General features: G+C 48.6%; 217 protein-coding genes and 6 non-coding genes across 223 annotated transcripts in view; 108 read left to right on the top strand and 115 right to left on the bottom strand.

The window, feature by feature from the left end:
- The window catches only part of AKAW2_61069S (putative polyketide synthase), a gene marked incomplete at both ends in the record, with an annotated part of 6,816 nt that extends 6,031 nt beyond the window's left edge, over positions 1–785 (bottom strand). The window contains one exon of the mRNA XM_041693264.1: positions 73–785. Within this exon, the coding sequence (XP_041546567.1) occupies positions 73–785 (713 nt within the window). The remainder of the gene's footprint in view (positions 1–72) is intronic.
- Positions 786–1,480: 695 nt separating this feature from the next.
- AKAW2_61068A (uncharacterized protein) lies at positions 1,481–2,428 on the top strand (the record flags this gene model as incomplete). Its single annotated transcript, XM_041693263.1, has 4 exons — positions 1,481–1,522; positions 1,586–1,604; positions 1,675–2,196; positions 2,271–2,428. 4 exons carry the CDS (start codon positions 1,481–1,483, stop codon positions 2,426–2,428), a joined length of 741 nt encoding a protein of 246 aa, XP_041546566.1.
- A 260-nt stretch (positions 2,429–2,688) lies between these two features.
- Positions 2,689–3,684, top strand: AKAW2_61067A (uncharacterized protein; the record flags this gene model as incomplete). Its single annotated transcript, XM_041693262.1, has 5 exons — positions 2,689–2,730; positions 2,792–2,810; positions 2,867–2,950; positions 3,013–3,450; positions 3,518–3,684. 5 exons carry the CDS (start codon positions 2,689–2,691, stop codon positions 3,682–3,684), a joined length of 750 nt encoding a protein of 249 aa, XP_041546565.1.
- Positions 3,685–5,424: 1,740 nt separating this feature from the next.
- AKAW2_61066S (uncharacterized protein) lies at positions 5,425–6,460 on the bottom strand (the record flags this gene model as incomplete). Its single annotated transcript, XM_041693261.1, has 4 exons — positions 5,425–5,780; positions 5,846–6,006; positions 6,083–6,224; positions 6,301–6,460. 4 exons carry the CDS (start codon positions 6,458–6,460, stop codon positions 5,425–5,427), a joined length of 819 nt encoding a protein of 272 aa, XP_041546564.1.
- Positions 6,461–7,012: 552 nt separating this feature from the next.
- On the top strand, positions 7,013–8,236 carry AKAW2_61065A (glycosyltransferase family 32 protein; the record flags this gene model as incomplete). The annotated part of the gene is made up of 1 exon (XM_041693260.1): positions 7,013–8,236. The coding sequence occupies one exon, from the start codon at positions 7,013–7,015 to the stop codon at positions 8,234–8,236; it is 1,224 nt and encodes a 407-aa protein (XP_041546563.1).
- Positions 8,237–10,299: 2,063 nt separating this feature from the next.
- On the top strand, positions 10,300–12,429 carry AKAW2_61064A (uncharacterized protein; the record flags this gene model as incomplete). The annotated part of the gene is made up of 1 exon (XM_041693259.1): positions 10,300–12,429. The coding sequence occupies one exon, from the start codon at positions 10,300–10,302 to the stop codon at positions 12,427–12,429; it is 2,130 nt and encodes a 709-aa protein (XP_041546562.1).
- Positions 12,430–13,023: 594 nt separating this feature from the next.
- AKAW2_61063A (uncharacterized protein) lies at positions 13,024–14,513 on the top strand (the record flags this gene model as incomplete). Its single annotated transcript, XM_041693258.1, has 3 exons — positions 13,024–13,456; positions 13,514–14,261; positions 14,327–14,513. 3 exons carry the CDS (start codon positions 13,024–13,026, stop codon positions 14,511–14,513), a joined length of 1,368 nt encoding a protein of 455 aa, XP_041546561.1.
- A 1,516-nt stretch (positions 14,514–16,029) lies between these two features.
- Positions 16,030–17,278, bottom strand: AKAW2_61062S (NAD(P)-dependent alcohol dehydrogenase; the record flags this gene model as incomplete). Its single annotated transcript, XM_041693257.1, has 2 exons — positions 16,030–16,988; positions 17,062–17,278. The coding sequence occupies 2 exons, from the start codon at positions 17,276–17,278 to the stop codon at positions 16,030–16,032; spliced, it is 1,176 nt and encodes a 391-aa protein (XP_041546560.1).
- Positions 17,279–26,274: 8,996 nt separating this feature from the next.
- Positions 26,275–27,690, top strand: AKAW2_61061A (uncharacterized protein; the record flags this gene model as incomplete). Its single annotated transcript, XM_041693255.1, has 1 exon — positions 26,275–27,690. The coding sequence occupies one exon, from the start codon at positions 26,275–26,277 to the stop codon at positions 27,688–27,690; it is 1,416 nt and encodes a 471-aa protein (XP_041546559.1).
- Positions 27,691–27,906: 216 nt separating this feature from the next.
- Positions 27,907–29,640, bottom strand: AKAW2_61060S (uncharacterized protein; the record flags this gene model as incomplete). Its single annotated transcript, XM_041693254.1, has 3 exons — positions 27,907–28,702; positions 28,770–29,297; positions 29,366–29,640. 3 exons carry the CDS (start codon positions 29,638–29,640, stop codon positions 27,907–27,909), a joined length of 1,599 nt encoding a protein of 532 aa, XP_041546558.1.
- A 1,958-nt stretch (positions 29,641–31,598) lies between these two features.
- On the top strand, positions 31,599–32,285 carry AKAW2_61059A (uncharacterized protein; the record flags this gene model as incomplete). The annotated part of the gene is made up of 2 exons (XM_041693253.1): positions 31,599–32,077; positions 32,270–32,285. 2 exons carry the CDS (start codon positions 31,599–31,601, stop codon positions 32,283–32,285), a joined length of 495 nt encoding a protein of 164 aa, XP_041546557.1.
- A 146-nt stretch (positions 32,286–32,431) lies between these two features.
- On the top strand, positions 32,432–32,629 carry AKAW2_61058A (uncharacterized protein; the record flags this gene model as incomplete). Its single annotated transcript, XM_041693252.1, has 1 exon — positions 32,432–32,629. One exon carries the CDS (start codon positions 32,432–32,434, stop codon positions 32,627–32,629), a length of 198 nt encoding a protein of 65 aa, XP_041546556.1.
- A 299-nt stretch (positions 32,630–32,928) lies between these two features.
- AKAW2_61057S (bZIP transcription factor) lies at positions 32,929–34,308 on the bottom strand (the record flags this gene model as incomplete). The annotated part of the gene is made up of 3 exons (XM_041693251.1): positions 32,929–33,056; positions 33,124–34,126; positions 34,183–34,308. 3 exons carry the CDS (start codon positions 34,306–34,308, stop codon positions 32,929–32,931), a joined length of 1,257 nt encoding a protein of 418 aa, XP_041546555.1.
- Positions 34,309–34,587: 279 nt separating this feature from the next.
- AKAW2_61056A (uncharacterized protein) lies at positions 34,588–35,147 on the top strand (the record flags this gene model as incomplete). Its single annotated transcript, XM_041693250.1, has 2 exons — positions 34,588–34,741; positions 34,795–35,147. 2 exons carry the CDS (start codon positions 34,588–34,590, stop codon positions 35,145–35,147), a joined length of 507 nt encoding a protein of 168 aa, XP_041546554.1.
- A 2,797-nt stretch (positions 35,148–37,944) lies between these two features.
- Positions 37,945–39,002, top strand: AKAW2_61055A (NAD(P)/FAD-dependent oxidoreductase; the record flags this gene model as incomplete). Its single annotated transcript, XM_041693249.1, has 2 exons — positions 37,945–38,342; positions 38,408–39,002. The coding sequence occupies 2 exons, from the start codon at positions 37,945–37,947 to the stop codon at positions 39,000–39,002; spliced, it is 993 nt and encodes a 330-aa protein (XP_041546553.1).
- Positions 39,003–39,761: 759 nt separating this feature from the next.
- Positions 39,762–40,163, bottom strand: AKAW2_61054S (uncharacterized protein; the record flags this gene model as incomplete). The annotated part of the gene is made up of 2 exons (XM_041693248.1): positions 39,762–39,898; positions 39,953–40,163. The coding sequence occupies 2 exons, from the start codon at positions 40,161–40,163 to the stop codon at positions 39,762–39,764; spliced, it is 348 nt and encodes a 115-aa protein (XP_041546552.1).
- Positions 40,164–41,993: 1,830 nt separating this feature from the next.
- On the top strand, positions 41,994–43,541 carry AKAW2_61053A (uncharacterized protein; the record flags this gene model as incomplete). The annotated part of the gene is made up of 1 exon (XM_041693247.1): positions 41,994–43,541. One exon carries the CDS (start codon positions 41,994–41,996, stop codon positions 43,539–43,541), a length of 1,548 nt encoding a protein of 515 aa, XP_041546551.1.
- Positions 43,542–43,859: 318 nt separating this feature from the next.
- On the bottom strand, positions 43,860–44,441 carry AKAW2_61052S (uncharacterized protein; the record flags this gene model as incomplete). The annotated part of the gene is made up of 1 exon (XM_041693246.1): positions 43,860–44,441. One exon carries the CDS (start codon positions 44,439–44,441, stop codon positions 43,860–43,862), a length of 582 nt encoding a protein of 193 aa, XP_041546550.1.
- A 1,255-nt stretch (positions 44,442–45,696) lies between these two features.
- On the bottom strand, positions 45,697–47,517 carry AKAW2_61051S (MDR family MFS transporter; the record flags this gene model as incomplete). Its single annotated transcript, XM_041693244.1, has 2 exons — positions 45,697–47,113; positions 47,168–47,517. 2 exons carry the CDS (start codon positions 47,515–47,517, stop codon positions 45,697–45,699), a joined length of 1,767 nt encoding a protein of 588 aa, XP_041546549.1.
- Positions 47,518–48,947: 1,430 nt separating this feature from the next.
- Positions 48,948–50,924, top strand: AKAW2_61050A (uncharacterized protein; the record flags this gene model as incomplete). The annotated part of the gene is made up of 1 exon (XM_041693243.1): positions 48,948–50,924. One exon carries the CDS (start codon positions 48,948–48,950, stop codon positions 50,922–50,924), a length of 1,977 nt encoding a protein of 658 aa, XP_041546548.1.
- An 898-nt stretch (positions 50,925–51,822) lies between these two features.
- AKAW2_61049A (uncharacterized protein) lies at positions 51,823–52,291 on the top strand (the record flags this gene model as incomplete). Its single annotated transcript, XM_041693242.1, has 2 exons — positions 51,823–51,837; positions 51,899–52,291. 2 exons carry the CDS (start codon positions 51,823–51,825, stop codon positions 52,289–52,291), a joined length of 408 nt encoding a protein of 135 aa, XP_041546547.1.
- A 264-nt stretch (positions 52,292–52,555) lies between these two features.
- AKAW2_61048S (uncharacterized protein) lies at positions 52,556–53,890 on the bottom strand (the record flags this gene model as incomplete). Its single annotated transcript, XM_041693241.1, has 1 exon — positions 52,556–53,890. The coding sequence occupies one exon, from the start codon at positions 53,888–53,890 to the stop codon at positions 52,556–52,558; it is 1,335 nt and encodes a 444-aa protein (XP_041546546.1).
- Positions 53,891–54,317: 427 nt separating this feature from the next.
- Positions 54,318–57,734, bottom strand: AKAW2_61047S (putative NRPS-like protein biosynthetic cluster; the record flags this gene model as incomplete). Its single annotated transcript, XM_041693240.1, has 3 exons — positions 54,318–56,894; positions 56,966–57,367; positions 57,429–57,734. 3 exons carry the CDS (start codon positions 57,732–57,734, stop codon positions 54,318–54,320), a joined length of 3,285 nt encoding a protein of 1,094 aa, XP_041546545.1.
- A 1,073-nt stretch (positions 57,735–58,807) lies between these two features.
- AKAW2_61046A (phytoene desaturase family protein) lies at positions 58,808–60,296 on the top strand (the record flags this gene model as incomplete). Its single annotated transcript, XM_041693239.1, has 2 exons — positions 58,808–59,240; positions 59,434–60,296. The coding sequence occupies 2 exons, from the start codon at positions 58,808–58,810 to the stop codon at positions 60,294–60,296; spliced, it is 1,296 nt and encodes a 431-aa protein (XP_041546544.1).
- Positions 60,297–62,301: 2,005 nt separating this feature from the next.
- On the bottom strand, positions 62,302–63,851 carry AKAW2_61045S (phytoene desaturase family protein; the record flags this gene model as incomplete). The annotated part of the gene is made up of 2 exons (XM_041693238.1): positions 62,302–63,252; positions 63,348–63,851. 2 exons carry the CDS (start codon positions 63,849–63,851, stop codon positions 62,302–62,304), a joined length of 1,455 nt encoding a protein of 484 aa, XP_041546543.1.
- Positions 63,852–65,170: 1,319 nt separating this feature from the next.
- On the bottom strand, positions 65,171–66,030 carry AKAW2_61044S (phytoene/squalene synthase family protein; the record flags this gene model as incomplete). The annotated part of the gene is made up of 2 exons (XM_041693237.1): positions 65,171–65,972; positions 66,026–66,030. The coding sequence occupies 2 exons, from the start codon at positions 66,028–66,030 to the stop codon at positions 65,171–65,173; spliced, it is 807 nt and encodes a 268-aa protein (XP_041546542.1).
- Positions 66,031–67,768: 1,738 nt separating this feature from the next.
- On the top strand, positions 67,769–68,461 carry AKAW2_61043A (uncharacterized protein; the record flags this gene model as incomplete). Its single annotated transcript, XM_041693236.1, has 1 exon — positions 67,769–68,461. The coding sequence occupies one exon, from the start codon at positions 67,769–67,771 to the stop codon at positions 68,459–68,461; it is 693 nt and encodes a 230-aa protein (XP_041546541.1).
- A 612-nt stretch (positions 68,462–69,073) lies between these two features.
- Positions 69,074–69,595, top strand: AKAW2_61042A (uncharacterized protein; the record flags this gene model as incomplete). The annotated part of the gene is made up of 1 exon (XM_041693235.1): positions 69,074–69,595. One exon carries the CDS (start codon positions 69,074–69,076, stop codon positions 69,593–69,595), a length of 522 nt encoding a protein of 173 aa, XP_041546540.1.
- A 1,545-nt stretch (positions 69,596–71,140) lies between these two features.
- AKAW2_61041A (putative NRPS-like protein biosynthetic cluster) lies at positions 71,141–72,088 on the top strand (the record flags this gene model as incomplete). Its single annotated transcript, XM_041693233.1, has 1 exon — positions 71,141–72,088. One exon carries the CDS (start codon positions 71,141–71,143, stop codon positions 72,086–72,088), a length of 948 nt encoding a protein of 315 aa, XP_041546539.1.
- Positions 72,089–72,947: 859 nt separating this feature from the next.
- Positions 72,948–73,753, top strand: AKAW2_61040A (uncharacterized protein; the record flags this gene model as incomplete). Its single annotated transcript, XM_041693232.1, has 3 exons — positions 72,948–73,278; positions 73,330–73,387; positions 73,450–73,753. The coding sequence occupies 3 exons, from the start codon at positions 72,948–72,950 to the stop codon at positions 73,751–73,753; spliced, it is 693 nt and encodes a 230-aa protein (XP_041546538.1).
- Positions 73,754–73,934: 181 nt separating this feature from the next.
- AKAW2_61039S (SDR family oxidoreductase) lies at positions 73,935–74,856 on the bottom strand (the record flags this gene model as incomplete). The annotated part of the gene is made up of 4 exons (XM_041693231.1): positions 73,935–74,120; positions 74,176–74,332; positions 74,389–74,496; positions 74,549–74,856. 4 exons carry the CDS (start codon positions 74,854–74,856, stop codon positions 73,935–73,937), a joined length of 759 nt encoding a protein of 252 aa, XP_041546537.1.
- An 824-nt stretch (positions 74,857–75,680) lies between these two features.
- On the top strand, positions 75,681–76,046 carry AKAW2_61038A (uncharacterized protein; the record flags this gene model as incomplete). The annotated part of the gene is made up of 2 exons (XM_041693230.1): positions 75,681–75,735; positions 75,787–76,046. The coding sequence occupies 2 exons, from the start codon at positions 75,681–75,683 to the stop codon at positions 76,044–76,046; spliced, it is 315 nt and encodes a 104-aa protein (XP_041546536.1).
- Positions 76,047–76,459: 413 nt separating this feature from the next.
- AKAW2_61037S (uncharacterized protein) lies at positions 76,460–78,355 on the bottom strand (the record flags this gene model as incomplete). The annotated part of the gene is made up of 1 exon (XM_041693229.1): positions 76,460–78,355. One exon carries the CDS (start codon positions 78,353–78,355, stop codon positions 76,460–76,462), a length of 1,896 nt encoding a protein of 631 aa, XP_041546535.1.
- A 697-nt stretch (positions 78,356–79,052) lies between these two features.
- AKAW2_61036A (uncharacterized protein) lies at positions 79,053–79,283 on the top strand (the record flags this gene model as incomplete). The annotated part of the gene is made up of 1 exon (XM_041693228.1): positions 79,053–79,283. One exon carries the CDS (start codon positions 79,053–79,055, stop codon positions 79,281–79,283), a length of 231 nt encoding a protein of 76 aa, XP_041546534.1.
- Positions 79,284–80,147: 864 nt separating this feature from the next.
- On the bottom strand, positions 80,148–80,519 carry AKAW2_61035S (uncharacterized protein; the record flags this gene model as incomplete). Its single annotated transcript, XM_041693227.1, has 1 exon — positions 80,148–80,519. One exon carries the CDS (start codon positions 80,517–80,519, stop codon positions 80,148–80,150), a length of 372 nt encoding a protein of 123 aa, XP_041546533.1.
- Positions 80,520–80,594: 75 nt separating this feature from the next.
- Positions 80,595–81,606, bottom strand: AKAW2_61034S (phosphotransferase family protein; the record flags this gene model as incomplete). The annotated part of the gene is made up of 3 exons (XM_041693226.1): positions 80,595–81,025; positions 81,081–81,459; positions 81,511–81,606. The coding sequence occupies 3 exons, from the start codon at positions 81,604–81,606 to the stop codon at positions 80,595–80,597; spliced, it is 906 nt and encodes a 301-aa protein (XP_041546532.1).
- Positions 81,607–82,058: 452 nt separating this feature from the next.
- On the bottom strand, positions 82,059–83,735 carry AKAW2_61033S (uncharacterized protein; the record flags this gene model as incomplete). The annotated part of the gene is made up of 6 exons (XM_041693225.1): positions 82,059–82,450; positions 82,507–82,790; positions 82,859–82,980; positions 83,035–83,372; positions 83,431–83,613; positions 83,675–83,735. The coding sequence occupies 6 exons, from the start codon at positions 83,733–83,735 to the stop codon at positions 82,059–82,061; spliced, it is 1,380 nt and encodes a 459-aa protein (XP_041546531.1).
- A 1,664-nt stretch (positions 83,736–85,399) lies between these two features.
- AKAW2_61032A (uncharacterized protein) lies at positions 85,400–85,852 on the top strand (the record flags this gene model as incomplete). Its single annotated transcript, XM_041693224.1, has 1 exon — positions 85,400–85,852. One exon carries the CDS (start codon positions 85,400–85,402, stop codon positions 85,850–85,852), a length of 453 nt encoding a protein of 150 aa, XP_041546530.1.
- A 1,749-nt stretch (positions 85,853–87,601) lies between these two features.
- AKAW2_61031A (uncharacterized protein) lies at positions 87,602–88,531 on the top strand (the record flags this gene model as incomplete). Its single annotated transcript, XM_041693222.1, has 1 exon — positions 87,602–88,531. One exon carries the CDS (start codon positions 87,602–87,604, stop codon positions 88,529–88,531), a length of 930 nt encoding a protein of 309 aa, XP_041546529.1.
- A 47-nt stretch (positions 88,532–88,578) lies between these two features.
- On the bottom strand, positions 88,579–90,708 carry AKAW2_61030S (CeGAL family transcription factor; the record flags this gene model as incomplete). Its single annotated transcript, XM_041693221.1, has 1 exon — positions 88,579–90,708. The coding sequence occupies one exon, from the start codon at positions 90,706–90,708 to the stop codon at positions 88,579–88,581; it is 2,130 nt and encodes a 709-aa protein (XP_041546528.1).
- A 686-nt stretch (positions 90,709–91,394) lies between these two features.
- AKAW2_61029A (Zn(II)2Cys6 transcription factor domain-containing protein) lies at positions 91,395–92,428 on the top strand (the record flags this gene model as incomplete). The annotated part of the gene is made up of 4 exons (XM_041693220.1): positions 91,395–91,440; positions 91,491–91,549; positions 91,602–91,750; positions 91,810–92,428. 4 exons carry the CDS (start codon positions 91,395–91,397, stop codon positions 92,426–92,428), a joined length of 873 nt encoding a protein of 290 aa, XP_041546527.1.
- A 378-nt stretch (positions 92,429–92,806) lies between these two features.
- On the bottom strand, positions 92,807–93,994 carry AKAW2_61028S (tellurite-resistance/dicarboxylate transporter family protein; the record flags this gene model as incomplete). The annotated part of the gene is made up of 1 exon (XM_041693219.1): positions 92,807–93,994. One exon carries the CDS (start codon positions 93,992–93,994, stop codon positions 92,807–92,809), a length of 1,188 nt encoding a protein of 395 aa, XP_041546526.1.
- A 1,481-nt stretch (positions 93,995–95,475) lies between these two features.
- On the top strand, positions 95,476–96,678 carry AKAW2_61027A (putative tartrate dehydrogenase; the record flags this gene model as incomplete). The annotated part of the gene is made up of 3 exons (XM_041693218.1): positions 95,476–95,731; positions 95,779–96,167; positions 96,229–96,678. The coding sequence occupies 3 exons, from the start codon at positions 95,476–95,478 to the stop codon at positions 96,676–96,678; spliced, it is 1,095 nt and encodes a 364-aa protein (XP_041546525.1).
- Positions 96,679–97,517: 839 nt separating this feature from the next.
- AKAW2_61026A (sugar porter family MFS transporter) lies at positions 97,518–99,089 on the top strand (the record flags this gene model as incomplete). Its single annotated transcript, XM_041693217.1, has 1 exon — positions 97,518–99,089. The coding sequence occupies one exon, from the start codon at positions 97,518–97,520 to the stop codon at positions 99,087–99,089; it is 1,572 nt and encodes a 523-aa protein (XP_041546524.1).
- Positions 99,090–99,868: 779 nt separating this feature from the next.
- AKAW2_61025A (type I glyceraldehyde-3-phosphate dehydrogenase) lies at positions 99,869–101,269 on the top strand (the record flags this gene model as incomplete). The annotated part of the gene is made up of 4 exons (XM_041693216.1): positions 99,869–100,061; positions 100,117–100,855; positions 100,910–101,117; positions 101,171–101,269. 4 exons carry the CDS (start codon positions 99,869–99,871, stop codon positions 101,267–101,269), a joined length of 1,239 nt encoding a protein of 412 aa, XP_041546523.1.
- Positions 101,270–102,475: 1,206 nt separating this feature from the next.
- tpcM (methyltransferase tpcM) lies at positions 102,476–103,561 on the bottom strand (the record flags this gene model as incomplete). The annotated part of the gene is made up of 1 exon (XM_041693215.1): positions 102,476–103,561. One exon carries the CDS (start codon positions 103,559–103,561, stop codon positions 102,476–102,478), a length of 1,086 nt encoding a protein of 361 aa, XP_041546522.1.
- A 237-nt stretch (positions 103,562–103,798) lies between these two features.
- On the top strand, positions 103,799–104,765 carry AKAW2_61023A (oxidase ustYa family protein; the record flags this gene model as incomplete). The annotated part of the gene is made up of 4 exons (XM_041693214.1): positions 103,799–103,991; positions 104,071–104,190; positions 104,297–104,415; positions 104,484–104,765. 4 exons carry the CDS (start codon positions 103,799–103,801, stop codon positions 104,763–104,765), a joined length of 714 nt encoding a protein of 237 aa, XP_041546521.1.
- A 217-nt stretch (positions 104,766–104,982) lies between these two features.
- Positions 104,983–105,530, bottom strand: AKAW2_61022S (uncharacterized protein; the record flags this gene model as incomplete). Its single annotated transcript, XM_041693213.1, has 2 exons — positions 104,983–105,318; positions 105,420–105,530. The coding sequence occupies 2 exons, from the start codon at positions 105,528–105,530 to the stop codon at positions 104,983–104,985; spliced, it is 447 nt and encodes a 148-aa protein (XP_041546520.1).
- A 1,029-nt stretch (positions 105,531–106,559) lies between these two features.
- On the top strand, positions 106,560–106,777 carry AKAW2_61021A (uncharacterized protein; the record flags this gene model as incomplete). The annotated part of the gene is made up of 2 exons (XM_041693210.1): positions 106,560–106,626; positions 106,686–106,777. The coding sequence occupies 2 exons, from the start codon at positions 106,560–106,562 to the stop codon at positions 106,775–106,777; spliced, it is 159 nt and encodes a 52-aa protein (XP_041546519.1).
- Positions 106,778–107,093: 316 nt separating this feature from the next.
- AKAW2_61020A (uncharacterized protein) lies at positions 107,094–107,930 on the top strand (the record flags this gene model as incomplete). The annotated part of the gene is made up of 3 exons (XM_041693209.1): positions 107,094–107,124; positions 107,183–107,580; positions 107,649–107,930. The coding sequence occupies 3 exons, from the start codon at positions 107,094–107,096 to the stop codon at positions 107,928–107,930; spliced, it is 711 nt and encodes a 236-aa protein (XP_041546518.1).
- A 555-nt stretch (positions 107,931–108,485) lies between these two features.
- Positions 108,486–109,759, top strand: AKAW2_61019A (uncharacterized protein; the record flags this gene model as incomplete). Its single annotated transcript, XM_041693208.1, has 6 exons — positions 108,486–108,638; positions 108,695–108,731; positions 108,787–108,878; positions 108,958–109,334; positions 109,403–109,485; positions 109,563–109,759. The coding sequence occupies 6 exons, from the start codon at positions 108,486–108,488 to the stop codon at positions 109,757–109,759; spliced, it is 939 nt and encodes a 312-aa protein (XP_041546517.1).
- A 956-nt stretch (positions 109,760–110,715) lies between these two features.
- On the bottom strand, positions 110,716–111,323 carry AKAW2_61018S (MARVEL domain-containing protein; the record flags this gene model as incomplete). Its single annotated transcript, XM_041693207.1, has 2 exons — positions 110,716–111,149; positions 111,215–111,323. 2 exons carry the CDS (start codon positions 111,321–111,323, stop codon positions 110,716–110,718), a joined length of 543 nt encoding a protein of 180 aa, XP_041546516.1.
- A 794-nt stretch (positions 111,324–112,117) lies between these two features.
- On the bottom strand, positions 112,118–113,809 carry AKAW2_61017S (Zn(II)2Cys6 transcription factor domain-containing protein; the record flags this gene model as incomplete). Its single annotated transcript, XM_041693206.1, has 2 exons — positions 112,118–113,633; positions 113,691–113,809. 2 exons carry the CDS (start codon positions 113,807–113,809, stop codon positions 112,118–112,120), a joined length of 1,635 nt encoding a protein of 544 aa, XP_041546515.1.
- Positions 113,810–114,421: 612 nt separating this feature from the next.
- On the bottom strand, positions 114,422–114,955 carry AKAW2_61016S (uncharacterized protein; the record flags this gene model as incomplete). The annotated part of the gene is made up of 1 exon (XM_041693205.1): positions 114,422–114,955. The coding sequence occupies one exon, from the start codon at positions 114,953–114,955 to the stop codon at positions 114,422–114,424; it is 534 nt and encodes a 177-aa protein (XP_041546514.1).
- A 380-nt stretch (positions 114,956–115,335) lies between these two features.
- Positions 115,336–116,805, bottom strand: AKAW2_61015S (uncharacterized protein; the record flags this gene model as incomplete). Its single annotated transcript, XM_041693204.1, has 1 exon — positions 115,336–116,805. The coding sequence occupies one exon, from the start codon at positions 116,803–116,805 to the stop codon at positions 115,336–115,338; it is 1,470 nt and encodes a 489-aa protein (XP_041546513.1).
- Positions 116,806–117,955: 1,150 nt separating this feature from the next.
- Positions 117,956–119,179, top strand: AKAW2_61014A (uncharacterized protein; the record flags this gene model as incomplete). Its single annotated transcript, XM_041693203.1, has 1 exon — positions 117,956–119,179. One exon carries the CDS (start codon positions 117,956–117,958, stop codon positions 119,177–119,179), a length of 1,224 nt encoding a protein of 407 aa, XP_041546512.1.
- A 2,593-nt stretch (positions 119,180–121,772) lies between these two features.
- On the top strand, positions 121,773–122,706 carry AKAW2_61013A (intradiol ring-cleavage dioxygenase; the record flags this gene model as incomplete). The annotated part of the gene is made up of 2 exons (XM_041693202.1): positions 121,773–122,289; positions 122,348–122,706. The coding sequence occupies 2 exons, from the start codon at positions 121,773–121,775 to the stop codon at positions 122,704–122,706; spliced, it is 876 nt and encodes a 291-aa protein (XP_041546511.1).
- Positions 122,707–124,232: 1,526 nt separating this feature from the next.
- Positions 124,233–124,891, top strand: AKAW2_61012A (uncharacterized protein; the record flags this gene model as incomplete). The annotated part of the gene is made up of 2 exons (XM_041693201.1): positions 124,233–124,520; positions 124,619–124,891. The coding sequence occupies 2 exons, from the start codon at positions 124,233–124,235 to the stop codon at positions 124,889–124,891; spliced, it is 561 nt and encodes a 186-aa protein (XP_041546510.1).
- Positions 124,892–130,756: 5,865 nt separating this feature from the next.
- Positions 130,757–131,614, bottom strand: AKAW2_61011S (uncharacterized protein; the record flags this gene model as incomplete). Its single annotated transcript, XM_041693199.1, has 1 exon — positions 130,757–131,614. The coding sequence occupies one exon, from the start codon at positions 131,612–131,614 to the stop codon at positions 130,757–130,759; it is 858 nt and encodes a 285-aa protein (XP_041546509.1).
- A 694-nt stretch (positions 131,615–132,308) lies between these two features.
- On the top strand, positions 132,309–134,550 carry AKAW2_61010A (uncharacterized protein; the record flags this gene model as incomplete). Its single annotated transcript, XM_041693198.1, has 5 exons — positions 132,309–132,466; positions 132,527–132,929; positions 132,993–133,176; positions 133,238–133,364; positions 133,419–134,550. 5 exons carry the CDS (start codon positions 132,309–132,311, stop codon positions 134,548–134,550), a joined length of 2,004 nt encoding a protein of 667 aa, XP_041546508.1.
- A 302-nt stretch (positions 134,551–134,852) lies between these two features.
- AKAW2_61009S (EthD domain-containing protein) lies at positions 134,853–135,281 on the bottom strand (the record flags this gene model as incomplete). Its single annotated transcript, XM_041693197.1, has 1 exon — positions 134,853–135,281. The coding sequence occupies one exon, from the start codon at positions 135,279–135,281 to the stop codon at positions 134,853–134,855; it is 429 nt and encodes a 142-aa protein (XP_041546507.1).
- A 1,828-nt stretch (positions 135,282–137,109) lies between these two features.
- AKAW2_61008S (uncharacterized protein) lies at positions 137,110–138,402 on the bottom strand (the record flags this gene model as incomplete). The annotated part of the gene is made up of 1 exon (XM_041693196.1): positions 137,110–138,402. The coding sequence occupies one exon, from the start codon at positions 138,400–138,402 to the stop codon at positions 137,110–137,112; it is 1,293 nt and encodes a 430-aa protein (XP_041546506.1).
- A 2,167-nt stretch (positions 138,403–140,569) lies between these two features.
- Positions 140,570–141,340, bottom strand: AKAW2_61007S (uncharacterized protein; the record flags this gene model as incomplete). Its single annotated transcript, XM_041693195.1, has 1 exon — positions 140,570–141,340. One exon carries the CDS (start codon positions 141,338–141,340, stop codon positions 140,570–140,572), a length of 771 nt encoding a protein of 256 aa, XP_041546505.1.
- A 1,597-nt stretch (positions 141,341–142,937) lies between these two features.
- AKAW2_61006A (uncharacterized protein) lies at positions 142,938–146,394 on the top strand (the record flags this gene model as incomplete). Its single annotated transcript, XM_041693194.1, has 4 exons — positions 142,938–143,047; positions 143,098–143,394; positions 143,491–144,312; positions 144,360–146,394. 4 exons carry the CDS (start codon positions 142,938–142,940, stop codon positions 146,392–146,394), a joined length of 3,264 nt encoding a protein of 1,087 aa, XP_041546504.1.
- Positions 146,395–146,638: 244 nt separating this feature from the next.
- Positions 146,639–146,710, bottom strand: AKAW2_t60028S. Its single transcript has one exon. It is a non-coding gene; the product is annotated as a tRNA-Thr (tRNA).
- Positions 146,711–146,842: 132 nt separating this feature from the next.
- Positions 146,843–146,921, bottom strand: AKAW2_t60027S. The gene has a single exon. It is a non-coding gene; the product is annotated as a tRNA-Thr (tRNA).
- Positions 146,922–147,300: 379 nt separating this feature from the next.
- Positions 147,301–147,762, bottom strand: AKAW2_61005S (Dabb family protein; the record flags this gene model as incomplete). Its single annotated transcript, XM_041693193.1, has 3 exons — positions 147,301–147,459; positions 147,526–147,636; positions 147,697–147,762. 3 exons carry the CDS (start codon positions 147,760–147,762, stop codon positions 147,301–147,303), a joined length of 336 nt encoding a protein of 111 aa, XP_041546503.1.
- A 913-nt stretch (positions 147,763–148,675) lies between these two features.
- Positions 148,676–149,725, top strand: AKAW2_61004A (zinc-binding alcohol dehydrogenase family protein; the record flags this gene model as incomplete). Its single annotated transcript, XM_041693192.1, has 1 exon — positions 148,676–149,725. One exon carries the CDS (start codon positions 148,676–148,678, stop codon positions 149,723–149,725), a length of 1,050 nt encoding a protein of 349 aa, XP_041546502.1.
- Positions 149,726–150,220: 495 nt separating this feature from the next.
- Positions 150,221–152,259, bottom strand: AKAW2_61003S (FAD-binding oxidoreductase; the record flags this gene model as incomplete). Its single annotated transcript, XM_041693191.1, has 6 exons — positions 150,221–150,391; positions 150,445–150,474; positions 150,527–150,708; positions 150,764–150,993; positions 151,041–151,867; positions 151,921–152,259. 6 exons carry the CDS (start codon positions 152,257–152,259, stop codon positions 150,221–150,223), a joined length of 1,779 nt encoding a protein of 592 aa, XP_041546501.1.
- A 3,730-nt stretch (positions 152,260–155,989) lies between these two features.
- AKAW2_61002A (uncharacterized protein) lies at positions 155,990–157,639 on the top strand (the record flags this gene model as incomplete). The annotated part of the gene is made up of 1 exon (XM_041693190.1): positions 155,990–157,639. One exon carries the CDS (start codon positions 155,990–155,992, stop codon positions 157,637–157,639), a length of 1,650 nt encoding a protein of 549 aa, XP_041546500.1.
- A 587-nt stretch (positions 157,640–158,226) lies between these two features.
- Positions 158,227–158,298, bottom strand: AKAW2_t60026S. Its single transcript has one exon. It is a non-coding gene; the product is annotated as a tRNA-Arg (tRNA).
- Positions 158,299–160,770: 2,472 nt separating this feature from the next.
- On the top strand, positions 160,771–162,547 carry AKAW2_61001A (FMN-dependent alpha-hydroxy acid dehydrogenase family protein; the record flags this gene model as incomplete). The annotated part of the gene is made up of 7 exons (XM_041693188.1): positions 160,771–160,781; positions 160,843–161,016; positions 161,078–161,259; positions 161,329–161,765; positions 161,848–161,912; positions 161,969–162,419; positions 162,479–162,547. 7 exons carry the CDS (start codon positions 160,771–160,773, stop codon positions 162,545–162,547), a joined length of 1,389 nt encoding a protein of 462 aa, XP_041546499.1.
- Positions 162,548–163,351: 804 nt separating this feature from the next.
- AKAW2_61000A (uncharacterized protein) lies at positions 163,352–164,816 on the top strand (the record flags this gene model as incomplete). Its single annotated transcript, XM_041693187.1, has 4 exons — positions 163,352–163,676; positions 163,732–164,159; positions 164,217–164,386; positions 164,459–164,816. The coding sequence occupies 4 exons, from the start codon at positions 163,352–163,354 to the stop codon at positions 164,814–164,816; spliced, it is 1,281 nt and encodes a 426-aa protein (XP_041546498.1).
- Positions 164,817–165,374: 558 nt separating this feature from the next.
- On the top strand, positions 165,375–167,750 carry AKAW2_60999A (uncharacterized protein; the record flags this gene model as incomplete). Its single annotated transcript, XM_041693186.1, has 5 exons — positions 165,375–165,768; positions 165,831–166,033; positions 166,085–166,494; positions 166,552–167,148; positions 167,237–167,750. 5 exons carry the CDS (start codon positions 165,375–165,377, stop codon positions 167,748–167,750), a joined length of 2,118 nt encoding a protein of 705 aa, XP_041546497.1.
- Positions 167,751–168,388: 638 nt separating this feature from the next.
- Positions 168,389–170,282, top strand: AKAW2_60998A (uncharacterized protein; the record flags this gene model as incomplete). Its single annotated transcript, XM_041693185.1, has 4 exons — positions 168,389–168,764; positions 168,825–169,052; positions 169,102–170,055; positions 170,128–170,282. 4 exons carry the CDS (start codon positions 168,389–168,391, stop codon positions 170,280–170,282), a joined length of 1,713 nt encoding a protein of 570 aa, XP_041546496.1.
- Positions 170,283–171,035: 753 nt separating this feature from the next.
- Positions 171,036–171,335, bottom strand: AKAW2_60997S (uncharacterized protein; the record flags this gene model as incomplete). Its single annotated transcript, XM_041693184.1, has 1 exon — positions 171,036–171,335. The coding sequence occupies one exon, from the start codon at positions 171,333–171,335 to the stop codon at positions 171,036–171,038; it is 300 nt and encodes a 99-aa protein (XP_041546495.1).
- A 515-nt stretch (positions 171,336–171,850) lies between these two features.
- AKAW2_60996A (uncharacterized protein) lies at positions 171,851–172,399 on the top strand (the record flags this gene model as incomplete). The annotated part of the gene is made up of 1 exon (XM_041693183.1): positions 171,851–172,399. One exon carries the CDS (start codon positions 171,851–171,853, stop codon positions 172,397–172,399), a length of 549 nt encoding a protein of 182 aa, XP_041546494.1.
- Positions 172,400–173,527: 1,128 nt separating this feature from the next.
- On the top strand, positions 173,528–173,947 carry AKAW2_60995A (uncharacterized protein; the record flags this gene model as incomplete). Its single annotated transcript, XM_041693182.1, has 1 exon — positions 173,528–173,947. The coding sequence occupies one exon, from the start codon at positions 173,528–173,530 to the stop codon at positions 173,945–173,947; it is 420 nt and encodes a 139-aa protein (XP_041546493.1).
- A 327-nt stretch (positions 173,948–174,274) lies between these two features.
- AKAW2_60994A (uncharacterized protein) lies at positions 174,275–174,716 on the top strand (the record flags this gene model as incomplete). The annotated part of the gene is made up of 2 exons (XM_041693181.1): positions 174,275–174,435; positions 174,491–174,716. The coding sequence occupies 2 exons, from the start codon at positions 174,275–174,277 to the stop codon at positions 174,714–174,716; spliced, it is 387 nt and encodes a 128-aa protein (XP_041546492.1).
- A 428-nt stretch (positions 174,717–175,144) lies between these two features.
- AKAW2_60993S (arabinan endo-1,5-alpha-L-arabinosidase) lies at positions 175,145–176,242 on the bottom strand (the record flags this gene model as incomplete). Its single annotated transcript, XM_041693180.1, has 3 exons — positions 175,145–175,366; positions 175,429–175,908; positions 175,982–176,242. The coding sequence occupies 3 exons, from the start codon at positions 176,240–176,242 to the stop codon at positions 175,145–175,147; spliced, it is 963 nt and encodes a 320-aa protein (XP_041546491.1).
- A 2,329-nt stretch (positions 176,243–178,571) lies between these two features.
- Positions 178,572–179,599, top strand: AKAW2_60992A (uncharacterized protein; the record flags this gene model as incomplete). Its single annotated transcript, XM_041693179.1, has 3 exons — positions 178,572–179,005; positions 179,062–179,302; positions 179,381–179,599. The coding sequence occupies 3 exons, from the start codon at positions 178,572–178,574 to the stop codon at positions 179,597–179,599; spliced, it is 894 nt and encodes a 297-aa protein (XP_041546490.1).
- A 1,548-nt stretch (positions 179,600–181,147) lies between these two features.
- AKAW2_60991A (Zn(II)2Cys6 transcription factor domain-containing protein) lies at positions 181,148–182,486 on the top strand (the record flags this gene model as incomplete). Its single annotated transcript, XM_041693177.1, has 2 exons — positions 181,148–181,876; positions 181,941–182,486. 2 exons carry the CDS (start codon positions 181,148–181,150, stop codon positions 182,484–182,486), a joined length of 1,275 nt encoding a protein of 424 aa, XP_041546489.1.
- A 205-nt stretch (positions 182,487–182,691) lies between these two features.
- Positions 182,692–183,456, bottom strand: AKAW2_60990S (L-threonylcarbamoyladenylate synthase; the record flags this gene model as incomplete). Its single annotated transcript, XM_041693176.1, has 1 exon — positions 182,692–183,456. The coding sequence occupies one exon, from the start codon at positions 183,454–183,456 to the stop codon at positions 182,692–182,694; it is 765 nt and encodes a 254-aa protein (XP_041546488.1).
- A 471-nt stretch (positions 183,457–183,927) lies between these two features.
- On the top strand, positions 183,928–185,872 carry MDR1_4 (MFS transporter; the record flags this gene model as incomplete). The annotated part of the gene is made up of 8 exons (XM_041693175.1): positions 183,928–184,314; positions 184,381–184,647; positions 184,704–184,723; positions 184,776–185,107; positions 185,163–185,204; positions 185,255–185,450; positions 185,505–185,775; positions 185,831–185,872. 8 exons carry the CDS (start codon positions 183,928–183,930, stop codon positions 185,870–185,872), a joined length of 1,557 nt encoding a protein of 518 aa, XP_041546487.1.
- A 547-nt stretch (positions 185,873–186,419) lies between these two features.
- Positions 186,420–188,005, bottom strand: AKAW2_60988S (uncharacterized protein; the record flags this gene model as incomplete). The annotated part of the gene is made up of 7 exons (XM_041693174.1): positions 186,420–186,810; positions 186,870–186,952; positions 187,006–187,214; positions 187,274–187,419; positions 187,471–187,727; positions 187,782–187,823; positions 187,877–188,005. 7 exons carry the CDS (start codon positions 188,003–188,005, stop codon positions 186,420–186,422), a joined length of 1,257 nt encoding a protein of 418 aa, XP_041546486.1.
- Positions 188,006–188,265: 260 nt separating this feature from the next.
- Positions 188,266–189,345, top strand: AKAW2_60987A (uncharacterized protein; the record flags this gene model as incomplete). Its single annotated transcript, XM_041693173.1, has 1 exon — positions 188,266–189,345. One exon carries the CDS (start codon positions 188,266–188,268, stop codon positions 189,343–189,345), a length of 1,080 nt encoding a protein of 359 aa, XP_041546485.1.
- Positions 189,346–190,740: 1,395 nt separating this feature from the next.
- AKAW2_60986A (DUF2985 domain-containing protein) lies at positions 190,741–191,946 on the top strand (the record flags this gene model as incomplete). The annotated part of the gene is made up of 1 exon (XM_041693172.1): positions 190,741–191,946. The coding sequence occupies one exon, from the start codon at positions 190,741–190,743 to the stop codon at positions 191,944–191,946; it is 1,206 nt and encodes a 401-aa protein (XP_041546484.1).
- Positions 191,947–192,342: 396 nt separating this feature from the next.
- AKAW2_t60025A lies at positions 192,343–192,426 on the top strand. Its single transcript has one exon. It is a non-coding gene; the product is annotated as a tRNA-His (tRNA).
- Positions 192,427–193,400: 974 nt separating this feature from the next.
- Positions 193,401–193,853, top strand: AKAW2_60985A (uncharacterized protein; the record flags this gene model as incomplete). The annotated part of the gene is made up of 1 exon (XM_041693171.1): positions 193,401–193,853. The coding sequence occupies one exon, from the start codon at positions 193,401–193,403 to the stop codon at positions 193,851–193,853; it is 453 nt and encodes a 150-aa protein (XP_041546483.1).
- A 175-nt stretch (positions 193,854–194,028) lies between these two features.
- On the bottom strand, positions 194,029–195,750 carry AKAW2_60984S (tetratricopeptide repeat protein; the record flags this gene model as incomplete). The annotated part of the gene is made up of 1 exon (XM_041693170.1): positions 194,029–195,750. The coding sequence occupies one exon, from the start codon at positions 195,748–195,750 to the stop codon at positions 194,029–194,031; it is 1,722 nt and encodes a 573-aa protein (XP_041546482.1).
- A 366-nt stretch (positions 195,751–196,116) lies between these two features.
- Positions 196,117–198,444, top strand: AKAW2_60983A (uncharacterized protein; the record flags this gene model as incomplete). Its single annotated transcript, XM_041693169.1, has 7 exons — positions 196,117–196,160; positions 196,227–196,272; positions 196,325–196,698; positions 196,766–197,306; positions 197,363–197,401; positions 197,458–197,526; positions 197,575–198,444. The coding sequence occupies 7 exons, from the start codon at positions 196,117–196,119 to the stop codon at positions 198,442–198,444; spliced, it is 1,983 nt and encodes a 660-aa protein (XP_041546481.1).
- Positions 198,445–199,194: 750 nt separating this feature from the next.
- On the bottom strand, positions 199,195–200,245 carry AKAW2_60982S (uncharacterized protein; the record flags this gene model as incomplete). Its single annotated transcript, XM_041693168.1, has 4 exons — positions 199,195–199,246; positions 199,308–199,549; positions 199,622–199,878; positions 199,939–200,245. 4 exons carry the CDS (start codon positions 200,243–200,245, stop codon positions 199,195–199,197), a joined length of 858 nt encoding a protein of 285 aa, XP_041546480.1.
- A 599-nt stretch (positions 200,246–200,844) lies between these two features.
- AKAW2_60981S (retropepsin-like aspartic protease) lies at positions 200,845–201,570 on the bottom strand (the record flags this gene model as incomplete). The annotated part of the gene is made up of 1 exon (XM_041693166.1): positions 200,845–201,570. The coding sequence occupies one exon, from the start codon at positions 201,568–201,570 to the stop codon at positions 200,845–200,847; it is 726 nt and encodes a 241-aa protein (XP_041546479.1).
- A 966-nt stretch (positions 201,571–202,536) lies between these two features.
- On the bottom strand, positions 202,537–203,194 carry AKAW2_60980S (uncharacterized protein; the record flags this gene model as incomplete). The annotated part of the gene is made up of 3 exons (XM_041693165.1): positions 202,537–202,664; positions 202,720–203,119; positions 203,192–203,194. 3 exons carry the CDS (start codon positions 203,192–203,194, stop codon positions 202,537–202,539), a joined length of 531 nt encoding a protein of 176 aa, XP_041546478.1.
- A 934-nt stretch (positions 203,195–204,128) lies between these two features.
- On the bottom strand, positions 204,129–205,096 carry AKAW2_60979S (retropepsin-like aspartic protease; the record flags this gene model as incomplete). Its single annotated transcript, XM_041693164.1, has 2 exons — positions 204,129–205,000; positions 205,063–205,096. 2 exons carry the CDS (start codon positions 205,094–205,096, stop codon positions 204,129–204,131), a joined length of 906 nt encoding a protein of 301 aa, XP_041546477.1.
- A 2,209-nt stretch (positions 205,097–207,305) lies between these two features.
- AKAW2_60978S (uncharacterized protein) lies at positions 207,306–207,699 on the bottom strand (the record flags this gene model as incomplete). The annotated part of the gene is made up of 2 exons (XM_041693163.1): positions 207,306–207,561; positions 207,614–207,699. 2 exons carry the CDS (start codon positions 207,697–207,699, stop codon positions 207,306–207,308), a joined length of 342 nt encoding a protein of 113 aa, XP_041546476.1.
- Positions 207,700–208,240: 541 nt separating this feature from the next.
- AKAW2_60977S (uncharacterized protein) lies at positions 208,241–208,831 on the bottom strand (the record flags this gene model as incomplete). The annotated part of the gene is made up of 4 exons (XM_041693162.1): positions 208,241–208,529; positions 208,584–208,609; positions 208,667–208,714; positions 208,772–208,831. 4 exons carry the CDS (start codon positions 208,829–208,831, stop codon positions 208,241–208,243), a joined length of 423 nt encoding a protein of 140 aa, XP_041546475.1.
- A 1,149-nt stretch (positions 208,832–209,980) lies between these two features.
- On the top strand, positions 209,981–210,646 carry AKAW2_60976A (uncharacterized protein; the record flags this gene model as incomplete). Its single annotated transcript, XM_041693161.1, has 4 exons — positions 209,981–210,049; positions 210,212–210,301; positions 210,366–210,390; positions 210,444–210,646. 4 exons carry the CDS (start codon positions 209,981–209,983, stop codon positions 210,644–210,646), a joined length of 387 nt encoding a protein of 128 aa, XP_041546474.1.
- Positions 210,647–210,760: 114 nt separating this feature from the next.
- On the bottom strand, positions 210,761–212,230 carry AKAW2_60975S (CFEM domain-containing protein; the record flags this gene model as incomplete). The annotated part of the gene is made up of 3 exons (XM_041693160.1): positions 210,761–211,857; positions 211,914–212,055; positions 212,108–212,230. The coding sequence occupies 3 exons, from the start codon at positions 212,228–212,230 to the stop codon at positions 210,761–210,763; spliced, it is 1,362 nt and encodes a 453-aa protein (XP_041546473.1).
- A 928-nt stretch (positions 212,231–213,158) lies between these two features.
- AKAW2_60974A (FAD-dependent oxidoreductase) lies at positions 213,159–214,192 on the top strand (the record flags this gene model as incomplete). The annotated part of the gene is made up of 2 exons (XM_041693159.1): positions 213,159–213,310; positions 213,379–214,192. The coding sequence occupies 2 exons, from the start codon at positions 213,159–213,161 to the stop codon at positions 214,190–214,192; spliced, it is 966 nt and encodes a 321-aa protein (XP_041546472.1).
- A 474-nt stretch (positions 214,193–214,666) lies between these two features.
- AKAW2_60973S (putative extracelular serine carboxypeptidase) lies at positions 214,667–216,376 on the bottom strand (the record flags this gene model as incomplete). The annotated part of the gene is made up of 1 exon (XM_041693158.1): positions 214,667–216,376. One exon carries the CDS (start codon positions 216,374–216,376, stop codon positions 214,667–214,669), a length of 1,710 nt encoding a protein of 569 aa, XP_041546471.1.
- A 1,356-nt stretch (positions 216,377–217,732) lies between these two features.
- Positions 217,733–218,980, top strand: AKAW2_60972A (uncharacterized protein; the record flags this gene model as incomplete). Its single annotated transcript, XM_041693157.1, has 1 exon — positions 217,733–218,980. One exon carries the CDS (start codon positions 217,733–217,735, stop codon positions 218,978–218,980), a length of 1,248 nt encoding a protein of 415 aa, XP_041546470.1.
- Positions 218,981–219,974: 994 nt separating this feature from the next.
- On the top strand, positions 219,975–221,673 carry AKAW2_60971A (glycoside hydrolase family 76 protein; the record flags this gene model as incomplete). The annotated part of the gene is made up of 3 exons (XM_041693155.1): positions 219,975–220,065; positions 220,122–220,822; positions 220,894–221,673. 3 exons carry the CDS (start codon positions 219,975–219,977, stop codon positions 221,671–221,673), a joined length of 1,572 nt encoding a protein of 523 aa, XP_041546469.1.
- Positions 221,674–222,097: 424 nt separating this feature from the next.
- Positions 222,098–223,059, bottom strand: AKAW2_60970S (uncharacterized protein; the record flags this gene model as incomplete). The annotated part of the gene is made up of 4 exons (XM_041693154.1): positions 222,098–222,110; positions 222,198–222,484; positions 222,543–222,771; positions 222,827–223,059. The coding sequence occupies 4 exons, from the start codon at positions 223,057–223,059 to the stop codon at positions 222,098–222,100; spliced, it is 762 nt and encodes a 253-aa protein (XP_041546468.1).
- Positions 223,060–224,169: 1,110 nt separating this feature from the next.
- On the top strand, positions 224,170–224,577 carry AKAW2_60969A (uncharacterized protein; the record flags this gene model as incomplete). The annotated part of the gene is made up of 1 exon (XM_041693153.1): positions 224,170–224,577. One exon carries the CDS (start codon positions 224,170–224,172, stop codon positions 224,575–224,577), a length of 408 nt encoding a protein of 135 aa, XP_041546467.1.
- Positions 224,578–227,518: 2,941 nt separating this feature from the next.
- AKAW2_60968A (uncharacterized protein) lies at positions 227,519–228,679 on the top strand (the record flags this gene model as incomplete). The annotated part of the gene is made up of 2 exons (XM_041693152.1): positions 227,519–227,579; positions 227,652–228,679. 2 exons carry the CDS (start codon positions 227,519–227,521, stop codon positions 228,677–228,679), a joined length of 1,089 nt encoding a protein of 362 aa, XP_041546466.1.
- Positions 228,680–229,901: 1,222 nt separating this feature from the next.
- On the top strand, positions 229,902–230,216 carry AKAW2_60967A (uncharacterized protein; the record flags this gene model as incomplete). The annotated part of the gene is made up of 2 exons (XM_041693151.1): positions 229,902–230,027; positions 230,079–230,216. The coding sequence occupies 2 exons, from the start codon at positions 229,902–229,904 to the stop codon at positions 230,214–230,216; spliced, it is 264 nt and encodes an 87-aa protein (XP_041546465.1).
- A 1,105-nt stretch (positions 230,217–231,321) lies between these two features.
- On the top strand, positions 231,322–232,413 carry AKAW2_60966A (NAD(P)-dependent oxidoreductase; the record flags this gene model as incomplete). The annotated part of the gene is made up of 3 exons (XM_041693150.1): positions 231,322–231,364; positions 231,411–231,930; positions 231,990–232,413. 3 exons carry the CDS (start codon positions 231,322–231,324, stop codon positions 232,411–232,413), a joined length of 987 nt encoding a protein of 328 aa, XP_041546464.1.
- A 240-nt stretch (positions 232,414–232,653) lies between these two features.
- AKAW2_t60024S lies at positions 232,654–232,734 on the bottom strand. The gene has a single exon. It is a non-coding gene; the product is annotated as a tRNA-Ser (tRNA).
- A 305-nt stretch (positions 232,735–233,039) lies between these two features.
- Positions 233,040–233,371, bottom strand: AKAW2_60965S (uncharacterized protein; the record flags this gene model as incomplete). Its single annotated transcript, XM_041693149.1, has 2 exons — positions 233,040–233,071; positions 233,149–233,371. 2 exons carry the CDS (start codon positions 233,369–233,371, stop codon positions 233,040–233,042), a joined length of 255 nt encoding a protein of 84 aa, XP_041546463.1.
- Positions 233,372–234,064: 693 nt separating this feature from the next.
- On the bottom strand, positions 234,065–235,030 carry AKAW2_60964S (endonuclease/exonuclease/phosphatase family protein; the record flags this gene model as incomplete). Its single annotated transcript, XM_041693148.1, has 1 exon — positions 234,065–235,030. The coding sequence occupies one exon, from the start codon at positions 235,028–235,030 to the stop codon at positions 234,065–234,067; it is 966 nt and encodes a 321-aa protein (XP_041546462.1).
- Positions 235,031–235,246: 216 nt separating this feature from the next.
- AKAW2_60963S (uncharacterized protein) lies at positions 235,247–237,471 on the bottom strand (the record flags this gene model as incomplete). Its single annotated transcript, XM_041693147.1, has 3 exons — positions 235,247–236,482; positions 236,535–236,740; positions 236,787–237,471. 3 exons carry the CDS (start codon positions 237,469–237,471, stop codon positions 235,247–235,249), a joined length of 2,127 nt encoding a protein of 708 aa, XP_041546461.1.
- A 670-nt stretch (positions 237,472–238,141) lies between these two features.
- Positions 238,142–239,993, bottom strand: AKAW2_60962S (Zn(II)2Cys6 transcription factor domain-containing protein; the record flags this gene model as incomplete). The annotated part of the gene is made up of 2 exons (XM_041693146.1): positions 238,142–239,858; positions 239,914–239,993. 2 exons carry the CDS (start codon positions 239,991–239,993, stop codon positions 238,142–238,144), a joined length of 1,797 nt encoding a protein of 598 aa, XP_041546460.1.
- A 1,352-nt stretch (positions 239,994–241,345) lies between these two features.
- On the top strand, positions 241,346–243,045 carry AKAW2_60961A (sugar porter family MFS transporter; the record flags this gene model as incomplete). Its single annotated transcript, XM_041693144.1, has 2 exons — positions 241,346–241,840; positions 241,915–243,045. The coding sequence occupies 2 exons, from the start codon at positions 241,346–241,348 to the stop codon at positions 243,043–243,045; spliced, it is 1,626 nt and encodes a 541-aa protein (XP_041546459.1).
- A 658-nt stretch (positions 243,046–243,703) lies between these two features.
- AKAW2_60960S (uncharacterized protein) lies at positions 243,704–243,903 on the bottom strand (the record flags this gene model as incomplete). Its single annotated transcript, XM_041693143.1, is given in 2 exon segments — positions 243,704–243,877; positions 243,895–243,903. 2 exon segments carry the CDS (start codon positions 243,901–243,903, stop codon positions 243,704–243,706), a joined length of 183 nt encoding a protein of 60 aa, XP_041546458.1.
- Position 243,904: 1 nt separating this feature from the next.
- AKAW2_60959S (multicopper oxidase) lies at positions 243,905–245,512 on the bottom strand (the record flags this gene model as incomplete). Its single annotated transcript, XM_041693142.1, has 5 exons — positions 243,905–244,138; positions 244,230–244,807; positions 244,861–245,005; positions 245,065–245,120; positions 245,173–245,512. 5 exons carry the CDS (start codon positions 245,510–245,512, stop codon positions 243,905–243,907), a joined length of 1,353 nt encoding a protein of 450 aa, XP_041546457.1.
- A 2,447-nt stretch (positions 245,513–247,959) lies between these two features.
- AKAW2_60958S (uncharacterized protein) lies at positions 247,960–248,273 on the bottom strand (the record flags this gene model as incomplete). Its single annotated transcript, XM_041693141.1, has 2 exons — positions 247,960–247,991; positions 248,048–248,273. 2 exons carry the CDS (start codon positions 248,271–248,273, stop codon positions 247,960–247,962), a joined length of 258 nt encoding a protein of 85 aa, XP_041546456.1.
- Positions 248,274–250,018: 1,745 nt separating this feature from the next.
- Positions 250,019–252,096, top strand: AKAW2_60957A (uncharacterized protein; the record flags this gene model as incomplete). Its single annotated transcript, XM_041693140.1, has 3 exons — positions 250,019–250,332; positions 250,391–250,701; positions 250,778–252,096. 3 exons carry the CDS (start codon positions 250,019–250,021, stop codon positions 252,094–252,096), a joined length of 1,944 nt encoding a protein of 647 aa, XP_041546455.1.
- Positions 252,097–252,641: 545 nt separating this feature from the next.
- Positions 252,642–252,959, bottom strand: AKAW2_60956S (uncharacterized protein; the record flags this gene model as incomplete). The annotated part of the gene is made up of 1 exon (XM_041693139.1): positions 252,642–252,959. The coding sequence occupies one exon, from the start codon at positions 252,957–252,959 to the stop codon at positions 252,642–252,644; it is 318 nt and encodes a 105-aa protein (XP_041546454.1).
- Positions 252,960–253,244: 285 nt separating this feature from the next.
- Positions 253,245–253,703, top strand: AKAW2_60955A (uncharacterized protein; the record flags this gene model as incomplete). Its single annotated transcript, XM_041693138.1, has 1 exon — positions 253,245–253,703. The coding sequence occupies one exon, from the start codon at positions 253,245–253,247 to the stop codon at positions 253,701–253,703; it is 459 nt and encodes a 152-aa protein (XP_041546453.1).
- A 596-nt stretch (positions 253,704–254,299) lies between these two features.
- Positions 254,300–255,258, bottom strand: AKAW2_60954S (uncharacterized protein; the record flags this gene model as incomplete). The annotated part of the gene is made up of 5 exons (XM_041693137.1): positions 254,300–254,435; positions 254,488–254,560; positions 254,621–254,714; positions 254,769–255,016; positions 255,090–255,258. 5 exons carry the CDS (start codon positions 255,256–255,258, stop codon positions 254,300–254,302), a joined length of 720 nt encoding a protein of 239 aa, XP_041546452.1.
- Positions 255,259–256,135: 877 nt separating this feature from the next.
- Positions 256,136–257,468, bottom strand: AKAW2_60953S (uncharacterized protein; the record flags this gene model as incomplete). The annotated part of the gene is made up of 2 exons (XM_041693136.1): positions 256,136–256,939; positions 256,995–257,468. The coding sequence occupies 2 exons, from the start codon at positions 257,466–257,468 to the stop codon at positions 256,136–256,138; spliced, it is 1,278 nt and encodes a 425-aa protein (XP_041546451.1).
- Positions 257,469–259,084: 1,616 nt separating this feature from the next.
- On the bottom strand, positions 259,085–260,479 carry AKAW2_60952S (uncharacterized protein; the record flags this gene model as incomplete). Its single annotated transcript, XM_041693135.1, has 4 exons — positions 259,085–259,456; positions 259,514–259,710; positions 259,773–260,317; positions 260,370–260,479. The coding sequence occupies 4 exons, from the start codon at positions 260,477–260,479 to the stop codon at positions 259,085–259,087; spliced, it is 1,224 nt and encodes a 407-aa protein (XP_041546450.1).
- An 827-nt stretch (positions 260,480–261,306) lies between these two features.
- On the bottom strand, positions 261,307–263,487 carry AKAW2_60951S (uncharacterized protein; the record flags this gene model as incomplete). Its single annotated transcript, XM_041693133.1, has 1 exon — positions 261,307–263,487. One exon carries the CDS (start codon positions 263,485–263,487, stop codon positions 261,307–261,309), a length of 2,181 nt encoding a protein of 726 aa, XP_041546449.1.
- A 2,073-nt stretch (positions 263,488–265,560) lies between these two features.
- Positions 265,561–265,791, top strand: AKAW2_60950A (uncharacterized protein; the record flags this gene model as incomplete). The annotated part of the gene is made up of 1 exon (XM_041693132.1): positions 265,561–265,791. One exon carries the CDS (start codon positions 265,561–265,563, stop codon positions 265,789–265,791), a length of 231 nt encoding a protein of 76 aa, XP_041546448.1.
- Positions 265,792–266,841: 1,050 nt separating this feature from the next.
- On the bottom strand, positions 266,842–268,452 carry AKAW2_60949S (uncharacterized protein; the record flags this gene model as incomplete). The annotated part of the gene is made up of 1 exon (XM_041693131.1): positions 266,842–268,452. One exon carries the CDS (start codon positions 268,450–268,452, stop codon positions 266,842–266,844), a length of 1,611 nt encoding a protein of 536 aa, XP_041546447.1.
- Positions 268,453–268,608: 156 nt separating this feature from the next.
- Positions 268,609–270,715, bottom strand: AKAW2_60948S (uncharacterized protein; the record flags this gene model as incomplete). Its single annotated transcript, XM_041693130.1, has 2 exons — positions 268,609–270,032; positions 270,094–270,715. The coding sequence occupies 2 exons, from the start codon at positions 270,713–270,715 to the stop codon at positions 268,609–268,611; spliced, it is 2,046 nt and encodes a 681-aa protein (XP_041546446.1).
- Positions 270,716–273,645: 2,930 nt separating this feature from the next.
- Positions 273,646–274,411, bottom strand: AKAW2_60947S (uncharacterized protein; the record flags this gene model as incomplete). The annotated part of the gene is made up of 3 exons (XM_041693129.1): positions 273,646–273,761; positions 273,969–274,291; positions 274,350–274,411. The coding sequence occupies 3 exons, from the start codon at positions 274,409–274,411 to the stop codon at positions 273,646–273,648; spliced, it is 501 nt and encodes a 166-aa protein (XP_041546445.1).
- A 2,037-nt stretch (positions 274,412–276,448) lies between these two features.
- On the top strand, positions 276,449–277,553 carry AKAW2_60946A (class I SAM-dependent methyltransferase; the record flags this gene model as incomplete). Its single annotated transcript, XM_041693128.1, has 3 exons — positions 276,449–276,592; positions 276,648–277,377; positions 277,486–277,553. The coding sequence occupies 3 exons, from the start codon at positions 276,449–276,451 to the stop codon at positions 277,551–277,553; spliced, it is 942 nt and encodes a 313-aa protein (XP_041546444.1).
- Positions 277,554–277,621: 68 nt separating this feature from the next.
- On the bottom strand, positions 277,622–277,960 carry AKAW2_60945S (uncharacterized protein; the record flags this gene model as incomplete). Its single annotated transcript, XM_041693127.1, has 2 exons — positions 277,622–277,842; positions 277,912–277,960. 2 exons carry the CDS (start codon positions 277,958–277,960, stop codon positions 277,622–277,624), a joined length of 270 nt encoding a protein of 89 aa, XP_041546443.1.
- A 488-nt stretch (positions 277,961–278,448) lies between these two features.
- AKAW2_60944A (uncharacterized protein) lies at positions 278,449–279,543 on the top strand (the record flags this gene model as incomplete). The annotated part of the gene is made up of 1 exon (XM_041693126.1): positions 278,449–279,543. The coding sequence occupies one exon, from the start codon at positions 278,449–278,451 to the stop codon at positions 279,541–279,543; it is 1,095 nt and encodes a 364-aa protein (XP_041546442.1).
- A 510-nt stretch (positions 279,544–280,053) lies between these two features.
- AKAW2_60943S (uncharacterized protein) lies at positions 280,054–281,251 on the bottom strand (the record flags this gene model as incomplete). Its single annotated transcript, XM_041693125.1, has 2 exons — positions 280,054–280,206; positions 280,814–281,251. The coding sequence occupies 2 exons, from the start codon at positions 281,249–281,251 to the stop codon at positions 280,054–280,056; spliced, it is 591 nt and encodes a 196-aa protein (XP_041546441.1).
- A 266-nt stretch (positions 281,252–281,517) lies between these two features.
- On the bottom strand, positions 281,518–281,952 carry AKAW2_60942S (uncharacterized protein; the record flags this gene model as incomplete). Its single annotated transcript, XM_041693124.1, has 1 exon — positions 281,518–281,952. The coding sequence occupies one exon, from the start codon at positions 281,950–281,952 to the stop codon at positions 281,518–281,520; it is 435 nt and encodes a 144-aa protein (XP_041546440.1).
- Positions 281,953–283,504: 1,552 nt separating this feature from the next.
- Positions 283,505–284,764, top strand: AKAW2_60941A (uncharacterized protein; the record flags this gene model as incomplete). The annotated part of the gene is made up of 1 exon (XM_041693122.1): positions 283,505–284,764. The coding sequence occupies one exon, from the start codon at positions 283,505–283,507 to the stop codon at positions 284,762–284,764; it is 1,260 nt and encodes a 419-aa protein (XP_041546439.1).
- Positions 284,765–284,988: 224 nt separating this feature from the next.
- AKAW2_60940S (uncharacterized protein) lies at positions 284,989–285,455 on the bottom strand (the record flags this gene model as incomplete). Its single annotated transcript, XM_041693121.1, has 2 exons — positions 284,989–285,343; positions 285,448–285,455. The coding sequence occupies 2 exons, from the start codon at positions 285,453–285,455 to the stop codon at positions 284,989–284,991; spliced, it is 363 nt and encodes a 120-aa protein (XP_041546438.1).
- A 535-nt stretch (positions 285,456–285,990) lies between these two features.
- Positions 285,991–286,569, top strand: AKAW2_60939A (uncharacterized protein; the record flags this gene model as incomplete). The annotated part of the gene is made up of 1 exon (XM_041693120.1): positions 285,991–286,569. The coding sequence occupies one exon, from the start codon at positions 285,991–285,993 to the stop codon at positions 286,567–286,569; it is 579 nt and encodes a 192-aa protein (XP_041546437.1).
- Positions 286,570–289,358: 2,789 nt separating this feature from the next.
- AKAW2_60938S (uncharacterized protein) lies at positions 289,359–289,937 on the bottom strand (the record flags this gene model as incomplete). The annotated part of the gene is made up of 1 exon (XM_041693119.1): positions 289,359–289,937. The coding sequence occupies one exon, from the start codon at positions 289,935–289,937 to the stop codon at positions 289,359–289,361; it is 579 nt and encodes a 192-aa protein (XP_041546436.1).
- A 1,119-nt stretch (positions 289,938–291,056) lies between these two features.
- On the top strand, positions 291,057–292,674 carry AKAW2_60937A (Zn(II)2Cys6 transcription factor; the record flags this gene model as incomplete). The annotated part of the gene is made up of 2 exons (XM_041693118.1): positions 291,057–291,128; positions 291,226–292,674. 2 exons carry the CDS (start codon positions 291,057–291,059, stop codon positions 292,672–292,674), a joined length of 1,521 nt encoding a protein of 506 aa, XP_041546435.1.
- A 1,785-nt stretch (positions 292,675–294,459) lies between these two features.
- AKAW2_60936S (uncharacterized protein) lies at positions 294,460–295,208 on the bottom strand (the record flags this gene model as incomplete). Its single annotated transcript, XM_041693117.1, has 3 exons — positions 294,460–294,692; positions 294,750–295,011; positions 295,065–295,208. 3 exons carry the CDS (start codon positions 295,206–295,208, stop codon positions 294,460–294,462), a joined length of 639 nt encoding a protein of 212 aa, XP_041546434.1.
- A 4,004-nt stretch (positions 295,209–299,212) lies between these two features.
- On the bottom strand, positions 299,213–299,449 carry AKAW2_60935S (uncharacterized protein; the record flags this gene model as incomplete). Its single annotated transcript, XM_041693116.1, has 1 exon — positions 299,213–299,449. The coding sequence occupies one exon, from the start codon at positions 299,447–299,449 to the stop codon at positions 299,213–299,215; it is 237 nt and encodes a 78-aa protein (XP_041546433.1).
- A 913-nt stretch (positions 299,450–300,362) lies between these two features.
- AKAW2_60934A (carboxylesterase/lipase family protein) lies at positions 300,363–302,021 on the top strand (the record flags this gene model as incomplete). Its single annotated transcript, XM_041693115.1, has 1 exon — positions 300,363–302,021. One exon carries the CDS (start codon positions 300,363–300,365, stop codon positions 302,019–302,021), a length of 1,659 nt encoding a protein of 552 aa, XP_041546432.1.
- Positions 302,022–302,317: 296 nt separating this feature from the next.
- Positions 302,318–304,622, bottom strand: AKAW2_60933S (Zn(II)2Cys6 transcription factor; the record flags this gene model as incomplete). The annotated part of the gene is made up of 6 exons (XM_041693114.1): positions 302,318–303,633; positions 303,682–303,998; positions 304,049–304,180; positions 304,240–304,305; positions 304,359–304,487; positions 304,540–304,622. The coding sequence occupies 6 exons, from the start codon at positions 304,620–304,622 to the stop codon at positions 302,318–302,320; spliced, it is 2,043 nt and encodes a 680-aa protein (XP_041546431.1).
- A 319-nt stretch (positions 304,623–304,941) lies between these two features.
- AKAW2_60932S (uncharacterized protein) lies at positions 304,942–306,349 on the bottom strand (the record flags this gene model as incomplete). The annotated part of the gene is made up of 3 exons (XM_041693113.1): positions 304,942–305,134; positions 305,196–306,181; positions 306,230–306,349. 3 exons carry the CDS (start codon positions 306,347–306,349, stop codon positions 304,942–304,944), a joined length of 1,299 nt encoding a protein of 432 aa, XP_041546430.1.
- Positions 306,350–307,915: 1,566 nt separating this feature from the next.
- AKAW2_60931S (uncharacterized protein) lies at positions 307,916–308,188 on the bottom strand (the record flags this gene model as incomplete). Its single annotated transcript, XM_041693111.1, has 1 exon — positions 307,916–308,188. The coding sequence occupies one exon, from the start codon at positions 308,186–308,188 to the stop codon at positions 307,916–307,918; it is 273 nt and encodes a 90-aa protein (XP_041546429.1).
- Positions 308,189–310,262: 2,074 nt separating this feature from the next.
- Positions 310,263–312,169, top strand: SIT2_3 (siderochrome iron transporter 2; the record flags this gene model as incomplete). The annotated part of the gene is made up of 3 exons (XM_041693110.1): positions 310,263–310,501; positions 310,553–311,166; positions 311,235–312,169. 3 exons carry the CDS (start codon positions 310,263–310,265, stop codon positions 312,167–312,169), a joined length of 1,788 nt encoding a protein of 595 aa, XP_041546428.1.
- Positions 312,170–313,781: 1,612 nt separating this feature from the next.
- Positions 313,782–314,727, top strand: AKAW2_60929A (uncharacterized protein; the record flags this gene model as incomplete). The annotated part of the gene is made up of 4 exons (XM_041693109.1): positions 313,782–313,908; positions 313,975–314,193; positions 314,257–314,375; positions 314,440–314,727. The coding sequence occupies 4 exons, from the start codon at positions 313,782–313,784 to the stop codon at positions 314,725–314,727; spliced, it is 753 nt and encodes a 250-aa protein (XP_041546427.1).
- Positions 314,728–315,187: 460 nt separating this feature from the next.
- AKAW2_60928S (Zn(II)2Cys6 transcription factor domain-containing protein) lies at positions 315,188–316,806 on the bottom strand (the record flags this gene model as incomplete). The annotated part of the gene is made up of 4 exons (XM_041693108.1): positions 315,188–315,949; positions 315,997–316,137; positions 316,186–316,701; positions 316,747–316,806. 4 exons carry the CDS (start codon positions 316,804–316,806, stop codon positions 315,188–315,190), a joined length of 1,479 nt encoding a protein of 492 aa, XP_041546426.1.
- Positions 316,807–317,973: 1,167 nt separating this feature from the next.
- Positions 317,974–318,342, top strand: AKAW2_60927A (uncharacterized protein; the record flags this gene model as incomplete). The annotated part of the gene is made up of 1 exon (XM_041693107.1): positions 317,974–318,342. The coding sequence occupies one exon, from the start codon at positions 317,974–317,976 to the stop codon at positions 318,340–318,342; it is 369 nt and encodes a 122-aa protein (XP_041546425.1).
- A 291-nt stretch (positions 318,343–318,633) lies between these two features.
- Positions 318,634–322,940, top strand: AKAW2_60926A (uncharacterized protein; the record flags this gene model as incomplete). Its single annotated transcript, XM_041693106.1, has 8 exons — positions 318,634–318,676; positions 318,740–318,925; positions 318,978–320,139; positions 320,193–321,295; positions 321,349–321,455; positions 321,509–321,787; positions 321,855–322,056; positions 322,123–322,940. 8 exons carry the CDS (start codon positions 318,634–318,636, stop codon positions 322,938–322,940), a joined length of 3,900 nt encoding a protein of 1,299 aa, XP_041546424.1.
- A 598-nt stretch (positions 322,941–323,538) lies between these two features.
- On the top strand, positions 323,539–325,729 carry AKAW2_60925A (sodium:solute symporter family protein; the record flags this gene model as incomplete). Its single annotated transcript, XM_041693105.1, has 3 exons — positions 323,539–324,439; positions 324,498–325,552; positions 325,622–325,729. 3 exons carry the CDS (start codon positions 323,539–323,541, stop codon positions 325,727–325,729), a joined length of 2,064 nt encoding a protein of 687 aa, XP_041546423.1.
- Positions 325,730–325,932: 203 nt separating this feature from the next.
- Positions 325,933–326,769, bottom strand: AKAW2_60924S (2EXR domain-containing protein; the record flags this gene model as incomplete). The annotated part of the gene is made up of 1 exon (XM_041693104.1): positions 325,933–326,769. One exon carries the CDS (start codon positions 326,767–326,769, stop codon positions 325,933–325,935), a length of 837 nt encoding a protein of 278 aa, XP_041546422.1.
- Positions 326,770–329,331: 2,562 nt separating this feature from the next.
- Positions 329,332–331,182, top strand: AKAW2_60923A (HET domain-containing protein; the record flags this gene model as incomplete). The annotated part of the gene is made up of 1 exon (XM_041693103.1): positions 329,332–331,182. The coding sequence occupies one exon, from the start codon at positions 329,332–329,334 to the stop codon at positions 331,180–331,182; it is 1,851 nt and encodes a 616-aa protein (XP_041546421.1).
- A 902-nt stretch (positions 331,183–332,084) lies between these two features.
- Positions 332,085–333,978, top strand: AKAW2_60922A (cytochrome P450; the record flags this gene model as incomplete). Its single annotated transcript, XM_041693102.1, has 2 exons — positions 332,085–333,377; positions 333,481–333,978. 2 exons carry the CDS (start codon positions 332,085–332,087, stop codon positions 333,976–333,978), a joined length of 1,791 nt encoding a protein of 596 aa, XP_041546420.1.
- Positions 333,979–336,051: 2,073 nt separating this feature from the next.
- Positions 336,052–336,166, top strand: AKAW2_t60023A. The gene has a single exon. It is a non-coding gene; the product is annotated as a tRNA-Leu (tRNA).
- Positions 336,167–337,439: 1,273 nt separating this feature from the next.
- AKAW2_60921S (Ser/Thr protein phosphatase family protein) lies at positions 337,440–339,490 on the bottom strand (the record flags this gene model as incomplete). The annotated part of the gene is made up of 2 exons (XM_041693099.1): positions 337,440–339,100; positions 339,169–339,490. 2 exons carry the CDS (start codon positions 339,488–339,490, stop codon positions 337,440–337,442), a joined length of 1,983 nt encoding a protein of 660 aa, XP_041546419.1.
- A 1,845-nt stretch (positions 339,491–341,335) lies between these two features.
- Positions 341,336–342,298, bottom strand: AKAW2_60920S (alpha/beta hydrolase; the record flags this gene model as incomplete). Its single annotated transcript, XM_041693098.1, has 1 exon — positions 341,336–342,298. One exon carries the CDS (start codon positions 342,296–342,298, stop codon positions 341,336–341,338), a length of 963 nt encoding a protein of 320 aa, XP_041546418.1.
- Positions 342,299–342,910: 612 nt separating this feature from the next.
- On the top strand, positions 342,911–343,363 carry AKAW2_60919A (uncharacterized protein; the record flags this gene model as incomplete). Its single annotated transcript, XM_041693097.1, has 1 exon — positions 342,911–343,363. The coding sequence occupies one exon, from the start codon at positions 342,911–342,913 to the stop codon at positions 343,361–343,363; it is 453 nt and encodes a 150-aa protein (XP_041546417.1).
- Positions 343,364–344,290: 927 nt separating this feature from the next.
- Positions 344,291–346,333, top strand: AKAW2_60918A (uncharacterized protein; the record flags this gene model as incomplete). The annotated part of the gene is made up of 1 exon (XM_041693096.1): positions 344,291–346,333. One exon carries the CDS (start codon positions 344,291–344,293, stop codon positions 346,331–346,333), a length of 2,043 nt encoding a protein of 680 aa, XP_041546416.1.
- Positions 346,334–346,946: 613 nt separating this feature from the next.
- On the bottom strand, positions 346,947–348,234 carry AKAW2_60917S (Zn(II)2Cys6 transcription factor; the record flags this gene model as incomplete). Its single annotated transcript, XM_041693095.1, has 3 exons — positions 346,947–347,519; positions 347,577–348,030; positions 348,092–348,234. 3 exons carry the CDS (start codon positions 348,232–348,234, stop codon positions 346,947–346,949), a joined length of 1,170 nt encoding a protein of 389 aa, XP_041546415.1.
- Positions 348,235–353,079: 4,845 nt separating this feature from the next.
- Positions 353,080–354,118, bottom strand: AKAW2_60916S (SDR family oxidoreductase; the record flags this gene model as incomplete). The annotated part of the gene is made up of 3 exons (XM_041693094.1): positions 353,080–353,584; positions 353,664–353,758; positions 353,819–354,118. 3 exons carry the CDS (start codon positions 354,116–354,118, stop codon positions 353,080–353,082), a joined length of 900 nt encoding a protein of 299 aa, XP_041546414.1.
- A 727-nt stretch (positions 354,119–354,845) lies between these two features.
- Positions 354,846–355,802, top strand: AKAW2_60915A (NmrA-like family protein; the record flags this gene model as incomplete). The annotated part of the gene is made up of 1 exon (XM_041693093.1): positions 354,846–355,802. One exon carries the CDS (start codon positions 354,846–354,848, stop codon positions 355,800–355,802), a length of 957 nt encoding a protein of 318 aa, XP_041546413.1.
- Positions 355,803–356,016: 214 nt separating this feature from the next.
- AKAW2_60914S (uncharacterized protein) lies at positions 356,017–357,127 on the bottom strand (the record flags this gene model as incomplete). The annotated part of the gene is made up of 2 exons (XM_041693092.1): positions 356,017–356,698; positions 356,760–357,127. 2 exons carry the CDS (start codon positions 357,125–357,127, stop codon positions 356,017–356,019), a joined length of 1,050 nt encoding a protein of 349 aa, XP_041546412.1.
- A 2,558-nt stretch (positions 357,128–359,685) lies between these two features.
- On the bottom strand, positions 359,686–361,632 carry AKAW2_60913S (fungal specific transcription factor domain-containing protein; the record flags this gene model as incomplete). The annotated part of the gene is made up of 5 exons (XM_041693091.1): positions 359,686–360,230; positions 360,302–360,482; positions 360,541–360,716; positions 360,778–361,051; positions 361,123–361,632. 5 exons carry the CDS (start codon positions 361,630–361,632, stop codon positions 359,686–359,688), a joined length of 1,686 nt encoding a protein of 561 aa, XP_041546411.1.
- A 1,564-nt stretch (positions 361,633–363,196) lies between these two features.
- AKAW2_60912A (flavin monoamine oxidase family protein) lies at positions 363,197–364,748 on the top strand (the record flags this gene model as incomplete). The annotated part of the gene is made up of 3 exons (XM_041693090.1): positions 363,197–363,517; positions 363,608–363,908; positions 363,985–364,748. 3 exons carry the CDS (start codon positions 363,197–363,199, stop codon positions 364,746–364,748), a joined length of 1,386 nt encoding a protein of 461 aa, XP_041546410.1.
- Positions 364,749–365,131: 383 nt separating this feature from the next.
- Positions 365,132–367,561, bottom strand: AKAW2_60911S (uncharacterized protein; the record flags this gene model as incomplete). Its single annotated transcript, XM_041693088.1, has 4 exons — positions 365,132–365,859; positions 365,923–366,821; positions 366,879–367,196; positions 367,248–367,561. 4 exons carry the CDS (start codon positions 367,559–367,561, stop codon positions 365,132–365,134), a joined length of 2,259 nt encoding a protein of 752 aa, XP_041546409.1.
- Positions 367,562–367,725: 164 nt separating this feature from the next.
- AKAW2_60910S (uncharacterized protein) lies at positions 367,726–369,432 on the bottom strand (the record flags this gene model as incomplete). Its single annotated transcript, XM_041693087.1, has 5 exons — positions 367,726–368,564; positions 368,629–368,897; positions 368,962–369,133; positions 369,187–369,247; positions 369,301–369,432. 5 exons carry the CDS (start codon positions 369,430–369,432, stop codon positions 367,726–367,728), a joined length of 1,473 nt encoding a protein of 490 aa, XP_041546408.1.
- A 403-nt stretch (positions 369,433–369,835) lies between these two features.
- On the top strand, positions 369,836–370,957 carry AKAW2_60909A (isocitrate lyase/PEP mutase family protein; the record flags this gene model as incomplete). Its single annotated transcript, XM_041693086.1, has 3 exons — positions 369,836–370,331; positions 370,384–370,865; positions 370,928–370,957. 3 exons carry the CDS (start codon positions 369,836–369,838, stop codon positions 370,955–370,957), a joined length of 1,008 nt encoding a protein of 335 aa, XP_041546407.1.
- A 1,064-nt stretch (positions 370,958–372,021) lies between these two features.
- AKAW2_60908A (uncharacterized protein) lies at positions 372,022–372,315 on the top strand (the record flags this gene model as incomplete). Its single annotated transcript, XM_041693085.1, has 1 exon — positions 372,022–372,315. The coding sequence occupies one exon, from the start codon at positions 372,022–372,024 to the stop codon at positions 372,313–372,315; it is 294 nt and encodes a 97-aa protein (XP_041546406.1).
- Positions 372,316–374,883: 2,568 nt separating this feature from the next.
- AKAW2_60907S (uncharacterized protein) lies at positions 374,884–376,155 on the bottom strand (the record flags this gene model as incomplete). The annotated part of the gene is made up of 4 exons (XM_041693084.1): positions 374,884–375,219; positions 375,282–375,391; positions 375,449–375,547; positions 375,612–376,155. 4 exons carry the CDS (start codon positions 376,153–376,155, stop codon positions 374,884–374,886), a joined length of 1,089 nt encoding a protein of 362 aa, XP_041546405.1.
- A 431-nt stretch (positions 376,156–376,586) lies between these two features.
- AKAW2_60906S (uncharacterized protein) lies at positions 376,587–378,474 on the bottom strand (the record flags this gene model as incomplete). Its single annotated transcript, XM_041693083.1, has 3 exons — positions 376,587–378,150; positions 378,323–378,380; positions 378,435–378,474. The coding sequence occupies 3 exons, from the start codon at positions 378,472–378,474 to the stop codon at positions 376,587–376,589; spliced, it is 1,662 nt and encodes a 553-aa protein (XP_041546404.1).
- A 1,056-nt stretch (positions 378,475–379,530) lies between these two features.
- On the top strand, positions 379,531–380,455 carry AKAW2_60905A (SDR family NAD(P)-dependent oxidoreductase; the record flags this gene model as incomplete). Its single annotated transcript, XM_041693082.1, has 3 exons — positions 379,531–379,586; positions 379,676–380,103; positions 380,184–380,455. The coding sequence occupies 3 exons, from the start codon at positions 379,531–379,533 to the stop codon at positions 380,453–380,455; spliced, it is 756 nt and encodes a 251-aa protein (XP_041546403.1).
- Positions 380,456–380,883: 428 nt separating this feature from the next.
- Positions 380,884–382,259, bottom strand: AKAW2_60904S (uncharacterized protein; the record flags this gene model as incomplete). The annotated part of the gene is made up of 4 exons (XM_041693081.1): positions 380,884–381,128; positions 381,186–381,774; positions 381,830–381,955; positions 382,014–382,259. 4 exons carry the CDS (start codon positions 382,257–382,259, stop codon positions 380,884–380,886), a joined length of 1,206 nt encoding a protein of 401 aa, XP_041546402.1.
- Positions 382,260–382,780: 521 nt separating this feature from the next.
- Positions 382,781–383,329, top strand: AKAW2_60903A (RidA family protein; the record flags this gene model as incomplete). The annotated part of the gene is made up of 3 exons (XM_041693080.1): positions 382,781–382,913; positions 382,977–383,050; positions 383,129–383,329. The coding sequence occupies 3 exons, from the start codon at positions 382,781–382,783 to the stop codon at positions 383,327–383,329; spliced, it is 408 nt and encodes a 135-aa protein (XP_041546401.1).
- A 499-nt stretch (positions 383,330–383,828) lies between these two features.
- AKAW2_60902S (HpcH/HpaI aldolase family protein) lies at positions 383,829–384,641 on the bottom strand (the record flags this gene model as incomplete). Its single annotated transcript, XM_041693079.1, has 1 exon — positions 383,829–384,641. The coding sequence occupies one exon, from the start codon at positions 384,639–384,641 to the stop codon at positions 383,829–383,831; it is 813 nt and encodes a 270-aa protein (XP_041546400.1).
- A 514-nt stretch (positions 384,642–385,155) lies between these two features.
- AKAW2_60901A (uncharacterized protein) lies at positions 385,156–386,688 on the top strand (the record flags this gene model as incomplete). Its single annotated transcript, XM_041693077.1, has 1 exon — positions 385,156–386,688. The coding sequence occupies one exon, from the start codon at positions 385,156–385,158 to the stop codon at positions 386,686–386,688; it is 1,533 nt and encodes a 510-aa protein (XP_041546399.1).
- A 99-nt stretch (positions 386,689–386,787) lies between these two features.
- On the bottom strand, positions 386,788–388,893 carry AKAW2_60900S (uncharacterized protein; the record flags this gene model as incomplete). The annotated part of the gene is made up of 1 exon (XM_041693076.1): positions 386,788–388,893. The coding sequence occupies one exon, from the start codon at positions 388,891–388,893 to the stop codon at positions 386,788–386,790; it is 2,106 nt and encodes a 701-aa protein (XP_041546398.1).
- A 2,301-nt stretch (positions 388,894–391,194) lies between these two features.
- chs3 (putative chitin synthase activator (Chs3)) lies at positions 391,195–393,027 on the bottom strand (the record flags this gene model as incomplete). The annotated part of the gene is made up of 1 exon (XM_041693075.1): positions 391,195–393,027. One exon carries the CDS (start codon positions 393,025–393,027, stop codon positions 391,195–391,197), a length of 1,833 nt encoding a protein of 610 aa, XP_041546397.1.
- A 4,523-nt stretch (positions 393,028–397,550) lies between these two features.
- Positions 397,551–397,873, top strand: AKAW2_60898A (uncharacterized protein; the record flags this gene model as incomplete). Its single annotated transcript, XM_041693074.1, has 3 exons — positions 397,551–397,655; positions 397,712–397,795; positions 397,862–397,873. 3 exons carry the CDS (start codon positions 397,551–397,553, stop codon positions 397,871–397,873), a joined length of 201 nt encoding a protein of 66 aa, XP_041546396.1.
- A 1,430-nt stretch (positions 397,874–399,303) lies between these two features.
- Positions 399,304–400,347, bottom strand: AKAW2_60897S (alpha/beta hydrolase family esterase; the record flags this gene model as incomplete). The annotated part of the gene is made up of 3 exons (XM_041693073.1): positions 399,304–399,756; positions 399,834–400,090; positions 400,143–400,347. The coding sequence occupies 3 exons, from the start codon at positions 400,345–400,347 to the stop codon at positions 399,304–399,306; spliced, it is 915 nt and encodes a 304-aa protein (XP_041546395.1).
- A 1,910-nt stretch (positions 400,348–402,257) lies between these two features.
- AKAW2_60896S (flavin-containing monooxygenase) lies at positions 402,258–403,904 on the bottom strand (the record flags this gene model as incomplete). The annotated part of the gene is made up of 1 exon (XM_041693072.1): positions 402,258–403,904. The coding sequence occupies one exon, from the start codon at positions 403,902–403,904 to the stop codon at positions 402,258–402,260; it is 1,647 nt and encodes a 548-aa protein (XP_041546394.1).
- Positions 403,905–405,281: 1,377 nt separating this feature from the next.
- AKAW2_60894A (uncharacterized protein) lies at positions 405,282–407,623 on the top strand (the record flags this gene model as incomplete). The annotated part of the gene is made up of 4 exons (XM_041693071.1): positions 405,282–405,481; positions 405,526–405,900; positions 405,973–406,686; positions 406,747–407,623. The coding sequence occupies 4 exons, from the start codon at positions 405,282–405,284 to the stop codon at positions 407,621–407,623; spliced, it is 2,166 nt and encodes a 721-aa protein (XP_041546393.1).
- Positions 407,624–407,679: 56 nt separating this feature from the next.
- On the bottom strand, positions 407,680–408,483 carry AKAW2_60895S (SDR family NAD(P)-dependent oxidoreductase; the record flags this gene model as incomplete). The annotated part of the gene is made up of 1 exon (XM_041693070.1): positions 407,680–408,483. The coding sequence occupies one exon, from the start codon at positions 408,481–408,483 to the stop codon at positions 407,680–407,682; it is 804 nt and encodes a 267-aa protein (XP_041546392.1).
- A 5,515-nt stretch (positions 408,484–413,998) lies between these two features.
- On the bottom strand, positions 413,999–414,958 carry AKAW2_60893S (transcription factor domain-containing protein; the record flags this gene model as incomplete). Its single annotated transcript, XM_041693069.1, has 1 exon — positions 413,999–414,958. One exon carries the CDS (start codon positions 414,956–414,958, stop codon positions 413,999–414,001), a length of 960 nt encoding a protein of 319 aa, XP_041546391.1.
- Positions 414,959–415,322: 364 nt separating this feature from the next.
- Positions 415,323–416,366, bottom strand: AKAW2_60892S (Zn(II)2Cys6 transcription factor domain-containing protein; the record flags this gene model as incomplete). Its single annotated transcript, XM_041693068.1, has 1 exon — positions 415,323–416,366. One exon carries the CDS (start codon positions 416,364–416,366, stop codon positions 415,323–415,325), a length of 1,044 nt encoding a protein of 347 aa, XP_041546390.1.
- A 2,629-nt stretch (positions 416,367–418,995) lies between these two features.
- On the bottom strand, positions 418,996–421,793 carry AKAW2_60891S (N-alpha-acetyltransferase 35, NatC auxiliary subunit; the record flags this gene model as incomplete). Its single annotated transcript, XM_041693066.1, has 8 exons — positions 418,996–419,952; positions 420,003–420,101; positions 420,173–420,430; positions 420,484–420,942; positions 421,003–421,239; positions 421,310–421,450; positions 421,534–421,601; positions 421,694–421,793. 8 exons carry the CDS (start codon positions 421,791–421,793, stop codon positions 418,996–418,998), a joined length of 2,319 nt encoding a protein of 772 aa, XP_041546389.1.
- A 443-nt stretch (positions 421,794–422,236) lies between these two features.
- Positions 422,237–422,620, bottom strand: AKAW2_60890S (ATP synthase subunit epsilon family protein; the record flags this gene model as incomplete). Its single annotated transcript, XM_041693065.1, has 3 exons — positions 422,237–422,314; positions 422,400–422,514; positions 422,589–422,620. The coding sequence occupies 3 exons, from the start codon at positions 422,618–422,620 to the stop codon at positions 422,237–422,239; spliced, it is 225 nt and encodes a 74-aa protein (XP_041546388.1).
- A 1,294-nt stretch (positions 422,621–423,914) lies between these two features.
- hsp60 (chaperone ATPase HSP60) lies at positions 423,915–425,828 on the top strand (the record flags this gene model as incomplete). Its single annotated transcript, XM_041693064.1, has 3 exons — positions 423,915–424,022; positions 424,105–424,246; positions 424,315–425,828. 3 exons carry the CDS (start codon positions 423,915–423,917, stop codon positions 425,826–425,828), a joined length of 1,764 nt encoding a protein of 587 aa, XP_041546387.1.
- A 582-nt stretch (positions 425,829–426,410) lies between these two features.
- On the bottom strand, positions 426,411–429,207 carry AKAW2_60888S (uncharacterized protein; the record flags this gene model as incomplete). The annotated part of the gene is made up of 9 exons (XM_041693063.1): positions 426,411–426,838; positions 426,914–427,017; positions 427,095–427,222; positions 427,286–427,654; positions 427,706–428,326; positions 428,386–428,394; positions 428,450–428,618; positions 428,664–428,888; positions 428,948–429,207. The coding sequence occupies 9 exons, from the start codon at positions 429,205–429,207 to the stop codon at positions 426,411–426,413; spliced, it is 2,313 nt and encodes a 770-aa protein (XP_041546386.1).
- AKAW2_60887S (uncharacterized protein) lies at positions 429,208–430,434 on the bottom strand (the record flags this gene model as incomplete). The annotated part of the gene is made up of 3 exons (XM_041693062.1): positions 429,208–430,038; positions 430,099–430,309; positions 430,376–430,434. 3 exons carry the CDS (start codon positions 430,432–430,434, stop codon positions 429,208–429,210), a joined length of 1,101 nt encoding a protein of 366 aa, XP_041546385.1.
- Positions 430,435–431,368: 934 nt separating this feature from the next.
- On the bottom strand, positions 431,369–432,788 carry AKAW2_60886S (putative mitochondrial carrier protein; the record flags this gene model as incomplete). The annotated part of the gene is made up of 2 exons (XM_041693061.1): positions 431,369–432,492; positions 432,545–432,788. The coding sequence occupies 2 exons, from the start codon at positions 432,786–432,788 to the stop codon at positions 431,369–431,371; spliced, it is 1,368 nt and encodes a 455-aa protein (XP_041546384.1).
- Positions 432,789–433,278: 490 nt separating this feature from the next.
- Positions 433,279–434,976, top strand: AKAW2_60885A (putative F-box protein (Pof7); the record flags this gene model as incomplete). Its single annotated transcript, XM_041693060.1, has 2 exons — positions 433,279–433,662; positions 433,717–434,976. The coding sequence occupies 2 exons, from the start codon at positions 433,279–433,281 to the stop codon at positions 434,974–434,976; spliced, it is 1,644 nt and encodes a 547-aa protein (XP_041546383.1).
- A 341-nt stretch (positions 434,977–435,317) lies between these two features.
- On the top strand, positions 435,318–437,865 carry DHR2 (putative ATP-dependent RNA helicase (Hrh1); the record flags this gene model as incomplete). Its single annotated transcript, XM_041693059.1, has 2 exons — positions 435,318–437,465; positions 437,524–437,865. The coding sequence occupies 2 exons, from the start codon at positions 435,318–435,320 to the stop codon at positions 437,863–437,865; spliced, it is 2,490 nt and encodes an 829-aa protein (XP_041546382.1).
- A 3,187-nt stretch (positions 437,866–441,052) lies between these two features.
- AKAW2_60883S (alpha/beta fold hydrolase) lies at positions 441,053–441,934 on the bottom strand (the record flags this gene model as incomplete). The annotated part of the gene is made up of 1 exon (XM_041693058.1): positions 441,053–441,934. One exon carries the CDS (start codon positions 441,932–441,934, stop codon positions 441,053–441,055), a length of 882 nt encoding a protein of 293 aa, XP_041546381.1.
- Positions 441,935–442,531: 597 nt separating this feature from the next.
- On the bottom strand, positions 442,532–442,936 carry AKAW2_60882S (uncharacterized protein; the record flags this gene model as incomplete). The annotated part of the gene is made up of 1 exon (XM_041693057.1): positions 442,532–442,936. One exon carries the CDS (start codon positions 442,934–442,936, stop codon positions 442,532–442,534), a length of 405 nt encoding a protein of 134 aa, XP_041546380.1.
- An 85-nt stretch (positions 442,937–443,021) lies between these two features.
- Positions 443,022–444,836, bottom strand: AKAW2_60881S (uncharacterized protein; the record flags this gene model as incomplete). Its single annotated transcript, XM_041693055.1, has 1 exon — positions 443,022–444,836. One exon carries the CDS (start codon positions 444,834–444,836, stop codon positions 443,022–443,024), a length of 1,815 nt encoding a protein of 604 aa, XP_041546379.1.
- A 3,477-nt stretch (positions 444,837–448,313) lies between these two features.
- On the bottom strand, positions 448,314–448,895 carry RPL30 (60S ribosomal protein eL30; the record flags this gene model as incomplete). Its single annotated transcript, XM_041693054.1, has 4 exons — positions 448,314–448,406; positions 448,534–448,650; positions 448,723–448,760; positions 448,823–448,895. The coding sequence occupies 4 exons, from the start codon at positions 448,893–448,895 to the stop codon at positions 448,314–448,316; spliced, it is 321 nt and encodes a 106-aa protein (XP_041546378.1).
- Positions 448,896–452,064: 3,169 nt separating this feature from the next.
- AKAW2_60879A (uncharacterized protein) lies at positions 452,065–454,080 on the top strand (the record flags this gene model as incomplete). Its single annotated transcript, XM_041693053.1, has 2 exons — positions 452,065–452,695; positions 452,780–454,080. The coding sequence occupies 2 exons, from the start codon at positions 452,065–452,067 to the stop codon at positions 454,078–454,080; spliced, it is 1,932 nt and encodes a 643-aa protein (XP_041546377.1).
- A 787-nt stretch (positions 454,081–454,867) lies between these two features.
- On the top strand, positions 454,868–455,543 carry RET3 (coatomer subunit zeta; the record flags this gene model as incomplete). The annotated part of the gene is made up of 2 exons (XM_041693052.1): positions 454,868–455,232; positions 455,303–455,543. The coding sequence occupies 2 exons, from the start codon at positions 454,868–454,870 to the stop codon at positions 455,541–455,543; spliced, it is 606 nt and encodes a 201-aa protein (XP_041546376.1).
- Positions 455,544–456,020: 477 nt separating this feature from the next.
- On the top strand, positions 456,021–459,678 carry AKAW2_60877A (putative DUF814 domain protein; the record flags this gene model as incomplete). The annotated part of the gene is made up of 4 exons (XM_041693051.1): positions 456,021–456,203; positions 456,272–456,340; positions 456,404–457,992; positions 458,046–459,678. The coding sequence occupies 4 exons, from the start codon at positions 456,021–456,023 to the stop codon at positions 459,676–459,678; spliced, it is 3,474 nt and encodes a 1,157-aa protein (XP_041546375.1).
- Positions 459,679–460,363: 685 nt separating this feature from the next.
- AKAW2_60876A (L-threonylcarbamoyladenylate synthase) lies at positions 460,364–461,668 on the top strand (the record flags this gene model as incomplete). The annotated part of the gene is made up of 1 exon (XM_041693050.1): positions 460,364–461,668. The coding sequence occupies one exon, from the start codon at positions 460,364–460,366 to the stop codon at positions 461,666–461,668; it is 1,305 nt and encodes a 434-aa protein (XP_041546374.1).
- Positions 461,669–463,710: 2,042 nt separating this feature from the next.
- On the top strand, positions 463,711–464,982 carry AKAW2_60875A (NAD-dependent epimerase/dehydratase family protein; the record flags this gene model as incomplete). Its single annotated transcript, XM_041693049.1, has 4 exons — positions 463,711–463,754; positions 463,823–464,007; positions 464,065–464,764; positions 464,835–464,982. The coding sequence occupies 4 exons, from the start codon at positions 463,711–463,713 to the stop codon at positions 464,980–464,982; spliced, it is 1,077 nt and encodes a 358-aa protein (XP_041546373.1).
- An 838-nt stretch (positions 464,983–465,820) lies between these two features.
- Positions 465,821–466,894, top strand: aah1 (adenosine deaminase; the record flags this gene model as incomplete). Its single annotated transcript, XM_041693048.1, has 1 exon — positions 465,821–466,894. The coding sequence occupies one exon, from the start codon at positions 465,821–465,823 to the stop codon at positions 466,892–466,894; it is 1,074 nt and encodes a 357-aa protein (XP_041546372.1).
- Positions 466,895–467,166: 272 nt separating this feature from the next.
- AKAW2_60873A (uncharacterized protein) lies at positions 467,167–467,760 on the top strand (the record flags this gene model as incomplete). The annotated part of the gene is made up of 1 exon (XM_041693047.1): positions 467,167–467,760. One exon carries the CDS (start codon positions 467,167–467,169, stop codon positions 467,758–467,760), a length of 594 nt encoding a protein of 197 aa, XP_041546371.1.
- A 372-nt stretch (positions 467,761–468,132) lies between these two features.
- Positions 468,133–469,152, top strand: NUO24 (complex I 24 kDa subunit family protein; the record flags this gene model as incomplete). The annotated part of the gene is made up of 3 exons (XM_041693046.1): positions 468,133–468,255; positions 468,388–468,678; positions 468,757–469,152. The coding sequence occupies 3 exons, from the start codon at positions 468,133–468,135 to the stop codon at positions 469,150–469,152; spliced, it is 810 nt and encodes a 269-aa protein (XP_041546370.1).
- A 671-nt stretch (positions 469,153–469,823) lies between these two features.
- AKAW2_60871S (uncharacterized protein) lies at positions 469,824–474,497 on the bottom strand (the record flags this gene model as incomplete). Its single annotated transcript, XM_041693044.1, has 2 exons — positions 469,824–470,127; positions 470,209–474,497. The coding sequence occupies 2 exons, from the start codon at positions 474,495–474,497 to the stop codon at positions 469,824–469,826; spliced, it is 4,593 nt and encodes a 1,530-aa protein (XP_041546369.1).
- Positions 474,498–474,771: 274 nt separating this feature from the next.
- AKAW2_60869A (uncharacterized protein) lies at positions 474,772–475,146 on the top strand (the record flags this gene model as incomplete). The annotated part of the gene is made up of 2 exons (XM_041693043.1): positions 474,772–475,083; positions 475,135–475,146. 2 exons carry the CDS (start codon positions 474,772–474,774, stop codon positions 475,144–475,146), a joined length of 324 nt encoding a protein of 107 aa, XP_041546368.1.
- A 25-nt stretch (positions 475,147–475,171) lies between these two features.
- Positions 475,172–476,549, bottom strand: AKAW2_60870S (uncharacterized protein; the record flags this gene model as incomplete). Its single annotated transcript, XM_041693042.1, has 4 exons — positions 475,172–475,198; positions 475,275–475,860; positions 475,912–476,056; positions 476,108–476,549. 4 exons carry the CDS (start codon positions 476,547–476,549, stop codon positions 475,172–475,174), a joined length of 1,200 nt encoding a protein of 399 aa, XP_041546367.1.
- A 1,689-nt stretch (positions 476,550–478,238) lies between these two features.
- On the bottom strand, positions 478,239–479,196 carry AKAW2_60868S (putative polyadenylation factor subunit CstF64; the record flags this gene model as incomplete). Its single annotated transcript, XM_041693041.1, has 2 exons — positions 478,239–479,074; positions 479,148–479,196. 2 exons carry the CDS (start codon positions 479,194–479,196, stop codon positions 478,239–478,241), a joined length of 885 nt encoding a protein of 294 aa, XP_041546366.1.
- A 393-nt stretch (positions 479,197–479,589) lies between these two features.
- On the top strand, positions 479,590–480,680 carry PHB2 (prohibitin subunit PHB2; the record flags this gene model as incomplete). The annotated part of the gene is made up of 4 exons (XM_041693040.1): positions 479,590–479,761; positions 479,821–479,889; positions 479,944–480,299; positions 480,357–480,680. 4 exons carry the CDS (start codon positions 479,590–479,592, stop codon positions 480,678–480,680), a joined length of 921 nt encoding a protein of 306 aa, XP_041546365.1.
- Positions 480,681–481,250: 570 nt separating this feature from the next.
- Positions 481,251–482,549, top strand: rmt2 (protein-arginine N5-methyltransferase; the record flags this gene model as incomplete). Its single annotated transcript, XM_041693039.1, has 1 exon — positions 481,251–482,549. One exon carries the CDS (start codon positions 481,251–481,253, stop codon positions 482,547–482,549), a length of 1,299 nt encoding a protein of 432 aa, XP_041546364.1.
- Positions 482,550–482,785: 236 nt separating this feature from the next.
- On the bottom strand, positions 482,786–486,513 carry AKAW2_60865S (putative DUF221 domain protein; the record flags this gene model as incomplete). Its single annotated transcript, XM_041693038.1, has 3 exons — positions 482,786–483,804; positions 483,858–486,286; positions 486,347–486,513. The coding sequence occupies 3 exons, from the start codon at positions 486,511–486,513 to the stop codon at positions 482,786–482,788; spliced, it is 3,615 nt and encodes a 1,204-aa protein (XP_041546363.1).
- Positions 486,514–487,842: 1,329 nt separating this feature from the next.
- Positions 487,843–491,144, top strand: AKAW2_60864A (MCM DNA helicase complex subunit MCM4; the record flags this gene model as incomplete). Its single annotated transcript, XM_041693037.1, has 5 exons — positions 487,843–488,203; positions 488,258–489,127; positions 489,178–489,249; positions 489,301–490,493; positions 490,557–491,144. The coding sequence occupies 5 exons, from the start codon at positions 487,843–487,845 to the stop codon at positions 491,142–491,144; spliced, it is 3,084 nt and encodes a 1,027-aa protein (XP_041546362.1).
- A 2,817-nt stretch (positions 491,145–493,961) lies between these two features.
- vtc4 (putative vacuolar transporter chaperone (Vtc4)) lies at positions 493,962–496,626 on the top strand (the record flags this gene model as incomplete). The annotated part of the gene is made up of 5 exons (XM_041693036.1): positions 493,962–493,966; positions 494,036–494,507; positions 494,571–494,816; positions 494,870–496,178; positions 496,232–496,626. 5 exons carry the CDS (start codon positions 493,962–493,964, stop codon positions 496,624–496,626), a joined length of 2,427 nt encoding a protein of 808 aa, XP_041546361.1.
- Positions 496,627–497,183: 557 nt separating this feature from the next.
- Positions 497,184–499,862, bottom strand: dppV (dipeptidyl peptidase DppV; the record flags this gene model as incomplete). The annotated part of the gene is made up of 8 exons (XM_041693035.1): positions 497,184–497,325; positions 497,430–497,641; positions 497,734–497,966; positions 498,036–498,258; positions 498,312–499,323; positions 499,383–499,621; positions 499,679–499,730; positions 499,795–499,862. The coding sequence occupies 8 exons, from the start codon at positions 499,860–499,862 to the stop codon at positions 497,184–497,186; spliced, it is 2,181 nt and encodes a 726-aa protein (XP_041546360.1).
- A 673-nt stretch (positions 499,863–500,535) lies between these two features.
- On the bottom strand, positions 500,536–503,612 carry AKAW2_60861S (DNA ligase (ATP) CDC9; the record flags this gene model as incomplete). The annotated part of the gene is made up of 4 exons (XM_041693033.1): positions 500,536–501,081; positions 501,132–501,362; positions 501,412–503,236; positions 503,314–503,612. 4 exons carry the CDS (start codon positions 503,610–503,612, stop codon positions 500,536–500,538), a joined length of 2,901 nt encoding a protein of 966 aa, XP_041546359.1.
- A 566-nt stretch (positions 503,613–504,178) lies between these two features.
- Positions 504,179–507,853, top strand: AKAW2_60860A (uncharacterized protein; the record flags this gene model as incomplete). Its single annotated transcript, XM_041693032.1, has 2 exons — positions 504,179–504,211; positions 504,260–507,853. 2 exons carry the CDS (start codon positions 504,179–504,181, stop codon positions 507,851–507,853), a joined length of 3,627 nt encoding a protein of 1,208 aa, XP_041546358.1.
- A 463-nt stretch (positions 507,854–508,316) lies between these two features.
- On the bottom strand, positions 508,317–509,591 carry AKAW2_60859S (translation initiation factor eIF5; the record flags this gene model as incomplete). Its single annotated transcript, XM_041693031.1, has 1 exon — positions 508,317–509,591. The coding sequence occupies one exon, from the start codon at positions 509,589–509,591 to the stop codon at positions 508,317–508,319; it is 1,275 nt and encodes a 424-aa protein (XP_041546357.1).
- Positions 509,592–511,752: 2,161 nt separating this feature from the next.
- On the top strand, positions 511,753–513,620 carry AKAW2_60858A (bifunctional hydroxyethylthiazole kinase/thiamine-phosphate diphosphorylase; the record flags this gene model as incomplete). Its single annotated transcript, XM_041693030.1, has 7 exons — positions 511,753–511,852; positions 511,903–512,079; positions 512,129–512,264; positions 512,314–512,727; positions 512,784–513,160; positions 513,208–513,308; positions 513,366–513,620. The coding sequence occupies 7 exons, from the start codon at positions 511,753–511,755 to the stop codon at positions 513,618–513,620; spliced, it is 1,560 nt and encodes a 519-aa protein (XP_041546356.1).
- Positions 513,621–513,897: 277 nt separating this feature from the next.
- AKAW2_60857A (putative isochorismatase family hydrolase) lies at positions 513,898–514,690 on the top strand (the record flags this gene model as incomplete). The annotated part of the gene is made up of 4 exons (XM_041693029.1): positions 513,898–513,928; positions 513,983–513,998; positions 514,061–514,114; positions 514,165–514,690. The coding sequence occupies 4 exons, from the start codon at positions 513,898–513,900 to the stop codon at positions 514,688–514,690; spliced, it is 627 nt and encodes a 208-aa protein (XP_041546355.1).
- Positions 514,691–514,817: 127 nt separating this feature from the next.
- AKAW2_60856S (uncharacterized protein) lies at positions 514,818–516,559 on the bottom strand (the record flags this gene model as incomplete). Its single annotated transcript, XM_041693028.1, has 2 exons — positions 514,818–516,283; positions 516,358–516,559. The coding sequence occupies 2 exons, from the start codon at positions 516,557–516,559 to the stop codon at positions 514,818–514,820; spliced, it is 1,668 nt and encodes a 555-aa protein (XP_041546354.1).
- Positions 516,560–517,721: 1,162 nt separating this feature from the next.
- On the bottom strand, positions 517,722–518,683 carry AKAW2_60855S (SGNH/GDSL hydrolase family protein; the record flags this gene model as incomplete). Its single annotated transcript, XM_041693027.1, has 4 exons — positions 517,722–518,246; positions 518,306–518,384; positions 518,449–518,488; positions 518,545–518,683. The coding sequence occupies 4 exons, from the start codon at positions 518,681–518,683 to the stop codon at positions 517,722–517,724; spliced, it is 783 nt and encodes a 260-aa protein (XP_041546353.1).
- Positions 518,684–518,975: 292 nt separating this feature from the next.
- On the bottom strand, positions 518,976–520,851 carry AKAW2_60854S (uncharacterized protein; the record flags this gene model as incomplete). Its single annotated transcript, XM_041693026.1, has 4 exons — positions 518,976–519,330; positions 519,383–520,335; positions 520,405–520,453; positions 520,508–520,851. 4 exons carry the CDS (start codon positions 520,849–520,851, stop codon positions 518,976–518,978), a joined length of 1,701 nt encoding a protein of 566 aa, XP_041546352.1.
- A 5,210-nt stretch (positions 520,852–526,061) lies between these two features.
- On the bottom strand, positions 526,062–526,895 carry AKAW2_60853S (putative endo-1,4-beta-glucanase; the record flags this gene model as incomplete). Its single annotated transcript, XM_041693025.1, has 1 exon — positions 526,062–526,895. One exon carries the CDS (start codon positions 526,893–526,895, stop codon positions 526,062–526,064), a length of 834 nt encoding a protein of 277 aa, XP_041546351.1.
- Positions 526,896–532,751: the final 5,856 nt, after the last annotated feature.

Here is a 532,751-nt window from a genome sequence, read left to right as displayed (position 1 = left end):
TCGCAATCCGGAGGTCAAAATCATGCGAACCAGCACTAGAGATCATCGGAATTTGAAAAGATGGTGACTCACTGCTGCATCGACATCGTAATGGAGTTCTCGGGGGTCAAAAGCAGATGGCAACCACCGACAAGCGCCTCGGTGCACTCCCCGCTCCGCAAACTTTGTACAGCGGAGTGCAAGGCCACGAGGGAAGAGGAGCAAGCGGTGTCGACCGTCAAACTAGGACCCTTCAGGTCAAACATGTAGGAGATTCGGTTCGACTGGAGGGCAGGGTATCCTCCAGTGGCCTGAAACATTGGGGTCGTCTCCGTATCGCGGATATTGTTCGTCTCGTAGTCGGGCCAATTTGCTCCAATAAAGACCCCGATACTACGTCCGGCCATGTATTCTCGCGAAATTCCGGCGCTTTCCATGGCTTCGTATGTACATTCTAGCAGGAAGCGCTGCTGTGGGTCCATGGATATAGCCTCCTGGGCACTGACATTGAAGAAAGGTGCGTCGAACCGGGAAATATCACCCAGAAAGTAGCCACCAGCCTGGTTGCTGGTGCCCGGTTTCGAAGCATTCGGGTGGTGAAAGGCCTCGACAGACCAGCGGTCCTTGGGGATGGGCGTCCAGCCGCTGCGCCCTCTTGTGCAAAGCTCCCATAGATCACTAGGTGACGAGACTTGACCGGGAAGTCGGCAGGAATACCCAATGATTGCGATTGGCTCCAACGCCGGCGAATCCGTCGGAGATGGTGACCCATCCATGTCTACTGCCGTGTCACAAGCTGGAGACATGATGTTTGTAACAAGTCAGTTGTGACAGAGAGATTGGGCCGGTAAGAATCTACTAAGGAGGGGGGATGCAAGAGGCAGAGAGGGGGGTGCAAAAACAAGCAAATATGCAAGGGATGTAGTAATAGTGAATAGATGGACGCGGTGCCTGGCTGACGGCAAACACCTGGCGACAGGCTCATTAATCAGAGTAGATCACCCAGCGCACTGCATGGGATGTCTAGGGGCTGAGAGAAATACGTAGGCCCGTAAACCTACTCAAGAGCCATCGACGATGGTGTGGGAGACAGTGGTAGTAGTGTGACGCCACTGAGGCATCGGAACGTGGAAGAAAACCGACGGCATGCAGCGAATGTCTTCTGTGTAGCCTTTCTTTCAGCATTCTTCTTTGTTATTTGGTCAACTAATGAATCCAATTGGCTAGATACCCTGTTTCATGCTTGTGTATGCAATGTATGCTTATTGGGATACATCAACCGACTCTGTCACGATATGATGCATGGGCCTAATGCATCATGTCGAGTAACTCGGAGACACTACCCTAAAGGCTCCCCAGTTTAGGAGTCAGCACACCTTCCCCACATTCTCTGGCGAGCAGATAAGTATGCCAGCTCTCAACAATTGATCCTTTTCTTTTGGCTTGTCTTCTTACATCCCATCTATGAATAGTATAACCAATTATTCCAAGCACTCCTGACATGCATTTCCTCTGCCTTCACGGCGCCATCGGCAACACCGAGGTGAGTGTTCATTATCTGTCAATATCATACTAAGCAAATGGATTATAATGCTAATAGGCACAGACTATCACCATTCAGTTGGGTACTTGCAGTCCTTCATCTACACCTTGTCCTTGCGACTTGTTATGTTATTAACGACAAGCATCTTACAGCACCACTATTGAAGGAGTTAAACACCGACAATTCAACAACAACCTTTCACTATCTCAATGGTCCTCTCCTGGTTTCTCCTCCCCCAGGATTCGAGGCGTATTTCGGTGTGGGACCGCATTACCGGTGGATTGATGACGGCCAAAAGCCCGGAAAGTCCACGATTCGGCGCGTCCGGGACCTTCCAACTAGCGAGAGCAATGATGATGCCATGAGGGAGGTCTTAGGGGATGTACACTGTCGAAACTATACAGATCTCATGGATTACATTGAGGGTGTCTTGGAGAAGAACCCAGAAATCGGCGGGATGATCGCCTACAGCGAAGGAGCTGCGGCAGCTGCGACGTATATTCTCGATGAACAACGTCGACATCGCGAAGACGGCCGCGAGCGCCAAATCAAGTGTGCCATGTTCGTTGGAGGCTGGCCGGCCATGAGGCGAGACACGAAGGGGTTCATCCTTGCAGATGACGGCGGGGATGAAATGATCGACATTCCCACGCTTCATGTCCTAGGGGCGAACGGTAGCGACAATCCTTTCTCTTATTTACTTTGATTTTTCCATTTCAGGATTCAGCTAACTTTATTTATCATTCAGACCCTTACCGATATGGCTCGGAAGCACTCTTTGAAACCTGCGATCCTGATGCAGCTGAGTTCTTTGATATGGGCAAAGGCCATACTCTTCCACGGTCGGGGCTGGTGATCAGTGAATTAGCGCAGTCAGTGCGGGACTTGTTCAGAAGGACGGAGTAGTCGAAGGGATAAGATAAGTAAGGGGTTGGGAATTTGTATTTCTATCTAAGTTTCTACCCCTTGCGTGTATATGACCACTTTGATGGGCCCGATCTGCTGGTGAGAAACGTGATCTAGCTCGTATATAATTGACTTCGAGACGTGCAGCCCGAGGAAGGGGTACACGCGTATGATGAAGGCTGTAGAATCGTATTTGCACCGACTGCGCTTTTAGTGGCAGACACCCTCACCCACGAACTTTCTTCTCCATCTATAGAACAATGCGATTTCTATGCCTCCACGGCTCCATAACCAGTGCTGATGTAAGTCGTAATTTTCTCTGCGAAGAATACTGTACGCCACTGTACTGATATCAAGTCGCAGACACTCAGTGCTCAGTTAGGTATGAGAACGATTGCTACCAGGGAGGCTCTCAGCCGCTAACTCATGTGTGACTAGGGCCTTTGCAGAAAAACCTGGCGGACGATAATACCGCTTCATTTTATTGCGTGAATGCGCCACATGCCACAACTGCCCCTGGAGGTGCGACATGAGTTCGCCACACCAATCTATGAATAAACTGAGGTATGGCTGACAGAGCCCAGGCTACATAGAATATTTTGGTCACCCACCCCACTACCGCTGGCTGAATTACGTTGGCGTTGGTATTGATGCCATCTACGACACTGTCCGCGGGGCGCGAAACAAACAACTTGGTACTCCAGAGGATACCTTTCGATCGCTTATACCTCCTGAGCTTTCCTGGGTCAACTATGAAGATGTTCTGAGTTACATTGAAGAGATACTGGAGAAAAATCCCGATATCGAGGGTCTCCTGGGATACAGTGAAGGGGCGACTGTTGGGGCGGCATATATCTTGCGCGAACAGAGGAGGGAGCGGGAGACCGGCCGCACGCGGCAGATTAAGTGCGCGATCTTTCTCGCCGGGATCCCCCCAGTCAAAGCGGAGAATGGATTTATATTTGCCGATGAACAAGAGGAGATGATCGACCTCCCCACTGTCCATATCGTTGGCGCAAATGGTGTGTTTCCCTTGTGATATATGGGCATGTTTGACCGTTGGCTAATGGCTCGCTTTTACACGAATAGACCCTTTTAGGATAGCCGCGGACTGTCTATACAACATCTGTGATCCTGATAGCGCTTACTTCTTTGATACTGGCAAGGGACATACCATTCCACGTGGAGGGCCAGTGATCGATGAGTTGGGAGACACAATTCGAGAATTGGTTCAGAGGACAAAGGAAGGGTGTTAGGTAGATATACAATTTCTGTTTGGAACATATTCATACGATTGAGGATCTATGACAAATTAAGCGATGATGATCAGTGACGCCAATCACAGGATGTCCTTGAACAGAACTGAAAATATATAAGGCCATTCTACATTAGTCCTAACCCTTTAGTTATGATAGCCAAAGACCCTTAGCAAAACTTGATCTCCTACTCTAGCATAGTAGTATTTGTAGGGTTCTCTCCTAGACTTGTCTATATGGCGCTTCAAATGGAGATAAAAACAACGATTGAGGGGGGGGTGCTTATAACAAGGCAATATATTCAACATCTTTTCCTTTCTGGACGATACGATGTTTCCTAGACATGAGGGGGTTTTTTTAAAATCTCGGAAATTTTTGCACGTTTCAGGGGATATGACCTATCAAAGAGGCGGCTCAAATTTATAGGTGGAGATTGTTGCCATGTGCGAGGAAAACATTGACACTTTGGTCTTTGGAAATTCTATGATCATACGGATAATTCAGAGTGACATGTATATGAGCATGGAAAATTTATTTGGGAGCCGACTGCCATGTTTGAGTGGGGCGAAAATTATAGAGCAAAAATGACTTATCTCCTCTAATCTAGCCAATTGACTTAGCGTACGAATAATGGTTGCTACAATGTCGATCGCTGTTCATTATAAATCTAGCGCAAGCGCCATAATGACCCCCATGAATGAACCATTCCGTTTACAGTACAGCTTGTCAGACAGGGCGTTGATCCCACAACCAATGAGCGACTGATCGAACACTCACGTATAGCCGCCTAAGATTCATATATATAATCTATATTTTGCATGTACAGCTAATAGACGTTAGAGATCATGGCTCAGCCTGCTTAAAACCTAAAATCGGACGTTCCATCGATGTTATCAGCAGCCAGGGCTGATGCTCGGAGGGATTGGAGGCGTAAGCACTAGCGCGAGCAAATCATGACTCGCCCAAAGTTAGGCTTGGGCAACACAACATTTAGCGTGTAACGTGGGCCTCGTGTTAATTTTACGCTCCCTATCGTGACCCCTAAATTATATTGTTAGCCGCTTATTATATTGTCCGTTGTAAGTGTCTAGTGTCTATTGGCTAAAATGAACACCCCCTGGCCAAAACTTGTACCTCCACCCCTGTCTGTTCGGATAGCGATGGTTGTTCGCTCGCCTTTTTGTGCGCGGAAGCAGTTTAACTAATGAATTGCTGGGAATATCTCGTAGCCGTCCAATCACACATGTGACCTAATAATTATCTAGCTTGATTAACCATTCTTATGCGGCCTTCAAGTACCTGCATGACTAAGACGAAATGATCTATCCGAAGTAAATAAAGATCTCAAGAACCTGGGCATACGAGTGCTAAGATTATCATTGAGTTTGATATACGAGCATAGGCATCTTGCTACCTCTCAATATCTTGTACCTGCACCGATAGGGTAGAATTTGGCCAAGTGGCGATCGGACCTCTGTACATGCCAAACCTACAATATGAGAAGCAGCATATCACGGCTAATATACTGCCAGGAATAAAATTGGACATTGTGCAGTTTGGGGCTGAATATTTACTTATCCATGGTAAGGGGGTGTAGCAGGTCTCAGGTTTGTTAGGTGGCGTCGACCAGGATCCGAGAAAAGGATCACACGAAAAAGCCATTGAGGCCATGCACAGAGTCTCATAATTACCACTATAGTGCTTGATACTATTATAATTATCGTTAATATTATTCCGGTTTCAACTCAGCTCGTATGGCCCCACCCGGCTTGTGGAGGTAGAGGGCATTTCGTGCACCATCCCCGTGAGGCTTTCTGTCGGCAGCTCGGAAACCGTCCGCGCTCCCGGAGAGACACTTTGGTACTCCATGGCCTGAGGGCTTCGGGTTATCCGGCGGCGTAGGAAGAAGATCACTGCAGCTGCAATAGCACCAACGCCTACCACAGCGCCGACTACAGGGCCCGCAATCCACGCTTGGCTCTTTCCGGAAGAAGATGTGGATGTTGAAGACGGTGAAGCGGTCGAGGTTTGGGTCGCGGAACTGGTTTGTGTGGCCATGGAGGTGATCGGTGCGGTGGTTGCACTGGCTGTGGATTCTACGTGGCAAAGTTCTGGTGAGTCTCATTGTGTCTAAGAGGCAATGGAATGGGATGGGATATACCTGAGGTAGCTGATGTGGCTGAGGTCGTCGTTGCGGGCAGCTCTCGATAGATTGTGTACGCAGACCAAAAGTCAGCACAGAAGAGGTTGTATGCGGATGGTGTAGCGTAGGGTTCGGATTGATAGATGGTCATGGTTTGGCATGACATGGACTCGGAACCACTAGTCAGACATAAGGTCGAGTTGTGTATTAGCGACAGCGTGTCTCAACGTCTAAATTTGATGATTTCAGACATACCAGTCCAGGGTTTTATTGTCGACATCGTAGTAAAGTATGTTCCCACTACATGCGGTGGCCCAGGAACAGGTGACAGAAGCGGTGCAGCCGGCTGCATATTGTCCGGAGGTCGACCAAGTGCCCGCATCAGTTAGGGCTTGGGCTGCAATTGACGGTCAGGGTAAGCGATGATGTTCAGCTCAAACAGAATAGCACCGAGGTGGTGAACAAGTACTGACTGGTCGTTCCCAGATACCATCCCATAAAATGGGGACTGTCCTGAATAGAAGTATTCAATGTGGTTGTCTGACCAAGGCTTCCCGGGAGGGAGAGCAGCATCACCCAGGAGAGTACCTGCCATGCCGCAGGGACTTCAGGTATCAAAAGCCGCACCATCATTTCACAGACCCGACGATTCAACTGGATCCTTGGATACTCTCACCTCACATATGGAGGATGTGCATGGGCCCAAACAAAGACTACCAGATATAACGGGTTATTCATTTTCCTGTGCGGAGATTGCGCTTATGTATTCGTTCCTTGTCCAACATCACTAAGAGGCACCACTAGTATCTTAATGCCGGCTAACAGAGCCTTGGCGCAGCGAAACCTCGCGTGGCCGTGATACAGCCACACTTTGATGCTCGAGCAACCCAAGGGTATGGCATTATAACTATCTAGCGAGGCCACAGGCCTCCCAGGATTCTGACCAATTCAACTAGCGGTGGGCCGGTGCCTCTCAAGTTAATTAAAAGCCTCGCGACACCTCTCCGGTGACACCCGGCACTAGTAAGACTAAGGATCTTTTTGCCCTCCAATCAAGACAAACCGTTGATGACCCTGGTGGGAGCACAAACTCAATTTCCCTGGCTGTTAGCGCCCGCGCTAAGCCATCATGGAGCGATCCTCGAACCGTGGCAATGGTAGTAATCCCACCTTGTTTTTAAACAGATGGACGGCTCTCCGCTGGGGCCTGGAGCGCCGAGATTATTTCTCATCTCTCCTCACCTAAACACCCATCCCCATGAAAGCACCTCATCTCGCCCAACATCGATGCTCCCTTCCACCCTAAAATCTTCGCGCTATGGGCGCTTTGTTATCTTGACGATCCCGCTGCTCGTGTTCAGCTGCCTGCTCTTTTTGACGTGGGACCCACTGCCGGGCCGACTCCGTCAGCAATCCCAAGCCCCGACAACGTCACAGTCCGATCCGGTATCTCAGGTACCACAACCAGTCGAGCCTCCAAAGGAAGAAGCATCGCGCCCTAAGTCACCAGTATCTACCAGTAATCCATCCACCTCGAACCCGATTGCTGACATTGCTGGTGGTGATGCTATCTTCGGTATAACCGACAAGCTTTGGCAATCCGCCAAGAATCCCCACCTGAGCGACGACCAAGACGAATGGATCAGCAGTTGGCTCGAAAAGAACCCATCCTTCCGATATGAGCTCTTGACTGATGCCTCCGCTGCCACCTTCGTTCGTACTCATTATGCCTCGCGACCAGATATTATCGAGGTCTTCGAGACCCTCCCGATCCCGATCCTGAAAGCGGATCTCCTGCGATACCTGCTCGTGCTCGCGGAGGGAGGTGTCTGGAGTGATCTGGACGTTACCTGCGATAAGCCCGTGGCTGATTGGGTTCCAACTGAATACAAGAATGCAAAGATCGAGATGATCGTGGGCTTGGAGTTCGATTTTGAATGGCGCGGGGAAGGAACGGAAGTCGCATCGCAGTTCTGCAACTGGGTCTTCGCGGCACCCCGCTCATCACGCGTCCTCCAGGTGGTGGTGGACTCTGTTGTAGCCCAGATCAATGAGATCGCTCTAATGAATAAGGTGCAGGTGAAAGACCTGACGTTAGAAATGCTGCCCATCGATGTTGTTAATGTGACGGGGCCCAAGATCATGACAATCGCAATCCTTGACAGTCTGAAGAAGCTGCTGGGTCGGACGGTTGATGATCGCGACTTCCATGGGATCAAGAAACCCAAGCTCATTGGAGATGTCCTAGTCATGCCTGGTGTGTCCTTTGCGGCGTCCCAGAACGGATACCCCCAGGATCAAGGAGATGCGCTGGTTACGCATCACTACGCGGGCTCGTGGAAACAAGCTGATGCTGAGGCTAAGGAGAAGAAGAAGCAGAAACAAAATGGGAGAGATGAAGGCGTATAGAATTTCATGAGCATTGGATTATTAGTAGCTAATTTCCGGGATTGGCGTTGGTTCGCGTTTCAGCTTTTTGTACAGTTGCATACTTCTAACCCATTTTCATCTCTTGACGACTCATTCTGCTCTGTTTGTCTGTTCCTAATCTGACTCGGCAATGAAAACAAATTGCCTGTTCGTTGATGATGGTTTGGTGGCCTCGGGATAGAACTAAATCCAAGATTTACATTCCCGGCCTTGGCCCCGGATGATACTATATATAACTACGAACAGTAGTAGTTTTGCTTTGTTCACCACCACCATTTGTGGAAATACAAAATTTAGATTTCTGTGTCAATGACTAGTAGTACGATGCTCTTGGCCATCATTGGAGAATGCTCGTATAAGCGCTTGGAATTGTTGATATTCAAGGTTTATCAGAGTGACTTAATCTCGGCTTCCCGTACCCACCTACTTACTTCACGGGCTCCGCGATCATTAGCAACGCTTCCAAGCAGTAAACTCTGCAGGACACTATATTACCCGAGCCCGAACAGAAGCAAGTACATACGACCACAGGGTGTGGAAAACAGGGCTTCCCGTCCGCTCAGCCGTACTTAAGCCACACGCCGGGAGGTTAGTAGTTGGGTGGGTGACCACCAGCGAATCCCTTCTGTTGTATGTTTTTATTTTTATATTTTTTGGGGACTCCTCCCTTTATTAGGCAGATCCAACAAGTAAGGTCACCGATATAGCAAGCAATTGAAACGATATGTACTTTTGGTGGAACGTCGCGGTGTAACAACCAGGGCACCACTTAGAGTTGGATTTCACTTCCAGCAAACCGGCCCCAGATATACGCCCCACGTTATGGTCAATGTAGGGAGCGGCTCGCATCCTGGCGCCAAGTTTTTCTTGGTAGTCAATCGGCGTGTCACCGGCATTAAAATGCTACGAAATGTTGTGGTTTGGTTGATGATCAGTTTTCTATGCATATGTCCATTTTGGAGGGTTTATGCATTTTGCTCTCATTGTGTTTTCATGTGAGTACGTGACCCTGAAGTGCATGACCACTAGTAGGATCGTTTCCAGTGTCATCCCAATCATTTACCCGTTGTTTCGAAGAGCCAGATGTGCGTGCATCCCAATCCAACGCCGCCGAAGGTTATGTTGGGCGCCATCCGACAATTTACAAAGTGTTAGATAACTAGTACGGAGTAGACTAGAGGCTAAGGTTAGTGCTCTCGCGTTAGCGCGATCCAGCTGAAACCGGGTGGCGCTTGGACGACTTAGCTGATACATCCTGGCAAAAAGACTGAGCCGAACTGCTGCTCAATCGTTAGTCAACGTCCATATCGACATTGAATAAAGCCTTGGAGAAGTCAAGCTTGCGAAAGTTTGATTCAGGCGCAAGGGATGCCTTGCCATTTTCGCTTAGGCCAGGGATAGCTCCAATCATGTGATCTTTTGGTGGGCCGCAGCAATGACATAAGCAAACAAAGATCCACACAAACTTCCCAATCCAGGGTTCTGAAGCATTCTTCGTCTCCATTCTTTTCTTGTCATTGGGTCTAGAGCTAGACTAGTCTCCTCGACCAGATATCCGCTACTATTCTAGTCTCGGCCCATCAACAATCGCCATTATGCTACCTGGATTCCTGCAGAGTAGCTACGCTCGCTACAAAGCAGATACCAATACCTTCGCAACATGGCTACTAGAGACTGCTAACAAATGTGGCTATCGGCCTACCCTTTCTGCTACCATTCCTACGACGAACAAGAGTAAGCGTGAAGGTAAAACGGATGGCTCAAACGAACATCCAATTTAATACACTGCTACTACGAAAGACCTACAAAAGTTCGCCGAGGTGATTGCCGGTTCCTCTCTGATCGTGCCGAAATCAGTCATCACCATCGCCAAACGCGCCATCAAATTGAGGAAAACGGTCACTTCATGGTTCTTGGGTCGTGGTAACATCGCGAACAATAAGCGCCATGCTCACTTTATCACTGCGCTGGAGCAAATTTGCGACACCCTTGAATGGAAGACCGCCCAACCCTCCAAGACAGATGCTAAGCAGCCACATTCAATGCCTGAGGTCCAAGATGACAACGCCGATGCTGACAAGTTCTTGAACAAGTTTGCTGTTCTCACGGTGGAGGAACCTGAGGATATCCCAGAGACTCAATCGGCGCCCGCAGCATCGAAGAAGGTTGTCAAGGTCACGGTTGTGGAGGAGGAAAATGAGGCAGCCGACTCCTACCTTGGTCACTTGTTCTTCAAGACCTTGTGTCTACTGCAAGACTTGGACAACATACGGAAATTTATTTCCATCACTTGGTTGGAGTACCGGGATAAGAAAATCGACCTTATGAACGCCGCTGTCGTGACGGACAGTGCCTTGCAACTTGCCCGAGATATGGTGAAGGAGGTAGAGGCTGACTGGCTCTCTACTCGCACACCGGCAAGAAATGATGTTCAGACACTTGTTTACAATCTCGCCGTCATGAGCCGGGGCACCTCCGCAGCTCCATCCACGGAGGTTGGCCTGCCATACAACAAGAACATGGCTGATGTAGCCGATTGGTGCTATGTGCCTACCAAGGTTCTGCTTGACGCCTTTGCCAATGTCCTCCACGACAATCATCAACCAGTCTTCAAAAAGGGCTATTTCGGTACCTATAACCCAAAGGCGAACAGGGAGCGCATGTCCGTGGGCCAAAAGTTCAACGAAGATAAGATAATCCTTCTTTCGATTTTGCCCGAGTTCTGCATGTTTGACACTTTCAAATTCAGGACGCCTACCTTGGACGCTATCACGCAAGGTCTTGTTGAATTTTCCAAGAACAGAAAAGTTACTCTATGGCTATGCTTTGCCTCCCAGATTTTCCTCGACATCCATCACATCATGCGACACAGTACCCTGGGTGCATTTGGAGACCTTCGGATGTCGGGACTGCGCATCCAGAAGGTCATTGATGACTACCTGAAGCTGTCCAAAACACACCCCCAGCCCAAGTTTTGGGCAAAGGAGGGCGACGAGGAGATTCAAGGTATTAGTTCTACCGTAGACTCCTGGATTATACAAGACGCGTTCCTCAATCTTCGGGTCCTGTCTGGACTCGACAAAACCGGATCACCGCCTGAGAAGCATGCGCTTTTATCGCAGCACTCTATCCTCTGCGGACTGATATTATTCCACCTCAATATTAGAATGCAGCGTGTGGGCCAGCAGCTTGTCACCCAATGGTATGACGTCCAACAGCTGGCTTTCTTGCACAATCTCGTTATCAATTATGCTACGCACAAGGATGTGAGATGGCCCGATATGGATGCTTTCATCAAGATTCATGGCGAGTCTCATATCTTCATTGGTTCACGGCCCCAGAACGCCGGTGAATCGCTAAACAGGCTTGAACTGGCCACAGGCATCTCATCTGCTGCCAATTTTGCGCGCGATTCCCGGAGTAAACCCTTTCATAAACCGGATGGCAAGAATCCACGCTTGCTCAAGCCTACCACTGCAGTTGCGAACTTGTTCTCCCCAAAGTATGTCGAGGGTCTCGCGGAAGATGCCGGGATCGCCAACATTGACCGGATCCTGGACGAGCTCTCACAAAAATCCAAGCTTGAATCCTCGTCCTGCAAGGAGCCCATCAGAGCTAATGCGGAGCTCTCGATTACCCAAAAGTGGTCGAATAACCGCAACATTGACACACTCCACCTTTTGGCCTTCCTGAAGACCAAGCTTTACGAAGAGGAGCCTGTCATCTTGTACAACTACTTCGGCATGCACAAACGTTCCATCGAGCTACTGCGATTGATCCGAGAGAAAGAGCATCACAAATTTGTTCAATATTTTACAGCTGGGTACATGCCTGATGAGTCCTTCATCTCCAACATTGTCCTTCTCATCCACCATGTCGCGCGAGGCTCGGCACAAAACGCACGTTCAATGGGGCTCGGATCAGGGGACGTGGAGTTAGTGAGTCGTATTGTTATGAGCTCTGGCGACGTCATGCGTGAATACCTGAAGAAAAATGGTGATGTGGCATGCAAAGAGCTGAGGGTATTTTGTAAGAACAAAAAGCCGATTCAAGATGAGGTTGCTGATGATGCGGGCGAATCGGACGGGCTGGTGACGTCTTGGCTGCATCTTGAGGATGTTTTGGGTCCGAAGGGCGTGGCCTCGCTTATGACCGGGATCCCGATGGCCTAGTCTCAGGAACCGTCCAAATGCCGACTACTTGCCAAGAACTTCCGCCCGTCCATTTGAAATCTCTGCCTCATTTGTTACCGCCAATATTTATGACTCAAAACTTTTCTTGCCCAGGCTGAGCAAGTATATGACAATGGGCTCCAACGATAATAATGTCTTAAATCCTTTGGCGTGCGCCAATTTTTTTTTTTTTTAGGTGGTGAAGAGTGGGTGACAGGCCATTGTGGAGCCCCCAAAGCTAGAAATCCTTAGTTAAATCCTGAACATCGCCCCCAAAGGGCACCGATGCGGCGACTGATCCCACGCCGTGTGATATCATGGTGAACAACTACAACGTACAACGTAGACAAGCATGACTTCGACTTCTCGAGCAACAGGTTGACAATCCTGACACGATGTCGCCATATTCCCATTTCCATTTGTCATGACTTGGCATTGACTCCAATCACGCAATATCCACAGCCCCACCCACAATACGAATTCTCCTCGTTCATCCCCAACCCCAAATTTTGCCCAAATATCGAGACTTCCTTCTTCTCAGTTATCAGATCAGATCAACCACGTGGCGAGTGCCCTTCTAAAGGTTCCATCACCATGGCCTCACCCCAGCCGACTAACCGCTTCCTGTCGGTGGTCCGGTCGATCCCCTTCCAGATCGCCATCGCCAGTGGTGTTTCCTTCACTGCTCCGGGCATGTGGGATGCCTTGAACAACCTGGGTGCTGGAGGTGCCGCAGAGCCGTATGCTGTCTCAGCTGCAAATGCCCTGCTGTATGGACTGTTCGCTGTGGTTTGTATCGCTGCCGGCGCCATCAACAACCGTATCGGGCTTCGCTATGGCCTGGCGCTGGGCGCCATCGGTTACCCTATCTACGGTGCCGGTCTGTATACGAACAACTACTCGCCGACGACCTGGTTTCTGCTATTTGGAAGTGCTTTGTGTGGTATTTCGGCTGGTTTCTTCTGGGCTGCTGAAGCGGCCATCATTATCGGGTACCCTAGTCCCAAGGATAGAGCGTTCTACCTAGGTGAGTAACTGGATTATTGGATTGGGTCCTGGTTATGGCATCTAACAGCTTCTCTAGCGATTTGGCAAACCGCCAAAGCTGCAGGCCCTATCGTCGGTGGTGCAATCGAACTAGGCCTCAATGCTCAAAACTCCGGCAAGGGAACCGTCAGTGCAAGCACGTACATCGTCTTCATCGTGCTCATGTGCCTCGGACTTCCTATCGGTCTGTGCCTAAGCCCAGCAGAGAAAGTCCAACGTAAAGACCGGACGCTGGTTGTCGTTCACACGCAAGCCACGTGGATGGCCGAATTCAAAGCCGTCATTTCGCTGCTCTTCACCCGCCGTATTGCCATGCTGATGCCGGCCTTCTTCATCAGCTACTTCTACAACGGCTTCCAGAGCACCTGGCTGACCGACTACTTTACTGTTCGCTCCCGGGCTTTCTCCTCTTTCTTCACCAACTTCGCCGGCATCACGTCTTCCTTCCTGATTGCCACCTTGCTGGATAAGCAGTCTATCCACATCAAGACGCGGGCCCGCATAGCGTTCGCGTCGCTCATTTTCGTGCTCGTAGGCACCTGGATCTGGGCCACCATCCTGCAGTACCAGTTCTACTACGAATACACGAACCCAGTCTTTGACTGGTTCAAGGGCGGGTTCGGCAAGACATACGCTCTTGTTTTCTTCTGGTCCTTCGGTGGACAGGCTTTCCAACAGTTCCTCTACTGGCTTGTCGGGCAGTACACCACCGATCTCTCGTCCCTGTCTCACCACTGCGGTATTCTCCGTGGATTTGAGGCTCTGGGACAGACTGTTGCCTGGGCGTGAGTCCCATACCTTTTTCGTATCTACGAAAAGTATAACCAGCTAGCTAACAAACTTCATCTAGTATGCAATCCGAAGGCAACGCCAACCACTTCGTGAGCATCGGCCTCAACTTCGGCATCACCCTGCTCTGCGTGATCCCCACGTGGATCATCATCTCCGAGCTCGAGCATACCCATGAAGTGGAGGTTCGCGCGGAGGATACCGCCAAGACTGTCGATGATGGCGAGGCCGAGCCGCAGACGGCTTAATTTTACTAACTTGTATAATATCATTTTAGCGTTTTCAACAACTTGTGCTGCCTTTCAGCGAGGCGTTTGGGGGTTTTAGTCGAGCAGGACTGGACTTGATTCAACAGCATGTCGGATTTCTTATGAAATATAGGTGATGGGTATAGTGGTAGAGGGATTAGATGTTAAGGGGGAGAGGGGTGAAGAATAATATAATATACTATAATATCGACTAGAGTAGTGTATGCTACGAGTGGTTTTGTCCACGCATGCTTGAGGTTCTAATAGTAATGAAGGCATAGAAAGAAGAGGGAAAGATATTGTATCATATGCGGATGCCAAAGGACTAGCTCACCCAGTGGTCGAAGGACGGACTGCAGACGCATTCAGAAAGGTGCTCTTGGGGCACGTGGGTGTACTTTGTAAACAAGTCGGAAACCCCCGAAGTATTTGGTTCAACTTCTTCTGTTGAGGACTGAGCTTCCAGTTATATTATAAATAAAGTTGTCACTCCTGGTTCAGGTCCACTCGCCGTTAAGCTTTAGATTCGGCTCGCGAAGGAGTATATGTCACGCAGATAGACTGAGGAGTACGGGGAAGGATCGGCGGCCTGATTACGTATCCAAGCACACTTCCCGCGTGTCATGGGCCCTCACACTGGCTGTACAGCCGTCTAGGAGTGAGTCGAACAGACGAAGTGTTTCAAGGGTCTGAGCGAGTCAATGACCGAGATGTGAACTGATAGATAGGACACGGAAGGATAGGAGACCATTGATCATCGGCCCTTTAGCCCGTATTTAGCCCAGCTACATCAATTATCTGATCCAGGCTCTTGTATCCGTTGACTAGATAAGGAATGGGCTTCTGAATTGACGCCAGTTTCTATGCTTAGATCAATGTTAAACTCGCGGCTTCGTCTCCGCGGTCGGTGGGCCATGTCAGTGGGCTAAACCAAGCCGAAATACCAACACCGTGTACATGTTTGGCGTAACTTTCCGTGGAGAACAAATAGGGGGAAGCCTTTGGTAGCTAAAGCTAGGCTAGCTTGCTACCTGATCATGCCACCGGTTGAATTACGACATAATGACATATAAGAAATGACACCCGCCGAGCTGGGCTGTACCACTACATACTTCTGACCCACTTCTATCTTGCTTTCACGTCACCCTTGCTTAGATTGGCAGTGACCAACATTTCTTTCTTCTCTCTTTATCAAACATATGTCAACCGAACTAATCATGAAAGTGGACAGTCTTCTAAAACAACTGATTGGGATTACCAGGAGGCATTTGAATTTATATCTTCCGTATCAGAGCGAGGAAGAGGACTTATTGAAGTCCAATCGCTATATCTTTTATATTTTACGAAGATGTGGAATCCAGTGCTTCAATAGTGAAGTATATAGTAGTTCGATATTTGGTGGCTGCCGATACTGGAAACGTCTGAAGTATCAGGTGTATATCTCGTCTGTCATGAGCTAGATTAGGATTAAAGAAACCAGTAAGCACACAGTGGACAGAAAGGCCAAACAATATGTTTACCATAAAAGAACCGGTTTGATGGTCTTCCCACTCTTCATGTCGCTTATCGCTGTCCTGTAGTCGTCTGCTTGATAAAAGCCCACGATTTCATGCAAAGGAAGTAGTCCCGTCTTGACCCACTCAATCATCTTAGGCACGAATTCTCTAGGGACAACGTCTCCCTCCACAACCCCCATGTATTGCTTTCCAGCGACCATAAACTCATGAACGGGAATGCTAAGCAGTGCATTTTCCGGTGCTGTTCCAAGCTGAACAATCCTCCCCTTGTTAGCTGTCATGCGAATGCCCTCAGCGATCAAACTCGGCACCCCTGTAGTCTCCAACGTCATGTCTGCGCCTAGACCATCAGTAAGGGCACGAACCGCCTCTGTTACGTGATATTCATCAGAATTTGAATCAATTCGAACAACATGCGTTGCCCCAAGCGCCAGCGCCAACTCAAGACGGGCCGGATTTCGCGCCACACCGATGATTGTCCTGCAACCAGCGATACGCGCTCCCATCACCGCACTCAACCCAACACCTCCCAATCCGAGAACAGCTACAGTATCCCCGGGCTGTGCGTTTGATGCCTTGATAACAGCACCTGCACCTGTCTGGACACCACATCCCAATGGCGCCAGCAGCTGAAGGTCCTCCCTTCCCTCCACCAGCCCGGAGACATTCACCACCGATTCCTCCTGCACTAGTGTCCAGCTAGCAAAGCTCGACTGCCCAAAGAACTGTCCAGAAATGTTCGGCTCCGTAGAGACTGTTGATAAGTCCGCATCAGCGTCCCAGAAGACGCGGTTTGCTTGAGTGGACTCGAAATTAATAGGATCGAAATTGTGACAGTGTGCAGGATGACCTCGACGACAGCATTGGCAGGTCTGGCATGCGGAGAATGATAAGAGCACTGGGTCGCCGACTCGGGCTGCGGTGACGTTGGGCCCGACCTGACGAACATATCCGGCACCTATAGAGGGGTGTTTCATCAGCTCGTCATGTTCTCTTACAAATCTATTAGCGTAAAGGATGTGAGTAATTACCTTCGTGACCCATCACTCGCGGATAATGTACGCCATGGCCACTCTCCAGACCAGCAAAATGCAGATCAGTCTGGCAGACACCTGAGGCAACCACTTCAACAAGCAGTTCGTTCTCTCGCAGGGGTCGCAGGGTGACGTTCTGAAGCTTCCAACCGCCGGCCTGGTAGGGGCCGTGAGAGACTAGGGCGCGTCCGGTGATTTGCTGTGTGTCTGCCATGGTGTTACGAACAATCTTTTGTGATGGGCTACATGTTCGGTATCCGTGGGCTTATGTACAAATGAGCTTCTAGAATCGTTGCTTGCCGATTTCAAGGCCCGGAACGAGTGCATGCTGTGCAAATTCCGGTCGGCATGCCGAGATGGGGTCAGATGTCTTTCGATTGATCCGGATTTCCGTCTTCGAACCCCCGAGTGGGTCCATTTTGTGAGATAAGACTGGTACGGATATAAACTTATTTTAAGCTATGCTTGCAGATGTTTCCAAGGTTTAGAAGTCGCGGTGCTCTGCTAGAGAAGAGGCCAGGAGCAGAGCCCGAACATTCACTTATTTTTGCAACAGCCGACTACCTTTGCCGCACGGAAGTAATAAGACAAGTGTAAAAACCAATGATAGATAGATAGATAGATAGATAGATAGATAGATTAGGTTACCCTAATATAGCACAGCCAGGGCGCTCTTGCAGGGCGCCTGCAGCCTGAGTGAGCCTCTGAGCTGCAAATCTAATGTACAGGATCCTATTCCTAATAATCCTATTTCTTTCCTATATTGAACCCTCGTAATCTTATAATATTACTTAAATACTGTAATTTAAACATGAAACTATCCCCAAGTTTACTCTGACTAATCAGAACGCGCGTAGCTGTTCTCTTGTAGATATTTTATAGATAATTCTATAAGAATATCTTTTTATAAGATTTATTTAATTTTATTTATATATTTCTTTTAATTTTCTTTATATATTTTTTCTAATTTCTTGTATTATATTCTTTATTTTATTCTTATATAAATATTATGATGAGTTTTATTATAGAAAATCTTATTATAAGATCCTGGACCTGCTTACTCCTATTCCCTGTCTAATTAAAGATTCTATAATTATAGAGATCTGTATAAAAATCTTATATAGATTAAAGATTTATAAAACTTTTATATTCTATTATCTTTTATAGTAATTATAGGGATCTGTATAATTTTATATATATTTTTATATCTTTATAATCTTATACTAGGTCCTATACTCTTTTCTCTGTAATCTATTAGTTTAATAAGTTTCTGTATATATATATATATAATCTATAAATAATTTATTTATTATTAAAGTTGGTTATTATTATTAAATATAAGAAACTATAAGAGAGAAGTCAGTGATGTAGATTTATAAATATATCTTTTATTTATTATATATTTCTCTGATTTTTAAAATATATTTATATCTAATTCTCTGTTATCCAGAACTTGTATTTATTATTATTAATAATTATTATTTTTTTTCTATATTATATACCTGAGGTGGCTTTAGTAGCAGTAAGTATTATAAGTATTCTATCTGGAATGTATTAATTAGGTGTTATACTAGATTAAGTATTAGAATTTATTATATAAGTTATATATAAATAAGACATAATATACTATTTCTAGTATTATATAATATTATTTATATTAGATAGAATTAATCTTCTGAGCTATATATAAGAATATATTTAATTTAATTTTTTCTATTTAAATCTGGAAGAGGGTACTCTACTAAATTAAAATTAAATTTATATAAAATTATATTAATTTTATACTGATCTCCAGAATATATTATTAAAAGATCTTATTATAATTTATATATTATTTATATTAATATTATTATTTTTTTATTAATATCTTGATCTAGATATTAATAAATAATTATAAAATTTAGTAATCTAATACCTGCAGTATCTTAGAACTGTTAATTATATTATTTAAAAATTATTTAATAATATATTTAATTATCTTATCTATAAATTTATTATTAAAAATTTTTATATAAATCAGGATCTAGTAGAAGCTGATATTCTATTCTTATTTATAATATTTTTTAATAAGATTGATAATATGTTAGATAAGAAATTATTTTAATTATATATTAAAATTAAGAAGATATTAAAATATATTCTAATTATTTATATATATTTTAATTATTTTTTAAAAGAGAAGATTCTTTTATATTATTTATAGAGCCAGAATAATTCTAACTAGTTTAATATAAAAAATAATATTTTTCTAATCTATTTTCAGGTATACTTGCTGGTTATATTTAATTATATTATTTAAAAAAATAATAATAGCTCTGATTTTTTTATAGTAATTAAATTTATTTATATATAATTTCAGGATACTGCTGTATACAGTCTTTATAATTATATAATTAATTAAAACTTATTTCTTTATAATCTTAATTAATATATAAAAAAAGATTTACCAGGACAGGATTATATAAGATAATTTTAATTTAATTTTCTGAATATTAATTTTTTTTATAAGAATAGCTCTTTTTCTATCTATTTTAAAGAGATTTATAATAAAATCTTATTATTATAAATTCTTTTTTAATAATACCCGCGTATATATTTGATAATATAATTTAAATAACTATTTTTAGTCTAATCTTATAAAGGTATTACTTTATTAATATTATATATAATTTAATATTAAATATATTTCTAGTAATTATTTTAAAGTTTCTAATAATACTGTATTCTGTTTTTTATTAAATAATTATAAATATCTGGATCTGCTAATTATAACAGAATATTTAATTATAAATCTAGAATATATACCAGATTAAAGATATATATAAGATTTATAAAATAATAAAATCTTTATATAAGATTTTTTTTTAATTAATAAAAGATTTTATTTAGATTTTCTTACTGAGTTCAGGGCTTGAATATCTTTAAAATACTTTTTATTAATTACTGTTATATATCTATTAAATTATAAATATTAGTCTAAAATAATCCTGAATAAGTAAACTGATTAATTAGAGATAATAATATAGTTATTTTTAAAATTAAGATTTAATTTTTTATTAATCAGGTCGGGGTGTTTCTGGTCCTGGAAATATAATTAAAAATATATTAAAATAAATTTTTTAAAAGTAAAAATTAATGTATATATAACTAACTATATTTTATAAATTTTATTATATTATAATACTAAATATTAGTAATTTATTTTTTTATCTAGCCCGGCTATAATTATAATTATATTATTAATATATTTAATATTACTTGGTGAGCTGCTTACTATATTTATATTATAAAAAAATATAGAATTAAAAAGAATAGAAATTCTTAAAGAATATTTATATTAATCTTAGCCTGTAGCTGCTGATATTCTAATAATTTTAAAATAATATAATAATCTTTCAGAAAAAATTAGATTTATTTAATTAAGTTATTAGATATTCTGTATTTATAGAGATTATAGATTAATTATATATATAAGATATTATTAAATATTTTAGAAATATTAAAAAATAAAATAATTATAATTTTCTCTTACTTCTAGGCAGATTTTATAGTCTTAATTATAATATATAAAATTAATTTAATATTTTATTTTTTTTATTATTATAGTAGTTATCTGGCAGCAGGTAATATTATTTTATAAAATAATTAAATTAAATAATTATACATACTTTAAAAGCCTTACTAAAAATATTAAATAATATAATTAACTAATATAATTTCAGTTTAAAGTAATTGTTTTTACTGAATTTATAAAAAATAATTATTTTAATTTTTTAGAAGTGGTTCAGGCACTTGTCTATCTTAAAATATATATTAAATAAATATATTAATTAAGAAATAAATATATTTTTAGCTACTTATAGAACCTTGTTTAAAATATTATTTGAACTAGATATTTTATTTATTTTAAATTAATTAATTATAATCTTGATCTTTTACTCTGCTAGTAAAAATATATTAAATAAATTAAAATATTTATAATTTTCTATATCTACCAGATTAGTAATAAAAAAATAATAAAAAGAATAATTTTATTAAGATTCTAGTTTTATTATCTAGTTTAAAATACAGGATACTATCTTTAATAATTAAGAATATAAAAGACTAGTAGAATATATAATTTTTAGTTTATTTACTAAGATTTTATAGCTTGGATGTGTTATCTGATATAATAATTTATTTAATTTATTTTTAAAAGATAAGTATATAATATTTCTTAATATAAGTTTATATATAGCTGTATTAATATTATATTTCTAATATTATTATTTTAAATATTCTTATTTAGTATTTTTATTATTATTAAATAATTTTTCTTTAGATTTATTTAGCAGGTATCTATAATTTTTTATATATAGATATAAATTCTGATTATATATAGAAATTAAACTAGACTAGAAAAATAAAAACTTTAACTATTTTATTTATTATTTTTATAAGATTTATTATATTTTAATTAAAATTAATATCTAAGCTAGAAAGATATTTTTAATTTTATTTAAGAAGAATCTTAGTTAGGATTTACTAAAATTTTATTTTATTTATAATTTTTTAATTATAGCAGGCTGTTGGCTTCTTTAATTATAAAATAATATTAATTTTTATTTTAATAAGATAGTAATCAGATATTCTGCTTAATTATAAAATTAATTAAATATATTTTATTTAATATTATAGATTCTATAAGATTAATATAAAATTTAATATAATATCTAGTTTTTGTGGAATATCCTCTGTTTAATTAATAAGTAAATCTTTCTATTTTAAATTTTAATAATTAATTTTATAATAAAATTTTTTAATATAATAATTATTAATAATTTTTATTTAATAATTATCTGGAGGGCCTTGGTATATTTTTTATTATAAATTTTTAATATATAAATTTATTTATTCTAAATCAGGTCTTAAATATTAAAATTATTAAGTATAATATATTATTTTTTTCTAGATATAATATCTACTTTAAATAAAATTTTTTAAAAATAATAAATTTCTTTATTCATAGCAGTCTATAGAGAGTTATATATATTATATATAAAGATCTTGATATAGTCTTTTATTATAATATATATAAATATAATATATTAATTATAATATACTAGATTCCAGAAGAGGATCTTCCAGATAAATATATATATTTTAAACTTATAAAAATTCTATATATTAATTTAATAAAAATTAAAATATATTTTTATTGCTAGAAAAAAGTATATTATATCTATCTTAAGATTAATTTATAGTTTTTATATAATAATAATATTATAATTAAAAATTCTAAGATCTTGGAGGAAAGAGATCATGATTTTATATAAAAAATATTAAATATTATACTAGAAAATTTATAAGATTAGCTATATAGTCATTATTTTTTTTATTAAAATTAAATTAAATATATCTTTTAAATATACTTATAGTATTTACTATCTTAATATTAGACTTAATAGTTTTATTAATTTTAATATTTTTTTTAATAATTTTTATATTTATATTTATTAGCTAGCAGGCTTGGCTAGCTGTTTCTAATTTATTAAATATTTTTTAATCTATTAGTTTTTATATAATATTTTATAGAAGAATATATATTTTATATTAACTAATCTGCCTGTAATTATTTATCAGGCTTTATTTAAATAAAATTAGTCTGTATATATTCTTTTTTTTAATTTTTTAAGAGACTTTTATTTTAAGTTATTATTCTAGAATAGATTAAAAAATATTATATATATCTCTGGAGTATTTAAATATTATTTTCAGAAATATAAATTTACTAGAGATCTCTGAGTCAGAAGCTGAGAATTATATAATTTATTAATTTAAGATTTTTATATTAACTGTAGCTTTTATTTAATTAGATTTATTATTTTTATTTTAAGAATATTCTAGTCCTGACAGGGTATTACTTTTTAATTAAAATCTTGAGATTACTTTAGATCTTAAGATTATTTTAGATTTTAAGATTATTTTAAATTCTGAAACTGCTTTTAAAAAATATTTATAAAGTTTTATTAAAATTAATTAGTAGTATTTGATAAGACTGCTCTTAATATAAATATATATAAAAATTATTACTAGTATTATTATTATAGAAATATAATTATATTTATTTAAAATAAATTAATATATTTTACAGTATTTAGCAGGTCTTTGCTTATATAATAATTCTAATAATTTTAATAAATTTAATAATTTAAATATTATATATTTATAATTTTTTTTATTAAATAGGAAATTATGTTTCTATTTAGTTCTAATCTCTGAAAATATATTTAAAGTAATTAATATTATAACTGGCTAGGCTATAGCTAGCTAGATTATAGTTAATAATTCTGGATAATATCTAGTTTTATTTCTTTTAAAATATTTAATAATCTTGTTAACTTTTTTCTAGGCTAGATAATTTTTATTATAGATAGTATATAAATCTTTGTAATTAGTATATATAAAATTAATATAATTTAAATATATGTTTTTATTATATAGGCTTAAATAAAAAAATAATAAATAAAATAAATATATTTATAATAAATATATTTAAATATTTAATATTTAATATATTATATTAGACAGGTTTTAGAATTATATAATTCTATATAATATATAAATTTTTTAAAATAGAGCTTATCTGTATATAAGAGTATATTAATATTTTATAATTAATTAAAATTAATAACTAGAAAATTCTTTAATTTTATAATTTTAGAAACCTGGTGGTCACCTGCCTAGTTAATATATAAAATATATATTTCTAGTATTTATATATTAAACTGTTTAATCTATTATCTAATATTATTATTTATTATATTTTTTTTAATAAATAAAGCTCTTGGAACACTGTATATAAGTATTAAATAATAATTATTAATAATATATATAAACTTATTTTATTTAAGATATTAGAGCTATTTATTATTATATTTTATTAAAATTTTTTTATTCTTGCAACTGACTGTATAAATATTAATATTTTTTAATTTATATATTTCTAGTATATAGATATATACTGTCAGTCCTGTTTTCTAAATAATAATTTATATAAAGTTTTTAATAATTATTAAGTATAATGTCTGATAGAATAATTTATTATTATTTTAATAAATTTAGATCTATAATTCTGTCTGCTCTAATATCTTAGAACTACTATTAATATAAAAATTATTAAATAAGATAGAAAATAGATTAGAAAATTTATTTCTAGTTATTTTTATCTTATTATATAAGAATTAAATAAATTAAAATAAATAATTAATAAGATTTTTCTAGCTGAGTAACTAGATATAAATCTTTTTTATTAATTAGATAAAGACTGTGATATCTAATTAGCTGGATTTTTTTTTAGATTTATTTTTAATTAGTATAATTAGAGTATAGCAGTATTTAATAAGAATAATATTTATCTTAACTAGTTCTTAAATATTGATATTTAGTAGCTCTAGTTATTTAAATAAAAATATATTTATTTATTTAACTAGACTAGTCTGTTCTATAAAGAATTATTATTAATATATTTATAAAATAGAAAAGACTGTATAGAAAATAATAAATTATAAAAAAAAATAAAAAAAAATTTAAATAATATTATCTATCTTAGCTATCTGTTTTAAGATTTTTATATATTATACTTACTCTAGAATACTTTAGAAGTATTAAGAAACAGGTTACTTGAGATTATAGTTTATTAGTAAATAGTATTATAATTAAAGAATAATAGATAAGATAATTATAAATTAAAATAATAAGAAAGATAATAGATAGATTTAGATTTAATTAATATTTTATTTATATTAGATTATATATAAGTCTATTATATATATATATCTTGAGATTTGATTTATAATTTAAATTATTTTTTTAATATCTGATCTAGAGTAGTCTAGTAATATTAAAAAAATTTTTTTATAATAAATCTAAATAATATATTACTGATTAATATATTTAATACCTGGCATATTCTAGAATAATATTATTTATTTTTTTCTATTTAAATATAAAATATAATATTTAAATAAGTTATAGAATAGTAGTAGTTATAGTATCTTAATATAATAATATATAATTTTTTATAATAATATTATAAATAATATAGTTAGTTATAATGCTGGCTACTATAATTTAAAATAATTTATTTTTATAAAAATCTATTAGGCCCCTTGAATACAAAAATATATTTTATTAAAAATCAGATTTTTCTATAATATAAATCAGAATTTATAGTTTATTATTTTTCAGAATTAAACAAGATCTCTACTGGTTAAGGGATATGTCTAGACTATTTTTTTATATATTTATAAAAAAATATTTATAGTATATTTATAGCTAGTTATAATATAGCTATTTCTAAATATTATATTTAAATAGATATTAGATCTCTGCTTCAGCGCATCTCTTTAAATAAAAATTGAAATAAAGGAGGAAGAGATATAATAAAATAAATATTTATAAAAAATAGAAGTAAAAATTAAAATAGAGAAAGAAGAAATGTAATAAAGTAAATATTTATAAGAAATAAAAATAAAAATTAAAATAAAGAAAAAAGAGATATAATAAAGTAAGTATTTATAAAAAATAAAAATAAAGATTAAAATAAAGGAGGAAGAGGTGTGATAAAGTAAGTATTTATAAAAAATAAAAGTAAAAATTAAAATAAAAAAGAAAGAGATATAATAAAACAAGTATTTACAAGAAATAAAAGCAAAGGTTGAAATAGAGAAGGAAGAGGTATAATGAAACAAGTATTTGTAAGGAACAGAAACAAAGGTTGAAATAGAGGAGGAAGAGGCTGTAAAAACCAATGATATTTCGGGAAGCATGAGTAATTTCTGCCTAAGGCATCACATGTCTTGTTGAGGCAGCGGATTCAGAGAAGGATATCACGGGGTCACTATAACCCTCATAGAGAAAATGCATAGAGTATTCACTTCTAGACTATCAGTCACAGTCGAGGTATTGCGTAAAAGTAGAGATAGCAATCCCGATGACACCATCTGCCGAAAGATTTGGTATGCCATTGACCACTTATCGTCCCCGAATCTGCCTACGGCCGGCAAACCAACTGCATGGCTCATTCTAGCGTCGATCACGCAACGGCAATAGCACGCAACATGATGTCTCCAAGGGATGATTTCCCCGCACAACTGCCAGTATATATATCGACGTGAGGGCTGTAGGATGTATCTGTATACCACGTCACATCAATCTGCAAATGCAAACATGACACCTAGATATCGTCGAATTGCTGTCATTGGCACAGGCCCTTCAGGCCTCTCCGCCGTCAAGGCTCTCCATGACGAGAATACCTTTGACAAAATTCGGGTCTTCGAGAGGCGCGACCGTGTAGGAGGCATTTGGCACTATGACCCAGCCCCAGACCCGTTTCATGCCCCCGGTAGCCCATCACAGACTCCCAACATCCCCACCAGTCTTCCCCAGTTCACCTCTCCACGCCCGGAAGACACCAGTGCCAGAACAGGGATTTACTCCCACCTCGACAGCAATGTCGGTGCCAAAACAATGGCTTTCACCCACACACCATTTCCCGAAATCAACTCATCAACCTCAATCAAAACCTTCGGCCCATCCAATGCCTCCCGTCCGTTCCGTACCGTGGCCAACTACCTGGAGGACCTCTTCATCCCCTACCTGCACCTAGTCTCGCTAAGCACGACAGTCGAACGGGTCGAGAAAACCGGCCACGAATGGACCCTGACCCTCCGTAAAACCGGCCAGCTCTACCACGGCCTACCCCAAGACTACTGGTGGACCGAGACCTTCGACGCCGTAATTATCGCTTCAGGTCACTACAACGTGCCTTCCATCCCATCTATCCCTGGCCTATCCACCACAGCCTTAACACACCCCCACGCCTTCGAACACGCCAAGGCCTTTCGCCACGCCGACAACTACGTAAACAAGCGCGTCCTCATTATTGGCGGCAACGTTTCCGCCGCTGACCTGGTCACCGAACTCCACGAGATCGTCTCCGGACCCCTCTACATCAGCCAACGCGGAATCAACCCCGCCCTCGAGAATGCCTGGACCCTGCCCAACGTCGAGCGCAAGCCCACTCTATCTCGCCTCGAACCTACCCCGGCATCAGGAAGCACAAACAACACCGTAACAGCCCACTTCACCGACGGCACTAAACTCGAATCACTCGACCGAGTCATCTTCGCCACAGGCTACACCGCATCCTACCCCTTCCTTGTCCCGGACCCCGTCACGGCTAATAACCGCGTCGCGGGCTTTTATCAGCATATATTCCGTATTTCGGATCCATCGCTGGCGCTGGTGGGACAAGTGCGTGCTGCTCTCAGCTTCCGCGTCTACGAGTACCAGGCTGTTGCGGTGGCGAGATATTTCTCTGGTCGGGCGAAGGAGCTGCCGAGTCAGGCGGAGCAGGATCGATGGGAGTTTGAGAGGCTGAAGATCAAAGGGAATGGGGTGGCGTTCCACGAAATCAAGCCGGATTTTAGGGAGTATTTTGAGGCATTGTTGGAGATTGCGGGTGAGGGGGCTGGATTAGCCCCGTTTGAGGATAGGTGGGCCGATGAGGCATTTGAAATCTTGAAGGCCAAGGATGAATATTGGTTGAGATTGAAGAGAGGTCAGAATAGAGCGAAATTGTAGGGAGCTATTACTCTGGGATACTCCTATTGGCTATTGGTTAAATAGGATGTAGTTTGTTCTTAACAGTTTGCGAGTGGCAGGACATCCGTCACAATATATATAGTTTCAGATAATTGTCACCATCAATACCGATTTTGGTTCTCTATTATTATCTGTTTATGTTCTATTCACTGATTGATATCCATGAATCTCACAGACAGTAATACCCGCGAAGACTTAGACCTCTGAAGATCTTTGTCGTCCCACATTCCCGATCTTCCGCAACCCGATTGAACTCACCACCAAACTGGCAATATTCATCGCAAAAAGGAACCAAAACGCCGCCCGATAGCCCACCATCAATGCCCCCGGACTCTCCTTGTTCTCCGATTGAGCGTACTTATCAGTGACACCATTTGCGATCAACGCCACTAATGCCAGCCCAATGCTTCGACCGAACTGCGACACTGTATTGAATACACCGGCAGCCAGTCCCTGTGTTTCCGCAGGAAACATTCCAGCGATAAGAATGGTCGAAACCGTGAATAGAACATCAGCTGCGATGGGGTTGAGGCACATGGCAAAGAATGCACTGCGCCAATATGTCCACGCGGGATTGATAATTGCTATGAGCAGCGGCGAGAGGGATGAGAGAATAGTGGCCCAGTTGATCAGGGAGTCTGCGCGCACTCGATGCAAAATCATGCCAGTGACCAGGCTTGTGAGTACGCCCATGACAGTCACTGGGATGAAGCGTACTGAAGTACTGAATACCGAGAGTTGCTGAACGTCCTGGAAGAAGAAGTTGGCTATTTGCTCAAAGGCGTTGAAGGCACCCCAGATGAGGAACACGTTGGCGCAGATGCAGGTGAAGGCTGAGTTCTTCCACAACGAGTTCTTGATTAAGGTGGGCCGAGAACGATGCTCTTGTTGACCTTGCCAGATAGCGAAGAAGGACATGAGAATGATAGACAGGCAGAAAAGTATAATGGTGCTTGATTCATGGATCTTTGATACATTATCTGTAATGACCCTAATATAGTGAGTAGTCCAAGTTAGTGATATTTTTCCATGTCAATTCGACCTTGGGTTATACGAACGCTAAAGCATATGAGAGTAGAGCCAGCGCAGCACTTGCAGTAAGAGCTCCGATCCAGTCAATCCCAAAGAAGATATTACGCCATGAAACACCCTGTTGCTTAGAGGTTCTGGCGGGCAATTGCCATACCGATAGGAGCAAGACCGGGGTATTGGCAATCGCTGCGCTGTAAAAGCCCCAGCGCCAGCTCACAGTGTCTGCAAAAACACCACCCAGAAGAAGTCCGACACCGAATCCGATGGGTTGACCCGATCCCATCAGAGCAAAGGCAAGATTCCTGAGCTTTCCTGATGGGAACTGCTCAGCAATGATGCTCATGGCAGACGGCATACAGAGTGAAATCGCGACACCAGAAATGATTCTGAAGATGATAAGTTGGGTTCCGCTTTGAGCAAGGCCACAGGCCATCGAGGAAACACTCTGTAGAAAGCATCCCGCGAGCAGAGTTGCTTTACTGTCTACCGCATCGGAGATGGCACCCGAAATGAGGAGTGTGCACCCTGTTCCCAGGGCGAACATTGATACTGGCCTATTTCATCTCTTTGTCAGTCCTGCCTTCTGTTTGATGCGACCACAACGCAAAGATTTGGAACACACCATAACTCCACTCCAGGACTTAGGTGTAGATCCGAGGAGATTTGTGGAACAGACACGGTGACAAGGCCACCTAGATAAGAACCAATAAAAGTGATACAGGAGATACAAAATATGACCACAGGAGCGTTTGGAGGCCCCCGTGGCTCTCTTTCCGGCAGGAGAGCCTCATGCTCAGAATTTGTTTGCTGCAAGTTCGGCTGTTCCTCTTGGTTATTCCCCTGATTAGATGGAGTGGAAGGTTTGTTGAAAGTCGGCGCTTGCGACATGGTATGCATGAATCATATATGTAATATGGATCAATCCAGTCTATCATCAAGGAAGGAGAGAAGAGAGATTATCTATACGCCAGGCAGAGAGGGAAACGTGGACGAAAGTAATAAACTCGGAAGAAGCGGCAATCCTTATTTAAATGGCTACCCCACTAGTCCGTAGGGCCGAGCAAGACCCTGGCCAACTCATGCGCGATTGACTCTTCCCGCTCTAGAACTAAGTAGAACAGGGAAAGGAAGCCCGAGCGGCCTGCAGCTGCTTGCGCGTTTTCGGGACTTGCATGTCCTTATCTCGACTAGTGATACCTACCATCTACTCCGTTGTGAGTAGATACTTATGCGAGTAGTAACTCGCAGTGGCTCTGCTATAGAGTAGATATCTTCTACCATGCACCCAATGAAGGGGGGCGTTACCGCCACACCTACCAGGTTTCTTCCACACAAGAATTCGCTCATGCCACACCCCTGCCTACTTTCTGCTTACTGCAGAGAGTCATGTCGGTCTGGAACAATAGATCGAGACATCTTCCGTTTCTTCCTTGGCATCCGGGGTCTGAAGATTGTCGTCGGCAATTGTGGACTCCGCATCAATACTTGATGCCGCAGGCCATGGTGGAGGTCAGGGCGGACACGGTAAAAGTATGAGCGTAGTAGAACCGTTCAACAAGGCATCCAGTGGCGGTGTATAAGTCAAAGTCCGAATTTCGGTTGTGAAAACGATAATCACGCAGAGTGTATTAATCAGTGGCATCACGCGTATTATAGTGCTTGCTGACCCAATAGTATTCAGACCTTCACTGTAATACAGCAAGGGAATCCTTCGCTGGTCAGATAACCAGAGAGTTATGTCCATTACTCAACATTAAAACACCTCCTTAGGCGTGATGAGTTGACTTAGTTCAACCATCTTTGCTAAATCATCAGACATGTCCGCTCGGAGTGATTATTATACATTCCCAGTTCTAGTTAAGTTAACCAACCCACTAACCCATTACGCAGTAGCTGCAATGACTGGCCAGGCTTAATTGCGGGAGCCCCCTGCCCCATTTGGGCGGGTCTGACCTTATAATCCGTGGATCGACAGTTGGTTTGATCCGACTAATCAATCACATCCATTGCGAGCTACGATGGTCGAATGACAAGAAATTAATTCAGTGCGTTAAATGAAGATCGACTGAACCAACTTATCCTAATGGTTATACCTTTCTTTCTTCAAATGGGAATTCTTTGTCTGATCCCAAGTTAAGTTATTAACCTATCGGCTTGATTATAACTTGCCACCGCCACTAACTACTACTCCCTTCCGGCCAGATATTGGACCTCAGCGTTGAAATGTTTAGATATATTTTCAGGTAGCGGTGCAACATTAAAGTTGATGTCATCAGCCAACACCTTATCTTTTTGGTCCCCGGCTGCGTCTCCACTACTTATAACTTCCTGATTTTGCATGGCAGATTCGAGCGAGTGTGGTTTTCTGTAGTCAGCCCCAATGACAGTTAAGCCTTCAGGAAAAAAATGCCGGAGAGAATGGTGACTGGAACTAGTGGAGAGCAGCGTGATTCTTGGACGACGGTGGGCCCAAGATTTCCGCCTGGGCCAATCCCATGCCACTGTAGTGGAAATCTCCACTTTTCTCAACTGCTCTCTCTCGGAATGATGAATAAACAGATAAAGACTGATAAACTAACCTAACTTTCGACCCAACACCTGACTATTGGTTCGCGGTCAGAGCTTCAGGTTATCCCATCGACAACGATTTCTAATCACAGAGTAAAGGCACTCAATTACGGGTGTAGGGAGCTATAAGTAGAACAGATGCCGTGCACCCGTTATCATTTACTTCCCTGTGCAGGCAATAGTTTCTGATCACTTTGTACTATTCCTATTTTTTTACCCTGTTTATCACAGTCGCGCCAGCGCGAGCATCTCTTAACTTCCCCCGACTCCATCGCCACCCCATTGCCATGACGACTCCTACCAACATTGATCCCAAGGATGCTCAAGCATATTGGGCCAAATATCAAGGGGACAGTTATCTTAAGGGCTGGGCCTCCCTCTGGGACAAAGGTGATAATTTACCCTGGGATCGTGGCTTCCCCAACCCCGCGCTAGAGGACACCCTGGTCCAGCGAGCTGGCACCATTGGCGGGCCCATCGCCCAGGACGGTGAGAGGCGGAAGGCCCTAGTGCCGGGCTGTGGACGTGGAGTCGACGTGCTCTTATTCGCGAGCTTTGGGTATGACGCCTATGGCCTGGAGTGCAGCGCCGCGGCCGTCGAAGCGTGCAAGAAGGAGGAGAAGGTGAACAGTAGCCGGTACCGCGTGCGAGATGAGAAAGCTGGCAAAGGGAAGGTCACTTTCGTCCAGGGGGATTTCTTTGATGACACCTGGTTGAAGGAAATTGGAGTGCCTCGAAATGGATTGATGTCATTTATGATTACACGGTATGTATATCACTCACTGCCGCTGTTGGGCTCCATTCCGTCATTGCTATTGTTTTCTCTCCACTTGTACTCTGCGTCCTACGGACGGCACCGCAAGATGGTTCACTCTGTGTTTAGAATTTTGATGTGCCTTTTCCGACCCACGCTGGATCCTTCTGGTCTTTTTGGACTCACCTTCTGACAACCATCTAGTTTTTCTGTGCTCTGAACCCAGAGCTCCGTCCTAAATGGGCTCTGCGACACACCGAGCTCCTTGCTCCCTTCCCTGCAGGCAATCTGATCTGTCTGGAATCTCCTCGTCATAAGGATCCATTGGCCCCCGGCCCTCCATTTGCCTCTCCTTCCGAGGCCTACATGGAGCATCTGAGCCACCCCGGTGAGAAGATCTCCTACAACGATAAGGGTCTTGTCGACGCGGACCCGTTGCGAGAGCCCAGCAAGGCGGGCCTGGAGAGAGTGGCGTACTGGCAGCCAGAGCGCACACACACTGTGGGCAAGGATAAGAATGGGGTGATCCATGACAGAGTCTCTATTTGGTGTCGACGTGACTAGAAATGTGCCTGCGCATTTGTGTGACCCAAATAGGGACAGAACATTAATGGAAAATATAGGTGATTATGGAGTCCGGCCCTGGATTTCAAAGGCCAGCCCCTAGACGCTAAAGTGAAAGTCGAAATGAATTGTTGGGATGCAAAAGGCACTTTTTTAAAAGAAATTTCGCGGACATAGGGAACATATGCATTGGGAGGATTTCCTCAACTCCATAGTGGGATCCTGGTTCTAATCGTCGCATCATGCAAAGTAAGCGGAGATTATATCTATCGTAGACATATGTTGTTGTTATACATAATTCATGGTATTTCGTACACAGGGTTAAACGCCCAAGGATCTTCAAGAGTGGCAAGGCGAATGGCATTTTCGACATCGCGCTTTCGGAACGCTGGCCCGCGACCGAGACAGATAGTGCGGAGGGAAAGATCTACGACCAGGTCAGTAAATGCACGGACAAGAAGACACAAAGAACCATTGATCGCGGCGTTACTCACATTTAATGAAGCTCACTGCGTTGAGCTGCGGAGCCGAATTGAACGGGGAACGGGAGAGGGGCGAGCCCGGGCCCTGAAGACGAATCCCTCGCTGCTGTAGCAGCCTTTGCACACCACTCGCATCCATCCACTCATCAGGACCCGATTCATTAACAATCTGCCACGTTCGCGAGGAAAGGGCGAGTCGTTCAGGCGAGTAGCTGTTCCTCCTCGAATTAAGGACTCTTGTCCTCAACTCAATCGTGTCTCCTGTGTCGTCGTGCATGACGGCGACAAATCCGGAGATCAAGCAGTTGCGCTCGTTGATGGCCAATTGTTTCCCGAAGATTGCTTTGACCATTGGATCGTCTCCAGACAAGCTTGTTAACAGACAGTATCCAGTCTCGCAGCATTGTCGGACTAGAAGGTGTGAGAGTGTCCAGCGCCCTTGCTTCAATGAATTATCGGGCGATAGTATGGTCGGGAAATTCAAGGCAGGAGCAGGACTAGCGATGGATGAGAAGGAGATATTCGGAGGCGACAAGGCTATTCCGAACGGCAGAATTGCTTGTTCTTGGAAGGGTGGCGTAGGGGGTAGTTGTGATAAGTCAGGCCATTGAGCCGCGAGGTCCGACTCGGGCGGGAAAGTATTACCGATTATGGGCAATGAATCAAGTTGCGTTATGAGCGTATTGTAATTTGATATGATATCTTGTGTATTGCTAAGCGTGGGAGACATTGACGGCGCCACATCCGCCGGGGCTGCAGGTTGTTCGGCCTCGTCGCAGCCCCTTTTGGCAAGCGACACGTATTGCTGTGTAATTTTTTGCAGAGCAGCTGTGATAGAAGGCTGATTTTGAAGAATCCCAGCCTCGAACAGAAGATTACTGAAGGAAAGGAACGACTCGCTGAGCTTCTCGATGCCTGACTCGAGTTCCTGTACGCGAGATTGCAGATTGACGATCGTGGTCTCCTTTCTCCTGCGATATGCTTGCTGCGCGACACGAAGCTGCCTTCTACGTCTCTGGATTCCTTGAGTTAGTTCCAACTTGCTTTCTGTATTTGCTTCGATGTGCCCACCTCGGGAGCTTGTTGATCGTCCGTCGCATTTCGTGGCCGGCCTCTCTTGCGAGGCGCGGGCGCGTCATTCATTGCTTCGACCATGGTGTATTGCTTTTGAGGCCCCTCTTTCAATCTTGAAGACATGCTGTGATGTAATGGATAATCTGAGAACGCGAAAAGGATGTGACGGCGTTGCCAGTTTACTCATCAGGGTCGGGGCGTCGGGACTGTTGAATAATCGAAAAATCGGTGGGCCGCCACGATTGGCCCGAACTGCGCCCAAAGTTTATTTACGGCTTTGAATTCACGGGCTCTCCTGCTCTATCCGAACGTCATCAACTCATCATCAAGACCGAGCGCGCCGCAACGAGGAATATAAATAGAATTATCGCGGTCAGCCTACTCCATGATGCCCCGTCTCCAATGCTCCAAAATACCTTCATGCGCAGCGCACAGCGTACAGCGTACAGCTCTCGCAACATGTCTTCATTCACTCAGCCAGTGCCAGTAGTTGCCTGCGGCAGAATACCCGCGATGGGGAAATCAATCTCCCAGCACCTACTGCCTGAATACGAAGGTTCTTGATATGCAATCCTGAAATAAACTAAGCATGGTCCTAATGCTCCTCAGTCATCCACTTCATCCTGTCATATGAGGCTGCAGAGGCTGAACTCCCGCATCTGCTTGCAGGTCGCGATCCTCAGTCTCGGAGTCCCAATGAAATAGGAACCCACGATTACAGCCGGCCTCCTCGCGCGGTAATATTTGGTCGCGGCTATGAGCCTCAGCAGGTTGAAGAGCTTAAGCAGAAATTCGCGGGTGTTACCAAAGAACCTGTTGCTTGGGTGAGGGGGAACCCAGCGGACTTGCCTGCCGGGGCCGCTGGGCCTGAGTATGCTCAGAATGTCGCGGCGGATATGAAGAAGGTGCTTAAAAAATGGAGGGACGGGGGAGGAAAGGAGGAGGAGATTTTGGTGTACTAGTTGCTTTGTCGGGAGAGATTATCTAATGCCTCACATTTTGCCAGTTCGAATCTCCAAACCCAAATTGATTGAAGGACCGATATCAAGGCTATTTGTCAGTGGTCTCGGACTTCGCTAGTTGGATCCCTGAACTTCGATCTTTGGCGTGTCGATTTACTTCTGTTCACTTCATGTAGGTGCACCTATCAATGTCAAATGCCATGGTACTGCTTGGTCCACACAGGTCTCTGCGCTTTCTTTACGCCGTGTTGGTTTTTTTTGGGAGACCTAGATCCCGTTTCAAGGGACGGAAAATCACCAGTAACAATGGAGATGTACACGAAGGTCCGAAACCTCCTTCCGGCCCGCAGTACGAGCTTATTTAGAGACCCTAACGCCAAGACACCTTAATGTATGCGTGAGTCACTATTTGACAAGGTGGTAAAATTGAATATAATTAGGGGCCGCAAATATACGCTACCCACTGCCCATCATGGGAACCAGACGGGTTGCCCATGAAGTGCCCAAAAATGCAGAATAACCCTTTCAGGCATACGCCTCACGCCTCAGACCCAGTATAGCCTCGTACTATGTCTATTATGTCTAAGCTGGTCCCCTGACGACTATACTGTGTTGAGTGCGACTCAAGAGCATTGTTCCCAAGAATACCTTCTTATCCTGGGCCGAGTATTGATACCATCTATTAGTTAAAAGCTGGAAGGAAGCGCCCGCGTTTCAAGCCTCACATACAGGATACTACGCACATGCCAGTAGTTTTGTAGAAGTAAGCATAGGTGTTCAATGGCACTGGCAAAATTTAAGCCTAGTGACCACCAGTTGCCTGAGAGTAGAATCCGTAGACACGGATCGAGGGGCCAGCCTGATCGGCTTCGACTCCAAGTCTACTCGTCCGATCAAGCCTTCTAGCCACCGACATCGGGTCACCTTGGTCCAGATGCCCTCTGGGCGTACCGAAGCCCTAGAATCGGACCTCTTGCCCCTAGAGCCCCCGGCAACACACAAGCTACAGAAGACCTATAGAATGTTAGTTAACTATAGCATATTACATAATCCAGAACTTTCTCCTCTGAGATTGACCTGTTCCTGCGGCGTCTAATAGTGTGCAGCTAGTTGGTGATCCGCCCTTCGTGTGTTTTGTCTTCCGGCGGTAGAGCAGGCCATCATAGAAGAATACATTAATCGCAGAACTCTCCTGCTGTGAGAGGGGGGCTCTCGCTACACCAGATAGCCAGCTAGCAGCATATACGACTCTCCAAGCTATCTAGCCTCCAGCGTCTACGAAACACAGTTATAGACGGTTGAAAACACTTTAAGTCGACGGAGTATAGACACTTTGTTATAAATTAGGAGAAGATCCAAACAGGAATACTGCTGGATTTGTCAACGCTCTCATACTCCGCTCTTGGACGAAGGGAAGGCTGAGCAGGTATACACTACAATATATATTAACGAAGGCTTGGTAGCGGTAATAAGTCATATGTAGCACCAGAGGACATGATACCTACTTAGACGATCCACAGAAGTATTTTCAGACTATGTTATTTCTTTTATTTTGTCGCTGGGTCGCTGGTCCTGTTGGGAGCAACTTGTGGATAGTACGCGAACGTCTCGAACTGGCTTTCGTTGTTAATTGCTTTCCTGCTTCCCCAGACTATTTATGACTGCGTGAGTGTTCTTCCTTCCATTGTCTACTTGATAGGTCGGACCCGTTTTGTTTCCTTCTGCCTACTTATTATATTCAGATTTCGTTGACGGCTTTGTGAATGTTACGGTGGATCGAACATCCCAGGTGGAGGTATTCCAAGTTTGGAGCAGACGATCTTTCCGTTCACTCTGTAGATCTTGTCCCTCATAACACTGCCTGTGCGAAATGCTGGTAGCAGGTCCGCTCCGTCGAAGACCCATGCGTATTCGTATTCACCGGGAGCGAGTGTTTTGACGGAACCAGTGGACCCCTTTGCACCAAGCCGCGGTACCGATTTTGGAACGGTGTAGGACTATAAATGTTGATTAAGGTACAACTCGGTACTGCCAATCTCAGCTACAACCTGGTCACCATCAACTTCTCATCCTGCTCATTCTTTCAGCGATTGCGATAGAGTCTCCTGTCTTCGCCGCAAATTGCAGAAGCTCGCCTTTCAGGCCCTTTCTGGTCTCCAACTGACCGGTCGGGTTTGTTCGGACTTGGAGGCGCGGACAGACCCCCCTGGTAGTTTAGTGCGAATGCCAGAGGTTCGCCAACAACTCAGGTCGACAGGGATATGTGTCCAGTGGTGCATGGATTCAGAGCTAGCAATACAGCAGGTGCATATAAGTATTGGAAAGCAAACATTGTGATATTCCAAAAAAAAGTTTTATGGTCTGGTAATTGGTAGCTAGGAAAGCATAATGTATCATAATGTGCTGAATACCGATCTCATATAATTAGGTTAGAGTATACCAGGAATGAGCTTGACTTACTGTTTTATTATTTAGTTAATTCATTCCATCACTGCAAAGTTATTGTGACTACTGACAAGGAAGTGTTGCCTTTTCCCCTTCCTTTGTTGATCTCCAATTTACCCCTGTCATAGATGTGGGCCCAGCCTTTGTTCTTTTGACGGGGTAAGATTTTAGACCAGCATTTAGTTTCCCCAACAGCCTTTCTAACACCCCGCCCCCGTTAACCCCACCGACCAACACCTTCTACGCGATCATTTAAGCAATGAGTCGATCCTGGTGAATTCTCTCTTTCTCCCCGTCACATAATTCCCATTCACCACTGACCTCGCAAACAGGAACACCCAACGTGATAACAATGCCTGCCGACCTTGTCGATGTTCTCATCATTGGCGGCGGCCCCGCTGGCCTAACAGCAGCCCTCACTCTTGCACGACAATTACACACAGCGATCCTCTTCGATAATCAGTCCTACCGCAACGGCAATTCCTCCTTTATGCACATGATCCCAACATGGGATCACAAAGATCCTGCTCAATTCCGAGAGAAGGCTCGCCAGGAGATCCTCTCGAACTATTCCACCATTCGCCTGGAGAATGCAACTATCGCAAAGGCGGAGAAGAAAGACGACGGTCTTTTCAAAGTAACAGATGAGAATGGGAGTTCTTGGGAAGGAAGGAAATTGATCCTTGCCACTGGATCCCAGGACATTTTCCCACCCATTCCCGGTTATGCTGATGCCTGGGGAAAGCGCATGTGAGCTCCATATTCCATGACTCTCCACGTGCTATCTTAGATCTGAGCTAATTCTTTGGAAATAGCTTCCACTGTCTCTTCTGCAAAGGATACGAGGACCGCAGTGCAAAGCGAGCAGGCGTTCTAGCCATCCAGTCCGCCGCAAATGTGCCGATGGCGATGCATCAGGCGGAAAATGCTGCCCAGCTGGCCGAGCAGGTTACCATCTATACCAATGGACAAGAGGCCCTTAACTCCCAGTTGGCTGCTACCTTAGCCGATAAGGGCAGCAAAACAGTGTTCAAGGTCGACAATCGTGAAATAACCGGTGTGTCGCTCAATGGGGACGATCTGAGTAATCCAGTCTCTGTTCAGGTCCAGCTTGCCGATGGTAGCCAGGTCGAAGAAGCTTTTCTCGTTCATAACCCTGACACGCAGGTCAAGAGTGCCCTCGCTACTCAGTTGGGTCTGGACCTCGCACCTAGTTTTGTTCCCGGCACGGGCGATATAGCTGCCGCAGCCCCTTTCTATCAGACCAACATCCGGGGCGTGTTTGCTGCGGGCGACTGTATGACTCCGTACAAGGTGGTTGCGGGCGCCATTTCTAGTGGATGCAATGCGGCTGTTGCGGCTTCAGCGCAGCTGCTCGCGGAGAAGCATGGCCACCAGCCGCTTTTCTAATTCTAACATTGGTGACGATTCTAGATGATATGAGGGCTATACTATCCTGGTCAGATGTGACAAGACGAGGAAGGTTATGGGAAGCGGAACAGCTGTAAATTCTATACAAAAATTGCACATAGGTCCAGAACCTGTAGAAAAGGCTAATTGGTTTGAAAGGCATGTAGACAGCTAAACACCGATTGTCCAGGATGGTGGATTACACAGCCTCAGCCTACACAAAATGGCGAGGGAGGCTTTGCAAGGACACTTCCATGAGACATAGCAATGACAAATATGGCAATGATAGGAAGGAAAGCGCTGCAAACAAGCTTGTTTAGGACCCGTGGTTCCATCGCCCCATTGATTCGGCCAAATGCCGAAACGGGGCAAAATTTCGCCGTTTGAGGCAACTGGTTTCCCGTCCCCGCACCTGCTCGGCGACTGTCACCCGATCGCGATTCTAAACAAGAGCTGAACAATCCTGATCTCAAAGACATACCCACCGACCGTTTTAAAACTACATTGATCCAAGGTGTTTTCAGTCGCCCAATTTATTCTACAAGACTATTACGGGCTTTTGTTGATAATGGACCAACCTCAACCCTTACCCAGGAGGTCTCCTACACGGTCGGCTCGAGAGAACATTTTCCAGTTACTCCATAGAATCCGTCATCGAAATGTGTATTGACATTATTAATGCAGTACTATGGTTTGTCATTAGACTATCTATTTACTTAGTCGAGTCATATGCATAATAACGACTTTTGGTATTATGAGTCAATAGCAATCACTGGTGATCATACCAGAAGCGTATCCGCGAGTCCACTTGGCAGCCACAACGTTCGCATCTCTCCATGGAACCCGAGAACTATGCCAATCCAATGTTTTGCCAACTTCAACTTTTCGGAGTGTTTCTGTGGCGGCCGTCAGATCATCCGCAAGGAAGAATAGCCTCGTACTGAGGATACTTTTCTGGCAGGTATTGGTTATAACGTCCGTTATCTGCTCGACACCCATTCCCACGAAAGGCGAGCAGAACATGTGGTCGACTGGGGGAACACTGGCTGACTCGGGAGTCAGGGAATCGAGGGCGTGTATAAAGCTGGTGTCTAAGAGTATCAGACCGGGGGGAAGACTTCGGTCGCTCGCGTATGCTTCGCTAATTATATCAGAGAGCATCTAGGAGAGTAGTGTTAGAACGGATGTGACTGTGTTGGAGACGATTGAGTAAGTCTTACGTGTGGAGGGATGGATTCCTCCATACAAATGATGCACACCAGTTGCTCGAGTGGATCAATCGGAGGTGGGATGATCGACATCCTCCTTTTCGTCTGGATAGTGAGGCTGCGGGTCGGCTCTACAGTGACTGGTGTCACCTGGTCGGAAGTAGAGCCGTTTAGCTTCGTCAGGATTGGCAGATTACTGGTGGACATTTTGTTGTTGTTGTTAGGTTCATAGTGTTGGATGGGGACAAGATGCTGGTCCTTTAAACCTGACCATCTGTAGACTAGCAACAAAGGGGTCGGAGTCTCCCAGTAATTAGTAGTAGCAAATGAGAAAGTCGGATAAAGGAGACTCGATGCCAAACAAGACTAAATATTCTTTCATAGAGGCCTCTACCGTCTTTTATTGGCGACAGGCCTTAGCAACAAGTAGAAAAGAGACGGATATTAACGACATGCTGGACATTCTCGCAAAGTGCCCCGTTAGCTGCGCTGAGTCTCTTGTTTGATTTTCAACATGACCTTAGATCGTATATAATGATGCCAGATACACAAGGAATGACACGGTATTTTGGATCACTATTGGGGAATGAACATAATGAGGACACAGTAAGGTCTGAAGAAGAGACAAATGGACATTTGTATGTTGGGGATTCTCTCCAAGGATTCTCATTATTTGCATGAGATGTGTAGGCCTGGCACATGAAGAGTTCAAAGGATGATCTTGACAAAGTTTCACAGATGAAGTCACACAAACACGCGGGGCAGAGGAGGTACATCGAAATGGGTCTGGTGGCATTGTTATGAATGGTCTAAAATAAGACCTTGAACTATTCATAATGCACAATACTGGGAATTTCCATGACAAGGCAAGGAACATTCCTTCCCCATCCGTGACGCCAGGAAGAGGTTGCAGTAATAGATGCACAGATGATTTATTGGTGTTCTTAAATTCATCCTAACTATTCCTTCAATTCTCATTCGATAATTACATCCAAACTGAGCTGTGGTAGAGTTTAGGTCTAAGTTCACCTCTCTCGTGGATGATAGCGGCCCCCCCCCCCCCCCCTCCCCGGCGAATGTAACAGAATGAAATTACCCAAACATAGGATCGTCTCAGATATTCCCTCCAAACTATCTCATCTACATCAAGCAAGGGATGTGGTAGAAATGATACTTCAGAGAAAATAGTCCCTTCAGTCTGTTTCAGTTTGGCACCTAATTAACCCTTGAGACATCAGTATCACTTTCTCCAGGCAGCATATGAAGGCTTGAAATCAAGGAGTGAAGAATTATTGAAAGTCATTACCTTCCCTTCGGTTTCAGTTAGCAGCCTAGTAACTTCATACTCAGACGTACGTCAACCCCATTAACAAAGGCGTACAATGTCCTACAATTGGCGGAGCGAGAAGATGCATTCTCTAAAAGCATATGAACTGCTTGTTGGATGTGATTAACGTGAGTATTAGTGCGTCTAGGCGAAGGGTATGAATATTATAGTGCCACTACAATGGGATTGCTGCCTTGGGTGCAGCACAACTGGCCCCTAGCTTGTTACTATCCGCACAATATATAAACCGGGCACGGAGCAGGTCCGGACCTACGAAGTCAGAGTAGGACCCACATGCATTAATAACCACAGCATATTGGAATGCTTGATCGTTTGCCTGATATAGTGCTGCTGCAGATTTGGGAATGCCTTGGCCCCGCGGCTCACAGTGTCTTCTCCAACGACCAAGGCTGGTACATCACCCCCCTGCTGCGGGTCTGTTGGCGACTCTACACAATGTTCATGCCCCTTGTGCACCAAGCGTTCCATGTCCACACAGGCTCTTACCCAAGGTTTGAGAACGTCCCATATCTTCCATTCATCGTCTCTGCCACACTGAACACATGTCGGTATATCCACATTGCATCCGCCATTCAAATCCTTAGCGTAGAGGATCTGTTCGTTGGCCGAATTCCCAAGACGCCTCTTCCTCTCGACTCCGTGCTCCTCGAAGCCCTCTTGCAATCTCTCAAGGCACTTCCTGACCAGGTATGCTGGTGGCGCGAAGCACTGGAAGCCGGCCGTGAAGATGCATGGTTCTCCATTCTGCTGCTCCAACTGCCCAATTTGCGCAAGCTGGAGCTCAAATACCTCGACGCAAATTCGCCATACCTGCAGTCCATTCTATCGCGGCTGACTGACCCAAATGACCCTCTCACAGGTCTTACCCAGCTATCAGAGCTGAACTTCAGCCCTCAGATGCCTGTTGACTGCTCATATCTATCTAGCTTCATACCGTTTACCCAGCTCCCTTCAATACGGAAGATTCGCCTCGTTAGAGCCATTGATAACTACCAACCCCCATCATTCACAGAAGAAGGCGATGCAACCGACTTGCTTGACGCATCATCTCTTTTCCCGATCCTTCCGGTGTATCAATCTTATTTCCACTCCGACCTAACGCACCTTACCCTCCACGGCTGCTCCACCATTGCAACACTCCCAAGCCTCCTTACACGCCTCCCCAAGCTCAAGTCCCTCATCTACCGCCATTACGACAGAGGACTCCCACAAGTCAATACGCAAGCAACCACCGACCATACCAACCAGAATGCTGGGATCAGTACCTCAATGCGCCAGGCATCACCCGTTGCTCAAACACAGTATGTCGCTACTTCAACACCGACCAATATCTTGAACCCAGTTGAGCTGTACCAGGGTCTGACTGAAGCGTCGTGCAACTCTCTTCAAGAACTCTGGGTGACTGTCGAGAGATCTCTCCGTATGAAGGAATACGAGAGACGTACGCAGGACCTTCCAGGAATCCCTATCGGGGACCTAAGGGTATTTTACTCGCTACGGCAGGTGCGGATTCGTGTGGATAATCTCCTAACAGTGGTGCGGAATGGTGGCAGTCCCCAAAACGGCCATTTCTCCAATGTCTGGGCGAGTAATAATCTATGGGATGTCTTACCTTTGAGTCTGGAAGGACTGTTTCTGGAGGATTGTGATCGGGGAATATTGCCTGTGCTAGCGAGCCAACTGAGGCAGGTATTGGAGAGTCAGGTAGGAATGAAGGAGTATGTGTTGTTCCCTCTGATGACAACTGTCGTGTTGCAGCAGCCGATCGATGAGGTGGACCGCGTGCCTTTCGTGTGTCCACCGAATATACCCCACTATTCCCTGGAGGCGTTTCAGCTGGAATACAATCATCGGAAGGCCGCGAATGATATTCAGCCGGATATATACGCTCTCTTGATGGCGTTAAAGAAGAGATTTACTATGTTTGATCTGGAACTGAAGGTGCTTGATAAATGGGACAGAGACGAGACTTTCCCTATGTAGTAGGCAGTTTCGACTTTTTGCAACATTATCTTTATTGTCTCAGGACAGCTGAATACGAATAATTGAACATGCAACCCTCACAATTGATCACATGTAATTAGGCACAATGGGGAAATCATAACATGAGGAATAGCTTCGCCCAGTTCTCCCTTACCATCTCCTAGCATAAATAGTTCCGTTCCACATTACTATCCCGAACACGCAGAGTTAATCAATAAACTCGGAAACAAAGTCTGTCAGGAAATAGAGGGCCTTATCGTAGACCGGTCTGGCAAAGAGCACGAAGCATCCACTCAGCAGTATAAACTGCTAGTCAGATCAATCTGAATCCAGCCAAGACATACCCAACAAGTCGATGAAAATGGGATCCCAACCATAGAGTTCCTTAAGGTCAGACTTAAGACGTGTATCCGGCTCAAAGTTGAGAGGGATGGATGACATCCACTGCTTCACGATTTCGATGTCGTTAAAATCGTGAAAAACGTTCTTTTCGTTGAACCAGAACTGCTCCACCGCAAGCTTTCCATTCTCGGCTTCATTCTCTGTGTTCAGCCTCTCCCTGTACAGTCGCAGATCCACCCCAATGGCTATAACACCGTATACCGGTTGGAGAGTCGGGAATTTCGCTCGGATGTTTGTAAAGGCGCGGATCAGCGTCGCAACATGTTTTCTCTCGATAGCCTCCCAGCCCTTGCCGTCCTTGTCGTAGTAAGAATTGTGGGGATGACAGCTGAGCCAAAGAATGGAGGTTGGGGGAGCCGACCAATACTCTTTCGTTCCGGGCACGTCTTGGCTGGCGTGTAGAAACCGTTTGAACTCCGCGCGATTCAGGTCAAGAGTGATAGTAGTGACACTGAAGCCATCGGGTAAGGCGTTATGGGATTGGGTGGGGGCTGCCATCGTGACTGCTTTCCTTTTTCGTGTTGTCACGTGCATTGGAAAGAAGGATGGAGTGACGGCAGTGTGTTTATAAGTAATTACCGAGGTTAAGCTGCTGCACTGATATGCACTGACAGGCAGTGAAATATGAAAGATGAATGGTTGGTCTATTTATAGATGTTCATTGAGATATATGGTTTCCACCCAGTGACTAGCACAAAGCTTTTGTCTTTGTAGTGAAATTTAATTGTTATCCATAGAGTATGTGCCTAGTACTGATAGTTGGAATTTGCCTTGGCCAATATTGGTTTAAGTCACTGCCAACTTTAACCATAACAGTTAGGCCTTTTGTTCTACGGTCACCAGACTTGGTTGCTAGACTCATAGCTACCATTGACCGGGACTTTTCGTCAATTAATAAAGGTTATCACTTGTTCGTATCATAATGCTGAGTTGATCAGACATCTCAAATCACTAGTAGACACACGACCTGAGACAGTATAGCGCCAACTCAAAGCCCACAGGGGGTTCAAATCCCCAGATTTGAGGATACACTCGACTAAACTCTGCGTGTCACTGGGTAATTTCCTATATAGCTATTGAAGTGAATCATAGAGAAGTGCTAGCCACTCCAAGGCATGGATTGTTCACATGTAGGGAATGCTACTGCCTTTCATCTGCTTTGAAAAAAGGCTTTGTCCGCTTTTGTCCACTTTTGTCAAATGCTTTTGTTTGTTTGCCTTTCCGCGTTCCCGGTATTCATACATCCATATATTGACTCTCTCACCTGGAACATCTACAATATGTTGCTGCGAACCAGTGAATAGATCATGCGTGTGGGCTACGTTCGACTCTTTTCCTCTCTCTGAGGCTCACTTGTAGAGCCCATATATAGTAGAATCATAGATGAATACACAAGAACTTAAGTGGAATCTTATTACTCGTACACGGGCCTACCGCCCCAGACAGTCATCTGCGCAGGTCTGTGCACAATCTCATTGAGACTTTGGGTCTCTGCTCCTAGCGCCTCCAATCTCTCTCTACAGGTTGGCTATGTCGCAGTCCCTTGTTTTCTTAAGCACTGAGTCTAAGAGATGGGACGGGGTTAGCGTACTGGTATTGCTTCTCTTACTGGGTGTACCCAAAGAGTCATGGTCAAGAAAGACCCCAGCTAGACTTGCCGCATGGTATCATCAGGTCACATAATCCAAATCATGGTTATACCATGACTTGTTACTCATTATTTTCGAACTATAAGAATTACTAGGCCATTCCCTCACGGAGCAGGTTGATTTGCCTGGGTCCCCTCTTTCTTCTCCTCCATACTGAACTTGGTATCCAACTCCCTCCGCAACGGAATCTCCTTCTCCACAACGACTAGCAAAAACGCCAACCCAGCGAAAGCCATAGAAACATACCACACCGTCTTAATAGCATCAACATAAACACTAACCACCTGCGCCCTTGTCACTTCATCGGTAATTGAATCCATAAACGCCTTCGTAGCCGCCTCATATGCCTTCCCGTCCCTCAACTGCTCCACAACACTGGAGTCCCCAACCCTCCCCAACAACGCATTCACCCGATTATTGAACGCCGCTGTAGGAATAGTCGCACCCCATATAAGCCCGAAACTGCGAATAAACGCCCACGTTGAAGTTGAGAGCGCCGTATCTGCTTCCGTGAGCGACGCCTGCACAGCAGGAAGGAGGACAGGCAGGGCAAGACCTGTCCCCACCGCACTGGGAATCTGATATCCGACCCATTGGCCCGTACTCGCCTGATCCTTTAGCAGAGTCAACAGCCCAAAACCGATGATCATGAACGCGAAGCCAGCATGTTGAATGGGACGGTAGCGGCCTAATTTAGACAGTAAACCGCCAGCGGTTATGGCAGCCGGGATCATGAAAAGGATAGTAGGGAGGAGTTGGACTCCCGAGCGGCTGGGTGAAGCGGCAAGGACAGCCTGGAAATAGACAGGGAGGAAGTACATGACTGCGATGGCGGACAGGCTGTGCAGGAAGGTGAGGCCGAAAGCCATAGCAGACGTGCGGTTAGCAAAAAGGTGCAGCGGCATGGTAGGGTTCGGGCAGTGTTTCGGGAAAGCCTCGTAGAGGAAGAAGACGGCAAAGCCAATGAAGCCAAGGACTAAAGGGACGATGACGCGAAAGGAAGACCAGGGGTACTGGCTACCACCCCAGGATAGGGCGATTAGGACGGATATCATAGAAAGGATGAAGAGAGTGTTTCCCAGCCAGTCGATGCGTTTCAATCTATGCAGGTAATCGGGGGTATGGTCGGATTTCACGCGGAGAAAGAGGAATAATGTTACCATAGCGGCACCGCCGATAGGAACGTTGAGGTAGAATACCCAACGCCAAGTGGTGTATTGGACTATGAGGCCCCCGAACAGAGGGCCCAGCGTGGTTCCGATGGCGATGAGGCCGAACATGAGACCTAAATAGCGGCCTCGTTCGCGAAGGGGTAGCAGATCGCAGACGATGATTTCGATGAGTACGTTGATGCCCCCTGCACCAATACCTTGAATTAGTCGACCGGCGTTTAACATGTCGATGTTACTGGCGCCACCTGATATGCCGCTGCCTAGGGTAAAGGTCGCCGTGCTGATTATCATGGGCCATCTGCGACCGTAGATGTCGGCGATCTGGCCGAATAATGGCTGAAATGCTGTCCTGCGATAAAGTCACGTTAGACGAGACACAGTGTGTATGGTGAGCGGTCCGTACTGAGTAAGGTAGAAGCCATTGACCACCCATACGTAAAGATTGGCACCCCCAAGGTCTGCTGTAATGGTCGGGAGGGCAGTGGAGGTGATGGTCGCCTCCAATGAAGTCAAAAGTCCAGAGAGCGCGAGCGCCGCGATGATCGCAAAGAAGCGAAAGGACTTCTTCTCGGTCGCTAGGTGGGTCGCTTCGTCGCGGTCTCTATGGCTCTGCTTTTCGGCGATTGTTTTCTTGGAGGAAACCTCTCCTGTTACATTGGGTGTGATTCTTTGCTCTGGCTCCGCGGTGGACCTTGTTGTGTCTATCGCATGGGCGCTGTTTGTGGTAACATTCTGCGCCGAGTTGGCAGCCATTGTTCGAGAGAGATAAGCCCTGGCGCTTATTGTGGGAATAGAAAGACATCTTATTCAAGTTGACAGAGATACCTGGAATCTATTTGTATAGGCTCGAAAAAAGACATGACTAAACACATTCTAGGCTTGCGTCCAAAGTAAACTACGTATAACGCTGCAGGAACAGCATCCTGGCCAACTCGATCTGTCCCAAGCCCTCCAATGAAACGCCAAACAGTGTACATACTGGGTGAAGGCAGTGTTCTGCTATGGAATAATAGGAGTGCAGTTAAAACGAAGTGTTGGCAAATCATCCGGATGACAATCAGCGTACAGATCCGGCGAGTTGGGAAAGATTAGGGAACGGATGATGACAGGATCCGGGGAGGAAGGGAAGGAGTGAGGCGGAGTCGCACAGATCCGAGCCGAGCAAGAACGGATGATGGATGATCTGCTGGGTTGAAGTTACGAAGCGTATTCAGATTATGACTGAACGCAAAAACCCCTTGAGTAAAATCCAGTCATGTCGAGCTTCCTTCGGCACCACTGTTTCATACTATGTAGATATATGCTGCAGTTCAAAGCTCCACCGGCGGTCCGTCGCAGACGAGACGAGCTCCAACTATCCAATGTCCCGAGTGCTTAATCTCGGACATGTTCACCCGTGTTCGAAGCAACTATCGACCGATAAGTGATCGTGGTAGAACAAAATTGGCTGAGATCTATTTTCGTCCCTGATTAATTCGAGCCACGAGTTCCCAGTAGAGTAGATGAAGCACTACAGACGTACCCCGGGCGCAAACAACCTTCCGGTTATCACAGAGCTGCAGGCCTCCCAGAGTAGCCTAAAGCTACGTAGAGCCTTCTACCACTAGAGAGTGGCGTCTGTTTCAACTACTGCCCTAACTACTAAGTAGTAGAGGTAGTAATAGCAACAAGCTCAGCGAGGGTGCAGACCTCACCGCCCTATAGGCCGCTCAGAACTGGCAGAAACTAGCGAACCTCGGAGCGAAAACCTCGGATATAAGCGGCTTTAAGCCATTCCAGCCCCAGCAACCACCAGTCGAGAATCTGTTATTTTTTGGGCGGTGAAGGGGGTAGTTCTGTGGAAATGTTGTTGCGGCCTCAGGCCGCCATGAAGGATTTTGCGCCCTTCCACCTTCCGGAAACCCCCCAATCCAAATGCACAGAGCGAGAGTCCGGCTCGTATAAATGCTCCACTAAAGAGCAAGAGTGTTTCGGTATTGCTGCCCCGACTTTGCCCCGAGTTCCCGACCGAGCCCGCCCGCAGATTGCGAGTTGACTCAACCCCGCTGCGGACACCGAGATAACTTGAATCGCCTTTCATGAAGCATCATCACATGTTCCTGTTCCTCTTCCATTACTATTGATTCTTTGGCTTTCATTTACCGCCTGGAGTCGGTTTCACGTCCGGAAACATACCGCAGTTAATGGTCAACTCAGACCTCCACGAGCCACCGTTCAGCTACTGCTCTCACTCCCGTGAGGAAAATGTGGCCCCAACCTACTTGGATTCGGGCGAAGTTAGCCCTATGATGCATGATTCATACCCAGCAGTTCTATCTTTTGACCCTTCAAGTCTCCGGTATCCAGTGGAGGAACGATTCGATGGCAACCAACATATACCTCATTCACACAATGTTACAGAAAACTACGACTTCTTCGGGCAATTAAGTCTAGATTCATCTATAATGGAGAATGATCCTCTACATGATTTTGTCCGTGCGGATTGCATTTCCCATGAGTCCTTATATGAGTCCAGCTGTCCTGAAGCATTGAGCATGGCGTCTCGAGATACAGGAGCTATCATAGGTGAGAGCGCTGTGGATGCTCCTTCGGCGCTTGCATCCGATGCAGAGTACGAACAGGGTGGGCGCAAGCGCATATCTCATTATTTTCCCAGAGAGACAGTTCGCATTCTGAGAGATTGGCTTGACCAACGCCAGAAGCATCCGCTTGCAACTGGAGAAGAGCGCGAAGAGCTCCTGCAGCGCACAGGATTGACGCGGACTCAGTTACGCAACTGGCTTGCAAACTCCAGACGTCGGGGAAAGGCTCGATCATCTACCATGCAACAGAATGAGTCGTTACCATCGGGTGCTGTTGACATCCCGCATCAATCTGTGTCGCAGATGACACCTTTCGAGCGCTGGAGATATTCCCCACCTGAACATGAGCCTGCTGCACCGAGCGACATAGCTCAAGCGCTGTCGAACCTTCCACATGGCTCTCACGCAGAACAAACGACAGGTTCAGTGAATTCTGCAGCACATTCATTAGATTCCCGGACCAGCCAAGATTCCCATCCTGGGAATTGGGATATTTTCCCAACACCATCTGTTGGCAGCCACCAAACCAGTAGATCCTCCAGCTCTAGTATATCGATTGCATCTGCCTTCTCCCAGCGCTCATTACCGCGCTCTAGTTTGCCAGGTCAAAGCAACTACCGCCGTCATCGCCGTCGCCGCCAGCAGCGAAGCAAGGCACCAGCTCTTGCTAACCATCTAGCTCCACCTCACGCTCAAGGCCTTCGTCGCTTTCAGTGTACTTTCTGTACCGATACTTTCAAGACTAAGTATGACTGGCAGCGGCATGAAAAGTCCCTTCATTTATCCCTAGAGGAGTGGACCTGTTCGCCCTTTGGTGTTATTGTCCCTCTAGACGGCCACAACGTGTGCGCTTTGTGTCTGGCCATTAACCCGGACCAGAAGCACCTAGATCTCCATAACTATCATCTATGTCATGAGAAGGGCCGACAGGAGCGAACCTTCTCCCGAAAAGATCATCTCCACCAACACCTACGACTAGTTCACAATGTCAAATTTGGATCATGGATGGAGAGCTGGAAGACTAGCATTAGTGAGATACAATCAAGATGTGGTTTCTGTGACACGAATCTCAACACTTGGACAGAGCGTGTAGAGCACCTTGCGACACATTTCAGGGCTGGAATGGACATGCGCCAGTGGCAAGGAGATTGGGGATTTGAGACGGCCGTGCAAGGCTTGGTGGAAAATGCTATGCCACCATATCTAATCGGTCAGGAACGGTTAACGACAAATCCTTATAGTGCCAAGTCCGCCAAGGCGCTGGAGATAAGCTTTGAGGCCGATAGCCCCGCTGCCACAGGGGAGGATCTTGTCGAGGACGTCAATCACTGGCGTATTCTGGAACGTGAACTTACAGATTATATCAGAAGTCAACTGGAGATTGGTGTTATTCCTCCCGATTCCACGTTACAAGATATGGCTCGCATGATCGTCTATTCCTGTGACGATCCGTGGAACCAAACCTGTGCGGATAATCCTGTATGGCTGGGCAACTTGAAGCGAGAGGCTGGAGTCGAAGATTTTCGGTCACAACAGTCGATTATGAAAACTACTGGCGAAAGTAGCAGTCTCGGCTAACGTCTTCGACGCAATTCTGAGAAGGATATCATTTAAACACAGTCATATTACTGGCTACCCGATCCACTATATTCCTAGAGCATTGAAGCGATCCCTCATTACTCTTAGCGTCTTCGAAAATTAATACTTAACCTTTTCTGGCAACTTGCTCTTTAGTGTTTCCAGTCTAAACCAGTCACCATTATACCCTCCGAAGCATTAGCATGTCCGGAAGAAAAGAAACTGACATGTGATGTGGAATTGTGATTGAGCTAATAAATATAGTGTGTATCGAATTGATCATGCACCAGAATGGCAATCCAGACACCACCTGGGAAGGGTAATATATATATTAATCCCTGAGTCAGGATAAGACTATCCCGCGAGGTCCGCAACCCCTCAAGTAGTCATTTTATTAAACCAACCCCAGCTGATAAGCCAATCCCTAACCTGAAATGCTTTTCTCACCAGCTTTCAGCAACAATTGTTGGTTCGGCCTCCTCCGTGCCAAAGTTATCGGACGCCATTGGGAGATCCGTTGGAGTTCCTGACGAGTGGGGGGCGCTAAGCAATCTAGGGTCTCGGATGGAATGCCCTGATGGGTGAAGATCGACAGACCCTGGATCCTGTGGCTGTCGCGACTGGAAGAACGTGCCAGGAACGATGCTATCTTATCGGCTGCTCCGGATGCAATGTAACCTCGGAGTTGGGAGTCCTTGCCGTGTGCCGTGTTGGCTATCCCGTTTATAGCCTGATTGATAGGAGGCCTCCGACTAGATGGTCCTGCAAGAGGAGGCCTGTAATAGAGGGGATAAATAGGTCGCCTTGTCCGGGGGTGTTGGGGGTTCGAACACATCCTCTCGACATCAGTTTCCTCTGTAAATAGGTTGAGGCGGTAGCCACAGCACCGACAGTCACCATGGTTCAATTCAAGGTACGGACCGAAAGCCCCCGCCATTGTGAGATTATGGAGCTAAACCAGGTATCCGAACTAGAGCATCATCGCCCTTCTTCCCCTCTTCCTCTCCGCCTCTCTCGCCTCTCCCTCCGCCAGAAATAACCTCGAAAGCCGCGAAAGCTGCGAGTACACCTGCGGAAGCACCTGCTACTGGTCTAGCGATGTCAGCGCAGCTAAGGCCAAGGGATACTCTCTTTACGAGTCTGGGGATACTATTGACGACTACCCGCACGAGTACCACGACTATGAGGGGTTCGACTTCCCCGTCAGCGGCACATACTACGAATATCCTATTATGAGCGACTATGATGTTTATACTGGTGGCTCGCCTGGAGCGGATCGCGTGATTTTCAACGGAGACGATGAATTGGCGGGTGTAATTACGCATACGGGTGCTAGTGGTGATGACTTTGTGGCTTGCTCTTCCTAGGAAGGTGTGGTGTAAATAGAGTGGTGTTATGTGGAATGTCATGTTGATGATAGAGACAGAGTTGCATATTGTGTAGGGCACAGACTTGCGATTCTAAAGCGAGAAAGAAAGTAGACTGGTAAGGGTGGGAGTGTTTAGGGAGGGTAAACTGCGATCGCATTACTTTCTTTGCTCTACGTGACTTTCTAGGATCTACTGATGCTCTTGTGCAATAACGCGCCTGTTGATATTTATGTTGAGAGGTAGAGCCCAGAGAAGACAGTACTACTGTCTAGATGGCGTCAGTCTCACCGGGATGTGCGCATCCTCCGTCAGCTGCTCACAACGACTCTTGTACACGCGACCCTCCTTCATCACTCCAAGGACACATTCCTCCGGCCGATCGAAGATAGTGACATCCTCGAGCGGGTTTTTATTGAGGAAAAGTATGTCCGCCAAAAACCCCTCTTCAATCTGTCCGATCCGCGTTTCCTGACCCATCATCTTCGCCGGGTTGATGGTCGCGCTCTGCAGGACAGCCAGTGGGCTGAGAACCTGCGCTCTGAGCGCAAACTCCCCAGTCTGAGCTATACCCAGAGGACCAAGCAGGTCGCTTCCATAGCAGAGAGTGACTCCCGCGTCGGACGCAATCTTCAAGCTTTGCATGCCCGCACTCAAGACCTCGGTGTTCTTAGCCTGCCCATCAGGGGGGAGATATCCCTTCCAACGTTCAGAATCCATCTGCGCGTATGAGATAAGTGTCGGAGTCAAGTAGATACCCCGTTCCGCCATTATCTTAGCGACTTCCTCGGTGATGAAATTGCCATGCTCGATTCCCTTCACACCATTGTCGATACAATGCATAATAGCCTTCGGGGTATAGGCGTGCGCTGTAACATAAGTGCCTGCATTTTCAGCACATTCTACTATAGCCTGGATCTCGGCTTTGGTAAACTGCAATTGGTCCAACCGATCTGTCGGGGTCGACACTCCACCGGAGCCCATAATCTTGATGAAATCAGCGCCCGAGCGGATCTCCTCACGAACCGCTGTCATGCATTCCGGCACTCCATTACATATGCGCCCGAGCCCGTTGGTGTGTCCTCCACAGCATTGCACGTGGTCGTGCGCGGCGCGAATATCCCCGTGGCCTCCTGCCTGCGACAGGGCGTGTCCGGCAATGAATAATCTTGGCCCCGGAAACACGCCGTCCTCAATTGCCTGTTTCAAGGCCAGCTGTGCACCTCCACAGTCTCGTACGCTCGTGAACCCGCGGTAGAGCATTTGCGTCGCGACGTATGGCTGTCGCAAGAGGGATACATCGTTGAAATTCCCAAACGCCATGGATAGATCTTTGAAGCCGGGAACGGCGACGAAGTGCACGTGAGCATCGAATAGCCCCGGGCAAATGTACATGCCATCACAATTGATGATCGTGTATTCTGGGGGCGGCGGACGATGTAAAGACGCTGTGATCGCAGTAATCACTCCCTCACATATCAGCACGTACTGATCTTCCAATATTGTACCGCTGGCGACCTCGACAATATTGGCATGGGCAAGAATGTAGAATCCAGGGTCTGGACGGAGCCAGGGTTTGATATCTGTAGTAGACGCCATGGTGAATGAGGCAGAATGGTGGAATTGAATTGGCAGGAGGGAAGATAAAGGAGGAGGAGAGGCAAAGAGGGGAAGCGCTGGATGATAATGAGGGGTCGGCATTCGCGGCCGACGATCGGCGATCAAAAATCCTGATAAGCAGATAGTCATGGCGTCTTTATGATAAGTTCAAAGAGCCTCGGAGCTGTGCCGATCAGCCTGCTATATTGAACACTACGCAAGGTATCTCTCTAAGGACCTAATTCGCTTCTCTGGAATCCATTTACTCTCCAGATCACTTTATTTACGGCCCCGCTCTGCTTGGAGTGTAAGGAAAAATAGGGTCTCCGACTTTCCGGACAATGTAACAAATTGGTAATATCAGAGCAGACTAGAGCCAGTGATGGCTAATAGATAACAAGGAAACACCGAATGACTCCTCGAGTACCTAGGAAAAAGCTTCCACCCATTCGCGCACCCACTTCCGGATCCATTCATCTTGAACCGCTGGAACGCTCCGGAGTATAGCACTCGATTCGGCAGTCTTTTCAGTCTCCGGTAATGCATGTATCGCATCACTGGCAAATACATCTCGATAGAAGTCCAGCATGCGCATGGCGGAATGTAGACCAGACATTGTTTGCCGGCATGAGGACCGGTTTCCCTCTTCCTCCTGGTTTTGGTTATGGGGTTGATCAGAGCCTGAAACATGTGAACCATGCTCGATTTGGATCTGCTGTATCCATTGATGAAGTGAAATGGGTTTCAAGCGTTGACCAGTGATTTTTTGTGTCTCCTCGATGATGATATTTTGAACGACACGCCAGTCGACGGGGTGAAGATTTACAGGATGAAAGACCTGGAGTCGAGACTCCACTTCATTATCTCTTCTAGCATCGTCAAAACCATGGGATAGCGCAAGATCGACGAGGATGTCAGATAATAGGTCAACAGGAATCCAGTCGACGTGACTCCAACGCTGCCCCAGAGAGTCAGGCAGAGCGCCCATTTGTAGTGATGCGGAGACCAGGCCTGATAACCAGTCGTCAGGGCTCCACACGGATGGATGTTCCATTGTGCCCGGGGTGTATGTTAGACGAGCGATAGATATGGGTATGCTTAGCTGGTCATGGGCGTAGTGAAGAAGCTGCTCTCCGACGTATCTACTTTCGCCGTAGTTGTTAACACTGGGCTGATCCATCTGTATCACTTCCTCAGGCAATGTCCCGGAGTCGCCGTGCAGCTTGAGAGGGGCACCAATGGAAGAGACCCAGAAGAGCTTTGGCCGGGCAAATGCGACCGCACAGAAGTGAAGAAGGTTAACCAGGCCGACAAGATGGGGTTCAAATGAGGAGAATGCCCAATTGAGGTTGATAGGCCATGCGTTATGAAAAATGATCGTGACACTGTGCCGAAGATTGTCAATAATACTAGGTGGGAGGCCAAGTTCCTTCTGCGATATGTCAGCTTCTAAAAAGGTAATATTTAGCGGATCCAGATTGGTTTCAAGTCGTCGGCATTCGTTAGCATCTATTTGGTGCGCAATGCCATTGTGCACATGTGAAAGACAGTAGACATAGGCTACCGAGGGATGTTTGAGAAGCATGTCAAGAATGTATGGTCCTGCCCCATTTATACTGTCGGTGAGAATAACAGAATGTTTCTCTTGCCGGCAATATGAAGCCTCCACCCGAGGGATTTGGTCGATCAAGCCTTGATACATCTGTAGCGCTTTGTATCTCTCAGTTAATCTCTTGTTTATAATACCCTGCTGATGAGCCCTATCATTTTCGCAGCTTTTATCGACCAAGGCCTGTGTCAGAGCTGTCACGGAAGGGTTCGCATACAACATCCCGGGAGAAACGCCCGTGCAAGGCAAGCCTTCTTTAAGGATTCGGACCACGCTTAAAGTTTGTTGGGAGTCCATTCCGTGAACATAGAAATCATCACTCTCATCTAAGCAGTCCCACTCTGTGATTTTTAGAATTGCTTGTTTAATAAATCCAACCACAGAATCGTGGCTGGTCATATGGTCTGAGCTGAGAATGCCTGGTCCCTCTTCAACGGAATGGTCGGATGCAACGGCTGCATGATGTGCCTCAAGCTCCTGCTGGTATAGCTTAATTGTCGCTGCACGCTGAATGGCTCCCTTTGCAGAACGTCTCATTGGCTTTGCAAATTCAGTAAACAGGACATGTGTTTTTCCAATGCGTGCATATGCGGGAACGATTTGATTCGCTTCTTGGATGATGGCCCATATATCTTCCAACAATGCATTACGATCCTTTGATTTTCTTTCCCACACATCATTCTTCATCTCCACCAATAGTATCGGCTGGAAATGCTGTGACCCTGTAACTAGAGCGCCCGTGATTACGCTGCTGCGAGATATAATAAAGTGCTCCATGCCGACCGGGTTGATCTTCTCCCCATTGGTAAGGACGATAATATCATCTCGCCGGCCACGCCAGGTCCACAATCCCGACTTCTCGGGTGATGGATGGCGCTCAAAAAGATCTCCCGTTGCATATTCGTTTGCTTCTGTGAAACCAGGATATGTAAAGACAAGCTGTGTCTCCACGAGTTTCCGACGAACCATGTATAGTTCGTACAGATCATCCATTGCAGGTCGGAACTGTAAGCCCATATCTGGATGGAATTCAAGGTACTTCCAATCCGTTGGTTTGCGATATGAATTGGACAAAATCATGGGTAAAAGCCCTAGTTCTGTAGAACCGTATTGGTTGTACAAGGGAGTCTTGACTGCAACCACGTCCCCTACTTGTTGTGGGAGATCTCCACCGCAGTAGATAATACAATCTAAGCTTAGGGCACAGTATTCTAGTAGATCAGGCTCTTGTACCAGCTCTTCCAGAATAGAGGGAGGAACGATGGCTACCTTAGCCTTGCTTTGCTTTATACCCTCCACCAGTCCCGAGGCTGATGGGATCGCTGCTGAAAGTGGGGCAACCATGACAGTGCTGAACGGTAGGGCATTTAGAAGTAGGCTAGCCAAGCAGGCACCCTGCACTGAGTTAGCTCTATTCTCAAGTCGCACGAGGGGTGGGTTAGTCCTGGGCCCAACGGAGAGCATACATGAAAGGGAGGAAGAACTAGAAACACTCGCTTCCCATAGTAAACCTTATTCAAACATTCGTATTCCTCAGGGGCATCCAAGCAATGCATCTTCATCCCCTTCTTTGCCGTATCATGCGTGAATGTCATAGGTCTGGGTAGTCTTGTTGAGCCGGAAGTATGGATGGTCAACAGGGGTTCGGACAAAACCTCTCCGAGAGACCTCGAGAAAGGAAGTGGTGGATAAGCTGTGTCGAGGAGCTCTTGTGTTGTCGGTACATCCAACACGTGCATTTCGTCTCCCTCTAAAATTCCGACAATATGTGGGGGACGTGGTGTAGGGCAAATGATAACCTTGCACTGCATATGATGAAGTAGTTCGCGTTGCACAGAGGCACTGTTCCTGGGCGAAGGGAAGAACATCTATACTAAACATGAGAAACTGCTTTCACTCAATCTTCAGGGTAATTTGTATTCCACATACCGAATATCCAGCTTTAATGGATGCCAGTGTCAGCACACTATATCGCATATCATTCGGTCCGATGTAAGCAAGTTTCGTCGACCCGTTGCCCATTTCGAGGTTCTGGATCAGCCATCTGGCAACTCCATTGACAGCATTAGCTAGATCATGGTAGGTAATCTTGCGGTATCCCTGGCTATACGTTGATTGGGATAGGGGATACTCTGCGAAGACAGCATCTGGTCGAAGATGAGCATAATGATCCAACATTCCTGGTAATGTGTGCTCAGTCGGATCAAAGTCACTAAGGAGAAGGTGTTCCATCATGGTCGCTGTATCATAACAGTCTGGCGTTGTGTTGTGATTAAGTGCCAAAAGCAGCTGTTGTGGTTACGAGGCATCAGTCTCCAGGCCACCACTACCTCGACATGAGCACTCTCTGCACGCTTTTCTGTCCTCGAACTCTATTCACTGTCATCGAAAGAAAAGATGCCCTGACATCAATATCATGGGTTGTTCTCCTGCTATCATGCGACAATACTGATGTAGTGCGGGGGTGGTATTGCAATTACGGCTAATACACAAGCGTTTGCAAATTCGCTCGTGTGTACTATAATATTACGAACACGTCACCATAACAACTTGATTGCAGAAATGCTGATCTTCTCTGATCTTCTGCACAGATAAAAAGCGGTAAGCCATCTCCTGTGTCACCTGTATTCAAAGTCCTATCGACGACGTAATCCGACGTAATTGCCGTCCGGGCCCCCTTTATACTCATTGCAGGATCTGATTATCCATTGTGATTACTACATGCGGCAAGGGAACGAATGCCATTCTCGGATCAGTGCATACGGTGAACCTTTGATAAAACAGGTCATATGATGGCTTGCTGAATCTTATGCTGGAAGAAAGGGTAGCATGCTTGGCCGCGTCTTCTCTGAAGAACCCGCCACTATGGGGATCATCGTAGTTGCCCTTACTTACAACGTAGACCCTAGCATTAATTAGTTCTATGTAACCTTCATGTATCCCCGCTTCAGCCGAGCTATCCTTCTACAAACTCGGAAGCTTTACATAAACATGGAAACCACAAAATCACCCGCATCCGTCATTGTGATTGGTTAGCAAGCTGAGAACCTGCAAAACCACCGTTACTGACCAAAGCAGGTGCTGGAGCCGGCGGTATAGCTGCGGCGGCTCGGTTGGCCCTTGAAGGCTTCCAGGTGAAAGTGGTCGAGAAAAATAATTTTGTTGGCGGTAGATGCTCACTTCTTCACAAAGATGGATATGTATGTATTTCTGTTGCAGCAAATTTGTTTTTCATTGGTCTCAGCAACACAGAGGAAGATGTTTTAACATGCTGAAAGAGATACGACCAAGGTCCCTCTCTAGTGCTTATGCCGGAGTTCTTCCGCCAGGCATTCCAGGAGCTAGGCACTTCTTTGGAGAATGAAGGTATTCATATGCTTGAGTGTGAGCCCAACTACTGCATCTGGTTTCCAGATCATGATCACATCGAGCTCTCCCGCGACATCCCCCATCTCAAAGCGCAAATGGAGTATCATGAGGGGCCAGGGGGGTTCAACCGTTTCTGTACTTTCCTTGCCGAATCGGGCCTGCAATATGAGCTTTGTAAGGAGAGTGTCTTCAAACAAAGCTTTCCCACCCTAAGAAGCATGTTCCATCCGGCGCTTTTCAAAGGTTTCCTTCATATCCGGCCTTGGACGAGCATGTACAGCCAAGTAGCCAAATATTTTCGATCGGAAAAGATGCGTCGCGTTTGGAGTTTCGAAAGCATGTATCTCGGGATAAGCCCTTATCGCGCCCTAGGTGCCTTCAGTCTCTTGCCTTACATTGAGATGACTGATGGGATCTGGTATCCGAGAGGGGGCTTTCAGCGCGTATGGAACTATTTCCCTCAAAGAAAGGAACAGTTGAGCTGATTTACTACCACAGGTGCTACATGCCCTCAGTGAAGTGGGGCGTCGCCTTGGGGTGGAGTACTTATTGGATAGCCCGGTAGCCAAGATCGAGCTCAGTGATGATAATGCAAAAGCAACAGGTGTACGTTTGGAAACCGGCGAGGTTCTACGAGCTGATATCATTGTGGTGAATGCTGATTTGGTCTATGCTTATAACCATCTTCTGTCTCCCTCCCGCGAAGCTGAACGCCTACGCAAGCGGTCTACCTCTTGCAGTAGCATCTCATTCTACTGGGCCTTCAATGAGCAGATTCCTGAGCTTCGACCTCATAACGTGTTTCTGGCAGGCCGGTTTCGCGAGAGCTTTGATAGGATCTTTGACGATCATGACGTGCCGGAAGACTTCTCCTTCTATGTCAATGTTCCCAGCCGGGTAGATGTGACAGCTGCCCCAGCAGGCAGGGAATCCGTCATGGTTCTCGTCCCGGTTGGTCGATTAGTCGACACCCTGGATCGTGATGAAGAAGAGAAACGGTGGAATATATTAGTAGCTCAAACGCGCGACATTGTCCTTGACACCATCGAAGCACGTACAGGAGCCCGCAATCTGCGTGAAAAGCTTGTCCACGAAATTGTGAACAGTCCTCTTACGTGGCGTGAAAAGTTCAATTTGGATCGCGGAGCCATTCTAGGCTTATCTCATGACTTTGACAATATTCTTTGGTTTCGTCCACAGATGAAACATTTCGCTATTAAAGGTTTGTATTTTACGGGCTCTAGTACACATCCAGGCGCAGGAGTTCCCGCATGTCTGCTCAGTGGCAAGTTCGTGGTCCGAGAGATAATGAAAGACTGGATGGAAGCGAAAACTACCACCAAGGATTATAGACGCTGGGTAATGTTGGCAATGGCGTTTGGGCTTCTGACGGCTCTCTCTATAGCAAGGTCGTCCTACCGGTGGTAGTGGTGCTATCTTGAAACTGAGCGGTGGCTCCATTCCAGACGATACTCAGCTTACAATTAACATGTTGCTTTTTATTTAATTATCCCCCCCCCCTTAACATCCTGGCTACTACATGGCCTGGAAACGTACAAGAAGCGTATCCTCTGTTTTCAGTTATGCGTTCTACCGGCCTTTATGGTCGCTTTGCATGACGGGTGTCAACCAAATTGGCAGTGACTCTCAATCAGAATCTCAATCAGAATCTTTCCAAGTAAATAGCGCTCAGGTTTCCGGATCTCCTTATGATCAGTCCCTGATACCACCCTTGTCGTGAATATACCGGGCCAATCTTCAATGCCTTAACAGTGATACCGCGTCATCTCAGCTGGACACTTTTACGCAATACCAACAAATATCCACTAGTCATAGGCAATCTTTCGCAACCGGGCATCCGGCGCGTATTAAAAATCAGTATTTAGATACATGGACATATAGTCAACCGCCTCCCTGGAGAGACCCACCCAAGGTGGTTATTGAGGACCGCGAGCAGGCGATCGAAACATGTGCACAGATTGAGGCGCGACAGGAGCTTACTCTCTATATAGACGGGAGTAGATACAGAGGCTATATAAGAATAGCAGTTATTATATCTAAAGAGAATAGAACCTGGAAGAAGATCTATTAATATATAAGTCCAGAAATTATCAGTAATATATATATAATGGAACTCCGGGACCTGTAACTGACTACTATATAAATTAAGATTCTAGAAAGAGACAGGGCCAGGCAGAAAAAAAATATATATATATTTAATAATAATTAAGCTATACTGAAGATTATATATATCTTAAAAATATTCTCTAGTTAATATATTCTAATTTTTTTATTTAAAAAGGTCAAGAAATTATATAAGAAAAATATAGAAATCTATTACTATTAGATTTCTAGCTATGAGGGGGTCTATAATAATGAATATATAAATAAAATTACTAAGATAATAGCAGAGAACTAGAAGTAGATAAATAAACTGTTAATCTTAATATCTATAATAAAAAAAAACTATATATTAATTAATAAAAAAATAATAAAGAAAATAATAGAAGCAGTAATTAATTCTTATTAAATTAATTAAATATTTATATTAAAATTAATTAAAATATCTTTTAAGCTCTACAGAAATTTTAATAAACTTTAAAATTTAATACTAATTCAGTTATATACAGACCAGATTATCTTAAATTACTTTTTATATAAAATCAGGATAAGAAATTTAAATAAATATAATTATAATAAAAAATTACAGACTCTTAAATATATTCTATTTAATTATAAGAAACTTTAAAATTCTAGTTTAAGTTTTAGTAAAAATTCAGAAAGCAGAAAATAACAGTTAATTAAAATAATTTTAATATATTAATAAATAAGCCGGCCGCGGCTCGCTATATTACTAATTTTATAATTAAAATAAGTTTCTTGAGCTAATTTAATAAGATTTTACTAATTATTAAGTAAAAAAATATTAAAAAAAAATATTAAATATATAAATTATACAGACTGTATACAGATACTATTCCGTAATATAAGTTATAATAAAGATATAAAACTATAAGAAAGATTTATAATAATTTACTGTAGCCAGGCAAGGCCTGGATAAATATAAATTTATATAAATATTATATAAAAAATATAAAACAGAGCCAGATATAATTTTATAAAAAACTAGAAAACAGGAGAATAGAATAAAATATAATATATTTTTTAATAAACTCTTTAAATATATAATATCTTAGTAATAATATCAGGATCTGAGATAAGTAATACAGGATTAGTAATACTATATTTTGTATTATTTTTGCATTTTATATATATATAAATAGCCTTTCTAGAAGTCTAAGGAATACCTGCACAGCAGGACTACTAGCACAGCCTGCTATATCAGGTTAATAAATTCTATTACTACTACTACTACTACTATGACATATAGTCAACCGACTTTGATAGTAGTGATTCTTCGTAGTACCACGTCTTACTGAACCAGACATAGAAAGCTATCCAAGCAACTCGGGTAAAGCAAAGTTACACACGCCGTGGCCAAAACAACAACCAACGTAAATGTCACCCAAATATAGGCAGTCGCGAACAACATCCGTTGCTCGAGCCTTGTGTCCCGTAAGATCCTCTCGCAGACCAACTTACTTCCTGCTAAACAGACTGGGACCCCTGTGCCGGGGTGGGTGCTAGCTCCTGCAAAGTAGAGTCCATCTATCGTCGGATGTTTGAGACTAGGCCGAAAGCTCAACATATTGAAGAACGAGTGCGAGAGCCCAAGTATAGCGCCACGGTCCAGGTTGAATTTATCCTTCCACGTGTGAGGAGTCTCATACGTCTCGTGTAGCAATTTCGACCTCAGGTTTTGAAGACCAGTCCTTTCTTCGATTGTTTTTATAACTAGATCACGTATGTCTGGGATAATCCTCTCCCAGTGTTTCTTATCATTGGTTCCCGGTTCCCTCAGGCTCCCTACAGGCACTAGCACAACGACGGCGTCTTTGCCAGGTGGGGCTGCTGTTGGGTCAATCCGACTGGGAACATTCAGATAAAACGAGGGTTCATCCGGGATACTGTGGTCAACGAATATGGAGTCAAAGCTCTCACGATATTTCTCCGCAAGAAATATATTGTGGGATTTAAGCTGTGGGAAGGTGGTATCAAATGCCCAAAAGAAAGAGATACTGCTACAGGAGGTATGGCGTTTTTGTAATGACCTGCCGTATCCTGATTCTGGGAGTAGATTATTGTAGGCATACACTAGGTCTGCATTTATGACAACCAGATCAGCGTGTATTTCTTCGCCTGAATTAAGCCGGACACCCTTTGCCGACCGTTGGTCCGGTGCTAGGAGAACAGAGTCTACTGGGGCCCGTAGACGGTAGTCCACGCCGAGTCTACGGCCAACGTCTGCAAGGGCTTGTAGGACCTGGTGGTGGTTATTTGTTAATTTGTATTCCTAATGTGTTATTGCGCGGAATATGGGAGGTGTCTGATCTGGTGTGATTGACAGGTATAACTCACCTTTTGAAACCCACCACGGGGATACCAAATTCCATCGACGGTCTCGGAGTACTGCAACAGGCTATATGTTCCAGGTGCTTGGTATGGGCTCATACCCATGTACATAGAAGCAAATGTCCATGCTTGCTTCATCTTGGTACTAGTAAAGTACTGCTCAACGATACCAGCCATGGTATTCCATGGGCGCATAGCGACGAGCGCCCTCAGGACATTGGGCTGCAGAAGACTGAGGAAGTGTGGGAAATCTCTGTTCATTATATAGTCCAAGGTCAAATTGTAGTATTGACCAGTCTCCTTCAGGAAGTCCAAAAGCTTAGAGAGGCCCGTTATACCCTCGTGTCGGATGACCTCCTCTTTCAACCGTGTTATATCAGAAGATAGCTCCACAATATCATTATCTGGAAACCAAATGCAGTAGTTGGGTTCGCATTTCAGTAGCTCTACACCTTCCGAACTGAGGGATGTTCCAAGATCTTGAAAGGTTCTGCTGAAGATTTCACGCATTAAGAGAAGAGATGGCCCTTGATCGAAGCGCTATATTGCTTTAGTTTAGTGGTAAACTTTTGCAAACCGAGAACTTACGTATCCATCTCGTTCGATAATAGAACATCTCCCTCCAACAAAGGCATGTTTCTCCAGCACAGTCACCTTGAATCCCTCCCGGGCAAGTCGCGCGGCAGTTGAAATTCCTCCCACGCCCGCGCCTGTGATATTTTAATCAGACACTATGGCACCGTCAAAAGCAGGCTGCAGAGGCTTTGTTTAGAATGTACATACCGACTACGATGGCGGACTTTTTGGCCATCGTGTAATTGTACTTGATGTCTCCTCTGGACCAATGTGTCAAGTTTCGGGCAGGATTGAAGTAGTGAAGAGGGTTGGGAGAATACAAAACTACATTGGATGATAGCACAGTGGCGTCGAGTAACGCTGCTGCTCAATCCATCTGACTAAATTATATGTGCTCCTTGCAGACTTCTTCATCTGGAGTGTATCTTTTCATAAAAGTTGCCATTACCGTATCAGCCCGGTATTGTAGATTGCAAAAGTGGGGCATTTACATGGTACTCAGACGGATGGAACGTTCTTTTACTGAACTTTTGCCATCCTTGTTCCAAGTTTTGCGTGACCAAGTAAAGCAGGGAAGAGGGACGATCGGCAATTTACTCACCCGCCGGGATATAGAAGACCTTTTCGCGTGAGACGCTGAATCAAATGTCAAACTTGCAATTGGACTGTCTTCTAAAGCCCGATCCTTGCTGCACCGGTCCAGAATATCCCGCTCTATGCGCTGAGATGGCCGCCTTCATGTCTATGCAATCCTGTTACAAGATAGGTCTGCGGCATACTGTGTCCAGCGTTGTGATACGGTGCCTGAGAGATGAGAATATAATACGCCATGGAGGGGTACTTGCAGCAGAGCCCATGCTTCATCATGCAGACGTAATACATGCAGGGGGTTATGGCCAGACCAAACTACCTGAGGATGAGTTGTTTTCTGTGACACTGCATCATGTATTGTATGGTAGGACAGCATGAATTCTTTCAGGCAGACCTAGATAATTGGTCATGGCTACATATGGACGAATGGATGCATTGTTGTAGTCTCGTAACGGATGTGCTTCATCCTGCGAAGCTAAGAGTCTTCAGTAGCTGTACTATGCCATACGTAGTACTCAAAAAAGCAGCTTGCGGTGGTATAAGCAAATTCTTTATTTCAGGCTGATGAACCACAAACATAGAGGATATACATTCTGGGTTCTACTTGCATCACCGCACACTGTCCCGAGGATCCATGCATTTATCGAAATATAGCTTTGATATCAAGCCATCATGGCACGATAGGTGACCAGTAACCGACGCCACAAAGACAACTTAAGCTTCCTGACAGGCCCGGAGCGATGTCCACGCTTGAGAGCAGCCCCAATCTCCATGTAATTTTCGATTACCGCGCGTAGAGGGCCTTGAAGTTCTACCGGTAGGGAGGCTAGCGCTGGTAATGAACGATCGTGGTAGTCCTGGGCTTTGATAAGGACACGCTCCCTCAAGCGCTCAACAGATTCAGTCTGTTGACCTCTGATTACATCCGCAGGCGTGATACCTTCTTGCTTGAGCCAGGTAGTAGGAATGTAAACTCGACCTATCGCAATATCTCTTTCAATGTCTCGCGCTATATTGACTAACTGTAGCGCTCGACCCATCATTTCTGCTGCTGCCAGGGTCTCATTTTTCACTGTATCGTTCGTAGCATGTGCATAGCAAGGGAAATGGTGTACGAGCAAGTCTATCATGCTTGCAGCCACTGTGCCTGCGACATGATAGGCGTAGTTGTCCAAGTCTTGCTCTGAATGAATGGGGAACGAATTGGACTCGCTATCAAATCTTAGATCCGTGCGGAATCCTTCAAGAAGACTTTGTAATGGCTCAATGCGCAGTCTTGTTGCGGGTAAATTTTTTATCGCTTGGGTGAGCTCCGGGTACTTGGAGTATCCTTGTTCAACGCAGTCCACCTTTGATGTAAAGCGACGTTCCAGCTCCAAAGCGCACTGGTCGAGGACATCTGAGGCATTCTTTCGATCTCCGGCCTCGTCGACCAAGTCATCTGCAATTCGGCAGAAGGAATAACTTCGACGTAAATTAGGTTCACTACTCATTCAAAACAAGATTTGTTGACGTACAGCATGATTAAGTCGATCCGGAGTGGCCCCTGAAACATAGCAGAACCAATATACATACTCTGACTCGAAATAGCCAGGCGGCAAACCGATTTTTCAATGCAAGCCACAAAGTCATCATCTAGGGTATGTGGCAAACGAACAAAATCGTGTCAGATATGATTGTATGAAAGAGGAGTATTGATAGTACCAGGCGAGCTAGCTAGTCGACCGTGTGTCAGAGCTATTGCAAAGTCACTTACTGCAATGCCAAACACAATCATCATATTTGTGAGCAAAAAGAATAATGCTTCTCTGTGATGAAATTTAGCAAAGTCTCTCCTGGCTGCTTCTCGTGACATACTCGATATCGAGCCTGCCCCATATTTGCCAGTCAAGCTTAGTTCCAGCCTGAATAACCCAAGTTCCCTGCTGCAAAGCATATGTGTCAACTGCCCACAAGAATAATGTAGGTAGTATCACAGATATCAGTAGCATCTGTACTGGGAGCTGGACTATGAAGCCGCCTGCGAGTAGCCTGCATACAAATTAAGATTAAAAAGGACTCCTTCATCTCCTGTGGACTTTACCATTGTAATAAGAGAACTGTGCAGGCCCAAGCGAGAATGAACCCGAGGTAGGTGTATCTACCCCCATGCCAGATGCAAATCATACCAGCCACAGTAAATGCAGCAAGAAAAATGATACCTAAAGCTCGATAGATTGTGGAGACCTGTCGCAGAAAAGAAGGGAAAACCAAATGACGTGTTAGCATGACATAAAGCATCCCCGTGTTGTAAGTCTGAAACGCGACGAAAAAAACGTCTTCCACCGGAACGAGCAATATCCTGTAGCCAAACAATGCACTAGGATTGTAGGAGAAAATTTCGTTGTGGATCAAGTACGAATCCCATGGCATAGTCGCTCCGATTGCAACCTATAAATATATTAGAGTAGCCAAAAGGGCTACAGTCAAGGTGAACGTACAGCTATAATAGTGCAAAGCTTTGCCCAGTCCAATCGTGTCATAATGGGCCAAGATAGTGCGGTAACCCCAAGCGCCCACGGGACGTTGGAGAAAAGATGTCTGCTGTACTCAGTGAAAGGTAATTGCTCGCATGGTAGATATTTGCCTACATGATTGCATACTCATATGGCATATTGAGTTGATTGTCTCCGAGCCAAGGGTGCAGTAAGGTACTCGATGATAATAGCAAAGTACCTCTATCTAGTGACGGCGACAAGATAACCCATTGCACACTATATAATATTTGCCAATGCCAAGACAGTAAGATAACGAGGTCAAGGTACACCGAGGGGTGTAACAAATTATCGACATGACGATGGTCGATCATGACGCAGTTATACTTGAGCTAAAGAGGAGTGCAGTGTTTCTCAAGCTGCACTACAAGACGGCAGAGTCACTCTGGGGTTATTTGGCGCTCAATCAAGGATCGACATAGTTGAGCATATATCTACAAATGCCGTGGTACCCTGCCTTGTTGTTGTGCTACCTACAATTGCCGAAGGGTATTAGATGGTCTTATCAACGACCACTGATGACGTATAGCTGGCGTCGAGCCTGATTATATATCTTATTTTTGTCCAGCCGAGCTAGGCTAGATAAATTTGTTCCTTGCACACACCTTTTCAACATTCGGGTTGGTAGTCTTCAAGCTGTGAAGCAGCAGAGCAAAGAAATGGCAGGTCAGCAAAAGAATTTGTATGGTTCCCTTGCTACTGAATAAGCTACTACGCTAAAAGACGATGAATAGGTATCTCCTCGGAAACTTTGCGCCCATCCAGACCACGGTGTCTGACATTACCTGTGTTGTGAAGGGCTCAATACCCGAAGAGTTCCACGGTGGTCAATACGTTCGGAATGGAAGTAACCCGCTTAAAGATGACACAAAGCACGATATCCACTGGTTCGACGGCGATGGCATGCTCACTGGCGTCTTCTTCAAGCGGGATCTAGATACACCAAGAGTCCAGCCGGTTTTCTCTAATCAGTATATCGAGACAGATGTTTACAGTGCCCGTAAAAAGTCCCCATGGATCTACCCCGTCATTCCTGGTATGAACACCATGATTGATCCCAGAACATCATCGATCAAAATAGCAATGAGCCTCGTACGCACAGCAGCGATAGTAACTGCATCGATCTGTGGTTGGATCGCCCGTCCAATTAAAAGAATAGGTACTGCCAATACAAGCCTCTTTCATCACGATGGCCGAGTCCTTGCCACTAATGAAATCGGGCCTCCCATGCGGGTTTTTCTTCCCTCTTTGAAAACCGTTGGCTGGTTTACCGGAAGCCAGGCTGAAGGCGAGTCAGATCAGGAGGATTCATCGAAACCCTATTTCGGTGCTCCTGGTCTTGAAGGGGTGTACAAAGAAATGACTACGGCTCATGTATGGAATCTAGGCCGACCCAGAAGCTTATTTCTTGGAATCTGACATCATCTCAAGCCCCGTGTGGATCGCGAGACAGGAGAACTCATATTGTTCCATTCCACGTTTCTCCCGCCTTATATCACTTACTCAATCGTGCCGCAAGGCGTCCCTACCAGCGCCACCCCGGCTTTGAACCAGGCTGTGCCGGGATTAAAATCAGGGAAGCTAATGCACGATTTTGGAGTGTCTCACAGGCACACCGTACTTATTGATACACCTGTTTCATTAGATCCCTACAGGCTTCGCCATGGTAGACCAGCGGTCGAGTACGATCCCGCAGGCCATACACGCCTTGGGGTCTTTCCACGACACTCACCAGATAGGGTAAAATGGTATACAACCGATGCCTGCATAGTGATGCACACCGTCAATACATGGGACGAGAGGGACGTCAATGGCTACCAAGTTCACACCTTGCTGTGTCGCATCAACAGCCTTTCTCCTCTATACTGAATGGGTGGGCTGGACTGTCCGGAATGGGCCTGTCCATCTGAACCCGAGTGTCGCCTTTACTATTATCAATTTCCCTCCGCCGGTACCTCGGATCATATCATACAGCAATGGGCTCTATCCGCGATCCCGTTTGAGTTTCCTCATGTCCCTGGACACTTGCAAATGAGTGCAACGAAGTATGTCTACGGCTGTTCGATGAGGGAAGGAAATTTTGCGACCACGCATAACAGCTGCTTCAAGATAGATAGCCTGGTTAAGGTCAACGTGGAGTCAATCCTCCGCAAGGGGCTTGACAATCCACCGTCCCAGGTTCATGGATGTGTTGATACTCGTTCTATCCATGAGATCATCAACTCCGAGGATCCTCATGACCCCATCAAAGTTTTTGCTCTGCCTCCGAGGCATTACGCACAGGAATGCTCGTTCGTGCCTCGCAAGGATGGTGTCTCTGAGGATGATGGATGGCTCGTTACGTATGTTTTTGACGAATCTTGGCTGGATGACCGCGGAGATCCTCTGCCGGACGCACATAGTGAGTTATGGATCATTGATGCGGTGAGCATGAAGGAAGTCGTTGGCCGGGTGGTCTTGCCACAACGGGTTCCGTACGGAATGCATGGAAGTTGGTTCTCGGAAGAAGAGATCTTGAACCAAAGAGGGGTACATCATTATCGCAATGAGTAGATACGAGAGCTGCATGCAAATTTCTGGATTTTGGGCATTGCAGATACGAGGTCTGAAGTCGATATCTCGTCCCGAAATGGATCCGTGCATTCTGCCGTATTTTTCAAAACATCATACTGTAACTTACAACAGCCGAAACCGTGGTTTAGCGAAGATGATCGTCGCAAGGGGATTGAATACATGCAGATATCTCCAAGAGGTGTAGCGCCTACAGACGACTAAATAACCTCCCGGAGGATATTCCCACACTAACTCATCTCTTGTGATACGTTTGTGTAACCCTGCATTTTCATCCGGGTGATAATCGGGTCGCAACCAGTGACAATTCGATAATGATTTAACAAGGATGGTCTGCATTGTCAGGAATGGAGAAGAGCATGGGTGGAACAAGGATTGCCTTGTAATTTGAGGGGGACGCCACAGAAAAAATATCTGAATAAAGCCAACAGCTATATATTTGTCGTTGTTAGGATCCTTCAATACAGATAGTACTATAATCATTACAGTGACTTTGCGGAACTAAATCAAGCTTTACCTTCCATTCCACCATGATATTCTCCTCGACAAGGCCCAAGCTAGATGGTGTGACCCAATTGCGATACAATACCCTTTCCTAAACTGACAAAAAAGCAGTCCCTACAGACGTAGCTATTTGGGACTGGCTCTTCGACTTCAAGCATCATACGGCACAACAACCTAAAATAACGGGTGGCTTCAACGATGCTACCACGGGTGTGCGGATAGGCCACCAGGATGTGAAAGCTTGTTCCACTTTCGCGTCAACCGCGTTAGTACAGAAACATGGCCTTAGGCCTGGTGACACCGTCATCATTCTTGGTCCGAACTCAATACAGTATCCAGTAGCAATGATGGCAATTGTTCGAGCTGGTTGTCACCCACCCTTCATTTGTCTCCTTCACCAGGCGTGCAAGGTTTGCTGATTTTCATCAGGTGGCATTGTAGCAGGCGCATCCCCTGCTCATGGTGCAGATGAACTAGCATATCTTCTCCGTTCTTCACGCGCAAAGTTCATTTTCACCATTCCTTCTTGTCTGTCTAAGGTCATGAGATCAGCAAACAGTATAGGAATCCCGCATGCGAGGGTGTTTCTGCTGGAAGGTCGACATGGATCCCATTCAACCCTGCAAGATTGCATTGATATTGGAAGATCTTATGGCCCTGGCGGTCAGGAGGGGTCGTTCAAAATACTGGATGGGAGCAGTAACCGGGATTCGTGTGGATATCTAAACTTCAGTAGTGGAACCACGAGCGGCCAAAAGCTGTAAGTTTCAAACTAATGCATTTGTCTTCATGTGTTTCTATAATACCTGCTAATATAGAATGGCAGGTCATGCTGTCACATCATAATATCATCGCACAGTGCATGCAAGCTAGGCAAACATCTGACATCGAGAACAAGAAGATGCTCGCCGTGCTCCCGCTCTATCATGGTAGGACTGTGTCCCCTCTGGATGTATTATGGATATTGGCTGATAAACTTAACTACAAGTCATCGGATTAATCCATCTGATACACGTGCCCATAATGCGTGATATGGAGGTATTGATGCTGCCGTCATTTACCATGGAATCCATGCTAGACACCATTACGAAGCACCAAATCACGGAAGTGCCAATTGTACCACCCATGATTGTTCGACTTCTTAATGATCCAAAAGTGGCGCAGTATGATCTTTCCCATGTTAAAACATTCTCTTCAGGTGCAGCGCCAATTGCAACAGAGTTACTTCGGCAGCTAGAAAAAGCTTATCCCGGAACTGGCCTGAAACAAAGCTACGGGATGACGGAGACTTGTGGCGCCTTAACAACCCATTCCCTTAATGAAGAGGGATACAAGTATGCGCATACTGTTGGTACCATCATGGCTAATACAGAGCTGCGGATTGTTGATACAATGACATCATTTCCCTTGGGCTATAATGCACAGGGAGAAATCCACGCCAGAGGCCCGCAAATAGCCATGGGATATTTAGGTAACGATGAGGCTACTAACGAGACCTTTCCTCCAGATGGTTGGCTACGCACCGGTGACGTTGGCTTCATTGACAGCGAAGGATTTCTGACCATCACCGATAGGATCAAAAATATGATTAAAGTGAAAGGCATAGGTGTGTCTCCTGTAGAGTTAGAGGATAGCTTGTTGCAGCACCCGGCTGTAGCGGATGCAGCGGTTGTAGGTATTCACGAGGAATACTCGGGACAAAGACCGAAGGCATATGTGGTGATGAAGGGAACATCTGACGATGGAGCAACTGGGGAGATTTCTTGGCGCGTTGTGGGTCAGGAGCTGATGGAGCTGATCCGGTCTCAGAAAGTGCGTCACAAGTGGCTGTCGGAAGTTGAATTCATAGATGCCATTCCAAAAGTGCCCAGTGGTAAAATACTCCGCAGGGAGCTTCTCGAGCGCGCAGAAGCAGGAGGCATGCAGCAGAGAAGGATTGTTCGGGAAATTCAGTCAAGGGGGAAGCTGTAAATTTTCAGGGGCATATGTGCAACTTGTCGCATCCAAAGCAAGCTCATTTTACTATTGCCCTAGAGATTTTTGCTAATTAGCCATACTGGCAACACCCTGATCATATTCTTTGTATGGATTTACTCTTCCGATATCAGCACCATTTACGCCATCCCCACAGTCAACGAAATACTGCTTCCAAGGCAGAGTGAGGAACGCCAAGGGATTGTCCCTGCAAGTGTACCGTTTTGTGCAGCTTCATGAGAACCCTTGCCTCATTAGCTCGCTATAGGCATAGCTTGATGTGAGACTGAACGAGGAATGTTACCCCTCATGAAGAATATCGAAGCAGAGGCCTATACTCTCCCTTGTATATACCCTGGACCAGAAGCCGAACGATGCCTTCTCTTTCAAATCCTTCATTACTGCGAATTTTATCTTTCTGTCACCTTTTATTGACACTCAGCACTGACTTTTACCATGACGACCCACGTACTGAAGGTTTACCGAGCATCTCCCTCCGGTCAGATTCATCTTGACCATATCACCCGTCATCTATCCCCTGACGAGGCACTGGTCGAAGTGACGCATGCCAGTATATGCGGTACAGATAGCATCTACCTACATTCTCAGCAAGTCCTAGGTCATGAGGGAATAGGCATTGTTAGGGCGATCGGGGCTGATGTGCGGAGTGTTCGAATCGGCGACCGTGTGGGAATGGGCTACGTACAGAAGACGTGCGGGGAATGTCAATCTTGCATATCAGATAAATGATTCTGCCTCGTTCGTCATGCAATATTGAGTATTGTCGCTTAGATGATTAATTTCGAAGCACTCTGTAGGCTGGGACCAATATTGCCAAAGAAAAGACCTTTATGGCATGTCTGACCCTGACCGCGGTTGCCTCGGCTTCAAAACTATCTGGAACGCGAACGCCCTTATACCCATTCCAGAGGGGCTACACTCTGGTGATGCTGCGGCACTGATGTGTGGGGGTGCTACTGTCTGGACTGTGCTTAGTCGTTACGGAATGCAGCCTGGGGATCGAGTTGGAGTATTAGGCATCGGCGGCATGGGGCATCTGGCCATCAAAATGGCAGCTGCGATGGGATATCATGTTGTTGCTTTCTCCGGATCGGGGTCCAAGAAGGCGGACTGCTTAGCCTTCGGGGCTAAGGAATACTATCTGACTAACGGCGAATCAATGGAAGGTCTGACTATACTGATTGATGATCAAGTTATCCGCTGACAACTACATTTAGATATGGAGCCACTGAAGCACCTTCTCTTGTGCGGTTCCAGCTCGGAAGATTATACGTTGTAAGCCATTGTTTTATCTTCGTCACTTTGGTCATTCAAACTAAGCATGGGCCCGGTAACAGCATTCTTTCTCTTCTGGCGGTACATGGAACAGTGTATCCATTGACAGTCTCTCTTCAACCGGCTACCATTCGAACGATCATGCTGATCAACAAGGGCCTTCGAATCCAAGGTTCTTTGGTCGCATCCCGTGAGGACCTAGCCAAGATGCTGCAGTTTTGTGCGGACAAGGGAGTGCGACCTGCTACAAGCAATTTTAGCCTTACTTCTACAGAGGAGGTCAACCAGGCCATGGAAAGCCTGCAGCGTAACACGGTTCGCTACAAGGCATTGCTTGTCGCAGATGAAAATCTACTGAAGCTCTGAGGAAATATGACAAATTACAGTGATTTTTGTTCCCTTCAGCATAGGACGGTAGAAGCGTAGTGTAATGCAATGTCATTGGATGATATTATCGTTCCTGCACTTCTGCAGAAGGGTCGACGTCACAAAGTATACATGAGATCGAGAGGATGGATCAAAAGTAGGCAGAAAGCTCCAATGTGGCCTACCACGGCACCACTGCTCCATCATATTGGTTCAATCCCTCTGCCTGCTCCCATCCGGGAACTCGAATATTGAAGAACTTCCCGTTATCTTCTTGGGTTGCAGGCACTATGATATCCAACAGACCTTTTACACTCTGTTCAGCTGTTATATCCGCCCTCTCTCCCCCAAGGTCTGTCTTCACCCACTTTCGAAGAAGTTAGTTCCTTGATTGTTTTAAGACACGGCGATAGGAAACGTACACCCGGCGAGATTGCAAGGAACGTGAATCCTTGATCCGCGAAAGACTGCGCGTATTGCACGGTAAGCATATTCAGCGCTGCTTTACTAACTTTGTAAGCTGGCACCGGAAACAGTGCGAACCTGGGTGCCATTGTGATTGAGCCAAGTGTTGTCGAGCTGGACGCAGTTAGGATCACAGTACCCGATGTCTGGGCGAGGGGCAGAAGACATACATGTTCACCACTTTCTTCTGGTTTCCTTTCTTAAGGAGTGGTAAGAAGGCACTTGTCACCATATGGGCACTGGTGACATTGGTGTGAAAGACGGAGTCCAAATTGTCCCTATTGAACGTCAATAGCGCAATCAATACAAATAGGTAGTATTGCAGCTAACATATTTTCAATGCCGCCCCGGGTTGAGGGCATGATACCGGCATTGTTAATCAGGACATCAAGGCCCTTCCCCAACAGTACACTTTCAACGGTCGCAACCGCGGTTTGTATACTATCCTTGTTTTCGACATCCATGGATACATGATGAACTCGCCCCGGGGACTGCGCCACGAGACGTTTTAGATCATCGGTCTGGGTACGTGCCGCTGCAAAGATGACGGAGACTTCGCTGGCGGGTTTGGAGGCCAGTGTACGGGCTGTGGCAAGGCCAATGCCACGGGAAGCGCCTGTAATCAGGTAGGATGCCATGGTGAGAGAAAGATATGAACAATTAGATAGATTGAACACGAGATTTATCGTCCCTCCCTGAGTGTGTCTAGTATCATGTTCCAGTACGTGAGCTCGACTATATATAACGACGGTGGAGACCCGTATATGCACGTATCCACCCTCTGATGCTTTGAAATCAAAGCCAATTATTAACCAGTGAAGCTATTCGAACGTCTAGTAGTATGGTACGCGAAGGGTAAAGAAGGACATCGTAGAATCCTTCGTCAACGTCATTAGTGGGGGCTGCTGGATTTGTCAGAACGGCTTATTACAAATCATTCACGCAGTTCATCAGACCACATTGGCAGAGGGGAGATCGGGGCTTCATTATATTATGAGGACCAAATTTATTTCTTATATCACTTTTTTCTGCTCATGGAAAAATCCAACATCAGTTGCATGGCGCCGCTCAGGCCGTGATCAGGGCAACTGGCGAATCGGAAGCGGCACAGTATTCGCAAGCTCCGACCGTGGAATGTGCCCGAATGCATGACTTCTCACTCATCTACCGGAACTACTCAGTTCAGTGGAGGTGGAGAGGGATAGAGTTTCCTACACTTTCAATAAATTATCCAAATAGGGTAGGGACTACAACATGTGTGAGCCCTGATCTTGTTGTCGCTCTGGCATAAGCTGTCACTCATCTCTTGAGGCCAACAATATAACACTTCCAATCATAGATAATCATCTTCATCGTCGCCCACTGCTCCTCCCTTCTGCGTCAGTCGATCGAAAAAGTCCAGGACTACCGCATCCTAAATTAGCCGTTCTCTTTCTTGTCGAAGGATGCTCCGACCATCGGCATGCAGAGCGTCAATGACCTGCTTCCGACGCTTATTGCGCAGAGCATGGTGTATAGTCTGTTTCACCCCTTGCCCAGAATATGCAACGAGACCTAAATAACCTAAGTTCGATGTGTTAGCAAACATTGGCACAACTTCCCCGCCCGTGTCTCAATAACAAGGTATGAGAGATCTCACCGTGCACTATCTTCCAACCGCCCCAAAACTGCCCTTCAGAAACATCGTCGCAAACCCCTTCACTCCATTATCTCTCGCCCCCTTATACGGTGGGTAAAAGATATCCGTCATTCCTTCGCCAATCCCAAAAGCAAAGGACTTCAGCTCCAGTCATTGTTCGAAACTTTCCAGTCCTTGTCTTGGCCGTAATCGTGAACCTTTGTTTCCATACAGACCGGGTAGAACGCGAAAGCTCTCTGCTAGTAGGATTTCGACGATAACGCCGGATACGTACGTAATTAGCAACTTGCCACAGGCTTCCACAGAGGCTGACGTCATGGCGGCTGCTTTGTTCAGCTTTTGGATCTCGGTGGCCTCCGTTGTTAGTGCGATGTCGTTCATAGATCGGGACTTATGGATATGCTGACGCGCAGACGGGGACTGGAGGAATTGTGTGTTCTCTATGCTCGTGCTTGAGCGAATGGTGCCGGAAGGTGTTGATGGTCGCGATGTATGGCAGAACTACAAAAAATACATGATATCGAATAGAACAGAAATATGGGATACTAAGATTGGGTTTGATAACCCCAGACGGACACGACGAGGCTTGAATTGTTGGGAATTTACGCCTCATTCAATGGCTGCTTATATACTACCCCATCGACGGTAGTAACCAGGGTCCCATTGGCGTGGAAGATATTAGTCATGGCATCGTCAACCACGTGAAATCCATCAGGGCTGGTTATCTTCGTACTAGACGAAACTCCAGTTCCGGTAAGGTTGGAATACCAGTCGAGGCGGGTAGATGAATAGGACACCATAGTGGCGGCCACCGACTCATATCCATTTATATAATGAAGGCCATCATCAGAGTAGTTATGGTAGGTGGCCGAAATAAAGTTGATAGCGGAAGTGGCCTTGCTCTTTTGGAGGACAACATGGGCCAGTCCCGAATAGAGTCCATGGAGCGTAAAGTTGCCCGGAGGCACATTCAAGACCTCAGGAATGCTGGTGTTGCCTGGGGTATATGGCAGTCCCCATGGTATGGTATCGGAAACAGGATGCACAGGGTCAGTATGGTAAGGCTGCCGACTGGTGAGTCGCGCCATCATCAGACGCGTGGTTCGGCCACCAGGCTCAGTGGATATGGGGCATGGTAGCGGGTTGGTACCGCCACAAGCAGGAGGTATGACCATCTTCTGCCAGTACATGATCCGAGTGCCATCAGGGGACCACCGGGGATCTGCTCCAGCATTCCAGTTGGGGTCATTAACGCTGCCAGGCTGTCCGTTTCCATCGGCATTGACTTGTTGGCCGTAGTAATTGGGATCGTGGTCACCCTGAGCGTCCAGCAGCCAAGGTTGGAAGTAGCGTCGAACCCCATTGTTACGCACCGAAGAAACTGTAGCGATTGTAATCAGGTCCGTCACAGGAGGAATAGCACGCATCCCCGACAAAAATTCCATGCGGTCCGTGCCACGGGTGTCCAAGATGACCTGCCATCGGCCATCTGGGGAATCACCCACAGGGTCAACGTAGCCAGGGTGCGTGGTAACACGGCGGACGCGACCACTAGTCAAGTCAACGGCAAAGAGATCGACATTGCAGGATTCCCAAGGACTACCTATATACAGGACTTCGTTACCGCGGCCTGTGAATCCTCGGAACTCTCCCACGGTTATAGCCTCCCGGTTAATGTAAAGTCGATCGCCTGTGACGCTGTACGGTTGTAGTCCGTTCGGGGAAACGAGAACAGTCACATTCACGACGTCATATCGAGCACTGCGAGGAGACCCTGTAGTAGGGGACTCGTTGAAGTGCAGTCGGCCGAAATATCCATTCTCATTCAGCTGACCAGATGAGGTGGTGCTGTATGAGTTGAAACCAAGGTGAACGTTGTCGGGGTGCAAGCGTAGCTCGCGGATGCTGGCTCCCGACCCGGAATCATCGGCTTTGTTGCTCATTCGAATAGGATAGATGTATATCTGGTCTGGAGTGCACTCATCACTTGCCAATTGTCCCACTCGACATTCGATGATGTTGGTTCCAGCCATTGCGCGTCGACCGTCGGCGAAAGTCTGAGGGTAATCGCTCAAGGATGTACTGCCCACTTTGTTGTTTTCCGGTACACCACAGGTCACACACTTCCATGGGTCGCCAGTGGAGAAGTTGGTCCCATTCGTGCTGACCATGATCAACTGGACTCCCGTGTAGATGCTTGCTGGGTCTGGTGCGGCTGGGGCACCGGTGAAATTAAGGCTGGCCCAGACGTAATTTCCGTCCGGGGAGAAGTTGCCCCCTTGCATGAGAGACGTTTTCCCCATGCATCCAGTGCCATGAGGGTTAACTCGGCGGGTACAGGCACCGACATCGTCTGTGGGCACGACTGGTGGTAGTGGCAGTTGAACGACTTCGATTGGCTCGGGTGACGGAGTTGATTCAGCAGCTGCGGCGGATAGGACTGACGATACGATTCCCAGCGAGAGAGGAAGAAGCCCTCCAAGGATGGGGAACAGCATGGTTTCAGATGATAAAAACCTAGTTGACGACGAAACATGATTTCAGCAGCGTGGATTGAGCATATATTTATAATGCGCAGACGGGGGAAATCCAGAAACGTCAGAAAGTCTGGTGGAATTCGGGAGTATTCCCGGCGAACGGTTGCCAATTTGCCATACGTGTATGCACGGGCCAAGTTGATGTTGATCGTCTGCCTTGTGGGTCGACGGACCACTAGAAAAGGGGACTTATTCCTTGACGCCGACGGTTGATGGGGGATCTTCGGCGGGATACGCGTATGCACGGGCCATATAAGGGGGTGACCCTCTGATTCCACAGTCAAGGTGCCTCGGTGACGACACTAGTACAGGTCAAAGCGGACTGCCTTTCATGTGTGTCTTACAAAAGCGACTAGCTTGAATTAAATAAGAAATCTCGTTTTGGCTGCATTGAGTGCAAGCGCCGTCGTATCAAGGTAATTTTAAACCCTTTGCAGAAACTGAGCGACATTGACGCGTAGAAAAGTGCGATGAACAACGGCCAGTATGTTCGCAACTTACAATAGAAGAGCAGACCTGTGAGTTCGCAGAACTACCAGCCCGTTGCATCAGACCCACCAGGTCTCGAAGACAGACCCCTTCTATGTCAGCATCCTCGACAGGGGAAACGACAGATTCGACTTCAACGGTCACTAATACTGTAGATCCAGCAGCAAACATGCTTCGCACAGAACTCCTGTACCGGTGGTTAACGGAGACCATCGACTTGCTCAATGAACTCAATAACCCGGAGATAGTAAAGCCCCCTGCCGACATTGTCAGCTGCTCAATAAAGGTTCCATATCTTCTAGACGAGCTCTTGGCTCACGCTGCCACGCACCTCAGTGTCATCCGCCCTGAACAGCAGGACTATTACCGTACACACGCGGCCCACTTGCAGAATCATTGAGATTCTTTCCTGCAGCAAATGGTACAGATGATCCTGGAGCTTGAATAACCCAATTCATCTTTCCCTCCATGCTCGGGTTGCACACACTCGGCGAAACTCTCATCTACCACATTAATAACTTTGATGTCTTTCTCAACTCCTTTGTTCCTCAAATTCGCTTACATCAAGACATGCATGCCATTATCGGAGAGAATTGGAGCCCGTTATCACAAACTACTAGTCTCAGGCCAACCTTAGACTGCAGAAAAACAGCTACAGACCGATGGCAGCCTGGGCCCAGGATTTAGCCACCTATTTGCACTCATACAGCAGTCCAACTTCGGTCCCTCCATCACTGAAAGGTATCAATAAACAATCGGAGCATTGCAATCGGCAATACACTCAATATCCCCCAATCACCCCGGAGGCGCTTGCATTACAGGATATTTGCATGGCCCGCCAGTGTACCGTCGGAATACATCGATCTCCTTGCTCTTCGTAGCCTCGACGCTCTTGCTGTGCTGGCACACTACGGAGTAGTTCTGCATGCTTATCGACAATGCTGGTTTTTGGGCGATGGAGGGCGATATCTCATCGAGTCGACTATTGATTATTTGGGGGCCACTTGGTCGGAATGGTTGGAATATCCGAACCAGGTGTTCAGTGCAGGCTCACACCAAAATTGGCTGTTCATGATATGTTTCTGTTGGCATTCCGGAAGCGCATGTGACACGCCCTCGGCATACAAGCGTCATAGAAAAAAATAAAAAAAATAATTCGAACTGTGAAAGTTCCGATATAGCAATATTTCCTTCGGCATCTACTCACAAAGGTGTCTGAGATGATCTACATGAGAGACTGTTCCGTTAGTGAACCTAGTATAGTTTACACCAACGCTTCCAATTGCTTTCGCAAAGCTTGCAATGTTTTCTCGTTCTCCTTCCACCTTTTCGTGGCCTCTTCGTAGTCATCATGTGAGACCCATCCTTCTTCACCACTTATTTGAGCTCTCAAATTATCATATTGACTGAACGCGGCCGCCCATGCCTCTGCCTGCTGCCGGCTTTGCTCAATCTCCTTCCTTGAAAAGTAAATGGGGCATAGGCTTGTTAAACCTCGCTGTGCCATGATTCCGTCCCACTTTTTATATACCTGTATCAACAGCTCTCTTAACGGTATTGGCCCGTCTTTGGAAGTTCGACTGACAATGTGAAATATAAAGCTAGTGGGGTCGTTATCGTCTCTCATTTGGTCCATGGCATGAACAAGCGATGGGTTGAATTTCCGGGAGGCAAGCTCGTAAAACTTCTTCAATCTGAGCCTCTCTAGCTTCTATTCGGCTTCTTTCTTTTCGATGGTCGAGAGCACGTCAAAAGCTGTAGGTAGTTTAGGCTGGAGAGCACCCCATATATAATCGTCATCACAATTGAATATCGAGGGGAATTTCGCCGTGAGGAATAGGGGCGCTATGTGTACTGCTTGCCAATCAATTATGCTTGTGATCTGAGTTGGATCATGTCCGTCGACAAATATGTTATCCACATGAAGGTCATGGTGCAGCAGGACAGGGGAATGGGTGCTATCTGACGGTAGTATGTGAGGGAGCACAGCTAGGAATTTCTCAAGGAGCTGTACATGTTCTTTTCGTCGCTTTGGTGTCATCCCCAAAGGTACAGTGGTATGGTTGCTGTTGCTGTGTCCATGCCGTATACGAACAATCTCACGGTTTGCAACGGCAGAAAGATACCCCATGGCCGATTCCCCTGCGTTGTCAAATTTAGTAGAAGACTTCTAGGAGGTGACTGACACTACACTCACAGGGGCCTCTGTTAATATCTAGATTTTCCACTTCTTCTTCCCAGAAGGACCGATGAGTTGTCGGGCCGATTACATATTTGGATCGGATATCATCATCTAGGCCTGGTAGAGCAGCAATGCTCCTTCCCTGCGGGAATGTTTCCCGATAATACAAGCTGCCATGTAGGGTAAATTTCGCTTTCATCAATCTGCGTTCAATATGCACCAGGTTCCTCACCAGGCGGAAGCGTTGAGCCTCAGACATATTATCCCAGACCTCGCTGAGTTGCTGCCCCTGTGCCTTTTCCATGATGATATATTCCGCAGCAACTGGGTTAGTTTGTGACGAAGAACTCCACGAGAGAACCTGGGGAACAGGTATCTCGAGACTGGCTCGCAACTATGACGGCATTAGGACATTGGCTCGACATCTGGATCCAATCTCACGTACGAAATCAAGAGTTGCTACTTCACTAGCAACAACATAATGAGGATGACCGGCGTTCGGGTTGGGAATTCTGGCCAAGACCTCCTTACCATCCGCCATCTTTAGAGAGAACACCTTGTTGAACATCCCCTCGCTCACTTTGTTCGTTGCGACACATTGGGTTCCAAGTATCTGTCCAGTAATTTGCTGGAGTGCTGATAAATTAAATGTAATATGACGTTTCTCTAACTGAAGTCTTTCATTTTGTAGCCAACGACCGGATGTGTAATTAAAGTAGTGACTGTTTGTGTCAGTTGGCTTAGTACTTGCCGATCGAACAAGGGACCACGGAGAACATCGTGTTCTGCTCCTTATCCGCACAGACAATAGACGCAGCCTGCCAAGACAATCTCTTGTATGAAGCATGACTTGTTTGATGGTCCTGCCATTAAGGCATGAAGGGTGTCGCGTAGCTGAAAACTAAGGTTTGCTCGACAACCAACGCTCTTACAGAATCAGGCTCCATCACATGACGGCCGAAAATGCCACCAGCGCAGGCATTGCGCTTATTACTAAGCTGTGTAACCCTCCACTGGTGAATACCGACCTGCAAAGAAGTACGAGTAAACCCAGTGTGCTGCAGGCTTTAGCAACACTGATGTCCCAAGGATTATGAGAACCTCCCGGGATCCCTTGGGAAACCCCGAAAGCCTTTGCAGGACCTTGCTAGATATTGTGGGGGAAGCAGTTGCAACTCGTGGTAGAGATGACGACGGGAACTTCAGCTCTACCCCCGAAAGCCTTATTAGATGCCACAACGCTGGCTTCTTTATGCGTTGTGGCTTCTTTAAGAGAAGGACCAAGCCCCACCAAGTTTCCAAAACCCGGTTTCCTGCATTTAGCTCAGGTCTTGTAGTCCAACGCTCGGGGAGGAATTCTTCAGGCCGCTCAAATGAGCGTTCATCTAGAATACATTGAGCATTATGCTTACCAAATGTCGCGTTTGTAATAGGGATATACCTCTATGGATGGAGTATATAGGGATTTGGACGAGAACGTTGCCGGGAATATAGTTTTCCCCTATGCGGATGCCTTCCTTGGGGGTAATGCGTTGAACCCCCGCGGCAGCGGGCGGACATAAGCGAAGCGTCTCATAGATTACGGCGTTCAGAAGAACTATTTTCCGCAGGTTATGCTCGCTCATGTCGGGAACATCGTCCAATGCTTGCTGCAAATTGTGTGCAAGTGCGCGATCGCGCGCTAGGTTGAAGAAAACGTTTGTAGCCGCGGAGAATGACGTATCGCTATGATCGAACATGATAGTTAAAAATGGAGCGAACGGCCTCATTCAGTGGCGATAGCAACAGCTTACCTTCCAGCGAGTAGGATAGAGTACCCTAGACCATGTAGCTTGTAGGTATCTAGCCTTGTCTTTGGACTCTTTTCATGTGCACTGAGGAGCCAGGAAAAGATGTCAGGATTCTGTGATCCGTTCTAATACATGGACTCAGTGGTTGGTAAATCATCAGCCGCAGGTAATGTGCATACCTCTGTTCTATGCCTAAAGTTAGTCTCGAGCCATGTCCAGAATCGCGTGTTCGTCTTTCGAAAAAAGGGTGTCTTGATCAGGAGGGCTGGTATCCAGGGCATATGTCTCAAATATCCCATCATAACCGTGTCAGAATGAATAGAATCCAGTAGAAAGGTATCTCCCCCTTCCTCGGAAATTGTATTGAACGGTCTACCGAAGATAAGATGGCCCATGATTTCGAAACTGTACCGCTTTAGCCAGTCAGTTATGTTAAGTGGATTACCCGATCGGCTCTCAATTATCTGCAACAGCTGCTCGGTGCATTTGGCTATCACTGGCTCGTATATCACGAGAGCTGTGATTAGATTAGCGATTCCGTGCTCGATTGTTCCAAATATTGTGATTTCTCTCACCTTTGCTGCTAAGACTTTGATCCACAATCTTCCGGCGAAGGGCATGTTCTTTCTTATCACGAGTAAAGACAAGGCCATCCAGGGGCTCCATCAATATGTAACAAGGTCCTTTAGCTGTCTCTAAAGAATGACCATACAGAGGGTTCAATGCCGCAGGGTCAATGATAGAAACTTCCATGGGACCTGTCTGTTGTCAATAATAATCGGTATACTGTTGATGGAATTTGAATAAGACACAACTCACCGACTCTCACGTAGTCCCCATACTGTTGGTGAATTTGATGGACATCCTGGTGGATTTTCATGCGCTTACATGTTTGGATTGTAAGATACAATGTGGACAAACGTGCACCAAATGGTCCCTGGAATCTAGATAGACGATGAAAAAGACCTCTGTAAACAAGGATACTCCCAAGCATGCCCAGGAAATGGTATGCAATCAATAAGAGAAAGTCGAACGCAGAGATAATTACTAAGCCATTGCGGGTAATCGGTGAGTGAAGTAGATACGCTCCTCCGATGAGCGTGGCGCATAAGTAGCTGAGGACAATATTCGAAGACTTTGTATCCCATTCACCATGTCTGAACAATAAATGATGAAGAGAAACCCCGCTTACTCCGGCGAGAATCCCAGTGTTATTCCAAACGCTCGTGAGGGCCATACTGCAAGAAATGGATAGTCGAGTATATCAACTGTGTTTAACTAGGGCGACGAATACACTCTTATAACATACATGTGACCTTCGCCTTCAGCTCCCTCACCACAGCGGCCGTATGCTGAAATCTCCAACTTGGTTTTTCCGCAAACCTGATGTAACCCCTCCTTCCCTCCCTGCATCCTGTAAGTATGCATGACATCTGAAATGGACATCAATGTTCGACTCTATCAGCATTCCTCTGTGTCAGATCTTTCCTTTAATCTAGCCTTGCTTAGCACAGTGTGAGAGCTTTGTACATGAGAGCTGAGATCAGAATCAACGCCATCATCAGATAAATTGACATTATGGCTTAATTAAACTCAATTCCTACTTATCTACCTCATGTTAGCTATGCAGGTGCTTCGTCATTTGAAACGAATTATATACCCCCAAACCCCTCCATCGCCTCAAATTGCGCAATTTGCACTCTTCATGCATGAAAAGGCGAATGCTGTATCACGAAGTCATGGTCACTTTAAGCTAAGGATTTGCCACTCGACCTAAAGCTAACACAGCCAGCCACAACCTTCATATTTTGATACAATCAATGCGAATGCAACAAGGGATTCAGGCCTTACCAGGTGTGAGATAAAGTAGTTGAGAAAATGGTTCTCGTTGAATGCTATTAAGACATTATCTAGTCTCCTAAGGCTACTAATAACAAGCTACTTCACAGCGTTTGCATGAGATACCTAGGTCCCTTTGTCAATTTCATCGATCATTCAATATACCTGTGTCTATGTCTTCATATCCTTAAACACATCAACCCATCAATTATTGCCCATTATGGATAGGAACGAGTGCAGGGAGGCATACGAGAAAGCCTTTCAAAAACACACGTACCGAGGGCGGCTAGGTTCACTCCTCAGACCGGCTGAATGCTCTTCCCTCCACGACGCCTACTTGGCATCTCTTCCAAGAGACCTATGCAAGAAAGCTCATCACTATCGCAGTGCGGGCACTGGGCTACCAGCATTTGTTGTATGCTCCTGCAGAGGCGAACTCTAGGTCAGAGATAATGGACAGCAGCTCAATTCAGTCACAGTTCTGGGCCATACTCTGCCTCACTATGGAGCAGAGAGCTCCTGTGGCGCATGCATCAAGACGGGTATTGTTGTCATGTTCCGCACATGGTTGTTGAGCACCAGTGCCAACCGGGAATTGATTGCGCTTGCATGCGCTGCAACATGTGAATGTATATCCAGAAAATATTTACTATCAGCCGGTCAGAATAATGTCATCAAGGATATCTCCATTAATTGTCCCGGGCCATGCCGGCAGCGCGCTCTCGCAAGGTGTTAGCGCATGGGGATAAACCTCTTGAGATGCTGGCTGGTGTGACGGGGGACCTGGACAGTTCCTTACGTCAGGACATGACCAATCTCTGCGATTCTCCAGACGTGAATTTGCCACCAGATTATGGACCAGTCGACCCTTATTCTAAAGGATTGACGATGCTCTATTGCTTCAAAGCCGGCGCAGGACCTGGTGAATCTACCGGTTTAGCAGCTCCCATTAATCGCTGGTGCATGATCAATGAACTTCAATCCCAAACTGATCAGAATATGGCTGGTAAAAGATACGAAAGTACCAGGACCGAGTTCGTTTCCTGGGCCGGCCCCGCAGCGTCCTATCGACCAGGGCACGAAAAGACCGGCCCGTCCGACAAACAAAGTTTCCGTCCTGGGAGGCCTATTGCTATGAGAAGTCTCATGGCAGGTTGAGGCCAGGAAGCTTATTAAGCACAAGCAGCACGTCTGTGACATGTGTCCAATTGCCCGCCCCTTGCCTGGGATGCCATGCAGTCAATGCCTGAATAGGTGTCTCTTCTCACCAGTCTGGACCAATTCCGCGGGCCATTGTGCGCCGTAGAATGATTGTCAGCCTGTCAAAATCCTCTTCGTTAAGTCACACAGGATATTGGCCCATGAACAGATTCAAGTGACACAGTCTTTCTCCCAGGCTGTCTGGCAATATGCGACCCTCATCCTCCTTCCTTCCATGTCTCACATTCGGTGTAATCCATGCGTAGCGCGTACAATTAGCACAGTACCACATCCCTTAGGAAAAGTTACCACAATATTGTTTTCAATACTATGACAGGCCGTTGCCGCTACTCTACAACAATACTCTTCCAATTTGTACCACCAGGCACAGTACTACAAGCACCGCTCCAGCATTGACAACAATCTATTTAGGTCAGCCGTGACTTCAGCGTGCAGATGTATCAGACTCCAGCCTGCTTCTAGTCGCCGGCTGATAGCACTGACTATCCGATACTTGGTTATAAAATACATTCAAAGGGATCACTACTATTTGGATTTTGCTTGGTTTGACCGGTACTGGATAGTACATTTATGCAGAGCCTCTTGAAGTAAGGTTCCCAGCGGAAAAACACATGACAAGAAGATTAGTCTACAGCTTCAGTCTCCACTTCGGGTCCTACCATACCCATAGTCAAAGTATCTTTCGTCACCTTCGATTTCCCAACGCAGAGCATTGCCGAAACAAGCTCCGTCCAATTACTATATGGCTGTAGCTGCTTTTAGTAATCAATTCTCATACAGGTCCCACCAGTTGTAATAGACGATTCTAGTTTGCTCCGAGACAGACACCTGCGTAAGTTTCCGGTACCTTCAGAACTCCGCCAACATAAACTGTCCAAAGCGTGGCCTCTACATATAACTATATCTTTGGGATCAGCCTTGTCGATGCTCACTTACTTCTCGTAAGTACAGGGAATAAGATATGTCAAGACTCATGAATGGACAGATGTACCCGATCTACTACGTTTTTAGATCTGGTAGCATATCATACATGAAGAAGCTGAGGACGAAGGCTTGACCACGGTGAATGTTATTGGCAACAAGACAGGATATATTATTTGAATAAACAGCTTATTCCATGTTACTCTATTAAAGCCCGATCACATAGCCATTCCTTTGCCACGGCGAACGTGGGCCAGAAAGTGTAGGCTTCTATCCAGGCACGCTGTACAGGGTGGAGCAAGAGGAAGCAACATAATACAGCGAAAGTGTGTTGTATTACTATTTAGGAACCCGCAGCGGAACAAGCGCGAAGGAGTGTTTGGTGTGGCGGGCGCAAGCACAAACTCCGTGACGAAGCCTACTAGACACTGCCACTCGTGCAATTGCAAGGTCCATTTAGAAATAATAGAACAATCATCTAACAAATAATGATATATGAAACAAAGCTTATCCCAAACAAAGAGTCCTCTGTCCTATGTCTGTGATTTGGTTGAGATAGCGGGCAGGCGGAGATTTCTTTCTCCGATGCTATACTGGAGAAGAACATCTCCGGGCGAAGGACCTCCACTCCTCCGAATACAATGCTTGGCAGCAAACGTGTCTCCAATTTAGACCGAAGTAAAAGCAGTACAGGATGCACCTAAATTTAGCGCAAACAACAGGACACACATTTCCTGTCCCTCGACCTGCAATCTCCGACCCACCATGACCAAACCAACAATCCCCGCTCAGGATATTCACAACGTTCTCAGCAATGTCCTACCCCGAATCAAAAGCCACGTTGAAGCCCAAACATCCACATCCAAAAAGCGCCCATTTCTTCTGGGCCTGACAGGCCTCCAAGGAAGCGGGAAATCCACATGGACCGACGCACTCGTACAAGCCTTGAACGATGAATACAAATACAACACAATCAACATATCCTTAGATGACCTTTATCTCGATCATGACGACCTTATCCAAGTACGAGACAACAACCCCTCCAACAGACTTCTGCGAACGCGAGGACAACCCGGCACTCACGATATTGCACTTGCGGTCGATTTCTTCGACAGTTTAACAAAGTCATCGGAGAAAATCATTCCATCATTCGACAAGAGCCTATTCAATGGAGAGGGTGGCCGAGCACCCCAAGACACGTGGCGTCGCATTCCAGCAGATGTCATCATCGACATTATTATTTTCGAAGGGTGGTGTGTCGGGTTCCAACCATTGCCAGAGGATGAAATTTCGCGTCGCTGGAACCACGCGAAAGAGGTCTCCGCGGGAGGCAGCTTGAAGCAGACGCTGGGTGAGCATGATTTGGAGCATTTGCTACAGGTTAACAAGAATTTGCGTAAGTACTGCGAGTTATTCATGGGGCCGCAGAATTTCGACTTTCTCGTGCATCTTGATACAGATGATTTGATTAATGTCTACGGATGGCGCCTCGAACAAGAACATGCCCTGCGAGATAAGAAGAAGGGCGCCATGTCTGATGAGGAAGTTATCCGGTTTGTGAAGGGGTATATGCCTGCTTACGAGCTTTATCTTGATCAATTACGGAGGGGGTTCTTCTCTGGCCAGGAAGGGAAAGGGCAATTATCTGTCGTTTTAGACGAGCGAAGGAAAGTTATGGAAATTCGTCTTGTTTAACGGTATATGGGTATAGTGTTCGTTGGCTATGTACGGTACAGAAACGTTTACATCATGTTTCCGTGAATTATCCAAGGGCCATCTGCCACGCTCCATAGATCGTTCATGAAAAGGTAAGATGGATCGGAGAAGGAAAGCGGATCCTGTCCAAGTCCCTGGTTAAGTACGGCGTTGCTGTTCGCCATGTTGCCGAATATTAGACCGGCGGATGTTTGTGCGTGGGAAGCGTCGTTCGAGTTTATGTCAATCATATCACTGGCATTCCGAATCAGATTGGGCGAGTCGCAGTGTTCGATTGGGTTAACCCGCTGAGGGGCAGAGTCTGTAGATGGTTCAAATGGTTGTGGACTCATAGAAGGCGACAGACGATGGTACATTGTAGGCCCTGTTCTGCGGGTATTTGAAAAGGCGGAGTTCATGCCCATCGAAGCAGATGGATGACTTCTGTGCTGGGACTCCGGTCTCATTGCCCCTCTGGTATCTGAGGGGCCAAGCTGTGAGGCATTTCCATCAGACAAAATTCCAGCAGCATTTTCATGATCCCGACTGGACAGGTTCATTGACAAGGCAGATACCATGCTCTTAATCCCCTCGATGCATGTTTCAGGCCAGCTGCTCCCACGCAAAGCAAGATTCTGAAGGACAGAAGTCCCCATCCGACCGTATTTTAATGCGGTATCGATCGGGAGCTCGCCCTCCCATGACGCGTACATCAAGATGAGACAAGCCATCCATGTTGTCCAGGTAAAGGAAGGCCAGGTCATTGGTGCTTGAGATGGAGAAGACATGTATTTCTTTAATGCTGCAAGCGCAGATCGCGAAGACTCAATACATGTTTGTAATGCATTTTTGTAATCCTGGTCCTGGTTGGGCTTCTCAGCGGTAAGCAATGGTCGGTTCATGGCAATAACCGCCTCGTGTCGGAAGACAATGAGAAGCAGTCGATGATATGAGGCTAGTGGTGAGCCTTGTCTTGATTCTGTATCTTCATCGTCCTCCGTAGGATAGACATCGTCGTATACTTCATTCCACCATTGTGAAAGCTCGCCGTTAACATATGACGCCTCGACAGGACTGGCATGACTATGCAGGACAGACTTGTTGCGAAGCTCAATTATCAAGCCGCGTACCCGAGCGAATTTAGCAAGGTGGCAAAGTAGTCGCAGTCGACTATCGGTGTGGCCATGTGATGTTAAAAAAGTGGTTGAGTGCCTTTCTTCGCCCGGATAGCAAACATCAATGTCGTCATCTCGGATGCTAAGCGGGATACCGAGAGCTTGTGATAGATATCGTTCCAGGGTGTATATGGACCAGAATAATCGATATCTAATATCTTTCTCATGGCTACCGAAGCATGAGAAGCGAGCCGGACATCGATGCAATCCTAGATGATATGCAGTTCGCGTGATGACACCACCGACTCGAGAAGCAGCGTTGAGACGTAACAGAGATGTGAGGGTAAGCTGGGCACAGAATGTCGCTTGCAGGAGTGGTACCGTTGTGGGCTCCATAAGCAGGCTTTGTATATCTTGTATGATGTGACGTACAGATTGGAATACCAGGGTGGCCGGTACTGGTTCGGTGTTTGCACCCGAGCCATCTGTCTGTCGGTTATCGGCAAGAGATATCGAAACAAGGGAGCGAATGATAATCATGTCTAGCCGGCTGACTGCTGAAACACCCTGGTTCGCGAGAGTTTCCATCGATTTAAGAACAGTCGGTGCATGAAGAAAGGGAAAGATGGGGTGCCAGTCCTCAAAATAGCGGCGAGTCCAACTGGCTAAATCATCGAATGAAAACGAGGAATCTGATTCAAAGTTTAGCTCCTCTCTCGACCACAGCTCATCTGTACTGTGAGAGTTGAAGTCGCCGGAGTTTCGCTGCAATCGATCATCTTCTCCTGGCACCGAGGTTCGATTCCGAGCTCGCTGCAACTCGGCGGATCGACGAGCAAAGGCGTTGTAAACCTGACGAACAAAGTGAATTCCGCTAGAGCTTCCGAGAAAAGTGGCTGGTCCATCGTTTTGAGATTCTCTCATCACCCCGATCTCGCGGGGCGAAGGTCGTGATGCACCTGCGGTGGAGGCTCGCTTGCGTCTTTTGGCAGCACGAGGAGCGGCATGCCAGTCGGTTTCATTCTCCTCCAGGCGGGAGCCAAATGAAGAGGGGGACACCATTTCAGTGGTTGCCTGTCGTCACATTTCCATAAAGCTGGGTGTTATTTGCAGTCTCTGAAGTCGCACGCTACCAATCCGAGGCATGAAGTTATCGAGTTATTGCGGGCAGTGCTCAAAGTTGCTTAGTCATTGCTGGTGCACTTCACCAACACATCATATCTAAATCTTATCATGCACCCCGTACTGCCTTAGGCAGAATACTCTGCTTGAATAAAAGTTCCCCAAAAAATATGAAGTAAGTCATAAGTTTCCTATGCTCCAGAAAAGATGTACCCCATCTTTCTACAGCCCAGTTGACCTGCTGCTTGTCGGCTAATATCACGTGACCCCTAAAGCCGGGCCACCATTACGCGCTGTTGAGCCCTCTCGCACCTCCAAGTCATCATCTAGATAGCATCAGTGGAACCAACACTTTAGCCTCATAAGTTTCCTCACTCGGCAATCCAAGAGTCTTGAAAGTGGCAATTGCAAGTCCAACGCCATACCAACATTCGGCACTCGAACCTTAATTGACCATAGAGAGTACCGTCGGAGGTTTCTTTCTCCGGATGACGCGGTGGCCCGCGCAGACACATCAAACCTGTCCGATCGGCGGCAAAAGACACTTTCCAGGTTGACTGCCCTTGATAGTTCACCGGAGATATTCTATTTTCATATCAAGTTGGTTGGACAACAGGCGGTGAGATATGGGACGGCAACAATCTAAACGGGCATCCAGTGCCGACATGCCAGGTACGTATAGCACCTTCACGTCTACAGACCTGGGATTTGACGACTATTAGAAGATGACGATGTTCTAAGTCCTATCTCCTGTGAGGTATGCAGGCAGCGGAAATGCAAAGTGAGTTAATTTTCGTCGATCTATAGTTCCTGCAGCGCTAATCCCCGCATAGTGCGATCGCAGACTGTATGCAGAAACTCCAACCTTCGTATCCCCCCCCTTCATCGGAGCTTTTTGGTCACTGACATGCCCCTGCAGCCCGTATTGCTCTCAATGCTCCAACGAATCATCAAAATGCAAATATCCTGAAAGCGGCAAGAGGTACGAACATTCCATGCGATCGACCCGCACCCCACAGCTAATGATCTTTCACTTAACAGAGGCTTGCCTCTCGGATATTTAAATCAATTAGAGCAAAGACTTGCAGAGACTGAGTCGGCCCTTTATGGTGCTCTCATGACATTGAGCTCAATGGGTCCAACAACTACTTTGCTCCAAGCCACCACGAAGACGGATTCGCTACAAAAATCGAAAGCTGCACGAATGGATGAATGGTCGCGATTGCCGCTTCGAGGTTGGCCCGACATATACCACTGGAAGGCATCCATGTGCGATCAATTTACCCTCAATCAGTCGCAAGAGGTACCGCTCGTGGATCACTCGACAGCTAGTCATGCCATTTCAGCTTCGCCTGCTGCGACTACCATCCACAGTCACAGCCCTCAAGGTGAATTAGAAACTCCGGGGCCGGCTAGCTTTGCGTGGCACCCAGGCGGAAATGTCAACATGGGCAGTCCCTATAACGCCTATCTTCGACCTCCCGGGATGGTTTCTTCTCCGACATATTTGAGGGACCCAGCTCCGGGTCCAGCAGAGACCATAGTTAATCCATTTCCTGACTTCAGTACCGCCACGGTGACGGGTAATAGTGGGAAAGAAGACGAGCATTCCACGATGGCGGACGAGCTATCTAAAAGCAAGCCTAGCATATACTTCTAATAGCAAATCAAATAAGAATTAAAGCTTTTATCAGAGTTATCCTCCGCTATAAATCGACGTGCAACAGTGCGCTTATGATATTATACGCCCGAAAAGTCGATCACGGGCATTGAACGATAAGGTCCTGGTGTTGAAAGAGTGCAGCCGTATCAGCGGATTCCTTCAACATCTCTCAAAATAAAGACATTGCCAAGGTGGCCAAGCCTCTACTCGGGATGGGTGGAGATCAAACGCACTCTAAAGTTAGGAAGAGCGACGCACAAACCCACAACCCGAGATGATCTCTAGTTCAAAAGTAGAGGCGGTACATTGGGAAAGCTACAGCAATTTTTAGATCGATCTTGAATCTATCAGGAGACTTATATACATGCTAATTATCTATGATGTCACTGAATGTTTAGAAGACACTACCTCTCCTTCCATATCAAGCCTTTCACCAATATGTCCCTCTGCTTCAAATCCCTCATCCATGCCTGGCCACAACGTCCGGCGGGTAAGGTACGCCCATATGTGGAGAAAAAAGCAGCCTAACCATAGAGCGACTTGGATAATGGTAGCTGCACTGCCAACCCACTGGATAGGCTTCGAAGCAACCAAATCTCCGATTTTTATTGTTGCCAAAGCAAACCCAGTATTTGGGAACACAGTTGCCCACCAAGTGATATCAAACTTCCATTCATGGTGAGCAGCTAGGATGCTAAGCCACCCAAGCATCCAGAGAAAGAAAGAGAAGATCCACATGAAAATCGACAAGAATACCGCAAGAATGAGTAGAACTTCTGCGGTGTTGACGTGCGAGGCCAAAGGGATATAATGAGCAGGGAATTTTTCTGTTGCAACCTCGGCCATGCCCATTAGCGCGACTGCAGTAAACGCCGGTGGTCCAATAGCAATGAACATCTGAGGTCTGCGGCGCATGGGCGGTAGGCCATAGTGGTGAAGGCCGTAGAAGTATTCACCTAGTATGAATAGAGAAATCAAGAAGCCAAAACCCTGCAAGCACGTTCCAGCAATAAGAATAGGGATGGCAAAGTGATTAGGCTGGGCACCGGCGAGTAGTGAGGCAGTGGTACCGCCGAGCATAGCCGGAAAGGACGGAAGGAGGCGCACAAGCCAGAAAGGTTGGCGAGAAGCCATACGGGTCTGATAAAGATGCCAGTTAAGGCCAACTGCCAGAGATATTGCCACGGCTGTATAAACCCAGAATAGAATCAGCTGAACATATTTCAGCCAGCCTCCACAGGCAGGAACGCCATAACATTCTATTCCAAAAAGTATAGTAGCGAAGCCCAAAGCAGCTGTAGGAATGAGATAGGCTTCTTCCGGGTCGTTGAATGTATTTCTGAAGGCGTGTCGGTTTCGTGTGAATCGTGTGATGAGAGAAGCCCAAATGGCCAAATCAGTGACAATATCAAGAATGAAAAATATCTTTCCAATAATCATAAGACCAGAAAATTTGTGAGGAGTGTTGTAAAGCAGAGTACCAATGCTCCCAGTGCTCATCGAGACCGAGAACCATCCCCAGGAGACCCGACAAATTCTGTCGACAAAGGTCATTGAATGCATGATTCTGTCTTGAGCAGACATTCCAGAAAGACAAAAGCAACGTAATTTCTCAAACAAGATGACAATAGAAGAAAATGAATAACGAAATGAAAAGTCTGTAGGGAAAAATTGACGCAAATAAGGGAGGTGAGGCAACGGCCAGGCCAGGTTTCCTGACCTCCGGATGGAGAAGGCAGTGGAGCCTAGGGGGTCTGGGGCCCCATGGATACACATAAGACGAAATGCCGATTTTCCGGTATGAGGTCAAATATGATATACACTCGTTCCGACTGATCTCTTTCCGAGGAAATACGCTCACGGTACCGCGTTTGCTCGCATACACGGTTACTCTTGTTAGCTTTTTCCTGAATAGAGCTGTGCCCCGGTCATCCCTTGATTTCTATACTCTTCCCTGAAAGGATACCATGCTATAGAACCGGTGGCATTGAGACATATGGTAAAGAAAATACCGCATATCCCTTCCGGCATTGGACGGGGGGCTCTCGAAACTTGGAAGAAGGTCGGATGAAGTCATCGTGTGGCCTGAAATCTACACCGGGAAACGAGCTTGGTGGTTAAATGAATCCTCGTAACATCAATGCATTCGCAATATATAGAAACTGGACTCCGTCAAATGGCTGAAGTATATATCATCTCTCAATCAGTTTGGAAAAAAGTTGCTATTTAAGCTATCCGTTCATATGATTGTAAGCCAAGATAATGAAAGCCTAATAGACTTGGCAAGATCTCCCCAATTTCTCGTAGTAGCTGCAGATCAGATGTTTATTATTGCTTACTAGGTTGACTTGACCAGTCATCTTCCAGGTATTCACTATATGATGTCTGGGCATGTCTTGCTGTAGAAAACATTGTTGCTCCGACTGATTCACTCTTCATGAGACGTAAAACGCCAGACATGGCCAAAAAAAAAAAAAAAAAAGAGATACTCTGGTTGACCAAACAGCCCAGTGAATCTTGAGATTGTCTATTATCGTCATTTGAGATAATAAGGGGTTGTTCGGGGTCAGGGTCAAGTGCCCTCTGCATGTCTATACTTTGTCAATAGAAGCGTGGCTTAGTCAGCCCATCGTGACAATGCGAGTCACCCCAAAGGCTGCCATCTAGTTCGGATTACTCGTTACAAAACTTGCAATATGCGAGATTTTCATGATTGGAGAGAATTTACAACTCATACTCTGTCTCCCGTCATTTTTTCTCGCTGAGCCTTGGAGTTGAGACCATCTACCGGAGAAGGAAAGCTCCGACGTTTCATTCCTCTCAACCGGTCATCCACCGGACTTGAACATCTCCGAACAAAAATACCTCATTGGCCACAGAGTTAAGCGTCATAACAGATTGCCACTTTGAACTTAAGAAGATCAGATCACGCATTGGCACCAAACTGCTTATAACCGGGCAAACACTAGAGCTACCCCTCCATCTACCCCTCCATCTATCTCAAATCACTTCAATACTACACACACCGCCACACCTGATTCACAATGTCTCCCTCCGTCACTCGCAGAACATACAGCATTGCTTCTATCCCCGCGGATGGAATTGGTCCCGAGGTCATCGAGGCCGGTATCACCGCCTTGAATGCTTTGACCGATACCCTCCAGACTTTCAAGCTTGACTTCAAGCACTATGACTGGAGCTCCGAGACATACAAAAAGACCGGCAAATACATACCGGATGGAGGTCTTGACGAATTGAAGAAGCACGACGCTATCTTTTTCGGTGCTGTTGGCGCCCCTGGTGAGTACCCAGGCATCCGAAGACAAAATATTCTCTAACAGGTATAGATGTCCCTGATCACATCTCCCTCTGGGGTCTTCGTCTGGCTATCTGCCAGCCCTTCCAACAATATGCCAATGTCCGCCCCACTCGAGTATTCCGGGGTACCCAGTCTCCCCTCCGCAACTGCAACATTGGGGATCTCGACTGGGTCATTATTCGCGAGAACAGCGAAGGCGAGTATGCGGGCCAGGGTGGTCGTTCTCACACAGGCAAGCCTTGGGAGTCGGCAACCGAGGTTTCCGTCTTCACCCGTCACGCTGTGGAGCGTATCATGCGTTTCGCTTTCGAGACCGCCCAGAAGCGGCCTCGCAAGCTCTTGACTGTTGTTACCAAGAGCAATGCTCAGCGTAACGGAATGGTTCTGTGGGATGAGGTTGCTAAGGTCACGGCTAAGGTAGGCCACTCTTGTTAAATACCCCTCCTATCATCCGAGTACTAATATGGGAACTTTCCAGGATTTCCCCGATGTCACTGTTGATAAGATGCTGGTCGACGCTATGACCACCCGCATGGTTCTGAACCCCAAGAGTCTTGATACTATCGTGGCAACGAACCTACACGCCGATATCTTGTCTGACCTGGCTGCTGCTCTGGCTGGATCTATCGGTATTGCCCCTACCTCCAATCTCGACCCTACCCGCGAGTACCCTAGCATGTTTGAGCCTATCCACGGCTCTGCTTTCGATATCACTGGCATGGGTATCTCGAACCCTGTTGCTACTTTCTGGACCGCGGCTGAAATGCTTGCTTGGCTGGGCGAGCAGGAGGCTTCCGAGAAGCTTCTGACCTGTGTTGAGAATGTTTGCGAGCAGGGCATTCTCACTCGTGACTTGGGTGGCAAGGCTAACACCAAGGAGGTTACCGATGCTGTTGTTGCCGAGATTAAGAAGCTGGGCTCTAAGTAGAATTTTAGGATGACTGTACTCTTGGCTCCAGAGGGCCTTCCGTTGTAAATAGAATTGCAGTTTACGAATATAAACTACAGATAGTAAATGAATATTGAGCACTATTATTGGAGATCATGGAACAAGGTGAAAACGTTGCGAGTACTTGGCATAATAAATATGTTCCCGCTTCTATTGAAAATACTCGCTGAGGGGACAACTCCGAGCCTCAAATCCAGTCACACATCGCCTTATGCAGCTCATAGAATATTTCAAGAGTGCTACCAAGTTGAACACACTAATACGCCCTGGTTATCCTAGACATATGGAAAGAGATGTGCCGACAGGAAATGATCATCAACCTCTGTGGTTTTTTTTTTTTTTTTTTTTTTTTTTTTTTTTTTTTTTCTTTTTTTTCCGATCTCGGAGAAGCAAGTATTATGCGATATTTATCCGTTCTTGCATTTTTAGCCTCTTACGATAAAGCAGCGCACGCATGGCAAGTCTTTCTGCACATTGATGTAATTGCGTTATAAGTAGCCGGACATAGCAACCTCCGGTGAGTGTGGGCTGATTATCACTTCCTCCATCGTCGTGATGTGGTCCAATCATGATGCCGCATTAATTCAAACGCCAAGTATTCCCCGCAATGTATGGGGAAATCCTTGTGCGCTTCCCCAGTTTTACGGGGACCCCAGGTCATTGACAACATGTCTCGGGGTTGGCATACTCTTACCAGTCCGGGGATGGAAAAGTTTTGGGTCCTCCTATATAAAGGAACACAGTCATTTTCCCAATCCACTTCGTTTTTGTCTACTCATATTTCTCATTCATGACTTTTGGTTGAGACCCCATTCAAAATGGCTCAACAACTTTTGCACCTTACTGGCAGTGCTCTACGCATGGCCCAGGTTATCCTCATTGTTGCTCCCGCTTTTATCATTTTCGGCTACAACCAGGCCGGGGCTGGTCCCCTTGCTACCCTCCAATCTTGGGTAGAGGTCTTTCCTCAAATCGACACAATCAATACAACAGGTGCTTTGGAGGCAAAGAATTCAACTGGGAAGGGAGCTGTCATTGCGTCCTTCCAAATTGGTGCGCTGATTGGTGCGCTGTCGTGTACTGTCATTTCGGATCGTCTTGGGCGTCGCAAGACTATATTTATCGGTTCTATTTTCACCATCATCGGTCAATTACTACAAGTGTCGGCCTACTCTTTGATTCAATTTACAGTTGGCCGAATCATTCTGGGTATCGGTACTGGTCAATTCAGTGTTGCTGTACCTGTTTGGCAATCTGAGTGCTCTTCCGCCAAGCATCGCGGTCAGCATGTCATCGCCGACGGTATCTTTATGTGTCTCGGATATGCTCTGTGCAATTGGATCGACTTTGCCTTCAGTCGACTTCCCAATGAGAATACCGGTCAGTGGCGTGGACCGCTGTCGCTTTCCTTCTTGCCATCACTGGTGATCTTGGTCGCGGTCTTCTTACTCCCCGAGTCCCCACGTTGGTTAGTGAGAGTCAACCGTACCGAAGAGGCAACCGCTAGTCTTGCCGCATACAAGGGCATGTCTCCCGAGGACGAAGCAATCAAGTCAGAGATTTCTGGTATTGGACTGTCTTTCGAGAATACCTCTCAATCCACAAGGGCGATCCGCGAGATGTTCTCCAAGGATGATGACGAGCGCCTGTTCTATCGCTTCTGTCTCTGCATCATCTTGCAATTTTTCCAACAAATGTGCGGCGGCAACCTCATCTCAGTCTACGCCTCCACCATCTTCGAAGACAACCTGGGACTGAGCTCTAGTCTCTCAAAGATCCTCGCAGCATCTGCACTCACGTGGAAGTTCGTGTGCTGTTTCATCTCCTTTTTCGCCATTGATCGACTGGGTCGCCGGGCGGTATTTATGATCAGCGGAACTGGCATGGCATTTTGTATGGCCGCAATGGCAATCACCACTAGCTTCGGAGTTGAGAACAGACAGGCGTCGATCGCATCGGTGGTTTTCATTTTCATGTTTAACCTCTTCTACCCCATTGGCTTCCTGGGCGGTAATTTCCTGTACTGCACAGAAGTTGCTCCCCAGCGCCTTCGCGTTGCCATGTCTGCTATCTCCACCGCCAACCACTGGTTGTGGAACTTTGTCGTTGTCATGATCACACCGGTCGCTTTGGATACTATCGGCTACCAGTATTACATTATGTACGCAATCTTATCAGCGTGCATCCCGGTTTTGGTGTACTTCTTCTATCCAGAGACGATGAACCGGAACTTGGAGTTGATCAACCATGTCTTCCGGGATGCGTCGTCGCCTTGGCAGATTGTCTCTATGGCGCGTAATCTTCCCCAGGGGGAAATCACGCCGGCAGAGCTGGTCGCCTATAACAAAGAGAAGGATGATTGCTCTGTTGAGATGAGAGAACATGCATAATCGATTGATGATGTCATTGCTGGGTTAAGTTGGCGATATATATGACAGAGTCAAATTTACATATTTTTACGGATTATATTCCCCATGAGACAATCAATTTACGTTCAAGATTACCGTGTTTGCTGCACCTACGTAAGGTTTTCTAGCTGAATCGTAACCACTATGCTTGTCATATAGCCCCAGCTAAAGACAAGGTGAAACTCACGAGCAAATATTAGATCCTTGGCGTTCTGCAAGCATGGTCTGATAGGTGGGACGGGAATAGGGGAAATATGACGAACCTATTAGGATGCTGACAGAAAGCCCGGAGAAAAACACCCCGCGGCTTGCCGGTCAAATATGCCGCAGCCTCATTCATCTCGGTTTATTAAGCCCTAAACCAGGGTTGGCTATTCCGGTTTTCGGAAGTTTCTTACCCCGACTTAATTTCCGGGGTTGGTTCAACCTTTCAAGAATGTCTGGGCTTGGCATCATCAGCCGCGTCGGAGGTGATCTTTGCTGCGAACTTCGGGAGTTAGTGTGGGTCCTCCAATGGGATCGGACTATACAGCTTGCTGCCGGTCGCGATAAGCCGTCACATCCGGGGTTCATACTAGCGGTTGATGTATGTTATCATTGTAGATGCCATGTCTCCTACCCGGTCCCGTCGGACTTGTTGGAAGCCGATTGAACGCCTCCTGACGTAGGGTCTGTCGGCTCCTAGAATCGGGCTGGGTCGTATACTGGCGACGGAGTCGATATGGTATTATATTATATAGTATCATGTTAATCCCTGGGTGATGGATATAGAAGCCAATGCTTATACTAGAGAATTAATCCACTATTATCAGCACATCAATATCTCACCAGACTATCCTCGAGCATTACTGCGTATCTACATAATCATGGCTCCCTCCACCAATGACTCGCCTCTTGGTATCTCCACCTCACCATTTGCCTGCAGAGTAGGCATCAACGGCTTTGGCCGGATAGGTATGTTGTTATACCTTCTCAGGTAACAGTACAACCCACTCAACATAATTCCTAGGCCGCAACCTCCTCCGCGCATCCCTTGTCCGCTCAGACATCCAAGTCGTCGCCATCAACCACACATGCGTCACAGTCGAAGACCTCATCTACCTCATTCGATATGACTCCTCCATGGGAGACCTCGACGATGGAACATCTATTCAAATAAAATCCGAAAACCTCATCATCATAGACGGCAGCCCCATTACCTTGACCTCTGAGCGCGACCTGAAGAAGCTTAAATGGGATGCCCTGGGCGTCGACTATGTACTCGAATGTACAGGCAAATTCACAAAGTCGCACCAAGCTATAGAACACATCACCTATGGAAAGGCAAAGCGAGTCCTGATCTCTGCACCCTCTGATTCGCCCACCTTTGTCTATGGCGTTAACTCCAGCTCGTACCGTCCTACTGAGGAGAACCTGGTCATTTCTAATGCCAGCTGCACAACGAACTGCGTTACGCCGGTGTTGAAGGTGCTTCATGAGAATTTTGGTGTCGCTCAGGGATTTTTGACGACTATTCATGCTGCTACTCGGTCTCAGCAGGTTCTGGATGGGTATAGCAAGAAGAACCGTCGGCTTGGTGAGTTAACCATTCCACACATATATGATCGACCGGAACTGATCTCTCTGTTTGTAGGTCGTGGGGTCTTCAATAATATCATCCCGACAACTACTGGCGCTTCAAAAGCCGTTGCTTCAGTGCTGCCCGAGCTAAGCGGCAAGGTGACGGGCGTATCGATCCGTGTACCGACGTAAGCTTCACTGAACTCTTCATAGCCAGCACTTACTGACTGAATTGGATACAGACCCAATGTCTCGATGATTGATCTTACAATCAGCACCGAGAAGCCCACATCCCTCTCAGAAATCATTTCTACCTTCCGCGTCGCATCCAAGTCCAGCATGGCTGGCGTGCTGAGGGTTACAGATGAGGAGCTCGTAAGCGCTGACTACAATGGAAGCCCATATAGTGCTATCATTGATGCGCCTGCATGTTCGGAGCTGAATCCTCAGGTGAGTAGGCGCAGTGGCCTTCATGGATCTGAGGCATGCTGACTTGTTTATAGTTCTTCAAAATTATGGCATGGTACGATAACGAGTGGGGTTACTCGAATCGTCTACTGGATCTGGCGACACATGTCCACGCTGCTCAGAACATGCAATAATGTTCTAGATTGGATATAGTAATTTTTGAGCATGGAAATTTAGGGCGTTAGATGGTAGCTTCACTTGTGTCTTTTGTCTATATGACTCCTACGAAGCTATCGGCGTGGTATCGATTTTGATGATTTAGACTATTTTAGCCTGGTAATAGATAGTATTTATGAGGAACACAATTCTTTGTGGATTCTATGATTCTTCTTTTCGAGATGATCTCCAGCTTTGGCTGGCATGAATGCCGCTTCATTGTTATTGTAGACGGCTAATGTTGGGGGATGGCCTGTATGAGACTGTGAAGTAACCACCTCAAAATATATCATCGGTTAAACCAGGCACAACTTGAACATAATCATAGCGCCTCAGCCTTTCCTGGCTCAAGCGATTCAGGATCAATTGGCAAACGTGTAATGACTAATTGCGCGACAATTACTAGGCACCTCCACCGCCTTCAACCATTTGTCCCTTTATTTTAATCTCCGTGGACCCTAGGCTATCTGCTCGACTTTTCCGGACTGTCTTGGCGATAAGGGACAAGATCTGGGACTGGAGCTTGGCAGTACAAAATTATTAATTGACATGTGCTCATTATATTTCTCTGACATTAAAGATCGAGTACATACGACCACAGGGTGTGGAAAACAGGGCTTCCCGTCCGCTCAGCCGTACTTAAGCCACACGCCGGGAGGTTAGTAGTTGGGTGGGTGACCACCAGCGAATCCCTTCTGTTGTATGTTTTTGTTTTGATCCCATAGCTGGGAAATCAAAATCATTGTGAACTCTGTTACATGATAAGAACGTTTGCTACTCTATTTGAATAGTGCTGAAGGTCGTGTCTTAGCCCGCACATTCCTAAAATTTCTTGCCGTGTGAGATCTATATGCATGATGTGGCGATCTGCTCCAGTGGCATTAGTATATCCATTCTTGAGTCATGGTAGTTATCGCCAAGTTGTTCTATATATTCCATGTATACCAAGCCTGTATCCTGACAGCGTCAAGCTATGCGAAGTAAATCAAGCCTTGAATGCAGCTAGGAACACTGATAATTATTCTCTCCTATAGATGTCAAGTCGAGGTCTAGCTGAACTGGATCAGCTCCCCTGTCCTTGCGCGATACCCCAGACTGTAACAAACGATAAACAAGAACGCTCTTGTTCTCTAATAGAGAAGAATGAGAGTAAAAATTGGTCATATTCAGCTAATTTTCCTGCACTACCTCCGTGAAGCCAGAATCAAAACCGCTGGCCACGAGAAGGCCTGCTTAGCATGAACGCCACCCATTTCTGCCTGCAGACGCTCCCACAATGGCTGCACCGGCTCCCTGTCCAAGTGGCAAAAGGGGAAGATGTATTCGACAAATGCCTTCAGCTCCGCGACCGTCCAATTCTTGCGCCAGAGCTGACGGTCCTCAATCTCATGCAGGGTCTCGGTTGCACCAACTCGACTGACAGGCTGCACAGGAAAATCGCACGCACGAGGGCTAAAGAAGCCCATATTTGTCCACGTAGAGTTCCACTTCCGGCGCTCCACAGCCGTCCAGTCTTGAGCAGCGAACGGAATATAATCCAGCCAGCTCGCCATGCCATCTGCAGCGCGCTTCCAGCCGGCGCGGTGGGCGGGACCCTGGCCTTGGATGACTGCCCCGAAGTGATGGTCAATGATGCAATCCAGCAGGGACTGGCGTCGTGCCGTTGTGGGTCCGGACTCCGCGAAATGTGCTCGACCGTAAAACCAGATGGCGAGCGTGCCTCCAGGCTTAAGGATGTGACCGAAGCTCCGTAGGGCTGCTTCCGTATCCATTAGGGGAAACATAAGCGCACATGCTACTAGGTCGGCCGATGCTGACGGGTAGCGGCCTCCCAGCTCTTCTCCCTTGGTTACGGCGAACGAGAAGCGAGGTTTCTGCTGCTGTTGAGAATATCTGGTTTGTTCAAGCATGTGACGCGCGTAGTCGACGTGGTTGGAATTGTTATCACTGACGACGATGTGAGCGAATCGTTGGGCCAATTTGGCTGATACCTGTCCCGGGCCTGCGCCAACATCATGTGCAACGGCGAAGGAGCCACTGTGTGCGCGGTGGTAGTCATAAATAAGATTGAAAAAGTCATCGGAGTACTTGGGGCGTGTGGTCAGATAGCCCTTCCAATATCGAGCTTCGTCCTCCAGACTTAGTTTCCAGACGTTAGTCGGGTCACTGCTGCTGTTGCTCAGGCATCGCACCGAGGTAGTGCGAGCCAGCTTTTGACAGTAGTTGCCTGTGGTGAATACCATAGCCATTGTCCTTGGGGAGTTGAACATTTTTGAAAGCTTGAACGGTGAAGTTGAGTTGGAGGGGGAGAGAGAAAGTGTGGTGTTGTAAATACACCGACTGCACACAGCCCAACCAAACATCAGCCCAGGCTAAACTAAAATGGATGCTGTTGTCCGATACTCCATCAATCCTGACCAAGACATATAACTGCAAACTAATTTCCTGATCTCCTGTAACTAATTCTATACGCGTGAAAGAGAGTGTTTTAGTACATTAACAACAACATGACTCGTGGCAGGGCTAGCTACGCGCGTGTCGCCTCTTCTGAAGGGCACCCACACCGACCCAAGGCACTTCGTCCAACTACTACAGCCTTTGTTTTTGCTCTCTTGTTCATGTCAAACATCGCCTTTCTCGGCCTATGGTTGCAATCCACGCAATTGAGCGATACATGTGTTAAGCCTAAGCTCTCATACTGTATGTTCAGAACCGAAGACCAACCGACTACCTTAGGCTCTGAGGATTAGATTGCTAACATACTTCTTTAAACCCCTAGCTCCAGCCCGTACAGCGATCAAATACGAGCCACGGCGCCTTTACCGAGATATCGACCACAACGACTTTACAGGTGACCCTCGACCGGAATTCGATGCAGCGTGGAATCATTTGCTACAACGTGCGTACAACCCCCCAGTTACAGTTGTTGCCCTCTATATTATACCAACCCCTAATGAATCAGAATGCTACTCTGAGTAAAACTAAAACTAACTGCGAATACACAGCAATGACCATCAAAATCTCAAAAGAGGAGCTCTCCAATCTCCCTGACTCAAGCATCGCTTTCAAAGACGGGTCCGGCTACATCGCCGAGTTGGCCGTCTACCATGAACTGCATTGCATTGTATTCAACCAACCCCCCTTTCCGTAACTCAGAAACCCCCCTCATCTAATGACAGCTTGTCCTCTTAGAAACGTTTGCGCCGCCATTTCCATCTCGACCGGTATTACCCGAACATGACAGCGGACGAATGGGAGCGCGAGCAAACCCACGTCAACCACTGCCTGGAATACTGGCGCGAGGCAGCCATCTGCCGCGGAGACACGACGCTCAGCACGTTCCAGTGGCTAGGGGGCTTGCCATATTCGCGGGTGTACAGCGACCATGAGTGTGTCAACTGGGCGACACTTGACGGGTGGGCACGCGGACGGATGGTCAATATGACCAGCTTTGAACACTTGGTGGCCCCGTGATTGCCGTAGTATTTTTCTGTAAAAGGCAGAAGGTCCTCTCTGTTTTATACTGTAATATAAATAATTCAATGTGTTCCCTATAAAGTGAAGATGGCCACTACATTGTATGACTTTCCCTTTGAAAGTAGAAATAGAGCACTTGTAGAAGGCGTTCACTCCGCCCAGGATTTCTATGGATTGACACAGCCCTTCTCCCCCCAATAAGCATCATTATCAGTCAGGTCAGGATTCCTGTATCAGACGAGTTGGCCCACTTTTCTGCCCAGGCAACCACACTTCGATAGTCCCGGCACTGCTTCGGCTGGCCCCAGCCGCTTGTGACGTGAGTTACCGGATCCAGAACCTCGAGGTTAGTATCGGCCGCGCACATTAGCGTCTGGCGTAGGTAGTCGAAGCAATGCTGGATATGGGATAGGGTCATGCGGGTGCCCGTGTGGTGGATGTAGTCGTCGGGTGGGTCTTCGGGATCACCGTCGTCGGCAACAGCGGCTCCTTCCCCCTTGGTCAGATTGGCTTCCTCGATCGCGCTGTGATAGGAGACCACAATGGCATGCTTATTCGTCGAACCTTTACTGTTAGTTTGTCTGGGATCCTGTCCCGCACAGGGTGAATAATGACAGGTGGAAAAGCCATTAGGCAAACACACAGACTCACCAAGCAGTGGAGTTGGTGAAAGACAGCGACATTAGAAATGAACGGAGCTAGTTCAGGATGGTGCACGAAGCCTCGACCGACTATTGCCCATATTGCGTGCATCGATTCCATGTCAGTCTGTTACTTCAATATCTCCTAGCTGGAGCCCCGCTCGCTTTTCTATACCAAAGCTCTTCCTTTCTTACCTGGAATAATGAAGTTCCACGCCTCCTCCGACTCCGGGGTTGGGCGTTGAGAGAATGTACGGTTGTGTGACCAGACGGTCGTGGTGGAGCCAGGGGGCACTGGGCTTGGTCATTGGACACTGTTGCATGTGGGGAAGAGCAAGGTCTTTGCTTACAGAGTAACCCATCACTCGCCGAGACAACTGACAATCTCTTGCCTACAACCCAACCTAACGTTAAGGCTAGGGTGGTAGCCACGAGAATCCGGATGCCCTCTGCTACCACTCGGGCTTGCATCGATGAGGGTAGACGAGCTGCTTGGCGTATGGCAATTGAACCTTTTGGCTCTGCAGCTTGTGCTGTGCCGAGAGAGTAATAAGTGGCCACTTGTGTTTTCAAAGACAAGACCATGATTGCGATTGTCTGTGAAGCTCTCTTCCGTGAAAAAGTCAAACACCGGCGATGAGCGGATGTAGGTAAGTATATTTGAGGGTCAGTCAAATATGGCTGCTGCGCTGCAAGGAACATTCGCTATCTACGGCTTGGGTAAGGATTAGCCCCTGCATCGTGAACGTAGACGATGTTGATGGGACTTATCCCATTGGCCGTCGTCGAACTTTCAGACTGTAGGTAGTCAGGCAAAACTAGAAGAACTACAAACCGGGTGTTACTGCACGACGACAAGGCGGGTCTACAATCGAACGCAAGATGGGTCGGTCCAGGCCTCTGCACCCCGACCCGCGATTATTTGTTAATCCAGTCCGCTACATATTAGTGATACGGCTGGAAGGACTTTAACCAGGAGCTGGAACATTTATAGGCGCTGCATGCCTGCCGGGAGCCAGAGAAATAGACAGCCAATTCTTTCCCCTCATCCCGAGTATCTGACTAGTATTAAGGCTGCTGCTACATGCCTATAAGTGAACCCCAAGAACGAAAACAACGCTCGCTTTTCAAATCAGCTTCGAGATAAAAGATGCGTGTTCCACTACCCCTCTTTGTTCTGGGGCTCTTGGTGGGCCTAACCGCTGCCTCCCCTCTTGGTATGTTATCACACCGCTTATTTGTTTGTGGCCGTGTATGAGCTGACAGGGGTTTGAAGCCTTCAAAGATGCGGACAACCTGGTTCGAAAAAGCTGGTCAGCAAAACGGGCAGACGCAGACGATATGGTGCGCAACAGTTGGTCTCAGTAAGCTATGAGCAAGAAGCCGAGAACTCTGGTAGAATGGACTTGGGATGTGTTAGTTGAAGTGAAGGTCCAAGGCGAATGGGAGGATGCTGGCGTGATGTTTCCCCTGTATCATTATGTCTATTAGCCATGACCCCTAGCCGAGCTAATGCAGTACAACACTTGAGGGGACATTCCAGCACAGCAAAAGGAGACTTGTGGAAATGATTTGAAGAAGTGAACTGTTAGTTGTTTGCGCCCCTTAGCCTATTTGTAACAGAGACAATGTCCCATCTTCCTGTCCCCCTCTTCACAACATCTGTATAGAAGCACTTGAAGCGATGGGGCCGGCGTTGATTGTTCTCATCACTGGTAGGGGTCTCACACCGTAAAGGTCCACCCTCCGTGTAAGCTGATGAGCAGGAAATAGGAGCTAACCGTGGCCTCGGCTTGGCCACCGCCAAAGAGCTTCTCCTCACCACCAACTTCCACATTATCGTGGGAAGCCGTCACCCATCTAACGGAAATGAGGCCATTCAGGGCCTCCGGTCCCTGACAGGAATCCAGGGAACGGTGTCGGCTGTGACCTTGGACGTAACCTCCGGGCCTTCAATCGAGGCTGCCAGGTCCCAGATTGAATTAACCTTCGGAAGACTCGACATTCTTGTCCACAACGCGGGCGTCTACCTTCTTCCTACGGAATCATCAGCCTCGCACGTCAGAGCCAAGATCCTTGAGTCGACCCTAGAGGCCAATGTCAGCGGTCCTGCTCGTGTGACGGAGGCATTTCTTCCCCTTCTCCTGGGCCCCCAGTCCCAGCGGAATGAAGTGCTTTCACCTCGAATTGTCTTTGTCAGCTCGTCCATGGGCTCACTGAGCCACAATGCGAACCGCAGTTCCCCACACAGTGGAACACCCATGCTATCGAGTACCGCATCAGCAAGGCAGCATTGCATATGCTACTGGTCGAGTATCATATGGCGCTGACAGGCGTGGTAGTCGTTGGGGTGGACCCTGGGTTCTGCGCCACGGATATCATTGGAGACGCAGAAGCACTGCGGCAGATGGGTGCTGCAGAGCCCGACAATGGGGCCCGAATCATCGCAGAGGTAGTGAAAGGGGGTAAAGATGACCAGCCCGGACGAGTTCATAGTGCGGAGGGATTGGTTCCGTGGTAGGGTACTCTGGTGCACGCGTTGAAGGGGTAGTCTACAATGTCGTGCTATCTTTACCGTACCTAACCCTATCTCGCTTAAGAACAAAATGCATCCCATATTAGTATGCCTAGTATTCACTCTCTATTTAGATAACGTGATCCTTGCATATGTCATTTTCAGATTTGCGGTGCAAGGTTGTAGATATGTACATTCTATCATATGTTTGCGTCTGACAATGGGAACAAACAAACCTCATTTCCGTTTTGGCTCGGTTGACAAGGATGCTCTGCCTGGCTTATGCGAGGTGTTTAAGTCCAACCAACGTAGGCTCAATATGCTTCTACCCTTTTCATTGAGTTGCAAAAATCTAAACCCGGCGCCAAAGGACCCCAATAGGGTCTTTCGATCAGAACGAGGCTATGTTTACAGTTCTATTGCTTCGCCACTCGTATGTGTGGCCGATTTAAGTTATAAAATGGTATTGGTCCGTTCGATTATGGGAAAGGTTGATCAATATACACAGATACCAAACAGATCTTTTCTATACCCCCGAGATATATGTTAAGTTTAGCTGCCATGGGAGTCGACCATTACTCCAAACAGGAGATGATTGGATTGGGAATCACGTTCCTGTTTCTACCGTGTATCTTTGTAGGCTTCCGAATATGGGCAAAGTGGCTGTCCCGCCGCTCGCTACAAGCCGATGATTATCTCATATTTAGGGGACTGGTGAGTCCATTCCACTACGTATACATTACTCGTCTCTAAGCTTCGCTCTTCTCTAGGCCTTGTCTATAGGCTGCTCAATAACCCAACTGGTAGGTCAGTTCTCCTAATCGCAACCAGTCCCTAGTGGGCAGGGCTGACATCCAGAAAGGATCAATCGATGGCTTGCTGGGTCAACATGAGACTACCGGTCCTGACGGGCAGCCTCTGCTACATGACCCGAAATTCCTAACCTACCAGAAAGTCAGTTCTTCACCCGCACCAGAGCAGGAGAATCAAAAGCAATTATTCAATGCTGTGATATTAATCAACTTTGGCACAGTGCAAGTTTGCCAGTCAGATGATGGCTGTCGTGGGCCTCGGGTTAACCAAGATATCCCTACTTGTATTAATGCGGGGGATCTTCGCGGTCTCGCGAACATTCAGGCTTGGCTCGAATATCCTCGTTGGTCTTACTGCCATCTGGACCATCTCATTTTTTATCAGTAATCTGTTTACGTGCTATCCGATCACAGCTCTAGTGGAGGAGTATTACGGCCACAAATGCCTTAACAGCCTTGCTATGTGGTACGCAGGTTGCATCACGGACGTGCTTATTGACTTGATCATTATGGTTCTCCCTCTCCCTATGATCTTCAAATTGCAGTTGCCCCAGAAGCAGAAGCTGGCAATATCAGCCATGTTTGTCATGGGTACTGCGTACGTCTCCTCCCACCGGCAATCCTCAAGAAGAGTCAAAGTGGAACGGAGCTAAAATAGGCAAACAGAGTCGTCGGAATCAGCATAACTCGGATGGCCATGTACTTTCATATAGGTGCGACCTACTTGGAGCACTATAACGACGATTCTTGTAAGTCAACTTCGCTCACAGAACGATTGAGGGGAAAGGAAAAGCCACGCAGATTACTCATTCGGGACATCGAGCAGACTTTATCTCGCCCGTTGTCTTCTGGACGAACATCGAAAGCTCTCTCGCCGTTATCCTTGCCTGCCTGCCCACGTTGCGTCCGCTGTGGACTTTCTACCACGGCGGCCGTCGGGGAATGCCCGACCCCCCTTCATACGAACCCTATAACTCCTCGCGGCGGAGCCGCCACAAACGCATTCACGAACCCTTCAACTAGTTAGATACCATCAATCTTGTTGGGCGTCCGGACCGATAAGGGCACACTAGAGCTCTGGGAAAGGTTTGCTACTCTTTGCGGATTATGGATTCTTTCTTAAGTGGTTAATGTTACTTTATTAACATGTTGACAATATGTTTATGATAGATTCTACAAATTCCATCTTTGCAACGATCTACCACTCCTGTATGATTCAAGTCAGGGTAGTAATAAGCACATACGACCATAGGGTGTGGAAAATAGGGCTTCCCGTCCGCTCAGCCGTACTCAAGCCACACGCCGGGAGGTTAGTAGTTGGGTGGGTGACCACCAGCGAATCCCTTCTGTTGTATGTTTTTGCATCACTCTTTCTTTTTTTGGTAAGGAGTGTAACGAACTCAGAGTACGAACTCTTCTTTCTACAAGGAGTGGGTAGATATATTGATTTCCATTTCTGTACTTTTTCCTTTAATTCGCACAAATAAAGTGAAAGTTTCTGATTACGCTAAGTGAATAAATAACGGCGTGCATTCTGGACGGTGTGATGATGAGTAAAAGGACACTGGTCATTAATAGGGCTTTAATTTTCACCAAATTAGAGTCTCGGTGATTAATATATTTAAAAATAATCTATATGTATATATATTCCTACTTCATAACTGACTCCGGGAATTCGGGTCCTACTAGCTTAATGGCTTGGCTATGTAGCAAAGTAGTGCAAAAGTAGATTACAGAGCTCATCCGGGTTCTGGCACCGGATGTTGCTGGAATAAACCCATGCACTAGGTTCCCAATATTCCCGATATTCTTGGGCGCCCAGACTGAAGAAACTAACTCTGTATATGCTCTAGCATAACCTCTATTTATTTCAAGGCGTCTCAACGAACACGATACAAAAAACATAGAAAGTATGTTCAGGGGCATCTGTGTTGGAAATCATAATTGTGTTGCTCACAGGGATGTCATCATCCCGTGCCTTAAACAGGTGTCGTGGTTTCGATCGTCGATGTCTTCTGCCGGCGAGTGCTGTTAAAGACAAGCTTTATGGTCGGAATAGTCGTGATCATAAAGAGCAGCCATTCTAATGCGCCGAAGACTATTGCAACCTTGAGAAACACACAGTCATTCTCTTCCGCCGGACATGGATTACTCCCCACATTAACCGCCACGGCAATGAAACCCGCGAGCCATGAGAGAAGAGCCACAACCTCAACAATGACAGAAACGGAGCCAATCACTGCATGCTCTGCAAAGCTGATTCCTGCAGTGAAGAAGAGAAAGATAACGCCCAGAAATGTCCACCCAGCACAAAACATCAAGAAGCCCCACTCGTCAGGGACGCCAGCGTAAGCGTAGAAGTTTCCGTATACGAAGTGCACGTAGTCAGTGTGGCCGCGATAGACGTGGATAGCTAGGCGATGGTAGTCAGAATAAATAGATATCTTGATGGAGTAGGATACACTGGTGGGTTCATACAGTAGCCGTCTGTCCCTATGACGATGATGGCGAAGATGAGCTGCAGCGCTCGCAGGGTAACATCGACTGTTCTATTCGCTGCTATGTTTATGGCCATTTCCTTGGCCATGATATGCAACACTCTGTGATTGAGACTTGAACGGTGATTTGGAACGTCGAGTTAATGAGAAAACTGAGGAACACGGCGTAAGTAGACGAAGAGATAGAGATCGTAGACACAGGGGGCGGGATGCGGTCCTCTTAACAACCTGCCCCGGCAGTCAGCCAGCCAGTAATCTACACTTAGAATTATTTTGGTGCATGAAGCAATTTAACCTTTTTGACTATACTGCTAAAAGCCATCCCAGTTTCTCTCCTGCCTCTTTGATGTCATCCTCATGCATCCTGCAACGATATTGACGGAAATGAGGGCGCTGCGGCGGGGCGAAGCAGAGTCAAAAATGTGACCATACTTGATTAAGGGCTAGGAAAAGTGTAAGGAGGCCTAGGCTACCGACTAATACAGCACACGGACCAATAAGCAACAATAAACTGTCAAAAGACCGAGATCATCTCCACTTATGCATCCGTTGAGTCTTTACTTAATCCGGTTTAGCAGCAATAAGCACCAAGCTGAGCTCCACCAGCACTTTAACGGCGCACGAAAGGCCTCAATCAGACTCCCGGGAGATGCTAGGTAAAAGACCCAACATCGATAACACATTGCCCATGCAGACGTAATCACAATAAACAACCATCTGATTCGGACGAGATTTTATGTGGTTTTTAATATATCTTGCTATGCATTCAGCACAGGACGGGACAGGGATCAGCGATGCGAGCAGCTTAGCTAGAGTTTGATGGGTCTCTCCATACACATACAGACATCAGCCGCTTCTGTGCACAATTGAGCCACTAAATATCTTATATTTCAATAGTTTCTGACCAGTACATCCAACCATCCTGGCAAGAATAATCAGTATGTCCCCACCCTTGCATGAGAGGGGGGTTGGGCCGCTGGAAAATAACGTCTACGGCGTGGCGGCTCTCGCCATTGAATCTTGGAGACACCGAGTAACCGTACACTCTCTGTCCTTCAATAATATCACAGGCAGCCAGCGGAGCGCTGGGAGAAGGAAGAATACTGGAAATCATCTCTAGGGCGGCCAGTCGAGCACCGATGGCCGCCAGGATTCGTCCATCGGCAGGCCCCTCGCGGCTTTGTTCGTTAAGTAATGCCGTCGCTACAGCACGCAGTGACGGATTTCTGCACTTGATGCTCACGATGAAGAGAGGGCTAACAATTCCTGGACGCGTTGAGAAGCGTTTGAAAGCACTGGGTTTGGTCCGCCGCTTCAGCCGGGCCGACGCGGCAGCATCACTTATTATGCTTTGGAATTGGTCATGATGTTCATCGTACGCTGTCTCGTACGGGCTGTGAGCACACAAGACGAAAATTAACGCCGATGTTAGCTGTGTCCGAGTCGCATAGATCTCTGCCAGCATGTCCAAATCTTTCGGCGTCGGCGTCGCAGACGAATATCGGGCTTGCAGTGTCGTGGCGAGCGCTGCAAGGCCATCAAGAACGAAACGACACTCGGCCGCCGCATCATATTGAGCCTTACACATGGTGGAATCATGCTCTTTCCAGTTTGAATACGTGTATCGCAGATGTGAAGCCTCCTCAATGAACTGATAGGATCGATAAAGACAGTGCATTGCGGCGTCAATCGCAAGCTCTGGTTCACAAAATTCATCGTCTCCAGTCGGTACTCTAGGAAAGTCCAGGTACATATATTGCGGTGTTTGGGACAAACCGTAGCTGCCAATCAGGAGGTTTATCTTTACTAGTGCATCTTTGATTGTACTGAGCATTTCGGCAGATGAAACTTGCCAGCGATGCTGTTCGGCCTGGGTCAGGATCTGTACGGCGCCAAGGAAATGAGTGAACGCATTTTGCTCGTGTTGGCTTAGGATCTCCACGTAGGCTAGGACCATGGATGCCAGAGTCAGGGACTCTGCACCGACGCTCCCATTGTTAAAATCAGATCGCAGCCTTGCTAGAGCTGAGCCATAATAGTCCCAGGTGGAGTAGGGCCGATGGCCGATCAAGTTTATCTGCGATGATTCATACGCCGCCCCGAAAGCGACCGCGGCGGCCTTGACACATTCGACCTGACTCGCTAGCTGGAGAAATACATGCCCCCAAGCACTACCTTCTCGCGGATGGCAGTCTCTGCTGTCTAGAAACAACACGTGAGCTGCAAGATAGCTTAACCTCTCCGCATGGCTGTCCATTGTGAACCCGCATTTTAGAGCAGGCTGCAAAGCTGATAACAATGATGACTTGGCTTCATGGATGTAACCGCCGCACACTCGACCGGCTTTAAGGCATCGCCTGCACAGGGGCTTTTGCTCGTCGCACTTGACTCGATGTGCCCTGCATCTTGGTCAGTCGACTTGGTGACATGATAGCAAGATGAAGACCATCCCATACTTGCAAGTCACGCAGCCCCGTTTCGACTGCGACACAACGACGCGTACCCGCTTCGAAGAGGCATTATTTTGGGACCCCAGTGCTGTAAAAGATTGAGAATTATTCGGCAGCTCTTCCATGATTGTTCCAAAGCTGACGTTGACATGTGTAGCGTCCGGGTCGATCAGTCATGGCTGGATTTAGTGCATCTTCGGGCCGAATTCACTCCGGGTGCAGCCCATACTAGTGCTTACTATCTACTCAACAATCTTCGTTATTCAATCTTGCTCTCCTCTTGCTCTTTCCAAGTTCGTGTTTATTATGATTATATATATATCCTTGGGATGTTGGAGGCTTAGGAACCAACCACGCAGGCTTAGACTGAGGAGCGTGGTACTTATCGAAACGAATATCTACTACTAAGTATATATTGAGTATATTATTTACCTCTTCAGTTATCAACATCTTCTTTTTGTTCCTAACATTCACATTTAACTTTATCTTACCAGCTGCCGACTAAGCCTTGTGCCAGCATTAGCGAAATGACTATGCATCGCACCCATGGGAAAGATATGGTAATAAGAAGAATATAAGTTACAACATTAAACATTAACGGATACTAGTAGGGAATAACGCTAACCATGAGAACAACGGAAACAGAATTCTATCGCACCACTACTGGCCAACTAGTGGGTAGCAATTCGAAGCACATCTCACTGGTCCAACTAGAATAAGTCTGCTGATAAAACTACTTAGCCGTACAACTGATCTGGCCGAACAAAGGTCGGCATGTCAGTGAATTCAAATGGGGATTGGGAACCAGATCTGGCCATATGCGGCGATACCACCGAGCCATCTCCTGGAGTTGGTGCCCTAGCTGTATAGCTTGGCCATGTAGCAGGATGGCGCAAGATTGGGGTTTGAAGCTCAATCAATTCTTGCTCGGCGGAGTTAGGCTGGTCAGTTCCTTGAACAAGATCGTCAAATAACAGCTCAACATGACCGCGGTCCTCGGGTGCAGCTTTCCGTATCCGCACCTTCGCCACACGAGCATAAGTCTTCGCTGATCGGATCCCTGCACCCGTATTCTCCAAAACTATGGGCGCAGGCTGGGAGTTCTGAGCAAGCGCAATCATCTCTCCTAGAGATTTCCAACTGCCTGACGTGTGCCTTCGATAGATGACTAGAACCATGTGAATGACTGCCAACATGATGTGCATCAAGAGGATTGGCAAGGCTAGGTAAGAGGCAAGTGAACTTTGAATAGAGAAGCCACTAATTTTCATATCGGCCTTTAGTGTTGTGACTGCATGCGGACCGGGACATGAAGCATTGCTGGAAGTTTGCTTGAGTGTCGGTATCTGGAATTCGAACTCAGGCAAGTAGCCAGTGTTCGCGACATTCCAGTTACAGGATGGATCGGAAGGAGTGAACAGTTGATAGCTGCCTGTTCTGCTAAGGCCGTCCACCACCACGCTGCCGATGATGGCTTCAATTATCGCTACCTTTTTCTGACTGAGATCACTATCGTCAATCCAACCTTCCAGCGACGTCACTCTCTTTATGTTGTCGCTTTGGGTGACCCTAAGTAAAGCAGTGTTGGAAAAGATGCTCTCTATGGTTGAGGGTCGCCAGGTGTTGGAGCCTCTGATAGGCGCTTCCGGAGTCAATAGGTTGAGCCAATCAACTCCAAATGATACTCGGCCATTTGTAGAGCCGTTAAATTCGGATGCCAAGAGGGAGTGCGGCTGTTGAACTTGATGTTCCAAGGATACCAGCCAGTCCAGAAATTGTACTTATCGGTGAAAAGAGTACTAGGTACCCACCCAGCCTGAACAGAACAACCGACAACAATTCTTGCTGAACTCGAAGTCTCCTCCGTGTCATTCCTACCCCATGCTGACTCAAACAGACCCCCGATGCTAACTGGGCCAAAGCCCGATGGAAGACGAACCCAAGAAAAGCGTAGATGATCTGAAGGGTTGGTATGAAGGCCGTCGATCTTGACGGGGAAGCTCTGACCAAAATCGGATTCACGTGTTATGGATGGGAAAGACACAATTTGGTCCAGGGTCCGCAGGAGCTGTGGGTCCGAGCAGCGGAGACGAACAATGGCGCTACGTACCTCTGCGGATACGATACGGTCATCTACCTGGTTGGGTGGTAGGTCAGTGCTTGCTAGAAAGGCATTCCACCAATTGTCTGCAAGTCGTTGTAGAGATGTTGCTACAGCAGCATGGGCTTGCACTAGGAATGTATTCCCATTTGTTCCATTTCTAGTGTCCCCGAGAGCGTAGAGTGGAGGGATAAGCGACGAAGGGCTTGATATTGGCCAGTAGAAACGGGAACCTGATAATTCCTTCGCATAGGAAGGAGCATTCTGAATGCTGGTACCGTTCTTTGTTCCCCAATATGTCCACAGGGAGCGATAACCAGCAGCAGGACAGAAAGCGACAGTGGTCGAACTTCCGTTTCCACACCACCGATGTAGTTCCGACATATTACCTGATAGGTCATCGGGCCAAAACTGAGATTTTTCGCCAACTATTGAGAAAGTCTTGCTCCCGACCCGCCAGCCCTGGGACTTGGGCACAAGAAAAACAGCACTCGCTGGACCAGCTAAGAAAGCTACCAGTCCTGCCACTACCACCAGGCCAACAAAAAGAGACTTGCGAAGCTTGCTATCATGAGCGCCTGCGTACCCTAGCGAGCCATAAAACTCTTTCCGAAGAAAAAAGTCGAGCCGGTTGAAATTGATACCCGCACCGATGAGACCCAAAGGCACACCGCCGCCGAACATCAGTTCATGTCGTACAAAATCCATAACCATCACGCTCAGGGAAGCCACAATCATAATCTCATGGCTCTTGGCAATCAACTGCAACAATAGCAGATTGATGGTCTCGGACTTGACTGGTGACATCAAATCCGCCCCAATATATTTTCCATTCAGATTTATTGTGACAATGGTTACCGACATAATGATCGGAAGGAGGTGAATCGCAGAGCGCCACAGGGCTGTCTGTAAGGACCCGGTTACCAGTACCTTCTTGTGCTCGCGCGGCCCGGGTCCGAATGAGGTAGCGAGAGTGCGGGAACTTTTGGTTCTGCGTAGGAAGGCTAATGAGATTAGCATGATGAAGGTTCCTGTGTACAGGTTTTCGCAGTAGGCAATTGCGCCAAGAAGGAAGGATGAGGTTGATGACAACAACATTCACAAGGACGACAGTAGAAATCGGTCAAACATTCACATGTGGAGGGTTTGCGATCTTTTATGATGCCATTTCCGAGACATTCGTTCCTCCATGTTTGTTCTTACAGTACAGGGGACGTAGCCGTGGATCACAGTTTGTGACTGATCAAGAATTCATTTTGGAAGAGAGACACACATGGCGTCTGGTGGAGCTGAAAATAGAATAGGGTTCATAACATTCTGAATTTCCGGGGCGCCAGTTTCACTCAGAGATAGTAACAGGTAGGCAGCCGCTGTTGTTTCGGATTGCTACCAAATTACTCAGTCCGGAATAGAGGGGCCACGTCGGGTGTTCAGAAGGCCTTCTGTCATGACAACTCCTACACAAAGGGGCCAGACAGAGGGGAGGAGGAAACCATTCCCTCGCCCGGAGAGAGCTGGCCATGGAAGCGAAAAGTAATGAAGGTATTGAGGAGCTTTTATTAGGTAGTTGGACTTTGTCAGCTCAGCTGTGGCCATGAGAGAAGCAGCAAAAGTTTATATTAATGGGAGAGACCGGAGAAAAGAAAAAAAAAAAAAGAAAGCAGGGAGGAAAACTTTCAACTAGAAGGAAGATTTAAGGTTTCTCACAACAGGCACTCTCACTGTCACTCTCTCATGTGATGTCCTGACCGGTGCTAACAGCGATAGCTTTCAAGATATGAGAGGGGCCAGAATAGCCAAGGCCCATATACTAACACTCTGACATAGTATGCAGCAGTAGTGATCGTGTTGCCGTTGCACGAACAGGAAAAGGGGCAGCTGTGATTATCAGGGCCCTAACAGACTACATTTGTACAACCGTAACTCCATGGCGATTGGCCTAGCGATAGAGGCACAGTCTCTCCGTGTCAGCTAAACCGCCTTCGGTCTAGTGCTGATCACTGCCAACCTTAATTCTCCAAGATCCCGCCTAAAACGGGGGGGTCGCATTGCTGATCACTTGACCTGCTTTGTCTGCGGCCGTCCCTCCATTATCCATCCCTTGATTGAACCTCTCTCCATTCAATTACTGTAGCCCTTCAGGCGCCGGAAGATTTTTTGAAGACCACAAATGGCGAATTTATGGTGTCTTCGCCATATGCGCCCCAGTATCTCATCGCCGCATCCAACGGGCTTGTTATTTTGCTTGCTCGGTCTCTTGTATCTACTCTCGATCGGCTATTATCGGTCGGCAAGTCACCGCGATCCTACCTCCTTCTTCTTCGACCCCAGTCGAGCCTACGAGAAACGGTATTCCGCGCACCGAATTCAAGAAGCGAAGTCCTTTCTCACCACTGCTGGCGACTTTCCCTCCGCAGCGAAGCCATCCGACAACACCCAGGCTACGATTTGTGTGGGGATAGTGACGGTTCGCCGAAGGAAAGAGCAATATGTTGGGTTGACAGTAGCCTCTCTCCTGGAAGGCCTCACCGAATCGGAACGAAACACCATATTCCTTGATCTACTCATTGCACATACCGATCCCTTCGTTCACCCAATATTCTCCGAGAAGTGGGTAGAGACCCTACCCGACCGCGTCCTCCTGTATCTGAACGATGATAACCCCGATTACGAGCAGATCCGCGCCTGGGAGGATGGAGGATGGTATCGTAATAAGACTATCTACGATTTTACACATTTGATGAAGGATTGTTATGAGACTGGTGCGGATTACGTCGCCATGATTGAAGATGATACTTTGGCTGCCAAGGGCTGGCTTTCTTCCACTTTACACGCCCTTGACGTAATCCAGCAGCGCACAATAGCTGGACAAGACTGGGTCTACCTTCGCCTCTTCTATATTGATGACCTGCTGGGTTGGAACTCGGAGGAGTGGCCGAGATACCTTGCGTTCGCTTTCCTATTTTGGGCTGCTCTAACGGGAGCCATAGTATTTGCAAAGAAACGGTTCTTCAAGTCAACTCCAGCAAGTGCTATCTGTATGATCTCTTTTTGTTTCATTCCAGCGTTCATCGGACTACACTTCATGGCAGGGCGGCAGACAATGTGGCCGATTCGTCCGGGTGTCCACGAGATGAACAAATACGGATGCTGCTCGCAGGGCCTGGTCTTCCCGCGTTCGATAGTGCCACAATTTCTGGAACATACCGATCTTACAACCGATTGGTTAGTTGATATGATGGTAGAGAAAATTGCCAACCGACAGGGGTGGAAACGTTATGTGACAGTCCCGCCAGTCCTTCAACATATCGGTGCTACCAGCTCGAAAGGGTATGGGTTTGACAAGTCGGCAAAGACAATTTGGAATTTTAGATACGAAGAGTATCCATATTGATCGGAGGCTCTCCGACTGGGTTTTACTCCCCGGTTACATATTTCTACTGCTGTATAGTATCTAATACAGCGAACAGCGATTAGTCCATGATGAATAATCACTCTATCCTCCTTGAAAGGTCCGATTGAAAGATATTAGCCTGGTATAATCTAAAATCGGCGCTTTAATAGTAGCATTATAATCACCAAACTAGGGTGTCTGAGCTAGGTTCAGTTACTATTCTCGCCGCCGCATTCTCCTAGACTAGTTACGCAAGCGTGTTAGCAGGGGTCGCAGTAGCTGCGTATCTGACTAGCGAAGAAGTACAACAGCGCTACGCACGTCTGCGGAAATAATGCGGTCATCTACCTGGTCGGACAGTAAGTTATTGCTTGCTAAAACAAAATTCCTCAAAACTTTCAAACCGTTGTAGAGCTCCAGTGATAACAACGTGGGCCAGGCAGCCAGCTGCAGGGAGGCGCTACTTCAAAAGGTAGGCGGAGCGTAGATATGTCGGCTGCGACAATCGTTTGTAGTTGTTGCGCTACGCGTGTTGCTTTCCAAATTCCCCCGGAGCATATTCATCAGACACAATATGACGTCCGCTCACCGCTATAGTCTGTTCGTCCAAATCTACAGCTCGCTTTCTCCATTAAGCGCCAGAGAGGCCAATACCGCCATTCGGACGAAGATGTGAGAATCCAGGTGATCTTACATTCACTGTTAGCTTGAAAGAGACGCGTGTCTGAGTCTCTTGGCTCAAATCTCTAGTCTTTCGTCGGATAGCCTAGTGGTGTGGATCCCAGAGGTCTCACTGCCTGAAGCACACCAGGCTGACTCTGACAGAACTGGTACGAAGACATATCTATCTCTGGGTTCCTCATTTTTTCTAGCATTAATTCGATTAGAATGGGGGGAACTTCTCAACAAACACTACTTAGAACCCAAGTTGCATCTACAGCGAAAGCCTATAAGAATTTACCACATTAGGCGTGGGTATTTCTATTACTTTGGGGTAGACATGGACTGACACGAGCCTTCTTGCCAACGAGGCCGAAGGAGGCATGCCCAGGGACTTTGTATCTACCTACAGAGAAAGCCGGGAGGAATTCACCACATTGGGCGTGGGTGTTTCTATTGATTTCGGGTAGAGATATGGACTGAACTTCATCCTGACCCTGACATTGACTAAGGCCAGAAATATATGGAACTCAGGGTTATGAGGGAAGATACTGAAGATACTCAAGATACTGGATAGATGGAACTGTATATGCCTTGTTTGAGTCAGCAGGGAAGGCCTAAAAGAAATAAGCATATTGGAGGCAGAGTATAGACAAATAGAGAGCAAAGTGATTTGCAGGTAACTGGTCAGCCAGTTACGACACTTTATATCTTTATATTTTGTATGACTACGCTTTGCTTGTGTTGTGTTTAGTTGTGTTTGGTTACAACGACGACCTTAACTATTACTAACGTTAGTCCCCCGTAGCTGATTAAGCGGACATTCGCGGAGAGACAAAGTCCACTCAAGTGGATCCAAGGAACGATGGAGGCCTATGATATCCTCCAACGCCAGCCCTTCATCCACAGGATCTTAGGGTCATCCTGCTGCTCAATCCAGTGCTATCTCTGACACCGACAAGGCACATGTAGAATCAATGTTAGGCAGCTAGGTTTGAAGAACGCCAGGCCATTCGGTCTTGTCTTGGTTTCCTCCACCAAGAAGATCTTTCCAATCTAGAGTTACATTGTGTGGGGCAGGTTGGTATATCGATTTCCGCAGTGGGAATATTCCCACTAAGACATGTCTCATTAGGTACCGTGCCTTTGATATTGCGGCCTCAATACAGGAATTCTAACTCCACATGGGCGCGGCAAGACTGAAGAGATACAACCTGACAAATTACTAGTGAACCTGTCAGGAGTCTTCGGGGGCCATCCGACTCCTCTTGTTCTCTTCCACAGGACCTTGCACGTGTTACTACGCTAGGAAGTGTGTCAACGGGCAGGTTTCTGACTAGTACCAATGCTAATCAATTTCTCCATTACTTGCACAAGACATGTTACGGTACTTACCGGTTAATATAAACATTCGTTAGAGGGCGAAACCCCACCCGCTGAAGAATGGATACTCGATGGACGGAGTATACCAATGAGAAGCAATTGATTTCTCGTCCGGGTGAATACTCCGTCATGTACTCTATTTTTGCAATACTTGGCGCAGTGTTTTTGACGCACGAGAAGCTGGTGTATTCGTCTCAAGCTGGAGTCACGTATGTAGTATCCCTATCTCAACATCGATTTCAGTCCTGTCATGGTCCACAAACCGGATGAGTTCATATCCATTATGTAGAAACTGGACGGCTAAGTAGCGGATTTCGGCGTCATTAGTTAAATCAATGCTAACCGGTGACTATATATACAGGGCCGTCCGCCGGGGTAGAGAAGATGTTTCCTCCATCCCACAACAGCTCATTCCAATCCTTAAGTTGAATACCTGATTACAATGCATCTTTCTTCTATACTCCCAGTCTTGGCCCTGGTAGCCACTGCTATTTCCCATGCCGGACCGCACGATATCCTGAGTCATAGCGAGATAAGCCGTCGCTCCGCAATGGGTATGATGTGTCGCAAGAGCATCTCCCAGTACCATGAGCAGCGCTGGAAGCGCAATATTGACCGCCGCTGGCATGGACACAACACTACCTTCTCAGTTCATACTGAGGCGCCCTACTTCGAGACTGTCCAGAACGGTACTTGCGTGTTGACTCCCGAGGTTACTCAAGGACCCTATGTCTACCCTCCTTCGCAAATCCTCCGTCAGGATATAAGTGAGGGCCAGCCTGGTGTACCACTGTGGCTAGATATTGGTGTTCTCAACATGGCTACATGTGAGCCTCTTGAAGATGTTCTTATTGATATCTGGCATTGCAATGCTACAGGTTCCTACTCCAGCTTCACGCACCTGTCGCCGAACACTCCTTTCCCTGAGATTCTTAAGCAGGAGGGCATCAATGAGAGCGACTTCAAGATGGGTGTCACTGACCTGCATACTGATGACACTACCTTCCTGCGCGGAATGTGGCCTACTGATAAACACGGTATGATGGAAATGAAAACCATCTTCCCTGGTAAGTATAGGGATGGCTGCAGCTTCACTTCAACTCTTACTAATGAATTTTACTGCAGGATTCTATATCCAGCGTACAATCCACATCCACGTCCAAGTTCACACCGACTGGTCTCTCCGTGAAAATGGTACTATTATGACTGGTAATACTGTCAGCACTGGCCAGCTTTATTTCGATGAAGCACTGGAACAGAAGATTATGTCTCTCGAGCCCTACGCCTCTCACACGCAAATCAACCGTACCACCAACGCCGATGACCTTGTTTTCCCTTACGACACGGCTGGAGGCTTCAATCCTGTTGTTAATGTAGTACCCATGGATGGAAAGGACGTGACTAAGGGAATGATTGGTTACATTACCCTTGGTGTTGATACCAGTGCCATTGAACATGGTGACAACTATGTCGGCGACCCATAGAACTCTCTCGCCTCGGAGCCAATGAATGATGATCCTCGGGTTGCTAGTCTCTAGACTATCGCACATGTGTTAGGTTGCAGGATTGCTTCCTTCTTTTCTGTGGCTTTACGGGCGTGCTGGTATAAACTCTTTGCTGAGGAACTGAATCAGGTCGGTGATTATAGACATCAGGCAGTGCATAAAGCCATAGATTGACAGAAGTCACTATTATATTCTATCTGCTACCTTCAGACCTCCCACAGGATCGTAGGTAAAGTAATTGTTGCTACGAAGCGGTCCGGCTCAGTCTTACTTGGAATGTCACTACAATCGTCGAGGCAGACGTAATTTAGAAGATCCTCACTAGAACAGATATTTGTTCATGCATCACGGTGTGAACCAGTTGAAGATATTACTATAGTTCCATAGATAATATATTTAGCCCAATTCCTGGATAATATATAATATCTTTTTCTGTAATAGTCACAATTTAACAAAAAAACCGAGAGCGCGTCTTACAATAAGAATAATAAGATAATATACTTATTCACCTGTACCCCCCTCTCAAAATAATATAAAACCTGCAAGTAGATAGGTTAAGGAAATCTAGACAGGTTTGATTACTAATATAAATCTTTTTTGAAGTCTTTTATGATTAGGAGTACTGACTTTATCCTCTTGTATTTGAGTAATACAATAGTGGTGATTGTTGTGTTTGTTTGTAAATACTTGATATCATCAAGCCAGTCTCTTGATAACAGTATGTCTGTGGCAGTCTGGAAGACTCTGCAGATATCTTCAGTTAGAGTATCCTGATAATTGTTGGCGTCACCAAAAAAAAAGCAGCTTAAGTCTAATATCAGGTTAACCGGGGATGATGGCATGCATATGCGTAAATGTGCCTCCACAGTCAATGGAGATGGTAGTTTTGTGGACTGCCATGGTACTCGACTTGTCTCTTGATAAGCTGGTGTGATATTACTCAATTAATCTTGAGAAGAGCAGTCATGAATATTGTTGTCCTAGTCTTGCGGAGACGCAAGTTTTCAAATGCCGTTATGTCGACGGTCTTCGGATCGAAGATTCAACAGGCCACCGATCCTATAGCACGGTTTAATTTCCAAAAAGCGTACAATTCCACCACGACTAGCACCTTACAATTGCTGGCAGCATCAAACCCCCGTTGGGTTTGGATATAGATAGCCTCTGGACCCGCGGGATCCGCTTGCCGATCACGTGCTGTTGACAGGATGAGCATTGCATATATTCGTGCATATTCGGGGGAATTATAGAAACTCTAACCTGGTTCTGAAAGATGGGACCGACAATGATATAAAGACTAATGAGACTCGCGAAGCAATATTTCCACAGCTCAACATATAGCACCTATTACGCCACAACTTGAACAAACGATGTTGCCAGTATTACCTTTACCGCTTTACATTTCAGCCATGTGCTTATGGCTGGCTTCACCAATATTTGCAACGCTACCTCTCTTGAAATGTTCCTCCGAAGATATTAGCCTCCCTCGCATGCCAGGAGTGACGATGTTGTCGGTTGCGGCCGAGCGCCTCGAGAACTACTCCCTCATTGCAGAAGTTGCGAAGCCGGAAAGACACTACGACGTCACCCTCAACTTCTGCAATGTCACAACCAACTACGGCCACGAAGGTTGGAAGGACAACGTGCAGGTTACAGTGTGGCTCCCACTGGAAGGCTGGAACGGCCGACTCAGCGGTATTGGCGGTTCTGGGCTGTCTTCACTTTGGACATATAACCGCTTTACGCCCGCTGTGACACGAGGTTATGCTGCTGTTGGAACTGATGCTGGTCATGTCCGTAATCCACTGGACGCGACTAGTTGGGTCCTTGATACAGCGGGAAATGTTAACTTCTTCTTCCTGCAAAACTTTTTGCCCTCTCCCAAAGTGAGGCAGCGGTTATTGCGAAGAATGTCATCACGGACCTCTACGGCCAGGGGCCACGGTCCTCCTACTGGGACGGTTGCTCGACAGGTGGCCGCCAGGGCCTTACGTTGGCTCAGCAATATCCCACCGCTTACGATGGGATTCTTGCCGGAGCACCAGCTATCAACAGGGCGACGTTCGTTCCAGCCATGTATTACCCGAAGTTTGTCATGGACCACATGAGCCACCCGTTGTCGCAATGCACATTTGACGCCATTCGTAATGCCTGCCACCGTTGAGGCGTGTGACAACCTAGGCGGTGTTCTAGATGGCATCATATCTGCCCCAGACAAGTGTGATTTTGACCCATACTCGCTGGTGGCTAAAAGCTTTGAGTGTAGTGAGGAAGAAAGTACGATCAGTACCAACGATGCTGCAGTTGTGCAGAGGTTATGGGATTGTTCTAGACAGACAGATGGGTCCCTTATCTGGTACGGTATGAGCAAAGGCACCTGCTCCGATGGCTGACACTTCGCTAGACTTCTCTGAGTGTCTGTAAGGCCAATGCTGCTTCCAGATCGGTGTGGGAGCATAAAAGACTGTATAACAATCAGTGTGCGTACTGTGACGGCTAGTACAATCAGAAAAAGGTACAATCTTGTAAAGACCCCGATAAGAGAGTAAGGAAATAGCATTGCGCGTCTTCGTTCCCTGGTTTGGAGCAGAAACAACGAAGCAGGATCCCTAGACTGGCTGTTAGAGGAGCATTTCCAACCTCTTGGCAGTACGGTAGTTGATGTGAAGACGAAGGGTAGAGGGTAGAAATCCGACCTATGTAAATCTCCAGAGGTTGGGTTAGTGGCTGGAAGACAGGAAGAAGAGGCGAAGGGTCAGCTGACCCTGGCTGGAGTGGAGGTCTACTAAACAGGTAATCATAAGGACTGCTCTTACACGGTCGCCCGGCTCTGGAGGAATTCAGGGATTCAAGTGAATTTTCTCGGCTCGCTGATCATATAGCTTTACCAAACTAAAAGGGAAACTCTCTTTCTTGTCTCGAATGACCGTGTTCAATGCCTCTGGTTCCGCAGCCGGGCCTTGAGAGGGCGTGCGACTATGTCATGAGATGGTTTCAATGGACACTCACCAATGCAAGAGCAAGATCTTGCAGAGCAGTGGTGACTGAAAGTTTCTGGCCCACACCATGAGATGACAGCCACGGATGCCTCTTGCTACTACCACTGTAGAAAATCAGAAGCAGCGGCGATAAACGGGACTAGGACTATTAAAGTCAGTCCTGCGGGAAAACGTTTGCCACCTGTCTGATAGTGCATTGGTAGGCTTCGACGCATGCATCATCCACGTACACAGTGCTGGTGAGGTGATTCCCCTCAGCTCTAATTGAGGTTTCGACATTCATGGAGTACTTTTTACCGTAGGCCAAGTAATACTTGCAAGCTACCAACGAGACACTACTGCTGGCCGACCAGCTGGGGCTTCAACCAGATGCAATATTTGCCGAATTAGTAATAGTCCAGCCTCTGCAGTTTGGCTCACAAATACTAGTTAGTCTGCCTGGTTACATGCCAAGAATACCGCTGACAGTACGGAGGCGAGGAGCTGGGATATTTATGAGAGCTCGCCTGAAGCCAGAAAAGTAGAGGATCCATTGCTTTCTCCAAACCTAAGTAACTGCGAGATCATATTTTCTCTTTCAATCACCCTCTTTGGTATGGGGCTCTTGGCGAGCACAGTTGTCGCCTCTCCACTTGGTATTTTCTTTATGCTTTTCAGTCTTCACTGGTGTGTGTAAGCTGACAGGACTTCGAAGTCATTAAAGATGCGGACGATCTAGTCAGAAATAATTGGTCGGAGTCGGCTCTTAGTGAGAAGGAATTACAACGCTAATACAATGGAGGCGGGATGAGCTAGTTGACGTCTGATAACCTAAGAGGATTGGGCCCAAGGTTGAGCGGATACTGTGCAGGCCGTACACATCATATCATTATTTTCAGATAATTAACTAGGAAGAGCTTGTCCAATGACGTGGAGGCTATTCTCGTGTGTTGGCGTTCCTTGCTATAGTACCTATACTTGGTGCTCCCAGCTAATCTGAATAGTTGCGGCTGTGGATCATTAGAGTGAGCTGTCGAAACGGAATACGGGCACTGGGCATGATCCCTAAATTTTGAGTTTATACGGCGGTTCAACAGAGAGGAAATGACGGAAGCAAGCAAACAAGTAAGCCGGTGTTGGTAGTCATCGCCTCCTAACCTATTTCTGGAACAGAAATCCCTCCCCCCCGGCTTTTTCCCTTTTTTCAGTACCTTTCTCAACCCCATCTTCAACGCAGCACTTAATGCGATCGGGCCCGTGCCAATTGTTCTCATTACTGGTATACTCCTCATGCCTCAAAAGTCGATCATCTATGTACTGAACCACTCTCGGCAGTGGCTCTCGAGGCGGGCTTTCGACGCCCTCACTCTCACTAGAGATTTGGGAAGCCACCGCAGATATAGAAAGGTGTGCTTTCGGTTGAGGGCCCGTGGGGCATCTGAGAGGTCTACTTTTCTAAAGATAAACAACTCTCCGCAGTGGTTTTCCAGGATATCGCTCGTATGGCTTGAGATCACCACGACCTCATCTTCGGCTGTATCCAAGGTATCGGAGTCGATCAAATGACCCCATCCCTTCGCTTTTGGTCTTGTCGGCTGTTTTCTCTGCTTGCTTTACAGCTCCTGAGACATACAGACATGTCTCTGGAGACTAGATATGCATCTTTAACCATATTGACACCATTTCTGCTGGTGCTTGCCCCATTTGCATCTGTTGAATCTGTTATATCTGTTGCATTTGGTATACATTACCTGCCCATGTCCCTATGACTGTTTGCTGCGGCAGACCAGGAGGCATGGGCAGGTTGCTCGACAGCGGCGGGAATGCCCCCAGCCATCTGTGGAGGAATGCGTGTTGGAGGTTTTGCGGGGAATGCCGGAGGAGTAGTTCCATACGATGCTGCGGGCGTGTTTTGGAATAGCTGCAGTGAGTATCCCGCTGGAGAGTGTTGTAAGAGATATCTCTCCGTCTCCTGGCTGACTAGAAGCTATATACACTGTACATTTGGAGGGAATTGTGGCTGTTCCGGTGAGAAGTTCAGATAGACCGGGCTACCGGTTTGAGGGTACTGTCTCTACCCCAGCATCAAGTCAGTTATAGTCATATCTTGGAGCCTGAATTATGAAGATCTCACAAGAGTAGCTAATATTCAGAAGAGGGCTGCCTACTCACGATGATCAGAGGTCATGCGGTTGATGATGGTTCAGCTCATTCTCGATGATCCTTTGATGTGTGTTGGAGTTGGAGACAGAATGGATCCCAAATGAAGAGGCTTAGTTTGGATACCTAGTTCGGGAACGAGAACACCCGAGACCGTGTGATCGACACCTGCGCATTAAGGCACGAGGCCAGCAGTCACAGCGGGTCAGGTGAGGTTGTAATGGTAATTTTGGTTTGTGTTAGTCCGGGTCACTAGGTAGTGTATTGTATCGTCTCCTTTGTTCTTTCCCCATGCTACTTGATTGTCTTCCTGTGACCCGTCCTATACCTCACAGCTCTCACTCCTCTCCTACTTTCCCCCTTCTCTACTCTTACATATCCATGCTGCCCCCCTACTTCCATCGTTCTGGCACTTTTCCCATTATTCCAGAAATGTGAAGCTTGATTTTTCGCGGGATCGCGCCATTGTCGCGTGATTGTGCGTCCCGCTTCCGTCGATTCTGTCGCTTCTGCTCCAGACAGGGGCTTGAAGTGAGCTCTGCTTTAGGAGCTGTCCCTTATGAGGCCCATCCTTCTTCGAAGAAGGGTGGTCCTCATGGGAAGATGCCCAATGCAACTTCCCCACCCTTTGCCAGGGGCCTCTATGAATTTTCAGTTATGGTATTGCACCGGCCTGTGAAGCAGAGTTAGACTGTGGATGCGTAAGTAGCCCGTGATCTTATCCAACATATGTTGATATCGAGCGCTAACTCTAGTAATATATCCCTGGATGGGTATACAGATCATATAGATTTAGAAAACAGTGGGCCTCATGGGAAGATGCCCAGTACAACTTCCCCAGTATACAGATCATGCAGATTTAGAAAACAGTGGGCCTCACTGACACCCCATGGGCCCTCGACCGCATCAAGGCTCACCCTTCTGTACAACAAAAACGGATGGACCTCACTGACATCCTACAAGCCCTTGACCGCATCGAGGCTCGCCCTTCTGTACAACAAAGAAGGATGGGCGGGGTGTCGGTGAGTGCCACTGAAGTGACTATGGGAGTCGAGTATGATCCAATTTCTACGTGCTAATCGCCGCGCTAACACGCCAGTAGAGAGCCTGAAATTAGTGCCAGCGCAGTAAATGCCAGGTAGGCCCCCATGTGACCTCTCGCAAAAAATAATACTGATTTTGCTCTTTTCTAATCATTCGTTGAAAAGGAACAAGTCGAAGGTCATGCGACTGGTATATTCGGACAAGGAGACAAATCCGGAGGAGAAGATGGCACATCTGGAAAAAGATAGTATAGTCTGGAGCAGTTCTATACAGTATGACAAAAGAATATCCAACACAATTTTGGCCGGTACCTTGGCAATTGGGATCATATTGCAGGCACATACGCCGATCATAGGCGGTATCGCAAGGGTGGAGCAAATGTGAAGTCCAATTCAAAATAGGGCATTCTTGAAGTAATAGGACACAACATCTCACTCGAGGGGATGTCAGTTACCATGGGGAACCCCCAAACAAAGAAGAATGTAAGGGAATAGGGTGCTAGTGAGCCTACCAAAGGGTCCATCAAGCTTGTCTCTCTTGCTGCGAGGACGCTCGAATTTCTTTGACTGGGAAATCCAGCTTAGGCTGGCGCTCAAGAACGTTGATCTCATCGACCTGTGGCTTCCCGAACTAAGTGATATACACGCGAAACACACAGCGCGGCACAATTACTCGACACTCATACAGTCGTGGTTGATCAAGCCCGCTATCGGAGCTGGTAGTGAGAAGCTTCAGGAATTCCGAAGAAGAGATGGAGACGACCAACTAGGTCCCATAGGGTAACTCACGGATAACGGCAAGAGTGAATCCAGTCATTGTTGAGTCGGGGGGTAATGGATCTCTCCCGAACCAAAGTAATGTAGGGATTCAATACCCTGTTGGGACAAATCTCGGGGTCGGCTGATCGGATAGACGCGATATATCATTTTCTGGCCTAGTGGTTAGCACGTCGGCATGTGCTGTCGCGCAACTGCACAGTTATGGCAATACTGACACTGTCTAGTAACCCTTTCACCCCAAGCGTGGCATTGAAAACAACATCGATCTTCGAATTCGAACAAAGAAATGCATGGGTCATTTTAGAGGAATTTCGGACATTTTCGAGAGCGTGGACAGAGTCCGTATGATCCCCTTAACTCGAGTTGAGCGAGGTGGATATCCACTGCATAGTACTAACGCAATGCCAACAGGTTGTCGGACTTTTCGGATGACTTCCCCAATCGGACCAACCATAAGTGTCGACCGCAAATTTGGGGAGGGTCGGGTATAATTGCGACGGTGATTAGCGGCCATGATAAAGCTTCGCAAAAGCCTGGCAAGGCTTAGCTTAGGCGCTACCGCTGGCTAGCTTGTCAGAACGGCCAATTATCTTGCACAGTAACCCCCCTTCCTCCCTTCCAGGGACAGGCTGACTAGTCGGCTTTCTCATTGGCGAGGTTTCAGTATTGTTGCATTTCAGTGAACTCAGACCCTTCAGGTGCATTCCGTAGAGCGAATAGGACACCATATGTGATATCAGTTTCCGGCCGAAGGGCAACCGAGCGGAGTGGCAACCTGATGGATGTTGAAAATTTCTGCCAAGGAAGACAAGCTCATGGATATGGCACCCTCGCTTCACTTTCCGTAGAATCCTACGTAGTAAGGCTGAACTAGTGCGATCTTGCTCCCCGGCGGAAATGGACGGGCGCAACACTGTGATGCAATACTACCAAGATTATTGATGAAGGATCTTGATTCAAGGAACTCAGGAAATAGAAGATATTCGATATCAATAGAACTACATGTACAAAAGGTCCACTTGCCTTATTAGACCAGAGGCTACTACTAAAACACTATGTACATCGCTGTCACCCAAGATGGATGAAGGCAGTCACCATTGTTAACAGCGTAAGCAATGTCGATGCTGCGGCCATGCCAGATTGCCGCGCGGCGTTGGATTTGGATGAAGAAGTTGGACATGTAACGTTGGGGTACGCCGAACGCTCTCGAGGGTCACAGGCAAAGGCAGTGGCTTCTGCCCATATACTTGATGCCGCGGAAGCATTGACCGTCGTTGCGCACGGGTTGGTCGTCGGACTGGGTCTAAGGAAGCCACACACTTCCTCAGTATCCCCGGCAGAAGTCACGTTAAACGCAAAGGCTTCCATGGTGCCACACATGTCAGAAGATGTGGCTGCTTCGAGACTGGGTGTTTGCCCTGACTGGCTAACATTGAAGACAATGGCATTATTCAACGAGATGACTTTATTTGGGTTGTAAGTCAGAGAGCAATTTTGGCTTTCGGATTGAAGGCAATCTGGCCTTTCGGCCTGTGAGCAGTTGGTGACTTCCAGAGTCCAGACAAAAGTCCAAGAGCCGTCCGGGTAGGCGAGAGTGTTCACGAAGCTGGTGGCCAAATGAGGTCCAGAAGACGTAGAGTTCAACGTAAAGAGCTCGAATCCCCCGTCCGTTATTGAGCCCGGCGCAGACCAGTTGTTGCCTTCCCGCAGTCCCCAGTAGATGGTGGCTCCCAACGTGGAAGCCAGAGACGGATTCTGCAGCGCGAAAACGATGGGCATCAACGCCTGAGGAGTGTACGTTTCATTGCGTGGGAATATCAAGTCCACTTCGAATATGCCCGGAGAAATGTCTGGAGTGCCGTCGCCCATTGCAATTATCGAGTTTAGTACCAATACAGCCCAAGCAAGAAAGCGACGGCGGTTCATGTTGAAGGGAAGGGATGAAATGAAATGTGGGAGGGGAAAGAACCGAGTTATTGAGCAGCCCTGACTGTTGGCCGTCAAAAGGTTCAAGAGAGTCAAGCAAAAGAAGATAGCAAAAAAAAGGGACAGGAGTCAATGTAAATTTGCCAGGCGGCTAAACGGATGTCACGGCATAATGCTGCAGCTGTCTCCCTGAGCTAGCCTGATCCCTGCAGCCTGCGCCATTCTTGCCTAATCTAGGGTCTCCTATGTTGGACTCTAGTGGATTAGCGCGCATAGGGGTCCGATAGTAGCCGTCCATTATTATTTCATTATTTAGTTATCAAATCTCTTTCACTTTTTTTTCTTTTTATTATCAGTATATCGTAGCTCCACACGAGTACAAGGACCCTTGTCGCATCATGCGGACTATTTTAGAAGCCCTGTCTCGCCTACGGTAGGAGCCCAATAAAACACTGCCTCATCACTCAGAGGAGGCCAAACGCCGAGCGAGATTTGTTCGCATGTGCTGCATCGCGATAAGTCCTTAGCTGTTTTGATTCCTGGCGGAAATTAAGACAGTAGAACGACCACTGATAGGTTGTTCTGGCCGGGGCATGTTCTTTCGTCCCAAGGACTAGTTGTCAGCAGCAGGTATAAGATCTACCGTCACATCCCCTGTCCTTCTCGCGCTCATTAGGCGCACTGTGGCCAAATCATGTCTCTCTCTTTCCATTATTCGGCGCGGCCCAAGCCACGCAATACGTTCCTTACGTTCCTGCACTTCACTCTTTTTACCCTTTCTTTCTTCTTTCGCACCTCCGCCTCTATCAAAGTGCCTTTCCAGCTTCCCGCCAGTCCTGGGTATCAAGGTAGGTCAGTCACTTGTCCACCACGATCTGCCGCATCGGGCCCTAACCCTGCTAACTGGTCTAGCCTCATTGACGACGTCGTCCTGCATGAAGACTCTCACGCAGAGAGCAACCGAACCGGAAACTGGACTTCCCTAACTTGTACGGATCCGGCCATCCAAGATGCCCTGTGGATGCCGTGCGCTCAGCGCTGGGCGCAGCTAGACGCTTCCAGTGCTTGGTCCGATGCCATCAACGTCTGGAAGAGAATTGATAAGCCCAAAATGCAGCCTGCTGCAAAGGAATTCTCCCGGTCCATCATGAACACTTTCCATGTCGATGAGACGATGAATTGCGGGCTACCAGCTCCAAATGGCAACTGTTTCAACGCCAAAACATGCGGATCGTTCCACGACTTCGGAAAGGGCACCGGTGATTCGGGTGCTGCGGCAATGGTGATCTATAATTCTCTCACAGTGATAAACTCGGTAAGACTCGCAATTTCTGTCCTGAAAAAAAATCGAACGTGGCTGACAAGGCTCCTCACCCAGGCGTTCTCCCAATTCTACGCTGCCATCAACGCAGTTGCTGGAACATACATCGACACCCAGCTCCAGGACTTTGAGACCACCTTCGCAACGGTACCTTCGCCTCCCAGTGACACATGGCTAGAGGTCTTGGTCAACCTTTTAGGCCTTGGAATCACGGTGATAACTGCGCCATACTTTGAAGGAGGTAAGTTGCGATAGAAAATCCCCTGCCCGCCTTATTTGGACAACTAATCGATCGTTAACAGTCTTCACAAATCTACCGGCTCTTAGTATCTCTCTGGGAGCCTCTGGCGCCAACAACACTGCCAATATCACCAGCGCCATCGTGGCGTACGGAGCCTCAATTGCGAGCAATTCACTGTCGAAAGGGCCGTATGTATCATTGATTCGTATGAATTCCAGAGATAGCTAACCCATTCCATACAGAGGTAAATGGACACCAAAGTATCAAGATAGCTTCACCGCTACACTGGGGTCGGTAGTCTACGGCTGGTCTGCCACGGCCCAAGACCAACTGTGGAATTTGTTTAATGGATCAGATGCCTCCATCAGCCTTCTTAGTACCATGATTGCCAATGGTAACCTCATTGAGGGTGGGGGCGAGAGCCCATCGGTAGACTACCTAACAAACAACCAGATTAACGCCCAAATCGAGAGCTACATCAGCAAGGCCTTCTTCGGCTTCGCCATCCCATCCCTATGGTCTGTCTCCGGCACCGCTGCCTTCGTCGTCGACTCGGGCCATGACTGCAATGCGCAAAACCCATTATCCGACTACATGACTGCATCCACCCAAGAGTCCACTTATGCATGCTACGATAACAAGTTGTACTATCTGGTCCATCCCCACGGCAAGTGGAAAGGTTGTTCCAGTAAGGACAGTGGGTCGACATCAACGTGCTCTGACCAGACATATTTCACTGCGCCACCAGGACTGAGCTCACTCGGCTCAGGGTCTTGGGGGAACATCACTGTGTCTGATCTGATTATCGGGTCCGTTCGAACCTACGTCGCCAATGGCAATGCCAACGGAGGACCTGTCGCCAATCCCTTGGACAAAGATACTCTGAAAGATCTATCGAAACAAGACATCACCACTCCCGGCTATATTCGCCTCCCAGTGTGCAGCCCTCAGGTGGCCTGGTCCTCGTGGTCCACCCCGTCGCAGTCCAACTCTAGCGATCCGAACTACCCCTGTAACCCGTTGCAGGGCATCACCAAGTGCAGCGGCTACACCTACCAGGACGAGACCTCGTCCGCTTCCCCGAATGTGTCTGACTGTCAAACTATCGTAAAGAATATCCAGGCCACAAGCCGCAAGTGGACTACTGGTATCGGTCACCAACGCGACATTGCTAAGTCCGGGTCTTGCCATTTTGGTGTTCAGAATGTTGGCGTGACTGGTGATGTTACTTATCACACTGGCAGTCAGGATATTGTTACTATTATCAACGAGGCAATCTCCAAGTACGCCTCTGATGGTCTTGTTGGTGCGAAGGGGTACATGGAGTGTGGTGGCGATGCAGGTAATCAGAAGGTCGAGTGGGGTATATATTAGTAGGTATTTGCTCTTACATTTGGTGAATATAAATCGAGTCTCTTCCAACGGCCTATATGTATTGTACTTATAGTATAGTCTTTCGTGTTTCCCTACATCAATTCATTGCAAGAGGTACATATAATTCCTAGGGGAATCAGACTGTCGGTGCTTCTAATCAAAAGGATACTCATCCTTCCACTAACAACTATTCCGATACAATGATCCATGAACATCCACATGTGCTATTAAGCCCAAAGGGGAAAAAAATTGAATGGAAATATACATTTAGCGACACCCCACCTCATCTTTATCCTCCCCTACTAATTGGTAGTCTCCACCACATCCCCCAAAAGCGCAATTCCCAACTTGCTCCGGTCCAAAAATCCTTCCTCATCCGCCGCAATCTGCGCTGCCGCTTCAGGCGCCATCACCTTGGCAGAGAACGTCTGGAAGGCAGTCTGGTCCGCGAAAGTGAGTTCGGCGTAGGCATCAAAATCGAAATCTGTCTGCTGGCCGACAAGAACGGTGGCAGGTGTGAGGGCATTGCGGGTCGAGTTGTTGTTGTTGCCCTCCCCGGCTTGAGGTTGCTCAATTGTAGTGCGCGCAACGTACATACGCTTGTGGGAGAGGGGGAAGTCGTCGCCGGAGAGACGCTTAACTAGCCCAATGTGGGCTTCGTAGCGCTCCTTGAAGGTTTGGAGGTCGAGGCCCGGTTTGCGGTAGGCGTAGATGATGACCCGGACGGACATTTTGGGGTGGTTGTGGTAGTTTTAAATCACGAGGAAGGAACAGCGTCGATCTTGGGAGGCTGAGTTTTGATCGACTTGATTGGTTGTCGCAGAGATACCTTTAACTGGAACGAAATTGCGGTGGATTGAGGGGTAACTGAGGAAGCGTTGAGGAGTCGGGAGTAGTAAGAGATTATATAAGTTTTCTTTCACTCATTTATGGCTTTGTCTATCCTGAGAAGCTAGTTAGTTAATGAGTACTTAGTGCTTACTCGGTTGTAATTTGATGTCTCGTTGGCTGTCAACAGACCCACCCTGTTGGATTAGCCCAGCTACTCACAGAACTACTTCGTGCACTGCCTCAGAACACTACATCCAAAAGTTTTAGTGGGCAATAAGTCCTGTATAATTGAATTAACATTGCATGCTCCTGAATTACTATAGCATTCTCTACCTTATGTCTTGGTCTGCGACAGTGTGGTGGTCCGTGGCAACCGAACCGGTCCGAACCTAACAGGGTGGATACTATCGAGCGCACCCGTGCTGCCTGTCCCCAGTGTTGAAGTCTCACGGTCAGTTCGCCCTGTTCACGCAGCAGAAGCATGGGAAATTTGTATGCACTATTCCGTGACTTACCTTCCCTGATCGGTCTACAAGAAAATGTGCTAACATCCCGGTGCCAACGATTGACTTCCATCCTCGCGTGTCAGGAAGCCCTTGATGGGGCTGCCAATCGTAATAATCGATCAGACTGGTACGCTAACATCCGATATGATGAGGACCCAGACCTAAAATCATGCAATCGCGCGACAGAGATTCACGGTTGAAACCCTGGGCTCTCTCAACCACGCGGTGTGGGCCATCCGGATTGCTGCGCCTTTATGGTTCGCTTTTGGCGCGTCAAGGACTGAAACCGGACGATGTTCTACGATCAGTGTATAGGACAACGATTGATTTCGGAAATCGCCAAGCAACCTGGTATTGCTGTCTACTTTGTGCACGAATTATCAAGCGGAATTCACTCGGGAGACTAACTGGGTAGAGAAGCAACTGCTGAGCGGCAATGCCGTATTTGGTTGGAGGTATGAATCCCAATCCTGCAAACTTCCATATAGGATCTCTGAAGGGGTCCAACATCAATGCAAACACGGGAGAACATCACGTTCGGGGAAAAAAAACAAAAGATAGAAAATAAAATAAAAAACAAAGACAAACATACAACAGAAGGGATTCGCTGGTGGTCACCCACCCAACTACTAACCTCCCGGCGTGTGGCTTAAGTACGGCTGAGCGGACGGGAAGCCCTGTTTTCCACACCCTGTGGTCGTATGTACCTGCATGATCTTCCAAGTCATTCTTATAGTGCGATTTATAATATATTCGTTCGTTGATTGGATGAAAACATCCATTCCTGGTGAGGTAGGGTGGCCGGGCATCTATAGAACAGCTATCCTAATCATCCATGTCTTCCATTACTCCTCACACAGAGAAGGTAGAAACACCACAATAGATGGGACGTCGCACCTCAGTCCCTTCACTGATACAAAGGGCTTACCAACTAAAGGGTGAAGAGCTCTATGTTAGCTGTACGAGCTTTTTTTTATTTTTCTACTTTGAGCTGGAATTCTTGGTCTGCTCAAGACCCGGCCTTATATATGCAGCTGACCACAAATAACTAGGCAAAGGACAAGCTCTACATCATATATTTTTCATGAAATATCATCGCTAAAGGATGAAACAGCACTTAAAGTTTAGAATTATCATGGTTGAGGTTGGTCGACAGCTTAAGGCGAACATACACCCGAGCTAGATCGAACATCAATTGCGACGAAACCTAAACCCCCTTAAGTCAGACCTTCTGCAACTTAGCGGTAAATGTAATACCGGCGGACGTGCATGCTTGTCTCAAAGGATCCAATGGCTTGTTCTCTACATCTTCAACTTTGATTATGAGTTCTTCAAGCCGAGGAAACAAGTCCCGCCGCTGCACCACATTCAGCAGCTCAGACAGAAGACTACCAAAGTCCTCATCGACAACGTGCCTAATCTTCAGACGCTGGATCGAGGCAGGAAGTATTATAAGGAGACGCGTGTGGCGCCTTACCATCCTACCCCGTGAGGCCAATGGGAGCAGATGGGCATGTCGGATGTCAAGATCCTGGAGGTAGGTGAATTCCTGCAAAGAGCCTAATGGTCCATCCTCATCGACCAGATCACCTGCCAGGCCTGTCAAAGTCTGCGTCGCACCAAGATGAAGCGTCTTCAGTGTCGATCTGGAACGAAGGAGGTGCCGACGGAATTGCGGAGCACGAAATCGATATTCTTCCGAGGTTTCATCATCCGGTTGGAAGTCTAGCTTGATTGACAGGTGTTCCAGCTGCGTACACGCATCCAGCCAGTCAAACAAGCCGTGAGTCCAATAGGCTTCCTTAACAATAATCCTACGGACGGGGCGAGCGGAGCGGGCTGTCACAACTGGAGTGTTCTCTGAAGGGTCCGACTCGCCGATTGCTTGACACTCGATGGTTTCAACAGCCGGAAAGAAGAAGAAGGGATCAACAAAGTTGGAATCAATCCATGTGCCTCCCCACTGAGGATACATGATAATTTTCTTGAGGCATGGAAATGGAGGATCTTCATGGAAAGGCCGCTGACGTCGCGCGGCTTTGCGCAAGATATCGATCACAAGGCCGTACGTACCGTCGTGCCCGAACTCGAGCGTTTCCAGGTGATGCAGGCGCACAAGTAGTAGTCCGAACCAAGCCTCTTTATTCGGCATCAATAGGTATTCTTTCCATTTGGCTCGTAATTTTCCTTCCTTGGGTTCGAAAATGGTGTCTAGTGCATGGTCGACAAAGTTGAGGACGTTCTCCTCATTGAATCCTTCCACTTCTTGATCTTCCTCTGTATAGTACCAACAAACTTCGAAGGAGCGCACGTGGTGGGCAAGTTCCGGGTTAAACCAGACCTTCATTATTGCAGAGATTGTCTCGATGGAGAATGAGTCGAACGATAGCTGGGAAGTGATCAACGGTTCAAGCGCGTTGGAGAACCCAGGCTGCAGCAGCCGCATGACTTCCATTTCCATCGGTGGATAGTCGGCCATGACGTTGAATATGAGCTGTTCTCGTGACATCTCCATAATCGAGAATATGACTTATGGTGATGGGTGAATTGACTCTAAGATGATAATCAGGATTTGGGCGTGGCGTAGTACTACCTTTATAGTGAGTCGATATCCCTCTAGTATGGCCAGCCAGCTACAACATTCGTTTATATCCCTCTAGTATGGATGACTATGTACATTTTTGCGGCCAGGCAGCTACGGCCTGAAGCCTAAACCCCACTCACCCCCTTGCTTGCAGATACATGCTTGCCCCGATGCCAAGGAAGGTATAGGTAAACATATCTTAACAACGATCAGACTATCAGACCAGAAAATAAGTCTGTAGCATATTAGACAGTACTATTACTTTATAATACCATGCAGTGACGAGATTCAGGCAAAATATACTATTTCATGACTACTGATCTGGCGCCATCAGGGTAATCCTGTTTTGACAAGCGCCCGGCACCGCCAAAGCACGCAGTGTTCAGGATAAACTATGCATACCATCTTCCGCAGGCAGCACTTCATTCGAGGGTGCCTAGCCCCATAAATCTCTCTAGATTTTGCATACACCCAAGGCTGGATTGCGGCTGATACCGGATGCTACAGCTGTGTGTCTCAGAATAGACATGGTAGTGCTTGCGGGAACTTAGCCATTACCAAGCCACAGAATATTTGAACGCTACGAGACTATGTTCTACGAAAGAGCTTGTCTTAGCTTCTTCCTCCTTTCGGAGGAATACTGGACCCCAGCACCACGGTAAGGTGCAAGCTCATCGCTGGGGGACTCCGCGCAAGGCGGAGCCAAGAGGCAGTCAGCACAAATTGCAGGATAGTAAAAATGGGCCTTACTTACCACCAATGGTGGGGCTGGGTGAGTGATTCAATGCTTCTCAAAGCGAGGTCATCAATCCCAGCCTTCCACCCCACCCTCTATCAGTCCCCTTTCCCCTCCAACATGTCAACGTTGGCCCGCGCACGGTGGACCACTCTCCGTGCCTCCTGAAGGGCCTCGTATCCTTTCCCGGGCTTTCCAATCAATTATACGGGATCCTCGTAGATTTCTCGATACGGACGGCCACTGTAGGGCTGGTGCGGGGGCAGGCTTTCCATCGGTACGTTCATCGGATTCCGATGATCAGAGGAACGTGACACACTATGCTTCGTCCGCGATCTGCCAGGAACAGAACGAAGGGTGACCGGAATCCTCACGTTGATTGTCTGGAAAGTCGCGTCAATGCGTTCGTGGCAAACCTGGCGCCAGGTTTGGGTTCCATGAAGCTTTGGGAGTTGCTATGGAAGTCCAGAATTCGCTGCCAGGTACTATAGCAGTGGAACAGATTCTTTGGTAGGGCCTCGGGGAGCTTTTGCTTGGCTTGCTCGATTTCTCTGATTGTCAGAGCTCGAGGCAGCTGCATCCCCTCTCCCTGTGTGACAAATGATGTTCCGCGTGCTATAGACCAGGATTGCCAGCCTCGCCATGTCAAGGGCAATAGCCATGCCCTGCTCGCTGAGGTGCCCCAATAGGCAGGTCCATAGCAGACCCGCCTAGGATCCAAAGGGGTCACCACCAAGGATAGAGGTTGGGTGGAGAGTGGCCACCGTGCGCTCCGTTGTCAAAGGGGGGTTGAGCGAGCCCTCGTCGGCCGACATCTCCCTAATAGAATGTCAGATGAGGCCGCATGGTTATTAGCCAGACTTACGGTGATGTGGCATATCGGTGGAGAGGAGTTCTAAAAGGAAGTATAAGTTTGGTATCAAGTTGCGTGCAAGCGAAGAACGTGGTGAGAACCTGAGAGAGAAGACTCAGAATAAGGGAACGTAAAGCCACATTTTGAAAACATTATATCCACAGCAGGCTGCTCATCCAAGTGGTGAGTTAAGAAGAGAAGAATAGGGGAGGATGGGGAGGGGAAACGTTCTGTGTGGTTGCTTAGAATGGCAGACAGACCGTGGTATGTTCCCACATGGAAAGTGCGAAAGGAAAGGCTGGACCTTCCAAACCACACACTTTTTGCCCCTACCATGATTTTCTTTCCTCATAGTAGTACATACTCTCAAGCAATACATCTACTGGTAGATTGTAAATTATGCTTTTAAATTGCTCCCCTTGTTATCGAGTATCTAGGACAGCCCACGGAGAAACACGGGTTGGCAATGCGGTCTAAATCACGAATAGTATCTCATTTCACTATGATTATTACCGCATTTCAGGATCAGAAAAATCAACCTCAAGAACTCTATCAATATTCCAATACTTTCCATAGTAAGGACCATCCATCAGCTCGCAGTCTTGATCACACCCGGTCCGATATCCTATCCGTCGGCAGTCGGTACACCAGTCCTGTTCAAAGCTGGGGTAACGCCATGCAGAAGGACCATTCCAGTTTCGCTCCAAATAGTTCTCAATGTTGGTTTGGTATTCCCGATCTGCCCTCTCGCTATCCCAGATGTCATTTCTTTCGGGACTGTCCATGATCGTTTGGGTCTGAGTATCAATACTCTCCTGATCATGGGGATCGAGGCCTTCAGGGAAACATGAAAGCCATTCTTCCCATGAATCCCTGTCTAATATGGCGCAAGAAATTTCGTACATGTTATAGAACGCACACATACGGAGGCTATGACTGTTCAGAACGGGATCGTGAAGCTTTACTGAGCCTGGGTACTGTCGAATGTCTAACAAGCTACGTTCGAGTCTGTATGACGAGTCGACGGTTATTGCCAGAGGCCAGTGGGCGACTCGATCAAGGCGAAGCATTGCTGCGGTGTTACCAAGCAGAGTGTCCAGGCGTGTTTCTAGGAAAAAGTCGGTATCTCGAATCAGGCCGTCGATATTATCAAAGTCTCGGACAATATCCCGGTACTGCCCATTTTGACTCAGAGGGCCATCGTTATAGTTCCGGTAACCATTGTTCAGGATGAAGTCACGACCGTAGTTTATCAGGCCCCAGTCAGTGATACGGTCCATGCGCCGAGTATCTGGAATCACCCGGAAGGCACCAACATTGGATAAGCGACAGAAGGGCAGGAAAACAATGTGATGATCAGGACGACATTTGTTTGGATAAGGGATGCTCTCCACCACGTGACCTTCCTCTTGCCAGTCGCGACCTTGATGCTTTCGCAATCGAATAACTATGGAAGCAACAACACGGTTTTGAAGAATATACACCAAGTATTGAACCTTTTGCCAGAGCAGGGCTATTTGGCCGGGGTTGCGTGGGTCGGGTGCGTAGATGTGAATTACCAGGTTCACCTTGTGGTATGGTATACATGAGAATCGAGCCTGGGCAATCCAGGAATGATTGGGTATGGTCCATCGCAATCGCAATCGTTTGCAGTCAACCTCGATCCAGGGGTAGTTGAACACTGGAGTTAGATGTATGTTGAGTGTGTCATAGAGGCGATCGGTTATTTCTCTGTAGATTGCTTGCGAGCAGCGAAGGATTTTCAAGGGTGAATACTTTATCTTAAACAGTTTCTCGTAGATCTCCAGTCGGATTTCGTAGGGCAGCTTGCCCAACTGTCCCAACGGAGATCTCTCCAATTCAAAGGTATGGGTATATAATGTTCAGTAGCTGATCTGGTTGCCTGCTTCGGTGAAGAGTACAGTGTACAAGTCGTAAATTGCTTTGTGGGTCGATAGATGGCTAGCTTGGTGTAGTTGATGGGTGTGTGTGATGGGAAAGAACAGAGACGGGAATGGAGTGGTGAGAACGGGTAGTAAATCAAGCGATCATTGAATCATCCCGATCACTACTTAGTTATATACCACTCATCATGAGGTAACTATTTCGGCATGCTATATTAATTTTACCATGGGGAATATGCTGCCGACTATTATCCTTATGGAATCCTGTATGAGAGTACTCTTTTTCACTTCGTAGTTCCCTTCGACCCATGCGATGAAGAACTATAGGGTTTAATTGGATTGAGCAGTGGTCTGATATTGGATAGACTCTAGAGTTCTAAATGTACTTTCTACTTCGCTCTATTCCAACACAAGATTTGGCAGATAATTGCAAAGTATCTGTGCGTTGCTGTTTATCAATAGGTGCATGTCAAGGGACGGCAAGCAAGGCCAACGGGGGCATGATCTAGTCTGGCGCACAATCTATCTTTTATGGCTACTAAGTAATTAAAAGCACTTTTTTATACAAACTCAGTGTTGATTCGAGGTCAAGCGATCGGGGGAATGGGCTGCGTTTCAGCCTTGCAGCGGTCCTCATATAACCCTCGTACCTCTTTTTCCTTCCAACATCGCCAGACTGGGAAATCTGTCAAGCAGCGGTCACGGCACATCCAACATTGATAAATGCTCAAGATAATTATCTGTCAGTGATACCTCCTTATAAGCCATTATTACTTCCTGGTTCTACATGCCGGCACAGCAGTTTCCCTAGTTGTACCCCAAACCCGTCATGCGTAAGCGCTAAGCCCCCTTGAACACAGCCACCTCCGGCTCGGTCGCATTTCGTCGCATCCTGATTATAATACACCATCCTTCCTGTGACTGCATCTCATCAACACATACGAGCTCGAGTTAATTGTCTCGGTTGTTCACGATGAGCTTCGGCTTTGGTGTCGGTGATTTCCTTGCTACTTTGCAACTCGCCGATGACTTGAAAAAGCGGTTCGCCCAGGCGCCGAGTGGGTTCAAAGCTATCTCTGGAGAGTAAGAAGCCGCATGTTATCTTCTCAAGCAGTGCTCACCATCATCAATAGTGTAAAAAGCCTATGGGCTCTTCTTCATGACCTCAATGATGTTCCTGCGGAAGGGCTCAGTACGACCCAGAAAATGGAACTGGATATAATCGTCCAGCGAGGCCGTGAAGTCCTGTTGGAGATCGAACACAAGTTGAGCAAATACAATGTGCTTGCTTTTGCAAGTTCGGACTGGAAGACAAAGGCTGTCCGAGCATGGAGTCGAGTGAAATGGGACCCTGCAGAAGTGGGCAGCATGCGAAGCCGCATCACTTACTGTCTCTCGCTGTGGAATTTGGTAATGGGCAAAATCAATCAGTATGAGCAATATCTCCTTTTGGTTTCCCTACTGCTGCGATCGAACATTAAATCCGATTTGCTTCGGGGAGATCATCGCTGATGGTGATCCGACAGAGATCTCACCTTGGGGATCGGAGCAGACATTCAATCCATGAAAGGCCACCACGACATGCAGCAGCGCAATGAAACGCTTGCATGGATATGTCCTATTGACGCCTCGGAGCGACATCACAAAATCATCAGCTCTCGACACGAGGAAACGGGTAAATGGTTTCTGGAAAGTGAAGAGCTCCGTTCTTGGATCTCTGATGAGAAGAGCAAGGCACTTCTATGCACCGGGGCTCCTGGTGCAGGCAAGACGGTACTTTCTTCGATCGCAGTCGACCACCTTCAGCGGGAATTTTCCCTAAATAGCAGTTTCGCAGTTGCTTATCATTATTTCCACTATCAGGAACGGATTGAGTATTCTGAGCTTCTTTCAAGCCTCCTGAGACAGTTACTCCAGGGAAATCAAAGCTTGTATGAGAGTATCACAAAAAGACGCTACCTCCTCCCGCCCAGGTCCACCCGTCTGGCCAAAGAAGATATCGAAAAGATATTCAGTGTGGCGGTGTCTGAATGCAGTGAGGTGCTGCTAGTCGTTGATGCACTGGATGAGTGTAACGACGTATACGTGAGGCGTCAATTCCTCGCTTGGGCTAGGAAACTCCTTGACATTGGCGGTTGCACGAAGGTTAAGCTCCTTGCGACTGCCCGACCGGGCGATTATTTCGGTCATCTAATATCTCGAGCTGATACTCTGGAGATCCAAGCCAGTGAAGGCGACATGGAAAGTTTTCTCGACGGAAACCTTGACTATCTTCCGCGTTTCCTTCGAAGGAAGCCTGAGCTTTGGGCGTACGTTAGAAGACAGATTCTCGACTCGGCTGATGGAATGTGAGTGACACAGTTCCGAAATATCAGAAAGTTACTGACGCGTCTAGATTCTTGCTTGCGCGTCTCTATTACAACTTGATCCTGGATGAGAAGAATGAGAAAAGAGTCCGGGCACTGGGTGGTCAGTTCCAGTCAGGATCAGGGGCTTATGACCATGCGTATAACGAGACATTGAAGAGGATTAACCTGCAAAGCTCCTTCTCTCAGGACCTTGCCAAAAGAGTGCTCGGGTGGCTCACGTTCTCTGCACGACCACTTAGCGCTCTAGAGCTACAACATGCTGTTGCGGTTGAAATTGGTGAGCCCGAATTTGACGGAATGAATGTCACAGATGTTGAGGAAATTGCTTCTGTCTGCTGCGGATTGGTCACGGTTGACGAAAACAACAACACGGTGAAGCTCGTGCATCTTACTGCCCAGGAATACTTGGAGCGGACGCGGGAGGCTTGGTTTCCTACCGTCCATGAATACCTCACAAACACCTGCCTCACATACGTGTCCTTCGATGTCTTTGAGCAGCAAGTCTTATTAAAAAGTGGCCGTCAAGAGCATCGACAAGAGTACCCGCTTTATCGATATTCTGCTCAAGAGCTAGGGACACATCTCCACCAAAGCTTGGGCAACGATACGCTTCTTGCTTCATTTATCAAGAATGATGCCAAAGTTACACGGTGTATGCGAGAGATGTTCGGCCTGTCGGAGACTCCTTACAGTTTTTCTGGGATCCATCTCGCGTCAGTCTTCGGCCTAGATCAGTGCATGGAAGAACTTGTCGGAGTCGACAGCAACTCATTAAATGCTCAGGACTACCTTGGCCGTACACCTCTCACCTGGGCAGCAGGATTTGGTAATAAGTCAGTTGTTGAGTTTCTACTCAATCATGGAGCTATTGTCGATTCTGCTACATCCGAAAACTTCACACCTCTTTTCTACGCCGCAGCCTATGGTTACAATGAAGTAGCCAGTCTGCTGATTGACCGAGGTGCGAATGTTCATTATGAGAATGCGAACAAGGAAACTCCTATATTCTTTGCAGCAAAGAGCGGCGCTGGAATTCAACGGGGTCCTATATCGACTGTCAGCATGGGCGATCATGCACTCGTCATGAAAGTTCTACGAGATGCAGGAGCCAATATCAATCAAGAGAACAAGCAATGGGAAACCCCCTTGTTCACAGCAGCGGCAAATGGCAACCTGCGTGCTGTTGAACTGTTACTCGATTGGGGCGCCAGAATACACAGCACCGATAGATGGAAACACCATTTAGCAGACCCACTGACAGCTGCCGCACAAAAGGGTCATGTCGATATAACCAGGCTTCTTATTGCAAAAGGTGCAGGCTCTCCCAGATTGATGAGGGACACAGACGTCTCCGCATCTTTCTGGGGACTATCTTGTTTGACAAAGGCTGGTTTGGAGAGAGATAATTATGCGATCGAGTCAATTCTGAAAGAATCCAATAGCCCCAGCTTCCTAGACGAGTTCCACCGTCTGCCATTACACTGGGCAGCATCGCGAGGCGACATTACCCTTGTGCAGCGCATCTTAAAGACCGGATGTGACCCCAACCCAAAAGATATATTCGGCCGAACACCCCTATTCGCAGCCATTTGCATGGGCCAGGTCAAAGTGGTCAAAATTCTGCTTGACCACCCCAGCATTGAAACTCATATCGAAGACAGGTTGGGATTTTCTCCGCTGCAGGAGTCATATCGAAGACAAGTATCCCTTAGCGATGTCAAATACAACCCTTTCTACATGCCAGGCATAACCGATGCAAAGCCCTGGGGAGAGATTACCGACCTTCTCAAAGCCAAAATTGGTCAACGTGAGGATGATCTAGTCCATATAAACACCCTCCCTTTTGCCCGCTATATGCTACCGCAGGCGCCATTTTACGAGCATTGCGATGTTTGTTTGGATACAGAGACCTTGAGGAAGAGTGCACAATGCAGGGACTGTCCGATGATCGCAGGAAAAGATGGGTCGTCGAAAAATACTGTGATTTACTGTCGGAGCTGCATTCAGAGTGCACTTTGCTGTCCACTTTGTAGCCGACCGTTTGATGGGACGGGTACATAGCAATAGGGGGTATACGTAGATTTGTCTTCTGTTGATTTACCAATTTTATCTACTGAAATTAGTCGGCATACGTTATTACAGGAGGGGCTTATGGGTGTATGTTAGGCATCTAGGAAGGGGGGGGGGGAAGAAAAAGAAAAAGAAACTAATGCCTATCCCGCGATGTGACGATGACAACAAAGTAGGCGACGGAGAATAGCAAAAGACGAATCGGGGGGGAAGCAAAAAAAGAAAAAATATCCGATGCCCCCATGCAGGATTGAACTACAGACCTCTTGATTACAAGTCAAGCGCTCTACCACTGAGCTATAAGGGCGGATATGTATTTGCCACCGCCTTACTTCCTCTCTTAGCGCGGTTGCAGCTACCCGTTGCACAAAAAAAAAGGAGGGGGGAAGCTAGCTTAGCTAGGTTGCTGGCTACCCGAGAAATTGAAAAAAAAGAAATGTGCCCCCACGCGGGATTGAACCGCGGACCTCTTCATGACATGATACGAGTGAAGCGCTCTACCACTGAGCTACAAGGGCTTATTATTAATCTGCCGCTGGAGTTTGGATAATGAAGGACGCTGCATTATTACGTTGGCTTTGCGCACCCTTGAAGGTCATCGTGGTCAAGAATGGGGATCTTTTGCCTTGGGGATGGTTGCAGAACACTCTGTTGTGCTTAAACATGTCTAAATATTGGCTTGGTATCTTGATAGTACTCTTATCATCGTCCATAGCATGATTTTACTCGCATTTTGGTTTGGCCCATTTGGACCAAACTTATCCCGCTAGGTTTATATATATTCTTTGGTTGTGTACCACCCGCTCATCTTAACAATCACTCCACCAATTCCTCTAATTAAAACATTTTATACGACCAAAAGCCCGTTAATCTACCTAGGAGCCCAGCGTAGCACACCTAAATAAACTTCCCATCCACAAAGTCCACAACCTGGACTTTAGCCAAATGATGCTTGACATTCTGCACGAGCGCGATATGCGCCGGGTCTTTGTTCACGAAGTAGTCGCGATCCGCGGTATTTTCGAAGACGGAGACAAATGCATGGCTGATGCCATTCTGTGCACAGGAAGTTAGGAGTTACGCCAGCGACTCATAAGGTCGAAACGTAGGAAGTAGACGCACCTGAAGACCCTCGATGGAGACATCTGCACCGGCCCTCATGGAAACGATGTACGGCCTGCCAGTGTCCGGGTGGATGCACGACTCGCGCAGACCCTTGACCTGACTGGCGACCTATACGAGGACAAGTTAGACCTGTACGCCTCGGACGTATGAAGTGTAGGAACAACGTACATCCTCCCTAACCTCGGGAGTAACGTCGGGGTTGAATTGGAGTAGGACAATGTGAGTGACCTGCATTTTGCTCAACTGCGAGATGGTCTATGATGGTAAAGAGAAGACAAGCTCACACTATAGTAGTGCTATCTATTTATTCCGGACAACTGAAATTACCTTTAACCCTCCCATAGCACACGCCCCTGAGGGAACCAGGATGTCCATTAATCAGCAAGTACAGATTTACGCAAAGAATTCCCTCCAGGTGAATATGTCAGCAGAATGGAATTTTCTGGACCCTGTGATTCTGCGATCACCCTACAATATAGTGCTTACTGCCAGTGTCCTGGGGAGGATCTCCGGAATTGAATATCCCGCGCGGAGCGGGATCTAAACCTCTTTCGGAATATAGCCTAAAACCCAATGAGACCCCGCCAGTCTAATTGCGTCCATTGGCCCTGAGAGATGAGTCTCTTTCTCCATGTCAGCACTCAATTGCTTACCAGAATCAACTACACAGAAAATAGTAGTCCCAAAATATCAGTACGATTCCTGGGTATGATGCCAGCCAACCCGTACAGAATGCATATACTGTACACTGCGCCGCTCAAACCAGTTCCTTCCCCAAGAGCACCGGCGAATCACTCACACCCGCAGTACTTAGTAGCAATAGAGTTCGCCAATTCCGGATCCGGGCTGCTGGCAACAACCTAATGAATTGGCTCACACCCAACCAGACCCAACAGCGTCCCTCTCGGGACCTGTGGGCCCAAGTGGGGAAGAAAGATGATCTCACAAGTTGCATTTGTCATCGACAAACAAAAAGAGGGTGAAGAGGGGTGTTGCATCCCATTCCACCGACTTCTTGGTGCTTCTTGCTCATGATACCAGAGACACATATATAGGATACCTCTTCCTCTCACTCTTCCCAGCAGACACTCTCCTACCTACTCACTCAATCAAACCAGATATTCCACATCACAATAACACCCCCACCATGCCTCAAAAAGCCATCACCGTCACCGCCCCTAAGAAGGGGGACCTGGTCACCGACCGCCCCATCCCCAAGCTCCGCGACGACTACATCCTCATCAAGACCGTTAGCGTGGCCCTGAACCCCACGGATTGGAAGCACATCGAGTACCTCGCGCCTACCGGCGTCCTCGTCGGCTGCGACTACGCCGGTATCGTGGAGGAAGTCGGCCCCGCCGTCAAGAAGCCCTTCAAGAAGGGTGACCGGGTGTGCGGCTTCGTCCACGGCGCCAACGCCGTGCAGCCCGAAGACGGCACCTTTGCCGAATACATCGTCGCCAAGGGCGACATCCAGATGCACATCCCGGATAACCTGAGCTTCCAGGACGCCGCCACTCTCGGTGTGGGTATCACAACCGTTGGACAGGCTCTGTACCAGAGCTTGAAGTTGGAGCTGCCCACCGAGCCCGCTAAGGGCGGCAACGCAGGCCCGATCCTTATCTACGGTGGCTCGACGGCGACAGGAACCCTGGCGATCCAGTTCGCCAAGTTGTCCGGGTACAAGGTGCTGACTACGTGCTCGCCAAGGAACTTCGACCTGGTGAAGGGTCTGGGTGCCGATGAGGTGTTTGATTACAATGCGCCGAATGCGGCGGCGGAGATCCGGAAGGCTACGGATAACAAGTTGAAGTTGGTGCTGGATACTATCTCGTTGGAGGCGAGTGCCAAGTTCTGTGATGAGGCTATCTCTACCGAGGGTGGTGAGTACAGTGCGCTTTTGGCGGTGGGCATTGAGCGGAAGAATGTCAATGATCGGTGGACTCTGGCGTATACTGCTGTGGGTGAGGAGTTCATGTTTGGTGAGACGCCGTTCCCGGCCAAGCCTGAGGATAAGGAGTTTGCTGCCAAGTTCTGGGATATTGCGCAGAAGTTGTTGGCTGAGGGCAAAATTAAGGTGCATCGGCCTAGTGTGCGTGGGGAGGGTTTGAAGGGTGTGTTGGAGGGGTTGCAGCTGCTCAAGGCTGATAAGGTCAGTGGTGAGAAGCTGGTGTACAATGTTGCCGAGACTCCTTAGATAGTGAGAAGTACATTTTGTATGTGAGGTGTTAATGAAATGGATTCATGAGTTTAATTAAAGCAGTCTGTGTTTCTTCTCTTGCCTGCCGGTTTAGGACTAGATTCCGCTTCGAGGACTTCATCTGTAGTCACTGTTTGTAATCCTCGTTGCCTTGGCGCGGTGGGACGGGAAACAGCTGAGCGGACACTAAACTACATGCGGAAATCACTGCGCGGGGCAACCTGTGGTTGGCCTGATCTGTGACAACATAGACAGCTGCAGTGCGCATGCACTTGTTATATAGAAGACGCTACTTATGCTCATCCATGACAGCGTTGGAATGTCATAGCCACTCCCTGCTTATCAATCAACTGTGGATCTCTCAAGACGTATCCGGACGTCTACTACACTGTCGCCCAGACTGGAATGAGATGATGTTTATTCGTGCACTGGAAGCACAGTCTTCTATTCTGAAATGTACATTGAGCTTAGGGTATTGCGAATATTGCAATCCTATCCTTCAAAGTGTTCGTCGAAGACCTTGCCGGGATTCATTAACCAGCTAAAAAAAATTAGTAAGCGACTGAGAGAGAACACAGGAGTGACGTACTGAGGATCAATGCTCCGTTTCAGTCCCCTCATTAGTTGCATCGTTGGTGTACCGAGTTCCTCCTCGAGATAGGCCTGGTGGATGTTAGCGTTGAGAATATGATACAACGGGATTAGGGATTGCCGACCTTCTTTCCTAATCCGATGCCATGTTCGCCCTGTTTTAGTCAGACTTATGTTAAAACGTCATGTAGGAACAATGACTCTTACAGAAACTGTTCCCTCCATTTCAAGCGCTCGCTTCATCATCCTTGAGACACACGCCTTGACACCCTGGTATTGTTCTGGACTCTGGGGGTTGTACATCACCGCTTGGTGGAAGTTGCCGTCTCCGACGTGGCCTAGAACCGTGGAGAACAGACCCAGATTGCTGGATTCGGCCTTTGAGAGCTCTGAAGATCATGTCAATACTGATTGAGCAACACAATTGCTCTAAAGTTAACTTACCAACAATCTCAGCCAGCCGCGATATCGGTACAGCCACATCCGTAGACCAGATTTCGGTTCCTTCGGGTCTCACAGCCAGCATGGCCCAGAGGGACTGCTTCCTTGCCGACCAGAGATTGTCGCCTTCCTCGCGGGACTTTGCGAATACCAATTCTTTGCCTTTGTTGTTGGTTAAGATGGATTTTGTGCGTTGGATGCTGTCGTCGATTGCCGTGCGGGATCCGGTGAACCTGGATTGTCAGCTGACCATTATGTTTTAAATCAATATCGGACTTACTTCAAGAAGAGGGTCGGCTCCTCCGACCAAAACCTCCCACCTGCGCCACCGTTCTGGTTGATGATCTTCATCTGCACGTCGTCCATGAATTCCAACGCCGCGAGGGGAACACCGTCACGGATCAACTTCGATGCTGCGGCCGTTGCGTCACCGACTGTGGGGAAAGTAGCAATCCCAACGCTGCTGTCTTCGGGTATGATAGCAAGCTTGAGCGTCGCCTCCGTGATGATCCCCAAAGTCCCTTCCGATCCAGTAAAGAGCGCGTTCAAGTTATAACCAGCAGAAGACTTGCGCGGCCGCCGTTTCGTCTTGATCACTGTTCCATCCGGAAGCACGACAGTGAGGTTAACCACCCAGTCCTTCATCGTCCCGTAGCGCATCGCATTCGTGCCACTGCAATTTGTCGCGACCATACCGCCCACATACGCAGTAGGACTGGGGTCCATGGGCAGAAACAGCCCAGTAGACTTGATCCCCTCGTTTAGATCCGTCCATCGCACACCTGCTTGAACCGTCACATTCATGTCCTGCTCGTACAGCTCAATGACCTTGTTCATCCGCGACAGGTCAATGCAGACACCCGAGTGAGGAGCTGCAAAGTTCCCTTCGACGCTTGATCCGGCGCCGAATGGCACCATCGGAACCCTGTATTTGGTGCATACTTTGGCGATTGCGGATACTTCCTCTGTCGTGGCTGGACTGAGAACCGCAATCGGTCGTGCGGTGGTGTTGGACGTGGACCATTCGGAGTATCCGTGAATTTCAATGTCGTCGGCGTCAACACTTACATTATCGGGTCCGATGATTGCCTTGATTTCCTCGACGGCCTGTATATCGCGATTAATGATAATGATGGTTAAGCTGCAAATGTGCTACGTACCCGAAGCATCGTCGGGACGTCCGCATATTTGGATGATCCGGATTGAAATGGACCGGATTGAACATCTTTAGCAATGTCCTGCGTTTTGGAGGCTTCCCTTCCGCGCCAAGCCTCGGACGCAAAGAGCGTTACAGCCGCGGTAGCGACAATCGTCCCCAGGATGGGCAACGTGGCCGACTGCTGCCTCGGGGATTGTTGCGGATCAGTTGCATAGTTTGCTTGGTGCTGAAATCTCCCCCTAATCCTGAGTGAGGATGGCCGATGGGATACACCCCAGGCGTTTAATGATGATCGCCGCCCGCAGGCACGAAGGTAATAGTTCGTTTGCCAACGGATCATGGCTGGGTGATGAGGTCTGATAAATGAGAGGTCAAATTTCGCCCGTTGAGGATCGGCGAACAATATTTGGGATGGTCCGTGGTTCGCCTTATTGGGTATCCGAGGTTTAATGAGATTATCGGGATCTTCAGGGTCGCAGGGACACAACAGGCTTCTAGAAGCGAATGAATTCTTTGGTTATTGATCGACGGGTATCATAGGGCTCTGGGCCTGTCGATGGTGAGTTGTTAAAGTGGCCAATGGTGCTCGCTACACCCAATCTGCCATGCTCTCAGGAAGATGCACTGATTGGGAATGAAGACTTGAAGCAGTCATCTCTGTTTGCGGCTGACGTTGAAGGGGGGATCGGCTGCAACATTTGCCTAATCGGGATGGGGCCGGAAAACGCGGGGAAATGAATGCCAGTCACGTGATGGACGAGGGACAAACGCATTCGCCAGCAGATGACAGTCGGGTCGCTTCTTGATTGATTAGAATGTAACGTTTAGTCTGATGAAATTTGGAACCGTGTATATGACACATTGCGCAACTTGAGTGTGTGTTGTATTGGTGAAAGGAGGTTTCTTGAAAGACTGGATAGCGGTAAATTGAATGCCACTCAAAGCCTCAGAGATGCATTCTTATCCATGCTGAGGACTATGTACTTCATGAATTCATTAAGGCCTAAAGGCATCAGGTGTGATAGGCGTCTGGATAGTAGTCATAGCCGCTGGATCGTACAAGGGCATGCCGAACCAGGCTGGAATCGACTTTGAGCCGTCTGATCGTGACGCCGCCGAGTCATAGAAGACAAAACGATGAAAAGAGAAATCACTGGAGGACTGGATGTGATAGTACAAGATGAGTTAGTCTGAGACTGCAGTCATATAGCGTCAGAGATAAGGTATGAGTTTGAGAGAAAGGAAGATGCTGAGATGAAGAGTCTTCAAGGCAAAGAACTTGCAATACCTAATCTGGCAGCAGAAATATTGACTGTTTGAGAAGCGAAATGTTGTATAGAGTACAGCAAATTGATCAGATAGACGCCCTTCCAAGGCCACATCTGCTAGCGAACATGCCAGGTCATGCTGCATTTACTACAGTCGTCTAGCATGAAAGACTGTATCTTCGCAGTTACATATATCCCAGTGTGGTAAGTTTTTCTCATCCCCCGGTAAACCAAGGTCAGAACTGGCTTGACCTACATATGGTCCTGATCGCACCATATCTCGTGCTTTCCAAAAGTGATGTGCTGCTACCGGATAACACCCAACCAAGCTACTTCGCTATCCTGAGGCAACTCGTCATCACCACCAACCCTTGCGGGATATCGCGTAATAACCAACAAGCCCAGCGTAGTCTCTCATACCTGACGATATCACCCCAACCATGAGTCCCAAAGTCCTCATCTCGTTAATATTTAGGTAATCGGGGCCTCATTTCCGATACCAAAGTTACTAATCGCTGATCGACGCTTCGTCTTCCCCTACAAGGTGAAATAAACTCAGACAGGATTTTCCCGCAAGATGCAGAATTTTCGCCGATCCAGCAGTCTAGACTGTTGAACCATGCTTCTCATCCGATTCTGTTCTTTCCCATTCCCACAGACAACAAATCGAGCCGTGAGCGATATCCAATTGAAGAGAGAATCCCGACCCTTGGGCAGCAAGAAGCCGAATCATGCACCACAATGGGGAAAGGACATTTACTGCCGTAGTGGGTAGACTTACCAGCAATGGTAGACCGTGTACTCCATACCCCAATCTCATAACCCGACCATGACCTATTTTTAGCAGATCTGTCACTCGCTATCCCGCCATTGATTCGAATAGATGATCTCGATACGCTGCTCACCACTCCGCGATCATGGCCATGGCAGATGCTCGATACGGAGACATTGATTCTATTTTCAACTCTCGCGATGGAGGCAGTGGATAAAATTTCCCGCGTTTTCCCCGTCTTCCCAGTGTTGTAACTGGGATATGAAACACTCAGACCCGGCAAAGTGTCACGGTGGTTGGTGAGCAAGGTTGGTTTGTTTCGAGGGAAAGAAATCAGCCACTAGTAAGTTCGAGGGTCAGCCGTAGGGGAAAAAGGTAAAGCCCCAGTCGAGTGTCGGCACCACCTTCCGACTACATCGGCGACTTTGAGAATTGTAAAACTCTAAAGTGCTTCTTTCTTGCGTGCTAAGCTTCCATGTGGATAGTCTGGAGGGACTATTCCGTTAGACCCTCTTCTTTAGGGGATCATTATTGGTCTCGGGAATTTTAGGCTGCTTCAGTGGTCGCGGGTTCGCTGCTCGGGGTCTGTATGGACGGTTCCTGGCAACGGATACCATTTCCGATTGAGGTTTAGCCTTTGTAGACTAGAGAGGGCGTAGAGAGCTCCCCAAAGTTGGGAAGTCGAGGTCGAGCGAACGGTGGGGTTTCAGGATGAGACGAGGCCAAAATAGGGTTTGGCTCGAAACAGCGGGTCCTCATTGGATGGGCTATTCTTAGCTCAGGGGAGATAGAAGAAAGGGGTGTGAACTTGCGGATAGTAGAATAGTAACCGCAACTGAGTATACACAGAAGATGAATAAGGTCGAAGCTGTAGATGCGAGGTGAAGTAAGTGAATGAATAAACTTGGAGAGTTGAGTTGGTGTTCCTGCCGATCAGGAAAGACATAGGAAGCGTAGACGGGGTCAGTTCCGAGGATCATCCGCAACGCCCGGAAGAACCAGCCGATCCCCCCATCTTCGGGCAAACTCCAAACATGGGCTGCAGATCACTAGCGCAGGGGTCACGATCGTGATACACCTCCACTGCTCTCCAGCCCGTCTTGCATCAATTTTTGCAGTCAAGGAATTTACGTTTATCCGGAGTTCACTACCAATGCTCAGGCATCAGTTGCGGCTCGTTTGGTGCTCTCGTTTACATACACCCTGGTTTACACTATCAACGTATCTAAGTACTATGGACAACCTCACGCCATTGAGCCCCAATTCAGGTCATCAACAATGCTCAAGCATTGACTCTCTCGATCCCAGATCGAAAACCTCTTTTCATCTCGATCTCTGGGTCACAATTCTAGCGCGTTTCGACGCAGCGACACCGGCCAGGTTCTGAGCCGGTCTCCCCTGCCCGATTCGGAGCTCTGATTCCCGGTTGAGTGCCGGCTCTGTGCCCATTTTGATCAATGCAGATGTTCCAGTCCCAGAAGAGCCCGTCGTCCCTGACCGTATCCACAGTCTACCAAGTCCGTGCCCGTCGGAAAACCCAGATGATGGTTCATTCTACGGTTCACTAAGATGCTTGGCAGGTCCGAACCAGGCCATGGACACTTTTCTTAGAAACTCTACACTGACACAAGCAGCCACTATCAAACCACCGCGGTTTCACGGGCCCCTATTCACGGGGAGACAGCCATGGCTCTCCTCCGCGATGCGGGAGAAGAAGACGGGAACCTTTCGACGCAAAAAAGGCATATATAGCCTCTGTCACCACCACCGATCAGGTTGACTTTCTTTCCATCCCATCCTCATCTCTCTCACCAGTCTTTTCTCCTCTTTTTCCTCTCGCTCTTGTTTGCTTTTCAGATCGCCTGTGGCGTATCGATCTCTGTGTTTACATTTTCAATAATTCCGTTCAACTCTCGTTCTTCTCGATTCTCGTTTCTCGAAGGTAACCTTCCCACCACTTTCTGATCTTCGGTTACAATCATGCTTGGCACAGTACTGACCATCACAGAAACCGAAATCAATCAGTCAAAATGGTTCGCTTCTACAGAGTCTCCGCTGCGACCCTCGTCACCGCCGCCACCGTCTCCGCCATCCCCATCCCATGCCTCCTTCCCTTCCTCAGCGGCGCTGGTAGCCTCCTGGGAAGCTCCGGCCTGGGTGCCAGTCTCGGTCTCGGTGGCAGTGCCAGCGGCAGCGGCAGCGCCGACTTGGGCGCCAGCCTTGGTGGTAGCGGCAGCGGTAGTGGAAGTGCTGGTGCTGGTCTCGGTGCTGACCTCGGCGCCGGTCTGAGCGGCAGCGGTGGTCTGGGTGCCCTTCTGGGCGGTGGTGCCGGTGCCAGTGCTACCGGTGCTGCGGGTGCTGGTGCTTCGGGAGCTGCCGGTCTTGGTGGCTCCGCTGGCCTGGGTGGATCTGCTGACCTGGGCGCTGATCTGGGTGCCGGTCTTGGTCTGGGTGGAAGTGGCAGCGCTGGTGCTGGACTTGGAGCCAGCCCTACTGGAGCTGCGGGTGCTGGTGCCTCGGGCTCTGCTGGCCTGGGCGCTGGTCTTGGTGGATCTGCTGGCCTCGGTGGCTCTGCCGGTCTTGGTGGCAGCGCTGGTCTCGGCGCGGGTCTGGGAGGAAGTGCCACTGGTGCTGCTGGTGCCGGTGCTTCTGGCGCTGCTGGCCTCGGTGGCTCTGCTGGCCTGGGTGGCAGCGCCGGCCTTGGTGCTGGTCTTGGAGGAAGTGCTACTGGCTCCGCTGGCGCTGGTGCTTCCGGTGCTGCTGGTCTCGGCGGTTCCGCCGGTCTTGGTGGCTCCGCCGGTCTGGGCGCTGGTCTCGGTGGCAGCGCTACCGGTGCTGCTGGCGCGGGTGCTTCCGGCGCTGCTGGCCTTGGTGCTGGTGCCGGTCTTGGAGGAAGTGCTACCGGATCTCTCGGTGCCGGTGCTTCGGGTGCCGCTGGCCTCGGTGGCTCTGCTGGCCTCGGTGGTAGCGCTACCGGTGCTGCTGGCGCTGGTGCCTCCGGCGCTGCTGGTGCTGGTCTTGGTGCTGGCCTTTCCGGCTCTGGCTCTGCCGGTCTCTCTGGATCTGGATCTGCTGGTCTCGGTGCTGGCGCTGGTCTTGGTGCCAGCCCCAGTGGCAGCGTCGGTGCTAGCCCTAGCGCTAGTGCCGGTCTTGGTGCCGGTCTTTCTGGATCTGGCTCCGCTGGTCTCTCTGGATCTGGATCTGCTGGCCTCGGTGCGGGTGCTGATCTCGGTGCTTCCGGCGATGCCTCGGGTGATGTGAGCGGCAGCGGATCCGGCTCTGCTTCTCTCGGTGCCGGAGCTTCTGGCAGCGGCGATGACGATACTGATGTCGGTGTTTCCCCCACCACTGCGGAAGCTCCCAGCGCCACCACCACTTGGGTCAGTGCCTCTACCAGCGTCTCTCTCGGTCCTTACGGCGGCGCCAGCGGCAGTATCACGGCTGGAGGATCCACGGGCGGCGACGACAGCGACGATTCCGGTGCCGGAGCTGATGCCGATGCAGATGCGGATGCTAGCGCGGATGCCGATGCCAGCGCGGATGCCGATGCCGATGCCGATGCCAGCGGTAGCGGAAGTGCTGATGCCAACGCTAGTGCTGGGGCCTCCGTTAGTGGTAGCGCTGAGGCCTCTGCTAGCGCTAATGCGAAGGCTTCTGCGTCCCTGAACTTCTCTGCTTAAGGTATGTATCACACTTCATCTTGAGATTTTGGCCTGGCTGCTAACAAGTCAATAGGAGTTACGGCGTTGGTATCGATCGATCGCTCTAAAGTGACACCACACTACCTCGAGCTTCCGGGAATCGATTATTTCAAAACGGTTTAGGTTTATCTTATGGGATGGGAATGGGTTCAATGCTGTCATTCGTTTCATGATTATATTGTCTAATTATTTGCGTCGTCCTTTTTGTGACGAGTCCTACTTACACACTGATATTGAGAGGATCCAGGCCAGTCTGTCATAGTCATAATCTAAATTCAAGCCTGTTGATAGATATTCTTGCTTCCTTTTTAAAATGTAGTTTTCAGTAGCATTACTGAGCATTTTATGGGTATTAATGATCGTCTTACCTGGACAGTACTTAGAAGACGAAGTAATATCATTTATTTAGCCTTCTGAAGAGTATGAGTGATCTCAGAGAAACTACTTGTGCAAGAGGCTGAGAAAAAAAAGTGGGTACCAAAGAAAAAAGCGACAAGATAAACGGCTCACTTCAGTCACTATAACGGGTAGCCGAGCTAGCCACAGAACAAAAAAGCAAAAAAGAATGACCTACGCAGGATTCGAACCTGCAATCTCTTGATCCGTAGTCAAGCGCCTTACCATTGGGCCAGCAGGCCAATTGTTGAAAATATGCTACAAGTAAATGTTATATAGACCAAAATAAAGAGTTGGCAGTCGCTGTCGCCCTCAATGGCCACTCAAGGGGGGGGGGGTTTCCTTCAGTGGGTGTCGTGGTGGTCTCTTACTGTCCAACCCGACGTGGTAATCCCTTGGAAGTATGCTTATACTACTATAATTACCGATCTCATATTTGACCGCTTCAAGCACTATTACATCATAATTCCTGGTGAAGAGCAAGTCTACCCATATAATAACTGCTAGCATGAGTGCCCTTTACCACGGAAAGACGGTACCATCCCAGACCCGGAACTGGACTCCCATGGACTCACGCGTGGCACCATCAATGAGCTTGACAATGCCACTGACACTCTCCTCAACTGTCTGAAAAGCCTTCTCTAGCCCGACCTTGGTGCACTCGCATTGCCCACTAATCATGCTTAGCCTCTGCGAGAACCCCTGTCAGAACCCAGCGAGTATCCCCGGTTTGAACATCAGGTTAATTGCGCTGATGTTTCACAGTAAGCGAAAAGAGAATTAGCAATTCGAAATTTCCCATCACCAATGGTGACAAATTAGTCACAATGTCTGAATGTAGAGACTGTCCCCTCTTTTGGCGACTCGCCAGAAAGAATTGTCTGCGTTGGCAAGGCACTTTACAATGGTTTTTCGAACATTCTGTATCAGCTTGCCTATCTCCACATCTCCAGACACCGCAAAGTCCAGAAACACGGTAGATGAACTGTTTTAGCTACGTCAGTGGATCTACCATCTATTCGCGCAGGCTGGGAAAGTATACCCGGAATAGATTTAGTTTTCCGCTCCAAATCAGTGTTCCCTTGCATCGCCCTGACGGCGTATTTTGCGTGGTCAGTATACCGCAGATCCTTAAATCATATTCGCACTCGATGTCTCATTTACCAATGAATGTATTCCATGGATGGGTTCCGATGTAGTCATCTAGCGGATGCTTGCTTGAGTAGCTCAGATATGGACTAAGCAATTCTGCTGTGGTATACCCACCCAACAGCTTTCTTGCCCCTGTATTGCTGCGAAGTAATTGTACCGGTAATTCTTTTGGCAGAAACAACACGCGTATCAGATGCTTCCTGCGCTTTCTCTACTAAGCACTAGGCTATACAATTGCTTGCACCGAAGGCTTTACTTATATGCCTTGTGATATAATGTATCTTTAAGTCTGCGAGCCAAATAGGTGAGGTCATAGTCATGGTCTTGGCATTGACTTGAGCTTGAACATGTTTAGAATGCACAATGATAGATCTGGTCAGTCCCAGAAGTCGGCTTCCATAAGGGACTTAGTTATTAGATAAGTCAAGCCTTCTTATCTAGCCTTCCAAGCTTAGTCCAAGCACATACGACCATAGGGTGTGGAAAACAGGGCTTCCCGTCCGCTCAGCCGTACTTAAGCCACACGCCGGGAGGTTAGTAGTTGGGTGGGTGACCACCAGCGAATCCCTTCTGTTGTATGTTTTTTGGTCTTCTTCTCTTGTTTTATTTCCTAGACATGAAAGGGAAAAAGACCAAAGTCTAGAACCCGACTCTTCGTGATGGCTGATTGTTTTGAAGGGTCCATATGCATACCCGAGAGTATGGAAAGGATCGACCGGAACACGCTTGAGAAGTAACTGATATTCATTTATTTGGCCATTTCCTTCTAATAGTTAGGCCAGATAGCTTCGATCACTAGTAGAGAAGAAATAAGTGTTGAGGTCATGATACTGAATCAGGACCTGGTTGATAGCGCCATCAGTAGCTTCATGGCCTCATATGCCGCAGTCCAACGCACACCCCTCAAGTACCGGGCGACTTCAGCAGTAAGACCATGCGTACAGCACTTTCCCAAAGTGCGGCGAATATTCGCTGGGGATACGGACCCCATTAGCGAGACCATATGGTTCATCAACACCCTAGACTGTGTCTGGGGCATGTCTCTCTCAGGATGTCTACATATCTTACGGGCAACTGATATCTCGCCACCGAAGCAATGAAACGCCCAGCACGTCAGCGTCCCTATAACCAAGCACCACGGGTAGTGGAATACACCTTTTATATCCCAATTTCTCAAATTGAGAATCCCTTCACGCATCATCTGCGCCGCATGCCATGCTGCCTGCTCTGCGGCTGTCCCATTTGTGCTGACCCAATTCCTAATCCAGTCCTCAGATATCTGGCGATCTTCTGGCATCACTATATGTCCGAAGATAGCCTTAGCCCCGGCAGCAGCTTGTAGGTGACGGACTTCACAGTTGATTTCAATATGTGCGGTATGATACACATACTGCTGCCGGCCCTTAGCCGAGATAAAGTATGACCCTTTTCCGGACTGGAGTAACCGTGATCAATGCACGGTTATTCAATCAATCCAATAAGACCATCATTTTTAAGAGCTAATCAATTACCGCTCTCAACTTCGTAGCGACAAAAGAGTTGGTCACCTAGGATAAACGAACATGTTGACCAGGTGAGTCAGAAGCTTTTGGATTTCGTGAACAGCTGCTAATACCCTCTGGAGCTGAAGTTAGCCAGTACAGGTCGAAAGACCGATGTTTGGTTATCATAAAAGAAAATGTGTACGACCTGAGCTCGTACTTGGACTCCCATCCTGGCGGGTCAAGCATCATCCTGAAGCGGGATGCAACAGAAGCATTCGAGCCCATCCACCCAAATAACGTGATTGAGAAGCATCTATCGCGAGAGTATGAGGAATCCTATGATTCGACATTTATCTACTGCGCGACTGTACTGATATGTGAATAGAGCCCACCTCGGCCCCGTTGCAGATTCAGATATGATTACCACACCCGCCTCGGCACAAATGAAGATGTCTTCCTTGGAAAGTAGTCTTCAGAAGAGCATCCCTTCACTTTTGAGATCCGTTGTCAACATTCACAACTCTGAACTTTCTGTCTTTCAAATATTACCTGCGCGCTCGTTTGCCTGTGAGTACCACCGGAGGAAGACGAAATGCTGTCTCCGTGGCTAATCAATGCAATTGGAGCGACGTGCAGTTTTCAAATCTGGTGCTGAAGATGAGAAAACTGTTCAATGGAACCAGAATAGTTGGAATCGTATCCGCTTTTGTCCGCGAGTTTCAAGACCCATCCGGGCCATCGACTTAACGACATCCATACTTGGAACGAAATACTCAGCGCCATGTTTCATCTGCCCTGCAGGAGGTGGTAAGCTGGCGCATCCGAGTGGAGACCTGGCTTTGACCAAAGTTGCTGGGAAACATGGCATTCTTCACTGGGTACCGAACAACACCGGTTGTTCGCAGGAAGAGTTGGCGGATGCGCGTGCGGACACGCAGACATTGTACTGGCAGATATATGCTCTGGAGGACCTTTCCGTGACGGAGAAGGAAATAAAACAAGCTATTTCGTTGGGTTACCGGGGGTTTGCTTTAACTGTTGATGCCAATCGAGTTGGCAAGCGAGAACGTGATGTGCGTTTAAAACATCAGGGTATGCATATCATTCTCCCGCGGTTCTATTTCAAGGATTAACAATATTCTTCCACAGGAATAGGAGTTTTCTGAGAATCAAGAGGGTGAAGACAATGAGTTTGCCAGTGGCCCTACAGTTTCGCGGTCGTGCGTTCCCAAAGGTCCGGATATGATTGATGAGAAAATGACCTGACGAGATATAGCCACCTCTTCCCCGACTTTGACTGGATGTCCGCAGTTTCGTGGTTACGAAATATAACGGATCTGCCAATTGCGATAAAGGGCATTCAATCCTGGAAAGATGCTGCACTATGCATGAAGTACGGAGTACATCCGTGGCTGTCGAACCACGGAGGACGACAGCTCGAGGGGGCTCCCTCTGCTGTTGATACCCTTCTTGCCATCCATGCACACTGCCCCGAAGTCATTCGCCGTTGTGACGTTATTGTCGATGAGGGTATCAGTCGCGGTTCTGATATTGTGAAAGCTCTTGCTTTAGGCGCAAAAGGCGTCGGACTGGGGCGAGCATTTCTTTACGCCTTGGCACTTCGCGAGCCAGGCGTCGACAAGGCAATCAGAATTCTGAAAAATGAAGTTGAGACGACCATGGCTTTGCTGGGAGTTGTCAGTGTTGACTCGCTGAATCCTTCTTATGTAAGTTGGGTCAAATAAGAGTATTCTGTGTTCAAACCGCCATCATTCACTAGCACAAGGACTTCGACTGGCAGATCAGCGCATCTAGCGATCAGGATAGGCTTCCCCGTGGCCGCTCTAATCTCTAGTGTGCATTTATCAGGCTACAGGCGTCGCGTTTTCATCGGTGGGCAGAGTTCAATTAGGGAGGACCACTTTAAGACTCAAAAGCTTTGCTAGACATTTCTCAGACAAAAGTCTGTCTATCCGCCTAGTATTTCAAAACATAGTCTATGAGATTCCTCGTTCTATAGTAAAAATTGATTGCAGTTGGAGGAAACGAGTCATCTGGTGTATTGGAAGCATATTCGATTCGTAAGCATAGTGAACACAGAACTCCAAACACCCAGACTTAGAACTTATCTTTGAGCGGAGAGAATCAGTTCTACATCAAAGCGCTCTCTTTGTACCTGAAGCAGTATATTAGGTGGGAAGACCTAATTTCAGGATAAGTACGGGTATGGGATACCGTATCCTATTATGCGGCTGTTGTCTTCGTGTCACAGCTCCTCTCCGTACTACGTAGTCCCGATAACCTTTACTCCGTTCTTCACTATAACAGTGACATTCTTGAACTCCGGGGCGGAAGCATGCTGTCCGTGGACATCCGGGCGCGTAGCCGAACAGCGGCGGAAAACGTACCATCGCAATCAATCCCAAAGCCGGATCCGAATGAGCAACCAATACGATACCCGGAAAACCAGATTTATGGGCTGATACAGAGCAACTTGGCGACTTTATCTTCCATATATGATATCAGGTATCGTGGCCCTCTGGTAGCATTGCTTTATCACTTTATTTTGGCTCATGGCAGCGACGTTCTCGACTTCCCACCTGCTTCAACAGTCGTAAGCTTCAATATAACACCAATTTTTCCAGGATAATACACAAACATGACCGGCCAAGCAATTGATCCTCCCCCCAGCCTCCCTGTGCCGAATCAACAAGTGCATGCACCGGGCGTCTACTTGCTACACCCCCTGTCACGCCTCGGCACGGGTCCTGGTATGATCATACTGACTTCTGGGAGAGACCTCGGAGGTGTGCGTCTAGACGATGGAGTCCCCTCACCGTTCCTCAAATGGGCTGAAGAAGGTTACGCGGTGGCGGCAGTATGCTTAGGTGCCTTGGAGGGTGAACAAGATGGCATATCCTCTGCCCTCGAAGCGTTGTTAAGCTGCGACAACTGCCAGCCCAAGGGGAAAGTTGGACTTATCGGTGAGTACAGTACTCTTTACGTACTTGACCACTGCATCTAACATCTCTGTTCCAGCATACGACCCCGACGCATGGCTGAAGGTCGCTGCATCAGCGCACGCTCACCAGGAGGTTGTCGGAGTGGTGGTATATGGGAATGTGGATTCGCCGATTCCCAAACCAGTCTTCCCAATGCTTCAGCACTTGGCTGGAGCGTCCGCGACAGCAAAATTGGTATCCAAAACCGAGAATTGCCAGGCGTATGGATACGCAGCTGTCAGTACATATCAGTTTGCCACCCCTTTCCAGCCGGCGTTCGACTACACCGCCGAGTCTGTATCACACACACGGAACCTGAGCTTCCTGAAACCTCTAATGGGAGCTCCATATTTTGATTTAGAGGCCATTTGGGAAGAACATACGTATCATGAGTTTGAGACGCGCTCTGTACCTCATACGATGGCGACCATGGTGCAAGAGCCGTATGTGAATCATATTCCCACGGTAAGATCCAAAGTGCCGAACACTTTTTAATAAGTTACTGAGCCGAACAACTTGCAGTTAACGGGAGGAATTGGAAGGGATCGCCTCTCATACTTCTACCAGAACCACTTTGTTTTCAATAACCCTGAAGACGCGGAACTTGAGCTTATCAGCCGGACGGTGGGTATTGATCGTGTCATTGATGAGTTTATATACAAGTTCACGCACGACACCCAGATTGACTGGCTGTAAGGACTTTTTTAATCTTATTATTCTTTCGCAACCCAACTGCTTGCTCTACTCGAACTAATCTCTAGCAGGCTTCCTGGCATCCCACCCACCGGTCGCAAATTAGAAATACCGTTTACGGCAGTTGTCAACATAAGGGGTGACCGGCTGTACCACGAGCACATTGCGTGGGATCAACTCACTGCTCTGATTCAGTTAGGGCTCATGCCAGAATATCTTCCCTGGACACACCCCGCACCTACGGGTGTGCATATGGGCACCAAGACGAAGCTTGAGTATCGAGTACCAGGGACTGGGCGCGACACAGCCAAGAAAATGAGGGATAGGAATTCTGTGGAATCAAATAGAATGTTTGGGCACTCAATTCGGGAAGTGGACTCGGTTCAACCGACGGTGTCCCCCCAAACTTGCTTAACGGAAGTGTTCTGACTGCGAAAGGGAACGGGAAAGGGGCGGATAACGGGCGGGAAATACCCGGCCGCCCGGCTAAGGGATGGTATGGGTCGTATCTTTCACTTCCCGGTACCTTCATCGACAACTCGTTTTTTTAATATTCTTTTTCTCCTAGAGATATGAACTGGAAAATAATAGAGTAATCGATGTAGTGGGTATTTTCTCATAGGGCACACCATACCTGCCGATTGTCCCCGTAATCAGGTCACGAGATCTTTAATCCCTCCACTATCAGGGCTGAAGCACCGCATACAAGCAAAAGAGCATACATAAAGCACAGATAAGACTCGGGGACGTCATTTTCGCCTTCGAATTTTCCCTATCCAACCGTTTGTTGCATCTCAGACTTATCACAGCAACGCCCAGCCTCTAGTGCGGGGTAGGATCTGTGCTCAGAATGATTGGAAAAAGACAAATAAACATTGGAGAGCTCAGACCCAGTTCCGAGTATCTCCCCTGGAGCCCTCCCACTTCCCTGGTTAAAATTCCCTACCTTTTCACAACTGGCAAACCCTACAATACGTTTTCCCGGTCATGCCACGTCCGAAAGTGCGCCCGGAAGATCGACGTCGGTCCAGCCACGCTTGTCAGACCTGCAAGATCCTGAAGATCCGGTGCGACTCACAACGCCCATGTTCCTCATGTATGCGACGGGGACAAGCTCATACATGTGCTTATTCTGGGATGGACCGTCGCAAACGGAGAACGGGTGATGTCGTACAGAATACACACAGCCGGGTCACTGACAGGCAGGATGGCTTTTCGCAGAGCAATAGGGTTACCGCCGCTGAGAATGAGAATACACCATTCGAGCTTGAGACTCTAGTATCCGAGATGGTCACACCCGAGTCGCGGAGTGATGATACTCGCCCCCCTGAAACCTCTTTGCGTGAGCCGTTATCTGTAGCACCGAAACAGTCAACAAAAGGTGTGGAATCATCCATGATCCAGATACAGAATCTCGAGAATCTAAACTATGCTTTCTTGTAGTTGATGTGGGCGAAACTTCCGCTATTTCGTTCTTACATTTCCTCCGGAAAACTATTAAGGCCTATGTGGGTTCGGTGCCTTTTACGGATGCTGAGCGACACCACATTATAATTGATACAGATTTCTGTTCTACAACAACCGAGGACGATCAGAATATTGAGCCCAAAAGAATTCACTCATACATAGAATATTATTATGAGGCAGTAAGTACCTAGGATGAAGCCTGCTACTATCGTCATTAAAAATGTACACAGACAAGCGGAATTCTGGATCTTTTCACAGCCCAGGAGGTCGAGGCCTTACTTGAAACACACACCTCTTCGCGGCAGCCCACAACCATTGCAGCTGTGAGGCGGGAGGATGTCGCAGCCATAGGCGTCGCCCTAGCTATTGGTGCCCAAGTTAGAGGATCAGATAGAGACTCCCAGGTAGCGAACGAGTACTTCCGTCGTGCACGCCAGGCAGCGTTCAACGACATGCTGATGGGCCAGAACATCGGGACTGTACGGCTGTTTTTGCTAATGGCATTTTACATGCTGGGCGCCTGCAATCGAAATGCCGCTTCAATGTTTCTTGGGGTAGCTGCACGAGCAGCCATAATCCTAGAGCTTCATAGCATTGAAGGTTACGATAGTACGCTCTCCAAAGAAGATTATGAAAGTAGGTGAGTTATAACAAGTGAATGCTAGTGCCAACGATAAAGACTGACAAAGCCTGGCAGACGAAGAATCTGGCACAGCATGCGTAATCTTGATATTCTCAGCAGCTTTGTTTTGTCCAGGCCAAGAAGCCTCCCCCTAGTGCAGAGTATGTCGGAGCCCAATGAGTTGAATCCTCACTCAGCATTCTATGCCATTGGCAACGGGTGCACTTTACTCATTAATATCGTCGACACACTCAGCAATGGCGGGCTTCTCGACGTCCCCACAGCCGAGGGTCTGCTTTCCCAACTCCGGAAATGGAGTTCTAGCCTGCCCGCCTCTCTCCGCCAGTTTCGGAGTGTTTCCCACGGTCCACCATTCCTGGAACCTGCAGCTCGGCAGCGACTTGTTGGAAGCATTCACGTTTCCTGCCTATACTACTTTGCGGTAATTCTCGTAACCCGGCCATATCTGATCGCGTATCTCGTATCTCGTCTTCGTGGGAAAGCACCAGACCATTTGATCAGTGACCCGGATGAGGCCTCTGATGTCGCTATTAAGAACAATAAAGTATCCAAACTGGCCCAGGTGTGCGTAAGTTCTTCCTTATACATGATAGATATGTGTCGACGGGCAAAGTCGGCGGGGCTCGTTTTTCGAAACTTTTGTCTCCTCAAGTATGCCCCCTTTTACCTCCTCGCTTCGTTCAAACTCCTTCCTTCCAAACCTATCTTGAAAAGACTTGATATTAATGTCTACCCATAGAGCTTGGATTTTTGGCGCCGGCCTTATCCTAGGCTTTTCTATGTTTGCTGGAGAGCCTCGCCGTGACATTGAGAGTCTCTTCAACAGTACCTTACATCTTCTCGATGATGTTGGCCGAACTAGCCCACAGGCCCAGCTTTACCATCAAATCCTGACCAGCTTCAATGATGCAGTGACAAAGTTCCGCAACCGCGTCGCGGGAGAGGTTTACCGCACGGTACAGGACTACATGGACCAGATCCTCATGATAGATCCGACCGTTGACGGAGGTTCGACCGCGCATGCTAGGGATAGAGAGGATTCGTACACTGTCTGGAACGATGATTGGTTGGCTGGTGCAATCAGGAGTGCTGAGACAGGCGAGGTTGCATTAGATCCAGTTTTGAACGGGACACAGGGTGCGCAGATGTTCCATGATCCTGGTGATTGGGGTGATATAGATGGTATGGAACTCGAGGAGGATCTGTTAATGGACATCGATCCATTCGATCAGTTCTTTGTTACGGTCGAATGAATTTCCTGTTGCCTACTCTTTGTTGTTCTTAAAGCATTTAATCACCCAGTCAACCTTGTATGCCGAGCAGTGCTTAGTATGCGTCAACTGACGGCCAAGACCACTGTGACCCCTGCCTCTATGGTTAACATCCACCCGCCCTTCTCTGCATTTCTGGCATCAGCGTTTCATGGTCTAGGCTTTTAACCCATGCTGCACTAGACGGTAAGAGAATGTGAGATGAAGGCTTTGAATACCCTGATCAGTCCGGCTCGTCCGATCGGTAAGAAGACATCATATCCCCCCATTTGCGGCTTCGATTGTCAGCAGCTAATAGCGGACGTTTTCCGCGCTGATTGCTCTTCTCATGTTACCTCCGCTGCAGATCCGGAAATACGCGGTATCTTAATCTAGTCCCATAGTCCAATAAACCGTTTCATCCAAGTGAGTAGCACGGCTAGTAACATTAAATAAATGGCTCATACATTGGCTTTCTAATAAAGTTTCAATCGTGGAGCAACGTCCGGCTATGTTCCGGATCTGTTCCGGCTATCTTCCTCATCTCGGTTAGTTACTTAGTATGTAAATGCCCTCTAGTCACGCAAGAACATTTTTTGACCTCAACAAATTGAAGCTCACATATTCCCAGGAAAGGCCCCATGATGCTTGTTCCGTCGCTTCCTCTATTAGCACTTGTTATTCCATTGATTGCAAGTGCCGGAAAAGTAGGACATCGGGAAATAACTCCAAACCCCTCAGTTACTGTACAGAATGGCACCTACTATGGACTTCACAACCCAGACTATGATCAAGACATCTTCCTTGGCATGCCTTATGCACAGCAACCTATTGGAGAACTTCGCTTGCAGACCCCACGGCCAATGAATACCTCCTGGCCGGTACCAAGAAATGCAACGGAATACTCACCCGCTTGTGTCGGGTTTAATCAGACTAAGGGTGCTTCTGAAGCCTGCCTTACACTGAATGTCGTCCGCCCAGCAAGCATCGCTCATCATAGCAGTCTGCCCGTTGCTGGTCAGTAATCATCCCGGATCTAATCATAAAGGCCAGAACTGACCTTGCACTCGGGCGCAGTCTGGATTCATGGTGGCGGATTCACTTCCGGCTCTTCATCACAGAAACAGTACAATCTTTCCTTCATTGTTGACCAGTCAGTCCAAATGGGAAAGCCCATTGTCGCAGTCAGTCTAAATTATCGTCTTCATTGCTGGGGTTTCATGTGGAGCAATGAGATGAAGGAAGCCGGAGTAGGGAACCTGGGACTTAGAGACCAACGCTTAGCTCTGCATTGGATACAAGAGAGTACGTATATTTGTACTGAACCTATAGTACGGATCTGACCATGACTTAGACATTGCTGCTTTTGGTGGCGACCCTGCTCAGGTTACGATCTGGGGTGAAAGTGCCGGCGCTAATAGCGTTGGCACGCATCTGGTTGCTTACGGAGGGCGCGATGATGGTATATTCCGTGCAGCAATCAGTGAAAGTGGTGCCCCGAGTGTTTATCAACGTTATCCGACACCTGACGATTGGCAGCCCTATTACGATGGCATTGTGAATGCATCGGGATGCAGTTCAGCAACGGATACTTTGGCTTGTCTCCGAACGATCCCAACTGATACATTGCACAGTATTTTCGATAACACGTCTATTGTACCCGAGCACTCTATATCAGGCCTCAGCGGAGCGAAATTCATTCCTGTCATAGATGACGACTTCATTAAAGGAAGTGGCACGATTCAGCTTCAAGAGGGCAAATTTGTCAAAGTTCCATACCTGATTGGAGCTAACGCCGACGAAGGGACAGCATTCGCTGTACCGGGAGTCAACACGGATGCCGAGTTTCGAGAGCTAGTCAAAGACTTGGGCCTCGACAACGCTACCACTGATATCTTTGAGGCCCTGTACCCAAATATCCCTCAGATTGGGATCCCCGCCATAATGGTTGGAAAGCCACCGTCCGGATATGGAAGGCAATACAAGCGTGTGGCCGCATTTCAGGGTGATGTAAACATCCATGGCCCACGTAGGTTGGCTAGCCAGGCATGGTCATCCCGCAATGTCACGGTTTATAGCTACAGGTTTGACGCTGTCAGTCCTGGGAATGGCCCTGCTGCTGGATCCTATGCCGGGGCCACTCATGGGTCAGAAATGCCCTACGTCTTTCATAACGGTGATGGCGTGTGGTATGACTTCAACAAGACGACCATGGAGAGCATACCGAATAGTTATTCACACTTGAGCACAATCATGTCAAGAATGTGGGTCAGTTTTGTGACAACATTGGACCCAAATTACTCTGGAGGTAAGGGCCCACAACCCATTTTTATGATCAGTACGCAATTTCGAACTAGAGCTGAATTAACTGTTTTCTTAGAGAATGTCCACTGGCCGAGATACAATATCGATAATCCGGAAATAACTTTCTTTGACAATACCGTCTCGAATCTCTCGTATGTTAGGTCGGACGTTTACCGCGCGGAGGGCATCAAATACATCGGTGATCACCTTGCAAGTAGTTTCGGGGAATAGTGAAGATCAAGTATCTTCAAAGTCTGATATTAGAGTGCATATACCTATATAAGCGGTGTGTGAGAGAAGCAAAGCACATACGACCACAGGGTGTGGAAAATAGGGCTTCCCGTCCGCTCAGCCGTACTCAAGCCACACGCCGGGAGGTTAGTAGTTGGGTGGGTGACCACCAGCGAATCCCTTCTGTTGTATGTTTTTCATCTTTTTTTTTTCTACACCTAGTAAAATAAATATTCTGAAGAAACATCTCGAGCTCTCTCGTCCTCAAGGATAGAGAAAATATTGAACAGTATTTTCCTGAGTGTTTGACATTGAATCGAAGGCAATTCATGAGCCGAATCAGTCAAGCTACATTTACTACGCAGGGAAACCAACTTTGCTACCTTGACAGAAGTTTAAGACATGCGGGACGGTCAATCTTGTCAGTTCAACCTCAGGCTTTCTTGGTGGTATAGCTGTAACCGGGTAGATCACCTCCTAGCATGCAGTAACTGGCATGTTACGTAAATCTCGACTGGCGGCGAGTAATTCCGGCATTCCAGTGGGCGCTGTCACCTCCTTTGTCACACCTACAGCGCTGGCAGGTGATCTACGGAGACATGACAGAAAATGGGATCCCAGTAAAGGGTCTGAAGGTGTTGCTAAAGCCGGGTTTGGAGGTATCTACATGTGCAAGAAGCTCACAGACCAAGGGCTATCTGTCAAGGTCATCGAAGCTGCACCTGATGTGGGAGGAACATGGTATTGGAATCGTTATCCTGGTGCATTGCCCGAGTAAGTCGACACACCACGATACATGGGAGTATGCTCATGGTACAGCCAGTACCACGATCTTATTTCTTCCGATAATTGTGGGACCTTGAAGATCTTCGCGAACAATCCTTGGAAACGAGTCTCTGAAGCAGCCCGAGATATTGGCTTACCTTGGGAATGTTGTCGACAGACACGATCTATACAAACACAGGCAGTGTAACACAGAGGTGCAAAGAGCCATTTATGATGACGTTGATAACTTCGGGACTCCTTCGCTACCAGCCGGTCCTCGGTCAACATCCCGATATAATGTGATGACTGTGGGACTGCTACCTAAAATCAATTACCCTGATATACCCAGGCTCAAGACATATAAAGGCGAGATGTATCACACTGGGGATTGGCCCGCCCCCTATGGGTTCACAGGAAACAGGAAGGCGCGTCGGGGTGTTTGGGAACGGATCCACGGGTGTTCAGTTGGTCACTGCAGCGGTGCAAATCAAGCAAACTTGTCTAGCACCATGTGACACAACAGGCAACCAGATGTTAACTAGTTAGTTAGCCGTATAGTAATCGGCCTTGACTCTTACTTTATCTTCGTTGATATTGCTTTAAGAATTAATCTCAAAGACACAATCAACGGCTTGTACCAAACCAAACTCAATACATCCAGTTGATGCCATTTGCAGGCTAGCAGTGGTTATTTACCCATAAACCCCAGAGTCCGTATCGAATCGAAGCCGCGCACGCGCCGAGGCTTACTCCGCTTCAATTGTTCCCATCCCCTCCAACTCCGTGGGTGCTACTTTATCGAGATGAACTATCAGAGGCCCCCTTTCGAGCCCTTGCAGTTCGTCCCCGCACGAGACAGGGAGACGATGCTGGATCTTCCAGTTCGGGGGGTTGATGTCGTCGCCCATGACCCGCTTGAAAATGGCGGCAATCACTGGTGCTTTTATCTCAATGTTACGGATACTACGTCGGTGCAGGTTGACATGACTCCGTCCTACAGTATCCCTGGTGCCACAAACCCCAACGGCAGTAAGGGCTTTTTGATCATTAGCTATCTAGAGCACTCTGTTCCAATATCGACTACGGCACAGAAAGTCGTGCGAATGAACGCTCGCCCTGGCTGCAGAGCGCGAGATTTCCTCAACTTAATACTGAGCCAGAAGCGTCATCAATATGAGTTTAACTTTGCAGGAGAAGGCTGCAGATTTTGGACCACCCAGCAAATTGACCTCTTTGGAAGATCTGGGTTCCTCATCAACCCTTCCCAGGCTGAAGCCGCGAGAGACGCTATTCTGACGAAGTGGCCCAGTGGAGTTTGGTACCCTCTTGTGGTTGGCACCTACTATCCCTGACGGTCGTCTATCCATGCGCATACCTTGTGGATGTATTCCTCAGCGAGTTGTGTAAAATGCTCTTTGTGTTACGCTCTGTTGAATTCATATTTGGTCCTTTTCCTTTGTCTACGAAAGGAGACAAAATATAAAGACAAAAACATACAACAGAAGGGATTCGCTGGTGGTCACCCACCCAACTACTAACCTCCCGGCGTGTGGCTTAAGTACGGCTGAGCGGACGGGAAGCCCTGTTTTCCACACCCTGTGGTCGTATGTATCAGATTTATGTTGCATAAAGTTAATATGGTTGCCAAATTCTTTCAATTTGAATGTTGTGTTTATCATTAACCCTCTTATCTAAATGCAGAAGGGTGGAGGGTTGTCCACTCGGTCCAGTTCCTGAGGCAATGATTTGCCCGACAACACCCAAGGACGTTGCGAATCGCAAAGCTTGCATTCAGAATCTTATCAGGCGCTTAACATGGGTTGCCATCATTGTGCAGTCCCCGTTTATAGATCAGTTGGAAAAAGAGCCGGAAAGACACAATTGATGTAATCAATGAACTTATGGCAATGTAGAGACTGCGTGGGATATTGAGGAAGAACAATGTGCAGCTTGTGACTATCGGTTAGCTTCAGGTTGCATAGTAATCGGTCCAATGCAAACACCCCCGGACATAGTATATATACACACATTTACAGCCGAACATCTTTTACCCCAGTGAACATTTACTTCGAATACTAAGCTTCGAGGCTTGTGTGTTACAGAAAGATAACACTGAGCTGCGCTAAAAGAGACCGTATATTCAAATTAGATGACTGTGCACGAGACTGTATGTATGTCTGTGCGAGTGGTGAATTGTTTTTTAGGGCTAAGCCTAACATCATAGATACCGTGGGCTGGTAATTCGAGTGAATAGGCCACCTGAGAAACAACTGTAGGTGAGAGAGGTGAGAAGGTCTGCCTTACCTACTACATGGTCCCAATTCAGGCATTTTGAGAAACACAGGACCGCCTCTCTCTTTCTAGTCCTCGTGCACGAACCATAACTGCTACAACACATATAATCTCATTTTCACCATAACAACTGCTGCAACACAACGAGTGTCTACTGAACGAAACGCCACCCCAACTCTGAACGAAAGATGAGCGACCCAGATGCCAAGAAGAAGACTGAGGAGGTGGAGAAAGACAGCTGGGCTGGTAGCTTCGCACTACCTGAGACCCAAGACGATTGGAAGATGCTGGAGAAATTGGGCAAGTTAAAGAATTCCACGCTACATTCGATTAAGAAGATGGCCTCAGGAAGCAAAGTGCTTCGTAAACAATTTGTTATGTTTTGGACTATATGGCCTTTCCCTCGACCTAGGGATCAATTTTATCAGAGAATATTTGAATATGGCATTGACGACGCAACTTTGAAACAAGCCATCGCAGTTGTTGATGGGTCTAAGGAATTCAAAAGATACCTGGCGTTGATAGAGGCCAAGATACCAGCTGACAACTTGGTCGAATCGGATGGGCCGGCTCCTTTATGCCCGTCCTACGCTATCAGGAGGACTTGAACTACATTCCGCCGTCCGACACTCCCACCACCAGGAACAGAAAAAGAAAGTTAAGAGGATCCATCCCCTGGCTCGATACTGGCAACCAAGGTTAGTGAGAAATTGGCACACTATGCTTTCAGCTCTGATAGCTGATTGCGATGAAAAGAGGTCCCCAGAGGAAAGTATTACGCCTCAGACGAGGCAATTGTGAACGCTGCGCTTCTACTCTTTTTACAAGCTGTTACAGGCCTGTCCGGCAATCATGATGTGAAGTGGACCATTGAACGCGTCTCGTTTAAACTTGATTTTACTAACGCTCGATTTACAACAATCACCGACGGCGCCATGGTGACCAAGAATAGTGGTAAAACCCGGGGTCTCTGCGAAGTAAAGAGAAAACAGCTCGGTCATACAGATCAAAGCGCGGCAACGGTTTCTAAGCAGGAGACGGCAGAGTTAGTCGGGCTCATCAAGAATAACGGTTCCACGGTATTCCTGAATGGCCAGTAAGTGTTGCTGCACTTGGAACTGTATTGTTCGAATGTATGCTAACAACAGCAGTCACCACCTAACTTCGCAGTACGCGAACGAGATCTATCTCCTATTCGCAAAGGCGCAGGTGTCATACCATGAATACCTCAAAAAGGGAGCAATTGGTAATGATGACTTCTTAGTCATCCAGAGATGTGGCCCCTGGCGGGTGAACGATCCTGCCTGTATGGAGCAATTGGCTGTCATCATCTTAGCCATTGTTTTGCTGGCGGACAAGGCTCGATTCGTTAGTTGAAATACTGAGATTATGGGAGCGAACCAGTAGTTTCGTTTGCTTTGTACGCCGGCGATTCATTCCTCTTGGTGCTTGGTCAGATGCGCAGCAATATGGGTTGATTTGTTAACACGATCTTGGCTCAGTCTGAGGAAACACTCCCGAGAGATGTATCGGCATTTGTTGAAGAATTTGCACGGCCCGGTGAGGTTAGGAAATGCATTGATGCATCAATGCATCAAAAACGAACACTGAACTCGTCAAGTGGATGGGCTTTAGCATTTGAATAGTCGTGACATGTATCTCTATCTAGTATTTCACTCTGTATGTGATTCAGAATGCGAGGGAGAAGGATATTTTACACAAACAAGACATAAGCTCAGCAACCATAATGCACATATAGCCAGTTCACCCCAGTTTACATTTCAAGGACGCGCAAAAGCAGAAGCTTAGACAGAGGGCCATCCTCCAGACCAGTTAATGACATTCCAGCCAAACTGCTTGTCGCCATCAGCATAGCCGATGTCAGTGTTGAGGTAATGGTAGTAAAGGATCGGTCCGTATTCGGGATCATCAAAGACACCCTGGCCACCAGGTGCGTAGACGTTATCGTGACTTTCTAAAACGGGAGTGCCGCCGTTAGCCTGGCAATCATTGCCATCTTTATCGACCTATTTGTTTGAATCAGCGTTAGAGAACAAACCACCAGAACCCATAACCTGGAGAAACTTACAAATCCACCGGTAGCCTTGGTGCTGCGACAAACCATAATCTTATACTCCTCGCCAGGGGCCGGCCGATCGGTGTCAAGGCCACAGCATGTACCCGACGAGAAAAAAAGATAGTAGTAGTTACCGTGCTGGTACATGTATGCTCCTTCTTCGGCCTGACTTCCCGTGGAGTTGAAGGCAAGGTTGTATGCAGAGCTGCCAGCAGACTTGGTTCCCGCTGCGTTCATCGGGACTTGGTAAATGTCGTCGTAGAAAGAGCCAAAGTTCATGTAGAAAGCCCCATCAGCTTTGATGAGATTGGGATCAATGGCATTGTAAAGCTTGCCACTGTGAGAAGAAACGCCGATCGATCCGTGGTCAGTCCAGGTGTTGAGCTCCATGGTAGGGGAGGTGGCGAGGCCGATGGCAGAATTCTGGGTGCCGAACGTGGAGACCGCATAGAATACGTAGTAGGTTTGTTCGATGTAATGAACATCGGGTGCCTTTATTGACACAGGGTATTAGCAATGTGAGGCAAACAGTAGCGTAGCGTACAGTCTGGACTCCGCAACTCACCCACAAGTCTGTGTTTCCAGCGAGGTTGATCTTTGAACCAGCAGGGACAACAGATCCAACCCCTACCCAGGGGCCGTTCAGGGAATCCGAGGTGGCATACGTGATCTCACCACCAGTGGAAAAGCGGAAGTATTTGCCATCGGATACGCGGCGCATGAGACCAGGGTCACTAATGACACATAGACCCGAGCACGGCTCAGGGTTGGCGTAGGCATAGGCCAAGCCGGGGAGGATGGCGAGGGCTGCAAGATTCAAAAGCATGGCTTGAGAAAGAGGCAGAAGGTGATGTAGTACTTAGGAAAGCAGTGAGGGCCGTCCCCAAATAAATAAATAAGCTTATAATTCTCAGCTGGGCACGAGAAAAGGGGTTTCAGGTGAAATATCTCTCCTGGACATCCGCGTCCCCCAAGCACCCTGTACCACCCGCAGACATGAAGGTGGGGTATGTTTAAAGCAACTGTACCCTGACTGATTTCATGTTACTTTGGAAACATCACCCGAACTGCCTAGGATGCCGGTGCAAACCAATCATCGAGAGCTTACAGGGCTATGGAGCACCATCCTTAGTTTCGCAGTCTCAAAATATGAAGGAACAGGCACGACCAGAACCAAGGGATCCACCACCGCAAGGTCGCTACGAAAGGTACAAAGCCTAAGATGCCCCCGAATGTCTTCAGTCGCATGCTAAGCCATATCCAAATTTACTTTGGTCGCAGTTATACATACAGGAATAGGGGGCCAATTAAATTCAAAATATTTCTATATAGTCACAATAGCCCATCGCTTCAGCTTAATTTCCCGTTTAGCAAAATTGAAAATGCAAAGCCCTTCAGGCTTCAAGATCCTTCAAATATTAACCTCGGATCAGAAAGTGCCGGCATTATGTCTCCCTTTCCGCTATAAATTTGTTCAACCGTTCATTAGGCGGTGGGATTGCCCATGTCACCACAAATCTCAGAGTGGGCCAACATAGCTGGATAGTACTGTGGATAGAGCTCTGCTGCCTACGGTTGTGCCTGCGGAAGTGAGTTTCAAAATAAGTACGCTCTGAGCCATGATATTGTAGAAATACATCCTTTTGTACCTTGAAAGGGCATGATCAGGCTCACTCTTCTTCGGCAGTTGGACAGCCGACAAACATAGAATAGGGCTGGTTATAGTGGGGGTGTTTCTTCCGCTAAGGATTCATTGGTGACAGGCGTTGCAACGAAGTGGAACACTTTCATGTCCCTGAAGCGCCACAATCGTAAGTGGGCAATGCGTAGGAGGCGGAAGTAGGATCTAAGTCACGCGCTAAGACCAATTCGCTCCGAGTATGTCTCAGATTTCAAGCCAGCGGTGCTACTGGTGCTGCCACCGCATACCCTGCCTTCGGAAGATAGAAGAAGCTAATCTCGCTGTGTTCACGGCGATGCCACTTCTTGATAAAAAAAGGTTCGATGCTTACTTCCATACGAGCGATTACAGCGTCAAACAGGCCTGTGTGTATACGTAACGTTACTATTGGGTAAAAAGAAGTCGAGGGCCAACCTGCATGGGGAGTAAAAATCAGCAAAGTAGACGGCCATAGACGTGGTCAATAATACAAACAGTCTAAACTAGTCAAACACTTCTAGCGACAGGGTCCAAGTTAGGATCGGTCAATTATAGGCGATCACTGTCAGCTATGAGACGATCGCAAACATCAAGGGTTTTATCAGTGGGCCTGGGGCTTACAGTGCGCACAGCTTTCCCAAAAGGGTATCGGCCAAGATGTAGCTACTGGTTAGAACTTTCAACCCGAAACACTAATCCTCTGAAGATAGGTACGGAATTACGGATACGGAGTGCATATCCACTTCTCACTCAGAGCTCCACCTTTTACTGATAAGCTTCAGGCTCTGCCAAGCTAATTAATTTATCCGGGTATACATCGGACTGCCTGGATGTGATTTCCTTATTGTCCCACCTGATCTAGAAAGATACTACTCACATGACAGGCCTATCTGACAGGCAAAGAGTGAGATACGTTGGGAATCCGTGAAGGTGTAGCGAGTAAATTTCCGCTTTATAATCGTCCTCGGAAAGCGATCATGCAGGTGAGTATAATGGACATGTTATGACTGCCAATTGAATCTTTCGCCTGCTGCACCAGAACGGTCCATCGGAGATCAATCTGTCCCTGACTTCGAAAGCAAGTCCACTAGGCTGGGCGATCGGCTCGGGTCATTTTGCGGTGATTTTAGTGGCAGGTTCGTAATAACTTGGAGTAACTGCCCGTATATGATCTTTTCTGTTACGCGACGCCAGATCATTCATGTCAGATGCGCATGTATCATCATAGAGTACAATGAGAATTATTCAGCATGTTGGCTGTATTCAGATCATTACCAGGCATTCACTTTCAAGGGTCCTGTCCGAAAACGGACTAGCGGGCTATACACACTTTGGTGACAGTGTTAGTATGTTCCGCTGATGACAGGATTCTGACGCGGTCATTTGCCATTCAGCTCTCTAACTTTTCCGCCTTTCGCTGAAAGCTCGCACTCTTACTATGTCCATTAAACGAACCTGGGGTCGAATCGTGGGGAGTATGAGAAGGCTTTCCATCATGGACAACGACAAGGCTGAAGAAGCTTTAGAAACGCTGGAACAGACCTGCTCCATCCTCTGGAACGCTAAAACTGGCACTGTTCCAACCGAAGTACTCGCTCGTCTGCCGCTGTCACTTGTAAGCCTTGATCACCAGTCTGTTACCTCAGGGCTGAACGTGCGTTACTTCATTCCGTGGAAGGAGGGGGATCTACGACGTTACGAAAGAAATCTTGCGCCCGTGGAAGGAAATGAGAGGATTTCATGTGATGAGAATGTTCTCCTAAATGGATGTCCGATAGGTTACAGATTGTCCAGACCATGGGGTAGCGGTGGGGAATGGGCGGAAACAATGTGTTCTCGTTTGCTTACAGAAGTGGACATTGCACCCCGCAAAGGCACTCAGGGTGATATGCTAGCCTTGAAGTCGGTGACTGGATGGAGACACCATATGTACGTGCATTTTCTGCAACCATGCTGCGAGCCTGACTCACTTTATGCGTGAACAGCGGGATTCCCGATGAGCCCCCAATTCCACAGCCGTGGTACATACAGAGGGAAAGCTACCAATGGGGCCCATACTGTTACTGGACATTGCGCGGCAATAAACACCCACACGTCAAGGCCTCGATGTTCCATGGCGTTGATGGCATCGATGGAATGGTCTTAAGGGAAGAGATCATGGTTATCATTCTTGTAATGATCAGTCGACTGGAGAACAAAGACTTCAGAAAGCATGCTGTCGTTCCTGTATGTCATCTCCATTTCTTATGGGAAGCTTTTTCACGCTTCTATATATGTTAACCCTTCTTGCTTCTCATCACCTAGGTTATGCTGTTTTCGTTCATGAGAAACCGCCGTGGCCGCATTCTATTCGCACATTGCCTGGGGAACAGACTCGTTATCAAGATGTCGCCTCTATGTCCATTCGAAGTTGAAGGGGAGGGATGGAATGATTCTCTGGCCCTGTTTACGCGCTATCAGGCTGCTGGACCTTCATCAACAGATACAACCAAGTTTCCAGTTGGGCCTGACGGGACTTCTTAGAGCATTGTGGTATTTCCTTGGCAAACCGGAGATACTTACTCTAATACTATTATGCTTGACATTTAACAACATCGAATGTCTTCGTCTGCCTCGATGACTTCCAGAATACCCTGCCTGGGAATCTCCTTTGGGCGTTACGCCATTCCCTCTAGTTTCATCTTTTACGAGCTGTAGAAGAGATATCGAAATAAACCAAAAATAATAAAAATAAGATTAGAAAAATGAAAAGCACACTTGAGACTATAAGATAAGTTGCCCTCAGTGAAGTTCTTTCTTACGATGCCAATGCATAGTGAAATGACGAAGTCCCTTCCTGTGACCTAGATGTAGTGCTGCGATACCTGAAATTGTTAGGTGCGCACTGGCTTTGATAAACCAGAAATAGAGGCTGGAGGTTTGTTAGTATAAATTCGAGCGGGCTGATTATTCTTGGTGAGCTGACTCGACTGTACTAGTCGCTTACTATGACAATAACAGCTCGTTGTTCCATGCCTTTGGGGCTGTTGACCAGCACTTGGGTCTCTTGTTACAGATTGTGAATATTCGATCCCGATGTTTCTCCGCCACACCGTAATAAATGCTACGCGGGAGGCAGGGTTCTGTAACTCGTAAGTAGGAACCGGGACGGCTTTCTATTAGCCAACAATTGTGATCCTTAGACTGCGTCGTAATTGCTAGACCTAGTCTGCCAACCTTTTGATCAGTAACATCAAGTCTGATATGTCACGTGAGTATCAAGTTTGGAGTGCAGTGCTATTTATGGAATCTGTAATGATAGCATAAGACTTGCTCTTGTCGGAACAGGCAGACCTGGATTTCCGGTCACTAAAGCTTCCTAGATTTCAATATAGCGCAGAATATGTAGTAATAGATAAATAGTGGATATTTGTTGCAGAGGTTCCGCTCAGAAGGAAATCGAAAAAGGCAACAAATTGAAAAGTATCAAAGAAAGATGATAAGAAGGCGGCCCTGCATCTTAGGAATTCTTGGCCGGAAATCAGGAAGTACAATTAAATCATTAGATAGTTTTCTCTCTTAAATTACTGTGTAATATTTAATTTATAAAATAATTCCCTGGCCAGTGAAGGATAAGTCTACATTTTCTATAATCTCATATCATTAATAAGAGGATCTAGTGGAACACAGATTGTGAATAGGTTGGTAAGCTTAATGCGACAACTGAAAAATGAAGTTCTCTTGTTACTATATGAAGTAAGGAAAATAAAATTCAGACTTCATGACTTGAACTTTGGTGCTATTCCCACCCCATACACAGCCACTTCTAACAAGAGCCACTATCTACTGCAACTCCGAGAGCAGAATAACCTTCCATCGGAATTCCGAGCATGGCCGAAAAATTAACTTTGTATTTCAACTAATCCTCTTCTGTGGTACATTTCCGAGCGGCATTACTATGACCCGAGGGTTGCGGTCGGAGAAAGGGAACATCGAGTTTGCTCTCCAATAACTGGTCACTACATCTCTTTTCATGATTATTGAGATCTTCTTCTCTAATATTACAGAGTGCGAGTGACATCAAAACCAGATATGGCTAAAAGCCAGAGTCGCCCCCCTCGAAGAAAAGCATGTAGTAACTGCATTAAGTCCAAGGTACGGTGCACTCTAGATCGACCCGCATGCTCTCGATGCAAGGTGACTGGCCGAAACTGCGATTATGGTACGACGTCTCTGGCTTCGGGGCAGCGAAATTCCTCTCGCCTACAAGAAGGACATAGTGGAGAAGCCGGTTCGTTAGAGAGTCAAAGTGTACCTTCGCCTTCAATCCCAGAATTCAGTTCAAGAGTGTTGCAGACGCCACCGTCTTTGTCATATACTCCCAGTCCTTCTGCCAACAATATCATATGGGACCCGCCAACCCAGCAGTCTCAGGAGCCTCCCGTCGATGCAACGTCGAAAGAAAAAGAACTGAACTTCGAAGCGATCCATTTGACCCCGAGCTCTATTGCAGAGGATATTCGCGACCGGTGGCTTAGGCCGTTTTTCCTGCCTGCGCACGGACGAAGTGAAACTCCGAAAGTCTGCCATCCTTATACCCTACAATTTCTTGCAAGGATCTTGAAGACATATCCACGATATATGTTGAGAGATGGACGACCCCCTCCTATTATTCACCATGTCCAGGTCAGGGAGAATAAGACGCCTCGAGCACTGGCGAACTGCTACAGTCTGGTACGTATGTGGGAACAGGCAGTCCCGGGGAGCGAGGAGATAGTCATGAATACAGTCGCAGGGGAGATGGCAAGACTTGCCAGTGAGGTATGCATATCCTTAATTGCACATGAGATAAAGTTATGAAGCAAAGGTGGTAACAAGATTAAAGAGTCCGAATCAACATGACTACGAGCTCCTCTCTAGCTTTCAAGCCTACCTCATCTACTCAGTCTTGATCTACTTTGGCCCTCAAGGTAATTTCACAGACACGATCATGATAACCCTCATGGATATGGCATCTCAGACCGCTCGAAACGGCCTCTTCTGTGATGCTGAGTTAGCACGGACCAGACCGACATGGGAATCCTGGATTGTCGCAGCCACAAAACGCCGTGCAATTTTCACTCTCTACCTCTTTAGCAATATCTATAACGCTGACCGTATGCTACCTAATTTCGTCGCAGAGGAGCTGAGAGGCGTATATGCGCCGGGTAATAAGACACTATGGGAAGCAGCTGACCGAGAAACGTGGAATAAGGAGTACGATAGATACCTATTAGATTGGCAAGATGGAAGCTTGGAAATATCTGAATTATGGCCATCTCCGGAGAAGGAGGAGCCGGAACGGAGGAGAAGGATCGAACGCTGGGTTCAAACAGTTGATGAGTTCGGCATGATGATGTACAGTGTTTGTGCCCATATCCATGGGTCCTAATCAAGGATATGCGACTCCAGTTGTGAATTGCATGCTATTTAAATTACTTGTGCGCTCATTTCTTCTATATTTTATGGTGTATAGTGTAGGTTTTGTGATTCCAAATAGAGAGTTATGGATATACATTCGACGCGATGATTCTCCTAGACCAAAGCACCAAGCATGCGACGTTTTTGCAAGGTCAATCCGAGAAAAGCTGATATCCTCAAGCCTCCGGGTCTCTGGCTTGATACTCTGGATCCTCCTCCATAGTCACACCGGCTTCCTCCAACAAACGAGGGAACCATCTCAACATCCGGTCACGAAAGACTTCATATCCGGCTCCTTTCCGCAGCACCTTCATATTCTCCGCATCGAAGTTCATGCCACCGCGCTTGTACACTTGCCATTTCTGTAGACCATAATCCACCACCAAGTCTACCGCATTGATCACCTTGGGCTCAATATCCTCAACCCGAAATCTCTGTCCTTGGCCTGATAAATTGGCAGAAGTCCCGAAGGTCAACATACCCGTCGGGTCATCATCACAAAGGCGACCGAGCTCTCGCAGAAATGGACCTTCAGGAACTGCTATGCTGACCGTATCACCCTTTGTGACTTGTGATAGAGTCGCCGGTTCGAGAGCTGCCAAACGCGGGTGAAGGTTTTCGGTATCGTATTTAGCAATAATCCCGACAATCATCGCCATATCATCTGTCAAAACCCGTGTCATTTCAAACTTGGCCTCCGAAAGCAAGTGGATTTCTCGATGTTGCTTGTATGTCCCGATTATGCCGATGTTGTGACCCTCTCGACGATCCTTGGCTGAGAATATACGCTGGACTCCAGCCTGCGTACTCGTCAAGAGCGCGTAGCCGACATCTGTTGGAATGATGACGACCCCACCGCTCTTTAGAGTGTCGTGGGTCAGTTTAGCATCGCGAGGGACATTGGGCGCAGTGCCCTTCTCGGGTATGAACCGGGGAGCCATGCACGGAATATTGTAGTACTGTTGTGTTGGAGTTCAGATACAGGGCCGGTGTCGAAGGATGAAAAGGGACGTACGCCCGATGCATAGAAGTGTGGTCACAGACTTTAGAAGTAAGGATGAACATAATATATCAAGCGATGCGAGTAAACGCGATCCTGTCATTATGACGCGGAGATACCGCGGTTTCCTCGGAGCAACGCCGTTCGGAGTTGTACCACGGAAGAGATCTCTTTAGGATACAAAGTTAATTTCATATCCACACTCGGAATTCCGATAACAGATTTACTTTGCTTTCGGAGTTGCAGTAGGTATCTCATCCATATATAGGTCTTCATGGAATGGTTTATAGAGCATGTAGAGCTTGCTTTCTATCTGTCGCTCGTTTTTATAAAATAACTTTCTATTATATTTTACATCCGAAGTTACAGTATACTACATATCAACTATTACATGAGTGCTGTGTCCTCCAGCATGGATGTCTTACTGCGAGAAAGTGCTTTTGGCCGAATTCTCAACTACCTCTCCAACGGCAACCTTTTTCGGGCCCCTGACCACGCAAAATCGAAAAGTGAAGTGACCACGAGCGAAAGTCCGTCGCCTACATCTCCAGGTGCTCTTGACTTTATCCTTGTGGATTTTAGCGGACCCGATGATCCAGACATTCCCAGGAATTGGCCAATGTTGGCGAAGACAGTTGCCATGATCGATGTGATGTTATTGAACTTCAGTTTCTACGCGGCATCAGCAATCTTCACGCCGAGTATTCCCTTATTCGAGAAGGATTTAGGTGCGACAACTGCCGAAGGAACATTGGGACTCTCCCTTTTCGTTATAGCATATGGCATTGGGCCTCTCATTGTGCGTCGACTTTTTCCTATTCACATATGATCTTTATCTTGTTTGCTAATGACGGAATGCTTCCAGCTTTCTCCTCTGTCCAACTTACCCTCGATTGGACGCACTCCGGTATATGTTCTCGGCTCTTTTGCATTTTGCCTGTTTAATATAGGGACTGCCCTGGCCAAGAACCTGCAAACCATACTAGTCCTGCGCTTTTTTGGGGGTCTAGTCGGAAGTGCACCTATTAGTGTGGGAGGCGCTACACTGATGGAGGTCTTCAAGCCTAACCAGTGCCCGTATGCGATTGCCCTGTACGCGGTCAGTGGAGTCTGCGGGCCGATTTTAGGGCCGGTATGTCATTTTCTGTCGAGCTACTTAGTGTATATGAGCTAACTAGGTCACTATAGATACTCGGGACTCTGGTAATGTAAGAGTTGATCCCTCCAATCCGGCAATGTCGATGCTAATGGATAATATAGAGAGCGCTGGCAAACATGGACTGCGACTCTGTGGCTTCTCTCAGGCGTCACAGCCTTTACGACAGTGTTCATATTCTTCTTATTGCCCGAGACATTGAGCACCAATATCCTTCTACGCCGGGCACAAAGACTACGCAGACAGACGGGAGACCCTGCATATCAAAGTCAAGCCGAATTAGATACACCAGGCGCATCCCTTGCCGTGCGCATTGCTAGACAAACAGTGGATGACTTTAAACTCTCTTGCACGGACCCAGTGATCCTATTTGTCAACATGCATACAATGCTCATCTATGGCATACTGTACCTATGGTTTGAGTTCTTTCCATTCGGTGAGTCAACCCAATTCTGGCCGTACCTTGCCCACAAATTACTCACTGGCCATAGTGTTCGATGGAATCTACCATTTCAATGATATTCAACAAGGCCGTAAGTCGCTAACCAAACTATCTTTGAAACTAATCTAATCTGTATTTAAGTTGCATTCTTCGGTATCCTTGTGGGTGCCGCACTTTCCGTCATTGTATACGTCCTATGGTTATACTTTTCATACCAGCCACGGGTCGCAAATTCGGACATCATTGTCGAACCTGAAGCGCGTCTAGTCCCCGGTCAAATCGGAGCAGTGTGCATTCCGATCTGCCTCTTCATTTTTGCCTGGACATCTCGAGAGGGGTAAGCGCATGAATGCCGTTTAATATGCACAACCCAGCATTAACACAGGTTTAGCGTACATTGGATCGTTCCTATCATTGGGACTGCTTTCTTTGCACCAGGCTTCTATCTCACATTCCAATCTGTACTAAATTACCTCGGAGAGTCCTATCCAAGATATATAGCAAGTGTGTTTGCTGGGAATACCTTCTTCCGAAGCTCATTCGGCGGTGCATTACCTTTGGCTGCTCCGCAGATGCTGAAGTCGCTCGGCATTGGATGGTCGTCGAGCACGTTGGGCTTTATTTCTGTTGCAATGCTTCCCTTACCTTTTATTCTGGAGCGGGTAAGATACCTTCATGGCTACAAAGAATATGGAGATCTAGCTAATTCTTCGATAGTATGGAAAGCGTCTGCGCTCGTGGAGCAAGTACGCCAACTAGTTATTCCTGGGGATCCAAATCCTTCTTCGGGCTGCTGTACGGGCTGCTGTGATATGGGCAGAATGGCTTTTTGCCCGTTTTACGACCAGGAATAGAAATAATTCTCTGGTTGTCGGCTTCTGCTTTGTTCCAATCACTGGCACAGGACTGACCGAGACCCCATCGGCCCACAGCCTGGGTACGGCCACCATGGCTCGGCCAAATTTCTTGACGGTTATAGAATATCCTTTCCCACTTTCTCTGATTCCTATATTCAGTTTTCTGATATAACTTTGTAATACAAAATGTTCGTGGTTTCCATGCTACAATTGCATATTGTGTATTGAAGTCGACTTATCCACCACAATTATTGGATGGAGATCTAGCGAAATATTCAGACAATTCATCATTGATAGTCGATGGTTAGCTAAATACAAATCTATATCATCCAACAATTATTGCCCTCTGCCACATCTTGTGAGTAAGACAGGCCTTTTAGCTAGCTAGTTAAGAGTCAATGTGCGAAGCCCTTCTGAATGTACGACTCTCTTCTCTACACCCGCTCATGTCAATCCGACCGGACAGCGCGAATCATCCTACTTAGACCTTCTTTCAAGACGTGTGGTGGATGCGCAAACACCATGCGAAACCACCCTGTTTCTTCTGCAGCATAAATAGTTCCCGGCGCGATGTACACCTTTTCTTGTCTAAGCCTAGCAAGGATGTCCTGATCAGTGGCTGTTCGGCTTTTCATCAGAGCCCCCAGGTTCAACCATATAAAAAAGGCAGCGTTGCACTCCACGTAGGGAATATTATGGGCCTGGAGAAACCTTGTCGCAAATTGATAGCTTTCTGCAAGCCGACTCCTGTTGGTCGAGGTGTATTCCTCCAAGAACCTGTCATCTGTAAGTAATGATGAGGCGATACGGTCTGCAACGCTGGACGGGAAATTATAAAGTCTACATAAAAAGAACGGTTAGCATTTGTCCCAATAGGAGGCATATTGTGAGATCCCTACGATATCCCTTCTACTGCGTCCAAAAGCTTTCTGTTGTATTTGCTGATTAGGCATCCGATTCGTAAGCCCGTTGAACCATAATCCTGCTCAGTATTAGACACTATTGCTCACAGGGATCACTGAAGAGATGTCAAACTTTGCTTAACCCCCAAACAACATGCACCATTCTTGGATCCATGAACTCCTCTATCTTAAATGATAATATCGACTTGAAAGTGGGCGCATCAGGAAGGCGCGGATTTTCCCAGACAGACTGCGCGTAGATTTCGTCGCTGATCAAATGAAGTCCGTTTCTGGAACAAAACTTCATATACTCCTTCAAGGCATCGTCGGAGTAGCAGCGTCCTTGGAAGTGGTTCAATGAATTGTAACTCCTATTTCGCTTGAATGACACTGGAACCTACCAAGAGGATTATGTGGCGAGCACAGCAGTAAAGCCTTGACCTGTAGGCCTTTCCTTTTCGCCTCTGCCCAAGTCCGCTCATACTCGTTAATAGCGGCGATGCTGAACGGGTCGGTTGTGCCGAAGGCGACTTCAATTAATCCGATCCTGTAACAATCAGCGCCTTAACCATGAAGAAATTATGATGACATCCCTTACTGTGGTCGCGTTCCAAATATAGTCTTGAAAGCATTGAAGTAGGGGCGTCCGACAAGGATGTAGTCACCAGCATCGGCTAAAGCCCAGGCACAGCACTCGAGTGCGTTGCTGACACCTGACGTGACGGCAATGTCGCACGGATAAAGTGCAGTTTGGGGGTTGAAATAACGGTTCAAGAATTGGCAGATGGCATTTTTAAGCCGATGTGAGCCACTAAACCCGTCCCCGTAGGTTAATACGTGTGCGTCAAATTGGGCCTGTGACCGTTAGTATGAGGTATTGGGGAAAGAAGAAGTGGAAATAATCATTACATTGCTGTTGACAAATTCCATCATCTCTGCATGCATGAGGGTCTGAGCAATATTAGTGATGAGACCATAAAGAAGACCGTGCAATTTCGTCCTACATTCTCGGCCAGACCCAGATTGACTATACCTTCGGGATTGGACTGCGCATCCCAGAGATCCCCCAAAACGTCCAGGAAGGCCGGTTTCTGGGCTGCGAGCGCCCTACCTCTTGCTGAAGTAATTTCCATGATGTGTTCTGTGCAATAGAGAGCCCTAGGGAAAGGTGCAAAGTACAAGACATACGATGTTACAAAGCCCCAACTCAATATAGGACGTACATTCTTCACATGACGCCACGTGGGGCATGTTTCGGGAAGGCGCATCTGCATCTTTGCGGCTATTGCGGGTGGAACGGGAAGATCATCGACATTATTCTCCCTTGAACTTGATCATATCTTCTCTCTTTTCTAGAAGCGCATGTTTTAGTTTCCTAAAAATATACGAAGTGATGGCCGATGACAACCTACCTGCTGTCGACTTCGTTGACCGCAGGGGGCTCATTCTCGATTCGGAGCGCAAGTCTGTCACCAACATTCACCCCAAAGGCTTCTTCATACGGCATCCCCCTGCACCCCACGAACTTAATGAGGATCTGACACCGGAATCAAAGTTATTCCAGACTATTCACATGGGAGCCGCCGTCGTGGATACCGGGCGCTGGAAGCTCATCGTAGACGGGCTTGTTGAGCGCCCTTTTTCCATCAATCTCGATCAATTACGAAAGATGCCGTCCGAGACAGTCACCTCTTTCCATGAATGCTACGGCAGCCCCATAAATCCTCCCACAAAGAATGTTTGGCGCATTGGCAATGTCAAATGGACGGGCGTCCCGCTGCATTATCTGCTGTCCATTGCTCGGCCAGATCTTGAGCGAGGACTGTTTGTTTGGTCCGATGGGCTGGACTCGGGTGAATTTGCCGGCGTCTCAGCCGAAAGGTACCAAAAGGACTTACCCATCAAGAAAGCTTTATCATGCGAAGTTCTTGTTGCTTACGAAATGAATGGCCAACCGTTAAACAAGGAGCGCGGTGGACCAGTGAGGTTAGTTGTTCCAGGATGGTTTGGGACGAATTCCACCAAGTGGTTGTGTCGATTATCAGTGCAGGCAACAAGATCAAAGGGGCCATTTACTACTGTCTTTTATAATGAGCTTGATCCAACGGACTCCGAAGGCGTCCGGAAAAGGCCCGTTTGGAAGGTTGAGCCAAATGCGATGATTGTCCGCCCTCGTCCGGACGATGTAATTGTCGGTCTTGGGTACGTTGAAGGCTGGGGGCGCGCATGGGGGGCAGACGAGATTGTGAGGGTTGAAGTCAGTCTCGATGGGGACAGTTGGGATGAGGCAATTGTGTCACCTCGGAAGCAGTTTGAGTGGCAGATATTCTCCTTTCGAGTGGAAGTTCACCGAACCGGGAGACATCACATTCAAGCAAGGGCTACGGATAAATCTGGTGCACGGCAGCCACTAACCGGAAGGCGAAATCACGTTCCAACTGTTCAGATTTGGGTACAGTCTAATATCCCTTAGGGGAACATATCGCATGAAAAAGAACAGTAGCTGAGAAGCACTATTTCATGTGCATAATTGGCTATTGTAATCACCAATGAGCCTTTTGGAATTTGCTCATAAAGACTGCGGGCATAAGTCTCAATGTCTCAATGGCAGGCGACCGTGTGGTTCAGCTGCAATGGTGTTACTGACGAGTATGAACAGGACAGTGATTGCCAAGAGAACAACTTCCTGTCAAATGCCCCCTTGAAACATGCACACGCGGGGTTACTGTCCTGATGGGATCGCCACCATTACTAAAGTGGGTGGTTTCGAGAAGGGACCCGTGGATATATTGTCGAATATATATACATGTCCCTGCTTCCCGCAAAGGGCCAACATAACCTCTTTTGCTAGTAAATCATTACTTATGCGAAAGATGATGACCAGCCTGTATGGAGGGATTTGGCATACTATACTCTGATCATGCCTCACACCAATACGTGATCACACATACTCATTCCTTTCCTAAAAGTGTAACCACCAGGAAAAACAAGTATTCGGTGTTTATTCCTTACAGGCTATGTTATCTTAGTTGAGCTTTGAAAAAGTACATACGACCACAGGGTGTGGAAAACAGGGCTTCCCGTCCGCTCAGCCGTACTTAAGCCACACGCCGGGAGGTTAGTAGTTGGGTGGGTGACCACCAGCGAATCCCTTCTGTTGTATGTTTTTGCCATTTCTATGGCATTATATTATTTTGAGCTTCCCTGGTCTCATCTCACTAATGTGTCAGTCCACTCTTGCTTGCATGGTGTAGGCCGAGGTCTACTACTTGCGCTAGAGCCACGACCCGAGGAATGAGACAGCGGCAGCGGCCAAGGTTGACCGCCGAACTTTAGCTGTGACTGTGATTCTTTTTACCTCTACTAAAATCATCTAAAGCCCCTTTAACATTTTTCGAAGAAGCTCTTCTCCAAAACATCTCTCTGAGATCATCCAGACATTTCATCTTACTAATACCTTATTAATACATATGGAGGCATCTACCGGGAATAGGGCTTTTTTTTTTTAAAAAAAAAAAAAAAAAAAAAAAAAAAAAAAAATTTAGAAAGAGCTTTGGAAAAGATTCCTGGGCAAATCTGAAAGAGGCAGAAAAGTAGAGAGAGGGGCTTAAGGAAACGCGCGGTGGGCCTCCGTCACTAGTGGCCACTTAGTCCCTTGTTGTATGGCGCTATACCAAATATAGCCTAGCGTGGTAATTAGAGCTAGTCTATATTTAGTTATCTAAGAGGATACGAATATACGAACAACGCATTGAAGGGTACGTATAACAAAACCCTTTATCTACCCTCTACCCTGTATGGTAGGTGGGTATGATTGCCGTATCCGTGATACTCGATTGCTGAGTGAATTGCCACTTCTGCTCCTTGAATGAACCCCCGCTGTCTAACCACAGCCTTTGGTTTATTGGGTGTTGTGTGGAATGTTATAAATGCTAACTTGTTAGGTTCTGTCCAAAGGACCACCTCATCATATTCACAACTCTTCCAGCAACCAAAACTGGGTAGAATGGCCGATGATTATTCGGCTGCAGTGGACAGGCAAGGCCAGTCAACGATGCCTTTGTTTCAGGCAGGACGCACTCTGCGCTCCGCCTCAATATCTTCCGCCGCGAGGCTGCTTGATTTTAATCCTGCGGCGGGGGTTTGGCAAGCCACAGGGACTGCTATCGCACACGCCCCAAATTTCGCCGATCTGAGATCATCGGACGAGGTGGCATTTGATTTTCACGCTCGCACTGTACGTCGAAGCAACACTCAACCTGCGATTGACCGCCCTATTTCCCGAAGAGCGACGGCCCCCGCTATCGGTCCTGGCCCCTGGGAAGCAGAGGACCCAGTGCTCCCCCTTGGGACTCAGCCCGATCGCGACCACTGTTCAGATCTTTCTGAGGGAGCGATTGCATGGCGCGACATATGCAAAAGATTTCCGCTTGTGGTGTGGGAATTCCTCTGCACACCTACGGGCTTCTTCATAACTGTTTACGGCCTTAACGTTATTGCCTGGGGCGCTATGCTATTCTTTCTCCTATTGAATGTGGGATCCATGAGCAAGGAGCAGAAAAAAGTCTGGATTGAGATAGATTCCCAGATCCTGAATGGCTTGTTCTGCTTGACCTCCTGGGGTCTAGCACCATGGCGAATTCGCGATACATATTGGCTACTCCAATGGCGCCTGTGCGACGGCGTAAAATCGAGAAAGTCGATGGAGAAGCTTGCAAAGCGAAACGCTAGCTGGTTCAGATTGCAGCCTTCTGACTCTGATGATGAATTGACTTTGCAAACGACCCTGACCGGTAAGGTTGCGCCGCCTACCAGCGCATGGAAAATGGACTTCGTCATCATCAACATGCTATTGAACACTCTGTTCCAAGTCGGCATGGCAGCATTTATGTGGTGCTACAACCGGCATAATCGCCCAAGCTACGGAGTCGGTCTTTTCATTGGCCTGGGTTGTTTCAGCTCCCTTTTAGCTGGGGTAATGTCATGGTGGGAGGGACGAAAAGTCAAACGGATCGAAGGGTCTCTTGTAGAAGATATACATGAAAACCAATATCAGGTAGTTAATACGATTTGACCGTGATATACGAATTATTAGCATCTTCAGATAAACCATGGCATAAAGACCAACCAAAGCTCACTCTGAGACATCACGACGAGGTCAACTTCTGTCAGGTGTAACAGACCTGCCGCTGGATGTAGTCTTCCTGAAGACACAGAGATGTCAGGCCTTTCCTTCACATCTCTTGCGTGATTCAAGCAATGGTGATTCCCAAGGGAGGGGAGGCACTGGCCAGGCCTTATGGGTACCCTATTATTGGGCTGCTTTGGAAGCGAATCAGAAGCTGTTCTTTCCGCGCACTTCTCTCAGCTTCATAACCATAGAGGGAATTGTCTATTTAATAAGACCTCAATGGTTGCGGGTATGAAGTGGCTGGTAATGCAAGAAAAGTGGCCGCCTCTCACAGATCAAGGTGCTGTAGTGTAGTGGTCATCATGAAACGTTGTGGTTTTCCACAGCGCCGTTTCGACCTGGGTTCGATTCCCAGCAGCGCCATCAATTGGCGTGTGTGCTTGATTTGTCTTTTTGCATTCTTATATGCCGTTTGCGCGCACTCTCTATATTTTGTTTTTAATGTAAAATTTAACAAACACAGCCCACAAGTAACTTATTGTCCGATTAGGTCCAACGATCCGAGCGGAAATGTTTTCCGTGAACGCCGCCGCCCCCTTCTCAGGCATGGCGCCGACCATCCATGTAGTTAAAACGAAGTGCGAGACCCCAGTTTCATAGCCAAACACAGAATGAGATACAGACCAAGCGTGCTTTCAATTATTTAGATCTCTACGCTCTGACCCTCGGGCAAGTCCGGCAGAGTACAGCCTCGTGTGGGGCCTATTCCTCTAAACTGAATTGACTTGCTGACCGAATGATTGTTGTTTCGAGGCGTGGCCGTTCTTCTTCCTGACTGCTTCAATACCATTAGAATTTTATGTATGATCCTGAAATTCATGAAATATGGCCTCCCAAAAATTATGTCGGACCTGGGCCCCAGTACCATCATACCGAAGGTACCGATCTCGACCCAACCGCAGAAGTTGTTCGTTATACATTGTGGAGAGCCCCATTCTACACATCACCCCAGACTAAGATAAACTCACGACACCATGCACTGGAGACATGATCATGTTCAGCACGTCACAATATCATTTCCCTAACATGCACTAGATTGACCCTCTTCCTCCACAGGTTTGGCCCCCTTCCTTGGCCCCTTTGGCCCCAGTTCCTGGCTAGGCCTGCCGATCTCCATACAACCCGGGGCGGTGCCTGATCCTGCAGTAGCACTCGAGATCAGCTGGCCCCGTAAGCACGGAGAGAAGTCTATAAGTTGCGGCAGGGGCACACTCTCTGTCTTGATCTCTATATACACTTTATACATGAATTGAACAAAATACCCCAGAATCCACCTCAATTGAATCTTCTTATCAAACAACTCAAACAATCGCCCACAATAGGCAGACACAGCCAATATGAAGCCACTCCAGCTCATCCCAACCCTCCTCCTCTCCCTCGTCCCTACGCTCACCCACGCATCCGATAGCGACGACATTCCCTCCGGCGCCAAACTCTGCCAACCCCAAGGTAAAGGCAGCTGCCAATTCGGCGTATACCAATTATATCCTGGTATCGATTGCTACCACCAAACGATGAATTCCGCCTACCTCTTCGATCACGCATGCAACATCATCGGCCACGTGGAGAACTTCACCCAGGGAGACGCCATGACTTCGCAGCTGCCGTATACTCTGGACATTGAGAACGTTTTTGGTTATCCATCTTGCTACCTCAAATATGAGATTGCGTACAGTGATGGCTTGTATGGGTATAGCATGCCCTCGGGAGGTGTTTGGGATGACTGCGAGAAGGGCGATGACTTTCTGTGCACTTGGTATAGGGTGGCGTTTGACTGTCCTGGATTCTAGCGAATTGTTGTTCTAAATCATGGATGGGATTGGAGTACTGGTTGATTTTGCAGGTGATATGAAGGACGAAATGGTAAATTACAGAATCAGACCGCTCAGTCTGGATATGTCAACTCCCGCGCAGTCATATACATCATATCCCATGGAACCATTCACATTGCAAATAAAACCCGAATCAGTCCTTAGAGCAACACCCTGTGAGAACCTGCGGCGCCTGCGAAGTATCCAGCCTGCAGAAACACGAGGCCTTGATGGGGACATCCGCCACCGCAAGAGCCAATTTAACCGATTGCTCAATCATTGCTGCCTCATCCAGCTTCCCCAGTCTCACCAAGCATTCATGATACCCCTGCAGCGACCAGACGTTGTTAGGATGACGGCACTGCCGAACAAGTGTGTTGTCCAGTCCCAGATCGGCACGATACACCTGCGCTGCTTCTTCCAGATGCCCCTGTTCCATCAGAAGAGCCGCGTACGCGTGGCGGGAAGGTTGCATCCACGACCACGGCTCACTGTAGGGCAACTTATCCTCAATATCAATAGCACGACGCAGAGCGGCAAAGGCCTGATCGTAGTTCGCGCACCGATACTCGATCTCACCTTCCAACATGGCCGCAGCCACCTGGAGCACATCGACAATCTTCCCGTTATAAGCGAGGCGGGTCTCTGGAACACGCTTCCATGCCTGATTGAACCGTTCCTGCTCCTTGCGAGCTGTCGGGACATCCCCGGTAGCGGCGAAGGCGACTCCTCGCGCGTAGTGCGTCATGGCTGTGGTGCCGGAGTAGAGAGTCTGATCAGTTGGCAGCTCTTTCTGTTTCAGCTCCTCCCACATGCCAAATCGCACCATTACATGCAGCCGGCTGGTTAGGAATTGCTCGAGCCAGTCAGCCATAGGCGGGGACTGGATCCGGAGGACTTCCTCGGGGACGGTGGCTTCCATGCGCGTCACTGCGTCGAGAGCCATTTGCGATTTTCCGGCGAACATGGCTGCATAGATTAAGGAATGGTAGTCGTGCATACGGTAGAAGGTGTAGAAGTTGGCAGCACCTGCTTTGCGGAAATACTTGTCGTCCGCAAGGGTCGAGTTATAGTTAGAAGCAATGGAACGCCTCCAGTCTCCAATGAGGATGTCCAGATGGGTAGGCATGTGGTGGATATGACCGGCATCCGGGACAAGGTCACGAAGGTTATCGGCTGCATTTATTCCCAGTTCCGGGGTAGGTGACATCTCGATATAATGGATGTAGAGATGAAGCAGGCCGGGATGGAGATTGGCTTTCTCATAAGTGAGCGCTCGGTCCAGAACGGCTTTGACTTCCATCGTGGGCGCGTTAGCATTCGGCTTTCCAGTGAAAAGATCCCATAACGCCCACGGAGTCATGTTCATCAACGCATCCGCATAGAGCGTGGCCACGTCGATATCATCCCCGAAAGCATCGTAAACTAGCTTCATGGCGGCGGCGTAGCTCTTGTTGATGGTCGGGTAATCGTTAGGCGGAGTGTCGGCGACGAAACGAGTTTGAATTGCATCGATGAGAGCCTTCTCGAGGGGTGTTGCGTTCCCCGCATGTTCCATGGCCTTTTGTGCGGCATAAAATCCTCGTTTTACACAGGCATGCAAGTCTCTCTCATCGAACCTCTCCCAGGGCTTGTTGTAGTTTGGACCTACCGCATAGGCGAGCCCCCAGTATGCCATTGCACATGTCGGATCATTTGCAATGGCCTGTTCGAAGCAGTAGGCCCCCTCTACGTGATTAAAGGCGTAAACCCATGTTAGACCCCGGTTGAACCAGGTCTGGGTGTCGGCGCTGGTGGTGCTGATAACGTGCCCATATGAGCCAAGGTCGTAGTACTCCTCGCTTGCTGGGATGGCTTGGACTGTTTCTGTAGTCATGTTGCAATGCCTTCCAGGATCATTGAAAGGGGGACTGAACAAAGAAATGTCTGCTAGAGAAGACGTCAGGATAGATGGGCGGCTGAATCGGTCATTTTAGATCTAAATACGAAGAGTACAGCGTTTGTCAAAGGAGGGGGCAAGTGGGTCCCCGGAAAGGCCGAGAGTGGCGCAATCAAAACGATGCTTGACTAATACCCGTTTCATTCGCCGAACTTCAGACGCCGAAACATCCAACTTTCCTTTCTCCCCCAAACCGAGTGATATCTGCATACTTCATTGATATACTGACCTGAAGTGATAGCCGGATTCAAGAAAAACAGCGTTTAATTACAGAGATAGAAGAAGATAGGAGATCAAATATATATGCCTTCCAATTCTCGACCGGTGAAGGTGGCGTGCCTGGCCTGGTAAGTTGACGCCGAGTGATGGATCCACGAGGTTTGATGCAAGGGACCAAAATCTAACATGAACAGTCGAGCCTCCAAAATTCGATGTGACGGGCAAAATCCATGCACTAATGTAAGTCAACTGAATTTCCAAATCAATAATCGATCTCTAGTACCCTGTGTAGTGCACTATCCATCGACAAGAATGCCGGTATCAACCCAGTCGGCGAGGGGGTGCTCGACGGGGCCCTGTTGCCGCCGAGGAGAGGGCCATGAAAAAGGCCCAACGACTGCAAACTGCAGCCAGGGTCAATAATCATGCCATGACAAATGATGAGTTTACTCCGGCCCAGATATTGCAGATCAATGCAGCTACCCCGGTTTCTCTTCCATCTCCGTCTCCGATTGAAACCGGATCCCGACCATCCGATACGCTGCAGAGTAAAGACAGCCCGGAATTCCCGTTATCGCCTAGAGGCCGTAGAACCGGTCAGGAGTCTCGGGGAACTGTGGGCCATCCGACACGAAGCCTCCGTGCTTATCGGTGTGATCAGGATCTGTATGTCGTGCCCATGCAATATCCCACCGGACCTTAACTGACAGATCCTTCTCCGATCGTACCCTAGGATCAACGCTTACTACATCTTCATACATCCATACCTCCCTCTACTACCCCCACCAGCTGTGTCCCAGTATGTGGACAAGCCTGTGGCTCTGAGCATGCGGTCGGCCCATGTAGATGCATCTCATCTGCCTTACTGGCCGACTACCTCACTTGGCTTGGCTATGGCAGCAATACTGACACTGATACCCCTACCGGGAGATGCGCACGCGATGGAGAATGAGGCTGTCACCTTGCGACGCTCTCATGCCGATTATTTTGCACGCTCAGCGCTAGATGTATCGGAAGAATCTCTCGTGCCGTCTTCCAATTCCGAACTCACTCAGGGCCCATGCAGCCCCTTGCATCCGGAAATTCCCAGGCAATTGGAGCCGATCCTGGCATTAGCACTTCTCAGCCTATACGAGTGCTGCCAGCGAGGAAATGTCCCCAAGATGCGCATCCGAGCCAATCAGGCATTAACCATGGCTATGGACCTATCGTTACATACGCAGAAGTCTGCGAATAACTGTTCCGACGCGATCCGTCGCTGTTGGTGGTCGACGGTATGTCACATGTGTTCTCTCATCCATAACCCATAAGTTTATGTTAACTGTCGCAGATGTTCCTCATTTATCAGTCTTCTATATTGACAGCTTCGGTCTGTTCGCAGCTTCTAAATCGCGTATGCATGGCTTCGCTAACTCCGCAATATAGGCACCCCTAATTACAAGCGATGACTTCCGCATTACCACGCCTTATGTAGTAATTCGTGGCTGTCGAGAGGTGCGCAACTCTTTCTTCCTGACGTCCATGTCTTCTAACAAGCATCAGCCATGGCCCTACGTCGTACAAGCACAATCCCTACTTCACCGTAGCTGCACCATCACCCGCCAGCTCTTCAACGAAACCACCCACGATCAAAGATGTCTTCCCCGTTCTTTCCACAACGAAGTAAATCTCCTCGACTCTTCTCTCCTCGATATAGCCACTGAAACAGACCGCTACCGCTGCATAGCCAACTGCCAAGGCACGGAAGCCGACGCGGAGCGCGTGCTCTGGGCAATATCGCGCGTCCTAATTCACACAGCTAGATTGCTCATCCATAGAGTTCGCGCTTTCCCTGACCGTCCTGCCGATAGCTTCACGACTACTTCCAACAGCAGTACTAGCGGAACTAGCACCCCCCTCTCTCCGTCCCGAAGAGCTGAAATTGATGTTCTATTTCCGTTTGATGAGCAAGAATCCATGCGTATCTGCATTCGCTCTGCGCTGTTGATCTCTCGCGTCTTCCGTCACCTGCCTACACCGAATCCGATGTACTCCGATATCCCTGCGGATGGAGAGACCTTTGGATTTGGACTTGGACTCGGACAGATTGGTGGAGACTCGAGGCGATCGCTGATCTCACCACGCTCTCTACCATACATGGCCTGGTGTGGGATGCAGAGCTTCTATGTACTTGCCATGGTGCTGTGGCGTGTGCGGGCGGCGTTGTCTGCCGGAAATCTGAGCAGTGTTTATGAATTCCTAGACCAACCGACTGAGCGGACGGCGATACAGGATGCGGAAAGGCTAGAGGAGGAGTTACACATGGGGATCGAGTCACTGAGAGTGTCAATGAAAGCGGATGGGGTGTACGAGGGTGTCGGGAGGATGGTTAGGGAGTTGGAAAGCGTGTTTGATGCTACTATGATGGGGTGATCATGGTATCGGAGAGCGAACTTGATTTCCAGACCAGGTATAGAATAAATCAGACTAGACCTGGAACGGTTGACCTTTTGGTTGAACCAGGACATATCTGTGCGGGGTACAACAATGCGTAACCAATCGGCGTTTGACGGAGTGAGCTTTCGTATCTCGGCGAAAACGGTATCCCCACCTCGGCGTCTGAACTCAACCATTCGGATAAAAGTCTAGTTGGGCGCTATTCTATGCTAACGCAGTTGATGTCGACGCTTGTTGACCAGCTATTGATTTTGATTAGTGCATTTGCTAGCGAGTATTAGGCGGTGTTGTAGGAGGACGTGCGAGTTCGGTGATTGAAGACCGATCGGAGAACTGAATAGCATGGCGATCCAATGTATCTCATGCCTTGATAACTGTGAAGAAAATCTACACAGGAGACATAGACTTTTTGGATAGAATTATGACAGACATCTATGGCAAGTTCGAACCTGGGATGTTGATGGTAATACCTCGACACTGAATTTAGAGCCGGTATTCCTACTAGTGAAATCTTTTACCTGGATTGCAACAAACAGAATTATTGTGTTAACTACGGAAGAAGTACTAGATTTGAGGGAGTTCAATCGGCAATTGAAAGACTGGACGCGGGTGCGGACTAGCATGGTCGTTTTTTGAGGATTGGGAAGCATAATAACAGTCATCTTTGACGACTTCTTGCCTTGAACCCTTGAACCCCGCGCAATAATACTTCGCAACCATCAGATATCAAGAGCTTCCATTCCCACTCGTAAGGATGGTCACCTGAATTGCAGCAAACCTAATCATAGTGTTAGCTGGTATCTGTGTACAAAATGAAGAGCAAAAAGGATATGACGTACGCTGCCGCCGTTGCAAAAATCTCCACCCGTCTAGCCTTGACCATGAGGCCCATAACGAGCACGAATATGAAATTGTACAAGAAAATAATAATCAATTTGGCCGCTGTCTGTTGGATGAAGTACAGCGCGACTACAGAAGTAGTAGGTAGGAGGGCCGAGATTAGCAAGCTTACTATATATGTCCAGGATCTGATTCTCCGGTTATTGTAGTACCAAACACCGGCTTCGATATCTTTTCGGGACTGCGATCGGAGATGATTGTTAACTCAGTCTCAAGTTACTCGAGTGCAGGGGGTATATGAAATGGAACATACAGTATCCCGATATCCTAGCCATCTATGGAAAAACGGGATGACACGCGTAAACACAAGACGGGTGAACTTGTCCGTGTTATCGTGTCGGCTATGTAACGCAATCAGATCTTCAGCGTTCTCTCCGCTCCACTGATCCTCCGGGGAAAAGTATCTTTTCTCGCTGTGTTCCCGGTTTAGCCACTCCTGGAGAACTTCTAGATCGGCCGTCTCCGGCTTGCTAAACTGTAGGAGCTGGGCTTGTTGGAGAAGTGCTGCGTCTGTAAATGGGTAAGACCGAAGGTAAACAGCATGAGGTTGAAATTGGAGGATGAACATACTATACTCATTCAACAATTTCCGCGCTTCGAGAACTTTCATCCACTGCTCGGGATACTCATCCTTCTGGTGGAGAGATTCCTTCAACTCCCATACTGAATAGGGATAGTTTGCCTTCTCGGGTGATGCGGAATTTTTGTCTTCAGTTATAATATGCTGAAGATCTTCTTCGATGTAGGCTACTTCTGCTTGGAGGTAGAGGAGGTTTTTGGCGTTGAGCTTGGCGAATCGGCGGAAGATGCAGGATCCGGGGTCTAGAGCCATTACGGCTGCTAGTTTATCATATCCTTCTGGCTGAGCGCGCGTCATACTGGGTAGAATTTTCTTGTCTGTCTGTATGTTAGTAAGTTCTTGTGTATGGAGATGGCGTTTTTCACCTTGGTATCAGCAGGGGGTAATTTTAGTCGTATATCATAGACTGCAACGAAATTAGACAGCTTCGCCGAACCTGGTTTCACGTGTTGACTGGAGATCGATGTTGCTTTATACTCGGTAGGCAAATGTTCGACTTCGCAATATTAAACAGTAAAGGGCTATTTGGTTGTCAACAGACTCTCAGTGAGGGATTAGTGGATAATGATGTCGGAGCCATGCGTTTGTATATAGTCTAGAGACTTATGAGTAGCTACCAAAAGGGGAGGGAAGTACGGACCAAATCTGGAACCAACAAGGCTAGTATGGTGCAGGTACCCAACAGCCTAAAAAGCAGCATGAACTACTGTCGTGGTCTTCCTCGTCATCTCATCAAATGCAGGTGGTTAGATTGGGCATTATCGCATAACAACTTCATTGAGTTGTGTCACATATTCCACTAAATAGTCCAAGTTGTCAACTTACATCACTCGAAGACAAACCTCAAAGCGGAATTATGTACATGTTTCTCCATTTTTCTGTCCAGATTCTTATTTCTAGGTATCATTTTGCCCCTGGTAAGATGTGTTCAACCGTCTGGTGATTTCTGGGTCCACTCGATACAGCTCGTGACTGCGTATTGATGGCCTGCCAATGAGAAAATCATAGGTCATATCCGGAACAACATAGAAATCGGTTTTGTAAATCCTGGTCTGTCCACAAAATGTCCATGAAACACCAACAGTTCCGAGAGGGATCATGTGCGACTGTCCCGTTATTGAAATGGGGCCTCCGTGATAGGGTCTTAGCTCAGTACCCAGTCTATGTTGCATATCGTCCGACATGATATTGACATCCGCATCAAATTTGAGGGTAAGACGTCGCCGGAGTTTGGATCCCATGGGAGACTGTACGATTATGTCGTATACAAAATCGAATTGATCCAGATTTTGGCACACCCCTGGGGTTCTCGGTCCATCGTTCTCGAAAGGGAGGGAGGGAAACACATTGATGGGCTCGCCACGCTCCTCTGGACATTCCGATCCCTGAAGAGCCTGAAGGTCCGAGTACGAGCCAGTTGCTGAATTCTCGTCGATCCTGGAGTATTGTCGTGGCTCCTCTTGCTGATAACCCGATGGTGGGTCGGTTCCGGCACCGGAGCAGTTGGGAAATAGTGGTTCATCTCGCGTAGTTTTGGATCCAGATAAACCGGTGGAATGTTTCTTCACGAATATATTTCGCAAAATTCGTCCAGCGCGACACATACCATTCAGAGAGAACATACTAAATTGATTGATTTCGACGGAGCATGAGGACTCGGTTGACGAAACTGTCTTCCGTCATGAGTCAGTTATTATTATATACTTTGTTCCACTAGAACGATAACCGGGGCTAGTTACGAAATCATGATGAGGCTTTGGCGTAGTTAGAGTTATTGGCTGCCCTTTATTAGTGGTTTGACTTTCCTTTCCCCAGAAACCTAGGACACGATCATCAGTATCAATTGTAGTATAGACAAAGATAGGGCTTGCTTTGCATCACTGACGGGAGATGGCCTGAGGCAGGGAAAAGTAGAATGGCATTTTGAAAGTCCTGAGAATAACGATGTACCAGCGGAAAGCAAACAAAATCGAGCTGTGGGAAGGAGTGAGGCCAGCCTTATGAGGGCGTAGAAGTGAGGCTGCATCAAGCGAGAAATTGACGCTGTCGGGGCAGCTTCGGCATTTGATTGGTCATTGCTAATAAAACTGATACCCGACGCTATGCAGGTAGAGACCATTTTCCTTACATTTCCGGTTAATGCGTCGCCGATACTATGTCTATCGCATCCAGTTCTTTCTCAAAGCTCGCTACAAATGGGTATTCGATATGTTTTAGGCGTCTATTCAACGCGTTCAGTCCTGGTTGGCTCATATGTTTCATGTTAATGCTCCGGTTGGTGCCCGACATACCGAACAATGAAATAAGACTAGCCGATGAGGGTTATCCGCCTATTGTAACAATGTTTAGCAATGCATAGCAGTCAAAGGTATGAATTTATTATGCAGTTTACTACATCTAAATCTCGGTAGCGGTGTGCTAGTTTACTCACCGTCGCATAGACTGGGTGACCATAATACCTTGATAAAGCTATCGAAAACATTCTAGAATGCACGAACAAAAAGAAAGTGATTATTCATTCAAGAACAAGTAGCACAAAGCTGAACAACGATCTTTAGAAGAAAGATCAATATAGATTCATGAGCTGGCTAAGTCCGACCGGTTGCGCCTGCACGCTGCTGACGGCGCTGCTTTTGTAGTTCAAATCTCTTATTCGCATTTTCCTGAGCTTGTTCCCTCTTGGCTTTGAGGGCTCTTTGCTGATTTTCCTTTTGCTCTAGGTAATGGGTTAGCGTTGATTACGATAGCCAATAAAGCCTTGGTGCACGTACCCTTAGTTTGCCGGCCTAGCTGTATAGGGGCTAGAGACGAGTGACTATCGGTAAAATCCTCGAGCTTAAGGAAGCAATCCAGACCCAATATCACATGCGTGTTTGGGATATCTTGAATATTGGGGTTCCCGTTCAGTGGGATGTAAAACTCTTCCTCCTCGCTGCGGCTGGCACCATCACGCCAGAAGTGCAGACGAACGTAATCACGAACTAACAATACTCCACCGTTTGTAAGTCGAAAAGCCCTCTGCGATCCTCGAAATACGGGGAACCAATCGGGAATGTGCTGGCCTTGGAACGTGAGGATATTGATACCAAGGTCATCCGTAAACCCAGCTCGAAGCGCCATTTGAGTCTCATCTGGCGCAGAGCAAAATATCTGCATAGTGCAAGGCGGTGCCTGAGATAGAAGGTATCCATCATTATTTCTCCTTTACTCAGCCTTGAGCGGACAGTGCAATATAAAACATACCATATTTCCCGAAACGAATCTCCTTGCAATGTCAATATTATCTCAGCGCTGTGCAAGTGGATTTGTTTTGTGTGGTTGGCTTCGGGCTATTTTCTAGGCGGACATGGGTTTCATATCTTCGCGGCATCATCAAGTCACCAGTAAGAGCCGCAACATTGCCTTTCTGGCATTCCTAAAAGACCGTTACAGTGCTGTCAAAATGCACCACGAATGAAGAAAGTTAATCGGACTGGTTACGCCCTCTGACAGGAACGGCCCTATGGGGTGGGAACACATTCATGGCACATAAAGCCTTGCCAGCAAGTCAGGTACAAGTGATGACATTGGGTCTTGGTTTTCCAACGCCTGGTTGGGCACGATTACCATTCGAAGAAGGGTTGGTGTGGCTGGGTTCTAATGCAGGCTCCCGGCAGGAACAACGAACATGAATGGTACGGCAGGCAATAGCGGCCATCAGGCAAAAATGTTTTCTATGATACTTGCCGGCAGAATAGTCAAAGACTAAAATGAAATAAGCTAAATAAATAAAAATAGAATAATCCTACATTCTATCCCAGGATTCCAAGAAAACTCTATGTTTTCCCACGGCTTCTATGTTTATTGTTGAATGTATATGAAATTATTCGAAAGACTATTTTAAAGTCTATAAGAGGTGAAGATTCCACGGTTTACAACCCCTACAACGCACGAAAGATAGTCCAAATATGCATTTTCCTCAAGAATTAAACGCCTATCGCTAATATCAGATGACGCTAGGAAACCCATGACTTGGTATCTCATCCCGTTAAAACAAGCCAATAGTTAACTCCTCAAAGCAGGCTTGTTTCGCACGTAGCCTCCCAATATATAAAAAGCACGACATATCCAAACCATCTGAATGCAAATGAGTGTTGAAGGTTTTAAAAACGAGGTAAGAAACAAACAAGTTCCCAAACCCTTAACCATGCTTTTCCAAAGGCCGTACGACCACATCGGGGATGTCAGCACCCAGATGTAGAAGATGGTACCTCTTGATTTCCCGTTCACCAATGAGGACATCATACTGGTCCGTGTCCACAACAAGAAATTCTGTCGTGTAAGTCCGAGGGGCAAGAGCAAAGTGCCAGTCAACATGACGGACAAGGCCGATTGGTCGGATTGGTGTTTCGGCAGATCTCGTCTGCAACGGAACTATGTCCATCGAGAAATGGTGCAGTGGCAGGCCTAACTTGTCGAAAATGCCCTTGCGCATTATACTCACTTCAGCCATAGTATCCATTGCAATTAAAACGGGCTTCTTCTGTAGGTCTTCGGTCATTAGGAAGCCAAGGCGTATGAATCTGTCACTTTTATCGGCATCCCCACGGACTATTTCCGCAGGCTGACCAGTCTTCAAGGATATCTTCATGGTCGAGGAGAGGCTCACGCTGCGTCCACCACCGAAGCCTTCAGCGAAAGCGTCTGACCGACATCCTATGGGCTGTGAGTTTGTGCAATGTGTGCTGTCGCCTGTTGACGTAGTGCGGCTAGTTCCCTGGGAAAACCCGTGACGATAAACAGCTAGCCAGTCCACACTTTTAGCATTTCCCAAACGCATCCCTGAAGATCCTGAACTAGAAGAAGATGGTGATTTATATGACTCCTCTGAAGAAGGGCGCTTGTGGAAAGTATGAGGTGATATGACACTGGGCTGAGTTGTATAATGATGGGAGGTGTGCTGGTAGCGCCACAACCCGAGCGGCTCTGGAACGCTGAAGACGAAGCGAAAGGCAGTTGATAAGCAGAGTGAACGGCCCATAACGGTCATGTGACTCGATGTATCTGCAAGGTCTGCAGCAGTCAGTAACATTGCATATGCTTGAAGAAGTATTAGGCAAGATAGACTGTCATACCATAGCTTGAGTGAAGAGGCAATACGTTCAACATTTATGCTCGAACTTGTATACCCAGTTGGGAGTAGATGATTGTATCACAAGATGAACAAGGATAGTAAAGCAAAGGAGGGGATTGTATATAGATACGAGAAGGTGGTAGCGCCTAGTTAGGGAGACTAGTGGTACTTGACGTCAGACTTTTATCTGTAGACAATGGCTCTTCTGTAGACTGGATTGCCGTAATCCTCGAGTCTTGAAGTCGGTAAGTAAGCCAGGTGTGATCAGATGTGAGTTGCATAGATGCCTAAGTAACTGGAGCGACCGCATATTTCAAAGGCAAAAGCTCGTTATCGCTTGTCTCTGCCCTGTCCTCAGCCACCCTGCATTGCCCAACACTGTTTCAGAAGTAGCCCGGAAATCAGAACCACCACCCTCTCATTCAATTGGGTACTAGTGATATCGATAAGCCACAATTTACAGCGACATAAGGCATAGAAGACATACGTGGTAGTAGGATTAGTAGCCCAGCTACCCTTTGAATAGAAGAGCGTCCTCTGTCTGCATTGCTAGGTTGATAGACCCTTGGCCTTAGTGGTAATATGTCTGTATTCAGGAATTTTTCCTGGTTTGATCGAGCAAGAAGCTAAGCTAGCTGCGTCTCATATTACTGAAGCACCATCGAATAGAACCGACTGGCACGTTTGATGTATCAGTTACAGGTTGGAAACGACAGCTGTTCGGGGTGATTCATCCATTGTACTTTCATTTCTTGCCTTCAGGCCGGGGCGGGGCACACTGTCATGTTGCCTGGTTAGAAACCCGACGGTGCAGCTGCTGATGACCAGTAGCCAACCATAGTCTAGCAGCTGACCAGGATAGTGCATCTAATCACCGAAGTCCTCTGCTTTGCGGTCAAAGGCGAACTAGTCAAAGCCCAGGGCGAGGAGTAAGATCTCTGAGCTTTGAGGGGAGTTACCCCATGCTCTCCTTCTCTAAAGGCATTCTTTAGGCGCGTTGTGACTGGGCAGGGCCAGAGAGCAGGGCTTGACTGACAGCATGGCACATGTTGCTGCCTATAGGATCTGTCAATTTCTTTTTTGCCACTCTTTGCTTTTTCCAACCCCTCTCTTCAACCGTCGTCCCGCCTTCACCATCTTCAAGCGTCTAGCATTTCTTGCGCCTTGACAAAGCGACCAGCCCCGTTGAGTTAGAAATAAGCCAGTCAATCCAATCATCAGCATTTCTCGTGATAGCAAACGCATACCCCCGCACAGACTACTCTGCTTCACAGCATGTTCCTACCCAAGACGCGGCAATCCAGCCAACAGTAGTATATCCCGAGCGCACCAATAATCTCCAAGTTGACTGGATCACCAAGATATACTCACGGCATACTAATTCATGAAGACAAATTCATAATGGATAGACATCCCAGTATTGTGTAGGAAAGACCCAATAATGAGCAGGCGATCGAGCACACTGCCTCCACTTCCCCACCCCACCTTTATCGATTTGGATCAAAAGCTTCACTCTGCTGGTGGCAATCATATCGATTAAATGCCCAATGTGCTCACTGCCTCTTTGAATCTTAAGAGATTTTATCGAGGCTTCCTTTTGCCAACTCGACTTGGTGGGTAGCAATCGGCATCCCTGAACCCCACTTTGCGCAGCCCCGCAAGGCTGTGATGGATGGATTGTTACCCCTCGGAAATGGGGGTATTTCTTGCATTGCTCAAACAAGCGGTGAGAGTGGCATGCAGTTGCCCCCGCACTTCAGTTCTCATGGGCTTGACAATGCCAGAAAAAATATTGATATTAAATAAAACTATATAGCCAACGATTTACGCATAAAGGCTTTGACTGTAGATTTAAATATCTCTGTTCGCATAATACCGTTTTCGGTAGTCAACGGCCATTTCTTCTAAGATAATGACATATTATTAAATCTATCTGAGCGTGGTATTGCCTCTGTAGACACAGTTTCGCCCACCGGAACTCGTACAAAAAAAGGATGAAGCAATGAATCTGATCAAATAAATAGATATGAATGTCACACTATATGAAAACAACATCCTTGCGGTACTACTGAGAAGAAGATAGAGTACAGAAACACAATGTTGAAAATGATAATATAGGTGGGATTAAATCCATGTAACGGCCATACGCCCAGCTAAACCTCTAAGCATCCATCGACCAATTCCGCAAAGTATCCTCCCACCATCTGTCCCCTTTGCTATAGAGATTATACGGAATAACCATAGTTAGGCGAACTCAAGAAATAAAGTAGCCCCATCCCTTCCTCTATCAGGATCACAGTCATTCCATCCCGGACCGTAGAGACACGAAGTAATGGACTTCGCCGCACGCTTTCCTTCATAGTACGCACCATGCAGAAAGCCCGAGAAGTTTGGGCTTGTAGCCTCTCCAGCAAACAAAACCCGTCCAACATTCGCTCGGAGATTCTGATGCGTCTGGGCAGATACTGCGGGTGGCCAATTCGAGTACGAGCCGTACGACCTGAACAGTTAGCATAAAACACTCCAGCCAAATAGCTAAGGAAAGGTCCTACCAAGGCTTCTGCGTCCACCTCGCATAGTAAATGTCTATCGGTTCCGGAACGGCCTCGTCCCCAAAGATCATGTGCAACACTTCCATAATCTCAGCTTGGGTCTTGTCCTCGCTTTGCCGCTCAATCCGATGCGCCTGATCGTTTACAACAGTAACAACAAGGATATTCGATCCCTCCAACACACCGGGAACATCCAATGGCTGAAACAGCGGATATTAGCCTCTCGTCTTCGGGTCGGCGTAGTACAGATACTGGTTCTTGGGCCGGAAGGAAAGCGGAAATTGCATGAATATTTTGGTATACGTGACCATTCGAAGCTCGCAATGGCATCTTATCTTCCACCTCGGTAGCTCGGGTGTAAATTTCACAGCTTCAGGGTGTTGCAGCACATCCAAAGAAAATTTTATAATAGCGTACTTGGCTCGCACACATTTCCGATCCGTGCTATGATCTGTCACGGAGTCATCGTCGTGCTCAATCTCATTAACGATGGTTTTTTTCCGAAGGCGCCAAGCATTCTGTCCTTCGAAGAGTGGATCTGCCACATTCCTGAGGATGATGGCGAACCACGTTGATCGAAGCTGAACTCCTCTCGGTGAGAGAAGAACTTGGCCGTCGCATTCGTGGTTACTGCGGTATAGATCTCGGAAGTTTCTTCCGCCTTGGCTGCTGTGACCGAGTCAAATGCCAGATAGTCGGCCAGTTGCCGTACTGATTTGTCTCTTTCGGGTTCCATCCCTGCCGCCGAAGGGCCGCACGGTATGTGCGGTCTTCGAGGTGGTGGTGAAGTCGGATTCCAGCGTCGGCGAGGACCTTGGAGTCGGCTTCGCTGACAGCTTCCAGTGCGTTGACCAGGAGCTCGGGTGGTATTTCGCCCGTCTGGTGGTATACCGTGGCATTCTCAACGTCACTGGTTCTGGTGTGTGTTAGTCAGATATGTAGTATTCGCCATTGGTTACGAAGGACTCACAGTGTGCGGAGGCTGGCTTTGAGAGCCTGTCTCGGCTGTCAGTCATCCTCTTTGCCAGAATAATGCGTGCCCGTGGATCCTACCAAAATAATGGGATTCACATGTGCTTCGGGTCCTCCAGTTCCGTGTACCTGGTACCCATGTCAGTTTTACATCTTTCAACAAGGGATCGGGGAATGGCAGCACACCCAGTTAGCCCCAGCCTCCCCTACATATTGTTGCCCTTTGCCAAAGGTAACCTCGTGCATCCGCCCACCTATGCGGTCCTGATACTCTAGTACGATAAAATCTTCGACACCATTGTTGTGCAGTGTTCCCTGCAATTATCAGCATGGCCCTACAAAAGCCGCAACACGAGCATACTGTAGCAGTCACGCCCGTCACACCGGCACCTCTTCAGAGCGTCAGCACGAAAAGTAGAAATCTTCAGTTCTCAATCAATAAAGAGCCTTACAAGATGACCACTTCAGTTTCCGTACAAATTCTAGCATTTCCCAATACCGCGAAGGCAGTGAGGGTTGCTGCTGTACTGGCGAGTTTCACGTTTCATTATAGCTTTAGTCGCACTCACTCGGTGGCCGCCACCAACAGAGGGGATTTACCACATTTTATACAGTGATTGGAGTTTGACTTTCATTCGCTAATTTTTATAGAACCCTTCTGCGTAACGCTCATGAAGAATGATGCCGTATGATTGGCCAAAGTTCTACTGAACCTTGCATATACTGGGGTTGTGTTCAGAATCTGGCATTTATGCGAAAGGGATGCAGGGCCAGGAATAACGAACGCGTCGCGTATGCATGTTGCCGTTTCTATATTTAGATGACAATCAAATAGAACCATCAGCTTTTACGAATATTTACTAAACGATGATTTGGTTTGTATTTGCATCCTCAGTGCTGAAAACTTGGAATAGCCTACAGGTCTCTTACGGAGGACGATTGCGTACAAAGTCCACATGAAAACTCCATTTGTAGGGTCTTTATCGCCTCGGTACATTTACTTCCTGATACAGAAGGCGGTATGCATTTTTTCTCGAGAGAATGTAATCGTGAAAACAGACTAGACACAGAAAAAGAAAGCGAAGAGATAGAGTCCACGTTCAAAAAGAAAAGAGTACGTCTTACATAAAATACGAGTTCAATTGTCCTCCAGCTCCTTGTTGTACTACTAATCCTTTAGATCCTTCCAATCCTCCGGGCCTCGGGTTCGGCGACTTTTGAGTCTCGTCACTCGGGGAAATTCTGCTCGTAGTATTTGTAATCATGCCATCACCTCCGCACCAGGTTTCGAACCTTCGAATCTTCTTTTCCTTCTTCTTTTATTGCACTTATTTCCTTAGATTTTTTAGATCCTGGCACTAGATCCCGATCAGTTATTATCTTATCAGGAACAACATGGCGTCGTCATCTGTCTCCCTTAAGGCCTCGGCCTTTTCATTCGTTGTTCTGTCGGTCGGACATACGGTATGTCAGCTCTAGCTCCTAGGAAGCTATCCATGTCGTCATCGACCCCTACATCTGCATGAGCTCCAATAACGAGTCTACAAACCTCCTACTTCAATTGACAGACACTTCTCTACCCACATCATACTTCAATTTAGTAATATACTAATAATTAATGACCAGCTCGGAGGCACACAATGGACCGCCGAACCAGCCTATCGCACCATCGCCGGCACCAAGCCCTGGGCTCTCGGCATCGTCGGCTGGTTCCAGGTACTTCATCCAGCACCTCCATAGCATATAGCAAGACAATCATATAAACTAACAATACATCTAGGGAAGCGCCTTTCTCTTCACGACCGGTAAGTATTCTTTATCTAAGTTCACAGGAAGAACTCAATAATAATCCTTATAGGCATCCTCCATTACCAATGGGCCCGCAACCCCCGAGCCCTCCAGGAACCTACTAACAAGGCCATCGCTATCATTCTCAATGCGGCGCTGTGGGCTAGCTCGGCCTGGTATTTCAAGCATGGTATCAATGAGAATGGATGGGCTGTCGGGGCTGCGGCTGCGTGGCAGGCTTGGTCGGTTGTGAGGGCTTGGTTGAAGTATTAGATTTTAGGTTAGATGATATATAATATATGGGGGTAGAGTAATAGAATGAAAAAGGAAGAATGTTACTCGCATTTAGTATCGTTAGACATTGAAAGCTCATTATTACATCAGTAATCACCCACTACCACCCTCTCCCCGACTCTCGGCCCTCGACACATTATCCTCCCCATGACCTGCAAGCACCCTCCGGATCATGTCCTCTCTTTCCTCTAGAGTCTGTAAGTATTGTAACCGCTCTCTACTCCTCGCCACTCTAGCCAATTCCTCCTGTAACTCTGACGAACTCATTCTCTCATACGCTACTACTGATGCTGTCGACTCCCCATCTCGAACGCCATCAGAAGATAGCTCAGCCGGCGCTTCACCCAACGTAGCCGAGGCTGACGATGCAACTTCACCACCAACACAACCTTGCTTAGCATTCAGTCCATCTACCCCGACAGCTCCAGATTCAACCTGTGGCTCATCCCGCCTCGGCCTTCGAACAGAGCCAGTACTTAGCTCGAATACAGGCCGATCAGCCGAATTATGTACGGGCCGACTATCAGATTCGTTAAGCGGTGCGCCGTCGATCTCGGGGAGTACAGTCGTGATATTCTGAGTCATACTGTGATCCTTCCCTTCCGCATGCTGTACCGTTGTGGCCTGTCCGCTTTCCTCACTGTTACTGACATCACCAGCCAGTTGTTTCCTCTTCCTGCGCTTCTGGAACCAAGCAAATATTAGAAGCGCAATGATAGCAACGCCGATGGGCACCGCAACCCCAATCCCGGCCTTAGCGCCTGTAGACAAACCTTCCGCATTATTGCTATTGGATGAAGATGTTTGAGTCGCCACAGATGTCATGCGCATTGTTGAGACGAGGCGAGTTTCTGTAACTGTTACGACGTTGGGCTGTTCGGATGTAGTTGTAGCGGTGTCGTCATCTGATGTCGTGGAGTCGGTTTCGGTACTGAAAATTGTTTGTGTTGTTATTCCGGTGCTGGAATTATCTGTCACGGTAATAACCTCGGTGATTATTGGTGATGAAGCCTCGGTTGACGATGTTGATTGTGTGGAAGCGTAGATTGTTGTCACGATGGAGTAGATGGTTTGCGCATCGTTGATAAACTCGGCTCGGCGGTCGAGGTTAGCGTTTGCGGTCATGTATTCTGGGAGGTTTGGATGGAAGTTAAAGAGGTCGCAGAGGGAGAGGAGGGAGTTTGGTGTTACTGTTTACTGTGGGTTAGGACGTTGGTTGGTTGGGAGGCAGGGAGGGTATACTGACGTCGCTGGTCGGGATTGATGGGACATTGGTGGAAACATGACTGGAATTCTGTAGTTGCTGCTATAATAGATAGGTTGGTGCACAAGCATGTGTAGTCGGTATGTGAGCAGGTGGATAGAATCTGGGGATAAAGGCAGTTTAACTAGGATGATGAGAATTAGTGGGAGGTAGGGGTTGCGGACGGGGATCATTACTGAGCAGCGGGGGATCTCGCGGAACTTGTGAGCGACGAGGTGGCTTCTAGAGGTAGCATCTTCAGAGAGTGAGTATTGATTTTTGACTGAGAAGAGTTGTCGTATAGCTTCTTGCAGGTTCATGGTGGCTTGCTAAGGATGTGCCCTGCATGCTGTAACCGGTGGGTAAACGAAGCCTGTGGCGTCGGGTTTCGGAAAGAAGTTGGGGAAACACGGGGGACCACCCACATTATCTATGGAGACTGGTTGGGGAAATGTTTTGAATTGTCCTGGCACCGTGCAGGGGACAAGCGGCCAGTGCCCAGATAGATCATCGTGTTTAGTGAATGAGTATCTTAGAATAGGTACCTTACTTCCTCACCCACTGTCATTCCCCATAATGTAGTATCATTTGCTGTTTATGATTCACACTACTCGAGGTATAACCGTCCTTATAAGCGGATCCAACACCAAGTTGACAAACTTCAATGTTCAACCAGCTCAAAAAAGATCGTGGGATTCCCGGGTGTGGGATGTTTTGGTCTATGTTTTGGTCTCAGAATCGCCTACATGGAGTAGCCATGAGCACGCCAGCTTCACGCCGCCGGGAAACTTCAAAATAGTCTAACATACAATAGGCAGATGGCAGCAGCTAAATGCAGCTGGTGACCAGGGTTGTAGGACTTGAATTAAGCTCATTGGTGCGCCGAGAACCAACGCTCGGCGCTAGCCGAAGCCAGCGCATGGCGGTTCCTTATCTATCCGTGGATCTCTCGGTTGGGAGCCGATCAGCGTCGTTCAATAAGGAGTAGACTGGATTACTCTAATCGTATATCTATGATTACATGAGGCTTTGGATATTTGCAGTGTATACAATATCTTGAGGGTCATATAAGCCACATTCTGGCAAATTCATGATGCTGTTCCTCCCGTTCGGACCTTCCGCGGACTCTCCGAACAACAAATCTCCGTCTCACCCTAATAGCTATAAAACCCCCCACAATCCCATGATTCTTACTACAGAAACAAGAAGTTCTTATCAAAAAGTTTTTATCGCTCGATTAAATTAACAATGTCCTCTCCAACCGTCCTGATAATCGGCTGCGGCATCGCCGGCCCTGTCCTTGCCATACTACTAAAGCGCAAAGGCTACAACCCTATTGTATTCGAAAAGGTTCAAGCTCTTGGAGATGCCGGTGCATCATTGATGATACAGCCAAACGGGTAAATATTCTTTAGTTCTTACCACACCAACCTTTACGACTTCTCATCCACTGACAAAAATATTACAGAATGAAAATCCTCAACCTCATTATCCCCAATCGCCCGTTCCAAACCATAACACCCCTCCAATCCCTCTGGCACGGGACAGCGTCCGGCGAAACACTCGGCCACTCTACTCTCCCCTCATCCTACGTGGATCGCTACACCCAGCCAGCCAGCGGAATAAAGCGCAGCGTACTCAATCTCCACCTGAAGACCACCCTCCAGGAACACGGTATCCCACTGTACGAAGGATACCAGCTCGAGAACATCCACGAACACGCGCACCAAGTAACTGCATACTTCACCAACGGAGAATCAATCACAGGCTCATTCCTCATTGGCTGCGACGGAATCAAATCATCAGCGAGAAAACTCCTCCTCTCCCAGAAAGTAGGAATAGCCGAAGGCCCACCTACATTCACCGGGTTGGTTCAGGTAGCGGGGATATCTAAGACCCCTCAGTCCATGGCCAAGAGAGATATTTCCCTGAGTAACTGGTATGGCGAGGGCGTGCACGTTGTCGCATATCCTATCTCCGCTGAGGATATTTCCTGGGCGGTTACTATCCCAGATACAGAGGGGGAGGATAGTACGTGGCGGGCTGCTACTGCTAGAACCGAGCTGGATTCCCTACGAGGGAAGCTGAGAGAGAGTTTATCTGGCTTTGAAGACTGCGTTTTGGAAATGGTAAACACCGCAGATCGAATCATCTCGTATGGTCTGTTTGACCGCCGGGAGGTTCCTGCCGAACAGTGGTTTTCTGATCGTGTAGTATTGGTCGGTGATGCGGCGCATCCGACAAGTCCGCATTTGGGGCAGGGGGCAAATCAGGCTTTGTAAGTTATACTGTCTCATTATAAGAGGGTGATTCGTGTGGGTGCTAATGTTAGTTTGGGTAGGGAGGATTGCTATCATCTTTGTCGCATGCTTCCGGATCTGAGTTTGGATGAGGCGAACTGGGGTGTGGTCGAACAGAGGCTATCGGGTATATTCGAGGAGTTTGCGCGGTTGAGGCAGCCACGGACCTCGATGTTGGTAAAGGAGGCTCGTCGGCTTGGGGAGCAGCGTGTTGTCGTGGGAGGGCCGGAACGGTGTCGCGAGCGCGATGCAAGTATTGCGGATGCTTGGAAGGATGAGGATGCTGTGGCGAGGGCGTTGGATGGGTTGTTTAGAGAGCCGTTCTGAGGGTGGATCTTACTAACACTGGGAAAATCTCTCGGTTAACAAATATTTTGAAATGTGTACATAATGTTCAGTGAATGATTCTGTTCACTATGGATCGCTCATCACAGCATAATCTACTTCACCTCGAATCTACAAAACAGTCTGATAAATAGTCTCATCCACATCAAATGATTTTCCCTTCCATTCATTTAGCCACACTCCCACAAACCTCACCACTTCCTTATGCACACTAACGATCTCTTTAGGCGCCTTCTCGCCATCCTTCTCCTGCTCTGCCGACAACCCATTCTGGTCCCAGTGATGGACTGCACCTCTCACACCATCCCACACATCCGCCGCCGGGATATCCAACAAAATAATAGGCTCGCTATCAGTCGACTTCCGACTCTGCCAGTCGACTCCGTCTGCCAGTGGTGTCGAATCGCGCCACGGATCTGCCAACCCGCCAATTATCGCGACGCGTGGGTACGAGAAATTGAACCCGCCGAATTTGTTGATGCGCTGAACATCTGGCGGTGTCTTGATACCAAATGTGTTCGGGCAGAAGGATGAAAGATAGGGCAGGTCAAGGAGACGAGAGATAAGGGGCTTGATATTCGAAGGCACCGAGGAGCCCGTGGTGAAGTATCCCCATTCGACGCACACCTGGTAGTTCCAGCTGGTACCGGAGTCCTTAGTGAGGGGTTGTGGAACGGTGGAATTCGTGACGCTGGATGATGAGGACTCCGAGTATGAGTCGGTGAAGACCTTCGAGGTACTCAAGAATCCGATCCAGTTGAGGAAGTTGTTGACCAGGGTTGTGTTGGAGGAATCGTAGCCTGCAATTTGGACCAATTGCTTGACTGATGCGGAGATGGGCTCGGCGGTTTCGGGGTACAGCAGATTCGAATTGGTGATGTTGTTACAGAAAGCACGGAAAAGAGGAGTTCCGATAGACTTGTCCCAGTTGCGGGACTGGAATGAGTCCAGACCGTAAGAGAGGGAGGAGACAAAGTCTTGGTTACCGAGGTTGGCCGCAGAGCCTCCAAAGGCGGATTTCAGTTGCTGGGCCAGAGTTTTATTGTTGGCGTGATCAATGAGAATACGATCCACGATATCGATTGACGTCTGCAGGGTGGAGATACACTGCGATGGACCATACAGTCTGATCGGCTCGTAGTATTCCCAATAGTCGATGATGGCCTCCGTGACGCCGGACGATGACACGGCGCCCCAATAGAGATCCGGATAGAGCTTGCGGAGGAATGCGACAAAGGCACCAGCATAGGAGCCACCATAGGCGATCCATGGCGTGGTGGCTGCCGTGAGATCGAGATGCTCCAGACCGGGAAAGACAATATTCGAGGCAAAGTAAGCGTAGTCTGCGAGCGCCTGCTCGGTGGTCAAGAATCTAATGTTCTCGGTAGTGAGGTTGGCAAATGGGTAACTCTCGCCGTAGTAGCGATGTTCGAGGATAAGGGCAACTCCATTGTAGGCTGCAGCTAACTGAGTAACCACGCCTTGTGAAAGGAAGGGAATACGGTCGCTTCCATCGGTTTCGCCTGCAGCAATCACGAAAACAGGGCCTCCCGGCTGATAATGGCTGGTGTCAAGCCAATAGCGCAGGCCGAAGGTGGCATTGGTGTGCGGCTCATAGCGCGATTCATTGTGAAAGTGGTCTATGGGCACGGAGAGATTGTACACAGGAAAGCTTGCTGATTCCTGGTTGGGAGAAGCCTGATGAGACTTGCTGAGCTGGCTGAGTTGGTGCAGGTGTGGCGTCCGCAACTCCAGGGGACTGGAGTCCAGGGCAACCGTCGAGGCAATCAGGGTCCCCAGAAGGGGAAGCGAAAGGAACATGATGGCTGTGGCGATGGAAGAATTGGGGAAACCCCAGAGTTTATTACCTCCCAGACCCTTATGCGGGGTTTTGTTTTTCGCGAGCAGAGCTTTATCTCATCGGTGGACCTGCCGATTGCCAATCAGTCCAGGCAGCCTGAAAGGCGTGATGAGGTTGGGACGGCGATCGGCGCGGTATCCGTCGGTCTCCCGGCGTGGCTGGTATCTGCACTCCCGAATAATTGACGATTATTCTCCGCTCTCCTGCATTCTGCTCACCTCCTCACGCTACTAGCCATTTGGAGCTCGCCAGTCAACTGGTGTCGCTCAGAACGAGCGACCGCCGAGCCGTTGACTCCGACATGCAACCCATGATGGCGTAACATATGCGGGTGTTCCCTGCACCGTTGCATTACTAGGAGGATCACGCCTTGATCACCCAATTGATGGCGGCATGGCTGTCTCTGATGGTAACAGCACTGTTTGGTGGTCTCTTGGTCAATATCCTTTCCTTAGAATCAGCCCAAGATGAATTCGCCTAGGGCAGGGATCGAGCCTAAGATACTCTGTTTCTATCACGTGACTTGACGGGCAGAACCGGAGTCTGGGTTAGTCAACTATTCTTAGTGTTGCTTCAACCCCTGTTTGTGTGGGGGCGCATTCTGCAGCTTCACCACCCACCAATGCAGAAACCCGCTCCTATGCCGACCTAAGACTTCGAGCTTATATTTCAAGGAATCCAGCCTTTTATATTGCAGTAAAATGAAGCTCTCAATATGCAGCGATCTCGATCAATATGTACATCGTGAGCAGGAAAACACTTCTAGCATCACATCTCACCCAAGCTACAGTTAGGGCTGACAGGAGTCATCGAAGTGCACACGAAGTATCGCCCAATGACACCAGGCTTTACTGATGACATGTTGGTAACTCTACAGTATGCGAATGATACGAACCCCCAAACTACCAAAAGTTCCAGCTAAATCCATGCTAGGAAACTTCGGTACAGCCAGGAATGCTAATTTGGGGCCGCCCCCAACTCTCACCGTCGCACGCGAGCTTCCATTTGCTCTACCACGACATGACTACGACCGTGTCTTCAACGCAGCCACCCTCCTCTCACATCATATTGGAGGGGAGTGGACATATCCAATGCTACGCATCACTTCGCCTCCACCCATTCAGACAGGCTGTGTACATCATGCCCCCTTTCGCCCCAACGATATGGCCTTATGCAAGAACCAGATCCCCCCCTAATCAACTCTCCTTCGTCCTGCATTTGGGGTTTCTCACATTTTTCTGTCTCTATTGGGATCAGTCTCTCGCTATTCTTCCACCTTTTACCCAGTTCACTGTCTCGCCGTGGGCAACAACATCATGGCATCACGCTCCTTTTCCTCCCAGTCTCTCCTGACCGGCTTCCTCCTGACGCTCATTTCCTCGCCCTTCGCCTCCGCCGAACTCACTCTTGCTTCCAATCCCCAAACTACATCCGCCCCCGTCGAAACTGTCTCCCTCATCGATGCCAGCGGCATCCCTATCACCACTGCCAACGACCCCGCCGACAATGCCTGGGTCATCCCCTTGACCGGACCAGCCAGCGCTCCCACCGGCGCTGCCTGGGGCGCGCAAATCCAATACAACAACGACCTGGCTGGAATCCTCCCCGTCGCCTTTGGAACACCCACCACCACCGCCAAACCAACCGCAACAGCGACAGGAAAGGCGACATCAACAACAACAGCAACGTTTGTGTCCGCCGGCTCACCCGGCCAAAAGACTGAGACTCTCGATCTCGAAATTGCGTTCAGCAACACACTCCTCATATCTCAAGACACAAGTCTAAACATAACCTCCACCACAAACAAAACCAACTCAACGACCATCCCCTCCCTCCCCGTCGGCCTGAACCTCGGCCTCCGAAACAAATGGAACGGCTCCGTCGTACTGGGAGGCAACTACGACTCCAACCGCATCTACGACGAACCACACTGGCAAACCACCCCGGAAACCAGCGCCGGCAACACCAGCTTCATCGATACAGGCATGCTAGATATCAGCGCCGTCATACTCCAATTGTACACTACCCCCAACGCTACAACCAGCAGCGAAGACGCAGAATACCCATTCGGTGGTACTAGCGTGCAGGAAACGAGTAAATCGCTCCCCGCCATGCTGGACTTTAATTCTGAGGTCCTGTCCGTGCCGGATGAATCCTGGTGCGCACGGAACATCTCGATCGTGTTCAATCCGGATAGCGAGTCATATCCGATATTTGATATCCCAGTTTGGGACGAGCTGGTTTCCAAAGAGAGGTGTCAGGTGAGCAGTGGGAAGGTCGTGCTCGGAAGGCCGTTCTTCCAGGCGGCGTATGTTTATGTGAATTCGGCAGGCGATATGTATTTCAGTTCGATTACTACGGATGATGTGGATGTTGCGACTAAGCCGTTTGATTTGCATGTACAGCTTTCAGAAGCGGTTAATGGCACTGAGAGTTATGGGGGAGAGAATGGAACGGCGACGGGGTCGGGAAGTGATGCGACGGGGACGTCGGGAGCGGGAAGGTTGGGTGTTGAGGGGCTTTGTGGGGTGGTCGTGGGGCTGGGGTTGTTATTTTTGATGTGAGGCTGGACGGTATTTTGATGTCTTTGTATGATTTGCTCAGTTGTGTGTTATGAGCTGTAATATAGGTTCACTTCTTTGGTCTGTTGTGTGACAGGCTGGTTTTTCTCGATTGGGTGGGTTGGAGATCTATACCCGTTGATGGCAGCTTGGAGCTATGCTTTTCAATACGTGAATTGGAGTTATATCATTATCATCTTTTTGGCTGCAGGACAAGTAGACAGAAAAGAGCTGGAATAAGTTGTCCAGGTCAAAACTGGGTAAATACAAGAGCTGTGTCGGCAAGCCAGAACCCGATAACTCAAAATCCACCTTTAGTGCTGATTATACTTCCATGAGCTTTTCAAAAGCGATTAGATACGCCTAAATACAGGATAACACGTGAAAAATCCTACCTTGATAAGCTGACTTTCGAGTACAATTCGTAGACAAACACTAGAGACAAACAGAGAACACAACACCCAACCACATATCACCACATCACATCCTCACCTAAATTTCCGACTATTAGAAACCTATCTGACAGTGGCTGAGCCGCACAGCCATAGCCATTAATACCTTGCTCACCTGGCGAGCTGAACAGCCCAAACCTGCCAATCTTCGCTTCTTCCCCAATGATTCTTCTCCGCCGACCCACCACGCTAAATCCATCTCACGCACGAAGGATCGTCGCCGATTCCCACGCGTCCAGTCCGTAGACGACCCGACCAATCAGCACCTCTATCTCGACTGCCCTAAATCCACCCATGTGGATCGGAATAGAATTGACAATGAACAGCCATCGTTGTACGGAGCAGTCGGATGGTTTCCGCCAGGTGCGAAGAGCCTTACCTGCTACATAGTCTGATCCAGCTGGGACGCATGAGGCTGAAGACCCTGTCAGCATGGGTTATTAATAAGGTATTGGGTTCTCACGCGATGGGCAAAGATTTCTTTCTGATCGTTTCGCGAAGTGTAAAGCTGGTTTAGGGCCATTGCTTTCTTCAGACTACTAGTCATGGGTTTCGGGCGATTAAGCAAATATGCAGCTGTTTTTGCGGGGTTAGTGCTAGGTGTTTCTGCTATTGATTTTAACATCAACAGCACCGGTATGCGGCATCATCTGCTCCTGCAACCACAAGGAGGGTCACTAACACAACAACAGACACCATTAAATCCGCCTCCGCCATTGAGTTCACCAATCTCCTCAGCACCGCCAACTTCAATGGCACCGTCAACCCCATCTACAACACATCCTACCCAGAAGGCATGCTCTACATGTCCCTAATCCCCTACTGGAACGCGACCGGCAACACAACCTACAATGAGTTCATCACCTCGCGCATGCACAACCACTCCGAGAGCATCTTCAGTGGAGAATGGGAGGAAATCAACGTTCTGACAAGCGACTTCGTCACTTGGGGTCTTGCTGCAATGGCTGCGTCAGAGGCGGGCTTTCCGGGTAGTCCAGCCAACTCGTCATGGCTGACCTGGGCGAAGAAAGTCGCGTATACGATGGAACTGGTTGTTAGTCAGGGCTCGGTATGCAATGGTGGATTGTATGATGATGAGAGTCAAACGCATGGGACGGACTTCGATTGGTTCAGCAACGGGGCGTATTTCCAGCTTATATCGAGGGTGGCATATGCGAGTGAGGGCGATGACCAGGGGACGTATGCGCAATATGGCGCGAGTGCGTGGTCGTGGAGTGAGAAAACTGGCATGGTGAATACCACCGAGTGGTCGGTGTATGATCTGGTCTCAAATACGACGGCGAATGCGTCGACTTGTCAGGCTGTGGATACCGCGAGGTGGAGTATGGCGTATGGATTCTATTTGAGTGGTGCGGCCTATATGTATGAAGCGGTAAGCAACATTATCCCCATGTCCTTTGGGTTAGAAATAGGTCATTGTGGGACCATAGCTGACAGCAGCAGACCAAATCTGACATATGGATGACACGGACCGAAGGACTCCTCAACAGCACGCTCGACACATTCTTCGTCAACGACATCATGGTAGAAGTGGGCTACAGCAGTGCCAGTCTAGGCACTGCGGAGCAGTCCAAGCTATCAGCTTACCCCTTCAAGGGATTCCTAGCGCTGTGCCTTGCATCCGTGGCAAACCTTATCCCGGATTTCGCCGGTCGGATTGTGCCGCTCCTAGCAGACACAGCTGTGGCGGTAGCCGAGCAATGCGATGGAACGAGTAATCAGACTGTCTGTGGTTCCGACTGGGGGTCGACTTCGTATAATGAAGATCCTTCGTTCGAGAATACCTGGAATGCTGCCAATATCTTCGCCTCGAAGTTGCTTGCGCCGGACACCTCCAAATCGAGAAATACCCCAAGTAGCGGCAATTCCACGACGAGTGATACAGCCAGCAAAGATGGAAGTGGCATTTCGAATGGCGCGATTGCTGGTGCCGTGGTTGGTGCGGTGGCAGGCGCGGCTTTGATTATTGCTGCGGTCTTGTTCGGTCTCCGGAAGATGAAACAGAAGAGGATCCCCGTCCCTACAAAGGAGCCGGATGACATTGAGTATGTCAAGAAGGACCCCGCGGAACTGGCGCAGAAGCCTTACGTCCCTGAGATGGATAATGGAGTTGTGACGGAACTACCGGGGAAGGCTGATGCGAGTATTCCTCATGAGGTGGATTCAGCGCCGGTGTCTGAGCTTCCAGTCAGAGCTAATACGATGCGTTATGAATTAGCATGATAGCACTGTTTCGGGCGCGTATGGATCTATAGCCCATAGTATTAATATAATTATCTTACCCACGTCTGGCAAAGTACGCCTTTGCCAGACGTGCTTTGTCTTATGCTATAATTAGTACTCAGACGCCTAGGAATGCCCCGATAATATCTCACATATGTCCAAGATGACGCATTCCTCCTTCTTTGTGTCCGATGGGATTGAATGTAAAGTATAGAACTCAAGGAAAACAGGCCAAACGTGAGGGAAAGGACAATGTGCAAAACTTCGCTAGTTTCAGTCCCACTGGCAAACAAGTAGCAATTATATAACAGACAAGGATTATATGCATAAGGATCCCTCTTCTCTGACATACCCCAACCACTGTACCATCTAATTATCATCCCCTTTTCTCTACTCTACCCACAATGCTTTTTGACAATAATACTCATATCACCTCACTGTCATCCAAATGTCAGCGCGGCTCAACGAATCAAGTAAGCCTAGGCGGTATAGAAGGCCAATGAGCAAAGGCAGTGAGGACATACTCCAGCTCCTCAAGGAAATTTGACATAGAATAATACTGGTCCGAGTTTGCTGGGGGAAGCGTTTCGTAGCCAGTGAGGAATGTTGACGGTAGCGGTTCGATTGTCTGCTGGCACTGATAGCTTCCGTACAGTCGAGCCTCTTCCAAGAAATAAGGATAGTTGTAGTTGTAGCTGTATTGCGATACTGTGTTTCCGTCACGAGCGTACTGGCATTGCTGTACCTCTTCTTCAAATCGGACGCGGCATTTTCTTCGCTTGTTCCAGTTTTCGCGTGAGCTGAGGATTATCTGCACAATGAGGTATTAGCATTGATGGGTGAAGTGGTAGGTAGTGTCTCTGACTCACACTCGGGACTGAATGGATGGTTATGCTCCAGAACCGGCCAAGCAGAGACTTTCCATCTGTAGAGTCGTTGGACATTGAAGATTCTTCTGAAAGTCCCCAAATGCTGGGCTTTCGCTTCAGAGAAGGCTTTCTAGGAGCTTGCGCCGGGGGTGCCTCGCTCGGTGTTGGACTGGGGCTTCTGCTAGACTTTAGTGGACCGTAGAGCCAGGTAATGTCGCTATCTTTGTCCCTACATCAAGTCAGGATGTCACGGTTCAGGAACACGATGGCTGGGCTGGACTTACCAGGATATAAACGCCGCTGGCATGCGAATGGTTTGCCTGGTAGAAGCCAGCCATGCTCTCCAAAGAGCATTTTCGAATCGACATCTAACAAGACTATGCTGGTTTATTTGGCGAACATGTTTTCTAGTAGCCCACATCTCATCATACGTCCAGGAATGTGCAAGATAATCAACATTGACTTTGGCATCCTCTTCAATCCAGAGATCACAGCGCACAGCCCTGGGTCGGGACATGGTAGCCTCGAGGGGGCTGAGGAGTAGGAAACGGGAAATGGGGAAGGGAGAAGGTAGAGGGTGGCGATAGTGACTCGTAGTGAATGGTCGTCCCTTCTGAATTGATCGCGATCATCAAAGACCAGTAGGTGGGTGAGGATGACTGGACTTAATATACAAAACGGCAAGAATGCAAGCACGCTCTATCTACCAGGCAAATGCCCGGTCTACTCTATCGACACTTCGTTAGCACAGTATCAGTCCCACAACTGATAAGAGCTCTACATGTCATACTTCAGTGTTTCCACTCAGAACACGGGCTAAACCAGACGCGTGAATCTGATATCGAGCATGATTGGCGAACCAATATTTAGGAAAGGTCTATTTGGGGTATCTCCCCGGTTGCGGAGAGCTAGAAACACGGTGCACAGAGGAGTTGCAGTGGCCCAGCCGCCCGGGACAGCCGAGTTACCGAAGATGGGGAATGGTGGACATGACAGCCGGCGCCACCAGAACCGATGAGGCCGAGCAGGGAAAGAGGAGTTGTAACCATGGGGTGACATCTGGCCTTGTCAAGGGACGCGTCCGGGGCTGTTGAAGTCTCCCAGCCAACCACAACTTCGCTGGCTGGCCGGAACATTCAGCCGCCCAATCAGCACCCCGGAATTCACATACTACGCCAGAACATCAGAATCCGACTCGTGGGCCTTGCCCTGAAATATGCTCTCGGCTGCAATATCCCCGATCCGTGGCGACAGCTGGGAGCTCTACTTGAGTGGGGATCTAGACCTGCCGATGAGCGATATGGTATTCCCGATCTCCTTCCTTAACGAGCCCAGCCCTTCCTGCACAGCCATGAACCACCGTATCGAATACATCGCTACCACTTACCAGCCTAGCATACCATATCTTCCATAGACTCATGATGTCTGCGAAGAAGAATGCTCGGCGTTTTCTCGCCTCGCCTGCGGTTGTCGGCCCCGCCCTATCTCGTAGAGGATCCATATCAGAAATTTTTGCGGGGAATGCCCCAGGTCGTAGACGGGCAGAAAGTATTTGAAGCAAGCAGGTATCGAGCAGAAGTACTCTGTATCCTCCATCACACTCCCCTACTCTATCAAATAAAAAAAGATGCCTTGGTCCCTTGGAAAATCTCTAGGCCTGATTGGTCGCGGGCAAGAACCACTCTCCTTCTCTCTTACCGGAAGCCCTACTCTTTGCGCGAACACCCCTTACATCTCGGATCTCAACGCCTCGAGGCTTCTCTCCACACCGGATCGTACCGAAGCAGATGCCCGCTGGACTTACCACACGGAACGAGATTACGAGCCTGAAGACAGCTTCAAAGAGCACGCCGTGTTGTGCCTTCCGTGTTGCCATCATACCGAAGACAACCAGCCGGGTATGGACGATACTCCTCTGGATAGAAAGGCCCGTAATGCTCTCGAAGAGTATTCCAATTCTTTCGATGAATACCGTCTGCTCAAACGGAGGTTATCTACGTTAACGCACTCGCCACGGAGCGAGAAAGCTGCATAACCGTCACAATGTCGTGCAATAAGCTGCGATGCATGCAGTTTTGGAAGCAAGTCAACCTGGCTTAATTTACGGCGCTACCAATGATCGGGATGTTTTGGAAGGAACCTGTAACACTATGCTTATTTTAGAGCATTTAGCTATATGTAATTAAAGTGGCATGAAATGCATGGTCGGACGTTTCCCATTTTATCAATGCATGCAACTTCGATATCGTTGCTACTCTACACAATCTTCACTGCAAGCTGCTTTCGGCACGACTTCTATAGCACATTTAACAGTCTACTTGGCTATATGAAAGATTATGAGATAGACCGAAGCGCAATTTGTCGCTCAAATAAAGTCGAGTGGCGATTCCTTATCAAATGCTACAGATGCGAATATTTTGGCTTTATTGCTATCGATTCTAGAACTGCTGCACGCAGGGCTGGAATGCAACGTAGCTATCTATGTACTGGAAACAGTAGCAGTGGCGAGGCCCAGTATTCCGGAAGACTGCCGCGTTAATCAAATCCATGGTGGCGCTCCAGACCTGCCTTCGAACCTGATCTTAGTCAGGCCGCATTGATTATACTGTTTTTCCATGGTCGATGTCAACACGAGATATCTTTATCGTGTTACAAGCTTTCTACGCGCAATCACCATGATGGCTGTGCATATAGAATCCTTGTCGGATGACACGTATCTGTAAAACTGATAAAATTGTCTAGGCTTATATTATTATTGCTCGCTTCGTAGATACTACTCTTGATTCTAGTATACTCAGTCAAGGAATAACGGATTGCAATTAGTACTATCACTGCCCAAAAGTTCCATCTTGCTTGACACATTCTCACGGCACCAAGCCATCCCGACCAGCCATGTCCACCAGGACCATCACACCTGCACCTTCATCCAACCTCAAATCCTCCACCACATCAGCACATCCCTCATCGCCCCCTCCAAGGCCCGACGCGCCGCCTTCCGCACCCTCACTCTCGCCAACGAAGTCCACCACATCCGCCTCTCCTCCTTCCAAACATCTCCCTCACACCGCACTCCCAAACCCGCGACATCTACGACTGCCGCAACAAGCGCGGTCTTCCAGGCCTCCTCATACGCACCGAATCTTCCTGCGGCCCGACCACCCAAGACGACACCGTAAATCACGTGTACAACAGCTTCGGCATCTTCCTGCGCTTCCTCTCATCCGTGCTGGGCCGGCGATCCATCGACAATGACGGTCTCCGTCTTATCGGGTGTCTCCACAACGACAAAAACCTAGACAATGCGTTCTGATACGGGCAGGAAATCATTTTCGGCGACGGGGACGGGATATACATCACTGGGTTCCCGAAAAGCCTGGATGTCGCTGTGCATGAGCTGATGCATGGAGTGACGGATCATACGGCCGGGTTAGTGTACGAGGGACAGTCTGGGGCGCTGAGTGAGAGTATCTCGGATGTGTTTGCTTGTGTTGTTGAACAGTGGTTGAGGGGACAAGGGGTTGAGGAGGCGGATTGGGTGGTTGGGAGGGGAGGTTTGTGTTTGGCCGAAGGGAAAGAAACGTGCTGGTGCTGGTGTTGGGGAGATGGGACTGAGGTCGTTGAAGGCGCCGAGGACGGCGTATGATGATGCTGTTCTTGGGAGGGATAGGCAGCCGAGCCATATGAATGGGTTTGTATATACGGAGAAGGATAATGGGGGGTGTGCATTGGAATTCGGGCATTCCGAGTCATGCCTTTTACCTTTGTACTGTGGGCTTTGGGGGACGGAGTTGGGAAAGAGCTGCGGTGGTTTGGTATCAAGCGTTAACAGATCCGAGAGTTGAGCTGAATTGTAGCTTTGAGAAGTTTGCATGTGTGACGGTGGGTATTGCGGAGGCGATGTTTGGGAAAGAGGCTGAGGGAGTGGTGAGGAGGGCGTGGGTGGAGGTGGGAGTTGAGGTTGGAGAGGTGTTGTGGACGGGGAAGGATTGATACTTGCTAAAGTTCCTGGTTTGGGGTTTGAATTTAGTAGTGTTTGGGGCTGGTATTTGGGTTCGCAAATACCCTTCTCATGATACTAGACAGTACTAGAAGTACGACAGCCATGTTCTACTGCTCTCGCTGCTACTTTCGAAGCCATTACTAGTGAGCATCAGCATATAATGCCATTCTGATATCTGTTTTCTTTAGATATTTGTAAGTAAATGGAATTGTCCCATTAGAGGTGACCTTTTAGATCACAAAGCCGATGCAAGCAGCTTGATGATCATAGAGCATGTCCATAACCTGACAACAGTGCGTTGTATGGCAGGAGCATGAATGCATGTAGAATGCACATCTCTGGAGCATACCCAAAGCTGCATTTAGTACAGTATTTGCTTAAAAGATTGTTTAGCTTGGATGGGAGGTTTATCCTTCTTCTGTAAAGTATAATAGAGCTGCTAGTCCTTTGAGCAATACAATAGTATGTCTTTTCCGTTTTGGGAAGATTATGCTAGAATAGGTCGCGGTGAATGATATCCTCCAGGACAGTTTAGGCAATCAAGCACATGGGCGTTCTATACAGGCAGCACAATATAGTCTATCCCTTCGATCACTATCACAATTTGGAGCCCTCACTCAACATCAGCACCGACACTAAAGCGCCCTCATTGGCTCACATGTTTTGAAGAGTATTCACTGAACTTCACTGCTCAGTGTTTACAACTACGCGTCTCTTTCCTCTCACCTTAGTTTCCCCTCTCGCCCGCAGTAGACATATTCACGACCTACTATCTGTCCATCCAAATCAAAGTAAGTAGAATGAGAATCTTCACTTTATCCTTATCTCACTTCACCCAAACTCACCTGAATCCTGTGGACAGGCCACGCGTTAAGGACTATCAGTCCACTCTCAAGATCCAAAATAAAACTAACTAGGATCATTTGATCCGAGATTCACTTCACAAACGGGTAGAGACTCTTTCTTGCATGGCATAATGGCAACACCGAGAAAGGCTTCGAACAGGCCGAAGAAACGGACTTTGGTCCGCTGGGACGGTATGTTTCCTATCTCTTCTTCGATAAACCTATCTTGTGGGGCATTTGTTCAACCGAAGCTAAGAAGTATAGAAAATCTGAACGAACTCCTTCTATTGACTGTCCAGTCCGTTTGCAATACAAAGTCAATCAAGATTCCTTGGGCCGATGTCGCTAATACCATGGGTCATAATGTGACGGAGGGCGCAATCGTACAGCACCTTGCAAAGCTTCGCAGTCGTCGAGTCTCTGCAGATAAGGCTGTCCCTCCTCCCCTTCGACGTGGTGCTACTGCTATACCCAAGTCTGCTGAAGAAACGCCCATAAAGAGCGTCGCAGACGAGGAACCAAAGCCGAAGGGCAGCTCCAGTAAGAACAATGGCTTTGGGTCCCGTGGTAAACCTCGACACCAGAATACATCCTCGGACGAAGAATGGGTCCAAGGAAGGCCTCCAAGATCACGAAGGCTGCGAAAAAGAAGAAAGTCGGCGGTCAAGGTTGAGGAGAGCTCTTCAGGGTCTGAGAAGAGTGAAAGCGATGACGAAGATAAGCGCAGCAGTGTAGCCAGTTCCGATGAGCTTTTGGTTCGTGGTGCAAAATTCCTCGAATACCCTAATGACGCAGAAGGACCACAGAGTAAGATCGTGACACTCAAATACCGTCGTCCTTCTGCGGCCCAGGCAGGCAATGCACCCTCCAAATCTCTGGATTTGGCCAATGACACCACCAATGTCAATCCTTCCCTTGTTCTGTCGTCCAGGCAACCCAGAATCCCTTTTGAAAATGATCCCGATATGATGGACTTGTTGCCACACAACCTACCAAATCGTTATGTATCCGGGCATACCTCCAATGAACTGCCTACACTACCTCCAGAAGAGCACATCTCTTCAGATGATTTGTGGAACACTGCACTCGCCCCGCCGTTTCCAACAGGCATGGTCTACTCAGGCTCAAATCCCACTTTCGAAGCGATTGTAAATGACCCTTTAGGATTCTCCCAAGAAGACATCGATAGATATCTCACCTTTGATTCTGGCAGCTATCCGCATATGCCCACCAGTTATGGCAGGTCAGACCCGCCATTGAACGACTTTGACATGGATGAGGACATGAACTGATCAAACTCTTCTTCGAACTGGTAATTATAAATGAATCATGGCCCGACAGAATTTTCTTTACATACCTTTGCCCTTTCCCTTATCAAATTTTCGCATCGATTGAATATCAATAATCTCACACATTCTCAATTTTCATCAGTTCATTGCATTTGTTTTCATATCAGATGTTTCGGACACGAACGATAGTCCTGATGCAATGTTTTCGTTGTCCTTCTATCACGTCCTTCTTTCATCTCGGATATCTCTGACATCTATGATCAACATAATGTATTTATTTTCGTATCATTTAGAAACATAAACAATCATATCGAAGCAATAAAACACGTCTTATCAATAGAGTGTGAAAAGAGTATCAAAAGAGGAAGACAGTGCACTACAATTGTCTCCTGGGGTTTAAATACTTGAAAGACTGAGATGGATGAGGTTATTGACAAATAAGCATTCAATCTCCGCGTGCACAATTAACTATCCCACCAACCAAGACGCTGCTGCATAATCATCATTCCTTTTATAAGCGACCGAGTAATAATTCAATTCGACCAGAAAACTCATTTCGCTTCTCATTCCCGCATTGGTGTACTACTCTATCCGTGGTTTCACCAAACGGAACCACAAACTGCATTTCACTTGTTACTAACAACTAATCCATGCCATTAGTTAGTCACGCGCTTCTCTGTTATTCATGCAAGTTGAGCAGTACTGTGAATGTAAATCTCGATTCTTCAAGGAGTGTTAGTGGCGAGAAAATGAACCAGGGGAAACAGAGCGGTGGCGTGTAGTGCAAATGGCACGGCGTTGTATCCGATGACTGGTACTACCAATATTACATTTACTGGTAGTAAAGCTTGACCATCGGTTCAGTCCGACTTGTCTAGCAGGGTGATTTTGAATCTGTTGGTTATGTTTCCCTCAGAGTGAAGAGTAGTCTATTCACTTGCACGGAGTATACCAACACGAAAGTTGTAGGAGCCATGTAGTGAAACATCTCATCGATAACTCATCATCCTTTGCATTACCTACACAGAAACTATTAAGTCTTACACCCATATCACAAGAGTGGGTGAAACCCATCCAATACCTTTCTGCGTGGTCATCTTCAGTATAGATCAAAGGCACCACTTCGCAACTTCAACTGCAACTACACAATCATCATATCTATTTTTTCTCTACGTTCATATTATCCATCCTTCAGAGCCTCCCGTGTCAAAGAAACAAATACATCATGAAATCCATCCTCATCGTCTTCACCTTCGGCCTCCTTATCAACCAGGCCCAGGCCTGTGGCATACCCGGCACATTCTGCAGCCGCTGGGGTGCTAAAGCATGCGAGTGCAATGGAGGACACCTAGTAGGTGGAATCAATCTGAATCCTATTGCTTAATGCTAATCATGATTTCAGTTGGAGTGTCAGGTCACCGTGGCTCCGACGGTTGATGGCCAGGGCGGCGAGACCGAGGCGTTCTGGACCAAGATCAGGAACTGTCCTGTGCCGGCTGGTGGCGGGTTGCAGTGTGTTGACGGGGGTTGTACTTCTTGAACGGTCAATAATAGAAGGCATGGAGGATTAAATGGTCAGGGGTGATATGCTAGGGTGGATGACTGCGGTGGGATTACTGATAGGGGATATTAGTGGAAGAGATGCTGTTGTACGGTCGGAAAGGGAACAGGCGTGTCGATTCGCTCTCAGCTGTCGCTTAGGAGAAAGCATATAGACACATAAGTAGAAATATGGCGATCTGGTCATCGTTGAGATATTAGTTTTGCTAGGCATGAATGCAGCATCAGCAGTTACTTTGTCAACACAACCACTCGTGCAAATTCTTCTATAGACTTTTTGGACTTTGTAAGTATGCCCAACAGGAAGACATACACGGTTACAGGGGAAATTGCCTACAGTGTAGGAAACGATCTCATCTCGCATATCGGCGACTCCGTGACGAGAGGCGAAAGCTGAACGCTGACGTGGAAAGCTTATCGCATGAGTATAATCGAAGTAGAATCAGTTCTCGGCGCTAGACATGCATCTCCGACCTCACCTGATGAGCAATGTAGCTGTTTTATTGGTCCATCGTTGCATAATCGGGCATGGATCTCTTTGAGATCGAAAACTCTGTATGGACGTTTTACCAACGAGTGTAGCGGTCTGCAGATGAGATGTAGTATTTCCTTTTTGCTACGATCCTCTGCCTCATCCCTTGCATCAAAGTTAAGCTTAGGGATAGACATGACGAGCTCCCGCATGGACAATGTGTGAGATTATCACAAGCTGGACATTACAGACTGGATTCCGATCGGGTCTCCTATCCACCGCTCGACCATTTCAGTGACCGGTGCTCTGCTTGTTAGCTATTTGATATAATTCAAGTGGCATAGGAATCTCAGCGTGCATTATGCTATTGAAACTCACTGCACAGGATCTCGGAAATCACCCCGCGATCTGGTGGATCCCCCACCTTTCGGACGAATGACATGCCAATCTTGCCTCGATGTCCGTCAGCTCTAATGCCGGAGCGAAGCTCTAGGCCATTCAAATGACTCATATCAAGACACCAGATTTGACATAAACTAGAGCTACCTAGCACTTCAAATATACGGCATCTCCCACCCAATTTCGACCCATCTCCAACCTATCCTCCACCACCATGGACCCTTCAACCCACCCCCACCCCCGATTCGGATGGATCGGTAAGGACCCATCATCCACCTGTTATACAGAGTACTAAATTCCCAGGTCTCGGCTCAATGGGCCAAGCCATGGCCCTGAACCTCCAAGCCCACCTATCGCACATCAACGCCCCATCTCTGAAATTCTACAATCGAACCGCAGCTCGTGGACTCCCCGTCCATGAGATTGGGGGTGTGCAGTACACCAACATCCCCGACCTCATTGCCAACGCCGATATCTGCTTCATCGCCGTGACTGATGATACTGCTGTTCGATCAATCATCGACACTATCACGACAGTTGGCCCAGAGTATCTACACCAGAAACTCATCGTCGATACCACGACCGTCCATCCAGATACATCTGCCTGGGCAAAACAACGTCTTGGAGAACACGGAGCAACCTACATCGCATCACCAGTCTTCGGTGCCACGCCAACCGCGCAAGAAGGCAAGTTATTGTTTGTGGTTGCGGGCGCGGATGAGGCCGTGCAGCGGGTGGAGCCGTACATTGTGGGTGTTATGGGGAGGAAGATGATGAGGTTGGGCGAGGATGTTACGAGGTCTACGTTGCTGAAGTGTACGGGGTGAGTTCTGACCTTCTTAGCCATTCAATCCTCTGTGAATATGTCTAATTGATAGTTAGGAACTTCCTCATCGGCGGCATGATGGAGCTCGTCGCCGAAGCACAGGTGTTAGCGGAGAAGTCCGGTCTCGGGAGTGAGGTTCTCGAGGGGTTACTGGAAGAGCAGTATGGTCCTCTTCTTACCTCCATGTCGAAGAGGATGACTGGGGGTTTCTATCTGCCTGAACGGGGTCAGCGACCGTGGTCAGATGTGAATTTGGCCATTAAAGATGTCTCGTTGGGGGTGAGTTGTGCCGAGGGCGCGGGAACCGATTTGCCCGTCGCGCGGGTGGTTTTGGATCATCTCCGGGAGGCTCGGGGGTATGCAGAGGAAAATGGGCGGGCATTGGATTCGTCGTCAATGTATGGGGTGTTGAGAGAGCGTGCGGGACTTGCGTTTGAGTCGGAGAGGGTGAAGCAGAGGGATGCTGGGGGGAGTGATTGAATTGAGGGAAAATGTGGTGGGGAGATATATATGTATCCTTGATGTCTCTTCCGAATAGCAGAGGACAATTTATGCATGGCGTATTTTACAACGATAAATGTTCAAAATACATTTTTAAATAATGCATAAGGCATGTAAAAAAACTATTAACACACATAATCTGCTCAAAGATATATATTAATGACGTAAAAGGAAAGTTCTGCATCTCGATGTGCGGGCAGAAAAAAAACAAAAAAGAAACGTCAGCGACAGGACTCGAACCTGTGCGGGCGAACCCAATAGATTTCTAGTCTATCGCCTTAACCACTCGGCCACACTGACTAATTGTTGAATGATGGGAAAACTTTCTGCCTTAGGAGCTACCGTCGCAGCAAAGGCACTCACCCCATAATTCAAATGAATCTTCATCCAAACGAGAGTCATTATTTCCTATCATAATTATAATAAACATAAATACTTCCCCTTCCCACAATTACCCGACTATACGATATTTGCATCAAATTTTACAACAAGTAACCCACTTCATCAAATCCCTCGCATACATCCAGCTCGGATACAAACAACAATAAACCCCCACCACGGCCGTAATCACCACCGCGGACAATCTACTACATCCACTAGTACCACTACTCATCCGGCTGCAGGTCGTCGCTTTGGTCTGTTACCATCACGAATGTCAGCTTTCATTTCTTCTACCACAACTAAATCAAGCACTTAAAAAGGGAATGAACCCACCTTGATTAGGATTATACGGCCTAAAAGACTGGGACCTGTCGGGAGGCGCCTTCGAACCCGACTGCTGCTGTTGCTGTTGCTGCTGCGATTCACCCGTATCAGCGTGATGAGCCCGACGGTTCAATTCTTCCCATCTGCCTCCGGAGCTAAGGTCATCGACTTTTTCGACGAGCTGTGAGCCGGTGAGGTGGTATGCGCCGGAAGGTCTGCGTTCGCTGGTCATTGTGGTATCTTTCTTTCTTAGTTTCTTCGTTGATGATATTGATAGATCGTTTCAGATGAGGTAAAAATAGCTATGGAATAAGGATGAGGGCGGAGGCGATTTATATCACCGCTTTAGTGGAGTATGACATCGTGGGGGAGGGGGGAGCGGGGAAGACGAACCGTGGTTGTGACGATCCTGGAAGCTGTGTTATTGGGGGAGGGAGTGCGGGTGACGCCCCCGAACATGTGGGTGCCAATCATCGGGGCTGCTTGTTACGCGGATATTGCATCAGATATTATTCATCTTATTCATGGAGGGAACTATTATTTTAGGGACGGGTTGGTTTGGTTGGTTGGTTGGTTGGTGATTGGGTAGGGTAGGGTAGGGTTGGTGGTGGGATGGTCGCTTAACTGCATGAGAATGGGCTCTTATTGTGAGGTTGATGATCGCATTGCTGATTTGCTGCTACAGATAGTGTGGCATAATCTATGGATGGGGATTCAATAACTAATTGTCCCTGTCTTAGCTACATGCAGCATACGCTTCCTGATCAAAAAGAATCAAGTAGAGATCTAGCAATTCGCATTTCATTGCATCTTTTCTCATTTATAGCTATCTTATTAGTCTATTTCTCTTATTAGCTATGATAACTTTCAACTATTGTTTGAATCGCTTATTCTTCCACAACCGAAGCAACCAAAATATTGATGATCACTCATCCACCAAGCCAAAGGAACAGACCAAAGCATGATGATCAGTCCATAAGGGTTCATCGTCAGAAGATCCGCTTATTGGTTTCGGCTCTATTGTCTTAATGTCATGCGGTCGCAGCCCGAGTATACCTATTTTATCAAGCCGATTGGGAAGGAATGGTTGCTTGCCATCTAGGCCCCAAGTTAAGCCAGGTTCTCCGGGCCGAAGAGCCGTCCAAGCATCCATCAAGCCATTCTTTTCTAGAAGGCTGTTGTCTTCATCGAGGACAGGATTGAAGTCACCTGCGACTAGACCTTGACCTGCGACGCGAAGGAGGGATGCAACAATAGATACCTGCTTGGGTCGGTGGGAAGGTCTGATTGGCAAAGAGTCTAGGTGAACATTTACTAGACGCAACCGTGTTGGACTGGGTTCCTTAGATGGAGCGACGAATATATCACAGCAGAGAGCATCCCTAGCAAAGTGACTCGGGAATTTCACCCTCCAAATTGGTCCTATGGCGGCGTTTGTCGTGAATCGTGCCTTAGACAGTAAGGTCATTACCGCAAACAATTGAATGCCCCATGATGTGTCGTCACATTCGCTCGAAAGCCAGAGCTCGCGAACCCGCTCGTCTTTCAAGATTTGCTGGAGGGCTGGCTTTGACACTTCTTGGAGGAAAATGATATCAGGTCGGGGATCCAACCCGATGATACACGTGATTATTTCTGTAACGCGCTTCTCAATCTGAGGAGACGTTCCATCAATATTCCATGTCAGCAAGACAAGCCTTGAGGTATCGGCACCCCCAGCTGGGTCTGCTGGTGTATTTAAATCGATGTCGGAGCGTGTGGCAATCCAACGTTGGACAGGGTCAAAAGTATGCCAGGACTGGAACTTTGGGGAGGCGCCGGCCCCAGATGGGAGTGGTGTTCCATGTTTCCAGGAGAGAAAGCTCGTTTGGGCACGTGTGAAGATATCCATATCTTGGATGGAATGGGTGCTGAATGTACTCAGCTGTGATGAGGGAGTTGGAAACTGCCTGAGAAGCCAGGGGGGCCTAATACAGCAGGGGACAGTGACCTCTTGCGCACGTGATGATTATAACAATCAACCGACCAGCCACAGTCAGCTGATCCCCGCAAGTTATTCAAATACACTGGCTACCTGTATGTGGCCTAACTACTTATGTTATGAGTCTTATTGTGCAGTCGCATTAGGAGCACTCGGATTCGTCACATGCGGCAACAGCACCTCACAATGCTCCTGATACGGCAGCTCAGACACCTGCGGCCCCGGGTACTGCAACGACGCAACCCTCGGACTATTCACCGTAAACTGCGGCCACTCGAAGCCAAAAAAGAAGTCAATCGTCGAATCATACGATCGCGCCTTCAAGTACGCCGGATCGACATTCGGGTTCCCAGTCCGAGCAAAAGCACCCCACATATCCTGGATCGCGTTGGTGTAGTAGATGTCGTCGGGCACTCGCACGGGCTGATCGAAGATATAGTATGTGCCGAAGACCTCGTACAGATCGCTGCTATGGCAGCGGTAGTATGGAGTATCTGGCTTTCCTACGGGGAAGGTACACAGGTCGTAAAAGTCATAGTAGCTGAGTGCGTAGCCTCGATTGTGGATGTAGAACCAGTGGGACTTGAAGGCCCAGGAGGCGGCTGCGATCCATTGCAAGAGTGTGCCGTCGCAGTATAGCTGGCCTTCGGTGCCGAGGTGGACTGAGGCGTTGTAGACCGAGGTGTAGGTTGTGCTACCGTTGTAGACCGTGTTGTTGGTGGTTGTGTAGAGTCCTGAGTTGAGGGCCGCTTCTGCTTGGGCTTCGTTGATGGCGGCGTCCTTGATGAGGATCTCTAATGCCTCGCTGAAGTTGCTCATGCTAGGCCAGAGAGTTGTGGTTGCGAGGGACTGGTATTCCTCGAGCATGTTACCCGTTAGGACGTTGACTGAGTTGATGTACTGTGCTCCGAGTGCGTATCGGGCTTGCGTGTAGTCCGCTGAGTAGTGACCGTCGATGACAGTATACCAACTGATACTGTTATTGCTGATATCAAGCAGGGTCTCTGCGGGTAATGTCCGCAGGCAGGAAGCCCGCTGCGTGGCCGTGCCGTTACAGAATTTCTCAATATAGGGTAGGGCGTAAGCTGCAGCGACTTCGGCAGTAGCGACATTCGACTTTCCGGACTGGACGATGCCATTCTGAAAGAGGTCTTCGCCAATGATTGCGGGACATGTAATCAGATCATTGACTGATGACCCACCAGCGGATTGCCCAAATATTGTCACGTTCTTCGGATTGCCCCCGAACGCAGCGATGTTCTGCTTAACCCAGCGTAACGCTTCGATCTTATCCGTCATCATGTAGTTGCCGTTGAGCTCGCCATCATTGAGAGCTAGAAGACCGAATATGTTGAGGCGGTACTGGGTTTCAGTTAACAATAGAAATCATGGGTATTGGGAATTTGCTACATACGTTAAACGAGACAGCCACGACGTCCGAGCGAGATGCAAGACTAGCCCCATCAAAAGTGGAGTCAGCGGCCGAGCCTTGGGTATCCCCACCACCATAGATCCAAACCATCACGGGCTTCCCGTTGTCAGGATCCAAGGAGTCGGCTGATGGGATATGTGGCGTCCAAATGTTGAGAAACAGACAGTCTTCACTATTTCCCCAGGGGTCTGATAAGTTAGCAACCATGTTAACATGCCTGGGTGGGTGACACACTAAGACCATACGAGTTGCCATCGAAGTAACCAAACTGCAAACAGGCCGGTCCGTAACTCGTGGCGTTCACATACGGGATAGTATGATTCCACGGCTGTGCCGGCTGAAATCGTAGATCCCTCGTAGGGGGCTGAGCAAAGCGAATGCCAGCGAAGCGGAATGCTATGTGGTCCCTCATGCCCTCGAAAGTTGTACCATTGTAGGTAACGTTCACACGGGGGAAACCAGAGTAATCCGTATCTACTCTATCGACAAGAGGGGCGCTGTTCGTGCACAGGAAGGGGAGATCGGAGGTTGAATTTGTGTTGCTCTGAACAACTCCGCGCCTTGAAGTTGGGGATGAGGAAGAGCATGATGACCAAAACAGCTGATCAGTAGTGATTCTACCAAGGTATTGCTGATACTTGAATGAGTTCTCAAAATTGGTGTATTCCTCGCAGCTCAGCAATGTCTCATTATGTGCTGCGCACACCGCATTGGCATCAGCATAACTCGAGGCCGTGTTGATGAATAGGGAGCTAGGCTTGGTTGCATGAGATGTCCAGTTGCCGTCGTTCTCGAAGAAGAGTGTCGTGTCATCACTTCGCGATTCACTTGCAGCACGAGCAATGGTCGGCACGCCTGTGGCAACGGCCGCTGCAGAAAGGACAGCGGGCGCCACCAGAACATTGAGAGAAACAAACATCCTGCTGTCCCGTTAAGCAATGAAATCCTTGGCTTAGCATCAGTCGAACAGGGTTCAACGGCACACATTGCAGCTTTATAGCCCAGAGGTAACTTGCTTTAGCCAGTATGCTTGACCGGTATCAGGCTATTTGCTCTTGGGATCCGTTGTATCCGAGCCATTCGCGCCATCATTACTTTATCTGCAGGGAGGAACTGGCCCGATCTTACTCAAGCACAATGCGGGGAATGGGTGGGGGCAAGGTGGAGATGGGATGAAATATTGAGTGCACCGTGCGCCAGAATGATGTGTGGGGGTGAAGGCATACCCACCCGAGCCCACATCTACATTATCCTGATAGGCTCGGTTGGTTATTATCCTTAAGGGAAGCGGACCTGTCAATGGACTGCTTGCTATTTAACATCCTGATCAAGGCAAGACTCCGCAGGGGCCAATGCAGACTAGAAATCTTGGTTTGCTTGACTTCTGAAGACGTAATGTCGTAGGCTTACGAGGTGGATGTATCAGTCCAGCCGAATTTGCCATCATCTTCGTAATAGTAGCTACAGGAAGATCTGATGACATGAGTAATCCGCCCAATGAATTAGCACCGGAAAATATATAACATCTATAAGCATCTAAATTGGGCATCCGAGCCTTTTCTCATGATACAGATGAGTCGGTATTATAATCAGTAATCAATTGGAGTGAACCCATGCGCAATCTTCCAAGCACCAGTGACTGGATCACGCTCATTCCGTAGATAATGCATGAAGCTTTGATCACGATACGGGCTCCATCTTGCGATTTCTTCCTCCGTTGTTCCTGGAGGGAAGCCGTCTTGGACACGGAAGAGGTTTATGGGTCTAATGCGTGCCTCTTCTGGGACGAGTTCTGTGACTGCTGTCCCGGTATCCACATCCGAATCCACCGAGTATGGGCTGGCGACAAATTCCAGTCCTGGTGTGCTGGGTTGACTTCCGAGATCCGAACCGATTATGCTGCTGCCAAAGTCCTGACAGTATGGGTGTTGCAATTGACTCGTCGACTCCGGCAGTCCTTCAGATGACTTCATAACCACTGCGCACACTTCTTCTATTGTTATGATTGTTTGCGACCACCTTGCCCCAGTGATAACCTTGTAGAATGCCTGCACTGCAGGTGCTTGACCAGCTAGGCTTAATGCTGTTTGTCGAAGTTTGGGTTCTCTGCATTTTAGACTAGTGAACCACAGGGGAATCGAGATGCCAAGTTCAAGCGAAAGTGGAGGTTGGGATCCGTCTGATCGAGCCGAAGCACCCAGCGCGACTTGAGACTGGTCCACTATGTTTTGAAATTGCGGAAGGTATGCGTCGTTTGCGGTCTCCAGCTGACATGTGAAAGTCCCGATCATTACGTATAGCATCTCGTGATAAGCGAGAAGGAGGGCGCCAGTGCTGATTTGCTGCGGTGATAAAGACCCTTTCATATGCAAGATTTCCATCAAATCCGTGAACGCAGCGTACCACACCTTTAGTCTACCGAATAGAGCGAGGCGTTGATCGAGCAACTCGCGAGATGGGTTGAATCCTTCAGGTTCCAAGAAATATGGCAGGCAGACACGCTGGAAGAGCTGAGCCTCTGCAAGCAAGAGAACGAGGGCTTCGCGAGCAGATTTGAGAGAGGCAAACCTCTGTGTCAAGGTATGGTCAGCGTCGGGCAGCAAAGCGCCGACCGGAACAGCGGAAAAGTTGAGCGCCGTTGCCCCAAGACGAATGAAGATCGGAACGATGATGTCCTCCAACCATGCAGTTTTGGATGACGATATGACCCCAGAAGCGATCTGAGCACGCAATGTGACGATAAGCTGTACGCCTTGACCGTAAAGCAGGGTGGCTTGTGCTGCACCGCCCTGAAAACCTTCAATGCACATGAAAAGTATACAGCTGACCAGTCCGACCAGGACATCCCCGTCGCCGCGGTCCAGTCGCTGACGGACTTGGGCCATTGAGCGGGAATACCAGCTGATGGCGTCTCGGTGGTACTGATTAAGGAGAACGACGTCTTTCTGACGTTGAAAGGCTATATCTGGACATGGCTCTGGGCTCTCAAACAGGGTGCTCAGGGAGATGATGGCATCCCACACAGCGGGTTCGCTGCGGCAAATCTGGGGAACGATGGTGCTCCAGAAGTCAACTTCTAGACCCCCGCCGATGAACAGGGCAATATGTTGGAAGTAGTAGGCGAATGCGCGACGCTCCTTCCAGACTGTATCCGGTGCCGAAGACAGTGGCTTGTCGAGGACTGAAATGGTCGCAGGTGTGGAGGAAAACGTGCCTAGATTGGGGCCTTCATATTCGCAGTTACGGCCTGTCTTGCTGCAACGAAGACAACTTGGCTTTTCCTGACCACACTTGACTCTCCGAGCCCTGGAGTTATCATTTGTAAGCTTATGTCGCGGGGATATAGTCTCAAAGCACCTACTTGCAGGTTTTGCAACCCCGCCTCGATCTCAGGGGACCAATCACTGTATCCCTCACATGGGTGGAGGGAGAAAGACGCATATTGCCAGCATTATTCGTCAGGTCAATCAATGGAATGATGCATAGCAGACATGATAGCAGCACGATATAGAGAATAACCGAGCGACTCAATGAGAGAAGGAAAGTTGAAATGGCGGCGATGACTGTTTCATAATGAGGCGATAAACGGTCCTGACACGTGAGTGGCTGATTCATGAGAAACGAGTCACGTGGTGCTTGGCTAGGAAAGAAACATGCAGGCTACACCGCATGCAGTTAGTCTGACAGGCGTGCTGATGGAAAATAGGGGCAGATTAAAGATATCAGATTTGACCAATTTGATGTTTATCTTATCAAAGATTGAGTGTTTGTAGGGTAAAACTTCCAGCGGGGACCAAAGCCGTAGAGTTCTGGTCAACCTTGGTTGAAACCCATTTCATGTCCTGACATTACTCTTCCCGTGTCACGAACGGCATTTGCTTTTTCATAGCCCGTGTTGTCGTTGCTTTTGTCTCCCATTTGTTCAGCGACCCATAATCATTCTGTTCTTTTTTCCCTCTAATTTCCAGCCCGCGTTACAGCAGACAACCAAGTGAAACTGCAAATAAATCACCAGATTACAATATGGCGGCATAATCAGTCATGTGTTTGAGGCGAATCATTGCTATGGGAGCAACGAGGGCAAAGACTGAGGGCCAAGGCACAACGCGATCACATGACCCTGATCGAACTCTACTGACTGCCGTGTGTGCACCTCTCCTTCCAGTTGCCGTATTTTTCTTCGAAAGAGGCTGTTATATGCTTAAATGTATATCACGGACCAAGAATCCAATGCCTAGAGAATAGCCAGTAGCTGAAACCAGTAGAGATTCCCGCTCAAACACCGCTCAGACGGCAGAGAGTCGAGTGAACAGGTCAGATGAGGATAAAATGGCCGCAATATCCACCTATACGAGCACAAGACCTGTGCGATGACCTCATCAGTTCACTACGACCCAAGGAAAGGGGCAACATTACCCGCTTCGACAGAAGAAGAATTCTTGCCCGCTTTCGTTGGACAGCCCCAATTAGAGTCCCAAGGATGTCATGCAACCTTCCATCCACCAATCATCCGACGTGGGCGGTTCGTCCCGGGCACTGGATGCGGGGAAATCCGGGGTACATTATAGTCATTCCAGACCGGGAAAGTTACCCCATATTCCCCCCCGGAGTCCAGCTTCAACCTTATCGGCGAATGCATATTTTACTAGCCGCAACCCTATATAGATCGGCAATTGACTCCGGTATATATATGCCTACGCCCTTCTGGGTATGGGATGGTGGGTTGCCTCTCAGCTGATCCACACCCCCCATTCACTAGTAGCACATACATTGCATCTTAGCCTCCTGCAATCATGGCAGACAATGACACACCCGACCGATCATCAATCCAATTGAAGAAAGACCTCGCAACTGCCGAGCATGATGAGAATGTTGGCGCGATCGAGTCGACCTCTGATCTGGCCTATGGCGTGGGCGGCATCCGCGGCCTCTTCCGCTCGTGGTATGTCTTCGGGTCGGCAACCCTGGCCTCGCTGGGCGGCTTCTCCATGGGTTATGATATGGGTGTGATCTCTATCATCAACGTGATGGATCAGTTCCATGCCGTGTATCCTCGGTCTGAAACTGCTTTCGGAAAGGGTCTCATGACAGGAATGTTGTTGCTGGGTGCTTTTGTTGGCTGTCTCTTCATGTCCTATCTTGCAGATCGCATCTCTAGAAAATGGGCCATCACAGTCGTCGTGGTAATCTTCGACCTCGGCGCTATCTTGCAGACTGCAGCCGTGAACTACGACATGCTAGTTGCTGGCCGCTTCATCGGGGGTATAGGAGTGGGAACTCTAGCCATGGTACGTATCCCCCCTCCCCTGCCCCCAGCCATTATCCCTATCTATCAACATACTGACCCTACCCCACTCTGGAGGGTGCACCCCTATACATCTCCGAAACATCACCCCCCGAACTCCGTGGAATCCTCCTCGTCCTCGAATCTATCTCCATCACCCTCGGCGTCGTCATCGCCTACTGGATCACCTACGCAACGCGCTACATCCCCAGCGAAGCCTCCTTCCGCCTCCCCTTCGGTCTTCAAATGGTGACCGCCACCCTCCTTGGCATCGGAATCCACTTCTACCCCTACTCCCCGCGCTGGCTCGCCCTCGTTGACCGCCAAGACGACTGTCTCTCCAGCCTCTCCAAACTCCGCGGCCTCCCACGTACAGACCCCCGCATCCAAGCCGAATTCCGCACCATCGTCTCCGAAGTCACCTACCAACGTATAGTCCAGGACCGCCGCCACCCCGGCGCCACAGGTCTCAAACTCGAGCTCTTCTCCTGGATGCACCTTTTCTCCCGAGGTACCTGGAAACGCGTCGCCGTGGCCTGCGGCGTGGGCTTCTTCCAGCAGTTCTCGGGGATCAACGCGTTCATTTACTACGCGCCAACACTATTCCAATCCCTGGGACAGTCAGACAGCATGTCTACCATTTTATCCGGCGTGTTCAACATTATTCAAGCCGTGGCAGCAGTGTTTTGTGCGTTCATTATCGAGGGGGTCGGGCGACGCGCACTAGCTATCTATGGCGCGTTTGGCATGGCCATAGCGTACATGATTATTGCTGTTTTATCCGGGCTGTACTCGGATGATTGGGCAAGCCATGTGGCAGCAGGCTGGGGGTGTGTCGCTATGGCCTTCGTGTTCATTCTCATCTACGGCGTGTCGTATTCCCCGTTGGGATGGGCGTTGCCGGCAGAGGTGTTTCCTAATGCGTCCCGATCAAAAGGTGTCGCGTTGGCGACGTGTACTATCTGGCTGTCAGACTTTATTATTGGGGTGGTGACACCTTCCATGTTGTCGGATATCGGGTACAGAACGTATGTATTCTTTGCGGTGATGTGTACGTTGGCTGGGGTGTGGGCGGTGCTGTTGGTGCCGGAGACGAGTGGGAAGACGTTGGAGGAGATTGATGGGTTGTTTGGTGATTCGGGGGCTCGAGCGGAGAGGGAGATTGTTAGGGATGCCATGGTTGGGGCGGGTGATATGGGGGATGTTTAGGAGGTAAGTAAATAGTTTGTGTATGGTTTCCATATAATTTACAAAAAATGTCGGTTAGCGATTCATATTGATTGTGGGAACAAGGAGTCAAGTCGAGTAATTCTTTTGCCTATGGAGACTGGAAAAGGTGTTCAACTCACGTCGATAGGACTGCTCGAGCAGTGTGTGGTATAATCTTGCTGAAACATAAGGCTCTACACATGTAATACATAGGGAATGACATAGGCATTTAGTCACGCCTTATTGGTAAACCTTTTAGTCCATCATATTCCGTTTAAGAAAGGTCGCCCTTAGTTCAATGATAGGGTATTGTCATCATACATTTGGGATAAGGGAAGAAGGTTTCAGTGGTGAAACGAGTGGATCATGATATTAAAGTTGTAGCGTTAACGACTGGATCCAATCGTATACTGGTAGGTATCTCAGATCGTGCAGTGCACATGGACACTACCCAGTAACACCGGCAGTCTCTTGCTCAGACTCTGACTAACTATTCTCCTTCCATAATACCCACCCTTTCGACAGATAACCAATATTTGTCGTTATAGCGAGGAACAAGAAATTTTACCATCCTGCTATATATTCAAACGAGCGCACCATAGACAGATCATGCCGCCATTCCCCTCCTGCATGCTTACCATGGAAGATAGGCGGCAACTTAAACACCAGAGTCATCTTGGAATCGTCCTGTTCCGTTTTCCCAGCGGTTCGCCTTGTTATCATACCACGTCGCCCAATTCTTGCACCCGTTGTTTTTCCGATCCTCTGCAGTCTGATTATCCGCATTCTTGCGTTTCATTATCTCCTGGAACTTCTCTCTATCCTCGAGAATCTGCAAAGCCAGTCCACCGGAAGCATGTTAGGCAATGTGGCAATGGAGCAGCCAAGCGCCCGGGTTATCAACCTTGAACGCAATCACTATATACCCACCTTTGGGTAACAAGACAACGTCGCGACGTGCCGGATTGTTATACTCTAGTTCAGTCTCTATAAACTTCTGCAAATCCGCGGTATGATTTCCATCGAATAATTTGTCGTCGAGTTTGGTGTATGATTGCTTCAGCAGAGCAAAGTCATGACCATGCAGATGCATCTAATATGGCGTTATATTAGCGACAAACCCATGAGAGAAATTATATAGCAGCTTCAGCGGAAAGAAGGATGAGTATAATTGAAGCACTTACAGGGTGTGCGGCAGGAACCGTCTTTTCTCCCAAGGGGGTTCCTGATTCTTTCGGTTGATGCGCGCCGTCTATCACCATGTATGCCCAGTTGCTTTCATTTCTTCTTATTTCAAATAACGCAGCGTTGGCTGGCCACGTGTGTGATCCGTTGAGGTGATTGATTGTCAGGTCTTTGTAGTTTACCCAGGCAGGATCATCGTGAATCTGCCATGCGCTCCATTTGGGGTCGTTTGTACCGTCATGCCCTTCTTCGGGTGGCATTGTGAAGTTGTCTTGCTTTAATACCATCCAGGGTGACTGAACCTTTCTTAGTTGGTCTGGGGTTGGCGGCGGCACTTGCCATTCGACAACGGGCCTCAACACCTTGTGCTCCTCGTCCCGACAGTCTCCGTTGTATGGGGGTACATATGGAGTGGATATGGGATCATCGTGATTATCCTCATTGTAAACGAAGATACCCTGCCTCTCATTTGGTTCGAAGTTGAAATTGTGACAACCAGTGGCAGGCTGAGTCCGAATCCAGTAATTCCGGCACTCATCTATGGCATCGGCTTCCACAATTACATGGTACCGCTGGCCTAGACCGGCTGTGAGAAATGGAAATGTGCTAATATCGCTCTGCAGAACTTACCAATACCAATATATAGTGTGTCCTTTAGATAAGGAGTGATTGGCACCAAATCTGTTCCGATGACTGTCATCTTATGCTGATCGATACTGAAAATGAAGGCCGTATCGGTGGACGCATTGATCAGCCGAAGGAGGTATTTCTTGCCCTGTAAAACCCATTAGGATGAATGCGTGTTCATTTATCCAAGTGAAGAGTTTAGTTCACCTTAGTGACTTTCTTTGTCCTGTATCTTAGGTTCTGAAATTTGCCAGCCGCACTGCCTGTGGTGCATTATTATCACCCCAATAAGATCACAAGGCTTCATCTACCCACCGTGATCATTGATAAGAATGGTATCCATGGGAATTGGTGGGTTGTGATTCTCCACCGTCACCCAAGTCCACCTCCCGAAGGCACCCTGGTGGATGCGGTCCGCCAGCATCAACGGTTCAAGGGCATCATCGTAATCGACAACCGACGCAGGCCCGTAAATAGTTAACGGGCCAAGCAGGCCATCCGTGTATTGGAGACTATAGTGGCTATGGTACCACGTTGTGCCATACTGGGTTGCGGTAAACTCATAAGTGTAGGTGTCATTTTTAGCAATAGGACACTGGGTGACGCCCGGAACGCCATCGGAAAACCCAGTTTCGAACATGCGGATCCCATGCATATGGATTGCAGTCCCATTATACGGCAGGCTGTTCTTGACGTGGACGCCTAATCATCGTCAGCATGGTATTATGCCTGTACAACGACATGGCAACGCTTACGGACAGTATCGCCCCAACACGCCTCTATGAATACTTATCAGCCCCGGCAGCTTAAAGTCTCTTCAAAGAGGATACCAACCAATCCGACGACCAGGATATTTCCCATCGAAGTATTTTCCCGCCTCCTTTTTGACACCATCAGGTTCCAGCTCACCCGACTCGGTAACTGTAAAGCTGTACTGTAGATTGTGTCACTCAAATGCTTCCTGAAAACGGGAGACAGAGCATCGCCTACATCCCGAACTCTGCCCTTGGGCCATGTCGTCTCATAGTTCGTGTGAATATCGTAGGTTGTACCATTGACATTGGGTTTAGGTTTGAGCCAAGTCCTCTGATCACCTCTAGGTAGAGCAACGTGTGTATCACTCAGCCCTTCATACTCACATTCAATCGATGCGTCAATAGGTTTGAATTTTAGTATCTTTGTGGGCGTCGGCTGCTGGGCCGTTGAAGTAGTTGGGGATGGATAATTCACTTCCCCGCCAGGCGGAAGTGGATATTCCAGTCCTCCTTTGGGTGGAAGTGGAGACTGCTGGGATGCGAACAAAGATTGGAAGCTGAAGAAATGGACAAGAGCTGTCCAGCAAGATTCCAAAAGCATCTTGACTCGAGTCACCGTCGGGCTCCCGACAGCATCAATGGCCAGCTGACTGTCTTGACCAAGTGATAAGAAAAAGTCCCTCCGGCAGGGAGAGATGAGCAGTAAATAACCCGCACATTCTGGCTGTTAAGTCTACAGGTATGAGGTTGAAACTTTAGTGTTTACGTCAAGGACTTCCTGCAAGAAGCGGCTGCCATCATAAGGTTGCATAATGTAGTAAAGAGCTGCGGATACATTATCCGGACACGGAAATCCCGTCTTCGATGAGCTGTCATATAGGGTTTTTGAGTTGGCACTTGGCTCGATGGTGGATTGTTCCACTTTGAAACTTTTCCTCCAGAAAGCTTGTTGTTGCCCGGATCGTCTACGTGCCAGTGCAGTCTATCGGACGTTTCTGCAGTTTGCAATGGCATTGCGTGGGCAAGAGCACCAAAGCGAATATGTTACAGAAAGCACCGATCTGCAATGCTGTACTTGAGTATATATTGACATATGCATTAAGCGGAGCAATGGCCATCGCAAAGGATCATTGGGTGTGATTTGAAAATGGACGAGAGACAGTTGCGGAGACATCCGCACGATCCGAAGTTCAAGCATGGACACCTTCCGCATTCCGAATGACAGATGGGGCCGCGCAAGGGGATCCGCGGTAGGGTATGTAACACAAGGTGATAGTTGCCCCGAAAACAATGAAAGGTGTTGCATCGACGGGAAGGCGGTCTCGGTCTCGGCGCATGACGTTAAGACTTACCATGGAGTGTAAATTCCGCGGACATTAACTGCGAATTAGACATGAATTGACACCAATTATCTACTGGACTGTATGAGAATTATGACGAGATGAGGAATGTGCGATCGGGATACGTGGTTATACGCAGATGTCGGGTTTGGCCATGAGAAAAACTCTTTCGAGTCTTTGTCGTCATCGACAGTGAGGGGTATAAGGGAGGAATCGCCACGTTCGATTCATTCCATTCCCAGCATTTTTTGGCATTGATGATAATAAATCAGTATTCGCCTTTTGAACCCCACAACTATAACTGTACGGTATAGGGTTGGGGACGCTGCGTTTGCTGGATGGTGGTTATAATCCTTCTTCGATATCGGCCGGGTTCGTTCGAAAGTCTTCTAGTATACACTGTGGCGGAGAGGATGCTATGAGCCTTCTGTTGCATTCCAATGCAAAATATGTGGTGATTCATGCAGGTATAGAATGTCTGTTATAGATATCAAACTTTTCTTTGGCTCCGAACTGATCGTCCGCCTGAACTGCTGGAAGGGGCGGATTCATTGCGCAAGCGTCGATAGCATCGAGAACTGCATTAGATGCCCTTCTTGCAAAAAGAAAGAAGTAGTAATAAGCACAGACAACACCTTGCCCCGCTCAGAAAACATGGATGAGATGAAGAGAGTAAAGTTCTGGTCCCATCATATTACTCTGTAAGGGGAATCCGGGTGCGTTGATCTGGAACAACGGCGGAACAAAGATCATTTACAGGCATACGGACTTTCAAGAACAGCTGCTACACGAGTAGCCTGAAATTAGTGCATAGGCTTGCTTACGCGTGTGGCGGATGTTGGCAAGGCCCACGAGTGGGGATAGTTGATGGCCTATCGTACGTGCTGTTGGCTGGGGGGGTCAGCTGGGTAAGAATTGGGGCGGGCCGACTGGGAAATGATGAGATGCTAGTAGATGCAACCAAAGTAACCAGCCGAGTGAAGTGCTGATCGTCGGATCCTAGCAACCTACTGCCTTAAGCCAGGGGCGTTACAGGACCCTAGGTGAGGTTCAGTTAGCCGGGTGGGGGGGTCAATGTGACTCTTAAGAACGCACGAGAGGCGGCTGGATTGAGGATCTCCACCTGTGGATCAGATGCAGGGTATTTGGTGGGAGAGGTGAAATGGTTCGTTAAAGTGGTGGCCGGGGATTTATTGGTGGGATGTCTTGATGCTGCTGGGCAAGCCGTTAGAGAGACCAGTTGCTCTGCTGAGCGGAAACTCGATGCGGTAAAAATAATCGAGGGCTTGTGCCCGCTGTAGCCAACCAGGAAGATCTGCATTGCGCAAGTGTTTCGAATGTCATACCGAGCTAAGCCAATGTGACATCAAGGAAGTGAACCTGGACGATCTATGAGTTTCAGGACAGGATACCTTTCCACAGATAATATGAAAACAGAGCTAGGCGGTATAGACACTTACTGAACACTGTAACTGGCATTACCCATTCTGCTCGGTTTGAATCAGTCGAATATCCTTATTGTCCCGGGTGTAGCCACGAAATTGTGGTGGATTGGAGCACGTGAACGATAGCAAATTCTGACTTGGCCTCTGACTACGAGGAAAGGCATGATAGCAGGTCCAGGTGAACTCTGGTTCAAGCCAAGCCGGAATCAAGCCATCCAGCTTGGCAGCAACTTGCACTGGACAGAAATTATCTTCCTGATAATTGGCTAGTGCAGAGGGGTCCAACAGGAGCCCGCATCGGCATTCTGACACACATCTCACACACACTGTTCTGTCTCGGCCAATGACGGCACCTCCGTCGCTGGACAATGAATGCAGTCTAAAGTGGACGGGCGTAAGAGATGCAGCAGGATGCGCACGAGGGATTAAGTCTGGGCTGGGAGTGGACCAAAGGGTTCACGGAAGTCCGACCACCATGAGATCAATTTCCGATACGTTGTTCCTGGCCTTCCTAATATGATCGGACCAAGGAAAGAAGCATAGAAAGTCAAATTGAAAAAAGAAATGACAAGCCGGGACGAGATAGACAAGGCCAGACAAGCAACAGAATACGAGATAATTCTCATGGTTGACCCGTAAGAGTCCAACAGCCAAGGCAGCCTGGGGCACGTGGTGCCAAGAAAGCTTGGCCTCTCTCCGGCCGGCGTTGCAGCACGTGCCCCCATCGCGCCCTCTCATTCCCCGGTTGCGATACACACCATCTGCATCATCCCGGTTGACTCGAGGGGGTGCTATTGTCCAATCCCCTTTGCATCCCGGACCATGCAGACGGCTCTGTCCGTCTTGAGGTTACACTGACCAAGCTTCCGCCTTCTGGAAAAGAATACTCACTTTCCTCTCGAGTCAGATACACAGGCAGGACACATTTCAGCTTAGCCTCTGCATGACGTTAATCCACCTTTGGGTCCAGCTTAAAAAGACATCATGGCTCAAGCCCACCCGACGACCTACAGTTTCGGTTTGCGCCCTTAACTCGCCCCTTTCATAGGCCATCGTATAGCTAAGGCCATTCATCATCACCAGCATGGCACTAGTACTAGTCTGGTCGGACGGGGCCTGGCTGCCCCCACCCATGCACACCCACTTACCCCCCGAATTGACCCATCGGCCCGCTCGGGGGACTAGGTACCATTGTATCCAGTCCTCCGTACACCCTCTTTTTTGCCTTCAGCTAGACATGGTAGCCATGCTAGCGTCCAGCTGCAGTGGCCTGTTCGACTCGCTTAAGGCTGTCTGTCGCGCGACACCCTCTCGCCAACCACGTGCGGCGATATCATGGCCCCCCTGGCCAACCACAGCCGCTCTCTGCAGAACGTGCTGGTGCTATTCCTTCGAGATGCATAGATCGGTTGCTGCGCCTGTTAGCTGACAGGCTGACACCTCGAGACACACGCCTGCATGCTATTCTCCATCCCCTTCTTGATACCACTTAAAAAGGCGAGGGATCGCCGCTCGTCTTTGCTGACCCTGCTTGCTATCTCCATCTCAAGTTCAGACCATCCTTATCTTTCTTGCAAGTCCCCTTCATCCTCTCTCTCTCTCTGAGGAATCCTCTGCAGATATGGCGGACTTTGGCCCTCGTGCTCCTCACGGGCCCGACATGAACGGCAAGCAGGATTTTGCCGAGATGCATCCCAATGAGAAGGAGGGCTTTGATCGCCTCCTCCGTCCCGATGACAGCTACACTGCGCAGGGTGTCTACTGGGCCGACCTTCCCATTGGGCAGCGTGTCAAGTTCGTCACCTCGGTCGACAACAAGGAGCGTAGCCGTCAATGGTCGGCTCTCTGGGCTGAGATCAAGAGGGATCCTCTCTCCCCAATAATGGGCTACTTCCGCAACACCATCATCCCAGGTGCTGGTATTGGTTTGGAAGGGTATAGTTACCCCAAATCAATTGATCGGCATTAGTTCTTTCTAACGCACGTGCCACAGTTACGTTCTCCTGTCCATCGGAAACATCTCCACCCTCTTTCAGCATTCTTTCTCGACTTGCTGGAATAGTTACGAAATTTGTAATAAGCAGTGGATCAACGCTATTACCTACCTCGAAATCGTCGGTATAATCATCGGTCAGGTCCTCGTTGGTGTCATTGGTGACTGGGTGGGTCGTCGTTGGGGTTTGCTGCAGGATGCCTGGATCATGTTCTTGGGCCTGGTCATGTTGACTTGCGCCTGGGGTGTCACACAAAACGGCTGGGTGATCTGCTATGCTTGGTCCCTGTTCATCTACGGCATCGGTGTTGGTAAGTTGTACCTTTCCGCTTTACATTGGCGACACCAAAGCCTCCTCCCGAATACCGATTAGCTGACTCTTCTTAGGTGGCGAGTACCCGATGACTGCTACCAGTGGTATGGAGAACGCGGTTGGTTCCGGCAAGCTCTCTACTCGCGAGGATCGTCTTCACCGTGGTTCCAAGGTCGTTGGTGTGTTCTCCATGCAGGGTTGGGGTCAGGTCTTGAACCAGGCTATCCTCATGATCTTGCTTCTTATCTTCAACGCTGGTAGCGGAGAGGAGCCTATCAGCCAGACTAACACCCAATGGACCTACCGTATCTCCTTCGTCATCCCAATGGTTGGTACCTTCTGGCTCATCTACTACCGTGCCTACCACATGAAGGCTGCTAGTAAGCAGCTTGCGGCCACCAAGAAGAAGAATTCGGTTACTGGCTACGACACTGAATCACTCCGCCTCACTTTCAAGTACTTCACCCCCCGTGTTTTGGCCACTGCCGGTGGATGGTTCGCCAACGACGTCTTCTTCTACGGTGCCAAGCTCTTCTCCAGTGATTTCATCAAGGTTATCAGCCCCAACACCAAGTCCATCTTCGTTACCTGGCAGTGGAGCTTTATCAACTGCGTTGTCACCCTGATGGGCTACTATGCTGCCATTATGCTCGTGGACAACAAGCTCTATGGCCGCAAATGGATGCAGATCATGGGCTTCCTGCTCTGCTTCATTGTGTACGTGGTGCCGGCTTTCCACTACCACTACTACACCCAAGCCGCCCATATCCACTCCTTCCAAGCCATGTACTTCTTGGGGAGTTTCTTCAACCAATTCGGCCCCAACTGCATTACCTTCCTGGTGGCTGGTGAAGTTTTTCCCACTCCCATCCGTGCCACCGCCCACGGTATCTCCGCTGCCTGCGGTAAACTGGGAGCCTTGTTGGCTGCCATCCTCTTCAACTACATCGACACCCAGACCAAGTTCTACTTTGTGCCCTGGTGGGGTATCTTCGGCATGTTCCTGACTTACTTCTTCCTCCCGGACACCACCGGTCTGGATCTCAAGGAGCAGGAGCGCCGCTGGAGATTTATTCGCGAGGGTCGCGAGAATGAGTACCACGGTGTTGCCATCCACCCTAAGCACCTGTCCCTGTGGGAGCGCTTCCGTGGTGTTGGCAAGTACTACGACCCCGAGTTGGACTACCAGCAGCGCGTCGAGGAGTACCGCTCTGAGTGGGAGGCCATCATGGCCCGCCGCAGCGAAGAGACCAAGACCAGCGATGATGTTGACTTGGCATTCGTCGAGGATGACCTCTTGGAGGGTTCCGTTCACAACTACTTCCATCGCACCAGCTCTTTCACCAAGAGCCAGAGCGTTGAGAAGGTCACTGAGGCCGAGCCCTCGGAGTAAAAAGTCATCGCAGCATCTAGTTTCGCGCCATGCCCTCGCAGGCAGGGAATGGATATACCCACACATACCCCCATATATATACCCGTCGCTCATGCGACTTCACATTTGCCGCTGGATAGAGATTTCTTCTAGCTTACCTTATACTATCTAATTTTCTGTTTATATACATTCGATGTCTGGACGGTTGAACGAGGAGCTGAGACATGAATCTATTTATATACTTTTCTTTATTGTGCTTAATTCAACACGACTCGGCTCTATCCTGTTGTACCTAAAATGGCTACTATTCTCATATAAAATATATCCTCTTCGTATAACTCTAAGCTTGCGAAGTAGAGCTGCCGGCAATAGTATTATTGCAGCAGAGGTTATAAGCCCGTTGCACCCTATGCTGGACATTCGTCTTTATCCAACCCCAACATCTACCCTCCAACTGGGAAATCCGTCCCGGCCCAACACCTCCCCACAATTAAATCCCCGTACCTAATTCAAGCCAAGAATCGGGACAAGCTCATTCCCGATCTGAAGCCGCACGTGGCGCAAACTCACTCCCATGCCAATGCTTGGCTCCTTGCATCCACAATTCTTGGTACAGCTTGGCCGGATGGAACCAAGATCTTGGCGAGATGGCGGAGAATAGAGTTTGTGCAGTATTCAAGCTTTTGCACTTGGACTTGGCTGGCGGGATTCTCGGAATGTGGTGGATTGCTGAGGCTAATCATGTTGTGGCTGCTTTGGATAGAGGTTACTGGTGTGTAGGCGATGGAAGGAGGATGGGTAGTCTTGGTGATGTGATGGTGGGTTGATTTTATCGGCGTCGAGTCCAATACCAGAGAATGCACATGATCCTTGCACATAATCATTGCCTTGGTAATATCTACGAGGTCACCAAAGATCTCATGGCCGGATAATGGCTTGACTCGCAGCTGGAAACGGCCTTGATGCCCCAGGCATTAAGGCCTCTAGCACTAAGCCTAATCTAGAACCCGTTCATCTGGTACCAGTTTCCTTTCTGGGGCGGTGGCCAGTTACTCCTTCCTAAGGGTGTTTAGTTCGGTAACTATGTTCAATGTGAATGCTGTATGTATCAGTATTATGGTGTCAAATCAGATTCTCCTTCTACCATTCACCCCTATTCTGAGTTTAAAATGGCCAAAACGCTTCTCTCTGTCGTCCGCCTCCAGCGTCACCTCGCGGCCAGAATTATCATCTCAACCCAGGAACCTACGGTATCAATGAACCTGCTCAACCTCTGTACCGCAGCCGTTGTTTACCGGTTCACCCCCTCCGAGTGGTTGAGAATTCTGCAGAAGCATCTGGCGGGTGCGGCTACTAATCCTTTCGCTCGGAAGAAGGGTAAGGCTGGAGGTAGAGGCACTGATGGCGAAGAAGGGCAGCTCGACGAAGCAAACGAGAAATCCTTGTTTGACCACATTTCTAATCTTCGTGTGGGCAAAGCCTTGCTGTTTGCTCCGAGCTCCATTGTAGACGATGCGATTGATGAAGAAGGCGGCTACGGACTTCGCAGGCTGGGGTCGGAATATCTCGCCATCAGGGTCCGGCAGAGAATCACCAAAGATGGGCGTAAAAGTTTGCTTGCGGTTTGATCTCTTAGCTTGTGATCATTATCATGGTGGATTTGTAACATACGTCGTTGGTATTTCTTGGGTTTGATGGAATGCCTATGAAACTGAATATGTTTTGGAGGCATGGCACAGAAATATGTTATGAAGATCCGATTGCTAGTAGTTCAAGTAATGTGGATACAAGGAGCTTAATGCTCCAACAATCCAAGCCACCGTCTAACCATCATTATAAACTTCTCTAAGTCATTAATGTTGTAATAGACAAGATCTCACTATAGCACAACCAGTTTAATCCTCGTACCGCTAGCAGCATATAACAGAAACCCCCGGGCGTCTACTTATTTCGTGGCGTTCGGTTGTGATGGTGACAATTGTAACCAGAATGTCACCAGTTGTAGGTAGTTCAATGACTAACTCTTAAAGCTCTTTGGATCGCATAAATTGAGGGAAATCAATAATAAATTCACAATCAAGCAGAATCCAGTCCCCTTTTGCGCCGTCTATCCCTATCACAATACAAAGGTCATTACAGTCGCATAAAAGTACAATGGTATATACAGTCATGAGTGATCCAGATATTCCAATCACTCTCATTATCATATCATCAAAAGAAGAAGTTAAACATCATTGACGACTTTGTCCTCGGTGGTGGCACTCTCCCCTGTATCAGCAGCACTACCAAGTTGCCGACCGTAGGCCGACTTCGGTCCATACTGGTCGTCATGGCGCTGCGATAGGAAGAGGATAACCGTACTAACACTCATTAGCATATCTTTCAAAGCAAGCGAAAGCAAGAGGAGCATACCTAACAGTCGTAAATACCCATCCCGGCCAAGCCAGAACAGCGGATGCGATCGCCCGTGGGTTCGTATGATATTCTATTCCTCTATATTAGCACAAAGCAGCACTATGCCGAGTTATATCAGACAAGGACATACTCAAAGCAGGCTTCTTCATCGACTCCTCCCAGAACTTCCGGGCCGTTGACGCATCCGTTCCATCGATGCGGGCACTTCCCGTCGCTGTGATGATCTATCCCAATTGTTAGCCCTACATCCATCTCAAACCCATCTCCAGCTATCATACCGTCATCGTCAACGCCGAGCTCAGCATCATGACCGACACAATCACGGCACAAATCTTCCACGCCAACCGGACAGAGCGGCTTTCGTGACGTTCCGGCCAGAATAAATCGAAGAAGAACGCTCCACCAAATATGAATGCGACGGCGATTCCGACGAAAATATTGTATGATGCAGCGCCGATGAAGTCGTTGTTGTAGACATAGATTCCGGGATGTTGGTTTTGAATTTCGTCTTGTTGGTCGAGGTAGTCTATTGGGAATATATCTTGTTAGCATTCGCGAATAGTACGGTAGTCTACCGAGGTGAAGAAGGTGAGGCTAACCAGACAACGCCGCCGTCCCAACCGACTCCGAACAAACACAGAAAATCATAGCCAGCTGGTAAACAATCATCTTTGTGCGACGAAGATGGTATATGCGTGTGAACATGTAGGAGCTCTTGAATTTGCTCCATTGCATTTCATGGAGATCTAATCCCCAGATGACGGCCATTATTGATGAATTTGAGAAAAAAAGGGAGATAGGGTTGATGAAAACAGAGAAGCAATATTCTGTCCATAATTTTCTTATATGAGATTCTGCTAAGTAGACAAAGAATGAAAGGCAGGGACCACGTCAGGGCTGCATTGATAATCTTGTTTTGTCAGGGTCGGCGGAAGGGCGATCCGTGACGTCAGGCGGGTCCAGCCCGGTTCCACTGCTTTTTTAACACTGTCATTATTGTTTCTGCATTCTGCAACTTTCATTGCAGCTACCAGCTATCTACCGCGCTGGCATTTATCATTGGTTTACACGTGCTCGTGGCGTTCCATGGCGCTTCGCTTATGCTGATGTCGTCGTTGTTTGGTAGGGCTTCTGGATGGGGCCCTCAATGGGGGGTGGTACTTAGTCTTCTTCATGGGGGCGAATGCAGGGCCGCAGGCTGGGTCAGACGCTTTGAAGTACAACTAGTCTCTTGAAGATAATTATCAAAATTGTAGAAAGTATAGACAAGCTATAGAAGCAATATTAAGCATGTTCCCAACCATACTGCACCAGTGGATCTGGCATCTTGGCCACCAGGAACAATGTTGCCATTTCCGGCCATTGATTATATCATCATCCTTGTCTTGTCTGAACCAGTGAGATTCATCGTTCGTTGATGTCGGACAGACATGATGAATGGGATCGATCGGCCTCGTAATTATCTCGGCAATGATGTCAACGCCTTGGACATCACCGAGATGTGACGGACCCTTTGCGCTCTCGGCTTTCCGCGTCAGTTCTAATCCGAGATCGGAAATACGGAGATTATTACCCACAGCGTATGTATGCTCCATCAACGCCACAATGTGTTCTCTGACTTTGTAACTGAACATATTGACTTCGGCTACATGTACGACAGCGAGCGACAAAACTTCCTCGTCACCTCCAGCACCAAATCCACATGCTCCCGTTGATGCACCAGATTGACTGCAAACGATCCCCGATGCGCCATATACACGCCCCCTTCCAACTGATAGAAATAATAGAGATCCCGAATCATGTCCCCCTTCTCCCCCAAAAACTTCACTCCCACTGTACTCCCTATTCCACTAACGACCACATCAAGCCAAGCACACCACCTTTGCTCAAATATGCGACGTAATCCTTCCCTCAAATAATCTCCCAGATCATTCGCCCGCTCCAGCGCCTCCCGACTCATCAGATTAGCCGCTACAACACCAGCCGTCATTGAAAACACATTGTTATTCCACGTCCCAGTATGGAATAAAGACTGCTCTTCTCCCTGCTTAAACAACCGCATAATTTTCTTCTTCCCGCCAAACGCACCGAACGAGAACCCACCGCCGAAGTGTTTCCCTAAAGTCGTCATATCCGGGACAATACCGTACCGTTCCTGAAGTCCGCCATAGCAGAGTCGTGATGTGACGACTTCGTCGAAGATGAGTACTGCCTGCAGCCGGGTCGCTTCGTCCCGTAAGAATTGCAGAAAGGGGATGTCAGCCGGGATCATCCCTCCTGCCGCCTGCATAGGTTCCACGAGGATGGCAGCAATGTCGGAGGTGAGTTTTGCTCGGGTATCCGGGATGTCGTTGTAATTCGCGATGATAAACTCGTGGGGAAGGTTGAGGGCGGTGTTAGCCCCGAAGGTGAGCGTGCCGCCGTGATAGCCGTTTTTGAAGACGAGGATCTAGGCATGTCTTAGCTTTGAGCCAGTTGACTAGGTATAAACAATTAGGAAGTACCTTCTTTCTCCCTGTGAATGCGACAGCAACCCCCAAAGCAAACATATTCGCCTCCGTCCCCGAATTACAGAACCGGATTGCGTCTATACTTGGGAACCGCGAGATAAGAAGTTGCGCCAGTTCACCCTCTTTGCTGGTAACAGCGCCCAGCGTGAACCCTTGCTGCGTGACAGTTTGCATGGCCTCAATGATGGCTGGATGCGAGTGCCCGAACATGCCTGCTGTGTATTCGGAGACGAAGTCTACGTATTCGTCTCCGTCTAGTGAGGTGAGATAGCAGCCATGTCCGCCGCGGAAGACGAGTGGGTGCGGGATGTGAAAGAGCACACCGCGCGAGGTGCCATTGGGGATACTGTTTTCAGCTGATTGAATGGCTGCGCCTGATTTTAAGTTCCTAGCGCGGAAGATTTCAATGTGATGGCTCAGGGAATTGTTTAGAATTGTGGCTAGGGATTCGTCTGACTGGTAGGCCATGGTGGTGATGTTCTATTTGGATTGTTAGGAACAAGTAGTTGTAAGTTTTATTTTTTCGAGAATAGGGTGTGCTAAGAAGGCGTGCGTTTGATAGCAGATGAAGTTAGAGAGGCTTGGAAAGTGCCAAGTTGCATAATGTGCCGTGCGGGGTTGAGACTGTCGAGATAAGCATCGGCCGATCAGTGCTGATTCTGATGCTGATTCGATTTGACGTTAGTGTAGATGCAAGAGATAGATACGTCTCACAGTTACTGAATGCATGTAGAATTGATAATCAGAAGACTCACTGATTTGTACCCTTCCTCATAGCGAGCTCTTACCCAAAAAGGAAATCCGTATGGCCTCACAGAAAGTCACGAGAGATCACGTGACATTTCACGTGATGCGTATAATTGAGCCTTCCATAATCCGTTTGTTGCACTGCCTTCATCGATTTATCAGTATAAAAACCTTAGTAGGACGCACATCAAGTTCAGAGTCAGGATACCTTCTCTACACATCCCTCAACGGCTGTTCAACGATCAATAGCCAAAATGCCACCATGGCGGACACCGCGAGTCCTTCTCACAGACTTTACCTGGCCAAACAACATCCCAGCAGTCCCAAGCGACCAGGTATTTACCCACCCCTGTCCATTATTACCTGAGATCATTCTATTACTCATACTGTGACTGGATCGGGATTTTCTTCAACAATCAAATCGCTTAACTCCCCTTTAGATTCTCATCTAAAATGGTCTGGCAGTACCCGCATAGAAGAGGTATTGACTATGAAAGTTGCCAGACAAGCAGGCCTTCCAGTCCCGAAAGTCATTCGCTTTGGGGACATTCCGGTTACTCCTCACGCACCAGTTTCGATCCTGATGACCCGTGTACCCGGCAAACAGCTAGGTGAAGCCTACAAAGCACTCAATGATGAAGAAAAAAAACTCGATAACGACACAACTTGACCTCTATCTGAAAACAATCCGGAAGTGGAAGAGACCCTGGGGCGAGAAGAGAATCTGCTCCCTGTATGGCACTCCTGGTCGAAGTACCAGGGTCCCCGACCACCGTATTGGCCCATCCGAGACAGAAGGAATTCAACGAATATCTCAACGAACCTGGTTGGCCGGGTGAGTTCCGATCGAAGCGGGAGTACAAAGAAGCCTTGCATCTGGCTAAAAGGATGCAGGGTATATCCCAGCCAATCGTTTTTACTCACGGGGATTTGCAATATTATAACATCAAGGTACAGGATGGTCGCATCACAGGGCTTTCGGATTGGGGGGGCTGTTGGCTGGTATCACTTGATTTTGCCTGTAGGTGGCATGGATTATATGTTGAAATTGGAGATTGCACGGGCGTTGACGTCGTTGACTAGTGAGTCTTGTACTTGGTGAGTAACTTGATGAGTTCCGACGCAAAAGGGCTACTGGGGCAAATGCTGCTTTCATCATGGCGGGCTATCACAGCTGCTTAATGAAGTGACAAGAAGAACGGCCTTGACAAATCACCTATAAGCTTATGTTGAGGAGCCGATTCACTGGCTCGCTGCATTAGATAGTCGAGATAATCGCAACACACCAAGCACTATAACATACTCTTTTCACGTAGCCAACTACAGTACCGCGTACTCTACGCAGCACCGACATTCTCCACCCTCTCCGTCCCACCCTTTCCGTCCTCCGTCTGCAACTCCACCTCCACCCCATCATGCCCATCAACCACCTTCTTCTCCCCCGAAACATTCACATCCGTTGTCCGATGTCCATCCAACAGCTTCCGACTCACCGTATTCGCATAGATCGGGAATATCCACGCGAGGACATAGAAGGCCGTCGGGATCGCCATGGCCTTGTGAAAGTTGCCCGTATGGGTGGCCACAGCTCCAGTCATGGGCGGAATGGCAGCACCACCAGAGATAGCGGCTACTAGCATACTGCCGCCGCGCTTGGTGTGTTGGCCTAGACCGCGCAGGGCGAGGGTGAAGATTGTGGCGAAGCAGGCCTGTTTTAGTTCAAATTAGTATGGGGTGGGAGTGGAGGTGAGTGCGGGGCGACGTACACTTTCAAAACAAAGCACGAGAATCAACATAGCCACGCTGGTAGGACCAGATGTGGTGGTTGCGGCGACGCCGAATATGAAGCACAGTCCTAGGTATGTGGCGAGGATGTAGCGGGGTTTTACCCCGACGGTGATGAGGCCGCTGGAAACGAAGCGCATGAAGGTGTATAGGCCCTGACCGACGGCGAGGAGGTCGGCTGATGAGATGTAAGAGCCACCATCGAGTCAAAGTGATAAGGAAAGGAAGAGAGAGACTTACATGACTTGGCAGCACTATACCCCGCCTCCTCGGCGAAATTGATGAAGTAATTCGCAACAGCCACTTGCGCCCCGGTATAGCAGAACTCACTCCACACGCCAAGGAACAAATTGTACTGTTTCCTGAACGGCCCAACATCCGTCTCGGATATATCCCGCTCCTGCAGACCCATATCCGCATCAGTAACCTCCGGCATGGGCGCGATGTAGAAGAGTGGTACAAGCAGGGCCACGAAGCATGCGACACCCAGGTACACCCATTGCACGTTCTTCAGTCCCTGTTGTGTATCGACGGTGTTGGCGAAGAAGACGCGTGAGGCGAGAAGCGGCGCCACGAATGTTCCCACGCCTTGGATACCCTGTGCTAGGTTCAGTCGAATCTCGGAGTATCGAGGGGGGCCACAGATAGCAAGGAAATTGTCGGCTCCGGTTTCGAGGGTCGAGAGGCCAGCGCCGACGACGAACATGCTGCCGCAGAAACCTCCGAAGGAAGCCTTGACGCCGCTGGGCCAGAAGAGGAGGCAGCCGATTGTCATTACGCATAAGCTGTTAGAGTTGGGGTTAGTCGTGGAAGAAGAAAGGCCTATGGTGGTTTTACCCAGTCATGAAGGTTACGCGAAAACCGAATCGGCGGAGAATCCATCCCGAGACCGTTAAGGGACAGAGAAAGTATGCCCCAAAGTACGCAGCAGATAAACCCGATGACATGCTTGCGGTGATGTTAAGTTCATCTTGGAAATGGGAGTTGAGGGTATCGAGGAGGCCGTAAGCAAAGCCCCAGAGGAAGAAAAGAATGGTTACTAATGGGGGCAGATGTTAATTAATCGCCAGATCACACAATATGATGGGGACGTCGAACCGAGAAAATTAGGGAAAAGGGACTGCTTGAGCGTGATGCCCGAACCATCAGTAATGGCCCTGTCATCGATTGTGATGCGGCGTCGCCACATGTTGGGCTATGGCGGAAGAAGGAGCAGTAGCGCGGATAATTGAGGAAAAGGGGACAGCTGTGCATCCGGGGTGCGAAGACCACAATGCAGCCCTAGGGAAAGCGCTTCCTTTTATCCAACCTGCATCTGTAGAAGCACAAGCTTCTGGAGCTTCGGGGTGATCAAGACCGAAAAACAAGCCATGTGCTTGATCAGAAGGCTCGAGAGCTGCTGGAAAAGTTGAGCAATCCATAGGGAGTGGCCCAAGCCGAAGCCAGACCAGGGTCTCTCGACAACTGTTGGTTATGGAACGCCACAAGAAGGCGGATATGCTATAGCCAGCCGCGTGGCCACGCAGACCGCATCCAGTCGGTGTTGGGATTGGCTGCATTGTTGGGCTGGGGTAAAAGCGAGAAATTGGCTATTAATTTAGGTTTTGCGGGGTTGGACCCCACTCGTGCGTCCAGGGTATCTGGGTAAAACTCATCTCTGGCTTTACCTGTACCTTAAACAAAGCCTTTCAAATATATCAATTTGACATATGTAGTTCATTGGTTCTATAAGCGACAACTCGGTATGTACAATTCTCGTACAGTACAGCCACATTCAACTTCTGACGGCATGGATATCAGTACATGACCCGTCAGACACATGGACCTCCAAGCCGTCCTTGCTATCGATCTGTTGTTCTCCATTTACTGAATACGACTTGATATTTAATGGCACCCTGACGGTACCCTCTGTACCACTAGGGCCACACACGCTCAGCTGTACGCTTGTCCCATTTATCCGCCAACTAGCCTGGATCGCCCCATGAGGAGTGGGCACTCTTCCCCGTGCCCATGAAACATTCACATCCAACATCGCGGGACGGAATTCCCACTCGGAAAATCCAGCCGCAGTTGCCTGAACACCAAGCACATATTCCGAGAGAACGTACGTCGGCGCAGCTGCCCAGGGGTGTGCATGCGACGTGTAGAGGTCAAGCCCGGGTCGGCCATCAGGGTAAAGGTATTCCCAAGTTGTACCAGTATAGTATTCATCCTGGTTGACCATCGCAGCCCAAAGTTGATCAAGGAGCACACTGATAGCGGTAGATCTGGCCTGGCTTGAGTTGGGGCTATTGCGACTCTCCTGCAAAATTGATTCCAAGAGGAAACCGGTGAGAAAAGGCGCAAGATTAGTTGTTGATGCGTTGGCAACGGAGCTCGACGTTTTGTAGCCGATTCCAAGCCGAAGAGAGGATAATGCCGCGAGGGAGGTTTCTGCTTGCGTGGCATTGGAGACACCCGCAAGAATAGCCCAGGCAGTGCCGGTTATAGACTGCTCGGTCAGGTTGCTCAGGTCAGTCGCATAGTATTCCAAGCGAGGATTCCAGAGCCGTTGGCTGATCGCAGCTTTGATTAAAGTCGCGGAATGACTCCACATTGTCGCGACATCTGTCTCATTCATCGCGGACGCTACATCGGCCATCTGGTCGAGTGTGTGGGCAAGTAGCCCCGACACTGCAGTGCCATTGTCGGGTCCCGAGAAAAATCCCCCGACGTCGGTGGCGACGGCCAGTCCAGATTGACCATCGATCAATGGCAGGATAGCTGCCACGCCCTTCTTGATCTTTGTCCAATGCTTGGCCACAAACGCTTTGTCGCCAGAGTTTCTGTAGTGACCAGCAAATACGTTGAGAAGGAAAAGCTGGTAATCAAGAAGTCCGAAAGAAGCATATGTGTCAACATATTTCGCCGACTGGCCCATGGCAGGCGACATGCTGAGGTAGCCAGCGTACTGCGACGAGTCTGGTGCCTGACGATCAATCCAGTATTCAAGGGTTTCTTTTATAAAATCGGAGCGATAGGTGCTGGACTGGATGACGCGATAAGTGTGTACAAAATCACCATTCCAGACAAGACGGTCCCTTTTCGCGCCATCTAGACAGACGGAGTGCTTATTGGCCATCACCCCATATTCCTCGAGGACAGAGCTGAGCGTCATTGAATTCTGGTACAGCTGGGTACCATTCTGTGCATGGACCTCAACATCCTTGACAAGAGCGATTTGATCCTGGTATGGCCCAAACCCCCAGGTACCGCCTGTCAGACTGCCAGAGGAGCCAGTACTACCAGATACGATTTGCAGGCCATCCAGTGCCACAAATGTCTCGGTTCCATTGATGGTAACAGTGTATCCGGTCGCATTGATAGAAGTCGAGATCTCATACCATTCTCCCTCCTTAATGTTGAAAGGTAAGGTATAATGGTTCACTTTTCCGGTGGTGAGAGAGGTCTGATTCACCAGGTTCCACCCGTAACTGACAGCTAGTGTGTTTGCAGGGACGATCGTTCGATTGGTATTGACAAATGTCGACCCAGCAGGGTATTCGCTGGTAAGAACAAAATAAGGACCAAATCCGCCCACACCAGCGGCGACCTTCCAGCCTGTTCCTCCACGGATAATCTTGGTCTGGAACGTCATGGTGTAGTTTCCAAAGGACGCTCCTTCCACTGATTGAGCAGGTTGCTGTCCACGAAGAAACACCCCTTCTTCAGTGACTTCCCATGTTGATGGTGCGGTATCTGCAGCAATGCATGCTTGCTGGACTGTGCGTGGCCCCAAGGCCCATATTTCATTATACAGACTGTTTGAGCTCTCGAAGAACCCTGGCAGTTTGTTTACCGGAGTGCGGTCATTTCCAGATTTGATACCAGCTTCGCATATGCGAACACTGCCATCTGTGAGGAGCTTGAGGTTCTGCCAGCGAAGGCCACCTTGAATGAAGAATGATTCCACCATCCCGGGTGAGGTGACATTGAATGTTTCGACGCGGAAGGTATTAGAGAGACCGTTGGAGAAGGTCCATGGGCCATCACCAAACGGCTCGTCAAGACCGGTCTTGGATTCGGTGTACTTGGCCTCGATTTGGACTGCAGTGGATAGAGAGTCAACATGGAAGAAGGGGAATCCCCCAACTTCGGTACCGTAGTCTAGGGTAACCAATGAGCTTTTCTGGTCAAGCGTGAAGCAGGATGCGTTTCCATGCTGGGTATAGTTCGCGAATCCCAAGCTGGTTCCATATCAGGTAGGGAGCACGATAGTGTCACTGTCAACTTCGTCAGCAATTACCGAGTCACTAGGGTGAATTCACGCGCCTTTGGGCGCCTATGAGGGACGCGAACAGCAAGCTGCTGCACGTAAAGATGGTCAATGGCTTCCCGGGCATTTTCATTTGTGACTGTCAAGGGGTCAATCCTACGAGCTTCCTCCAACGCTGCCATTCAAATAAGTACCCTGACTAGTGAAATGTCGTCAGGCACCAGCTTTACCCCAGCGGTCGATGTGATTGACCTGTCGGTCAATACTAATGTCGGGATGTGGGCACCTCTGGCTATCTGCCACGGCGATTGGTGCACGGGCTATCGCTTCCCCGAATAAATTATATTGAGGGTCCTATCCCCGCATTCCTGACGGGCTAATTTGTGCCGAATCTGTTGCATGTTCTCACTGCTCTCATTTCCCAGTGGTTACTTCTTTCCCAGATTCCCCAGCAACTTTTCGAGCAGCAGACCTGGAGTCCCACGTGCTTATCAGGACGAAGCTGAGGGCAAAACGCATCAGCCAGAAGAGGAAAGTAGAGGAGAGGCTAGTCCGCCTTCTACTTTGGGAAGGTGTTTGAGACATACCTGGCAGGATTATACCGCCTCGGAGTTCTCCGAACGCAGTTAGCGTAGCCTCAGGCATTCACTGTCGTCTTGCGGCCTGAGGCATCACGTTTTGATCACCTAAGGAGATCGATACCCTAGGAGGACAACTTCTCTCTCCAGGTATACCTTCAATAAATGGGTATATTATACTCTTACGTAAAGATAATATCGCCCGGTTACACCTCGTACCCGGAGTCCTGTCGAGAGTGGAATCATGCCTCGCAGGATCTAACCCTTGACAATGAATCTGGTCGCATCCGGCGTTTGCGCCTTCAGACTGACTCTGTATTCAGATCAGGCCACCATCTAACACATACAAAGTACATTCATCATCAGGGGGCTTGTCCCGCAGAACCAAGATCTAGTGATGTCGATCTGTGGGAGGCCTAACACGCCAACACGGGAAGATCATCGCCCTGCATTTCAATCTCGTATCCGGTGCGGAGAATAAGGAAGAGATATGAAAACTGAAAGTGACTTGCACTATGGCTGAAGGCTATACCTACCTGCCTCGCAACTGCATTCGAAAGCCATTAGGCGAAGATGGCTTTCGAAGTATTCCTCTGAGCTCTTTTTGATCCTACAAGACCACGCACGGCATCCCCCTCGGCTAATCAACACAGAGAGTCTCCGAATATTCCACGGCGACTACAGCGTAATCTTGTCCTTGGCTGTCAGATCAGCCATATCAAATCTTTATATGACGTGAGCCTACTGTACCAAATGTAGGCATAGCTGCATCACCCTAATCAGACCTATGCCATTCAGTGAGCATAACTCAGCTATCAGACTCTATCCGGAGTGTCCGGGAGGAGTCCATTAGGTACTTACAGCTTCGTGCGGAGCCAAGGGTGGCTTTGAGTCTATCCAACAATATTTGCGTCGAGGATTGGGCTCAATCAAGCGACTCTTTGGACGCCTCACACTCCTGTCCATCCATGTCCAGTAGATGCTTCATAAGGATCGTACGAGCACTCGTAACCAACACTAGCACAGTCCAAGCCTGGTCACCTACACAACTATAGTCAGTCCATCGAGCAATATAAATACCATCTCAAGTCACTATGCTAACTACCTGATACACATCCAAGCCATCACATCGTCAGTCTTTCCATCGAATTCGGAATATTCAAATTCAACCAAGCAGCCTTTTAGCATTCCCAAAATGCAACTCTTCTCAGCTCTCACCTTTACTGTGGCTACCACACTCCTCACCTCCGTTCATGGAACTGCCACTATTGGCCAAGCCTGCAGCGGCAGCAGCACTTATGACTGCACCGACGATTTCAACGCTGTGGCAATCTGTAACGGCGCGCGATGGGTAGAGGCCGCCCAGTGTGGAGGTGGATGCTGCGCCTGGCCCTTGGGTGACCCCGCTCCGTTCTGTAGTTGCTAGACGACGGACTGAGGTAAGCTCCCTATAACAGTCCTGATATAAGCCCTGGAATGTACTGACATGGTATGTTATTGTCCTAGCACAGAGCCACAGCTTGAGTTTTTTCGGTCTTGTCGCTGGCAAAGTTCGGGGTCAGTGTCTTAATATCTCTTGTGGAGTTATTTCATCTGTGATGTATATACGTTCTATGAGTGACTGTGTGGTCGTGTCCGAAACAATGACCTATTCTGTCATTATGGACGAGCTGCGTACTCCGCAGGAACTAGAAAATTCCGAGGACACGGACTTACTTCCCAAGAAAACCAGTCAATTTTTCCTTTCAACGAAGTAAAGCATCTTGTAATTAAATCGTCAACGAAGTATGTCTAGGAAGATAACAAATACCCAGAGATATGGTAGATCGCCGCTTTCGTTAGCTGCTAAGGGAACGAGAAACTGACCAAACTCCTGCTTGCTACAGGGAAGGCAGATGTTGACTCAAGATGCATAAAGGGCCGTACTCCCTTGTCTTGGGCGGCATGGGAGGGTCATGACATGGTGGTGAAACTCCTTGCTACTGAAGGGGTGGTCGTCAACTGCAGAGACTCGGAGGATTGTACGCCCCTATCTTTGGCAGCGGAGACTGGCAAAGAGGCTGTAATAAGGCTTCTCATTGCTACAGGAAAAGCAGATGTGAACGCCAAGGATGTGACTGGACGCACTCCCCTGGATTGGGCAGCAGAGAATGGTCACCAGGTTGTGGTCAAACTTCTTCAAAGTGCTAATGCACAGAGCCTGTTTGCCTTGCATTGTTTTCTTCAACCGGCAAAGAGGCAGTACAACGGACAAGAGTCAGGTTCTCTAGTTCCTTACTATCGTAATCTGTCGACATTGCCTTTGCAGCCTCTAGCAGTGTCAGAGATGAAAAGGGGTTCTCCTAATATGTTCAAAGCACTTTATACAAGGTTTAGATTACGACAAAAACTTCTCTCCACCTCTCAAGCACACATTGTCAATACCAAATACGTAACTTAATGTCATATCGTCGCACAATCCTTACAGATAGAACCCCTAGCTCTCACGCCTCTCCCTGATATTTACCGACCTCCGAAAACCGAACCCATTCCGACACCTAACCTGCAGCATCAACACAGCCCACACCAACAGCCGATATCCCACCATCAGCACCACCCCCGCAACCAGTCCTATATCCGGACGGTCTGTATTCAACCCATAAAGTTCCAAAGCCTGTTCCCCCGTTTGAAGAGGACATGATCCATCCGCGCGACGCTGGCTATCCGTGCACTGCAGCTCCAAACCACTCAAACAGTAGTACGCCAAATTATCAATAGCATACTTGATAGGTGAAATATGATTAACCCACTGCAAAACGCGCGGCGGATTCAGACTCATGGTACCTCCAAGCATCGTAAATATAGACAACAACGCCGATGTGCAGTTTACAGCGAGACTAAGATTCCGCCCAAAAGCGAGGCACGCAAGCATACTCAAAGATTCGCCCGTGTTAAGCGCACATACTGCACTCAAGAAGCAGACGCCGAATTTCGTCGCCGTGGGCCCCAGCTGCGCCGCGTAGGCGAAGAGAAGGCTGAATATCCCGGCTGCAATTATTTCAAATGGGAGCTCAATCGCCGTGTATTGGGCAAGAAAGGCTGTAGCTCCATACAAGTTCATGGAGGATTCATGCTCGAAGAGATCTCGTTCAGCTGGAAAAGTCGCGATATTTTGAAGCATGCCGATGAAGGCTACCGGGCCGTACTGTATCATGAGACCCATGCGTGTCTGGATCGAATTGTAGTCCTTGTGCAAGGGGGCCACGAATATGATCCAGATAAGGCCCATTCCAGGGCATTGGACAAGTCGCACGAATATGGATAGAGGGTTGCGGAGCATGCTGAGGTAGGCTCGGTGGAGGAGAACCCGCGTGGTCGGGATGAAGCGGCAGCATTTGGACTGGGGTCTAGAGAGGTCAGAATGAGAGGGGGTAGGAGTATCCGAAGCTGTTATTACAGCTGAGAATTGCGACTGCGTCCACTTATCCACTAGGCGTTCTATCTCTTGGGCAGAAGAACCAGCTGCTATATCCATGAAGAAGTCAGGTGGGCTCGCGGTATGTGGACAAGTGTGTTCGAGACGGTCAAAGTAGGAAAGCATCTGGTCTGCCTCCGCCGCGTACAGAGGACGGCCGTCCGGGCTGAGAAGAAGACAGGTCGAAAGCATTGCCCACATTGTGGAGGATGGTTGGTGAATCGAGAGGATGACGGTACATCCGTCGGATGATAGTTGATGGAGCACCTCAAGGACAGACAGAGCAGTGCGTGAATCCAGACCAGAGGTTGGCTCGTCAAGAACCAGCACTTTAGGTTCCGCTACAGTTTCGCAGGCGATTGACAGGCGTCGCTTCTCGCCACCACTTATTCCTTTGTTGAAGGCCGATCCAACAATGGTATTTGCGCAGGATTCCAACCCAAATCGCCTAATCGTGTCCTCCACCCGCCCTTTCCGCTCATTTGAGGGGACGGACCGAGAACATCTCAGTTCAGTGGCAAAGTACAATGTTTCTCGCACGGTGAGATTAGATAGAAGATTATAGTCATCCTGCGGGACATATGATACTAAACCACGGAGTTCCTGACTATTTATTGGAGACCCATTCAGCATGATGAAGCCGTCGGACTTCCATGATGGCCGCAAAGTCGTGACTAGTCGTCCAGCTAGGGCACTAAGTAAGGTCGTCTTGCCGCTACCCGAAGGCCCCATAAGTACATTCAATCTTCCGGGGCGAAAAACGGAGGACACAGGTCCAACGACTCGAGTCTACTTTAGCCCAGGCCGTACCCATGACGAAGAACTTGTTCTGTAGAGCTCTAGGTTGTTAAGCTGTATATGGCTGTCCCAAAGTTGAGTTGGATAACGGGCCGGTGTCTTCTCGTATAGACATGCTTCGCTTTCCCCATTTTCTGCAACTGCCACGTACCAAGGTCGGCGGGCTGATTTGAGATTGAAAAGCAAAATTGCGGAGGCTTGGTAAACTACAGCAAACACGCATAGTATTAGAATTTGTTTCCAAATCCCACCAATGGGAAGCCCAAGACTATCCATAACAAAAGCACCCATGTATTCTTTGCATTGCGGATCATGGGCATCATGAGAGGGGCAGTCGTAGAGATACCCAGGGCTGGAGCCATTATACCCAACAAACTCAAGGGTGCAGAGGGCACTGAAGGTGTAAAAAGTTGTTGTGAGCCATTTCAGCCATTGCACGTACACCGGCATTTGGTTTTCCTGCAAAAAGTACCCCGACGCCGCTGTCTGCAACGTGAAGTACATATTCCCTATGAATATGGCCCCGTAGAAGTTCCGGGTCGTGGCGACAGAAACGCTCGCAAATCCAACGGCAGTAATATGTGTCAAAAACATTATCAACCAGAACAATAAGACCTGCGAAGTGCTGTCCCGGTAGCCCAACATGGGATAATATATGGCAGTAAACAACGTGGGCAAGCTGAGGTCTTCCAGTATTAGCTTCACTGCTCGTCGACTGAAGGTAAAAAGCGCGGGACCAACAAGCTTTTCACTTCGTTCGTGGTCAAAAGCCTTAACATCTTCAAGCAATCGACAAATCTCGCTGATCAACATGAGGTACCCATAAAGCCCCGTAGCATCCCAGAGGCTTCCTTGTCGGGAACGAATTCCCGCAAGGGATCCATCCAAGTGCCAAAATATCCATCCAAGGACGGCAGCTAGCCCAGCAATCGTACAGGCAATTCCAATGAGCGGCGAGATGTCTCTTATACATACTACCATCGTCCGCTTTGTCATGACTTTCCACTTCGTCCAAAATCCCGGTTTTGTGCTAGATGGTGTTGGAGATTCCGGAAGCTGTGCTGGAAGGGCGACCGTGTCGAGTGCATTGGCCGACGAGCCTTGAAATGGCACCAAGCGATGGAAAGGCAGCTCTGGAGTGTTCTGTATCCATGTATTTATAGTGATCTTGTCTATGATAAATTCGGCCGGGTTGACGAATGCTGGCAATCTAAACCCGGAACGGTCGAGGTAATCCGGGACTGCCTCCTTTGGTCCATCATACAGAACATGTCCCGATACGAGAAGAATGATATGATCGAACATATCCCAGACACTCGATGTCGGAGCATGTATGGAGATTATCACCGTCATACCACTAGCAGCTAGGTTCTTTAATGTCTGTATGACTTGCCAAGCGGTTGTTGCATCAAGCCCTGGGAGGGAAATTGGTCAGTATGAGACGCAAGAATAATGGAACATGGGACAGCTACACACCTGTTGTTGGCTCGTCGCAGAACAGCACCGAAGCACCTATCAGCAGCTGAATGGCGATGCTGACTCGCCGCCTCTCGCCGCCACTACAACCATGCCCGCTCCCGTGCCCTATCCGGGTGTCGGTGCAGGTCTCTAGACCTAACCTTCTAACCAATTCATCGACCGCTTGATCCCGCTGGCGCCCGCTTTTCCAATTCGAACGGAGGTCAGCCGCATACTGCAAGGTCTCGCGGACTGTCAGGGTGGCCGGGAGAACATCCTCCTGTATCACATAGGCGGTGCGAAATCGAGACAAATCGTTGTATCCGTTATACGTAATCTCTCCCGATACTGTCTGGTTTTGATTTTGAAATCTTCCCGACAACGCATTTAGCAAGGTCGTTTTCCCCGATCCACTTCCTCCCAAAATTGCCGTCAATTTCCCTCCGGGTATGTGTGCCGTTACTGAGTGCAAAACCGTGTGTGTGTTGTTGCTACTAATGTTTTTGCCTCTGAGGTGGTGTAAGCTTTGAGTAATTCTTTGCAGAATGGGCGATTCGGCTTGAACAGACACTTCATGTGCTTGGATATTGACTGGTGTATAGTGTGGCCTTCCCAGCACGGCACGGTCGGAGGTGGCCATGAAACCAATATACCTGTCATTCCAGTCACATAGCCTCAGTGTCTATGTATGTAGAATCTAGTCTGTCAGATATGGCTCGACAAACGTCGACACAGTCGATGGAACGTGCGAAAACTAGCGCGAGAGAAGTCTGTTGGAACTCCCTCGCGCCTTAAGTCCAAGAATGTGAATCCCCCCGCAAAAAGGAATGTTCGGCAGCTGATGAAGAGTATTGAGAAACAAAGGCGAGCGATCTCATGCGCCAAAGGTCAATGAATAAGGTAGCCTCATAAGAAGCAATGCTATGCTCGCCAAAATCTCTAGAGCCCGATGCCCAATTATAACCAATGACGCCTATAAGTGGAAAGAAACGCTTTTATGAGCAAAGCTACACCCAAGTACATTCCGAAGCCAGCTGGAAAAGAGATAGTTACCCTTATCTATGCAACACACTTATTGGAATGTCAGGAGAGCAACACTGAATGACTCGAGTTGGACAAAGTATTACCCTCATTTCTTCAGGTGCCTTGCTTCCGTTTGTTTCACTGTCCCCTTTCCAGCTAGCCCCCTGCATAAAATTAAATAGAACTGCGGAAAACATATATTTTCCACTTAGGTTCGAGAAATTGTGCATTGTGTCGTCTTTGCGGTATTACAGGGAGAAATGCACACTAGGTCAAAAACACATATAATATTATATGCCACCAATTAATGGGACGTCACATTCGGGAGCTATTTTCACATAGAGACTGTGGACCTCCTGCCGAGAGCAAGTTATGCAGACGAATTTGGCTTTATGGATTGTTCCCTACTTTGAAGAGACTATCACATCTGCTTTACCTCTGAGATACCACCCAGGATCGGCGTATGTGCCTGCAATGCGATCCCATATGTCAAGATACTGGCCAAAGTTACGTTGAACGTTCTTATGATGTACTGTATGGAACTGCTGCCGGTTATCATCTGGGTTCACGTCAGCCAAGGTAGCAATAAATAGATGCGTGAGACATACGAATAAGGAAAGACCAAACGTTGGCACAGCCGAAAACGAGCAGTTGTATCTCTCGTGACATGGGCCAGAGAAAACTATATGCGTAGATAGGAAGGCTCATAACCCAGGCTTCCAGCGGATCAAAGGCGTAGGCAGAAAAGGGGGTCGGGATGATAAAACTGCAGGTTAATTCCATCAAAAAGTGCCCACAACAGGAGGTAATCGTGAAAGGCTCACCGGTGATGCTTCTTGTGCTTTGTATTGAAAAGAAGCGGGTGGTGGAACAGGCGATGAAGCCAATACATACACGTGTCGCTGAATATAATAAAATATGCGACTTGGGCAACTTCGTACGTCGCACTAACCGTGCAATCACCAAAGTCATAAAGCTTTGCGTAGCCACGTACCTGGGTAAGAAGGATCGGCACAGTGAGAATAGTAGACAAGAAGAGGGTCAACAATGACTGCTGGGCCTCTTCCCAGATCTGGTTCTTATGGTATCGTGGATGCTGCTTCAGAGACTTGTCAAAGTTGCAAAGGTAGCACAGGCCACCAAATAACAGAAGAAATAGGGAGCTTGAAAGCCTGAGGGCAATGTGTATCAGCTCTAGCCGAATTGAAGTTATAGTCAGGGACACAACCATAGAAAAAGAAATATGCTCAGGGCCTGGCGATGCGGGCTATCTCGGCGCCAGACGCTGGGGTCGGTCACGGTAGCGCAAATTTCGACCAATCTAGTACGTGGGCAAATAGCATGCGTGATCGTTTCACGGGTAGATATATATAATGCGTCAAGGCAAGACTGATCGAGATAGGTTAGAATGAGATCCATCTGGGTGGATTGACCTGTCAGTAGGCTGATGTAAGGACTTGGACAAAGCGATTAGCAGGGAAAAAAAAAAAAGCATAGAGCTTGTCATTCCAGCAACACCTTAAGAGTTTCTTTTTAATTTCATAAATTTAAAGCTGGGCTTATATGGAAAGTGACATTTCACTGGGGATCAGAACAACACCTGTAGTAGGCGAGGAACGGCCTGCAGGCTCAGAAAATGTCTCTTCAAATATTTAATGCTCCGGTTTCCTATCAGGTAGGATACGCTAGTTGGTCATAATGATTGACATGTCACACATACGGCACCTCTTCCCGAACCGTGGTGTCTCGACAGTTATCTGGGAGTGAGCCTAAGTGGGAACATACATGAATCTCTCTCCGTAGTGAAGCATGCAACATGATGGTAATCAAAAAGGCTCTAGTTAGTTTGTGCTGCTAGATCTTGCAGACGCGACTTAACGGTCACATCCATTCCAAGCAAGTAAGGGGTAAACGGACCCTGTATGCACCAACGAGCAAAGCCATGGTAAGTGGATGAAGAAATCCACGTTGTGTATACTCATGCTCATCGCTTCCAAGAAGACTCGGTACCATGCATGGCTTGCTTCTAGTATTATCTGACGAACTGGGGTGTCCATGGCGGATACTTGCAGTTGCGGGATCCTGAATCTGACTCAACAGCAGATGGGACACATCTTTTTGAGTTTGCAAGAGCTTGCACGACCATATACATGCTATTTACAGCTCCATTGCATATTATATCAATACTGACCTTATCGTAACCCAGCCGTTTACAATGCTTGACAAACTTCAGACTCAATATGTGGCGATGTTCAGTATGAAGTCCGCTCCCGATCCCAAAGGACAATGCAGTCACCATAGAGACCAGGTTGTACATACCAAGCACAGCATCAGTCTAGCGTAAGATTGTGGGCTGCCATGTGTAATATTGTAGTAACATGAATTCTATACGGTCGCATCTGCAAGCCTTAGGGAGCGGTATAACGGATTCCATTCTTTCAGATTCCAAATGTTCTAAACAAGGTGAGAATTTGCATTCCTAACGCAAGCTCCATAATAGAGATTCGAAAGAAGAGAAGAAGAAGAGAATGTATGTTCTTTTCAGAGTCAGAATACGCCAGGAACGATTCTCCAGGGAACGCGGCGACAATACTCATCCCAGCCAGACCCATACTTATCCGCACATTTTTCCTCATCTCGGAAACACCGATGGACGATCATCCCTGTAACCAAAACGGCTTCAGTGTATGCAAAGCCGCCCCCATTCCCGCAGAGCGAGCATAACGACCATGTATACAGCACGCTTCCAGCATAATTGACATGACGGGCCACTCCCCACAATCCTGCAGATAGAAAATTAAGCAAGAAACCTTAGAGAGAGATTAATTGGGGGGGCGGGGGGGGTAATTCGCAATTAAACATAGACGTACCAGAGCAGAGAAGGTGAGAACGATGGGTTTTCCCATCCCTTGTCTGATAAGATACGGGTATTCCTTGTGCCTGGCGACCCCAGAACAAGCACTTTCCCTGCGTTCTATTGAAACGCATCTTCTGACGGTCGGCATAGAAGCGCAAAGACCAGCCCGCTACAAAGATCACTATGCTGGCGATCAAAGCAGGGAGGGAGATCTCTGTTGGGTGTTTGGCAAGATACTGGGTTTGCAAGGTCCAGAAAACCGGCATCATTGCAGAGAATCCGTAGATATTGTAGAAGCCGAACGATTCGTATTTGCCGTCCAAGGTGTGGAAAAAACTGGAGGTTTCAATTAGTATTGAACAATACTCTGTTACTTTTTATTGGTAGGACTTACACCTCTTCATTAACGAAGAAGTCCACGACCACTACTGCGCGAAGTAATACAACTGTGAACATGGTGCCCGTCAGGTATCCATGTTGCTCATATTGATAGGCAGCAAAAGATAGATCACTAGGCGATCGTTAGCTTCTTTGATATTCGTACTTGAGGAAATATAATTTTGGGTCTTACATCAATGTCCATGCGATGATGCCCCCGGAACGAGTAGAAAGGAAATGTCTCCAGTCCCAGTACTGGCCAACACGTGGGTGAAGTTCGCCTCCTTCGAATAAATCATACCAAAATGATCCTGTGAGCGGTCATTAGCACGTACATGTAAAGTACTTAAGAATCGTGGAGGTAAATTTGGCTTGCCTGTTATATAAGTTTCGTATGCATTATCGGGCGCCACTCGGGCCTTGATCTGGAAGAGGAGGAGAATGATGAAGGAAAAGATGTTCGTAACTGCCACCAGCTCTCTCCATGTTTTGGCCAATGCGGTAGGACTTAGTATCCCAGCAAATGAGCCACTCACTGCAAGACAAACAGTGACTATCCACGCTGCTAAACCATTCAGTTTATATCTCAATCGTCGACCAGCAGGTGTTGGCGGTCCGAAGACAGTTGGCCCCGGAAGTGCGATATACAGCAGACCTTGGAAACTCAACCACGCTGCATACCCTCTGGTAGCCTCGAAGGTGGGGAGAGGTGTCCTTTTCAAAAAGAAATGAAGGAACCCTTCAGAGTATGCGGATTTGGCCGTGGCTGAAAGTGCGGTATCGAAGTCTTGGTAGGCAATACAGTAGAACAACACCGTCATAGGTGTTGTCACACAGAATATGAAGGACATTAATTCCAGAAGAAATTTGGGTTTCGGGAGACCATCTTGGATTTTGGAGGCTTTGGGGGATTTTGCATCCATCCCTTGGGATTTCATTGCGTTCATGTCGACTGCTTTGGCTGAGAATTCACGACTTTGGATCGGGCCTTATGATATTGGGATCGAGTAGGTGTAGTTGTGCTGGGTTCTCTCTTTTCGGGCCAAGTTTCTTTAAGTAAAACTATGTGTTGAGTTGGTCAGGCAGCTTGCGCTAGTGATATACTGTGCATGTCTCATGTCTCTATTTCAATAACCCAGTGCATGCCAGACACCCCCGGAAGGGATGCAGCCGGATTCCTGCAGCGAAGCACAAATCGCGAAACCTCATCTCAAAATAACCGTGTTTTGTATGATAGCCACACCATCGAGGCGTCCTGCAGTCCCACGTGCCTCTCAAGCTACCCCTCAGCGTCTGCTTTACGGAAATGATGTATATCTGAACAAAACATACTTCGACTACAGCCTTATCATCACCCAAACCGATACAAGAGGAACGAAGATAATTAGTGTCCACCCCTACTCTTCCGCGCGTTTGGGGCGCTAGCCACAAAAGAACCTCATCTCAACAGACTCCCAGACAAGTCTGATGGACTATTATCTGAATATAGAAATGGCTAGTTATGATTGATTCAATAACTCCCCCAATGCCACCACTCTCTTTCTTCTGCTGCTTTAATTTTCTTTCTCTTCAAGAGACGAGAGATGAAAGGGTGACAAATCTATGAAACTGATCCTTCAAGTCAAACCGCACCGTCTATGGGTTTAGTTGTATTCATCTCTCACCCACTGTGAACCCTACCGCAGCATCTATGCCACCTTCTACCCCCGGAAGGGCTGCTCCATTACGCCATGCTGATGTAAGTAACCTTAAGTATCTTAGTACTAACAAATCACATTATGGGGTTGACACCCCTCAGACAACATTAAGTTGCCATCCCGCTTCCCATTAATGCAGCTTACCATTCTAGTAGAACACTTGCGCACTGTGATAGAAACCTCGGTCGTCATCACACTTCTCGTGTCACTTAATGTTTTACTTATTTTGTCCTACCTAAGTATCATTCCAAATGTCGTATTGGGACACATTCAGGTTCGAATTATTTCCCAACCCCTCCGGACTCTAGGGATCGTAAATCAACCAAGCCACATCACTACACCGCGCAACGTCAATTCAACCCAAAATTGTCTTAAAAGAAGACTTTTCCCCATACGAGGCCGTTTACGATAAAATAGTATGTCTCATCAGGTTACAGAATTCCTGAATTGGGATCTGTTGCGCCTTGCTTGGGAAGACCTACCTAGGGAGACGAAAGCTTTCCTCTGCAGCTACATTAGAGACGTAAAATCGGATGATTTGGAGTCGCACGTCAAGCACATAGTACGAAGGAACTCTCCCGTGCTGCTATCTATATTGAAAGCTGATCGATTGCTAGGCAAACGCGGGATGGGACAGAGTGCCATATCCGTGCTTTGGTATGCTATCATTTGTGGATTTTGATCTGTCTAAAACCCCAGTCTATGACGAAATTATATCCAATCTCACAGCGTCCTCGGTCATGCTAGACCTGGGGTGCGGCCTCGGTCAGGAGATTCGTCGGTTGGTGTATGATGGTGCCCCAGCCGAGAACATTGTCGGCTTAGACAAAGACGAGCGATTTATAGAACTCGGTTTTGATCTTTTTCGGGATAAGACTACCCTAGACTCGACGTTTCTAGTTGATGACTTCTTCAAGCCAAGTCCAAAGCTTGCCCAATTAGCTGGCCAAATCCGGGTCATAAACTCCGGTTATTTCCTGCATTTATGGGACTGGGGAGGACAGGTTAGCATTGCTAAATGCATGATTGGCTATCTTTCTCTTCAAGAAGGTGACCTGATCACCGGTGTCCAATTTGGGAGAGAAGATGCTGGGCTATGGAAGGTACCAACTCTTGACTATGCTATTTTCCTACACAACCCAGCCAGCTTTGCACATATGTGGCATCAGATAGGAGAGGAAACTGGCACCAGGTGGTTGGTTTGGTCGAGAAGCGACCGCGAGGGAACTCACGAGAAATTGGCTGCTAAGGGATTTCGTTTGCGATGGTATGTGCGGTATGCAGGAAGGCAGTCCCAACCTGTACCGGGTGAAAACTTCAGTGTTAAGCAAGCAGACCAGGAACGCTGTAAGAACATCCAACTCAGAGAGAATTTTAGAAAAGAATAAGAACAGAACTAGACGTGATTAGCAATTTACTATCGATAAAAGATATACTGAACATTCATCACCCTAGCGCAACGCCGATTACCGCTGTGCATTAAGCTCCACGGTCTCTACCGACCCGCTTTCAACCGCATATAACAGTGGTGTGCTCCCAGAAATATCTGGTGTGTTGGCTGAGAGACCGGCATCCAAAAGAGTAGCCACGATCAATGGTTTTGCCCATCTTGATGCAGGAAAGAGGGCAGTCTGGAAGTACTTGCTCTGGATATATGGATTTCCTCCATTTTCCAGAAACACCCGCACGACATCTCTATGTCCATTCTTCGATGCGAGGAAACAGAGATGTCTCTTTTTTTGCCATTCTGTTGGTTAGGGTCCGCGCCATGCTTAAGCAACTCAAGCAGCACTTCCGCATGACCTAATCGCGCTGCACGATAAAGGCCAGATTCGGTAAGAATCAGCAAATTGGTATGGACGCCGGTCACAAGAGACTTGCCCAGATTCATATACAAAGTTGATAGCTCTTCAACAGTTACAGGCTTCATTGACGTAATTCAGAGATTGGATCTTCGTAGCGGATTCGGGGAGTATTCGCAATTTGGATCAGCACCTGCTTCGAGAAAGCGGCGTACTATACCCATATCTCCACTCTCAATAGCATAGTAGAGAGTTGAAGGAAAGTTCTCGGGTGTGGCTCCGCTATGAAGTAGTCCTTCCAGTAGTTTCGTACTCAATCAATTTGATATAAACTACCTATGGGCTTAGGACTATAGAGTGGTGTTCCCAAGAGCTAAACAGGGGTCACGGGATGACTACATGATGCCGTCATCCCGCGTGGCGAATTCTCTGTATAGAAAGAGATCATCTAACAAGGAGCGGCTCCCCAAATTCACTTCTGAACATTATTCTATTTTTCAGAGCAGCTATCAATAACACTGGCAGTAGCAACATTATACGCAGGGAAAGTAACCCGCGAAGCACCCAGATTCGTAACATAGCAATAACCCCCCCGCGCCAATTACTTCGTCCAAACATGTCAATATACAGCCATATCGCAACCAGCAAGGAGCGCCATGACCAGATCCAAGCCGAACTTGCTAGTGTAGAGAGCAGTCCAGAGTCTCTCCAGTCGCAAGAAAGCTACCTGGCCGAGCTCCGGAACGAGCTGACCAATACCAACAGACAGTTGTCGCAACTACACAAGATCACCAAAGGGAACCGCGAGCTGCACGAAAAGTACCGCGACAGCACAGTACGCCGCCTGTTCTATCGAGCGAGGGGCAAGAGGGAGGAATTCGAGGCCAAAGCCGACCAGGAAATGCGCGATTACTACGACGCTCCCGCCAAGGAGAACCGTGCGCAGGCGCAGCGGGAGATGCTGGAGGCGCAGGTCGTGGACGCGGTCGCTCAAGAGAAGGAACTCCGGCGTGCATGCACCACAAGGGAACGGTTGCATGCCGAATTGGATGCCATCTATAAGCGGATCTTTGAGGGACGGACGGAAGAGTTCCCCGAGGAGGATGCGCAAGAGGAGACAACAAAGCAGGCGCGGCGCGAATATGGGCAACGGCGCGAACGATGGAGTGATCTTCGGCAGGCGACGCAGTGCCTGGCGCGAGCGCAGCTGACACTCCGGGAGGTGCTGCTGAATCTGGCAGAAACGCTGCGGTACTGTGAGAGGGATCTGTGGAGTTTTGGAAGCACCCTAGCCGATTGGCGGCAGCAAGACTGTCTGTCCCGGGCACAACAGAAGGTTACCCAGACGCAAATGCTAGTCGCACAGGCCAGACGACTGGATCCCAGAGTGCAGGCTCTGCCGGCCATGAACATTGTTCAGCACGACTGGGTTGGTGAGCTGGTCTTTGGCACCTTTCTGTTTCACACCGACTTTTTGGGCATGATGCAGCAGTCTGTTCTCGAGGTGAAGCGTGCGGAAGAGGTTCTGGCAGCGCAAGTTAGACAGGCAAAGTCCCGTGAAGATGATATGCAGGCCCAAGTGGAAGATGCGCGAATGGCGTTTGAGACCGCACAGCAAGATCTCCGCCAACTCAGATATGAGCTATTCATGAAAACTGCGGATCCTCCACCGCCCTACACCGAGCCGATGTCTCCGGGGATCAGTGTCTAGACCTGACAGCTGCTTAACATAACAAGGAATTCACCTCACCGTATGAAAACATTATATGTTTCCTATAGTAGAGAGACGGAAAAGTGAAAGCCGATTCGCCATTCCTCGCTCTAACAGATTCCTACAGACTTCCTGGGTGTACTTCACGTTTCAAAACCAGTCTCTAAGAATTATGATAATCTTCTATTTAGAACACTGAAGCTGTTTCATCACGAGGGATTTCGGGCAGAATAGCACTGAAGGGGTTGCTTATGCCAGATTTCCATCTGACTTTGTTGGATGTCACCTATATATCTAATGCATTAGCAGGACCCAACCAATCTCCTTAGTAAGGATCTACTACTATTATAGGTACTGTCCTCCCTAAAAGCCCATTCCAATACCTTGAACCTCCGGATCACCCCACTCCGCGGCAGCCACGAAGCAGAGAGGAGCCCTCTCTCGCGGTGGTTCATTCTTCCGAATCCCACGCCTCTCTAGTAGTCATAAGTATAACACAAACAACCTCCCTTATTTCATCACCTGCTCGATGGGCGCATCAGGAATGATCTTGTACGAAGTAAGGTTACTATAATCCAGGGTGACGTCGACCCAGCCGGTGGAGGGCTCAGACTCAGTGGTGTAGCCGCTTAGCTGGTAGAGCCGGTTATCAGGATCGGCAGACTGCCAAGCCCACCAGTTCTGGTCAATGAAGCCGTGGTACAAGAAAATAGACGGGGTCGCCGGGTGATCCGGACACAGCGAAGAAGTATGATCTTAGAATAGAGTAGTCGATGACTATAGTGTATGAAATCTAGCTATATATAGTTAAATTTATAGGTAAAGAAGTTGCACTAGATAAAATGTGACAGATATTTGTTCGGAAAGAAAAAGAAAGAAAAAAAGGGGGAAACAAGCAAGCTACTATGATGCTCTTTTGCTTGGTCTGGTGTTCAATAGAACCAAGCGGTATATATTGACACAGAGCCTAAACTAATTGTAACCATCAAAGTTTCGAATCACCAATCGTCTGACTAATATCGGACGCCCAACAAAACAGCGGTTCCCAACAAAACAGCGGTTCCCTCTTTAAGCACTCCATAACAGGTTCTTCTAACACAATTCTCAATTCCCACAATGGCATTTTCCTAGCTCCACCAGAAACCGGCCTTGCAGGCATAACCCAACACATCCCACTAATCCTCGGATCAGGCAGATCAAAGTTCGCAACCGGGCCCAACACAGAACCAAATTTCAACCCATACAAATCGAAATGGCGAATACTGCTCACGAATAGCTCGGCCCATTGAGCCTGGAACGAACTCCAATCATCCAAGGTGTTGATGTGGGAGACGTAGCGGGTGGCTTGCTCGGTGGTGATGCTTCGGATCTCGTTTCTGATTTCTAAGGCAACTTCATGAATGAATGAGATGTCGGCGATGGGGTCTGTGGTCTTGCGTGAAGTGGACTGAGTAGGCAGTACGCATTGGGTGGTCATCATTGCGTTTCCTATATAGGTGCCTAGCTTGGGGTAAAGGATAGAGCGAATTTCGACGAGACAAGACAATGTGGAAAGGGTGCCTTTGGGTATGGTTGGCGATGATGCTTGCTTTGCTCTGGTGACGGAGATCCAAATAAGCGCGGTGAGAATATCCCCATTTGTCAACTTTGGTTTGGAAGTCTGGCCAGACTTCGTGCAGAACATAGAGTTGCACTTTTCCTTGAGCATGCTGATCTTTTCTGGAGACACGCCAAATCTCCGACTAACTGGGCTGCATGGAACTTTTGGTGTAGCTCTAAATTTATCCTGGACATTGTATGGGACTGAGCTCCTTATCGACGCAAGCTGCTGCTTTTTTTGAAGCTGCGCAGCCATACCTGTGAGTGCCGGGTCGCCTCGACAACATGCAGCCAAAGAATCTAGAATAGCGACGGCCCCCAGTCCATCCATCATCCGATGGTCGAAAGTCACGCATAACACTAGACCATCTGTCATCACACATTGGCCTGGAATCGCAATACGGGGCTTGGATCGGTGGTGTGCAGATGGAGAGGAATTGGGACGAAATCAGCATGTTGCACATCATCGCACTCCACGGCGGTGGTTTTAGCGCCATGATGAATGACCTTAAGCATGGGTGACCGGTGTAATGCTGACGCCTCTGCCGGTGTGACTTGCATCAAGTTCTGCTTGCCGTCAAGTTCTTCTATCATCACTATGTTTCCACTTAGGAAGGGAAGCGCGTCTAATAGGCGCGAGATGCCATTTCGGAGAACGGGGATGCCATCTGAGGGCGAGTCGAGCTTGAAAGTAATGTAAAAGAAGAGATAGACTGAAGGGACGATATGGTCCAATGAACTCAAAGTAAAGGGTTTAAAATTTCTGGGGGTGTCCAGGGTAAGAGATCTAGTGTCATCAAGTTGTGCCATCTTGAAATGTTGTGATGAGTTTAGGCCCATGAAACACTCACATCCAGGGTGGAAGGCCTTTATTTACCCATTTTGTTGGTCAGCCCTTCTGGACTAAATATGCATAATTTCTCAGCCTGAAAATGTCTCTAGTAACTTGATTTCGCGAAGATCCTCGACTGCACTGGGACGGGCCTGTCAGCTGTCAGGAAAACACACCCCACCCTCCCCACGGTTATGCCCGCCTCAGCTGGAGATGAATTATCGATCTGATGACCATTTCACAATCACAATTCTGGATATTATTAGTCGATCTAGCCAAGTAGTATATCCATTCATGCAATATTTTGTGGGCCGGACGCACTAGTTCCAAAGTTTGTTCAAGTGGAACATGTAACCCTTCAAGACTCACCGTCTTTCCTCTCCGTCTCAACTATGCCATAGAAAGATGATGGTATATTTTTATAACTCCTTCCCATAATATATACGTCTTTGAATGCTGTTGGTGCAGTCAAAGCATGCAAGATAAATATAAAATCGACCGACGACATGGTGTAAGGCTTCATCAGCGATATGTGGCCCGAATTGGTTCTGAAGTCTGTTGGGGGCAGAAGAAGCAATATGTCTGCTTGATGCATCTCGGACTTAGTTCAACGGAGTTTGGAATACTTTGCCACATTTGCGTAGATATGATTTGATATGGCTGGACCGTACAACACACAAATCATAGATGATTAGCATGGTTACAATGGTTTCCATTGGAAAAATGAAAAGGAAAGAATGGAAGTAGTATAATCTATTTTTCGGAAAGAAAGAAAGAAAAAAGAAAAAGAAAAAGATAGCAATTGTGTTATTTCTGATCACAATATCTATTCATCACCAGGAAAACCGATGGTCTCTTTGGCTAAACTGTGTTTGAGCGGACTTGGAAGTTAAAAAATGTAACCCGAACAGACATACGGCTACAGCGAGTAAATCGGAAATCCCCATCATCAATGCCTTTCAAAATGAGAGAAACATTCTGGACAGGAGTAGCGTCGGCGGAAGTAATTGCGTTCGCCTTATGCCCGTCCAACCGATTCAGGGACACGAGGTGGATAGGAGCCTTCTTCGAAATACTGCCACCAAGAGATGGTAAAGAAAAAGCAGCAAGAAGACTAGGTCTCCTAGACCGAATAGGGGTTAAAAACATAAAAACATACAACAGAAGGGATTCGCTGGTGGTCACCCACCCAACTACTAACCTCCCGGCGTGTGGCTTAAGTACGGCTGAGCGGACGGGAAGCCCTGTTTTCCACACCCTGTGGTCGTATGTACTCATCTTAATATTTCTAATACTAATATACTTCATTTTTCAACTGTATTCACTGATGTTCGAACGTAACGGTAGTCACTACTACCTCTACGAAACCAATACTAGCCTGAGCTCATAGTGAATACAGGATTTGATCGCTTCTATCAGGGAAGTGCATAACTAGCGTTCCCCCTCACGGCAAGTATATCTATTTTCTCATCCCACGCTCCGAACCCTCACGCATGCTTCGCAGAATCATCTATCGAAGCTTCAATCAACATGGTCGGCCAGGCGTGCGTCCGAGGTACCCCTTCAAATAAGTTGACAGGTGCTGCAGCAGAAGCTGCAGCTAAGGTCAATAAGCTTCTTCTACACGAATTCACTGTGAGAGTCAACAATAACCCTTCTACAGATTTAGAGGAGTTGATACAGTTCAAACTCAAAACCTATCCCCCTCTACGTCAACTTTTTGTAGACTCGGCTGTGGAGGCTGAATCAACGAAGAACACTGAATCCCCGTCTGGTCCTCCACCGGCTGTAAGAGAGGAATTTTTGATCCCTTCGGATGTTGTTGTCATACATCCATTGAGTATGGATGTTACTCGCGCAGCCCAGTCAGTCTCAACTTGCGCTAACGACTCTTCCAAAATCCCGAGCACGATCAGAGGTCTCAATGATCTAATCTTACACAGTGACATACTATGGCATTTTGGATCGACCGCAGTACTAGGCATTACCCCAAACCTGGCTATGAAACTCGGGAACTACATCGATGTGGATCATCTAGCAATGGTAGAAGACATAAAACGCCAAAATTTGCGAGTTCCTATACCGGATACTCACGGTGTGTTGCAGCAAACCGGCACTACTCGGAACTTTGTCTTCATGTCCCGCGTGCCGGGACAACCGCTGGGTTCAATTTGGAAGACGTTGAGCCCCTACCAGAAAGCGTCGGTCCGAGAGCAGCTAAATGCCATCTTCAGTGACCTAAGGTCGCTCCCTTTTACACCATCCGATGAACCTGGTGCAGTGTACGGTGGAGGCACTCCTCGCCGGTGTAAAGATACCAGAAGAGAGACTCGTGTGGCAGACACGCCGATCAGCAATGAGACAGAGTTCAACCATTTCCTGTCATTCAATCCTCGGCGTACTGAAACGAGCCATATCGTGATGATTCGATCATATATGACGACTGGACACAGACTGGTGATGACCCATGCAGATCTTCATCCTCGAAACATCATGGTTACTGTCACCCCTCACTCATCTAGCCCCAACGAAGTCGATGGACAGTGTCTACAGACATCCAAAGCCTTGACCGGTACAGACGACGTGTCATCGGAGCGAATAACAATTACAGGTATAATAGATTGGGAAACGTGTGGTTGGTATCCAGAATACTGGGAGTACCTGAAAGCATTGAACACAATCTTTCCAGGATGCGATTGTGAGGATTGGTGGGAGTACTTGCCAACAACGATCGGGGTTTGGCCTAAGGAGCATGCAGTTGACCTGATGTTAGATAAATGGTGTCGATGACCCGGCAATGGCATTTGGAAAACTGGTAATGGTATGCGCACACGCCAATGAATATAAATGATCTAATTAGGGCGGAGGGGGAAGATAATGGCTTCTATCATCTACTTTTATGCTTGGCTTAACTCTCGGTTTCAGTAAAGGAAGAAGTGCAAAAAAAACCAACAGCAGCGTTTCTAGACCGAAGTAATTCATCGACAAGATGCAGATGTTTCAATGGAGTTCGATTAAACTTTCTGGCGCATCGATTCTAGGGTCGCTTTCGACCCGGGGGCAATATGCAGTAGTCCCGTCTGCTCCATCCCCTCCAAGACTTCCATGATCCATGCCTGGCAGTTCCATGTGGCACTTTCATTATCGACCGGGTGATTTTGAATTATTGACAAAGCCAGGTCTTGTTTACCTGAAGAGATGGTCCCGCAGTACACTGCGTGCTTAATGCGTTTCGATAGTAGAGGATCTCTGAGGATGGGCTCCTCCACGCAGTAGCCGTCCTTGTTGAGCCCAACCTGCAGAATAATAGACTTTGCGTTGGCATCTTTTATCCAAATTGCCCAGTGGCAAGGCGCATCGGTCTCAGCCCTATATATGACCACTGTTATACGACTATTCATATTGTTTGTTCTATAAGGCATTGTCAGTTATGTCTGTCAGAAGTCTTCCCCGGTAGGATGAATCTGACTAACGGAGACATCATTGATTAAAAACGAGAGACACAACATAGGTTTTCCTGTTTCGAAGGAGATGGGGACATGAGGAAGATGTTCATCCAGTTGGAAGGCTGGATTGGCTCATAGATTATGAATTGTGTCGAATGTGAATTGGATCTAAATGGGAATCAGGTTCAGTGTGAATTCGAATTAACGTTATTGAATAATATTATATTCTATTTCAAACATTTCATTCACTCTAGACATCTTTAAGCCCAGACTACTCAGACTATTATCACACTCTTTGATCCTGTGAAAAAACATTTCTCGCAGTGCATCAGGTCATTGCACGGACACAGTGCATATCACAAGCGATGAATCATAGAGCTGTTGCGAGCTATCTTGATCTAGGCTGATTCTAGGTTTGAAATCGACCTACGGAGCAACTAACTAGTGGATGTGAGAATGAACAACTTCTCCCCGCCAACCCCCGCACGTCCTTTCTTCACGTCTTCCACACCACATCATCTCAACTTTCATCAATAACATAACATCCGTTTCCGAGTACAAACCTACATCATGAATGCAAACTTCCCAGAGCCACACATCCACCTCCCGCAAGACCCTCACACCCACACAGCCATCCTCCTTCACGGCCGCGGCAGCAACGGGCCCGAATCCGCCGAGGAACTGTTTTCCTCTTCGACATCGGCGGGTCAAAATCTTCCCTCCCATCTCCCAACCTGGCGCTGGGTATTTCCCACCTCCAAAGACCTCTGGAACGATCGCTTCCAGGAGGAGCTATGTGCCTGGTTCGATGCGTATTCTCTAGATGATATCACTGAGCGCCGGGAATCACAAGTTCCTGGATTGCGGGAATCTGTCTCTTATGTTCTTGATGTCTTGGGAAAAGAGTTGGAGCTTCTTAATGGCAAGACCACACATGTGTATCTAGGTGGGATTAGTCAGGGCATGGCAACCGCAATGTGGACTTGGTTTTGCGCGAGTAGCAAGGTGCAAGGGAGTTTGGGGGGAGTCTTGGGCTTTTGTGGATGGATGCCGTTTGCGGAGAGGTTTGAGTATGGGGATTTGGATCGAGGGGGGCGGCTGGTTGAGTTTTGTTCGGAGGTTGTGGGGTTTCTGCGGGTGAGGATATGAGATTTTTGAATACGCCGGTACTTTTGGTCCATGGGACAGATTATCCGATGGTTACTGTGGAGTTGGGGAGGCAGGTGATTGGGATTATGAAGCGGGCGGGGATGGAGGTCGAGTGGTTGGAGTATGTTGGGGCAGAAGGGGATGGGCATTGGATCAAGGCGCCGGAGGGATTTGATGCAATTTTGAAATTTCTACAGTCAGGAAAGTATCGTGTGAAAGGGTAGTAACAGAGTTAGATCTTATAGTCGCAGATAAACATTCCTTCATATTGAAATGGATAATGAGAACTAGGAAACAAGTGTATGATACAGTGCAACTGTTCACGTGTAGCCATCCTCACAAATGTCATCAAGCGTCAATTCTCTTCAACCATCGCTCTCTAATCTTTTGATTCATCTGCCTCCAAAGAAGCCTTCTTTAATGCTTTTTCTCGTGCTTTCATGTCCTCAAATTGATCACTAGGAACCTATTCCTCACATCCTACTCCAATAAAATCCTGACACATCCTCATCTGCTCGTTGTCTACATCTTGTGCGCCTGCCAACCTCGGACATTGTTTCTACTCAATTGGTGAATGTACAAATGTATAAAATTGTGCATTGCTGCCATTGATGCCTACTCAGCTGCGCGACCACTCAAAGAGGTTTGATTTGCGAATCAAGTTATCACCCTCCCCCAGATTACTAGCGTGATGAAAGAGGCGTCTCAGTCTACTGTTCAATATCTCAACGTATCGTAGTGTTTTGGATCTACCCCTGAAGTCTGCTTGACATCGTGGTAGTGAGGCTGATGCCTGCGGAATGATTTAGCTTGTTGGTCCTGTTCTTCTGATCCCAGTTCATTGAGGTTACTGTGTAGCGCGAGCTCCTGGAGAGACTCGGACACATCATCGTCGTAGCTCTGTAGGCTATTTAGAATAACCCATCATAGGAAAAGGGGAAGTGTGATGCTGTGCTGCCAGTCATTTAATCCAATAAGGTCCAATCAATTAGAGACATGATGTTGTTCGGTGAAGATCGCGGGGTCGGAAGACTGAGCGATGAAGACCTAGAACTTTAGGAAGAATACTGGGAGCAGTTTCAAGATACTACTTAAGTAATGTGGACGAGATGCGATTGCAGCTCAAAATTGTAAGTCTCCCTCCGAAGGCGCCGGAAGGGCTGAAAAGGGTTTTCCGAATCGGGAAAGGTATGCGATCTCTTTTTTAGCGCCCGCAATAAGAGCTGAAAGGCAGTCTGGGTCTGCGAAGTCTTAGTTACTGACTCAAGTCAATCCCGAATGCTCGTGGCAGCAATACTCACGGGGTCCACCCTCCACCGGTAGATTTACTCTCCTTTCGTACCATATTCTGAACGACGTGTCGGGTCAATGCAGCATCGCCCTTTTGTAGTCGGCAACGAGTCTGTAATGACCACCTTACTACTGTCAGGCGCGTTAGAGCAATAATAGAAACCGCCACTTGCTAAAACTGCAGTGGAAATAGTTGTGACTTGATTCCCACAATGTGAGTGATGAGTTTCATTCTCTGTTTTGGGGATAGATTGAACCATGCATTGCCCAGGCTCCGCCCCTTAACAAGCTCCATAAAATTGTACTCCGTTCCCGCGGGATTGTCAGCACTAGCGGAATTACCATAGACCTCTGGAACGGGTATTCCATGCGAACGGAGATACTCCACAGTAGCCACTTCGCTTGCAATGACCAATTAGTTAGTTAACTAACTAGTGACTGTGGCTGAGTCACTGGATATGGGATGCGGGCTACAGATTTACAATTGTCCCCCATGGTGATCGGGAAGATCCTATTGAAGCCTCCCTCGGCAAGCTTTGTAAAGCCGATCACATCTTCCTGTTTCTAATGATTTGATGAATCTTCTAAGCGCTTGAGCTCTGGGACACTAAAGTTCCGCTTCCTCTCTTCTAGTCGCATGCGCTCACTGTGACTATACATGCCAGTCAGTCAAATTATTGCGAATTGTCAACAGTGCGCCTGGAACATACATGCAACGCCCAGTAGTTGAACAGGTCGTAAATTGAAGGAGTAGAGCTGGTAAAATGATAGACTCTAGAATGGCTTATCTTTTATTGCAACATTATGGGGCAAAATAGCCTGACGTGGGGGCCAAAATCCACTTTTTCCTATGCTTTGATCTGGGGAGGATGTCGCCAGTCATGTTTACGGTGAGGATTAGTTAACAACGATACATTCTGCATCTTAGTCAATAATTCATGCGGCCGTAAACCAATGCGGGAGTAACTAGGGGTCTGCCTCAAAAAGTAAAGATGATGGTGAAACTGTGCACGGATGGTGGACTGGGTGGTCAGACGCAACTCAGCCTTAGGATTAAGATTTCCAGAACAACGGAAGTTGGAAAACGTAGTTCTTGCCCTAATTCCAACTTTGATTGGCCTGTTCGGGTAGTTTACTGCATCTACTATTGGCCTGTTCGGATAACTCTGAGCACGGTCCTCATGAGCTGTCAAGGCCTACCTTCTTGGTTATAGGTAATAATGGTTGGTAGGATACCTACCTCTGACTCAACAGCACCAAAGACAAGATAAAGAATAATATGGATGTAGCATCTTATGATATAACTGAAATATAATTATTTGTATTTCGTCTTATATATTTGTAGATCCAACAAGGTATCCTCTCTCAACACCTAAAAAAACAACAGGTATCACTTTCGCGCTGCGTTTAAAACAAAAAACAGGTAAAGAAGATATACACGTGCGTAATCATGCTCAGAACAAAAAGAGTCGCTGCAGTTCACTGCAGAACTCGACACATTACGCGACCTCAGCCTTCGGCTCAGAGTCCAACTGGGCCGGGGTCAGGCGCACAAAGTCAGGCTCAAGCACAGCCGACATGCCCAAAATCATTGTGATAGCCATGGCAACAATCTCTTCCAGCACATCCATGACCAGGTAGATGGTGGGGCTTCCATTAGTGCTGATAATGGAGAACCGCTCGATAGTGGTGAAGTCGCCGATCGCTGCGTAGACAACGCGGACGAGGATGAAAGGAGTAGAGAGGATGATGGCGAGGAACAACTTCTTCTGGAAGGCCTTCAGGTGACCCATCTGGAGGTACATGAAAGCGGCTAGCAGATGATAGACCACGAATAGAGCGATAAAAATAGCCATGGATGCTTTGACGATGTTGCTTGGCTGGTAGCTGCCTCCGTCGTCACTTGCGGTACTGACTCCCGCAATACCGATGATGAGACCGATGATACCGACGATAGACACAATGTTGAGCCATTTGACGGGCACCACTTGATTGACATCACTGATAGAATTGTTAGCGTCATGTGTATCTCTGCGACTTGTCCGAGGGGACTCACATTTGTCTGAGGACTCCGACATAGGTCAACAACAGAGGTGCGAGACCAATCAACTCGCATACTGCAATGGCAATCTCGACATCTTTGGAATCATGGTTGATTGACAACAGCGACGCGATACTACCGGCGATTCGAATGAGAGAGAGCGTAACAGGTTATCGCCAGATCTTGCTTCCAACCCTCAAGCCAGCCCGGCTCCATATAAAGATTGCAGCGCCGAGGATGAAGGGGTAAACAACAAGTTGCAGAATAGCAATACCATCACGATAGGTAACAGTGCCCATTGTTACTGTAGTTGTTGTTATAGATGATAAAAAGGTGTGGTACTGGTACAGATGAAGTGACAAGAAGAGGAAGAGTGGATAGGAAAATGAATTCTGTCTTGAATCTGAGAGACATGATTCCTGTCTCTCTTTATATTGCTGAAGATGCTGTGGAGCGTCATAACCTAAAGAGACACAGCCTTGTCGAAGAGATTGTTTGTTATACTTCAGACCTGATGAAATTGTCCCTGGTTGGTTGAGCATCTACACTACCGGATAAGGAATAGCGCGAGCGGGAAGGGAAGATAAAGTCAAGTGGAATTCCAGCTGAAACTCGGTTCACACAAGCAGAAAGTCCAGTCCGGAACCATGGCTGCGCCCCAGCTACGAGTCAAGCGCCCTCACTGGCCGTGGGTCTACCCGCATTCCTCCCTTTCTTTCAGCCGCTAAGACGCCACGGCTGGCAATGCGGTGAACCCAGTGACGATCGTCTGCCTTTTCCTCCCAAAGCCCACAACAAGATGCCGTCGTCAAAATCTAGTAAGTGGGGGCGATTTGGGTATCGGAGGAGGCTGAGTCACTGCATCGTGGGTCGCTAGATTGTGTTCAGGATTGCCCAAAGAGTAGTAGTGCACGTGGCAAGGCATAGACACACAGCGCGGGGCGAGACAAGGCTGGCTAGAGGAGGAGAGCTGAGCTTGTCCAAGGGTTAAGCTCTTCAACGAAAACTGCTTAACCGACTTTAAGCCTCCTTTAGTTACCCGCGGTTAGTTAGTCAGCCTCAGCCCGGGGAGGAGGTTCTTTAACCTCATCACAATCCGCGGGGTTTCCCCTCTTGACCCCTTGTCAACGTATCCTTACGGCGCAGACAGCGAGAAATGGCATCGGAAAAGGCGCCTCGCCCAAGAGCCTCCCGCAATTGTGGAAACTGTCGGGCTGTGAAGCGACGCGTGGGTGTTCCTTTCTTTTATTTTTTTTTTCTTGCTACATTTCTTTTCTCATTTTTCGCGGCCAAATAAATGCTGACAGGGGCCGATCTCGGCTCAGTGCGACCAGCAGATACCCCACTGTGGACAATGTATCCGCATGCGAGAAAAATGTCCGGGCTATCGCGATGAATGGGAACTTGTTTTTCGCGACCAGACCGACAAGACCATCAAGCGATCTAAAGAGAAGCGAGCAAAACGCAATGGCTCGAAAACCTCAAGCCGCACCCCTTCACCACCCACCCCTGGCTTAGGGCCCAGCCTGGATGAGATCGGTGTCAACTATTTCCTTCACAACTTTGTCATTAACAACCAGACTCCCTCACGTGGATTTTTCAACTATATCCCCGCGGTTTACAATGCCGAGGCGGAGCATTACACACTGGTGACCAGCATGGCGGCGGTGGGCCTCGTGGCACTGGCCAATTCCAATCAACAACCCGAGCTGGCTCGGCACGCACGCATCAAATACTCCGAGGCAATTGCGAATGTTAACACGGCATTGGCGTCACCTGTTGATTCTGTCAAAGACAGCACCCTGATGTCTGTCATCTCGCTGGGGGTATTTGAGCACGTCTCCAATTTCCAGTCGTGGGTGCGACATGTCCGAGGAGCTGCCGCACTGGTGGTTCTCCGCGGCAAGAGCCAATTCACTAGTACAGCCGCAACACTCATGTTCAACCAAGTACGCGCAGACACGGTGATCACTTGTCTACACGCCAATCAACCGTTTCCGGAGGACTTGCTGGCGCTGCAGGGAGAGGCATCCAAGCACGCCGATGCTTATAGTCCATTCTGGCTCCTCGGAGTATCAGCTACCAAGTGTGTAAACCTCCTTTACAGCGTCACACAAAACAAATCGAAAGTCTCGTGGTCAGAAAAGCTGGAAGAGGCGATTATCCTTCAGGAAGAGTTTCGGCGCGTCTTTGAAATTATCAGCCTAGCAGACCCCTACACAACAATCTATGAGCCAACAGCAGACCCCGAAGTCTTTCACGAGGGTCGATTCGACGTCTACCAATCCACCTGGGCGATACGAGTCTGGAACAATGCACGTTGTATCCGAATGATCGTCTCCGAGATTCTATATTCCATTTTGATGAAGGTTTTGGCCACCGAACTTCCTTCAGCGGTGCGAATGACCCTGGAAACGAAGTACCAAGAGACAGTACAAATCATGACAAGTCTCGGGGAGGACATGCTGGCTACCGTTCCACAGATGCTCGGTTATGTATCGCTCGTATCTGGGCAACATGTCTCTTATAATTTGACGTCAACTGCCAGCGTGCCGGGCGGTTATTCTTTGATCTGGACCCTCTATATGGTTGGAAAGTCACCCGTCACCAAACGTAAATCCAGAAAGTGGGTAATCCGCCGTCTTCAAGACATTGGGCGAGGCGCAGGCTTCGCAATGGCCCTACAACTCCTAGAGGGTGTTATGAAGATTGATCAACTCAGCGAAGCGTCAGTCCAGCGATCTGGGCCGTATTTTGAGCCCACTCGCTTATGAGTGACAAGATCAATCAATGATCTGTTATGGATGCGTGTCCACACGTGATATCACTCCCCCGGCGACAGCCTTTACTTTCTGAGGCTTCGTAACTTATGCCTGGCGCATACTTCACATGGCCACAATGCAAATGGTTTGTTTGTTCCATGGTATATATTGTCTGTGCACATAGGAATGAATGATTTCAAAAATGAAATGCAAAAACATACAACAGAAGGGATTCGCTGGTGGTCACCCACCCAACTACTAACCTCCCGGCGTGTGGCTTAAGTACGGCTGAGCGGACGGGAAGCCCTGTTTTCCACACCCTATGGTCGTATGTGCTTAGAGTAACTTTTAAAAGGGTTATATGCTCTTTTTTCCCTGTTACTAACTCATGTTTGACCCTGCAATCACCACAACAGACCACGGTGGAGACAACGGGATCAAAGACCCACATATTGCTGCTGAAAGCAAGATCACATTGGTCGCTCTACACTGATGATAAATTTACTGCCTCGTATCAGTCTTCATCTCTAGTCCAGCGATTACACAGGATACCATGGAACGCTGAACCTTATCTTATCAAGGGTGGTTGATATCTCCAGCAGAAACGGCAAGTGGCTCCGCGGGATTTTCCAATCCGGCAAGTCTTGCTGCAGCTCGCATTCCTCCACTGCTGCAGGCTGGAGTATAATCCGTAGGCTGTGTTTACCCTGGGCTTCACTTATCAGACTAGGTGACATTACGGAATATGGGATGTATTCGGGATACTAAGATGCCCACAAGTTATTCCGTGTGCTACAGAGCGTGAACAACGGTGAAGGAAAGCATGAACACCACCCAATGTAACGGCCTATGCTACAGAAATGCCTCTCAATTCTCAACTCATCAATTGCATATATCCATAAAGACTGAACGTTACTTAGTTATCATTATCGGCACAAGACCAAGCAGAGGATCCTCCGGTCTCCTGGTAAGACTGTATAATGCTCACTACCGAAGCATAAGTGCCCCCGATCGTCAAGAAGAACCCAGTTAGGATTATAAACACACACCAGGCCACACATAGATACCACTTCATGGACTTCTCTCGCTTGCCGGGTCCCCAGTTATCGTACAGCCACATAAACCCCATAGGCTGAAAACATAATGATGTGGCCAGAAGAGCTCCGACAAGTGATACAAGATCACTGAATACGGGAATGCTGCTGGCGACAATGTACGCGATTGTAGTTATACTGAAAGTAGAGCCTATCCAGGTGATCCAATGCGTTGGGGTCGGCTCAGTAAGGTGTCTAGAGCCCCGGAGAATGCGCATGAAGATGTGTTTAGACGGTAACTGTATATGGTCGGGGGCCTTAGATGGGTATTCAATCAGGGACTAAAATGGGATGAAGACTCACGTGAAGAAATAGGACCGCAGAAACACACAACCCTGGTAGCGCAAAACCATAACTAATATTTTTGAGCAAGGGTCCAGCAGAGCCAAGAGCTGGTGAGGCTACATGGGAACCACAGTAGTAGTATACAACTGTTCCGACCACTATGTAGATTGCCGTGACAATAACTTGGCATATAGTGAGGGATCTAGTGAAGAGATGCGGATCACGCATTTCGGAGACGACGTTAAAGAATGCTGGGGCCCCGGCGTAGGCTAAAGTTATCGTGGACACGGCAGTCATGGCCTCAACAAAGCTTGGGCTGCCGAAGAGCTTATAGTCGGATTCTGGGATGACACCTGCAGTCATGGGTGCATGGCCCTGGACCCCGACACCGATCGTTACAATAAATACTAGGCAATGGTTAGACCAAATCCAAGTCCGCATCTGCAAAAACACACTTGCCTGCAATGATAACGCACGATACACCTATCCAGGCGAGCCAGCTTATACGGGCAAGAGTCTGGATACTAGAGAAGGCAAAGCCAATAATGGCTGCAACAGCCACAAAAATGGCAGTGCATGCTGCATGATCAGAGAGCGCATTAAAGGCGATCGAGATACTCAAGAGAGCAGATCCACCAGTGAAGATATAGTCTTGCAGTAGGTCAGGATACAAGCCAGATTAACTTATTAAGCACCATAATCACTCACATAGGATATAAGCCCCGCCGAACAGCTCGTATCCAGCTCGCCCAAGGAGCATCTTTCCAACATCGCCTATGCCATAGACCTCACGATGGCGTATTTTGAACACGCCCACCATCCAATTCGACCAGGTTGTCGTGGCTGCAATTGCAAGCAGAACAATAACTCCAGGTATTATCCCAAGAATGTCGAAACAGCTGGGTATCGTGAGAACTCCAAGGCCAATTTGCACTTTCAACATAAGGGCAACGGTTCCTATACAGCTCACCTGGGCTTCGTTAGTACAGGCTAGCTTTTCGGAGACACTATGAGGGAGCTCACGTTACGATAATTGGTATCTCCTTCGCGAATTTCACCGAATACCGCATCATCCTGGATCGGTTCCAAGAAGGAGAGCTCGCCAGCTTGTGACTCCGCTGATAGGATGTCTTCCGGACTATTGTCAAGACTTAATTGTTTCTTCATGGCAGGCTGAGTTTTGGCATATAAGAGCACAAGAGTCAGAATGGTAGAATCTGAGAATTGGCTGTCCAATATTTATCGGGCGCGCTCCTAGGCATAGTCCAGTCCTGGCACAACCCTATAGAACCATAGATTACGCTGTAACAGCCTTCAGGGCATCGGATACGAAAATGCGGGGAAACAGATCAATAAGGCAGCTTGTTCCGCGAAAACAGAAAGATAGTTTTGTGGGGCACAATTGATAGTTCATATCAAGCGGAACCACCTTCCATACTTTATCCCGCATCTCCCCCGCGTTCCAGATATGGCCTCGACAACTTATTCGTCAGAAAATGATATCAATCACTAATACAACGCTATGTCTATAGAATCTCTTTATCAGAAAGTCTTACTGGCAGGTCGATCGCCCAGCTTTGCGCCACTCTTCACTCGATCGTGCTGAATACCCTTTCAGCACGTTTCATTGCCCAGCACTGCCCCTTTACGATGAATCAGTACGGACAGGAGGACCAAAGACAAGGATAATTCACCCGGACTGTATGGCAGGCTGTTTATAACTACTCTTCTATCCAGGAAAGTGCATCTTACGGAAACTTCGAATTGTGCAGGTTGATGAATTATGCGCTCTACATACTGCTCAGACACTTCGATATAGAAGAAGAAAAGAATAAACCTATTGAAAACACGGAGACCTCTTTGTTCGTACGTTCTTTTAAAGGCGTCTTTATATTGTGGGCAATCACACACTATGGGGCCGCGTTATATAAATGGACTACCTCGGTTATAGTCTAATGAAGCGCAAACGGTGACCTCACTCTGCCCATCTCCTTCGAAAGCCTAGCCACAAATTACCGGGTGGGGATACCCATTCTAATGACTGTTCAAACAGAAGCTGAGCAATGGTCCACTTCCAAAGAATAGACGTCAACCAGCACCAGAATTAGGCAGCAAAAATCATGGAAACTAGCATATAATTTGTATATAACGGAATTCAAGTACATACGACCACAGGGTGTGGAAAACAGGGCTTCCCGTCCGCTCAGCCATACTTAAGCCACACGCCGGGAGGTTAGTAGTTGGGTGGGTGACCACCAGCGAATCCCTTCTGTTGTATGTTTTTGCATTTCATTTTTAATCTCCATGTCTTTCGGGGCTTAGTGCTCATTCATGCCGGTTTGTCTTCCACCCTGCTCGCTCCCTGTCTTGCCCCCCACCCCCCGGAACGCCCAAATCATTACTGAAATTCAGTACAACGCACTCAATCGACCAACCTTCAAGCAGCCAGATCGTTCTTCAATTTCAGAATTATCACTACTAGTGGGAGATTTCAAGGCCACATCTACAAGATTACTTAACGCAATATTGTTACCTCTCCAAGAAGACCATTGGCTAGACCGCATAGCCTCAAGTCAATTAGAGCTACTGGTAAAACAATCGAGTAAAATTGTACTACCCAATAATAATAAGATATTAATCGTGAATAACAGTAAAAACGGACTAGAATGAAGTAGAGGAGTTGGTATTCAATATAATAGAATCAGGTTGCACTAAAGAAAAGTTACCTCTGCATTCGCATTAAATAAAGGGGAAACCCTCGAAAAATTGGTAGAAAACCTGCACTGAGGATTGCTGTATCAAAGAAAGTGAAATCCCTTGTCAACTTGCTCTTCCGGGATAGCAACATACTTCTGTGCCTTTCATACAAATCCTTAAGTAAAAGAGTCCTGTTAGAGGCTGTGCCAACTGATCAAGGTCAGCAAATGTACGTACATGAGCATTACAAAGTGATTACCCATTTTACATTGCCAATGGTAGATATTTTTTGGTCATTCTCTTGGTGTACATCGCCCTCAATTTTGGGTCCGTTCTCAAAAGCAATTGAAAGTTCTTATCACCGAAGTGGCCATCATTGCCTCGTGTGCCAGTGAGTTCATCTTCTGAATTGTAAGACAATTTGCCTTGCGCTTTTCCATGGCCTGGAAATGATGACTCCGAAGTCGGAAATGCTCTGTGTGAGATGAGCTTTCTAGCATAACTGGTGATGTGGTAGAAGAAGTGATAAGAGAAGGATCAAATGGTTGTGTTCTTTATCCAACACAGAAAGAAAGCTTCGGGCACCCCAGACAACTACCATGACTTTGATCCGCCTTCACTGTGATCAGTTCACGGAAATGCCGGCTTCAGCTTAAGACTCGAGGATGGCAATTTAGGATGGTACTTTCTGTCATTCCCGACACCCCATTCCCGAATAATTGCCCTGTCTTGTACATCACAAGACGCATCCTTGCAGCTGCTTATGATTCATCCAGTGGCATGCCGTAGTTGACTATCCCTGCAGAGAGGCCGCAAATGATCAAGCCAAAGTGAAGCATAAATAGCCTGAAAACTGGGTCCTTCCGATCGGCTATTACATAAAGCATCCATTTTCCTATCCTCTAAGCTATGCGTCTTACAATATGGTAGCCTAGTCGTAGTGTTGCAGTGACTTATCTTACTACATATGATCTAGAACTAGGTGAGTTCTCTCACATATTCGTAGATACACCTTTAATATCAAGATATAGCATCTGGTGATTGTATATCTTCAAGAACGTAATAGTATATTAGGGTAAGGTTACCAACCACGGGTATTCAGGTGGCGTGAGAATACGCATGACAGGGATTCAACGTGGGCTCCTGACTGTGGAATTCGTTTGCGAAGCATGTGATCAATGTGTGATGTGCTCAGCTAGACTATGAGTATTGACATGCAATGAATCGGAATAGTCAGGGTGCAGATTTCCGTTAGTTACTCTGTGTCAGTAGTATAGTGGAGAGGTGCGATCTGAACAATCTCGGGTTGCCTAGGGTCATGTTTTATACAAACAAGTAGAACGCCCCCTCCCCGGAGAATCGCAGGCCATTGTGTGGAAACCAAGGTCCAGAATGGCTCTGAACTATATCTCTGTCTTACCAAATATACCGATAAATCACCTGCTCTTTTCGGTAAATGTATGTGAGTGATAGCAGCTTACATCTCGAGAGTTAATTGACAGTGACAGTCAGTTAACACTTGATAACGGAAGCAGGGATAACCCAGCGCGCGAAATTATACAGACATATCAAATCATTCATGACAGCGTGTATCAAAGCTATGATTGTCCTATACAACCAGTGAAAATTGCAGTCAAGATAAGGTAATTCACACATTGAAACTGAAATTTCTCAGTCAGTTCTTGGCTCATGACATTTCGCTGGCGAAGGACTGGCGCTCTTCCTTTATATCAACCCTAAATGTAAACGCACACTTTTATATAAGCATAATTCCTTTTGCGCGCTAAGAGGTGACTTAGCTACTATCTATAGACCAATAAGCGGCAATTAGGTTGTCTCCGTATGATCTTATGAATTACGCGAATGGGCCTGCTCCACTCTCAACAATTGACAGGGAGGGCGTCCCACTCGCCGGTACCTTGCATTACTTTGTTTTCGCCTAGAACTAGTTCTGTGTTTCATAGCTCTATGATATTCCGATTGAATGAGAGATCCCTCAGCCCTAGACGCTATCCAATGTGTTCCCTGCGTGGCAACATCAGCTCGGGACTAATTCACAGCAGTATACGAAGTCCAGTTTCGTGGCGATGGAGACTGATTTTAAAATGTAGCTCAAAAGTCATTCAGCACTCGAGAATATATTTCGATCGTAGAACAGTGGTCCATAGTAAGTTCGCGTGCCGAAGAGGGGGGTTCAAGCCTCTTCTCGTCTGTGCCAAAATAGCCGATGAGATCTCAAGCCCAATGTCACTCACATTGTGACATGGGCGTGCGTGGATCTCCATGGGGAAGTGTGAGCCGGCAGGCACAAACATAGCTACTTGTAACAGCCGTTCTTCGCGAAGTTGACGAGTTCTTATGTCCGAGACAGCGTGATATCTTGACGTATTGCACCCTTCATCTCTCAACAGGCTTGCGAAACAACACTAGATGGCCATCGTAGTGACAACGCGTATACAAAAAACAGCCTATGCTCAAGATAGGCCGCAGTGGAGGTCAAGTTGAGCAATTTCTTCCCCGTAAATAGACAGCGTTGTGGTGAAGATCAACCAGACTTTGTTGCCGGAATCGGCCTGGCCATACCCGATTTGGGGTGAGTTTGCGAGAATCCGCGCGGGAGCTCGGAGGTATCCTTCGCATCCACTCGGATCCACTTCAGGGTTTGTCCAACCCTTTTCCTTCTTGCGGGGAGCCTCGGCCGCATATGCCATTATCAGTAGGCTTCCTGGCGATCATTCGGCGGGGTTGCATCATCACTTTTACCTTCTTTTGTTCAGCACAACCCAGGAAGTCTGCAGCACCCCAGACTGAAACGCGCGGCCAACGTGGGTCCTAATAGAAAATAGTATCCCAACTACGTTGTAGCCTTGTAGGTGCCGAGCCGAGGGTCTCTACACTATCAATCTTCAGTTCCGGCAATCTGCAAGTTCCCAAGGTCAGGGTTCAATTGCCAGGGAGTTGGCCGCGCTGTGATGCTGCTATCTTCAATACTCTTTTTAAATCACAATATGCACATAAGCGTACAAGTTAAAAAGTGCGTACCGAGAATCTACCTCTCTACTATAGATAGACTACACGATAGTAGTCGCAGTATCGAACGTAGTTTGTAGGTCGAGCCCTCTCTGATCGGCAGGGGGTGCGGAGAAAACTATACACGGAAGATTGGCTGCCCTCGGCCTCGGCCTGCAGAACCGGCAGTGTTCTCCGCCACCTCTCCCAGAATGTCTACCGTCCTCATGTATCTGAGACGGGTATTCTTCTCGCAAATTCTCAACGGTCTCGTCGATGCTAGTTTTCCTGTGCGGTCGTCATCGGTTGGCGTAGTCAATCGAAGTCTCCACATGGGTAAACTTCATCCTGTAGAGGTTTTAACACTTTGTCGCACTCAAACCACCTTCGGACTTATCGGAACGGCAGGGCTTGTATCATTCCACTGCTTGAGAGCCATTAAGCTCATTCCATTGTTTCTTCTGGGTGGGTCTCAATTTCCATCCTTGGCCACGCTTGTTGCAGAGGCACCTCAGAATCGAACCTATATATATGCCGATCGCCACCTAGTTTGCTACTCTTTTTCCCTCATCATCATCTCCATCCTTCCTTCCCATTTTCTTTGCATTTTCCGGCATGCCCTCATTCACTACCAAGGGCCTCGCCGCTGTGGCCCTGGGCGCTGCTGCCGCTCAGGCCCAGCTCTGGGATCAGGTCATCCAGACAAACTACGGTCCTGTTAAGGGTTTCAAGTACTTCACCAACGAGACTGTTCTCGAGAAGTTCTTCGGCACCACCGAGTCCAATGTCACCGCTTTTCTGGGTATCCCCTTCGCTGCCGATACTGGCTACCAGAACCGCTGGAAGCCTCCCCAGCCCCGTGAGCCCTGGAATACGACCTTGAACGCCACCTCTTTCGGCCCTGCATGTCCCAGCAACTACGAGACTTATATCAGCGAGGACTGCCTCAGCCTGAACATCTGGACCAATGCTGCCTCGGCTGACGCCAAGCTTCCTGTCATTGTTTGGAACCAGGGTTCCGATGAGACCAGTGATACTGCTTGGTGGTATGGTGGCGGTATGGCCATGAAGGATGTTATCCTTATCTCCTTCAACCGCCGTGACGATGCCTTCGGCTACCTCGCCCTCCCCGAGCTCAACGCTGAGGGTCTTGCTGCCACCGGTCACAACACCTCTGGCAACTATGGTGTCCTGGATCAACTGGAGGTTCTCAAGTGGGTTCAGAAGAACATCGCCAACTTCGGTGGTGACCCTGACCGTGTCATCGTTGCTGGTCAGTCCTTCGGTTCTTCCCAGGTCTACCACGCCGTCAACAGCCCTCTCTTCTCCGGCTACTTCCACGGTGGTATCTCCGAGTCTGGTATCCGCTACCCCTATGACCCCTTGCTTGCCGGTCTGGCTACTTCCTACGTCAACATGTCTACCGCCATTACCCACGGTGAATCCTACAAGAGCGCGCACAACGTCTCCACCCTAGCCGAGCTGCGTGAGCTCTCCATGGAGGACCTCCTCGTCGGTTCTCAGGACCGTGTCAACGGCACCTGGATCTGGTGGGTTACTGCTCTCTCCGCAGGCTACCCCCTGATCTTCAAGCCCGTCCTGGATGACTACGTCCTTCCCTCCACCTACCTTGAGACCCTCATCAACGGCCCTGCCAACGACGTCCCCGTTATCACCGGTAACACCAAGGACGAGTCCGGCGCCTCTACCACCACCGACTACACCGTCCACGAATACCTCAACTACACTTCCCTGAAGTACGGCGACCTCTTCGACCGCTACATCAAGCTCTACCCCACCGACAACAACCAGAGCACCGCCGACCGTTCCTGGAACGCCGCCGCCCGTGATGCCTCCCTCATTGGCTCCTGGGCCTACGCCACCGACTGGTACAAGGCCGCCGAGTCCGACTTCTACACCTACTACTGGACCCACGCTCCCCCGGGCCAGGATCAGGGTGCCTTCCACCAGTCTGAGATCATGTACGCCCTGAACGCTCTCTACGCTAACGCCGACACCTACCCCTTCACCGATGCCGACTACGAGATCGCTGCGAAGATGTCTGCCTACTGGGCTAACTTCGCCAAGACCCTCAACCCTAACCAGGGTGGCTCTTACACTGGCAAGGGCAGCCTGCCCAACTGGGCCCCTAACAGCCCCAACGGCACCCAGATCGTCATGGAGCTGGGTAACTACTTCGGCAATGTTCCCATTGCTCACCCCGACCAGGTTAAGTTCATGATGGACTACTTCCACCAGCAGATTCCTTACTAGATGAGGCTCATGGTGCGCTGCAGCGTGCCGCTTGTGTGCATCTTGCGGAGCAGTGCTCCCGTTTCAATGGACCAGACATAGCTTATATGTCCTGTCCGTCTGTCTGTCTGTCTGTCTGTCAATATTCGACATTCTATGCACTATATTCACTTCTCATCTTCTCGTATTTTGTGATAATACATTTTGTACATGTATCAAAACCTTTTTCTGCTACTTTCCATTCAATGCTCCATGGTACATAGCATAACCGGCTTAGACTACCATAAGACTGCCATAACACATACCTACCGAAGCACTCAAAGCGTCCAAGTAAACTCATCATCTCCCAACTGCCCAAATAACTCATCCAACGACAATTGCTCCAACTCATGCGCATGAACATCTGGTAATAAACCCTCGCCGCCACCACCAACCCCACCCACACCCCTCTCTTCCTGCCCTACCGACGGCTCATCCTCACTAAGCGGATGCATGAACTGCGTTGTAACGCGCATCCTAGCACCGGGAGCTGCCAGCCCGGACGATCCCGGCGTTTCCGTTGGACAGATTTTCGGATCGAGTAGATCCCAGAACAGCGATGGCTGGATAGTGATCGTAGTTCCTTTCGTTATCATTGCACCTTGATGCTCCGAAGATATAGACGGGTTCGTAGTCGCCACAGATGCCGACGCCTGAAGTGCATGGAGGGTCTTAAGCCTATGCGAAACGTGTGGCCAGACCGTTGACATTCGAGTTAATGATCTCTCTGCGATGACGAGATGTCCTCGTGCTTTTTCTCCGATTCCTCTGTCCCGCGCGAACTGGAATATCCATGATATGGACGCAGTAGCTGCTACTAAATGGGCTATTAATGGGTCGTGAAACGGTAGGTCGAAGTTCTCCCAAGCTTGGACGAGTCGAAATACCCATTCAGAGTGAAATAAGGCGTGGTCGACTGTTTGTTGGAGGAAGAGCCGGGACTGGGAGACGCCGCGGTTCCCGCGTAGAATGACGAGGTGGATGAAGGGGTGGTTCTGGATTGCGACGAGAGCATGGCAGAAGATTTGCATCGATATCCAGGAAGTCCAGTATTCCCGGTGAGTAGAGATTTCGGCGCGGGTGCGTTTGGTGAAGGCTACGTTGCGGAGGAGATGGGATTCTGGGAGTTGAGTTTCGTGTTCGTTGCGTCTGTGGTTGAGCTTTGAGTAGGTGGAGGATAGGGACCAGGGGGTTTCTTCGTTGAGGTTAGGATTCGTGCGGATGCTGTGGAGGTAGGAGGCTGTTTCTCCCCAGATGACTATTAGTTGGATGCCGTAGGCGACGATTCCAAGGTCGTTGGTTGGGTCGGTGGTGTCGAAGGGGTCGGTTTGGGTAGGGGATGCGGAAGGGAGCGGGGGTGGGACGGGTACGCTGGGCGGGTAGGGGTATTCGGGGCATGTTGGGATTTGTGGCGGAGATGGGATGGAGAGTTGTGGGGTGAAAATGCTTTCTAGGATGCGTATGCTCCAGTGGCAGCGGGAGATTGTGAGGTCTCTGGTTTCTGTTTGGTTGGTGTTGTTGTGTTGTAGGGTTCGGAATGCTTGGAGTCGGGATGCCATTCCAATTGTCATGCAGGCTTGGGCTTGTTTGCCTTCTATTCGGGGTTTAGAACAGGTCATCAGGTTACTGTGGAAATGCGTACCTTTGATGTGCCGTAGGGCTAGCAAGCACAGCGACTGCAGTACTTCCACTTGTGATACGCCCTCGATGGCCATTTTCACTACTGCCTGTTCGGCGGACTGAGAATAGAATTTCCGAGCTTCTATCTCTCTGCCGTGGTAGAATTCATGACCTGAAAATGGTAGTATAAGCGTTAAGAAACTCCATAGAAGAAAGTCTGGCGCTTTAGCTAAATCCGACTGGAGTGTATGCATGTCGAACAGTGGTAGTGGCTGCAGATGTAGCACTTTTCGGTACACCTCTATAAAGTGCTGCAATGTCTCTGTGGGTGGATGTGGACTTATCTAGTTAGCCAAGATACCGATTTTCGGTGGCACTAGGGCATTTACTTTGTTGGTGAGAAGGTAGACATATCATTAGAATACTCTCGCACGGGAACCTGCCAGTCCAGCTCTCTCTGCGAGGTACTATTGCTCTCAGGAGTCCCCGGTGATGGTTCGCCATTTCTGCTGGAGCGTGCGCTGGCGATATATCAGTCGACTGTACAGGGACATTTATGTAGGGTAAAGGATATGCACACCATAGCGCACCATACAAATCATTGACCTGTGACTCGAGTATCCGTAGCCGATCTTGGGTAGCTCTTCTAGTCTGATATTAGGATTAAGGTCTGTTGTAGCTGCAGGATGGCTCACAGACGCATACGCTTTTGTCACCCTTCCAGATGTGACGCTTGCTCGGTCCCTGAGTGAATAAACACATTGGTGTTTTAATCTTTGGCAGGTTGAGCAAACCGGCCTCTCTCCAGGACATTTTGTTTTTCTGCGTCTGTCATAGAGTCAGCAAGTCTAGCCATTTCGTGACGAACAAGAGACCCTACCGACATGGCTCGCAGGCCTGTCGACTCCGTTCTCGGGGCTCAGACGATCGATCCATGCTATCGGTAAATTGACATTCCGCCATCTACTCTTGCCATTAGCCGGGGAAGTAGCCGATCCATCTCGGCGTCGGGGCAAATTCCGGGCTGCGTTTTGCCGACCACGTGAGCGGAAGTTTTGCCACGTGCTTATCTTTCGGGACTAGTTTATTTCCGGCTAGTGGCGATCTCGCTTGGGTTTCCTTATGCTTGAATATGATCATTTGACTTAGATGGAGGAATGCAACTTTAGTTGAATATGGCTTTAAAGGAACCTGTTCAAGCTCTGTCTTTCATCGCTAACTTCGTAAATTATCAAATACAACCTCATATTTACAATATTCACCATGCGAAGGCAATGACAATCTACAATTTAGCCTTCTCATAAGGAGTCAACTCCCGTCTCGCGGGTCCTGCACGGCTCCCATCGCCCAGGAAAGTATCGTCCTGGTTCTGGTATTCCATCCGGAATCGCCACTTCTGAGCGAGGTTCTTTGGCAGGTCCCGTTTGATTGCCCGCGACATGTATTCACCCAGGACAGGTAGGAACTTGAATCCACTGTAAATGGAACATTAGCATTCAATCAAAAACATGAATCGATACCAAAGGGAAAACTCACTGTCCACTGCCCGCACCCCCAATAAACAAGTTCTTGAAATCCGGGTGGTAGTCCATGATGAAATCACCGGTCGGGGTGTCCGTATACCAGCAGAGAGCCAGCTTCTCAAAAGGCCGGTCAGCTAGTTCGGGCAGAATCTCGCGCAGCCCTTCCCGGAGTCTGTGCTCGCCATCCGCTGGGACAAAATTGATACGCTCACGAGGCGGGATCAACGGGGGAGTCGAGATGTTGCCCTTGGCGAGGGTGAGCTCTCCCTCCTTGGGGGTCCTGGTGTATCCCCACCCGTGAACAGCCATCTTCAGTAGGCTAGTATCTTCATGAGGAGGGAAGTTAAACCAGCCACTCGAGAAGTTGATGTAAATCGGAAGCTCTTCGTACTTCTTCACCTCCTCTGGCGTGAGACGCATGAATCCCAGGACCTGAGCAGTAGCAATGGTAGAGTTGTACATGGGAACCAGGCTAGACCCCCATGCACCAGCTGCAAGAATGAAGTGATCTCCCGACACGGGGCTTCCAATGAGGGTTCGTACGGCCTTGATATTCTTGTCGGAATCGGTGTCGAACCCAACAACCGTACCCCGCCGGCCGCAGATGAATGAAACGCCAGCTTCGAAGCAATCATCACGAAGCTGGCTGATAGCCTTGTTGGCATCTGCCCATCCTGCTTGGTTGTTTTGGTACCCAGAGAACGGAGGTGCGGCTAATTTCCCGCTGAGGACTGGGTGTAACCGCTTCGCGTGGTCCGCGTCGGTTACGTGAGTCCATGGAAGGTTATACCTGTTGAGAGCCGCTTTGGTCCTCTCCATCCATGAGTCTTTGACGGGACCCATGCTTCCTGTCAGAATGAAAGGTCTGGGGTAGAAAATGCCCCGGTACTTGGGCTCCTGCCATTTCAAATAGGCTGCGTGAGAAATACGCAAGTAATCGTCGTCGGCATAATCAAATCGAATTATACGAGAGATATCAGAGCTGGACCCATCTGAAACCTGGGCTAATTAGTTGAGGCAACATTCACTGCGCAGAACTGAACTTACTGGGGGCATATGTCGATCAAGGACCGTAATGTTCTTGTAGCCCTCGGTGGCGAGCTGGTAAGCAGTGGTGAGGCCAAATACGCCTGCACCGATAATCACAACATGGCTATCTTTATCCATGGCTACTGATATACTTCAGGAAGTGATAGGATGCTTTGAAAATGAATGTTCTTGGTGGGGCAATGGTTGTCCGATTAGAGCTTTCATGACTCCCTAAATAACTATGAGCGGAGGCCGAAAATGACCTCCGATCCGCTCACGTGGTCGGATGTCGGACTTGCCTGCATCGGCATCTGGCTTAGAACAACGAGTATTGTCTAATTCGTAGTGTGGCGGTCTATCTCTATGCTGGATTATGGACGTGGCGTTGTACCATCTCCACACTGCAATCGTGGTGCAGCCATCTTGGTCCACTGACTAGAAAACTGAAAGATTGCATGGCTTCCGCTGCCAGAAATGAAAGCTTATGGAGGTTACCACTACTGTCAGTGGCTGCGTTAGCGGCTCGATGTCAGCTGGTTATTCGAAAGTTCCTTGATCATGATATAATCAGCAAGGGATGCGATGGTTGTTTGTTGTAATTTATTACTTGCTTCCTGTTGTACGGAGCGAATGCGGATGCGGGTGAAAAAAAAATGCCAAAAAAGAAGATGTCCCTCGACCCGGAATCGAACCAGGGATTTTCCGGTTACAATTAACCATTACAGCCGGACGCCATAACCAACTAGACCATCAAGGGTTATCTGTTAGGACTGTTTCTCGCTCTAGTTAATATACCACCCAACACAGCCAGAATTGATCCCATTCTGTTAGCAATCATGACCACTTCTGCTCAGAGTAAATGGGATTTATCCTGCCCAAGATTAGTCTAACACCGTTTGATTGGTGCTTCTGAGATTCTTTGACATCTCTATCCCTTCAGTAAGTTATTGTTAGGTTCATGTTTCTGCTTTTGACTCGCTCACCGTTCCTAATAAATTACACCTCAACAGTATCTGGTGAATATATACTGTGTCGGCTCACCTTTCCATGCCAGTGAGATAGCAATCGTGAAAACGTGCGGTATAGACGACGAGCCCGTCAATCACAGGCACCAAAAGAGCCAGTAATTACTAAACATACCGAGATGGCGTTTATTGTATCAGATAAGGGTCTCCGAGGCATATTGGGTGACACCCAATTACTAAATGCCTTAGGCACCAGCACGAACATGTGCTGGGGTCGGTAAATAACCTTGAAATGTTGGGTTGGGATGACCCTGATCAACACGTAGGCCTTTCAGCTCCACCAAAGAAAAGCACAACATTTAGAAAGATCGCACCTAGCAATCGTATTGATTATCTGCAGCCCCGTTGGCGGGCAAGCGCTCTATCGGTCCGTCCCAAGAAATAGCATCATGTGACCACTGTCATGAGCACCCCTCTTCCTTTCCACTAACCTGGCGACTCATTCATCCCGCGCTTCATAATCTCGGCAAAACTAGTTGGAGCCATACTCCAGTTTTTGCGACATGAATATTCCCCAAGTCAACGACCATAATGCAATCGTCTCCCTAGCGCTTCACTCACTCGCAATCGGTGAAATAAACGAGGGCCAACAACCTCCCTAGGTGATATCAAGGGTGCAATCCATTTTGACAGATGCTGGGATACACTTTCGCTTTGTTTAAGAACAAGCGCTAGTATACTATGGAACAGCATACCCTGGCCCAGCCTCCATAATCTTCCAAATGTCTCGCCATTTCCTGGGTGCTAAGGCCATGTCAACGCCCCAACTGACTCGGGTGCTGCGCAAGAAGGCGACCGCAAGCTCACCCATCAGCCCATAAATAAACCTGGCTCCTTCCAACAAGCCAGCCATGAAAAGGGCAGCAGATTTGGGGTTGGCGAAGGGAACATTAGGGTGCTTTTCCCTCTCCTCGTCGGAGTCATAATTCACGAGGTCATATGTTGAGGCCATGTCGTACTCAGAAGCTTTGCTTCCATTGAAGGCTATCAAGAGACACCCGAGAGTAAAGAGCTTCCTAGAAAGTAGAAATCCTGAGAGAATGAGAAGACTCTTAAGAGCCCGCCAGTTATAAACATCGATCAGCTATTCACCAATCGACAAAATCTCTATTCACTGAGGATGCACTGTGGTACCATAACTGGCCAGTAACACTGAAGGCATGCATGCACCGAGGGACGCCGTTTGGAACACCGTTTCCCTGACCCTAACAAGCTAGGGCAATTTCGACATTGATACTCCCAAGCAAGTCCAGGGCATAATTGGCCGAGATCAACCGGAGATCTCCAGAGTACAACCAAAGGATTTGGCATGAAGCGTAAACTATGTACATACTTTATGCTCATGTAGAGTCAAGGGTGTTCCCGACAGAATGGGAAGTCGATTCAAAAAATTGTGCTCTCCAATGACCTGCCATCAATGAGTTGGTGTGCTGGCCTCTACTCGGACAAATCCCCCACAATGAACAGATACCGGCTTTACTATTATGATCTCGATGCTGGTCTGGTAGATATAGTATTGCCATGATCATCAGAATACCCTGAGGTAAAGGGACACGGCCGTCTAATTTTAACAGAGTTGCTAGATTTGGATAAATTGAACCATGAGCTTCGATCATAATTTCACCGACCAGTGCATGGCTATCCCAATCGAGATAGGACTCAGGTGCACAACCGAACTAATCATACTTGATATGAACTATAAGGCATAAATAATATTCCAATTTGGGGAACACTACCGAAATGACAATAGAACATAGTAAAAGAGCGCTAAAGATGTGTTTCATTAATTTAGTAAGCCATTTGTAATGGTTCTGTGGCTCCCCAATAATGGGTCTCCAGGGTTCACGGGTTGTGAATGGGCTCCACTATCATAGTGCGTCACAGTCCAGGGTTAGCAGACAAGCCACGTCCAAAACCAACTGCCGGGTTAAGGCATGTAGAAGACTAGAAGTAAGGTACGTAATATGCGAGGCTGTCCGGTTACTACGGAGTATGCCGATTCAATGTGGGTACCAAGCGACTGATTCTGGACCGCTGTTGGCTGATCAGACCACGCTGTGTTGCCCCAAAACGGGCGCTCCGTAAAGAACAACTGCTCAGGTTCGGATATTCCGGGCATAAGCTTCCGCATGGATCATGAGATACGAGAGAGCCAAGCAGGAGTCTACCAATCGGTGTAGGTGGTGTGCGAGAGCATGCATTACAGTCCGATTGCGGATACATCCTGCCACACCAATTGGCAAACAATAGTGGCCTGACCGTGAAGGATTCCAACGGTGATACCCTGATTTTCTGTCAATCGGATGTTTTGGTTGTCAAAAGCCACACAGCAGAGATTTCACGCACAAGCCCTGGATCGAAGGATCGACCAGGCTGCTTTTAGTATTAACCACGGGGAGGTGAAATTTTTCCTAGCGCAGAAAGCGATACTCAATACGTCCACCGACCAATGGAGCTGGGTAGCTAGGCCAATATAGGGAATGCTCGTAAAAGAATGTGGCTCTTGGGCATAAATGGTCCGGGCTAGACAGCCGCAATTGGCCAAGAGGTTATCATCACACCCGGCATTAGCCGGCTCATATTTGATATCATTGGCTGTTAGCCCCACAACAGAGATTATCTGATGCATTGGCCTGATTATCTGATGGCGCTTATCGCTTGGCCCCCATCTATTCGTTCTCCATTGATTTCTGACGCTCACTTTCCAAGTCTGCAAGTGTGGCTCCTGCGTGAAACCACGAGCCTAGTTTCCACGCCATGATGCTGGAGACTTTGGCCCCAAAGAGCAGTCTCCACATGAGCCATAGAAGAAGGAGAAAGAAAAAAGTTTGATGTTGGCGCTAATGCAGACCCAAAGGCCAAGTTGAATGGATGATTGACAAGGGAGACGATGAGTGTAAGAGGGAATGCTACCCACTATATAACGTCCGGCGATCGGCCCTTTTCCTTCCCCTTTCTCTCACTCCTATCCCCATTGACATTACTCATCTACCCACCCTGCAGAGATAATATCTAATCCAGCTATCATGGGTGTCGTCGTTGACCGACTCAAGGGTCGCAAGACCAACCATGTCGTGGATGATCTTCAGCCAGTAGAGCAGCTTCCGAAGAATTCTCAGACGGATGGTCCGTCTGCTAACCTGGGGCTCTCCGAGAAAGATACCCAGCCTGAAAGGGTTTCCCAGGAGGCCCCGATCGGAGTGCAGAAGGCAGAGGCTGCTGCGCTGGTCTGGAGCAGAAAAGCCATTTACGGCACTTACGCCTGGTATGGAAATCACAGAAGCATATAGAAGAGCCGTACTAATGATATGCCCAGGATCTGGGTCTGCTATTTCATGCTTGCGCTTCACGAATACATCAGTACCAACGTACTCTACTATGCTTACTCGAACTTCTCCCACGCCTCGCAAGTCACGACAGCCTATATCTTAGCGACCATCATTGGTGGTGTGCTGAAGCTGCCCATTGGAAAGCTTCTAGGAATTTGGGGGCGTGCTGAAGGTCTGATCGTCTTCGTTATCGTTTACGTTCTTGGATTGATCATCCTCGCGGCATGCAACGGACCCAATGCCTTCGCTGCAGGCTATGTCTTCTACTGGATTGGTTACGATGCTATCTACCTCATTCTTGAGATCTTCATTGCGGATACCTCTGGCTTGCGCAACCGAGCCTTTGCTTTTGGCTTCTCCACGACGCCTTTCATCTGCTGTGCCTTTACCGGTTCCCTTGCAGCCAACTCCTTTATCAAAACTTCGGGCTGGCGCTGGGCCTATGGCGCCTTCGCCATAGTCCAGCCCTTCGTCTTCGCGCCCCTCATTTTTGTCTTCAAATATTATGAGCGGAAGGCCTACAAGACCGGTGTTCTGGTTCGCCAAGACAATGGCCGGACCTGGTTCCAGTCGCTGATCCACTACATCCACGAATTCGATGGTAATTATTTCCCTCTTACTAGACGATTTGCGAAACCTAGAAACAGTCTCTAACAATTATCTTGACAGTCATCGGTGCCTTCATCCTCATGGCCGCCTTCGTACTCTTCCTCCTCCCTTTCAGCCTAGCTAGCTATGGCCGAACAGAATACCACAACGCCGCCTTTATTGCCGAAGTAGTCATCGGTTTCGTTCTCTTCTTTGTCTTCGCAGCCTGGGAGAGATGGTGCGCCCGGGTCCACTTCATCCCCTACGACCTTCTCCGGGACCGCACCGTCCTCGGCGCCTGCCTCCTTGCCGCAGTCGTCTACTTTAGCTTCTACTGCTGGGACAGCTACTTCTACTACTTCGTAATGGTCGTCTACAACCTGGACGTGACCAAAACCGGCTACATGACCTCCATCTATACCGTCGGATCGTGCGTCTGGTCCCCCGTCTTCGGCTTCTGGATCCGCATGGTCAAGGAATTCAAGTACTCGTGTCTGTGCTTTGCGGCGCCGTTGATGTTCTTAGGTGCTGGGTTGATGATTCATTTCCGGGGTCAAGACGCAGATATCGGGTACGTAATAATGTGTCAGATCTTTATTGCGTTCTCAGGTGGTATGTTGGTTATTGGTCAGCAGATGGCGGTGATGTGTGCGTCGAACAGGGATGGGATCCCAATCTTGTTGTCAATGTTAGGTCTATTCAATAGTATTGGGGGCGCTATTGGGTATGCGGTTTCGGCGGCGATTTATACGAACACGTTCACGGATGGGTTGAGGAGGGCGCTGCCGGCGGAGGATCAGGACCTGTTCGAGACGTTGTACTCTGGGGGTTATTTGTCGCAGATGAAGTATGAGCCTGGGTCGGCGGTTAGGGATGCGGTCAATTATGCGTGGGGGTATATGGAGAAGTACGAGGCTATTGCAGCGACTTGTATTTTGGTGTTGATGTTTCCGGCGGTGGGTATGTGGAAGCATTATAATGTGGACAAGAAACAGAATAAGGGGACGATGATCTAGAGGTGGGACCGTCCCCTACCAGACATAATCATTACAATCATTACAATTAATTCACTAATAACTAGTTTTGTGTTTAGACCCTCGTAGACTCGCCTACTTACTAGCCATCAGCAAAAGTCACTGCTAAATAACTTTTGTGGGTAGTGTCTCTTGATCAAGTTGGTATTTCTAAATTTGTCTTCGACTTATACCGCTAACGTAACCTTGTCGTCAAATCTTATATCTGCGGTTCTAGTTATAGTCCTTACTGCATGCCTGAAAATGGCCTGGAAGGTATACAGTGCTATGGATCATTAGAGCTCGCAGCGGTGTGTGCGAATGCAAGTTCATTTTTATCATTAAAGCGAATTAGAGAAATCCCAGCAAGCTGCACTATCAGCTGGCGCTAAGGCTGTTCCGATTAATATTCCAGCAGCACGTGGGGATTATACGAAATACATTTCCGCCAGATTTCTAGAAGCCTTTGCAGCGTCACTTAGGCAAAGCGCCGCCCGAGCTTAAGTGCGGAGTCCACGAATGTCACATAAGGGATCGTTTAGAGCATCGCCGCTTGATACTTAACGGACATCAGGTGTTAGTGAAGAAAGGACGGGACACACATCCTTTGGGCAATCAATATATTGTACTCATCAGTCTCTTCCTTTCCTTTTCTATCTTGATGTTCTTACGAACCTCCCACTATAATGCGCAGTTCACAGGGTAACATTGATATGCGACAGTACTCTACAATGTTTTGCATACAGTGAATCTCAATTACATGATCATATTCAATAAATAGAATTTCTTCAATCCCTAGAGATTAATGCATGCCTGCGTCCTACTGAACTAATAACATGTAGTTCATGAACGGACCTGGAACGCAATAACCCTGAGCGGTCTCTATGGGGAGTCGCATTAAGATTCATCTTCATGGTAGATGTGTTCAATAGTCATGCTGTCTCCAGAATGAAACTGAACCGTACAATGCTCCGACAGTTTTAGTCTCAGTACTGTTTTTACCTATGTAATCAAACCTGCTCCTTCAGGCTCGATTCGGGAACCGCTAACAAGGCTTCGGCTTCTTCCGTATTTAGGTCACATGACTGCGACTGTGGCACGTCTATATTAGGCTTGGGAACTCCTGGCACCTGAGTGCCCCTGTCCAGTTCACATTGATAGTGTTCAAGTTTGCTTTTCGCAACGCCCACTAACAATTCGCTTACCAGTCTTCTTGATTGTGCGACGGTCTCACACTGATCTTCAATTGGTGAACATGCGCCGTTTCGAGAGAATTACCAAGGCGGTCGAACCCGTTGAAGAGTATCGCCGGGGAGGTTACCACCCCGTCCACCTCCATGACAGCTTCGGCCAAAATTATGAAGTTGTCGGAAAGCTAGCGTATGGCCAATCCTCGACTGTCTGGCTTGCAAAGGATAAGACTAGTACCCATCAACACGTCGCCCTAAAGATTCTGTAAGCAGATGCTTCTGCAGATTCGAAGGAGCTTCTGATACTTCGTCATCTGGCGGCGTCCCAATTGGATCACCCTGGGAAATCACACGTCATTGATCTACTCGATCACTTCTATCATACAGGTCCGAATGGAATACACCTATGTCTGGTTTTTCCAGTGATGATCTCGGACCTGCAAGAAATGATAGTCACATGGACGCCACGCCAGGCGGGATATGTAGAAACCATGTCACATCAAATCCTCTTGGGGCTCGATTTCCTCCATAGATCTGATATTGCCCATTGCGGTAAGTTAATACAGGCCAGAAGCAACCTGATAATTACTAATGACCGCTTTCTGTCTGCCCGAGCAGACCTACAACCAGGAAACATGCTGGTAGCAGTTACTGACTCGATAAATGACACCGAAGCTTTTCTGGAGCCACCACAATTCAGCCCAGTCAGATGGCTTGAAGGAGTGACGAAGGATGGCAGTGCCCCAGAATACTTGATGCCTTCACAGAGACGATACAACCAACTGAAGGAAGTCCAGCACTTCAGCCTTGTGGTCAAAATTGGGGATTTGGGTGGCGGTAATAGACAAATCCATTCCTACGCAGGATGTTGTGTCTAGTCGCTAATATTTTACTTTATAGCTCAATTCCGTACACAGTGCAACGAGCGGCCTGTAACACCACTGTCACTACGCGCGCCTGAAACCATAAATGGGAGTCCTTGGGACTGGACCATTGATATCTGGGCATTGGGGTGCTTGGTACGTATCTGTTAATTGTCTTTACTCCTTATGACAATGAAGTGCATCTGCTAACACTGACCAGATATTTGAAATAGCAACCAACGAGCCACTCTTTCCACTTTGTACCTTTGGTATACGACGAGAGGAGGTCAATAAAGAACATCTGGAACTTATTGAAGAGAGACTGAGTGATTCTACTGGACAAGCTGGATTTGCTGCATATCTCGCCGAGCGGCTGCCGGATAATTTCGGGGCTGAGAATGTACAGCACATGGCTAAGTTTCTCTTACTGATGCTGCGGGTAAATCGTGAAGAACGGTGGTGCACGAAAGACTTGCTGCAAGATGCATTTGCTGTGAATGAGCACTAAAAGATATTGTTGAGAGAAGGTAGTTCGATTCAGTTTTGCTTACAAACATCGTTCCTTCTCTGTAGGAAACTAGGCTCAGTGAATTTGTTCCTGAATGTCATAACAATATCATATCAATCATTTCCCCTTAATCCTAGATATAGATACCGAAGCGAGCATTTACATGGTCCACTTTATATCAATACCAGCAATTCTGAATTGGAGAGGGCGTTTCAATGCCAGAGGGCAAGCGATGCTAGCAGAACTGAAGCTTGTGTTACATAGGATTGAGAATATGGCTATGAAATCTCAAGCAAGTAATCATAAAAATCGGTAATCCCTGCACCATCGGTGAAAACATAGCAAACAATAGAGTGACATGCTACACTAATCAGGATGCGTTGGTTTAATTAGTATAGTAATGCTTAGATCTTTAGCGGGGGCACGGGACTCGTGTTAGGTTACTATCTCCTGCGTGCGCTCATATTGAACTAGCATGTACCGCCTCAGGCAACAACAAAGGAGACCCCCTTGGCTGACTCTGAGCCGCATTCCAAAACTTCCACTCCATCTGACTAATAAGTCTGGCGATACCAAAGCCACTGGCGTCAATGAACGGGTAGACCGCCTGGCACCACTCGAACCCAGCCTTATCCCCGCAGTCAATATAACATTTGGACGCCTGTGAAAGTCCCAGAAGTACGGATCGCACGGCCAACATCCGATTTTCAGGCTGCATGCAATATGCTACGGAGCGGCAAATTTCTCTGGCATAGAACACCATGCGGCTCGGGTCAGGGTCTCGCAACAGGTGAGTCTCGGTTTGATAGATTACGCGGCGGATGACCAGTGAAGCTACCCAGAACAGGAGGTAGATTTTGGCTGCTTCGAGGCTTTCAAAGTTGTATGGTGCGAGGCCTGGATCCAGGGGAAGCATGCTGGGCTCCTGTCCCAGGCTTTGCCTGCTACAGGGGGTAGGTTTGCCGTCCAGCCTGTGAGCGGACATATGCAGCCAGTCTACCCGCAGACGCGCCTCAAGGTTGAAGCACCGCTGCAGTAGTGTGTGGCATGCGTGTTCGCGATTGTGATGCGATTGTCCTATAAGTTTACACAGATCTCTGCGTAGAGCTATGCCTTCGGCAATCACTTCGAATAGCTCATCGACAGGGCTGTCTTTTCGGCCGAGATCAAGACATTCAACGTCCACATGCATACTGTATGGAGTGTTAAGGGTGAACATTGCCTATAAGGGTGTTAGTAAGTCCATCACCACGGGCGACAAAAACTGACCGCCGCCCACTTGTGTCTCCATAGGATCGCGTCGATGAGGGTTTGATCACACCGGGTAAAGTCGTGTTGCTTTAACATCGCTGTAGCTCCCTGTATGTGGGCAAGACAGTTACGTAATACCGTCTCACTATTCTCCATAGTCTGTGGCTTGTCAGAACAACTGGACCTCTTGGCCCGGATTGGACCTACCTCGTAAGCTTGGAAGACAATGGCAGAGTAGAGAGTAGTAGCTGTTGGCGGACGATTAACCTGCAAGATCTGTAGCATCGCATGAAGAGCACTATTGTAGATTTCCAGGCCATAATGTGCCAACCGACCATCCCTGGTCTTCTTACCCAAAAACACGGAGGCCAAGCTAATGACGGAGCGATCCAACAGGTCTGATTTGCCGGCCAAGGTTGGGAAGCGCGCCATCAACGAGTACCAGCTATCGACCCTGCCAGTGGGGGACGGGTTGGAGGCGAAGAATGTGTGCATGTAGGTCGCAAACAACTGGGTGCGAGCCTCGGGGTTCATATTGAAGCAAGCCGACAATGCCAGGAGCTGGAGCTCTCCAACCCGCCGGGCTTCGGGTAGCTTGATCTCCGCATCGCGCGCACCACGGGGTTCAAAGCTGTGGTGGATGAAGTCCCGATCCTGGTAACCGGGGCAAGACGTCCCTCCTCTTTTAACACAATTGGAGCATTCGGGCTTCTCCAGATCACACTGCCAGGTTTAGCCATCGATTAACAGTTCGATTGAAGCACTGACCTTGATCTTGCGCTTCTTACAGGCTGCACAGGCGCGTGATGTGAAGGGTATGCCACCCATCTCTAGGGTGCAATGTCTGATGTACCTATGGCTGGGGAGGACGAACAGTTGGATCGATGCAAGGAGAGGATGAACGATTGAAACCTCCGATGCTCTGGTTGTTCATTGGTTGGCCATGTTTCACGTGCTACCCTCAGCCTCAATTCATGCGACATGTCACATGCGGTGATTAGAGGTGAAGACCGACTGGTTCAGTTCTGTGCAAGTGAATGGATCGCTGCATTACCAATTGGTTGATGGAATATATTTGACGGCGTGACTTGATTGCCTTGCTACCACGCAATTCAGCCTTGCGGACCCTTTTAGTACTTGAATGTGGTCGCGGACGGGCCCCGCGGGGAGCTCCGGGTTAGTGTCTCATAGGCAAGGGGGTCCCTGTAAATATCCGCTTGCTGAGGAGTGGAGTAGAGAAGCGGCTTGTCATGATATCGATCGTGCACTGCAGATCGGCCAACTGCACCTCCCGCACCAACAATCAATGCCCATAGGGCGTTGAATCATGACCGTCAACATTATTTTCTGTCCATATAAATTACCTCGGAAAATAAAAGAGTACATACGACCACAGGGTGTGGAAAACAGGGCTTCCCGTCCGCTCAGCCGTACTTAAGCCACACGCCGGGAGGTTAGTAGTTGGGTGGGTGACCACCAGCGAATCCCTTCTGTTGTATGTTTTGGATCCTTGCCTTTCAAATCTTTTTTTGGCTGCCCTATCGGACTACCGCTCTTCAGCGCTCGGTGGGTGAATTGTATGATGCTTTTGCGGGAAATAAGGGCCCAGTGCCGGCATCCAATTACACAACGACCGCCTAGTTTAAGCTTCAACGTTTGCTACATATTAGATCGCTTGTCTATAAAGGAAGTGGAATCCTTGTTCTCTTTATTCGGTATGATATCGTTGACGGGCACTAATTATTTGGAAGATATTGGCCGAGTGGTTTGGAATGTAAAGTGTCACAAAGTCAGCACGGAAGCGGTCCGCCCGCTCACTGAAAGCATCCTAACGTCGAATCGAGTTCAGATCCCGGACACCTAAGCTTTGGTTCACCAGGTCGGACCTTGTATTGGGCCGACTGGACGGGCAGTGGACCGCATTAAACAAGAAATGGACAGTCATACCCGCGCCTGCCAAGGACTGGGACATCGTGCACACAAAGCGAGGAAGATATGGGGACGTATCTCCCCCTCAAAGCCGGACGTTATGGGCGGATCAAAAGCAGTGACTTCAGAATTTGCCTTGACAAATTGAGAATTAGCGATCCTATCGCCACTATTGAGGTTATTGTGCAGACTGAGATGTTGATGAACGACGGATCAGTCTTTGAGACCCTCTTGCTTTATCGAACAACACGGCCTGTTCAGGTTCATATGTGGAAATTGCATCATGTTCGTTTCCGTCATGTACTATGTGCCCACACCCTGAATAACATAGGTAGGCAAACTGGACTGAGAACTGACTATTCCAATGTACTGAACGAGCAGCAATTCATGTGCTCAAAAGACTTATCAGATACTATCGGAGCGAGCATCCGATAAACCGCGATAAGATGCGGGGTACGCGATACTGACAGGAAGCCCTACTACAGACAAGGCAGTTCTCCCCGCTCACTTCCCTGATAAGCTGCAAGATCTGCAAGTGGCCTGCCGAAGATGAGGGGTGGGAGGGGAAATGTTGGAGATAACGGGCCGGTGACTTTCTCCACCTTCACCTCCACTCTCGGCCGATGAGGCCGTCTCACGATCTGTGGGCTTGACATATGAGTTGGATGATGCCACAATGGTGGTTCTATCCACATTCAATGACCATATTTGTGTTCATCACTCATAATGCCAAGCGTAGAACCACGACCGAAGCTGCGGATCTCTATAGGTCTGTCGCGCCACATCCAAACCGATAATGCATGCTAAATAAAGCTACTGACCGACCGTACAGATCGTGGAGGAACGTTCACCGACTGCATTTGCAAAGTCCCCGGTCAAGACGATATCGTGGTGAAGATTCTATCTGTAGACCCCAAGAATTACGATGATGCCCCGACGGAAGCCATCCGCCGGGTGTTGGAAATTTACTATGGAACGAGCATTCCGCGAGGAACAGGGTTAGATACAAAGGATATTGGTGGGAGACATCCTGAGTTACGAGCCTTTCTCCAGGCTAACCTTATGTTCAGAGTCAATACGCATGGGAACAACCGTTGCGACAAATGCACTGCTAGAGAGGAAAGGCGAGCGCACAGCCCTTCTCATCACGGAGGGCTTCAAAGACTTGCTGGAAATCGGCAATCAATCGCGACCCTTCATGTTCGATCTCTCAATTCGAAGGCCTGAAACACTATATTCCGAGGTTTTTGAGGTGGAAGAGCGCGTGACCCTGCGTAACTGCACCGACACAGACCTGCGAAGCATGGACCTCTCTTCGCCGCTCGTACTACGAGAGCTCACGGGTACATCTGGAGAAACCGTCCAGATAATAAAGTTGTTGAATCTCGAGTCAGTGGAGGAATACTTGAGGAAGATATACGCGGACGGGTACAGATCCATCGCTGTATGTCTGATGCACGCCTACACGTTTCCCGATCACGAGCTCCAGATCCGGAACCTGGCGCAACAGATCGGGTTTGAGAATGTGTCGCTGTCGCATGCTGTATCGCGACGAACTAAGATTGTGCCTCGAGGCAACTCTGCTGTCATTGACGGATACCTTACACCGACAATCGAACGATATCTGAAGCAGTTTTTGACCAGTTTCCCAGATATTGCCAAGTCAGATACCAAATTGGAGTTCATGCAATCCGATGGTGGGCTGGTCCCTGCTCACAGACTCTCGGGACTGCATTCGATTCTTTCTGGCCCGGCTGGTGGAGTGGTAGGGTATGCTCGTACCTGCTACGACGAAGTCAGTGAAGCCCCACTGATTGGCTTCGATATGGGAGGAACAAGCACAGACGTTAGTCGCTATGATGGGACATTGGATCATATATTTGAGACCACTACGGCGGGAATCTCGATGCAGACTCCACAGCTTAATATAAACACGATCGCTGCTGGTGGAGGGAGCATCCTGTTCTGGCGCGACGGGTTGATGTCTGTTGGACCGGAAAGTGCCTCTTCGGATCCGGGTCCTACGTGCTATCGCAAAGGGGGCTCATTAACCATTACAGATGCCAATTTGGCTCTAGGAAGGTTGATCCCGGAGTATTTTCCCTCTGTATTCGGTCCAAATGAGGATGAGCCCTTGGATCGCGATGTTGTTATTGCCAAGTTCGAAGCTTTGACAGTAACGATTAACCAAGATACAGGTAAGTCAATGAGCTGGGCGCAGGTGGCGCAGGGGTAAGCTTCTCACCGGAATATATGAGATACAATCGAGGCTAACATGCGTGCAGCTTCCTCGACGTTGCGAATTCCGCCATGTGTGGCCCCATTCGGAGTCTGACAGAGGCTCGCGGTTACGACACAACGAAGCATCACTTAGCATCCTTTGGTGGAGCGGGAGGTCAACACGCCTGTGCAATTGCCGAGCTTCTTGGCATTCAGAAGGTCTTGATCCACAAGCACTCCTCGATTCTTTCTGCGTATGGTATTGGCCTGGCAGATGTGGTGCAGGAAGGTCAGAGGCCCTGCGCAAAGGCATACGATTCATCGAACCTCCCGTCAATTTTAGCGGACTTGGAGGAACTCGCTCAAGCTACCAAGGATCTCTTAGGCAATGACGGGATACTGAATGTGGACGTGGACCGGTTCCTCAACATGCGCTATGACGGAAGCGAGACTACCATTATGATTGCAGTAGACCAGACCCATGATATGTTGCAGAGTTTTGTCAAAGCACATCATCAGCAATTCGGCTTCACGCCTACAGATCGGAATGTATTTGTTGATAGCATTCGAGTTCGGGCCATCGGTCGAGGCTCTTTCGCTGCCCCTTCTCCTGATGTTTCAGCTTCGGTCCCAGGGAAGCCTTCCGTACCCGCAGATAAGTGCCCTGCTGCTGAGGCTACCAATAAGGTTTATTTCGATCAGCTTGGATGGACGGACACACCAGTATACATCCTCAAGTCCATCCCTCTCGGACAGAAGGTCACCGGTCCGGCACTTGTGGTCGATGAAACGCAAACGATACTCGTGGGCCCAGGCTCTTCGGCAACATCCGCGCAGGACAAGCTGATCCTTGACGTGAAAGTTTCCGAGAAAGGACGCAACGTTACCACTGATACTATCGACCCTGTCCAACTTTCTGTATTCCGCCACCGTTTCATGAGCGTCGCGGAGCAGATGGGTCGTGTACTGCAACAGGTGAGTGTGAGCGCGAACATCAAGGAACGGCTTGATTTCAGTTGCGCTGTGTTCAGTCCGGATGGGTCTCTGGTCGCAAACGCCCCTCATGTGCCTGCGATGATTGGTAGCATGGCCTTTGCGGTAAGGGGTCAGATTGAAGAATGGAAGGGGAGGTTGAAGGCGGGAGATGTTTTGTTGTCTAATGCCCCTGGTTCGTACGAGGAAGATTTTACCATCCACTCACCGTGCTAATCAGCCTTTCAGAATATGGGGGTACCCACCTCCCAGACCTCACTGTTATTACTCCCGTATTCGATGCACAAGAAAAGGATATCATCTTTTGGACAGCTTCACGAGGCCATCATGCCGATGTATATACCCCTTGACCCCAACTCCCAGCACGTTGCTTGGCTGACACATCCAGATTGGCGGTATCCTACCCGGCTCTATGCCCCCATCCTCGAAGGAACTTGCCCAAGAAGGAGCTTTGTTTAAATCATTTCTATTAATCCGAGACGGAGTTCTTGACGAAGTCGGTCTTGCTCGGCTGCTTTGCGACAAGCCAGCACAGTATCCTGGCTCCAGTGGTACCCGGAGGTACCAAGATAATGTGACAGACTTGAAAGCCCAAGTGGCCGCCAACCACTGTGGTATCCGGCTGATCCATCAGCTTATTGAGGAATATTCTATGGAAGTTGTTCAGGTGAGTTAACCATGCGAAATTGAATCCTCACCCACCAGGCCAGACAACTCACAAGCATGTCTGCTAGGTATATATGAAAGCCATCCAATCCTCTGCCGAACTCGCCATCCGCAATCTCTTCAAACGCCTAGCGCGCGAGTTCCATCAAACAGAGCTGAAAGAGGTTGACTATATGGACGATGGAACACCTATCTGCCTCAAAATTACACTCAATGAGGCTGATGGTTCAGCGGTATTCGACTTCACAGGCACTGGGCCCCAAGTCTACGGTAAGCCGATCTTTCACCACTACTCACATGGGTTGAACTCTGGTTAACCACCGCGGGAATCCCAAGGCAACTGGAATGCCCCTATAGCCATAACATACTCATCCATTATTTTCGCCCTCCGGTGTATCGTCGACTCCGACATCCCGCTGAACCACGGCTGCCTCGCCCCTGTGACCGTCCACGTCCCCAAACCCAGTCTTCTCAATCCAGCTCCCACCGCTGCTGTCTGTGCCGGTAACGTCCTCACCTCGCAACGAATCGTCGACGTAATATTCAAGACCCTCCGCGTCTGTGCCGCCAGCCAAGGCTGCATGAACAATTTCTCATTCGGCACGGACGATTTCGGATACTATGAGACGATCGCAGGAGGTAGTGGAGCGGGTCCGACCTGGTCCGGCACGAATGGCGTACATACGAACATGACGAACACGAGAATTACAGATCCGGAGTCATTGGAACGACGGTATCCGGTTCTTCTCAGGAGGTTTTGTTTCAGGGGTGGTAGTGGTGGAGAAGGAAGGTATAGAGGCGGTGATGGGGTAGTGAGGGATGTCGAGTTTCGGATTCCAATGATGGCATCTATCTTGTCTGAGAGGCGGGTAGTGAAGCCATATGGAATGGACGGGGGAGAAGATGGTCGCTGTGGCAGAAATATGTGGGTTAAAGGGGAAGACGGGGAGATTATGTCGATTGGGGGAAAGAATTCGGTTGAGATGAAGGCGGGAGATCGTTTGGTTATTGAGACGCCTGGAGGGGGTGGGTATGGAAGCAAGGGCGGTGGTGAGGGCAAGATTGAAAAAGATCAGGCCAAGGTAAATAGGGGATTTGTTCCTATCGCCAACGGATCGGTAGAGATGGCTAGAAGTCTGGCTGAGCAAGTGTAGTGGGATTCCCGAATTCAAGTATACTACATACTATGAGTGATATTGATGCAGATGTCGGCAATGAAAGGATTTGCCCCCCTTGAACAACGTGTTTATTAAGTCACTTGTTCTTTTGAACTGAAGCATCAGTCCCTTCTAGTGAGCCTGGACGGTCCTTGAACCCTGCAGGGACCTATCAAGGCTCAACAGCGTCCAGGCGTCCAACCGACCGATAAGCCCTGCTGGGGGCTCTGTGTGGCTTAGTCTAGAATCAAATCTATAGGATTGAAAGCTATATAATGATGTCAAGTTTATCATGCTGATAAAAGATCGCCGCCGGATCAGACCCTTGCTGGTTACTCCAACGGCGGCTTCTCCAACTGCTGGGATGATCCGCGATAAGAAGCATTCACCATCTTGATTGGCGAGAACATGCAAGGAAAGCCCTTGTTATCACCCATATCCCGTTCTCGAGCAGTGCCGGCCGTGCTCGGCGTCAGCTATCACATTAAACCATGATAAGCCTATCGTTCTCCAGCGGGGTTTATATCTCTAGCAGCAGACAGTGCATGCATCATGTCGTATCAATCCCATTCACACCACTGTGTGAAAACCCACCATGTCTCACGAGCTTCGAGTCCTACCACCAGGTGCCGGATATGGAATTGTCATCGGCATCGGTGGCATCTTCGCCCTATTCATGCTTGGTATTTCCTGGCTTCAAAATCGCTATACCCAATTCTCTACACATCGTGCCGAAGAATTCAACACCGCGTCACGATCTGTCAAGCCGGGCTTGATCTCTGCTGGCATTGTCTCCTCCTGGACATGGTCGGCTACACTTCTAACCAGTTCGACTTTCGCATATTCCTATGGCGTCTGCGGACCCATGTGGTACGGCGCCATCGGCACGCTGCAGATCCTCCTCTTCGCCTTGATCGCCGTCAAGATCAAAGCAAATGCACCGGGCGCACACACCATGCCAGAGATCGTCCTCTCCCGGCACGGCAAGATCGCCCATCTCACCTACTTGTACAATGGTTTGGCTACGAATATGCTTGTTAGCGCCTGTTTGGTGCTAGGTGGCGCGCAGGTGGTGGCGGCAATCACGGGGATGAATGTGTATGCTGCCAATTTCCTCATTCCTGCTGTTGTCGCGGCGTATGTTATTGTCGGTGGATTGCGCGCAACATTCATCGCGGATTATACCCATACCGTTATCCTATTTATCGCTATCTTGGTGTTTGGGTTCTCGGTGTCGGCTACTAGTGATCTCATTGGAAGCCCGGGGAAATTGTATGATTTGCTGCAGGAGGCATCGCGAGATATGCCAATCGATCGCAATACTGATGGATCATATCTTGCATTTCGGTCCGTGGGTGGCTTGATCTTTGCGGTGGATATATTTGTTTCTGGGTTCAGTACTGTCTGGCTTGATCAAGCTTACTGGCAGCGAGCTATCGCGTCGCGACCGGAGTCATCTGTGAAGGCATATATGCTAGGAGGCGTTGCCTGGTATGGTGAGTGACAGGGCCTTCCCAAAGCCCATGTCTTTTCACTAGGTACTAATCAACCTAGGCATTCCGTTCGGCTTTGCAACAGCGATGGGTCTCGGGTGCGCAGCCCTGACCAGCAACCCAGCGTTCCCGACATACCCCAATCCTCTATCAGCATCGCAAGTCGACGCCGGTCTCTCCGCCCCAGCAACCGCAATCACCCTTCTCGGAAAAGGCGGCGCAGTACTCATGCTCATCCTCCTGTTCATGGCCGTGACTAGTTCCACATCTGCCGAGCTCATCGCCGTGTCATCCCTACTAACCTTCGACGTGTACAAAACCTACATCCGCCCGAACACCGACTCTGCGACACTCGTGCGTGTCAGCCACTGGGGCATTGTCATCTACGCCATTGTCCTGGCCGCATTCTGCTGCATTCTCAATGCCGCAGGCGTCAGTCTCACCTGGCTCCTTACAGTACTGGAAGTGATTGTCGGCGGAGCAGCTATTCCCGTTGGACTCATTCTGCTCTGGGACCGCATGTCCACTGCTGCCGCTATCGCAGCCCCTTGGATCGGATTTGGCTTAGGTATCATTGTCTGGTTCATCACTTCATGGAAGAGATCAGGCGGGATCAGTGTTGCGACGACGGGCGATGCCACGAATGCCGTTGCTGGAAACTTGGCCTCGTTCGGAGTGGGGACTATTTCCGCTGTAATTTTGAGTTTACTATTTCCGGGGAAACGTGGCCACGACACGTCGGCAACGAACAGTATTACAGGGGTCCCTGTCGAACCAGAGAAGACCTCGACAGAGACATCAGCCAAGAAGAACAATGATACCGAAATAGTCACAATGACTGCAACACCCAGTGAGCCGACCACGCAACCGAAGAACGATATAATCGAGTACCTCGAAACTGAGACCATTGAGCCCATGGATCCTGCTCTCGTTAAGAAAGCGGAGCGATTTGCCTGGACAGCGAATGTCATCTTCATTGCCATTGCCGTGATCCTTGTTCCTTTCACTCTGTTTGGGACGCGGTATGTGTATAACAGGGAGTTTTTCACAGGGTGGGTTGTTGTCTCCTTTATTTGGGTTTGGGCGAGTGTGCTCATTTGTGTGATATATCCGGTGGTAAGTTATGTCTTTGATATCATCAAGTGCGATGCAGGAAGGTCATGTTTACTGACAGACATCGTGCAGGTTGAAAGTGCAGGTGCTTTGCGGGATATTTCAAAGGGGATATGGGGTGATATCAGGGCCATATTGGGACGTAGGAAGGAGAGATTGCGAACTGGACAGCAAGTATGAAGATTAAACGAAGATTGTTGATGTAATTGTCAGCCTCTCAGAACGGAGGTGAGAAAGAGCCTGTTCTACAGGCTCTTCCTGAACTTTATAATTCGTTATTCCTCATTTACGAGGCATCAGTATATAATAACACGAAGATATCGTTATCCGAACCAAAGTAAATAATCTTTCACTCCAGACATCAAGCAGAGAGCTTTAACCCCTCAATCCCGAATTGCGCGTACCCGCCTGACCTTGAGGAGTCTGTCGTAATCCCACTCAACCCACGCACCAATGCCCACACTCGCCCGCTCTACCAACCGCGCGAACGCAACTGCATCATTGTCCTTGCTATATCCCTCCCGGCGATATGCCCTCGCAAAGTTAAGCCACACTAGCGTCTCCGACCCAGGAACCACCGACCACCCCAAAGGCCTCTGCACCCGGGGTAGCACACTTAGACGCCCCTCATCATCCTCCGAGACATCTTCAACCACCAAAACCTCCTCAAAATTTTGATACTCTAACATATCGAACACCGACGTGATGACCTTCTTCTCACGCTCCAATAGAGACCGGGGAAAGGCGAGGCGGAGGAGCGCAGGCGGGCTGGTCTTATAATTCATGCCTTCATATTCAGGGGCGAAGGCCAGATTTGAGCCTTCAGAAAGAAATTCTAGATACCGAGAGTCCGGCACGTATAGGGCGTCTGAAGCCGGCTGAAAGGGCCGGGTGAAGTGGAAGCCATCAGGGGTCCAGTGGAAGAGGAGGGTCCCTGCTTGCTGACGCAGCCAGTTTTGCGCTACGGAATGCGCCTCGTGATTGACTAGGAAGGGAGGCACGTCTACTTTCATGGTGGTGAGACTTGAAAGATTGAAGCTGAGGTGAAATTCATCCTTAGATACGCCGTGGGTCTCCCAACACCCCCTTTGGTAGATGTATAGGCCTTGGTGGATGGGGGTGGGGAGGGAGTGTTGCCAGATGGAAAGGCGAAGTTCCGGGGGGAGAAGGCTGAATTTGGGGAACTTGGCGGATGTAGTTGGAGATTCTGGACTAAGCATGGTGATGAGGTGGTGATGGGAGGTGAATTTAATGGAGGAGGAAGAGGGTGGTTGAACGCAAATGGAGGCGAAATGGGTATGCCTGTCCTGGATGAGGATGTGACCATATCGAAGATGTTGATTGTGTTGGATTTATTAGTTCTCACCACCGGGCAAGCTTTTCCGTGGACAGGGATGAGCAGAGCCCCTGCACGGTCAAAGAATGACCTGATAGGTCATATTTTGAATAATACCAGTCCAGTGTGGGATCATCTTCTTTGCTTAATCGACATCTGCACGTGGCCTATATTTAACCTTCCTGACGATGTTTTTAGTAGATCCGATCACAGTGTGGAGCACAGGGCTTCCCATCCTCTCAGCCGTACTCCAGCCAACGGAATCCGCACAGTTAATAATCGAAGAGCTTCTGACCCGAAGACCATTTTCCTGAAACTATATTTAGGGGCTTATTAGAATTTATTATGGGAAAAGATCTGTTATACACATCTCTTATAGGTTACCAAAGTGGCTGGTGATCGTCAATGGTCGCCAGTAGTAGTCAATGGTCGCTAGTAGCCGCCAATGGTTTCCGGTAGTCGCCAGCGGTCGCCAAATACTAGAACCGGAAAAATTTACTAAGCTGAGCGAGGGACCCTTTGAGCTGTCTCAGAAGTTGTCGATAAATAGGCGGAGGGCCTTGCAATTTTAGTATGATTTCTGAACTTGTTTGCATTCAACCTTGCCAAAACTCTGCAACTTACTCGAACCACGTGTTATCATATGACCATGATTCTACACAAACTTCATAGCTATCGAGACACTCCGTCCTTTGGCAGTTTCCAGTGGTTTTATTCTGAATACAATAAAGTGTGCTCATAGCAATACCAATTCATGGTCAATATACTACAGAGAACTCAATATTTAATCTCACTGTGCTGTATCACGTGACTACCGACGCTATTGCGCACCAGCTCCTAGACTATTATATAAGGAGGTAGATGGAAATGCCTTTGTACTATAGTACTTAGAATAAAGGTAGAGGAAAATAGTAAACTACTGTCATGAAATTTTCCTCAACATACTTCCCATTATTGATATCATACAGATTGATAATGAATGAGTTGTGAAAGCTGTCTATCCATCATCTCTAATTAAGTTAAGATTAGGGACTAGTTCTCCCATAAGGCAAGAAACTTAAACCATAGAGTTATTTTGCAAAAGAAACTACGCAAAGGATCCCAGTATCCAAGTAGATCCTAAAGGGCAAGATGACAGTACGCCTAGCATTGGCCAGTTTCAACTTTCACTCCACGAACGACTATAGATATAAATTCCAGTATTATTCCCAAGGAAATTAAGTATTTCAGACCTCCCTGCTGGACTTCAGAGACTATAATGTAGGAGTCATTACTGAGATTCGACATCTGCCATAGATTGCGTTTGTCATTCTCGCTTTTAACAAGTTGAAATTACAGTAGGGCATCGTGTATATTTGATGTAAAAATAAAATGATCTTTAGAGGTCAATAAGGTTGTGCTGACGCCGCCAGCGATCGTAACCTCCTATTGCATGGTTTTACAATTTTCTTCAGTCCCCTATTTGGCTATCTGCTCTTCATTGCGTGATGTACAGTTTTTCACTGCATTCAGCCGCATATTAAGAGTGTCTTGGATACAATGTTGGACGACAAAGTGCTGTCGGACCGAGCTTGTGAGGCAAAAAGACTGTCTTGTCCAAAGCGCTGGTGTTAGTAATCCCTGCAACAAGCCACTAAGACCATGCCACATCATCTTGCATAGACCCGACCGGGAGAAATAACGTGCGACTTTAGTTAGGGATGAAGATTGTCATCCAGACTTATTGTATCGGATTAGCCTTCGCTGAACCAAAGATAACACAGTTAGAACACCATGATGACGAGGAAAACTCACCTGTCTGCCGATAATGCCAAGGTTCATGTTATCAAAGCCAATATCGATAAGTGCTGCCCCCTATGTGACCGTTCGATGTCTTTCAGGTCCTCCCACGAAAGGTTGGTGAGGTCAAAGGCTCAGATCCAATTATATCAAAAGCTATGCTTTCATGATGCATGCGAAAAGTGTACTTCCATGCAACATGGTCCTCTCTGCGAGGTATGCAGACACATGAGGCTCAGTCATATTGTGTGTTGCGGAATGTGTGGATGCGACACAGATAAGCCAGAGAGCGGGACTGGCTGTAGGGCAGATAGCTGCGAGAATATGCACCACATAAGTCACGTTCGACTGCCTTTCGGATCATACGATCAATTACAACAGCGATCAAGGTATTGCGAGATTTGCAGTGTATTCGCACCAGATGTAGAGAGGTTGAAAAGTGTGTATGAATTCGATCGCGATGATAAGATCTATTTGAATGTCGCGAATAAATGCAGTCTTCTTGAAAAGGTGAAATTTGGGTTCTCCATCACACTACGCGTTGGTTCACTCAAAACCGGCCCCCCAGGTAATTAAACCCTACTTTCACTATGACAAAAGCACTTGGCTAATCAGTCTTCCAGATATACTTTATCATGGTACTGCGGATGAACGGCAATGAAACAATATGATTTCACTGGACATTCCAGCCAAGCACATCAACTGGGAAAGAGTATCTCACTGGCTGCCAAATTGCGATACCAATGATTCTGCTGACCATAGAGATTCCTGTCACTTGGAACCACCCGAATCTATCTTACCCAGTTTCCGTGTTATCGACACCGAGCAGCAGTGCATCATTATTGCTCCACCATTTTGCAGATACGCCACACTGAGCTATGTTTGGGGGGAGAAAAAAGGCTCAATTCAAGCTCTTGTTTCCAATATCAAAAGCCTTGAAGTTCCAGGGTCTTTAACAAGGACCGGAGTCTCACTATCACCTGTCATTCGCGACGCTATCACGGCATGCCGTCATCTGAGAATCCGATATCTCTGGGTTGACCAACTTTGCATTCTGCAAGATGAGGACATGGCAAAGAAGGCATTACATTTGAATGCAATGGGAGACATATATGGCTATTCATACGTTACTCTGGTCGACCTGGTCGGCACCAATGCGGACCACGGACTATATGGGGTAGATGCCAGACAGCGGATCCGGCGATGGAGCGCCAAAGTACAAGGTCTCTATTTTCTGGGGAGAAGTGATCCTTTCGAAGCATTAGTCGCTGAGTCAAAATGGATGACTCGAGGCTGGACGTTTCAGGAAACACTGTTATCATCCCGACTACTATTGTTCTCAGACACCAAACTCATCTACGAGTGCTCTGGCAGGGATGGCGTAATTGATGATGAATGTGGGCGCGCCTGGCCTCGCAAAAGAGTGAAAATCGCCTTGGGCTCTTACCAAGATATTGTTCATGACTACACAAAACGGACCTTCAGCTTCGAATCTGATATATTACGAGGGTTTGCGGGTATCCTACATGCGGGCTATGGTTCCGACCATTACTTCGGACTACCATTCGGCGAGTTTACTAGATCATTAAGTTGGTATACTGAGAATGGTGAATATTCACGCAGGGTTACAGAAACCGGAATTGATGTATTTCCATCTTGGTCCTGGTCGTCAACAACAAGTAGCGTCAGGTTCTTCAAGAGTAGTCGAATAACGGGTACTGTTACTGTGGCTATTTTCGCAATCCCATCACATCAAGATGAAAGCCAGGCTTTCAAGGTCATCATGGACACTCCGGGTTTTGTGGCTGGAAGGGAACCCGATATATCGTATTCATTTTCTATTTCGTGGGCGCTCCTACTAATTCAGGCCTGGAGACAAGGCTGCTTTCCCGAGAAGATACCGACAGAGCTGGACGACTCTCGGATGACTTGGGTGGATTATGAATTTATTATTCCATATATATGGCGATTCCCCAAAGATATTAACCATGTTGCACGAGGAACCGATCCACAAACCTCCACCGTCCGCGATTTCCATTCGAAATTTCCCGCTCCCCTCCAGACCAAATGTGAACCTGGTTGTATTATGGTGTACACACAGTCACTACGACTCAGAATCGTACCAGCTACAGATGGGTATGACGAACCCAATCTTCAGGATCAGAAAGGGCGAATTATAGCGTGGCTACTACCACAGACCATCGACTGGAGCTCGATCACGAATACGCCTAATGGTAGAACCAGCAAATTTGACGTGATAGCTCTGTCATTTGAAGCTGACCCAGACGGACTGGAACATCATGATACGTACAAAAGCTGGAAAGCATATAGTGGACACGGAGACCTAACATGGTACGACTCTTCAGGGGATGCCCTTCCGTCTGTCGAAAAGCCGAGGATGCTTTTGATGGTGCTGAAAACTGAAAAAGGGGTTAGCAAACGTGTGGCACTTGCTGAAAGTTGGCTTAGAGTTTGGATCCATGCAAAGCCAGAGTTCAGAACATTCATTCTGGTATAGAACGATCTGTATAAGAAAAAGAGACTAGCAAACCACAATGAAGCTAGACTCCTTGAATATGATAGGATCGAACAGCAGAACTGGATGGTATTGATATTTGCCGAGACACCCTCACCTCCAGCCTACAGCATTCTAGATATGTTGAAACGTGTAGGACTATATTAGGTTCTTAGTATGTCCGTTGACTAATCTAGGGAGCTTGGGACTTATCTCACAAGCTCTGATCAGGATACTGGGCAAAGCCGGGTTTTGATCCGTTTGTATCACTGTCTGCAATGCGCAAGGACAAGCGTTGGCCCAGGCGTCAGACATGAGGCTGTGGCACTGATTGATGGTGGAATGCCACATTTAGCGTCGGCCATGAATCAGCCCAGTCTAGACACGCTCATGAGGGGTCAAGTAAGCACTAGTAAGCACCTGGTAAGACCCGGTATCAACCTTGTCCAATTTCAGACCGTTGCTTTTCTTTGTTCGCTTTGTTTCTGATGTTTTTGATTGCTCCACTGCGTCTCCCCTTACCCCACACCGGAAATGGGCAGAGTCCCATGGCCAGTGGTACCATCGCATAGCCTTGTAGGGGGTAAATTGCCCGCAGTAGGGACAAGGATTATGACCACGTCAAGCAGGCAGTAGACAAGGCTGTGCGTATAATGAGCCAATGAGAGGTGATGATTGTAAGCAGAGTATATTTCCATCATCTTAGCTATTCAGGCTTCTACCTTTCTGTCTCCCGCACGTTTTCTCATTCGCATCCCCGATCTTCCCACCCACCACTTGCTTCTCCATGTTTGACAAACCCTCCCAACCCAACTCCCTTTTGACCCCAAGATAGCAGTCACTAACTTGGCCAATTTTTTCCGCAAAACCTCTATGTTCTATCCAATAATTAACATCCCATCACGATGATTTTCGAAGCGCTGGGCTTGCTCGCACTCGCCTACCTGGTGTGGAGCTTGGTGACACTGGAGATCAACTACCGTCGTGCTTCAAGCATGGGAATCCCCTTGGTGCGCCTTTACATCGATCCGCTGAATGTTCTCTGGATGGTTTTCGAACCAATCCTCTGGCCTTGGCTGTACAAACTTCCCATAAATTGGCGTAATTACAGCTTCGGTCGCTACTCCCGCCGGGGCTGGTACTTTGCCGATCGCGGCGAGTCCCATCAACGCTATGGTCCCATGTGGGCTCTGGTCACTCCTCGAGATATCTACATTAACGTCGCCGATCCGGATGCAATCCATGACATCTTCCAACGGCGTACAGACTTCATTCGACCAAGTCAATTGTACAGTACGTCCCCTACGTCCGGATTACTCTGTCATGATTGCGACATTGTGTATGACTTGCTAACCCGGGTTTTGTCGTTAGAGATACTCGAAGTGTACGGACCATGCATCTCAACAGCTAGCTGGAATGACTGGCCGCGGCACCGAAAGGTCCTAGCCACTCCGTTTAACGAAAGCGCCATGTCCTTTGTCTGGGAGGAAAGCGTTGAACAGGCACGCCAGATGCTGCAGGTCTGGGACTCTTCTGTCGATGGCCACATTCCCAGTGTTGCAAAAGACCCACGGACCCTCTCGTTGAATGTCCTTGCCGCAACAGGATTCCGCAAATCGTTCCCGTTTCAAAGTGCCAAAGATCATGAGGTGAAGTCTGATTCACCTGCCGCCTCGGAAGATGAATCAGAGGGATACCGCGATGCACTCCAGACCGTGCTGGATAACTGCATCCTTCTCATGGTGATGCCTCGGAAATTACTCACTCTGCCTTTCGCACCCGAGTCATGGCATCATCTTGGCAAAGCGGCCACCGCTTTCAAAAAGTATATGGTCCAAATGCTGGACGAAGAAACGAAAGCATTGAACACCGGAAGGGCAGGTAGCGGAGGCTTGATGACTTCATTTGTGCGCGCCATGGATCTGAAGCAAAAGGTAGACGGGGAGCAAAAAGCAAATGCAAGTGGCTCACCTCCCAAAGGACTTACGGTAGACGAGATTTTTGGAAACATCTTTGTCATCAACTTTGCGGGACATGATACAACTGCCAATACGTTGAGCTTTGGCTTGCTGTTGCTTGCCGCATATCCGGAAATCCAAGACTGGGTGGCTGAGGAGTTGCAAGAGCTTGATGAAGAAAATATCAAGGGGCACTATAATGATCTGTTTCCACGCCTGCTTCGGTCTCGCGCCGTCTTGGTATCACCTCCGTTTTCTTGTCCCAAATTACCCACCAATATCACCATGCTGTTTTCTGTTATTTTAATTCAATTGTTGCTAACCATTGACCCCTGTGCCACAGCTCGAGACCCTCCGCCTCTTTCCACCAATTGTATCCCTGCCCAAATGGACCAACGATAACCCCCAGCTGCTCAAGCTAGGCGACAGAGAAATAATGATCCCTCCCCACGTGGGAGTCCACCCCAGCCTTCTCGACATGCACATCCATCCCCAGTATTGGGAGGACCCCTTGACATGGAAGCCGTCCCGCTGGATAACCAAATCAGCTGCGTCTAGTGATGTCTCAGAAGAGATCATTACCCCATCCCGGTCGACCTATTTCCCATGGTCAGACGGGCCTCAAAACTGCCCGGGGAACAAGTTTTCGCAGGTTGAGTTCGTGGCTGTCATGGCGGCCCTCCTCCGGAGTCATCGGGTGCACCCGGTTGCCAACCCTGGGGAAAGCCCGGAGGAGACGCGTGCGAGAGTCTTGGCGACAACGCAGGACGTGGATTTGCAATTGCTCCTGCGGATGACGGATGCGGATCAGGTTCGATTGGCGTGTCGTCGGGTAGCCTGAGGTTTGCCTAGTATAGAAGTAAAAGTTGTGGGGGTGATGTAATCGAAGATAAACCATATTGTATGTAGCTGGCGGAGCGCCTTGCTTGGAGGTATCTTCCAGCCCCATGTAGGATACAGCAAATTTAGGTTTTGCGTTATTACGCTTATTAAATTGGGACACATGTGATCGTTGAAATCGAGCTCCTGAGCAGATTCAACTGGCTGTTACGATTGTTCGTGAGCATTACTTTTAGACTCGGAAAACCTCCGAGGCAAGAACATTTACTGGACTGAGGTTGATTAATTGCTATCCAAGTAATAGTGGATGAGCAGATAATTACTCTGAGACCCCCTGAGAGGATCACTCTGATCGCATAATATCTCATGCCGTAACAGATTCTTCGATTTTGCTTGAATAGTAGGATAGATCACAACTCATTATTGCATCAATGTAAAAGATCAATCTTTATACCTAAAATACGAATACTCAGAAAAAAGAAATGACAAAAGTTGATCGTTTGGCTGTAACTTAGATGCTAATTCCATATTGAGTTAGTAATGACATTGAATACTACTTTATTGCCTCCCTACGATCGGCCATGATTTCGGTCCCCATTAGAAGATCATAGCGCGGGGCAATAAGTTAAGCAACCATAGAGTTTAGGCTGGGCACTCCCAAGGCTGTCAGACGGATCGATTCTCCGGTACAGCCCCGTTTAAACCACATGGCAGCAGCGACGACGCGGCATGGTGAGTAACTTACGTATGACCACTCTCTGCATATTGTAACAAGGGCGCATGGCAGGCCCAAGCAGCGGGTGATTCTTAACAGACGCACAGTCCGTTCCGGGTCCTTGGATTTGATAGGCGAAGCTCAGCACGCAGCGCTCTTGGACCATGCAAGATGCCGATCTCAATATACGTCTTCGAAAAGGCTTATCATAGTCCGGGTCCTTAGTCGGCCGTGGAACGTCACGTATTTGCTGCAACCTCCCATCGCAAGAGAACATACCACCGGCCAAGAACTGTTTTACTGATTAATATCTTTTATTCATTCCCCTGATCCGAATTGCGATGAAGATGATTTCCTTTCGACCTCGATATATATTCAAGAATCCGTCATAGCATAACATTCATCACGACCACAGCCACCGTCAAGATGGCTGCCAATGACAATTCTAGCGACGACGCGAGAAATACCTCACTGGATGGAGGCGTGGCGTTGCTATCACCTGTTTGCCTTGTCAGGTCTTTCCTCATTGCCTTGTACACCAATAACTATCAGTATTGCTCTGCTGCAGATTTCCTCTGATTTCCGCTCCTTAGACGATGTGGTCTGATATGCGTCCGGCTATTTGCCTATAGTCACCGCAATACAGGCAGTCTGTGGATGCTTCTATCAATGTGGAGCTTGGGGCCCCAACTCCACATTTTGACTCCCGCAAGTTTCGGTTTGGGAAACACAAGCCAGTGACCAAGGTGCCATTCCGTATCTACCGGCGTTGCTAGCTGTACTGTGCCCTAGTGCAGTGCGAATCGAAGCAACCAGGGAATCACTGCGGTTCGGGTTCTAGTATCAGGGCTTGGTGCGTTCGTTGCCACTGAGACCAATTCTTGACAATTGCGGCCTCCATTCCATGGGAGAGACCTGGGGATCACAACTTCAAGATCTTTGACACAATGAGGAGGTAAAAAAAGAGAAAAACATACAACAGAAGGGATTCGCTGGTGGTCACCCACCCAACTACTAACCTCCCGGCGTGTGGCTTGAGTACGGCTGAGCGGACGGGAAGCCCTATTTTCCACACCCTATGGTCGTATGTACTTGATTCCATTCGCTATAGACACATAACCTCCCCTGGGAATGATCGGGTCGCTAATTCAGACCTCTGCTTTGATGACCAGTTTTGGTTCATATGAATGTACGGTACAGACAGGGATATTAGCACGTAAAATGATATACACTAGCAAACACAAGTGTTTATTGGGGACAAAGAAATGGTTTGAGATAGAGCCCGAATAACCGACTTACGGGCAGTTCACACAGTTCAAAAACTGATGTAGAATATTAAACGGCCCAATAGTATCTCTAGGCAAGATGGCCGAGTTGGTCCAAGGCGTCAGGTTAAGGTCCACCTTAATAACCCAGCTTCCCCAAGCTTCCTGATCATCGTAAGATGGCGTGGGTTCGAATCCCACTCTTGTCATACTTTTTGGCGGTAGTGCAATGATAGAAGGGTTCCACTGGCGGAGCCTCACCGAAGTGAGAATAAATCCGGACATTCCTTTTTTCTTTTTCTTTTTCTTTTTCTTTTTTTTTCTTCTTCTAGGGTTGCGACATGAGTAACATTTGAAGTAGTCATTGCGATTCAATACCAGGCGTGGGTGTTGCATCAACAAAATCCTCCTCTTATGCAGATGCGGCTATCTCATCCTCAACATATTCTGGCGATCATGTACATCGTAGGGCTATCAGCATTCTGAATGATCCAGAGACCATGTGTAATGCAAGGGAGCCCTAAAGCCTTGCATAGTAAGCACCCGTAGGCGCTGATACATGTTGTGCTTCTATCTAAGCTTCTGTACTCGAATCTCATGACAACGAAAGGATTCTTCTTCCCGTATCGATTCGCCTTTGACATCCTGTAAACATGTAAAAGCTTGTGCAGCCAGACCCGGGCTTGAGTATCGTAGTATGTATCCATATTCGCGTCTATATTGGGATCGTCAGACTTCCTTCTGTTCGTATATCGCATTACCTTATCCACCATCTGTAGACTGAAGTACTCTTTGCAATAATTAATAATCCCCACGTCGTATTTGGTGTCCCTTTGGCCTGCATACGCACTATTCGTGATGAACACTTCGATTCTGGGTCATCACAACGGATGGACAGTCTCCAGTCGAGCCAATATGGGAGCCAGACGGGCTGTATGATGGTAAGATCCATGAACACCTCCTTGTAGGCTACTTGATTAAAGAGCTGGCATCCGCCGAATTGACAGCTGGGCAAAGGACGAAAGGACAGCATTCCCCAAAACTAGTTTGAGATGCTACATTAAAACAGCTTCCTCTTCTCAACGGTTCAAAACCTCAGGTAAGCTGGCTGACTTAGATTTTAGTTCGTGATCATGCCTACTAGGTGGCACGGCTGTGTCTACTTATCACTGTTTGGAGTTGAGAGTCTGCGATTATTTCCTCGACACCCTTGCCTTCCGGCACCATCACCAAGCATATTAACGGAACAAAACTTTTTGATTGTATAACGTCTGATGCTCCCATTGTAGGGAAGCGACAATGCCTGACAAACGTAGCACGATTGGGACGACCCGATAGATCTTAATTCGGAAGAATATCTTACAGATAAGCGCAGGCACACGCATTGACATTTATCTAGTCACCAGTGAATCCACTCCACAGATTCAACCAATGCTGCAACATGTCACCTAATCCCACCCATCCTCCCCTCCGCTCATCTAATCATGGCCCGATCTCGCAGGTAGGCTTCTCACACCAGACCGTCTTTGCATAGACCTGCAAGAAATCCCTCGTGGTAAACGACTCATCCATGTAGGGCTTGACGACCGGGTCTTTGAGACCGAGGAGATCTATAATACTTTTTTGTATGTCAATTGTAAAGACCACGTCCACTGTCTTCGTCTCGTTCTCATCAATGTTGCCCTTGACTTGCATAAAGTACGGATGCGGTTCATTTTCCAGGCGTGGGATGTGCAGCGTGTCATCGCCGCAGTCCTCTGGGTTGACAGAACAATCACCAAAATCGTCTTTTGTAACATGTCCAGGATTGAGGTTGTCCGGGTCACTTGCACGACTGGTAAGCACGTTTTGCTGAGAAGCACCCGCGTATCGACTGGTAGACAATCTGACGCTGTTACTGCCACAGTCTTTCTTTGGCTCCTCATAATCTGGATCAGATCCCTTTCGAGCGTTCAATTCCCCCTGAAGTTTCTTTGTTACGTCATCATAGGGAACATCTGCAATATAGTAAAATATGTCCGCGTACGAGCTAACAGTGAACGCGTCCCCAACAGTGAACGGACCCTGATATAAATCGTAACGTATACCGTAGGTGTTGAAGATAATCAATCTGGCAGAATCCGAATTGTTCCCATGCACTGTTGCATTCAAAGCGGATCTCACCAACGTATAAATGTTATCCGGGCAGTTGTAAGGACTCGCCGCAATGTAGTATGATTGGGGAGCGCAGCCAAGTTCTGTGGTCAATTTGTATTGACTTCGAGTGCCCTCGATATCATTTGTGAGATACTGTCCGGTAGGTGTATCAAAGCTAGCAGGGACGTCAGGGCCAGTTGCCCCTAAAGCATGGTACGCGAACGTTTGGCGGTTGAAATCGAGGTAGCGACGGTCAAGGCGAACCGTTTTATCCGTAGTAGAAGACGATGTTGAACTGTGCGGTGTGCACGTCCTTGTGGGCATGGGAACATCCGTCAATGTTTTAGATCCGTTCCAAGTGTCCGAGGGCGCCACACCGCTGAGAGCAAGCCATCCCACTGTGTCAGAGTATCGGCCAGATTCGAGGCCAGACGATCCGCTGTCATAGCATGTGAAGTTGCGCACGTGTGTATGGCCACCTAGAACCTGAAGGGGAATCTCAGGCTTGTTCTCTCTGAACCAGTCCTTCATACAAATCAAGGGATTTTGGTCTCCATGGTATTTGGTTTTGATCTTGCAGCTCTGCCCAATATCAGCATGTCCAATAAGCAGATAGAGGTCCACAGTCTTGTTCATTGCGTCGTTGAACCATTCTTCATTTGTTATCTCTTCTTCTCCCTGGACATAGAGGCCTGGAGGGGAATTGAAGTCCTGAAGAGTGAATCCGAATGCCATGATCCGCAAGCCGTGCTTTGTAGTGATATATTTGTACTTTTCCCCAATGGATGTATTTTTGCCATCCTCTTCCACAAGAACGTTGCTGGTTAGATAACGATCCTCATAGTAGCTCACTAAGTCATTTTCTATCTGACGAGTAACGTTTGGATCATAAAGATCGTTGTTACCGATGGTGAGTAGGTCATAGTCCAGATAGCGGAAAATTGGATTAGATAGCTGGCCTTCGGGAGTTGAGATATCACTGAGGCCATTGCCAGTCACAATGTCGCCTGGAAAGACTGGGTTAGTTGACTGGCACACTATATAAAGAGTCCAAGACCAGTAAGAGTAGAAGTACCAGTGTCCACAACGAGAAGATCAACGTTTTGTTGATCAGCCTTGTCACGCATGTGCGTCACAAACGAAACAAAATCACCCCAATCAGCACCGTAATTTACCTCATTCGCATGCCCTTCGAGCCATCCATGCGTATCAGTTGTATGAATAAAATTTATCTCGCCCCAAGGAAGAGGTTTAGTGGGCCAGTGTGTCGTGTTGTGTGAATCGTGTTGCATCCGAGGGGCTATCTTCGGGGATTTTGACCGGTCGGATTCTCTATCCTGCGCAAAGACAGCTGGAATGGCAATTGCCGCCGTCCATGCAAGGGCTGAGAAGGCCATTATGGTCTATTCAGGAAGCTCAGGAGGCTTCAGGAACTGCCAGGGCTCGTTGGAATGACCGGGTGCAGCGTGGCTCAACGCAGGTGAAGCGAATTGACTGATTTCGCTGCAGGATTCTTCTGCCAGAAGATGCTTTTATCTTCGTTTTGTGCTGCCATCCCACGCTTCTCAGTTTTGGTAGGACGGTAACCATTGCCGGGAGGTGCCAAATGGACGTGTCATAGCCGGAATTTGGTGTTACACTCGATACAGCATTTCATTATCACGACCAGCGGACCAATTGATTGCATTGGGAAGTCAAGAACGTTTTCGTCCATACTGCTACTAACGCTATAGTTTTATCCCGTGAACTGTCAAAACTTAATTAAATCAGACTTCTTCTGCAACCATGGGCCGGTGGATGAATCCGATGTTCCAACAGCGATCTAGGCGTAGTCCGGCTTCCATGTCATAACCTTGAAGCAGACTACAGACGTCCAAATGGTCAATATTCTGCCCCAAAACCACAAGCTTCCGTGAATGCTCCACATGAGCGTGGCTAGCTCCCGTGGAGTGTATTTCTTGAGTTGAGTTCTCGGCGGTTCATCTCCACAACAGCAGGCCGAATCTAGCATCACGTTTGGCTCGGGATGTAGGGCTGAAACCGAAAACTATTTGGCATACCCAAATCTCTTTCAAGCTGAGAAGCAGAGCGCAAATAGACATGACGATATTCCATCGGATTGCCATTGACGACAAAACTTTACATGATGTATTTCCTAATTGCGATCGGAGAGAATTGAAAAAAAGAAGACTCAACCTGTATCTAAAGAACAAGCCTAATCCAATTAACTCTGACTCGTTCAACGAAGAGCAACTCGACGAGATATGCTCCGGATGGCTGTCAAGAATTACGCCCCTCCATCGCAGTAACTAGTAACTAGCAACAGCGTAATATATTATATTCGTACCCAGTGAACACATCAACTCCAGTTAATTCCACCCCTTCACCCTAACTTTCTAATTGACACCTATTACCCACCCCTTTCTGTAATTACAAATATGTAATATGTGTGAGAAAAGAAGTAAAAAATAAAAAATAATAAATACAGGCGGCATCAAATTTGTTGAGCTGGGGTGATCCAGCTCCGATATAGGCCGCGAATGCCCGATGGCCATTCTTGACAAAGCGGGCCAGTGAAACCACTCGGAAAAGGAAGATGAAGATGAGAGAGGGCCAAGGGGAAGACAGTATCGAAGCCAACAGTGAAAAAACAAAAAATATAAGCTCATTTCAACGTTTTATACCGAAACGTTGGCAAGGCAGCCCGAATTTGAAATGGTACCCATGAGTTTTCGGTTGGGTTTGTCTGTCAACCGTCGGCAAGGAAAAAACGTTGTGAATAAAACGCACTTGCTTCCATGAACTACGTACTAGTGCGAAAGACATAAGCATATAAAGAAGACATCAGTTACATGAAGCACCGCTGTACACCTCAGCTGAATGATCAAGGGATCTAAACCAATAATGCGTGCCCTATGGGTAAATATATACTATCCGAGCAGGGTCGGTGGCATATAACATCCAGATACACGTATTGCTAGTATTTTTGCACCTGAACGAGTAATCATCAGGTATTCTGGCCACTCTCAATATGTAACATTACTTAGTAATGAAGAAAAAAGTAATTATACTAGGCCCTGTTTCCTTCCGGACAATGTCCCTGCCTATTGTAGAAGATAGTAGTATTGAAGTTCAGTCTTCCCACCTAGCGCATGCACTGGTTAGATGCGGTTAGGTCTTGACTATGGGCGATTTACAATACCGAGGAAGTAAAAGCGAATCCAGACCGAAGCCATGGATATCTATGATGAAGCCCCCTCTGAGCACTGCCTCACCCAGTCTGCAATCTTCGGTCCAACCTCGTCTCCTGGCAAGCCGATAGACAATGCATAGCTAACATGATTATGACCAGGCAATACCTCAAAGCGAGGAAGACGACGGCGACGCTCAGCATACAGCCTTGCAAAGTCCAAATTTCCTTGTACGCACTCCTCGAAATCCCACTCTGCCAGCATCAAAAACAGCTCGGGTGTCGGCACGGAAGCCACATCCGCATCTTCAAATGGCGGCAAATCTTGGAGAATACCGTACGCCGATCGGGATTGAATAAGACTATGGTCCGTCGTTCCATAATACTCTTCCATGCTCTCGCGTCGACCCTTCTTAGATAGGTCATACTTCAACGCCGCGCTGAGAAGGAGGACGCCGCGCACCAGACTCTGTCCTTGGTCCGACTTTAGGTTTCCCGAGAAAAGTGCCATGGCGAGGTGGCCTCCACCTGCACTTTGGCCAAGCGCGAAGATGGCATTTCGGTTCCCTCCATACTGATGCACTTTGTCATGCAGCCACGAGAGAGCAGAGGCGATATCGTCCTGCCCGTCTGGGAATCGAGCTTCTGGCAGTAGCCGGTAAGTCCCCAAGACGCCGATCATACCCTGAGATGCGAAAAATCGACCGATATTTGCGTGCATGTGCGGAGTGATAGAATTATCGCCCAGCTTGAATGCACCGCCATGAAAGTAGACGACAACAGGCAGAGCCGCGTTGGTTGAGGTAGCATCTGCTGGCCAGAATACATCCAAGCGATGCCTTGGATCTGGGCCGTACTTCACATTCTTCTCATACTTGATTGTATGATCTGGATTCAGAGGGCCAATAGATAAATGCAGGGCTTCGAAAAAGTCCTGACAAGCAGTGTTCACTGACCCGTCCCACCGGTCTTTGAAGCCGAGGATGAATTGTTGAATTTCGGGCGCTAAAGGCATACCGTTCCCAATGTGTGGTGTAGAGTGGATACTGTTTCCTTTTAGGCAACTCAAAATAGCTAGCTAGCCCTTCACAAACAAGCGAAGTATAAAGAAATTGGATAAGGATTTGTAAAGAAAGACAGATGGTGGGGTCGAGGATGGGGTTGGTAGTGACAGCCTTAACAAAGACAGACAGATGAAGTGAAATGGGGTGAACTGAGGTGGGGTTGGGGAATGCTCAACCCCGCATCCAGTGAAACAAGCAGCAAAGGAGGAGCCAATGAATACTAGTAGTGCATAATATCGAAGGTATCATTGAGTGCACATTCACTACGTAATTAAATCACTGTGGGCAATGCTCACGGAGCTTGCCTGCACTAGATAGGGAAGGTTCTGAAAAGATCAGTTAATCCGATACGCCCTGGTTCGTATATAAGCGCATGATCTTCGCACTGTCTTGTTAGAAAGACCCCAAACACAATCAAATCAGTCTTTCCTTCCTACATCATCCAGGTATTATAAGCCATAGCACTCCATACCAAAGACACTCTTTTCATTCCAAACACCATTCCGCTACCCATCTCTCATCCTCGACTTTTTCATGAGAACCATAAGTGCGACAAGACCAGAATGTCAAGCAAATTACGCCAAAAATGGCATACATTCCTTAACCTCCCCCGCCAATCCAACATTACCTGGCACAAAAGTCGTCTCAGCGAAGAGCTTTCCGAGTGGCGCAAGGCAACTACACCCCTGGCCCGACTAAGCGAGACCTCGGACGTCCTATTCACAATATCTCGCGCCGAACATGATGGATTTCCTATCCCTTTTCGCCCTGCTTGGTCGCGGACGTATAACGCATTAGCCAGTACCTATATGCTGGGCAAGTTCACATCGCGATGGTATTTCTATCGCGTGGCTGCGTATTTCGCCGGAAAGAACGACTGGAGGGGCGTTAGAGAGGTGGTGAATCCGAGGAAGGGGACGAAATTGGATGAAGTTGCAGACAGACATGGCATAGATAAGGCGAAATTCGGTAGAGTTGGAAGATTATTATTATGGGCATTGCCAGTTTTTCCCTGATCTATGTTTGTGTCGGGGTTGGATAGTGTGGTGAGTGATATACTACTCCTATGGTGAAGCTATTGTGATCCATACTGACTGAGATTTCTAGCTGCTTGAAAATCAATAATTTGGCCCAGAAATTTGACGCGAAATAGAAATGACAAAGATTAATTGTCAGGGCTGACTATTTGTATCCTTGCCATGCGATGGTAGTCTTTGTCATACTTGTTCCTTGTGGTGCGACCTCCAGACGAATTGCAAGTATATCTGGATATATAAAACCCCCAACTTTGTGCTCGGAAAAAGCTTTTGGACCCCATTGTGTCCCTCTATATACATAACAACAACATAAGAGCATTATGTTTGTTTGTCTCTTGTGATGCGGCGTTCAGAAGAATTACACACATATCAGGATACTATATAAAGGTGCTCCATATTATGCAGGGAAAAGGGGCCGGGCCCAATATGTGGTGCTCTATATACAGAACATTGGCATAAGAGCACTACATCTGCTAAAAGCATCTATAGAAGTCAATTGACTTGACTATGGGAGGTACCGTACTGAAAACACTGATGACTCCATTCACAGTTCAATCATGACAACAATGCAACAGTCAACTGTAGCTTCGTGGAATGACCCGGAGCCCCTATATTCAACGAGCCAGAAATTTCCAGCGCCGAGACTGTTAATGAAAAGGATTTGTCGTTGAGTGAACCTAGGCACCGACGATACCCTTGCCTATAAAATCCCCCAGCACCCCAAATTTAGTTTTGTCCTTCTACTGGTACCTCTCACGACCTGAGGCGTGAAATTTTATTTTCACAGGTTATTGGTACACCATACAATTCTTCTTATCTATAGCCCTTTATCCAGATCCGACCATACCCCCCTTCGTCTCTACTTCCCTTCAGCTTTAGACTGTTTCCATTATATCTCATTCGAAAATGCAGATGCCCACCTCGCCGGAAGACGAGAGGTGCCCTACCGTGGCACCCGTGTGTCCCCCGGTGGCCGCCCCCAAGGTCATCGGACTTTACGGGGTGCCGGGGGCTGGCAAGACCTTTCTAATGAACAAACTGAACCAGCAGCTTGGTGAGGAGCTTTTTGCCTTTTTTGAAGGATCCGAGGTCATTGCCTCTGTAATTACCGGCGGGCTGGATGCATTTAAGAAGCTCGACGAGTCTGAGAAAGCCGAGTATCGCAAGCGGGCTGTTCAGAAGATCAAGTCAACTTGCAGTGAGACCAGGAAAGTTGGGATTGTTACCGGCCACCTCAGCTTTTGGGACGACGAAAGACGTGACCACCCCATGAAGGTCATCACTGAGGATGACTTGGATACCTTCACTCATATTTTGTACCTCAATACTCCGGTGCATATGATTACCGAACAACGAAAAAAGGATACCGAGAGATTACGACCAAGTGTGTCGGAGAGTCGTTTGTGCGAGTGGCAAGATTACGAGATAAAAGAGCTCTCTTCTCTTTGCCTGGACAAAAACATTATGTTTGCTCATGTTTGGTCCGGTTTGAGCTGTAAGCTGTCGACCTTCATTCGTGACATTGAATGTCACGATGAGGAATATAACATGGCTGTTGCCAATGAACGTTTGGACAAGATTCTCTCGAACCATAGCGACAACGTTCAGACCGTCCTGTTTGTTGATGCAGACAAGACGCTCTCGGAAGACGACACCAGCGAAACCTTCTGGACGATGTTGGAAGATCTCAAGGGCGTCCATAATCCTCTAAGACGGCTCTTCAACAAGATGGGGTATTCGTATGCCGCGTTCAGACAGGCTATGATGTACTATGAAGATCAGGTCTGCGATGATGACTTCTCTTCTATTTGCGACGATATTGCAAGTGAAATCAATCTCTATCCCCAGATTTCCCTGCTTCTCAAAGAGGCGGTCGAACACAAACACGTTTGTCTCGTTATCGTCACCAGCGGCCTGCGTCTGGTCTGGAAGAAAGTCATTGAGAGAGAAGGGCTCGCTAATGTCGTTAAAGTCATCGGTGGTGGCCGTATCGACGACGGATTGGTGGTTACCCCTGAGGTGAAGCGAAGTTTAATTGTTCGTGCCCAAACAGTCCATGGAGCCCACACCTGGGCGATCGGGGACAGCCCTATTGACTTGCCGATGATGTTGGCTGCAGACAAAGCGGTTGTCGTGGTGGGTAAAGAACAAACGCGAAGCAAGAGCATGGATGGCGCTTTACGTGATGCTATCCTCAATGATGGGCTGCAGGCTAGGCAGGCCTTGCTGCCCTACAATACTCTGAAACCACGACTTGACTTGAACATACTCCCTGTGATCCATTTAGAAGACGAAAATATCCAAAGCTCGATCTTCCGCCACTGGTTTCGATTCTACCACGCGACCGATGATAACGCTTCTAAGTTGTTGAGTACTCCTATGAGAGACGACGCCATCCGCGGGCCGGCCCTCCAGGATGCTCATAAGAAGGCTGCTCACTATTTGTCCACAAAATACCTGGCAGAGATCATCGGACTTGAAACGTTCCCCGTACGCCACCCTCAAAACAAATCAATCGACGGATACCGGCTTCTCAACGAAGGCCAGACGTTGATCGTGCCGCTGATGCGCGGTGGGCTGCCCATGGCAAACGGTGTTAACGAGGTCTTCCCAACTGCCCAGCTCCTGCACGCCAAGTTCCCCCACGACGTGAAGAGGGAGAATCTCGAGGGCATCGTCACTGTGATCTTGGTCGACTCTGTTATCAACAGTGGCAAGTCCATCGTGGAGTTCTTGCAACATATTAGACAGATTAATGATGCTATTTGTGTCATTGTAGTTGCTGGCGTCGTGCAGGACCAGGCCCTCAAAGGCAACAGTCCTATTCGTGCTGTCGCACGTTCAATGGAGGTTACCATTATCGCTCTTCGGGTGTCAAAGAACAAGTACACTGGAAAGGGAACTACTGACACCGGCAATCGTTTATTCAATACGACTCAATTGGACTGAAGAAATGGGTTGATCATACTACTTCGAGAACACGGATCACGAGAAGTAGATTGTTGGAGGATTGACTGACGAACAGCGATGACGGATTTTGGCAGAGGCGCCTTTGTGTTGGTTTTGGGCAAAGCAGATGCTTGCGGGACGATTATAGTACTCAATCTTCTCTTGGTTCCCTTCGGTTGAGAAAAACCATGAATTGTATTTAAATAGATGCGGTCGATGCTTGGGACAGCCTTGCAGTGGATTCTTCCAGGACATTGTAATAGTTGTTGTGGTTTGTGGCTGAAGCAGCGTCGGGCGTTGTCTTTTGAACCGCCTTAGTGACTGGTCGAGATAGTGTACAGTCGGACTCCCCGTCATATTCCGCCTTGAACAAATTAGTGCGAACTAGTCGAATAGCATTCTTGTCGTCTGATTCATGAAGAAGATGCTCCTCAAATCCAATATAGCAGGGGCCTAATGAATTGCGACCGATGCTTTTCCTGGTTACGATACTAGGATAGTCTTCGTAAACAAAGTTCTGGGACAGTTATAGTCCTGGCAAGCTTGAACGCCGTCTTCTATTATCTCCACCATTTATTATGCGATCTTTAACATTTCTACCCAAGATACCAACCTAATCCAGGGGAAATCCAGTGACAACAAGTTCCACGACGTCTGCCGAGTTTGAGATCCATTCCTGCGGCAGAGGATCGTCTATGCTATGGCGGTCCATATCCGCTGTAGCAGCAGATTCCCACTCATCTTTGGTTACAGCTTTCCATAATAGAGTATTCTTGAGTGGTGGAAATTGCAAGTCGCATGCATGGAGCGTCCCACTTATTTTCCCCGTTATATTTATACCCTCCTTTGTGTCCAAGAACCCGAATGCCCTGCAGACTCTGAATAAAGCCAAATTGAATCTCTTAACGTCCTCAATACTCACCCATGAAAATCCAGGCACTATATTGTTGGCATAATGTTCCAATATATTTGGGTAGTAAAACATTCCTAACTTCTTGCAGCTTATGACCAGCCTTTCTAGGAGATCGGCATCTGCTGGGGCAAGAGAAGGCTTCAGGTCAAGGTCGAGCTCCCCACCGCCCCTATATAGACCCGCAAATATTATGTGGAGCAATATAGCCTGATATGTCGAGATAGGCCATTTGCAGGTACTACTTGCATCTGCTATCGAGGCATCCCATGCGTCCTGCAGTCTCCCTCATTAGCGAACAGAACTAGGTTCAGGGGAAATTTGCGTACATACAGTCTGCTGACGTATGGCTGAGCCCAAGACATTATGCAGGTCAATGGCTTTCGATTGGTATTTCCGTTGTTTACTCATCCACAGACCAAGGACAAGCATTGACTTGACAAGCAATGGTGCCTCATGATCACCGAACGAACCTTTATGAACAAAAGGCCAACGGGGGTGAAATTCGTTGAAATAAATGCCTATAAAGTGGCTTTCCTGGTCGGACTCATCTGTCTCAGGTCGGGCGGGTGGGGATTGAAGCATCCTTGGAGGGTCTGGGGGATCAACCGGCGGCGTTTCCGGCCGCCGCTCCAGGGAACAGTGGATTCCACGGCGCAAGCAATTGTTACATGGCGGTCCTCCTTGGCATCGAGACTTTTGTTTTCGACAATGGGCGCACGCATGTTTGATGTCGGGCATATCATTTACTCCATGTATGTTTTGCATATGGCGCCGGAACGTATCACTAGAGGAATCAGCAACATGCTCCAGATAGATTGTTCAAGAAGGTGAGAGTCCAGTTATACCTCCGCCTAAATTTCTGGGTACAAGCTGGACATTGTCGAAGCTGTTGTTGGGTATGTTGCGCCTCGTGACGACGAAGATGCTCTTTCCGTTGATAGCTTGCCTTACAATGAGGCACTTGGCACCAGTATGTCTTAGGAGGCATGCTGCTACTTCCCCTTGCAGTCTTAGAAAGTATAGGCTCTGTTACAATGGCGGAGCTGAGGGGGGAATGTCTTGTCTCTGCTCTTCTCTCTCGGGCCCTTCCTACGGCGGTTAATAGCGGCCATCGGGCAAATGCAATTTTTTGGTGTTTACTGCTGGCAGAATTAGTATGTAGCTGATTGGATCATGTAGCTTATCTAATATATCTATATCTAGTATCTATATAAAGCTGTATGTACACTATTAGATGACTTACTTGGCTTTACTATATAGATAATTACTAGTCCTGAGTACTATAAAAAGATGCAAGTCTTGCCCAGGATATTATATACAGATATTTTATATAACTAGGGTACAGGTGCAGGTGCAGATACAAGTATATATTAATAATTAAGAAAATAGTATTATACTTACCTAGACTTACTCTGTTTATAAGTTCTAATTATCCAGTATCTCCTGCCTGGCCGGACAGCGAGGAGATACTAGATAATTATTATTATTTTTAATAATAGTAGATTTATTATTATTAATAATAATAATTAATATTTTTATAACATCTGGATCCTTCTCCTTGATTAAAAGATCCGGATATATTAGAGATATTAATATAATAATTATTTCTTTCTTTTTTTTTTTTTCTCTTATAATAATAGTATTTTTATAAGAGGCTCCCAGTACAGGTAATCCCCTGTTAATAATAAATATAAAAAATTAAATTTTCTATAGAATACTTTATACTAAATCTCAGATAATATAACTATTACTAGTATCAGACTATTTATAATTAGTATAAATATCATTAAATATGCCTGGTAAATAATAATATTCTAGAAAAATATTTCCTGTACCAGTATAGTATCTAGAATACAGGATTAATAGATAAATTTCCTAAAATTATATTAATAAAATATTAATATAATTTACTTAGTATATTATAATCTAGTAAGCATGAATTTAGTTATATTAAAATTTAATAAATTATACTCCTGGCCAGGCAAGCACTTGTAATTTTATATTAATATATATAAATAAATATAATTAATCTAGATCTTTTATAAGAATTATAGAATTAGTATTAACCAGGAGTCTTTTATATAATAAGTTCTAGTATAATTATAGATTATAAGAGACAGAGACAGGCAGACAGCAGCCAGCCAGCAGATTAAAAAAAGAGAAAAAAATATTAATATAACAGTTATTAATATTATTATTATTATTATTACTATATAAATATATTTTTAAATTAGTTTTATTCTATATAATACAGATAAGATAAATAAATAGAAAATCAAGTTTAGTAATTTATTTTTAATTATCTAGTATATACAATATGTTAGTAGTAGTAGTAGTAGTTAATAGTAATAGTAATTAGTAATAGTAGTAGTTAGTAGTGGTAGTAGTTAATAATAATAATAATAATAGTAATAAATATATTAATAGAAGACAGAAAGAAGAGATAGAAATTACTTAATAGATTTAAACTAATATTATATTCACTGTTTTAATTATTTATTTTTTATTTTATATATACAGAGATTTTATTATTATAGACCCTACTCTGCCTGTCTTACCCTGTTATATAAATTTATAATCTTATTATTTAATAAAATAATATATAATCAGAGATCTAATAATCTATATTTAATTATTTAATTCTTATTATTCTCTCTGATTATATATCTTTTTTTTTATAATAAAATAAAGAAGGAGACTAGAATAATTAATACTTTAATAAAGTATTTAAAATCTCTATCTCAGTATCTAAAATATTAAAATTATTCTAATCTTCTTATATAATTAATTTCTTTTATATAACTAACTTCTTCTCTTTAATAATTTCTCTTTTAATTTTTTTTTAATCTTAGTCTTCTCTGCCTTATCTGTAATAAAGGAAAATATTATATAATATTAAATAATTATATAAACCTGATATAATCTGTTAATAAATATAAATTACTTTTTTAAGAAATCCAGGGCCTTTATATTACCTTTAGCTATTAAAAACAGAAAAATTAGTTATTTTTTTATAATTTTTATTAATAAATAGAAGTAATTTCTTATACTATATATATATATATACAGCTAATTATTAAAAAAAGCAGCTTATCTCAGAAGAAGTTATTAAGACTATAAAGTATATAAATATTAATATAAGTCTATATCTGTTCTGTAGAATAATAAGATTAATATTATATAAATATTAAGAATAGGAAGTCAAATCTAATAAAATATATATAATAATTAAAATATTATCTTCAGATTCTCCTTTCTGTATATTATATAAATAAAAATAAATAATAATCTTTATACCAGCTAGCTTTTTTAGAATTTTTTTATATAAAAAAATATTCTGGCAGATATTCTCTCTTTTAAATACTATTATATAAGGATTACTATCAAATAAGATAGTCTATATAAATAAGCTAGATTATACAGGTTATATAGATTATATAGATTATGATTTAAGTAATACAGTAAGATTAATATAAATAGTCTATTTAAATACAGGATTAACTATTTAACAGATTAGATATTATTAATAATAAATAGAATAAGAATAATTAGTAATAAAATAATAAGCAGTCTAGAAAAGAGTTATTTTATATGAGAAATATCTTATATAAGTAATACCTGGTATAAAAAATATTAATTCTTTTTTTATACAGGAAAGAACAGGATCTTAAAATTTTAAATAAATAATAAAATAAAAAAAATAATAAATAAAAAATATATAGTTATTACAGATAACTACTCTAATTCTTATTATTTAATCTAATTAAAAATTTTAATTAATATCTTAAATAATATCAGGTCAGGTATTAAGCTTGATTTTATATATATTATTATCTGCTTCTGTAAGCTAAGATAAATTATATAAAAAAAGACTTCTACTTTATCCGGATATATTAATAATAATTTTTTAGGATTAAAGCCCAGTTTTAGTAAGATTCTTTGATACTATTCTAAAATCTTTATAAATAAATACTCAGTTATATTTTAGTTTTATACAGAGTTTTTTAACTGCTGGAAAAACTCTTTATATATAAAAAAATTATAGTTAATTATATATTCTGGATGATAATAATTCATATATAATTAATTAAAAATAATATATAACTTTTCTTATTACTTTCAGATACTGTATTAGTTCCAGATATATATATATAATAAAATCTATGTTTAAAGAATAGACATATAAATTATATATAAAATAATTTAATTTAAAATTAAATTTTTAGAGAAGTCTTCTACTTTAATTAAAATCTTAAAATAGTTCTATATTAATTAATATAAAAATAATCAAGAATTAGTCTGTCTGTATATATATAATATTAAAAAAATAATAATTTATTTAATTATATTTACTAAATCTTAATTCTCTGATTTACAGTACTGGATCTAAAAATATAATATTATATTATCTTAATCTCTAGTTTATATACTTTTTGGAAATAATAATAAATTTTAATAAATAAAAATATCTCTGATTTATAATTTGAATAGATTTTATTATAAATAATCTTTCATTTATATACAGTATCAAGATATTATTATATAATATTAACTGATGTACAAGTATCAATGCTAATATAAATTTAAATAATATAGTAAAAGTATATATTAATAATTATATAGATTTAAATGCTATACAGATCTAGCTTTATATAATTATTTATAAACTAGATATAATCTAGTCCAGATATTATATATAAATTATAATTTTACTGTATATTATTCTACTGTTATTATATAGCCTCAGATATAATTATATAGTAGATATTATATAGCTGATATCTGGAAGAAGACCTTAGTTAATAAAATATTAATATATAATTACTTTTTATACAAATCTTAAAATAATAAAATATTTATTATATATATAAGCAAATAAAAGCTCTTGTCTGTAATTTTTAATAATCTCTTTATTATATATTTTAAGTAGGTACTTTGTAGCTATATTATTCTGGAGCTGATATTTATTAAAATTATCTGTTTATTAGATAAGATCTTATTTTATATAAATTTATTAAAATATTTATAAAGAGACAGTGTGTTCTTCAGCCTATATAATATATAGAATCTTTATATTAAAGAAGTACCTTTCAAAGAACAGCTTCTTAATCCAGCTGTATAGAGAAGAATTAGTAGTAGCTGTATAATTATACTTACTAATACTCTAACTACTTAACCTAGTCTTAATTATACGCTCGCTGACTTGTACATGGTATTGTGCCTTAATAATAGAGGTAATATGAGCTGTAGAATAATTCTTATAAAATAGATTAATAATCTTAGTCTTGTACAGCTTAAGATCAATAAAAGGAGGCATATTTAATAATAATTAGAGAAAGAATCTGTATAGCATTATGCAGAGTATCATGAGATCCTAATTCAGATGCGGTATATAGAGTGGTAAAGGGACATCAACACATTTGCCCGATGGCCGCTATTAACCGCCGTACCTTCCACAATGGTAGGATTAGTCAGTGTGCTCCCAAACAGGTTAGGCCCGTTTCTGTTGAACCCTGGCTTCGCCTCCCATGAACCACACAAAAGCCCCCCCCTGCTTCTGCTTGTGGTTTTGCCAAATGATTCCTTTCGGCTGGCATATGAGAGGGAGAACTTGAAAACAGAGATTACCCAGATGTTTCTCCTAATGTTAAATCCCACACCCCTTTTGAATCAATAGTGAAGAACTAGTGGAATTGACTTCCGTCATGCAGTATCTGCAGTCAGATGAGAAAGCGGGCGATTTCATCTGATTCAGTACTAATCACTTGCAATACACCTCCCGTGTTTACCTGACAGTGCAAGCAACTTAATACATTTCTGCCAGCCTATTGTCTCAATAAATGAACACATAATCCCTATCCTCCGTCAACAGCTTTTGGATAGCATCCCGAGGCGTAGTAGGCTCTCTTCCCAGAATCTCACGCATCAACGGATGTGTTGTGCGCAGGGCGCCGCTTGGAATCTCATCCCATAGTGTTGCAATCATCTGGAAGTACTCCTTCGACTTTCCGCGCTGGTCATGCACCTCACTGGAGCCCAGGTACTCCTCCCGTGAGGTTACCTTTAGCTTGGCCTGCCGACCAGTAGTCTCGTTAATAATGTCCACTATTTCTTTGGCAGTGATTGTTTCCTCTGCAGTGAACATGACGACTTGATTCTCATATCCACCACGTATCATGATTCGCGCGGTAGCTTCACCAAGTTCTGCACGTCGGGTAAATGCTATCTCTCCGTCTCCCGGCAGCGTCACTGTTGTTCTTTCAGGATACCAGTCAAGGAAAAAGGTAAAGCATTCCGCGTATATGCCTTCTCGGATTGAGGTAAATGTAAGACCAGACCTGATATAGTCAGCCTAAATTGGGATAAATTGGACCCGGCAAAAGATGTGTACAGAGGTAGGAGATGCATGCAACGTACTCTTTAAGCAGTCTTTCAGTGAAAAGATGGTCCTGCTGTACTGGAGTCTTGGAGTCGTCTGAGAACCCACCAAAGACAAAGGAGGTATACCACACCTAAGATTCATTAATGCGTTGATTTCGCAACATTCTCAGATTTATTTCTGGACTACCTACATGCTTCACTCCAGCTGTCTTAGCGGCAGTTATGACCCTGGCATGCTGCTCGCTTCTGCTCGCACCACTAGTACTGATAATCAGCAAGTTATCGACGTCACGTAATCCGGTTTCGAGTGATTGATGGTCATCGTAGTCAACATGACGGAAAGCGATTCCGCGATGTTCAAATAGCTTTTTGTTATTGGGGTTGGATGAGGCAGCGGCAAAGTCGCAGGAAGGGATATTTTCGACAAAGTAGTTCAAGACGTGCTGCCCTAGGCCGCCAGTGGCACCAGTGATGAGATACTTCAGGGTCATTGTGCTATGGGAAGGTGCGACGAGACAGTATATGTTCAGTAACCGAAGATTCAATAATTACTTGTGTATTTTTTAAGCTTGACTGGTTCATCTATATTTTTCTCCTCTATCGGTAGCTCCAGGACACCATCTTTCCACCAGCTTGGATTTATAATCGAATTGAATTATTAATGTCGATTACAAGGATTGATGTCCACCTATATTTGGAGAAGCGACAGGCCCAGCCGCTTTCGGCTACTAGCAGGCAGCCTTGTATACTAGTAGATATTGTCAGCTACTGATGATTTAGGTAAAACATAGGAGGCATGGTCATAGCTGAGTGAACTTCATCCAGCCCGATGCCCTTGCCACAATGACCTTGATATCAACTCTTTTTGGGGATCAGCCACTCGAGAATAAATTATGATGACATATAGTACCAGCGGAGACTGGAAGCTGTGCCATACTAAGGACGCTTCGGACTCTGTCCGAAGTAATGGTTGAATCAGATTCAATATGCACAGGGTGGGAGCTCCGACATCTCGGCCCTCCCACCTCCGGAGCCTCCACCCGATCCAAAGATGATCGCCAACGGATGCTCACAAATGAAGTTCGCAATTTGAAATCTAATTTGCAAACAATTACCTATTGTGCAATATCTTCTGAGTATAAAGATCCTGAAGATGGAACTCGTATCTATTTTTTCAACAATCTCATCAATTTACACAACTCTCACTTGACTACCATCATGGCTCCAACCATCCTCATTGTCGGCGCAACGGGCAACACCGGCCGAGCCGTGACCGAGACTCTTCCAACCCTTCTGAAAGCCAACGAGTCTTTCAAGAACCATCGGGTACTCGGCCTGACAAGATCCCTCACTAGCCCTACGGCCCAACAGCTTGCAAAAATCCCCGGCGTCGAAATCATCGAAAAAAACTGGACCGATATTACCTCCGACTGGCTCCTAGAACATGAAGTCGTCAGGGCCTTCATCGCGTCTCACAACGCACCAAACCAGTTTGCCGAAGAGTCTGCCTTCCACGTAGCCGCCCTTGGAGCTGGTGTCGAATACGTTGTGCGAATTTCCACCACCGCACCCAATGTTCGTCCGGATTGCGGTGCTTACTATCCGCGCACGCACTGGGCTATTGAGGCGATGCTTGGTTCGGCGGAATTCAGCGCCCTGAAGTGGACTTCTCTTCAGCCAAACGTGTTTACAAGCTTCTATATGGCCGTACTCGCTGAGTACATCAAAAAGTTTAAGCGGAATGGCGAACTAGGCCCTTTGAAGTTGATGGCATCCAAAGATGCCCCTGTTGCGCCTATCGATCCGGATGAAGTCGGTGTGTTTGCTGCGCATCTCTTGGCCTTGGATGATCCGAGTCCACACAGCGGGGCGAAATATGTCTTGAATGGGCCGGAAGATATTACTGGCGAACAGCTTGTCGGCTTAGTGGAGCAGCGTATTGGCACAAAGGTGAAGGAAGTGACATATCAAGATCTCAGCCTTTTGGATGCAATGCTGGACAGTCAATATGAAGGATCGGGTCAATCCATGACTGTTGTCAAGTCAATAAAGAATGCCCTGTGGATCATGTGGGAAGGGAAGTGCAATGCTTCGGCTACCAGCAAGGAGGTTCTGGACATTGCTCCTCCGAGACGGACCCCTACCGATGTGTTGGAGGATTTGCTAAAGACGTAAGGTCCAAGGGTGACTTATCAACCCCTGAGGCGCTACCATCATAGATGTCATAGATATATTGATTTTATTCAGAACAAATAGCATCGTATTTTGCCGTGGACGTCATAAAGACAAACCGGAGTACCATAGATGGACATCTTCCTCCATGCATCCTGACCACGTCACCACACACTTCGCTCGAACGTAATACAAAAAACTCAACAACACCCATTTCCTACTCAACTACAATCATGTCGTTCAGAATACTATCCAAAAAGTCCCTCTGCTCCTTTACCCACTTCCTTGTCTCCTCCACATTAAACGGCCGTCCAGTAACTTCCCTCTCCCTCTCCCTCTTGCGCTGTGCCCGCACCCTTTCCTCAAGGACCTCCATGCGGTACTCGAAATACTGGGGATACATCTCCTCCAGATTGCTGATTCCCCGAGTACCAGTGAGCAAAATTTCATCGCGCACATCTGCGTCCTTAGGCCGGAACGGCGTCACCATTGTGATTCTCTCCCGGCCGCCAAGTGCCTTCAAAGCCTGGTGCTCAAGATACCGACCCTGCATGACAACCGCGTAGCCCTGTGCGGGACCACGGACTTTCTTGATGGTGCCGTTGGGGAGCCTGATAGCTGTTTCGCCGCCCACCATGCCGGTGCAGTCGGAAAGCATGACTACACAGACGAAGGGGAAGGAGTCGTAGTGCCAGGCGAATGCCGGGGTATCGTCATCTCCGGGGGGCTTGGTAGAGGAGTTGCTGGCTTGGGACGAAGGTGGCTCGTCGTCCTTGATGGCAATGTTGATGTTTGCGATTTCGAAGTCGAAGGCTGGGATTAGGTCGATGCCGGCGATAGCGGAGATTTTGGACAGGAGTTCAGGAGACTTCCATACGTCGTACGTGAAGGGGGCTCGCCTATTTATGATCATTAGTCTAGTTCGATAGGGCTAGAATGTCCAGCAAGGTGTATGCTTACTTGTGTCCCATGCCCCTAACCATGCTGGCGCAGAAATCGCTTGCATACTGACAATCCTTCAGCACAGGCTCACTGAAGATCTCAGCGCGCATTTGTCTGATTGCTTCGGCCGTGAACAGACGAAAAGGCTCTGAGATAGCGTTGGGAGAGATGCCCGCTTTTTCGAGGCCGAAGTCGGCCATCTTGTGGATCTTCTCCGGGGGTTCATAGACCAAGTGCTCGCTTGGGTCGAAGGTGCGCTTCTGGGGGATCTTAGCCCCTTCGATAAGGGACTGAGGGAGCTTCTTGGCGGGGCGTGTGGCCTTCTTGGTCTTGGGCCCGGAAACAGGGGGTGGGGTGTAGGTTGAGACGAGGGCTGCTGGGGCCATTGTGTAGGTTATGGATAGATATGATCCTAAGATGTGTAGAGAGAGTTAGACGATGAATGGCAGTGTTGATTCAAGTGCGATTGATTGTGTTGAGTTATAGAAATCGTCTCTAACTGCGATGTCGCCTCGATACTTATAGTTCCAAATGAAGCCTTGAAATGCCAAGTCCGGGGTATGCTGAGCGGAGTGCTTAGGACCCGAGCCGTCACGGGAAGCATAACATGCATCTGCTCTAGCGCCAGATAGGAGATAGCATTTCCAGATAACCAATGAACGTACACTTCCTGAACACTATTACCGGTATGTCATTAATGGTGTCGGGAGACAATGATGATTGTATGCTGAAAGACCTGCTCGTCTTGCATCCCGATAATGCCGGCTGATCAATCGGAATAGCAAACCGGATTCCAGCTGATTATCCCTTCCAAGTTCGGCTCGGATCTAGACTCATGAGCCGGGCTGGTTTGGCCAATGGATTTCTATACGGGATAGATTTTCCAAATGGAGCAAAGGACCATAAGAAGCCACAGACCGTGACGACAGGATAGAGGCAAGTCTTGCAGCTGCCTTGCCTATCAGCTTCGAAGTCCTCCCTACGTCTTCTGTTCTCATGATCCATGCCAGTGGGATCGCGCGCCATGGACTGATAGGGACGCACGAAGCTGATGCGCGAGGGAAATAGCGGGAGTGCTGCAGTTGCCGCTAGTCAATTTCCATAGCTAAACAGTGGTAGGCGGAGTGACATCCAAGATCAAGATCACGGAAAGATAGGGCCAGCGGTACAGGCGTAATCGGTAGCGAACCGAGATAGCGCGTTGTTCGCCCGACGCGAGGGCCATCGACGAGTGTAGACCATCGTAGCATTTCCAATTGCACACAGTGCAAGCATTATCCCATGAGTCTACTAGTCCACTATGTTGATCCGTAGATATCCTCGGGAGCTGAGATCTAGCGCATTCTGTAGATTTTACCCGCTCCAGCATAGGCACATCCCCTCCATCTTGATCAGACACAACAAGTGTCAGCTTCCAAATATTTACATTCTCTAAATATAATTAAGGTGGCCTATTACTAGTAAATTGCAAGCATTGATCCCTTGTCACCATGATATTTATTCGTTACCAGTCAAAAAAACCCTGTAAAAAAGGCACCTGGAGCCTCACAATAACGATCCTCATCGGAAATCCCAGGACCGAACATATATACTGTACATAAACAGTAGCTGTACCTAAAAAGCTTATCCCTATCATTTTATCTCTGGATCATTAGCCCTAGGCGTAAATAGAAAATATCTAGTGGGCCTTAGTGCGAATAGCGAAGTTTGAATACTAATCTCCCCTGGAAGGGGCCAGTTATCTGCAATGACTGACAAACATTAGACTAAGAATATCTACAGTGGCCAATGAGCTTCAAGATCATTATTGAATTAGGTTCAATCTGGTAGCTACCTGGCCAAGTTGGCACCAAACAGGAAGATGTGCAGTGAACGGACAGAACTATACTTCGCTTATCTTTTCATGTATAGTCTGTTGAATCTTGTAAGCCTTCTTTTAGTCTGACAGCTTCTATACCAGTATAGTAGATTGACAACCAGCATTATTCCTTCTTTTAATGCTACTGCATCCAGGTTGTCTCACATTATTCATACGACTTCCAACAATGGGAGCTTGATTCAAGAAGAAAGGAATCGACGGTTCTCCCAACCGCATTGTTACATAACACCCCGCTAAGCTTCAAACACAGATCAACCCCCATTACACCTTGTGACCAGACACATCTGCCTCCCCGCTTCCCCTGACACGCCCGTAAACATGCATCGGAAGTGTGGATGTAGATTATACGAGAGACCCCAGCTCTGACTTCAATCAACCAATAACGATGGAAACATCCCGGGTAGTGCTTGTCTCGGCTCGGGTTCGTCGGTAGTATCTAGAAACCGATGTCGAGTCTCGGGTTTGGAACCCGACGCGGGTGCTAGCGACACCTGCAGCTCTGACCCCCAATATACACCAACGGAATAATTGGAATTGATATATACAGACCAGCAATGTGATAATTTTGCTGTAGAAAGACCTAAGTTGTCATAGTTATCTGTGGACGGAGGGTCAAAGAATGATTCGTACAAATCTTATCACTGTCGCTGGCAGTGATGGTGGGGAGGCGACAATTGTTGGTTATCTCGGTTGCTGCGGGCCCGTCGGATGGGGAACCCGATCGGTGGAGTCGCGAACGCGAGGGATTCTATAGCTGGAATACTCCAGTCGGATTGTGCGGGTTGATTGTCGCTGCTATTCAGGTATTTGCAACTACAACTGTCGGACTGAGTAGGACACTAATGAGTAGCACACTAATGTCCGAAAGTCTTCTACCATCAGTATTAAAATCAAGCAGAGACATACACTGGCACTAGAGGTAGCACTGTGTGGGTAGTTTTTCCGAAATCGTTTCGGCCACAAGAGATATAGATGAACCTATGGGGATTTATATTTTACAGATAGACGCAAATTCGGTTCAAGGATAATGGCAAAGACTTTCCGGCAGTTTCTTATCGTGACAATCTACATGGACCCATCCCAGGATGGCGCACCTGCATCCAAAACGCTACACCCCTCCGTCTGCCCAATCTGATTTACCAACGAGAAAAACTCGTACGAGGAAATCCCAATACTATCTAAAAAGCCGAGGCTCGAAGATTGAGCCAGAACAGACGGGGACCCTGGTACCGAGGTCAAAGGCACTGGACAAGCTGGCAGATCTCCCGAGTCTTGAGGACGGTCGACGCGTCCCGCCATCATAAATTCGGAGCACAGCTCGGAGGGCGGTGGCACCGCCGCGAAAGATGTGGGCAGGGTAAGTGTCTCAAGTCCCCGCCGTTCGATGCGCTCTGCGACTTCCTGGAAGAGCTTTTCAAGCTGTACAAGTTCGGACTTTCGCGCTGCTGCGAGCTTGTTTCCACGCTGGATCATTTGGTCGAGGATCGAGTGAACATCGTTCATGCAGTTTTCATTCTCACCTTCGGTGACGTTGGGAAAGACAGCTTTGGCCATGGCGATGTGCATTGCTGCTCCGTAGGTGAACTCCATGTCGAAGGGGAGGAAGACGTCTAGGTCTAGTGCGTTAGATCAATTGGACTTCATGGTCTGCGTGAACTGCTTTAGAGGAACCTGAACTCACCTAGTAGATTGTCTTCGTCCTTCAGTATCTGCAGCGTTTTGATTGCCGACTTAATGCCTGCCGAGATCAGACCATCGGTCGTGGCCACAATGCTCTGCCAGTCTTCCGGTCCGTGACCTAGTCGGTCTAATCGCTCTTTAAGCACCGATAGCAACAGTGGGCGCGTAGCTACTATTACGCACTGTAATTCGGATCTTGTCAGTGCAATGTACTCTTGGTGGTTACGTAGGGAAATATACCTGGTGATATAGCAGCGTAACGTGCCTTGTTCCCTTCGACATGGCGTCCACTGAGTTCTGGAATTTCACTTCCATGATATTCTCGATGTCTTGGGCTTGACTGGCAAGGACTTGTAAAATCGATCGTGTGGTCTCGAGGAACGTCCCCAGCTGAGTTTGACTACATTTGTATATAGCTTTCAGATGTCAGCCGGCTCAGTCCTATTCGGCTTTTCTTCTGGGGAAGGCATATCGTACTTGACAGAATATATGATAGAAGATGCGACAGCCTCACCAGAAGGCCAAGCGTAGCATTGCTCTGCGCTGTTGTCCCGGGTGGGTCAAGCAGGGTGGTGATATCGCTATCCTGGAGTGTCATGGACGCACCAACTGACGACGATATGTGGCGGTCCAAAACGTATAGTGTCCACCAAAGATCCCTCGACCGGGCGACAGTTTCTGCTCCGAGCTCGTCTTCAGGCAGTTGAGTATGCATACCGTCCATCTGTGCAATGCGGATGGCGTGTCCCACCTGAGGGGAAGCTATAAGCATGAGAATTGGGGAGAACAGTACTATATGATCGGGTGATCGGGTAGACTCACATAAGAGTATGCTGAAGACCGGTGATCAATACAATAAAGATACAACCCTGTCAATGCGAGCACTTCAATAGCCACAAACCCGCCGCGGGATAACGTTGTCGGATCGGGCATGAGACTCATAGCCCTCACGAAGTACTTAGCCCCGGGTGGCTCTTTATTGTCGCTACTTGAATGACAGCCCACTGGCAACAAGAATGCATTCCCAAATGCAAGAACTAGTAGAAACTGAACGAACCATAGCCGATTCTTGCTTGCTTCCTTTGCTGCGTCTCCATGGTAGAACTCCTTGGTGTGGTGTAAAAAGTTGACTTCATCGAGTAGACGGAAGTTATGTCCCAGATGAAATTTGACGGTATTGAACAGGTAGAGTGCGTAGTCCATTGAAGGAAGGTTGCTGACATCAGGGTGCTCATTCACCGGAAGGGGGTTCCAGTGGATTGGGTAGAGGTCACCGTCGAATAGATCTGGTCCGCTGCAGTGCGATACAATCTGGAGCTTCTCTGCAATCATGAGTTTCAACCGTGCTGTGAACGACCAAGTTGACGTAGGGGCAAGCCAAGCTAGTATATTTCACTGTGTTAGCTAGGTCCAAGAAGGGATCAGTATTGGCGGCGACAGACGTACTCCAGTTTCGCTTGGTGCTATCGTTCTTCTTTATCACTCGCGATGGGAGCGTGAATGGGCTAGTCCATATCGTCCTTGCTGTGAACAGCTGCGTCGGATTATCTGCAGACGGAGACGCTTTGGATTTTGCAAGGGTTAGCCAAGTAGGATTGAAAGTGCATTAGCTCATGAGACCTCGTTTGGCATCGTACCATCAATATCTGCATCCGATCCGAATGCCGATGCTGAGGTCCGCTTAATCGACTGTCGGTCCGGCTGGACCTCCGTATCCTGCCCTTGGCATTTGCGAGCTCTATTTTGCAGTTCTCGGAGATATCTGTCCATCCTCATGGCCCGATTGTCAGTTTTATATGTCGCATGTTCTAACATAGGATCACCTACGAACCTCTCAGTAACAATGACTTTATTCACACCTTCTACAAAAAGACACTCGACACGCCTGCGCTGACAGTTGGCGCATGGCTCTTCACCGGTGCATTTAATTTTGCTGGTACGACACGCGATACATCTGTATTTTTGTGATCTCAGGTTTAGCGATAAGGACGAACAGTATCTGGTTCCAGGTAATTCCGGCGAACCTGCAGGGAGAAAGAGGGCGAGCCTTACGCGTTTGACGTCCGCTTTAGCTTCCGTGAGGTCTTCCGGACTTCTGCCATCTTCTGAAGAGCTTCAAGCGCGACTGAAGGAATGGATCATACGATTTGGACATCTGGAAAGTGCTGACATCGAGGGATGAGCCTCCATGATTATGGGCTATTGTCAGCTGGCGCCAACTCGAGAACTCGCTTGCGGAGCTGCGCTTAACCCCGCACTTGTCAAAATCGCGGGGAAAGCGTTGCTTATTTCGGTTAAGACACCCCCGGTTAAATTGAGTTCAGAATCGTGGAGAGAACCAAGTTGGGTTCTAGTTCATTAGGTGCCAGACCAGATACGAGGGCTCTGACAGAATATGGAAAGCCCCCGGCTTATCTTATCTATCGATCGCATTGAATGTGCGACCGTGTATTCTACATCTATCGTAGCCGTAGGGTTAGGGAGGATTCCACCCTGTGCATAGATAACCACGATAGGACCCCACTAGTTGTCGCTTGGGAGGTGCCTGAGACCTCAGACAATTTACGAGAAGCTTAGTGCACATACCAGACTATGTCTCACCTCTCACCGCTGCGTCGTGGAGGTATGTACAGTGACGCGTGACAAGCTGGCACGCTGGACCCTCGGGTCGGGTCGGGTCAACACACCCGAGATGATTGTGGGTTCCGAGACAAGAGACAGTAGTATCGTCTCCCATTGAACCAACACCATAGTGCCTTAAAAGAAGCTCAAGTACCTAAACATTCCATTGTAGTTGCCAGACAATACATATGGTTTGTCAGATCCACCTTGGCCTCTCCTGAAAGCCCCCTCAGGATATTCACTCCTTCCCGTTTACCTCTCTATCATCGCCACCATGTTCGACCTCATCGTCGTAGGTGCCGGTTTCTCCGGCCTGCAGGCTGCTATTACAGCACAACAAGCTGGCCTTTCAGTCGTCGTCCTGGAAGCACGCGACCGCATTGGCGGGAAGATCTGGAGTGTCCCGCTTGCCTCTGGTCGAGGGTACGCTGACTTGGGTGGTGCTTGGATCAATGTCAACCTGCAAAAGCGGGTAGGCGCATACATAAAGAAATTTGGTCTGAAGACTGTAGAACAGCGACTAGAAGGAAGGGCGATCATGCAGGAAGCTGCGAACGAGAGGTTCGAGTTTCCGTTTGGGGTCACTCCATCTGATGTTAGTGTGCCTTTAGAAAACCCCGCCGGAGTGGCATACTGCAAAGTGACAACAATTAGCTAATATATTCTCTGTCGCTATCGCCTATAGTGGACTACAGAAGAAAAGGAGAATCTGGCAAAGATTCGCGATCACATTCAAGCCGAGTCGCTGAAACCTGGCCCTCCTCGGGCTGATGATGACAACGTCACCCTCGAGCAATACATTCGTAATCTCGGAGCAGGGCCGAAGACAATCAAAATGGTAAACCTTTGGGCGCGGGTTATGCATGGGCTGGAATCGTCCGAGTACTCCGCTGCTTGGTTCATCGATTACTGCCGCTGCAACCACGGTCTTTTGGCTATCCGTGCGGATGACTCGAGCGGCGGGCAGCATCTGCGGTTCAGAGATGGTGAATAAACCCAACTTGTCCCTTGCAATCCAGTTTGAACAGGACAACGAAGTACTCACATATTAACGCTATCCAGGCTCTCAATCCCTTGCAAACGCCCTCGCATCCCTCGTCGGCCCCTCCAACATCCATCTCTCGTCCCCGATCGCCACAATCGAGGATCTATCCACCCACACGATTATAACAACAACATCTGGCAAGTCCTTCGCAGCGCGCAAATGTATCCTCTCCATCCCCAGCACCATGTACAAAGAGCTCAATATCCAGCCTCCTCTCCCGCCCCGAGTGCAGGAAGTCACCAACGCCACCGTGCTGGGCGATTACAACAAAGCCATTGTATGCTACGATCGGCCCTGGTGGCGCGATAGCGGATTCAATGGCTATTTCGCCTCGTACAGCGGGCCGGTAATACTGGCTAGGGACACCTCCGTTGATGAAGTCCGTCATTACTCTCTGACCTGCTTTGTGAATGGCAACGAGGGGAGGAAGTGGGGCAAGCTCATCCCTCATGAGCGAAGAGCGGTGGTCATTAAGCAGTTGACTAAGGTGTTCAACGCTGGTGACAACAACGATCACGAGGTGTACAAACCCATTGAAGTATTTGACCAGGTTTGGCAGCATGAGAGGTATAGTCGTGGGGCGCTGGCGCCGATCACCGCACTGGGCCATATGACGCGGTTCGCGGATGTCTATGGCAAGCCTGTGGGTAATTTGCATTTTGTTGGAACTGAGTATAGCAATGAGTGGAGGGGGTATATGGAGGGTGCGCTGTGTTCGGGTGAGGTTGGGGCAGCGGAGGTTATCAAGGCCTTGAGTGGAAGGGGAAGGGCAACTCTGTGATTTCTTTCTACATTGGGCAGGGCGATGTGATCAATTACCGTTTCGTGTCTCTCGGTAACCTTGTAAATATGTCAGAGAAGGTATCTTGAGTACCACAATCCTGAAGAGGATGCACAGGTCTGCTCAACTGACTATGTGAAGCGCAACATAACAAATGTCTGTTGAGGTGGATTTAAAGGGTTTATTACCTAGCCGTATCCATTGGCGTCCAGCTGTCATCATAGTGTGACTTCTACTTAATAGCGGTATACTGCCAATATCTTTAATGCTATTTCGTACTATGCAACCTTTCGAAGCACTTGCGACCAAGCTTCAGGTGGATGTCATAAATAGCTCCCTAGTCTACCATAAAATTCACGGTGTGGAGCTATATGGGTCGGTCATCAAGGCGGCAAATTCCATAGAAAATCTAGATCCGTGTCGATAGGATCGGGCAAGATGCCCAGGTCGCCAAGGAATGACCCAAAAGGAGCCATGGAAGTGTCGAAGGGAAGGGAGAGCCATTGGTCATCGCTGAAAAGGTCTCGACCTTCTTCAGGACTCGATGTTTGTATATGAAAGCCGATATTCTCGTCTCTTATCGGTAAGGGGGCCTCTGGATTCACATCTTCCATATAATCCTGCCTGTTGGTGCTCCTGATCTGCTCCTCTCCAGGATCACTGCAAACATATGATGCATCAAGGAGGGATTTCCGGAGACGGGCCACCACGATTTCCAGGAGCTTGGCATAGCGGCCACCTAAGTGAAGCTCGTCCTCGGCTAATACCTCCTGTAACCTTTCGATTGTGCACTCTAGTGTTTCCAGAGCCGAACAAAGTCGCACCCGGGGTGTCCCTAAAGCCAAACCCTTTAGAAGAAAAACTGAACTACTGGCCATGCGAAAAAAGATACGAACAGGCATATAGCGCAATAGCCCACTATGGCTCAGAGTGGATATCTTGGCGAGGATCTGTGTACACCCGTCAATCACGGCATCGGTATATCCGCACGGAGAACTGATGTCTCGCGGAGAGTTGAGGGCGAGGCTCTCCTGCATGCCAATGGAGTTTAGTATGGTATGGACATGCTGGTAATCAATGAAAAGGGTGTTGCTGAAGCTTGTTTGTTTTACTAGAGTAACATTAGTACAGGGCGCGCTAGCTGGAATGACTGATGACGATCGCACCAACATACCGGTGACTGACTCATAGATGGATCTCCATTCGGAGAGCTCTTGACTTTTCGCATCGATCAGAGACCTGATCGAAGCACCAGGTCTATCCTCTTTCAAAATGGCGGTATAGGTAGACGTTATAGATCTGAAGATCTGCATGAGCCTTACCCACAACCGCATCGGCGCCCACCATTCGTCATCCGCACTCAAGAGAACACCCGGCGAGTTGAGCTCCAGAGAAATGAGCGAGTCGCATCCAATACGTGCGGATACCATGTCTGAATAGACCAACAGCAGAGAGGGAAGTCGTTTTCGCCTCAGTTCCAGGGTCTCGTGATATACTCTGCTGTCTGATCGAGTCTGCGTCTGGACTGGCGCCAACGTAGCTTCATCTCTGAATACCCCCAACTCATGGGCAAGGGCGACGGCTGCACTGAGGATCATCCAGGACATACGCTCGAGACGCTTGGTCGGCTCAATGACTTCTTGTTGCCACTGAAGCGAGACAGAAGGCTCATGCTCGCTTTCCAGCTGCGGGTCGCGCACGTCCGGGTCTGTCATGATCAAATCCGAGTCCCAACCATCGCTCTCTGGGGGGAAGTGTAACGACTTGGGGTACCATTCACAGAGCAGCAACAATGCCTCTATCGTACCTAGGGTTCGTGTTTTGGCCTTGGAGAATTTTTCCTGCCCAAGCATGACTCGGAGCAAGAGGTGCTGGCAGTGTTGACTGAGACGATGGTGAATAAACGAGGATCGTACTCGCCCAGCGCGACCGGGAAGAATGTAATAACGGGAGGCAAGAAGGAGGATGGTGCAGCAAAGGAAGGGTTCTTGTGTAACAAGCCAGAAATGATTCGTGGGAGTGGCATAGAAATCGGTCAAGATTGGCGAAAGCGGGCTGAGGTGAGTGAAAAACCTGCCCATTGTTAGTTCGTAAGAATACAGAACCTTGTTGAGAGGGCGACATAGTTACCATTCCATGAGAGAAATGGCCTCTTGGGCTGTAAACCACCCCATCCGAACAAAACGGCATGCATTCCACACACGAAGAGCGTCTAGATAACTATACTCCGCATTGCTGTCACTGTGGAGTCTCGACGACAGGGGTGTGGCGACTTCGGTGGGATGTTTTGACGGGGCTGCTGCTTTGAATAGCAATCTCATGGCATCCTGTTCGTTGGAAACCACTGTTTCCATCATTGACTGAGAGAAATCCTTTCCACTCGTCATTCGCCGTTGCTCTGGGTCGATGCCTCGCTCTAAGCTGTCCGCCCTTCGGGCCTCAGTTACACTATTCGGGTTAGTGACTGCTTACAGAGAATATCTTTGAAGATGGACCCACGACGGACTTCGTGAACCGTCCACATCATGGATCTCTCTCATCCTTAGTGCTGGATCAGTTTCAGCATCCGGGGTGACTAGCGGTGAATACGTATTTAGTTTATTCCCTTTAGGGGTGCTTCGCGACCATGGTCGCTTGCTACTAGACATGCACCGGATGCCCTTCTTTTCGCACCTTTCGCAGGTGATTGCATTGTCACTGCGCTTGCATTTAGTTTTGTGTCTTGCACAAGGGATGCAGGCCTGATATGCTCTCTGATACTGGTACCGGCTTACTGCTCGACTGCGGGATGGCCTGCTGGGTTTGCGTTCCATGATGCCGGGGTAAGTAAGAGAGGATGTTGAAGAGAAGGGAAGCCGCAGTTCGGCAATTGCCAAATACCCGACACTTTTATATCGCGCTAAACCTAAGTTCGGGTGTACTTGCCCCACGACACTCGAAATCATTAGTGCATACTAGTTACAGTGACTGAGGTTAACTAAGTGATATAGCGAAAATTAGGATCATCATCTCCAGCTTCCGTCACATCAATAGCATGTTCCTCACTCACGCGACCATGCACCCGGTTCCGTCGAGCATTTTCGAGCCTGAGTTTGCAGTGTAGCACGGCGCCAAGAACCACCACTAAGCCCGTCAAGCCTGCTCCCGCAGCACACCCACGCGTATAGTTGGGTGCATCAGTGGCCGGAAATAAAGAGCTGCTGACGAAGCTCGAGCACTGCCCGAATATCGCTAACACTGCCATCCCGGCTCCTCGTTTACTGTCGCCACCCTGGTTATTCAGTAACCAGGTAATGTTAATCGCGAGAGACGGGAACACTCCACATGTTGCTAACCAGATACCTGCATACCGTACCCCATCTGCGCTAGCATCGTGTACACAGGCCAGCATCAAGTAGCCAACCAAGCCTATTGTCGAGAATCCTACCACTACCAAGCCTCGGTTACCCAACCGGTCCGACAGGAAGGCGGCTGCCAGGCAGCAGATGAAAGATCCCAGATAGGGAGGGGCTGTGAGGCCCTGAGCGTGGACGGAGACGTAGCCCATATCTTCAATGAGAGTGGGCAGGAAATTGGACAGACCCGCAAAGGAATAATTGCAACAGAAATGGATGATCATGTGCACATAGTTCTTATAGTCCAGGAGACCACTCCAGATTTGCTTCCAATGCACGCGGTCTTTCGCCGTGCGGTCTTGCGTTGTCAAGCGCCCAACTGCATCTGCTTGTTGCTGCTCATCCAAGAACCGGGCCGACCCGGGGCTATCCGGGAGAAAGAAAAACACAACGACGGAGATTATGACGGTAGGTGCCCCTTCTACATTCAAGGGTTATTTTTTGGAAATTCCTGTGGATGGTCCAGAGAGATGGACGAGACTCACCAATCAGAAAGAGATACTGCCATGGCTCAAGTCCATTCCGGATCTGAGTAATGCCATATGCCAGTGCAGAGGCAAAGCAGTTCGCGATCGGAGACATTCCTAGAAGTACCGACACGCGGAGCCCTAGCTCATGCCGTTGGTAGAACAAGGAGAGGAAATAAGGTGCCCCAGCGCCGAAGCTGGCTTCGAACACACCCAACAAGCACCGACACACAATAAGCTCACCAAGGTTGTGAACTGCTCCGCTACACATGGCAGCAGCACCCCAGCTGTATTCAAGCGATAGTTTAATTTATATAATACGACGATGATACGGTTGCAGGGACTACTCACCAGATGCACAAAACTGCCACATAATAGTGCGCGGGAAATAGTCTCCACAGTAGGTTTGTCCACTCAAAGACAGTATAGCACAGATAGAAGCTGTTCAGGACCCAGGACCAGTCTGAATCATCCAGATTTAGACTCTCTTGGAGCCCGGCAATCTTTGCGTTGCCGATGTTGCCTTTAAAATGGCATGAGCAATGATGAGACGGAACGGAGACATGGTGCACTTACCGCGGTCCAAGTATGACAAAATATACAAGACGCAAAGGAGCGGCAATAGATGTCGGTCAAACTTTCTGGAACTTAGCTTCACTCATTCTATACCACACAGAAGGAATAGCCGACCTTCCGAACGATTGACCTTTGTCGTTCTGGACTGACTTGAACTCGTTGAAGCGTATGGTCCATGCAATCTGGATCCACTCCCTCAATGTGCTCACTACCTGGATCATCGATAGGTTTAAAGTCTTGACTCATACTGTGTGAAGTTTTGCCTTAAAAGATAGGGATGGTTGTACTTCCTCAACTGCAAAGTCCATGTTGCGCTCAATGGCCCCTTTTATAGGACCACGGTGCTATACTCCCATGCAGAAGGAGAGCCTGCATGGCCTTCCCCGCAATCTGGGGCCTACCAGGTCAATGGATCGCATTTCCCCACGGGGTTCATGCATCAAAACATGAAATTGAAACTCTTCTTCCCTACTGCCGACATAGCGGAGCGGGGTGGCGGATATTGCCAAATACCCGAAGCTCGAAATATCCGTGGGGAATTGAGGGCTTCATAAAACGTCAAGTGAACGTGCACATTTGTCTCAAGCCCAATATTCTTGCAACTGAAGTATTTTGACCTACTCTATAAACGCTAAACCCAATTCTGATCATGTCTACCAGCGAAGTGCCTTACCCTTTCCAGTTCGACTCCCTGCGGACCCACAAACCAGGTATTGGACCCCAGAATGGCACCACGCAGGATGTGACTGTCAAACTGCCAAACGTGCGCGGCAAAATCCCATCGCTTCAGGCATCTCGTCTCCGTACGATGATGCTCGAGGCACATGGAGACCCAAACAAGATCCTTGCGCACGCATGCTCCTACGACGGTCTTTCCTCTCGCCTGGTCGAGGAGGCCGGGTTTCCCATGGTCTTCCTTGCCGGGTACGCGGTTGCCAGCTCCTACGGCCTCCCCGATACGGGGTACATTGCTATGGCTGAGATGTGCGACAAAATTCGTGATGCCGTCCGGCAGGTGTCGGTTCCTGTTATGGCGGATGGTGACACGGGGTATGGCAGTCCATTGAACGTCAAGCGGACAGTGGAGAGCTTTGCTGCTGCTGGTGCGGCTGGAGTTATGATTGAAGATCAGCAATGGCCTAAGAGTATATCTCATATTCTCTTTCCGTTCTTGTGTGACATACTAACCACTTTTAGGATGCGGCCACACGAAAGGGAAAAGCGTCGTGTCGCGCGAGGAAGCCTTCGCTCGTATCAAAGCCGCCTGTGACGCCCGCAATGAAGGCCTCGATATATTCATCCTGGCACGGACGGATGCTCTTATCCACGGGTGGGACGAAGCCATGTCCCGAGCACACGAGTTTCGCCGTCTCGGCGTCGATGCGGTTTTTGTTGAAGCTTTGCCGGACCGCGAGGCCATGACACGCTGCGTGCAAGAAGTGGGCATTCCGACCTTCGCAAATATTATCGAAGGCGGTAAGACCGAAAACTTGTCGGCCAAGGACCTTGCGGAATTGGGGTTCTGCGCTGTGGCGTATCCGTGGACGTTGGTCGCCGCACATTTGCGGGGACTCCGTGAAGCCCTTGATGGGTTGAAGCGGAGCATGACGGTTGGAGCGCCGCCTATGATACTGACATATGACCAAGTTTGTGAAGGTGTTGGGTTTAATAAGTACTGGGTGAGTGCTATGGTTCATGCTACTTGCTTTCGGTAACTGCTGCTAAATGCTATTTTTCACAGGAATTGGAGGAGAGATATAAGTACGAGTGAGGATGGGAGACGGGATTTGGTAGTGATATGATCATATTCAGGTCAAGGATGCATAAGTGTAGTTATCTTTCTTCCAAACTTCAAGCAATACAGGTGATTGGTTCTAGGCTAATTCCTTGTGAAATTTGTTCTGAGCTATATATCCCCTAACTGGAGTAGTATATATCGATTTTATGCAGTCTAGTGGCTGCTCTTATTTTGGATATGGGTAGGGTTATTTCGGGTATTGGAGATATCTGTACAGGCTATGAATCTCTTTTAACTTTCACCTTCTGGGGTCGGAGTGTATAACATACAAATTCATAGAAGCTGGACAAACTACCTTGTCCTAACCTAATATTGGGCTATCAGTACACCATCCAAGATGGCTAGGGATTTAAAAATACCATGATCAAAACGCGACTGTGCAATGATGAACGCCAGAAATACCACATTACTGTGGCTGTGTAGATTGAGCCCGGATGCTATAGTAGCAAGGTATTGTTTGCACTGGTATATCCAGACAACTAAAGCCTAGTCATGAAAACTCTTTGGGTCTACTCGAATACGGTCATGATATCGAAAGATGCTCAACTAACGTCCATTCAACCGCATTAAGGGACAGAGCTAAACTTCTAGATATCCAGTCCTACTAGGTGGGGACGGATCTTGGAAGCCCACAATAAAACTCGTCAGCTGGGCCTAGTATTCACCAGGTTCGGAATATGAAGGACATACTATGTTGGCTGCTTTAACATTGACTCTTCTAGTACCCAGAAGCAGACTTTAGTCCAAGCTTTCCCAAGATGATTACATATCAATATTCCAGTCCAGCCTATGAAGCGGTATTGCTACAGGTATCACTCTCTATAAATTGACCCAAGGCAACACCAACACGACCCTCCTGCGCGGCGTCCAGCCCAGCGGACACGACGGAGTCGTGCGTTTCGAATCGATCTTCCCCGGGAATTATGCTGGCCGAGCGGTTCATATTCATGGTACGTACACCTATACCCCTCCCCAATCGTTATCCTTCCATTTACCTCTTCGCTGTTTTGGAAGGCTCCCAAACTAATAAACGTTAAATGCATAGTCGTCACCCACCCCGCCAACGAAACGAAACCAAAATCCTTCCCAATGGCACCATCGCCGGCATGTACGACGGCCACTCCTCGCATGTGGGCCAGATCTTCTTCGAACAGGACCCAATTACCGAGGTCGAGAAGACGGGTCCCTACTCGACCAATACCCAGAGTCTGACTGAGAACGCCGACGACTCCATTCTGCAAACGGAGGCAGACACGACTGACCCGTTCATGGAGTATGTTCTTCTCGGTGACAGTTTCTCGGACGGTATCTTCGCTTGGATCTCAATCTGAGTGAATGCCAAGCGCGATGACTCGCTGTCTCCTGAGGGGTACTGGACTGAGGATGGAGGTGAGGTCAATGATAATTTTGAGATGAACATGGCCGGTATGGGAGACATTGCTGCGGCAATTCCGAGCACGAGTGCATCTGCTGCTGCTACGGGTTCTGCTTAGTGTTTAGTGATGGTTATCTAATGATTGAAATGGCGGACTTGCTCTTAGCCATTGATGTTAGCGACGGAGATGTAGGGGGATATCCGAAAATTCTACGTTATACAGGATAAAGATGTACATTTGATAGCTGGTACAAGTGCAGTCCAAATATAAGGGTATACTTGCACGATTTCATCAATTTATGAGGATTAATAATTTAAACGTGGATAGGATTAATAATTTAAACGTGGATATTGTTCGATCCTTACAAGTGAAAGTGAAGAAAATCCCTAGACTCTCTGTTACCGAGTTAAGATCAATGACTATCCCTTTGAGTCATCCAAACAGTCTTGTGTAGAATAACATTTCGTCAAGCTGTGCCTCATACTAGCATATATCGAGAAAGGGAGATAAATGGCCGTTTCCCAAACATTACTATATCAAATGACGCCCTTCAGTTAAGCGTTCCCGCTGGGGGTATTGCGATGAGAAGATTGGCGAGTCCAAGCTTTATCAGGCCAATCACTTTTCCCCAAGTCTCTTGCTGTTGATATCGTCATGGAGTAGTAGCAACCTTCTGCATTCTCATACCTCGCCCAACTACTGAATTTAGCAGAGCGCGTTGAGCGATTCTTTTCCCACCCCATAAACCTTGATCCACCTTCATGAAAGATTTGTTGAGCAAAATCCACTATGTTTCTGTGTGGACACCTGGTGATAGATCGCAAGCTCTTCAAAGGACATCCGGGTACGGTGTAGATCTCATAGAAATTGTACAGGCACAGTCTCTGGTGCGTATCATCGTACAAAAGATCAGTCCTGATTCTGACCCTAAACAAAGGGTTTGCGTTGAACACGCAGGAATGCTGGAAATCTTTACTCGGCTTTTGAGTGGGAGGAACGCTACTGGACTTTCCATTGCTGACAGGCACGAACCTTTTTTCCTTTTTGCATAGCCGTATCAAGTCCAGTTTATCAACGAATGTGATTCTCGTACACGGGCAAATGTCAACTTCGCCAGCATATGGCATACAGCGTATACTGCCTTTTAGAACAGAACATCCAGAGCAACATTTCGATTGCTTCGTATGCGTTTCCTTAAGATCACGTAGAGACCGCCAGGTAAAGGCTGGGTGAAGAACTTGACAGTCACTGCAGTATCTCCAACGATCGCTCTCGAGTCGAAGTAGCAACTGTACTCTGGGTTGTTGTTCAATCTTGGCGAATATGTTCTTTCTTTTTTCGACGGGAAGAAGCTGATAAAGCTGGGTTTTCTGCTCCTCAAGGTAGGACTTGAGACAACATAGAATTAATTGACAGCTTAGTCCGAAACAGATCTGATCTGGGACGGAGAGGAATGTGAATATTTTTTCCACCAGTCTCGGAGGCAGGACACTGAATGAGGCTCTCAGGCTGTGTTTCAAATGGAGCTTTGTCAACATAGATTGCATAGTGGAGTTGAAAGGCCTCCTGGTTTTAGGTTTGAGTGCCATGTCGAAATCTGATAACTTTTCGGACATATTGCTCGAGCAGCTGTTGGGATAGGCGCGTTATTTCTTCTTTAGTCTAGCGGTCAAAACTTGGGCGATAGCTTAAGAGCGGGTGAATGCTGAGCTTTCAAAGCGACCAAGAGAGGGGAAGTTATTCTATTCGTAAGTCATCACAAGATACATGGAACGTCTGTCGACATCATGTCGTAGGTGATGAAATAGATGCGCAAGCACCGGATCAGCTTTCCGTCTGTGGACGTCACCTTGCTCTCACTTCCGGGCCGCTGGCTAAACAAAATAAATTGATGGCATTCGATTCCGTCAGTCTTGCACAATATTTGGGCTTAGAGGAATGCAAGAAAGCAAGCCGACAGGAGGCCCATATGTGAGCAACCAGCGCCGATTCGGGCAGCGAAAGCTCGAATGATGAATAGAAATTAAGCTTTGGATCAGCCCAGTCATCCCATGATACTTAGCCATGTCAGGCCGTAAGTCAAGAGTGGATTCAGCTAGGCGTACTTGGCGGCTTTATGGAACTTCCTTTGGGGTAAATTATAGTTACTTGATCATAGTATTTCTCCTCCTGAATCAGATATGCCACTCCTAGCAATCATCTAGCACATACGACCATAGGGTGTGGAAAATAGGGCTTCCCGTCCGCTCAGCCGTACTCAAGCCACACGCCGGGAGGTTAGTAGTTGGGTGGGTGACCACCAGCGAATCCCTTCTGTTGTATGTATTATTTTGTTTTTGAACTTTTACAATACAGTGATTGTTTCCAGTAATCAGGTCTGAAGCGTTTTTGATTTTACATACGTCCCCGACTAGTCAGCTGCTCATGTAGAGACCTCAAGATCCGTAAGGAAGACTTCGCGGGCGCTTCAATAATTCCGACTTGGCGCCGGCGATGCATGGTGAAAACAGAACTTAATCCCACTTAGCCGTCCAGATATCCACTTTCGAGGATCTCACGCACCGTAAGGCGTGCGTTTGGATCTGGTGGTAGAACCTCCACCAAAAAATGGATATCATTACCCGGAACACCTTTCTCAACCATGTTGTTCGCCCACATGTATGCCCTTTCTGGTTGTGGGGTAGGCAAGATCCGGGCGCATTGTTTGTCCTCAGCATAGAATGGCAGCGATGACAAGTCAAAGTCAATTGCAAGCTGACCCCGAATGGTATCTCGCTTCTCCTCGAGACTTTTAGATTGAATTGAATCGTAAATTCCCGCTGATCTGAAGTCCACCTGGGCCTGGAACAATTGGGCTAACTGTAGATGATATCGTTAGAGAGCGCACCGCGAGAAAGACATTCGAAAAACAATTCACTAACTATTATCCCCCAGGACCACACATCTGTGCTCGAAGTCCAAGATTTCCCGAAGTGGACCTCGGGACTTCGATATGTGAGGGAAGTGATCTCTCTGGTAGATGGTTTGCTAACTATAAAATATGTGAGATTTGCTGGGCAAGGATACAGGAAGAAGAAATGCCACGTACTAGAACCGCAATCTGCCAGTCTAACGATCAGATCACGAAAATTCTCACTTGGCTTGGAGGAATCGAACCCTCCAAGTACAACGTTCTCCATCTTCAGATCTGAGTACAGACCATGCTTAGCTTGGTAACCAATTTTGGGAGTTTATCTGACATTCAGTCTTACCTGTATAAACCAGTCCTCTCATATGGACCGTATAAATACCAAGGAGTACCCCCTTCATAATCCACTTGATTTCCTTCGCAGTAAACGGCCTGGCATTTCGAGCATCCCAGAGCGAGTCCGTAAATGCTTCAAGAACCATCATCGGTCCAACAGGCTCCGACTCAGGAACGTAATCCACGAGTCTGCGAATCATAGGATCCTTTGCAAACAGTCTTTGCATCTCCAATTCATGCTTTAAAGCAGCGAGAGCAGTATTGGACCACGGACTGTCGTTGTTGTCTCCAGGCGGTAGCTTGATAATGTACTCAGCATCAGGTCTAGATTCGTCTATCGCTAGCCACACGTTGGAGGCTTTGTCGCGTGCTGGCGTTCCGAGAGGTCGGACAAGTCGGAATCGCGTACCCCTTTCGCCTTGGCAGATCAGCCCTGCCGATGCAGCAGTAGATAGTTCAGCGGAGATGAACTTCGGACGATAAACATTGGGAAAGCCCGACGATGTTACACGCCAGGAACAACATAAGAAACGCGGACATGGTGACTTCATCTTAACATGTGTGTGCGTGTGTGCGTGTGTTTACAGAATGTCAGCCCCTGCAGCGGACCGCGCCCTACTGTGCCTGCCTTCCGTACTCATTAATCACCCATCTTTAGCCTAGCAGCAAAGTAACTCTACGATGAGCTTTGCTTTCACAACATCAGGTGTCACCTTCTCTGACTGAGGCTGGACTATACATAAGGACTGGAATGTCGTCTCATTCGAACAAAGCGAATTAGTACATTTCAGCGTTCTCCGAGGCCACGAGGCTTGCCGTGGTTAAGTCGACCCTCCCAGCTAGGAAAGATCTGCGACATCCTGTCACGCACGCATTTTTACCTAGGCTGTCTGAGCCAACTTCTGACCGTATGCCTTTTTCTATAGATAGAGCAACAGCCTACCAGTATGGTCTGATTGAAAGTCCCATTGACCAACATAGTCTACTGCAAAGGCCAGCTACACCATTCCAGGGGCCATGTCTTGGGTTCCCGAGTTGACGGCCAGATTGACTCGAAGATCTCGCCATCTTTGGGTATTGTTACAGCTTCTTGATCACGACTGGGTCTAAACCGGTTTTCCAACTGCGGTTTACCATATCTGGGCCAGTCGACCTGCCACGCCCCCGCCAATTCCTTAATCATCTCCCCTGCACTAACTGGTAGACGGTTGCGCGTGTCCGTGCTCATCCAGGGCTCGAACTTGCCAAGGTGCGGATGTAAGCGGAGCAGCTGCAAAGAGCGACCCTGTTGGCCCATTAGAATGCGATTGAAGATTGCCTTGACCAGCGATTCATCAATGGCCGAGTTGATCATGCTGTCCCGGATGGTCCATTTGGAGATCTGGCCGAAGCGGTATGGGAAGAGTTCTTGTTCGTACGCGGTCAGCTCCCGCGGCGGAGACGGCGTCCCGTCGGCCTTGCTTGCTGCCACGCAGTTGAGGACGAGATCCAACTTCTGTAAGACCGGGAACTTCGCCAGAGCGTCGTATGTTTGCGCCTCGATCGGGTGGCCTCGATATCGCTGCACGCAGATACACAGCGTCTGCAGAGCAGGGCAGCAGGCTGCAATGTTGGTAATGACGGCTGGAGGGAACGTGGGAGCACTCTGTTTTCTAAGTGAGAGCGGACGCGCCTCGTTAATTTGTTGAAACTGTGACCGCTTGTAGTACAACTTCAACTCGGTCAGAGTTGGGCCGTGTCGTTTCAGAATAGCGGTGGGAAGTATCGCTGGGTTATATCTTCCCAGAAGATAGAGGTAATTCAATGGTGGGAGTGAGCGAAACATCCTCTTGACTGCCCTTGGCCAGCATGGAGAGTCTTTTGGTTGGTCAAGTCTAAGCGTTAACCGCTTCAATGCCCGGAAAGGCTGCAGCTCAGTGATGGCCGTCAAGGTAGTCATTTCCTCGATGGTACCCGCCGCCCACTCGGTGAGATATGCCAGATCAGTCATCTGGGACCACCTTTGCAGCTGTGACGCAGTCATTTTCGTGATCAAGGGTAGCGAAAGCGTCTCCAGCTTCGCACGCGGAGCCTCGTTGATTTCGCTCTCTGACAGCTGGGACGGGGACCATCTTGTAGATTCTGAGATTATCCAGTCAAAGGGCTTGACACTAATCTGCAGCGATAAATACTTGATCTGTCGTGCTTGATGGAGAAGGTCCCACAGAGCACGATCAGGATCCTCCCTAAAGGTTCTCATATGTCTTTCATCATGGCATATGACTGTGACCGCATATAGCACGGGAGAACGAAGCCATTCGGACCAATAGAGAATCCACCTCGGAGAAAACCGACTAAGCGTGAATATAGACACACGACAGGATGGATGCACCTCCGCGACGACATCCAGAAGCTCAGCATAACGTGCGAAAGCCAGGATGGTCAGCTGCTGCAGACAGGGCAACCGCTTCACCAGGGCAATGGTCGGGGTCCAATCACCTACAAATTGACACAGTAGTGAGACATCGATATCTTCAGGGAGAGTTTGTTCGAGATAATCGCCTATGCTTTCGTCCGGGACCGGTAGGTTAGTGGAGTAGCTTCTAGCAAGGAGTGTCAATTTCTTAACATGCGGTAAGATGCGGCTGACGTCTAGAAGTTGGAGAATGCGATTCTGGGACTTAAGGGATCGTAACGGTAGTGTAATATTCTTATAGAGAATGGGCGCGACGATCTGACTCCACTGACGGTTGACCTGTGATAAGGCTCGCAGAGCTTCCCGCGACACGTCGCCCACCTAGACGCCGAGTTAGGAAATTCCCAAGAGAGGGTAGTAGCAGTCTTACTGCACCTGCCACATGTAGCTTCAGCTCTGGTGGCAAACGATCCATGGCTCATAGTTGAGGTGGGCCAAATTGATGAAGGGGACAGCACGACGATGAGAAATATAAATGTGAGTCACACAAACCAAGGGCGTGGCATTATTATCCGCCTCTCCACTTCACCGTAAGCACTAACATTCAAGCAATATGTCTCCCACTTAGTCTAATGCGCTGAATGGCTGACTCCGGCTAGTCTAAAGAGCCGGTAATTGAAAGAGCATGTTCGTCAATTAAATCCTTTCTGTAGCCGCACTCATCCTGTTTGGGCAATACCATTCGAAGAAGTAGCGATAATGCACTTGTAAGGTAGGCAACCCCATGGTAAGTGGGACAATATCACGCTTACAACAGCTGGGTAGGTCCAGAAAGGAGGACAGAAAGGAAAAGAGTTCTAATCATATCATTAGAGGGTCCCTGAGTACAGAAATGTTGCCAACCACACACAGATCCCTGCCAAGTCATGACAGGTACATCGACACATAATTAGTCGCCGTGGGCACGACTTCAGTGTTATAGGCTGCAACATATTATCTGTTGATTGCATGAGTCACTATACCATTCAAGGAACCTGCCAAATCAGAATTCATATGCTAGAATGGGGAAATTTTACAATGAGTCATAACGAAGATAAGGAAGAGATAGAGGAATGCTCTTTGCAGCGTGATCCTGGCTACAGTTACCCAATCATTGCAAAGTATTATCCCCGAGGCTTGGATGTTTTACTACGACGACATGACATCACCGTACTCTTTCAATTTCAGATACAACGCTAAACCTTTAGAAACGATTTCTTGCCCAACTCGAAATACTTCTTTACATTCCATTTCAGGGGCCAAGACCTATTCATGCGGCCCTACAGACAACTTACTGGGCGAGGAGGAGCTCCATGTGGGTCCCGGAGGAGCTCCGAGATACTATAAGCTCGGGTATTCTGCTATCTGGCTCTTGATAATGCACCACTGGCCACTCCGAACTTCTCCCTGAAAGGAAATACTTGATTGCTATCCTGAATCTAAGATATCAGGATATATACCAACCAGTACTGGTAACCAGCCAATCTAAACAATGTCCGCAAACGACATCCGAGGTCGACTAGCCCTAGTCACCGGCGCTTCAGGAGGGTCAGTTTTCTCTCGTAATTCCCATGGAACCTTGTCCCTCACTTAGCCCCAAGATTGAAGCACTAGGACTAACAGACTCCTCAATTCAGTATCGGTTCCGCCTGCGCCCACAAACTCGCCGAAAATGGCGTCCACCTAGCCCTCACATACTCCACCAATGTCGCTGCGATACAATCTCTCCACGGAGATCTGCAAACCCGCCATCCCGATCTCCGCATCTCCATCCACCAAGTCGACCTCCGCTCAGCTACCGACATTACCTCATTATTCGACCAAATCATCGCCCAACATGATGGCCACAGCCCTGACATTCTCATCTCCAACGCCGGGACCGGCAAGCGAATTACAAATATCTGGGACATCGATATCTCTGACTTTGACGACATGATAACCACTAATCTCCGCGCGTCGTTCATCCTAGTCAAGGGCGTGGTCGAGCACATGAAGGCACAGCGCTGGGGACGCATTGTTTTTATGTCGTCTATTGCGGCTTATGGGGGTGGGATTAATGGGTGTCGTGAGTTATCTCCCTTGTCATATATAACCTGCACGCATAGCAAAAGAGTATATTACTGATTACTTGAAATTGCTATCTAGATTACGCAGCCTCCAAGGGCGGTCTCACCGGCATGATGAGAAACCTTGCTACCAGATTGGCTGAGTACAATATCAGTGTAAATGATGTCGCTCCTGCTATGATTGGGGACACGGGGATGATCCCGAATGCTGCGGCAGTGCCGGAGGTGGTAAAGGGGATTCCGCTGGGGAGGTTGGGGACGCCAGAGGAGACGGCGAATGTGGTTTTGATGCTAGTTACGACCGGGTATATGACAGGGCAGAGCCTATTGTTGGCTGGAGGGCTGAGGTGATGATTAGCATTTTCCTGAGTAGTGTGGCAGTTAAGATATATAGTCATGCAGTAGAGTGATGATGATTGTGGCTATTAGCTGTTTCTGGTGTTGTACATGTTGGTTTCCTGATTGGAGTAAGCTCGATGTATCAAGGGTGCGCGGATGGGGGCGATTGACTTTATGATGAAGAGTGATATGGGAGGGATAGAGTCCCGATTTGAAAAGAAATTGAAGTGACAGTGCGGAGGAGTGTAAGCATGAATGTTTTAAATTGCAGATACATTTCTCGCTATGGGGGTTTAGACGATCGCACATATCACTGTTTACTTGTACCCTCAGAAATCTTGAGACTCGAATCGAAAATAATATTGAATGATAAATTCTGGAATAAAATACGTTGCATACAGTCATTCTACATCTCAGCCACCACACAATCTGCTGACCCATCAAACAGGCAGAACAACCTTGACCCCCATGTACTCTCGCTGATGCATAATCTTTCCATCAATAAGCACCTGGTCAGCTCCAAGTCGATTGCGCACAGTATCCGTTGGATCTGTGACAGTGGCAATCTGGATCTCGCGCCATTCACGGTTCGTTGGGACCAATTGGCCCTGCGATGTGAGTCGACGGAACTCCTTGTAGACGCCTTGCTCCTCAACACATCCTTCCCGTTGGATAAGAGGGGAGTCTAGCAGTTATTAGCATAAAATAATCCCTTCTGCATCTCAAAATCAAGCACACTTACCATATGCAGGCGCCATTCTCAAATCACCAACCGAACTGTTGAACAGTACCAACGACAGTCGCTCCTCATTCAACTGATCCACTGGTGGCTTATACACGCGATGGCGAGTCGCCTTGAAGTGTCCTCCCGACACAATCTCCAAAGTATCCCCAATGTTAATGACCAGCGCACCGGGCTTGTATGGCACATAATACCATTGTTCATCACGGCCCCAGATCTGAAGACAAGAGATGGGGACGGAGAACAACAGCGTGGTCAAGCCAAAGTCGGTGTGTCCGTGCATACGGAGACCCTTCGAGGCCTCCTCAGTTTGTTTCTGCACTGGTCGGAAGAGGGCGTGTCGGAAGTAGCCTTCTCCGGTTGGGCTGCCATGAGACTGGACGTTGTTCCAGAGGTAGTCGTCGGGTAGCTCAAGAACACGGGAGAAGAGGGTAAGGAGGCGTCGGTTGACCGACTGCGTCAGGTAGTTGCAGAAAGCCTCGATCTCATCCATGAATGGATGCAGGCATGTGGGGACTCGGTTGATGTCCTCCCAGTCCTGCTTGTACCAGTTGAATTGCTCGATTCCGTCGGCGGGGCCACGGTTGCGCTGTATGTTGAGGTTAGTTTCTATAGCATTGGAGAAGGTGGGAGTGGTGTCTTACCTTGAATCCGTACGGGTGCTTGTATCCAGACCAGAGACCTGTATCGGGGTGGAACAGGAGGCGCTGTTTGTCTTCCTCGCTGATGTTGTTGTAGAGATACTGTGCAAGGGCGAATTGGCGGTGGAGCTGCAGACAAGACCTATTAGTAAGTGTACCATTGTCACTCTTGAGGGCTTCCACCTACCTGCTCCAAGGAAACGCCGTAGTTCTCAAGGAAGAGGAAACCATCATCACGGATGGCGATCTTGACCTGTTGGATCAGATGATCTACTACTGCTGGGTCCTCTGAGTCGAGCAGCGAAAGATCAATTGACTTGAGCTGAGCAAAGTTGTGCTTCTCCTTTGTTACCGGAGGGGGAACCCATTCTGGCACAGATGGCTTCCCGGGCAGGTCAGCTGAAGGAGGGTTGAATGGAGCTGTGGGCGCCATGATGGTTTTTGAACAAGGAAGATTTATATTGTTTGATCAATGATATGCAGTGACTGTGATATGGCTATTTGCTATCTCTTCTACTTCGAATTGAAGTCTGATTATATACACGTCTAGATTGAGACTATCTCGGCGTCCGCCATGCCCAGATTACCCAAGCCATGTGATACAGTTCAGGGGAGCTCTTCTGGCAGAGGAGCCCACGGAATGCGTACAGTACTGCCTCTGGAGCAGTAACAGATGAAGCAATGGTATGACGGATGCTTATCGACCTCGCGTTCTTCCTCCTAACCAAGCCTCCTCCCTCGATGGCGTCGTTATCATAGCGTGTCCGATAGGGTTGCTCTCGGATCGCCGAAGGTGGTTAGTTCGTGCCGATCAACCCAGCAAGTCAGGTATAACCGTGATAACGATAAGGGAGGAGCTCCTCCCACAGCCTCCGCAGTGCAGGCTTGGCATCGCCATCCACGAGAAATGTCGCAACAGATGACAGGCAAAGAGGCCATTTAAAGGGGGGTTCAATGTCATTGGCATCCCCCTTTCAGATCACAAGCTCTAATCTCAGAGTGTCGAAGATTACCATTCAAACTCATCCAATCACGATGGCGCGCCAACTTATCTCGAGCGAGAAGTTCCCTCCCAAGCCTCACAACTGTGAGTAGTCCTTCCTAACATGCCTCTCACAAAATGGGGAATTGACTGACTCTGTATTTGCAGGCCCTGCAGTCAAGGTTCCCGGACTCGTCTTCTGCGCCGGTCAAACAGCCACTGGAGAGATCAAGCAAGCCACAGTAAGCATGCCCCCACCCAGCGTACAGCATCCGGCCATCTAACCAGCTGAACAGCGAACTGTACTCCAAAACCTGAAGGAGGTTCTTGAGCTGTCCGGCTCATCGCTCGAGCAAGTAGTCAAGTACAACGTCTACCTGGCAGACATGAAGGACTTTGCTGCCATGAATGAGGTGTATATCGATTTCCTGCCCAAGCCAATGCCTTCTCGGTCATGTCTCCAGGCGGTCCCTCCGGGTGATGGAACGGTCATTGAGATTGAATGTATCGCGCAGGCGTGAGTCATTGGGTTGGTATTAGAGGGTCGTTAATGCACAAAAATAAATTCCCATAACATTCTAAATAGAAACTTTTTACTCCGCGAAACACTTGACTCAGTAGTAAACTTTCATGTCTAGCAGTGGGAATTGGCATAAGATTTCCAGTGATGGTGTATATGTTGTAGAAATCTAGCTTGTGAGCTAGTCGTTCATGATGCGAATTTGAGCAGGAAAGCATGAGAGATGACACTTCTGTCAGGTGATTGCGTGGTTGGTCTTCCCCCTCCTTCTCTTCTTCCCTCTCCCTCTCATGCTTCACTTTATCCCTTCCTCCATTTTTCCACCTACTTCATTATCAGCTCACTGAGATTCGTCAATTCTATCTCTATTTGGTCATGGATATAAGCAGTACATGTCCTTAGCCATGCTACAGTAGAAGAGTCTTCGATACGAGGCAATACGCTCATTCTTCTAGTCCAGCTAAATGACAATGTTTTCTATTCTATACAGTCCACTCTGTTCATGACCTTGCTACCTCAAACTCTGCCATATACCAATTTTGAATCGCTTTGGTGTCGCCCGTGATAGCGACCGTGTCATATGTCTTTCTAGCCTCCTTTGCCAAACTCCCATTGTTGACCATTCTCCCTGCCCACTTGCCATGCTTCCTCGCCGCCGCAACAATCTTCTCAACTGCAGCAACAAACTCCGGTTCATCTCCCCGTGCAGGCACGTATCCGAGGAGAGACTGTGCCAAGTCATTGGGTCCGATGAAGACAAGATCCACCCCTGGAACGGCACAGATTGCGTCGACATTCTCCACACCAGCACGGGTCTCAATCTGAATCATGGTGATGATAGTCTCGTTGGCTGACTTCATATACTCGGGGGTAGTCAGACCATGGCCAATGGCAGGAAAGGCGGACCCTTGGCCCCGCAATCCCTGTGGCGGGAATTTGGCAGATGCCACCACTTGTTGCGCCTCTTCGACGGTGTTTATTTGGGGAACCATGATGCCGTGGGCACCCGTATCGAGCGCACGCTTGACAATGTCATGAGTGGGACCGCGAATGCGGATGATGGGGGATACACCCAGGGAGGAGATGGCTGCGACAGAGTTGTGCATGGCGTCGTCGGAGATATGGCCATGTTCGCAATCAATGATGATACCGTCAACCCCGGTCAGAGCGACAATCTGAGCCATGCGCACGGAAGGAAGGGCCATGAAAGTCATTAACGGGTATTCTCCGGCTTTGATCTTGTTCAGAAGCCGCAGCCGAGGGTTGGAAATCTCGGTTGTGAGAGGAGTGGGGTAGGTCTTCGTGTAAGTCATCGTGACGGTGGTATCAGGAGGATTCTGAGATAGGCAATGATGACTCTTACTGAACTCGTCGACATTGTCAGTTAAGTAGTTGGCCTACTACAGGGATATTGGTCGTGTTCAGGGAAGTTCGCCCATGCGGGGAGGGAGTTGAACGGGAGGAGTGTTTAGCGCTCCGGGAGGAGCTCCGCCGATCCATCTCAACTCCTCTTCCTCCTCCACTCCTCCAGCAAAGGCTTGTCACACATGGACTGGACTGTCTTCATGTGGAGGATAAAAGATAAGGTTAGTGCGCTCCTCCCTCCTTATCTACCCGGCGCTTGATTACCAGCGAATCAGTGACTCACCACGGTTCGTAACACACTCCACATCAATAGCCGGTCGGCATTACCCAGATTTCATGGATAGCACCGGCCTATCCAATCAGAATAACATGATATACACCTTTGACGCTCCTTAATATCTTGGCCAGTCTCCCCTGGAGCAACAGCTCGCAGGTCCTTTTCAAGCCCCCACTCCTGCTGTCATGGATAAATCAATGGATCTCAAGAAACGCCCCTCGTCCATCAAGTCGGAGGGCAATATTTCCTCTGCAGAAGGGCAGGTCAATGATGTTGTTGGCGATGCGTACGAGCGCATGCCAGAGTCCCTACGCAGCCTTAGCGAAGATGAGCGCCGACGCCTCAATCGGAGAATCATCCGCAAGGTGGACCTCATGGTTCTGCCTACGGTTGGCCTCTTGTATATTCTGAACTACATCGATCGTCAGAACCTTGCTTCAGCCAAGCTGCAGGGCATCATGGAAGATCTCCACATGTCAACAGACCAGTTTGCCACGGCCGTCTCAATTCTATTTGTTGGATATCTGCCCTTCCAAATCCCCAGCAACCTCCTCATCACCAGAATCGCCCGACCGGGCATGTACATCTGTCTTGCGGTCACTATATGGGGCTGCATCTCAGCTGCAACCGCAGCTGTTCACAACTACGGCCAACTACTCGCCGTGCGCGCCATCCTCGGCATTGCCGAAGCCGTCTTCTTCCCCGGAGCAATCTACTACCTCTCAGCCTGGTACACCAAAGCGGAACTTGGCAAGCGCATCGCCGGTCTCTACATCGCCCAACAAGTCGGCAACGCCTTCGGAGGACTCTTCGCCGCAGCCATCCTCCAACTAGACGGTGTCCACAACATCGCCGGCTGGCAATGGCTCTTCATCATCGAGGGCAGCGCCACAGTCGGCATCGGCATAATCTGCGCTTTAATCATGCCCGGATTTCCACACAACAGTCGCATCCTCTCCCCAATCGAGCGGGACCTGGCCGTATGGCGCATCGAATCCGAAGCCGGAGCCGCCGAAGGCTCCGAAAACGAACCCATCCTTCGCGGATTCCTGAAAGCCCTCTCCGACCCCAAACTCGTTCTGATGATCTTCTGCAACATGCTCTCCCAATGCCAAGGCTCCATCGCCAATTACTTCCCCACCTTAGTCGGCTCCCTCGGATTCTCCTCTGATACCATCAGTCTCCTCCTCACCGCACCGCCCTACGTCCTTGCGGGCATAGTCTACTACGGCCTCATGTTCTACTCCGATCGCTACAACACCATCTACCCACTCATCATGGCCTGCATTTCCATCTCCGTCGTCATGTACATCATCCTCATGTCCACCCTCAACATCGGCGCACGGTACTTTGCAATGATGATCCTCCCGTTTGCCTCTGTCGGTCCGCAGCTTCTTCTCTACAAAACTATCAACCTGCATATGGCCCGTCCGGTGTCTAAACGCGCTGCCGCCTCCGCCCTGGTGAACTCTATCGGCTGTACCTCGAACATATGGGCGTCGTATCTATATTACGATGGTCCGCATTTCTATGCTGCCTTTGGAACGCTCATGGGTTCGGCCTTCCTCCTGGCTGCTACGGTCACGGTGTATCGGTGGCTGGTCCGTCGCGAGAACACATACCTGGATTCCGGTGACCCAGATCTGATCGGCAAGGTAGTCAAAGGAGGAGTTACAGAGGAGATGGTGCAGCTGCGGTGGCGATACGAGATGTATTGATATATAGCAAGGTATAACTCTGTGTTAATCAGACAAACTAGTAGTCACTGGTAGTTACATTCATACATAGACGTTCTCATATCTAGCTATTGATAAATACTATGCCAACCCCGCCAAACACCCCATCACCACCCTCCCAATAACCCACCTCTCCCTCCAACCAAATACCCTCCTCGCCCAACGCACCGCCCCCTCCACATCCCCATCCCCAACCCCCACCACTCCCATCGCTCCAGGCACCCCCCCTCTCACCAACTGCCACGCGACCAAAAAAGCCTTATAGGCATACAACGTCACCCACGGCGCCTCACCCTGCACATTCCCCTCCTCCTCCAGATATACCAGAAACCAATCCACATGGGACTGGAACGCCTTGGCCGTCTCCGCTTCACAGAGGAACTCACACGCCGAGGGGGCCAGCTCCGTCGCCTGCTGGAGCATCGTATCAATACTGGCTTTGACGATTCCGCCTGTGTGGCTGGGTGACCACATCTGTAGCTCGATCATGGCGGTTTGCCAGGTTGCCGTGGCGTGGGTGGTGGATTTGGGGGGGAGAGTTGATGGAGAGGATGAGGTGGGTGATGGGGAGAGGAATACACCTAGAGATAGGAGCGATGAGCGCAGCGCTGAGAATCGCTCCATACTTAGCATGCCGGTCATTGTCGACCAGCCGGAGATTTCGCGCGCGCTGGAGATGAGGAAGTGGGTGATGTTGATGGCGCCGTAGGGGTCGAAGGGGGGGATTGTGGATGTCGATGTAGATGGAGATGTAGGATCTGTGGCTGGGGAGGATAGGAAGTGGCGGACTGCATCGTCGTAGCGCATACTGGTAGCATGGTGGTGATGTTGTTGTTGGGAGATGAGTTGGAGATGGGCCCATTGGGCAGCGGAGGGAGCGGTCCAGTGGGTTTCTGGACAGGGAAGGTCGTGTTTGACTTCGAGGTGGGAGATGGCGCGGGGGATGGAGAGGAGTTGGTACCATAGGGCGTCGATTTGATGTACAGCGAAGAGGGTTCGTTTGTGGGACTCGGCTTTGATGAATTCTTTCCAGAGGGAGTCGAGGTCCGAGGTGTGGGCGGATTCGGTGGGTATTGGGTGCATGAGGCCGGTGGACCGCGCGAGGGATATCATTGTGGCGTGCATTTGGAGGCCTTGTGTTGAGTCGGAGCCGCAGAGGTACATCATGGCGCAGATTTGGAGGAGGAGGTAGGTTTGGATTAAAGGTAGGTAGTCGGTAATGGTGGTAGTGGTGGTGGTGGTGTGAGGATTGTCGGTGGAGGAGAGGAGGGAGCGCGCGAGAAGGTAGCAGCGGGTGGAGAGGCTGGTTCCTGTGTTGGAGCGGGCATCGCATTCTGGGTCTTCGCCGTATTGATATGCCAGGGAGAGCATGGCGAGGAGGAGATGGGATGGTATGGTGCCGGGGTTGAATGTTGGGTGGTGGAGGAAGGGGAGGAAGTGGGAGACATGCGTGAAGAAGAGGTTGCAGCCTTGGCGGATTTGTGAGGCAGATGGAAACCAGTTGCTTTGAGGCAGGGTACTCTCGGGCGCGATAGGGATGATCGAGAAATCTTTTGAATAGCTGAGGTCGCTCAGGTCAATGTCCGGAGGAGGCTGTGAAGTGGATATCGCTTGCGGCTGGTTTTCGAACTGGTCTGTTGCTTGGGTAAATGATGTTTCGCGTAACAGGCTACGCTCCAGATCTAACGCGTCTAGCAAAACAGACTCGTCCATTGATATATGTTGCGCCATGTTACCTGGGGTAGGCTGGATACGATCGCTGTTCTCTATGGGTGATCCGCTGGACGCAGTGCTAGTTCCTCCTGCATCATCTGCATACTGCACTTGCGATGGCTCAGTCCACACAGGCCTATTCAGCTCCAGCTCATCGACGTCCTGCAGCTGGCCACGGTGCGGACCAGAGTTCTGAGGCCGTAGAGAGCACTCGTCCCTCTGTTTTGACCTTTTCGTGGTTCGGCGTTGCTCGTGTTCTGCATGCTTCCTCTTCATATGCCGATGGCGCAAATCCGGACGCGAAAAGGTCGCTTGGCACAATTCGCACGGTAGAGAGACCTCTTTTCTGGAACGGGAATGAAGAGCTGCATGTCGTTTGAGATTCTCATGTCGAGTAAACCGGCGCATGCAAACCAGACATTGGAATGGCTGATAGGAAGTCATAGCTGCGTTGGCGTGGATAACATCCGCCATGGGGAGAAATTGGAGAGGAAAAAGCAAAGAGGGGAACGGCACGACGGAGCAAATGAGCAAATCCGGGGCGCATAGTCTTACCCCACCCCCGCAATTGGTCTTGCCGATCCTTCGGTTCGCAGATGACAGGTGGCTGGCTGTCCTTGGCACGCTTGGACTGTGTGACAGTTGGATGGCATTCGGCTAGGAGAGGAAGGTGTTGCTCACATATACTCTGATTTCTGGTCCAGGAAAGAGAAGAACGAGAAGAGAATCATGGGGGAAGCTAGTCTTATCAATGACGGGCAGATCGGCTATTGACTCTTATCTGATATCGTCCGTCTTCCCCAGATAACGATCTTTATCTGGGGCTCTCTGATTGGTCGGTGCTCCCCCTATCAAGGCACTGCCATGTGGCCTCGAGATTCTCCTGGCTAAACCTCCGACATGAAATGTGGTAATTGCGTAGGCTTGCGGCTTTCAGCTGCTCGTTAGCTAGAGAGTATCAGATATGGCAGAGTATTATTGCACTGATTATCAGCTGTCGTTTATTCTGGTGAAACCGCAGTATAGTAATACCGAATATATATTTAGGTTGTGACATGGTCATAAAGTGACCTAACACAGCTTTCCAACCTCAACAGTAACAAAAAGATGGCACATAATGATATATGTCTCATATTCACCAAAAGTAGCTGCTGAATGACTTGATTTCCCACTGGGAAGCAGTCGTTGCAAGCACGAATCAAAGTATGAACAAGGAACATCAATCCACACTCAGGCGAGACCTACTGAATTGGTCTACAAGTACGATGCTATCCCACTAAAACCCTCATCAGCCTCGTAACCATTTCTGAATCCTTTGATCTCCAGAATGAAGCCATAGAAATTAGAAAGAGATTTTCCGCATTCTGTCCCCACAAAAGGCTGACTGCCCCTGATTCACCTCACTCGACTGCCAAGACCCCGAATAAGCAGCATCAAGTCCACCAGTTTGCAACATGATCAACGAAATCGCCATGCTATCATCATCTACAACTGCGATCTCTCATTGGTGCTTCAAGGACAGAGAACCTGACCGCCATGGCACGAATAAGATAAAGAAAAAATTGCCCATAAGGCTGAAAGAGGCACAATTCGAGATCATCTGACTGCCAAGACCCGCAGCAATACCCGATCGGGCTAAAAGAGCATAAAGGGCCGATCCGCTACCACGGTACCATCAACTTTCTGTTTTATTTAATTACAATTTCAGTCCCTAGCTCCCAGGGTAGGCCTGATTTCCTACACAACCTACTGTTAGCTCATAAGCATACCTGATCCGGCTGATATCCACACAATCAAGAAGATGAACACCGACAAGAAACCCACTACCTCAACTCCACTCCCCTCCTCTTCGCAAAGGCTTACTAGCCTTCAACGGATTGCACGGAATCCGTGGACGTAAGTGAACAGAAGGTCCCATCATTACAATCCAAGGGGCGCAGAGCTGACTCATGTCAGCCTACTTTATATTGTACTATTCACCGCCAGTCTGAGATGTCTGTGGAGTTATATGCAATGGCCTAAGGGAGGGGATATGGCTCTATCGCTCAATACTGCTCTCACAATACTCTATATTATTGTACGGCGCTATGTTGATGAATAGTGGAATGACAGTCGATTTCATTGGAAGATTTTAGGTCCTGATATAGTGAATATGGAGATGATGATGATCGTAAAGTTGATTATATGTTCCGCAAATCATTATGAATGATACAGAATTTGTACAGGTCCAACCCCAGTAATGCTGGGAAACAAGATTCGCGTGAATCAATAAATCGCTCAAAATAATCAAGATAAAATGCCAAAATGTGCCAAAACTTCTTCGTGCTGCTCGTTGTCGCTGAAATGTATTATATGGTGACCATGAATGTAAATGATTGGTAAATGTGCTGCCAGATGCGGAACCCCCTCGGGGCTATTGGAGATATGTCATGCTTAGAATATACCAAATCGTTTCGATTTCCCTTCTATATCATATATTAGACAGACTGTGACACAGTTGGAGAAAATACGCACCTTTCTTTTCCTTCTGCCCACGGCCAGTGCCCGCAGCTGCTGCGCTAGCCTTCTCTGGATTGACCCCGTCGACAGCCGCTCGAATGGCGGCAATTCGGCGTTTAGCTCGGAGATCTCCTTGCTCCGCTGCTTGCACATACCAGACATTCGCTGCTAGGTGGTCTGGCCGGCAGCCAATGCCCGTTTCTGTGAAGTATCCAACCGCATATTGTGCCTTGGTGAGTCCTGCATGACAAGGTCAGCATCTCATTGCCTGGGTTACTATGTAGGTGTCTTACCAGCCTCCGCAGCACGCTTAGCCCATTCGTAGGCTTCATACTCATCCTTTTCCAGCACCGGCTCTGCCCCAATGAGGTACCAGGCACACAGTGCCATCATGGCCAGCGGATGGCCACCCTGCGCAGCGTTGGTATAGAAATGGATCGATAAAGCAGGATCTCTCGGACATTCGAGTTTGCCATGCTCATAGGCATCACCCAAGCGATAGCTGGCCTCGATATGGCCTAGGTCCGCCGCCTTGGTGAACAGCTGGGCAGCATAAGCAGGGTCTGGAAACACATCGTCGCCGTATCCCGTTTCGTGCATCAATCCCAACTCGTAAGGAGCAGAATTATACTGGACGTCGGATGAATCGGTAGCGCGTTTCATCCACTTGATACCTTCGCGATAGCGTTTTCCTAGCCCCATATCCCCTTCCAGACAGGCCTTTGCCATACGTAGCATAGCGCCCGGGTGGTTTTTGGATGCTGCCTGTCGGTAGAACTGCTGTGCCCGAGCGGCGTCAACTCGGGTACCCCAGCCGAACTCATAGCACAAAGCAGTTCGGTAGCATGCTTCGACATGTCCGTGTTTACTGGCTGCCAGGAACAGTGGAAATGCCCGATCATAGTCCTCTTTTCCTTTGCTGAACAACCCTGAAGCGTATCCGTCGGCCAGATAGTATTGAGCAAAGGGGTAGCTGCGATCCGCTAGGCGCTGGAGGATGGACTTGGACTCGCGCAGAAGACTAGCACGGTTGATGTCGCTTCCTTTCTGGCCATACACTGCAGATGCACCGTCTGCCTCATCGGGAGGCATTTCTAACATCGCGTTCACCATAAAGATGGCGAACTCATACTGGATGGCGGGGTCATCGGTCTTCTTGACATTTGCCAGATACATGTCGAACGTCTGTTTGTGGCTCAACAAGGATGCGTTGTTGCCGACAGCGGATTGCAGATGGGAGTTGCCAATCTGTACCGGGGCAGGTCCGGGTTGCGGATAGCAGCTGTTGAGCTGTTCAACGAAAGATACTGGTCGGACATCGGGAGATGCACTGGAGTCCCGGGAAGATCCACGGGCGTGGAGGTATGGCGAGAGCCGAGAAGATCTCCGTCTTTCACCCAAGTCGGACCCGAGCGAGTGTGTTGAAAGAGAACGACCATTGGCGGCTGGGCGTGGCTTCTGTATATTCTCAGATGAGCCAGTTGCTGGTGATTGCTGGTTTGCGGGCTGGGGAGCTTCGTACGGTCGATGATGGTAGTGCAAAGGTTCATAAATTTCTGAAGCTTGCGTCGCACTGTCGAGACTGTCCCGGGAAGAGCTAGTCTGACTGTCTTTGGCAGGTTGTTGGTCCAACGAAGATGTGCTCGTGTTGGGCAGACTGTTGTCTTTGTGGGGATCGACTACCGACCAAGACGCACTGCTATGGGGTGTGTGCCCGTATGTCCGATGCTCTGGTACCTGGGGTGGAGATGATCCATCGATGGTCTTTACATGAGTCTGCTGTTGCTGCTCGGAGAGAGATATGTGGGCGAATTCATCAGTTGGAAGCGTCAGTTCAATACCGTCCTCATGATAATCCGGCTCTGGCGGATCGCTTTCCCCATGGATTCTGACCCGTGGAACCGAATAGCGTTGGCTTTCGGGGCGATCTTCCGGCATGTACACCGGATCCGTCAGAGACTTCCTGGGAATAGGCTTGCTGTATAAGCGATTGAAGCTGTCCCGCCGGGGTTCACGAGGCACCGGGGGGATGGGAGGAGAAGAACGAAGATAAACGGGCGGAGGTGAAGAAGGCGGCTGGGGATAGCCGCCGCTGGCAGAGCGCGCCATCGTTCCTAATTCTTTGTGTTTGAGATCCGATCGGTGATGGCCAAATCCCACAAATGTATATGCCGAGCGTGGTCGCAGAACAATCCTTGATTGTGGGGACGATTGTCAAGGTGATTTGAAATGGCCCCGAAATTATGCGATAAGCTGTGGACTATGCATGGGATATGAAACCTGCCATGTGCGCTGGAGCGAGGTGACGAATCTCGAGAGCTGCAAACGAATGGAAAGAGACAAGGCAACGAGGGGAGATCAGGGATCGCGGGACAAGGGGACTTTGCTGCTGGAATGTGGAGAAAGCTGGAGAAGGATGATGGGTCAGCTCAGGGAAATTCGGGGGTCCACCGGGAAAATAGGCCTACCTTGCAGGAAACGCTAAACGATGGGTCCTGCTGGGATGCAGCTGCTGGATTCCATGACGCAGAGAACAGAGGAGTGACTGGGGAATATCGGGGGGGACAAACGAAGGTCCAAAAGTCACCCAAACGAAGCGAGAGACCGATGAAAGAAGGTAAGAAGAAAAGAGTGCCAAGTGGGATTGGCGAAGAAGTGGGAGGGTTATTCTTGGGGGGCAGAAGAGGAGAGAAAATGGCTCGGGAAGAGAGTTGCGCCCAGAAGTCAATTCCGGCTTAGTTCCGTATAGAGTATGGGACTAGTAACAAACGGTACTTACTAGATACATCCTCCCTCACTACTAGTAGACTACTCACTCTAACTACCACCAGTAGAACTGAGTTGACGCCTGCACTAAAAAAGATCATTGAATCATTTTTAACGGTCACGAGGCCAAGAAGAGACAGCTTACACTTACTCTTCTCGGCCCGACTAGCCCGACTGGGAATGACAGGGTCGCCAAAAATAGCCCCAATTCGACTGCCTGCTTACGCTGTCTGTACCATGCGTGTCTCACTGTCTCACTTTCGCTACTTCCACTACCACTTTCAAGGCAACCCAATCCAATCATTCATCCCATGCTACGGCTGTGCTGTTCGTTTGGCTCCTCCAGGAATTAAAATGTGTCGAATGTCTTGGGCCACCGGGTGTCCAAGCTCCCGGGCGATATTCCACGATCCATGGGTCATGAGGGACTCCGGTAGCCATACTTGAATGGTGGTTCTAATCAAATGGGGGTGGCTGGTTAAAGCTAAACTACTCTACCACTACCCCTCCAATTGCTGTCATAGAGTGGTGGACCCTTACGCCACGCTGGGCTCAGGCCATATGAACTGGCTAACTATATTAATATATTTCTTACCTCGTCTGTCGGTTGGCACGTTCGGACTGGTACGGCTGTTACATGGCTGATCCCCGCTATGGATTGCACAAAGCACTGTGAATCAGCCGACAACAACTCGACTCTTCCATCTCAATCTGCTGCAACTTCTCAGTATAATTAATTTTAGGCATCCTTTGATCTGCGCTGGTTCACTACGAAGGTACTAGTCATCAAGAAATAAGAGGACTATTATACAAGATGCCTGCCTGGGTGATGATCCCCCACACCCTCTCGTACATATTATGTATGGAATGAGATCGAGTAGAGTAAGATGGCGTGACAGCGATCCAAGCTCACATCTTCCCGCCTGTAGCCTTTCGGACACGGAAGACACACAAGGCTGCTCCGTCCAGATTGTTTCAAAATCACCCATATTGGCGGAAGAATCGGAACCCCGTCGGCGCCAGTCGGTGATTGGTGCGCGCGGCCCAGACAACACAACGGAGCGGTCTCGGCGCACAGTCCAGAATAAGGGCTTCCCATTGGCTTCCGGCGCAATGGGCAATCGTTTGCCCGCATTCCGATCGTCTTGGCCGCCCCGCGTGTTGTTTCTCTCTGTAATTGCTTATTGCTGACTACCTAGTACTACGTAGTATATACATATTCTGAATAGTAGATCTCTTTCCCCATGTCCTATCACTGCGTGAAGAATGGGAAAATAAATTGTTGTTGTGTCTGTTACCTACTGCTTGGTATTAATAAAGCTCAGGCTGTCTGAGGTGATCAATACAGATAATGTGAATCCAGAATGCATCCTGGCCATATGTAGCTGGAAATGCAACAATGATATACATTGAACTCCACGGACACATCATTGATGTAGAGCATGTGGCCCGCTCCAAAATAAGGACAAGCGACATCATACACTCATACACTCATTATGACAGTTTGAGCATTGCTAGCAGCGATCTTGGAAGAACCTTGAATAGTATGATCGACATATGCGCAGTACGGTCCATCTATCTACTTCTATCCATGGCGCCTAGTCCATGATATTGCTACAGTCAAAGCGGCATGCCGAATATGACATCTACGTATGATTCAAGACCATACGATGCTATCTAGGCCTCGGACATTGCAGGTCAGGCACCCTTGAAACCAACATTCAAGTGCTCATTCATTTATGTGCAAGGGCCAAGGACTCCGACGGAGCATAGGTTGGGCCATACCCAAGCTTACCTTTGATAGAGAACTTCAATTCTCTGAATATACGTGAAGTCGTTACAGGATAAACTCCATAAAGGGGGCAGGCGCATTCATAGCCTGCATAGGTCACTGTCATGGAGCAGCTGTTCTTATATCACGTGCACCAATATTATCATTTAGTCTGTCAATTAATCTCTTGTCATGTGGGAGCACGTGGTACAGTCGTTTATTGAATTTCAATTCCCGTATAGGTCACAGATATGATGTATCATTCGAAGCCCACGATTCGGAGCTCGGAGATATTGTGGTCAAGCCTTCTGTCACGGGTAATAAATCCAAGAATTGCCAGTGAAGTCGCGACTGACAGGCTTTGATAAGGAGGTCAGATAGAGATTTCGACCTCCAGGCTAACTCTATAATTAGATAAGCGGATACCGAACTCATGTCCATGTCCGTTCGAGAGTGGAGAGACGAGATTGCCGATCGCCTCGGGACCTGAACGAACGACAAGGTAACTGCCCTGATTAGGGGTAAGGGGGACAAATACTCACACTCATGAAAGGGGTGCGACCATGAGAGATTACTGGATCATATGGTCGTCATGAATTGAGGTACATATGGCTGAGAGGGAGAATTTGAAAGATTCTGGTGAGCGAGGCAGGATAGTCCGGTTTATAAAGGACCGGCCCTTGATAATTCGAGTATGATTCAGTAGAATTTAAATAAACCACGACCTCCCTAGGGCGCCGCTATCCGGTAAGGGGAGCTGTCCGCGGGGCCTTTCTTGCCAGCAGATTTTGAGAGGAATGTTGGTAGAAAACGGGGATACACAACACAGACTTTTAAGACATCCCCTACATCCTTGGCAAGGATGCAGAATATAACGAGTGTCTCCAGAGCAAATGACAACATATACTTCGGTGTCCCGTGTTGGTGTTTTCAATCTGTGACTCGAGTCAAAGAAATCATGTAGCTGCTGGGACAAAGTGATGTGTGGATAGGTTGTATTGCTGCTTAAGCGAGATATGGCCAGGAGACTCGCAGGGCTAGAATAATCTCCGAAGCTGCGTCGTGCAACGATTAGCGAGGAGAAGATCTCCTGAGCAGGCAAGGAATGAGTAATGTCTCAAGATTTGGGAGTTGATAAAGGGGGGTTCCTTATCTTATCGCAGCGGTGATGAAGCTCTATAGCTCCACCTGCGCGTCAATATTGGCTGATCGGGAGAATAGTCTACCGTCGTGCTAGAATGATAGTAGCTAGAACAAAAGGATCTATTGTAGGAGAGAATGAACGCGAGTTCATTGTGGCAAAGATCATATCCCTAAAGAAGAGGCAACAACTTAAAAATCCAGCATCCAAGTCTCCGCACGCCCACTGTGCCAAGGCATCAAGGACGCAGTAGTGTAGCAATTGCCAAGGGGATGCCCTGACTCCAACCCGTAAGCCCAGCGACTATTGGCCCCCGGGCCTGCCGATCGCAGCGGGCGATGGAGCTGAGTTGGAGCCGACAATGGGCTGTCACTCGTCCACTGCGCCTAAGCAGCCAGGGGCATGCCGATCCCAACCCCAGGGTCCCGCGCCGATCCCGCCGATTGCTGTTTCGGCCTGCGTTGGCGACGCTGGCCAGCTTGTTGCTGCTTCCCTGCTATCGATTCTACCCAGCAAGTACGTAACTTGTTTTTATGTGGATAATATTTTATTCCAAAAATATCCGGTGGGCTAACCGTGTGCCTGCATCACATTCACCAACGACTCACTTTGATTATGACGCCCGATCGGAAAGAGCATCGATCGACAACGCCTCCTCTCCCTGCCTAAATAAACGGTCGCGCCCATCCCCATCCCTCTTCGTCATCCCTACCTGACCCGTCTTTTGTTCCTTTCCTCTTTCTCCCAACCTTCCCTCCTCTCCACGTTCTTAACATTCCATTCTCTCCCTCGTGCACCTCCAGGTATGTGTCATTTCCATTTCCTATTGTCTTTCTATTATCGAATAGTTTTATTTGTCCAGAGTCTAACAACGACCGATCCTATAGTAATCACAGACGCACGCCAACAATATTAACCCTTTACCTCACCAAATACCCTTACTCCATAATCACAATGCGTTTCCTCGCTGTCATCGCTCTCCTCGCCTCTGTTGCCGTCGCCAGACCGGCTGAGAATGGCGCCCTGAACGCCCTCAACGTCCAGGTTATGTGCCTTGGAGTGAGTTTGGCTATGTCCATCAAGTCATAATACAACAGCTTCCTAACGATTCCCAGCGCGACGCCGGTCTTTGCGTTGGCGGCAACATCACGGCCGCCGGAAACAACTGCTGCCCTCCTCTGGTCTGCGGATCTGACCGGGTAAGTTTTCTATACTAATAATGGTATAATATACACAACAATGACTAACACGCACTACTTCTTCAGAAATGCCACTAAATGCTAAGCACCGCAGTCTGCCATGTTGACCATCAAGAAGTACTCTAAACTGTGAAGATACATAATGTGTTCAGGGGTGGAAGGTGTGATGTCGGATACGCTGGCGTGGGTTTGATGAAAACATCTCGAACGGCCGGGTTCATATTGTACTTGTCGAATACGACTAATATGTGTCAATAACATTGCGATGCTGACAAGCTCGCTCAAAAATCTCTGAGTTGGGATAGTTAATTAGGAAGATATACTAACTCTATCCATTGCCAATAACTCTTGACGAATTGACCGTGCTGGTAAACCATTAGCTTAACGTTGACCTAGGGACGAGTGACGTGCAACAATGATCACCGTATGACGAACTATTACTACATCTATCCCTTGTCTTCCGCTCCAATATCCCCTCCAGTTTGCACATTCAACGCCCACCTACGCTCTGTACGAAACCTGCGACGTGCTCCCAAAGACACAGAGAATGCCGTTTGACATTTCAAGGTCAAGCGTCTCGAATCTCTTTCTGCACCCGCAGCCTACGAACACACCCGGAACATCACTGGGCCGAGCTCTTCACCAATGCCGACTGTCGTTCCTCAGAACAAACAACCAAAGAAAGCGCCAGAGTACCTGATTACCTCGACTTGTTTTGATTGCCACCCAACATTGATTATCGCTGGTCGGTATCGGCGCTATTGCGTTGAATAAAAGAGGGAATGCTGTCTTCAGGAAGAAGAAGCGGTGATGATGTGAGACATGATTCTCTATTTCTTCTCCCCCAAAGTCTTAACGTGATCCCCGGTCGCCCAATCTTCTACACATCACAAACAGTAAATCCCGATACTCTTCTTGGATTATATACATGATGATATGGATGGCCTCAGGGTTCTGTGTTCCACTTCTGGACATTTTGTTGTAACGTTGACCCGTCGACTCGACTCTGTGTTGAGATTTGTGTCGAGATTTCAGCTGTGGTCGGGAAAATGTGATGTTTGTTATGACTATAGGACGGTCGAGTACGTATGTCGTTCTGGAACTTGGGTAAAGATACAACAGCGTACGATAATGGTGACTGGTTGACTATGCTTTCCACGATTTACGACGTCTCTCGTTTCTTCTGCGGCGACAGACAAGACGCCGAACAGATTGTTGCTCACCCTCCGGAACTACTGATTTGATGATGGCATGCCATTTAGGACTCCGAAACCTCCCGTCTTCCTCTTTATCCCGGTGGGACCATGTCCCGTTCCGCCTACGACAGCTCTCGTGGTGCACCGGTCCTCGTTTCAAAAACGGACAGCGCGCATTTGCTCATAGTGCACATTACACATCAAAACTTCAAGAGACGCTCGTTGACGCGATATCGTTAACATATCATACTTCAATAGCTTCAACATTCTCGGTTTTAAGATACCTCCAGGCTAATTCATTCGATCCTCCGATCAAGCAAAACCGAACCACTCCATATCCTTATCCCCATGAATCGGCACCGTATGACCCACGCCCGTGGCAAAGATCCCTTGAAGACTATCTCCCCAGATCGTCGTCTCGTAATTCGTCTGTGGGGTGTTCGCCTCCGTCTTCTCCGGTGCGCTATAATCATACCCAAACACTCCAGCCCACTGCTTGCACGTCTCGTAGTAGTTCTGAGGGTACAGCGTTGTGTCTATACTACCGTGGTAGATCTGCATCCTTGGACGACTTCCCGAGTATCCCGAGTACATTGCCTCGGCAATACTGGCCCAGTGCTCGGGGGTGGTGATTACATCACCCTGGGCGCAGGTGGAATTCCATCCGTCTACTTGGTTGGTGTTAGAGTAGAAGCACCCGGCTGAGACGCCGGAGTAGACGGTGGCGGCGGCGAAGAGTTCGGGGTAGGTTGCTGCCATTACGTTCTATTTTCATTAGCATGCACAACTTTTACTATTTTAATGTGTAGAGAAGGGAACGGTTGGAAGGGAAGAGGAAATACCGTCATCATAGCCCCCGAACTCGATCCCGTCACGAACACCTTGCTACTATCGGCCCCGTACTTGCTAATTGTCCATGTCACCATGTTGGCAATGGAGTTACTGTTTCCACCGCCATTGTGTGTCAGCGTTGCCTGCGAACTCACGTCCCAGCAGCCGCCGGAGTATGGGCTGGACGGGTAGATCACGATGAAGCCGTATTGCTCGGAGAGGGTGGCGTAGGGGGAGTCGCCGTAGTAGCCGGGGCCGGTGCCGGTGCCTATGCTATGATTAGTATTGTGGTGTATATTGTAGAAAGTGGGGGAACGTACAGTAGTGGATTGCAACCACGATACCGGGATTCGAAGCTAGGTTGTTAGGCACGTAAATGTACATGCCTACATTTGTAGGGTTATCACCGAAATCGGTGACTTGTTGGAGACTGCCACTGCGCTTGACAGCATGGGCGGCGATGGGATGGAGGAGGGAGGTAACGAGGGTGGTGATGACGAAGAGGAGGTGGGTTGATAGCAACATGGTGGTTGTTTCTGCCGTGCTAGGCAGTATGGCTGGATGGTGCTAGGATTCTACGAAGATGGTTTGGACCGTAGTGAAGAAACAAAAGGATTCGAAGACGATTTATACCACTGCAGGGAGCGGGTAAATTGAAACATCATGGAGTTATAGTGTGTTTCTATAGTTATGCGGAGTATTGAGTTCAGTGGGTATTATGAGTGATCTAGGCTCAGGAATAGAAGTGTAGGCTGATTTCATCACGGAAATTAAGCAGGGCTAATGTGACAGCCGTGACAGCTCCGACATGAGGAGTCTGGGATAGACGGCACGGAGTGGAAACTCCAGATCGAAATGGTTAGAGATCGTCGTTGCGGGCCGAACTCCGTAACAGATCCCGTTAGAGCCACTGCAGGGCTGGGCCACTGGTGATTCTTCACACTGGCGGCTGTGCGGAATGTGTGAGTATGCAGCATCAAATAGCCGGTATTCAGCCAGAATGGATATTTGGCTGCGGAATAATCTGGGGTAAAGCTTAAGCAATCGGCACATCTCTTTGCCATGTGAGTGAGCTTCTTGGGAGTATACACCCGGCGCTGACGAACGGATAGTTTGGATAACAGTCATAGCAGGCTCAAGTCAGACCTAAACTCTGTCGCAGCCGTTTGTTTGAGGCAAGAAAGGTTTCAGATGACTTAATTTGGAAATTATGGCGTAGGTGGTCCAGTACGTGCTTGGACTTATTGATGACTAGTAAGCTTTGTTTCTGGACCACAGCCTTACATCTTACATAATGAGTAGTCGACAGGTCTTCGGTTTTATCTAAGCGCATTCATCAGTAACGTAGTTATTTTTTCCGTCAGATGAAAGGAGGAGAGGAGAGCATGTAGCCCACCCCACAATATGTAGCCAAATATCCGCCTCCCCCTTTCCACTTTTGCATTGTCGAGGTCAGTAGCATAGGGCACCGGGTTGTGACACAATCCAACCACCATGTGGCTAACGACTGGCCGCGAGGAGAGGTAGTAGTGGTGATATTCATCTTGAGACGTGTAGTCCTCTGCCAACACCACAAGATTCGCTTTACCAATTTCTAGAGAAACCTGCTGTCCTTCCGTATGTTCTAGAAATGACAACGACTCTCCAAGCGGCTATCAGAATTCCTTGAAGTTCAACGACGACTTGACAAGTAGAAATCTCAGGTAGAGTATCTTAGGCAGCAACTGGTGAAGTCTCTTATGTCTTCTCAGTGGCGATACCTGAAGCAGACGAGGTCCGTAACAAGCCCGTCCTGAAGATGCGGACAGAACCGATGCAAATAGAACGGCTGATAGGGTGAACTGTCATAAAGGAATTCCAAATTTGAATTTTCAGTATGCGAATCCGGGCCTCTTTCCTTATCTGTCCTTTGTCATAAGCCCAGATCATAGTGATATCAATGGCAATACCACCAAGTCCATTTTTCTGGCGTCATACCGCCTTATTCCTTGATATACTCGTCAAGTAATAACCGCATCATCCCCGGCCCACGGTAAATATTTCCAACGGCTCATTCACCGGTAATCTGCAGTTTCCTCCAACCAATAGAAGCTGTTTAATCTCCTAGATGTTGGAAGAATCGCGAAAATCCACTTTGCTCTTTTGGCCAATAGCCACGCGCCAGTCCAATGTCTGGGACGCGACGAGGCTGACAGGGGGGGGGTCCTTCCTAATCGAGCAGATGTGATGCCTGAGTTCATTATTAGGGCCCATTGATATCCACTGCTTGGACCTCTCCCACTCAAAACGCTTTGTTATTGGCCAGCTAAAGATACAGCAAGATACGATCATGCGCACACTGGGCGTTTTTAAACATACAATACAAACTAACAGTTCGGTACATGAGCACCCAACGTATCAGGATCAAATGAATCAGGATATGTCCCAAATATGATCTAGAGCTGTGCGCGTGCTTCCGCAGCAGAGCATAATGGGCTCTTGAACCCAGCAAACCCGTTGACTTTTGTATCTTCCAGCTTGGCACGGAATGCTCCCAGTCCCCCAAAGTAGAAAAGACTCGACGTTGCGTCTCCTGGTACGTTCTTCCTAAACATCCACGATGATCCTTTGTTGAAAAGAAGCATCTTCGCTATCTGTTCGCATACCTCAGTCCACTCGCGCTCAGCTTGTTCTGTTGCTTCAATTTCACATTGCTTCCCTGTGTGTCTAGTGATATCCTGGGCCCGCCGGATTGCGTCTCTCAAAAAGCTAACCTGTATTTCCAACAACGGTGGCACATTTCCAAAAGCCACCCTCGGTCCAAGCACGGTCAGCAGGTTCGAAAAACCTGCAACTGAGCAGCCTAGATAGCAGTCCGGACCAGTACGCTTCCAGCGGTCATACAGAGTTTCGCCCTTCTCACGCCCTTGAATGTCGATCTGAGCGTAGGTTCCGTCCATAGCGTCAAAGCCAGTTGCGAAGATTATCACGTCTAGCTCGTGGAGTCTGCCGTCTGAAGTACATATACCTTCAGCTGTTGCCTCGGTGATGCGATGCTTCTTTATATCAATGGCATACACGTTCTCCCGGTTGAACTGCTCATAGAATCCAGCGTCTGACAACGGCCGTCGATTCCAGGCCTCCTTTGGAGTCAAAACAGCTCGCTTCTCGGGATCCTTCACAATCTCTGCAATCTTCCTGCGAAGGAATCGGCAGACCTCTTCATTAGCCACTGCATCCACAGCAATATCTGAGAATTCTGCAAACATCATCTGAATACCGTTTCCGTCCATCCAGAGATGCTCCAAGATCTTCTCACGCTCCTCTGGGGACACGGACATGAATGGTCTGTCGTGCTCCAGAAAGCCCATTCCCAGCCGGGAAGTCAGTACGTCTGACCAGACCTGCGGGAACTTCTCATCCATTGATTTCTGTTCTTCGGGAGTCATCTGCCTGTCGTTTGCTGGGATAGTATACTGTGGAGTACGGATGAAAACATGGAGCGATTTCACCTTGCTAGCAACAGCAGTGACTACTTGTACCCCGCTTGAACCAACGCCTATGACACCAACACGTTTGTTTTCCACATGAATGCTTGGATCCCACGCAGCTGTATGGACAACCCGGCCTTTGAAGCCTTTTAGGCCAGGGATATCGGGAACCTTGGGCTTGACGAGGACCCCAACAGCCGTGACAAGGTATTTCACGCGATATACATCGCCAGTCTGGCACTGGACCCTCCACTCCTTAGCAATATCATCCCATCTGGCAGCGACCATCTCCGTATTGAAATGAATGCGGCTTCGGAGATCATGTTTCTCGACAACATGCTTGAGATAGTCCAGGATTTCTGGCTGGGTGGAGTATCTTCTCACAACCGGATGGGTCTGGAGCAATTCTTCGTCGAAGGCATAGCGATAAACATGACTCCAGCTGTCGCTCAGAGCACCGGGGTATCGATTCACATACCATGTGCCACCGACGTCATTTTTCTTTTCAATTGCCTGGACGGCCAAGCCTTCCTCGGCGAGGGTGTACAAAGTATAGATACCAGAGAAACCCGTCCCTACAACGAGAGCGTCGAGGCAGTATTCATGGGACATCTTGATGTTGCCAGGGGCACGGTTTTGGGATGAATTTTCCCCAATCTTTTTTTGAGCTCGCTGGGCTTGACTAGTTTATATCCCTGTGCTCTGCTTACTCTTCTGTCCGACGTCTGCAGTGCTTCTGTCCTTGGCTAAGGAATCTTACATATGTGGCTGCACCATAACCAGTCATCGCATTCGCAGTGGCCGGCCTCATGCGACACATCCTGGTTGCCGGCCTTGAGACGCAACACGAGGATGACATTCCCAAGGTCACCTTCATGAGTAGAAGCTCGGACTTTCCGTAGCTTGTAGTAAGTATAAATATAGAATCGTATTGGCCTGCAACCCCCCAAATAAGGGGAGTGGGCGGCCACGCGATCTGAGGTTCAATGGCTGCAATCTTTCCACTCTCCATCTCCCACCATCTCTCCCATCCTCGTAGCTGCTTCGTAATCCTCATTGTGAGTATGAAGCCGTTTCCGGGACATCAAAGTCAATGTGCTGACTATTTTTCTGACACGGAGGAATCCAGAACCTAACTTTAGGCCTCCAACCAAACCTTTCCCCGCTCCTCATGCTCACACTTTCGCTGCGATCCTTTATCAGCCGATCACTTCTTAAGCTTCAACAAAAAAAGACAAAAAAATCTCGAAATGCCCGAAATCTTTTGACAGGGAATTGCTTGCCACTTTCCAACCTGACAGTCAACACGAGGACTTCAGCAACTCGTGACCAAAATGATCATCCACGCCTTTGAGTGCTCGACGGCTGTAGGTTCATACCAACTACCTCTCTGCATTCTTCACCTTTTCCTTATCTTCCGATTGGAGCTGTCAAAGTGTAACCATGCTGTCTTTAGTGCATTAGTGCTTATTTGTCCCGTGCAGAAGCCACAGCCTGGCTATGATAATAATAACTCATCCTTGAAGTTTTACATCATCCATGCTGCGATAACTTATTCGCTCCTAAGTGCACGAACTTAAGCACAGCCATGACCGACGGTCCAAATCTTCTTTCACTTCTCCAAAGCCAAGTCTATCTAGCCAATACTCGTTGATGTAGGATATCCACTTGTTCAAGCAAGTCTGCCTGCGGAATGCATCCCGATCCCGTCGGGATCATAACAAGCGCGATCGTTTACGGGGACATTCTTGGTGTGACTATGGCATAAGCTGAGTTACACAGAGGCTTGCAGGTATATAGAGACGAACTCTCCTCTGCGTATCTGATGTAAGCATCATATATGAATCTTAATCGCCCAACATACGACAGACTCTTTTACTAATGACGCTCTGTCTCTTGCTTATAGGTCTTACAAGCGATGTACGAGCTGGGCCTCGGCCTCACCCTAGAACAGTATGGGCACGCCAAGGCCGAGGGACAAAGGGCCGGATGCACAACATGCAAGCTCGCTCCGCAACACCTTTATCTGCACGCACACGAAGCAACTTTACAGCATTCAGGTCTCCCAGTGAAAACCCATGGAAAGACCTGACAGATGTTGAGACAGCATCTGTTGTGCAATGGCTGTTCCAACAGCCTGAGCTAAACCTAACCGCCGCCAATGACGCCGGGGAGTGGGATAATACAATGTAAGCTTAGCTACTCCGTTCATGGTAACACACTGACCATATAGTACCCTTGTCGAACTGATGCGTCCGAACAAGTCCGATGTGCTGCAGTATCTGGACCACGATCAACCCCCTCCCACGCGTTATGCACATGTTGTGCTTGACGTACGTGCTACTCTCGACCCATACTACGCCGAAATACTGGTTGGACCTCTGCCGGTTACCGATCAATCCGCCACCACTTGGGTGCCACTTGAATATCCTTACACGCGCAAAACACAAGGCCGCATACGCAATCTTGACGCTGACCACGACACTATTCACTCTGAATGGCTTTACAAGATCAGCGCTTCGATCGCCGACATCACTCTGGACCTTTTCAATGGCACAGCCTTAGGTCTAGACAATGATACCATCAGAATTTCAGGGATTGACCCCCTGTAGCAGGATGACAGTCAGATCATCCGCTGGGATACATTCTGGAACCTCCCTGTTGACGACTTTGACGCCAGCAGCATTCTGCCTCTGGGATTATTCTTCAAGTCCGACGTCACAGGCCGTGATCCATCCAAGTGGAAGCTCGAGGGCTGGTTCTACAACAACACATTCTACGAAACCACCAACGCTTTTCGAAAGGCATACTACTCCCCAGGCTTCGTCAAGCTACCCTCCAACACCGAAGGCGACTGGGCACGAACAGATCAACAGGGGCCAATCCTCCCAGAAGATCAAAAGCAGCCTCCAGTCATGGTTGCCCCATCAGGAGCACGGTACACTTTCGACACAGACCAAAAATACGTAACCTGGATGGGCTTTTCCTTCTATATCGGCTTCTCCCGCGACACCGGTGTTTCCATCTTTGACGTCCGCCACAAGGAACAACGCATTCTATACGAGCTAGGGTTACAAGAAGCTCTGTCACACTACGCAGGAAACGACCCCGTCCAATCCAGTACCGCATACCTAGACTCCTACTACGGGTTCGGCCCGTACACATTCGAGCTCGTCAAAGGCTACGACTGTCCAATATATGCCACATATCTCAACACCTCCTTCTACGAGTCCGAATCAACACACACCCACATCGACAGTCTCTGTATCTTCGAATACGACGCCGACTACCCCATCCAGCGACACACCACCCCAAGCTACGTCTCCACCACCAAGAACATCTACCTCACTCTCCGGTCCGTCTCCACCATCGGCAACTACGACTACACCATCAGGTAATACCTTTCCCACACACACCCACCACACCCACTCACTTACTAAAAGTTATATCCCAGCTACACCTTCCACCTCGACGGCACCATCGGCATCGATGTCCGCGCCTCAGGCTACATCCAAGCCGCCCACTCCGCCCACAACACCAACTACGGATACCAAATCCACTCGGCCCTCTCCGGCTCCATGCACGACCACATCCTCAACTTCAAAGCCGACTTGGACATCCTCGGCACCGCTAACTCCATCGAACTCACCTCCCTCGGTCCCATCACCACCACATACCCGTGGTCCAACCCCAACCAACCACAAAACACAATGCACCTCGCCCGCCGCATCCTCTCCTCCGAAACAGAAAGCCGTCTCAACTTCATCTCCCCCAACTCACAACAGACAACAACGCTCAGCATCATAAACCAAGACGCCCGCAACGCTTACAACGAATCCCGCGGCTACCGTATCCTCCCCTCATCATCACCCCCCTCCTCCGGACACCTAACAATCATCAACTCAAGCACCCTAAACCACGCAGCCCACTGGTCCGAACACGACATCCAAATCACCCAACACCACGACCACGAACCGCGGTCCGCACACCCATACAATAACCAAGACGTGTATAACCCCATGATTAACTTTAACGAGTTCTTCGATGGTGAGGACCTTAATCAGACGGATCTGGTGGTATGGATCAATCTGGCAATGCATCATGTTCCTACTACCGGGGATTTACCGAATACGGTGATGACCACCGCGGTGGCGGGGGTGAGGTTTGTGCCGGGTAATTATTTTCCGGGGGATCAGAGTCGCGGGACGGTGAATATGCTTAGGGTTGGGTTTGGAGATGATGAGGATGTGGTGGAGGTGGAGACGTTTGGGCAGGCGGGGGAGAGGGTGGAGGTTGTGGTGAGGCCGGTGGAGGAGGTGCTTTGGGGGTGATAATGATTATCATTTCACGATCTGATATGTGTGTAAATGGATCCTATAGTATCTATCTATATGTACCTCCCCCCATCCACAGTAATCACCTGTCCCGTCATAAAACTCGACTCCTTGCCCAACAAGAACCCAACCGCATCAGCTATCTCCTCTGCCTTGGCACACCTCCTACCCAGTAGCACCTGACTCAGGTATTGCTCCTGCTTATCCTTAAACGAGACACCATCTATCAAAGGCGTTTCCGTAGCTCCCGGCGCCACGCCATTGACTCTCACCCCCTGGCCCGCAAAACTCGCCGCCCATGCTTTCGTCATCCCTAACACGGCATGCTTGCTCACCGTGTATGTCACATTCCCCGGGTAAGCGTGGAAAGATGCCGTTGAACATATATTCACAATCACGCCTCGGCCTTCTCTCGCTGTCGCTGGGTGGAACTGCTGATCGGCCTCGCTTGGGAGAATGTGCGAGAGGAATGCATTCCCCACGTTCCATACGCCGCGGACATTTACATCCATGACGCGGTTGAAAAGATCATCGGATTCGAACCCGAAGGCGACATTTTGGTAGGCGATTCCGGCGTTGTTGATTAGGCCGTGGAGGGTTGGGGTGGTGGTGGTGATTTGGTCGAAGGCTTTTTGGACGGCGGTTACGGAGGAGACGTCTGTGTTGGGGTAGAAGTGGAGGTTTTTCTCCTTCTGGGAGAGGTGGGAGGGGAGTTCTGGTGGGGTGGATGAGATGTCGAGGACGTGGACGATGGCGGATCGTGCGAGGAGGTAGTGCAGGACGGCGAGGCCGATGCCTGAGCAGCCGCCGGTTAGGACGTAGGCTTTGCCTGAGTGGTAGTCTGTGGTGAGGGTCATGGTTTTAGAGCTCGGGTGTGAAGTCGAGAGTGGGTTTGGCTATGAGGGGGGCTGGTGGGAGCTTTTGAATGATAGAATTCTGATAGATGGTAGTTATTGCGGTGTAGACTTCGCACAACATGGATAGGGGTGGACAATTATGTAGATTGCTGTCCAGGCTGAGGTTCATGCATTGGAATGACTTCTGCATTAAGCAAACAGCATGAATGTGGGTTTGCCCACCAATTAGCAGCCTTGTCCAAGCAGGGATGTTTCTCGAACTGATGGACACCGCACCCGTCACCGTATTCAATAGGTCAGTCAACTTCTTGATTTCAAGTTGTGCGACTGTCAGCTGCGTGATGATCTGTTTTAGGGACACTAGTATGAACGATGGGCCCAGTACGTCTCATGCTGATAACCGGTGCAGATTGCTGTCCAGTCGATCACACACCCTTGTCTAGCATGCTGCAGCGACTGACATCATACTTATTTGGTAGGTCAGTGATCGCCGTCCTGCTTAGTTTGACGTATCATTAGCGCCCTATCTCAATCATCCCTTGAGCTCGTCGGCATTGGTCATGTATGTGGTCGCTTTCGGTAGTTTCCAGCTTCCTTTAACTGCAAAGGTCCGTTGGTCTGCAGCTGAACAGTTTATGCATTGATTGTCACACTAAGAGAAGAGCAATGGCTTCCGCCCTCACGAAAGAACTTGCACATTTCAAGCACGTCACTTGGAGGGTTGTCACTTTGGCACACTTCAATGTAGTTCAGTAGACCCTCTATGCTCCATCATAGGTCTGGCTTCCAAGAGTACACTGCCAATTTCAAGGCCAGACTGGATGATCATTGGGGGATGTGTGCAACCCCCACGCTATACAGAGCTCAGTGAAAGGTTTTGGACCAGCATCACTGGTCAAGCCACAGCCTCCCTAAGCGCTCAGCATCTGCCTGAGGATTCGTTTGCCATGGTCTAGGGAATTCTTCTCCCCAACCTTCCATCGTATGAAACACTTCGTCCGAGCCTGGATCTCGACACCAACGATATGAATTCGGCGATCTATCAGATTTTCATAAGTTTGAGGCTCGAAGTTCGAGGATTTATGCTTAGAGGTCGCATTTCAGACACGCGAAGGGGGTTCAAATGCGTATGACCTGTTGCTATGCTGCTTAGATTATTCTTGATTCTCAGGATTAGCATCATTCTGTTATTCTGGTTGTTGGTGACCGGTAAGGATGCACCCCTATTGTGCAATTATCCGCTGTGCTTACACCGCTCATCCGATAGTATGTGGGGTCCAGTGAGGTTATGCAGGAGATCTTTTTCATCAGCAAATGTCCGGGGCAGACAGCAATGACAAAGGATCTTGTTCTTTTTCAGTCCAGCAAGACCGCCAGGAGCGAGGTCGAAGCCCTGTAGTATTTCTCGAGCTTCATCCCGACCAGAGCATTGCTAGTGATCAGAGGAGCTAAGAATGTTCGGTTAGTCAACCACCAACTGAAACTATCAGCGAAGCCGACTAAACGAATCCAGTCAGTCTCCATTTAAGCGAGGCCATGCACGCTTGCGAGCCAAACAAATCTCACTGCACATGAGATGAAAATCCTTAGTGCCAACTAATCCAACACACCCACTAAATAGTTAGTAAACACCCCATTGTCCGTGACCGTGATACCCCTTGCAGTATTCTGCGTGTCAATCCCAGTGATGATCTAAACAGCGCTGCACTAAAGAAGAATAATGAACGGCAATAGAGAACCAACCTGCGGCCGAAAGCGCCTACCTTCATACCGAAACACGGAAAATACTGTCTCATCGTACCCAAGGATCGCCCGAGCGGCCCTCAAATTAGCTTTCCACGGTTTCCACCAGATCGGGCCCGTCATTCCCCTTTGGAAGATATTTCCGAACCACGGTTCTAGCCCCTTGGCCAGAAAACGGGATCTAGTTAGATACCCTGATACAACACCCAGCCGCGATCGAACCAGCACCAGTTTGCAAGATGGAGAATAATCTCGCTCAGAGGAACCAATTTCCGGCCGTTTCCGGGTCTTGGCCGAGGGGTATCCACTGAGGCGAGCTCGCTGGATCAGCGTCTATCTATCTAGACTGAGTTTTTCTGACGGGATGTAGATACTCTAGTGTTTGGGGCGTTTGTTAGCTTGCATTGTGCAAGATGGTCGTGCCGTGGAATGCGGGTTCTAATAATATCTGGTTCGTAGGGGAGAAGGAGATGAAGCGAGGCTTACCAGGGTTCAAGTTGTCGGGCACTGCTGGTTTGGTTCGGTTAGTGGGTGAAGTAGAGGGGTTTCATTCCTTCTGGTTAGCGTGCAATAAGTGATCGATAGATGCAGGTAGTGTCTGGAGAATGAAGTTCAAGTCAAATGGAGGTGGACTTCGGTAGTTCATCAAACCGATGGGTGCCGCTGAGGCCTTCGGGCCGTTATTGTGCACTTATTGGATGAGTGCAGCCACATATTTCCTTCTTTTCTGATGCTCTGTATGGCACATTAACGACCGTAAGTGACGCCTTTGAACGATTTGGCTTGTCCACTCAGTGGTGCTCAATCTCATCCTCAGCGAATCTATCATCAAGCTGGTTCACGATCCATGATGAAACGACAAACAGGGCATAAGCTTACAACTAAGAAGTGAGATACGGACAAGCTCGGTCAGGTAGCATTGATGGAGATGCAGAGGATGTCTGAGTCAAGAAGGAAAGTCGAATCCGTGCGCCTCGTCACGAGATCCCTCGGTGTGCCTGAGGTTCCATCCAACTCGGATGACAGGAAGAAACATTGAACTTGATCTCGTACTTTACCTTCCTCTACACCCTCGATCTCCATTACTACGAGTCCTCTACTGCTTAGAAGAATGCACAGGCAGAGGCTAACTACGCACTGCATATCCTCGACCAGACAAGTCCGGCCCCAGTCCCACCATCCTACATCCTGCCATGATGCCCGCGAACAGTATCACCGCGATAAGGGTTCTGAGAAAATGTCTGCCTTGACAGGATGAGGTCTTTTCCGCACGCCCGGAGCCCTTGGCGCATACGTCACAACTATTATCCAGTTGAACCCAGGGTTCAACTTTTACCGTATATCCGATGGTTGAGATGATAGACAGGGGGGACAAGGGCATGAGGATACAAGGACAGACCAATTGAGCATCACGTCCTTACCCCGAATGGTATATCCGGGGAGGGACCCTAGCCAAAGCCACGTGCTGGGTTGAACTGGAGCAACCGTTTCGGCCGGATCCTTCAGAGGATGATGGATCATACGGTATGTGTCTGTCCAGGGTCGAACATATCCAGTTACTGTGTCTCCTTGACTATTACTGCGCCCGACCCCACGCCAGCCAGCCAGGTCCTGGCTACAAGCGCAGCGCGCACATTACACCACTCAGGATTCAGGAGGTTTAGGGTGGCCGTTACCATTCTGCTATCCGTGCACAACCATCCCTAAACGTCCGCCCCGACAAGACATGGCAGTATCCGCTCTGGATTCGAATCCCTGTCCTAGATTGTATGATCCCTCTCGTGTATGTCTTTCGGGCTGGCTGGCTGGCTGGTGGGAGTGGACTGACGCGACACCCCTCCCTCAGTGCAACGAGACTGCCGGGAGTACGTAGTATAGAAGAAGGTACAAAGTCCACCGGGAGAAGGGATAGGATAGGACAAAAAAGAACAAATGCCCGCCGACACAACCAAACCAAGGCAGGGAGGAGCGAACTAGAGCACCAGCATCCAGCATCCACCGACGATCGTCATTCCAAATATGATATAGTCTTTCATGCGTGCGCCCTAGTGTGTCACGGTACGTGCATCAATAGAATGCAAGGCAGAGAAACAGGGCACAGCAACCACTGGAATCCGACGATCGGGGTAGCATCTAGTCCGCGGAAGTGTTTTTTGCTGTGAGAAAGAAGAGAGAAGAGACGACGAGTCAGGATTGCAAGGCCTGGAACAGAAACAGAAACCGAAATAGAAGTTCCATATTGGCCCTTGTTTCGGCTCCGAGGCAAGAACAGAAGAAGTGTGGTTCGACCGGACCAAGGAATTAATCAATCAATCAATCAATCAATCCGATCCATAACTAGGCTCAACGGTTGACCCCGCAGCCTTGTCACGAGCGATATAGTAGTACGTACCTAAGTAGTAGTAAGTTTAGTACTCGTCAGTCGTGACACATACCATTGGTGTTGCGTGTGGACTGAATAGATACTACTAGTAACTAGTACTTGGTAGTAATAGTAATAGTAATAGTAGTAAGTCAGTCAGTCCGCCACCGTCCCTCTTCTTTGTTTAGTTTCTATGCTGGCCGCCCCCCTTTCCTCATTTCGGACTTTCCGGGTCTCGCCGTTCGGCTCATGGATCGGTGCAATCCGGCCGAACAACAGGGCAACCTGCACTTGAAACGAGAGATGTGGATTCCATCACAAAGAACAGACAAGACCGCCTGGCTTTTGATTTCGTAGCCTCACTCATCCTCCCTGATAATTTTTTGCATGTCCCGTTTTGTGCTTTTTTTCCTTTTTCTTCTCTCTCGTTTTCTCACTCACATTCTCATCGCCTTTACTCTCATGTCTTTGGTGTGAATATGGCATTGAGGCTTTTAACCCCCAACGTGCAAAAGGAAATAACTGCGAAGCTACTCCCAATTGTTACGGCGCCCGACAGGAAAAGGGACGAAACACCAGGAAGAAAAGAGGATCACGAGCAATGTGGTTCCTGAAGGGGAGAGACTTGGAGAGGAAAGTCGAGAACGACAAGATCTTCTAATCAAACTCTAAAAGAAATTATTATTACAGGAATTCGGAACCGAACTGGAAATCGTCTTCGAACCCAAACCAACGAACTGCCAATTCCGGGAGGAATGTTCGGGCGATCGTTTTCTTCGGCCGAAGCGGTCATTCTTCGGCCGGGCAAGGAAGCTGCCTGATCCGCGAGTCAAGCTCGTCGTCAAACCCAAAGACACAGCAGCAGTAGCCCATCTTCATCGCCATCCAACCTCCGCCGCGAAAGGGGGAGAGGGCCTGCTTCTCACGCCCCGGTCCGCCCATCTCTCCGCTACAAATACCCGCCCGCTGCCTGGCCTCGTCTCGCCCTGCCCTCAGCAAAACCCCCCTCACTACTCCCCGGGAGTTGAACGAACCAACCCCCCACTTTCCTTCTTGCTATGTCTGAAGAATTCTGCATCCTGCTCGATTCTTCCCACCCCCTCACACCGCTAGTTATCAGGGAGGGAGGGGGAAGCTTGTCGACGCTGGCTATAGGGCCATCAAGGCTCGCCCAAGGGGCACACTGTAATATATGCGGCATGACTGACACGGTTGTTCAGCGGAGGAGTCTGCTGGTACGACTTCTCTCAGCCGCCTCACTGGTGTAGGTGTACTCTCTACGGGGCGCTTCATACACCCAAACAGCGGGTGAGAGGGACCGGGTGGGTGAGCCCGTGCGCCCGCATCCGTTGGGGCCGTCGCACAAATTCACTAACTATCATGTTTTTGGATGACTGCCCGGTTGATGGGTCAAGCATTTCCCGAACTCATGCTGGGAAATAGCATTACATCCGAAACCTGGTTAAGAATGTTGTCAATCTGCCCGTCGGGAGAAACGCTCTGGCCAGAGGAGTACGCTGGTACCCCCGATCCCAGAGTGGAGGATGGCGATGCGAACGAGGTGGCAGGGGAAGTGTTCTGCAGGCTAGGTACCACCTTCGGCACCACCCGATGGCGCGTTTTGCGCGCACGGAAGGCGGCACTGACCTCCCGAAGAGCGTGAAGGGAAGATGCAAGGTGCTTGGCCGAGTCCGTCTTGCTGTTGTGATCGCTGCTCTCATCGTCATGAACATGGTCCGACAGCACCGCTTCCAGTTTCTCGATCAAGTCCCACGTCTGCGGATGCAACTGATCGTTGTTATTCGCTACCAAGAGAAATGCTGACGCAATGGTTCGTTGCAGGCTAATCCAGGTTCGCGAGGCATGAGAATTGATGGAATGCAGCTCAATGAATGCCTCGATCGTGTTTATCAAGTTCGTCAAGCAATCCTCCCGAACAATTTCGCGCCGCTGTTCATCCATCGGAGTGTCCGGATCCAACGAAACTCGGCACATGAGAGATATGAAATACGAGGAATGGAGTCGCAGTTCGGTCCGTTCGATATGCTCCCCGAGCGTCGTACAGCGTTCGCGAGATTTCAAATGCGGTGCAGCCTCGGCAATGATTCGTTCAATGCGCTGCTTATACTCCCGGATTTCGTGGTACCGCAGGTGGGAATGGTGGGTGAACATCAGCCCTCGCAGCATGTCGAGGACAACCTGAATCAGGCGGCAAAGCGTTTCGAAATACCCTCGGTGACCGGGCATCGATTTCGGATCGTACGGGATCTCCGGCTGGTTGATCATGGTGATGGATGGTCGGTCATACGCCAAGGAAAAATGACTGTTCTGAAAAGCCATCGCCCACCTGATTGCGTTGCGCATTAGCATCGGAGAACTCTCCAGTCACTCTCATGATTGTCGATGATTTCCCTTACCATACTCTTCTCCGCGCCGCCTGCGTGGCTCGCGAAAACCCCGAGGTCTCGACATGGAGACCCAGCACCATACACATTCGCTCCGTCATTCCTTTCCGTTGAGTACATTAGCTTCAAGCTGCTGCCTCGGGTGCGTTGAATGTTACTCACCCAGCAACGTGTAAGATGCGCCTGCGTTCATGTTATACGACAAGACACTGCCAATGATCAAGAGGATCTGGATCACCTCCAGGGATGGCTGAGACACATAGTTCAACATGCGCAGACAATGGTAAGAACAAGACACTTAAGGCGGGTAAGTATGAAGTGATTAGAAGCTAGTGTGGGGGTGTCGACCAACCGTATACCCACGAGGTCAACTCGCGTTCTTTCCCAGGCAGATCAGATAGTTGAGAGCCAGACGCTAAAACAGCAAATAGAAGGCTAAGAAAAGAGACACTCATGCCAAACGGCTTCACTAGGCCATTAGCATCCGGACTATATACGCCACCCGCAGCCTGTCGGCCCTGCAACAGTTTGTTCATGTCCGCTTCAAACTTGACGAGATCGGGCAGCACGGGATACAGCACCGCACCAATATTCCGATAGAAAGCTAGAAATTTTCGGCATTGCTCATCGTCGGGCAGCACACTGCACACGCCAGAGATATTGAACGTATACGGATCGGACGACCAAAGGTCCACGAAAGGATAGGCGGCCGACTCGTTCCCCATCGCCAACTCGGTAAGAAGGTCATCTTTGGGTAGCGCCTGCGCCGTGTCCTCGGAAACCTTCGATTTGTCTAGAATGTCCACCAGAGCAGACCTCGATCCGATGTGAACTGAATTTGTTCTCAGCGTAGTTGATCCATAGATGCCCTCAGAGGCAGGCGACTCGTCTTCCTCCTCCTGCTCCTGCGACGGTTCCGATCGGGAGTGGGCGACTTTCCGCGCGCCGTGCGCCTGAAACAAAGAGCCCAAACTGGTCAGGATCTGTTCCATTGTCTGCATCTTGGAATTGATCTCGTCCCATTCCTCTTGCGACAGCGTTACCATCTCCGATAGACCATCCTGGTTGGCAGAGCTGGCTGATTCGGGATCGGCACCGTAGAGGCCATCGCGATGGGCGGCAGGCTGATAAGCCGCGGAAGGCATGTACTGAGGCGTATTGGTGGCGGGAGTCGTAGCGGACGAGGCATACTGATCGGGAATGAAGGAGGCCGGTCTGGGAGCGGTGGGTGGAGGACGACCGTAGGAGCAGGTGAAGTTGCGCTTGACGCAGTTGCCGCATGGAACATTGCGATCGCAGCGGACCTTGCTGGCACGGCAGGGTAGGCAAGTTTTACACTCGCGCGGCCGGCGACGGATAGGATAGGTAGGCATTGCTTGCGGTAGGATTTGCAGACGTTTGCTTGGTCCCCGCTATTTGGGAGGGGAATCTCGGGGATTGATGTGCGTGACGGAAGGGAAGGGATAGACAAAACGTCTGTCTGTGCAACCAAACGATCATACACGCGCGCTTAATTTCCGAAACGGGGCTCTAATCGTAGTGCAAACGTGAGTAAAAATGTGAGACATTGGGCGAAGGTGTTCAAAAATTTAGAAAAGAGCGAAAAAACAAAGTAGACGACACGTGCAAATTGGAGAGGAAGAAAGAGAGAGAGAGAGAAAGAGCTGCGAGCGAATGAGGATAGAGTTAGACGGGCCGAGACATCAGCAACTCTCAGCGCGACGGAGATAGGCGTATTAGGACTGGGCAGAGGAGCAGGGCACGCAAATTTCATCGATGGGCTGCCGAGGAGGGCGAAACAGTGGAAAGCCAGACGGAGGAAGAGGCAGAAGGAGGGGGGCGAAGAGACAGACACTCACCGATCAATGGGTCCGACCCCGGCTGCTGCTGCTCGTAGGATTTTGAATCACCATGATAATAAGCAGATGTCTTCGAGCAGAAATGATAGTAGGTTTGGGTTTAGGCAAGTGAAGCCCTGAGAAAGTATGATGAGGAGTGACAGTTGTGGAAGTAAAGATAGTAACAAAAAGATGGGGACAAGATGGTCGAGGTTAGATAGACGATCCTCCGATCAATGCATAAGCCGATCTTTCCCTGGGGAGCAGCAGCAGCAGCGACAGCAAGCAGCAAGCAGCAAGCAGCAAAGCAGCTTTGGGGTGATGAACTGACTTTGGGAGGGGATCCGATCCGGCTCTTCTCTCTCTCTCTTTCTCTCAGCTCTTTTCCTTCCCTCTGTCTGTCTGTCTCTCTGTCTCTCTTCCTCTCGGTTGTCTCTCTGACTCGCCCGGTTAGTCAGGCAGACATCGGCAAGAGAGAGAAAATAGAAAATGGCATAACCAACCAACTAACTCAAACCCAACCCCCAAAGGCCCGCTGAGGAATTCCGCGCCGTGGAAATGGAACCTTCCGAGATGGCGTGTTGTCTCATGCTCTTCTCTTCTCCTTCTTCCCCCTCCATCCGGTTCTCAACAAAGTTCCAATCGGGAACTGGAGAGAGTCGTGCAATGAAGAAAAATCTATAAGTTGTCGGTAGTAGTAGTAGTGCTTATCATGCCGTCCCCCAAATTGTTGAGTTCCCGATCGCTAGACTTTTTGGCAGCTTTCTTTCATTCCTTCCTTCCTTCCTTCCTTCCTTCCTTCCTTCCTTCCTTCCCTTTGTGTTCTTTCCAATGTGTCTCTGTTGTTCCGCATGGACCAAGCCAGCCGTGAATCATTCCCGCTCGGCAATTTCCCACCCAATGATTAATCGCCCATTGGTGTTCATCTGATGGTTCATCATTCTTCTTCCGCATCATCCTGGCGCTGCACCCCTTCCTTCCTTCCCGGCTGTGTCCACACCATTGCATTCCATCCATCCATCCATAGTCTCGGGTCCGGTGAGGTCATCGGCGCAACTCCCTGGTTTAGTCAACTGAGTTCGTCAACGCAATTCTGTTTCTCCCCCACTTGTTAGTCTAGTTTAGGACATTAGTGTACTTAGTGTAATGTAGTCACTTCAGGTTTAGTAAATTTGATTGTTTCCCACCTCATTTTCACCCCGGTATCGCAAGTGAGCGAGCTATGAGCTAGCAACTCAAGCAATCACTGCATAATGCATAATCAACGTGCAGTTCGGTTAATGATTCGAAATTGTTCCCCATCTTTTGATCAATGAAGGTCGAAGATGGAATGATGATGGATGTCAAGTCCGGGATAGAGAGGCCTGGTGGATGCTGTAGTAGTGAGAGATGGTTAGTGAGAGCTGAGAGGCAGTAAGGCGAAGCAGTTTGACAGGTCGGGGTTAGCTGACTGGGTAACTAAGTAAGGTAAGTGTATGAAAGAATGAAAGGAAGGAAGGAAGGAAGAAATGGGCTGATCTGCTTTGTACATTACATCCTTCTTTCTTACTGCTTCTCTCCCGCCGAGGCGAGCTGGTAGATAGTGGGGAGGTAGTAGCTAATACGACTACTACAGTACGCTTGGATCGCTCCTTCCTTAACTGATGAGGCTAAGTGGTCTAATTACGTGTCAATTGAAAGGTGATATCGACGGATCTGCTTTGATTGATGTTATTGGCGTGTTTCCTTTACTCTTTTTGTCTCTGCAGGTCGGGGTACCAGGTAAGAGATCGAAAACCATCATCAATGTGATCGGTATATTTGGTGTATCTTATAGTATAAGTACATGACTTCATGATGCATCGGGAATGTCTCCACACCAGCTGCCTAGGGCTTCACTAAGTAATTTAGATAACATTGGGGGACGGTCGGCTCTTGTGCACAGCTTCAGATGTGCCAATCAGCGTTGTCGTCCCCGCCACAGGATGTGTCTACTACTCCGCGCCGGTCGTCTTCGCTTCCAGCCTACGGTGGGAAGGACGCACACAACCCCCTGGGGAACCGCCGTCGCGTGGTCTAATCCCCGTCAGGATCGCGGCGGGAAGGGCAACAAGGGTCTGTTTTACTTGCCACGACTCGCGCCTGCCTGGCAAGTACCGGTCGCCGTAGAGAGAGAGGACGCCCTTCACGTCTTCTTAGGGGTTGCTACTGTCCCTTGGGAGATCTGCGGGACTATCCACCAATCATGCCAACGGGCCTTACTTCCAACCTCTGGAATGGTCACCTGGAGGTTTATCGATGGGCGGTTGGCCGCTTCATCAGATGGTTCCTTTGGCGTGCGCTTCTCCAATGCTTCCTTGACTGTTCCGATGGCAATACTGGCACCGATGCAGGCGCGCTTCGTGTCTTTGATGTCGCGCTTCCAGTCTTCTTCAATGGCCGGTGCGGGGCTCTCCTCGCCATCGGAATCGCGGATAAAAGCCCCGTTCGCTAGCGTGGCTTCCCACGCTTTCCGGGCTTCCGAGATCGCCTTAGTGGCACGCTCCAGCACGATCTCGTCACTGTCCCCTTCGAGCACCGCTTCCCGGCGGTACTCATCGTAGGGGACCAATTCCGGCAAGGTAATTGAAAGGAATGGTTTCATGCGGAGTTCGTAGCGCAACCGGTCGCTGGAGTACGCTTGGGGTGACGAGGCTGTTGGCAGGACACGATGGCGAGCAAGGAGCACGTACAGGGCGTGCAGGGAAATCGCAAATGCGTCAATCGCAACGATTTGCGTCGTGAGCCGTTCGAGCAGTTTGAGGGACTTCTGGAGGGCAGCATGGCGTTCAAGAGCATCGCGCTTCTTGGCGGCCACATCGGGAAGGTTTCGTTTGGCCGTGGCGACAGTGAACGTGCGGATACGATCGATATGGCCTAGATGGGTAGAACAAATGTGGGACAGGTACCAGTACATCCCCGGTAGTTCTTCCGGTGCGTAGATGGAAAGCTCGAACCCGAGCTGAAGAATGAGACGGAATTGAACCAGTTTCTGATGGTAGGCCCAGCTACTAAGAGGGTATGAGTACGTTGCGTCGCCATTAGCGAGCATCAGCGGGGGTTCTTTGCTGAGGGTACGGAGTTGCTCATCCAGATCTTCCGCCTACAGAGGATTAGCCCTACCCATGCTGACTGGAATATCGGGAGACTTACCTCCATTTGCAAGTTATCCCAGTCGACAATGGTATGGCAAACGGTACGGCGGATGCGGCAGCGATTCAGACAGGAACTACGGAACGTGTCCACAAAAGGCTGCATGGATTAGTCGGGTCAAGTCTTGAATAGAAACCTATACACGGGAAGAGAAAATGGGAAGTGCCTACCTGGGAGAAGCGCTGCACGAACGCGTCCATTTGCTTGGCAATCTGGAAGCGGGGGTCTGAAGGCACCTCAATATCGTCCATGTTGGCTTGCAGAAGTATACTAGACGGTAGTACAAGCTCCGCGAGCTCATCGTACAGGAACTGTTTGACCGGGACGGCTCCCAGTATCGTCATGTTGTTTACGATCATTGACTGAACCAGCGATCGGATATATACTGATGGCTGAGGCTTCCGTGACAGCAAAGTCCAGACAGTTACCTGCGTTCATTAGTAAGACACTGCTGCAGCGACAAAGCTGTGTGGCCACCCACCTTGAAATTGTAAGGACCGCGGTAACCGATGACTTCTTGGAGATCAATTGCGTCTTGACATAGTCGCCTCAGATGCGCCAGCGCATCGTCGAAATTGATATTCACCATCGGTCGTGGCGGCACAGTGCTGGCCAGTTTTCTTTGAATCTTCCAACTGAACGAATCAGGCACTTGCGCTCCAAAGGTCGTCGATTTGGCCATATCATCCAATTGGGGCAGACAAGCCAAAAACGGTTCCTTTGACCTCGTCTCAATCACTTCGATATCTTGTTCCATGCCCTTCAGAAAGTCACGTCGGAAGAGCAGTCTGGTTTTCATGGCCTGCAGCACATTCTCATCCAACTTGTCCTTCTGTTCGTCAACCCAAGAGATCGCTTGATGAAGGAGGTCGTAGAAAGGCTCCGGTTCGAATTGCGACAGCAGGCTGCGATTGTAGAGCTGGGTGACAAAGTCCTCTTCCTATGATGAAGGCTTGTTGTTAACTGCAGAGCCAACAGAATGTAGTAAGCCAGAACCAACCTCGAAATAGTATTCAGTGGCTACTCGTGCATGAACAAAGTCGCAACATTTGAGGAGCGCCAGACAATAAGCACGCAGTACCAGATGCACGAGCGGGGCTTCCTTGTCATGACTCGCGGCACGTCCGCGAGAGAAGGTGGCTTCGTCGAGCGACTTCGGAACCGGCCATAAGAGCTTATCAAGGTATAGGGATGTGAAGAGGGTTTGAGAAAGAGGGTGGCCCATATGCCATGCCATCTATCATAACAGACCAGTTAGCATGGTCGAATGCAGCGTCAAATATTCGAGTGCGAGTACCTCAACATACCTCATGACACAGCAATCCGTCCATAATACCAAGGACCTCCTCCGGACTAAGCTCCCGCGTCACATCGTAGTCGTCATCCAAAGCCTGCGCATGGTTTTCGCCGGGACCTAGATAACCACTGTCCATCTTGGAGTCCATAATCTATAACAAATGGGAGAATATCAGCTTCTGGTTCGATGTAATCGGCCGGATGTCTGTCAAAAGCATATTGAGTCGCAACCGACCTCCAGTGCCCCAACTGCTTCGAAAAGTGTGAAGTAATCATCTTTGACAAGCTGGCCAGTTTTCAGCTCTGAGGTAAAGGTAGAAAAGTAGTCAGTGGGCAATTCACTTTATACGGTGGAATCATAAAAAAGGGCGGGCTGTAGAGAGGAAGTGGCTCACTTGAGGCAGCGGATGTAAATTCATCGGTGATGTCGCGCGGGACTACCGACTGCGTGACAACCCGCATTGTCGAAACAGGGAATGAGTCGTTAGGCAGCATGTGAAACCACGATCATTTGCAGCCAGCTGCCAGATTGTCTGGGTCGTCTAAAATGAAGGGTTGTTCCCAAGGGGAAGGGGAATGAGAGTTGGAGCAGACCGAGAGCGGGCGAGGGGAGGGCGGGGAGTCGGGCGGACAGGGCAAAACTTGCGGGAAACACAAGCCGCACGCGCTCAAGCAGAGCCCGTCGAGTTCTGTTCAGGAACCCATGCTCTTCAGGCACAAGAACTACATTTGTGGTTAAGCGGGCCCTGCTAGCCAGCTAGAGAAGAACGGCAGGAAGAAATAGTTCTTTTCTATTTAGACCTGATCAAAGGGGCCAATATGCTACAGAGATCTATTCCATTCCTGCCCATGGCTTCCACCCGAGACGAGACCTCAACATCCTTCATCCAGAATACACATCTTCCGGGCTTCTTTCACACACTTTCGGAATGGGGTATTTATTTCGACTCGGCCTGAGCAGCGAGAGCCTCATCGTTGGCCTTGGCGAGGGACTTGACTTCACCCTGCTTGCCGTTCTATATCCGGAACCCGATAGTCAGTCAAAACCGTCCTCATCCCATTGAGTTTGGCGAAGGGTATGTCAGGCGTGCATATACGAACCTCCCACTTGGCGAAACGCAAGTCCATGTTTCCACGGCGCTCAGCAGCAGCACGGGGACCGTCCTTGAGAGACCTGCGGACCGCGCGAGCGGCAACGGTCAAGTAGCGGTTGTAGCTGTAAAAGTCAACCAAGACGTCAGTCGGAGGTCTGGAGCAGACAAGGCGATTCAGAGCGAGAGAATATCATACGTGAGACCAGCAGCTTTCCAAGCGAATGCCATTTTGACGGTGAGGGATAGATGAGGGGATTCTGTTCAGGAGAAGGAACACTTGCTTTGGGATGCTTTGCAGACGGTCGAGTTTCGGAGGTTCGGGAAGGTTGGGTCATGTGATCCACGTGACTGACACGCCCTCAACCGGGATGTACTTCCCCATATTTATCTTTAGATCTTATAGTATTTTTAAGTGTTTCATCCAGCAAGATCGATTCGTTGCAATAGAGCAGGCACTACTAATTTTTCTGTGGCTTTTGGATGACTCAGTTTAAATTCATGTGTCACCAAGGAATAAAGAATCTCCAGCATCCAACATGAATATCTGGAGGTATATATTATTCTAAGAATATAGATGGAAAGAAGCAAATCAGTTACTTCTATGCCACTAGAGTATTAGGGCTGGCGATGTATGGTAGCACCTGATAACCTTTTGATGCAGTAGAAGCGCCAATGCAGCTTATTAGCTAGTACAAACACTGCAGCTCATCACTTATATTCCTCCAACATGACCTCTGTAACTACTATTCTGTCATTAGGACCATACAGGGAGACGAGGAGGCTTGTAGAGGATAGCACAAATATGGTTAATAGTTTATATGAAGGTTATCTGCAGTGGTAAATAGTTGCTAATAGTCATGATATAGGTATTTAACTGCCATAAGTACGCTGGTTTCTAGCTTTCACAAGTTATGAACTCTTCTGCAAGTATCCCCTATCAGTTTCTTTTGACTACTACCACTACTAAAGATAGTAGTAGGTGGGAGAGTCGGTGAGAGGACCAACGGACTATAATTTAAACAGCACTACTCTCAAAAAGACGATTCTCTCCCTCCACCAGAATATATTTTGACCATCCTCATATTTCTAGTAGTAGTCAGTATAAATTGGAACCTAGGATTAACATAATAAGCTCTTCATATCAGTCACTAGGGACTTTCCCATATTAAATATATAATTTATTTTCTATAAAATATCAAAGAAGCCTTTGTATCCGGCAACGGGTTACCTCTTCCGACGACCCGAGGCGATTCCCTCGGATAGCCGGGCCCCACGTGACCTTCTAGGAGCTTCTGCCGCCAAGACAATCCGGGGATCGAGAATCGCCTGGAAAATTTTCGAGACTTTGGCTTCATCTCCATCCCCATCTCCATCTCTTCCTCCATCCATTCTTCTTCTCCTTCTTCTCCCTTGACACCCGTTCTTGCTCTGGGAGTTCTGGTCGGGTTACCCTCGATCTAATTGTATTCTAATATCCTCTTTAACCTTGTTTCTGTCTTGTTTATCATAACATCCCTTCAAGATGCAACGCGCTCTCTCTTCCAGGACCTCCGTCCTGTCCGCCGCTGCCAAGCGTGCTTCTTTCCAGAGATCTCCCGTCAGCCTGCAGCAGCAGCGTTTTGCTCACAAGGTATGCCTCTTAGCTTGGAATTGAGCTGCTCTTGCTGGAGCTTTCGACAGCCCTGTCTGGAAGCTTGCTCACACCTTTCTAGGAGCTCAAGTTCGGCGTTGAGGCTCGTGCCCAGCTCCTCAAGGGTGTCGACACTCTTGCTAAGGCTGTCACCTCTACTCTTGGTCCCAAGGGTCGCAACGTCCTGATCGAGTCCCCCTACGGTTCCCCCAAGATCACCAAGGGTACGTCCTCCCTACAATCATATTAATAATACGGAGCTTTGCGGATCGATCCGTACTGACTGTAACAGACGGTGTTAGCGTTGCCAAGGCCATCCAGCTCCAGGACAAGTTCGAGAACCTCGGTGCTCGCCTTCTCCAGGATGTCGCTTCCAAGACCAACGAAATCGCTGGTGACGGTACCACCACTGCCACCGTCCTTGCCCGTGCCATCTTCTCCGAGACCGTGAAGAACGTTGCCGCTGGCTGCAACCCCATGGATCTCCGTCGTGGTATCCAGGCCGCCGTTGACGCTGTTGTCGACTACCTCCAGCAGAACAAGCGTGACATCACCACCGGTGAGGAGATCGCTCAGGTCGCTACCATCTCCGCCAACGGCGACACCCACGTTGGTAAGCTCATCTCCACCGCCATGGAGAGAGTTGGCAAGGAGGGTGTTATCACCGTCAAGGAGGGTAAGACCCTCGAGGATGAGCTTGAGGTTACCGAGGGTATGCGTTTCGACCGTGGATACACCTCCCCCTACTTCATCACCGACGCCAAGTCCCAGAAGGTCGAATTCGAGAAGCCCCTGATCCTGCTCTCTGAGAAGAAGATCTCCGCCGTCCAGGACATCATCCCCGCCCTTGAGGCCTCCACCACCCTCCGCCGTCCTCTCGTCATCATTGCTGAGGACATTGAGGGTGAGGCTCTCGCCGTCTGCATCCTGAACAAGCTCCGTGGCCAGCTCCAGGTTGCCGCTGTCAAGGCCCCTGGCTTCGGTGACAACCGCAAGAGCATCCTTGGTGATCTTGCCGTTCTCACCAACGGTACCGTCTTCAGCGACGAGCTTGACATCAAGCTCGAGAAGCTGACCCCCGACATGCTCGGTTCCACCGGTGCCATCACCATCACCAAGGAGGACACCATCATCCTCAACGGTGAGGGCAGCAAGGACAGCATCTCTCAGCGCTGCGAGCAGATCCGTGGTGTCATGGCTGACCCCACCACCTCCGAGTACGAGAAGGAGAAGCTCCAGGAGCGTCTCGCTAAGCTCTCTGGCGGTGTCGCCGTCATCAAGGTCGGTGGTGCCTCCGAGGTTGAGGTCGGTGAGAAGAAGGACCGTGTTGTCGACGCTCTCAACGCCACTCGCGCTGCTGTTGAGGAGGGTATCCTCCCCGGTGGTGGTACTGCCCTCCTGAAGGCCTCCGCCAACGGTCTTGCCAACGTCCAGACCGCCAACTTCGACCAGCAGCTCGGTGTCAGCATCATCAAGAGCGCCATCACCCGCCCCGCCCGTACCATCGTCGAGAACGCTGGTCTCGAGGGCAGCGTCATTGTTGGCAAGCTCACCGATGACTTCGCCAAGGACTTCAACCGTGGTTTCGACAGCTCCAAGGGCGAGTACGTCGACATGATCTCCAGCGGTATCGTCGACCCCCTCAAGGTTGTCCGCACCTCCCTGGTTGACGCCAGCGGTGTTGCCTCCCTCCTTGGTACCACCGAGGTCGCCATCGTTGATGCCCCTGAGGAGAAGGGCCCTGCTCCTGCCGGTGGCATGGGTGGCATGGGTGGTATGGGCGGCATGGGCGGTGGCATGTTCTAAGCTAGCCCCCGTTCTCGTGTAGCCTTACCCGTTCCTTGTTTCTAAAGAGGTTTCCCTTCCAGCGTGTTGTTGCATAGTACGGGCATTGTCCTGATATGTTTTTTTCTTTCTTCTTGTTCTTGGTTTTTGACTATCTCCTTTGTCTCTAATGTGTTATACGTCTTTGGTCACCTAACCACATCCTCTTTTACCCGACTTATCCTACTTTCACCTCTTATATCCTCTCCTCCCTTATCATCTCCACTCCGTTATATTGGGCACAAAAAGTCTCAGGGAGTCCTGTGTATCATACCATGTACTTTATGTGCTCCACGGCTGTTCACTCTGCCGTGGTGTTTAGCAATTTCATTTATTGATTGTTCATGAGCATTCTACCTTCGTAATGTGGTGGTAAACCTGTTACTGCCAACCGAGTATTAAAGGAAATACTGTCCCATCATACAATGATCCGACCTAGATCAAGTTACTACTACTGACCAACGTCGTAAACAATATATATCCCCATCTATAAAACAACTACCAACTACCAAAGGAAAAACCCACCTCTCTATCATCTCAAGTAACAACTTAACCATCTATTCATCAATCCCCCCACCCCCTCCCCTTCTCCGCATAGTACGGATCCATCCTCTCCCTCTCCACCTCCCCATCCACCAGTCCCATACGCCCCACACCACCACCCATCATCTTATCCTCATGTTCGGACCAAATATCCTCCCCAGACTGCTGTCTCTGTATCTTCCCATTCCGTCTATGTTTCCCCAAGCCACGACGACTAGTCGTCTTCGGCCGATTATTCTCAGATTCAGCTCCAGGTCCAGGTCCAGGCCTCTTCCTCTTCACCTTCCTCCCCATCCTCCTCCACCACTGGAAGAGTAATGTGATCGGCGCGAGAAGGAAATCGGCGACTATATCTATGATGAGTTTCTGTGCGCGCCAGAGGGTTTCGCGGAGCCGTTCGTTGAAGGCTATTAGGAGGGCGAACATTATTATGGCGAAGGAGGCGGGGCCTGTTTTGTTATATATTTAGCGTTGGGTTGGGTCGGGGGAGGGAGGTACTTGGGATGTAGGAGGGAGGGGTGTACCTGAGATGTATAGCATCTGGCCCAGGGTTAGGTTCTCTGGTTCGCCGCTCCATTCTCGGGCATTGATGCCGAATAAGGAGGTGAAGAAGGAGAGGGGGAGGAAGCTGGATGGTGTAGTGATATCAGGGTTAGTTGTGTGTGTGGGTTTGCTGGTGTATATTGGGGGAAGGAAACTACTGACATAATGGTGAATATTGTGAAGACCATGACAGATCGAGATTGATCTTGGGTTACTTCTGCTTCCCATCGGGCGAGACGGGACTCGTCGACGCTGGCTTGTTTTTGTTTGAGATCGAGTAAGTTTTCGACCTGTTGGTTTGGGGACTGTCAGTTCTATGTCTTGCCTGGGAAAGAATATTGGTGAGAACATACTGCTTTCTGTGCCACGGATGCGTTTTCGCGCATTTCGAGGACTTGGTTCCGGTACTCTTCTAGTCGGGAGAGGGCCGATTCGATGAATGCTTGTCCACAGCCTCGGTGTTCGAAGTAGCTGGACATGGTTCTCACTGTAGTTGCTTGCTGTTCGAGGAGTTTGAGGAGGGTGCTGAGCTCGTCTACGATGTCTCTCAGCTCGAGCAATGTGGAGAGGTCCTCGCGGTTTCGTCTGGCTACTTTGTTGTCCCTCTCGTCGCGCTCCGCGGCGGACATGGGTCTGCCTTCGGCGTTCTTGTTATAGTCGGCGGGTCGAGTGTTAAAGCCACGGTTTCGGAAGCGTTTGAAGGATTTGGTTACGATTTCGGTCTGAAGCGGTTAGTATTGTAATTTTGTATATTGGAGAGTTTGGGTTCTCACAAGAATGCTGATGGATTCTTCGAATATACGGAGTATTTGCAGGTCACGGTGCAATGTCCGGTCCAGAAGGACGGTGATTGCATGCAACACGATTAGGGAAGCAAGGTCGCCAGCTGTTTCGAAGCGTCTTGCGAGATCTCCGTTAAGCTCGTTGTAGATGCTGCTATAGAGGTTTGACTGCTCGTAGAGTTTGCCTTCTGCCGTCGTAGCCTCCTGATTGGGGAAGAAAGTGACTACTGTCTTCTCATCGACAATCCATAACCAAAGTTGATCGACCATGAGGACCTTGCCATCCATGAATGTGTTTTTGGTGTTAGTCGTATTATCTGCTTCGGCGGAAATCTTGATCTCATCATTGAGATTAACGACCTTCTTCGTCCGTTTCCAGAGCATCTGGTCATCATCTCTTGCCACGGTCGATCGTAGGTTAGGGTACCCAAATTGATCCAATGTTTGCCGGATATGAATGGGTGGCTCGCTTCCGAGATATCTCCAAATCAGCTTTGACTCCAGGCTTGCTTTGGAGATGTCGTCTGGCACTGGTCTGAAGCGCCCTTGTCGCAATCTGTCCCCGACGACTTTACGCCGCTGAACGAGATTCCAGTAGGAATCCCAGTGGAGCTATACTGAATTTAGTACAGGTGATATGCATGAGATCTCAGTAGTCTGATAATACGTACATATGGTATCTAGTCAGAAACGAAAGGTGAGCATCCTGCTTGTTTGTTAGAGTGGTAGACTTACGTATAAAGCCAATCTAGGATCTTGATGCCCATCTTCAGTATCAGGAGATGGAGGCTTGCGGTCCTTGAAGTGAATACATTCGGGTCTTACGTAGCGAGCGTGAGGTTCAAGGTGACGGGCTCTGATGAGATTCGAATACCAGTATTCGTCATTGACAAACTCCTCCAAGCTAGATACGTCAGCAAGAGGTCTGAATTTTATGAGGGATACGTACAACTTCTGCCTATCGTGGCTCCCACAAGCCTTGGCTAGTATAGCTGGTACCCATCCAGTGTGGGTATAAGGCACATGAATCCAAAGAAGCTTCTCGCTCCCTGGCTCCGGCTGGTCAAATCGTGGCATCTTCCGAGGCATCTCGGCCCTCTGCTGATCGACAGTATCTCGGAAGGGCGGTGGAATCGGTAGGAAGCTTTTATATCTGGGAGGACTAGATATTGCTCTTCGTTTGAATTTTGTTAACTGTCTAGCTTTATTGGCGGAGGTTGCATAGAAACTCACAGACTGTTTCCCACACCCGTTTCGCTTTGACTCGCATCACCTATCTCATCCTGGCTTTGTGAATCAGACATCTTTACATCTTGACCTGATTCTGGCTGTACATCAAAGTAGTCATCAACGGCTGGCTCAGTAATATGGATCTGAGGAGATGTGTGGCCCATAAAGCTGCGACTCGCTTTTAATGGGGGTCTGTGAGGGAGAGTTTCGGGTTTGTTGGCTTCCGCTACAGGTGTTTCTCTTGGTTGCAATATGCCATCCATTCACGCTCGAACATGAGCAGAAGTTGGTCTGCTATCGAAGCTGCTTAGAGAGGAGTCATCGTAGATGCTCGCTGGTATCCCGGCTGTCTTTTGAAGCCTAATATTGAGGCACGAAGAGGGTCCATTCGCCAAATACTCGCGGAGAGACGCTTTGGTGGACCATAGTTTCAAAGGGGTTTCATCGCTAATTCCACGCGCGGTGTCTTCGAAAAAGCCATTTACTTGGACCAGTACTTCCGTGTCGACTTCTAATGGGGCATCTGTCAGCTTGGATAGATGAATAGCCACGGTGACAGATTCATGTAATTCATCTATGAAACTGATTCTTGTGGTAAGCTCCTGGCCCTTGAAAGATGCAGTGCCAACATGGTCAGTAGCTAGAGGGGTTTCTTTTTCATGTTCAAAACCAAGAATACCAGACCGGATGGACGTAATGGGAACATGCATGTCTATGGTGGTTCCAGCCTCAGAGTCGGCGATGCTTAGAGTTGAATCGACAGTCTCCAGGTAGGTCCAAAGTCTGATGTCCGCCGATATTGCCCTGAATTCGCTAGAAAGACGTAAGAGGTAGGGATGTCTTGGTTTGAAGAGCTCCTGAATACGAGGTGGAAGGCGGTGTTTGAGTCTCATCAAGTGCTGAATACTTTTGGTGAACTCCGGAGCCGACAGATAACTCGAGCCATGATGCGGAGTCGCCAGAAATGCGATGCCATAGCAACTTGACAGAATCGAACCAAGTCTGGATGTCAGTTGACTCGCTATTACAAGCGCTGCTTTGGCGACAAGTCCGCCCGTGCTGTGACAAACGAAGAAGATAGGACGCCTAAGGCTCTGCAACGCAATATCAGGAACGTGCTCTGCATCTACAACAAGACTAGTGGAAGTACTCACAGTTGACCCCCTTTTCTCTAGAAGCCACTTTAACAGCCGGTGAGCCAGTAAGTCCAGATCATCTTGAGAGTCAAGATGCCCGTGGTCTGCAAATAGAACACGAGCGGTTGGGATGCATCTGGCTAACTCGGTGAGAAGCCACGGCGTTTGTGAATCCCCATCGAGCCATGTCCTCCTGGGATCTGCACCGATAGCTGGCACTGCAACGATACTAGTATTTCATTGCATCAGATCATCTATCATTCTCAGGATGGTGGAGAGACCATCGGATACTTACTCCACTGCCGTTTCGATGCGCGGCGGTTGTTCCCCGTTGAGCGCATTGTTGGGAGCCATTTCCACATTCGCTCCAGTGGACAGAGGAGAGTTGAGACATATTTTCTGAACGAAGTGGGGAGGATGTAAAGGTGAGCAGTGCACTGCTTTGACTCAGAAGGAAGACGAGCCTCATCATCTGACACTCTGTTGATCCACCCCCGGGCAGGTGACTGTCTTGGAAGATCTTCTCAGCCTTACTTGGCAGACCCTTGCTAGTAGGGGAGAACACCACTTAAATTAGCCTTGAATCATAAGAGATAGGAAAATTATTTAGCCCCATCCAAGGAAAAATTGAAACGATCTATGGGATTTGTCAGTAAGCGCAAGTCGTGCAGAAGATTCCCAGCCAACTAGTACTAACGATACTTGTTCATCAGACCCTTCCCTGTAAGGGTAACGGAAGCTTTTCATGAAAGAGGTACAGCAATCGTGGAGAATGTAGACCGGACGGTCTGGTAAAATATTTATTCAAAAGGTTATATAGGATGTGATTGGAGTGAAGATTTTGGTCGCTCTTAGCAGATACAAGATATACATGGTTTGAAGGACTTTTGCGTCCAGAAAAGACAAAACCTCCCTTTTGGTCTTACATGACACAAACATAGGAGCAAACCGCTGGAGACGAGAAGGTGATATATGCAGATAAATAGTATAAAGGCGAAAGAGCACAACAGGAAGAAAGGGAAAGAACTGCGACGAAAGTTCTATCGAGACAATTCGGTATCATCAGACATCAACAAGAATTCAAGAGTTAGAAACGCAGTGCACGCCGAGTTTATGCGATAAAACAGAAGCAATTAATTGCTGCAAGTAGTGGAGAAATGCAAGCTGCTTGAGATCAAGCGTCGGGTATTTCGGGTCTTCCTGTAATCGAGAACGCCGTATATGTCGAGCCATATCCAAGAAATGAAAGGATCTTTTGTGGAGGGGAGAATTGGATTACTTTTCTGTTTCACTCATCTGCAGAGCGACTCCTCTCGTTGACGCCCCGTGCCATCTTCTTGCCAAACTCGTACGTTGAGATCATAATGGCGCAAGCTGGTGCTACCTTCAGGCAGCGTGCAACACATCCGCGGAAAAGTCCTGCCATACCTTCCTCACGGAAAATGTGTAGCAAGAATTTCGGTAGGGGGAGCTGCTCGGGATGGACGACTCCGCCGGAAACCTTGCCCGCGGAACCGGGCACATCACCCATGTGTCGGAAAACTTGTTGGCGAGTTTTGCCCACGTCAAACGGTGTGGTGACAAATGCGGCCAAGGATCCAGAGCTAGCGCCCGCGAAGAAGCTGTCAAAGAAAGTCGGCGTATCGAGGTCGTGTAGATGGCGCTGACTGGCAGAGGACCCGTGTGGCAGACCGTGCAAGTAGGAACTCTTGCGCGTTTCAATGAGATAATTCTTGGCCTCTTCATAGCCCCACCAATAGAGGCCAGAGAAGGGCACATCGCGCCACATGGTAAGCGTCAGTCCTCTCCACAGCGAGCTGTAACCTTGCGTTTGCGCCATGTGGTAAAGACCCTCTAGGGTAGCCTTGAAATGGCCTGCCCCAGTGCCAGGCGTGGCTTGCAGACGCGTTCGGAACATCTCGATGGGACTGATAAGAGATGCTGCTGTGGTTCTGGCGACGGCGCCTGCAACGAAAGGAGCGTAGGCGTCGGGAAACCACCGCTTGATCAGGCTCCTGTCATCGGTCCGCAGCCAGTCATATCCAGCGAAATAGATGATGTTCCCTGGAATGCTCATCATCAAAGTAGGACTGAGTCCGCGCCAGAGGGTCAGCACACCCTCATTTCGCGCGATCTTCCGCAATCCGTCCAAGGTCGATGTGAATGTTTTGCGCTGCGTTTCTTCCACGGCGCAATCCGCGACCGATGTAGCCCCGAGAGCCCCGGCCTCAGGTCCGAGCATACATATCTGACTATTCTGTCCAATCCAAAAAACTTCCCGACAACAAGCTGTCACTCCAAGATTGGGCGGAGCGTTCTTGAAGGTTTGCGTTGTGTGTGAGTTGAAGGGCGATGTGTTTTTGACCAGCGACTGCGACTGTAGACGAACCCGAACGACGTCAAGAGGTGTAACTAGACGTATCAGCATCTCACGCCTCAGGAACCCAGTTGCAACCTTGCCTACCTAGAATATTCGTGAGAAAGCTGCCGATGGTGGCCGAAACCATCCTTTGAGCGATCGAGACATCCTCCGTCTGCTGCATAGCGCTCTGTACTGGAACCGAGCCTGTCCCAGATGTAGTCGCCATTGGAATAGTGTTTTCAACTGAAGGCCATGACTCTGCCAGGTTGTTCGTGGATACAGCGCCGCTCAAACCGTTGGAGCGATATCGGTCCCCGGGCGCAAGATCAGTAGTGGTAGCGGACATTCATTCAACTGCGAAGGATCGGAAGAAGACAGAGATGCGGATGAATTGTGGACGCGTGCCTCTGCTGCTAAATATCGCTAGGGGGATTGATGGCGTAGGGGAGGGAGAGATCTTCAGCAGACGTCAGAGGGGGGCAGCAAATGCGTCAGAGAGAAAAAGAGCGATCGGGGCTCGGAAGGTTTGGCGGTGGCGCGTGGAGCCGAACAGCTTCGATGGAAGTGCCGGAGATAAGCACTTGGTCCCTTTCTTTCCTCTCTCGCCTCTTCCACTGACACGGTATCGGACTGGTTCGTCGTTTGGGAGACTGTGGACAGCAAGAACTACAATGGAGTGTTAGATTTGTACTCTGGTTTCTTTTTCTTTCTCTTCTTTCCTTCTATCCATTTGGTCGCCGAGATTCCAGATCCCGCCCGAGAGATAATAATTGCTTATCAATCGCGGCGGACCCAGATCGCCGCCGCACCCACTGCAACCAACTCCCCTAGCGGCCATGGAGGACAACGCAGAGCTCGAATCGTTTCGGCGCCAGTGGCGTGAGGAAGTTGCGCGCCGGGCGAAGCCATCGAGGCCTCAACCAGCGCAGCCCAGGCCAACAAAACCCTCCGCAGCTCCGTCGAGCCAATTCCCGCCTACCCACCATGAAGTAGCGGAGCGCAAAGATGAGGAAGATGGTGGAGTGGCATCGGTCGACCATAGTGAGATTGTCCATGGAGTCGGTCATCTGAGCTTAGGAGTAGCGGATGAGGATGCGTTTCACTCGCGAGTCCCTCGAAGTGAGCCCAAGTCTGCATTGGAGCACTTTGAAAGAGCGGTCGAGAAGGAGGCCGAGGGAAACCTCGGAGACAGTCTGCAACATTATCGGAAAGCTTACCGTGTAAGTGAATACCTTTGTACCCAAGGGAACTCTTTCTGACAAATCTGGGTTCAGTTAGATGCAGCAGTCGATAAGACGTACCGAAACAAGCATTTCGCCTGGGCATGGAAGAAGAATGCGCAGCCACCTGCCAATGCTGCGGTCAGCAGTGCCACGGCAACACAACCAGCTGCAGATGAACCCGAGATCATACCAACCCCGGAACTCATCGCTTCCTTTGCTCATCTTCCTATCCCGCAGGCCGAGCCCTTGATCGAGAATACCCCTCCGCCGCCATGCCCTATTTCGAAGGTTCCGTCCGAGGTTCTGGTCGAGATCTTGAGACATGTGGCTGTGATAGATCCGGCATCCTTCTGTCGAGTAGCGCTCGTTTGTAAGAGACTGGCATATCATTTTGCACATGAGCAGCACATCTGGAAACGCCTTTGCCAGGGCTCCGAGTTCGGATTCAAGGCCATGCACTATTCTTTTGCTTGTGACATTCATGGCATACCGGAGTACACGCTAGGACCGCGGTACACACCTTTTCCTCGATCAATGCCCGTTCAAATTCCGGAACCATTATCGTCTTGGGCGGAGGTCTTCCAAATCTTCCCTCGCATTCGGTTTACCGGTATCTACATTAGTACTGTGAACTACACCCGTCCCGGTGCAGCCTCGGTGTACCAGAACACCTCGTGGAACAGCCCTATTCACATCGTGACCTACTACCGCTATCTGCGCTTCTATCCGGACGGGACAGTTGTCTATCTACTCACCACAGTCGAGCCATTGGAGGTGGTGCCCTACATCAGCAAGGAAAACGTCAAGGCGGCACGGGCAATCTCCCAGAAGCAGTTCCATCGTCATATGGCAGACCCAAGCAACACCATCACGGGCCCTACCGATACCATCCCTCCCGTCGCCATGGGTGCGCTGAGGCAAGCTTATAGAGGTCGTTGGCGCTTGGCCAAACCGGCCCCCGCCTCTGATGCAGCCGACGACATTCCCCAGGACGATCTCATCTCTGGATATGAGTCCCTGCCCGTCAAGGCTCAATCTGCAGGCGCACCACCTGATCCTCGCGATCTTGTCATTGAAACAGAGGGAGCCGGACCGAAGTACATGTACCTCTTGCACCTCTCGCTTCGGTCGGTGTCAGCAGCCAAACCGGCTAACGCTAATATGACGCCACCCAATCCGTCCAAAAACACCAAGCTGGCATGGAAGGGCTACTGGAGTTACAACAGGCTGACTGACGACTGGGCGGAATTCGGGCTCAAGAACGACCGGGCGTTTGTGTTCCGACGAGTACGCGGCTGGGGTATGAATTGAACGTAGGATATAGAGATTATATGATCGGTAAAAGGATCTGGGATAAAGGAACAGTAATCGCCATATATAGCCAACAGAAATGACGGATATGCTATATTATATGAATTCAACATGATATCACGAATTAAATGGACTATCGTTGTTTAGAACTACTCCGTAGAACAAGTACAATATCTTGGGTCTAGACAAACTGCCAAGCAGCCGCTTATCGATAAGCAAAAAATTTCGGGGATCCGCAACTCCGCCGACAACAAAGTTCCCCATCCCAACTTGACTTGCGACATGACGTTACGCCTCTAGTCCTTTACCTTCTCTCTAATAAACCCTCACACACCATCACCATGCCGGAGAGGGTCCGTACCGTCTTCAATGACGAGGGCGACGCCGTCCCCGCCCCCGCCCCTAGCAAAGCGTCGTCGCAAAAAGCCGAACAAGACGACTCCGCACCCGTCACGAAGCGCAAAACCCACAGCAAAGAAGACGACCACAAGCGGAAGAACAAGAAGCGGAAGCATGAAAATGGCTTTATTGTGAAGGGGGGTAAGACAGAGAATCTCAACATGGATGTACCCCCTCAGACGGAGCAGAATGGAACCAGCCCCGTCTCGGACGACACGCCAGCGATCAAGAAGCAGAAACAAGAACAATCGCAACCACAAAACTCAGTGAAGGATGGAAAGCGCAAAGACAAGCAACAGAAATTCAAGAATACCAATTTCACTCCGCTACGAGAAAAGGCGCAGGCGTTATACCAGCAGCGCAAGAACCTCCCTATTTTCCCTCACGGCGACGAAATTCGCGGCTACTTGCGCAAGAACGATGTGATGCTGTTGGTTGGTGAAACAGGTAGCGGAAAGAGTACACAGATCCCTCAGTTTCTGGTCAATGAGAAGTGGTGTCGGTCGGCTAAGACGGTTGTGCGGGACCGTGATGGTGCGGAGAAGGAGATCCCGGTTGGAGGGTGCATTGCTATCACGCAGCCGAGACGAGTGGCGGCGATTTCGCTGGCAAGACGTGTGGCGGAGGAAATGGGGACCCCGTTGGGCAATTCGTCGCCTGCGAGTAAGGTTGGATATTCGGTTCGGTTTGATACGTCGACGTCGCCGAGTACGCAGGTCAAGTTCTTGACAGAGGGAATGCTGTTGCAGGAGATGCTGCATGATCCGTGGTTGACGAAGTATAGTGCCATCGTGGTGGATGAAGTGCACGAGCGTGGTGTCAATGTTGATCAGGTGCTGGGATTCTTGAGGAATTTGGTGTCGGGGAAGAGGGAAGGACGGGGTGGTGTGTCTTTGAAGGTTGTGGTGATGAGTGCTACGGCGGATATGGAGAGTCTGATGGGCTTCTTCAAGGAAGGGTTCCAGGGAAGTTCGCGAGCGATTGAGGCAGCGAAGAAGGATACGAATGGGGATTCTGCAGACCAAAAGAGTGAGGGTGATATTGCCGTATGCCATATCAAGGGACGTCAGTTCCCGGTCAAGACGATTTACTCCCCCGAACCGGTGCATGACTTTGTTGATGCAGCTCTCAAGGTCATCTTCCAGATCCATTACAAGGAGCCGTTGCCTGGAGACATTCTGGTCTTCCTGACTGGTCAAGAGACAGTGGAGGCGTTGGAGAACCTCGTCAACGAGTACGCAACCGGAATGGATCCGGCGCTGCCCAAGATCCAAGTACTCCCACTCTTCGCAGCGCTCCCTCAAGCAGCTCAGCAACGAGTGTTCGTTCCTGCTCCTCCACGGACCCGCAAGATCATTCTAGCTACGAACATTGCAGAAACATCCGTTACAGTCTCAGGTGTACGGTTCGTTGTGGACTGCGGAAAGGCCAAGGTCAAGCAATTCCGCTCACGTCTCGGATTGGACTCGCTGCTAGTCAAGCCCATCTCCAAGTCAGCCGCAATCCAGCGTAAGGGTCGTGCTGGTCGAGAAGCCCCAGGTCAATGCTATCGACTATACACAGAGAAAGACTACCTGGCTCTGGATGAGGTCAATACGCCAGAGATTCTACGGTGCGACATCAGTCAAGCCTTGCTCAACATGAAAGCTCGCGGTGTGGACGACATTATGAACTTTCCCTTCCTGACAAGGCCCCCACGGGAGGCCTTGGAGAAGGCACTGCTCCAGCTCCTGAGCATTGAAGCCCTAGAGGAATCCGGCAAGATCAGTCAAATCGGCTTGCAGATCGCCAAGCTACCTCTCACGCCGACACTGGGTCGCGTACTCCTCGCAGCCTCGGAATACGGTCCGGAGTGCTTGTTAGACGTGATCGACATTATCTCCTGTCTCAGTGTCGAGAACATCTTCCTAAACATCACGTCTGAGGAGAAGAAAGAAGAAGCCGAAGTAGCACGTCGTGATCTCTACAGACGAGAGGGTGACCATCTCACGATGCTCGCTACAGTACAAGCCTACGCTGCGGAGAATACCGACCGAAAGGCATGGGCTGAGCGGCATCTAGTATCCCACCGGGCCATGCAATCAGTAATGGTAAGACTCCCCCCACCCTCTCTTTTTAGCAACAGCAAACTAACATAAGTTCATCCAGGACGTCCGCAAACAACTCACAACCCAATGCCGGCAAGCCAAGCTCCTCCCCAACGATGCCCGTGGCTCAGCAGCAAGCACATCGGTCCGCGACCCATCGCCCATTCACATCCTGAAGAGTTTCCTGCGCGGGTTCTCGACGAACACGGCGCGTCTGGTACCGGATGGTAGCTACCGCACGGTGGTGGGCAACCAGACGGTGGCGATTCACCCGTCCAGTGTGCTGTTTGGAAAGAAGGTTGAAGCGATCATGTACAATGAGTTTGTGTTTACGAATCGCAGTTATGCGCGGGGCGTGAGTGCGGTGCAGATGGATTGGGTGGGAGAGGCGCTTGCTGGGTAGGCTTATAGATAGATGTTGTATGTGATTTGGTTAGATGGATATACGATAGATAGTTGGATATACCCAGAGCATAGAAGCGATTATCATTCAGACTCTACTATATTACTATCTATCTTTTCCAGGGAGCCCCTTCACAAACAACATCATCCATCAACCTCACCGCAAACAAATAAATCTCCCCCCCCCCCCCAATCTATTCTTAGTATTCCATAAACGCTAGCTCCCCAACATGGTGCCTACCGTTAATAAACTACCATCTACAGCGGTAACTACTTAGAAAAACTCCGGACCTCCGACGGCCAATAAACCATCCGCTTACTAACCCCATCACGCAGAAATCAATAGCCCTATTATCTAGGTTTATGCAGACTAATCTCCCCACCCAATCATATTCAACTTCTCGAATCCCCAAGTCTCAATACTATCTAGATATATTATAGATAGATGGTAGATAGATAGATAGATAGACTCTTCCCACAACCATATACATCTACTACGTATATACCAAAACGACATATGTAGTAGCTAAGCATCATCTCCACCGACTCCGACAATCCAGCAAATCCACCACGGAACATGAACCCGTGTGCATTCCGTCCCCACATGCATACAACATCCGTTTCTTTACCCGTGTCTCCGTACTGTAGTTATTATTGTCTGATTGTCATCACTCTCGCCATCAGTACCCCGAATTGCGAATATGCAATGGACAGATAAAGAATACGGTTAGATATTATACTATACTAAGAGAGGGATAGGAATAGTAATGGTATTTAATATAGTATCATATTGTTATATTCAGACCCTTACTCGGATGATATATACTAAATTTCTCTTCTCTATTATGATAAATAAGTAAGTCATTGAAAGAAGGGATTTACATAATTAGGGTGGAATGATCTAACTATGTACCATCGGCATATGGAAATACCGTCTATCTACCTAGTCTACTGCCTAGATGAATAGAGTGAGTATCATTTCAGCTCCGCTTATGAATATATGCATCGGCGAAGGGAAGAAGGTGTGTGTGTGAGAGAGAAGTGGAGTCGGAACCGTTCCGATAGACTAGATAGATAGAATAGGCAGGAAAGGGTATCGGTGTTATCATCGGGATTAGATTTCGATTCATGTCTACTAGACTGGTTAGTGTTTTAGTGACTGATTAGGTAGGAGTATACACTCATTCATAAATGTTGCTAGTAAGTGTTAGACTGTAGGGGAAGAAAGAATATGATATGTCTGTCGCGTGAGATATTACCTATCTAGGTAGGTGAATCACCATCCCATCCCACTCTTATCCTAGCTGTCCGTCTTCCAAGTAGTAGTGGAGTAAAAAAGGAAAAGAGGGGGGGAATTATTCAGCATCCCACATCCCACATTAAATTAGAGTGAGACAGAGTCTAGAGTGAGAGAGTAAGTCGCGTGAGAACTTCCCATCCCTAGCTAGACCCAATAATTATCATCTATCTACTCCGTAGGAAGTGAACGTACTGCATGCAGGAGCCACAGTTGCTGGGTGCGGATGAAACCGAACTAATATAGTGTGTGAGCCGTCATAGATACAGAGTATGTATTATTACTTCAAGACAGAATATGTGTCTAATGGTTAGTTGCATCGGGGAGATTCGGCCGGAGGTACTAGTAGTTAGGATCCATTAAGTGTATGATGTGTAGATATTATGCTATATGGCGATTCCTTATCTACTTCCTGCGATTCATATGATACAATCTTAATTATCAATAATAAATATATACCTTACTATCCCTACCCTCTGTCTCAGCAGAATAGAGCAGAATAGTAGACAATAAATAAACCAAACCGAAATATACAGAGTAGAAAGAAATAAAATGTCTACTGTAAGGCCACAATAAAATAAGTATGGCCTGGCCCAAGCTTCCCCCCAACCAATCCCATCCCCAGGATCACCCACGCGGCAGCACATCCACAATACAAGAAAAAAAATAGCCTAAAGTCAAAACCAACTCACACGGCCACTCATTCTAGTCCATTCTCCACCCGTCATAAACACGCACGCCAAAACAGTTCGGCTAATGGTACCGCTGACATTCATTACTTACACTGCATACATACATACACTGTTTACATGCTTGAATTTTGCAATACCTACAGTAATCTGGCTAGACTGTATTAATGTATATGCCGACCACCCATATGGATCAACTCACTCAATCATAAGTAGACTAGTCTAGTCTCCTCTGTAAGACTAAGAAAATGACTACTACTGCAGCCCACAGAAAAAAGCAAACTAAGCAACAGCCGGGGCCCGCGGAATGCCCATTTTCTCCCACCATCGAGTTCCCTCCAAGGGAGCACGTGCCCGGTTGCCTGTTTTGTAGAGGGTAGACTATGTAGACTATGTAGATCCACACCCCACTGTCACTGTCACTGTCACTGGCACGGCTGACACATGTCCGATCCATTCTCTGTCGGCCTGTGTCCGGGTGGTTGGGGGAGGGGGAATTGCTGGGGTTTACGGAGTACGTAGTAGAAGGGAAATGTGAAGTGTGGGAGACTCCGGAGTAAACTAGACCGAAATCTACTTTTCAGGTTAGACAAATTATTATTATTACTATTTCTCCGCGCATCCTGGGTTTTTCTTCTATTCTGTAGGCAGCAGCAGCAGCAGCAGTCAATGATAAAGTAGTAGTAAAACGCTGCTAAATGAAATCCGTACACCGGGGAAGAAACTCAAGTGAGAGGAAGGGCGGCGGGATTTGCTTATTTAGGAAGAAAGAAATCGATTTATCATTGCATATCAGCCTACTACATACTCATCCCTGCAACTACTGCAGTAGAACAAAGTCCAGCTGAACCGGGGTATTCTTCGGCGAAACTAGTTGCTTAATCTACTACGCCAAGCAATTCACCTCGGCATAGAACCCTCGATATCTTTTCCCGGTGGAGGAAAAGAAAGAAAGAAAAAAAAAAAAAAAAAAAAAAGAAAGAAAGGAAACTAAGCTAGCTAAGCTTAGCTAAGTGCGTATCTACGTATTCATCTCATCCATCCATCCATTTCACAAACTAGTAGATCTACTGTCCAATCAGAATCACGGAAAAATTGTATTGCTTGTCTAAATGGTATGTATGTAGGTGATCATGAGACATCGTAACGAGGTATCTAACTAATCAAATCAAATCGAGCGTCGAGTGAAAACTTGCTGCATCCTAGAAACTCCCACCACTGCCACTACTGGTACTCCCAGCGTAAGTACAGTCCCGGAAAAATCCCTCGATGCGTCGTAACATCTTCGCCGGGTTGGAGTACATGGGGAAGTGCCCGCTTGTGGGGATTTGCGCCAACTCAACCCCCTTCATTTCTAATTGACTCAGAAATGACACTTCACGGTTCTGGTCTCCGAACATGTACATGAGCGGGCAGGATAATCGGAGGAAGCGACCGAGGAGGTTCTTCCATGAGAGCTCGACGGCGGAGGTAACGAGGGGGCGGACGGCTTCGGGACGCACGCGGGAGGGCAGTAATGAGGCGTACAGAGCGTGTGAGTAGCCTGGGGTGGAGTGGGCGTGGGCGATGAGTTTCTGGAGGTCGTCCTCGGGGCTAGAGGAGGGGGTAGATTTGACGAGGTCGGTGTAGAGAGAGCGGGTGAAGAAACAGTTCTCTGGGGAGAGGGTGCCTTCGATGTTGATGAAGGCGAGCAGTTGGTATTGTGTTGGGGGTAGAGAGGCGGCGAGCATGAGGCCTGTCAGGGCGCCGGTGGAGTGTCCAATTAGGTAGAAGGAGGTAATATGGAATTGCTTGAGCACGGCTTGGGCTGTGGCCACGAGGAAGGAGATGGTCAGGTCGCTGCTGGGACCATAGTATTCAGAGGCACCGCAGCCGGGGGCATCGTAGGCGATCAAGGTGTGGTCTCGTAATGAAGGGAGGTAGACCAGATCGTGGAGATCTTCTTTGCAAGAGCCGAAGCCATGTAAGAAGAGTATCGCAGGTTTGGGTCCGGGGCGATAAAGGGTAGAGAGCTTGAGGGGATGGTCATTGACCGTCAGAGAGAGGGTCGAGAAAGATGGAGGTGGACTGTCGAGGATCATCATGAACGATATGTGCAAGTAATATAAGATCGAGGGATTTTAGGTTTGCGCAAGGACTCAAGGGACTGGAACAGGCAGGGCAGGGCGATAGTACTTACTTCTTATATGGCTCCCAAAGGACCTTGGGATGGCACCTGTGTTACTGGTGTAGAGCCCAGCCGAACAGGTCGCATGGTGCTAAAGCGCCCAAAGATGACGAGTGGATCTTTCACTACCCGATTAGCGCATCGACTAACTGTAACTTTGGTTCCGAGTCACAGCCTGTCATCCACAAGCAAAGAGCCATACAAAACTCCGAAGACGCCAACGGGGGTACAATCCGTAATTGATATGACAAGTGGGAACTAAATGGCTTCACTCCGGTTCGACTAACGGCAAGTGGGGGCGTGAAATGGTCCGTGGCAAGGGACGCCCGGCAGATTCACTGCTAACTCCAGTAGGAGATAGTACAGAGTAAGTAGGCTGTACAGAGTATGCCCAAGGATCGATCATGATTGGTTTTTTCCGAATCATTCATTTGTGACACGGCTGAGCCGGCCATCCTTCAGCTGAAATTCATCCCAGCGAAGCTAGTGGCATGCAGTTAGTCCGAGTGATATCTCACACATTCACTATGTACATCCATGTCGCATCCAGTCCCTTGTCTATTGCCAAAAGTGCGTGCTTCTGATTCCTCCGATCCTGTCCGATGCGCTCCGAAGCATAGTTCAGATCTGCCCCTCTACCACTGACGCCGTCGTTATGCACCTTTTCCACGCGCGAAATGCATCCTGCGCCCGAATATCGCCGCCCAAGGGAAAATTCTTCTAGCTGGAAAGTGCCACAGTGCGTGCAATATATGTAGGATGTTCCAGAATCGCCATAGACCATGTGGCAAATGCATAATACAGCCGCATATAGCCCCAAGAAAAACATGCAAATCATTCCAGAATTCCTCAATGTACGACGTATGTAAACTTTCAGGGTTAGAAACACCACAACACCAGACCGATATGGTAGAGTCATTATTCAAAGTAAATATAAAAAGCCAATGTGCAATATGTATCCAAGAGAGGGGTCTATAGACAAATGAAAAGATCCAGCTCTCATCTCACACCTCGCCCCAGCCTCCCAGGCCAGCTGCAACGGGCGCCACAGCACTCCCGCTGTCCACACTGCCCCCGATATCCCAGTAATTGCGACTGGAACCGGTAAGCGTCCGGCGGCTGGAAATGGCAGACAACTTGGCACTCTGGCTAGCACAGCTAGAACTGGGGCGACGGTAATGCGGGCGCATGATGGGCGACGACACCCCGGTTGGTCCGGAGTGATGCGAGTACTGCGATTGCCGGCGAATCTGCGCTTGAGAGCGCGAATGCGCTCGGGCAACGAGCGGATGGTGCTGCCGGATGATTGCCGCACGACGAGATGCATCTTGCGGGGCTCTGCGGGGAGCGCTGTGATAAGAGTCGTTGTTGCTGCCCCGGTGGGTAAATCGGTTCCGCAGGTACCGGAAGACCATCCGAATATCCAGCTCTCGCTCCCAATACTCCTTCTCCTGTTGGGCGCGTGCCGATTCAGCCAGCGGCTCAGCCGCGGAATGGCTGGCTGAACGATTGACAATATCGTCATCCTCAATGCCCCATTGCGCCGCATGTTCTCGGCTACTGGGGTCGCCAAGTGTAGGCGAAAAGTGTGGAGAGAGAACCGATTCTGCATGCATAGTGGACTCCAGATTGGTAGGCCCCACCGAGGCAGAAGGTGCGTCGGCCTCTTCCGGGACGCGATCGAGAGGTATGCCAGCATACTGATTCGGGATCTCATGGGACATGTTCAAATAGGTCGTGAACGCACCGGGATGTTCACACAGCTGGTTGACGAGAATCCCCAGCTCGTGTGCGATGCGTTGCAGCACTTTACTCTGCCAGATAGGGTGGTCTTCCGGCACGGAGTCCAGCTCCTGATTGAGTGCCTCGATGTTCGATGCATATTCCCTCGCTGAAATTGGCTCGTCATCTTCAGAGGAGGGCAACGACTCCCCAAAAATTACAGATAGCAGCGAATCATCGATCCCGATGAGGTCGCGGATGACCTTGCGGGTGATTCGCTGCAACAGAGACTCGCCCCCGTCTTCTTCTTCCTTTACCGTCGAAGCAGGCTCGGACTCTTTGGGGGTCTCAAGGACTGCATCTGGAACGTCCGAAACTGTCGGATAAGATGCAACGGGGTCGGTGATGCCGCTGGCGCGACTATCACGCCGTCTGCGCGTTGCTTTCTCGATCTCCTGCAGAAGCACCCGGCTCTGTTCCATTCTCCATTTCTCAATGCGCTGCCACCGTTCTCTCTCCATGTCCGCCTCTTCTTCATTTCCGACCATGTCCAACTGGCGCTGGACACTCGAGCGTCGGCGTGGCTGTAGGTCGGGTCTCCGATTGGGATTGTACTGTTCGTGTTGCCACAACTGGTTTTGTACAGCCTGGCTAGAAGCCTGGAAACTGCCTAGTCCATCATGGGCTGGGAGAACCGCAGGAGCCCCTTGGTCTTCTTGAACCAAGGACGGGGCTCGAAAGGCGTGTAATCCATCATCCAGACTATCTAGTTCCGTCCCGTCATCGTCCAACGGCTCATCGAGAGCGTCACCGACATCCTCGCTTTCTGGGCCGATCGCAGATCGAGTTGCCGTGCCAAACGAGCCAAAGTCACTTAGACGTGAAATGCATTGTGTTCGTGGGGTGCGATCAGTAGAGGTGGTATGCGTGCGGGCGGTGGTGGAGGGTTGTTGGGTCGGCGAGAAGAGCACCCATTCTGTAGCTTCGTTCTCCGGTAGTAACGAGAGGGGCGAGGTGATATCGGGGGCGGGAGAAGGGAGGGAGTTGGAATAGGAAGGGCGTCGACGGGGGACTTGGGGAGGTAGACGAAACGCCATGGGTTGACTTGGCAGATGGCAGCGATGGGGCGATAACAGCAAGAATCGAAGTGGCTGGAGGTTGGGGGAGAGAGGGGAGGGAGAGGCAGATAGCGAGATAAGAACAGTTATCGATCGCGCGGTGGATCTTCCCCGCGTGACCGTGTTCGGAGAGACTGAGATGGGAACAGATGGCAATGAGGCAAGGGAGGGTTAGGCTATATAGCCACGAGCAAGCCTAAATGCCACCAAATGTTGGACAGTCAGGCTGAAGAAGCGTCTCGAGGCCTGCAGGGGGAGAGCAGGGGAGAAAAAAAAGTAAAGATGGCCAGAAAGGTCCGATAGCGGTTGATGCTGACGCGAGGGCCTCTGCTCGCTGATGAGTCGGAGATGACGTGGGAGGGAGGAGATAAGGCGAAGGTTCAAACCAGCAAGAAATGCTCCATGGTCCTTTGAAGGAGGGGAGGGGTTTGACACAGGAAATGGTTCCCCTCTTTAATGATGAGAGACAGTTAGTCGAATAGTTGCCAGGGTAGACTAAGTATGGTAGACAGGAAGAACAAGTCAACCGGACGAAATGAACCCGGATGATGCCAGTCACCAGACCGAGTCGGTGGGTGGATAATTGCAGGAAACTCTCTCTCTCTCTCTCTGAAACAAAACGAGGAAAAAGTTTAAATCCATCGACGGGACAATCTTATCCACAGTTCAAGTCAGAACAAGGAATTACTTATTCCAGCATTCTCTTTGTCTACTTTATAAATAATAGTCTTGTCAATAGTGTCCCGTTCCAACCCAGCATCCAGACTAAACACCCTGTAAATACATACAGTAGAGAAAAGAAAGGAGGTGACGCCGACTATCGAATCCGATCAACTGCATGGTGACGATCGGCTGATCGACGTCTGTCTGCGGGATCTGTCGAGTCTCGATATCACCACTCCATATAGAGTACAAGTAGTACGTACTTCCTGTGGGAAGTTTCCTATTGCTGCCACCTCAACCCACCGACCGACACGATGAGAGGTAGATAGTATGCTTCGTACCTCGCGGTGTGTATGTGCATCTCTCTCTCCTGATTTTCGACTGGCTTCTCCACAAAATAAACAGGTCAAGCCATCGAGGGATCAGCCAGTGTTGATCACCCCATCGCTCTCTCTCCACTGGCTCTGATCTCAATGACATGTCATCATTCCTCCGTGTTGCCTGCATGGCCCAAGGCGAGGCGAGGCGAGGCTGGGCTGTCAGTCAGTCAGTCAGGGGTTTGCTCGCTTCAGTTCTCGACTGCTGGCTGTGCCCGCTCTTTCAGCTGTGGCGTTTTGTCTCGTACAGTGTAGTCTTTTAGCTTCGGTAGATAATACGATTAGTCTGTCTATCTTATGTTTGTTTAGATAAAAGTGGAAAAAAAAATAGATGTTTCATAATGCTGAGATACTTGCAGTTATGGGTAAGGATGAAATACCTTAAGTAAAGGTGGTGCAACTCTCGGTAGGGTAGGACTACCTGAGGGGCTAACCTAGAGTCTGGAGACAATATCAATGGGATTGATTGTACGCTAGTAGTCTGACAGTTGCTATTTGTCAAGTCAACAAATACAAATCAACATCTTACAGAGGATCTACTAGTCGTACTACTGGATGGACATTCTCATCAACAGTGGTATACTACTCGTACATTTGGAATACATTGGTCGATGATAGCACAGATATGATATCATATATATTTCCAGTAGATGATTCCATGAGCGAAACAGGCTATCATGGGGTTGACATCACTCAAAACTTGATAGAACTACGACGACTCCGTCCTACGGTATCATACTGTGCAACCATGCAAGCCGAGGAAATCCGCGTTAAATAACTCCGCCCCATACGGTGACTAAATGACATCAAGGATAACAAACAGGACATGAAAAGTGGGAATAGTTCAATACGTCTTTTTTTCTTTCGTGTCCTAAAGCGCTAAACATCCATCTAAGCCTGAGAAACGTTCTCGTAGGCGTCGGGGAAACGCTTCATGTTCTCCTCAACGAGACCGTGGCCACGCAGGAACTGGACGTAGGCACCGTCCTGCTTGAGCTTGCCCTCCTGGCGGAGCTGGACGTAGTCCTCGCGGCGGACGGGAGTGAAACCCCAGTTCTTGGAGACGATGATCTTTTGGCGACCGGGGAACTTGTACATGGAGCGGCGGAGAGCCTCGATGGCAGCAGCACGGTTGGCGTCACGGGTGCGGACGGACAGAATGATCTGGCCAATGTTCACACGGGCAACGGTACCCTGGGGCTTACCGAAGGCACCACGCATACCGGTCTGGAGACGATCGGCACCGGCGCAAGACAACATCTTGTTGATACGGATGACGTGGAAGGGGTGCACACGGACACGGAGGTGGAAACCTTCCTTACCGGCGATCTTCACGAGGTACCTGGATATATGTGTTAGTGGATGAGGGCTAGGCGTAGTGGAATCGGCGGGTCGGCATACTTGTTGGCACAGATACGGGCGGCTTCGAGGGCCTCGGAGGACAGCTGCTCGTACTCGTTGGAGACGAGGTGAACGCAAAGAGGGAAGTCATCGACGTTGGCCTTCTTACGTCCCAGATCGAAGATACGGATCTTGGGGTCGGGAACACCACGGTTGAACCGGGACTTAGGGTAGGGCTGTCATTCGAGGTTCATGTCAGTATTCATTCCCATCCTTGTCTGGTACACCTTTTTCCCATCCATCGTCAGGCAAGACATGATATCCATCGTCGTGAGCATCTCTTCGTAGCGCGTATCCTCGTTGGTGTTGACAAATGCTCCCCACAAGACAAAATCCCATCCAAAAAAAATCCACAAAAACGCACAAAAATCCATCAAACGGTCGAACGCACCTTGTTCTTGCAGTAGCGGTAACATCTCGCGGGACGACGGGCCATCTTGACTGCTGGAAATGGGGCGGCTGCACTTCCTGCGAACGGTGAGGTTGTCGAAAAAGGTGGTGTCGGGAGGCGAAAGGGAAGGGGGATTATGGGCGCAGGCACTTTCCTCGTTGATTTCCAAGCAAGCGCCCGCTACCGAGTGGCACAGCCCTAAACCCTACCCTCTCCGCCAATCACATCCCGTAGACGCTATGACGCATTTGTCAGACTACGGCAACTCCGACATTCTTGGAGTGTTCAGGCTGATATATCAGTCTTTCTAAGCTGTGAATGAAACATGTTTTACTGCGGAATGGAATGTGACGACTTTCAGCTGCTTTATAATTATCAATATGCCTCGACTTTTATCATGTGACTCATAAAGTGGAGTCGAGCTGCCGCTCTTCCCCCGGTTCTTTTAGTGAGGTGACCGTGCTATCTTCCTGATCACTCCTACAATCTTATCCTACAGCATTTAAAACGAGACCCAATATAGATGTAAAGTTCATTGTCATTATCTAAATCGTGCCGTGACGTTGTGCATCATGGCATACCGCCGTTCAGACATAACATGAATTCATTGACCAGGCTTTACACCTACTGGCTGGACAGGATGTCGGAGTCACCAGCATCGAGGATAGCCATGGTGGAGGTACGGAAGAGCTTACCGCAGGCGGTACCGAGCTCAATCTGTTCACGACGATATTAGCGCATACTCCAACTTTACGTTGTGATCTCTATTGTAAGATGTCGTTCCAGAACTAGGTCCGGACCCAGCTCCATAGAGATCCCAAACAGACGGATCGTGGTCACTCACGTTGTTTCCGGAGAAGTGGTGGACGGGGGCCTTGGCGAGCATGGCGTAGTACTCGAGCTCACTCTTGCGGAGAGGAGGAGTGTTAGCGGCGATGATGACCAGCTTGGCCTTGCCGGACTGTTGAGATTATTAGTCGACCATTCACGGATGTTCTGCACGGCGATTGCCTGAAATATCCGGTGTACTCACGCGGAGGGTCTTGATGGTGGACTTGTAGCCGAGGGTGACTAAATGGCACGATTAGAGACCGTCTAAAATGTCTGAGCTTGCAAATTCTGATATAACATACCCTTTCCGGACTTCATCACAAGCGCCAGGCGCGAGTTGATGGTGTCACCGGTCTTCTTGCTCTTGGGGGCCATCGTTACGCTGAAGTTAACTAAACTTCTGCATGATCAAATTCAATCAGCATTTGTTCACTCCGCTATTTCAAGCCCACTGCTGAATGCTACCGCATTTTGGGCATGACAAAACTATTTTTGACCATGATCAAAAACAACGGGCAATCAGCCGTGGCTTGCGGGGAAATACCACATACCTAAAGGTTTAATGTGGTTGTTGAGAGAAGTGCGCTCCGGCCTCGTCTTTTGAGATTGGGATAGTAAAAGAAAACCTATCACCCACTCTTTTTTTGTGGGTTTGACAAATGTCGGGTGACAATTCCTCCGTTCCGCGGCGGCTGACTCATCTTCCCGCTTCCAAGGTTGTGTTTCACGTGATCATATATGAGCCCGTACGGTAATGGGCGGTGAGGGCCGCTGCCTGGCGGCCTGATGGCTGCCCCGGTTCCTCCCTCTTTGCATGTGCACGTGAAGGAGGCAGGATAGTAGTCCATCATCGTTCTAGTTGTCTTTCCGTCTTCGGGATTGATTCTTAAAGTTGATACTTGAAATTCTTACTTCCGGCGCCTTTTAAATGACAAATTGGGACTGAAAGTATGCAGTTTTATCAGTAGGAAGAAGCGGAGCTACTATGTAGAGTTTGCCTTTGATGGATGTTCGATAGCAGAGGTCGCCGTGAGACTGATACATAAATCTGAGGAATTAGAGACTTACTGGTAGTCTACTAAATGCCTTGTGATGTATCTGTATTCGAACTATCTTTATATGGTATATTGTGGTTCCGGGTATATCCTACTTCCTACAATAACACGGACTATTTTTTCACATTATCCCTCACTTCTTTCTCACTCACCGGCATAGTGCAGAACTGTTTTTCACTTTCATATTTTATCGACCCTTGACCACTTATGTCATTCATGAGATTGATCTGAATCCGTTGCCCGGACTGCAGCCCGGACATCAGTAAGGAGCCAGTTCCCACGTGGTGGGGATCTAAGACCCTATATCTATTGTTCCTAGAAACTAATATTCGTAGTCTCTGCAGCGCACGATGGATAGCCATTCTCTTTATTTGGCTAACCGTCATAGTCTAGAGTGAGTATTCTCTGGAGAAACTTAGTAGACGGAAATACATCCCGCCATGCATTATACTGCTCAGGCTTTTAACGGTAGCTTGGAACCGGGGAGGAGTTACCATTGGCAGGAGTTGATTGTGCTCATTCATTCTTGAGTCGGGAGTGATGCTGGCTCTAGCGATCTAGGCCTACTATTTTCCTGATGATTTGGCTATGTGTTGTTTTATCAGATACATAATAAGTCCCAGTATGAGCATGAGCATGCTAGTGAGAATGTTACTTGTGAACCAGTTATAAGCTCCTATGCATCATTCCATCTCTTCCTATCAGTTGAAGTTACATAGCCTGAGCCAATTCATACCAGGATGGACGTTTCGTTTTTATTGCCTATTTGTTGATTGGTGTGGAGCCAGACATAGGGGTCCAGCCGTGCTATACATGAGAAGCCATATTAACGTGGCATGTAGACACTTGCGCTTTATGATTATTAGTCTTACTATCCAAGTTATAGGTCCATCGGGGTATTGCTTTACGGTATGGTCGGTCAGGCAATATACGTAGTAAATTCACAGTGGGTAGGATTGGGGTTCTCAGGGGTTGTGGAATAGCATAGTATTTGGGGTACCCTCTTGATATATACTATTCAGCAGAAGCACACTACTAGGCCTGTCACGTCACGGAGCAAATTCCTTGAAAGGAGAATTGGCAAGCAAGCCACCGCGGTTAGATAATTACTTTAATTTTACTTTGTCTACTGTCACAAGACCGTCTCTTAGATATGTATCTATTGGGTATCCTGGTAGGAAAACCTTATACTACGCCCCCCTACTATGCCTAGGCCACATCGATGGAAGTACAAGAGTAACAACCACGCCCTTACAATTCAACATCAAACAAACCGCCACAGCTGCATCTTGTAGTCCAGGTAACTGTACTTGATACATGCAGAGTGAAGAGCCTTACATAAGTGGCCCGGAGACAGCCCTGCTGATCTCAATGCATGGCCGGAACCGTCACTACGGACGTGGCGCAGGATGTACAGTAAGTTTTGTCCGGCCCCCCCTTCCCTGAGGGCGGAAATAGGTGATTGGATGGTAAGGGTGGTTGCGACGATGGATTACGATGGTCGACTCAGCTTAAGACTGACAGATGGCTGGACCCTGTGTGCCGCAAGGAACCCCAAGGGAGGGTTGGTGAGAAATTACTATCTTTAAACGTTGCCATGTGTTGGCTCCGTGTTGTCGACCAGGTGAGGGGCCCCAGTTGGATTGTTTGGTATTGGTGCTGCCTTGTCGCCGGAGTTGGAGTTGGCATTGCCACTTTCCAGGCGAGCCACGATGACAGATGGGAATGGATGTGACGGGAGAAGTAATGAGAAATGAATAAGTCATGAGTGAGTGAGTGACAAAGTTATACAGAGCACACATAGTCCGGTGGTTAGTCATTCAATCGGTGATGAAATAGGGGAGAAGGGTTATGTAACGTCGGTAATCATCGATACCTCAATGCGACATAATAAGTTACCCGGGACGGAGAGATCCCCAGGCCAACAAGGGCCCAACTGGTAACGTACGGTAAGTTGGGGCCTTAGACCTGCCTTAGACTACCAAATACGGCCGTTCCCATACATACTCCCGTGGACATTGTATCGTGCCCATCAACCCAATCGAACAATTAATGCGCCCACCTGTTCCCATTATTATTCCTTTTTCTTTCCCACCCCTTCAAGCTTTTTCTCTTTCTTTCGCATGTTTGTCGGATTCATCCCTAACTTGCGATCTTATCCCTCAAATTTCCCCTAGTCCTCTACTTAAATACTACTACCCTCCCCCGACCCCCAATATCCTTACTTGGTGGTTCTGGAAAGAGGCTAGCCGTGGCCAGCCATTCTGAGCCATCCCCCACCGAGATAGTAGGTCACCTAGTGTGCCCACTGTGTTTTGACCGCTACAACCTCTCGGCCGCTGTCCCTTAAATTTATCGACTTAATTTCCCGGCTGTTTCATACCAGTTTTAAAGCCCCAGAGGCCTTTCTTCTCCTTCCCCTTTCTGGGCCGCTTTGCGTCTTCTGGAATCATTCTACGTTTCTGGTGTGAACCCCATTGTCGGTAATCATGTCGGCGACGCCTCGCAAGCCCAGTACCCCGGGCAATTCCAATAGAAACTCGACTGCAGAAAGTCACACAGCCAGCGGCACTGCATCGCGAACGCACACCCGCTCTCCCAGTGCTTCGACAAATGGCGTCACTCGTTCCCCGTCCCTCCGTGCTTCGACACCGGTCTCTGCGCGGGCTGCGGCTCGGAAACCCGGTCGCTCCAACCTGAGCACATCCAGTGCCCCCAAAGTTACGCCCAATCAATCCGACGAAGAGGCCCGGGCCCAGACCGCTGCTCTCATCGATGACCTCAAGGAGCAGTTGCAAAAGGCGGAGACCGCCTCGGAGCAGTATCGCAAGCAGTTGGGTGTCCTCCAGATGCGCCTCGATGAGGCGGTGAGCGAGCAAGGCAAGTTGGAGGACCAGAGCCATGAGAGGGATAGCAAGATTGAGGCCCTGAATGGCGAGATCCGTGACCATGTTCGCCAGATTCGCGACCTCGAACAGGCACACGAACTGGAGCGGAACGCTATGCTGCAGGAAAAGGAGCAGCAGGCGAGTCGTGAAGAAGAGATGCAGGCTACCATCCAACGTCTGAAGGAGTCGCTGGCCCAGAAGGAGCGGGCAAATGCTGCCGATTCGGATAAAAGTGTGTCTCGCTCATGTAAGAAGATCATTTCTTCTTCTCCGTTGTCCCCGTCTAGTGTGAAACCTGCTAACATGCCCCTTATAGCCAGTTTCCGTAACCGGGCATCACCGGATGTCGATGGTCAATTCGCGCCCTCTTCCCAGATCGAGAGAAGCCCTTCCCGCAATAACTCGAAGCTGCTTTTGCAGAAGGATAAGTTGATTGAGTCTCTTCGGCTTGAGCTGGCTGAGTCCCAGATCAAACTTGTCGAGATGGAGAACAAGGGCGGTGGCAGACAGCGGGAGCTGGAGAAAGAGCTTCTGGAAGCTCGCATGGCGAATGCCCGCTTGATGGAGGATAATGAGAGCTATCAATTACTCCTTAGTGAGAGAACCCTCAATGGTGATTTCACAAAGGGTGACTTCATGCGGGAAGTTCACCCGGACACTGCCGAGGACGTCAAGGAGCCTGGCAGTGGCTTGGGTTCGTTGGCTGACGAGCTAGAATCCGTCGATGCTCGAGCAGAGACAGACAACACCCGCAAGCTGGAGACGGAGATCAAGGCCCTGAAGGACCAGAACAAGGCCCTTACCCTCTATATCGAGCGGATTATCAGCCGCCTCCTGCAGCATGATGGTTTCGAGACCATCCTTGACAAGAATGAAAACGACCCCCCTTCCAAGCCGATGCCTGCGCACAGCAACAAAGAGCTTCCGCCAACACCCCCTGAGAAGGATGATGCGCAGCAGACCTTCCTCCAGCGCGCCAAGTCGGTCGTTGCAGGCCCGAACCCGAACCCTCCTAGGCCTTCGACTCAGCCGCGGTCACGTCCCACGAGCTATATGCCTCCACCCACCAGTGTGCCCACCGCCCACGAGAACCCGCAGACGGCACCTAGCATTCCCCTTCGTGCTGGGTCAATTCGCGGTCACCGCCGCACAAGGTCGGAACAAACGGACGTTGGAGCAGCATCCGTCGTGGGTCAGATGTATCGGGGACGCAACTCGGGCGGTCCGATCAGCCCTACTCTCCTGGGACCTGGAAATCGGCAAAGCGCATTCTCTAGCGCGAGTATCATGTCGAGTATGAGTACCGGTGGTCGTGCGCCTTCACTCTCCAGTCAGCCTGAGCACAGCCGGTTGAGCAGTTCGGATAGTGTCACGAGCGACCCCGCTGGTGATACGGCATCCACCGGTGCAACCTCCAGCTCTCCCCGCTCTAGCACCGGCATGACCAACTACACTGGGGCTGTCATGACTCAGAACAAACTGCGTCCCCTGCGCCTAGTCAGCGAGACTAAGCTGGCCGAGGAAGAAGAAGCTGCCCGCAAGAAGGCTAATCGGGGCAGTTGGATCCCCTGGTTCAACCGTCCCAACTCTAGCGAGGCCACCCAACCTTCAACCTGAGCGTGTCAGTCTCGTGGAAAATGTGGGGTAAACCCACCCGCCTGCAAATAGGGACATATTCTGTGCTTTGTGTTATTCACGGTTAATCTGCATGATCTTCTAAGCCCTTGATGGCGGGTTGTTGACCACTACGGTGAAACTCTTACCATTCTTCTTCGGTGTTGATCATCATACTGGTGTTGAGCCCATTATGGCCCAGGTTGCCCCCCTTCGAGCATCTGGCACTTTTTTCGCGTCCATTTATTTGCTTTGATTGAATTTTGGAAATGTGATAGACGACCACATTGAAACGTTGTGATGATGCCTGACATGGGTACTGCTTGGACACTCATTTTTACCCCCTCCACAGACTACTCTTGGACGCGACGAATCTGCTTTGCTTGTTTATGCCCCTCCTTATATGATGAACATACCTATGGTCTATATACCTCGATCCCCGAGTGAAATTGTCTTCTGCTTTTTGTTGTTTAATGATGTTGTCTAGACCTTTGTATTATAGAGCCAGTAAGTAAATATGAATCTATAACCAACATAGTACCTGGATGTGTGAGTACCAAAAAAGCGAAACTAGATTAATATAAGTGTAATTGTCCGACTATCTCACCTAATTTGTATGGAAAGATTAATTAAAAGACGTGGCTGATGTCCCTCCTGTATACCCCGGAACAAAGTTCGAGCGGCGCCCGGATTGCGGCCAGCTTGACGGTAAATAGTTGGAGTCCCATTGTAGCCCCCCCGGAGCTGTCACCACGTTAACCAAACCGATAATCCTGAACCATTGCCCACCATGCCCGGCTCTCTTTCGCTTTTCTCCGTCAATGCCGTCCTTCTGATGTCGGCCGACGATGGCTCTCGCATCTTCGCCAAGTACTACTCCCCTCCTCACCCCCCGGCCGGTGCTGCCCCCAACTCGACCGATTACCCCGGAGCGAACCCCTACCCTACCGTGAAAGAGCAGAAAGCATTCGAACAAGGCCTCCTCGAAAAGACCAACAAGCAGACCAGCGATGTGATCCTCTACGACAACCGGATAGTGGTCTTCAAGATGGAGAGCGATGTGATGCTCTATGTGGTTGGAAGTGCCGACGAGAACGAAGTGTTGTTGTACAACGTGGTTCTGTCGCTAAGAGATGCTTTGGGAATCTTGTTCAAGTATGCATGGCCTCTATTACTCAGGTGAGATAGGGATAGATCGATTGGGCTAACTTACTTGGTTCCTCAGGGGCGCAACCGACAAGCGCACAATCGTCGAGAACTACGACCTGGTCGCCCTGGCCATCGATGAGATTATCGACGATGGAATCATTCTGGAAACCGATCCAGTGCTGATCGCCTCCCGCGTCAGTCGCGCTCCTGCTCCGGATGCACCGAACTTGAAGAGCATCGACCTGTCCGAACAAGGTCTGATGAATGCCTGGGAGCTTGGAAAGCGGCGTCTGGCGGAGGGGTTGCGGCAGATGTAATTGACGTTGATGATTCTGCAATTCTCTATTTGATGCATCCTGATGTGACTTTTATCTTTATTCTCTTCATGTCATGTCTTTCTGTTATCTAATCTGGCTGGTCCTGGCGTGGTATTTGTGCGCATTGCTTGCTCATTGTGGAAATCATGTCCATTCTTAACATTCTTACTACTACTATTTGCCCCCGCATTTCTTTGTTGCAGGAGGCTTGAGGTACCTATAGAGATACTCCTTGGTGTTTTGCTGCGAAACGTTGTGCATCTTTAGCTGGGATGGTGAGAGATCGTCTAGAGGCTTCGTCAGTCCTATATATATATAACGGATGGCCGGCAACCAATTTTCAGCAATGAGAGGTCTATAGTAAAGAAAATATGCTTAATTTGCACGCGGACCCATACTGCAATACAATTTGCATTACAAGTGGACATGATTGTAATAGATAACTAGTAGCCGATAAGGTGAAAGCAATGGACAGTCATGGAAAGCAATGCCATCCATAGGCGAAAAAGCGCCCCGCATACGTCACGCCCGCAAGTTCAGAGTCACTCTGCAAAACTCTTGAACCACCGCATCAACCCAGCGCAACAGCCTCGCTCCTCGGGGAAACCGGAAATAGGCCACCAGAAGATGAAGCAGAGATTCTCGTCCTTGGATGTCAAGGTGAGAAGCCCGAACAACACCCCACCACTCGCAACTGCCGCTCACGAAACTCACACAACAACTGCCAGGTCATCTCCCAGGAACTTGCATCGGAGATAGTCAATCTGCGAGTTTCGAACATCTACGATCTCTCCTCGGTATGTTCGCCCCTTCTGAATATGAGGGTTACTTCCAAGCAAGCTCATTCTTAATCCATCCAGCGCATCTTCCTCTTCAAAGTCGCCAAACCCGACCACCGCAAACAACTCGTCGTCGACTCCGGCTTCCGCTGCCATGTCACCCAATACTCCCGAGCGACTGCTTCAGCGCCCACGCCCTTCGTGACGCGCATGCGCAAGTTCCTCAAATCGCGCCGGATCACCTCCATCGAACAGATCGGCACGGATCGAATCATCGACTTCTCTTTCAGCGATGGCATGTACCACATGTTCTTGGAGTTCTTTGCCGGCGGGAACATCATTATCACCGATCGCGAATACAATATTCTCGCGCTGTTCCGACAGGTGCCAGCTGGTGAGGGCCAGGATGAGACTCGCGTCGGAGTCAAGTATACGGTGACCAACAAGCAGAACTATCACGGCATTCCGGATATCACAAGGGAGAGAGTCCAGGAGACGGTGGAGAAGGCCAAGGCCCTCTTTTCACAGGAGGGCAGTGCACCGAAGAAGTCCAAGAAGAAGAACGCGGATGTGCTTCGCAAGGCTTTGTCACAGGGTTTCCCGGAGTATCCGCCCCTGTTGCTGGATCATGCGTTTGCTGTGAAGGAGCTGGACCCCGCTACCCCGCTTGATGAGGTTCTGCAGGATGAGGCGCTTTTGACGAAGGTTGTGGATGTCTTGGAGGCGGCGAAGGTTGAGACGGATAAGCTGGCTACGGAGAAGAGTCACCCGGGTTATATCGTTGCGAAGGAGGATACTCGTCCGTCTGCGGACTCGCCAGCTCAGGGTGAGGAGGACGCTGCGCGGAAACCGGGGTATCTGTATGAAGATTTCCACCCGTTCAAGCCTAAGCAGTTTGAGGGCAAGCCGGGTGTTACTATTCTGGAGTACCCGTCTTTCAACGCGACTGTTGACGAGTACTTCTCGTCTATTGAAACACAAAAGTTGGAGTCGCGGCTTACGGAGCGGGAAGAGACTGCGAAGAGGAAGCTTGAGGCTGTCCGACAGGAACATGCTAAGCGCATTGGCGCTCTCAAGGAGGTTCAGGAACTGCATATTCGCAAGGCCGGAGCCATCGAAGATAATGTCTACCGGGTTCAAGAAGCGATGGACGCAGTCAATGGCCTGATTGCTCAGGGTATGGACTGGGTCGAAATTGCCCGTCTCATTGAGATGGAGCAAGGCAGAGGAAACCCAGTGGCCAATATCATCAAGCTGCCATTGAAGCTCTACGAGAACACAATAACCTTGATGCTCGGAGAGTCAGGTGAAGAGCAGGATGAAGGCGAGGACTTGTTCTCGGACGATGAGTCTGAGTCAGAGGATGAGCAGGAAGAGGCCGCTAAGGCCCAAAAACAGTCAAACAACATGCTGACAATTGATATTGATCTCGGTCTATCTCCCTGGGCGAACGCAACGCAGTATTATGAGCAGAAGAAGATGGCTGCCGTCAAGGAGCAGAAGACAACGCAGTCCTCGACCAAGGCGCTCAAGAGCCACGAGAAGAAGGTGACGCAGGACTTGAAGAAGGGTTTGAAGCAGGAGAAGCAGGTTCTTCGGCCTGCCAGAAAGACTTTTTGGTTTGAGAAGTTCCTCTTCTTCATCTCGTCGGAAGGATACTTGGTCTTGGGGTATGTATCTTTCGTTGTGTCTGCAAAAATTAGAATTAATCCAACTGGAACAGTGGCCGCGATGCGATGCAAAGCGAAATTCTCTACCGCCGGTACCTTAAGAAAGGCGATGTGTTCGTGCATGCCGATTTACAAGGTGCCACGCCGATGATCGTTAAGAACCGATCGAACTCATCCAACGCACCCATTCCCCCAAGCACACTTTCGCAAGCCGGTAATCTTTGCGTAGCTACGTCCAGCGCCTGGGATTCCAAGGCAATCATGTCAGCATACTGGGTTACCGCGAGTCAAGTTAGCAAGACTGCTGACGCGGGAGGCCTCCTTCCCACCGGCGAGTTCCTCATCAAGGGCGAGAAGAACTTTTTGGCCCCCTCACAGCTCGTCCTAGGATTTGGTGTCATGTTCCAAGTGAGCAAGGAAAGTCTCCGGAACCATAAGCTGCATCGTTTCGACGAACCCGTGGCTACGGAAACGCCTGTGGAAGCCCAGGAAGCCGACAAGGAAGCTGAGGGCAAGCCCGTCGAGCAAGAGGCGCAGGTTACTAAGCCTGATGAACCTACTGGAGCGGAGAAGGAGCAGGAGCAGAGCAGCGAGTCCGAAGGGGAACCAGAGGACGATGCTGCGATCCCCGCTAGAAACCCATTGCAACGCGGGTCGTCAGAGCCTACCCAGACAGAATCGGTTGCGGCGAACGAATCCCAGAACGCCCAGGCTGATGAGGCAGCTGACGAGGAAAACAAAGACGAAACTGAAGAACCGAACGGCAACAATGAAGACGAGCAAAGCGCTCAAGAAGAGCCAGCTGAGGGTGAGGACGAGGACGAGAGTGCGACATCGCCGCAGACTCAAGATGATCGACAGCTCTCAGCTAGAGAAAGACGAATGGCTAGAAAAGGAAGAGCGTCAGAACTGGATGGACCTGCAGCGGACGGGGCATCTGTCAAATCTGCTAACAGCAAGCAAGCTCCAACTCGGGGTAAGAGAGGCAAAGCAAAGAAGGCCGCAGCCAAGTACGCTGATCAGGACGAGGAGGATCGGGAACTGGCTCTACGCTTGCTAGGTGCCAAGAGTGCCAAAGCTGAAAAGGCAGCTGCAGAAGCTGAAGCAAAGGCGAAGCGTCAGAAAGAAGCAGAAGAAGCGAAGAAACGACGCAGAGCACAGCATGAACGCGCCGCGGAAGCGGAGCGGAAACGACAGGCTCTCTTTGAGGGTGGTGCCGATGACTACGACGAAGAAACTGCCGCAGCAGAAGCAGCAGATATGGAGTGGATTCCTGCATTGGTTGGAACTCCCCATCCGGAAGATGATATCCTGGCTGCTATTCCTGTCTGCGCTCCTTGGGCTGCCCTGGGTCGGTACAAGTATCGCATCAAGTTGCAGCCGGGTACCGTGAAGAAGGGCAAGGCTGTCAAGGAGATCATTGGACGCTGGGTTGCCGAAACTACAACAGGCAAGGTCAAGAAGGAACACGCCGAAGATGCTGGAATCGATCGTGCTACCGCTGAGAAGCTCCGCGCGAAGGAAGGAGATCTGATCAAAATGTGGAAGGACACGGAGGTCATCAATAGCGTTCCTGTCGGTAAGGTGCGCATTATGGCTGGGCCAGCACCTAGCGGAGGTGACAAGGGCAAAGGCAAAGGTGGCGGTGGTGGAAACAAGGGAGGCAAGGGAGGGAAGAAGAAATAGAGGCTGGACATAAGGATTGGGTTTCTTAAAATCTACATGGTGGATGATCTACAAAGTACTTTGGAGGAAAACATTAGAGTATAACTGTATTAGTTGGTTAGCTGTGACGCTATAGGCCATCACAGCATATGCATATAGTGGACACTCTGCAAACGAGGCACCTTTAGACATATTGTCTCTCTCTTCCAGTTCGTTCTCGACGTACAATTAAAAGCATTGACGGAAAATAGAGAAATGGCCGAATCTGGACTGCGCTGCTTAGTCACACCCACCGACGTCATCACGAAGATTTTCCATTCGATCTGCACTTTTTTCTCTGACATACAGAGTTCAGCAACCCAACATAACATCCTAGTCGCCAATTGCTCATTCGTCTGGCAGCAATCGCTCGGGCCGTACACACCTGGTGGAGCAGCCTGACAGGAGGTCCCCGAATCAGGATTTGCCTATGACCGAATAGCCTCGAAACGCGCGATACCCGTTCTCCTCTTTCCCCCCACTACCGAGAAATTTGTATCGCCTTAATCTACAAGCCGTGACTCACCCCACGATCGCTCGTTCCTCTGCTCTGTTCGGGGAACGAATATCACCTGCCAATCTGGTTCTACTCCTCTCTCGCCTTACTGCTCGCGGTCTCCCGCGCAGCTTCGTTAGATTCGCTTCCACCGCCCCAGCAACAGCAACCATGTCGCCCAAAGCTTCCACCCGAATCGCATCGGTTCGCCGTCTCAACAACGAAGGCCCCGGAGACCGATCCCTCGCAGAGTGGTGGGCCAACGAACGCGATAACCATACCCCGGAAGCGGCCGCCATCGCGAACGCCGCGCAACTTCTCCGAACCAGCGATATCCCTGTTGCTTTCCCCACAGAGACAGTGTACGGACTGGGTGCAGATGCGACGCGAAGCGATGCAGTACAAGGAATCTACAAGGCGAAGCAGAGGCCGTCAGATAATCCGTTGATTATACATGTTGATTCGCTGGGGATGTTGGAGCGGTTACTCAACCCCACACAGGAAAGCCCATCGCGCAGAACTACCACTGCGAAGAACGCCATCCCGCCCATCTACGACTCGGTCATTTCCCGCTTCTGGCCCGGTCCTCTCACAATCCTCCTCCCTAATCCCTCCGGCTCCCCTCTTGCTCCTGAAGTCACCTCCAAGCTTACGACCTTTGGCGTGCGCATGCCCTCATCCCCGCTTGCACGCTTGTTGATTCATGTAACGGATCGACCACTGGCGGCTCCCTCGGCCAACGCATCCACCAAGCCCTCCCCGACGGCGGCGGAACATGTATTCCATGACCTCGAAGGTCGCATCGAGTTGATCCTTGACGGTGGTCCCTGTGGCGTAGGCGTGGAGAGTACGGTTGTCGATGGACTGTCCGATCCACCGGCTATTCTTCGACCGGGCGGGATTGGTATCGAGGAGCTGCGTACGTGTGCTGGATGGGAAAATGTACAGGTCGGCTACCATGACGGCACACTAGATGCGAAGGAGGCCCCACGAGCACCGGGCATGAAGTACCGACACTACTCGCCCAAGGCGCGCGTGGTACTGTTCGAAGCCGGCTCCGACGAGGAAGCCGTCGCGAAACACATTCGGAAGGACCTGGAAGATTCAGCAGTCGGGGCACACATGATCGGGGTGGTCCGCACGCAACACTGGCAGCGGGGACTGGGGTTACTGTCTGCCGACGAGATGCAAAAGAGCCTGAAGCGTATCCCATCGCTCGTGGATGAGCTCGTAGGATTCTCCGTCCCGGTGAGCGACCAAGTCAACGGAAGCACTGCAACCAAGGAGACCTTCGACTGCCACCTCGGCACGGATGTCAAGTCGATCGCTCAGGGCTTGTTCTCGGCACTACGGGCCATGGATGAAATGGAAGTGGACGTCATCTACGTCGAGGGTGTGCCCGATCATCAGGGAGATCTGGCAGCTGCTGTCATGAACAGGTTGCGTAAAGCCGCCGGAGCGGAACTCCGGGTATAATAACTTACAACTTCTTCCCCTCGGAGGATTATCATAGATCGCATTTTGGGCCCCATACATACACAGTACTTGCTATATTGGAGGATTTGGCTGGGTCGGCTAGAAGAAGCTATAAGATTACGGGACTGTTTACGAATTTAGCATGGATATCGCAGTTAGAATATTACTAGCACGAGTTTTAATATCAGTTTGAGCGTTATGATGGATAATATGATGTGCATGCATATCGATAATACCCAGTAGTAGATATTGACATAAAGTTTAGGGCGGAACAGCTGATCCACAGGAAATCAATCTTCTAGAATGAGCCTTATCTGTCGAATTTGTGAGTAGTCTATCTTTTTACCCATATCAGATAGACTAACTAGTCTACCATATGTGTGTTCGTGTGCAAATCTCCGTTCTCCGGCTGCCTGCATCGGCCGTCTCCGACTCGGCGTGATTCCGGGCCTTAGTTGCGAATTAACGGTGCGGCCTCCACAGGTCACCGGATCTACTCTGTATGCTAATTTTCTCACTAGGCCTAGGCCCGGCTAGCTGCTTTAGGATTAGGGTTATTTAGGCTAGATTTAGGCTTTATTTGCTTAAAGCATCGAATATAGAGTTGTATTATAATAATAATAATTATTATTCCTTTTCCATGCAAATACCTAGATTTTAACTTATTGTTCAACTTAATTTGCTCCAAGAATATGTGAATATAGTTACATTAAATACAGGATTTAGTCTATAACCCTCATTTCCCCACCAAGATACACCACCGTATTGTACAAATTCTCAATTCATCCTCTCCTTCCCTCTATCACCTCACCCGACAGCTCCTAGTCATCTAACCCAGATAGTTCCCCCACCAAAATGCATCTTTCATCCCATCCAGCCTCTAAAAGAAATCAAACATCTCAAACCCAGAAACAGCCGTATCATAAATAATACCATTGACCGAACCATTGACGGACCCAATCCAGCGACCATAGCCAGGTTTAGTCAAAGTAGCCAAGTTAGTTAGGGGTGAGCTGAGCCTCCAAAGGCCCCAATTCAGGCACATCAACCGTGATTTGGGACTGTCAAAGAAGTTGTCGCACGAGGTGAATTGGCCGTCTGCTTGGCCCATCTTGGGGCGTGGTTTGGTAAGTTTGGATGCCCTTGACTGGTGGGCATTTCTGGGTACTCAGCGCTGCTGCGCTGAGACAGAAGGGAAGAGTAAGATAAGCTAGCTTAGACAACATTTGGTAGAGTTGCTGTAGAGCTTGATGTTTTATGAGAATTACAGGGGGGTTTGATGTGGCTATTTATGCTATAAGATGTAGTATCAAGTTTGGTTCATGGATCTTGATGACATAGTAGTATGATGATCGGCAAAGAGAGTGCGAAATGCATAAGATATACCTATACATAATTTGAGATATCCAAATTTCGTTGCACTATTGTCTATTCATCATGCTATAGTTCACAAACTAGGTCCAGCTGAAGCATTAGGTATAGGCCGGGAGCTTCCGGTGTAGCCCTGAGTTCTTGGCGACGTCGAAGCTTCTGACTCGATAGTGGGTCACCCCAAGATCTGTACTGTTATAAAATTACTATATAGTGGGTCGTTGCCATGTCGAGAGTCTTGACTCGCCAGTTCTCATTGTGGAAGTTCACTCTCTTGCCTTGCCGTCTAGGTAGCAAACGGAATCGGATCCTGAACCTCCATACTTTCGAACATTGAGGACTTCAAGGTGGAAGTTGTTCATCCGTATCCGAAAGAACTTATGGATCCTACTATGTTCGGAGGTAGCAACATAGGGAACAAGAGCCATGGTGTTACTGAACTCGAATAATTGTCATCGATTATAAATCATTAGAAATACTAGAGGACTTTGGGACTTAGATGCCATAAGCTGAGTATTTGTCTATAGAAGAACACAGAGATTTAGGTCTTATTTGTCTATATAAGAACACAGAGATTTAGGTCTTCAGTTGTTTTTCAGATTTGAATCTGTAAGGAAGTTGTCTTACTGGAACACTCTTCTTTCAATACCTCTCTACTTCATCTTCAAACCATGGAATCGCGCACTCTTCTCATAACCGGGGTTTTCGGCTATATGTAAGAATCTCAAGTCCTGAAATATCACCGGACCAAAAACAAAGTCTGCTAATTGGAATTACTTGCAGCGGAGGCTCAATTTTGTCTGCCATCCTCAGGACCAAAGAAACGTGGGCTGCTAATCTGAAAGTATCGGCCCTGGTTCGATCTGAATCACAGGCTACAAAAGTCAAGGAGTTGGGTGTATCTCCAGAACCATTCTCAGGCTTCGACGAGCTGGATAGACTGGAAGAGGTCGGTAAAGGCTTCGACAGTATGTGAATGAGAATCCTCATTCCCACATGTAAAAGCTCTGCTGACATGATCCCAGTTATTATTCATGCTGGTGCTGGCTGGCATACTCCCTCTGCGAAAGCCCTGATTAAGGGGCAAGGTGTGCGGCGCCAAACTACGCACGCCGATGTCCACTATTTTCAGATCTCCGGAACCGCAAACTTGAGCGATCGCCCGTATACAGAGGGGTATATTGATACTCATGTCTTCTCCGATGAAGAGGATATCTACTCATATGAGAAATATCGCGAATCTCGCGAAACATACTTCCCGCGGTCTACCGACATTGCCGTGATTGAGGAGGGCGAGGCCGCTGGTGTGACTACTTACATTGTAATGGCACCTACAATCTTTGGTCTTGGAAGTGGGTCATTCAACCGCTTTTCCATGCAGCTTCCAACCATGACCGCGGATGCACTTCGTACAGGCAGCTGCAGTGTTGTTTCTGAGGGAGATACTGTTTGGAACCACGTGCATATCGAGGACCTGGCAGCTCTACACCTGGTCTTGCTTCAGCACATTTTCCGAGGCATCAAGATCCCCTCTGGTCGAAAGGGAATCTATTTCTGTGAGACTGGAGAGCACTCACACCTGGAGTTCTCGGAAGACCTGGCTAAGGCTGGCCATAAGTTGGGCGTTTTCCCCTCTAGTGAGGTGGCGAAGATTACTATCCAGGAAGCAGGCGAGAAATGGGTTTTTGGCAACACATCTATTGCTGAACTTGGCTTTGCCTCAAAGTATGTCTTTTTTTTTTATCTTCTTCTTACGTATTCACTGTGATTGCTGACAGTCTATTCTCTCAAACAGCTCTCGTACGAAAGCTGTCCTCGCTCGCAACTTGGGATGGGCGCCCTCCCATGCCGATGAGTGGGAGAGCACGTTCAGCACTGAGCTGAATGAATTTATCAATAATCCTCCCAGTGAACGAGACGTCCTCAAATATCTACAGAAATAGATATGTGGAGAGGTGTCATATACGGAAGTCGAAGAATAACCGACATAGCCAACTAAAGAAATTGCCCAATGGCACTAGAACTTTTCTCAGTTGCTTTGATGTTTACCTACTGTGCCCTAGTCCTAATGTGGTATTGTATTAGGAATTGCAGTATCCCAACACGCCATGTCTGTCTGTATAGGTGATCAGTTTATTGAAGTGCTCAAAACCACTCTTATCGCTCTTAAATCATTTAATTGCCCGATCCTGTTCTCTTTCCTCTCCCTGAAGTACTATCTTGTAAAACCCTTGTCTAGATTATTGAATATAATGTTTATCTCTTTCCTTATAACAGAAAACTCTTAACCACAAGAACAGTTAATCAACTCATCTGTGTCCCAAACTTTAACTAAAACTATACCTAATCCGCATCTGGCCTTATCTATATTTTCTGTGCTGATTCAGCGTGGCGGGAAAGGTGCGGCACAGAGAAGAAGATTGGAAGAGAAACGTAAGGCAAGGAGGAAAAATAAGAAAAAGAAGCTTATCGTTGTCTCGTGGCCTGACGAATCCACCCACCGGGCACGGAGTGGGGCCTCAGGAACAATCGCTGTTTGGCTGCGGGATTTTATCATTTGACTCAATCTGTGCTCCACTTTTTAGCTTGCTTCGGACGGAGTACCACTTTGGGATAAATACTCAAGTCATTTCTTGGGATGGTTGTGAGGATTATTTTATAATATAAGGTCGTGGGTGTCCTCGGTTTTTTTTCTGTGGTTTTGCGATTGCTCTTCTATATAGGAATACTATCTTACTACTATACTTTTTACACTCTACATAAGGAGATACTGCCTACAGAATGTGCCAATTCAACACCCCCCAAGAATCCCACTGGCACACCTTCCTTCAAGGCCTGCCCAAATGTGAACACCACGTTCATCTCGAGGGCTGCCTCACCCCCGACCTAATCTTCGAGCTCGCCTCTAGAAACAACGTCCAACTGCCCCAAATCCCCGAATACACCTCCATCGACACCCTTACCGCCCGGTACGGCAACTTCTCCTCGCTCGACGACTTCCTCCACTTCTACTTCATCGGCATGTCCGTGCTGCACCACGAGTCCGACTTCTCCGATCTCGCTTGGGCCTATTTCCAAAAAGCGCACGCCGATGGCGTCCACCACGCCGAAGTCTTCTTCGACCCCCAGGTCCACCAGGACCGCGGCATTCCGTACGAGACCATCGTGCGGGGGTTCGTGGCGGGGTGTGAGCGCGCCGAGAAAGAGCTAGGTCTCTCGACCAAGTTGATTCTCTGCTTTGTGAGGCACTTGCCGGTCGAGTCGGCGGAGAAGACCTACCAGAAGATTCTGGAGAATGGGCACTTTGACAGTGAGGTTGTGCATGGGTTGGGGTATTCGTCATCGGAGGTCGGCCCGCCCAAGGATATGTTCAAGGAGATTTATGCCTCGGCTAGGGAGAGGGGTGTCAGGTTGACGGCTCATGCGGGCGAGGAGGGCGATCCGACGTATATTAGTACGGCGTTGGAGATGGGCGCCAGTCGTATTGATCATGGAATTCGGTTGGTGGAGGATGAGGTGCTTATGGAGAGAGTGGCGAGGGAGGGCATTCTCTTGACGGTCTGTCCGTTGTCGAATGTGCAGTTGAAGTGTGTGAAGGAAGTTGGGGAGGTGCCGATTCGGAAGTTCTTGGACAATGGGGTCAAGTTCTCCATTAACAGTGACGATCCGGCGTACTTTGGAGGTTATATTTTGGATAACTACTGTGCCGTGCAGGAGGCGTTTGGGTTGAGTGTTTCGGAGTGGAAGACTATTGCGGTGAATAGTGTGAGTGAGAGTTGGATTGAGGAGGAGAGGAAGTTGGAGTTGGTTAGGAGGATTGAGGACCATGTTGGAAAGTTTGCGCATTTGGGTTAGGTTTGTTACTTGATGGTGTAGATGGGGGTTATGGAGTTGGTGTAATGAGTAGATGATAGATGCATATTTTAATAAAGCGTGATCTCAACTATCAATTAAACATTGTAGTGTGGATTGTAGCTCATTTCGTGGTATCTGGGCTATAGTTAGTTATTTGATCGCATGCCAATGACTAAGATTGAAGTGTGGCCCGCGGCGCATCAAACACCAGACATTGAACCCAATAGCAATAGACACGAAGAGTATACTACTCCTTACTATTACTCTGGAAGATGCCGCCAACCATTTCCCCGCTGGCCTGTTGCATCCCCCGCACGCCCATCTTACGGGTTTCCCGCAACTTCCATTCGTACAGATTGTCCCGGACTTTCTCATCATCGTCATCATCATCACCATCCAGATCTCCGCTCTGCGTGTCACTACAAGCACCCTCTACGCGACCTACATCTACGAGCATCACCAACACAAACCCTCCCACAATCGAGAAGATCTCCTATCTTCGAACCTACCAGAAACGAACCATGTCTGCTGCTCCCATTCCCGACCGGTACAAACTCGTCTTCTTCGTCCCGCATTCCGACCTCGAGGCCTGTAAAGAAGCAGTTTTCGCGACCGGAGCGGGAACTTTCCCTGGGGGCAAGTACAGAAAATGCTGTTTTCAGATGCCCGGTCAAGGCCAATTTCTGCCGTCTGAGGGTGCGAATCCTGCCATTGGTGAAGTTGGGACGGTCGAGACGGTCGAGGAGATGAAGGTGGAGGTGATGTGTCTGGGACAGTCGGTTATGCTGCAGGCAGTCGAGGCTTTGATCAAGGCTCATCCGTATGAGGAGGTCGCGTATGAGGTGTATAAGATGGAAAATGTGTGATGGGCGGTTGGGGATGTCGGATGCGTTGCTGGGTTATAGGCCCGGTCGGTTTAGGTGTCACGATAGCGTTTTGGGGAGATTGAGTTGTGGAGGTGCCTGTTATTAGTCCAGATGAATCTGCAAGCCCAATTAAAGCTGATCAAATAATATTATGAATTTTGGATAGTGTTGAAGAAGCTGTGATGTTGCAAAAAGGCCGTCGAGAGGGTCGTTCATTGGCACAAGGCGGGAGTAATCTGTCGGCGCTGATTGGTCAGCCGCAGCTCCCGCAAAACGCCTCTTCGACTCCAAGTCGGTCGTTCACCTTCAATCCATCAGATCAAGTCCTCCAATCCCCTCCCCATACCCTCAGTCCCCTCTCCTCTGCCAGCAATGGCTTCCAAATTCTTCCCCGCCGTCCCGCGGACTGGCCGCCAGCTCTTCCAGCAGATCCCCAAGACCCAATTCAGACCCTTCTCGGCTGGTCCGCAACGCTTCAGCGACTCCCTTGCCGTGGTACGTCCCAAGCACTCTCATGGCTGACTCGGAATTTGGCGGCATGTCGGATATTATCTCGCTTGCCAATTGCGCGTCAAAAAGCCATATCTTTTGTGAGGGCGTCATTGCTAACCAGTTGACCTTGTCCAGCACCGCAACAAAGGCGATAACAACCCGAATGTTCCGTTCAAGTTCACCGAGCAAAACCTCAAGCTCATCGATGAGATCCTCAAGCGCTATCCCCCCCAGTACAAGAAGGCCGCTGTCATGCCGGTCCTGGACGTTGGTCAGCGCCAGCACGGCTACACCAGCATCAGCGTCATGAACGAGGTCGCCCGTCTCCTGGAGATGCCCCCCATGCGTGTCTACGAAGTCGCAACCTTCTATACCATGTACAACCGTGAGCCGGTTGGCAAGTACTTTGTTCAGCTTTGCACGACGGTATGAAATTGGAGATTCCCCTCTACCTCGCGTGCCATACCTTTCCTCGTCTTCGTCATCGCTGACAAGCCATTTCAGACACCCTGCCAGCTCGGTGGTTGCGGTAGCGACAAGATCGTCCAGGCGATCACGGAACACCTGGGTATCACCCCCGGACACACTACCGAAGACGGCCTCTTCACCTTCGTCGAGGTCGAATGCCTGGGTGCCTGCGTCAACGCTCCCATGGTCCAGATCAACGACGACTACTACGAGGACCTTACCCCCGAATCGATGAAGTCGCTCCTCACCGCTCTCAAGGAGTCCGCCACGGCCACCGAGGCTGGTCAGACGGTCAAGGTGCCCGCTCCGGGTCCTCTGAGCGGCAGAGACACATGCGAGAACAGCGCGGGATTGACCAACCTGATCGAGCCCGTGTGGGACCCGGCTACGATGATGAGAAAGGACGGGGCTTTGGACGAGCAAACACAATAAATGAAGATAAACCTATAATTCGAGCCAGACAATATAGTTTCGATACCGTGTGCTGGATGGTTCCAATTCCTGTCATGTTCCCCCTTTCCTTTTTCCTTTTCTGCCCTGGTTGGTGAAACTGGACGGGCCACCAGGTAACGCTTATGTACAGTACGTTGTTTCTGATTTCTCTCTTTTGCGTAGGGGGAAAGTCGGATATGGTGGGATTGATGTCGACTACCATAGAGGATCTCGTTAGCAGTAACCAATGCAGTTCTTTTCAATGTTAATTGGGATTTCAGAATCTATACCCTTGGTCCTGTTTTTGGGCTGCAGTGCTGAGGCATGAGGTAGTTACTGCAGCCCTAGGACTCTTAATTTAGATACGAGAAGAATATCTGACTGATTTGCTTGTGGTGTGTCTGCCCGATTTGGTCATGAATATCTTGGGACATGCACTTTCCTATCGGGAGCTACTTCACGTGGACTGTGAACTACAAGTTCGTCTTGCTATCTGGGAAACACACATTCAATCTTCCTAATCACAGTGACTCGATGAAGTTAACTCTGACAAATACGCACACACCAAATATGAACACCGCCCTTCGCTAATCCAAATTGCAAGGCAGAAAGCCAGAAAATTCGCGCACTACCATTCACTGAACACACACTGCACGAGTTTTTCCAAACACTCAAAACGCGTCGTCAAAAACCAAGGGCGGCCCCTCGCACTTGATCACCTTGCCATCCAAGGCTTCTCCGTGAGCCACGAGCTCGGCCTTGCCGTCCCTTTCTATCAATATCTTGTCTCGGCGTTGTTGAAAGATGTTCACGTCTATTGTGTGCTTGGCCAGTAGGTGATAGACGTGAACGTGACGCCGTTGCCCATATCGCCGGGACCGTCCGATGGCTTGGGTCATCGCGGACTCATAATCATACTGTGTCTCGGCGTTCATAGGAGATAGAAAGATAACGTGATTTGCCGATTGGAAATTCCTGCGGATTACATTAGGCACAAGCTACTACAACACCAGGAGAGGGGGGGTGGCAGGGAGGGAGGGAGGGAGGGCAACTTACAATCCGGCGGCCATCTCCCCTCCAAGATTCAGGATCAACACTTTGTCTTCCTGCAAGCTTGCCTCTTGAAATTCTGCGATCTTTTGCATTGACTTGCGGTCTGTCGTTAAGATCGCCGTGTGTTTTATCTGGGCGAGATCCAGTGCCTTGGACGCGACTTTGATGAGCTCGGGATATTGGATGAAGACTAGGGCCCGCTCGTCGTTGGGGATCCCGTTGAGGATCTCAATCAGTTTGTCCAACTTGCTGCCGCCGTATACTGCACTCTCATCGACGCTACCCTCTCCGAGCATGGATCCTGCGATGATATTGAACTTCTTTATCGGGCCGTGGCATTCATACACAATACACTCCTCTTTTGCCAACGTTTTTGAAGCACAATCCATGCACAGAGTATGGCCGCACGATCCTGAGACATTTGCGTTCTCGATACCTTGCAACCCGCAGTAACAACCATTGCATTGCGGAAGTCCAGCACCTGTTGTCAGAAGCTGCACAGCTGAGAGAAATCTAATGGCGTCTTTGCGCAGTTGCCATTCCCCGATGAGCCTCTGGATGGCTGTTATGGCTTCTCTCAGAAATGGTTCGGCTTCGCAAGCTCGCTCGGGCTTCTTGGGAAGCGAAACGTCTGTGTCATCGTCGTCGTTTCCAGAATGCTTACTGCCGCTGGTTTTCTTGGCCTGGGTTTGCTGGTTGCTCTGCTTGGCGACCTTGGGCTTGGAAGAGTCATCGAGGTCATCGTTGGCCACCGATTCACTGCTCTCGCTATCGTTTTCTGCATCAGACGAGCTGCTTTCATCACCTGGCACTGGCTCTTCAGGAACTTCAGGAATATCAAAGAAGTACACCCAGTCATCAACGTCCGATGCATCGAATGCTTCTCTCAAGAAAGAATAAACTTCTCGGGTGATGGCCATATCACCAAAATCGTCTCTGAAGAACTTTTCGATGAACTTGTCAAGGTGCTCACAGTCAAATTCAAAACGGCAGTAAAGCCATGCTGCCAACTTCAATTCCATTTTCATTTCGTCTTTGAGATCATTGAGCTGATCCTCCCTGGTGGCGATCAGGGATGCGCATGTTGTTAGCTCCGGCTCGCCGTCTTCGTTCCAGCGACCATGAAGCGCTAGGGATGAGCAACGTTTGAGCAACGCCTCTTCGGCCGTTGAACTTGTTCCAATAATCTCGTCCAACCGGTTGACTTGGTCACTGCTGAATCTTCCTCGGCCACATCGACGGAGCTGGCGGTTGTATGTCATAATTTGCCTCCAGAGTTCCAGATAGATTACTCGTTCTGCCGGTGTTGGCTGGACCACAATTATGTGCTCTGACGATGGGATCTCGTCAATATCAGCAACATTCCGCCGTGCAAACCGGTCCAAGAACCTCTGGGCTAGATTGTGTCGACGTTCGTGCCAGATTTGGCTATAGGGTGCCCGTAACGATTGGAACGCTTCCGCAGCAGAGCGCTGCTTGAGTCGAAGCTTGACATATTTGTTTTGTAATCGACGGTCATCCTCATCTACTCCGAGATGCACGTTGAGGAAAGGTGCAATGCAGTTGACGTCGGCAAAATCATTCAGTGGCGGTGTCCCTGACAGTACCCATTTCGATCGAGCTTTGAGTGAGAGGAGCGGGCTGAGCCTTTCAGGGTCTGCATAAGTGAACTCATCTATGACAAGACGATCAAAAGAGAACATATGAAGAAACGGGGTTCTGACGGCCCCCCAATCCTGCATTCTGCTTTTGCTTATATTGAACACCTTTCGGTCGTCCCACTTTTTCGCCTTTCGGCCAGCTGTTTTGGGAAGACCTGGTCGGACTTGCTTGTCCTCCGTCGCAGAATCTTCATATTGAGTGTCATCGTCTGATTCTAATGCAGGTTCCTCAACCAACTCGTCTTTTTCATGACTCTGGATTTTGAGGTACTTGTCCGTTTTCGATCTCAGCATCTGGGTGTCGGTTTCGTCTTCTGTTTCGGTGTCCTCAGCACTCGATATCTCCGCAAATACCTCATGGCCCTCTTGTTCTGGAGCGTGGTTGCCTTTGACGTACTGACTACCACGGAGGCGCCGAGACGGGCAATATGTGAGATGTGTCTGAGAACCCTTGATAGTTTGTCGCTTAAGACGAATCGACGCGAGAAGCGCGCTTGGACCCTGGCTGGTCAAAATTCGGACTTGCTCATTCAGTGCGACTTGAGCGTCTTTAAACCAGGCGTCAAAATTTCGCCCTGCCTTTTTGGGAGCCTGAGGAGTGCCGGTGAATTTCTGGAGCTTTTCATAGTATGCTGGGTTGTTGAAAATTGACCAGGATACTAGAATGATGTCACTCCGCCGAACGTCACTTATGGACACTTTTGCGAATGAACCCGCCTGTGCGAATACCAAGACCTTCAATGTAGAACCCAGAAACTTGGAGATTTCTGATTGCCATTGCTGGATCATTATCTGCGGCACAACAATAAGAGTTGCCTTGCACGGAATAAACCCGTCAATTTCCGCAGGGGTTGGCAGGCACTCCCTTCTATGCTGCGTATCGATTAAGCCTAAGGTGATGGCTGTTTTTCCGTAACCAACATCATCAGCTATGACACCACCTCGAATAGCCTTCTGACTGGTGACTCGCCCTTCTGCGCGCCACATCAACGATGGAAGCAGCGCCTCCTCCGTCTCTTCTTCCGTGAACGGTGGGACATCATCATCTTCTTGCCGGACCATCCACGATAGTGATTTCAGTTGCTCCGGCCGCAGAGCCAGACGGAAGTTAGGCGGCTGAGAAGCTGCGACGTCAGTCTTGTTGTCTGTAAGCTTGAACTTGGGAAACATGACGTTTCTACTATCAAACGAATTCGGGACCAGGCGCCAGTGAAACGACACGTCTTTGACAATACTATTTTGCATCAACTTATCATACGCCTGATGCAATAGGTACTGGACGTTGAGAGTAACGCGCAAGTCAGCTTGGCCCTGCTCATCGATCTTTCGGAAGATCAGGAACGGCGGGGGTCTTGCTTTCGCCTGGCGTTCATAGAGAGCTGCATCGTACGGATCTTCATACGCCATGATCCGTCCTCTACTGTCACGGCCCCATATGATGCGCGGTTTCAGCGGCACACATGTGCATGTCGTCTTACCGTCCTCACCAGGGGTGTCAGGGTCAGAGACTGCGTTCCAGTTCTCAAAGCCTGAGATGACTGCCGCTTTCTGTAGGAGCCAAGAGAGGTCCTGAAGCAAGGATGGTGAGTCTGTTGGGTTTATGATCTCCCACGATTCTTTCTTCCAAAGCACCTCCATGGCTGCTGGCTGTGCTTTAAATGAGAGCAAAGGAATATTAGTCTCATGACACCCTGATCGGGAAATCGTGATGTTGGTCGCCTCATCCAACCTTTGGCATGAGATAGGTGCCTCAGGGAGATACAGGTTCAGGGCCACCTTGGGAGCTCTAATCCATTGACGGAAGTAGATGTGAACGGGCTGCGGAACCTCGCTTGCTTTGGGTGAACGCCATGAGTGGGACACCTCTGCGATGGTTTGTCTCTGTTCGTATCCGCGAACACGTTCATGGTCCCAAGCAAATACGAAGAAATCTTTATTTGCATCCCCGAGCTTCGTCGGATCCAGGAAGAGAAATACCGGGCGATCGTACTCACCAGCTGATCTTTTGTGCAGTGAAGCGTGTGCCGTACCGCAGTCTGGCAGAAGATTATACGTCCCCCGGATGTCTGTTTCTAGGCCGGCCACCGCTGAATCGGGACCTTCGACTTGAATTTGCGTCCAACGATCTGTTCCAATAACCTCTGAAGTTTCGAGGCCGCATTGAATTTCATGAGACTCGACTTTCTCGCCAGATCCGGAGAAATACAGCGTCCGTCTGGAGCTCAGAGGCCCACAAATTTCCCAATCTCCGTCCAAAAGTGACGCAGACACAGGTGTCATGCGAGCAATTGGCTTGGACAGGATCTCTCGTATCAGACAAAGCGCAGGAGTATCCTTTGGAGGTTTGGCAAACAAGTTCCATTCAATGCTGGACGCACTGATCAACAGACGTAAGAAAGAGTGCTTGCCTTCATATTGGATGGTCCAGATCTCGCTACGCTTGATAGTCAGGATCCGGAGTTCATCGCCAACAGCTAGCTCAATTCTATCCAAAAAATCTTTCCAGACATACGCAGGACAATGCAGCGACGTGTCGCGAGCCAAAGGCGCATAACAATCTGGAGAAATGCCAGAAATCACTAATCTAGCTGGCAAATCACGATTGAGTTCACTGACAAAGTCCAACGGCATGGTGCGGTGGAGATCATCATAGCGTTCGAAAGCATGTGAAGGGTTACCTCCACACTCGGAGCAGACCGTGTGGTGACATAAGGTGCATCTCCAGATAACCGAGCTTATGTTGGTCTGTCTCTCGCAGACGCAGTATCTTGCACTGCTTGCTGCCCGCATCTGGAGTTGCGAAATATCGGTGCGAGCAGCACAGGTGAGCTGTATGTCATGTGGTGTCATCATATGACCGTCTTGAGGCAAAACACGGTGGTTTTTGCGAGATGATGCTTTTCCGATGGGTGCGCCTTGGCCTGGCTTTAGAATTCTATGTCCGTTGATCAACGCAGAAAGGATCGCTACACCGACGACCGTAGAGGTCATTGCATTTCCTGCAAGGTCTTGCAACTCACGCTGTGTTTCACGTGTTAGTAGAAGTCGGTTGAGTGGCAAGCCTTGCAACGCCAAAGACTCGAGACCACAGAGAGGACCGCCTCTGGTCGAGATATATGGGATTCCGGCTGGAGTGATGCACCCAACGATTCCTGGCGCCCGGACATCAATCTCACGTTCGATTCCCTGTGAGAGTTCGATGCATCTCCTAATACAGGTCAGTTTCAATCAATTGTTTAGAAAGGAGATTGTCACTGACTCCTTAAAGTGCATGTCGTAACCTTCTGCCATCTTGCGCAGGAAGTTCATGTCCAAAGTCTCCCAAATGCGCTCTGGCAAGGACGCCATCCATTTTCTCCAACAGAAGTCGGGCATCTGACAACTGCCATCGTCCTGCGATTTACTTACTGGGCGTTTGTCACCGAGAGCGTTGGCCTGACGGTAAGACAGATGGCGGGCCTGATATTTTTCCCAATTTACCGGTTTACGAGCCAGCTTTGCGCGTGTCGCCATATCAGTCTCGATTTGTTCGAGCCTCTTGTCATCTGCGTCAATAAGAAACATGCCGGCTGGAGAGCTAGCGGGGCGCCTGAATTCAGTCATGGTGCGTGACCAACGACCTATTTGGTATGGTGAAGATTCGTCTTTGTCCATGGCTTTCTTATCGACACAGAGCATGTATCCTCGCTCCCGTGTTTGTGGCAGATAGTATGCCTTTGTGTCGACGTCGAGGTGAGTGGCATGGTAGTCGATGTCCTGCCAGTACGTCTGGATCTTCTTCCATGGGGCACTCTTGACATTTTCCAGTATGATCAAGGGAGGCCTATAGGCTTTTGCGTACCGGATGATGGCCCAAAAAGTCCCTCCCGACTCACCTTTATCATCAAGTGTTTTTCGTTTGTTATTCAGATTCGAGAAGTCCACGCACGAAAAACCGGCAACCAAGATATCAGGATTCTTGGGAACCTTTTCCAAAGACCCATACGCAGTTTGGCTAGTGCGATCGAGTTAGGCCTGAACAACAGAAAGTGAGGGCTCTACTTACGCCACACGACGATTGAGTTCCCTCACATCACGGAAGAGGCGAGGTGGACGAAAGTTTCGCTGGATGTATGCCTGTCTTAGGGGGTCAATCTCAGCACTGAAGATGTGACGGAATTCGAAAGTCATATTGAACTGCTCCTGCAGATCTACAGACAAATTAGTTTCGATATAGACGACGCTAATCTCAGATCACTCACGCTTCTGAACCATTTCCAAAGCCAAAATAGGGGACTCAGTGCCGGAGCAGACAGTCGCAATGCGAAGGCGCCTTGAGCCCAAATGGTACAATACACGGTCAAATCCCAGCTCCACTGCCTTTTCTGTGATCGACTTATAGATGTCGTTGAGGTCATGGAGGGGAGGTAGATGCAAAGCGAGCTGGGTCCGAGGAGATCGAGGACCAGATGGCAACTGGGACCTGACTACTTCAGGCAGCATAAGATTAAGACCGTTCTCGTTGTACTCATCCTCGCTAGAAGGATAGACAGGTTCATCACGCTCAAAATCTATGATATCTGATTCATATTCAGCCGAAGAAAGGATAGCATCATCTTCGGACATCTCCTGTGCCATCCGTTTCGAAGGACGCGTCGGAAGATCCGACGACCAGGACAAGGTTCTCTTCTGGGAAGAAGACATTTGAAAGACTACAGAGAATCTTTTTGAGAAGGTTCGAACGATAAAACGAAGACTTGAAGCTTCAGAAGCACCTGAACGAATGCTGTGATGGAGGGTGAAGATAGGGTCGAGCAAGGTCACGTGGAGGAGATACAAAGTGAAAGATGAGATGGAGAAGAGATAGGTAGGAAGAGGGCATAACACAAGGGAAACATGGCAGAGGAGATTTTGGGGGGAAAGGCCGTGTGTGGGCTTGTGAAAACCTTTCCTACTAGTGAATGGCTGTCGCTATGGTGTGCTGCTTGTTTGTGAATCTTCACGAGACGGTTTTTGTTGTATGGGGGATTTGGAAAACGAGTGAACCCATGGCGAGATGTGCACGGCGAGGAACTATGGAGGGCTTGTATCGTGTTGTTTTTGAGAGTGGTCTGCTTGATATGGGAGTAGACGGGGTGATAGCAAGACTATCTAGATACAATATAAGCAGGCCTCTGCCTTGTCGTGCATTATGCTGTCTACTATAGATGTCTTTCTCATAGATGTGCCCCTGGTGTCTGGCCAAGAGTAGACTATGGCTTCTCACCACCTCAAAATGTAGCTAGCTACACACTAACCAGACAGGAAGATGGATACTAGTACACGGTATTTCAGTATCCATCGTTACTAAACAGCTACTACCAGTCTAATAGTACCACATCTACATAAACACTCGAGTTTATTTGACCATAGAGAAAAGGAGGTACTAGGTCAATAGAACACTACATGGGAATCAGCGTTGAGCATGTACCTTGAGAAAGAGACATGACACGGGTTGGACTAGGAAGAAACAATTACTACTCTGGAAGATACTCTATCACTGGGTTATTTACAAGAGGAAAAGTGATCCTACAGAAGAGGGTCTCGATGAGATAGTAGATACAGGGAATCTATGTCCTCCAGGAGCTGGAGTGCATGTCTCAAGATTTTGGTGTAGGTATTACCATGACACTTGAGGGCGAATGAGAAGGATGCGCGCTGTATGAGATAAATAAGATCTATGTGGTCCTGGAAATGGTATATTGTATGTATTGAAATAATATGATTAGTAGGAAAGTAATGAGGGTTGAGACGAGGATATACTAGATGAGAATATTGGAATCTACGTGGTCTAGAAAATAGGATGCATATTTTAGGAGACATGATCGATACGTGAAACTGAAATACGCGTTAAGACGAGGTCATGATAAGATACTAGGAGTTTACAAACAAACACTGCTGATCTGTCTGAAGCAAAACCAATTTGCTGGGATATCCGCTACAGCTGCTGCTATACTATCATGTACATTCCGGAACTTCGCGAGCAAGAAATAAGAAATAGAGAGGGGGAAATCTCAGTCCGTGTCTCGCAACTTAGTTGAAGCAAATAAGAGAACCCGCAATTTGAAACCCCACCAACATGCCCGTATTGCGCCAAAACTCACACCCGTTTCCGGTTGTTGATCAATCAGTCAATCAATGAAAGCCATGACGTTGTTGCTAACATCAAGATGGAGAGATAATGAGGATTGTAGAACAGATTAGGTTGTTCGTGCCGAGACATCCTGCATCAGAGGTGCTCCCTGATGCTGTTTTGCGCCCGATTCCTTTTTGTTCCTCATTTAGGGGATAGGAGGAAGAGGAGGGAGGGGGGTATAAGATAGATTCAGAGGGTAGATATGAGGTATTATCCAATCACCGCATAGCACCCTGCATCAACTGCTGCCGGAGGAGCATGATCTGGCTGCGCTCCATGGGTGGGAGCGCATCGATCGCAGCCTGCGGCATACTGAGGACTTGCTGTAGAAGCTCTTCCTGTCCTGGCATAGCCTGCGGGGGTTGTTGCGGCGGTGCAGCGGCAGCGAAAGGAGTGTTGACCATTGGAGGCGTAGAAACCGGTCCCGGTACAGCGGAGAAGGGCTGGAAGGCTTGCGCAGCGGCAGGAGGGGGTGCAGGTGCACTAGGTTGGCTCGCTTGTTCCACCACCGAGCCGAGGGCACCGTAATCGACCAGGTTCATGAGAAGCAAGGCTTGGAAAATTGCGTAGGCGAGCTGAGGGGCTTGGCGTAGCAGTTCTGTCGCTCTGGCGGGATCCGCCATGACAAGCGACTTCATCTGGGAGAGGACATCGAGGAGCTGGTTCGGCGGCAGGGAAGCGAGTGTCTGGGAGATGGCGTTGGGGCAATCGAGGTGCGGGGGAACTTCGACACCTGGGGGCAGAGGAGGGAGAGGCGCGGACTGTTGCTGTTGTTGCTGTTGAGAGCCGTCTTGGACAGCGGGTGCAGAGAGCTGGGAGTAGTCGGGGGGTATGGAGTCCTTTTCATTGTTGTGTGGCCAATCGACCCGAATCTTGCGGCCCATGATCTCGTAGTCGTTCAGGTTGCGGACAGCGGAGGCGGCCGCATCGGCGTCGGCGAAGTCGGCGAAACCGTAACCTTTGGGTTTACCAGTCTCGGGGTTCATCATCAGGCGGAACTTGGTTACTGTGCCGGCGGAGCTGAGGATGTCTTTGACTTGTTCTTCCGTGAGGTCTGGATAGTGATGGGTTAGTTTGATGCCATTGGGGTGGATGTGGGGGACGCAAGACAAAGGGAGGAGACATACTATAGGGGATATTCCCCAGGAAGACACTCTTTCCGGCTCCGGGAGCCATGATGGTGGTTGAGGAGAAAAGAGGGGATGGTATAGATAGGTGTTTTGGTGGTTGAAGAGGAGGTGTTGGAGATAGGAGGAAGATGCGCGAGGGAGGAGGTGGGAGATTCTCGGGAACCCGGAGACAAGAAGCTGAGAAGAACTAAACAATGCCCTGGGAGGAAGACCCGAGAAGCAATGGCAACAAGTTCTTTGAAGTAATGGGAGATGAATGAAAGATAAGTCCGTTAGAGCGAAGATGATGTCGAAAAGCGGCAGCATCTGCCAAGGCGGTGACGAATCGGGCGATTGATTTGCCGCGAATTCGAGCTTCCAAAGCGACGAAGCCAAAGTGACGCCGCTTACACCAATCCTCTTCCCCGTCTCTCCCTCACCTTCATCTCCCCCCATCATCATGTCCGGGAACCCTAGGGATCAGTTGCACAAGCTCCAGATGGCCCTCCAAAACCGCCGCGGCGGTTTTGGTGGCGGCTTCGGTGGTGGTAATCCTCGCGCCGGCATGGGCCTCGCTACCTTGTTCCTCACTGGTCTTGGAGTATATGCTGTTTCCAACTCGCTGTTCAACGGTGAGCTAATTCTCGTTCATAATCGGTGGAAATAGGGTCTTTACTGACGGCTACTACAGTTGATGGTGGTCACCGTGCGATCAAGTACTCCAGAGTAGGTGGTGTCAAGAAGGAAATCTACAGTGAAGGTACGCATATCCAATGTGCTGCATTCGGCTTCATCTAACAAGTTATCCTTTTAGGAACTCATCTTCGGATTCCCTGGGTCGAAACTCCTATTATCTACGATGTCCGCGCAAAGCCGCGCAATATTGCTTCCCTTACCGGTACCAAGGACTTGCAGATGGTGAACATCACCTGCCGTGTCCTGTCCAGACCCCGTGTCGATGCCCTCCCCCAAATATACCGTACCCTGGGACAGGACTTTGACGAGCGTGTGCTTCCGTCGATTGTGAACGAGGTTTTGAAGAGCGTGGTGGCACAATTCAACGCCAGTCAGTTGATCACTCAGCGTGAGAACGTTGCCCGCTTGGTCCGGGAGAACCTTGCTCGTCGGGCTGCTCGCTTCAACATTGCCCTGGACGATGTGTCGCTTACGGTATGCTAATCCTGCTTTTACTTCTTCTCTTACCCACCTCGCTAATACCTGCCATAGCACTTGACCTTCTCCCCCGAATTCACCGCCGCCGTCGAAGCCAAGCAGGTTGCTCAGCAGGAAGCCCAGCGGGCCGCGTTCCTGGTCGACAAGGCCCGCCAGGAGAAGCAAGCATTCATTGTGCGCGCTCAGGGTGAGGCTCGTTCAGCCGAGCTGATCGGTGACGCCATCAAGAAGAGCAAGAGTTACATCGAGCTGCGGAAGATCGAGAACGCCCGCCACATCGCCCAGATCCTGCAGGAGAACGGTGGCCGGAACAAGCTGTACCTGGACAGCCAGGGACTGGGCTTGAACGTCAACGCGGGCTCCGACGATACGAAATAAGCGGATGGATGGACCGATGGAGAGCAATGGGGACTTTGTTAATGGTGTAGCAAGACATGGCGCTATGAAGATCGTCCGACAGGACGACAGGTGAATGGAATCGGGTACTTGTACAAATAGTTATTCTCAGGTTCGAGCAACGGCGATCAGTTTCTCTTCTCTTCTACATAAGTCGGGTGGTTACAGTCAGTGTACGAAGCTATCGTGTAATATTGATGTTCAGTTGCAGCGGAGCTGCGGCGGGGACGAATGCGGCGGCGGAAATCTCTACCAGCGGAATCATCCACCACCAGTTCAACCCAGTAGAACATATCATCTACTTGGAAACTTACACCAATCCAACCCCAAAACACCTCTCCCATAGTCAGATTAACGGTAAGTCTCCAGAAACCACCCACACCACACCACACCACACCACACTTCACCAACCCAACCCAGCCCAATCCAATTTCTCCCCGCTCAAAATCAGATCCTCCCCACCCCGCCGCCGCGCATATCCAATTACTCCCCCACCATCCTCACAACAACCAACTAACCCTTTCGTTAAACCAGACATACCAACTCACCAAAATGACCGACCCATCCACCGACCCCGTAATAACCTTCACCCAAGACCCCAACATGGCCCTAAACCTGGACCTAAACATCCAAGAAATCCTCCTCGCCGCATCCACCCACAACATCCCGCTCCTGCGCCGCCTAATCCGCGAGAACCAAACGCCCGGAAACCCCGCCAACGTCAAGGACCCGGAGACGGGATTCTCTCCGCTGCACGCGGCCATTGCTGCGTGCGAGGAGGAGGGGGAGGAGACCAATGATGCCGAGAAGCAGACGAATGGCGTGGACACAAATGCCGATGGGGACAACGCGGGCGGCGTCGTCGAAACCGTCAAGTTTCTGCTCGGCGAGGGCGCGATCTGGAATGATCTGGATTTGAATGATGAGACCCCGGGATGTATTGCGAGACGGTTGGGGTTGATGGAGGTTTATGAGATGATTGTGGATGCGGGCGTTCGGGCGGAGTTGTTGTTGGGGAGGTTGGAGGAGGGGTGGGAGGCGTTGGGAGATGATGATGATGAAGACGAAGAAGAGCAGGAGGGAGAGGGTGTTGAAGAAGCAGCTACTACTGCTGTTGAAGCTGAGGCTGAAGCTGCTACCACTGAAGAACAACCAGCAGCAGCAACAGAAGACCCCTCCGTCACGCAACCGCGCTACCTCGACTCGAACCTAACCTTCACAAACGACCGACTTCTCGACAGCGACCAAAACGGGGTGATGATGTCGTGGGAATCCACCATTATGGAGAAGTCCGCGGCGAAGCTGCTCCCCACCCCGGGGCTGCGGGTCATGAACATCGGGCACGGGATGGGCATCGTCGATACGTTTTTGCAGTCGCATGGCCCCAGTGAGCATCATATCGTGGAGGCGCACCCGGAGGTGGTGGCGGAGATGAAGCGTAAGGGGTGGGATCAGAAGCCTGGAGTCCGGATCCATGAGGGCCGGTGGCAGGATGTGTTGCCTGCATTGGTGGGCGAGGGAGTGGTGGTTGATGCGATTTACTATGATACGTTTGCCGAGTCGTACAGTGATTTCCGGGAGTTCTTTTCGGAGCAGGTGATTGGGATTTTGGAGCAGGATGGAGAACATGGGAGTGGGCGTTGGGGATTCTTTAATGGGATGGGCGCTGATAGGCAGATTAGTTATGATGTTTATCAGAAGGTGGTAGAGATGGATCTGTTTGAGGCTGGGTTCGATGTCGAGTGGGAGGAGTTGGAGGTGCCGGCGTTGGAGGGTGAGTGGGAGGGAGTCAGGAGGCCGTATTGGAGGATTGAGAAGTACCGGTTGCCTATCTGTAAGTTTATGGATTGAGGTGGTTGAAATTTGGTTGGTGCTGTTATAGTACTATATAGACATTGCTTGTGATGTATCTCCATCTATGGCATCTTGCTTGGGTAATCATGTACACACGCTCTCCTATAACCCTTCTGAATGGATCCCAACGCCTCTAAATGCAAAATCCTTATCCCATGAACCGAATAAAGCAAAAACTGCAAACCAGAACAAATAGTCGTCAATCATACAGCCTACTGATACAGCCGAACGCCTTATAACTGGATGAGGTCTACCTCGGAAAAGTCGGGCGGACTGCGGCTGAAGATCGTGTGGCATTTCCCATCCAGCGCCTGATACTCGTTACTGATCCAGATGTGCTTGCTGAACCGCTGCGTGCGGTACACCTCGTCGTCACTGACCCCAAGATCGTCGCGAGGGATCCAGATCACTGGTCGCTTGGCACGCAATGCGTCATGTTGAAAGGCACGTTGAACGAGCTGATCACGTTCGTCGGGTGTCAAGTCCTCCAATTCATCGTGGATGCCGGAAAAGAGCGTGGTCCCAACGTTGCGCGAAGGAGGGCCTTGGGCCTCGGCGTCTTGTGCGATCCTGTCGCGCAGACGCTGGACACTGGGTACTTGAGTATTGGAGTGGGCCTTGTAGTATGGTGACCGCCGGTTTGGTGATCGTTCAGCCCAGGATCGACGCTGCGGTCCGAGATGCGGCCTATGCATGGTGTGGTGATTTTGCCGCTCGGGGGAGGAAGACTCAAGCGTCTTTAGCTCGATATCGTGCGACATTCGGTCAATCTGATGCTGACGATGTTCACGCTCAGCCAGCTGGTGCTCGATAGTGTCATTCGGATCCTCTTCCTCCTCATTAGGGAGACCTAAGCGGGTTCTCTGGGCCCGAGCGAATTCCTCATCACGGCGCACCGCATCGTCCTCCAGCGTGATGGGCAGGTAACGGAACAGAGGCCCAAACGCGTCATTCAAGAGGATCTGATAGCCGGCAGTCAGGATGAGGACAATGATCATGATGATCGCCTGTCCTTCACAAGCAACTTCGCCCTGCGTGTCCCGGACCAAGAAGAACAGTCCGATCAGACTGAGCTCCATGACATATAGACCGGTGAACAGCTGATTGATGGCTCGAGGGAAAAGCAGTCCACCCGTATCGAAGCGGAATTTGGTCACGTAAAGCGTATTATACCGGTAGACGAACCAGAAGAGACTGAACGTGATCACGTTGAAGATCAGGATAAGAGGTGCAATGACACAGTAGATCAACCCTAAATTCGAATTAGCAAAAGACGCCATCGGGAGAGTAAGGAATCGGGCTTACCAATGGACGCAAGCGTGGTATACACCGGAAAGAATGTACCCCATTGCATCTGATTTAGGTTGGTTGTGCGGCCCCATTTCTTCCGCGCGGTCTTGTCCAGAATCGGTGCGAGAATGAACCAGCTCACCAGGTTGACGATCTGGACCAAAGCTCCAGCACTCACTGACATCGCCTGAAGAATCATGTACGAGAAGAAGTAGTTGCTAGACGAGGGAATATTCTGCGCCAGAAGTTCAGGCCAGCTGGTAACGTCGGTCACGTTGCTGATGATGGTCGAAAAACTGGACGAGATGGTAACAACAAGGAACAGTTGCACGAACAGGAATGCAAAGTAATAGTTTTGAACGGTCAGCTCGACGGCCATACCCGTGGAGAGACCTTGTGTTCGACTAAGAAAGCGAAGGATTAGGGGTAGGATAGCCATTAGGATAGCGAGGAAAAGTGCAGGCAACACACCCTGGATGGCAGAGATAAACCATCCGGGCAATGTAGAAAGCCAGGATAGCCAAGTAAACGCAGCTTCCAGGTATGACAGCTGAGAAAGCAGACCAGTGAACGCCACGGGAATTGCCCAGCCTATCACCATCCCACAGACAACGGCGATAATGCCAAACGTACGCAGATAACGCTCCCACCATTTGATCGACATGTTGTCCCAGATGACGTCGTCTGGTGAGATCTCGACGAGACGAGGCGCCATCTGCTTGGGAACGTGGTGACTGACGGCCTGACAAGCCATATGTGCGGCGACTTGGTGGTTGAACTGGATAAATGCTGAATTCATATGGGGAAACTTCTCCGGATTCTGCTGGTCAATTTCAATCTCCAGGTTCAGGCGCGCCAACTCCTTGCGACAATAGTCGATGGTGTCGACCTTCTTGCCGATGAGCCACAAAGATGGCATCCAACTGAGGCCGAAAATCGGTAGTCGCATCGTATCGCGATCTTTGGGTCTGATGTATTTCTGCCATAGCGGTTCTCCGAAATCCTCGTTGTCGAAGCCTTCATTGTAAGCAATGGGATACTCCTCACCCTGTACCCGGTCGCCCTCCTTGAATCCTCTTGGATTGTCGGAGGGGATCTTTTCTTTGATTGAATTGCCGCTTTCAGAGCCAGAGGCCTCTACATCCTCGTGTTCCACAGGAGACTCTGGGGCCGTGAGGGGCAGTTCATCAGGCTCACTGCTCGTCTTCGAATCCTTGGACAATTGGCTTTTCCAAAACGGCCTTTTCGGTCTAGACGCCGGTCGCGCTTCTGATGCACTAGCCTCCGGGGTGAGCTCGGCATGATCGCGGGGATCTGTCGACCAAACCTGGGGCTCCCCATCATTGGCGTCGTTGGCTTCATTAGTTTCAGGTTCTGAATGGTGAGGAGGAATGACCATAGCGTCGCCCGGCACAAATCCACCTGATCGGGCCAACGTTCCGTCCAGTCCATGCTCGACTTTCTTGAACCCCCCAATCACAGATTTTCCCAGCTTTCCCATGCCCTGACCGACTGCCTCTGCTGCCTCGACGGCAGGGTCCAACGGGTTTAGTCGTTTCTTTGGCCCTGGCTGTTCCGGCTTCTTCTTCGATTTGGTACGATGCAGGATCTGGTCGAGAGTGCGAGCTTGGTGGGGATTGCCGGAGCTGACACCCCCATCAAGCGCCAGCACTGAAGCCTTCCTGTCGGCGTCTTTCTTCTCTTTTGTCTCCGCTGTGTTTGGGTTCTTTCCGGCTTTCTTGGCTTCAGCTCTCGCTTGCTTCAGCTGAGCCTTTTTGCACTTGATAATTAGGTCGGTCTCAGCAGCCTCAAGTTTCAGAGCCAGCTCATCGCGCTGCTTCACCTTTTCGTTGAGATCGTCAAAATTGCGGTTAATCCAGATGTTTCGAATTCCTCCCGGGAAGACATCAAACAGTGATTCGAGGGCCTCTACAGAAAGCCAGCTTTCGGGGATGGCTGTAACTAGAACAGTTGTCGCGGACGCTCGCAGTCGATGTTGGGGGGACGTCAAGTAGGCCTGCCGGAGACGGATATACCCTCTGAGCTCGTCAAAGAACACGGCGCAGACATAAAAGATGGCGATGACAGCCATGACCAGATGGCCCCAGTAGCGTGATGTATGCTCAGGTTTGACGTTGCCCCAGGCAAGCTGATCCAGACCAGTGACGTTCCATTGGCCATCCGCTGCTGTACCATTTTTGTAGCTCGTGTCCTTGCCGCCAACTTTATTCAAAGGCAAAAGAACTGGCAGAATTAGACATCCTAGGGGGATAAAGATCTTGAGAAGCATGCGCAGGTAGCGGAGAAAGAAGTAAGCGTCGAGGCCACATTTTTGTATGAACTCAGTGCTGGAAGTGCGAAACACGGGGACGATCCATCGAAAGAATCCCGGCGGCGATGGTTGCGTACGTTCCCTGTCTGAGACTAGGTAGGTTCTTGGTTGACTGGATATCGATCAGCTTCAGTCATGTCTCCTCGGCTATAGTTACAGGTGGATCACTTACTAGATACGAGTGAGCTTTCCCTTGAGTAGAATAAAGAGGAGGAATTCCACAGCAAAGACAACGATGGCAGTGGTTAGGGAAGCAACGAAAGTTCCAATGGAGATACCCTCCTTATCCTTGCCACTGCCGCCGGCGTGTTCCAGCGCCGACCCCAAATTTGTGGTCATGGTGAGGGAGCAGCGAGCACCACTTGGTAGCTCGGAGCAGGTGGTGGTGGTGGCTTATGGAGGTAAGGAGCCACCAGAAAGGTGATGAATGAAGTCGCAGTACTTAAGAGAGTTCTAGATTTTGACTGAAGGGAAGAAGAAAGAAAGGTGCAGACATCACGAGGGAGGACAGTTATACAATTGAGTAAACAGCACGTCACAAGCGAGGGCGACAAAATTAGTCGTAACGGTAGCAATTAGCAGTGCTCCATAGACGCCCATGAGATGAGGGCGGAAGTGGGGAGAACCAATCAGTGCATGTAAGGGGATGAGATGAACCACTGTTGGTGAAAAGACAGCGCTAACAGAGAGCAAAGACCGGGGGAATTGTCTAAATAAAGAGACAATGACCACAAGGGGGGGTGGATTGGGGGGGAATTAAGACCAAGCCAGATAATGGAGCTGCAGCGACAAAAGCGAAGGGGAAAAACGTGTTACAGATAGAAAAGACCAAACAATGACAACAGTGGCACCCACTTTGCAGCTCCTTCCCACCAGTCAGAGAAGCGTTTGGGGGGCAGCCCAAAGGCAGCAGGGCAGAAGCGCCATTTGATTTGGGGATGGCCGATCCTCACCGGGATGACATCAAGGCGCCTGCCGAAACTGCATGGCGCTTCCTTAGCTGAACACTTACCGTCTCACGCGCCAGGGTGGGTGCTTCATCCGCTCTGGGGGTGGAAAGTGACTGTCTTAGTGGCCTTATATTGTTTAAAATCGGTTACAGTCTTTGTAAGATAGTATTGAGATGGCGCGTACTACTACAGCATGGTATATTGTGTTCAACAAAACAGTCAAATTCTTCAAGAAGGGAATAGAATGAGAATAAGGGGTGAATCTTTCATTCTTCGTTGCTTTTCCAGTTCGGTGGTTCCTGCCTGAATAAGGAAGGTGTGACCCTGGCCCTGGTGACCCACTGTTCGTTCCTAATTTATGATTGGCTACCAGTAGAGGAGGTGGCGGTGCATCCCAGCCCTAAATGGTTCCATCCCCACCAGCCACAGAGGTCATGTGGTAAATGTGGCTTTCTGTCACGCTGTCCCAAACAGGAAACCACTTTACGCGGTGGACGCGTTGCAGCGCGTTGAGCTCGACGAGAAGAGAATTTGTTTTCCCTTTCAGGCCCACTTCGAATTTGTGCCTCAAACTCTCCATCGCAACCACAATCATCCACTCCAATCCACTTCCCACTATTTTCCTCTACCTTATCACTTCCCCTCACCCCCTCCTCCGTCGGTCCTTTTTTGGTCCATCTGTTTGTGGACTTGTCTCTTCATAGGACCGGCTCATATCATGTCGTCTCCAGCCTCCTCTCGTCGTAGGGGTCGTCCTGCTAGGGATTCGGCCGTCTCCTCTCCGGCTCGCTCGACTCGCTCGACTCGTTCCCAGCAACAACGCCAAACCAGCAGTCCTACCCCGCTCGGTGATGAACAATTACAGACTACCCCTCGGGCCTCGAGGCGCATTCGGGGTGATGCGCCCGTCCCTTCCTCCTCCCCCATGTTCTTCCAGTCCTCTCCCATGAAGGGGAACAGCAGCAGCGCAGAGACTCCCGATATTCGAATGGACGAACCGAGCTCCCCCGTAAGAGCTTCTTCCACAATGGATGATGGCGAAACTACCCCACGAGGAAACGGTGTAGCTGCCCTGCGAGGTATATCCAGCTTGATTCGATGAACCTTTCTTAAAAATGCTAACATGTAAACAGACTCATCCCCCATCCGATATGTCTCCAGCTCCAGTCCTACCCGTTCCATGGGTCGCCAAGCAGGTCGTTCAGACATTCCCAGCAGCAGCAGTGGCTTGTTTGTCTCGTCGCGCTCCAACGCCGATGGTCACCGCGGCACCTCTCGTCGTAATGACCTTCATTCGGGCGGGTTTGGATCGACCCCCAGTCGCCGCCGCAGGATATTCGTCGACGCCAACGGCATGCCTACTGCCGATGGCGAACCACAGTCTGATGCCACGTTCTCCAACATTCATCCGGATACCTCAGAGGCTGAGGCCTTGGGTGGCAGCTCCACCCGCGTGATCTGGGGTACCAACATCTCCATTCAAGATTCCATGTCCGCCTTCAAGAACTTTCTTTACAACTTCGCCACCAAGTATCGACTGTGGGCCGATGGAGCTACAGAAGATGAGACCCGTATCATGGGAAATACTGCAGAAGAAAGAGAGTACATCACCATGCTCAACACGATGCGTCAGCTCGGTGTCACCAATCTCAACCTCGATGCAAAGAATCTCAAGGCATACCCATCGACCCAGAAGCTGTGGCATCAACTTCATGCGTATCCCCAAGAAATCATTCCTCTGATGGATCAGACTGTCAAGGATGTGATGGTGGAGCTTGCTGGCAAGGAAATGCAACGCCAGCGCGCTCATGCCCGTTCCAACCACACCAGGGATCTCAGCTCGGCACCCGCCGTGCCCAGCTCTGATGCTCTCATGAGTGATGCTGCTCGGGCTCCTCCGGCTGAAATCCAGGACCTTGTCCAGGAAGTCGAGTCCAACGCGTACAAGGTCATGCCTTTCGGCCTTGACTCTACCGTTAACATGAGAGACCTTGATCCCGCCGGTATGTTGATAAACCACCTGGAATGATAGTTCAGTGCTAACGTGCCTTAGATATGGACAAGTTGGTGAGCATCAAGGGTCTAGTGATCCGGGCCACACCCATCATCCCCGACATGAAAGAAGGTGAGACTCATGGCTAATTAATTGGTGCTCCGATACTAATATTTTTTCCAGCCTTCTTCCGCTGTCAGATTTGCAACCACAGTGTCCAAGTCGATATTGACCGTGGTCGTATTGCGGAGCCCACTGTTTGTCCTCGTGAAGTCTGCCAGGCTAGAAACTCGATGCAGATTATCCACAATCGTTGTGCTTTTGCGGACAAGCAGGTTATCAAGCTGCAGGAAACTCCCGACAACATCCCCGATGGCCAGACCCCTCACTCGGTTTCGCTCTGCGTGTACGACGAACTTGTTGATGTTTGCAAGGCTGGTGATCGCGTGGAGGTAACTGGTATCTTCCGATGCAACCCGGTGCGCATCAACCCCCGCCAGCGGACGCAGAAGACACTTTTCAAGACCTATGTCGATGTTCTGCACGTCCAGAAGATCGACCGCAAGAAGATGGGTATTGATGTGTCGACCGTTGAGCAAGAGTTGTCGGAGCAAGCAGCCGGGGATGCCGAGCAGACGCGCAAGATCACTGCCGAGGAGGAAGAGAGGATCAAGCGCACCGCCAGCCGGCCCGATGTGTACGAGCTTCTCTCTCGGTCCCTGGCGCCCAGTGTCTACGAGATGGATGATGTCAAGAAGGGTATTTTGCTACAGATGTTTGGCGGCACCAACAAGACGTTCCAGAAGGGTGGCAACCCACGCTACCGTGGTGACATCAACATCCTTCTGTGCGGTGATCCGTCTGTCGCCAAGTCGCAGCTGCTCCGATATGTTCACAAGATCGCGCCGCGCGGTGTCTACACCAGCGGCAAAGGTTCATCGGCTGTTGGTCTCACGGCCTATGTAACCCGCGATCCTGACACCAAGCAGATGGTTCTCGAGTCCGGTGCTTTGGTTCTCTCGGATGGCGGTATTTGCTGCATCGACGAATTCGATAAGATGAATGAATCGACGCGCTCTGTTCTACACGAAGTGATGGAGCAGCAGACTGTGTCCGTTGCCAAGGCAGGTATCATTACCACCTTGAACGCTCGCACCAGTATCCTTGCCTCTGCGAACCCCATCGGCAGCAGATACAACCCGAACCTCCCGGTCCCACAAAACATTGATCTTCCTCCCACCCTGCTGTCTCGATTCGACTTGGTTTATCTTATGCTCGATCGGACGGACGAGCAGGAGGACCGTCGCCTGGCCAAGCATCTGGTCAACATGTACCTGGAGGACAAGCCCGACAACGCAAGCAGCGAAGAGATCTTGGTAAGTTGTGGAAGAATGCGACATGACATGTGTAACAACAGCTAACCTGTTCCCTCCGCACAGCCCGTCGAATTCCTCACAGCCTACATTACCTACGCCAAAACCAAGGTGCACCCCGTGCTTACCCCCGCTGCCGGAAAAGCCCTCTCCGATGCGTATGTCGCTATGCGCAAGCTTGGAGACGATATCCGGTCGACAGATCGCCGTATTACCGCCACCACGCGTCAGCTGGAATCAATGATCCGACTGTCGGAAGCCCACGCACGCATGCGCCTCTCCTCCGAGGTAACAGCCGACGACGTGGAAGAAGCCGTGCGCCTCATCCGGTCGGCCATCAAGCAGGCCGCCACCGACTCCCGCACCGGTCTCATCGACATGGGCTTGCTTACCGAGGGCACCAGTGCCAGCGAGAGACGCAACCGGGAAATGATCAAGCGCGGCGTGCTCTCTGTGGTGGACGAACTGGCTGGCTCAGGTGGCTCGGCTCGGTGGGCTGAAGTTTTCAGGCTTCTGAACGAGCAGAGCAGCACACCCCTGGATAGCAACCAATTCAGCGAGGCAATCTACGCCTTGCAAAACGAAGGCATCGTGAATGTCATTGGTGAGGGTGCGCGGAGAAGCATCCGGCGCAGTGCACAAGCAATTGCCTGATCTCTCCCCTGCCTCGACGGTGGACTAGCTGATGAGACTACGATACCATGGAACTACATAATTATTGGATGGGTGCGAATTACATTTATTTATTTCTTCATCACATGTCATTATCTGGACTGCGGAGACGGTGTCTGGTGTTGGGTTGATTGATACGTATTGCAACAGAACAAACCAATGTATCTAACGGGCATTATCAGGGGATTTCTAAACCCAATGCAAAGACGTATGGTTGGACATGACTAGTCTTTTGGACGTTACGGAGCAACTCCTTCTAACTTGAGATGGAATATTAAGCTAAAAGGTCTCGCCGCCCTTGGTTGTCTTGTAGGGCTCCTAGCAGCAGCCTCTTTCAGCTCGCTAGTACTAGTGTAACTGCCTGGGCGAAGTTTCTCACGCTTTGACTACTAGCCTGTCTTTTGTCTTAGATTACCGTATGAGGATCGGTCCTGGTGGCGGAACACCGACGGCCAATGCAGGGTTACTAAAGGTGTTTTGAAAATACCACTTTGTGCTATTGCGAGAACGAACTACTAGTATCTGTGAAAGTATACTGTTGCCACAGTTTGACCTGGTTCTATAGAAATACTACTAGTGGCGACTAATAAATAGCCTGCCTCCAAGGTCCTAAGTATATATTAGCAGGGACTAGGCCGGTGGGCACTGCGGTATTATACAGAAGGGAATACGTGACTTGAGAGTGATCTCGGCTCCGATTGAATTTGCCCTATACTGGGGAGGTAATGCATGTTTGGGAGAGTAATTTGTAACTCTCTGCTGAATCTATAGATGTATGTCGGACTGAGGTAGGTTAGATAGAACGAGTCGAAGCCCGCTAGTATATATACGGAAAGTGAAGGCATTGATACGATACATCAAATACTACTAATAATACTGAAACGTAGAGGGTGCAACTGGTCTCAACGGTTCATACAGTCCCGTATTATATATTGAATTGTTAATGTGAAGATGATTCTTTTTATCCTTCTGGTACCTCTTAGTTTATATGCGATTACATACAAGAAACAAGGCAGACGAACAGAAGCCTGCCAGACGTGAACTAGTACTACTGCACCAAATCAAGTATTCTAGTAGATCTCCTCACAGAATACATCGGAAATCTACCCAATAGACTCGGATTGTTCCGACTCATAACGTGGGCTGATATAGACATATCTCTAGCAAGGGTCCCTGTCCGACCTGCGCACATTATGACTAAATTCATTACCGGAGTCAAGCTTCGAGGCAAGTAATCTGTGACATAGAAGAATGACACACGGGTCATACGTAGACGAGAACGGGAATAGGCTACTTATAGTCTAGCAGATACCAGATACATACATACATACACAAAATAGGTCCATCCTGTTGATTATAACAGCTAAATGGGGAATTTACTAGCGTGCCGAAGAGGAGTTTCATCTTAACCTCTGTATTGTCTTTGCCGGGGCGATGAAGCCGATTGGTTCTGGGAGTAGGCCCCAGTTGCTGCCGCGGCGATGATCGAGGATCCAGGCCTTGATGTTCCTGCACGTTTAGCTAACGGTGGCGTTAATGGGGGTTTGGATTGTGTTACTGTTACCATCTGGCTGCAGCCCGGTGAGACATCAGAACACACACACACACACACACACACACACACACACTACCTATGGAGTACTTTCTATAAGTGGTACTTGGTCTTGTGCTAGCTGGGAATGAAACCAGGGAGCCTTTTCCGGGTCCTAGTAGACTAGTTACTCTAGTAGATAGATCAGCGGGCAAGACGGCGAATTAAGATCGGTATGGGGTGAGACGGTTGGCATGTGAGACCACCATCTCTTAGTAGTCTAGCTGTTATCCAATGGTGGAAGGTAAAAGTACTAGATAACCGTATCTTATAACAATTTCGGAGGGAAATTGGGTTACCGGTACCGTTGATATGCGATTATACCCATCCCCACTGACCGTACGTGCAAAATGGTGAATTTGCAGAGCTTAGAGGTATTGGAAATTACCCGGACGTATAACATGGGATGGAATTGGTGAAAGGATGACCTCGTATCGATAGCAAAGCACTGGCTAGTCCCGAAGCGGGAAAGCGGTGATGAGGGAGAGCAGCACCTGCGCAATCGAGTGGCTGAGAATGCATCAAGCAACGGTAGTCATCCAAGCTATGATTTAGAGCAGTTTTTAGGGTCTTCTCCATGCAAACTGGAGCATGTCTGTCATTCTCCCCGATTCCCCGTAACATTGGCGTGTCTTGTCCCTCCATTGGCACCCTCTTTTGACATGCGATTTTTACCTAGGAGATTGATATGACCCAATGGTAATGGCACGGGACTGCAATCGCAGCTCGGTATTACCGGTACCAGACCCAAAGCAAGGGCCAATCTTGGGGCCGATAGCGTTATCGGGAGGAGTCACGGGTTGACGTCGACCGGGCCTGAGGTCTCCGCCATCCTGGGACGGGTCTTTAGCAAGCATCATGAGCTTCGACCGGCTCTTGTACATAGTCGACTTCTCTTGTCCGTCTCCACTGCTGGCTCCCTGCGCCTTCGTCTAGTAATTAGCATCATTTCGACCAGATTAGGTCCTTTTCCTTTTGCTACTCTCTTTCGATTTTTTTACTTTTTTTCGGCCCCCCCTCCTCTCTCAGCTTTCTTTTTTCTGTTCGCTCTCTCTTTCTCACGATTTGCCTTTACGTCAATCATGATCTTTTCTTCCGACCTCTAAACAGCTCTCCCAAAACATCCACCAAATCGTTAACGCCCCTTACTCACAATCTACTTGCCTCCTATTTCTATCCCAAGAGCTTAGTCAATTGACTTATTCACTATGAGGTGTGTAGCTCTTTTCCAAACTTTCAATCTAATTGGATCGCCCAGCTGACTGGTTCGTCTCTTGTCTAGGTTCGGGGAGCACCTCCGATCTTCTATGATCAAGGAGTACTACTGGTACTACATTGCATACGAGGATCTGAAGAAGGCTCTCAAAACCGGTTATGTCACCGAGCCTACGCCCGAAAACGCGAGGCCCGACCGCCAGGCCTGGTCGGAGGACGATGAGAAGCACTTTGTGACCCTGCTGGAGAGCGAATTGGACAAGGTCTTCAACTTCCAGCGAATCAAGAGCGCGGAGATCGCTCGTCGCATTCAAGCCAGCGAGACGGAAGTCAATGATGTGGTTTCCCGCTTGGATAATTCCTCCAGCTCTCGCTCAGACAGCGCCTCAAATTCGCGTTCCAGCCGGAGGCCCCCTTCCGACGAAGACTTCTTGTTGCTCGAGCAGGTCTTGAGTGACATCATCGCCGACGTCCACGATCTAGCAAAGTTCACCCAACTGAACTACACTGGCTTTCAGAAAATCATTAAGAAACACGATGTACGCTTTGATTCTCATGCGCTGCTAGGATCGCAATTTCGGTGCTAATTAACTTGATTATAGAAACAAACTGGGTGGCATCTGCGGCCTGTCTTTGCTGCGCGACTCAATGCGAAGCCGTTTTTCAACGACAATTACGATGCGCTCGTCGTCAAGCTTTCGAAGCTTTACGACCTTGTCCGTACCAAAGGTAACCCTGTCAAGGGTGATTCGGCCGCCGGAGGCAGTCAGCAAAACTTTGTCCGCCAGACGACCAAGTACTGGGTTCATCCCGACAACATCACTGAGCTGAAGCTCATTATCCTTAAGGTATGCGCGATAACACCTGTCAAGTCCTACGAGATCGTTGCTGACAAGAGCAGCACCTTCCTGTGCTGGTTTTCAATCCTAGAAAAGAATTTGAGGAAAAAGATGCCGCTATTTCATCCATCTATTATGATAATACCGATACATGGGAGCTCTACCAGGGTCGCTTGAAGAAAACCGAGGGAGCGGAAGCCATCCGACTGCGCTGGTATGGTGGCATGGAAAGTGACCAGATCTTCGTGGAGCGGAAGACCCATCGCGAGGACTGGACGGGAGAGAAGTCTGTCAAGGCGCGTTTCTCACTGAAGGAGAAGCACGTTAATGCCTATCTTTCCGGTCGCATGACCGTGGAGAGCATCTTCGAGAAGATGCGCCGGGAAGGTAAGAAGAGCGAAGAGGAAATCGACAACTTGGAGCAACTGGCACGGGAAATCCAATACCGAGTCATCACGCGAAAATTGGTCCCTGTGACCCGATCTTTCTACCACCGAACCGCCTTTCAGCTTCCCGGAGACGCTCGCGTGCGTATATCTCTCGATACAGAATTGACAATGACTAGGGAGGACAACCTCGATGGTCGCAGCCGGGCGGGAGACAATTGGAGGCGGATGGATATCGGCGTGGATTGGCCTTTCTCCCAGCTCCCTCCCGAGGACGTGGAGCGCTTCCCCTATGCCGTGTTGGAGGTAAAGCTTCAAACGCAAGCGGGCCAAGAGCCACCACAATGGATCAGAGATCTGACGGCCAGTCACCTGGTCGAGGCGGTGCCCAAGTACAGTAAATTCATCCACGGCACGGCCACCCTCTTCCCCGATCGCATCAACCTTCTACCCTTTTGGATGCCGCAGATGGACGTCGACATTCGCAAGCCGGCTACTCGCAAGTTCGGTATCCAGCGGCCTCCGGCCAGCGCACCTTTGTCCACCACCGAAACACCCGAGGATGACGAGTCGGACGAGGAAGACTTGAACGAAGCACGCTGGGTCGATAGCACGAACACGGCTGAGGCCACGACTGCCGATCAAGAAGCCCTGTTTGCCGATACCGATGGAAACGCCTTGGATATAGAGGAGCGAATCGCCGCCCAACCGCTCCCAGGTGACGAGGATTACCCGTTATACGATTCGGATGCAGAATCGGTCGATTCGGACGAGTTAGAGGAAGCGCGTCGTGTGGGTGGAACATACTACTACAAGCAGTTGGCAAAGTACTACGTCCACAATGCTGGAAATGCCATGGTACACTGCTTCACAGCGCTCATCCCGCGCCCGCGTCCGACCAGCATGCCGCCCCCGGAACAGAATGGAATCGCCGTCATGGGCAACAAGCGCACGGTGAAGCGCTTCCAAGCTCCCAAGGGCAAGCGTAAGTCAATCCACATTCTTTGTATCTTAGCACCACCTTCCTAACAGTCACAGGCATCCATGTCCCCGTCCGCGTCGAGCCAAAGGTCTACTTTGCCGCAGAACGTACCTTCCTCTCGTGGCTGGAATTCTCCATCCTCCTTGGTACAATTGCAGCTACACTGTTGAACTTTGGAGATGACTACATCACCTTCGGATCGTCTTGGGCCTTCACCGTGCTGGCTGCGGTCGCCCTTCTATACAGTCTCATGCTGTACGTGTGGCGTGTCGACAAGATCCGCAAGCGCCGCGACGTCAAGCGCGTATACTACGAGAAATGGGGACCGACGGTCGTCGGTCTCGGACTGGTGGTTATCGTCATGGTCAACTTTGGTCTCCGGGCTCGCCAAGCCGGATTCTTGGCTAAAGATGGAGACCTTGACGATGCTCCTCACGGAGGCGAGCTGTGATGCTTCTTCGAATTCTGGGTATAAATTGTTCTGATGAAGCAATCTATCTGAATGAGTGAATCCGTTTCGTTTCTAAGTTATCATCATTATATTATCCTCTGCCCTTCTTCAGTTGGAAAGGCTGAAAGAGAAAGCTGTACTGATTCTCATGGTCTGATTGTACAAAAGCTTGTGTATGATTGTTTCTTTCAGTTGTTCCGTTCAGATACCAGATCCTTTCCTGCGCTGTCCTTGATGTTGGTTTAGTTGATGTGAGGTGGAAGAAACAGAAGAGAAGAAAGCACAAGAAATTGATGACCGATTGTATGTGGTTCTTTGGTATGTTAGCATAGCAGTTGACAGACAGTAGGTAGTTATCAAATCACTACCAGAATAAATTGACATACAACAGTAGCAGTTTTTTTTCATCATTAATGAAGTCTTTCATCTCATGCATCCATCATCTCGTAATCTACCAACTAACCACCACTGCAAACAGGCAATACTAGTTAGTTAGTATTTATTCATCCATTTCCGAACATCACCACAACTAGTGCCTAGTGAAATAGAAAAAAAGATCACGGATTCAAATCCACCACCGGATTAACCGTATCCTCCAAACTGATCGCATCCGGATTCGACTCTCCCACCCCGGAATACCGATTAATCCATCCCAGCACCTGCTGATACCAAACAAGGCTATTTTCCTGCCCGGTGACCCTACACAAAACACAGCCAAATTAGCAAAATACCCCCTTTCTCGAAATCGCCATCCCATTAAGGGATGGAAAGGGAAAAATAAAGAAAAAAGGTATAAAACGTACCAATGATCCTCATCCGGGAAATTCAAAAACCGACTAGGCACACCCCTCTCCTGCAACGTATTAAACAATCCAATCCCATTCGCCACAGGAATCCGATAATCCATATCGCTGTGGATGACGAGCTGGGGGGTACTGTATGCGAGGACGCGGCTGGGACCGGATGGATCCGTGTTGTGGAATGCGTCGCGGGCTTGCCAGAAGGTGCCGTTGAACTGGATCATAATTTGTGTTAATATTATGTAGTATAATATATTATGTGTGTATAGGGGAGGAGAGAGGGAGGGGGGTTGGGGTTGGGGTTTACCTCATGCTCAACAAACCACAACTCATCCGTCTCGACCCACGCATCACCAATAAACGGACCATCATGGCTAACCAGCGCCTTGAACTTGCGTCCAAAGTCATCGCCCTGGATCCAGGTGATCATGAACGCGCCGAAGCTGGGGCCCGCGGCGACGCCGTTGTCCGTGTCGATGAAGTCGTAGGTGTCGTGCACGTATTGCCAGGCTTTGGTTAGGTCGTCGAAGGCGGCGCCGGCTTTAGTGGTTGATTTCATATGTTAGCTGTGTGTATAAGAGGGAGAGGGAATTAAGGGAATGGGCATACTCCAGTTCAGTTGGATGGCGTCTGTGAGCTGTTGGCCGAACCCGGTGCTCCCCGTGGGGTTTGGTTGGACGACGACGTAGCCCTGGTCGGCGAAGACCTTGGAGTGCCATTTCTGGTTCCAGGTATCGGCCCAGGCGTCTTCGGGGCCGCCGTGGATGAGGAAGGCGAGGGGGTATTTCTTCGATGGGTCGAAGTCTTGGGGGTAGGTGAGCCATCCTTGGAGCTGGGGTGGGGTTAGTATATGTTTTTGGTATATCATTGGGGAGGGAGATTTACGGTAGTCCAGTTGCCGTCAAAGTAGAACTCTTCAAAGTCGGAGGAACTGAGACCGCTGAGCTCGGGGTCGATCTCGTTGGCTGAGGCCAGTGTGTTGATCACGCCGTCGTCTGGGCTGGCGGTGTAGACGCTCCAGCTTGTCCAGAAGGCGTTGGATGTGACGAGGAGCGTAGAGTTGGATAGGACGTATTGAGCCGATACGGTGCCGCTGTCTGTGAAGTTTGTGGGCGTAAAGTCGTCTCCTGCATCGCTTGGGATGGCGAATAGTCTGGTTCGTCCTAGATCTTGGCTTGCCACGACGAGGTTGTCATCGTCGATCCATGTCACGGAGGAGGGAGACCGGTCCCAGTCCTTTGCAAGGGGTGTGATGGTGTCATCGGTGATGGAGTACACGTATAGCACGTTGCGGTCCGACTCGTATGTATTGGTCGCCATTTGGAAGTATGCTATTTTATCGCTGCTGGGGGAGAACACGGGGTTGTTAGATTCGCCTTCAACTCCCTCCGGGGTTGCAGAACTATCAGGGCCGTTAACGGCAAAAGCAGTCGCGGAGCCGTCGTGCGGAACGAGATAAACATAGGCAGCCGTGTTGTTAGCAAGAGGCAGCTCTGGGGCTTTGCTCTTGAAGGTAACCCAATTGCCGTCAGGCGAGAGGTCATAGTCGTCGTTGCCTCCAAATGGAGGGAATGGGCTTTCGGCACCCTTGACTGGGTTGACCAGGTTCGTCAATCCCCCTGAAGAGGTGTACTGAACACTGCCGTCATCGCTGGTCGAGCTCTGCAGAGTGCCGGAGAATACGGCGTGGGAGGCGGTGGTCAGGTAAGTGTCCCAGTGGCGCACAAAGATGCTGTCGTAGATGCGGGCTGTACTGGGATAGGTCTCTGCGAGCTGATCGTTGTAGGCCGTTCCATTGGGATAGGACTTTCCACGCAGGATGAAATGCACGTCACCGGAATCTGTCACGGTTGATTTGATGCCGAGGAAACCGGCGGAGAGAGAGGCTGCCTTGTAACTGCATCAGGTAGGATTAGCATCGGCTGGCAGAAGCATCGTTAAAAGGCCTGAACCAACGCGTTTGCAAAGTCAGAGGTGTCCGCAATCCACAGCTCCACGCCACCGGGAATCTGGGCATTGGTGCTGTTGATGTAGAGGAGCGTAGAACTGTCCGAACCAAGCCAGATAATCTCCTCAATGTCGCTATCATCGGTAAGAGTGGTGATCTCGCCTGTTTCCAGGTCGATCAAGCTCCACCAGGTACTGCTAGAATGACTGTCGAAGGACCATTGGGAGGTCGAGAATAAACCAGTGTCCTGGTCGTGTCAGCGTATAATGCTTTGTTGTGTAGCTGGAATTGGCAATCGACATACACCGGACGGGTTTGGTATGACTTCACCTCTCTGCGGGGCACCGATCATCTGTCTGTGCAGATAGACCTGTTAGCCATGCACAATCTGGTCAATTTACAATGTTCTGAAATACTCACTCCGGGGTCAGGGCTGACACTGCGGAGGCCGCAGCCGCCGTGATGGACAGCCACCGAAGAGCACCCATCCTCGAGGACTTGATGTGATTGTCGGGGAAAAAGGAGTGACTGGTCCTCGAGCCAAGATCAGCATGACATGGCTGCCAGGATCAATTTATGCCCAGCGGAAGGGTGGGAGTTATCTCCTGGCTGGCTGAATGTCGGGCTGAGCTTCACGAGCTGCCAAATCGGGGCCAGCTTGAAGCAAGGGAGGGCCGGAGGAACAGCCCAAGCACTGTGCTGACCCTGCCGATCTGAGAGAACCAACTGATCCCATTTGTTAGCGGCCTGCCATTCCATCAATCATTCTTTTTTACTTGGAAATGGCCTGGAGCAACTGTGGCGTCCGTAAAGCCTATTCGGACGCCATCGTTTGGGGAGGATTCAGTAGATGGCGAGGGGCAGTGGACTCACTTGAGACCCGTAGAAATTCCGTCTGGAAAGGGAGACTTTACCAACAGCAAGGGAGATGTTTGCAATTTGTGCATCGAATTGAGAAAGCTTGAGTGTATATTGCTATTCTCACCTCAGGCTGAGACATTATCCTTGACCCCAACGGAATGGGCCCTTACAGAGCAGCCCTCGAACTCTAACAATGCAAAAGCAATAGCAGAAACACTTTATTGTGGGTATCCTGAACCCAACGGCATTAGATGTACATATACCTCCCAAGTCGTGAAAGACATGCAGGAACTCCGCGCTTCAGTACTCAAAATCATCATCCACTCCTCCCTTGCCAGCATTCTCCTTCTGGACCGCTTCTTGCTTGCGGTACATCTCCGCCACGGCCCGCGTGGTCGTTGCCTGCTCGGGCTTCTTATCGTCTCGGGACTTTATGAACCGGGGGAAGCGAAGAGATACACCCTTTCCTCCCCCAGTCGTCCCCATGAACTCATCCGCCGCCGCCTTGTAACGGGGACTGAGTGTCAAATCCGCAGTTTTCACCTCCCACACCAACCGCGGTTCGAACCATACATCGGGCTGGTCTTTGGGCACGTTGGAATGGGAGTAGAAGGGCTTGGGCCGATCAATCGTCAGAGGGGAGAGTGCATTGTAGAACTCTTCCAGGATCGCTTCCGAGAATCCCGTGCCGATGTTGCAGATCGTCTCATATGTTTGCGTACTTGAGTTGTACGCAGCCAAGAGGAATGCACCGTAGACCGATGTACGCTTGCCTCGGCCATGATAGGCACCTAGTACAACAAGATCGAGGGAGTCACCGACTCCACTGAGATAATCCTTCTTGACCTATTCCATTGTTAGCAGACAGATCGTCGATTCTATCAAGTGAGGCTTACCTTGAGCCAATTCCGACTCCGCTTACTAGGCTCGTAGCCACTTTCCTCTGTATCCAACATTTTGACCATCAGACCTTCACATGATGCCTTGACACTATCATCAAGCAGTGTCTGGATCTCATCCAGTACATTGGTGTTTCCGTACTGAGCGAACTGGAATTCTCCTTCCGTCACCTGGAAAGAATCATGTAACAGCTCACGGCGTTCTCGTAGCGACTTCTTGACCGTAGGCTATCTGACAGTTAGCGGAGTCGAAGACGCAACTGCAAGTAAAACTTACCTCGCCATTCAGGAACAGAAGGTCGAAGGCGAATACGCAAACCTTGACCTTGACATCTTCCGCTTTGACATCTTTCCTCTTGCGAGTCATGAGCTGTTGAAAAGGCAGAACCTTCTTGTTCTCCGTATCCCAAGCAACAGTCTCGCAGTCTAGTACAAAACTCTGGACACCCTCTTTGATCCAGCCATCAAGCTTGGCTAGAACGTCAGGGTACTTCTTCGATAGGTCCTCAGAATTACGCGAAAAGATCGCACTGAGGCCCTTGGAATCCTTCTTCAAGGTGGCTGTCGCACCCGGATATTGGTGGATCGAGTCAGGGGCGACGTAGTGGATTTGGGCTCGTTCCCCATCGTACTTGTACTCGCAGGTGAACTCCTTTCCTTCGAACCGATCAAGAACTTCTGTGATGGACTTGGTGGGCTTGGCAAGCATGGGTTTGAGGGGAATTCCCGGCTGCAGCTTGCAAACCTTGGGCAGATTGGAGAGGCCATGTTCGAGGATGGCTGGTATAATCACTTCATACGCCGGCAGTTCGCTGTAAACAGTCTTCAAAATCGCCTCACCTTCTGCCAATTTCTCAGCAGAGGGAGTCTTCTGGCCCTCCATAGCGGCCTCGTGTGCGACAACAGCTTGGGCAAGGGCAACAAGCACAGTCTTCTCCGCCAGCCCAAGTCTAAGCTTTCCTTCTAAGAATCGAACAATGTACTTCGCTTCGCTAGGTCCACCTTTGTCCTTGGTGATATCGATGCCTTTGCTTCCTTTGCCTGCGGTTGCTGCGTCAGCTGCCGAAAGCAGCTTCTTAATACCGGAAATCTTCTTATCCTGAGAACCATGGCCCTGGACCTTGGCAATACCAAGGAGACCTTCGTGCACTCCACGAACAGTCAATGGCTTCGGCTTGAACATAGTTGGCTGGTTGGACCGACTTTTGGCAGCTACCAAGCCAAGATCTCCGATTTCATGTTGGTCTGTCTTGATCACTGCCAGACTACGTCCGGTACTCTCACCAATAGCCTTCATAATCAAGGACTCGCCGATGCCGAGTTCAATGCCAGCATAATCCGCGGCCAGCTTGTTGATCATGAGTTGAACGGTAGGGAGAAGGTCTTGGGGTGTTAGTCGCAATACTTGACGAAGGAAGAGAGAGCAGTGAGCCAGGATCACTAAACGTTTCGTCGTCATCTCGATCAGGGAAAATGTGGTGCAGAGCGCGGCATACGGAACTGGGTCGCCAGCTTTCCAGTCAGGATAAGGCTCGTTTCCAGCTGCCTTCAATGTAGCCTGAGCCTTCTCAATCTTTTTCTTCTTCACCTCGGGCTTCTCTTCGTCCTCACTCGCAGACTGTGCCTCCTCCTCCGCTACTTCATCATCCGAGACGCTCAATTCTTTCTGCGGTGTCTTCTCGCCTGATGCCTTCTCAATGACAGCTGGTGGCGAGGGCTCCTTCGACTGCGACCGCTTCTTAGGGCTTTTAGGCGATGGGGACTTTCGTTTGGGGGCGGCGGTAGCTTCGTCCCCTCGGGATGTCTTGCGGCGGCGCTTATTGACAGGCTGGATATCACTATCTTCATCCTCGCTGCTGTTTTCTCTCTTCAACTTGTTCTGATCGGCAGGCTCGTCTGCCTTCGACTCTGTGGCCGGGTCTACTCTGTCGGCGCCACCATTCGCGTCCCCATTAGTTCCATGCCCATTGACAGGCTCCGGATCTTGCGCTGTTTCCGATTCACTATCCTGTTTAGCGGCTTTGCTCTTCTTGTTCGAAAACGACAGCGTGGTCTGCTTCTTGGGAGCTTCTTTAGGGTCTGAATTCGAGCCGAAAAATCGCCTGTTGTTCAAACCAATATTAGCAATCCATACATTAGGACTTACAGATGCATCCGAGGTCCATTTACACAGACGCACCCTATAGTCAACTGGGAATCCCGAACATACCCCAGGGTAGCTTGCTTCCTGCCTTTTGAATCTGCCATTATGAGCGACGACCGCGTTGCGCTTGAACCAATGCCACTATAAGTCCTTCTCAGCTGCTGATATACTTCAAATTGCCTTGTTTGCGACAGAAGTAATGGCGAGCCTATCCGTGACAAGGTCAAGTCGCTAGTGTAGAAAGGCGACTCAAATTGCGAAGGCGCCGGAGCAGGTCTCCTGCAAGAATATCGTAACAGTGGCGCAAGAAACGCTGAAGGGCGATTAGCGGGCATAGACGTTATCTCAAACGTCCCTCATCCTAAACTGGCAATGTAGCGTTTTATATGCACGAGAGTCGAGTTCCGGAAATCAGGCACCCAAGTCGACATCTACTGCTGCCTTCACGGAGCCTTCCATTGCTTAAACGGGAACGCGACGTGACGTGACGCGAGATCCATTAAGGTCACGTGATCAACTGTAGCAGGGAAGAACCATACGCCACTTGCAGCCAAATTCAAAGACAAAACGAGGATGACAGACTGTCAAGTTTTAAGCGCCTTTATAGTTTGAAAACTTTCTTTATAGTCGAGTCCAATGTGATCTGTTGAATGCGCTACGAAGAGCTACAGTCAAACACTGCAAACACCCACATCACACCGCCTTATATCATTGGCAGAATGTGGGGGCGAAGGCGGCGAGAAACTATCGATAATGGCCTGGTCTGTAAGGCAGCATCGGCCATCTTCGGATTTCCAGCATTTGGCCCGAAGTCGTGCATCTTCCATATCTGGGTTGCATATCAGATGGCTGTTAAGCGATTGGATGCACGTCTAGTTTGATAGCATCTCTAATCATACCAATGGAGATCTCTAGACAGGAAGCTTTCAGCAAGGTATGTAGTGTACTTTATGGCATCAATTTGCTTGCTAATGAATAGAAGCTTAAACCACCATGTGTTGAGCTCAGCTCGGTGGGCCTGCGATTCCGTGGGCGACAAGCAACTCCAAACGATGTCTTTCGAGCCCTCCAACCGGTTTACAACGTACTGGACGACCTTGCTCGTAAAGATGCTTTAGATGAGAAGTTAGCAGAATATGCATTCTTCCCGCTATGTCACATCTTCAATGAAACCCAAAGGTCTCCTGTCAACTGCCTGGAACTTTCCGTCAAGTGCCTGCGCATCCTTGTTGAAAAAGGATGGGGAAGGCGCTTGTCGCCACAGATGGGCAAGCAGCTCATCATTCTGTTAACCTTGATCGTGGGTGGCACGCCGAATAAATCAGGTGAAACCAATTCAACACAGACTCGGTCACCAGAGCTCGCCATTGCGGGGTTCAACTGTCTTCTCACTATCTTCAATGTTCTAGATGGACCTGTTGCTAAGCAGACTATTTACCATGAAGTCGGCACTGCAACTATTGTTGACCAGATGGTCTATCTTATGCTCGAGGGTGCCGCAGATGAGGGGTCAGACGAACTCTGCATTTCAGCAGCCAAAGCGCTTCAAGCACTCTTTCAGCGTATCACAGATCGAGTAGTGCTCGCAAGTATTATGCCACGGACGGTCTCGACTCTGACAAAGATCATAAAGCCGTCTACTCAGGTCCGGCGATCATATAAGCTTCTGTCGGTCTGCTTACAAATTTTTAACTACCTCCTAAGGACGGTACTGAACGATCAAGTTTCCAAAAGTTCAGAGAAGTCAGCCCCTTCCCAAAACTCAGATGATCAGCTGGTTCTTGATGCCTCTTGGCTCAAAGCTACTGCTACACAAATCAAACTTGCTCTTGCAAATGTTACCCAAGTAAGGCGGCATGACCGGCCTGAGGTGCAGACAGCACTGTTGGAACTCTGCTTGATGATAGTAGAAGACTGCCAGGAAACATTACAGGAGGCACTACCCATCATCATTGAGACTGTTGTTGTATTGTCGAACGTGGATGAAAACCAGGTGCCGAATGGGGCATTCGTTGCACTTAGACATCATGCCACGACTTATCCAGCCGTGATTGACTCTTTGAAGAACTCTCTTCATACGTGGGTCACTGCCTTTCCGAGGACCATGCAGAGCAACGACGAAACGGCGAAGCAGTGGGCTGTTAAGCAGATATCAACTGCCTTTCAAGTTTTGTCGCAGGTACAATCCGGATCCGATCTCCTTGCAGCTAGCCTAGCGTCAGGCATTTGCGACAGTGTGGCCGCATCTCTGAACAGTTCGACAAATGCTCTCCAGCCTCTCAGTTCTGATGTTGCAAACAGCCAGACTCTGGAAGTTCTCAATCATGGGGTTAAATCGGTCTCGTTTGCTCCGGTCATTCTCGAGCACAGAAGCCAGCAACAAACGCTGAATGATTTGCAATCCATGATTATCAGACTCAACGCATCGGAGTCTGGTAGCGAGATCACACGTCTGGTTGTCAACCGGGTTCACCAAGAGAGGGGGAATGCTCTTATTGCACCTCTCTGGCTGGGTCTCACATTCCTGAAGAGCAACACGCAACTCACATCTATCTTCGATGATTTCATCTCCACAGATGAGCTCGAACCTTCAGGTCAACGTTTGTCACGAGCTGGCATGATTGAAGAATTATACTACGTCTCATTACCCATACTCAACGAGCCCCTAGTCGACGAGTCTAGAGACTGGCGGGTACAGGCACTTGCGCTAGAAGCCGTTGCCCTTCAGGCCCAGCAGCTCGGGGAGGCCTTTCGCCCAGAGTTGATGGACGCATTATACCCCGTCCTTCAATTACTAGCATCCAGCAACTCGAGTCTCCAAAGGCATGCTATGACGTGCCTCAACATTCTTACAACGGCCTGCAATTATGGAGATGCCAGCACAATGATTGTCGAAAACGTTGACTATCTCGTGAACTCCGTGGCCCTAAAGCTCAACACCTTTGACGTCTCACCTTACCCGCCCCAGGTCCTCCTAATGATGGTCAAGCTGTCCGGCGTACGACTCATTCCCTACCTCGACGACCTAGTGGACTCAATCTTCAGCATACTCGACATGTACCATGGCTATCCCAAACTCGTCGAGATGATGTTCCGGACTCTCGCCGCCATCGTCGAAGAAGGCACTAAAAGCCCCTCCTTCCTCACAATCGACAACGGCAAAGCCAGCAATATTGACCACCACAAGAAGCCATACGAAAGACTACAAATCTCCACACTCGTCCAGGACCTCAGCAATCGCAAAGCGAAGCGTGCAAAACTAACCGAAGACCTCGGAGACGTCGACGATATCATCCCACACCCAAAAAGGCCCTGGACAAAGGACCCCGAGAAGCCCAAGCAGCAAGCACCCGACTTCAACACCACCATCGACGACCTCCTCAAAGAAGAAGACGACCCAGACGAACCTCTTCCCCCACCCCGCGAAGCCGAAGACAGCGAAAAGCCTCTAAGCAAACCACACAACCTCCTTCTCCACATCATCCAATCCATCCCATCCCACCTCTCCTCCCCATCCCCCTACCTCCGCCGCTCCCTCCTCACCATCCTCATCGACGTCTTCCCCACCCTCGCCGCGCACGAAAACAGCTTCCTCCCACTAATCAACGACCTCTGGCCCGCCGTATCCGCCCGAATCAGCTTCCCATCCTCCCTGACCACCTCCCAACCAACCACAGGTCCCAAATCCACCGACCTCATCACCACCACCCTCAAACAATCCCCCACCGAATTCTCCTTCCAAGAAGAAACCTTCGTCACCACCACAGCCTGCAAAGCCATCGAAACCATGTGCAAATCCGCCGGCGACTTTATGGCCTCGCGCATCGAAACCGAATTTCCCCGCTGGGAGCGGCTCTACACGCGCGTATGGGACAAAGTCCGTCAAGACGCTGAAAAGGCCATGGAAAGACGTGCCCAACAACAACAACAACAACAACAACAACAACAACAATCTCTATCCCAATCCCAACAAGACACAACCACCATCACCACCATAACCCTATCAACATCAACATCAACATCACCATTCACCCCCTCCCTCTCCCTCACCACCACCGGCACCCACGGGACCCGCGCATTCACCCCCCACCACGCCCTCTGGCGCGCACTAGTCCCCCTATTCATCACGCTCCTCACGCACGTCCGCCTACCATTATCCATCGGGGACAGGATCTGCGAGTTCCTAGCGGCATGGATAGTGCGGTATGCTGGACCGGAGTATTACTCCTCCCGGACGCGCAGCAATAAACCTACTGCTACTACTACTCAGCCAGCAGAAAGTGCAACAGCAACATCATCATCTCTGGATGTGGAAATCGACTCAGTCGAGAATGTCATCCAGGCTATGGAGACGTGGAATGCCGATCTAACCTGGTTTATTTTCCAGGAGGAGAGGGCGGCGGTCAGGCGGGTGGTGGAGAAGAGTAAGAGGACTACTACTACTACTGCTGTGACGACAAGGGGTCAGGCTCGGGCTCCTTTGATTTGTGAGGTTGTTGAGGATGAGGAAGAGGAGACGTTGAAGGGATGGGCTATGCCGGGGACGGGGTTGAGGTTCGCGGAGGTGGCGTTTTAGGTAGATCATACATAGTAAAGAGGTTATGTGTTTGGAGTTGTGTTGGATAGTGTAGGTAAGAAAATAGAACTACTTGCGTATTTTGTGATGTCTGGTTCGGTAGTACTTGTAACGAGAGGTGGCTCCTGTTCTTCAAGGTATTCAGTCGAAGTGACGGAGATGGAGAAGTGGAAGGCGCTATTGAGTCTAGTAACAAATCTAAGGGGGAAGTCTAGGGTCTACTGGGAAGAATGACGATTAAGGCATAAATATGCAGGGCGATTGATTAGCAGCTACCTAAAACCAATGTTTTTTCTTTGAGCTTATTTCAACTTCTGGAACAAACAATAGGCAGAGCGAAACTATCACATCCGAAAAGAGCGGAGATCAGTTGGAACAAACGAAACAATCACGCGACAAAATCAATAGGTCCCGAAAATTGTCCACTGAGCAGACAGAGGGCACGGCAAGCCGAGCCACTGATCTACTCGCTGTCCTCATCGCTCTCTTCCTCACTCTCGGCGTTCTCGAGCCATTCGAGGAAGGGTTCGGCAGCCTTGCGGACCTTCTTGCTGGTCGAGATGTCGACGTACTTCTTGCTAGCCTTGGAACCCCAGGCCTTGAGGGTCTCCTCAGAGACGAGGTCGTGCTCGTAGTACTTGAGCAGGACAGCGGGGACCTGGCCGATCAGCTCAGGGTGATCCTTGCCAACGAAGCGCTCGGTTCCACCCAGGAAGGCCTTCTCGTGGCGCTCGGAGGTGATCATCTTCTTCAGCAGGGCAGCACGGGCAGGAACCTGCTTGGCGATCTTCTCATCGAAGATGGTCTGGGCCAGAACAGCAAGGGTCTTGTGCTTGTTCTCAATGCCATACTCCTTGGCCTTCATGTAGATGTCGACGTCGCTAACAGCGGTGACACCGCCCTTCTCAGAAGCGGCGTTGAGAATCCAGCTGCCAAGCTCATCGTAGGCAGAGGGGCCATCGGCACCCTCGTCGTCGCCATCCTCGAGAACCAAAGAGCGCTTGAGATCATCGGGGAGCTCCTTAGCACGAGCCTTGACGGCCTCCTCCGACACGTCAACGGCCCACTCATCATCATCGATCTCCTCGGCCTCGATGTCCTTGGCACCGGCCTTGATACGGCGAGTGAGTTCGTCATCGCTGCCTGCTTCCAGGGCGACATCGTTCTCCTCATCACCGTTCTCGGAGTTGTTGCTATCTCCGGGGCTGCCATCCTTGTCGCCATTCGCGGTGTCATTCTTATCCTTGTTTCGATCACGACGGGCCTTCTTCGAGGCCTTGTCCTTCTTCCCTCCCTTGCCTTGCGCGCCGTTGCGGATGATAAAGGTGCTCAGTTTCAGACGGGAGTCGACCTCGGAGCGCTGTCCACAGGCCTTGCAGTCCAAAAAGATCTTTTCGTCCTTGATGATGACATCCGTTTCCGGATTCTTGCATTTCTTGCACAGCACGAACTTGGAGATAAAGCCGTCCAGATAGTCCTGAAGCTTGGGGGCATCATGGGCACCGTTAATGATCCAGCGATCATCAGTGGGCTTGGCGTTGGCCTGAGCACCCAGCTCAAAGCCAAAGTACTTGATCACGTAAGACGGAGGGCGACTGAGCGACTGAGCGACCGAGTTCAAGTTGACAACAACGGTCTTGATACCGTTGCCCTTGCCCTCGATCTTGGACTGGAGGCGCTCCATCTTGTAACGGTAGAAGGGATCGGAGACATCCCGACGAATGTTGACAGTGGCCATGATGACGGTTGGTTGATTGGTAAAATCTTCAAGAGACTAAACGAGATGGTTATATGAAGAAGAAGCGGGAGGGATTCTGGACCAGGAATATCTTGACAAAACAAGACATGCGTGGAATATTCCTAATTTTGGTGGAATGATGGCGGTTGTTGAGATCGAAATTTTTTTAGTTGAGTCGAATGATGGACACAGCGAATACGGCAGCCCTTAGCTTTCAGCCACAGGACTTCGAATGTATACTACAAGGTTTCGACGTGAAGCGAAACGATTGCAGCTTGAGCGGCAGGTGGTGATCGAGATCTCTGACGCAGGACGAATACATAGACAAGTTCTCGACCGACTCTGTTTTTTCAGTGGCTTTCTCCGGCAGGAAGAGAGAGAAACCAACGGGTGGTTCTTCTGTTGAAAAGGAAAGCAAGACGATCCGGTCAGCTTCGTAATACTGATGGAGGCCTGACAGCAGGGGCCGGAGGGGGGAAGCGAAGGGAACTAACCAGAGTGGTTTGAGCGTGAACAAAACGTGTGGGAAACCAGCAGGCGAAAGTGGTAGCCTGGCGGAAAGAGCTTTTAATACGCAAGAGCGTTGCAAAGCTGATGAGATAGTGATGAGAAAAACCTGAAAGGTGGATGAGTTGGAAAGTGGGTGGAAGAGGGAAAGAAGAGAAGAAGAAGAAGAGAAGAGAGAGAGAAAAGAAGGAAAGAAAGGGAAGTGAAAGCCCAAACAAAAAAAGGGAAAAGTCCGAGCCGATTTGCTAAGGCTCCCAACCAGTAAAATTCGGAAAAGACGGCGAGTGCAAAAAAGAAGGAAAAAATGCGCGCGTCTGAGTCAGCCGAGGCATCTCCAGGCGCCACTTTCATTAAGAAAAGTCTCATATTGTTCGACGGAAATAATACTATCTCCATATTAATTGTCTCGGTCTTTTTTCCCTTCTTCTTGTCTTCGCTCGCTTCACTCGTAGTTCCCCAATTATCGTTTACTCTAACTGGACCTTCTCCTTTTCTTGGGAGAGGGTTCAGTGTCACTCGGCTTGTTCACTTGAGAAGAACCAGGTCGCACATCATTTGGCTTTGTGTCTGCTAACGGCGTACAGACAGTGCTGTCCTTCTCCAGTGGAACCCATTGGTCATTGCAAGCCCAGTGCTTCGGGTCCGACTACTAACTAGTAGCGTGCACGGCGTTTCTTCCGTGTGTTTAGACTTTAGGGTGTAGAGACTTGCCAGACTACCTTTGATAGCAGTACATCTGATGACTTCACCATGCTTATGCTTTCTGGTAGAGATACAATGGGATTGTCGTTGCCTGTCCGAGTTCCAAATTGTACCCCTGCATTGGCCTGCCTGCTATTTAAAACCGGATACATAGGCTTAGGCAACTCTTGGGGTAACTTTCGGGTAGTCAGTGTCCTCTAGGTCGGTATTTTGGTCTGTCCTGTGCGACCGTGTGAGCCTGCACAATTCGATCATTGGTCCAGGGTGAGAAGCACGAGCAGACGCCGGCCATCGGCGGATCACTGTCGCCATCCGAAGTGGAGCCAGGAGTTTCAGCATAACACCAACTCTGCTGCATCAGTAACTTTCACAGTAGCCATGGGGTGAAGTACTTAATGATGCAGCTGGCCACTTAGCATTCCCTGATGCATCTGTAGGAGGTGCTAGCTCAAGAATAGTATTTAGTAAGTTCGTGATCAGACATATTGATCGTGAAGTATACCATCAACTTCAATCCTGAGAATAGACATTCAGCAGCAAAATTTAATGCGTTAGCACTAGTGACTAGCTCCAACGTCCTTTAGGTCGTGCATTAATATAATAGAATTTAAGTATGGTATCATTGTGTGAGAAGACATGAAGGTAACAATTATCCTCACCCTCATAGTGTAGACAGAAGCGAGAGAAATGGGAGCAGATGATGTCGAAGGTTAGCCATGACTAACTTCGGCCGTGAAACCCCACTCTTCCCAACACCATCCAAGTCTCGCTTGCCTGTGACTCGTGGGCCTCCAATATACTGTTGTGACCATCGTGGGACTCATACTATCAGTAAATTGAATATAGCCGGTAAGTACTATTGTCTCGTCCACTAGATCCCACAAAGCTGGCAGTTCTCAGTCTACTGTGTGCGTCACATGAATCTAACTAGAGCCCAACCAGTTCCCACAAAATGACTCTGGATCTCTCGGTATACCTGGTCACCGACTCAACCCCGGCTATCCTCAAGGGCCGTGACCTGTGTGCTGTCGTCGAGGAAGCTGTCAAAGGAGGTGAATTGTTCTTCTCGCGGATTTTTCTCACCATTGACGATTGGTTGTAGGTGTGACGATTGTCCAATATAGAGACAAGAAAAGTGACACGGGCGTCCAAGTAGAGACCGCCAAGAAACTGCACCAAATCACCAAGAAGTACAATGTCCCTCTGCTCATCAATGACCGTGTGGATGTCGCTCTTGCGGCTGGTGTAGAGGGTGTCCACTTGGGCCAAGATGACATGGGTATGTCTGGACTTAATCTGTCTACTCGCCGTATTCTGACTGCTCGTAGCTATCGAGGTAGCCAGGAAGCTTCTCCCCGAGAATGCCATCATCGGCATCAGTGCCTCCTCTATCGAGGAGGCGCAGAAGGCTGTTGCTGCAGGTGCCGACTACCTCGGAATCGGCACCATGTTCGCTACTCCGACGTACGACCCCAGATAGTCTTGAAGAAGTGTGCATAACTGACGAGAGCAGGAAAACCAACACCAAGTCCATCATTGGTACAGCCGGCACCCAGGCCATTCTTGAGGCCATCTCGGAGTCGGGCCGCAATGTTGGAACTGTCTCCATTGGTGGAATCAACGCTTCCAATGTCCAGCGCGTTCTCTACCAGTCCCGCGCTCCCCATAAGGCCCTGGATGGCGTTGCGATCGTCAGCGCCATCATGGCTGCAGATGACCCGAAGGCCGCGGCTGCTGAGTTCGTGAAGCTCGTCTCCAGCCCTCCCCCTTTCGTCCGGAGCGAGGCTGTCACCCCTGCCCGTGACACCTCCGCACTGCTCGAACAGGTGCCTCAGGTGGTCCAGGAAGTCGTCAAGGGCCACCCCCTGGTACACAACATGATCAACTATGTTGTGGCCAACTTTGTCGCCAATATCGCGCTATCCATGTATTTCTTCCCTGCAAGCTCCCATGCAACCAATGACCTTTGCCAACGATATCTAGGGGCGCGTCGCCAATTATGTCACCGTACGGAGATGAAGCCGTCGATCTCTGCCAGTTCGACGGTGCCCTGGTCATCAACATGGGCACCCTCACGAGCGAGAGCATCCCCAACTACCTGAAAGCCCTGAAAGCATACAACGTGCGCGGCAACCCCGTAGTGTACGACCCCGTTGGCGCCGCAGCCACCAGCATCCGCCGTGGAGCCGTTACCCAGCTCATGGCCGGCGGGTACTTTGACCTCATCAAGGGCAACGAAGGCGAGATCCGTCAGGTGTATGGCAGCAGCGGCGTAACGCAGCGTGGTGTCGACAGCGGACCCAGCAACCTCGACAGCCACAAAAAAGCCCAACTGGCACGTGATCTCGCCAGGAGAGAACGTACGTTTTACTACACGAATTGACAAAAACATAGCTAACCCCAGTAGACAACATTGTTCTCCTCACCGGCGCCACCGACTATCTCAGCGACGGAGAGCGCGTCGTCGCGGTCTCCAATGGCCATGAGCTTCTCGGCCAAGTGACAGGCGTAAGTCTCCACCTCCCACCAAATACAGACAGCATGCATGCTAACAAAGAAATCCAGACCGGCTGTGCCGTAGGCACCGTCTCGGGTGCCTTCTTGACCACCCACCCCAAGGACAAATTCCTCGCCGTGCTTTCAGGTATCCTGATGTACGAGATTGCCGCCGAGAACGCGGCATCCAAGGACACCGTAAAGGGACCGGGCAGCTTCGTACCGGCGTTCCTGGACGAGCTGTATGCCATCCGCCAAGCAGCTCTAAAAGGCGACCACAGCTGGTTCGCCGGACGGGCAAAGGTGGAAGAGATACAGCTGTAATTGGGAATAATTTGGATAAAAAAATTAGAACTGATTTATTATAGACTTGGATAATCAAAAGCAGTTGCCACCACTTAATACTTAGAAGAATAAGCTGTATAAAATACCTGCCTGATAACCTAGGCACCAACTTCCCCGCACCTGACCTCCAATTCTCCTCGTCTTCCCCGCTTCCCCTATCTATCTCATCTCATCACATCACAACTACATCTCTCCCTCAAACCAACAATTCCAAACCGAAACCCATTGAACGCACACTCAAACAAAGCAATCAAAAATGGCCTCCCTATCCCGCGTAACCCGCATCAGTACGTCCACCACCCTACCCCCAAGCAAATCCAACTAACTAATCCACCTACCAGACAACCCAGCCCTCTTGTACGCCCTTCCACCTTCCCCATTCCCCATTCCAACCCCCCTAACCAAAAACCAAAACCCAGTATCTGCGACCTCCAAGAGAAATTCCGACACGCGATCTACGAATTTCCCAAAGTGTACTTACCGCCCCTCCCTAAACCACCATCACCACCTAACCAACCCATAGTATAAGCACAACAACCAAACTCCTCCGCGCCAGCACACCCCTCAACATACCCATCTACATCACGACGCAATCGCGGGACAAACTCGGCGCTACAGTGCCCGAACTAACCACGCACCTAACCTCGAACCCACTCGTGCGCGCCGACTTGGACAAAACTCTCTTTTCAATGATAACGCCCGAGATGGAAACGCTCCTCCCCTCGCCCGAGAAAGGGGAAAAGGCATTGGATGTGATCATCGTGGGGATTGAGACGCATATCTGCGTGTTGCAGACGACGATGGATCTGCTGCGGAGGGGACATCGGGTGTATGTGTGCTTGGATGGGGTGAGTAGTGTGAATAAGGAGGAGAGGGGGGTTGCGGTGGCGAGGATGAGAGATGCGGGGGCGATAGTGACGACGAGTGAGAGTTTGTTGTTTGAGATGTTGGGGGATGCGGGACATGAGGGGTTTAGGGGGGTGAGTGGGTTGGTTAGGGAGATGAAGGAGGAGACGAGGGGGGCGGTGGAAGGGTTGGCTAAGATTTAAGTAGTGGGTTTATTTATTATATAGTGTGTGTGTATGCTACGAGGGAGGTATACAGTATGCGGTACGTCAATTAGACTGACTGTCTCAAGTCATGGAAAGAAATATACAAGTAACTCCCTAATTTGTTTCATTTAGGGGTCATTGCTGTCCGACCCGGTGGCTGCGTGGTGTTGAGCCAGCCAAATGCAGACGCCCCGCCAACTGGATTGCTGGGCCACTGCTTGCTCGTGCGTGTCCCATCCGGCGACGCTCGGGTCGACGCGGGCTGGGATGGCCCTGAGGTCGCCGCATAGTCGGTACCAGAACTACTAGGAACGGTCGTGGCTGTAGGCACCCGTGTAGAAGATTTCGTCGGCCGCAGTACTTTCATCGTACGGCCACGGGTGGCCTTGCCCGTAGCAGAAGGGTTCGAGTCTGGCTTGGATTCGCGTTTCCACGAGCCCCAGACTCCGGCTGCCTCCACACGTGCAGGGCCACTCGCCTGAGCGTCAACTTCGGTGGCGGACTTTGGCTCCTTTTGGGTATCAGTGTCTGTTGGCAGCTCTTGGGTCTCCGGGCGAGCCTTTCGACTCTCCTCGGAGCCCTCAAGAGACTCTCTTGCAGAGGCAGACGTGGAGGTACCCCGGCGAGAGAGGCTGGGAGGACGTCCAATCACGCCAAACGTTGCATGGCCGTTTGTATCCGCTTGGATGTCCTCGTGGACAGAACGAGCCTTCCGGCCGATGCGGGCGGCATCGGACATCGTAGACAAGGACTTGAAGACCGAATCATCTTCGGGGCGCACCAAGGGAATGGATACCTTGTTCCTCTCATCATCGACCATGATGATCTTGTCTTGTGAAAAGAGCACATCAGCGTTGTGGGACCGGAGGACATCGCTTCCCAAGACAATCTGGATCGCAGTGTCGCCGGGCTCAACCTCGCGAACTAGAAACCGAACGGTCAAAGTAGGCACTTGAGGTTCGGGGCTGCTGGACCGCGAAGAGGCTTGGTGCACACTAGCCTCAGGAAGGTATATTGGGAGCTTGATGTATTGCATCTCCCCCTCGTACACAACTTGATCTGCCAACCCAAGCGTCTGAACCATCGGGTATCCTAGTGACGAAGTATACGAGCCCGAGCAGACAGCAGCATACAAGAGAGAGTCATTGGAGAAGGTTGTAGTCAGCCAGCACCGAATGATGCATGGCACAGGGCCCAGGAGGAACAGTCCAGGCGGAGGAATGAGCGGCGAACCACCGACAGAGCTCATCATCCTGCTAGTTGTTTCAAGGCCCAAACTGTTGGTACGAGCCGAGTGGTGAGAGTGTCCGGAAGAGCTTTGCCTCCCATCTGACCGATGAGACAAGGACCGCTCCGTCAGGGGATGGCTCCCGAGACCGCTGCCGGTGCGGAGTGGCAGCTCACTGCTAGATCGATTGGCCTGCCCGTAGTACCCATGAATGGCACTTTCATCGAACCTCACACTGTTTGCCCTGGAAGTGCCCCGTCGCGGCTCCTCTTCGTTGTCAAGACCCATTGTAGAGACGGCCCCGTGATGGTGTCCTTGGTCGAAGCCCTTGAAAGCGTCCGCGGGGGTATGGAAGACCGGCTCTACAGAAGACAGCGCATCAGCCATGCTCGAACCACATGCTTGCGAAGATCCAGAAGAAGAAACTATCACACACCTGTGGGGATTGTGCCCCCAACGGAGCTAGGAAACGGCGACAAAGGACCCCAAACACTCCTCAGCTTTGCATCCTCGTCCCTCCGTCGTTCCAGTCTCGCGATACGCTCCGCCTGTTCGAACTGTGTGGCGTGGAGCTCCTTCAGCTCTTCGAAAACGCGCCAGATATCGTCGCGGGAGGCAAAGGGATACTGGGCATCCATATCCAGACGGAAGTAACACGAGACGCTGGATGGTGGCGACACACGAGAACGTCAATCGATAGAGAAGGCTGAAAGGTGTCTACCAGACCAGACCGACCAAATCCGTTGACCAATCGATACTATTCACTTCTCCGCAATAACTGCTATCCTAGTCCAGCTGCTTCTGATAGCCCGCTTTGTCCTCAAATCCTCCTCCCTCGTGCTGTGTGACGGCCAAACGGCCGTCCACCCGGTTTGCTAAGAACGAGTATCCACGAATCCGATCAAAGACATATAAAATATCTAATGGCGGAAGTACTGTGGTAAGAAGACTCGAAGGATCGTGCCACACAAACGACGGCGGCAGGAAGGAAGCGGGAAGCGTTTATGGTGTATTCGGACGGAAGTTGGCCCAAGATGATGGGAATGCGGGATAGAGCCAGGCGACAGCGGAGTTGTTCCAAGTTTCAAAGAGTTGATTATAAAGAGCCGTAGATGAATATGTTCGTGTGAAGAGCTGTATTAGAGGCAATATAACGGAGTTCGTGCGATGGTCGGCTTTCGTGAAGGGGATCGAGGGAGGCGAGGAATGGGCGGAGGACTTCTGGGGATGTTCTTTGCGAAGGAAGGAGTCGAAGGAAAAGAATGTCGCTAAAAGAGAGGCAGAGGCAGAATCAGAAACACTTTTCTTGGTCGCGAGGAGGGTGGAGCGGAGAAATGGTCGAGTAGATAGCAAAGAGGCACAGTGGAGAGGACGAAGACAGAATGGGGGGAAGAGAAGTTGCAAGGCAGGAAGTTGCCGTCGGACCGGATTTCATGAGGGGATCGCAATCCAACGCCCGCCAGCCAACCAGCGGCCGCCATGCACTGGATCTAGACCGCTTTCATCCAAAGCCTCATTTTGCTACTATTCATTCTTTGTCAATGGAGCCAAAGAAAGTGGACTCAACCGGTCCTTTGCTTCTGATTTGAAAATCCACATTCACGATGTTCTCAGCTGGCTGAAACGGTACAGTGTTCTATCATATTCCCCGCGTGTGCATCGGTTCTCTTAGTATTTATTCTAGATGATCAGTTCTCTCTATATAAACCACCATTCGAAGCAGTATACCACACAGCAGATGAGACGGTACTCCTACTAGTAGCACTAGCACAAGCATCTCCAATGATCCAAGCCGAGCCCCTATTTCGGCGCCAACGCCCAAGGAGGGAACACATAAGGAAGGTTCTCTGGCACCTGATCGGGCCAGCTCTCCTGAATAGTCTTCATAACCTCCTCAAACACAATGCGATACCCATTCGCAGCCAAATGCAAGCCATCCGTAAACAGACTAGCAAACTTGGCATTCTCAGGCAAATCCCTCGACCCAACCAGCGGCTGACCCTCCTTCCACCCAACAGACGACATGAACGCGCTCCAGACATCCGCAACGGGGAGACCAAATTCTGCAGCAACTTCGCGCGCAGCCTGACCGTACGTCCTGGTGTGCGCGTTGGTCCGAGTCGGATGGGGGTTCCCCTTCATAGCGTCAAACCCGGCCAATTGGTACTCGTTGATGGGGGGAGGAGTGATGATCATGATGCGGGGGTTCTGGGCCTTTGTGAGGGGGTGCTGGATGATGTTTCTGAGGTTCTGCTTGTAGGTCTCAATGGGGACGTGCTGCTCGAAACCGGGGAGACTGGCGTCGTTGGCGCCGAGCCAGATGGTCTGGTTTTGTTTGTTAGTTATGAGGGTTATGGGGAGAGCGTGTGCTTGGGGATGGGTACCATGAGTCGGACGTTAGCGCGCTCGGGGGTAGGAAAGCACTTGGGGAAGGCTTTGAGGGCGTGGAGAGTGTTGTATCCGCTGTAGAAGAGTCAGTGGTGGTTGTTATTTATTTGTTGCTTCAACTTATTATTGGGGAACGCACGCTAATCCACGGTTCACCACGTCCAGGCGGCGGGCGTAGGCTACAAGGTATCAGTATATGCCTGCTTAAAGAGATTATTGGGCATTGATTGCCTACCATTCTGCAACGCTGGGTGAAACCCGAATCCCATGTCCTGGGCATTGGAATACTCGGTAATGGAGTCGCCGAAGAGGAAGAATTGGTCGTAAGGCGTGTACACGCCTTCTTCCTCGGCAGCTGCAACGGTATTGGACATTGTGGTGTATACTGATGGCGCGCTTGTCTAGCAAAACAAAAAGTGTCTATGGGAAGGTGAGAGAAAGATGAAGAAAGTGAGTTGGTGAGTGCGGAGACTCTGGCGGGCGGAGGGGCTCGCAGTATAACAGAAAGTCCGATAACCGATAAACGGAGGGGCCGCTGTTGATCAGTTTCTCCACCAACGAGCTGGCCCATTTTCTAAAAAGCTTCTCAAATTTGAGGTCGGATCATTTCAACAATCTATTTGGCTTTTATATACACAAGTGTCTTCCGTTGAGCAAAAACATCATCTACACTAAGTTGTCCCCAGTATCAGTGCCATTATAGCCTCTGCACTCCCAATTTTCCGCAGCGTTAATATCCCCCGAGCCTTTGTATCGAGCCTCGGCAGGATACACACACAATGGGCGCTGACGATATACACCCTCTTCCGGATCCTTGTCATTCACAAACTTTGTGGCAATCAACTCATCTGGACTGGTTCCATTTTCCACCCAGTTCATCATGGCAAGGACTACATCGTGTTTTGCATCCTCGTGCCCAGGTACGCTGTGGACGTTTCCATCCCTCCCAAGGCTTGAAGACTGGCCATCTCCTGCAATGACCCAAGGAGCATTCATCAAATCAGATGTGCCTCCGCAGTGACTGGGAACGTCAGTAACTGGCAATATGACTCGAAGTACGACGATAGACTCACCCCATTCCGGGAATCAGATAGAAGCGATAGAAATCATCCGGGTTTATCCCCTTCGGCCGTAAAGCATTGACGACCTGGTCATAGAAATAGATGCTCGATCCCGCAGCGATAGACCAGTCTGACCAGCCATGATAGTGGAGAAGCTTGCCTCCCTTGTTATAGAAAGGGGAGAGGTCGTAGTCATCGGTCGTGGCGTTTCCAGGGTTCAGCTCATCTGATAACTGGATCAGTTTGGGGTCCCAATCCTCCCATCTCCAATCATCGCCCAACTGGAGCATCCATTTGACGTAGTCAGTACCCAGTCTCGATGGAGAAGAAACCAAGCCGCTCCACTTCCACTCGCTGCTCAGAGTGAGATGTGGGAAGACGAATGTGTGGTTTGCTTCCACCCAGTCGTTGTGGAGCTTGTAGACCGTCTTGATCTGCTCTGTGTTCAGGCAAGCGGAGGGATCTTCAGCGTCATCCGCACACAGAAGAGCTTCCGGATGGAAGATACATGCATCCGGATTCATGACGACATTGTCTTCCACCCCGTCCTGAGGATCACATTGGCGAATGACCTCGTGGGCCAAAAGATCAATATGTTCGTTCGACAGATGATGTAGCGACTCTGCTGGTGAGTTCCAAATACCAACAATCATGTTCCACAGTTGCAGATGAGTCGTCCACCAGGCGGGAGCTCCAGCAATCACTCCGTCGAAATCATCAGGGAACATCTCCACTTCCTTGAGACCCTGCTTTCCACCCGCGGAGCAGCCGCGGTAGTAACTGTAGGCAATCTTCTTTCCATAGTACTGCTCCGTCACAGACTTGCCATTGACAACTGCATCGTGCATGGCCCTGTAGCCCCAGTTGGCGAGAGCTTCTTGGTTATGGTACGCCCACTCGGCACCGGAGCTCTCGTGGCCTGTATTTGTAGATACAGCCGCGAATCCATACCAAGAGGCGTCAATCTATCCATGACATCGTTATGTGAGCGACTCCATGTTCCAATCTGCATAGATGATGGGTATTGAACATACAATAGATCCCCAACTAACACTTCCCGAGAAACCCCCATTTCCCGCAGTCCTGTACACACCTTAGCACACATTGCACCTACCAAACAATCCAACAAACACATACAAGAACCTCCCATTCCAATCATCCGGCAACACCACCCCCACACTATGCTCCGTCTCCCCAGGCAGTGTCAAATTCGCCTGAAAGACACAAGCGCTCCTGGGAAGCACATACGACGAGATCCTAGAGGCGCCAGAATTGTGCTCAAGCGGAGGGGTGAAGCTATCATCGGCATCATAATGGGAAGCATAAAGGACCTTCGACCCCTCCGGCAGCAATGACTTGATAGCGTCGGCCGAGCATTCGAAAGCGCCGCCAGAGGTGGGGGCCCGACTGGGTGGCGCAAATTGGCTCAGCAATGGAACCTTGAAGAGAAGTATCGTCTGGAGAAGATCAAGGAGAAACATCTTCCAGCTCTTCTATAAGCTTCAGCTCTGCTCTCCTAATACACCAAGATCGTCATAGCTCTTGCGTGGGTTGCATCTCTGCTGCCTGCTGGGGAGTAGCTTTTCGCGCTTAACCGTTCTGGTCGGGTTCGTCCGCGTTATCCCCGACTCCACTCTCGGAGATAAGGATCATTGCACATGCAATATAGACATCATACTGACTTTCGACTTGGTAGCTATGATGGACGAAAGTAAGTTTAAGATAATTTATCCCTGCTCGTATTATTTTAAGGAATAAAGACGGGAACCCTGGGCCGGAGTAACTTTTAACAATATGCTTTTGTGAACCGGAGGATCAACATGGGGAAGAAATGCGGGGGAGTTTGTTTCAGGGTTACAACGGTCTCTGCGGGAGATTTGAGGTAGGTCATTGTTGAGTTGTTTCACGGTGACTTCTTGGCCTGAATTCAAAAACTCACGGGGATTGAGAATATGACCTCGGTGACTCCTAGATACGAGTGTGGAGAGATTCGTGGGGTGTGGAGAGTGCGGAGGATAATCATTGCTGATGTGGTCTGGGGATGATCCTCGGTTCTGTTACGCTGTTGGGTTGGCAGATGCGTGGAGTTGACGCAACTAGTACTGTTGGCATTCAGCCTTACAAATCAGTGCTGTTGGATGTGCTTGGCCTGACATGTTGTCCCAACTGAGTGTGGGATATGAGGTGTGGAATGGGATAGAATCATTGACACCCTCAAGCTAGTTATGGTAGATGGATTGGGTGATGTTGCAACATATATCATCACTTCGGGTACTATCATGAATACAACCATACACTTTTGATAATGGAGTTAGTAATCTATAGCTATAACGTACCCTATCTTCTACTCATTAACCATCCCAGTGAACCCACTCCTCATCCCCAGGCAAGCAGCTCACCCCAAAGCATCATGTATAGGTCCACAGCACATCCACCACAAAATTACGATCCCCTCCACAAATTATCACACCTACCCAACAATCCATAGCAATCTCCAACAACCACCACACCGACACCCAGTGGAGACACGAACAAGACACACAATACACCACATACCCCCCACTACCATCCACCGCTCAACAGCACGAAGACCCTCTATCCCTCACCCCCCACAAGACCCCATCAGCCAGAACAAGATGTTAACACGCCCCTCCTGTGGGAAACAAACACATAATCTAACTGGCTCCCCACAGCGCCACGTTTCCTCGCGTGGCGTCAACTATTGACTCTCTGGCGTAAGCTGTGAGGGCACGCCACGGTGGTGTGGGTATTGTGGGTGGAGGGGAGAAGGGATGAGGCAGGTAATAGTAGTAGTATTCTGGTATGTGGAGATCTAGACTGGTTTGAAATGATTGCTGTCTCCTGGCTGGAGGATGGTGATTGGTTGATGGTGTTTAACTGTTTTGGTTGTGGGGTTGGTTGGTTGGGCGGTAGGTAAGTTATACTTGGGTTCTTTGTTTTAGTTCCTTGGCTTAATATATTGTCTGTCTTGGGTTGTGTTATGGTTTATTGTATGTGTAGTCTGGAAGGTGGGTGTGTGGATAGGTAGGGTGCGTGGTGGTTGTTCATATTTGCGTATATGGTAGTATCTGTTTCAAGGTCGTGAATCGAGGTTGGGTATGTATAGAGACACTACTATCACGCTATGGGCTGGTATTTGGGGTCGAGAGGTTCTGATCTGGATAATATAGTGTGTGTGTTTATGATTATACATATAGTGATAAGTCGATATGCAGTAGAATTCTTTGTATATTTCTAACGTGTCGATGTTTTCTATCTTAACCGAAGCTTTACAGAACAATAAACTACTACTATCATACTGCTGATTTTGTAAGAATGGTGATAAAATCAATTCAGGTCAAGTCATAAGAAATACATCCGTCGTAAAATACATCAAGCTAGTTATGTTTGTGCCACTTCCTTCCAAACATATGGACGGCAATCACTGGCAGGAAGCTGACAGCAAACATCAACGCACTTGAGACACCTGAGCTGGCCGCAACACCAACGTTGTCGAACATGTCGGGGAACCTATATGCCATATTAGTCTATGCTCTCACTTCTAGTTAAGACGATGGGTGACCTACCAGAACGGACCAATGAACCCCCATACCTGGCGAACAAACGTGATGAAAACGCCAACACTACCGGAATCTTCCGGATAGCAGTCCACCGCATAAGTGACCAGAACGGTCGTCACAAGCTGGTTGCCAAAGGCAGCAATGGCTGTGCCGATGATTGGCGACACAACCCAGTGGTTTGGAGCAGCCTGTTCAGTGCAGACCAAGAATACAATGGCACCGACAATAGTCAGGATCACTCCGGGATAGCTGAGCCAGAGTCGGTACTCGGGATCCGGCTTGTGCTGTATTTTGCGCTCACGTCGGCGCATCCAAAAGTCGGACATGGAACCTCCAATCTGCTCGCCTAGGACTGTGCCGATAATAACCCCAATGAACTGAAGACCCAGTTGCTCCGCATTGAGGCCGAACTTTGTCTGTAGAAGTTGGGGCACCTCGACTGTGATCATGACACTGCCGAACAAGAATACCATAGCATAAGCGCAGGCGGGAATCATGACGCTAGGACGTGCGGCCATCGTCAATGGGTGGAAGAATTCGCGAAGTGTGAGTGGTGTTGGGTCAATGCGGCGGAAGGATAGGTATTGAGCCTTGAAGTCGGACATGCCCTCGGTACTACCGCCGATGTAGCGGGTCTCAGGACCAAAGAATATATACAGGATGAACTGAACACCGTTGGTGATGGCCAGCACCCAGAAGATCCAACGGTATCCTACGCGGTATGTGATGAAACCGTAGATCAAGGGACCTATAATACAGTCAGTAGGACACAACGCTAATGATGTAGGGCAAACTGACCAACTGGAACACCCAAGGTGACCATTAATGTCCAGACACCCAGATAACGGCCTCTGTCTTTCTTAAAGAAGGTTTCGGTAACAACAGCACTTCCAATAGCCGCTGCCGGCGAGATGAAGAAGGCCGTCAATGCTCGACAGGCGGCCATAGAAGCGTAGGTTGGACTCTTCGCACAACCAATGTTGCATACCAAGCTGCAGATGGTAGACAGAAGGAAAATAGGGCGGCGTCCGAAGCGATTCGCCAAGGGCTTCCAGAACAGAGGTGCACCTCCTAGAATCGCAATCTGAAGCGAAGTAAGATAACTGGCTCTTTGCATAGAAACCCCAAGATCCTCCGCGATACTTTCATAGGCTGGAATAATCGAGGCGGTGAATGTTCCCATGCAGGCATGGAAGGCGACGAGGATGAGGTTAATCAATTTCTACAATCAATGACATACAGTCAGTAATTGAAAATGCAGTGGTGGAAACCGTGCTCATACCTTCCAGGTAGGCCAGTTGTACGGGTCTGCGCCCGACGGACTCGGGATAGGATCGAGGTCCAAGGTTCCATGACGCTGCAGGAGGTATTCTCGATGAGAGGGCGAAAGAGATGCCGCAGCAATCTCAGCATATGAAGTAGGTCCTTCTTCAATCTTTTCAAAGTATTCGCTGCTGTTCTTCTCGATGTGGGTCTCCTCATGGGTCTTGGGCGAGGGAGTAGACCGAACGTCCTCGGTCGTTTCGATATGAGACATGATGGCTGCCAGCAAGCCACACAACAGATAGAAGTCTGATAGAATGAGTTGGTGAAAGGGAGAGTGAGGCAAGACGGCCAGTCAAAGAGGAAGTTTTTCTGGCGTCTGAGGGCCAAAAAGGGGTGAGGAAGAAGAAGTGACCTAGCGACCTAACAAGAAAAAAAAGAGAAACCCAGATAAGAGAGGCAAAGGTTTATATGGGTCAGGCATTGCTCGTCTAGCCTCCCTCGCAATTCCCAGAGCTAGGACCACATCGAAGTACAGCGCTAATCAACTACCAAGGGTGATTCTAGGCTGATCCATGATGGAAGAGTGGAGGGATGTACGTATCATCTCTGGGGTAGTCACGATTGGGGAAAGATAGGAGGAGAAGGCTGCTGCTGTGGAGAGAAACGTGGGGATCTTATGCTCCCCACAAACAAAAAACGCCACGCGCAGAAATAAGAGCATAATCACCAGCAAATAATAGTGAGTTGCCTCCTGTGCTCCTGTCAGAACCGTTGGGTGGCAAAGAAAGGCTACGGGCGCTCGCTTAAGCCATCAGCTCGGATGTAACTAGGGGTGGGGATGGGGCTTTCGAATGCATGGGGTTAGCTTCCCCCGGACACTCGGCTTTTACGATCGACTAGGATTAGTTCTTAATTAAGCGGAGGTGTTCCGGGGTAAACCAGGGTCAGCTCGCCCGCATCCGTGGAGATGGCGTCAACCCCAGTCTTTTCACTGTCGGTCCACGGGTTTAGTCCAGGCGGTAGGTATCACAGCAAGAGAGGTTAGGTACATCGATGTTGGTGGAAATTGGAAACAGGAACATTGTTACTATGCATCTTTCTTGGATACGATTACAGTAGCAACTCTCGTATCTCCGATCCCCACAAAGCTTGGTTGTCGGAATGACTCAGAAACAAGAATGCGGAAATTCGCCGTCTGGTGAGAAAATTCCCCCGTGGAAAACGTGGAAGGCCGCGGATACCTGAACACCAACTGGCTTTCCCTCTTCGAGCCGTCCGGTCAGCCAGGTGACCTCAAAACACAGCGGAGACACACCCCCCGTGGCGGCGATTAGACCGCCTTTTGATTAGTGCTTCCCATGATGGATGCTGATGAATAGCTCCAACTGGTGTGTCTGAGGAGTGCGGAGCCTGACATCGCACCTTGCTTACGCACTGCTGAGGGATCCTTCCTCTCTGCCGCCCCTTGCGGTTGGGCCAAACATGTGGGTTGTACGCCACATTCTTGAACTATCAGAGCCTGCATCGAATTAGTGTCGATGCCCATATTCTTCTCGTTCTACTACTAGATGATCTAGATGGAGATGAAAATAGTACTCTTCTTGTTACGAACCGAAGCGATTGTTATAATTTAATATTCGACTAATCCACACGAAGAAGTGGATGCACAGGCAGGAAACTTCCAGAAAAGCAAGAAGCGAAGGTGTAAGCAGCAATTACGCCGCTAAACGAGCAGATTTCGAATTGGCTCAATGACCCATTTCCTCCCTACATTGCTACAGACCAATCGGAGGGTGAGTCCATATCATGCCGACCGCAGCCACAGTTTCTCAATCAAGCCCGTTTCACGATGTAGCGGACGCAGCGGTCCCCGTCACGGGTGTCCCGGATGCTGTGATGGTCGAGCTCGATTGCACAACTGACACTGCCTCCGGAATCAATGTCGGTCCAGGTACCTCGTAAGTGGACAGTGACTGGTAAATATCGATGAGGATTCCGGGGTCTGTCGGACTATACAACTCCGTACCGAGTACGCCGGAAGGCTCGGCAGTACCTGACCCGGTGACCTGGAGGTTGAAACACTGAGGATAGTTCTGTGCTCCATTCTCGCTGCTGGCCCCATGCAAGGCAATCAGTTCGTGGCGAAGAACATAATATCCGGGTGCAATATCAGGAGGAATCTCGACCAGCCATGTATTGTTGTCTGCGATCAATTGATCATCTCCCCAAGTGCCAGGCACACTCGAGTCATCAACAAGGCCAACACCGTCAATCTTGAAGAATTCGAGCGTTGTCTTGTCTACCGTCTCGCAGCTCGAACCGCAGTTTGCAAGATAGCTGATGACTGGTCCGTGGTGGCTGTCAGGCCAGGTGGTCCATTGAAGACTGATCTTGTCTCCTGCGGCAATGACTGCATGCCCCTCGGCATTAGTGGCATCCAGGTGGCAGATGATATCATCCGTGCCATATTCGTCCGGCGTAATGAATCCGTTCGCAGTGTTCGGTGTCTGCCATGCGACTACCACCGGAGGATCTGAATTGTAGGGATCCGAGTTGATGTCCCAGCCACGGTAGGAGACACCATTGATGACAATATTGCTCACATGGCCGTGAGCAGCTATTTTGGCAGTAAGGGAGAGAAGGGTTGTCAGACAGCTGACGGTATTTATTTCCTTCATCTTGATGCAACCAAAGAATAATGAGAAATCTCCAGTTTTGGTATTTGAGGCGCTGCTCTGGTTTGAACTGTTCTTTCGTCGACAGGATCAAGGCTGACTTTATATCTTCCTTCATCTCTAGGGGTTATGAATACTCATCCCCACACACAGCTCATGAATTGCCTTATTCTTTTCATTACTGCGTCTGATTCGATGCCACAATGAGATTTACCCGTATAGAAGGCATGACATCCGTTTTTCCAAACATCCTTCCCCACGTTCTCCGGCTCAATTGCCGTTCCCAAGAAAGAACTCACCAAAGCAGATTCATAATCCTATGCGCACAATGAAGGCCAAGAAGAGATCATATAACTTCTGGTCACGCTAGACATGTTATGGTGGGATGCCGTCCACGGATTGACAAACCTGGGGCATGAGGTATACACACCAGCAGCTCCTCAGTTGGCTGCAGACGCACTGTTCAATGGTATCGCGGAAGTCATATCATGCCCAGAAATTTGTGACTTAAACCAGGCATCTTCTGCAGATCTATTCCGATTCTTCCACGGACATCTTTGCCAAGATGCATCGGCGGAGGTTGAAAATCTGCCGTGTCCGCTTCCAGATAGGAAAGCACCCATGTTCAGAGAGTGTGTTCGCGTATACGATAATAATAGGTCCCGAATCGAACCAAGTGAACGCTCAAGATGTCATGCTGGCTGCCTACACATTGTAAACAATCGTCAAAACGCAGATAGACTGCTCAATCTTCAGACTAACTGCCACTAGGTCCACTTCGATGAAGAAAGTATTGAAGCAGGGCAGTGCATAGACTTTAATGTCACTTCATGGTGCAGATACATGTCTGCTGCAGGGATCAGGGAAAAACGGATATGCGGGGACGTCTTCCGAGAGTCCATCGCAGCCTCGATTTCTTGGCCCCGATCATCTGATGCACGAAAAGAGCCTATACTGCAATGCCGGCATTAACCCTCAACAACAGTTACAGATCATAAGAAACCGGCGGGTAAAGCGAACAGACCAGTACTTCTAGAAGATAGTAGAAACTTGGAATTGGTGTCCAGAAAATATTGGTTCCCATATGATTTTTAAGATATTTACAGACACGGTTTTACAGAACAGAGTGAAAGGCTTATAATATAACAAGAACTAAGGATGTCTCGTCGTTGACCTATTGCAATGCCGGGAAGATGGGCTCAAGTCAGAGTAGTTTCTCAGCGTTTTCTAATCAATCTACTGGGCCATCCGCTCCATTACAGCGAAAGTTCCATGAAGACAATAATCACAGGAGCGGAACAGTACAACTCGAATCATCCAAATTTCGTTGAACCCCAAGAGTAGGGGCTCACCTGGCATGCTAATCATCCCCCTCCCCCTTCTAGTTACTTAGCACTTGATAGCAATGACTAGTGACAAATAGCACTATGAAGGAAACCACATCAACTATCAAAAGAGAGGTCGACGAGTTTCCCTTATTTCCGAGCATAGAGGACATCAGCTCTTATAAGCAGCTATTGCTCTGTCAAGCATGGGGACAAGATCTCCATCTATGTGAAATCTGAGAATTTTTTTATCTTGGGTTGGAGCAAGGTCAACAAGAACATTCGTATATGCCTGCGACAATTCACTTATCTTAGTACGCGCATGTAATGTAAAAAGAAGTTCACATAGCGGAGCTCACGATTAATGATTGCTTCATTTTCTGCAGGTCAGATAGCACCAAGGATCTTTTCCCAACTGCGCTGACATAGCTCTCCTGTCTGGTAACCTTCCTCAGAAATATTTCGAGCTCAGCGTCGGCCTCCTAGTCGTTAGCATATTATATACCAAGTTAAGAAGGGGCATTTATACACGACCCCAGCTTGGTAGAATTCGCCATGCATCATCTTCCACAGGACTTCCGCCATTCTCCGCATTCTTCGTGGCTTCATCCACGGTGGTCACAATCTCTTTCGAACAGCTGTCAATAAACTAGTAGGCTGTTAAGAGTGTTGAATTGAAGGGTACGCTCAAGGAAGCTTACTCCCACTACTTCACTCTCGGGAAGTCGAGCAAAGTCTTTCTCACAATGTCTAAGCTGACGAAAAATTTGTCCATTGAGGTTGTGTAAGATGGGAGATTGGGCTATCGCACCAACGAACAGAGTGGATAACAGAAGATGGAGCTTCATAGTCAGCAGCGAGGAGTATATAAACAGATGAGGATTGCTAGAAGAACTCTGATATCTCTTCCGCAAAGGCAGGCACCATGTGGTCTTTAAATATTCAAAATCACAACTATTGTGTATGATCAGACGCTGTGTACGGAGTATCTATTTGCGGCTCGAATAATTACAGAAATCCGCGATCGACGTGCCGGTGAACAACCCTTCCTAATGCTTTCTTGTGACCCACTCCCGTATTATCTACTGTATGGTTTCTTTTGCTGCAGGCTGAGACCAGCCGGACATGCATTCCAAATGACCAAGCCACTAAGCCTAAGTATCGACCCATAGCTCAAGGAGAACAAGATTGGTCTAGGATGACTCTATCGTAGCTAGCATTCTTACGATGTCGACCACGTAGAGAATCCCGGTATAAAGCTGAGGGCTCACGTTAGTTACTCTCTCGGCAGTTGTACTTGTTATTATGTATGCTATCAAGTTATTTCTAGATAATAATAGTGGGTACTATCACGGGCCGCATATCATCAGGGCTGAGAATGAAGCTTGAAGCCGCTTGAATACACTCTGACCTACCCTAAATTTCATAAATTCCTCAATATGTCTCATCGTGTAACAGAGTAGGAAGATCCAGTACTATAGCAGATGCATCTTATGCAATAGTATTGTCAAATATTATGCACTGCGCTGAATTAGGACTCCCCAAATCACCCAACGAAGGATAATCATTGGTGAAAGAAGAGCTATCTATGTGTAGGGAAGATTTGGGTGCCCTTATAAATGAAAGCAGCTGAACTTGGGGGTTACACACATTCAAATAATATGTCCAAATACCATTATTCCTCTACTTAATCTCACCTCAAATCTGACCACTCTAGCATACCGTGTAAGATGTGCCATACAAATGACCCCCACAAGAATTTGGAATGTTGCATAATTTCAAATTGGAATGTGTGTCTTTAGACTAGCGTATTACTTCTTGTGGATTGCATGTCTCTTATGGCCTTACCCCGTAGTATGTGTCCCTTGATATTGACTGGCCATAGTATAGTTTCAGGATGTCTCTTCAATGACTGACATATTAAGACACCCCACGCGAAAAGTGTCCCAGAGTCAATTCTTCTCTACCACATAGTTATCAGAAGACATCAGTGAACACGAAGGGAACATAGAGGCTACCTTCGCCCTAGAGGCGTAGCGCTTCCCGAATCCCCCCTTCAACTGAGGAAGTCAAAGAAGGCTTACTTGTCATTATAGGAAATGGCATTTGGGGAGAGCGAGATCTTAACCTTGGGGACATAATCAACGTGAATCTAAGCGAGTGTATTATACAACAGAACTGCGTTTAATATTTATTCATTGATCATTGACCTGCTAATATGGGATAAATATATCAGTCTTGTCTATGATGTGAACAACAGTCAGTATCCATCTTCGGGGTGAAACATTGTCTAGTTGAACCCTATATGAAAGCAGATATATCATCAAGAAGTGAACCGCAGCTTCCATTCATTAGCTATTCGGTAATCCTCATCCACCAAATAATCAATCATTAGTATTATGACTCGCATCTGAGACGGAAACAACGCATAAAATGCAACAGGAATCGTATCATCTAGATATGTGTGGGCTGCGATGAGTAGACAGTTTTGGTTTCAATGTATCTCTATCTGGCATGTACATTCCTCACATACAAAGATATAGTTGACATGCCATTCTATATGTTGAGATACGGATCCGTTCAAGTCATGCGCTCCGTGCAAGAATATTCTTACTACTAGTGTATATATTCTACGGGGGCCACCTGAGCTTCTCTTTTTTCTTCTTTTTCCAAGCTTGTCTGCTCGGCTATAATGACGAGCATCTATAGCCAAAAGGTATGGCGGTCAGTTGTCTATCTCAGTTCAGAGCGGAGAGATCTGTAGCTTTATACATAGTATATAAGTATCTTGTACTCCCTTCACCTGGATCCCTAATTTACTCCCGCCGCGGTCTCTTGCTTGAGGACCCAGAAGACACTACTTCTGAGATAAATAATAGATATTTGTAACTGCTTCAGAGATATACAGACTTGTGGCTTGAGCTTTATGATACTCCATGGGCAGCTCACCCTCGTCAATGACAGACTTCTCATCCTACTGATTCTTATTACTAGACTCGTCGCTGTCTTCCGGCTCGTTGATCAAGTCATTATCAGGCCTCATTAATTAAGAATACCTCACTGACAGCAAGCTGTAATCGCTCTCAATCTAATTCTTACTCTTATTATATCCAGCCGATTAAGCATGACACATTATCTTCAAGACCCAGGATCGGAAAGGGAAGGCTGTACAAATAGGTAAAATCAGGGTGTTGGGGTATACGGCCACGAAGAGAGTGGGATGTTAGATGGAAATTAATAGATAGATGATACTAAAGGGTAGGTATAGAAGAAGAAATGACAGGTAAAGCATGCCGATCCCTAACCCAGAGAAAAGAAGCACTGCTGGAACACTAATATGAGGCCTCGATCGAGAATGAATGGTCAAAACCATTGTCTATCTACACTCACTATACCAACCGCATCACCAAATCTGACCTGTAACAACAGGCTGTTAGGAAGTCTCATACCCCTCGATCAAACATCTCTCGACAGTGGTCATATTACTACGTTACGATACACATTATGGCCAAATGCTACGGAGTACTTACTCACAAATGTAAGGCTCTGATACTCTATCAGTAAAGCGTGTCCTTTGCTACGGAGTTCCTAGGTGAGGCGGAATTCAAATATAGATGCAAAGGAGGGATACGGCTAATTTACATTCTAGGAAAGGTGTTTGGAGATTATATGGGGTAGGTTATTCTTGCAGATGGTGTTAAGTCCGATTGTTGATGAGGGGGTGGTTGAAAGAGAGGGCAGTAAGTTGATGGGGACAGGGGAGCGACATTGTTGTATGATGCGGGGTGTTTCATGGCGGTTTCATGGGTTCCGTGGGTGGAATATATACGGATGGGCTCTTTATCTTGGTTTCAGGACAAGAGTCTTTGTTTCAGGATATCTGCTGTGAGGAGAGGAGAGTTTATACGGTAATGGAATGTCGGTTAGAGCCATGGTCTTGTTATTGGTAGAAATGGTCGATGATAGTTGTTCCAACAGTAACCTTGCCATACGATCGGGATTTGATTATCGGAATTCCACGTACGCTGTATATGTAGATCCGAAAAGGTCTATGGTGGCGGATACGTCATACGCGTTGGGTATTGAACTGTATTCGGGATTGGAGTAAGCTTTCATTGGTGGTTTTGATGAAAGTCTCCGCAGATGATTGATTATCGCTGTCCAACCGGACACTGAAGCTATCTTTGTCCTGGAGATGGTGGGTGAAAGATCGGTGGCAGTTGGGGTATGGCATGACTTGTGGGACAAGCTGAAGATTTCTATACATCATGTTTGTACAGTTGAACCAGGCAACTTCGCAACATTATTTATCAAGTATGATTAGCTGAAGCTACTCACATCCCGTCTCCTAATAGCAAAAGCCTAAAGTACGGCATCAGATCTTGGTAGCTGTGCAGAGTGGCAAAGTATACATTGCCATGCATGCACGGGAGTGGAGCCATGGTAGCCTGCATCGACCGAGTAGAGAGGTATACTGTAACTGGTATAGAGTTCAATATTGCTTTATCATGCGGGGAAGCGGCAAAAAACACAT

The sequence above is a fragment of the Aspergillus luchuensis genome, chromosome 6 (assembly GCF_016861625.1).
Source record: "Aspergillus luchuensis IFO 4308 DNA, chromosome 6, nearly complete sequence".
NCBI classification, from domain to species: Eukaryota; Fungi; Ascomycota; class Eurotiomycetes; order Eurotiales; family Aspergillaceae; genus Aspergillus; species Aspergillus luchuensis.
This window is presented reverse-complemented; position numbering and strand designations above follow the sequence as displayed.